At 41.5% G+C, this 485708-nt stretch overlaps 6 protein-coding genes, 1 non-coding gene and 3 pseudogenes across 14 annotated transcripts; 5 read left to right on the forward strand and 5 right to left on the reverse strand.

Annotated features, from left to right (window-relative positions):
* Positions 1-10917: 10917 nt before the first annotated feature.
* On the reverse strand, positions 10918-12920 carry LOC128594520 (phosphoribosyl pyrophosphate synthase-associated protein 1-like). The gene has a single exon (XM_053603396.1). The coding sequence runs from the start codon at positions 12657-12659 to the stop codon at positions 11502-11504; it is 1158 nt and encodes a 385-aa protein (XP_053459371.1). The 5' UTR covers positions 12660-12920; the 3' UTR covers positions 10918-11501.
* An 8972-nt stretch (positions 12921-21892) lies between these two features.
* Positions 21893-58978, reverse strand: GLP1R (glucagon like peptide 1 receptor). 2 transcript variants are annotated; one of them, XR_008382644.1, is made up of 14 exons: positions 58844-58935; positions 51140-51236; positions 50162-50269; positions 42388-42506; positions 41935-42041; positions 36327-36480; positions 35300-35459; positions 30986-31046; positions 30415-30484; positions 30233-30321; positions 29725-29863; positions 28808-28849; positions 23068-23287; positions 21893-22981 (listed from the first exon to the last, which is right to left on the reverse strand). XR_008382644.1 is itself a non-coding variant. In XM_053603733.1 (13 exons), the coding sequence occupies exons 1-13, from the start codon at positions 58919-58921 to the stop codon at positions 23120-23122; spliced, it is 1392 nt and encodes a 463-aa protein (XP_053459708.1). In that variant the 5' UTR covers positions 58922-58978; the 3' UTR covers positions 21893-23119. The 2 variants fall into 2 exon arrangements, 1 of the variants encoding a protein (XP_053459708.1); XM_053603733.1 differs by having other exon boundaries at positions 21893-23287; positions 58844-58978.
* A 19776-nt stretch (positions 58979-78754) lies between these two features.
* On the reverse strand, positions 78755-397925 carry DNAH8 (dynein axonemal heavy chain 8). The gene is made up of 94 exons (XM_053603542.1): positions 397771-397925; positions 394391-394417; positions 388714-389117; positions 388469-388603; positions 383083-383167; positions 378118-378269; positions 374897-375086; positions 373941-374104; positions 362378-362554; positions 357110-357223; positions 351221-351328; positions 347161-347262; positions 341994-342140; positions 336191-336388; positions 333879-333955; positions 332052-332151; positions 330342-330461; positions 328638-328773; positions 323888-324075; positions 318644-318724; positions 318157-318273; positions 311158-311277; positions 301052-301187; positions 298322-298434; positions 297283-297389; positions 285850-285925; positions 284730-284919; positions 276654-276850; positions 276134-276260; positions 272964-273199; positions 270608-270712; positions 265307-265420; positions 263246-263308; positions 260390-260490; positions 257093-257230; positions 256682-256922; positions 254159-254358; positions 248837-248990; positions 247299-247462; positions 245568-245670; positions 244486-244590; positions 243949-244110; positions 239139-239363; positions 236284-236456; positions 234842-235020; positions 228770-228957; positions 227704-227790; positions 227502-227609; positions 225743-225877; positions 223965-224126; positions 220572-220818; positions 220203-220444; positions 219971-220111; positions 218252-218489; positions 211718-211860; positions 211111-211245; positions 210583-210705; positions 207856-208069; positions 203610-203719; positions 199424-199587; positions 198406-198598; positions 196922-197044; positions 195276-195406; positions 192064-192217; positions 190431-190595; positions 189075-189301; positions 185056-185174; positions 183365-183468; positions 182295-182471; positions 180336-180503; positions 179617-179832; positions 176092-176229; positions 174623-174750; positions 173696-173867; positions 172153-172308; positions 168494-168649; positions 165821-166003; positions 162246-162351; positions 159738-159990; positions 159438-159628; positions 154500-154621; positions 151632-151750; positions 150075-150277; positions 132621-132694; positions 130503-130655; positions 129758-129913; positions 122343-122459; positions 120269-120370; positions 115467-115627; positions 97088-97244; positions 92917-93069; positions 92638-92827; positions 82199-82320; positions 78755-79183 (listed from the first exon to the last, which is right to left on the reverse strand). The coding sequence occupies exons 3-94, from the start codon at positions 389095-389097 to the stop codon at positions 78896-78898; spliced, it is 14118 nt and encodes a 4705-aa protein (XP_053459517.1). The 5' UTR covers positions 389098-389117; positions 394391-394417; positions 397771-397925; the 3' UTR covers positions 78755-78895.
* LOC128594604 (galectin-1-like) lies at positions 123232-123639 on the reverse strand. The gene has a single exon (XM_053603541.1). It carries the CDS (start codon positions 123637-123639, stop codon positions 123232-123234), a length of 408 nt encoding a protein of 135 aa, XP_053459516.1.
* On the forward strand, positions 250085-251837 carry LOC128594599 (serine-threonine kinase receptor-associated protein-like; annotated as a pseudogene). The gene is made up of 2 exons (XR_008382604.1): positions 250085-250186; positions 250375-251837. The product of XR_008382604.1 is annotated as a serine-threonine kinase receptor-associated protein-like (transcript).
* On the forward strand, positions 267769-267827 carry LOC128595138 (U7 small nuclear RNA). Its single transcript, XR_008382806.1, has one exon. It is a non-coding gene; the product is annotated as a U7 small nuclear RNA (small nuclear RNA).
* An 18228-nt stretch (positions 397926-416153) lies between the features above and the next one.
* LOC128594601 (C1GALT1-specific chaperone 1-like) lies at positions 416154-417078 on the forward strand (annotated as a pseudogene).
* Positions 417079-424910: 7832 nt separating this feature from the next.
* Positions 424911-425030, forward strand: LOC128595249 (uncharacterized; annotated as a pseudogene).
* Positions 425031-428362: 3332 nt separating this feature from the next.
* Positions 428363-456890, forward strand: GLO1 (glyoxalase I). Of its 6 annotated transcripts, XM_053603536.1 has the most exons (7): positions 428498-428616; positions 441389-441497; positions 445887-445969; positions 447880-448020; positions 449458-449525; positions 452013-452102; positions 456473-456890. In XM_053603536.1, the coding sequence occupies exons 3-7, from the start codon at positions 445908-445910 to the stop codon at positions 456559-456561; spliced, it is 450 nt and encodes a 149-aa protein (XP_053459511.1). In that variant the 5' UTR covers positions 428498-428616; positions 441389-441497; positions 445887-445907; the 3' UTR covers positions 456562-456890. The 6 variants fall into 6 exon arrangements, with proteins under 6 accessions (XP_053459509.1, XP_053459511.1, XP_053459512.1 ...); XM_053603534.1 differs by lacking the exon at positions 441389-441497 and having other exon boundaries at positions 428363-428616; XM_053603537.1 differs by lacking the exons at positions 428498-428616; positions 441389-441497 and adding an exon at positions 432931-433057.
* LOC128594600 (60S acidic ribosomal protein P0-like) lies at positions 442628-443727 on the reverse strand. The gene has a single exon (XM_053603530.1). The coding sequence runs from the start codon at positions 443636-443638 to the stop codon at positions 442685-442687; it is 954 nt and encodes a 317-aa protein (XP_053459505.1). The 5' UTR covers positions 443639-443727; the 3' UTR covers positions 442628-442684.
* Positions 456891-485708: the final 28818 nt, after the last annotated feature.

The raw sequence follows: 485708 nt of genomic DNA on the forward strand, positions 1-485708 counted from the left end.
CCGAGCCATTCTCACCTCTGGGACACAGTCACTTTCAAGTTACCCCGAGCCATTCTTACCTCTGGGACACAATCACTTTCAAGCTACCCTGAACCATTCTCACCTCTGGGACACAGTCACTTTTAAGCTACCCTGAGCCATTGTCACTTTTCCAGGTCTGGGATGAGTGTCCTTGTTGATAGGTGCAATGACCTTTTTCAGAAGTTTGGGAGTTTTACCAGTGATGATTTAGGCGTGTATATTTTATGCATATGCAATTAGGGTTATGTTTTGATGTAGGAGGTCTTCTACATTTGCATTTTGACTGATCTATGCATAAGTCAAAAACTCTGCACTACAAAATGTTAGAAGTTACACAATTAGAAGAAACAGTGATTCTCAGTTGGGAAAAAGAACGTAAAACTCTAACCGTGTTTTTAGTTCCTGTCACTCACACCAGTAAATGTATATATGGGTGCACTGGGCTTGGCGCTGCTGGTAACACACAAATGAGCTCCTGCCTAGCCTGAGTGTCCCTGAGAGCCACCTGGATGCAGGGGTAGGGTTGGGAGGCCATGGAGCATCTTGCCACCAGGGGGTAGCATAGAGCTGCCACTGTACCTCATGGGCCCTTTCATCTCACACTTGATTGTTCATATAACGTGGGAAACCCACTGTGGTGTTTATCTGAATCACTTGTGCTGCTTTTTCAGGCATTCTTTTCACTGAAAATTCACAGAAGAAAGGGCTGGGCAGAGGTCCTAGGAAAGGTATAGAAAGCTATAAGAAGTGATTTATTTTATTTAATTTTTAATTTTTGTTTGTTCTGGCAACCCAAAATAAGAGACTGAGATCAAAAGTGATTTATGTATGTATTTTAAAAGAAAACAGCACCCCTCTCTAGGCTAAGAAGGCAGCATTGCAGTTGCTCGTCCACATCTGAGCTTTGGAGGAGTGGGGGAGGAATGAATGACTAGGAACTTACATAGCTGGCAGAGAAAAATTGATCCCTGAGCCAAAGAAAATAAAATTTGCACCATATATATGCTTTGGTTTCTATTCCATACACTTCTATTTCACAACTTTGGAGTATTGGGCTAAAGACTTGGACCTCATTCTCAAAAAGCAAGAGAGAAGACCAGGTGAGTGCACAAAGAACCACAAAGTATATAACATAGCTTGGATGTTTCTAAAGGTCTTAGTAGAATGTGAGTGAGTGTGTGTGTGTGTGTATGTGTGTGTAAGAGTCAACTGAGAGAAAGAGCACCTTGAATTTCAAATTCTATCCTATGTAGGATTTTCACTTCTATGTGGAAAATATCATTTCCTTAAGTCACAGATAAATGTTTTTAAAAGTGTGATCTGCAGACCTCCTACCTGCATAAGAATCTCCTATATTAATGTTAAAATGCAGATTCTGGGGCCCCATAACTCAGAACGTCTGAGGATGGAATCCTGAGAATCTATATTTTAACAACTTCCCTGGTATAATCTTTAGCACAGTAAAGATTAAGACATAAATCACCAATATTAAAATAGAAAAAATATAATTATTAGATCCAAACAAAGAAAATGGGTATCAATTTTTAAAGGGGGCAACAAGGTTTGCCGTTTTGCAGAATGTTCACTCGGAATACCAAAGTGGGAGAAAAAGAAACAGCTTTGAATAATGAGGAGCTAACGCCACAAAGACTGTATGATAATAAAAGGTCATTTCTTTTTGAAGTTTTCTTTAAACTATTAATAAAAAACAATTATTACAGAAGTACATGTTCATTTTAGAACATTTTTAGAAATATAGAAGAGTATTTTTGTGCATGTATTTCAGAAATCAAGACGTACATAGGGTGCGTGTACAAACAGGACAAGCCTTGTGCTCTTTCTCAAGCCTACAGATGACACCACCCTAAACATACTATTCTGCCCCTTTCTTTTTTCTCTGTTTTGGAGTTTTGAGTGTTATTTATGTGTATTTGAAGTTTTTACATGAGGGAAAAACATGACCCAATTTTCATTTTGTAAAGGTATATGCTGTTGTGGGGAGTGGGTTCTCCTTGTCACTGGTTCATCCATTCACCTGTCCATTCAGGGAGCATCTGAACTCTGCCATGCCTGGTGCTGTGCTTAGTGTGTACAGAGTCACTGGTTCATCCGTTCACCTGTCCATTCAGGGAGCACCTGAACTCTGCCATGCCTGGTGCTGTGCTTAGTGTGTACAGAGTCACTGGTTAACCCATTCACCTGTCCAGGGAGCATCTGAACTCTGCCACGCCTGGTGCTGTGCTTAGTGTGTACAGAGTCACTAGTTAATCCATTCACCTGTCCAGGGAGCATCTGAACTTTGCCATGCCTGGTGCTGGGCTTAGTGTGTACAAAGAGTCACTGGTTCATCCCTTCACCTGTCCATTCAGGGAGCCCTGAATTCTGCCACGCCTGTTGCTGTGCTTAGTGTGTACGGAGAGAACACAGACCACGTCCCTTTTAACGAGGAGCTCACCAGCCAGTGGGGTAGGCAGCTAGTAATCAGTAGTGTGGTCACACAATGAGAGTGTGACCACAGCACAGGGCCAGAGCATAAAAAGGTGATATCAAACCACTTGTGGGGTCCAGGAAAGATTCCCAGAGGCAGTGACATTGTGCTAAGTTTGAAGGATGACCGGGTCCTTCCCAGAAAAGAAGATGGAGGCAAAGAAGCACCTGGGAGAAAGATGATTATCATGAAAGGAAATAACATGCTTGGAGAATAGTGATGCATTCTGATGATTTTAATGTTAAGGAAAAAAATAAAAGCAATTGGTGAGAGGCAATTTCAGAAAGGAATATTGGGTGCCCCTTGCTTTTTTATCTAATAATATTTCTTTGTAATTATTTCATATCCACACAAATAGATCTGCTTCTTTCTTATTCACAGCTACAGAGCATACTGTGGTATGGACAGATGATTAACTTAACCAGTCACTATTAGGGTCATTTAGGTACTTTCTAATCTTTTGCTGTCACGAGCAATGTACAGTGCACATCCATCATTTCCACATGTGTGACTGTATCTATGGGATAATTTCTTAGAGTAAGATTTGCTGATCGAAGGATACATGACATGAAATTCTGGTAAATACTGCCCTGTACAGAAGCGATTAGCACTTAGATTCCTCCCAGCAGTGTAAGGCATGCCAATTTCCTCATACCCTCACCTGTATGGGGTGTTATCCAACTTTCTATTCTTTGCCAATCTGATGAGTGAGAAATGACACCTCATAGTTTTAAATTTCTCTTAGTATGGGTGATCATCTTCCTATAAATTTAAGAGCCATTTGTATTTATCTGTGAACTGTTTTAGCCTTTGCCCAAATTCTATTGAGTTGTTGGGAGGTTTTGGATTTCTATTAGGAATTCTTTATACATGAATGAAATTGGTCCTTTGAGTTGAGTTTCAAATATTTTTGCTCAATTTGTTCAAATTTTGTTTAGAGATTTTTTTTTTTTTTTTTTTTTTTTTTTTGGCCAGGGCTGGGTTTGAGCCTGCCACCTCTGGCATATGGGACCAGCACCCTACTCCTTGAGCCACAGGTGCCGCCCTGTTTAGAGATTTTTTTGTCAAATATATTCATTTTATGAATTCTGGTTTTATGTAACAGCAAAAAATACTTTCTATGTTTACGTACTGCTTTCGTTTCTATATTTAAGTTTTTTTATCTGCTTAGTATTTATTTTGGAACAGGGTTTACAGGTAGGGATCCGGCTTTATTTGTTCAGGTATCTAGTTACCTCAGAATCATTTATTGAGTAACCTGTCTCTTCCCTGCTAATTTAAAAGCCATCTGCATCATACACTACATTTCTTCTGAATTTCTGCCTACTTTAGACTTTCTATTGATCTGTCAGTCTTTTCACCTAGTACTTCTTTATAGTATGTTTTAAAAGACATAGACACCTCTTTATTTTTCTTATTTTTATTTTCTTTCTCTTATAATTTCTTCTTGTATGTTTATTTTTTCTCTAAGAATTTTAAGATTAGGTTGACCAGGTAAAATTTCTTTTGGTATTTTTATTGGTCTCATATTAAATTTACAAATAAGGAGAAGAAATGTCTGTAAGTTTTCTTTTTCTTAAATTTTACATTGTTAGGGGATGCACATGTTTTGTTTACATACTTTGCTTTTGTACAGATTGAGTCAACCTTATACATGTAAGTGTGCCCTTCACCCAGATAGTGTGCACTTTACCCAAAAGTCTTGATTTTGCCTATCACCTCCTCCCCCTCCCCCCAGCTAGATTTGCATTGAGATTTACTTCCATATGTGCACTTAAATGTTGATTGATTAGTTCCAATTTGATATTGAGTACATGTGTTTATCCATTCTTGCAACGTCTCACTTGGAAGAATGGTTTCCAGTGCCTTCTCAGTTGTCCAAAAAGATGCTGGGTAGCCATTTTTATGGCTGAGTAGTACTCCATAGTATGCATATACCCCCATTTTATTAATCCATTGATGTATTTGTGGGAACTTGGGTGGTTGTAAGTTCTTATCTTACTGTTCAAGAATAAAGTTTGTCCATAGTTTAAGTCTCTTCTTTTATTGCACAATGGCATTTTCAAGATTGCTTTATGTTGATCTTACTATGCCCTGTCTGTTCTTGGTTATTTCGTCTTTTGCTATTAATGTAAATTAGGTCTTTTATTCTTCTGTTTCTCCCAACTAGTTACTGTGTGTGTGAGAGAAAGAGAGAAAGTTATGGATTATTGATTTTGGTGTATTAAGCTTTGCCAGCCCTTTACCAAATTCTCTTGCTAATTATAATGTTTTTTCAGTTGATCTTTCTGGATTTCCCACATAGGTTATTAACTTCATTCCCAATAATGTATAATTTAGTTCCTCTTCTCCCAATTTTTATATCTCTCATTTTTTTCTCTTTGTGTAATTACATCAGCTAGAGCACCCAGAAAAATATTAACTCAGTAATCAATGATGTCTGTCTTATTCATGAGTGTCATGAATATGCATCAGTATTTTCCCATTAAGCATGTTGCTAGCTTTGCGGTAAGTGAATAGAGAGACAAACAGGAATTCATCTGTACTTATGCTATTAAATGTGTTTTTTTTTTTTCCCTTAAGAATGGATGTTGAATTTCACAAATTTCCCTTTCAGTGTAGTGGGCAACAGTCCTGTGATTTATCTCTTCGATCAATTAATATAGTCAATTATGTGATAGATTTACTCATGTTGAACCATCCTTTTATTCTTAGAATAAAACACCCTTGATTGTGACATATTATTCTTTAATGTGCTGATATATTCTGTTTAATATTATCATTGGTTTTATAAAGTTATAGTATTTTTTGAGCATTTTTTAAAAATTGTAGAATATATGTCCAATTTAGGTCTTTATTACAGATGGTCACCGTTATCATTATACAAAGCCATCTTAGCTTTGTTTATCGCCTTTTTCCTTGAATTCATCCTTTTCTTTTTTTTTTTGTGAGAAAAAAAAAAGTCCTCGGTAGAGTGCAGTGAGAAAAAAAAAAGCCCTCGCTAGAGTGCCGTGGCCTCACACAGCTCACAGCAACCTCCAACTCCTGGGCTTAAGCGATTCTCTTGCCTCAGCCTCCCGAGTAGCTGGGACTACAGGCACCCGCCACAACGCCCAGCTATTTTTGGTTGCAGTTTGGCTGGGGCCGGATTTGAACCTGCCACCCTCGGTATATGGGGCCGGCGCCTTACCGACTGAGCCACAGGCGCCACCCGAATTCATCCTTTTCTGATATTAAGACTGAGAGCCCTGCTTCTCCTTTGCGTTTGCCTACTGTGCCCCTGTCCCTCCTTTTGTACATGGAGAATACATATGCTTGTATATGGAGAAGAGCTAGGTTTTAGGTTATAATCCATTATGAGAATTTATTTTAATCTCTGAATTTAGCTCATTCATCTCTATTAAAGTCTTGTTTATGTTATGCTTTCTGTTTATACAGTTTCTTTTACCATGTAATCTCCAGGTTTTTGTGTTTTGGTTTTTTTCTTTTTTTTTTATTGGGGATTCATTGAGGGTTTTTTTTTCTTTATGTTTCTTGTGATAGATAAAAGTTCTGTCTTTTCTCTACTTTTTCCCCATCCTTCAACACCCAGTTTTATTGAATTATTGACTAATGGATGGACTTTATATCTTTAAATATAATTACAACCTATTACTTGATTTGTCAGCCTTGTATTTTGACCTATAAAAGAGAATGAAATGAGCGTACCCACACTGCTTCGTGCCTCCTGCCTTTCTCCTTTCCTTATTTTATCAGTCATATCATTACTGTATTGGGAAGGGTTATGACATGTCCATTCTGTTCCTTAATTGTCTCTCTACATTTGTGTTAGTCTAATCCTATCAGTAATTGATTTTTGTTCACTTAATGATACTGTGGATATATTCTTATGTTATTCTACAATATTGATTTTGACAGCTACGCAATATTTCTGCATGGATAAATGTGCCAGCATTTATTTAGCCAATACCCTATTACTAAACTTTTAAGTTATATTCAGTCTTAACTAATATGAATACTATAAACCAGGCTAATCACTTTGAAATGTAAAACTCTACATTTCTAACTCTTGGAAAAGAGTAACAAGAAGCCAGCCTCTATTAGAACAGTGATCTTTGGCTCAGCGCCTACAGCTCAGTGGCTAGAGCGCCAGTCACATACACCAGAGCTAGCGGGTTCAAACCTAGCCTAGGCCTGCCAAACAACAATTGGCAACTATAACCAAAAAAAAAAAATAACCGGGCATTGAAGTGGGCACCTGTAGTCCCAGCTTACTTGGGAGGCTGAGGCAAGAGAATCACTTAAGCCCAGGAGTCTGAGGTTGCTGTGAGCTGTGATGTCACAGCATTCTATAGAAGGTGACATAGTGAGACTCTGTCTCCAAAACAAAGAAAAAAGACAAAACTGATTTTTGAGAACCAGATCTCCTAGGGATCAGATTCTAACTCTGTAGGTCTGGGCCAAGGCCTGAGATTCTGCATTTTTAAGCAGCTCCCAGGTAATGATGATACTTTTGCTCTTTGAACCATTTAGAGTACCAAGGTCTTTGAATGCATTTTGTTTCTGGGGAATTATACTTGAATGAAAAAAATGCCAGAAAACAGACTCTGTAGTAGTGGTTTCATTGTGTCTTGTGACATACCTTAAAATATCAAATATCACATTTGTATCAAAATAATTTGTAGCATTTAATGATTAATTATGAATGTTCCTTTAACAATTTTATTACATCTCCTATTTTTTTTTCTGGGCCTATTATCAGTACATCTCTGGGAGTGTCTCAGATGTGCATATGCCTTGCAAAAAAGGCTGAGAACCCCAGGGCGCAAAAGTAAGACACAAGTCAGGTACCCTAGAATGCCTCAATGAGAAGAAGTCTTTGAACCTATGTGTAGATATCTGTACCCTCAGCCCCTTGATGAGTAGGTGGCCGTTTAGGTGGTTGTCTCCTACCAGGCCCTGAGCGATCTGGCCCCTGACCAGATCAACTACACAGTAAAATACAAGGCTGATAAATCAAGTAATAGGTTGTAATTATATTTAAAGATATAAAGCAAATCAATTACACTCTGATCATCTTACACAGTGGTTGAGCAGACTTTCTGTAAGGGCCCAATGGTAAGAGGGTTGTTGACCATAGTGTCTCTGTTACAGCTGCTTAACTTTGCCATTGTAGAGCAGAAGCCTCCAAAGATAATATGTACATAAATAAATGTGCCAATAAAACTTTATTTATAAAACCAGGTGGTAGAACATAGATTGCTGGCTCCTGCTTCAACACACTAAATCAACTTCTCTGTACTGTAGGGTCTTCCTACTTGCTGTTCCCTTTACTGGGCACCCACTCCCCTAGATAATCCCAGGGCTTGCTACCTCACTCCATTTGGATCTTTCAGGTCTCACTTCATCAAAGAGGCCTCCCCTGACCACCCAGTCTAAAAATAGCACCCTCCCCCATGTCTCTGAGTCCTTTTCTGCCTCTCTCCTTTGGTAAACATTTTATTGATCATATTTTAGTCACTGTTAGAGAAAAGCATATGTGTTTCCAGGCAGAGTATTTTTATACATGTGGCAGTTCACTTACAGTGGGCCATCTCCAGGGACTGAAATAGCTTTGTTATACCGAGCTTGTTTTAATCATATTCCTTGTAATGACTTTTCCCTGGCGATTGAGATTGAGTTTGGCAGTGCCCAGCATACTGCAAAATGGCACAGGGTAATATGCAGGAATTACTTTGTTCTAGATCAGCAGTTCTTAACCTGTGGATCGTGACCCACAGGAACTGTATTAAAGGGCCACGGCATTAGGAAGATTGAGAATCACTGTTCTAGCTCCTTATCAATAAAAAAATAACTAAAGTCTTTGGCTATTCTGGCTCTTCTTGTGGATTGTTCTAGGTTCTGTCCCACATGTAATTTTCAAAGAACTAGTCACGGAACCAGGAGAACTTCCTAGACATTTTAGAATCCACGTGAGCTAATGAAAGGTTGGCCAGTGTGAGTAGGGAGACTAGAGAGATACTTGCTGAAGGAAGGGGATCAGGTCAGAAATTCATGTTGGGACACGACAGCTTTGGAGGATCCAGACTCAAAGAGAGAGAGGTAGGATTCTTTTTTTTTTATTATTGTTAAATCATAGCTGTGTACATTAGTGCAATCAAGGGGTACAATGTGCTGGTTTCATATACAATCTGAAATATTCTCATCAAACTGTTCAACGTAGTCTTCATGGCATTTTCTTAGGTATTGTATGTAGACATTTGTATTCTGCATTTAGTAGGTTTCACCTGTACCCATTCTAAGATGCACCGTAGGTGTGGCCCCACCCATTACCCTACCTCCCCCCTAACCTCCCCGCTCCCTTCCCCTTCCTTGGCCCTTTCCTCATAGTCTTGTGCTATAGTTGGGTTATAGCCTTCATGTGAAAGCTATAAATTAGCTTCATAGTAAGGCTAAATACATTGGATACTTTTTCTTCCATTCCTGAGATACTTTGCTAAGAAGAGTATGTTCCAGCTCCATCCTTGTAAACATGAAAGAGGTAAAGTCTCCATCTTTCTTTAAGGCTGCATAATATTCCATGGTATATATGTACCACAATTTGCTAGTCCATTCGTGGGTTGATGGGCACTTGGGCTTCTTCCATGACTTAGCAATTATGAATTGAGCTGTAATAAGCATTCTGGTACAGATGTCTTTGTTATATTGTGATTTTTGGTCTTCTGGGTATAAACCTAGTAAAGGAATTATAGGATTAAATGGCAGGTCTATTTTTAGGTCTCTAAGTATTCTCCAAACATCCTTCCAGAAAGAACGTATTAGTGTGCATTCCCACCAGCAGTATAGAAGTGTGCCCTTTTCTCCACATCCACGCCAACACCGCTGGTTTGGGGATTTTGTTATGTGGGCTACTCTTACTGGGGTTAGGTGATATCTCAAAGTAGTTTTGATTTGCATTTCTCTGATGATTAATGATGACAAGCTTTTTTTCATGTGTTTGTAGATTGTGGTCTGTCTTCTTTGGAGAAGTTTCTCTTCAAGTCCTTTGCCCACCCTGAGATGGGATCACGTGTTTTTTTCTTGATAATAAGTTTGAGTTCTCTGTGGATTCTGGTTATTAGACCTTTGTCAGAGACATAACCTGCAAATATTTTCTCCCATTCTGAGGGCTGTCTGCTTGCTTTACTTACTATGTTATTGGCTGTGCAGAAGCTTTTTAGTTTGATCAGGTCCCAGTAGTGTATTTTTGATACTGCTTCAATTGCCTGGGGAGTCCTCCTCATAAAATATTCACCCAGGCCAATTCCTTCAAGAGTTTTCCCTGCACTTTCTTCAAGTATTTTTATAGTTTCTTGTCTTAAGTTTAAATCTTTTATCCAGTGACAGTCTATCTTAGTTAATGGTGAAAGGTGTGGGTCCAGTTTCAATCTTCTACAAGTAGCCAGCCAGTTCACCCAGCACCATTTGTTAAATAGGGAATCTTCCCCACTGAATGTTTTTAATTGGCTTGTCAAAGATCAAATAACAGTAAGTAGCTGGATTCATCTCTTGGTTCTCTATTCTTTTCTCTGTTTTTGTGCCAATACCATGCTGTTTTGATCACTATCAATTTAGACAGTCTCAGGTCTGGTAGCGTGATTCCTCCTGCTTTGTTTTTATTGCTGAGTAATGTTTTGGCTATTAGAGGTTTTTTCTGATTCCATATAAAACGAAGTATTATTTTTTCAAGATCTTTAAAATATGACAATGGAGCTTTAATAGGAATTGCATTAAAATTATATATTGCTTTGGGTAGTATAGACATTTTAACAATGTTGATTCTTCCCAGCCATGAGCATGGTATGTTTTTCCATTCGTTAACATCTTTAGCTATTTCTTTGCTTAAAGTTTCATAGTTCTCTTTGTAGAGAGAGAGCTTTCACATCCTTTGTTAGGTATACTCCCAAATATTTCATCTTCTTTGGCACTACTGTGAAAGGAATAGAGTCCTTGACTGTTTTTTTGGCTTGGTTATTGTTGGTATATATAAAGGCTACAGATTTATGGGTGTTGATTTGGTAGCCTGAGACATTTTCTGTATTCCTTGATCACTTCTAAAAGTTTTACACAAGGAATGCCTAGTGTTTTCCAGATAAACGATCATATCATCTGTGAAGAGTGAAAGTTTGATCTCTTCTGACCCTATGTGGATACCCTTGATCGCCTTTTCTTCCCTAATTGCAATGGCTAAAACTTCCATTACAATGTTAAAGAGCAATGGAGACAATGGGCAACCTTGCCTGGTTCCTGATCTAAGTGGAAATGATTTCAATTTAACTCCATTCAATACGATATTGGCTGTGGGTTTGCTGTAGATGGCCTCTATTAGTTTAAGAAATGTCCCTTCTATAGCAATTTTTTTTTTTTGGCAATGAATTCTTTTATTTGCAACTTTAGAGCCACACAGATACCCAGAGATGGGACACTATTTTCTAATCTGATGTCCTTGGGGGGAGTAACAACATGAATGCTTCATTGTTTAATGGCTGTAGGCACAGCAGTTTCTGAAAGAAAAATAGGATTCTCTATCATAAAGACTTGAAGTTGACTAGAGAGAGGATGACAGGACAGGAACAGGGCAGGCACTCAGCTTCCTCAACCAGGTTTGACATCAACACTTGTACTTCCCTGCAGTTGAAACAATGATGGTCATTACAGAGCTAAGACTTTAAATGCTTTTAACTCCTCTTTTAAATCAACAAGATTTTCAGATTCTTTACTGGAAAGCATCTATAAGTTTTGTTTAAGGAACAAGGCTGATGATGGCAGCCATTTAAGGCCATTTTATTGATCCATTAGCTCATCTTAATGCCTCCTACCCACCAATCTTGGTGACAGAGACTAACTCCGATTATTTCCCATCCTCCCTTGCAAGCAAACACGGTGTACGTAACTGGTGGCACTGCTTTTTGCATGTTTTCCTTCGGTGTTCCAGAGTCAAGGCTAGTGAAAGCTAGTCATCCACAGTGATGTTTCGGAAAAGGTAAGCCATGGATTCTCTGTTATGGATTCTTCGAATAGCTTCAGAAAGAATCAAACTTATATCCACAGTCTTGATCTTGGGACACTGCAGCTTCTGCACCTCATGAGGCATAGTATTCGTCACCACCACCTCATCAATGGAGGACTCCTCAATCAGGCGGGGGGCATCTGCAGACAGGATGCCATGGGTGGCCATGACATAGATTTTATAAGCACCTTTCTCTTTCAGGATCTCTGCAGCAGCAACAAAACTCTCCACATCGTCAATAATGTCATCCACTATGATTGCAATGCAGCCTCCAACATCTCCAATGACAGTTATTGGTGGCTTCTCTTTGGCCATCATCAATGGCAACTCCAGGCCCAGGTGCACAGTGGCTTTTTTGACCATAGTGGGAGAGTGGCGACCATCATCTATGTCCAGCTCTGTGCACTGAGCTTCCCCGTGGATGACAGCCAAGCCCAGACGCAACCTCTCAGCATAGGACTGGGCCCTTTTTGCAGCATCAGGAGACTTAGCTACAATGACTGCATTTCTGTAATTTGGAATTTCTTCCTGGATATACTGAAGCAGGAAAGGTGAGGCTCTGAGGTTGTCCACAGGAAAGCTGAAAAAGCCTTGTATCTCCTTTTGGTGAAGGTCCATAGTGATAATGTGAGTTAGACCTGCTTTCGCCAGCATGGACGCGAGGAGCTTGCACACGATGGAGCCCCTCTTCCTCATCTTGCTCTGCTTGCTGTAGGGGAAATAAGGGATGACTCCAATAATACTCCAGGCACAGGAAGTCTTCAACGCATAGGCCATGATCAGCAACTCCATCATGGCTGTATTCACATCTCTGGGTATTGTCTGTATAATGAAAATATCTTGGCCACCAACAGACTCTTTCATTTCAACTCTTGTTGCTCCATTGGTCTCTTGGTATACAACAGAATTCCCCAATTCAGCACCAAGACACTCGGTGATGTGCTTGGCCAGCTCCGTGCAGGTGGCCGTGGAGTTGGCCGAGAAGACCCAGTAGCAGGTGCGGGCGGCGTTCATGGCTGGCGGGACCACGGGGCGGGCTCTCGGGGTGCGGATGGCAGAGGACGCGGACAGCAGTGGGAGCAGCAGCAGTTTCTTGGGCATATCGTCCCACCGGAGGCGCTGTTACAGCCGGCCCCACGCAGGGCTGGACCCCGCAGCAGCTCCAATTGTGTCGGTCGCGAGGCCCAAGTCCGACCAAGGGGTCTGACTGAGAAAGGTGCTAAGAAGCCCAGCACCAGTGGAGGGAGGCCGGAGATCCCCACTCTCGGTGTCCCTCAAGCCACGAGGAGCGGCTGTGGAGACACACTCCTTGGGACCTACACTGCAGCCACCTCCGCCGAAGGCAAGGCCACCGCTATACCAATTTTCTTAAGTGTTCTGATCATGAAGGGATGCTGGATATTATCAAAAGCTTTTTCTGCTTTTCAATTTCTGCTTTCTGCTTTTCAATTTCTTTCAATTGAAAGAATCATATGGTCCTTATTTTTTAGTTTATTTATGTGCTGAATTATATTTATAGATTTACATATATTGAACAAGCCTTGAGACCCTGGGATAAATCCTACTTGGTCGTGGTGTATAATTTTTTTGATGTGTTGTTGGATTCTGTTTGTTAGGATCTTATTGAGTATTTTTGCATCAATATTCATTAGTGATATTGGTCTATAATTTTCTTTTCTTGTTGGGTCTTTTCCCTGGTTTGGGGATCAAGGTGATGTTTGCTTCGTAGAATGTGTTGGGTAATATTCCTTCTTTTTCTCCAAGCCCAGGAGTTTGAGGTTGCTATGAGCTGTGACACCAAGGCACTCTACCCAGGGCAACAACCCGAGGCTCCAGTGTGCCAAAACCAGTCTCACTCTGCCCCCTGAGGGTTAAGGCTGTAAGGCAGCTCAGTCCCTGCCTTTAGGCTGCTCAGTCACTAGGTTACTAGCTCCCGCTCGATCCTTGTTCTGTGACCCTGAGGGCGGAGCTTGCTGTGGCAGTTCTCTCACAATGGCTCCCTGCGGCCCACAGCCAAACACTATTAGCTCTGTCCAGCTCAGCGGCTCAGTCTGGGGCCCTAGACAATGCCCAAAGTTCTCCACACTCCTGCTCAAGCTCTCCCCAAGGCAGTTCAACTGAGTACCAAGTCCAAAAACACAGAAATGGTTCACAGGTAAGGCCTTTCTGATTTGCAGTCTCACTGCTGCTTGTACTTACGGTTGCCGGCGGGATTAGGTTGATCGAACACATGCAACCACTTGTCAGTTTTCCACTGTTTTTGTCCTCCTCTTGGGGTCCAGAAGTCCCTTGCTGACTCCCTGTATCCTCAAAGGGATGATTATAGGCAGATCCCACCAGTCAGAGATGCCTGGAGTCTTATCTCCCTAGACTCACCATGCCCAGTTGCAGGGAAGCTGTTACTCGGCCGCCATCTTGCACCACCACCACCCGCCCAGGACCACTTCTGAGAGGTAGGATTCTGAAGCTCACACAGGTTTCTGCATTGTCTCTGCTGTAGCCTTTGGGGATCTACTACATCAATGCTGTCTCTGAATGTGGCTGAAGAAAACTGTTCCTTATGTGGGTAGCTGATGCAGAGGGTGCATGAGCCCAACTTGTCATTATGGAGATGGGGGATTGCTAGGGTCTGGGTGCTCTGAGGAGACTTGTACCACGGATGCAGATAGTCTCAAGAGCTATTGCATTTCTCATGCAAGAAGTGACAACAACACTAGCTCAGTGATGGAGACTGAGAGGACCACTCCTAGCTGAAGAGCGTCTGTGTCTGAGAAGCAGGCAGAGTTCAAGCCTACGAGAGTGAGTGGGAGCTGCCATTGCAGCTTAAGCTGAGGCTCCAGGGATATGGCCCCATCACGCTTTGGTTGGCAGGCTTCATGATCTTTGCCAGTTTCTAGAAGATATTTCTGTAAATACCTTACGTAACTGTGACGTTCTCAATGTTATAGATGTTTTTCCTGATGGCTAAGATGATTCCAACACAGTGTAATTCTCAAGTTCTTTTATATAATATGCATGTGTATAAGACATCGTTTCATCTGTATTGCTAACTGCACCTTCCCGAAGGATGCCTGTGGAAGTACAGAAGTGAGATGTCTTGGCTATGGTGTCTCCAATCTCCAGTTTTTCTAACACGGGGATTTGAAAGATAAGAGAGCTTCAGGGTGTTTTCATTGTGAAGTGGCATCTAATCGATGGGCGCCAGTGGGGTTCATTAAAACTGAATTCAATTTTCTAGGAAATTTGAAGGTTCAGAAGCTTTCTGGAGGGCAAAAATATGGTGGTAAAACACTTGTTTCTTTCAGCCAGAAACATACATAATGGTTACAGATCGTTGAAGATTATACCTAAAGGGAAAGTAACCATGGCCTTTTTGTTGTAACTATTAAATTTGAGTAGTTGTGTTCCCAAGTATGTTTCTAATACCACCTTAGGTCACTGGAATTGAAAATCCTTCTGTAAACATCATTTATTGCCTTAAGTCCTTGCTCTTTTACCCTAGAGATTTGGAAAATTAAAAAAATTCTCTTCCTATCCCCTCTGGGTGTTACTAGTCTGCTTCAGCCCCAAGGCAATCCATCTCTTGGCATGGGACTGCCCACTGTTTGTAATTCTCAGGTATTGATTTTATTCTTGGTTGGAAGTTGTACCACAAATTAATTCTGAGGTCTACTTGTCCTAAAGGAGGGGGCCGTCATAATTCATTCTTACACCAGTGCCCAACATCAGTGAGGGAAAAAATAAGTTTTATTGGATTCACTGTAGGCTGTGGGTCTTTTCTTTTTCCAAAATCATTGTGTTAGTTAAAATCAGCCTTTGCCAAAGAAAACTATCTATCACAGTTTGGGATTGCAAAACTCTACAGGGAAAGCACTCAGATTTATGGAAGGAAGAGTTAATAACATGGACTAGAGGTTGGGCTCCTAACCTGTTTCCTGTCACTTGCCGCTGGTCATTCTTTCTTTTTTCCTCCTCTACGATTTCCTCTTCTCATTTACTACAGCTCTTTTTCACATTTAAACAGGCTGCTGTTTTTCTTTTTTCTTTATCTACTTATGTTCTGTCCTCTTTATCTCTCTTCCCCAACCTAACCTTCCCACCTTGGGGACACTCATTTCCTTGTCATCCACAATATCAAATCTATTTTCCCACCTTCAGCCATCTGGCTGCATTTGTTATTTATTCTCACTTGTACATCTGGTTTCCTTCTCCCCCTCCCCACTATTTTTAACTGGGAAACCCCACAGTTTCCAGTCTTTTCGCATGTGTGGGGGGTGTGGGGAAAGTGGGGCAGGGAGGGAGAAAGAAAGACAGAGATTGAAAGAGACTGAACTTTGCATGTTCAGAGCATAGGATTTTGAGAGGACAGTAAGAGAAGAAGTGGGGAGGGACTCCCAACCCGTGGAAGCGCTGATATGCAATGGGCATATGAGTAACAGCCTTCATAAATTCTATGCAGAACTCAGTCACCCCGGCCTGTGGGGCAGCAATTACTGGAATGTTGGCTTTCCATTGCATGCACATACAAGTGATCCTGGTGGCTCAGCACAGCAGGGCAGCTCCCCTTATACTTTTTTTAGGCTGAGGTTAAGCCCTATGAAGCCAAAGTACAACCTCAGAGAAAGAAGGTGCACTCTAACTTACACCTGCCTAGAACCGTGGGGGTTGCTAACTTCTTTGGAAAGAAGGGAATGGAGAGAAAGCTCCATTTTGCTCCCACTGAGTGACAGAGGCAGGGTCCAGACAGGGAAGCATAGCAGGGGAGTGTATGAAGTCAATTGTGCAGGGAAACCAAGATGCAGCCGTTCTGCCTGCAGATAGTGGGAGTTGGCTGAATGTATAACTTGCTCTCAGGGTAAGAATTATTACGTTTGAAAGAGACAATTACCACAGCTTGTCTAAAAAGGGATGTTTAAGGAGACCTTCATTGTTCTTTAAACAGAGGTAACTGAAATGGGGAAATTAGGATAGTCTGCAGTTCCTCTGCTCTATAGTTGTAAGATCTAGATAGTGAGTAATTATTTAAATTGGAGAAAAGTTCATTTTTCTGAAGATGAATCTCTGAACAGAAGCTCCATTCAAATTCTGTGGCCACTTTGCAAACATGGCTTGGGCTTTTATAACTTTTTTTTCCCTCTTCTTTTTTTTTTTTTTATTATCGGGGATCCATTGAGGGTAGACTTTTTTTTTTTTTTTTAATGGATGTAATGGACTGAGTTCATTTAGACAGGGGAGATCAAATGAATGAGTGGAATTAGAAAGCACATCCATTTTGCCTTCAGTCATTGTTTAAGCCACTCGACCACCCAGCTTCTCTAATTAAATGACATTGCAGTCCCTGTGTAAAGGCTGCAATAGATAAATTAGTACTTGGTAGGTGCTTTGAAGATGAAAATCACAACGTGAGTAATGAGCAAAGGGTTTTTTCCCTTAGGCTGGAAACAGCATCTTTTGTGTTCTCCTGCTGCACCATGAATCACCTGGGTTGACACTGCAGGAAACCTCGTCTCCCAAAGGAAGAGCAAGAAAGACGCAGTAGTGAGGAGCTTTTATTTGCATTATAGGGCAAATTAGGAAAGCGCCTGCATCCATTCATGTCTCTACAAGGAATTATACACCATACACATCCGCGACTATATATGTAGCTCGTATTTTACAAGAATTTATACATTAAGAAATTGCATGGAAATGATCTTGTTTAAACATTCACAAAGAGTAAGCATCCCCCAAGAGCGCTGAAGACAGAAATTTAGCTTTGGTCCTCCTAAGAGCTCAGCTCCCCTCTCTTGGCACCTTTAAAGATCTGTGTCAGATCCCTCCAAAACTGAGGGGATGTTGAAATGCGTCTGCTTGGAGGATGCAGTGATTATTTCTAGTGGAAGGAGCTTAGAAGAATTGCAGATTTGGAAATAAAGCCTGAACTGTTTGGCAAGATCTAGCACTGACTGGGGCGAATTTTGCCCTTTCTGCAGCGGCCCCACTGGCTTCCCTGCAAAGAAGCCAAGAACTGAACTTGTGGGAACTCTTTTCTTATCAACGCTACATATCTAAACATTTTTTTAAAGGCAAAACACTGTAGATAGAGTCTAAACACTCTCATTTATGTATGTTTTCCTTCTGGTTTGCTTTGACACCGGGATAATTAGCCATGCTAGAGTGTCTGGGTTGACTAATTACTGACAGTTTGACGGGCCCCATTGGAAAGGTCGCATCACCCGATGTAAGTTAGGATCCAAGCCGGTGGCTGCCACGCTCCTCACTGTGCCAGAATGTGTTACAGAATGAGGGGCATCATTTTCAAGGCTGGCGGTGCCTCTCAGCTGCTCCCCCAAATCTGTCACAGCTGAAAGAACAGCGTTCACAGTGTGCCTAGCAGGGCAGCTGGGGGAAGAGGAAGGAGTTTGGCTGCATCAGCCACAGCTAGAGAAGGTCCTGAAAACAATTGTCAAAACAGGCAAAGGGTCTCCCCTCAGATTCAGATACAGGCAACGTCCAAGAGACTTGGGGAGTTATTGGAAAACAGTTATGCTTATCTGCTTCCTGCCGGTCTGTATCCATCGACAGAGCAGAAGTAATTATAGATACCGCAGACGTACTGTGGCATTAAGTAAAGTGTTGGTAATTATGCTGCTTAACAACACTTCCTGATACAGCCCTCTGCAGGGCCGGAGCACCAGGCTGGGCCAAAGATGACAGTGTAGGGGCCTGGCAACGCTGCTGCCAGAAGTTTCTCACACCGGGCCATCTTCTTTCCCAAAGGAACTTACTCCAGCCACAAACGGAAAAGGAAAAGTGAGAGTTGACACTAATTTGGTCTCTGCTGTCTATTTAGCATGTCACTCACAGAGCTGTCTGAGCAGAGGAGACCTCCATATTTTATTGGAGAATTTTTTGTAGTTTGTCTCATAGAAGCCAAAAGCAGGGTCAGCACTGTAGATTAGAATCAATTCAGTGGAGGGAAAAATAAACCTTTGAAATATATTTTGCCTTCTCTGAGCACGTCGTAGGCATTAGCAATAATGGGAGCCCTGTCTGTGCATGGAGAGGAAGCATCTTCCACTTAGACTCCCAAACACCCTCGCCTTCGGTTGGTTGTCCTATGACCTTCCCAGTGGGTGATGCTTGTGGATTCGGCATCTTCTAACTTCTTGCTACTATGCACAGGAGGATCTCTCTCTCTGTCTCTCTCATCACTCACACACTCACACACAATATTCCTCCTGGAAGAAAGAAACAGGAGGGAATGAGGCAGGGAGGTCTCTTATCTGTGAGCTGCTGGAACTTGGCCAACATTGATCAGGGTGGCTGAGACCTTAAGGGCAAGGATGGAGACTGAGCACTTGTCCTTCGTAGTGCTGTGCTTTGCTAGGTTACAGTTGCCCAGTTTGCTAGCCTTCTCCAAATTCTGGGAGTTCCACAGAGGAAAAGAGGAGGTTAAGACCTTTCAGGGTCTTTTAGTGCACTCCATGCGCTATCAGTTCAACTTTTCAAACACAGTTGCATCAGAAAAACATTAAGCCAATCCATTAAAAGACTGCTGGAATTGCTTTCCAAGATGGCACAGGTGCTGTTTCTATGCTTATATGTGCTCTGGTACATTTCATTTGTTAGTTTTCCATCCACCAGGATGACGAGGTGGGTGAGCAGAAATAGTAAAGCACACCCTCCCCCCTCCCCAGTATAAATTACCAAGGAGGTGCCACTTTCACCATCTAACACGTCTCCCTTTGCCGTGTGTCTCCTCATCCATAGACATTCCAGATAACACTACCAGCTTTCACATGGAGCATCCTGATTGGCCATTTATACTTTCCACCTATCCTTCTTGGAGACCTCATGTTCTGGGAGGCAGGGGCTGGCCTGGGACCTGGCCCAGCTCAACCACCATTTGGCAGAGTGACCTTAGGCAAGTCACCTCAACAAGCCTCAGTAGATCAGGCCAGGAGGGATAGCCAAAGTCTTTCTGTGCTCTGAGTCGCCTGGAACTCCACTGCAGTGCCCTTCAACATGAGGTGCATTTAGGCGCTCGAAGATCATGCCTACAATCCAGAAAGTCATTTTAAAAGCAAGGCAACTTTGATGTAAGTGGTTTGTTTTAGTTCTGTGATGTAGCTGCTCTAAAGACTGGCATGGCAAAGACAAATTGACATGATTCACGCTTCTGACAAGTTTGAGGAAGCTGGCCAGAGTGCTGAACTCAGCCACGATTCATGACAGCCATTAAACCTTGCTGGCTGCCTACTACACCCTGCCGGTCAGCAACAGTACCCCAGGAAAGAAGCAGCCCAGAGAGAATGTTCTCAGCAAGCGCCAGACACTAGGCATTAGGCATGTAAACAGCTGGTGGAATTTCAGAGTACATTGCATTCGATAGTTCCCAGACCTTTGGAGCTATATTTAGCTGAGGCTAGTTTGGAAATAGCTTAGAAGGATTGCAGTGCCATTCAATGAATATTTATGGCACCGGGATCTTGGAGCAAAGAAAAGATTTCTTCAGTTTGGGATCTGGCATGTCTCTGGGAAGGAGAAACTTCCTCAGTGTTAAAAGGCTGGAGGTGTGATGAGCCTTCTGAATTCGGGAATCACCCATTCCAGTTGGGAAGAGGACTCGACTGACAGTTTAAACCAAATACTCTGGGCTTGCCGAGTGCCTAACTAAGCACCTTCTTCCCTACAATCCTCCCTTGAGCAATTTATTTATTTCACACAGATTCTGTCAGATGTTGCTTTGTGATGTATTAATGACTCACAAAATCTTCATTTTGTCCAACACCGAAACACTCGTGCCAGAGCAGTACCCACGGCAAACGTTAAACCACGGTCTCACCCCGGACACACCCAACCTCCCCTGCCACAAGGGAAAGCAAGTAAGTGGGGCCTGTTGGGGAGCCTACCCTTGTCCTGGGGAAGCAGGACCGCCTCCCTCCCACATCGTCTCAGTCAAGGAGGCACGCTGCACAATTCCTTTCTTTAGCCTGAGGTTCAACTTCCCCATTAACATAGACAACACTTCACTGAAACTGAAGTATAAGAAATTTTCTGCTTGATGTGTTTTATGGCCTATTATTATTTTCTCTGCACATCACATGCCTATCTGAGGGGCACCAGAGAATGTGTCTGCTGTAAGGCGTTGGGGAGGGCTTGCCACCATTTAAAAAGGAAGAAGGAGAGTTTGACTCATAAAGGAATCTATCTGAAGCCTCTCCCTCTGCCCTCCCCAGGAGGTCCCAACACCTGAGAGTTCTCTCTGGCTGTGCAAACCTCCTTGGCATCCATGGACTCGCCAGTCTTCCCCGATGGCTGTCCCTCCTTCTTCTGGGTCTGTGCAATGCTGTGGTGTGTCTGCATTCTCACCATAGCTGGGGCGGGATTGATAGGTTTTTCCCGTCCAGCCTTTCTGCTGCCCATTATTTATGGGATAAGGCTGGAGGCAGGGCAAACTTTAATTAGCTCAAAGTGTGGGTGAGTCAAATCAATTATCACCTCACTCCCTGAAACATCACACAACCATGATTTAGTTCTTATTTCCATCAGGTGGGAGAAATCCAAATTGACCGCTGCACATACGCAGCAATAAGGGAATGTGAATAAACATACGACTATTCACAGCAGTGAGGGAGTGTGAATACACATACGACTATTCACAGCAGTAAGGGGGTGTGATACACATACGACTATTCACAGCAGTAAGGGAGTGCGAATACACATACGACTATTCACAGCAGTAAGGGGGTGTGAATACACATAGACTATTCACAGCAGTGAGGGAGTGTGAATACACATACGACTATTCACAGCAGTGAGGGAGTGTGAATACACATACGACTATTCACAGCAGTGAGGGAGTGTGAATACACATACGACTATTCACAGCAGTAAGGGGGTGTGAATACACATAGACTATTCATAGCAGTGAGGGAGTGTGAATACACATACGACTATTCACAGCAGTAAGGGGGTGTGATACACATACACTATTCACAGCAGTGAGGGAGTGTGAATACACATACGACTATTCACAGCAGTAAGGGGGTGTGATACACATACGACTATTCACAGCAGTGAGGGAGTGCAAATACACATACGACTATTCACAGCAGTAAGGGGGTATGATACACATACGACTATTCACAGCAGTGAGGGAGTGTGAATACACATAGACTATTCACAGCAGTGAGGGAGTGTGAATACACATAGACTATTCACAGCAGTGAGGGAGTGTGAATACACATACGACTTCACAGCAGTAAGGGGGTGTGAATACACATACAACTTCACAGCAGTAAGGGGGTGTGAATACACATACGACTATTCGCAGCAGTGAGGGGGTGTGAATACACATACGACTATTCACAGCAGTGAGGGGGTGTGAATACACATACGACTATTCACAGCAGTGAGGGGGTGTGAATACACATACGACTATTCAAAGCAGTAAGGAGGAGTGAATACACATATGACTATTCAAAGCAGTAAGGGAGTGTAAAGACAGTACATACAAGCTCCCAGTGGAGGATTTCAAAGGCAGGGGAAGCTGGCCTCCACAATAACAATGCAGACAGCTGGTTTTCCTGGGAGAGTCTCTTCTTGGTCACATCTCATAAAGTTAGAGGGGAGCACCCAAACCTCTATTCAAGATACAGAGTCTGGTCACAGATAAAAAGTGCTCCCATGGAGAGATGGAGGCAATGGGTCCTTTGGCCCTCTGGGTTCCTGGCACTGGCAGGTAACCTATATCCACTCTGCAGACATTCCTGAAGTACCCAAAGATGAACCCCAGAGGGTTCCTGAGCATCATTAAAACAGAGCTGGAGCTCACACACCAGTCTGGCCTCTTCAGCGGCAGCCTTGCCCTGGTTCCCTGGCAGAAACAGGAACCAAAGCAACTCAGATACCCGGGGAAGAAGTGGGCACCACTGCAGAAAATCTTCAGGCACTTTCTCAATGCTTATTCTTAATACCACCCACAGCCACTTCCAGAAAAGCTGCTGGTGGTGGCCCAAACAAAGCCCCCCAAGGAAAAACTGGGTAGTGAGATGAGGGGATGGAGTGAGAGGAACAAGTACCCTAGACACAAAAAGCTTCCCTTAATGAGAAGGCAGATGAGGGCAGGTACCTCACCAACACAGGCAGAGCAGCCTTCCAGGCCCGTGTTTGGCTGAGGTTATATGGGCATCTTTCAGATCCACCTCTTCTTTTAAGCCCCAATCCCAGTAATAAGCCATTGACCTTGAGTTTGAGCCTGGGGTTGATTTGCTGCTCTGCTTAAGGGAACCCCAAGGGCCTTGCCACTTAAAGGGAAGAAATCCTCCTCATTTTCACAGCAATCATTTTTCCTGGCCTCTCACCACAGTGATCAAATTAGCAGACTGCTTCTCCTCTGAGAAAACGTGTCCATGGTCCCGGAGGCACTGCCCACTTGCCTGTCTCGTGGGTTTCAGAAAGGAAAGCAGAGATGTATGTGTGCATGTGTCCCTTCCTTCCCTGTCCCTGGGAGGGTCTCTCCCACCTGGGGTGGCTGCCCAGCCAGCAGCAAGGACCACGGGGTGGGCACTGTAGTCTTAGCTGCAGGACGCCTGGCAGGTGGCCGCATACACGCTGCTGCCCACGGTGGCCCCACTGCTCAGACTGCTACTGGGACACTTGAGGGGCTTCATGCTGCTGTCCCTTTGGATGTGCAAGTGCTCCAGCCGCCAGCGCTCCCAGCTCTTCCGAAACTCCATCTGGACCTTCCGTGGGGGAAAGGAGGGGAACAAAAGCCATCATGCAAGGCAACTGCCCACAAAATGGCTCTATTATTACATTAGTGGGGAAGGGAAAAAATCCACTGCATTATATTAAGAGACACAAGTCAAGGCCTTCGGGCGCCTAAATTAATATCCCAATAAAATTGTTTATTGTTGTCTCCTATTTTCTGCATCTCCTCAGGAGGGAGATGGCTTGATGACCTAATTGGTCTTTTCCATCTCTAAACTCTGTGATTCAGCTAAGTACCTTTTACAATCCATCACAGTATTATTTAACGGAAGAGAAGAGAGTGAGGGAGAAACACAGGGAGATAGGAGACGGGAGAGAGAAGAGGGAGAGAGAGAACCTGACCTTGGAGCACACTCTCCTGATCCAGCTGGGACAACAGAGAAGGAGGACAGCAGCCCTGACCCCCCCGGTGCCTACAGCAGACCCTTCTAAACTCCCCAAGGGCTTCTCTCTGGGCCCTAGCACCTCACGGGGGAGTCAGAGGGAAGGAAGAAAGAGCTGAAAGCAGCAGCATCAGCAGGGGGCCAGGAGCAGGGGCAGGGTGAGGGCTTCTCCGCAGACCCCCTGGGGGTTCTGTGCAGCCCAGACAGGCTCAGTCCACCCCAGTCCCTGTTTACTGGGCTCTGCCTCCCCCTCAGGAGAAGTCTTCTCAAACAGGTTGAAACTTAGGGACAAGATTGTTGAGGAAGAAAGACACAAATTCCAGTAATACTGCCGATAGAGCCTCAGTCTCTCCTGGGTTTGTGGCAATGCTGGGCTCCTGGTGATGACCAGGGACTCTGGTCCCCAGAGAGGTGACCGGAGCCTGCGCAGCTCGTCCTAAGGGGTCTGATCGCCCTTCTGGATGATGTTTCCAGAAGTTTGCTTTCTGGAGCTTCTTTGGCGTTCCCCAGCCTGGCCCCCTAGTCTTCCCACACCAGAGTATCTGGGGCCTGGGCTCTTTCCCTCAGGCCAAGTCACCAGGGCAGCCAGTGCCCGCAGCTGTGGATAAGGCACTCTCTGTCAATGCCCCTACCACCCCCCTGTGCAAACAATCCTCCTCCTCTCCTCCTTTGTCATCCATCTAGCTAAGCCCAGCAAGCAGCCTGGCACGGCCGCATGCCATCCCTTAAAAGAACTTTCTCTGTGCTGAGTGGAGTGGAGGTGGCCCAGAGCCTGGCTGCCAGACGGCAGGCAGCTGCAGCGTCACGAGCCCAAGTCTGGGCGGGGAGGGACGGAGGCCTCCCTACTCTGTGCCAGCTCACTGCCAGGTTGAACAGGTGCAGAGCACGTACTGACAGCTGGGATGGGGCTTCAGAGACTGACGACGGTCTCTGCTTGTGCAGTGGCAGGGAGGCCAGCCTGTCTCACAGCCCTCCCTCTAAGGAGGAGGGGAAAAGATGGTAAATGAGGCGCACACTTGGGAAACCACCTCAGAGACTGAAGAGGTCTCAGGGACACCCACAGGACTACCCAGAGAGTGGGCACACGGTGTCTCCTCCTGCCCCCATCTCCTCAGCACCTTTCCCGAACCTCTGCTGTGGCTCCGGTAATCACACAGTCACCCCTGAAATCTACCATGTATTGGGCACTCACTATAGGGCCAGCATTTTCCATTGATGATTTTAATTAACTTCCGCATCAGCCCTGCGAAACTGCTCCTGTTACAACATCCCACGCTCACAGGTGAGGTCTGAGGAGCAGAGTATTTACATACTACCCCAGGCCACTCAGCCAGGATTTGAGCCTAGACTGGGCCTAACTCCAACGCCGGCTACTGACTCCAGGCTTCCTGTCTGTGTGGCTCTCAAGATCTGCCTGTCCTCGGCCAAGCCTCCTCCCCCTTGGCTGGAGTGCCCCGTGGGCCAGGGTCACATCTTCCTCATCTCGGTGTCCCTGCACCTAGCACAGTGCCTGGCAGACAGCAGGTGTTTAATATGTGGGCTTTAAAGAAGCCAGAGAGAAACCCGAATATAAAGGAGCATCTAACATTGGTTCCTTCTGTTCTCAGTTATCAGAATAAAACCACAAAGACAACACAGATCCTGACCCTCGAACCCAGCACTTAGGCCCACACACTTCCCCCCCACGATCTGATGTCACCCTGCCCCTGCCCTCCAAGTCTGCAGTGCCGCAAACACTTCCTGGGGCACGCTCCCTGGCAGGCACCATGCTGGGCACAGGAGTTGGAGTGAATTAGGAAAGTGCATTCACCTGCACCTACAGTTGGGGAAACAGATTCAAGACAGGCAAATGCCTGATCACACAGCCTGGCAGTGGCAGGACGGGGCCACCACTCAGGGCTCCAAAGATACCAGCCACGGCAAAGTCATCCTCAGCGTCCTGTCCCTGTCCCCACTCCCTGACCACTAGCAGCTGGTGCAGGCTTTGGCAGTCACACAGGACCAACATCCAGGCCAACTTTTCTCCTATTGTCACAAGTACCAGGCATTGCCATAGCAACCCTGGGTCTAGAGAACAGCTCTGTGGACAAAGGCTTCGGCCCTGGAGGTACATGTCTTTTGTGGCCCAGTGTCTTTTCTTGTGCCTGTAGAAGCCAGAGTGTGAGCAGTCTGAGGTGACTTTAAAAGAACCAGGCAGTGCACTGAGGGGAGATGGGTCTCCGGGAACTCACAGCACAAGCCTGAGACAGCCCAAGGAGAGAGGCCAGCTGGGGCCTGCAGCCAGGCCTGGTCAGAGAGATGCTGCTTTGGAGATCTGGGGTCAAGTTCCTTGCTAAGGGCAGAGCAGGGGTATGTGCCTGTCCCTCCGTCCTTGCAAAGTCAAGCCAGCCATGGGTGGCAGGTGAGGAGGGAAGTGACTAGGTGCCTGGGTGTGCAAGTAGGGCTCCATGAGTGTGTTTCTACAGCATGGCTTTGGGGACAGACGAGAGAAAAGTAGAAAATGGGGCTGAGGGGATCGAGCCTCTGTCTCTCCCCATAGACCTCTGCTCCTCATCCCCGCCAGGGATATATGCTGCTCTGCACCTGTTCCTATCTCACCACGAGGCTAGAATATAAAGCAGCAAAACTTAGGGCTGGCTGAGAACAATTCCTAAAGGGAAGGCCACCCTGCAGAGCTCAGGTCTTCCCATGTCAACATTTGTGAGGACTCGGCCATAGGGGAGCACAGGGCTGCCATGTCAGGCTGCCACATCCTGCTGCCTCCTGTGGGCCTAGGATCTTTTGGGCGAAGCCCTTCCCTCCTCCCCTGGCCTACCCTCCAGACTGAGCCTGCTGTGCCCTCTGACACCCACCCACAGAAGCAGAGCAGGAATCCCATTTATGGGCCACCCCCTGCCTGGCACTGCCTCTGCCTGCGCCCCCCGCCACACAACACACACCCAGCTGCCCTGGAGACCTGGGGGGATCCCCACACCTACCTGGAACCAGCCCATTAGCTCTAAAACCTTTTAGATGCTGAATTGGGCTATTCTTTTCACCTTGCTGAGCCTTACTTTTCTCATCTGTAAATTGGGGATGCCACCTGCTACACAGCACTGGGTATGATAAAACACTTAAGCACCTTACAAAATACTTGTGTAGTAAGCCCTTAGGAAATGTTGGTTTCCCACCCTTTCAGAGACCTGAAGGCCATGTGCTCCATGCCCAACCTTCCCATAGGAAGCCAGCACAGGAGAGGCTGGAGGATACATCAGGGACAGGGGAACGCCCCATTCTTCTGCCTTTGGCCCAGCCTCATTTTCTCTGTATAGTGTCCTCTGAAATTTCCTAGGCCTGGGTCTCTGGGAATCACTATATCCTGGAATGATACCGAAATAGCTATTGCTTACTAAGCATCAGGAGAGGGTAGTGTGTTTCTTTATGCCAAGCACCTGGCATTGCCATGGCAAGCCTGGCTCTGGAGAACAGCTCTTGCTTACTGGGACAGGCCTTCAGCATCCCACTTTGAAGGAGAGGCCTGCTCTCTGTCCCCCTTTTCCACCTCTTTCAGATTGTACCTCATTTAATCCTCACAGGAATACTGTAGATAGGCATTATTACCCCATTTTTCAGGTGAAGAAACTGAGGTTCACCTAGGAGTGGGCATGTAACTTATCCAAAGTCACACAGCTCATTATGTGATGGGACCTAGAGCTGAGCAGAAACCCAATGCTGAGGTCTGCATCCCTGCATCTTTTCTGCACATCACATTTGTTTTTTGGCCATCTCACAGTTCCAGCAATACTCAGGTCTCAGCCCACTGTTCCCTCGGTGTCCCCCACACATAGAAAAGACATGTCTGTACTAATGCACTGATCCTAACATTCTGAACTCTGGGGTCCAGGCTCAGGGACAGAGAAGACACACAAAGAACCAGTCTTTGAGGACCAGTTTCCCTGAGCACCTGAGCCCAGCCCCATGGTTGCAAACTCTTGCCTGGGCCTGAATGGAGTTAAAGTCCTCAGTTTCCCCCCAGACTACAGGGTGGAGGTTGCCAACACTCTCCTCCCTGCTGGACTAACCCTCAGGGGACACCTCCTCAGGGGACCTTGCAGCTGCCGCCCATGCAATGTTTTATCTTCCCCTCTGGAAGGAATTTGGGGGAAGGTGTGTTGTGGTGTTTGTGACATTTCATTTGACGGCCCGGAAGTTGCTCCTGCTCTTAAAAGGTGCCCCTGTCCCACAGTAGACCAGGGCTCCTTCCTGCCTATGTGCTGAAAAACAGGGCGTTTTCTTCTTGCAGTCAGAGTTAACTGGGATCCTGGCTCTGCCACCGTCTCCAAACCTGGGGCAGGTTTCTTACTCTCTCTGATCATCAGTGTTCTCTATGTGACAAATGGGAATGTTGAAATCAGAATTTTAGGCCAAGCACAGTGGCAGATGCCTATAATCCCAGAACTCTGGCAGGCCAAGGTGGGTGAATTGCTTGAATTCAGAAGTTCGAGACCAGCCTGAGACAGAGTGAGACCCCCTCTCTAAAAGTAGCCCAGCATTGTGGCAGGCACCTGTAAGTCCCAGCTACTCAGGAGGCTAAGGCAAGAGGATCACTTGAGCCCAAGAGTTTGAGATTGCTGTGAGCTATGACACCATAGCACTCTACTGAGGATGACAGAGTAAGACTCTTGTCTCAAAAAAAAAAAAAAAAAAAAAAACGAGAGAAGTCATAATTTTAGCAAGGTTTTTTTTTGGTGGGGGGTGGTGAGGATGATAATTAAACATTAAAGTCCCGAGGACATGGCTACGCGGCTTGGGACTGTGTGTTAAATCACTTTGCAACAGACAGTCCTTATTACCCCAGTAGTTCACTCAGGACCCCCTTCACATGAGGCTGGGGCTTCCCCAGGCTCATACGTTAGGGTGTGCCTGCACTCATGTGTACGTGTATGTGCGTGAGAGAGAGACAGACAGATGGACTCCTGCGCAGACAACAATCTAGGACACAATGCCTCCTCCACACTACTGCCTCAGAGGGTGAGCGGGGTTTCAGCTGGAAAGACTGAAGCTCCAATGCACTCGGACTAGCCAAGGGTAGCAACCCACCAGAGTCCCTCCCTGCCCCTCAGACCTTACCTCATTGTTGACAAAGCAGTATAAGATGGCCACCATCAGCCCCTGGAAACAAGAGTCACATCAGTAGGGACCAACCAGGAGGGAGGCGCCTGTAGCAGGCCCTGGCCAGTAGTGCCTTGGGGCTCCATCCTCAATATCCCTCTCCTCAGATTCCTGGGTCTGCGGAGGGCAGTGGGTTCTTTCTCATTCCCTTTCTGGAGGACCAACAAGGCCTCTTGCTCAGATACCACAAACTTCTACAAACACGCCTCCTCAAGGAGGCCTGACCCAGTGAAGTTCACTGACTCTGAAGGTAGAGAGTATTCCCCACCCAGCCCTGTTGGTTCACTCAGACCTTCCGCTCCAGAACTTCTGTGTGTGTGTGTCCGGTGTGTGTCCACAAACGTGTGTCAATGCACACATGTCCATTCCACATGCTACAGGAATTTCATAACACTCTTCAGGGGCTGGGACCAGTTTCTTATATGTTCACACCTCCTTACTGTCATCTAATACTAGTAGAGAGGATCAGTTCTTTGCTTTGAAACTATTGACTATATAAATGTTTGTTTGGGCCTTCGTTTCTCCCTCGGCAAAACGGGGCTAATCCTGCATATCTCCTGGGCTTTGCGAGATTAAATGTACACTCTGTGGAGAACACCTGGCAGGCTGCCTGCACCCAGTAGATGGCAGCCTCGATGCCAGGCTAGGTGCCCAGGGCTATATCCAGGACAGCTTCTCATCCCATGTACCTGCAGAGAGGACTTGGGACACCTGAGGATTCTTGTCTGGCTCTGCCCTATCCATGGGACCTTGGGCAGTGGTCACTCCCCCAGGCCTCAGCCTGCCCGTCTGTTCTACCTGCATGATGAGGGATGGTGTCTACCCCACCCCCGCTCCCACACTTCCAGAACAAGAGGTCCCAGCAGTGTGGTCACCTGGAAGGAGGTGAAGGAGAGCTCTGTGAACAGCTTGATGAAGCGCAGGGTCCCCCGGGCATGCTCGTCCATCACGAAGGCAAAGATAACCTCATGGGTCCCCAGCAGGGGGATGAGGGTTAGTGTGGATTTGGCAAGCCTAGGGGTGCAGAGCAGAGATTGCTAGAGTCATTCTGAACCCTTCCCATGGACTCTTTTCCCTTTTCTATTCCCTCCCCACTCCCTACCAGGCTCTGGTCTCTTTGGGTCACAGAGTCTCCACCCCAAATGCACTGGGACAGGCCACCTAGGAGAAAGGACTAGAGGTCCAGACCACTCGCCCACCCCCAGACACCCAAGGGCTATCTGCTAAGGGCTGGGGTGAAGGCAAGGCTTGGGGGGGGATGAGTCCCCCAAGCCTGGAGAAGAAGGTAGCATAGGGCTCCATGGTAAGCATCCCAGCATCTGTCTCTCTGCTGAAAGGAAGGACTGAGGTCCCCAGTAAAGCTAGCTCGGTAAGTTATGTCACCTGCATTTGATATCCGTCTTGCACATGAGATTAGCCTTCAATTTGGACACTACGATGCAGATGACCCGGACGAAGATGAGGAAGTTCACCTGAGGGGCAGATAGGTGGGGACCCTCTCTCTCTTCTCCAGATACCAGCCCAGGCCTCCTCAGCTCCTCCCCCCCACCTCCATCGTCACTCACCCCTATGGCAACGAGGATGGGCAGCCGGATAATGAGCCAGTAATTCATGTTCGAGTTCCTGGTCCAGCAGCTGGGGAAGGGCCAAAACATACGGTCATGCTGAGTTCCATGCACATGGCCAACAGGAGCTACCCAATAACCAGCCCACTGACCCATGCGGAGCCCTCCAAGTACACAGCCACACAAACACACACAGTCCCACTAAGAGATACACACAGGCTCCAAACAAGGTTTCATGGACCTAGAATAGTCACGTGCGTACCCAGCAGAAAATAACAGAAAATAACAGAAACGTGTCACTTGCAGATATGAAGTGACATATCTGCGGATACGAAGAAAAATCTGCAGGAGGGCACCACGTATCCCACTGTCCCCTATTGTCATCATGCAGTCCAGGGTAGAGTCGGGGGCCCAGCAGGGAGTGGCCATCAGGGAACTAAGTTTACATGTTAAGCTCTTGGTCCCTGTTTGTCCTCCTGACATGTGGGAGTAACATGTCCCAGGGGCAAGGAATCCCATGGGCTTTAAGGATGGGGACCTTAGCACACCCACCTCCTGGGAGGACACTCACCCCTCATCCTCATAGAGGTACTTGACAATGCCCCAGGGGATGACAAACAGCAGGGGAACACCTGAGAGGACAGAGGGACAGAGAGAGGGGAGAGGGGCTGGCAGGCTGGAGCCACCGCCTGCACACCCAGAGGCCTCTCCCTACCCCAGGCTCCACACACCCCCAGCCCCGCTCCTTGCCTGGCCCCAAACCACATTTTCTAGGTTGGTCTGGATACCTGGGAGGAACCCCACACTGACTCCCTGCCTTAGAGAGAGATCCTCATCAGTCCATCCTTCCCACCTCCCATGTCCTTCCTACAGTCAGGACTTGCTCTCAGGATCCTGGCTGAGACACCAGGACACAGACACCTGAGTGGTAGAGGGACAGGGCCATGCAGTGGGGAGGGCGTGCTGGATGAGGTGGGAACAGCCAAATGCTCAGGTGCCCGTCTCCTCCCTTTCTCAGCCCACACGCCCTCTCAGTCTCAGCCAGCTCCCTCAGGCACTGGATGCCCTTTCAGCCATCTGTTCCCGAGCCCCTGCACCTGCGAGTGGCATGGGGAGACACTGGAATAGAGGCAGAAACCCTATTCTTGATGTCAACAGGCCAACTCACTGTCCACAGCAGCCTGCGGTAACAACAGCTACGGCAACAACACTAAATGCAATAATAAATGCTTTCCACCCGGCTGAGACTTGACCGCCTCTCAGCTCACGGGACTCGTGCCCTTGTGTGGTCCATCTTACACCAGGATTAGTTTGTGTGATCACTATTATGGCAGAAGTGATGGCACATCACTTCTGAGACTAGGTCATCAAGACACTGTGGTTTGTCTTGAGCACTCTCTCTCATCACTTGATCGGGAGAACCCAGTTGTCCTGTCATGAGGAGACTTAGCAAGGAATGGAGGCCTCCGGCCAAAGGCCAGCAGGGAGCTGAGGCTGCGACTGGCAGCCTGGCGCACTCGGAAGCATCTTCTTCATCCCCTGTAAGCCCTGAGTCACAGCCACCCTGGTCAGTGGCTCAGCTGCATTTGCCAGGGATCCTGAGCCAAGCAGCTAACTCAAACTCAGACTGCTGACCGCAGAAACTATGAGATGATAATTGTTTACTATTTTAAGCAGCTGAGTTTCGGGGCAGCAGTAGATAACAGCACTAGTTTCCCTCCCGGAAGGCAGAGCCCAGGCCTCATCCGCTCAGAGCCTCAGTGGCAGCTCACCTTGAGAGTGCAGTCTGTGCTGGTGGACTTAAAGTTGGCTATCCACCCTCACAGGACAGCTGAGGATATGGATCAGCTCCAAAGGGCATACGTAGGACTAGAACCCAGGGCTGCCATCCCGCACTCCCAGCCACCCTCAGCAGCTTTCTGCACTGACTTTCTCCAAGCCTGGCCTCCCTTAGCATTGGAGATGTGAGGTAGATAAGGGTGTGTAGACACAAGTGTGTGTGTCTGTGTGTGGTGAGTGGTCCGTGTGTGTGCACATGTCGCTTTAGGGGGAGTCCTCCAGGAACATATGTCCAGGGCAGACCACTTCAGAGCCTTCCCTATCACCACTGCCAATATTATCCTTGGCACATCGATGTCCACTCAAGGGCAGCAGGTGGATGGGGAGCAGCTCATGTGCTTGTCGCAGGGCGGGAGGAGGCAGAGAAGCTCGTGGCAGGCCAGCATTCTTCATCAGTTCTCTCTCTCCTTGCCTGCTTATTTTTACACAAACCAGGCCTCTTAGCCTCCACTGTGCTTTAGGAATAGGCCTTCTTAAGCCTGGACAAGGAACAGGCTGACCTCCAGAGACCTCAGCACAGGCCCTGCCATGTGGAAGGTGATGAGTGAGCCAGTATGTCCAGGAGGGAAGGGAAGCTCTGTAGGCCAGAAAATGCCAATTCTCCAGGCCACCCACACATACACATCCTTCTTTCTTGGGCTCCCCAGCTACCTACTGAGACCCCTCTCTGGGGCTGGGGAGCTCACTCATGTTACCAGCCCATCCTGGTGAGCTTCATTCGTCCCTCAGCATTTCTTTAAAAAGGTCTTTTTAAAAAACACAGGCACAGCTCTGCCACATGCAAACATTACTCCCTGCTGGCTTCATCTTTCTCCCATTTAGAAAACCAGCAAGACAGGTTAGAGAAAATAAGCTCCGATTAAGACGCACAGAACCAGCTTAGTAATGATTCCCTCATCCATCACTCGCCTTCCTGCCCAGGCAGCCTCCCTGTGGTGGGTTTCTAGGGGTACCCGACTGCCTGTGAACTGAGCAGAAGCTGCCATGGCTTTTAGGGGCTCCCTCCAACCTCGCCGGAGTCCTCTCATTTTAATTCTTCTACTTGCACATGAAGCCAAATGTTGATTCCCAAGCATCCCAACTTGAGCAAGGCCTCCTGGCTTCACAACCGGGCTCTCAGAAATCTGTGAATTTGTCTTTGTCCCTCTGTTTCTGTCTCTCCCCATCCCAATTCCTCAAGAAAAGGCTGTTCTGACTGGAGGAGGATGCGTCCCTGGGTCCTACCCTAATGTTCCCACAGACCCTGAACCTGAGCCCGGATTGAGGTGGCAGAAGGACTGGCACCCGTTCCTCCAAGTCCCCCGGAAAGACATCCAGGTCACCATGTACCCACCAACCCCCAACCAACTGCACCCCTTCTCTGCACACATCACACTGGCCCTGTGATTGTTCCTGCCCTTTGGTTGCCACGGTGACAGGCACTAACAGCGCTGATGCTATTTCCCAGAATGGACAGACAAGGTCTCCGACCTAAGGACAGCCTTCCCGGAGCTCCGCTAGATGGCCTGCCTCCGCCCTGCCCCTAGTGAGCTGCAGGGCTCTCCAGCTGCCCCAGCAAGAGGAAGATGCCTGGGGAGTGGAAAGGCCAGGAAGAGGGGCTGGGTCCTAGAGGCATGGGATCTGTAGCAGGAGTCAGGCCCACCTGCCCTCCTGTGCAGAGGCCTGAGCCTGCTTGGTGGTCGGGCCACAGGTAACTGACGAGGTGCCACCCAGGCCAGACATCTGTGCATGATGAGCTGCCAGCCCAGAGCCTGGGATCAGGAGGCCGGGTCCCAGGGCCTACTCTGCCGTTAAGTCCCTGATTCTCTCTAAAGACACTGATCACATTAAAACCTCTTGAGAGCTACTCTTCCCTGAACAGGAAGGTGGCTGAGGAACACCAGTAAAAATGAATGAAGTGCAAGGACAGGGAACAGGCAGGCTGAGAGAGCCAGAGAGAGCCGAGAGCCACAAGGGCCGGGTGGCCTGAGGCAGCTTCCCAAGGAGGCATCTCATCTTGCAGCGTGGTGTGGGAAGGACGCTTCAAGAAAATTCCAGGATGGAGAACAGCCTCACAGTCTCAGAGGCAGGACTGGGCTTGGGGACGAAGGGGACGTTGAGGGAGGAGTCTGGCTACTACTGCCCTGGAAGTCCCTGGAGGTCGGGGCGGCAGTGGTCAGAGCAGCCTGAGGTGGGGAAGGAAGGCCAGGCATGCATGAATGGGTGGCAAGCTGGGCCGCGGGGAATGGGGAGCCAGGCAGATAAGGCGGCAGATTGGGGCGGGCCCAGGGCAGGGCCTGTTCTCTGATAGCATTCCGGTGGGCGCCTCTGGGCTGCTTGGGAAAACCGGCTGCATCTGCCTTCCCAGCAGTGCAGGGGTCCCAGCGCCCTGCCCAACCCCAGCCCTGCCCCTCCGCAGAACCCCACATGGCGAGAGGCAGAAGCACAGCCAGAAATGTTCCAGCAAAAAAAAAAAAAAAAAGACACGATGGTTCCTAGCAAACTTTTTTGGCTAGAACATTTCCAGCTGGGCTCCAGGCACATCTGCGGCCCACCCCTTTTCATGACTAGCCTCAAGGTGCTCTGCCCTCCCTAGGTGGCTCTCCTCTGAGCCCTCCTCTTCATCATCATGTGATAGAACCTCTGTGTCCCAGCCCACCCCCACCCACTGAACCCCTGCCCCGCCTTGAAGCCCAGGATTCACCATTTCCCTCAGGGCCTTCGGCTGCCCTGGACTGGGTACAGGGCTCTGTTCCCATGTGGCCTTAGAAGCAGGGGATTTGAGGACAATGCCGTGAACTACAATGGTGTGCATGATAGTGGAAGCGGGTAACACTTAACCAGATGGGGTAGAGCCTTCTACTAATGGAGGAGAATTACACAAAGGTTGAGGGACCATAACCCCTGTACTGCCTTAGCAGCCCACTGGCAGGGTCCAGTGCTCAGGAGGGGTTATCCAGCAGGCACCACCCCTTGGCCCAGCCGTATGTTCTGAGTACCAAGTTGGAAGAGAAGTCAGGGTCTCCTGCCCTCACGGCACAGGTCCCGGTGGGTGATGGGGACCTACCCCAGCCGATGCTCATGTACAGCCTGAAGACCCGCTGCTCAGAGAAGACGGAGAAGGCCAGCAGTGTGTACAGGTACACGCCCTCCACCAGGAGCCAGTAGTAATTGGCCGCCACACAGTACTGCATGAGCAGGAAGACCAGGCGGCAGCCCAGAGAATCCTGGGGGCACAGGAAGGGTCGCATGGGGACAACAGTTCTGGCACCTACTGCTCTCTCTCTCTCTTTTTTTAAGATAAGGTCTTGGTCTATCACCCAGGCTGGAGTGCAGTGGCCTGATCATGGCTCATTGCAGCCTTGAATTCCTGGGTTCAAGTCACCCTTTTGCCTCATCCTCCTAAGCAGCTGAGACTACAGATGTGCACCAACACATTCAGCTAATTTTTAAAAATTTTTTTTAGAGATGGGGTCTTGCTATGTTGCCCAGGCTGGTCTCAAACAACAAACAACTCAAACAACAGTGCTGAGATTATAGGTGTGCACCATCACACCCAGTTACCCTTGCCGCTCTTTATGCCTCTCCTGTCTTCCCCCCACTGCTATCCTGCCATGGTTAATGCGGGCTGAGAGAGTTTACATCTTCTGGCCAGAGCCAGTGCCAAGAATGTGATCTGCTTCAGCTCACTGAATCTTAACTATCCTGAATGGAAGAAAGTAATATTATCTCCATGCAGGTGAGAAAACCGAGCCTCACAGAAGCAAGTGACTTGCCCCAAATTATACAGCTAGTAAGTGGCAGAGCTGGGATTCAAATCCAAGTCTGTCTCCATAGACAGAGAACTCCCTAGGGCAATGTCCCCTCCCTTACACTGGAGCCTCCCAGGTAGACTGATTCTCTCTCCAGACTGGTAGGCTGCCTTTCCCACTGGAATAGGGAGCCTTCAAGGTAGACTAGCTCTCCCATCAGAGTCAAGATGGCTAGGGCTGACAGCTCTTGACTTCCCCCGTCCCAAGCCTGGGTAGGGGCACAGAGGTCGACCTTCTCTGAGTGCACATCCCTCCCCACACCCTCCAGGACACACAGCACACCTGGTAGGAGAGGAGCCCGTCCCACTGGTGCTGCTGGGCGGCCGTGCTGTACATCCACTTGAGGGCTGCATCCTTGATGAAGACGGACAGTGCTCGCAAGATGAAGGATGCAAACAGGTTCAAATGGATGTCATTCCGGGTGCAGCGCAGGTGTCTAAGGGAGAAAGCAGCCCCTTCCCTGGCAAGATGGCCCACAGGTCTGCTCTACGACTCGCAGCTCTCGGGCTAACGCACACATCAGGCATGTTTCTGGCTCTGAGACTGCTCCTGTCTTCCTCCCTCTGTGAATGCCCTTCTTCCCCATAACCTTGAAAATCCTTCTGTGCAACTTAAGACCTGCCTCCCCATGAAGCCTTCAGTTTTGTTGTCACTGCCCGCTCCTCCCATCCGTATTCTGTTCTTCTCTCTGCAATATCTTCTTTTACCCAAAGTCATGCATAACCAAAGAGATTTATGCACGAGTATCAGTTTCCCCAATGGAGACTCTTGCTTTGCTTCTTCATGATGGGGCCCATGTCTTAAATGTCTGTGGTCTGCCTTGCAGAGGCAGGTGGGGCTAGGCACATGGTAGGAATTCAGAAAGCGTTGGATACCATTTCAATATCCTTTCATGTAAAAATGCATAGCAAATTGGAAATACAAGGGCATTTATTAATCTTATAAAGACTACCTAACTGGGAAAATGTGAAGCATTTCTTTAAATAAAGGAGCAAAATAAGGATGTCTGCTATCATCACGTCTATTGAACATTCTAACTACAGATCTTAGCCACTATAATGAGGCAAGAGCATAAAATGTATAAAAGAATTGGAAATTTTAAAAATGGTTATTATTTGTAGATGGCAGATTTTCTTCACAGAAAATCCAAGAGAATCTATAAAATATTAGAACTAATAAGAGTTCAGCAAGGTTGCTGATATGTGTATTTATGTATGCCAGAAATAAAATTAAAAAGTAAATTTATAAAACAATTCATTTACAATATTTTAAATTTACTGCCTAGAAATAAGATTAACAGATGGATGGATGGGCAAAATCTCTAGGAAGAATATTATAAAACTTGCTTAAAAATCATTAGAGAAAATTTAAATTAATGAGACAGACATACCATATTCAGACAGACTCACTATCTTGAAGGGGGTCAATTCTCCCCACAGTAATTGATTATAGATATAATAAAAATTCAGAGTATTTTTTAACGGAACTTTACAAACTTATATGTGTAAAGAAGAGCCAAGGGCTAAGAATATTCCAGAGACTCCTAAAGAACCAAGTAAGGGCCTTTGCTATATGAGAAATAAGATTTCTAATAAATATGTAGTAGTTAAGGAACCACAGTATTAGGATGGAGACAGATAAACAGACCAACAGAAAAGAATGTGGATGACAGAAACCAATCCACAAGCTTATGAAACCTCACTGCATGATGGAGTAGGCATTGAAAACCAAGGGAGAAGGAACAGGCTATCGATAAATGGCAAAGAGGCAGTTAATTATATATATATGTGGGAAAATCAAATTAAGTTCCTTATTTTCACCATACACAAAAATAAATTTCAGGTAGATCAAAGAACCATAGAAAAGAGCAAGACACTGAAACTTTTTGAAGAAAATAGGTGGTGGTCTTTATGACTCTAAAATAAGAAAAGATTTCTTAAATAAGATTATAAAAAATCTGTTCTTGGTGAAAATGGTAATTTTAATCAATTAATAAAATTAATTTTTATCAATTGGTAACATTTATTGATAAATTTTACCAATATAAATTTAATAAGTTGATAACTTTTATTCTACCCAAACTAAGAATTTCAGTGCATAGCAGCCACCATAGAGTGAAAAAATAAACCACAAAGAGGGTATATCCTGGGTTAGTATCTAAAATACATAATAAATGATTAAAATGAAAAAGAAAAATCCAGATAAGCCAACAAAAAGTAAGCCAAGGCTATGAAAAAGCAATTCACAGTATAAATCATGAAAAAATGCTTGATCGCTCTAGGAATCATGGATACACAAATTAAAATCATAATGAGATTTCACACACTTCAGATTAACAACAAGTATGTCTGAACATATTAAATACTGGTGATAATATCAAATAAAGGAAGCTCTCGTTCACTACTGGTGAAGGGGCAAATGGTATGACTACTGTGAAGAGCGATTTAATGACACCCAGTAAATTTGCGAAGGCAGGTGGTATGCAAGCCTGGTGATTTTACTCCTAGATACACGCCCCAGGGAAACACACAAGGGGTCATCAGTAAGAATGCTCATTGTACTAATATTTATAATTCAGAAAGAAAAAAAAAGAAAATACCTCAAATATCCATTAAAAGGATAACAGGTAAGTTAATTATACTATATCATACAATGGGATATGGAATGAAAGTTAAAATTAATGAAATAGAACTACTTGTATCAATGTGAATGAACCTCACAAAAACATGCCAGAACAAAAAAACAATTTGAATGTTGTGTCCCTCTAAAATTCACGCTAAAATTGAATCCCAAAAGCAATAGTATTAAGAGGTGAAGCCTTCAGGGGGTAATTAGATCAGGAGGGCTCCACCCTCAGTAATGAGATCAGTGCCCTTATAAAAGAGCCCTGAGTGACTTTGCAAGCCCTTTTGCCCTTCTGACTTGTGAGGACACAATGAGCAGACACCTTCTTGCAAACAGGGAGCAAGCCCTTACTAGACACCAAATCTGCTGATGTCTTGATCTTGGACTTCCTAACCTCTAGAACTGTGAGAAATAAATTTCTATTATTCATAAAGTACCCACCCGGTCCAAGGGTAATGACAGCAGGCAGAGACTAAGACAGAAATTGGTTCTGAGAGTGAGATGCTGCTACAAAGAAGTATCTAAACATGTGCAAGTGGCTTTGAAACTGGGTAATGGGTAGAGGCTGGAAGAGTCTGGAGAACCAGGCTGGACAAAGCCTGTATTGCCATGAAGGGACCCTAAAGAGCAATTCTGATGAGGGCTCAGAAGAAGACAACAAATATATTAAAAGTCTCAGTCTTCTTAGAGATTAATTGGTTGTGAACAGAATAATGGTAGAAATATGCAGTAAAGGCCTTCTGACCAGGTCTTGGACAAAAATGAGAAACGTAGTATTAGAAACTGCAGGAAAGCCCATCTTAGTTATCAAGTGGCAAAGAACTTGGCTGAATTATGTCTGTGCCCTAGCATTTTGTGGGAGGAGAAACTTATTAGGAATGAAATAGGATATTCGGTGAAAGAAACCTCTAAGCAAAGTGTTGAGGGTGCAGCATGGCTTCTCTTGACTACTTGTACCTTATAGTAACATACAAGAAAAGAGAAACAAAGATGAAATTTATAATTAAAAGGGAAGAGAATTTAAAGATTTGGAAATTTTTCAGCCTGGCCGTGATATAATGAATACAAAAGCATGTTCAAAAGAGTACAACAGACTGTGGCCAAGTGAACATTTGATAAGATTAGTATAGATAGAAGCAGCCAGGTGCTCCTCATCCCTTCAGTGGAAAAATGACCCTGGAGGCACTTCAGAGATAATAGGCCCACAGTGCCAGGACCTTGAGAACAGAGCACTTGTGGAGAAGGGCCCAAAGCACTGTGCGACCTTGGGACTCACTGCCAAGGCCACTTCAGGTCTTTGCTCCCTGCATTCAGGTGTGGCACTCCTTGCCAACCCCAGATGTGACTTGGGCCACCCCTCTGGGGGCATAGGCAGTAAACCTTGGCAGCGTCCACATGGCACTAACTTTGCAGGCACACAGAGTGTAAAAGCTGTAGGGAGCACAGTTACCTGCACCTAGATTTCAAAGGACATCCTGTCGATACTCAGGTCCCAGGCAGAGAACTTCCACAAGGGTGGGGCCTCCACAGAGAAGTCACTAAAACAAAGACTAGCAGAGTCCTGGAGGATGATAGAGCCACGAGTGTGCAATCCAGCCTGGGAGAGCTGCCATGTGAGCTGAGCCCAGAAAAACTGTGAGAGTGGAGCTGCCTAGAACCTCGGGGCCAACCACCTCAGTGTATCAGGGAGGCAGGTCACTGTGTCAAAGATGATTCTTGAGGTTTAAGATTTAATGCTTTTTTTCCCCTGCTGGTGTTTGGACTTACTTGGGATTATTTATCTTTTTCTTCCTTTCCATGTCTCCCTTTTGAAATCAGAATGTCTATCCTATGGCTGCCCCACCATGGTATCTTGGACGCACATAACCTCTTTGATTTCATAGGTTCATAGCTGGAAAGCAAACTCCCTCAGGGTAAATTGTGCCTTGAATTTCACCCATATCAGATTCAGATGATATTTAGATGAGACTTTGAGCTTAGACTTTAAAGTTAGTGCTGGGATGAGAACACTTTCAGGGATGGAATGAATGTATTTTGTATGTAAGAAGGACAAATTTGGGGAGGGTCAGGGATATAAATGTTGTGTGCCTCCAAAATTCATGTTAAAACTTAATCCCCAATGCAATAGTGTTAAGAGGTGGCAATTAGGTCACCTCGTGAATGGAATCAGCGCCTTAAGAGGCCTGAGGAGGCCCTTTTGCTCTTCTGCCAAGTCAGAACACATTGAGAAGGTGCCATCTCGGTAGCAGAGAGCCAACTAGACACCAGATGTGCTAACAGTTTGATCTTGGACTTCTTAGTCTCCAGAACTGTGAGATAAAAATTTCTATTTATAAATTACCTAGTCTAAGGTATTTTGCTATAAACAGCAGGAATAGACTAAGACAAATACGTACAACATGCTAATAAAAAGGCAGGAACCATGTTATGTATTTTTACAGATATTCATGAATGTGGTAAAAGTATAAGGAAATGTGTGGGAATTAAAGGGCACATTCAGAGGTTACCTCTAGTGGGGTAAGGCAGAGAGAGGGAACCGATCAGGGAGGGATACCCAGGGAAGTGTAACTGCGCGGGATGTGTATGCAGGAGTGATCACAATATCAGTCATTGTATCTCTGAACCCTGAAACACTTCATAATAAAAAAGAACATTCACTGAGTGAACACATTTACAGAGCACCGTGTGCCCAGGACCGTGCCAGGTGCCTGGAAGGAGGGAGGAAAAATGCTGCCTCTCCTGTCCCTGCCACCTGGTGTCCTGGGGCCCGATTCCCACAGAATCCCTCCCATCCTTGCATCGTGCCCTCCATGTCCACCCCTACCAAGTGCAGAGAGAGGTTCTTCCTAGTTTGGAAGGAAAATGTCCCCTAGGTTAGACCTATAGAAGAACTTTTCCTCTGGGACTGACAAGCTCCAAGGCGTGCAGGCTCTCTGATCCCTGAGAGCTTTGCTAAAATCCTTACTAAAGGTACACATACTGGAGAGGCTCTCCTGGGATTTCCTATAACCCTCCCACCCATTGTTACGGTTTTGGGGGGTGGGGGAGAACCTATGTGACTTCTTTCTTTTTTGCAGCATATACACACATTTACCTGGTGGAGATTAGGCTAAGGACACAGTGCTGTATCATATTCTACAGCGAAGGCTCGCTAGAGAGCTCTTGAGAGAAGAACCAACTGCATAGTGGCTCTGGCTTGGTGGGCCTCTTCTCTACCTGGGGAGTTAGGGTGCAGCGGCCCCCTCCCAGGGTCCAGGCCCCTTACCTGAAGCCGAGGAGGATGGCTGAGGCGATGACCAGCGCAGAGAAGGAGAGTGCGTAGCCCACAGTGTAGATGATGTACAGGGACAGGAGCTGCTCCGCTGGGGAGCTCTGTGTGACACAGGGGACATAGTGTGCACGGAGAGCCTTCTCAGGACACTCTTCTTTCCCATGAGGCAGGGGCAGAGTTGGGGCTCCAAGTCAGGCCCCACTGGGCATAGCGGAACCAAGAAACCAAACACCCTATGGTGATGGTTCTTGGATTTCCTTGGCCCTGTTCCAAGGCCAGAGAGGTGAACACACACTGCTTTGTTCAGAAAGCAAGACATGTGAAGCCCCCAGAGGCAGGGGAATGGATGAGATCACCACAGCAGGGCCACCAGAGCCCAGGGTCTCTACTACAATGAAGCTGAGATCCTGCTACCCGCTTCCTGGCTCAGAACCCCTGTCAACTCACTCTCTCCCCTCGCTTGGACTCCTCACACTCTGACAGGTCCCTCCAGGGTACGCTGGAGTTGTCCTTGCGCAGCCAGAGGCCTTCAGCCGTGCAGAATCGGTACACGTGGCCCTGCAGAACTGGAGTGGGGAGACCCGACAACTGCCCTCAGCCCAGAGCCACACAGCCTGCCCAATGCTGGATGCCTCGTTCCTCCCGGTCATGACAGTCACCCTTCTCCCCTAAGATGGAGCTCTCTGAGTTGGTATCACCCTTTTCCCCTCTTCCCACACATGTGTACACACACAGACATGCACACCCCTGGGCCCTCCTCCCCTGCCATATGCCCTGTTAGCCCAGGGACAGCACAGAGGATGACCACAATGAGGTTGCCCAGCCCCACCATCAGCCTTTTCTCTTATGCATCCTGGGACACGGTTTGATGAATCCACATCTTTGAGATGAGACAAGTTTAGCCCAGTTTCATGTCCCTGACTCCAGCCTCAGATCACACTACTGATAACGCCTGGCACTGCCCAGCAGTAGCCCTGCCAGCCCCACAGTTACTCGCTACCATTTCTGCTTCTCAGGACGCAGTGCCCACCTCTTTCCACACTCCTTGGGAGTTGTAGATCCTGGGAATGAAGCTGACACTGAGTTCCTGAGAGAAAGGAAGAGCCCTAATCTGAGGGAGTAATACTGCCATGCACTTAAGAAGTCCAATCTGGGGCAGCACCTGTGGCTTAACCCCATATGCTGGAGGTGGCGGGTTCAAACCCAGCCCTGGCCAAAAACTGCAAAAAAAAAGGAAGTCCAATCTGATGGAGGAGACACAGACCTATCCTAAAAGACCTCCTGATCTAAAAAGAACGCATAGCCTCGTGGTGTGTATAAAGCTTCTGCCTTGGAAATCCTCCAAAGGAGGAAGAACAAGTCCCTGCCTTCACGTGACCCCTAGTCATATGTTGGGTCTCCTGGTAAGACTGGCCTTGGAGACCTGCCCAGCCCCTCCCTCAGGGAGCTCCCAGGGTTAGGGAGGAAGTCCAGTCCCTGGCTTCAAGGAATCAAGACTCAGAGAAAAAGCAAAAAATACCTCAGAAAGGAATAGCACGAATGCAAACCAACAGAGATCAAACACAGGCCCGGAAGAGGGAAGGCGGGCCATCACCTGTGCCCATTCTCATCCTGGCAGTCCTCCACCAGGCCCTGCGGTCCACCTAGCCAGGGAGATGGGTGGCTTATGGCCCCAGGATTGACGTGAGGCAGTGAGAGGTAGGTGCTTACTGTGTCTAGGAGGAAATGACTCATTCATCAGCTGCTTGCAGGAGAACTAAAGTTTGATACCAGGGCCAGGAACTGGGGCGAGAGGGCACAGCAGCTCACCTGGGAAAGTGAGCACAGGGAGCATAGAGGATCAAGGAGGAATCTGGAGCCACCAGGAAAACTTTGAAAGACTTTAACCATTTTAAAGACCAGATCTTAAAGACCAGCCCCCCAGCTGAGAGAGGAAGGCACTGGCCTGACCCTGATCCCCAGCCCCAGTGCCATCTCCCTTTTCCTCCTGCTCCCTTCCAGCTGCTTTTACAAACCCTCAACCAGGCCCCTCTTTAAGAGGCAGAGTTTTCTGATAATGCAGTGGGGTGAGCCACCTTGCACAGTTAATTCTTCTGATGCATTTTAAAAGAGACTTCACCTAGAATGAAACAAAAACCTGAAAAGCTGAGTGGCGCCTGTAGCTTAAGCGGCTAAGGCGCCAGCCACATACACCAGAGCTGGCAGGTTTGAACCCAACCTGAGCCTGCCAAACAATGATAACTACAACCAAAAAATAGCCGGGCATTGTGGCAGGTGCCTGTAGTCCCAGCTACTCAGAAAGCTGAGGCAAAAGAATCGCTTAAGCCCAGGAGTTGGAGGTTGCTGTGAACTGTGACACCACAGCACTCTACCCAAGGCGACAGCTTGAGGCTCTGTCTCAACAAAACAAAACAAAACAAAACAAAACCTGAAAAGCTAACGGCAGATCTTCTGGCAGTGGGAACAACATTGTCCCAGTTACCCCTTTACTGCACTTATGAACAAAGTCAGCCATATCCACAAGACACACCATGGGAGGCACGTGGTCTGACTTTAGCAACTGGAAGGGCTCCTCCCAGGCCCCCAAATGCCTCTCTGATCTGTGCATGGATGCTTGAGACTCTCCACCAGGGCTCAGGTCTTCTGACATGAGGCAAAACCAGTCTTGGGCTGCAGATACCCCCCAAAAGCAGTAATGGGGACCTGGGCTGACTCCTTTGGAATCAGACTGTTGTCAGAGCCTGTTCTGGCAGCCCGTTTTTTTTTTTTTTTTTTTTGTAGAGACAGAGTCTCACTGTACCACCCTCAGTAGAGTGCCCTGACGGCACACGGCTCACAGCAACCTCTAACTCTTGGGCTTAAGCGATTCTCTTGCCTCAGCCTCCCGAGTAGCTGGGACTACAGGCGCCCGCCACAATGCCCGGCTATTTTTTTGTTGCAGTTCGGCCAGGGCTGGGTTTGAACCCGCCACCCTTGGTATATGGGGCCAGCGCCCTGCTCACTGAGCCACAGGCGCCGCCCTGGCAGCCCATTTTAATGGGAGGAAGAGGGAAGGAAGGAGAGAGGCCAAGAGACCAGGGGAAAGGAGAGGACACAAGCCACCTAACCACCTACTTACTAGGACTCAGTCCACAGCAGTGTGATGTTAATAAGACCCACTTCCGGGCAGCACCTGTGGCTCAAGGAGTAGGGCGCCGGTCCCATATGCTGTAGGTGGTGGGTTCAAACCCAGCCCCGGCCAAAAAAAAAAAAAAATAAGACCCACTTCCCACAGATGGCATAGGACCTGGCATACAGTAAGCATTCCATAATTGCAGGTTCCCTCTCTACCTGCTTTTTCACATTTCATCATAGTCTGTGCACTCACAGACTCACTTTTGAATACCTACTGTACATATGCCTGACATTTTGAACATTATAACCATCATATACATTTACAAAGTAGGAATAGTTAATCCTATTTTACAGATGCAAGAAACTGAGGCTCTGAGAAGCCAACTGACTTACCTAAGAATATTCAGCTGGGAAGGAGCAGAGCCAGGATTCAAACCCACACAGCTCTTTGCCTCCCCAGGTCAAAAGTCAGCAAACTTGCTGTTAACAGTCAACAGTAGCCGTATGCCATCTCCCCTTTCTGCCCTTCCTCGGGCCTTGGACTTCTCAACATTCAGTCCCCTCCCAGAAGGTCTCCTTGCCTCTGTGGACCCCAGGCAGCCTGCACCATTCCTAAGCCCTCTGCTCAGGGCCAGCTGGGAGTGTGGGGAGCTGGTGCCTGCACAGATGTGTGCATGGCTGGTGCAGAGTCAAGACAGCACTGTGTCCCTGAGAAGCTCAGCAAGCCTGTTCCAGTGGATCTGTCAATTACCCTCATTAGCATCAAATATTAAAAGCCAGGGCGGATTCCTGGCTGAACCCATGGTCCCCAGACACCTATCTTGGCTGGAGGTGGTGTGGGTCAGGGCATAGCCCTCCTTATCAGCCCAGCTTTGTCTGGCCTGGGAGGAGTTGGTAAGTCACAGCCAGGGGCTTATAAACACAGGGAGGCAGCCGGGCAGCCGCATGCCAGGAGGCCCAGGGATATTTCATTAAGTCAGACCCTGGTGCTGAAAATAAAACCCCCAATTAAACACTTCCCCTCCCGGAAACTGCCACGGTGTCTGTAATCAAGCTAACAGCCGCCCTTCCACGTGTATGCTGGCACTCAGGGCTGTGAAGAGCTGCTCGTGAATCCATTAGCTCCTGCACCCTGGCAACAAAGGCAGCCAGCAAGGGCTACTGGGGCCCCATTTTGCAGACACAGAAGCTGAGACTCAGAGCGGCTATGTACAGCCCCTTCCCAAAGTAGAGGGATTAGGGTCAAGGGCATCAGTTCTGGGTCTGGGATGAAGACAAGATGGTGAGGAGAAGGATGGTAACACAGAGTATTAGGACTTGGAAGGACCTCAGTTTCTGAACTATGCAGGCTCAAATTCAAAGCCTGATTCTGCCCTCAACCATTGTGGGACCTTGAACAAGTTGCTTCACTTCCCTGGGCCTCAGTTTCCCCATCTGTAAAATGGGAAGCCTGTGAAGTAAATAAAGTCTATGAAGTGTCCAGTACATAGTAGGCCTTCAAGACATGGCTACAGTGGAGGCCTTGCTGCCTCCTCCAGATTTCTCAAAAGAGCACTTCTTTCCTGAGGCTGGAAATGAAGGCTGTGACACCACTTCAGCTAGAACTCCTCTGGGGCCCAGGTGGAGTCTCAGTCTCCCAGGGGCAACTACAGCCTGCTGTAAAAGCCCCCAGCGTAACATTACTCAGGGGAGACACCTAGCAGGGTTTCCTAGCATTGAGAGCTAGCAGCTGTATTAAAAGCATCTCATGACTCTCTAGAAGTAGAACTAGGCTGGCAAACAGGTAAGTGTCAGGAGGGCTGCAGCTGGGAGGCCCAGGTACTGTGTAATGAGCAGATGGGCTGTTGTGGGTAATGAGGCTGTTGAAGGGCCCTCCAGTGGCCACCGGCTCTCCCAAGCCACTTCAGCCTTCTCCTCACCATCTTGTCTGAACCAGGCATTTCCTCTGAACATCTTCCTTGCTTGACTCATCTACTCCTGCCCTCTCTGCATGGACCCTGAGTCCCAAATTCTCAACTGGAGGAGTCAGAATTCAAGGGCATGGCTGACTTTCCCAGCACACTGTGCAGCTCTGAGGCCTGAAGCCTGGCCTGGATGTTCTCCCTCCCTGGAGGGCCCCCTTTCTGAATCTGTCTGTTCTGTCAGGCCTGGCCCAATGTCACCTGTCCCGGGAAGCATTCCTAATGCCACACCCCGGGCAGAAGAGGCTCTGTCTTCCCTCAGCATCACTGACTGGGCCGCTGTGCCAGCCCCTTCAGCCCCAACACATATGTACACATACACATACCCCAAAGATCTCAGCTGCATCCATAGTTCCTGACAGCGCTCGGGAGACCGGTAATTATTTTCTTTCTAATTCTTCCTCAAGTCACCCATTCCTCTGCTTTGCTCTGCACCTAGAAGGCTGAGTCCTGGGACAGCATCCCTCAGATTCCCTGGCCTCTGCTGGGTTTGGCCAATGGGAGGAATCAGCAGAAGACAGGAGAGTGGAAGGCGACGGAGGCTGGGACACTCTCCTGCTCCCTCCCTGCCTTGATTCTGAGGTCCTGGCAGTGGCTCTGCCCCTCTGTGGCCACAGCCCTGCTGAGTGGCCACTCTATCACGGCTCCAGCTCTCATGGGGACCCACGGTCCCATTCTTGCTTCTTGCTTCTCCAGTGCAGGCGTGCTAAAGCTTCCCACTGGTGAAGTCTCTGCTGCTGTATATACATTTCCAGTTCTTTAACCCCGCCCAGCCTCTGTAAGGGACACCCCCTTTAAATTCTCTCCAGATTCCTAGCTGAGCACGTTTTCTGCCAGGCACCTGCCTAAGACAACCCCCTTCCTTCTCCATGACCCCAAAGCACACTGTGAAGCTTCTCCACAGACTAGCCCTTGACCAGCCCAAGAAAGCTCCAGGCCTGCCCTCTTCTGCTTCCACTTGCCTGGGGAGGGGGGGCAGGGAGACCTGCCAGCCTTAGCCAACGAGAGCTCCTGGACAGGCCAGAGACAATTACACCGTTGGAGCCTGTGGTGGGTGTCTCTGTGGGCCCCTCACTCAGGGAGAGGGGAGAGGGAGGTAGAGTGGGTGATTCTAAGTGTCAAAAAAGGGAAATAATTAGCCTGGCAAGGGGGAGGGGTGTGGAGGGGAGCAGGCTGGCAGGGGGCCTGTGCAGTAGCCGTTATCTTCATGGAGAAAGCAATAAAACCGTGTTCAATCATAAATGGGCACCACCAGGACCTATTTCCTGCTCAAATAAAATTAAAGGTGATGGATGGAGCTGCAAGCGGCAGGCAGAGCTGGGGGCGGCTTAGTGCTGAGCGATGGGCCCTGTCCTGCGCCTGGCTCCCCGGGGTCTAGAAGCCGAATGGAGGCTGCCTGAGCAGCCAGTCCCAAATCTTTGGAAGGCAGGAAAGCATGTGTGTCAGGGTGGTGTATAGGGCGGAGGGTGGGGGGATGAGCAGCTACCATTTTTCAAGGACCTGTGATCCTCCCCACACCCATGTCACCTGGCTCCATCCCAATGCCCAGGTGAGTAAACCAAGGCACCACCGATAGGTCTAGAAACTTGCTCCTGCTCACACAAGCAGTCAGGCCACCTACAGGTAGAACCACTACATCGCAGGCTTAGATGGAGAGCGCAGGCAGCTGATTGCCTTCCCTAAGGAAGGCGCCAGCAGAGGTCACCCAGGCCATTCGCCTATCTTCATGACAGAGCCACACATGGGCACACACACCCACCTACCAAGGAAGCCTTTAGTGTAGCAATTAAAGTGACTCTGAAGCTGACTATCATTAGTTATGTGAGCTTACAAAAGCCACTTTTAGCATCTCTGTGCCTCAGTGTCCTCATCTGAGAATAAGAGGATACTGAGAGCTCTTGCTTTAGAGGACTGTTGTAAGGACATAGGCATGCAAGGTGCTGACAACAGCCAGGAGGAGGGGACGCTGCGTGAAGGCCCCCTCTTCCTGTGTGCCTGCCTCTTTTCAGGCTCAGTCTCTTCGGGGCACCCTGGGGAGAGGTGAGTGTACTGTGGGGGTGGACAGGGACAGCGCCTTTCTAGGGGAGCTTCTGGCCTTCATCTGACCTCCTGCATGCTGAGGTGATGCTCACACAAGACCCCAGCAGGCCACCTCCTCCAGGAAGTCCCCGGGCTTCCCTACAGCATAACTTTATGCTTCCACTTGCTCCTGGGCCACTTTCTCCCATGAGCTCAGCCCCCTTCAAGGCACAACAGTAACAGCATTAAGGATTCAAATCAAATCTGCCATTTACCACATCATTTGGAACAAGTGACTTAAACCTTCCCAGTTTCAGTTTCCTCATCTGCACAACAGGTATAACCACAGGCTAGTTATAAAGATTAAATGAATGTCCTGCTTGTAGATAGGGCAGGACTTGGCACGGCAGGTACTCAGTAAACATTAGCTATTTTCATCTAAGAAATGTCTTTTCTCCTCTTGTGGAGACCCTGTGGGATCTTTGCTGTGAGGCTTGGCTGGGGCTCAGCAGGGGAGGCTGGGATGGAAGGGGGTGCATATTAACAACCCCTCTAGCCTTTGCAGGGCTCTGTGCTCCCGTGACCCTCCCACCTACCCAGTCATACCTTTCCCAGTGTAGGGTGTCCCCTGTAAGCAGGACCAAGAGGGGGGCCTGAGTTGCTGGGGTTAGCCAGCCCACTGACACCTGATCAATGCTCCCGTGAACCCCTAAAGAGTTGGGAGATACCCTGCCAGGGGACAGGCTGGCCACACACATATCGTACTTACACACATGCACATCAGAGCACAGACAGCCTCTGTACCAACCTCCACCCCAGGATTTGGCCCCACCTGGCTCCTTTCCTGACTACTGGGTCAGAGGGGGTCACATTCCTCTCTTAAGCCAGACACACACTTCCTCCTCCCCCTGCACCTGCCTCAGGCCCCAGGCCCAAGTTGTACCTCATGACACCCTAATACCCATCACAGCCAATCACTCCCCTTCACCCCCCAGGGAAGGCAGGCAGACCACTCGCTTGGAGGCCTAAAGATACCCCAAGGTAGGGACCACTATATCTCAGACCAAAGGCAATAGTGCCCCCACCCTGCCCCCTCCTGGATACAAGGGAAAGAGGGGGGTTCTCACCACTGCTGGCCCAAGGCAGGTACCAGGGGCAGCTGACATTCACAAAGGAGCCTGCCGGCCCATCTGGCCAGCAGGCGTAGTCATCAAACGTCCGGTTGCAGAACAGACCTGGGGGCAGGAGGAACAGTCTCTGAGTCCCTGCCTGCATGCTGCCCCAGTCCCCACCGCCCCTTCCCACCTCAGAGGCCTACGCCATTGACCTCTGCTGAGCACTTACTGTATGCCAAGCACTTTCCCCACCCAGCAGGAGCAAAGCAAGGGCATTTGCCACTTATTAGTCATAGGACCCTGAGCTAGTTACTTAATGTCTCTGTTTTCTCCTCTGTAAAGTGGGGGTATTTCCTGCCCATAGGGCTTTGTAGAGATAAAGACCACCTGTTACATAGATAATTAAACAGTGAGTGCTTAATAAACAATCCCTATAGGCCTATTTAAATTACACCTCACAGGTGAGAGGGCAATGATAGCCTAGGAGGCTAGGATAACCTTCCACTTCACTGCAGAGGAAAGTTTTGAAGAGTCAGGATTTGAACCCAGGTCCACTTGGCTCCCACATTTAAAACACCATCAAACTCCCTGAAACATTTATATTCCTATAAATATATTTGTCGGGCCTTCAGGCCACACACAGGGTGGGAGATGGGGAGGCGGGGTCCTGCCCTGACAGGCTCAAGCTGGAGTGAAGACAGAGCCCCCGAAGCTGACTGCAGGGCAGACGGGCCTCAGCCAGGTGGCAGAGCATCCTGGGGGAGGAGGTAGTGCTGGAGCTGCCCTCTGAAGGACTGAGAACTTGGGGGAGGAAGAAAGGGGCCAGGAAGGCATTTGGAGGAAATGGTTGAGACAATGGGATGGAGGCAGAAGCAGGTGTGGACTCCTAGGGAGGCAAATGATGCCAACCATGGACTTGGGCTTCATCAAAACCTTCCGGGAATTGGATGGGTGAGGAGCGCTGAGTGTGACGGCCCCACCAGGACTCACCTGTGGCTGGAGGTGGAGTCTCAGTCAGGAAGAGCTGGCATTGGTACCGGTATTCACGCCATTTCTGCACTGTCTCTGAGAGGGACACAGTGGCACCCTGCGGAGGGGGGAATGGGGGCCCTGTGGGTCCAGCCAGCCCCTCTCCTGTCCCCTACCCACATATTCTGGGTTTCCCGATCTCCAGTGGACCTTAGAGTCCCAACTCTATAGGCATTAGCCATCTTTAAAAGGGGGCAAGATCAAGTTGCTGCCACATGGGGCTCCAGGTGTGCACTTTCATATCTTTACTCCTCCAGGGGACTGGTGCAAAGCTGAATGTGTAATAGGCACCCAGAAAATGTCTACTGACATGGTGCTTTTTGCTGATGTGTGGGTGAAGAGGGAGATGGAAGCGTGTGTCTCATTGCCGGTCTCATCTGCCTCCCCTAAGCACAGAGAGAGGCTTCCCAACAGCCGGGATTTTGTAATTGCGGGGCTCCCTCCTCATGATGCCTACTCAGCCCGCCCGGGGGCTTCCTACTCTTCCAACAATTCTAGAAGAGGACACACAGGCCAAAGTGGGAGGGGGATTCGATCGAGACACATGATAGCCCAGGAAGCAGTGCCAAGGCCGGGACCCCACGGTTCCCAGATCAGTGACTATGATGGATTCCTGGGGGATGGGGAGATGGCCTTCAGAGCTAAAATGTCCACCACTAGCGTGCTCCTGCAAAATGTTCTCATTTACTGAGGAGGGCAACATTCCCCTCAACATTCCCAACGTTCCGCTCTAACACAACTACCCAGACTGAATAGCTGGCCCAACTCTGTCCTTCTCCTTCCCCAGAAGGAGAAGTCCTAAGGATCTAGGGGGAAGGGGTCAGGAACCCTTCCCTTCAGAACACTGAAGTCACAGCGTGAACCTCAATTTTCAGATAAGCTAAACAAAATAGCTTTTGAGCAAATAGACCCACCCCACTGAAAATTCTCAACATTTTTGGTTACTTTCTTCAGATATGTCTTGGAACTTTGGTTCTATTTTATTTTTACTTTTTGACTGAATATAGGCTTAAAAGTTATAAATAGTCCTCATTTTTGCAGATGCTAAATGACCAGAGAGCTCCAGACCTATACATAATTTAAAATTTAGGACCTGTACATCATTTAAAACAAAATTTCACTTTTTTTTGAAATCATGAAAATGTACATGTGTGCTGAAATTAAGATAACTTGTTTTCATAAGCTTCCACCCTTGACTTGCGGTGTGCCAAGCACACATTGGACCTGGTTTCTGGGTAATCCTGCCCTGCCTTAAGCTGGCTCAGAAGACACCTCCCCATTAAACTCGGGTCATATGTGCTTATTCCCAGCTGCACAGAAAGCCCAGAAGGGGCTAAGCCTGCTCTGAGCCCTTCAGATCCCTAAAGGAAGTGTGCAGGTGAGGCTACCCTGAAGGACAGAGCTTTCCTGAGAGCAAAGGCCAAATGCATCTGTTTGGGAAAAAAGCAAAAGCAAGAAATCAAACTCAACAACAGCAAAGACAGTGTCTTGATTTTAGCCACAACTGAGAAGGTGGAAGTTTTCACCGGAGCAAGTCGCAGTGGATCAACCCCACCTCCCCAGCCCCTTCTCCCTCTCCCGACCGCCTCTTCCTCCAAGTAAACGTCTCTTCCTCCCTGGTCCTTAACACAGAGAGACAGGGAGAAATGCCTTTTGATTTCTGTTTCTAGAGTGAAAGTGGGCAACAAGTAAGGTCGCTGGTGGGAACTGGGGCAGAAGGTGTGTCTGGGGCAGGGAGTGAGGACAAAGAAGCCTCCGGAAGCCAGCAGTCTCCCAGTGGGGGGAGGAATGAAGGACAGCACCACAAAGCCCAACCTGGCCACACACACTTCTAAGCAGCTTCTAACAGGCAGCATTGTCATCTACTGTGAACTGAGCTGTGGGCACAAAACTATCTTCCGATTAGTGTCCCCTGAGGATAGGTCATGTCTCCCCTCAGACTAGGGCTCCCCCAAGAATGGCCATGTACCCCCTCAAACTGGGGCTCCCTGAGGACAGGGCTGTGTCCCCGTCTAGTTAGGTGATACCAGCTGGGGGTCTCCAACCACCATGGAGCCCTCAGCCCATCCCTGCACACACATACACAGCACAATTTATCCAGACCCCTGGCCTCTCCAACACCTGGTATTTACGGAAAGCATAACTTTCTCAGTTTCTGGGTGGTTGTGGTTAGAGGGGGACACAGGGAATGCAAAGATTATGGACAAAGTCCTGGCCTGAGGAGTTCTCAGGCTACTTGGGGGTGGGGATCAAATGCTTTGCAGGCCTGGTGTGGGGCCTCCCACCTGTAATCCCCGCACTCCAGAGGTCAAGGCAGGTAGAGTACTTGAGCTCAGGAGTTTGAGACCACTATGAGCAAGGGTGAGACCCTGTCTCAAAAGAAAAAAAAAAAATTGCCGGGCATTTTGGTGGGAGCCTGTAGTCCTAGCTACTTAGGAGGCTGAGGCAAGAGAATCACTTGAGGTTGCTGTGAGCTGTGACACCACCACATTCTCCCGAGGGTGACAAAGTGAAACTCTGTCTCAAAAAAAAAAAACAAAAAATGCAAGACAAGTGACAGACTGGAAGAGTCATGGGTGAAAGTGCTCAGGGAGTGGTTGGGGAGGGCTCAGTGTAGACTCAGAGCCCCAGGATGCTGAGGACTGTGAGGTGGGAGCTGCATGAAGGGGAGGGGGGAGGCTGGGAAGAGCATGGGCTGTTCAGAGGAGGGTACAGCAGGGATGAGGTGCAGTGCTGGGGACATCAGTGCTCTGGGGAGCAGAGGAAAGCAGTGGGCTCTGCCCAGGAGGATTTTCTGTGGCAGGGAGAGAACAGTGATAAGACCTGGGACAGATGGGAGGCTCTGATGTGGGACAGTGCTGGGAAAATGAGGCAGGGGCCACCCAGCGCCACAGGTAATACACTGGAGGGGGAACAGCTCAGCTTTGGGCTCAGATCTGGGCCTGGGCCTGACTGGCCCATCAGTTAGTTTCACAACCTTGTTCACCAGCCCAACCTCTTAACCTCAGTTCACACACGTGCCAGTGAGAATAACAGTCCCTATCCCAACAGGATGGTGTGAGGATTGGATTAATGCTGAGGATGGCCCCTGGCACATGGAAAACTCTACTCAATGGCAGCTGTTCTCTCAGTAGCTTCCTGGGAACTGGGGACCGACTCCTCCCTCACTCCTAAAGTCAATAAATTCCCAAGAGGAAACAAATGTATTTTCATGCCCAAGGACCAATTATTCTGCTTAATTTGTGACATCTTCCAGCAGCAACCACAGCCAATGGCAAAGGAAGTAGGCAGAAGGTGGGGGACCCCAAGACTGGGGGGAGGGGCAGCCCAGCACCCCCACCCCATGTCAACCTCCCATGATATGAGTCCCCACTCCAAGTTCAGTGAGGTGGGGCTGTGGGTGCTGGGTAGTGGGGAGGACACAGTGCATCTGTCCCTGTCCCTCACAGGGCAGCAGGGCCTCTAGGAGAGCAGGGCACAGCGTGGGCGTGGAGACTAATAGCCCATGGCAAGGGCCGGTTGGCGGTTTTTAGAATTGGGACTTGGCAGGCTTCATAGGATCTCTCAAGGTGGATGAAGGCGAGTGGGGACAGTGCCCAGGCTGAAGGTTACAACCAGGGGCATACTTTAAATTCAGGATATGATCTGGAGGAACGAGCACTGGACAGAGAGTCACAAGTCCTTGGGTTAAATCCTAGCCTTATCTGTTGACATGGGACCCATGGGACTCACCTATCCTTTGGGGTATCAGCTTCCTCATCAGTAAAATGGGCATATTCTTTTCTAAGAGTTACTGCACAGATCCAACCCGATAAAGCAGGTGAAACCTTTTGACTTTTCAATGCTGTGCAAGTGGGCAGCGTTGAAGGAAGGAGAGCAGGGGAGGGTATAAGTGGGGTGGGAGCTCCCAGGGTGAAGAGGTTCCAACACCCTAGGCAGGAACTCCCTCTCCAAAGACTGGTTGCCACCCTGAGAAGGTCCTCCTATTTCTCAGTGCATGTAAATGTATCTGATTCTTCCCGTTTCTGGGGACTATCTTGGTCCAGGGTAAGGAGGGCAGCTGAGGCAGGAGAAGAGGAGAAAACCCCACAAAAGGAGAAGGAGGGCTCCGCAGACAGAGCTCTGGAGACCCCAGCTAGACCCAGGTTCCAGGACCTTTAGCCTCCCTCCTCTCTGTCACCTCTCAGAGCCCAAATTATGCCTTCCATCACTTGAAGGGTGGTACCGTCTCTTTGAATCTGTTTCTTTTTAAGGGTGTTAGACATCTGAACAAAAGGACAGGTGAAGAAAACTGCATACATGCAGTATGGCAGTAATAACTGTTAAAAAATAATAATTTTTAATTATTTATTATTTTATTAGAAATAATAAAAATATTATTTTTTAACAGTAATTGCACATACACTCTCACAGGCACAAGTGTGGATACACTGTCACACACAGCATCACACATGTCACTAAGAGCATTCCTAATATGGTGACACTGACACAGCCTGTCCCCCCACACAGTTGCTCGTAGGCTGCCAGGCACACATCCACATGCTGAGATGCTGCCCCAACACACACACACACCCTCTGACTGCTGCGATTAACCCACACTGCCATGCACATTTACAGAGGAACTGCCATAGACATTCTGTCACAAGGAGACTGTCTCTCCCCCACACAGACACACACGGCATACACACCCATTTGTACACCCAGATGTTTCACTCATATGCAGAGACACACACACACCCCCACGCACCAACATGGTATCACAGACAAGGTGACACACACACACACACACTGTCAGACATACAACAACACACTGAGAGGTTGCTGCACACACAGGGAGTCATTGCCACACAGGCAGACTGTCACACACAGGGTTACATACCTGAGAAATAGGGGCTCAGACAGCCCACACCCTTCTCCTCCGGTCTCTCTCTCTCCACCTGTCTCCATCCCTGTATCTCTCCCTTATACATGTGCACACGTACACACATGCGTACACACACACACGAATTTACCCGGGGCAGGCTGCTGCTCAGGAATGGCCTGTTTTTCCTCAGCACAAGGCACTCGAGGACAGGATGTGGTTTGTCGGTTGCTCCTGCCCCGGCCCCCACCTGGGTCTGTATGGAGGAGGGAGCCCAGCTCAGAACAAAGCCCACACTGGCTAAGGCATAGGCCTGGACTCCACCTGCCATTCGCTAGAGGACAGAGGTCCAGGGGCCTCCAATAGCCCCTCTCTAGGTCCTATTCTGCAGTTCTGGAGAACACTTCTAGATTCCCAAGGACAAATGGGTCAGGTTGCCCAAGTGAATAAAGCTGCCATGCAGTACCACAGTCCTCTCCATAACCCTCAATTAGAGCTTGTGATCCCTCTCTACAGATGAAGAAACTGAGGTTTGGGATGATCAAGTGTCCCACCCAGGATCAGCTAATAGCAGAGCTGATATTTGAACCCAGGTCCATCTGACTTTAACTTCGGGTGTCAAAGACTTGTTTCCTCACCGGGGCTGGGGGATGTGAGCAACAGGGCAGGGGAGTGGGCCTTCTCAGCAACAATGAAGGAGCTGCCCAGGGCACCATGTTCAGAAGTCAACTCGGCCAGCCCCTCCCTGCAGGGAAGCTGCTCCCAGCCTCCCGGCCCAGCAGTGTACTGCTCACTCTCAGAGTTCTTGCCTTCAGCCCTGCTTGAGTAGGAGGTGTAGGCCCAGAGCCCAGTCCCTGCTCCTCTGGGCCCCTGAGGTGCTGGGCCACCTTACACAGAAGCCCTCTTCTGAGATTCCATCCCTCATCAATGAGAAGGGGAGCAACACTCATCTTGCTGACCTCATAGGCAGAAAATAAAATGCAATATTCACCATTCTTTAGAGTCTCATCCGCATGCATGAGGTTGTGTCATAATTACGACAGTCTATCCTCCAAGCCCCCTGGGGCCCCGGTCCCTGCAGCTGCCTGGGATGCTCAGCGCTCTATAGCAGGAGCATTCTGCTCAGGGCCTGTCTCCTGTCCCTTCTCTGCCACCTCAGTCCTCTTACGGCCTCAGGACACTCAGCCTTTGCCTGAGGCCTAGGGCTGAGGAAAGAGAGGGGATCAGAGGAAAGGGCAAGTTTAAGATCCTGGCATCTGTGAGAATAGGGACTTTGAGAAGAAGACCAGGAACCCACAGAAGCTTTCCTCTTCCCTTTGCTTTCTTCCCCTAATCCAGCCCAGACCTGCAAACTTGGTCTGAAGCAGGGTGGGACCAGGAGGCAGAGCCTCCCATCTGCAGCTCATAAGAAGAAGTGAAAATGAGCAAGAACCACGTAGTGGGTCTGCAATCTTGCCCCCTCCCCAAAGCACACCTACACCAGGAAAGCCAAGCCTGGCTGGGGGTTGTTGGGAAGTAGCCCTGGGATGGGGGTGTCTCCCAGGGCTAGGTGCGGTAGCTGAGTAAAGGAACAGAAACAGAGAGGATGCGTCTGGAAAAGAATTGGGGGGCTGCAAATGCACTGACACTTTGGCTAAGCGGCACATCTGTCCACATCTGGATTCTCAGCCTGGTGGAGTCTTCTCTCATAAAGGCAAAGTCCCTTCATTCTGCCTCTCACCTGTTCTGGGACAAATCTCAAGCCCTGCGGCCACTCCTGAAGATCTCAATCCTTTATGTCTGAGGGCAAGAGTGGGAGGGGATAGGAAGAGACTGTTTCCTGACCAGGACAGGCCACCCTCCTCTCTGCTCAAGCAGGTTCCAGCATCTTTGGACAACTCTGCTCTCAAAAAGCAGCTGACTACCACCCCCAGCCCAAGAGCCTGGGGCAGGAAAGGCAGGGAGGGCAGGAGAGAGGGGCTTCAAGGCCCCCGCCCCACCCCCACCCCACCCCCCACCCCCGCCTGCTCTCTTGTGACTCTAAAGAAGCCAGGGTGCTCCTGTGTGTCCCAGGATGTGTTCTGGTGCCTATTGTCAGTCAGGAGGTCAGATGGGAGGTCAGCAGTGTGTTAGGAGGGCTTCCAGAAAGTCATAGAATCTCCTGCGAGCCTGCTGCCAGGACTGGGGCTAGGGTTCAAGTTCCATCTGGGAGGTCACTGGGAAGGACGAGCTGCCACCTCAGGTCCCCAGGCTCTGAATCAAAGGCTGTGCAGGGGGCTGGTGAGGAGGGAGAAGGGGCCGAGGGTCCACACTCGGGCCCTGGGGCCCTCCGGGAGCCTTACCGGGTCTTGGGGCAGGCGAGCGGTGTGGGGGAGGACGCACCGCGGGAAAGGGGTCCGGTGCAGGCGTGGTGGAGGGTTGAGGGAGTTCGGGGAGAGGGTGGGTAACGCCGGGCTGCTCCCAGGCCGCTGACAGGGGTTAGGAGCAAAAGGGCTTGGGAAAGTGGTGTGGTGAGAGGGAGAGGAGGCACAGAAGTCCGCGCGGGCGGCGCGGGGCAGCTGGTGCCCGGGCAGAGCCGCCCGCGCCTCGAAGTGGTACCTCCTCGCTGGGGTGGCGGGGGTCACCCGTGGTCCAAGCCCCCACCTCGGTCTCCCAGTCCAAGGACACCAACTCCAGTCCCTACTCCCCCTGAGGTTTTCGGATCCCTCCCGCCTGCAGGCGCGGAGTTTCGCTCAAGTCCTGGCGGCCCCTGCCAGGACGCTGCGCCTGCAGCCTGCAGCCTGCAGCGCCACCAACCCCCTTGCTGCCGGGGTCCCGGGTCTCACCTGGGGGCGGGGGCCGGCTCTGCCCACCGCCCCGAGCAGCAGGAGCGCTAGGCGCAGCGGGCCGGGGGCTCTGGCCATGGCGGGGCAATCAGCACTGGGCCATCGCTGCCACCTGCTGAACCGCGCGCGGCGACTAACCGGGGGCGGGCGCCGGGCCCCGGGGGAGGAGCCGGCGCGGGGTCGCCCCGCCCGCGGGAGGAGCCGGGTGGGGTCCCGGGTTTTGCGTCCTGGCCCGCCAGCCGCACCCCGTCACCGTCTAGGGCCCGGAGGTCCCGCGCACCGGGTTCCTAGCGAGCGTAGGAGCCTGGCCACCAGCTCTGAGCGCCAGCAGTGCGCTTGGCCAGATTCAGCGACAAGCGGCTCGCCTCCCACGCTCGCACCCGCAACCTCCTCCCAGGATCCCCAGCTCAGGAAAGCCAAACCACCCTCCGCCTGCCCATTCAGGACAACCCGAAGGAAACTGAGCCCGGGGAGTGGAGGGGACTTGTCCAAGGTCACGCGGCTCAGCGATCATTCCCGGAAAGTGCATCCCCAGAGGTGCGACTGACCAGTAAGAAGGTCCACGCAGCGGAGTTACCCCTTCCCCATCTCTCGTTTTCACGCTCTGCCCTGAAGGCAGGCCCGGGACAGTCAAGGCTGGGAATGGAAAGACAAGGACAAATGGACAGAGCCATGACTGTCAGAAGGTCTGAAGTTCCCCGCCACCCGGGAACTTGAGAGTTGAGACGCTGGGAGGGATGAAGCTGCCCTGCCCACCCTGCAGCCCGAGCCTGCTGCTCTTGTAACCCGCCCGAGTGTGGCCACGCGTGCTCCGAGCCCCCGTGTCTCTCTCTCCCTGCTAGTGGGAGGTCCATTTTACCTGCCTTCGTTTCCACCCCTGCCCCGAGTCACAGTACAGGGCAGGACAGCATGCCGGGCTCCTCAGTCCCTTTCTCACACCCGGAAGAGGGCACTGACCATACCGTCCCTAATGCCCTTGAGAGAGAGGGGTGGGAGAGAGGACCCCCAGAGAACCTTGGTGCACTGTTAGGAAGTTCAGGGGCCCAGCCCTGGCCAGCCATAGGGCATGTCAGGACCATTCCAAAGGGAGAGGGATGCTGCAAGAGCAGCTACTCCAGGGAGAGAGAACAGAACTCGTCAACACCCGGAGAGGGGCCGAGTCTGTCTGAGCCCAGGGAGGGAGACTGCGGCCAGTGGGAGGGGCCGCCTCCTTCCCAGCAAGCTCTACTTCCACCACCACCACCACCTCAGTCATTTATTCATTTTCCTGCCCAGAAGTCAAATAGGCACCTACTATGCGCCACTTAGAATTAGGTTGTTTAGCTTTGAGTGACAGAAATCTCCACCCCATACAACACTAGCATAACCAAGGGCTCTCTCACATAAAGCAAGGCAAGAGGTTTAGCCCAGGGTTGGAGCGGCTGCTCCCTGATCATCAGACTACTGGGGTCTTCTCTGGTCCAAGGCTTTCCACCTACTGACCCAAGGTAGCTGTTCCAGCTCCAGCGACGACATCCAAATTCCAGCCAGCAGGAAGGAGGAAAGGGAAGAAGCTGGGTGCAACCCACCCATGAGGCCATATCCTGAGAGGACAGCTGTCAACCCTATCCACTGGTCACAACTTAGTCTCACGGGCACTCCTAGGTGCCAGGGAGGCTGGGGAAAGTACTCTTTATTCTAGGCAGTCATGGGCAAGGTTAAATTTAGGGGCTTTAGTACGCTAGAAGAAGATCCCCAAACTAAAAGATTCTGGGAAACAATTCTCAGGCTCCATTACATCAGGGTTGGTGTGGGGAAAGAAAAGAGGAAAAGAAGGAGACAGAGGTTTTCAGACAGGACGAGGGTCTTTGTCATGAATTTATCAACCTGCAGATTACATTTATTTAAGAAATATCTACTGAACACCTGCCATGTACCAGACACTAAGCTGGGCACTGGGGATATAATGGTGATGGTGTCCCTATATGTAGAAAGACCATATTTTAATGCAAGAGAGACACATGAAACAAATAATTATTAGAGTCGTTTGTATTACATTTGGGATAAGCACTGTTGTGATCATTGCCCTCAGCCCTTAAAAAATCACTTTCTTTCGGCTAGGGGCTATCCCTGACTGGGAGGAGGCTTTTTGTGTCCAGAGAGTACAAGGTAGGCCCCCCAGTTTTCTGCCCCTTTGGATTGGACAGCTCAGCGGTATGTACCACAGTGGTCACCTGCTCAATAATGCACTCACGCTGGCATAAAAAAGACCCCAGTAAATGGCAGCATTAACACCACTAGTATTCCCCACAGTCCTCCATCTTCCCTGGTGCGTCGGCCGTGCCTGGTCTCTGCAAGGCAGCAGGTACAGCTGCTAGTGCCCAGGGCCTCTGGCATGGTATATCCCTTCCTGGCCCAGGTGGCTCCAGCCAGATCCCCCAGGTCAAGAAGGGAAGAGACTTGCCAGACTAAAGGAGCCATATCCCCATGCTGCACAGGGGCACTATTACTGCCCCTCACACCCCTCACCAGCTTAGCCGCGGTTACCAGGTACTAGGCCCTGTCCAGCTCCTGGCAATCAGCTGGGGAGGATTTACAGCCTCTTGAACTACAGTGATTATTGCTGTCTTGGGCAGATGCAGCACGCTGTATTTCCGAAGTGTTACAGCATCGTTTTCATAACTGACTCCTCTGTTGAGAGAGAAGTCAGTGGGATCACACTCACTTTACTGGGAGGGAAACTGAATCTCACAAGAGAGGATTTGCTAGAGGTCCCTTAGGAAGGTGCTAGTGGGTTTGTGCATCTCTGGACCAAAGAAATGAAAAAAAAATTGAAGTGAGAACAGCAAAGGGAGCCTAGCTAGGAGTGATGAGGGCTCTCTCATTCTCTCCTGGAAGGGGTTAGTAGCAGAAGTGGGAAGAAGGTGAGAAATACCCAGGGAGGGAGGGGGTCACAGGGAGAGGGGCTCAGTGAGAGGATGGTGGGTATTGCCCTAAGAGCCATCTGTCCTCTTCCTTTTGACAAGAAGATTGTATAGCAGAGCTGGCTGGATGTACCAAATATGGGCACACAGCATATTTTAGTTTCCCTTTATGGGCAGCCATAAAGAATTATCACATCAATGAATCCCCAACAATAAAAAAAGAAGCCTTCTGGTGAATAAAAAATAATAATAATAAAAATTAAAAAAAAAAGAATTATGAAAAACTGGGTGGCTTACAACAGAAATTTTTTGCCTCACAGTTGTGGAGGTTAGAAGTCTGAGTTGTTGACAGGGTTGGTTTCTTCTGAGAACCAGAAGGGAGACTCTGCATGACTTTCTGGTAGCTTCTGATGGCCTCAGGCATTCCTTGGCCTGTAGATGGTATTTTCCCTGTGTCTTCATATACTTTCCCTTCATGCATGTTTCTCTGTGTCCAAATTTCCCTTTTATGTAAAGAATGCCATGAGCTTCATCAGTGATGAAAAGAAAAAAAAAGGAAAAAGGATGTCGTATTCTTAGATTAGGGCTCACTTAATGATCGGTGACATGATAAGGTACTTAAGACTTCACAACATCTTTTGGGGGGGGAGGGCAAAATTCAACCCACACACTTCTCAGTCTCCCTTGATGTTTTGTGGCCAATGTAATGTGGAGAAAAGTGACATAGGCCATCTCCAGGCATAGCCCATAAAACCTCTCACAGAACCCTCCATCTACCTTGCTGGACATGGATGATCTAGTGGAGAACACCAGGGCCCCCCGCCAGGGGCAGTGGAACCACAAGACAGCAGCATCCTGGGTCCCTGAGTGTCTGTGTGGAACAGAGCCTCCCTCTGACCTCTGCTGGACTGTAGCACTAAGCCATTGAGATTTGGGGGCTGTTGGTCATTGCAGTTAGCCTACCCTGACAAACACAGCTGGCATGTGCCCCTGAGCCTGTCTAGGGGCAGGGCTAGCTAGTCTAGGCAGAGGGTTTCTGAAAGTCCCCTCTATGCAGCTGCAGTTAAGTAGATGGGGCTCTATACTCTGGGCCCATCTCCTCTCCCACTGCTTCCTTTACCATATTCAGTGGATCACAGCCTCAGAAAGATCACGGGTCTTTTGGCTCTGGCTCCTGGACCTGGGAAGCAGACTCATTTGTTCTTGTCCACCTGGCCCCTCTCTGTCCCTCCCTTCCCTACCCCCAGCTTTCCCCACCTGTCTGCCTTTTTCTCTGGAGAGAAGATGGGGATCTGGGGAGGAGGTGGTTATGACAGAGCCCCCATTGCCCCGTCACAGCATTAAAGTTCTTGTGGGGAAAGAGGAAATGTACCAAATTTCACACACTCGGAAATCAAGTGGAAAAAAAAGTGTCACACGAGGCTTTGTCATCATAGCCTTTCAGAGCCACCATCATGACTGAGAAACCCACTGTGACCAAAATGAGATGAAACCAAGATCAACCCTCTTAGGTCTAAAGTGAGAAATTTCCAGAGACTCACATAAATGGCCCAAGCAGCCTCCTTCCTGGAAGCTCTTCCAGCTGTTCCCTCCTCGTCTCTCAGACCAGCCAGGGGAGGAAGTGGGGCTGGCCAGGAGGCACCAGAAGCTTCTCAGAAAAGAATGATTCTGGAGCCTGGGTTTCGGAAGCTGTTGCAGGCTTTCAGGAACCAGGATTAGCCGCAGGGAAGAGTAGAGGTCACTACAAAGCTGCCTGGGGTCCCCTAAGGCAAGGAAGGTGGTGCTCTCGGGTGGGCCGACTCTCACCTCTACCTCTTCTGGGTCTCCTTCTCACTCAGCACTCTCAGGCTGGACAAAACCCACCCCGCTCCACCCCAGAAGAAAGGAATTTGATAACCCATGCCCTCCTTCCTTCTAAATAAAAGAAGATAGAAACTCTAAAAGGTCCTGGGCCGACTTCTGTCAGCAACGGGCACCGCCAGGCCTCCGTTCTCTGAGTGTGGGCTCCGAGGTCATCTCCAGCCATCGTGGACCTCATGGGTCACACTCAAATCCTCCTACAAGCAGCTACAGCCTCCTAGGACTGATCCTAAGGTATCTCCTACACCTCCACAGGGTTGCAGCCCAGAAGTTTTCACTGCCCTGCCTCCCAGGTTGTTTATCTCAGTCCCACCTGACTTGCGACATGAAAGGCACCAGAATTTGAGACTGACCCTTGGTGGGGGAAGCTTGGAGTTTCCCTCTATTGCTCTGGTGTGACCTCTAGACTGGGCCTCAAGTGGGCTTGCGGCTTTGCCCAACAGGTGTCATTTTCTGAGGACACAGCCTACCTCACTCCTGACCCTTAATGGCCTTCTTAAATCATTTCCTTTCCTGTTCTGGAAGCCCTCACCCCCAGCACCCTCAGTGATGCTCTGGTTTCTGGCTCATTTGCCAAATGGGATGGCAAACAAAGCTGATAAACCTGCTTGGCACCTAATGACTCAGATGTCCAACCCCTGCCATCCAGGCACTCTCGGGGAGTGGGGGGGGCCCTCAAGGGGTGGGCTCACAGAATTAATTCCAAGCATGACAGTTTTGTGATATGAAAGTGCACAAACAGCTCTCCAATGATTCCATTCCCACAGGAGGGGCTGGAGGACTCAGAGCTCCTAGGATGGGAGGCCGTGGAGACTCCTGGGGAGGCTTTGGCAGCACAGCTGTGGCCGGGGTCTTGGCTATGCTCAGCACTAAGGCTGAGGCTCTGGAGTGTATGAAGACTAATCTAGGACAACAAGTGGGTCTCCATCACCAGCCAAGTGTCTGGGTCAAGGACATGAAGATTAAATCCCTGAAGATCTATTTCTTCTCCTTGCCCTTTAAGGAATTTGAGATAACTGTGACTTTTTCCCGAGGACCTGTTCCCTCAAGGACAAGGTTCTAAAGATCATGCTTATGAAAACGCAGACCTAGACTGCCAGTGGACCAGGTTCAAGGCAATTGTCACCATCAGGGACTATAGCAATAATGTCAGTCTGGGTGTCAAGCGGCCCAAGGAGGTACCCACTGCCATCTGCAGGCCCATCGTCCTGCTGTGCTTGCCATCATCCTGGAGTGGCCAGACTCTGGGGGATGAGACGAGCAAGCCCCACACGGTGCCCTGTGTGGTGACGATGCTGTGGCCCTGGGCTAACGTGTCTTGGGGCTGCCCCCTGGCACCGTCTTGGCCCTGTGCCCCAGAAATGGCTCCTGCTTGGAGGTCTTTACTGCTCTACCAGCTTTCCCAAGGCCTCCTTCGGTGCCATCTCCAAGACACGCAGTGTTTTCCTCTGGAGAGACTGTTCCCCAAGTCTCCCTGTCAGGAACACACTGACTCACACCAGAGTATCCAGGGGTGGCTTCCACACAGTGCCTTTACACAAGAAAACTCAGCAAATTAAACCCGAAAGCAAACCAACAAACACAAACTCCACAAACACACAGCATGAACAGTTACCGAGGAGAGTCACCGCAAGCTCTCTTGCAGGCTCCTTCCTACCTTCTGGTTTAAGGGAAAGGCCTTGGTTAAACCCCCTGGGTCTCATCCTGATTCTTCTGCCAGTTTTCTTTGTCCCTTTAACTTACTGGACTTCAGCTTTCTCATCTTTGCAATAATTCCGCTATTGCCTATTTACAGGTTTGTTGTGAAAATTAAATGGGAAAAGGGAGAATGCAGATGAAAGAGCTTTGAAAACTGCGAAGTACCACCTAGGAATAAGGGATCACAGTCAGACCCATGACATTCTTGAGCTTCCACGGTCACATGTTCACAGACTTTCCTCCCAGCTGTAGCCAAATGAAACTCTTGGTCCTGGTTTCCACTTGGCCAGCCTTTGCCTACCTCTGGGCCTGTGTTCCCTCTGTCCTTCCTCCTAAAATGCTCTGCTTCCTTATTTTCTTTGGTCAAATCCCATCCATCCATCTATCCACCCATCAATCATTGCTCCATCTAAATTTTACTTTCTCCAAATACATTTTTTGATGCTTCCAAAGAAAGTCAAGTCTCTTTCCCCATGTTCCCACGTCACTTCACCTGTAGGACAATGACCACTTTCTGACTTAGATTATGGCCATCTTTGAGCAGAGTTTGTGTTCTCTGCTGTATCACTTGCCTGAGGGCAGGGCCCACACCTTGGTGGCTCTTTCATCCCTCCTAAGTGTTTGTACAGAGCTCATTATGCGCAAGAGGCACACGTCGCCATCACATTTCATTGTAATAAATTAGAAAGGACCTCAGAAGGAATCAATGTCGTTGGGGCCCAGAGGGAGAATATGAGCAGCCAGGCTCCAGGGATCAGGTCTATAAACAGCTTTTGGCAGAGAAGCCCATCTTCAAAGTCTAGCCATTTTAGATTATATCTGCATTGAAGGCTTTTAAAATAGCACAACTTTAGATTTATGTCTTCATGAACAGACGTGAAAGGGAAAATCAATTCCTCATAGGGCTGGCTTATTTGTTTTTTTATCACAATGCTAAATATTACGCATCAAGTGACAAATTAATACATAAATTGACCCAGAGACGTATACACTATAGGATGGTGTACAGATGAGAATGGAGTATGTTGTGTGGCCAGACGCCTGCACATTGTGTGCCAGTTGAGTCAGAGTTCCCCAAAAAGATGCTGCAGGCAGATGACTCTGAATTTTTAAAGAGCCCAGACACTTTCCTGGAGGAGGGCTGTGCTCACATACTTTGTTTAGGTGGACACATAATATGTCAAGCTGGTGCCATCTTGCCACTGGTACTGGAGCTGTCCCAGGGCTCTTAGGAGGATGTTATGAGGCAGGTGTGGCAGCTCCCTAGTCCCTTCCCACCGTGCCCTCTACTTCCCCCATGGAGCTTGTCCCTCCTCCAGGACAGGAAGAGGAGAATGAAGAAACATCACAGCCTGACCCCGACAGCAGTGCCTCAGGGGCCGCTGGGGGCCACCTGCTCTCTCCTGGCCTGGCTCCTAGAGTGAGTAATGTGAGCAAACCAAGCTCGAACACAACCTTCTGCCCGCAGGCACATTCTGTGCTCCCAGGACCTCCAGGTGGGCGTGAGGGGCAAGAGCAGGACCACTTCCAGAAGCATCACCTGCTCGCCTGCTGGGCCAGCCACTCCTCTGCTCAGTTTTCCACAGGCAGGGAAGGGACCTGGGAGAATGAGGGAGCTCAGGCCCACCAAGGAAAACCATAGCAAACTGCTGGTGGCTGAAAGCTGTCAGGGGATTTCAGAGAAAACAGACCAGGCAGAAAGGGCAGGTCTACTTTCTAAAAAAATTCCACAAACCTGGAAAAAAACTAAAAGTGACTATTTTCCCCAGGAGAGGGATGACACATAATAGACGAAGCTTCTGATGGAGTCCTGCTAAATGCCAAATAGCTGGGTCTGCTCTGGGAAGGGGGGCGGGGAGGGAGAGAGAGTGAGAGAAAGAAGAGGAGAGAAGCGAGGAGAGGGAGGAGAGAGGCGGGAGAGAGAGGGAGAAGGAGAGAGAAGAGCATTTGCTATTTGTCCTCTCTTCCAGGTGCTTATCATGATGGGTCACCAGATGTGCTTTAGGGGTGAAAATGGAAGAGAACAATAGAAAGGAAGGGGTTTGCGTAATCAGGAAGGACTACATGGAAACCACAAATGGCAGATGGGTGTCCTCATCCCTCAGACACGGGTTGGATTCCCAGATCCCATGTCTGAGGAGGCTGAGGTTCCAGTGACAGAAACGCCTGTGGATTTGTCAGCTGGGAGACTAAAAAGAGCCCCACATTCATGGACCCCACATTGTAGAAGCAGGTGAGGATGCCAGGGAATTAGAGGCACACAAATCGCTGTGCCAGGTCAGATGAGGATTTTGCCTGGAAACAGAAAGGAGGTGCTTAATGAGTCAGTCACATCCTGGGTGAGAATGAGAGGGGTGGCGGCTGTGCCCGAGAAGCAGGGAGCTGCCAGCCCTGTACCTGCGGGAAGCGGGGAGGAATTTCCACATGCCCGAGGATACCTGTTTAATTAAAACAGTTTATACAACTGTTGCCCTGTCACCCCACCACATCCCACCTTCCTGAGAAGAGTGATCTTGCAAGCCCTGGAGGGGTGGAAGGAACTGTGAACCCCTCCTTCCCTAGCTCCTTTTGGGGAGAATGAAAGCAGTTAGGACAATCTTCTATAATTCAACAGCTCCCATAAGGACTTGGTATTGGCTTGGGGTAGACAGAACATTTTCATTTCTTGAGCATTACTCCAAAGTATTTATATTCATCTCAGAAGGCTGGATGTAAATCACGACTCGAGTGTTCAAAGACTATAAGGTTCCTTTCTATAGTCAAAGCCAGATGCTGGAAGACAGAAGCAAGAAAGTTGACTAGCTTTTTTCCACGTGCTCAAGACACAAGAGCAATTTTCCTAAGGCAAAATACAGCTCTTCCAAAGGTCTAAGGGAATTAATAGCTCTGAGAAAAACATCAGGCTTTCAGATTTCAGCTGTCATTGTGTTTGGGAGTCTTTTCAAAATCTCTCCTGTCAACTCTGCTCAGTCTGAGGATTTCCCAAGTCGGGTACCCCCTCTTCTCCAGCCTCTAAGACAGGACAGAAACTGTATCCCGCAGGTCGCTTTCCCACCACTTCTGATGTTCCAGAAAGCGCTCAACATTTCAGAGAGATGAAGTCTGCGGGCAGGTGTCAGAAATACTCTCAATTACGTTGTTAAAATCCTCTGAGGAGAGCATAAGGAGGAAACAAGGAAAAACGTGTTCATGATTTGCTTTTAAATTAAAGGTGATGGGGAAAGAGGATGGGAGGGAAAGAAGAACGTGGAGGAAGGTAGTACATGGACACCGGCCCGAGATTCCCTCAGGCCCAGGCTCTTCTTTCCAGCTGCCGGGAGGGTCACCTCGCAGCTGCCTGGCCACCTCACCCCCTGCACCCCAGGCGGGACAACCCTGCTCCAGAGCTCCTGTGGGTGACCAAGGCCTTCGCTGTGGCGGCCTCGCAGCCCACCTCTCCCTCAGCCCGGTCTGTCTCCTTCTGTCCCCCAGGGGTGCTGTTCTCAAGGGTTGTTTCCCCTGAAACCCGCACACAAATTTCCATTTCAGAGGCTGCTACCAGAGAGCAGGACCTAAGACAGGGAGGGGGAAACTTGGTAGTGTTCTTAGTGAGTGGACAATTTTTATCAAATACAGAAAAGGCACATAAGCCAATGGATATAGCCCTGAAAAACTCTTGTGGACTCATTACCTGTTCAATATGAGTGCCTATTTCTGGATTTCTGCCACATACCCTAACTATTTCCAGAGTGTTGTCATGTGGCACCTTCTTACATCTAAAGCCAGATCATTTAAAAAAAAAAAACACTACAAAAAGGTAACACTAAAGATTTTATGAGATAGCAAGGATTAAGTTACTGAGTTACTTTAATGATGAGTGGCTTTTTAGGCATTTCAAATGGAAATGATCTCTATAGTTTCTTAATTTTTTTTTTCATTTAGGGTAGTGAATCATTTTTTACACCTTTGCTCTCTTTTACACCTTGCTGAACTGTGTTCTTGAAAATAATGTTTTTATGACTTTTTCATGTGGATAAGGAAGCTGTCCGGCAGGAGACCTATGTCCAGGACTAAACTCCCTTTCTTCTCGCTTGGAGTTTAAGGCTAATTCCTCCAGCCATGTTCCTTCCATTTAACGTAACAGTGTGCCTCCTGGACATTTCTAGAACGTTCAAGAAAAAGTATGTTAAAATGAACCTACTACTTCTCTTCAAAACCTTTGCTTTCAGACATACATTTATTTCCATACCACACAAAGGCTGATGTTTGCTTCGTGGTTTCTCCTCTATCCCATTATCCTTTCCATTCAGACAATGACAACTGCTCAAATTAACAAGTCAGAGAAACAGGAACCTACTATTTCCATGTATGATTGTGAATTTTAGAGGCTCACGGCATTGCACCTGGTACTGCCTTGCAAAGTACATCACAGCATGGACAGAAGCCCTTCAGTCTGAGTCCAAATCCCAGCTCTCTCACTCACCAGCCTTGGGCAAGTTCTTTAGCATCTCTGTGCCTCAATTTCTTAACCTGTGAAATGGAGACAATAAAATCAGTACTAATCTCATAGGGTTGGGGTAAGGATTACATGAATTAATTCTCGGTAAGTGCTTGGACAGTGCCTGACTCACAGTCACACTACAATATCATTAAGTCACAGACCTCACTGTGAGCACAGGTATCGCTGAGTCTCCCTTCAGAGACCATGGTAGTTATTAATAAGCATATAGCTAGCAAAGCTTCTCTTTTCCCCAAATTTTAATAACACGACAAACATCAAAATTAGGCTCTCTAAGCTATAAACTTCTATATCTTTAGATTCTTTCTAATTATTCTTCATCACAACTCAGTTTTCTGAATTAGCAAATTTTACTTCCATACTATCTTTCAGACTCTGTCATCTCTGTAGTTCCAATTTTCATTTTTGCCTGATCTGGTCTAGAAGTCTGACCTACTCCTTCCCATTTCTTTAGCAATCTGGAACCATCAATGGCTCCCCATTGTCCATCACGTATTCTAGACTTCTCAACAGGACTCCCACCTGGCATTTGCTCCTCCTCCGTTATCTGCCTACATTTCCCAGTCAGATTGGGTTGCTTGCTGTTTATTTATTCTTTCTCTCAGTCAATGCTTACTGGTCGAGGTGGGATTCTAAAGCAAGATTCTGCTCTTTAGAACTGCTATGGACTGGGGAGATAGCATAAATTCCTAGGATTAAAATTGCTAAATTCAGTTGCAACCAAATTGCAGAAGGAGGAATGAATCTTGCCTGATGGAGGCATGGAGGGTCATGGAAGTCCTCAAAGAGGGTGAAGAAAGCCTAGGGTGGTATAGGGGAAAACTGTTCTTTAGAGCTCGATTGAAGTATACTGGAAGTATAATAAACTGCGTTTTCTAAATTTTATACTAAAAATCACTTATAAATGAGGTGGAGAGCATGATGGCGGCCGAGTATCAGCTTCCTTGCATCTGGGCACCGTGAGTCTGGGGAGATAAGACTCCAGGCATCTCTGGCTGGTGGGATCTGCCTATAATCATCCATTTGAGGATACAGGGAGTCAGCAAGAGACTTCTGGACCCCAAGAGGAGGACAAAAACGCTGGAAAACTGTCCACAGGCATGGGAACTTAAAGAGCAAGAGGAAGTGAAAGGAAAATTAGGGCAAGGAAACAGACAAAAGAAATCACTCATGAGGAAGAATCAGCAGAAAATTCCAGGCAACATGAAGAACCAGTCCAGAACAACCCCTCCAAGGGACTATGAGGTAGCTACTGCAGAGGATTCCACCTATAAAGAAATGTTAGGAATGACAGAAAGGAAATTTAGAATACACATGATGAAAACAATGAAGGAAATGATGGAAACAATGAAGGAAACTGCTAATAAAGTGGAAAATACCCAAAAGGAAATTCAAAAACAGAATCAAATAAGAGATGAATGATATGAAGAATATGGAAAGGATATAACAGAGCTGAAGGAACTGGAGCAGTCAATTAGGAAACTTAAAGATGCAATGGAAAGTATCAGCAACAGGTTAGACCATGCAGAAGAAAGAATTTCAGAGGTAGAAGACAAACTTCTTGAGATAACTCAGATAGTAAAAGATGCAGAAAAGAAGAGAGAGAAAGCAGAACGTTCACTGTCAGAATTATGGGACCTTATGAAGCATTCCAACATATGAGTTATAGGAATCCCAGAAGGGGAAGAAGAATGCCCCAGAGGAATGGAAGCCATACTAGAGAATATTATAAAAGAAAATTTCCCAAATATCACCAAAGATTCTGACACACTGCTTTCAGAGGGGTATCGGACCCCAGGTTACCTCAACTCTAACTGAGCTTCTCCAAGACACATTGTGATGAACCTGTCCAAAGTCAAGACAAAAGAAAAGATTCTGCAAGCTTCCAGGAATAAGCGTCAGTTGACCTACAGGGGCAAATCCATCAGAGTGACTGCCGACTTCTCTAATGAAACTTTCCAAGCAAGAAGACAATGGTCATCTACCTTTAATCTACTTAAACAGAATAATTTCCAGCCCAGAATTTTGTACCCTGCTAAGCTAAGCTTTAAAATTGACGGAGAAATCAAATCATTTATGGATATACAAACATTGAGGAAATTCGCCACAACAAGACCAACTCTACAGGAAATACTTCAACCTGTTCTGCACACTGACCACCACAATGGATCAGCAGCAAAGTAAACACTCAGAAATTAAAGGACAGAACCTAACCTCCACACTGATGCAAAAGATAAAACTAAGCAATGAACTCTCACAAAATAAGATGAATAGAACACTACCACACTTATCAATTATCTCAATAAATGTTAATGGCTTGAATTCCCCACTGAAGAGACATAGATTGGCTGACTGGATTAAAAAACACAAGCCATCCATTTGCTGTCTGCAAGAAACACACCTGGCTTCAAAAGACAAATTAAAGCTCCAAGTCAAGGGTTGGAAGATAATTTTTCAGGCAAATGGAACTCAGAAGAAAAGAGGAGTTGCAATCTTATTTTCAGATACATGTGGATTTAAAGCAACTAAAGTCAAAAAAGACAAAGATGGTCACTTTATATTGGTCAAGGGAAAAATACAACAAGAAGACGTTTTAATTCTAAATATTTATGCACCCAATTTAAATGCTCCCAGATTCTTGAAACAGACCTTATTCAGTCTGAGCAATATGATATCTGAAAATACCATAATAACAGGGGACCTTAACACTCCTCTTACAGAGCTGGACAGATCCTCTAAACAGAAATTAAACAAAGATATAAGAGATTTAAATGAGACTCTAGAACAACTGTGCTTGATAGACGCATATAGAACACTCCATCCCAAAGATAAAGAATATACATTTTTCTCATCACCCCATGGAACCTTCTCCAAAATTGATCATATTCTGGGACACAAAACAAATATCAACAGAATCAAAAGAATTGAAATCTTACCTTGTATCTTCTCAGACCATAAGGCACTAAAGGTGGAACTCAACTCTAACAAAAACGTTCAACCCCACACAAAGACATGGAAACTAAACAATCTTCTGTTGAATAACAGATGGGTGCAGGAAGAAATAAAGCAGGAAATTATTAACTTCCTTGAGCATAACAACAATGAAGACACAAGCTACCAAAACCTGTGGGATACTGCAAAAGCAGTTTTGAGAGGAAAATTCATTGCTTTAGATGCCTACATTCGAAAAACAGAAAGAGAGAGCATCAGCAAACTCACAAGCCATCTTATGGAGTTGGAAAAAGAAGAACAATCTAAGCCTAATGTCAGTAGAAGAAAAGAAATCTCCACAATCAAATCAGAGATCAATGAAATTGAAAACAGAAGAATCATTCAGAAAATTAATGAAACAAGGAGTTGGTTTTTTGAAAAAATTAATAAAATAGATAAACCATTGGCCAGACTATTGAGAAATAGAAAAGTAAAATCTCTAGTAACCTCAATCAGAAATGATAAAGGGGAAATAACAACTGATCCCACAGAGATACAAGAGATCATCTCTGAATACTACCAGAAACTCTATGCCCAGAAATTTGACAATGTGAAAGAAATGGATCAATATTTGAAATCACACCTTCTCCCTAGACTTAGCCAGGAAGAAATAGAGCTTCTGAACAGACCAATTTCAAGCACTGAGATCAAAGAAACAATAAAAAATCTTCCAACCAAAAAATGCCCCAGTCCAGATGGCTTCACACCAGAATTCTATCAAATCTTCAAGGAAGAGCTTATTCCTGTTCTGCAGAAATTATTTCAAAAAATTGAGGCAGAAAGAATCTTCTCCAACACACTTTATGAAGCAAACATCACCCTGATACCAAAACCAGGAAAAGACCCAAACAAAAAGGAGAATTTCAGACCAATCTCACTCATGAATATAGATGGAAAAATTCTCAACAAAATCCTAGCCAATAGATTACAGCTTATCATCAAAAAAGTCATACATCATGATCAAGTAGGTTTCATCCCAGGGATGCAAGGCTGGTTTAACATACGCAAGTCCATAAATGTTATCCACCATATTAACAGAGGCAAAAATAAAGATCATATGATCCTCTCAATAGATGCAGAAAAAGCATTTGATAAAATCCAGCATCCTTTTCTAATTAGAACACTGAAATGTGCATAGGTGGCACATTTCTAAAACTGATCGAAGCAATCTATGACAAACCCACAGCTAATATTTTACTGAATGGAGTAAAACAGAAAGCTTTTCCTCTTAAAACTGGAACCAGACAAGGTTGTCCTCTGTCACCTTTACTATTCAACATAGTGCTGGAAGTTCTAGCCAATACAATTAGGGAAGACAAGGAAATAAAGGGAATCCAAATGGGACCAGAGGAGGTCAAACTCTCCCTCTTTGCTGATGACATGATGTTATACTTAGAGAATCCCAAAGATTCAACCACAAGACTCCTAGAAGTCATCAAAAAATACAGTAATGTTTCAGGATATAAAATCAATGTCTAAAAGTCAGTAGCCTTTGTATACGCCAATAACAGTCAAGATGAGAAGCTAATTAAGGAAAAAACTCCCTTCACCACAGTTTCAAAGAAAATGAAGTACCTAGGAATATACCTAACGAAGGAGGTGAAGGACCTCTATAAAGAAAATTATGAAATCCTCAGAAAGGAAATAGCAGAGGATTTTAACAAATGGAAGAACACATCATGCTCACGGATGGGCAAAATCAACCTTGTTAAAATGTCTATACTTCCCAAAGCAATCTACCTATTCAATGCCATTCCTATCAAAATACCAACATTGTACTTTCAAGATTCTGCATTTTGTATGGAACCAGAAAAAAACTCATATAGCTGAGGCAGTTCTTAGTAATAAAAATAAAGCTGGGGGCATCAGCATACCAGATTTTAGTCTGTACTACAAAGCCATAGTGGTCAAGATAGCATGGTACGGGCACAAAAATAGAGACATAGACACTTGGAATTGAATAGAAAACCAAGAAATGAAGCTAACATCTTACAACCACCTAATCTTTGATAAACCAAACAAGAACATACCTTGGGGGAAAGACTCCCTATTCAATAAATGGTGTTGGGAGAACTGGATATCCACATGTAAAAGACTGAAATTGGACCCACACCTTTCCCCACTCACAAAAGTTGATTCAAGATGGATAAAGGACTTAAATTTAAGGTATGAAACAATAACAATCCTCAAAGAAGTGGGACTGAAAACTAGTACAACTTTTCTGGAAGGAAGTAAGGAGAAACCTCAAAGCACTCAAGTTAGACCTCCCATTTGATCCTGCAATCCCATTACTGGGCATCTACCCAGAAGGAAAAAAATCCTTTTATCATAAGGACACTTGTACTAGACTGCTTATTGCAGCTCAATTTACAATCGCCAAAATGTGGAAACAGCCTAAATGCCCACCAACCCAGGAATGGATTAACAAGCTGTGGGTATATGTATACCATGGAATACTATTCAGCTATTTTAAAAAATGGAGACTTTATATCCTTCATATTAACCTGGATGGAAATGGAAGACATTATTCTTAGTAAAGCATCACAAGAATGGAGAAGCATGAATCCTATGTACTCAATTTTGACGTGAGGACAATTAATGACAATTAAGATCATGGTGGGGAGGAAAAGCAGAGAGAGGGAAGGAGGGAGAGGGGTGGGGCCCTGGTGTGTGCCACACCTTCTGGGGGCAAGACATGATTACAAGAGGGACTTTACCTAACAAATGCAATCAGTGTAACCTGGCTTATTGTACCCTCAATGAATCCCCAACAACAAAAATAAATAAATAAATAAATAAAAATCACTTATATACTTTTCTACAGTCCAGCTTCTTTCAGTTTAATTATTTTAAGTGTGCATTGAAAGTTTGTTCCTTCTTATTTTTAAAATTTTTATTTTTTGTTCATTCCTTTTTATTGCTGAATAGTGTTCTATTGCATGGATCTACCACTTTCGGTTATTCATTCACCTGATGATGGTTAGTACAAATAAAGCTTGTATGAACATTCCTATGTAAATCTTTACATGGACATACGTTTTCTTTTCTCTTGGGTAAACCTTTAATGAAATGTCTGGGTCATATGATAGCTGTATGCACTACTTTGCCTATTTTCCAAAATGGTCATAGCATTTGACATTGTCTTCAGCCATATATGAAAGTTCCAGTAGTCCCACACAGAGAGTTTCCTTCAATGAGGCAAATAGCATGAGGGTGAACATAGGTGTGATGTTCAGAGAACATCAAAATTTCCTAACAGCAGAGGCCGCTGAGCAACCTGAGAGATGGTGTAAGCGACAAAGCAGGAGTGTTGCTCTAGACCAGCTCTTAGCGGGCTTTAGTATTCAGAATGTGCACTCCAGGTGATGGGGACCCACTAGGGCTCCGTCTCCCCCTGTCTCTGTTTACTATTCAGTGTGCCTGCCAGGTGATGGGGACCCACTGAGGACTCCGCCTGCCCCTGTTGAATATTCAGAGTGCGCCCTCCAGATGATAGGGACCCACTGAGGGCTCCGTCTGCTCCCGTCTCTGTTGAGTATTCAGAACGTGCCCTCCAGGTGATGGGGACCCACTGAGGGCTCTTTCTGCCTCTGTCTATAGACATCAAGCACGTTCCTATCTTTATAGTCTCCTGTCCCTCCCTGAGAACCCATCTACTAGTAGTGTCCATGGACAGTTCAAGACCCAACTGAAATGCTACCTTGCTTTAAGTTAATTCCTCAACCCCGTGTACCCTTAACCTTTCCTCTAATGTTCAGCTATGGGCCCTAGTCACACTGTGCCTCCAGTTCCATCTGAGTCCCCCATCCATTGGAGGTCTCTGATGGCAGAGAGTGTGACTTGCTCATGCAACATCACCCACAAGATCAACCAGCCCCTGTAGAAGACATATTGCTAGACACTTCTCTTTTGGTTTTATTTTTAAGTAAATTCCAAACTGAACCAACTTTTAAAATCAATGGTGGTATAAATCTCATTGCTCATTTTGCTGAGACCAAAATAAGATGTGGACTGATTCCAAGGAGGAAGAACAATTACTTCGCCTCCCTCTCAGCTTTCATTGGCTTAAATCTTGTCCTCTATCTTTTGCTCTTTTATGCTTACCAGGTCTCTCTCACTCAAGTATAAACAATTATGTAATTAGTGAAAGAGCAACAATTTTGCAGATAAAATTTTATGTGTTTATAGAAGTTCGATAGCTCAACATGTCTAAGGAAATCATTCTCTGGGCCTAGAGAAAGAAGAACTGGGCCCTGGCTAGTTCTTGACAGAACTAGAGACAGCTGAGAAGTAGCCACTATAATGATGACCATTTTGAGGCACTGCCTGGATGCCAGGTGCCCACTTCTGGGCCTTGGAACCCATCTCTCTTTCCACTGTGTTGACACAGAGCAAAATAAGTGGCAACGGTTCCCAGGAGACAGACAGTACACACGTGGCTTAAACAGTCTCATCAATGATCTTTGGTAGATTTACATCACTCTTTCCCCAATTCTGCAGAAAACATCCAGGTCATTAGAGAACATTGAATCTAGTTGTTATTCTCTGAGAACCTATCATGGCATCCAGGAGTTTAGACTATGCGTTTGACTTCCATTGTTTTAACAACTGGACGGAAGTACAATAATGTGTTTTATTTTAGAGTGTGCAGTTTGGTTTGCTATCATGTCAGGATGCTGCACACTCTCTGTGCCCACCCAGACCGCAGGCCTTCCAAACACCCGCCTCAGTTCGGGAGGACATTCTTTCCAGAGAATTCCTTCTTTGCTTTAGTGGACATATTGGCCAAGGGAAGAATATATTTAGAGATCTACAGTTAGGCCAAAGACTTGGCTGCTTTGTTTTTAAACTGCCATTATTTTTTTAAAGTTCTATGACTTTGACATCAAATCAGTATCAGGAGAATACTAGAGGCCTCTGCTACTATTGGCTTTTCATAATATGTTTTCTCCTGTTTGGAAGTACACAAGACTGGCAAAGTTTCCTCTGGGGCCTTCCCTGGACACCTTGCTTGGGCTACTGCTTGGCCACCTCGTTTTGTTTATCATCAACATCTCTGATCAGGGCACAGGGGGAGGAGAGGGAAACGAGGCAGCTTGAAACAAGCCCTCCTTCAGTATAGACAAAAGGAATGAAGTTTGTGCATTTAGCTGGGGGGTAGGCAAAAGGGTTCTAGACGAGAAGATGGGTAGCAAGATTTCTTCACTATCCTGAAGCCCCATGAGCATTCAACGTAGAACCCCATCTGTTTTGTTAAATTGACAATTTCCCTCAGCAGGAAATAAAGGCTCAAACTGAGTTTTAGGCTAGCTACAGAGTGAGAAATAGCTTCACTTTTTAAAGACTTTGCTTTTTAAGACATTCAGCATATAACCTAATTTCATTTGATGGAGTTTGTTTTTTTCTTCTCCATTTGCTGCCTAGAAATGTGTTTCACTATCTCCTGCAGAATTGGGCTTAGGAGGGAGCTAGAGAGCTCGAGTTCCCTGGGCCTCAAGAGCACTAAAAAATAAAATAAAACAGTATTAAATAAAATTAAAATATATTACGGGAGCAGCCATGGCAGTAAATTGTCTCAAATACTTTATGCTACACAGCTGTACTAAATGAGGGGTGCCGACTGGACCCCTTCAATTCCCATTTCAGAGGCCTGGAGAGAAGACCAAACTCCAAGGAGCAAATGATAACACGTTAGCACAAACCGAGAAAAGGGGCAGATTTTATTTGAGGGAAAGTGGTTTTTATTAGAGGGAAATTTTTGTTATCTGCTAGGCTTCTTTTAGGATACAACATGCCAATATGTTGTTGTAGATTTTTAAAATTCAAACCTTCCAAAGTGTTATGACATCAAGATTGGACTTTATCAAGTAATTAGAATGGAATATGATTTTCTGGATTAAAAAGCACTAATTTTGAAACGACTTTCTGAATATTGATATAAGAAAATACACACACAGGCAATTTTAGAGCATCATCTTTTTAATTTAGAAAGAGTAAGCAAGTTGTCATCTGGGAGAAAAGACACACACACCCATCCTGGAGTCCCTCAACGGTACAGGCCGTAGATGTGGTGCCTGGTGCTCTCAGCTGATGGAAATGAACCTATTTGATGTCACACAAAAGGGCCACTCCTCTCAGGATCCAGTGGTCTGGGGACAGCACTGTTCGCAAATACACCACAGTGATGAAAGTCAAGTCGGTGCGCCTGGGTTTCTTATAAATAGGACACACGTACAGCTTGGGGTCCTTGGGCGCCGTGGAGTTGATGGCAAAGATGTGCAGCACAGGCAGCTGCGTGAAGAGCACTTTGGGGGTGGATTCTGTGAGCTTCCCATTCCGTCTGTCCCAGGCCGCTCCGTCCATGTACAGCCCATAGATGTACACACCTTCCTGGGAGAGCCAAGCATAAGGTAAAAGGACTTTAAAAAAAATTAAGTGCTGCGAGATGGTAAAGGTCATCAGCGTGGAATGACAATGTACACCAATTTTAAAATGCTAACAGATAAAGAAAACACCACTGGGTGCGTTGCAATAGTGAGACACTGAGCCCAGCCTTCCCCTGTAGCCTATCTTGAGAGGCTCTGAGCATGGCAGAACCGATCCTGTTATTGGTTATTTGAGTGTGGGGGGTGGCCTGCCTGGGCAACAGACTTAGCTGGCAGCACCAAATCACCTCTGTAGGAAGCTAAAAGTCTCTGAGGGGTCTGAGTTTTGATTGGTATAAGGTGGGAATGTGAAAAGGGATTTGGAGCTGGTCAAACAAGGGATCTCAGCCTGCCCTGGTCAAGCCAACCTAGTAGGCTCAATTTCCTTTCAGTCAGGGCGAAGTGAGATTTGCCACAGCCAACCCCGGCCAGCAGGGAGCCAGAGCGCCCCCCAAGGACAGGTGAGGTGGAGCTAGGGTGCTCAGCAGAGGCGTGTGAGGTGCAGAATTGTTCAGCGGCATCTGAACACCCTCCCCAGCGTCTCTCATACCATAAGACCTGCCTTTGAGGGTCTCACCATTTAATTGTGGATATAAGACACACACTGACACAGGACAATTTTTAAAAAGACAGGAATTGAACAGCAGCACCCACTTGTTTCAGGGGCTGCCTGGAGAGCAGCACTGAGGGTGTGGGCAGTGACATCTGGGGTGAAATGTCCCTGCAGGCTCTGGGGCCTTCGTGGGGGGTTAGTCTGGAAGGGTGGGCTGTGCTCGGGAAGACAGAGGAAAGGGGCAGGCGTCCCATGCAGGAGCAATGCTACAGAGGAGGCAGGGTGAGTGGAGAAGGCCGAGCATTTTACTTAGCAGATGGTTCAGGAGTTACAAAAGAAGTTAGGTTTGACTAACTTCTGGGAGAATCTGGATGCCAAGCTGAAGGGTTTGAACTTTATCTTGTAGGTGGTGAGAAGCCACAGAACATGTATTCATTAAAATAAATGAAAGCCTAGAGTGGGGGGAATCTCAGGGGAAGCCCCCCAAACCCTGCAAGCTCATAAAATACGTTCATGTACAAGATGGTGACCATTTCTCCATTTCAAGTGAGGGTCAGGTAAGGGGAAGGAAATGTAGGTGATAATAAAAGATAGTGAGAGTTGTGTGTCCTCTAGCATAAAGATCGTGGGGGGTTTCCCTGAGACAGTGTCTCAGCTGATCACCCAAACTGGAATGCAGTGTCAGAATCACAGCTCACTGCAACCTTCAACTCCGGGCCTCAAGTAATCCTCCTGCCTCAGCCTCCCAAGTAGCTACCACTATAGGCATGAGCCACCAGGCTTGGCTAAGTTTTAAATTTTTTTTATAGAGATAAGTTCTTGCTATGTTGCCCAGGCTGGTCTTGAACTCCTGGGCTCAAGGAATCCTATTACTTTGGCCTCTCAAAGTGCTGGGATGACAGGCATGAGCCATCATATCAGTTCAAGAACTGTATTTTTTGAACCAAAAACTGAGGCACATGGTTTGACAATAAAACCATGGGCAATCTCAGGGCATATGGTCACCACCATTAACTCAGTGGGTGACAATAAACTGCATGGATATGTGCCCACTTAAAAGCCATCATATAGTAAACTGTATTCCTCTCTTGGGTACTTTCAGTATCAGAACTTTAAAAAGTCATGGAAGGTGTGATAAATAGCATAGTGTCACCACCAAATTCATGTCCACCCTAAACCTCAGAAAGTGACTATTTGGAAATAGGGACTTTGCAGATGTAATTAGGTTAGATAAGTACATACAGAATTAAAGCAGGCCCTAAATACAACGTGACTGGTATTTTTGTAAGAAGAGGAGAGGACACACCAAGACAGGAAGAACGTGTGAATGGAGCAGAAATTAGAAGGACACGGCTAGAAGCCAAAAAATGCCAGTGGTTGTCAGCACCCACCAGAAGCTGGGAGAGAGGCAACAAACAAGATTTTCCCTCCACTCTCTAGAAGAAACCAACTCTACTGTGATTTGGACATCTGGCTTCCTAAACAGTGAAAAGATGAATTCCTGTTGCTTTTAGCCACTCAGTTTGTGCCTTAGGAAATGGCTGCAGATTTTGATACCAGGATGTAGGATGCTATTATAGCAAATACCTAAAAGACTGGAAGTGATTTTGGAATTGCATAATAGGTAGAGGCTAGAAGAATTTTGAAATTGCTTTGCAGTGATTGTTGGTAGAAATATGGAAGTTAAGGTGCTTCTGGTGAGGTCTCAGGCAGAAATTAAGGATGTGTTCCTAGAGCCTGGAGGAAAGGCAACCCGTGTTACAAAGGGTTGGAAAGCTTGGCAGGAACTTAGAGGTCATCTGGTCCAGCCCCCTTATTTGACAAATGAGGGAGAAAAAATCAGAAAAGGGGACCAAAACTTATTGGGAGTCTACACAGGGTCCTGCACAAAGCCTGAACAATCACGTTTATATTCTCACAACTGCCTTTGATGAGGTTGAATGATCTTGCTCACTTTACAGATAAAGAACTGGCCTGAGTTCATTGGGTAGACCCGTGTCAGGCAGTGGCTGTTCCTGCAGCCAGGCATCTTTCCACTGAGGGTCTAAAGCTAATGGGGACACCACAGGAACTGGCCCCAGAGCCCCAGCCTACTGGACCTCTTAGTCTCTGCTGCCCACAGCTGATTCTGTGAGAGGCCACAACAGTAGCCAAGGATGTGTGGAAAATGCTTTTTAGCAAAGACAAGCATAACTTGTACTTTATAAATAAATGCAGTCTGGGGAGTCCCCAGAACTCATTGGACCTTGCCATTCACCTACTCCAACAGATGAAGAAGGTTTTGGCTTTGTGATCTTTGGGTTATTGACAATGGGAACTCTCACTGCAAAGCCAATGGCTTTAACTAAGGCACACTTGGGTCAGTTGTAAGCAGAACTTGAACTTGCAGCTCCAGAACTGTCCTTGCTAGTGCCCACCAGTGCCTACCGCAGGGGGTGTCGTGATCTCTTCCTTGGTCTGTCGCAGAACTTCGTTGTGGATGGTCACGGTGTCCAGTGCCCAGCCTTTGTGGGCACGGGTCACTTCTTGCCTCATTGCTGTGAGGAAGCCTTAAAAAAAAAGGAAAGAAAAGATTTAGATGCCTTGGTGCAGTCCACCTTAGAAACGAGGGAGAAGGCAACGGTATTAAGTGTTACTTGCTCATCAATCTCCAAGGGGAGCTGAGACCATCCCCAAAGGGATATGTCTCTCTGTGCTTCGTTTCTATGGGGACCTGCAACGAGCTAAATCTTTCTTACCAGCTGACAGCAAGAAAGCAGCACTGTTTCTGTGTCAGCCTGGGTTTTGGCTTGAAATGCTCCCAGGATTTCAACTGCTCAAATCCTAAAGGACTGTAACCCAGTCTCAGCTCATAATCTCTATTTGAAAACACAATATCGAGGAATGAGACCGGAATGGTGAACTATTCTGAGAACAGCATTCCAATTAAACTTGAATCAAACCATTATCAAGCTTCTATTTGCTATAATGGAACAATTTCATTTAGTCCAAGGAAATAAGGCATAATGCCAAAATAGAAAACCTGACTTTCAATTTGATCAAAGCAATCACACTAGGAAGGAAAGTTACATGTTTTAATGTACATAATACAGTTATTTAAGACAATACGTTCCATGTACCGTGGCCTTTCTTTAAATTTCTTTAAACTTAATATTTGCAAACCAGGCTGTTCATTCAATTCAACAAGAGAAGCCTTTTTAGGAGAGTAGCATTTGATGTTAGAAAAAAATACCCTAGACTTCAAAACCTTAAGAAAACTTACCTGTGACCTATATGTTATATTTTGGCCTCCATCTCAATATTGAAAATCATGAGTTTCTCTAGTGAGTGAAACTGTGGAATGTTCATGTCCTTCCTCGGCACTCCTAGATTAGTGAGCTCTGAGAGCAGAGCCAACACACGAGTGATAACATTTTATTAGGTCTAAATGGGAGTGGGATAGGGGGGGAGTTGAAAAGCACAATTACAAGCATAGAGTTAAGATCCCTTGGAGTCAGCTCAGCGCCCATAACTCAGTGGTTAGGGTGCCAGCCATATACACGGGGGCTGGCGGGTTTGAACCCGGCCTGGGCCTGCTAAACAACAATGACGACAACAAAAAAAAAATAGCCAGATGTTGTGGCAGTGCCTGTGGTCCCAGCTACTTGGGAGGCTGAGGCAAGAGAATCACTTGAGCCCAAGAGTTTGAGGTTGCTGTCAGCTGTGACACCACAGCACTCTACTGAGGGTGGTATAGTGAGACTCTGTCTCAAAAAAAAAGAAAAAATCCCTTGGAGCTTGAAATAAGGAATAAGGCCCCAATCTGGCTTTACTGAGGGATTCAAGTTCTCTCCGTTATTAAGTTAGATGCTTGGAGAGGCTCTCATGTGGCCATCCATTCATTCATTTGTCCAATCTATCTGAAGTGGCCACCGTGTGCCAGGTACTGCTCTGGGTGGGATGACCACAAAGATGAAGAGGCCATCCAGGGACCCCACATTCAAGAGCTCCTTCTAGAGGGCAGGTGGAGGGAGGCAAGACATTGACACAAAGGCTTGAACAAAGCTAACCACTTGGGAGGACAGCTTAGGAGACGGTGTAACTCTGCAGGTGTAGTGGAGAAGATGGAGTTGAAGGTAACTCTTGAAAGACATGTAGGCGTTTGCTACATGGGATAGTTCCAGTTAGAACAACAGCATGTGCTAAGGCGTGGGGGCCTGGGAGGGCAGGTAAGGTGCAGGTGTGGAGTTTTTCAGAGTCAGAGTTTGGACTTGATTCTGTGGATGGTAGGAAGACACCGAATATTTGAAGTAAGCAAATGACTTGGTTGTACTCTCATCTCAGAAAGCTTACTCAGAGTACTCTCTCAAACAGGATCTGGGGTGCTAAAGAAAGGCCCTTACATTGATCCAAAAGAAAAGTTGAGGAAAGCACTTTTGTAGGAGATTCTTATAAAGCCATAGTTTCATAACACCAGGAGTGCCTAATGGGAAAGGATCATTTTGTGATACCAAATGTTGACTACAGAGGGCAGGAAACACAGTGGAAGTTTGCCTGGCAGCAATTGGTGGTCAGTGCCTGTCCTGTACTCTATGTGAAGTCCTCTGAGTGATTTGATCAGCACGTGATTACACTGACTGTCCATGTTAAACACTGGGGATCCCCTGCTGTAGTAATGACACATTTTATGTGTTTGCCTGGCATTGGCACATATGACCACAAGAACAAATCCCAACTCTCCCTTCTGAGTGATTCCATGGAAATCTCATTTTCACCATTCAACCTGAAGTGTGCATCCATGCGGTGAATTAGACATGGCATAGCCAAATAGAGTACTTGGAACTGACCCCACTTTATGCTACTTTAAAATTCATCATTGATATGGAAATCTACAAGGTCATAATGCATAAGGCATGAATCCTAGTCTTAACCATCCATCTGCACAAATTGAATAATTGAGTTTTTCTATAACATTTTAAGTTCCAACTAATTGCGAATTTGACCTCACTCCATGTGAGACTCAGGACGATACCACAGGAGCTGTACTCTCTCGTATGTTGCACACCTGCTTCGAAGACTTGGACATTGTCGGAAGCTTTGAAAAACTGTAAGGAGAGACTATTTCCTTTCTTCCCCCTACTAGGAAGTTTGAATACATGATGTTATCCAGCTGACTTCAACAATAAGCCTTCTAATGCTTCGGAAGCCCTTAGGATGCCAATAGGACGAATCTAGGACACACTATGACCCTTCCGCTAGTAAGGAAGGGAACTGCTCCCTGGGCCATCCCTACATTCGGTGAACATGGACAGGATATATATTTTTTCAATTCTTGACGGTCTGTGTTGGAGGGCAGTGAACACAGTGGATTGTTCATTATTGAGTTTAAAATGAACGACCGCCTTTCTTATGTGAGCAGACTAATATCAAGTCTAAGGGAATCAAAATCCGTTTCTTTCTGAAGCCTGCATAAAAGGCTGTTGATAAGTTTTTCTTTAAAAGAGCTGTGTTAATTCTTATAATAGTAGTAATCCAACATTTCAGTGTACTAATTTCTATTGTTTGACTTGTACAACCAGTTGGCTTAAGAAATCTATAGAGTGTTTTTAAGTATCATTTTATACAAAGTCTTAAAAAGATGAAAGAAATAGGTAATCAGGAAATATGCTCTTCTCAAGTGTATAAGGAGTTGGTTAGTATTCTGTAATGATGGTCCTATGCCAAAAATAGGCAACTTTTATTTTCTTTAATAAATGAACCAGTTTTTGTATATTGTGGGCCTTAGGTTGTGTAATATTTCCTGTCTAATCAGTTACAAAGCCTCTCAGGAACATCTTTGAAGATGAGGAGAAATGATGTTCCTGCCACAAGTTCGTGACAGGCAGTTTTTTCCCCAAATGAGAAGCAAATTCAGTTCACTGGTAAGTTAAATAAAAGGTCAGAAATCATTAAACAAAGATGGGGTTGATCCACCCAGTTGAATAAAAATGCACCGAGCATCTCTCCTGACTCTTTGCTAGATGCTGTGAGGCAGGGACCCCAAACTGCTGAAAATTAGAAAGACCCAGGAAATTCCTAAAACTCCCCATTCCCAAATCACAGCCATGATCAATAAAATCAGGATCTCTGGAGGTGGGACTCAGGCATCAGTATTGTTTTAAGGAGTCAGGGCTTCTCATCAGTGTTCATAGGAATCACCTGGGGAAGGGGATGTAACGAAAATGCAGGTCCTGATTCTATGGGTAGATCAAGAGTTCTGAGATCTGAAGTTCTATCCAGTTCCCAGGAGATGTCGAGGCTGCTGGGGGGTGGACCAGAGACTGAGAAGCAAAAGTCTATGGTCAGATTCTTCACACATTAGAATGCCCAAGAGAGCTTTTAAGAAAATTGACTACATGGACCCCAAGGACCCATTCCCAGAGATTCCGGTGTAACTGTTCTCAGCCCCCCAGACCTCTGTAGGTACTAAAAGCTCCCCAGGTGATTTTACTTTAGACAAACCTCTGAGAACCACTGCTCTGTAAAACGCTATGTGAGATAGGTCATAGACAGTCACTGAGCCTTATTTGTTTTAAGAACAAGTTTTTAAATGAGAAGAGAAAGACTCCTAGTAGGAGTATGATACTAGGAAAGCTGTTGTGGCTCCTTGCAGGGGTGTCCAACCTGTGGCCTGCAGGCTGTCTGCACGTTATTTGAGGACTTTTTTGCCTATGTGTGGTGTCAGATATTGCAAAGATTATGCAAAGACTTTTTTTGTTTTTGCTCATCAGCTTTTCTTAGTGTTTGCGTATTTAATGTGTAGCCCAAGACTCTTGTTTGTCCAATAGACAGCAGAAAAGAAGAAAGATTGGGGACCCGTATAGGGCCTCCTGAGATGCACACAGTCTCTGACACGTTGATTCCAGCAAAACTTGAATAAAAATAGGAAACCACTATAATTTCCCTGTCAAGGTTGAGACACCCACCGCGTCCCACATTACAAAATGATAAATTCCCTACACTGGTCTGTTTTCCTTGTGCTGGTTTATGCTTCCTTTCCTTTAACCAACCCCTCCCTTCTCCCCTGTCTCCCAGACCTTTCCGCTGCTCCCTCTGGCCTGGTTCACTGACCAACTCCCACATGCTCCACCTCTTCCCAGAGCACTCTCTCCACCTTCTCGCCCATACTGGGACCCGGATCAGCCCTAAAGACTTGGCCCGTTTCAGTTCCTCCACCCTCTGTGAGAATCTCTGCCATGCTGACGACCACAGCCTCCGGCCACGTGACCCTCCCCTCGTGGTCCCTGCCGCCTGCCCATCCGCCCACCTTTACTAAGCACCCTGGCAACAAGAAAATGGAGACACAGAGAATGAGGAAGAACAACATGAATAATTCTCTCAGACATTTGCCTTTGAAGAGGAGAAGAGCAAGTTGAAGGACTAGGTCTAAGAAGACAGGGTTTTCTGTCTTTGTCTTCTAAAGATAAAACAGGCTTGAGCCTGTTCAAACATTGGTGGGAAGGGTGCAGGAGAGAGAGCCAGTGATGCCAGCAGACACCACGAGAGGAGTGGACGTAGCACTCACGAGTGGAGAATGTGCTCCAGGCACGTGGAGGGACACGGCACCCACTGTCACGAGGGTCATTAGGAAGGCGTGAGAGAGAGGCTCACAGTGAATGAGCATAGTGTAGGCTCGGTGGCAAGAAGTTAAGAGAATTCCCACCTACTTCTTTCTATATTCTGACTAAAGAAGGAGATGACATCACCTTGAAAACAAAAAGGTATTGGAGGAGAGATTTAAGGAGAGTGGGAGAAGTTCGAGACAGAGTTAGGGGAACAAGGAAGGGCTCGTAAGTGGCGTCAAGGCACAGTATGGCACATATGCTGAGGCTCTGATGGCACAGTATGGTGGCAGCAGCTGTGCAGTGATTTAGGGCGCTGCTCAGCAGCCTGGTATGGGAGTGAGAAGGGGGACCTCTGGATGTTTCCATGATTGGGGTCTTGCCAGCCAAGTGACGAAAAGAATGGATTTAGACTAAACAGGGAACAAAATGAAGAAAGGGGGTGGAGTTGAGGAGAAGTCATCGAAAATGATGAGGCCAGAGAACTGCGAGTTTGGAACGCTGCAAGGGGCATAAGTGGAGCCTGGAGAGTGGACTTGGAACAGCCCTCTGAGAGGCAGGGAGAGCCAAGGAAGGGTGGGTGCCAAGGTACAAGTGAGTTTCCAGAGTTGGCATCCTCGATACAGCCAGGGGAATGAAGGTGACAGGGAGGTCATTAGATGTGGTGGCCTTGGAGGGAACAGTTTCAGTATAGTGAGGAGGCTGGCCATTACAAGGGACAGGGTGATTGATTAGGAAGGTCTGCGAGTGCAGAGACGAGAATTGCAGGAGGAGGTGGTGTGTCTAAGCCCAGAACAGAAAAGCCCTCCCTACACACAAAGGGCAAGCAGGATGGGCCGTTGCTCACTCGGAAGCATTTCTGTAGTCCTGAGATTTGGGGACATGGCAGATTAGTGCTATTGCTCAAACTGTGCTTTAGAACCTTGAAGTTCATTCATTCCACTCCTGCAGATGCTAAGGGCAGCTCTCGTTCATCAAACAGCAGCACTGGAGTGTGCTTAGCAATGCTATTTGATGAGAAGATATCCCCCAGTCCCTTCCAACCCTGGGTACACTTTCCCACCTGAATGAATGGCAGAACTTTACAACTATGATCAAGGAAAGCATTGAGAAATTGTGGCTAGCCGGGGTAGCCTAACAAACACACAGGGAAGAGGTTGTAGATTATTATTCCAGAAACACAAGATAACAGGACAAAAATTATCCATCTTCTTGCTTCAGCACAATCCTTTCTAACTGAAAAAAAAAAAACTGTAGATTTGTGTTAGGGAGCAATAAGTTGTCACTGATATCTGCTATAACAGACTGGCATGGCTTGTCAAGATATTGAGAAAAAATAACGAAAAACTAGTACAATTTGGCATCTAAATGGCATCAACCTCCAGATTGAGTAAAACATTTGGAAAATAATGACACCGCATGATTTGATCTGATTCAGAGGTGTGAGACCCGGGGAGCATGCTCAACTTCCACCCCCACGTCATCAGCAGCACCTGTGAGTCATACCACACATCAAATGGTAAAGTGTGACTATCAGTTAAGTTCTGAAAGGCAATCAACACCCTGCTGGAAGGGGCTCATGACGACTCATGTTCTTTGGGTTTAGATACATCCCTCATACACAGCACACAAACACACACACATACCAACCACACACCAAAATCTAAACCATGTGTATGTGATCCACTGCAAAGGTATGCCTGTGGGAAAAAGAGAACAAAGCAAAGCTTTGAGAAGTCTAAACACACAACCTTACCCACCATGTGAATGTGTGCACCACTAAGTGCCAGGAAAACCCAGTGGTGCACAAAGCTTCTTCTGACCTGAATAATCTCTCCTGGGAGGCACATCCACACACTGACAAAAGCTGCACGCTGAATCAGTATTTCACAGAGTCATGGATACAGACAGCTTGACTATTTGAATAATAAAGTCAAATTGCCACACAGTTGAACTTGCCATTTGCTACAGAGGCTGTTGCGAAGGGGGCTGAAAAGGCCACGTGAGCTCTGCGGTGGCTGACTCAGCCTCTTCAGACATGACAGAGGAGACAGCAGGCTGCCCACAGGCGAACAGCTGCACTTCACACAGCAGAAGCTGGGAGTAACCGGGGGCAAATGAAGCATGTCATCTGTCCTTCTCAGTCACCTAGGCCTGAGGGGCAGTCACCACAGGCACAATGGGAAACACACATCAAACAGCATCAGATGCCACCTTACAAGATGATAAAAATTAACAGCCATTTTCAAGTGCTTTATAATCTCCTTTCTGGTCTAGGTGATTCTGACCACAGTACATATATTTGTCATGAACTCTTTGTAAACTGCATTGTGTTTTACTTAAATGTGTGGGGTTTGGGGGGTTTTTTTGTAAAAAAAATTACTACTATTACTACATTACTACTTAAATATTTTGAACCAAAGAAAGAAGTTATTTTGTGGAAGGAGTCTGAGTTAGAAGATATAAAACTCAGGAAATACGTCCCCGCTGAGGAATCAATTGTTGATGTCCAACAGTAGGCAGCCAGGCTTCCACATGGAAAGAACTTTATCTCCCCACAGCCTGTGAACATGCGCGCATGGAGCTGCCGTCATCTTTGGGTTTTTCAGATTTGGCCAGGTGATGTGGAACAGAAAGTAATTTGTCCCTCATGTCATGACAAGGAGAAGGAAGCAGAGAAGTGATCAGTGTCCAGAAGAGCTGACTTTCAGTCTTCCGAGCAACTCATAGAAAGCAAAGCAATCGTAGATCAGGGCATGCGTGCTGGGGTGTGACAGGGATGGTGCTTGAATATGTGCAGGCTTTGCAAGATGCAGAGAGCAGGAGAGAAAGAAGCAAAGTCTAACTTGGAAACAGAAGTGTAAGAAAAGACAAAGAATTAATATTGTTAACAAGTGAAGGTAAGTAAAACATCAACTGAAATGTATATCTACATCTGTATTTCTTGAACTACTGTTCAGTTTGTAAGATTTCTTAACAAATATTTACAGGCAGAGATTATTTCACATTAACACTCGGCTCTTTTAAGTTACATTTTTGATGAAAAAGGAAATAAAAACAACCACTGAAAGAATTGCTGTGGTGTGATGAATGATGTAACCTAGACATCTATGTCCATGGAAAGCTGGGAGGAACCAACCCCACTCCCTTGGTTTCTGAATATCAAAATTACACTCAATGACCTTGTAGTTCTTAAAATCATTGGTCTTTACACCTTCCTGAACTCCGAGTCAGCCACCACCCCTCTGCACCACCCCACCAGCACTGTCTGACAGATCCCCACTCCTGTCTTCTTGTCTGTCCTGGACCTTGCCTTCAACCTAAGCCCACTCTCCCGGCCCTGTCAGAGATCCCCATTTAATCACTGAATTCAGTCTGTCTTCTGCTCTGCACCCGGCCACGGTCCCAAGCTCTCTTCCCTGGACTTTGTAAGAATCTTACTGCACCTGGCCCCTACATTCTGTTCTACCCTTTGCCGCTCGGGGATTATCTTCTGCTATAAAGCCCAGGCTTAATACTCCAGCTTCATTCCCCGCCACTCCCAGCCCTGCTTTCTGAGCCTGAGCCACGTGAGTATCCTTGTTCCTGGGACATGTCTTATCTGGGCTCAGGTCTCTACCTGACTGCCGTCCCCGTTTTTTGCATCCTTGCCTTTGCTGCTTCCTGTGTGAAGCTCTTTGCAGAGTTACTCTCTCTGTCTTCTGTGCTACAGTGGCACTTAGTCCTCACCCCGTGGGACACTTGCCACATTACATTAAGGTTGCTGATGTTTCTGTCTAACCAACCAGATTACTAGCTCCTTTAGGGCAGGAGCCAGATCTCAAATGTTTCTCTACTGAAAGCACCTAGCACAGGGGCTGGCCAATGCAGGGGGAGCTCAGCAACTCTTATTAAGTTACATGCTATTTCTTCAGGCTCCCCAGACAGGAATTACCTGGTGACGACCTACTCAAATTGAAGGATTTTAAGGAAGACAAGGACTCCTAAGTAGACACATGAAATCTGAGAACAATAATAATTTTCCCTCCCCAAATTCAATGGAAATTCTGTGAGCAAAACAGATTAAGTGAAATATGGGTGCTGCTCTTTACAAATCTAAATGGTATTGACATCATAATGTCCTAGGTATAATTTAGTATGTTCATAGAAATTATCACAGTCAAGTGTTTCAAATTTAGAAAATTTTAAGGCATTTGAAAATGCATGAAGTGAATGAACGTGTATTTGCGTAGGACCATTAAGTGTATACTTTTATGGTATTTATTAAAGAATGATTATCTGCACAAATCATAAGTGTATAGCCCAAGGAACTTTCCCTAAGGGGATCCGGCCTTGTAACCAGTATCCAGATCAAGAAACTAAACATTCCCAGACCTCAGAAGGCCCTTTGTACCTTTTTCTAATCACTGCCCTCCCGGACTTTTAATACCATAGGTCCATTGTGCCTGTTCTTATTCTTTGTTTAATTGGAATCCCAATATGTAATGTTTTCTGTTTGGCTTTCTTTATTCAACATTACTTTATGAGATTGGACCATATTGTTGGAAGTAGCAATAATTCATCCTAAATATGTAAGTGTAAATGTTTCTTAAATTGTATTTCCAACGGAGCTGTAAGATGCTAAGCCAGAAGGAATTTAACATTTCTTCATCTTAGCCAAGAATTACTTGTTACTTGAAGTTAAACTATCCACACTGTGGAAAGTCAAAGAGCTGTCTTGTTTCTGAACCTTGTACACTCTATGCCTCCAAGCCTGTAACTCGCAGTCGACATTTCCAGAACGAAGCAGAATTGTAAAGCATTCTTTCAGGGAAAAAGCGACAACAGCAAGGAGGGAAGAAAGACCCATGAAGCTCACTGCAGACTTCTTCCAAATGATCATTTTTTAAAACAAATCTTCTGAATTCTAAGAACAAGTCTTGTATATTGTGTAGCTTTGTTTTTGACATTTTCAACAATATTTTAAAACTAACATTTGAGAGAAACTTTTTTTTACTCTTCATGTAGTTCTTTTTTACTCTTTCATGTAGTTCTAACTACAGACTAATGGTTTGCTAGAGAGGATGAAAAGAAAAAAGGCCAGCATATAGTAGAAGAAATATGCCAGGAAGAATTTCAGATTGAGTTGGCTAAAAAAATACAGAAGGATTATCTGTGTTCTCCAACTTTTGAAAGGAGATGTCCAGCACCTCCATATTTTTTTTACATAGTATACATTTACCACGCAATGCTACTACCCAACTACACGCGACTGCCAAGTTTGCCTACTCGCCTATGAGCACATACCTTGGGGATTAAAGAAACCTGTCATCCAAAACACATTAGGCCTTCCTTCAAATATCCAAATAGCAAACTGAGCATTTCTTTCCAACAGTTCGGTAAACCAGAAGCCCAGTGTGGACGAATCCCAGGACACTCTCTTCCACATCTGAGGTATGCGAGCATCATACATGTTGTCCAGGGCATCTCTCAAGTTCTAGAGAAGATAAAGTTAAAAACGCATGAATAAGCAGCATCCACTTGGATGGGATGAGGGAAATGGCGACTGAGATAAAAACAGCTCACCTCACTCATAATGATTGTTCCTTCAATGGCCAATTTTAGATCACTCAGGCTACTGCGAAGTATTGAAATGACTTTTTGCATTCTGTCAATTTCTTGTCTAAGAAATATGTTCATTGAATTAAGATGTCCCATCTTTATCAAACGAGCTTTCACCTAAAAATATACAATGCAATAAAGGAGCTCTTAACATCTGTTATTTCTCTTCCAATGACCTCTCCTCTCTCAATTCCTTTTCTTCCTCTGGATGTGTCTCTACCAGCCCTAATGAACTCTAAAATATCTCTTGCAGAACCAAACTTGCCATTAAATTCCCCATTTTCTAGGCTCCAAAAACTACTGTTCAACTAAAACGATTTTCATTTCCTACTGACTGTACTTAGTTGATAATTGAAAATGTATTTTAAAAGGCTGAAATAAAATTGTACCTTTTCCTCTTTCAAATGATTAAGTACTATGTGTCAGCTAAATATTTTTTTTTGTAACCTAACCTTCGTAAGAGTACAGTGGAATTCTTTTTTCATTATGCTTGCAGAGATGTTATTAGAAATGTCACAGAAAGTTAATACAGCCAAAATCTTTACAGAGCAGTTACCAATGAATACAATTGGCTGTATTTTTCCAAAGGTCATTGTCTCTGGCTATGGCGGCAAAGGAGAACCTTTCCTAATCTAATCAACGACTAGTCAATATCTGACTTCATGGAAGAGCCATCAAGCACCTGCCATTCGTTCCTTTTGGTATATCATTTACTGGCCATTTTGAAGAGATTAATACAAAAGTCTCTGGTTGTATAAACAATAAGTTATAAAAATTATTAGAAAAAAGCCAATACGTATACCCGTTTCAATTCAGTGACATATGTCCAAGAAAAGATTGACTGCAAATACTGACAGTGACTCATAAAGATTTGAACTTTCTCTGGCCACAATCAAAGAGATACCAGAATCTGAGGGACCAAGACAGAAGACACCAGGACAGTCCAGAGAGTCACCAGGAAGCTGGTAACTGTAGGATTCTCTTCCAGAGAGGCCCGCTGCCCCTTCCTGAGGTGTGGGATGTTAGAGACAACGGGCTTTAGAGCCATCTGGACCGTCCTCCTCATTTTACGGAATAGGTCCCTGACATGGCACCGAAGTTTCCCTTTATCAGCGAACACCTCTGCCTGCTACAACTGGGTCACTTTTAACAAGCAAGAGATGAAGAGGGAAGCACAAACTCAGAGGGCAACAGTGATACGAAACTGAACAGTCTGAACGTTCCCCTTAGTGAAGTATCACAAGAACGAAAAAGCAAGTACCCAACTGATTCAATACTGATATGAAACCAGTAGACAAACTAATACACACCCACACAAGAGAGAAATTCAATTTAATTGAAGTTAAGGCGAGGGGGAGGAGGGAGGAGAGGGAAGGAAGGAAGGGCACTGGTGTGCTCTCACCTAATGGGCGCAATGTAAGGGTACACGGCACACCTCCTGGGGAGGGCACAACTACAGCAGGGACCTTACCTAACAAATACAAACATTGCAACCTAATCATTTGTACCCTAATAATAATCTGAAAATTAAAAAAAAAAAATCTGAACAGCTTGAAGGAGGCTACCTTTGTAGGTGAGGCAAATAATATTGAAATCACAGCCAAGCATGCCAGTGGCAGTCCCTGACCCAGTCCGACATAACAGCCTTCAGGTATTTACCTGAATCCCTGGGTCTGGAACCTCCATTTGGGCAGTCTACAGCGACTTGCTCTCATCTCCTTCTTGAGTTCTTCAGCTTTCAGGACGTATCGCCTTTGCGTCATTCCATCTCAAGAGTGGAAATTCACTCTTGAGGGAAAGGGAAATTATAGAAGTACTTTTTGCAACCCCATGAGTGTACAATTAAGCTCAGGCATTGACTACAAAGTCCAATCAATAGTTCAGGGACCTTTACACCCACAGCCCCAAACAAATCACCTTGTCCTGCTTGGGGGTTTTAAAAAAGCAACTTTACTTGAGATAGATACGTGCTTCGGAAAGACTTGGACCCTAGAAAATGTAATTTTAGTACTGATTTTAGTTTCAATATGATTCTTGTTCCAGCCTAAAATTGTCTTTTTAGTAATAAAATTTAATGTTTGCTATAGTCTGATATAGGATTTTCATTATGTTCCTAGAACTAGGTAGGCTCTTCCACAGTAACGGTATAATTATACTTTGATTTACAAAATTTACTTTACAGCCACATTTTCAAGAACACATCTCTGAGATTAGAAAAAAAAACAACACTAAAAAGAAGTGATTTTGGAATAGGAAGAAGTTTTATATGTTTCTTAATACAAACTCTTTCCCATATAGGAATCCATTTAGTGACATCCCTTATGCTCAGTTTCTGCTACAGAATTGCTGGAACAGAGATCTTGTTGGTGAAGCGGTCCCTGCCAAGCCCAGACAGGTCAAATTATCACAAGGTCTTGAAAGTTTCCTCTAGCGATGCTAACCCTGCAGTCTAGTCACATAGAATAAGCTTTCACAGGCTAGGTTTAAAATCTTTAAAGGCAAATATTCTGCCTTATCTTTTGAAGGCCACATATAATAAACTACTTACAGTATTTATCCATTTAAAAAATATGTCCTCTCCTTACTATAACTATTCCCACATAAAGCCATTGATTTCAATATCATTACCAAATGTCTTGGTACCTATCTACACAATGGAAACAAAAATTGTTTTAAGAGGCAAGAAACATTTGATCCTACAATTCCTCTACCAGGTATATGCCCAGAAGACCAAAAATCACATCATAACAAAGATATTTGTACCAAAATGTTTATTGCAGCCCAATTCATAATTGCTAAGACATGGAAAAAGCCCAAGTGCCCATCGATCCACGAATGGCTTAATAAATTGTGGTATATGTACACCATGGAATATTATGCAGCCTGAAAGAAAGATGGAGACTTTACCTCTTTCCTGTTTAAATGGATGGAGCTGGAACATACTCTTCTTAGTAAAGTATCTCAAGAATGGAAGAAAAAGTATCCAATGTACTCAGCCCTACTATGAAACTAATTTATAGCTTTCATATGAAAGCTATAACCCAATTATAACCTAAGAATATGGGGAAGGGGGAGAGGAAGAGGAGGGGGAAGATGAACGGAGGGAGGGTGTATTGGTGGGATTACACCTACGGTGCATCTTACAAGGGTACATGTGAAACTTATAAATGTAGAATGTAAATGTCTCGACTTAATAACTAAGAAAATGCCAGGCAGGCTACGTTAACCAGTGTGATGAAATATGTCAAACGGTCTATAAACCAGTGTATGGTGCCCCATGATTGCATTAATGTACACAGATACGATTTAATAATAAAAAAAAAAGAGGCAAGAAAATATTTCCATTATGGGGAGCATTCAGTGCATGCTAAAACTGGATGATGGATAAGATAGTAGGCTATAGAATCAGATCACTTTGTGTTCAAATTCTTGCTCTACCACTTAGCTTGGTTTCTGCTGATACTGTTGGGAGCACTGAAGGACATAATGTGTATACAGCACTTAGCACAGGGCCCTGCTCGTAATGAGTGTTCAGAAAAACGCCAGCTGCTATCCCATGACGACCTCATTCTGATGACTGGGTAAAGTGTAGTGCTTAGAAAACTTCAGCTTTGTAACTGGGGCTTTTAATGGTATCTCTGCTAATTGTTCCACCCTATTCAACCAGTTGCTAAAGTGATTACAAATAGAGTAAACAGGTCATCTATCTACAGCTAAAATATCTTTGAGCATTTTAAGAATACCAAATCATCAACACCACTGCTTTCTACCTTGCAGCTTTTTGAATTTTTGTTTAGCATAACTTAAGGCATGAGAGAAGTCAATAAGTAAGTGGGTCAGTGTCCAAGCTTGGACTGGGAAGGGATGAACTTGTGAAGGAATTTCTAAAAGAGAGCAATAGAAAACCATCATAGAAAAACGTTATTTTTTTCTGAGTTTTTGAGTTTTGAGTGATGACAAGATTACATGAACAATGAGAGACACAGAGTTTAGTAATACAGTCAAACAAAATTTACCACGCAGGCAATCTGCCACACAGTTGGCGACAGGTGGGCTGCTGTTCTCCAGAGTGTTCAGACTTGCTGTTTGAATGCGGGAGTGGCCCTGTACACAGTGGGCAAAGAGCGCCACTTACCTCATGAGGGATGTAGTCAGGGGGCAGTTTGCTCAGCATATCTTCAGATAATCTGTAAACAATGGCTTCCCGGGTCTCTCCCACACCACCTCCACTCTCTTTGGGTTGAATGTTGGTAATTGTATCAAGAACAGCAGAAGCCGTGTTACTCTGATACCTGAGGAAGAGAGAACCTGTTCAAACTAAAAGGAACCGATAGGATCACTTAAATCAAAGCCAGCCACAAGAAACTACCAATGATCTACAGAAATGAAAAAACTAGAGATCCATTCTACTACCTCCTAGGGGGACACCAAGAACAGCACAGAAAGGAGAGGCTCTCCGTCTTCAGAAGAAACCCACAAACGTCCTTGTAATCCAAATGGGTGCTCTGTTGTCTTGTTTGTAGACCCAAGCTTGGTTGTAAACACCTCAAGCTGGATGTTCAGTACGTCTCTTTTTATCTCCCTTGCTTATGAAGTAGTCATAAGAGTTTATTATTATATGACAGTCTGTTAGATCAAAAAGGACTACTCATATTTCCTTGCTGAATTATAAATTATTGATTTTTAAATTATCTTTTTTTTTTTACCATTTTCCCACTCATTTTATGATTTATTCAAATGCAGCCACTCATTTTTAAATATATTTAACTCAATAAAGATTTGCTCTGTACCAGGCACTGAACTAGGTTCTGGAAAAAAAGCCTTGACTAGGACACGGAGGTGGACATTAAACAAAGCCAGTGTAATAAGAACAGGGTGCTTTCGAAGACCTTGGTCTCTCTCACTCTCACTCTCTGGCTCTCTTCTGGGTGTACCAGATGCTCTGAGATGCATACATTTAGTCTCCATCCCTGATACACTAGCCTGACTAGTTATCTGTATATTCAGGCAGGGGTGTGTGTGTGTGTGTGTGTTGTGTGTGTGCGCGCGCGCATGTGCATGCATGTGTGTGCTGGAGTAATTTACACTGGAAGATCAGTGAACGTCTCTCTTAAAAAGTCACAAGTGAGACCTAATGGAAGAATAAGTCAGCAGGAAGTAGGGTGGGGTGGAGGTGGGGGGAGGCAAATAGGAGTCCGGGCAGGTGTGAAAAAGATGTCAGCGCATTTGAGGAACAGAGATAAGGCCAGTGCAGCTAGAGCCTGTACGCGGAGAGGAGAGAAGAGGATGGAGGGAAGGCCGGGGCCAGCCATGCGGGGTCACATGGTCTACTTTAAAGATTCTTTTTTTTTTTTTTTTGAGACAGAGTCTCATCACGTCGCCCTCGGTAGAGTGGCATGGCGTCATAGCTCACAGCAACCTCAAACTCTTGGGCTCAAGCAATTCCCTTGCCTCAGCCTCCCAAGTAGCTGGGACTACAGACACCCGCCACAACGCCGGGCTATTTTTTGGTTGTAGTTGTCATTGTCATTTGGCAGACCCAGGCTGGGCTTGAACCCACCAGCTCTGGTGTATGTGGCTGGCACCCCAGCTGCTTGAGCTACTGGTGCCATGGGAACAACTGAAGACTTCCCAAGCCAAGTTTAAATTTTATGTCTTTTCTGAAATCTACCCACAAACATCACATAATTTGATTGTGAGGGGTTATTGCTTCATTTGTAAATTTTCTCTCTTGTCCAGGTATCAACCACATTCACCTTTCCTTTCAGAGGCATTAGAGGCAAACATGAAAGGAATTCAGAAAACGTTTGAGATTTATTTTTATTTTTTTTGTAGCTTTTCTTTTTTTTCTTTTGTGTTTGACTTTTCTTTTCTTTTTATTAAATCATAACTGTGTACATTGATATGATCATGGGGCATCATTCACTAGCTTCACAGACCGTTTACCAAGTTTCACATATACCCTTGTAAGATGCACTGCTGGTGTAATCCCACCAATCACCCTCCCTCTACCCACCTCCCCTTGCCCTCCACTCCCTTTCCCCCTTCCCCCTATTCTTAGGTTGTAACTGGGTTATAGCTTTCATGTGAAAACCCTAAATTAGTTTCATAGTAGGGCTGAGTACATTGGGTACTTTTTCTTCCATTCTTGAGATACTTTACTAAGAAGAATATGTTCCAGCATCATCCATGTAAACATGAAAGAGGTAAAGTCTCCATCTTTCTTTAAGGGTGCATAATATTCCATGGTGTACATGTACCACAACTTATTAATCCATTTGTGGATCGATGGGCACTTGGGCTTCTTCCATGACTTAGCAATTATGAATTGAGCTGCAATAAACATTCTGGTACAAATATCTTTGTTATGATGTACTTTTTCGTCTTCTGGGTATATGCCCAGTAGAGGGATTACAGGATTGAATGGCAGATCTATTTTTAGATCTCTAAGTGTTCTCCATATCTCTTTCCAAAAGGAATGTATTAATTTGCATTCCCACCAGCAGTGCAAAAGTGTTCCCTTTTCTCCACATCTGCGCCAACATCTCTGGTCTTGGGATTTTGTGATATAGGCTAGTCTCACTGGAGTTAGATGGTATCTCAAAGTAGTTTTGATTTGCATTTCTCTGATGATTAAAGATGATGAGCATTTTTTCATATGTCTGAAGGCCGCGCGCCTGTCTTCTTCAGAGAAGTTTCTCTTCAAATCCCTTGCCCAGCCTGCTATGGGATCCCTTGTTCTATTCTTGCTAATGCATTTGAGTTCTCTGTGGATTCTGGTTATTAAACCTTTGTCGGAGACATAACCTGCAAATATCTTCTCCCATTCTGAGGGCTGTTTGCTTGCTTTACTTACTGTGTTCTTGGCTGTGCAGAAGCTTTTTAGTTTGATCAAGTCCCAGTAGTGTATTTTTGAAGCTGCTTCAATTGCCCGGGGGGTCCTCCATGTTTGAGATTTAGTTACTTGTTTTTCTGTTTTATTTTGTTGAACAGTAAACAAGCCTTTATAATATGGTAATACCTATTAAAGTTTGACATTTGCATACTTTTTAATATAGCAATTCTACATCTCAAGAATTCATTCCAAAGGAAGAATTGGACATTGCCATTTCTGACAGTATTAAAAACAACTAAAAATGCTGGATGAGATGAAAACCATCTTTCTAAAAACATTGCACTGGCAGGACACTAGGAAATCCTCAGAGTCAAGCGAAATACAGAGTAAAAGCTGGAATCCAGAGAGATAAACCAGATTTTACCCTGGAAGCATCAGCTAATGCTAGTATTCTAGAATTTCTGTTTGGAGGGTACAACAAAACAAGGGGTAAGCCCTGATAGCCAAGGTGTTAAATCCAGTGGGAAATTCCTACTTAAGTATGAAACACCATAGGACTTTATTCTCAGCTGGGAGGGGTGGTAATTAACTTATTCTATGCAGCTCAGCACTGGGTGGGGGAAAAAATCTTTCCTGGAAATTCTTAACTCCTGAGGTTTCTGACAGTAGCATTCATTCACATTATCTATGCAATTAAAAAAAACTCAAGGCAAGGTGGTCCTTGGAAGTCCCAGGTGACACCTAATGGAAATAAACACACATCCCCCCGGAACAATATAATCTCAACTCCAGTCTCAAAGATCAGCAGTTAGTTTCTAGTAGACATGAGCTCACACTCAAAAGTTAAAAATCATAAAGAAACAAGACATTGTGAGCAAGAGCCCGTAGAAACAACAGAAATGGAAATCAGACTTCCGGAGATCCCAAACAATGAATTTTTCAGATTCACATTATAAAATGTATCTTTACTATACTGAAGTGATTTAAAAGTGGCTGAAAATATGAATATTAGAAAGGCGACTATAAACTATACACATCAGTGAAAGAGTGCCAAAAGAGCTTTTGGAAATTAAAAAAAAAACCCTAAAATTAAAAACCTGTATTAGTGATTTATTGATGCTATAACAAATTACCACAACATCAGCAACTTAAAAAGGCATAATTTGTTATTTTATAATTCTGTAGGTCTTAAGTGTGACACAGATCTCACTGGCCTAAAATCAAGGCATCAGTGAGGCTAGAATCCTTTTAGTCGGGTATAAGGAAAGCTCCATTTCCTCGCTTATTTGGGTTGTTGGCAGAATTCACTTCCTGTGGTTATAGAACTGAAGTCCCCAATTCCTTCCTGGCTGTCACAGCTGAGGGCTCTTCCCTGCTTCTAGAGGCCACCTGCACTGTTTGAATTATGGCCCTTTTCCTACATCTTCAAGGCTGGCAGCAGCAGGTCAAGTCCTCTCACACTTGAAATCTCTCCTTCTTCTTCTGTTTTACCTCTCTGGCCCATTCCTCTCCTCCCTCTTGCCCTTTGAGGAGCTCTTGTTATTACATCGGGACCACCTGGATAATCCAGGCTAACATCTCTACCTCCAGGTCCTTCACCTAAGTCACATCTGGGAAGTCCATTTTGCCACCTAAAGTAATGAATTCACGGATTCGGGGGATTAGGAGCTTTGGGAGTCCCTTACTCTGTCTACCATAACACCTAATAATGAGTTATGCAGCAGATTAAATATGGTCAAAGAGATAATTAGAAAACAGATCTGAAGACATTCTATAGAATGCTGCAGAGGGGAAAAATAAATGGGAAGTGTAAGAGAGTTTAGAAGATAAATAGGCTATAGTGATATGCTTTAACAAACATCTCAGCAAAGGTTCAGAAAGATAGAAGGAGAATGAGAAAAAAAAAAAGAAAAAGAAAATGCGTGATGAAATTATGACTGAGAACTGATGAAAGACCTAAATCCTCAAGTTCAGGAAACTCAATCCAAATAGGAAAAGCAAACAGCAACAACAAAAATATATAAATAGATATGTAGACACATCATAATGAAACTATAGAACACCAAAAACAACAACAAAAAAAATTTAAAGAGCCGGAGTTAGAAAAAACAGATTATCTGGAAAAAAAAAATGACAATTAGACTGGCTGGCCAATTCCTCAACAGCAGCAACGAAATACAGAAGAAAATAGAATAATGTCTTTCGTGTGCTAGGATAAAATAGCCGTATGCCTTTGCATTTTTTGCCAAGCAAAACTATCTTTCAGTAATGAGAGCAAGACAAAATATTTGAATAGACATTTCACCAAAAAAAAAAAGCTATAAATGGATAAAAAAAAGATATGAAAAGATGCTTAACCTCATTATTATGAGGAAAATGCAAATTAAAACCACAACATGGTATCACTTCACACTTACAATAATAACTATAATCAAAGGATAGATCATGACAAATATTGGTAAGGATGCAGAAAAACTTGAACCTTCACAATTGCTGGAGGGGACTGTAGTGTCTTTGGAAAATGTTTTGGCAGTTTCTTAAAATGTTAAGAATAGATTAATCTGTGGCTCAGTGAGAAGGGCGCCGGCCCCATATGCCGAGGGTGGCGGGTTCAGACCCAGCCCCGGCCAAACTGCAACAGAAAAATAGCCGGGCGTTGTGGCGGGCGCCTGTGGTCCCAGCTGCTTGGGAGACTGAGGCAAGAGAATCGCTTAAGCCCAGGAGTTAGAGGTTGCTGTGAGCCGTGTGATGCCACAGCACTCTACCCGAGGGCGGTACAGTGAGACTCTGTCTCTACAAAAAAATACAAAAAAAAAAAAGAATAGATTAATCATATGACTCAATATTCTTAGTTATCTACTAAGACATGTCCACACAAAGACCTCTACATAAATGTTCATAGCAGAATTATTCATAATAGCCCTACCATAGAAGCTGTCTAAATGTCCATCAACAGGTGAATGGGTAAACAAAAAATGTACTATATTCACACACTGGAATACTATTTGGCAATAAAAGGCAATGAAGTATTGACAGGCTACAACATGGGCGAACTTAAAAAACATGCTAAGTGAAAATCCAGAGACAAAGGCCACATAGTGTAAGATTCTACTTGAGCAAAATGTCCAGAAAAGGCAAATTTATAGAGACAGAAAGTGGATCAGCAGTTGTCAATGGCTGGACATGGGAGTGGGGACTGTCTACCAAGGGGCACAAGAGATGATGGAAACGTTCTAAAAGTAGATTTGCAGTGATGGTTTCACAACTCTTAGACTTACTAAAAATCATTTAATTGTCCACATAAAATGAAGGAATTTAAGGTGAGCATATAGCACCTCATTAAAGCTGTTTTTCAAAAAAGGAGGAAAAAAGAAGGCATTTTTTTTCAGACAAAAACAAAAGAGTTTATCATCAATAGGCTCTCACAATGGAAATTCTAAAGGTCATGCTTCAGAAAGGAGACTATGATTCTGATGGAAGGTACAAGGGACAGAAGACAATGGGCTGATGCCTGGGCAAGTCTAAATAAGCATTACAGGAAACAATAATTGCATCTCTAATTATGGGGCTGCAAAAACTAGATAAAATTAAAATGCTGAAATGGCAGGAGGAGAATGATCAGCGCTAAGGTTAAGAGTTTCTGATTAAGATAATTATAAACATACTGATTTTTGACTTCGTTAAGAATGGATGTTACATTCAGAGTAACTCAAGAACGGAAACAGGGTACATAACTTCCAAACTAACAGAGGGGAAAAAACAGAAAGGGAAAACTCTGATTTAGCAAAAGGCCAAAAAGGAAAAAGGAAAAAAGTAGCAAAAGATAGAAATAGTGGTGCCAAGAAAAGCAACATCTTATATTTATTCTTTATATTTTATACATACATTATAAATATTCTCTTGTATTTTTTCAATATGTAATAAAGCAGTTTTAAAAGGAAATAATTAGACAAGCATACAAAGAGGTACATATAAGACTTCATAACAGTATTTATAATAATACATCCTGGTAAAGCTCTACAAAAACCTATATACTCAATAAAAACAGTAAAGTAAGCTCTATATTCATTGATGTGGGGAGGTGTCATTAGGAGACTGTGGGATACAATAGCAAGGTACAAACCCCAGTGATGGGATGATCTAATTTCTGTGGATGATACTGTGCTTAGAGGCATAGAAAAAAAATCTAGAAAGGTACATTTATAACGGGACTTTTGTATGAGGAGCTTTTTCTGTAATTGTTACTTTCTGCATTTTATTTTTCTGCATTATTTCTCAATAAAAAGGTATGATTTTTTCATTTTGTAAAATAGAGAAAAGATAAACACCCAAAAGCAAAGGCCACTGCAAGGGTCAAGAACTCGACAGGGATGAGTCAGTGACAAATGCTTCAGGTTCCCAGAAGTGCAGCTTACACATCCTCACCCTTTATGCTCAGCCCGCAAGGCCTCCCTCTGCCTTGTCTTCACAGCACATGGAAAGAGAGAATTACAACTCTCTCTCCTAGTTCCTAGGTATGAATTAAACAATCTTTTGTGGAACTTGCCACACTAACTGGCAGAATCCTAAGGAGCTACTTTGGTAAAGTTACCCAGCTTCTCTGCTTATGAAAAAGCCGTATTTGGGGGGAACAGAGAGAATCCTATACAGCTGGCCTTTGAATTCATTTAGAAATGAAGCCAGCGAACAGAGGAGATGCTCTGCCTTCAATTTTTATTTGATTAGCAGATAGAATACCACAGTTGAACCTAAAGACGTAAATCCAAATACCTGCCTCCTTTGTAAAAGTCATGGCCGTGGTAAATGCACACAGCACCATGCTTTCACACACCGGACTTACAAGGGTCCTGGTGTCAGGCTAACAAGCATTTACAGCTCCATCCAGAGTTGTGTATTAATTCCAAATTACCTTTAAACATGAATTTCATAATAACGATCAATACAATAACAGCTGATTTTTAATAAATGAAAAATTGTACATTATCTGTTTTATGTATAATTTTTAAAATCTAGATTTTTTTGTGAGCCAACCTCTATTTAGATGATATAGTTTTAGAATATTCCAAAAGATACTCATTTGAACAGTTGAAAGATGAATATATCAAACATGCATACTACTGAACATATAAATAGGGAACAAAATATTCAAGTAAAATGACACAAAAAGCGTTTGCATCCCATTCCTGAATTCTGAAGCAGGGCACGATCCTAGTTTTTACAAGTTACATAAAATACTGTATATGGAAAAATACAAAGAACTCTGCGGGGGAAATCCTATGAAAATAGCTAATGAAACAACAAAATGAAGTTATCAGAAATCAAGGGTCCACGTGATACTGTACAAGTTTTTCAGAAATGTAAGTTTGTATGTGGTTGCTATCACTGCATGGTCTCCATCTGGTATCAGATGGAATATGCCGGTGAACTGCTGTGTTAGAGGAGACGGCCGTGTCCCGCATCACTGGCATCCTACAGAGAGCCACGGAATTCCCTGTAAGCAAGGCTGGGAATGTCAAACTCTGCCTGCATCAAGTCTGTGCTGCATTTCCCTGGAGTCCCAGAGCTCTCTGTTTCCTGCTCCATTGTTGAGTCCTCCCTGCTCCCACAGCTGCGCCATTCTGGCCCCATCTCCTTCAATGACATCGATGTCTTCATCCAGTCACCCAACCCAGAACCCTCAGAGACGGCCTCCTCCTCCATGTGACTCCCCAAGCCTTCTCTGTTTCCAAATCACTTCCATGGTTATCTCCACTGCCTTCAGAACTGCCTCATATTCTTTGGTTCAATGTCCTAAACCTTCAAGAGCCATGTTGTGCCTCTATCACTTACCCCTCTCCTTACACAGTGACCTCCCACCCTCACCCCAGGCTCCAGGCTCACTGGACTTGGTTCCCAGAGCATCTAGGTGCCTAGTCTGCCCCTCTACGCACGCGCCCAGTCAGTGTCATGGTCCTTACTGCTCATAACTCCCCTGCTTTGTGCTTTGTCCTTCTTGTTTCTAGTCCTGGGGTCTCTTCCTCCCCGCCCTGTCTCCACGCTGACAACTCCTGCGCTTCCTTGAAGGCACACCTTGAATGGAGCCTCTCTTACTGGCCTGTGGTCCCCAAGTTGGAATGTATGGCTCCTTCACAGGTGTTCTCCCTGCAGTGACTTCAGAGTTCACCCTGTTGTACTACATAAGTATTTACCATTCATCCCTAACAGATGACGAGCACCAAGGACAGGGACCGGATCTTACTCATCTCTGAATCCCCAAGTTGGCCAGACAGGAAGTTCTCAATAAATATTTGTTTGTTGAATGGAGGCCAACTGGCTTGAATTTTATTAAACCTCAAATATAAAGGAGAACAATTCTCCAATATTTAAAGGGCATAAACATTTAATTATTTGTTCCTTCTTATGATTAAAGTATAGTATATTATTTTTTTTTTCTATTTCCTCAGCAGCTTTCCACATACAAAGGGATATATGTAGATATGTATCTATAACCTCCTTGGGTCCTTGACTTTTGATAACTTCTCTTTGTTTTCATAGGCTACTTTCATAGACTTTTCCTCCTTAGAGTTATATGTATTTTTCTTACACTTTTTATGGCTCTTAAAAACTGGGACTGCACCCTATTTCAAAAATTCAGGAATGGGTTGCAAATGTCTTTTGTGCTATAAATAGAGAGACAGAGTCCTCAAAATACAGGAGAATCAGAAAGATGTATTTTGAGGGTGAAGAAAAACTATTATTATTATTATGATATTTTACCAACACATATCTTTAAAAGTTAAAGAGAAGAAAACCACAATAAGATTCTAAGAAAAATCAGAGTTCATTCCTCCTATCTTTTGTAGCTGAAAATAAAAAAGGGGAGGAAGGGAAAGACCCCATATCTGAGACACTCAGGAGCTCTCTGTGCCTGGCTCCTCTTTGGAAGCACACTCTGCACCAGGGGCTGGGCGCCAGCAGTGCACACACTATAGCCACGGCCATCTTGCTCTCTGCTGGCTCTGGCCAAGTTCACCAGGGAGAGGCTGATGGAGATGCTGCGGCTGTGGGATCCCACCTAAGAAGTGACTTTCATAGTGGGTGATTTTACTTTTTTTTAATGAGATGATCTGAAAAACAGTCCTCAAAACATAGAAGTTGGGAAGAAGCCCTCCCAAGTTGATCCATTTTGAATAAGAGCTAGACAAGCCCTCCAGATCATTTCCCCACCACACACTTTTATTAGGCACAGAATGTCATTTCCTGGTATTTCACAGTTGCATCACATACATTTCTTCTTTTCATATGGTGATTCTGTTTGCAAAGATATAAAAGGCAAAAGCCTGGCTATAATGGAGACTTGCAAATACCTCTGTATGCTATGAAAGCCCAGGGGCTTTCAGGAGAACAGTCCCATAAATGCTCTGAGATGAATAACAATAATATTCCATAAACTCTGGGCCCAAGTTACTTCTTAAAGAAAATATCTTTTGGAGTAAATATGGCAAAAAGTTCATATTGCCTTTGCAGCTTAGTGCTTCTGGGGAGTCAGTGTCACAGATGACATAAATGCAAAACAACTGAAAAACAGAACTGCCTGTAAAATAAACAATTAGCTATCTAATGAGATGTTAGTGCACTGTCATATCCAAACAGCCTAAAATATCAGGGAGCATACATTTTTTAAAAAATATATAAATCTCAAAAATGTCAGCTAATACTAAAAGGAATGTATTTTAATTTCTCCTGTATAGAAATGAATAGAAAATTTATAATAAGCCATTTGATGAATTTCAGAAGGTAGAAAAATATGCATAACCACTAATAAGAAAAAGAGTGAAAATAAATAACTGAGATAGTTGAATTTGCAGAGTCTTTGGTATCATATATATCTACATAATAAAATCTGAATAAACTATACATTTTCATGGTTCCTGTCACCGAGACATCTAAGCTCTTGGGAGAGATTTTTAAAGCATTTATTCAGTTTGATTTCCCTCTCTTCTTCAAAGACTCTGCATTCTTAACCAAGGACACAGGAGAGAGACTTGTGGTTCCTTTCCCCCATCTCCTTCTCTCTTGAATTTATGGATGCTGACTTCAAAGTCCAAATTCTGAGATTGCTTCCACTGTGGCCCAGTTACAGGCACGAGCCTATCTAGATGGAAGAGTGCTGTTAAACCGCGTGATGGTCAGATAAATTGATTCCTCTGGCTAGGGACATTCACATGGACTAGCCCGTGTATCTCCCAGAGTCCTCCTGCTCTGTGGTTCGTCACTGCACACATGCCTTCAAATCTCTGGCTTGGGTTCTAGCTCACGTTTCTCACCCTATTTAGCCGTATCCCACTGTCCTTCCCAACTCAGCACCATCCCAACAGGACTGTGATTCCTAACTCCTCCACTATCCCACCTCCCAGACCAGAAATGTCAGGGATGTCTTTCATTTCACACAGAATTTGGAGACTTACTTCTTCCTGGACTGGGAAGGGTATAGTTGGGAAGAGAGGGGAGGTGGGTCTTAGCTGAGAAGTGCCATCTGTTATTACTTACTGCCTCCTGGTGGCTGGTGCAGGAACAGCAGGGTGAAGACCTCCAAGAAGGTGCACTCACTTGCCAGCACCAGTGGGGGTAGGATCTCTCCCCAGGGATCTCAGAGCCCAGAGGAAAGAAGAATCAAACCTCCCTCATGGACCAAGCTCCCTCATGGACCAAGAAAATTACCAAACATGGAACTGCAGAACAAAGCCAGTACACAGCCTGAACAGCAACCAGAAATGGGCCAAGAGGTGCTGGAGAAGTGAACAGGAGGGGGTGGGGAAGACCCTAGGGCAGACCAAATGTGCAGTTGAGAATGAAGGGCCCAGAGGGGGAGAGCCTCGGGCATCACCAGCCTTCCAGTTGCCTCCAGTGAACTTAACCCTCTATTCAAGGCAGAGACCCTTTCTACCTGATCTTACTTGCTGTGGTAAAAGATTGTAAGACCAGGGCGGCACCTGTGGCTCAAATGAGTAGGATGCAGGCCCCATGTGCCAGAGGTGGCAGGTTCAAACCCAGCCCCAGCCAAAAACTGCAAAAAAAAAAAAAAAAAAGATTGTAAGACCTGACACCCTATCTCGGGAGAAGCTAGCTTATGGCAATGTGTGCCAGCGATGGCACAAAGCTGTGAAGAGAGAAAGATGAAAGACAGGAGGCTTCATCTTGCCATGCCCTCTCTAACCACCACCATTCAGTTAGGACCAATGAATGGATAGAAACAACAGAAGGTTCTCAGCCATTGTTCTGTATTCACTGAATCCTATCAGTTCCCTGTCCTGAAGCTTCATTCTATCCGTCATCATCTGAATCCAGACCTGCATCCTCACACACCTGGATTTACCCACAGGATCTCCAAGATGGTCTACTACATATTAGTTGCTACAGGCACCCTAGATAAGGCCGAGGAGATAAGCCTTGTCAGTGATGGCAGAGAGCTGGATTTTCTTGTAAGTGTGGGAGTCCACTGATGAGGAGAAGAAGCAGAGGAGGAAGGGTTCAGGTTGAGCTTTTAAGTGTGCGCTGCCTGAAAGACATTCAAGTGGACAACACACGGAAACTGTGTGAACAACTGTGGGGCACAGAGACGAGGTCTAGACAACATGAACCGGGCATACTGATGTTTTAAAGAGCTTTGGTACAGCTCAACTCAAGAGAGAGGGTAGAAGTAACTCTTAAGTAACTTAGAGTGTGAGTGTTGCAGGGGCAATAGAAGAGAGTTGTCTGTAAGCATGAAAGATACTAGATCAAACTGCTACTGCACAATGCACTGAAGGGCATCTGCTGAGCTGGACAGCAAGAGGACCCGTTCAAGAGGAACCCTGGATCTGGAGTAGTATTTATCTGTGTCAGTGCTAAGTTCTCCCCACCTGTTTCTTTCTTTCTTTTTTTTTTTTATTAAATCATAGCTGTGTACATTGATATGATCATGGGGCATCAATCATCAGCTTCACAGACCGTTTGACACACTTTCATCACACTGGTTAACATAGCCTTCCTGGCATTCTCTCAGTTACTGTGCCTGCCCACCTGTTTCTTTGCAGTTTCTCTGGAATGTATTGACACACCATAGCATAGTGATTGAATAGAAGACCTGCCCTGATAGATTATATCAACCGAGCTAGCACATTCCCTTCACAAAGAAAGTAGAGGGACCTCAAGCTGTCATCAGATTTTAGACCAAGGTCTACAGAGCTAATCTTATATCCACCCTTCTGTAACAACTTTACTGAATGAGTTGCATTCAGTAGAGTGAAGTACAACTTCATTCTTTCCTGCACTGTACTGAGTCCAGCACATTTAAACAAGTTAAATCTTATGAAAATAAATATGCAAACCTGGAGAAAACCAATAGTTTTCCAGGAGAATACAACTCACAAAAAATTGACTGCAGTGGTTCCAGAAGAACAAGAAAGCTATCAAAGAACTAGCACCACCAAAAAGCACTGGGTACAGATGGTTTCATAGGAGAATTCTACCAAATCTTCAAGTATCCAGTGCCATATCAATTATCCCAGAGCTGAGGAAAACTTCCAAATTCTTATAAAGCAAATGCAGCATTACGTAATAATTAAATGTGATAAAGATACAAATCTCTTGGTGAGATTCTGGACCAATCTCATTTATGAATACTAATGTGAAAATCCCCAATGAACTATGAGTAGAGCCCATTATCACATTAAGAGAAGAATAGTACATCAGGACCAAATGGTATTAATTTCATATTATATGTGAATAAATTGAGTTAGGAAATCCATTAATATAATTTACCAGATTTGTAGATATTTAGGGGAAATCATATGATCACCATATCCATAGATGCTGAAAGGTATTCAACAAAATTCAACACCCATTTATGATAAATAGAAAAATAAACATGATACCTTGTACTAGCCCAGAAAAAACAGAAAAATAAGGGAAGACTAGCCCAACAAGATAGTAAAAAACAGTATAGATCTTTAAATTTAAAACAGATTGGTACAGAATAGAAAGCCAAGAAAGGGACCCATGCACATATGGAAATTCTATGTAAAGGAAGCATCTCAAATCACTGACAATGAGATGACTGATTGCTACTTGGAGAAATATAGTATTTTCCATACTTATGCCACAATAAATTCCAAATGGATAAAAGAACTAAATGTAAAAAATGATACCATAAAAGTACTGGAAGAAAATATAGATTATTCGTTTATAATCTGATGTGGGAAAAAGCTTTCTTACTAATTCTAAAAATCCAGATGTAACAATACAGTATCACAAAGCATTTATAAACTTGACTACATAAAAATAAAAGTAAAATAAAACAAAACAACACCAGCAGCAGCATTTCTACCTTACCAATAGAAAGGAAATCATAAGCAAAGTTAAATCAAATGACAGACTAAGATAAAAAGATTTGCAATGCATCTTATAAAGAGCTAATCTATAATTGCTAACATATAACTAAAATTAAAGAAAAAGAGTAAAAACTTCACTGGAAAAAATGGGCAAACTACACATAAATAGCCCTTAAGTAATATGGAAATGTACTCGATTTTACTCAAAATACAAGAGAGTAAATTAAAACTATGCAGACATACCATTTCTCACTGTCATACTGGTGAAAAATTCAACTGCTTCACCAACACTCTATTGATGAGAATCTGAAGAAACAGTCACTCTCATATATTGTAAGTAAGAGTGTAAAACAGTATAATCCTATGTAAGGGAATCTGACAGTAGTCACTAAACTTTGATCTAACAATCCCACCCATAGCCATTTACCCTAAAATACATCTCTAATAATATGAAAAACAACAAGCATCAGGTTATCAATTAAGAAATTATCTGAGATAGCAAAATATTGGCAACAATCTAAATGCCCATCCCTGGGACAACAGTCGAATAAACCATGACACAAATAGATCGTGGAATAGTATGCGGCTATAAAAAGTATCCAGGAAGATAGCTATGAACTGACATGTAGTGATTTACAGGATACACTGCAGTGAAAAAAGCAGGAGGCAAACGAATCCACATAGTATGGCAACTTGTATAAGAACGAAAGGGCACCATGAATTTGTGTCTATGCATATCCACGAAAGGGAAATAGAGGAAAGGTAAACCAGAACAGTGGTGACCCACAAAGCAAGGGGGGAACGGGGTGGAAGGACGTGAGGCTTCTCTAAGAACAACTTACTAGCTAGTTCAGGCGTCCTCAAACTGAGGCCCGCGGGCCACACGAAGTGGTATGAACTGTATTTGTTCCCATTTTGTTTTTTACTTCAAAATAAGATATGTGCAGTGTGCATAGGAATTTGTTCATAGTTTTTTTTGTTTGTTTGTTTTTTACTATAGTCTGGCCCTCCCACGGTCTGAGGGACAGTGAACTGGCCCCCTGTTTAAAAAGTTTGAGGACACCTGATCTAGTTGTTGCTTCTGAACCAGGTCTGTGTTTTACATCTTCAAAATAACAACAAAGAAGGGGGGAGGGGACTAAAATGTACAAATACAAACAGAAGCAAAGGAATGTAACCCTGCATTAATTATTATTTTTTTTTTTTTGTAGTTTTTGGCCAGGGCTGGGCTTGAACCCACCACCTCCAGCATATGGGGCCCGGTACCCTACTCCTTTGAGCCACAGGCACCGCCCAACTCTGCATTAATTAATAGCACAGTCACACAGAACAACACATTTAAGTAACCTTTGAATACTGTACTCTGTACACCCTCAGCAGAACATATCCTAAGGCCAAAAAGAACTGCAGAGAACTTTTGACCTCTACTTAGTAGGTTTGTTGCTAGTAGGGGTATTGGCATATTAATTGCAAGCAAATGAATAAATATATGGAAGTTTCTCGAAACCAGAGTTGTTATTGTGGGAGAAAGGAGATATCAACATGGAATAGGGGGAGACAGGGAAGAACCCTGAGGTATACAGTTGGAATTAGAGTTGTGCGTATAACATGCTCTGATGTTTTTAAAAAAGTACCTACTTCCTAATTCTGTCTGCTGAGACACACACACACACACAGAGCTAGAGGTGCCTAGATATAGGTATAGTTGTAGATATATAATCCCCCAGAGATACAGAAAGAGAAAAAGCAAATCGAACGGAACGTTAACAACTGTTGGAGCTAAGAGGAGGGTATATGGTCACTGTACCTGCAACTTTTCCAAAGGTCTGTGATAGCGCAAATTAAAAAGCCAAGGACAAAAATAGTTTGTCTTTACCATTGTGTCCAATTCCATTTACCATTTTAGTTGTGCTTGTTTTTTTTTTTTTTTATCCCTGATTCCTCTTTCTTGATAGCTGGTGGCTCAAACAGCCCATGGTAGTAATGAAGGACAGACGTGCCACCACTCTGAGTCAGGGGGGACAGGTTTCAGTTTTGTTTTCCATACTCTTCTGTAGACTCCTGTAGAACCTGGCAGGACTGGATTCTCTAGGAATCCGCTCTCAGACTTCTCAGACTCCTCATTTGGGAACACTTTCAATTACAAATTTACAAGCAACATTAAGACTTATGGGCTGTGTGCCCACTCCCGTCAACGCGTGACATCTTTTTGTAGATTAGCCTCATTGATCAGATTCTTCACAATTTAGAAGAACTTAGTATCACTGATTCGGTCAACAAGTATTTCATGAGCACTAGGCGCTGCGTAGCACTGGGGACACAACAGACGTTTCAGATGTAATGGAATGTACATGTTAGTGGCAGCTGATAAATGATAGTAAGTAAATAATTAAAACAGACTATGAGGTTGACAATTAAGGTCATGAACTCATCCTAGAAAAAGTGCTACACAGTCATTGCTACGTGTCACTGCCATCACTAGATGGTGAAGGGGAGTGCTTCGAAGGTGACTACAGTCTGAAACAGAGGCTAGGGAGAGCTGGGGCTGGGCAGGCACGAGAGAGAAGGAGCCAAGGAGGCGGCGAGGGCAGACAGCATTGCTCTATGTAGGTCACCGTCAGTCTTCGACCTTGACTCAGAGTGAGACAGGAGCCTTAGGAGGGTTCTCAGTAGATGGGTAGTGTAATTCTCCCATTTTTAAAGACTTAGCTAAAGTCTTTCACTGTGTTCTCCTCTTTCATACAATGGTTAAGTTGATTACCAAACTGATCTCTGAGGAATCCTTTTTATTTCTTTGCTACTGCCTCATCCTCCACTAATTTATGACATCTTCCTTAATAACAGCTCCCACCAAAGTGGTTCCATCATGGGGTCCAAAAGGAGCATCTGCAGTCACAGGTGCTTCGGTCACGTCCACATCTTTGAAGATGAAAAGCAGTCTGGGCGAGGTGAGAGGAGAGGGGGAAGGCTGAAGCAATGGGGGGTGTAAAGAGGTCGTCAACAGCGCATGCCTCTCACAGGGGGCAAGATGGGTGTTCCCAGGGGGAAAGACGATGGAACTGGCACAAAACTGGGACAGCTGGCAAGGCCAGAGAACCAGAAGGTGGAAAACATCCAAGCCTCATTACAAAGAGTTATTAAAATCATAATAGCAGGCCAGGACTTGGGAGAGGGACACACCGCACTCTTTGGCCACGACAACTTAGCATCTGCCAGGGAGTCTTGGTTCTTTCATTTCCTGAAACCACGTTCCTGGGCATAAACCTGGTGGGCTTACATCGATGGCCTTGAAGCAATGCCCCTCCAGAGGAGCATCTCAGCTGGGGCTTCTCAAACCCTCCCTGGAGAGCTGGGTGGTCTGATTTTCAGGCAGAAAGGAGACCTTATCTGCAGGGTGGGTTTGGGACTGGGAAGCATTTCTTTTCTTTTTTTTTTTTATTAAGAGACAGAGTCTCACTTTATCACCCTCGGTAGAGTGCTAGGGCATCACAGCTCACAACAACCTCCAACTTCTGAGTTTAGGTGATTCTCCTACCTCAGCCTTCCAAATAGCTGGGACTACAGGTGCCCACCACACCACCTGGCTATTTCTTTTGTTGTTGTTGTTGCAGTTTGACCGGGGCTGAGTTTGAACCCGCCACCCTTGGTATATGGGGCTGGCACCCTAGCCACTAAGCCACAGGCACCGTCCATGGGACTGGGAAGCATTTCTTACCCCCTTCACACTTGACCGCAGGTGCAGGGACCTCATGCTGAGCTGCGACTGGCCACTCTCTGCTCCTGGGCTCTGCATCTATGTTTCTTGTTTGTGGCTTACTGCACTATACCCACCATGGACAGCTCATGACACAGGGACATCAGGGAGCGAGTAAGGGGAGGGGCCACGACAGAGAGGATTGGGCAGGAATCAGTTCTCAGTGCTCCTCTCTGGGCTCGTCTGGCCCCTTTAATCCCATTGATGACATCACATTTTTAATGGACTTTTGAAGAAAGAGATGAGGAGCCAAGAGCCCAAGCTCCTGTCAACAGAGAGCAATCGGCATCACTAACACCAACTGGCTTTCTGACACAACAGAGCAGCAATAATCAATGCATAAATTAGAGCCTAATGTTGTCATAAACACCGGAGCGTCAGGATTTAGTGAGAGGAGAGCAGGCCAGGATATGACAAGAGTTGTAATTGGGAGACAAGAAGCAACGCTATTTTTCACAGTAAAATAAAAAAAGCAGGGGAAAGGAGAAAGATTAAGAGAAAAAATAAAATGCACAGTCATTGCCGGGCTGAATTATGCATGACCCCTTCAAATTAAAAAATGCCAAGAACTTACGTGATATCAGCATTAGGGTGCAGTCCAAAGACTTCGGGGTTATCTAGGGATGGCAGTGACTGGATGTATTCAAAATACTGGTCCAAGGTTTTGCACACGGGGATTTTATATCCAGTATAAAAGCAGAATGTTGGTTCAAACATTTTCTCACTGAACCAGACCTGTAAGGGTGAGAAAATAAAAGAAATACAATGAATGATCATCTAAGTGAAAATGACCACTATACCCCGCATGGTGGCTCATGGCACCCCTATATGGTGGCTCAGCACTTTGGGAGGCTGAGGTGGGAGAATAGTTTAAGCCCAGGAGCTCATGACCAGCCTGGGCAACATATCAAGACCCCATGTACACAAAAATAAAAAAAAATTAGCCAGGCATGGTAGCTTGCACCTGTAGTCCCAGCTACTCAAGAGGCTGAGGCAAGAAGATGGCTCAAGCTCAGGAGTTTGTGATTACAATGTCCCATGATCTAAACACTGAGTTCCAGCCTGGTATCAGAGCAAGACTTTAACTGGAAAAAATATAAATAATTAAAACAAAAAACAGAACCGCCACTATAATAGGGGAGGGGACATCTCCTTTCTATTATGGGAGAGTTTTTATGTTGATTTTTAGAGCACTGCTGATAGAATAATCATATCTATGAAGAAAAGAGAGAAACCAGAACAACAAAAAAAATTAGGCCTGGCCTCTAACACCAAAGAAGGTATTTGCTAAGAGTGAAGATGGGGGAGCAACTTTGCAAGCCCATTCTGCATTAGAATAATTTAGCACCCTCCATTCCACCGCTGAAGAGCAGTGGGAAGATCCTGCAAAGTTGATGAGGAAGTACCTACCCCCAGGGCACACCTGGACACTTCCATAAACTCCCTCTTCCCCACGCAGTGATGCCAGGCAGCTGGGCGTGGGCAGTTTTGCTCACACAGCATGAGCACCAGCACACGGCTGGGGAAACTTCTCACAAACGCACCCCCTCCCACCCCAAGCTGGAGAGCTTCCTTTGCTAATTAAGTTATGTCCCTGTCCACAAGAAGCAAACATATCCAACAGCCTCGCTATTTGCCTTTAGACATCCTTTTCTCATTCTGTATGAATTGATTATCTGTAACAAAACAGACAGAGAACAAATACATGCTTGGTGTGAATAGACTTATTCTGAAGAGGAAAAAATGGATGCTGAATGCCTATGAGCCAGATTCGAGGCAATGCCTGTGTCTGAGAGAGCCGTTTTCCTAGTGGGGAGGGAAATGATGGGAGGGCAGGAGGAGCAGGATACCGGCACAAGGTCTGTCTGGATCACTCAGAGGACTCGCTGTGAGAGAGGCAGGGGATTGTGCCTCCCTCTGGCTGGCACACTTTCTCTAGTATCTTCCCCCATATCTCTCCCCCGGCCCTTCTTAGGTGCAGCGATTGCTCTGAGATACCCTATGTACCAGTTCTCTCTCGGTGTTAGCCTATTCATCTCCTGTGCATCAGGCACTGAGCTTTGAAACAGAACAGAATGCAAAGATGAGAAACACACAGTCCTTTCCTTCAAGGAGCTTGTGACCCGATAGAGTGATAAGCCAATTACCTAATAACCATAATACAAAGAGCCAGAAGGAAATAAAAATAAGCAAAGTACTAAGAAGGTTTAAAGCAGGAAGAAAGAATTGCCAGGTAGATGTCAGAGGAGGCTTTATTAAGGAGGTAAAGTCTTGAAGGGGAGGGTTTTGACAGGAGAACGTGGGATCAGGGAGGCCACGCAAGCAATGACATAGAATAACTGATGCAAAAATGGGAGGTGGTTGGGAGAATAATGAAGTCTAGAGTAAGATAATGTGGTTAAAAGAGACAGGACAGGAAAGATGAGGTGAGGTGAGGTCATACCCAGATGGCTTGTTGATGTCAGATGAGGAGTGATGCTTCGTTTAAGAAGTGGGGAACAGTTGAAAGTTATTAAAGAGAGCAGTGCTGCAACCATGGTCAGTACTTAGAAAGATTAGACTTTTAGTAATGTGGATGCCTTAAATTGCACAAAGACACCCTAGGGAGGCCATGTGTCTTCAGCACGCAGATAACAGATGACCCCATTGAATTCTGTCTTACCAGATGACATGTATCTGTAAAAGCCACATGTATGATAGAAGACTGAACCAGAATCCACACCTCCCACTACTCACAAAAATTAACTCCCTATAGATTAAGGATCACTTGCCCCTAGGAGTTTGAGGTTGCTGTAAGCTAGCTAGGTTGATGCCATGGCATTCTAGCATGACTTAAACCTAAGGCAGGAAACTGTAAGAATTCTAGAAGAAAATGTTGGAAAAACTCTCATAAATATTGGCCTAGGGGAGAATGTATGATGAGGATCCCAAAAGCAATCACAGCAACAACAAGAATAAACAAATGGGACCTGATCACATTAAGGGGTTTCTGCACAGCCAAGGACACAATCAATGGAGTAAACAGGCAGCCGACAGAGTGGGAGAAAGTATCTGTATGCTGCACATCTGATAAAGGGATGAGAGCTAGAAGCTACGGGGGACTCAAGCAAATCAACAAGGAGAAATCAACCAACCCCATTAGAAGGTAGGCAGAAGACATAAACAGAGATTTTTCAAATGAAGATGGTCTAATGGCCAAAAGTCCCATGAAAAAATGCTCAACATCTCTAATCACCAGGGAAATGCAAATCAAAACCACAATGAGATATCACCTAACCCTAGTGAGAAGGGCTTTTATCAAAAAGTCCCAAGACAGCAAGTGGTGGTGTGGATAAGGAGAGAAAGGAACACTGATACACACTTATACACTGTTGGTGGGACTGCAAACTAGTACAATCTTTATGGAAAATAGTATAGATACCTCAAAGAACTAAAAGTACAGCTACCATTTGGTCCAGCAATCTACTACTAGGTATTTACCCAAAGGAGAAAAAGACCTTTTATAACAAAGACACTTGTACTTCAATGTTTATAGCAGCACAATTCATAATTGCCAATACTCATGTACAACAATGGAACCCAAGTGCCCATCAGTACATGAGTAGATTAATAAAATGTGGTACATGTATACCATGGAGTACTACTCAGCCATAAAAAATGGTGATCTAGATCTTTTCTAACAACCTGATGTAATTGGAGAACATTCTTCTAAATGAAATATTGCAAGAATGGAAAACAAAACGCCATATGTACTCAATACTAAATTACAACTACTGGATCAACACTTCTGTGCACACTTGGAAATAAAACTCAACAGGGATCAGGCTGGGCGCAGTGGTTCGTGCCTGTAATTTTAGCACTCTGGGAGGCTGAGGCAGGAGGATCACTTGAGCTCAGGAGTTTGAGACCACCCTGTCTCTACTAAAAAATAGAAAAATTAACTGGGCATTGTGGCAGGTGCCTGTAGCCTCAGCTCTTTGGGAGGCTGAGGCAGGAGGACCCCTTGAGCCTAGGATTTTGAGGTTGCTGTAAGCTAGGTTGCTGCCATGGCATTCTAGCCTAGGCAACAGAGTGAGACTCTCTCTCTCTGGAAAAAAAAAAAAAAAAACAAAACTCAGCAGGTATTAAGTAGATGGGTTCACACCCAATGGGTACAATGCACACATTCTGGTTGCAGGGCACACTTATAACTTTGACCTGAAATGTATAAAAGCAAATTAGGTAACCAAAACATGTGTACCTCTGTAATCTTGTCAATTTTAGGAGGCATTACTGAACTGCTTCCCAGGAGGTTTGTATCAATGTGACTTTCCAGCAGCAGGGCTCCCTCCCACCTCTACACATCCTCACCAACACTTATTATTTCCCACCTTTCTCCACATATGGCTTTAAGAAAAACTTGCAAATGGGCAGCACCTGTGGCTCAAAGGAGTAAGGCGCCGGCCCCATATGCCAGAGGTGGTGGGTTCAAAGCCCGCCCTGGCCAAAAACTGCAAAAAAAAAAAAAAAAAAAGAAAGAAAGAAAGAAAGAAAAACTTGCAAAAATATGCAAGGGCTAAAGAAAATCAGTTTTCTGATTAACCCCAAACCTACCAAAATACCCCCAAAGCTCGTGCTTTGTTGTTGAGGCTTTAAATGTGTTAAAGGGGAAAAAATCATTAAAGCAGAGGATGACCAATATAGGTCTTAATTAATATAAAGATTTGAGTGCCATAAAACACTCACATGTAATATTTTTTCTACCTAGGAGATGCATATTGCTTCTCTAACATGCAAAAAAGAATTCTACAAAGAGTGTGAGTCTATTAGGTATTATTTATAGTATTTACCCTTGATGTGAAAACCTTAATTGCTGAGAAATAATTTTCTCTAGAAAATGTTTATCAGTGAGGGGTGGATTTTATTTGACATGGAGAAAAGGTGAATACTTCATCAATTTTCAACTGTCCAGTCCAATGGAAGAGATGAGAAACTCCAATTATGATTAATTCCTTGATCGTTTATTTGGGGGCTTGAAATCATCATGAGATTTGCATTCAGAGGAAGAGGCACAGAAATAACGTCCAGGGTTCTCCTCCAAAGTGGGGTGCAGGGGCATGGGGAACACGGGGGAGAGGTGGCATGGAGAGACCCCAGCATGATCAGTTCGTCTGTACAGGGGAAAAGCCATAGACGACTGAGAACTGACCACTCATCTGCTCTGGAACACAAGTAAATCGCTAGTGGTTGTTGTGTGTGCTTGTGAATTTCTTGCTAATGCTTTGTAGTTCTGCTTTGTACTTTCCCTCAAGTTTGGCATACCTATTACAAACAAAAAATACTGGAAAACTCAATGAAATGTGTCTCTGTGTTTAATTTTTTTCTAGATTGACTTACCCTAGCAAAGCAATTAAGTAGACGTTTATCAAAGTCATCTGTCACTCTCCCTCCATATTGTACTTCTCCAATCATGTACCGAACTGTACTCCATGATACACCCTTTATTAAAAGTAAAAAAGCATAATTCATTGTTAATCCAAACAAATAATTACAAACATTTCAGGTCCTTCCCTAGAGGAAAAGTCTGGAAAGGAAAACACTTGTTAGGCTGAATTTAAAATTATTCATTATCTCATATTAATAACTTTCTTGCTATTACATGGCTGAAACTGCTACAGTTTGTTCACCACAGAAAAATCTACAGTACTAAATACTAGGAAATATACTGCTATATAATATATACTATAGATTATTAAAAATAGGCAAAAAAGACTATTTTTTACTCTGTGGATATAATCACCTACAATGCTCCTTATAGTAAAGCCAAGGTGTTACAGAGGGGAAAAAGTAGTGCTTAGTGAAGAAAGGAGAAAAATCAAGTAATCGACACTTTAATATGCCTCTTAGTAATATATTTTCTGGAATAAGTATGAGAACAACTGAAAATTATTTATCTATCGACATCGCAATCCTCTGCCATCTCACTCTGTGCTAAAATCACATCAAAGTATTTATTAATTTCTGCAGTACCCTTCTACTAGCAATATTTTATAGCTATTAATAGTTTTAATTTTAAAAAAAGCTCTCACTACATTTGGGGTAGGAGAAGTGAGGGTGCTTGACTTTTTTTGTTGTTGTTAAAGTTTTATTTTTCAGCTTGGTTGCTTTTCAAATCTACTAATTCAAGGTAACTATTATCTGTATTTATCAAGATGATAAGAACCCATACAATATAATTTTTTATTGAACTGTCATGCCCTTAATTTTTTTTTGAAGAGAGGGGAATCTAACTGACTCTGTCACCCATGATCTTAGCTCACTGCAGCCTTGAACTTCTGGGGTCAAGATATTCTCCTGCCTCAGCCTGCGGAGTACCTGGGATTACAGGCATGAGACATGGTGCCCATTCATAGTCTTAATTTAATAACCCTCTGTCCTAGTTTGGTTCTAGAGTAAACATTCCTCACCGCCCCCCATCATCATACTAATACTCAGCATCTATCATTGTCTTGAAGGCCTACAATGGGGAGGGAGAGAGGGATAGACAGTAGACAGTGGTATTTACTGAGCCCCTATTATGAACCACATGCAGCACTTTCACAAATACTAACTTGCTTATTCCTCACATAAACCATGGCCATTTTCTAGATGAGGAAAAAACCATGGCCATTTTCTCAATGAGGAAACAGGCTCTGTGGCACATTAACTTACCCAAGACTATAGAAAAAACAAACTTCTAACCCTTTATATATGTGAGAGGACAATCTGAAAAAGGCTCTTAGTCTCTCTTGTCTGTTAGCTCATCAATAAAATGGGGACTGGGTTCAGCACCTGTGGCTCAAATGGCTGAGGCGCCAGCCACATACACCTGAGCTGGTGGGTTCAAATCCAGCCCGGGCCTGCCAAACATCAAGGATGGCTGCAACCAAAAAATAGCTGGGTGTTGTGGCCGGCGCCTGTAGTTTTAGCTACTTGGGAGGCAGAGGCAGGAGAATTGCTTGAGCCCAGGAGTTGGAGGTTGCTGTGAGCTGTGTGATGCCATGGCACTCTACCGAGGGCCATAAAGTGAGACTCTGTCTCTACCAAAAAAAAAAAAAAAGAAGAAGCCACTAAGGGGAAAACAGAACTTTCACAAGGGCTGGCAGAGACCTTGCCACTTCTGAGGAGGCAGGCAGAAGATGAGTGAGGAAGAGCTTGCCTGGAGGCGTATCTTCTTCTTGGAGTGCACTTGAGTGTAAATGAGGAAGGCTGTGCTATTTTACAACATACTGAGTTCCACCCCTGACAGTCAGCTTCTATTGTATGTTGAGTGTCAGTGGGGGTGGGAGGCCAGACACGGAAATACTTGATTAAAGTGAAGGGGCTGACCAGACCTCAGCAAGTTCAATGTGTATCACCAACTAAAAATGACTAGGAGAACTCTGATTTAAGGACAGCAATAAAAATGGAAAAAGGAAACAATTTCACTCACTTTTTTAATATCACATTCATCAAGGTGATTCTGAATAAACTGAACACTGGCTGAAAAGTCAGCAGAATTGAATTCATAGGGAATGTTCCATCCTAAGGGACCAAATTTTCGTCGCTCCTTAAAAACAGCAAAGAAAAGCGAGCATTGAAGTAGGTTTTTAAAATCACATGTAGCTGATTCTGTTTTTATCATGAGCAAAATAAATTATAGTAAAGTTAAGGCCATGTTATATACACTATATGCTATATATGTAGAATAACATATACAATTTTGGATATCACTTAACAACGGAGTTACATTTTGAAAAATGTGTCATTAGTTGATTTTGTTGTTGTACAAACATCAGAGTGTACTTACACAAACCTAGATGATACAGCCTACTGCACACCTAGGCTATACGGTATAGCCTATTCCTCCTAGCCTACAAACCTTTATGGCATGTTACCGTACTGAATACTGCAGGAAATTCTGAGTATCTGTGTATCTAAACATGGAAAAGGACAGCAAAAATAAGGGGTGGGACGTCCACCTTATACACAGTTGTCATGGTCAGAAACGCTGTTATGCAGCACGGAAGTGTGTTAACCATTAGAAAGTGCACTTCATGGCTCTATAACCAAATGGTTTATAAAAATGAATCTCCAAATATTTACCAAGTTCGAGTTCTTGGGTTTAAAAGAAAAAGTTTAGGTGTTCACTGACAACTCAGAAAATACAGTGGGGGCTTGATAAATGTCTGCTAAGTGAATTGCTAATCTAAATCAGACTCTTGAAAGTTGGGAATGTCAGTTGTGAGGGTTTGAATTTTTCAAGTGGATAACTTTTTTAAATTTTTTTCCAGGAAGAGCAGAGGCAGCTGCCTTTATTGGGGATCATGGGCCAGCTGACTTCAATCAAAGGCCACACACTTGATCTTGAAGTCACCATCAGCTGTCACGTAGTTGATGGCCTCCAGGTTGAGGCGATTAGGGAACTTGGATGTGTAACCATCTGGCAGCTTGACGGTCAGGTCTGCCTGGTCAAAGCTGATGCACACCTCCACAACACTTCCAGGCTGGAAGGGAAGGGCAGCCTCCCGCTGCTCAGCTCCCCAAGGCCCGCCGTCCTTGCCGTTGCACACAATAGTATTGGCATCCCCGTGGGCATGGGAGCGGGGGTTGAAATGCAGGCACAGGTTCTCGCTTTCTTTGCCCAGGTTCAGCACAAAGCTCTTGGTGTCGGGGGCCACCTTGCCCTGTACTCTGAGGCACTCCCCAGGTTTGAGATTCAGGTTGCTGGCAACCAGACCACAAGCCATGATTGAAGCAGGAGGATGTTTGGGGACCAGTGCACCAGCCGTCTGAAGACTCCACCCCTCAAGTGGATAACTTAACCACACAATAGCATTTAGACTCCCTGCTACCTTTACTTTGTAATTATGCCATTTCAGATTTTGAAAATAAAGAATTTCTATTGTACACATGGACATATCTGTCTTGAAACTGTCACACAACTCTCATTTGTTTCTATTTAATTGAATTGGGCCTACCAGACTCCTATGAAATAGTAAGTGTTTATAAGTGCCATATTACCAGTAAATAATCAAACTGGACTCTAAGCAAATAGTTCAATTGCTTTGATAGTCTGCAGACCGTGTTAAAGGTATGTAAGTGTTAGAACTCATATCTCCAGGCACTGACTATCCAACAAACCACAGAGAGGAGGCTGATGTTGTCTGGCCAGCAGCTTTCCTGATCTCCACACATGATCAGCCTCTAAGGAAGGAGGGTCCAGGCATTTATTAGGACTAGCTCCTCAGCCCCTTGGCCCCTAAGGTGAAGACCATATGGAAAGTAGAATCCCTACACAGGTGCAACAATGCTTAATTCTGCTTCTCTAACTCTAAATATACACTGCCTTTTCTTTCTCTTTTCTGTCCTCCCCATCCAACACACACACACACACACACACACACACACACACACACACACACACACGTATATGCAGGCTCTGCTGTTTTCACAAGCCATTTCAGTCCTTCTCACCGAAGCTGTTCCATGTTTCGGATCTGGAATAATCCTACCCTGTAAAGTAATCTCAATAAATTTTAACTTGGTCAAGTTCATGGACAAGTCAGAGAAGAAGAAATTCAGAGTGCGAAGCTTTTAATTACTCATTTTCAGGCCATGCTTTTAAAGTATTAAATAAACCATTAACATCAATTTGGGTCCAGAGGAAATCAGACTCTGGGTGTCTAGGAGATCAGACCTAGGGCAAAAAAAAAAAAAGAACTCTTAAAAATGTAAAGTATTACCATTACTTCTAGACCTGTGCTTTTTTAGGTTAGACTGTCCGGCAGTAGAGATTTTCACATGACTCATGTCATGTCCCTCAGTTAAGGTGATGAAGGGCAGACAATCAGCCCAAGAAGAGATGGCCAGATTTCTTCTCCCAGGAATTTGGTCTGAGGGTTCAGAATTGCTATCTGGAGTTTATATGCACACTAGGAAAACCTGGAAATTCAGGAGCTGTGAAGTGCCATCTCCCACTGAACAGGGGGCACAACCTGGACGGAAGGAGAGTCTGAGTGGTTCCAGGTGCAAGAATGGTTCTTACGGTCATTTGTGTCTCCAGATGCTTTCTGCCTCCTGGACCCAGCATCCATGTTGCCTTGTTGGTCTTTTTAGTTGTTTCATGTTGAAATATTTGGTCCTATAACCAGATTTTGAGGCTTGACAGTAAAAAACATGTCTTCTAATTTTATCTGCCTTGTGCACTGGCTCCTTGGGAAAAGAGCCACTGTTGCCTGACAAAACATGGGTCAGTTATTTCCCTCTGGCACAACAACATCAGAAGGAAAGGAAATGTCCCCTCGCCCTCTATGAAGTCCATTCCAAGGCTGATCCTGCATTTTGAAATTTCTGGAGGGAGCCCAGAAACATCAAGGTAAGCTTCTTCTAAGTTAGTCCAGGAGCAAAAGTGGGTTAAGAGAGTCTCTGGGATAGTAACATGAAAATGCACACTGCAACACTCGAGTCCCTGGAATTTCTTCCATCTTGAGAACTTTGAAGAATGCTAATACTTATTAGTGAAATATGAATGTTTTTCCATTTGGGGGAAGGAGAATCAAAATGTACGCTATTAGTTTTACCTATGTGTTTTACTTAATTTTTAAAACTTGATGTTCAATTAGACAGAGGATTGAATGAAAAATACTTTTCCATTACTGAAGGTGCTTAAATTGGCTCTATGGTAACACTCCCATTTAGGCACACTGAGCAACTGCAATTTAGTTGCTCTTTAAAATGTGAGCTCTGAAAATTGCCCCAATGCTGAGATTTGCTTCACATTTTTCTTACTACCAATTTTCATTTAAAGCATTTACTTTTTAAGTTGGTTCACTAACATCATAAACTGATTAGCTCATCTTGAAAAGGATGAAATCTTGGAGGGTGTCTTTTCTTTTACAAAAGAAGTGATTTCACCTTCCTGCTATTTTTTATTACCTTGGAATACTATCAAGATAGACTGAAATCACTGGAACCTAAGAACTCATTTGGAAGCTCAAAAGCAAAAGGTCTTGCTCTGTTTATTCAGAATATTAAATTGTTTCATTCCCATTAGTATTTCTGAAACCGTGGGATGAGTCCTATGTAGTACAATAGGAAAATGTTGAAAGAGACATATTCTTAAGAAGTTGAGAAAATAAGACTTAAACCCAAGAAGAGGACAATGTGAGGGTGAATACAATTTAACTGTTGAAATGTAACATGCGATAAACCTGTAGATGTTTCATTAGCGCTCTCTAGGAAGAATGAAACTGAGGCTGGTCTGTAAAAAGAGGAGAGAAAAGTCTTCCAGGCTTGGCAAAGGCCCTGAGCAAGAGAGGGATACAAAGCTTGTGACCTGTGGAGCAGGAAGCTGCAGGTGGAAGGGTCCGCGGCGGGAGATGGCCAGCTCTGGCGAGTAGCACCAGGTGCTCGGGCATGGAACACAGACAGAGTTGAATGTTAAACCTTCACTCAACAGAAGGGAATTATTATAATTGTTAAGTTGGACAGCGATGATGTTAGGAAAAGCAGTCTACTCCCTACTTAATTTGACTGATACAAATAGCTCTTTCTTTTTATTTCAAAAAATACATAAAGCACAGAACTACTAGTGAGATATGGAAAGCTTGGAAATATGAAAAACTCCTTAGAACACTAATGAAAAGTTGATCGACGGAGTCATCATTTTAATGATGTCAGAGCTATGTCCAATTTTGTGTTACATGAACTACCTCAGCAATTCCCATAGCCCATGCTGAATCTCTTCACTTGCAAATCTTCAAAGCAAGACAACTGGCATTAACTAGCTCCAATAACTGCAGCTGATATGAAATGAAAAATAAATTCCACACTAGACCATATAAAGGGAAATGTAATGGGTAAAAATAATAAACAAAAATAGAACCACCAGGAAACACTAGGGCAGAGTGTGAAAGATAAATTTGTATTATATTATCGTAATTATTTGAAGACATTTAAACTTAGAATTTTTTAATCCTGCCTCTCCAAACACAGCAAGAACTTCACATACACTATTAAATTTGAAAGGAATGTTTGTTAAGGCTGAAACTTGAGAAAGAAAACAAATTGTAGGAAAGTAAACACTTTTCTTAATGAAGGAGTATCAAATGCGGAATTCTCTGGGCCCTATTGATACAGCCATTTTTTTGAATATATAAATTATTTTTAAAGGCCTTGATAAAATTTCCAAGTCTGCAACTGCCATAGCAGGCCCTCGAGATCCTAATCAATAACTAGCAAACAAACAAAACCTCAGAGTTATGTAAAAACTGTTAGCTGTTAGAAAAATCAGAAATGTGAGGCTCAATGTGGGCAAACTAAGATGATGGGGAGAAAAATCCCCAAGCATGAAATGAAGGTCAAATGGCTGAAGACTCCCCCCTTATGGAGGCTGTTTGGCCATCAATCCCAATTCTCACTGCATATCAGAATCCCTTGAAAATTTTGTTAAAAAATACCTTCTTCCTCTGTTCCTCCCAGGGGTTCTGACCAAAGAGGCCCAGTCTGTCGCCCAAACGGTGGCTGACAATCATTGATTAAGACATTTGCTCAGTCTAACACACCACTCAAAGAGCGCTACATTGACCACCAAACAGGAAAAAAACTCAGACAATGCAGTTCTGACCTTCTGCAGGAGGTGCAGGAAGGGATACCTGTGTTAATATGGAGGACTCAATGAATCAATTAACAAGTCAGGTTTTTGGCTCTTATGTTCAATACTATAGAGATAAAAGAAACCTAAGTCACTATCTTATTCACCACGTTCCTTCCTATAATAGCTGTATCTCAGACTTTCACGGGCACACCGATCACTCAGGCATCTCATTACGAGTAGGATCCTGACTCAGCTCGCCTGGTGTGGGACCTGGGGTTCATCTCTCACAAACTCACCGGTGATGCCAATGTTGCTGGCCCAGGAAAGCAGTCTCTAAAGAATTCTGGACTTTTCTATCAGGCTGGCTTTATCCTAACCAAGCTCAAAAATGAAAAAAGGATTTAGGCAATAGCACAGTACAATTCTGTGATATTACTGAAATATATATCTGAAATTTCCATGAGCTTTCTGAAATATCACAGTAAACATTTCTGAAATTGGTGAAAAATGAAGAAAGGAAACTATGCTTAAATTACCTCCACTTGCTGTATTGTATTGTCAAAGTGCAGAATGACAGGATTGTGGAAATGAGAAAAATCTTGAAAGATCACCCATGCCAGACTGTCACTGCACAGAGGCCCTGAGAGGGGCATAACTTGCTCAAGCTCGCCCGGATAACTGACTTCACAGCACCTACTAAATTCCTGACTCTCACTGAAGTGCTATTTCTAGCACACTACTATTTGATTTTAAGAGATAGTCAACTTTTCTTTTTTTCATGGACATGCTATTATTAGCTTCATGGCCCTAGCAGAGGAAATACTTTTTCTCTGTTTTAACCCAAACACATCACGTTACGCACAAGCACACTTTAGCCTCATAATTGGACTACTGTGCTGTTCTTCTTCTCCTGTTCAGCAATTAGATAATGGTCACTAAAAAATCCGGGCACTGCATTAACCATATGGAAAATACCCCTAATCATCTCTCCACGATAAGCACAGTGGAAGAGTTGAATCATCCCTACTTGGAACTGAATCATAAAAACCATTATTCGTGAATTGGGAATTAAATAACAGAGTTAAAACAATATTTGTATTCGAGCAGGATAAGGGCTAGCAAAACCAACACTTCCTAGATAAGAATGTATGAAATAGGCTTCAGTGACTTGAAAGCTGTAATTTACAATCCAAAGGCCACAATGGAACTTAGTAAAAAGAACCACCCACAGAGAATTTACTCTGATTTGAAATCTCTCTGGGTTGGGAGGCAGACAAATCCCACGGCCTCCCAGTTGGTCAGCGTGGAATCTAGCAAAGTGGGGAGGAGAAGAGCCAGGGGTGAATGTACCCAGTGTCTTCCGGGAAAAGCACCCAGCTCCCCCTGTCCTTGGGCAGGGCGCAGAGAGGCGAGGGGAAGCTCTGCACGCCATTGTGAACAGCTCAAAGCACAACTCGGGGACCTGCCTACTGCTTCATTTTGTCCTTCACCCTGGCTCTAGGGAGGGAAGAAATGTAAAGGAGAACCTTCAAATTCTCTGTGAAATCAGGGGTGGCTCAAGTACCTTGAAATCACACAGCTTTCAAATGCAGAACAAAACAATAACACCAATTTTTATGCTTGGTTACCATAAAAGTATTAAATTACTACAGAAGTGCTTAGACCATAAAAAGCAAAGGGCAACCAGCCTTAGAAAGACAGCTGGTTAGTCCCCGGCACTTCTCCTCCTCCAAAGCCACCACCACTTTTATTACCGTACAATAAAAAGGATCAAAAACATATATAAATCAGAGCCAGGCAGCCCCAGAGCTACCACACGGGAAGTGTACTTAACCTTTTTGAGTTTCAATTTCCTCATCTTTGAGATGGTGATAATCCTACCTCGAAATGTGGTTGTTAGTATTCCATGACATGGTGCACATAAAACTCCTGCCAGCACAGGCACTTTCAAAAACGAGCTCCTATGTGCATAATCCGTTGGCTCATCCTGCAAATATTTACTGAGCTCTGGCATTGTCCTGGCTGCTGCTGTGGCAGTGGGAGGTCCAAGCGGTTACAGACAGACAGGCTTGGCCCTGAAGAAGCTGACATTCCAGTGGCCAAGGCAGGGGCAGAGTGGCACATGAAATACATAAACTAGTGTGCATGTGCCCGGCAGGGAGGGTGCTGCGAGGGAAGAGGAAACAGGGCCTCCCCCAAACCCTCTGCAGTGAGGCCACGTCACAGCATCAGCCATCCCTCTAGATGTACAAACTGCTTTCCAACGTTACCTGCACAGTGGAGTGTAAAAATGCTACTGTGTAAAGCATCGGCTTCCACATGGGCAAGTTACTGATGTCCAGAAGGTCTTGATTAATTCCAGCAAATGTTCTTTTCAAACCTGCGCGTACACCTTGGGGTGGCTCATTAGTGAACTTGAGGGAAGTCTGTCACAAAAAGGAAACCGTTAAAAGAAAAATAAATAAATAAAGCAAACAGGTGTTTTATTTCTATAAATGACTCAAAAAGAATAAAGCAGAAATTACAACACATTGCACTAAGGTGGAACGCCCCTTATCTGAAAAGCTTAGGACCAGAAGTGTTTCAGATTTCAGATTTTCTTCAGATTTGGGAATATTAATGATACACTTACCAGATGAACATCCCAAATTAAAAAATCTGAAATTCAGATTTTGATTTTTGAATTTAGGATGCTCAACCAATACATCAGACAATATGCGTATAATACACAAAATGAGGGCTAAAATTCGGCTCTGTGTAAATTGATTACGTTGACTAGAGCTGAAATCCAAATCACTAGTACCAAGTCTTAGAACTCTTTTGTGGAAATATTTACTATGGTCTCATCTTGATGTTTATAGTCAAGATTTTGAGGATTATAGTACAAGATTTTGCAGTGCGGACGCTATTGCACCAAAAAGTTCTCTTTGTGTTCCCATCTCTTGATAATTGCAAATGTGCCATCTTTATTCATGTAACTCTCAATGAAAAGACACTTATTTCATAGTAACAAACCTGGAGCAGTGTAATTGGAAATCGGTCATGAGGCTCCGTAGTTATCCACACTCGGAAAGAATCATCATTGGCTTCAGTGGTACTGAGCGTCTCCAGTAATTCGTCCATGAATTCCAGGCCAAGATGACAATTTTGTAGCAATACCCAACCACCCTGTATCCAAAAATGAGTTCAAATTTATTTCCTGTAACTTTTTTACTATGATTCTAATAGAATAAAACACAAATGAAAAAAAAAAAAACCTTTGCTTAGAATATGTGAATACTCTGTTTTAAGCAATTTTTAAAAAACTACATGTCAAAGACAATCATTTCTTCTGCTATTGGTACAGGCTGATTACCTGGAATCAAGTGGGCTCAAACGGACTGTATTCTGCCACCCCTGGTTCAGAAAGGAACAGAAACCAAAGCTGGAAGGCAGACTTGGGAACGTACAGTGTGTGCACCATCTAACGGTCAGAATGGGTATTTTGGAATCAGTGACTTAAGTCGTCCAGCTTATGGTAAATCCAGGACTGGCTCCTCATCATTCAGTTACAGAGAAAGAGGCGCACTGTCTCGTGAAAGTTGGAGACAATACATTCGGTGACATTTGCTGCCATAAAGCTAAATCCTCTTCTTTATCATCGCTCTTCCCACACACTCCTGAAACCACGTAACTTATTAAGTATTATCTAAATAAATGCTTGTTAAAACAACCTTAAACAATATAAGTCACATAGCCATTGCTGCCCTACAAGAACATAGTTTCTTAACCAGAAAACACTTTAATGTTTTATTCCCTTATAGAGGAATCAGCTAAATAAACTACAAAATAGTGAGCTAAGGAGATATATAATAAGACATATCATGCCTTCAACTTTGAGAGAAAACAGGACCCAGATTCGCTTATATAGCAAGGGGAATGTGTTGCTTTACATAACTGGGGTGTTCAGAGGAAGATGAAATTCAGGATAAGTCTGTATCATCGTAGACCCAGTGACTCTCTGGCTCCCTATTCTGCATTTCAAAATGTCAGCTTGATCCTAAACCTGGTATCTCTCAAGGTGGCAGCATGGCTACACCTGCCCACGTGGTTTAATTTCCCACAATGATGCCCTTATTGTCAAGAATTACCCCACCTTGAGAAACAGAACATGGGAGATATAAAAACTCGTATCTCAAAGAAGGTTAATGGGGATGCAGTGTTTGAATTTAAAAATTTCTCACTCATTGAAATTATTTAAGGCCTAAAGTTAAACTGTCAAATCACTCAGTAGAGTGAAACACTTGATCTGTGTAAAAAATAATTCTATATAATTGCTTCAATATATATAAATTAAATATATTATTGAATTTAATTAAGTGATAAAGATTAAGGCTTAGGGCATTTGGAAATTAATGACTAGCTTAAAAATTTGATGACCCAAGCAGAGTTCTAGCCTATGAACCCTCTTTGGTCATTAATTCCCAGGGAAAAGCTGCACCAAAGTTTATACAGACATTATAAGATTCAAAAGCTTAAACATAAACCAAGACCTTATTTTATTTTTATAAATGGTGCAATTTCTTATTATAGCTGAAATGGCTATCAATAGAGCATTGCCAGAAAATTAACGTCCTGTGTATTTATGTGATGGGAAATATTTCTTAACATTGCATTCAGCCTGCAATTTTCAACAAAAACCATTATCAATATTTAAACATATTTCTTATTTGCCTGAAACTATCCATTAAAGAAAAACGAAAGCCTGCCTTTAACCAAAAATTGAAATTTAACTGTCTCAATCTGTCACTTCCTAAGTGCTACCTATTAATATCGATCATGAAATTCCAAGACTGCTAGGCTGCATTCTCTGGAGCTAGAAGGTGTCTCTTCCAAATTGTAAAACAAACCCTCAAAAAAACTAGTGAAAACAACAAAGTGCATATACTACAGAAAACAGAACAAGCTTCTCATAGGAATGGCAGGAGGAAACTAGATGGAGGTTTCAAATCCACAGGTAATCCAAGATTCACTGTACCATATATATCTGAACAAAAACGTGAAATGAGACTGAGCATCCCAGGAAGACTGCCCCGCCCATCACCACGTCTGAGCAGTAATGCTGCCACGGGAGCCACCGTCTCTGTCACATACCTGCTGCATTGACATCTGAATCAGCTTCCTGGCATGTACTTCTTGTCCTTGCCCCATGGAGATAGTTCTACATTCTGTAACACAGAAGTTCTCAATGATAAAGCAAAAATGTTACAGCAGGATTAAGATGAAAAATTAATTTCTGAATGGCTACCACCTCCCTCTCTCCATCGCATCTAAGAAGGAATCTTTTTGTTCAGGCAGGCCTGGCCTTTGGTTGTAGCCATCAGAGAAAGGCATGGAGCAGAAACCGTGGGGCACCACCTGGAAAGGTGGGAGGCAGGAAGAGAGCAAAAGGCTTTTTGAGAGTCTGGGGTGCTTTGGAAATAATAAGGAGCACGACTGATGTGGGAGAGGCGGCTACAATTCTGTCCTAGGTATTTACAGGGATCAAGGATCTGTGCATTTTGCATTATGTTTTGATTAGAATCCTTTGGTGTTTTAGATGCCTTGGTAAAGATTTAATTTTCTGATTTCTTCTCAACATCAGGCTCACAGTATTTTCTGCCTATTGGTCTATTTTGGTTTTGTTTGCCTATTTGACCATTTTTCTGAGCTGGAACTCAAAGCAGCTCAGCTACATTCAGGGGCAGCATAAGACCCAGTTTTCAGCTGCTTCTCGGATTAAATCACCACCTTGGAACTAAACGTAGAGACCTCTCCAGGATAAGTGTCACAATTTCTGAGAGAATACACCATTTAGGGCCATTTGTCCCAGGCAGAGAACCACACTTGTGCCCTACCATAATGAATGCACTAAACTGAAGAAGTCTGAGAATCATGTTTGTGAAGCTGCAATTGGAAATTGACTTTGTTAATTGATTTTGTTAATAACTGTAAACCTTGTGGTCTCCGATTTTCTTGAGTTTTTAGAAGCACGATCTCTGCATGGGGAAAGGAGGTCAGTGGAGACCTTGTGAACCAGTGTATGATTTGGGGGACTGCTGGTGGAGACTACAAGGGCCGGAAGACTTCATGGGATGGGGAGGGAAGTATGTCTGGAACCTGAGAAGTTGTCAAGATACCACCATTTAGATGGCAGCACATGGTTAAAGGCTAGATACTCTGAGAAGGTCTGCAGGGTGCACCATCAGGGGTTATTCATGGACTCAAGGTCACAATCAGAAACTTTGCAATGGGCACTCCTGACAGAGAGGCAGAGCACTACGCAGAGAATCAGAAATTGCCAGAGGCCAACAGTCTGCAAGCAAAGCTCAAGTTTCCCACCAAAGCTCCCATGAATCTCTCCAGCTCTTCAGGGGAACCAAGCACCCAAGAAGAATCCTACCTGACCTATATAAAAGAAGAGAAGGGACGTGGGACTTGACTGGGAGGAGCCTCTTGATCCTGCAGTGATACTGAGCTCCTCTTACTTTGGAAGAACACACAATATTCTATAGGTCTATGAGAGAAGGTCCGATAGGCTTAGAAAGTATAAACACGAGTGTAAGCCTATCAAACACACATTCTAACAGGAAGCGCTGGGTTTTGCTCAGGTGGCAACGAGCCTGAGTTTGTTATGTTGAGCCAGGTAATGGCTCAAGACGTATCTAGAATCTGACCACTTCTCAACATCTCCACTTTTATTCTCCTGGCCTAAGTGACCCCATCACTTGCCTGGATTCTTGCACCAGCCTCCTAACAGGTGACACCCCGCCCCCACTCTTGTCCTCTGTTAGCCCTTCTCCTCCCCTGTTAGCTCTTCTCCCTCCAGCAGCCAGAGGCATCCTGTCAACTCCAAATCAAATCATATCCACCCTCTGCTCAGAGCCCCCCAATGGCTTCCCATTGCCTGCAAAGGCAAAATCCAAAATGCAATCCGAAGTTCTCACCTACAGCCTATAAGGCCCTACCCAACTGGCCCCCACCACAAACACATACACACACACACCCCTTTCCTTATCTCAGCACTTTCCCTGCCCCACACATTCACTTTTCTCGAGGCACAGACCAGCCTCTTTGCTGTCCCCTCCACCCACAATGCATTTCCTTCAGAGCTCCACTGATGGGCTCCCTTCACAGCTCAGGGCTTTCTCCACTTACCAAAACAGCACACCTGACCGTCCTATCTGAAACAGCACGCCTCCCTCTCACTCTGCCCTTTGCCCTGTTTCTTCTTAGCATATTATGTACTCTCTTGATTACTGATTACAGTCTATTTTATGCCCAGAATAGAAAGTCAGCTCCACAAAAGAAGGGACTTTGAACGTGGTGGTCTACCAGGTCCAAACTAGACAGTGTGTAAAACTCAATAGATGCTCAAAAAATATTTTCTTAAACCTTTTAAATTGAGATATAATTCACATATCATAATATTTACCCTTAAATTTTAAGGTATACGATTCAATGTTTTAAAATATCTTCATAAAGTTATGTAACCATCACTATTATCTAATTCCATTTCATCAAGCCCAAAAGAAACCCCCATCCCCCATCAGCAGTCACTCCCCATCGCCCACTCCCATCCCAGCAGCCTCAATCTACTTTATATCTCCATTCTAGACATTTCCTATAAATGGAATCATACAATATGTGTCCTTTTGTGTTTTCTTCTTTTAGTTAACATAACCTTTTCCAGGTCCATTGATACTGTAACATTATCACTCATTCCTTTTTAAGGATACACCACATTTTGTTTATTGATTCATCAGTCTACCAACATGTGGGTTGTTTTCACTTTATGACTAGAATGAACTCTGTTGATACAAATACTTACGTACAAGTTTTGGAGTGAACATATATTTTTAATTTTCTTGGGTATATACTTAGAAGTGGATTTCCTGGGTAATATGGTAACTCTAACTTTTTGAGACGCTGCCTGTTTCTCAAAGCAGCTGCATCATTTTACATTCCATCAGCAACATACAAATGTTCTAATTTTCCCACATCTTTACCGACACTTGGTATTGCCCCTCTTTTTGATTATAGCCATCTTAGTAGGAGTAGAGTAGTGTCTCATTCTGGCTTCGATTTGAATTTCTCCAACAACTAATGATGTTGAGTATATTTTCAAGTGTTTATGGCCATTTATATATCTTCTTTGGACAAATGTCTACTCAAATTCTTGGCCTATTTTTAGATTGGGTAATTTGACTCTATTATCACATTGTAAGCATTCTTTATGCATTCCGGATACGAGAGCCTTATGATAACATGATCTGCAAATGTTTGCTCCCATGTTGTAGGTTATCCTTTGATGGTGCTCTTTGAAGCACAGATTTTGAATTTTGATAAAGTTTAATATATCTATTTTTTCTTTTGTTAATTATGTTTATGCTAGTCTAGAAAACCATTGCCTAATTCAAGGTCACAGAGATTCACTTTCATGTTTTCCTCTAAGAGTGTTATGGTTTTAATGTTTACATTTGTGTCTCTGATTCATTTTCAATTAATTTTTTGGTATGGTGTGATGTAAAGACCAAACTTCATTTTTTGCAAGTGAAAATCAGGTTTTTCAGCACCACTTGTTGAAAAGTCTGTTCTTTTCCACATTGAATAGTCTTGGAACCTTATTAAAAAAAACAACTGACCATATATGTGAGGGTTTACTTTTGGACTCTGGATTTTATTACACTGAAATATAAATCTTTATGCCAGTACCATGCTGACTTCATTACTGTAGCTTTGTAGGAAGTTTTGAAATCAGGAAGTATGAGTCCTACATCTGTGGTCTTCCTTTTCAAGATTGTTTTGGTTAGTCTGAGTCCCACGTGTTTCCATACAAATTTTAGTATAAGCTTGACAATTTCCACAAAGAAAAGGCCGTTGGGATTTTGATAGGGATTAAGTTAAATCTGTTAATCAATCAGAAGAGTATTGCTATCATATCAAAGTAGTCTTATCCATAAGTGTGGGATGTTTTCCCAGTAATTTAGGTTTTTATGTAACTATGTTTTTTAATTTTTCAATGGACAAATCTTGCACTTTTGTTAAATTTATTCTTAAGTATTTTGTTTTAGATATTAGAAATGAATTATAATTGTGTTTATAATTTCATTTTTGAATTGTTCTTGCTAGTAATATAGAAATACAATAGCTTTTAAAATATTGATCTTATATCCTGCGATCTTGCTGAACTCATCAATCAGCTCTAATTGGGTTTTATTTGGTAGACTTCTTAGGGTTTGCTACATATAAAATCACATCGACTGGGAATAGAGATTGTTTTACTTCTTCCTTTAGATGCCTTTTATTTCCTTGTCTAGTCTAATTTCCCTGTCAAGAACTCCAGTACAATGTTAAATAGAAGTGGTGGAGCAGACAGCCTTATCTTGCTCCTGATATTTGAGGGAAAGCACTCAGTCTTGCACCATTAAGTATGAAATTAGCTGTGGAGTTTTTGTAGCTAGCCCTTGTCAAGTCAAAGAAATTTCCTTTTATTCCTAGTCTGTTAAGTGTATTTATCATGAAAGGGCGTGGGATGTTTTTCAATGCTCCTTTTGCATATGCAATAGACTCAATGTTTATCTTCCCCTAAAATTCATATGTTGAAGCCTGACCTTCAAAGTGATAGTATTAGGAGGTGATTAGGTCATGAGGACATAGCCCTCATGAATAGGATCAGTATCCTTATAAAAGAGGACCAAGAGAGACCCTTGCCCCTTCTACTACGTAAGGACACAGCATTAAATGCACTATCTTAGAAGCAGTGACTGGGACTGACAGCATCTACAGAGATGAGTATGTGGGGTTTGTCCTTTTTTCTATTAATATGGTACATTACCTTGCATTCCTGGGATAAATCTACTTGGTTATGGCATGTAATCTTTTTTCTATTGTGCTGCATTTTGTTTTATAATATTTTGTTGAGGACTTTTGCTTGTATGTTCATCAAGGGTAATAGTCGGGGGCGGCGCCTGTGGCTCAGTGAGTAGGGCGCTGGCCCCATATGCCGAGGGTGGTGGGTTCAAACCCAGCCCCGACCAAACTGTAGCCGGGTGTTGTGGCACGCGCCTGTAGTCCCAGCTGCTTGGGAGGCTGAGGCAAGAGAATTGCGTAGGCCCAAGAGTTAGAGGTTGCTGTGAGCCGTGTGATGCCACAGCACTCTACCTGAGGGCGGTACAGTGAGACTCTGTCTCTACAAAAAAAAAAAAAGAGTAATAGTCGGCAGTTTTTTGTGACGTCTTTGTCTGCATTTGGTATCAGGGTAATACTGTTCTCACAGAATGAGTTGGAAAGTATTCTTTTTTTTTACTTTTTAGAAAAGTTTGTGGAAAACTGGTGCTATTCCTTTAATATCTGATAGAATTCACCCATGAAGCCATCTAAGCCTGAGATTTCTTTTCTGGGAATTTTTTATTAATAAATCTTTATGTATTGTAAGTCTATTCATATTTTCCATTTCTTCTTGAGTCAGTTTCAAGAGTTATCTCTTTCTAAAAATTTGTCCATTTCATCCAGGTTATCTAATTTGTTGGCATAACTGTTTACTCACCCCTTATGATTTTCAACATTTTTATCAGGTCAGTGGTGATGTCTTTCTTTCATTGTTGATCTTAGTAATCACAGCCTTCTCTCCTTTATTCTTGGTAAGTGTAGCTAAACATCTGTCAATTTTGTTGATCTTTTCAAAAAAAGATACTTTGGGTTTATTGATTCTTTATTGTTTTTCAATTCTCTATTTTTTCCCCTCCAATATTTATTTTTCCTTTCTTTTGACTGCTTTGGGGTTTGGTTTGCTCTTTTTCTCCACATTTCTTAAAATGGAAGATTGTTATTGATTTGTAATCTTTCTTCGTTTTTAATATAAGGTAATTGATATTTGATTGATTTTATGAATGGCCTGGAAAAACAAGATTGAGTGACATTGGAAAAATGAGGAAGCTTCCCACTCAAGGAGGAAAAAGGTTCCAAAGACGGGGGCCAGGGAGATAAAAGGCAGCACAGGCTGAGGTTTTTTGGGGGGGTGGCTAGAGAGGGAACTGCCAGGACATGATGAGGAGGACCCTCACGAGAGGCATGGATGCAGTGGACATCGCAGGAAGTGCTGCTCATAAACTGTCTGTATTTAAGACTTTAGCATGGCTATGACTGCCTTTCTATTCCTTTCCAAAATTAAGTTCATGTTTCTTCCACATTTCTTCCTTCTCTCTTGCTCTCTCTTTCCTTTTTTTTTTTTTTTTTGACTTTTTAATTCTAATTAAATAATATATGTTCACATCAAAAGGTCTGGAAAATATAAGAGAATAAGGGAAATGAAAATCACATGTATTTCTCCCTAGAGATCTTCCTTCTAATCCCTTTGACATTCATAATACAAAACACCTTACCATCATTACAAAATTCAAAAAACTTCTTTTAGTGGAAAAAGCTAACCTTAATGAATGTGGGGCTATTTACGGTCTTTATTTATTTACCCCTGTTTTTCCGAATATTTATACTCTTATCTGCACTGTTTTACATAACATATGGACTATTACCTTTCTAAAAGCTGGAATATTCTGATTTATGCAACATATTTGGCCCTAAGAATTTTGAACGAGGAGTTGTGGACCTATATATATTAAAATTTACATAAAAATACGTGGATGATAAGTTCTATCTCTACTTCTTCACAGCATATTGTGAATATTTTGCTTTTATTCGAGATCACTGGGGAACGGTTCTGAACGGCACCCCCGTGTTCCCTCGTGCCAATGCCTCATGTTCATTCCACCGCTACCCTTCTTGATGGTTAGGAGATTTTCGAATTTTTAATATTGTGAACAGCACTAGATTAAACATCATCGTTTAATATAAATCTCGATATATATCTCTCAGTATCTTCTTAGGAGGAATTCCTACTTGTGAAGTCATCTGGGCAAAGAATTCAAACACTTTAAAGACTTGTGACATACAGCAATAGACTTCCAGCATCCCCCTCAAAATGGAATGCTGTCAATCCAAACCCACACTCTGGTTTTTGAGACAGAGTCACATTATGTCTCCCTCACTAGAGTGCTGTGGCATCACAGCTCACAGCAACCTCAAACTCTTGGGCTTAGGCAATTCTCTTGCCTCAGCCTCCCAAGTGGCTGTGACTACAGGTGCCCACCACAACACCCAGCTATTTTGTTGTTGTTGTTGAGGTTGTCATTATTATTTGCTGGCCCGGGTCAAGTTCGAACCGCCAGCCTTGGTGAATGTGGCCAGCACCATAACCACTGTACTACAGTCGCAGAGCCCCAAGCCCACACTCTCATCCTCATTTGTGTTTTTATTTTCTTCACAGTCCTTTTGACAGACGGAGGCTTTAAAACTTCAGTTATATCATGTATCTTGCCTCTCTGATTTTAGACTCTGGTATTATGGTTAAGAAAATCTTAATCACTCAGAAGTATATAACTAATTCAACATATCATTTTTCTTCTTTTATAGCTTAATTTCAAGCACTTCGTACCTTAATCAATCTAGAATTTACCTTAGAATTAATGTGAAGTAAAGTTAACTTTCTCTCTCTACACTGTTTATTGACTAGTGCGTTTTTCCTTCACTGATTTGAAATGTGAATCTTCTCATACAGAAAGCTATGATATATGCCAGAGTCTAATTTGGGGCCTTTCATTTTGCTCCATCAATCCGCTTATCTATTCTGAAACAGTTACACCCTGATTAAATTATTGCCATTTGATAAGGTTTTTTAAAGGTGGTGATGCTGGTTCCTCATTACCCTTTTTTTCTTTTCAAGTTTTCTTGGCTGTTCTTGTCTGTTTATAGTTCCGGATGATCGAAAGTGCCTCTACTATCCAATTAGGAAAAAGAAATTCTTTAGATTTCAATTAGACTTGCATTCAATTTATAGATTAATTTAGAGAACATTGACACCTTTACAATATTAAATCTCCTCACTGGGAATGTGATTGAACTCTCCATTTATTCTAATCTACTCCTATGTCTCTAAGAAAGTTTTATAATCTCTTCAAATAGATACATTTTAAAATTATTCTCTTGGTTTTATTTTTATTGCCGCAGTGAGTGGAATTTTTACATTTTATTTTATAAGAAAGTGCCATTGATTTTTAATGTATTGATTTCTGTCCGGTCGCCTCCCTGAACTATCCTGGTAAGTCTAACAGTTATTCAGTGATTCATTTGTATTTTTTGTTAGACAATGACATTGTCTGAGAGTAATGTTGATGATTTTTCCCCCTCCTTTCCAGTAGTTGTATCTTTTATTTATGATTCTTACATTAGCCAGATTTTCTACAACAATGCTGTGTAACACTGGCAATAGCAGGCATCTTTGCCTTACTCCTGACTTTAATGAGTACGCCTCAGTCACTCATTAGTAAGGATGATGTTGACGTCTAAGGTGCACATTCATTACATTAACAAAATAGTCTTCTGTTTCTACTTTTTGAAAGTCAAATATAAATGTTGAATTTTTATAAAATTATTTTTGTAGCTATCAAGGTAATAATGTGCTAGCTTAAGAAAAAGTGTTTTTTTAAGTTCATAATTTTATTTTTTATTTTTTTAATTTTTTTTATTAAATCATAGCTGTGTACATTAATGTGATCATGGGGCACCATACACTGGTTTTATAGACCGTTTGACACATTTTCATCATACTGGTTAACATAGCCTTCCTGGCATTTTCTTAGTTATTGTGTTAAGACAATTATATTCATGTGAAAGCCATAAATTAGTTTCATAGTAGGGCTGAGTACATTGGATACTTTTTCTTCCATTCCTGAGATACTTTACTAAGAAGAATATGTTCCAGCTCCATCCATGTAAACATGAAAGAGGTAAAGTCTCCATCTTTCTTTAAGGCTGCATAATATTCCATGGTGTACATATACCACAATTTATTAATCCATTCGTGGGTCGACGGGCACTTGGGCTTCTTCCATGACTTAGCAATTATGAATTAGGCTGCAATAAACATGCAGAAATATCTGGTTCAAATATCTTTGTTATAATGTGATTTTTGGTCTTCTGGGTATATACCTAGTAGAGGAATTATAGGATTGAATGGCAGATCTATTTTTAGATCTCTAAGTGTTCTCCAAACATCTTTCCAAAAGGAATGTATCCACATCCATGCCAACATGGATCTTGGGATTTTGTGATATGGGCTAATCTTACTAGAGTTAGATGATATCTCAAAGTAGTTTTGATTTGCATTTCTCTGATGATTAAGGATGATGAGCATTTTTTCATATGTCTGTAGGCTGTGCACCTGTCTTCTTCAGAGAAGTTTCTCTTCAAGGCCCTTGCCCAGCCTGCGATGGGATCGCTTGTTCTTCTCTTGCTTATATGTTTTGAGTTCTCTGTGGATTCTGGTTATTAAACCTGTGGGAGCAGCACCTGTGGCTCAAAGAAAACGTTTTACACTTACTGTTGCAATGAGATTTCTTGATACCGCATCTTTCTCATATAGTTGATTCTTGGACAACATGGGTTTGAACCGTGTGGTCTGCTTATATACAGATTTTTTTTTTCAATAAAAGTTACGGCAAATGTGCTTGCCCCCCTGCCTCCCCCTTCATCTCTTCCACCTCTGCCACCCTGGAGACAGCAAGACCAACCTCTCTTCTTCCTCCTCCTTCTCAGCCTATGGGACTTGAAGAGGATGAGGATGAGTAACTTCACGGCGATCCACCTTCACTTAATGAACAGTAAATACGTTTTCTCTTCCTTATGATTTTCTTAAAAGCATTTTTCCCCCGCCTGGTTCACTTTATTGTAAGAATACAGTAGATATCATATGTAACATACAAAACATATGTTAAATGACCACTTATGTCATCAGTAAGCTTCTGGTCAATAGATAAGCTTTTCAGGAGTCAAAATTTACACATGAATTTTCAATTGCAGAGGGGATCAGCAGCCTTAACCCCAATATTGTTCAAGGGTCAGCTCTATTTGCCCCAGTGTTCCTACTTGGTGAAGGCATGTTATTATTTGCAAGTTACTGTTTAATCTTCCAATGGATTCTTCCTTTTTAAAGTTTTATTCTGTTTTTAATTGACACACAGTGATTATACATATCTGTAGGGTGCAGTGTGGTTTTGACACACACAAATATTGTGAAATGATCAATGATCCTTTGTAGCATATCCATCACCTCGAACATGTGGCATTTCTTTGTGGTGATGGCATCCAATATCCTCTCACCTAGCTGTTTTGGAAATATACGTTATTGTTAACTACAGTTATCCTATGTGCAATGGAGCACCAGATCTCCTCGCTAACCGTGACTTTGTGCCCACTGACCACCCTCCCAGGACCCCCTTCCCAGTGGTCTCTGGTAACCACGACTCTACCCGGCATTCTTTCTGATGGATAATAGTACTCTATTTTGTATATGTACCACATTTTTTACACTTGTTCTTAGCCAAAATGCTAAGAATAGATAATATGACATTTTCAATCTGTTCATCATCAATAGAAAGTTAGACTGATTTAAAATCCTGGTGACTGTGAATTGTATTACATTAAACACAGGAGTGCAGATATCTCCTTGATATACTGATTACACTCCCTTTAAATATATACCTAGTTGTGGGGTTGCTGGACCATAGGGTAGCTCCATGTTCACGAGAGCTCCAAGGTTGGCACAGCTCTTCAGCCCAGATGGACTTGGGGAAAACCCAAGAAAGGTGCCCAGGCTATGTGGGAAAATTGGCCAGGGCCCTAAGCCCAAAAGCCTGTCCCAGTGGCCAATACAGGAAATTGTCTCCCAGCAGGTCCCCGCACATGTGGGATGGTTCGCTGACTGCAGTGAGAGGGGCTGGGGCTGAGACTTGGTGCCTTCAGGATCTGCTGTAGGACAGAGGCTGGCGAGACCATCTTGTTGGTTCAGATGAAAGTGAATCTCACAGTAGGTCTCTGAAGAGAAATAATAGTTCCTTGATTGCAGCAGAAGGAGCTGTAGTTGACACGGGGCCCCCTTGGGGTCTGGAAGTTGGCAAGCCCTTCAAGGAGGCTCCAACTCCTGGGACGCAAGATATAAGCGGGTCTTCCTCTGAGCTCTTGGGACCTCAGCAGAGGGAGGCCAGAGCTAAGCCACAGTGCAACTTCCAAGTTTGCTGTCAAGACTGATGTTGGTACACAAATAAGTTTCTCTGCTGAGGCACTAGTGTGCCTGATCCCTCCTACATCCCTTGGCAGTTGATTTTGGTTGCAGACCCAGGGCCAAACAGAGCTACAGCCAACCCCTGTGGGGGAACAGAACCATTTCCAGCTTGGACCCTGGAGACAATTGGCAGATTCACCAGCTGGGTGCAGATGTGTGTTCTCAGCACAACGTTCCTAGGTCTTGGGCTCTACAGGGGTTTCACAACCTCCAACCTTAATGCCAAAGCTCCCACAAAGAGAATTCTGTCTGTACGTGGGTGCAGAATTCTTACTGTTGAGGGGTGATATGGGTAGATCACCCCTCCAGTTCTGACTCCTTGCTAACGTTACTCTGAACTCCTCTTGCTTATATTTTAGCTAAGACCCTTACACTTGTATTAAGTAGAATCAATCTGTGGTTTTCTTTCTTTTACACAGTTATTATCTTGGTTGGTTTTCGGTATCAGAGTAATGTTATCAAAGAAGAAAAATGTACCCTCTTTTTCCATGTTCTACAACAGAATATGGCAGATACAAGTCCTCGAAAGCTTTAAAAGACTTATCAAAAAATTACCCAAGCCCAGAGCCTTCGCTCAGGTAATAATCATAATACTTCTAATTTTTCTCACCTTTATTATTGGTTTAGTCAGGGTTTTTACCTTTCCTAAGAAAATTATATAAATTTGTATGTTGCTATAAGTTTGTCAATTTTAATTAGATTTTCTAGTTTATTACTATAATTATACACCATTCTCTCATTATTTAAAGTATTTCATCTGTACACAGTGAATTATTTCCCACACAGTGGGAAAATATTTCACCTTCCCACTTCCAACTTTTGTGTATTTGTGGGTTTGTATTTATTTGTTTTCGCTCATTTGTTTCTGCACCTTGTTTTCAAACCCATTCTTGCTCTGGGACTGCCCTTCTCTCAGGCTCCCAGGAAGGCTCTCCAGCTGAATCCACCTGCTTTTTCTCCCTTGCCCAGCAACTCGGTGCTTTTGTGCAGAGCTTATCTACTCCAAGTCTGTCGCCGCAGATCCTGAGCAATACCCGATAACAGTTACAGTCAGACGTTTTCCTTCTCCTCTTTCCTTATGAACATGTATTGGATTCTGTTGCCTCTTCATGTTACTATCAGGTCGCTGGTTAATTCATCACATAAAGGCAGTGAGGAGGAAGGAAAAACCAAGATGCCTGCTGTCACTGCAGTGGAGTCCCTGAGGTGCATCCTCAATCAAAGCTCTCACTGACCAGCTCTGGGGCTTTCTCTGCAGGCCACAGTCGGATTTCAGATTTCCAGAGTCTCATTCACCTTGAGCATTCCATGATTATCTATTACCTAATTTTCTAAATAAAATATTAATAGTTGAGACTAGATTGATATGTTAGTTTATCTATATCACCATTTCATTTTAACGGCTATCTTTGGGACTTGTAACCCACAGGGGCAAGTCGCACAGGACTTCCTAACACTGCTGAAAACAATTTGGTGGTAGAATTCTTTAAACAATTCATGTGCTCCTTCAGTGTCAAAATGAGACTTTTTGTGTCAGTATCCTAAAAAGTCACCAATAGAAGCTTGGACTATCATTGGAATAAGTAAAGGAGCAAGAAGAAACAGAAGCCACCAAACTGCTAAGCAAAGCCGAAGGGTAACCCCAACAGTGACAGCACAAGTCTGGCCTCTGTATTTTGTCAATGTCATCATTCTGATTTCTCTTAAAGAGATATGTCTGATGTCTGAAGTGGTAACTCAAGTGGGATATCCCTTTTTCTAGGAACTATAACCCTTCCTAGGAATGCCCCCGACCCCTGCTCCATATATATGTTTCCTACTATGAATCTATCGCCGCAGCAACAATTCATTGATTGGCCCAGAAAGGAGCACATGACCAAAGCCAAGCCAATGAGTTTCTTCCCCAGAAATCTGGACTTAGGACCAAGGAAGGAAGTGGAGTTTCCCTGAGAACTAAACTGGCTGAGTATGTTAGTTAGCAGTGATGCCCATGAGCCACCAGAAGCCAGGAATTCTGCCATGTGGAGAAGAGTGGTTTGTGGCCAGAGAGAAACAAGGCACCTAAGTGCAGAGAGAAGTGGGACATGGAGGCAGCTGGGTAAAGACACACAAAGCAATAGACTGGAGAGAGATTTGCAAACTCCAAGGCAGCTAGAGAGGTGCCACTGTCAGGTCAACTTAGACCGCTGGTGTGCCACAGTAATTACAGAGCAAAGAAGTCTACTTTAAAGACAGCTAATGAGACTTAACCATGAGCAACTGCCAAAAGAACCCTCTTTGTATCAGTGCTCAGATAGAAGAAAATGACCATTTCAACACAGATCCACTAAGAACACAGAACAGTGTGGCAGCTATGAACAGAGCAAAGTAAAGACGGAGAAGAGGCACAAGCACAGGCCAGGCCACCGTAAGGCGGGGGCTCTGTGCAGAGAGACATATGGCCAGACACGGACATGACCGAATTGATTTTATTATGCCATGTTTCTTTAACTATACAATACATTCAATGTAATTTTATTACTGCTTTAGTGATTTATGATCAATTACTTTTGTAATCTTTATAAAGACTTGAATGAATTACCCAACAGAGACCTGAACCTGGACGATCTTAAGTGGCAGTGCCAACAACATTCAGATTTTCAGGGTATGCAGAGGGCATAAACTTACAGACTGGCTCGATCCTGTAAGGACACGCTCTGCAATCCTATCCTTTAGTTCCCTGACATAGTTCCTGATTCCACACTTACGTGTTTATAACTCCTGCCCTGCCTCCTCCCCCTGAAACAACTTTTCTTCTCTCTACCATCATCCAGCCAGTCATTTTTTATCTATTTTTTAACATCCTTCTGAAAATATCAAAGAGATGCTTTTCCCCAGACCCTAGGCAGCCTGCATAGCTCTGACTCCTGTGACCAGCCACCTCCGTCAGCCCAGCTGTCACGCTGCCCACAGTCCCACGCTTCCACGTCTGTCCCCCGTCAGCCCAGCTGTCACGCTGCCCACAGTCCCACGCTTCCACGTCTGTCCCCCGTCAGCCCAGCTGTCACACTGCCCAAGGTCCCACGCTTCCACGTCTGACCTCCGTCAGCCCAGCTGTCACGCTGCCCACAGTCCCACGCTTCCACGTCTGTCCTCTGTCAGCCTAGCTGTCACGCTGCCCACAGTCCCACGCTTCCACGTCTGTCCTCCGTCAGCCCAGCTGTCACGCTGCCCACAGTCCCACGCTTCCACGTCTGTCCTCCGTCAGCCCAGCTGTCACGCTGCCCACAGTCCCACGCTTCCACGTCTGACCTCCGTCAGCCCAGCTGTCACGCTGCCCACAGTCCCACGCTTCCACGTCTGTCCCCCGTCAGCCCAGCTGTCACGCTGCCCACAGTCCCACGCTTCCACGTCTGTCCCCCGTCAGCCCAGCTGTCACACTGCCCACAGTCCCACGCTTCCACGTCTGACCTCCGTCAGCCCAGCTGTCACGCTGCCCACAGTCCCACGCTTCCACGTCTGTCCTCTGTCAGCCTAGCTGTCACGCTGCCCACAGTCCCACGCTTCCACGTCTGTCCTCCGTCAGCCCAGCTGTCACGCTGCCCACAGTCCCACGCTTCCACGTCTGTCCTCCGTCAGCCCAGCTGTCACGCTGCCCACAGTCCCACGCTTCCACGTCTGACCTCCGTCAGCCCAGCTGTCACGCTGCCCACAGTCCCACGCTTCCACGTCTGTCCTCCGTCAGCCTAGCTGTCACGCTGCCCACAGTCCCACGCTTCCACGTCTGTCCTCCGTCAGCCCAGCTGTCACGCTGCCCACAGTCCCACGCTTCCACGTCTGTCCTCCGTCAGCCCAGCTGTCACGCTGCCCACAGTCCCACGCTTCCACGTCTGTCCTCCGTCAGCCCAGCTGTCACGCTGCCCACAGTCCCACGCTTCCACGTCTGTCCTCCCTCAACCCAGCTGTCACACTGCCCACAGTCCCACGCTTCCACGTCTGTCCTCCATCAGCCCAGCTGTTTTGCTGCCCACAGCCCCACGCTTCCACGTCTGTCCTCCCTCAACCCAGCTGTCACGCTGCCCACAGTCCCACGCTTCCACGTCTGTCCTCCATCAGCCCAGCTGTTTCGCTGCCCACAGTCCCACGCTTCCACGTCTGTCCTCCCTCAACCCAGCTGTCACGCTGCCCACAGTTCCACGCTCCATGGTTGTCCTCCCTCAACCCAGCTGTTTCGCTGTCCCCAGTCCCACGCTTCCACGTCTGTCCTCCGTCAGCCCAGCTGTCACGCTGCCCACAGTCCCACGCTTCCACGTCTGTCCTCCCTCAACCCAGCTGTCACACTGCCCACAGTCCCACGCTTCCACGTCTGTCCCCCGCCAGCCCAGCTGTCACGCTGCCCACAGTCCCACGCTCCATGGTTGTCCTCCCTCAACCCAGCTGTCACACTGCCCACAGTCCCACGCTTCCACGTCTGTCCTCCATCAGCCCAGCTGTCACACTGCCCACAGTCCCACGCTTCCACGTCTGTCCTCCGTCAGCCCAGCTGTCACGCTGCCCACAGTCCCACGCTCCATGGTTGTCCTCCCTCAACCCAGCTGTCACACTGCCCACAGTCCCACGCTTCCACGTCTGTCCCCCGCCAGCCCAGCTGTCACGCTGCCCACAGTCCCACGCTCCATGGTTGTCCTCCCTCAACCCAGCTGTCACACTGCCCACAGTCCCACGCTTCCACGTCTGTCCTCCATCAGCCCAGCTGTCACACTGCCCACAGTCCCACGCTTCCACGTCTGTCCTCCGTCAGCCCAGCTGTCACGCTGCCCACAGTCCCACGCTCCATGGTTGTCCTCCCTCAACCCAGCTGTCACACTGCCCACAGTCCCACGCTTCCACGTCTGTCCTCCGTCAGCCCAGCTGTCACGCTGCCCACAGTCCCACGCTCCATGGTTGTCCTCCCTCAACCCAGCTGTCACACTGCCCACAGTCCCACGCTTCCACGTCTGTCCTCCGTCAGCCCAGCTGTCACGCTGCCCACAGTCCCACGCTTCCACGTCTGTCCTCCGTCAGCCCAGCTGTCACGCTGCCCACAGTCCCACGCTCCATGGTTGTCCTCCCTCAACCCAGCTGTTTCGCTGCCCACAGTCCCACGCTTCCACGTCTGTCCTCCGTCAGCCCAGCTGTCACGCTGCCCACAGTCCCACGCTTCCACGTCTGTCCTCCGTCAGCCCAGCTGTCACGCTGCCCACAGTCCCACGCTTCCACGTCTGTCCTCCGTCAGCCCAGCTGTCACGCTGCCCACAGTTCCACGCTTCCACGTCTGTCCTCTGTCAGCCCAGCTGTCACGCTGCCCACAGTCCCACGCTTCCACGTCTGTCTTTCCCCACTGGGTCGTACTCCTCTAGGTCAGTGTTTTTCAGCCCATGGGCCTCAAAACTTTTTAAAAATCATTAATCAAACTATTTTTGAAAGAAGTTCAAAGCTTAGTAAGTATAATTTTTCTTTTAATCCACTTTTTTTGATCTACATAACTTAACCATGTTTCTTATAAAGTTTCTTATAAAGAAACTTATACCATTTTTTAAACTATATAAGCACCATATAAGCATAATTTAAGTATGCTGCCAAAGTTTTAACTATAGGTTCCACTGTGCCATGAGATTAAAAAAAAAAAGTTGAAAAACACTCACCTACGTACTCCCCAAGTCTAGCACACTGCCTGTATAGACTGGTTATTGAATGAAAGTGAATGAATGAATCCCTCATTATTCTCCATTACAATAATGGCTGTAGTTTTTCAATGTGTGATAAAATGAACTTTGCTTTGTCTTTTTTTTTGAGACGGAGTCTCACTATACCGCCCTCAGTAGAGTGCTGTGGCGTCACAGCTCACAGCAACATCAAACTCTTGGGCTTCAGCGATTTTCTTGCCTACAGGCCCCCACCACAATGCCCAGCTATTTTTTGGTTGCCGTTGTCACTGTTGTTTAGCTGGCCCGGGCCGGGTTCGAACCTGCCAGCCTCGGTGAATGCGTCCGGCGCTCTCTCACTGAGTATGGGTGCCCAGACTGCTTTGTTATTTTATAGAAGCATGGTAATGACACAGACTTTTGCTCCCATATGTTCATTTTTGCTAGTCTGCTATCCATGCAATACGGCCACCTGTGTGTGTACTACTTAAAAAAACAACCAACAGAAAAATAAGTGTATGGCAGATGAGTGTGTGCCTCTCCACACAGAGATACCTATATCGCCTCCAATCTAGGAGATATGATAGAATTATAAAGGAAGAATAAGCTTAACATTTTTTTCTAACCCAGTTTTACAGATATTTCTAAGAATCCATTATGAAATTATGAAAGGCAAAATTGAAGTAAAAATACAGAAATGTAGCTAAATTGCATAGACTACTATCATACCTAGTTTCAGTTTCTTGGCCAACGCATCAATTTGAATGGTGGGATCAGACCCCATGGACAGGAAACATATCAGAGGCGTTCGGGTATCACTTTCTTCCCAGGTTTTCTCCAGATTTAAGATAACTGGTTCTGTGTACTTCTCCTCCAAAGAATCCGCAATATATTTTCTTGCTTGAAAGACAGTCCGGTCTGGGCACCAAGACCTAGAAATGAATACAAGTTAGAAGAAATAAATTCAGTGTGTTCATTTTTTATTACATAAAATTCTGAACAGTTAAGGAACAGATGTTCAATTAGCAAAACAGCAACAAGCTATTTCTCCCTTACGCAGATCTGTGTAAGTGAGATGACAAGGTTTCCCATCCCTGGATGAGCACAAACTTAGTCACGTGGTTTTGGTGCCAGAGGCCGGAGGGAGCAGGGAAGAGCCAGTAACAACACGGTGTCTGCTGCCAGCTCCAGTACTTGACAGGGGCCAACCTGCCACCCACTCAAGCTCTGCATCTTCCAGGGGGAGAATCCACACGTCAAAGTCGTCACAGGCAAGTTCATCAGCAAACTTTTCTATCATACCATTTGTGTACCGCACACCAGAGTGTGCTGTATACACTCGGACACGTTAAATTAATGTCATTTGATATTTGGCACATTACATCATAGACAAGCTTGAAAGAGTCTTATTTACTAGATTACATTTGTGACAGATCCAGTTTCAAAATAATGAATAAAAAATAGACACATTGGTTCCAATAAAAACCAGCAGTCCTTTCACACTCCCTGGTGACTGTGAGGTCTCCATTACTGCCACTCCAATCACTCTTGAAGGGTGACAACATCCAGCCAATAACTTGGTTCTAAAGATGTGCAAGCTCGGGTATATAACATTAGGAAAGATAAAAACTTCCCCCCAAGGAATCCCCCATCTTTTTGTTATTCTTTTTGTGGTTTCATCTCTCCTATCTCTGCCCTGCTGCTTTACCCACCCATCACTCTCACAGACACACACACACACACGTGTGCACACACACAACGCATTGATTTTTCCAATATATAAAGTCTCTTTGAGCTACTACATATTGAGAAAATGTGAAAAGTGAAGAGAGAGGGGAATGCCCTTCCTTAAAATCAATTTTAAACTTCTATTTCCATTTAAATAGTCCAAATTACATTACTACATTTTAATAGTGCAATAGTCTTGTTTTTTCTCAAGTGCCATTGAATTTTAACTTATAAACGAATTGTCTTGTGACTTTGTGAGGCCCATTTTTTTAAAGACATAAATTCAACAATAAATGATTCACTCATTGGTAAATAATGAGGAAAATGAATAAGAAAAGCATTTTTCACATTTTTTGCTAAAAACACTATCATTAATACACTGTCAAAATATATCGTTCCCTGCCACCATCACCATTTTATTTTGCTTGTCAAGAAAATGAAGAATTACCATCCAAAACCACAATTTGGAAGCACACACATTTCTTACAATAACTACAGGAAAGGAGTTAAGAAAACTCCCTGGGGTAAGATCTGTAATTTGATGATACCTATTCTCACCTGATAAGTAGAAGTTTCCGGCAAGTATCTAGTGAATCATTGTATCCATCAGGGATAATTTCCTCCTCTGGAGCATCTTTATCAAACCAGCTTTTCCACCCCTTCTCATTACGAGATATCTAAAAGAAACAAGCCAATTAACGAGCCACGGAACTATGTTTGATCAGAATATACTGGAGAGGACTCTGAATAACCTTAGAAGGTCATCCTTCATAGGCAGACAATTTTTCAAGCATTAGCAACACAGTTTCAATATTTCTTCAGAATCAATGACTCAAATCGCCTGGATATTATTATTCCCTTTCACTGTTTCCATTTTTTAAAAACATGACTTGTTAAAATCAGGATCACTATTAATTATACCAAGTGGTTGGGCAGGAAGAAACACAGATCAAGGCTTCTCAACCTTGATGTTATTGACATTTTTGTGCCAACTAATTCTTTGTTGTGGGGTCTGTCCCGAGGACGTTTAGCAGCTGGCTTCTATCAACCAGATGCCAGTAGCACCCGGGTCATAGTATTCAAAATTGTCTCCAGCCATTGCCAAATGCCCCTTGGAGGTGGTACAAATTATCCGCATTTGAGAACCACTGACACAGACCATTCTCATTACCAAACTCTATATGCTGCCCTCTACTTAAAAAATAGAAATGGATGGCAAAACCGAAATTTTTATTTTCCTAATGGTGCCCACCTGGAGACTTTAAACCTAAGAATGAAAGAATTCTCTCCAGGAGGTGGCCACAAACATCTTTCAGAAGCCTGGGGAGGACCCCAAGTTTTCAGAGGCGTTAGAAGGTGCTCCCTGGAGCCTAAGTGCTGCCAGGACTAATTATGAAGACTGAATTGCTGAGCCGGTGGCTGCTCCTCAGCAACCATCAGGCTGATCACGCACTCACTGTGTTTGTAGGGACTTTCAAAAAGCCCTGGTAAGCACTAGCAGTGAACAGCAGATGCTACGTGCCTGACCTGAGGATTGCACTTTTTCCTCTTATCATCCCCACATTTATGTAGGCATATAGACATTAAATAACTCCCAAAGTCGCACGTCATGAGAACAATTCACATTGGATCCAGACAGGGTAACGATAAACAAAATAACAATAAAACAGTTACTCTGTAACTCATTTTGTCCTTGGGGCACTAAAAGATGGAGGGGCATTTCCCAAATGTTTCACAAGCACCATCTTTCCCTAAAGATTGCAGCGGCTCCCCCTGGCTGGCCGCCCTCAGAGAATCTGCCTGGCCTTGCCGCTAGCAGGGCCGCCCCGCTGCCTGCCCTCCCTCACTGCACCTGCACCTGAGCCCTGCTACCCACGGCGCCCCCTGCAGGCCTCCCCACGCCAGCGCCCAGAGAGGAGGCACAAGAAGGAAACACTTGATAGTTCTGAGCTAGGCCTTCCACAGCGGAGCTTCTGAGTAGGACGACTTCCAGCCCTTTGCCATCCACCTGCACTTCCCTCTTCTTTTCCTGGCCCTCACCTCTTGGCACAAACCACATGCCTGAGATGCCAAGGCCACAGCAGCTTCTGTTTGAGGTTACTTTTGTTTCAGTTTCTGATACTCATTTGGCCAGGACACTAATTTTCTATCTTCCCCTTTCTCCCCACAGACATGCCAGACCAATGGCCTCCTGATGGCAGGTTCCCAAACAACCTGCTGTGGCAAGGGAAGAGCATGAGGTCAAATTACAGCTTCTAACTATGCAGCCTTGGGGAAGTACTTAATCTCTTCACTCTCAGCTTTCTCTTGTATAAGGTAGGGTCAATAATACTTCCCCTGCAGGGTTATTATCGGTGCAAAGTACCTATCCCACAGTAAACAATGATAACTACCACCATGGGTACTTAAATCTAATTGGCAGAAGCAAACAATAATATATGTCCCTAGGTCAATATAATCCACAGTGCAGGGCATGAGTTTTGAGTGATTTTTCCAGTAATGTTTTAAGATAGCCCTTAACCAGCCTTTGCTGGACTCAGACTACTTCTTTTTCCCCAAGTATTTGTTTGGATTGGGGACTCATCCATGGCTGAACTATAAAACAAAGCTCATTGCCCACCCACAGATGGAACCCAGGGGGCTTATCCAATTAACCCTGACCAACCATAGCTGAATCTACATAATCCTTCAGAAATGCCAGCCAGGAAGCAGATAGCAAATGTAGTATGTTGGGCAGGAGATTGGTGATCACAGCATAAGGCCTCTGCCAACCTGTAGGCTACCAGGGGCCCCATTTCTTGGTCACCAGCAACCACAGAAAAGCAATAACTACCAGCATGTAACCTGGGAAACTGCAATCTCAATCAATGATAGGCAGTTGTAACCAACAGACCCCAGTAATAACTATTTTACTCTGAGAGGTATCACCATTCTCCAGTGATAGTTGAATCCACAACAACCAAATTACATTTTCAAGTAAGAAAAAACAATAACAAGTAAATTGGTACTGTTTTACCCTTTTTACTGTTATATTTCACCATTTTATACTCTTACTATTAAAATGATTGATTTTTCAAAAATGACCTCAGACCTCTTAATTTCCCTTAAATTCAAATTTGTACAAATTACTCAATCACAGACAGAAGTAAAAACCTACAGCTTTTTATTCTAGCAACAACTCAAATTGGCATATAAAAATGACCACGCCCACCAAAGAGAAGGAAAGAATAGTCGCCTACACCTATGATCAGGTTAACTCTGAAGTTCATCTGCCCCAAATCCCCCCCAGACAGCCACAGAGCCCTAAATCTACACTACTAGGTTGACACCTTGGGTGAAGGTAACTCTAGGAGGCTCCAGTTAAAATGACCTGGTTGTGTTCGGGTTTACAAATCCATACTTGTAACCAGCCCTTTATTGCATTACCTGGTTCATGATTTCTGCAAACTGTGGAAGTTTACTCAGCTCCACAAGATTCAACCAAGTCATATCCAGGATCCAGCGAAAGGGCTTGGGAGGGCAGGCTTTCAGATCCAGAGCTGCTCCCCCTGGGGAGAAGCATCAGACTGTAAATCAGGTCAGCTCGTACTTCACTTTGAGAAATTCATCTTCTAAATATTAAAAATGAGATAACCATACTACAGAAAAGATAGGAAAATTAGAAAATAATATTATTATGGAAAATGTGATTATCTTTTTTGGGTATACTTTCTTCAAGTTTGAATGTTTTATTTGATGATTTATACCACCTTCTAAAATATAGATAGGAACTCTATCATTTTTCCCTGCAAAGAATTTCTCTCAGTGGTTATGGTTGTTTTCCTTTTTATTTTTTTAACAAGCTAAAATAAATAGGTTGATCTTTACATGTGTGATTTAAAAAAATCATTTCTTTGTGCACACCTGCAGAAGTTTTATCTCCAATACTATTTATGAGTAGGTCAAATAGTAGATAATCGGATGGAAGGGAAGGAGGCTCAAACCAGTTATTCATTCACTTACTGAATAAATATGTATTGAACACCCTCTATGTATCCATTCCAGGCACTAGGGACACAGCAGAGAAAACCAAACCAGGGCCCTGCTCTCATGGAGCTTGTAATCTAGTGGAGAATGTGAGTTATGGCATCAGATCCCATTTTAAAGCAAATCACAGGCCAAATGAGCTTACCCAATGTGCCATTTTCCAGTAAAATACACGATTATATTGGCAATGTCAAAATTCCTCCACTGGATGTCTTTAGCAACATTGTCTCATAATAATTCCATCTCCACTGGATTTAATTCAGATGTATATGAAACAGTGATTTTGAACTTTTTTCTTTTTTTGCAATTTTTGGCTAGGGCTGGGCTTGAACCTGCCACCCCCAGTATATGGAGCCGGCGCCCTACTCCTTGAGCCACAGGAGCCACCCTGATTTTTGAACTTTTACACCGTATAATCCTTACAAATGCATCATTTCCTTCTACTGCACTAATCAACTCTTGCGCAAAAAAGGCAGAGGGAGAGGGAACTACAGGTCTCAGCTCTCCCCATCTGGCACTGTCCTGAGAAGGTGTGTAAACTGAAGCCCTTTTTTGACCTTGGCTCAGTCCTGACCCTGGACAATCAGGTTCTCCCTGACTCTTGCAGTTCTGAGTGTTGTCAGAACAAACCTCCCTCTCAATGTTAGTGGGTGTGGGGAGGAGCTGTAAGTTGGGCACAGGTATGCTAATGCATGTGAGATGCTGCTTTGAGAAGCAGCCACTGGGCAGAGCCACCTGCAGCCTTAACAGATGGCTGCTTCCACACACCTTCATCTCTCTTCTTCTTGGTTATCACCAAAGAAATGTTTTCACGGAATCATGAGCTTTAGAGACAGCAGGAGAAAATATTTAAATTACTTCAGTGTTTCCAAACATATTGGATACCTAAACTAACACAGAACAAAATATTTCCCAAAATACACTGACTGCCTCTTATTAGCTGCATAAACTTGGTCAGTGACTCCCTCTCAGTTTCCTCATCTGTCAAATGGATGTAATGATAGAATGTACCAGATGGATTGCTGTGAGAGTTAAATAATGTATACAGAAAGCTTAGAATAGTCTAGACCAGTGATTTTCAACTGGTGTGCCAGGAGAAGATCTTAGGTGTGCCTCAAAATTTTTTTAAAGATCATTAATTAAATTATTTTTGAAAGAAGTGCAAAGCATAGTAAGTATGTTCCGTTTTCAACTCCTTTTTCTTTTGATCAATATCATTTAAGTGTGCTGTGCTATAGGTTCAAGTGTGCCATAAGACAAAAACGGTTGAAAAATACTTCTCTAGACCCACTATAAGAGCTATGTAATCATTAGCTGTTAAGCTGTTACTTGATGTTAATCTGTGTGTGTTAGATGGCCCAGGTCCAACTCACCCTGGAAGGCAAGAGCAGACCCCCTACACTGTGATTTTGTCCAGGGTCTTTGACAAAAGTAAGATAGTATCTTTCTAAAATAACCAGGCAGAGAAAACAAGTATATCAATTGCTGTATAATGTAGGATTGCCCTTGGTATCCATTTCAAACTTTTCAAACTGTTCTGACATTCTCAGTTGAAGGAGAGAGACAAAGTCACCTTACAAATATTGTAGAAAACAAGCAATAATTAAAACAAAAAGGACTGTCACTCTTGGGAAATCAAACATTCCTACTGTGATAAATAATTCTTCATCTCTCCCTTAGTACTGAGTTCAAAATGATCAAGAAGGATGTATGATCTTAGGGGCATATTTGTTAACTTTGTAAAAAAAAAAAAAAACACAAAAAACAAAGTAATGTCATCTTTTAGAAAACAATTTAGTCAAACTATAAGCCAGTTTTAACTAATGCAAACTGTACAATAACCGAGTTTTGCAGGGGCTGTTTGTTTTGAGACAGAGTCTCACTCTGTCACTCCGGGTAGAGTGCAGTGGCATCATCACAGCTCACTGCAACCTCAAATGTCTGGGCTCATATGATCCTCCATCCTCAACCTCCCAAGTAGCTAGGACTACATACTCAGCTAATTTTTCTATTTTTAGTATAGACAGGGGTCTTGCTCTTGCATGGGCTGGTCTTGAACTCCTGAACTCTAACAATCATCCCGTCTGGGCCTCCCAGAGTGCTAGGATTATAGGCGTGAGCCACTGCACCTGACCAAACTAGTTTTGTTTTTTAAAAAACTTTTTACTGCTGAGCTAATTGTACTTCTGTAATCAATCTATCATAAAATCGCAAATTAATCTTCGTAAAGCACTGCTCTGTTCATGCCACATCCCTGCTCATTAAAACATTAGATGACTCCCTATTGCAAACTCCATTAAATCCAACTCCTCTAACTGGCTGTTCTCTCTGACTCTTCTGGCTGTGTCACATGGTGGGAAGGGAAGGACAAACGACCTCTGTCTAGCCTTTTTTTTTTTTTTTTACAGTTTTGGGTGGGGCTGGACTTGAACCTGGGTGGGACTGGACTTGAACCCGCCACCTCCAGCATATAGGGCCAGCGCCCTACTCCTTTGAGCCAGCGCCCTACTCCTTTGCGCCGCCCCCGTCTAGCCTTTTATAAGGGCATTAATCCCATTCACAAGGGCTAAGCCCTCCTGACCTAGTCGCCATGGGGGTTAGGATTTCAACGTATGAGTTTTGGAGGGACACAAACATTCAGACCCTAGCTTTTGGCTGCCTGGATTCCAGCATGCTGCGATGACCCCGCCCCTATGCCTAGTGCCCCCCAACACTGAGCCTGCAGCCTCAAGTCCAGCGAGAGCTAACAACTTCTGAAACAAATCAGAGTAGCTTTCTAGATTTGGTAAATACAAGCTCACTTTTTTCACTATAAACCAAAACCCCTAACGTCTGGATGGTCCTCCGTAGCACCTGTTCCTTCTCCCAAGTGGTACTCATCGTTTTCTCTCCGTGTCCCCACAGCCTCTTGTACCTGCAGGCCCTGGTGATCACTGCCTGAGATCACATGGCCAGTCAGTGGCAGGGCCCTGTCATTTCCCCAGCTGCTGGTACGAGCTCGTTACCCCACCACACTGCATTCTTCCTGGAGATACTGTATGACACCAACCTCCCCAGGAGTATGAGAGCTAAGAAAATATATGAACCAGATGGCTTATTTCAACTTCCTCTGATCCAACCCAACAGCTCCGGAATCTCTGCACACCCATTTCTGACTCCTCCCTTGGCGCCTGGATTCATCAGCTGCCACTTTGCCTCCACAGTCCTCAGGTCCTTTTCTCCCCTTCCATCCCATTGACTTCACCCTCGGATGGGACTGCATCTCCTGTGGTTGGAAGACTAAGAGAGTCTCCTGCGAATCTCTTTTCTCCACTATCCGTGTCTGCCAGCTTCACCTTCCTAAAGGCCCACCCTGATCACCACCTTCCGCAACTCCCTCTTTCTTACCAGATCAAGCAAATACTTCCTGTAGGAATTCACACAAGGTGTCACCAATTTACACACTCGGCCCTTGTTCTCATCCCCCAAATCCACCTTCAGTTCCACCAGAACCGACTGACTCCTGTGACTTAAACACCCTCCACTCACACCTTCTCTCATGCTGTTCTGCTGTCCTCCTCATCCTCACCTCTCCAAGGTCCATCCCAAATGCCACTTTCTTATTTAGAGGTGTGGACGGCCAGAAAACAATTTGTTAAATTATGTATAAAAAGCAAAAAACACAAAAAATACGGAAATATGTTTTACTGTGGACCACATAATCCCCAAATTTATGGCTTAACTCACAAAGGCATTATTTCCCAAGAATCCTTTTGTTTTTTCAGTTTCACCAACCACACCTAATCTCTCCTTCCTTTTAGACCTAACACTTTGTTTCTTATCTTTTGTAAAGCTCAGCTGCTCTGTCCCTGGTACCCCCACCCCCATCCTTATAGGACGGCAGGTTCACAGAGCACACATTCCGTCATACTCGTGTGACTGAAATGAAATGGAAACGCCATTCTTGCATCATCTCAATTATGCCTGTCACATGGAGCAACCGGCAGGATTAACTTCAAATAAGAAATGCAAGTGAGTCTTGTTTTACACTCCTGCCTGCAAAGCTCACCTCTACCTTCACTCTTCCTCACGCTGGCAATTGGCTCTCCTAAACACGGGTGACGAACACACCAAATGTAATCATCAAGCTAAAAGTCACACAATTAGCACAGACCTGAATTTTAAATAACCAGAGCAAAATGAACAAAAATCAGGCAAAAAAAGTTATTAAAAAACAATACCACGCTTTCAATAGAACACAATTTCCCCATCGTATCAGGAAAGGGGTTTGTAGTACCCCAAAGAGTATGTCAAAAGTGATGTGCTTCCCACACCACGTTCGTACTCCACGCACTTTACCTTTGATGAGAGCCTGAAACTCTCTGTGCTTCACTGTTCCTCTCTGAAGATCAATCTTTAAGGTCATGAGGAGCACAAAAAGGAATTTGTGGTTTTCGTATAGGCCCCTGACAGAGTATGTAAAAACTTCGTATGTCAGATACTCAATAATATTTGTAATTCTCTTTTGAGGTAGTGGAGACTTTTCAGACCTGCAATGCATTTTACAAACCAAAGAAGTAAAAAGCAATTTCTAGAAAGAATAGAAATACAAACACAACTTTTAGGTCAGTGCTTTGGACAAAAGTATTGAGGGCTCACCTGGCCATGGACTGGTCAAACAACTTCAAGAACTGAGCCAGCGAGGTCTGGTACATGATGTTGACCATGCTCATCTCTGTGATGAGGAAGTAGAGGATGCTCCCACGGGTGGCCGCCGGCCGGAACTCCTCCTGAGCCGTGTTGATCTTGACCTCAGTTTCTGCGGCCACGTGTAACTTTTCACTCACTTCAGCTGCTGTCTGTTTGGTAGTGCGCAGGACACCAATCAGAGATTCGTCATCTACCAGCGAACCTGAACACGAAAACAGAAAAACTCTGGTCCACACATGGAAGAGTCACAAAACAAGACACAGCACGCTGGAAGTAGTACTGTTAACTCTCAACTTGGTTTCTCCAAAGTCTACAGAAGAGTACTGGAAGAGTAGAATCTTGAGCCACTGAACAGCTTCTCATACAAATATTACACCATGCCTAAATCTTTCCAAACATTCCTGCCGAGCGAGCATCTCCCGCTCTATCTGAAAATTTGCAAAAAGCAAAAGACCCATTAGCTGAGTTTTCAGATGTCTAAAGACAACGATCGATCACATCTCTAGTGGTTTTAGCTATTCCCTATGTGACAGGCTTTCATCCCCCTTCTCATCTTGGTGGCTCTCTTCAAAGTGTCACCGTGTGTCCGTCACACTCGTCTCAGGGTGTAAGCTGACCCAGACGCTGAACAGCTGGCAGGTGAATGATGCCCTCTGCCCTCCCACTTCAGCAGGACAATCCTTGCCATGGAAAACCCAAATCCCTTTTTGTCTCCAACAGCAGTGAATTGGGATATAGTAAAAGCATCTCACCAGGAAGAGAAATCTTAATTTTATTTTTATTTTTGCCCCTCATTATTGCTTTTAATAGAAATAGCACATTAATGACAATGAATTCAACTGATCTGTCTCCTCTGGGCAGACAAATCATCACAAGATACCAAAAACCACTTTGGATATACTGAATTAACAGTCACCATATCTTCAAATAGTAGCACTTTGGCTTATCCCAGAGTTCTAGATGGCAGGTGAGTGCTACAGGACACTCTGAGTTACTCTGGCAGGCATGCTATGTCTAATATGGAAGCCCACCTAGTGATTAATCTCACAGGAAAGAGGTCTCACTCCAACACCCTTGGCTGGACCAGGAGGACAGCCCTCAACTCTCCTTTCCACATTTACAATGCACAAAGGCATCTCAAATGCCTGGAAGAAGTCACTGCACCAAGAACATACGTCTTCACCAGCAGAAACCATGACCTTAAGGCAGATAAAAAGACTTTGTACTGAGCTCACCTTAAAGGTGTAGTACGTCTGCAAGGTTAAGATTTTTTTTTTAATCTTGAGATTAAAGTGCTATTGGAAGTCTTCATTTTAGACTGCTGAAATTTAGGTTCAAATTTAGTTTGTTGTGATTTGCCTTGTGGGTAAAATTTTCTTCTTATGAGGTTGGACAATTAAGTTCATGACTCATCCTAGAAAATGTGCTACATAACTCATTGCTGAATATCACTACAGTTACCTTAAAAGAGCTCCTCTTGGGAAGTTATGCAGTCATATCAATGCCTAGTCCACTCTTCAAAGCAATTTTGGAACTCTTTCTGGAATGACCATCAGAGCTGTCATCATTGTCCCATGTCTTGACAATTCAGTTTGTGAATTTGTCCCTGTACATTTACATTGTCACAACTGTAATCAAACAACCCAGTAAAGTTTCTTAACCTTGGTATATCAGTGTCTCGTGACTGGTTCCTGTCAACGTGGGATGGAGTCTTGCCAAGTGGCATTCATTACCGTTGTTGTTTTTGTGTGCTGTATGACAACATCTCTGATGGCCATTCCAGACAAACAATTCCAAAATTGCTTTGAAGGATAGACTAGCCGTTGGCATCAGTGCATAATTTCCTAAGGGCAGTATGTCAAAGGTGACCATAGCAATGTTCAGCAATGAGATATGTAAGCACTTTGTCTAGGATGAGTTCGCGAACTCATCTGATTTCATATAGATTGCAGAGAGAGTATATTCTCAAAATGGGGTATCATGTGATGATGGCTACTAAGTGGGAGGTCAGGCCAAGCAGAGAGGAAGCTGGGCCTCTGGTGCCCAAGCTCATCTGACACGGATTACATGTGTCATAACCCACTGTAGTAACTGCATCTTCATGCCAAATGAAACAATCAATCTAAAAAAAAAAATAGATTGAACACATTAGTTTCCTTTGGGCAAGCAAATTAGCCTATAATGAGTTACCTAACTCTGTTGGGAGCCCTTATTTTTCTCAAAAGAGAGCAATTAGATGAAGAAAATTGTGTTGTCAGATGCTCAGTCTTTTTGCTAATTCAAAAATCAGGTTTTCTGCAGTCCCTCTTTAATGTCAAGATGGAAATTGCCTTGCTTGTTTTTACATTGATAATTCAACTATTTCCAAACATCTGTAGCCAAGAGGGCATTGAAAAGGGTGTGAAAAGAATCCCTGTTCAGAATCCATTACTTTGTTACTTCTTAATAACACAATACCTTTTGTAGTACTTAATTTATAAAGGAGGTTATCTTCAAGTTCTTTCATCTTCCGCTTATTAAAAGTAACATCCTCTAAAAGTTTAACCCGCTCAGATTCTAACTCCTGTTATTAAAAAAAAAAAGAAAGAAAAATCAGAATTGTAATTACTAGTTATTATGGCAAATCCAACTTACTACTGTTTGTTATCAATTTAAGAGGTTTAAGCCAAAGTGCCTTTTGAACAACAGAAGAAATTACTATCATTAGTCAAATCTATCTATCTGTATTTTTGTTTCTCTGGATAATTTTTTTAAATTTTAGCATTAAGGTTCCATAGCACTTTACACTGCCTGCATAAAACAAGCCTGCTAAAATAATTTTGTTCCGTTTCCCCCAGCTTTCTTGCCAGCTTTAAGTTATTAACAGAATGTCCCATTCTCTTGGCGCTGTTTCCACACTGCGGGCGTGAGAAATGCTAACTTTATTTGTAGTCAGAATAAGTAGAAAAAAGAGGCATTAATACCAAGAAACCAAGGCCACATGTGAACTCTTCACTTGAGACCTTCCTATGGGAACACCAGGTACCTCATTCGGTATAGCCAATGGCCAATGCAAATCCATTTTGCATTGTATTTGTTCCTCCTTCTACTAGAGGGGCTAAATTGGATGTCTGGAAGGTATTTTTTCCCTGCATAAAATGATGTATTTTTTAAATTCTGTTTTAAAAAATCTCAAACTTTCAGCAAAATAGCAAGACGAGTACAATGAACTCTCATATAGACTTCCCCAGCTTCACATAAAACATTTGATTACTCTCTATTTAGTACTTAATATTGCCATTATTATTATTAATGAACCACTGACAGACCTTTTAACTCCAAATACGTTAGCAAATCTCCCAAGAGTCAGGACCTCCTCTTATATTACCACAGTCCAATATTCTAATTCAGGAAATTTAACATTGGTAGAATGCTCTTACTAAATAGTGAGTCTAAATTGAAATAGTTTCAACAGCATTCTCTATGCCTGTCTGTTCCTCATCCTATACAGTCATATGTCACTCTAAAAATTATGTTAAAAGAAGGCATTTTAAAACTAGTACTACTTATTTGAGAACATTTCCTGGAAAACTGCTTCAGAAATTTCACCACTTTCAGGAAGTCTTCCTAACCAACTAGTCAAACAAAAGCCACAGCAAGGTATTTTTCTCTACATCTAGTATGCCTTGTATCAAAATCTGTCCGTAGGAAGGACTCGACTACAACTCGGACTTTACCTTGCAAACACAAGCAATATTACCTAATTGTATGTACCCTTATATTAATCTGAAAAAAAAAAATCTGCCTGTAGATTATTTCCCTCCAGCTAGAGTCTGTGCATCCAGAGGGCAGGAACTTGGCCTGTTCATCTTTGTACTCTTGACAGCACTTACCTGGAGGCTTTGCAGGGAAGTGACTGGACCCAATAATATTCATGAAACTGGTATATGCTGAATTTAGTTTAAGACCTATGTTTTACTTTACAGCTAGGAAAGCTGAGGACCCAGAAATACGAACTCCAAATGACACACCAATGTAACATGCACACACAGGTAGTGACTGGCAGAAATAAGCCTTATGCTGCTGCCCTCCGACTCCAGCCCAGTGTTATTGCCACTGTGCTAACAGCACGCAGGATTTCAAGGCATGGTGAAGAGCATGGCTGGATTTGCAGGGGAAAAAGTTAGTGGAGCATTTTTATTACAATAATCACCTCTGGGTGGCAGTACAGGAGCACACGGACAAAACGGAATCGCGTTAGCTTCCTTTTCAGTGCGATACGAAAAAACAGGTGCCACGGCCCAGAGGACACTTGCTGAAGCTTGGGAGGGTGGAAAGACCATGTGCTGTTAATAGGTTAAGACCTTTACTCTTTGGGGTCTCCATTTGTTCATCTGTAAAAAGGGGGTGTAATGGCAAGACTGTGAGGAGGGATAAATACGACGTTCAAGGTGCCATCCTGGGTAAGTGTGGGTTTATATTCTCCAGCCAGACTGGGACAAGCATCTCTTGAAGAGGCAGCGAAGGTCTAAGAAGGGGGCTGTGGTGTGTTTTGGGCACCTTCAGGCAGTGGAGTTTAGGAGGTTCGTGCAGCCTCCATGAGGCACCTGGGCTAGGGAGGAGTCATCTCAAAACAGACCAAGAGCACCAGTTAGGCCACAAAGGGTTCATTTCCAGCAGCTGCTACCAAGTGCTCTTTCTTGAGAGACAATGGAGGCAGTGAATGAGGGGCCAGGCCCTCCCTGCCTGGCAGTGGAAGAGGGACGGAGTCTCTTCCCAGATTGTGTTAAGTCCCAGGTTTACTGGAAACTCAGATAAAACAACTGAGAGGCGGCGGCACCTGTGGCTCAGTCGGTAAGGCGCCGGCCCCATATACCGAGGGTGGTGGGTTCAAACCCGGCCCCGGCCAAAACTGCAACCAAAAAATAGCCGGGCGTTGTGGCGGGCACCTGTAGTCCCAGCTACTCGGGAGGCTGAGGCAACAGAATCACCTAAGCCCAGGAGTTGGAGGTTGCTGTGAGCTGTGTGACGTCATGGCACTCTACTGAGGGTGACAAAGTGAGACTCTGTCTCTACAAAAAAAAAAAAACAAAACTGAGAGGGTTAAAGCTGAGGCTGTGCCTGCCTCACTTGACTAGACCAGCCGCCTCTCAAGGGCGAACCATCCCTATGAACCGACAGGATGTTACACCCCTTCCTTGGATGTCCTTTCTCCGTGCGGCCCTCACCTCCTATCACCTCCCTCTCCTCCCGGCCTCTTTCTTTGGCCAGCCTTTGCCTTACTCTTCCATTTATGCCTCCCTGCTCTTAAGATTTCTAACCTTGCTTTTTCCTTGAATCTTTAATAGTAAGATTAATGATATTTAAGCAAATAAAAACTTTCTCATATTTAATGCAAATAGACTTTATATATGCAAATATATAAATGATATTTTTATGCAATTATATTTTATGCATATAATTTAATTTTTTCTGAGCTTTATCTTAAAAATTAGTTTAATCTTGTACCAGTCTCTTAAAATCTTCCAATCCTAAATTGTTCTTTGTTTTATTAGAACCCTCAGTTAATAATTAATTTCCCTGCTTTAGTGCAAATGTCATTTAATTAAAAGTATGGCCCCTTATATCATTAGATTACTAAATTGTAGTAGTTGAAACTACGACAGTGGTAATAGCTGCTTAGAGCAATTTCTTTTTCTCTAGGATCATTGTTTTACTAAATTTTTGTGCGCTCTCAAGACCATCTATAGGACTGGAGATATGAGAATCAACATACACAAAAGTTTAAAGACAGAAATAGAACATGAGCGACACACTGGTGTGTGTGTGTGTGTGTGTGTGTGTGTGTGTGTGTGTGTGTTTGGGGCTGGGGGAGAGGTGAGTTACATGATTTCTTTGCAGGAATTGAGATTGCAAAAGAAATATTTATGTTAAATGGGTAAATATGATCTAATTTTTTTCTTTTCCATATACTTAGCCATTTCCCGATACATTTTGAACACTTATTATAACTACTTATAAGTAGAAGTTCTTTAGCTTGAGTGCGTGGTTACCTGTTTCTCCGTTAGAATTACTCTCCGTAGTAACTGATTTTCAAGTCCTTTCATGGTGACAGTAAAATCAATGACGGACGTTTTAGCATTAATCTCAGGGGTAAAGGCAGGGTTTGGTAACTTTGTAGTAATATAAAGTTTAAATGTATCCATGACATCACATTCCTTATCACCAACTTTCACCTACATAAATTCAAACATAAAATTAAAAACAGCTTCAAGGACAAGGCCAAGAATTTGTGTTCAATTTAAGAAAGAACCTACTGGCTCGGCACCTGTAGCTCAGCGGCTAGAGCGCCAGCCACCTACACCGGAGCTGGTGGGTTCGAATCCAGCCATGGGTCTGCCAAACAACAATGACAACTACAACCAAAAAATAGCCAGGTGTTGTGGCAGGAGCCTGTAGTCCCAGCTACTTGGGAGGCTGAGGCAAGAGAATTGCTTAAGCCCAAGAGTTGGAGGTTGCTGTGACTGTGATGCCACAGCACTCTACCCAGGGCAACATAATGAGACTCTGTCTCAAAAAATAAAAAGTAAAAATAAAAAAGAAAGAACCTATCGAATGCCAGTGCTGTGAAACTCGAGTGAAGTGGGAAAGTTAGTTGTAAAATTTTAATGACTGATCTCAAATAATAAAGCCTATTCAATTTAGAATAATTTAGAATTGTGGTCCTGACTGAAGATGTTTTTAGCCATGAGTCTGAGCAAATTGAATAAAAAATTTATCCAAAACAGATGGCGCATAAAAAAAAAAAAAAACTCAGAAGCATTTAAGATTTGACTTTAAAACCCTCGCAGGCACTTATCACCACCGACTGCAGTAGTAGAGCTGTTCTTTTTTTTCCCAGTTGAGAAAACAGTTTCCTACTGTGGACATTTGCTGTGTTTATAGGAAGTTTTACTTCTTTTTGCATTTCATGTCATATCCAAAGCAAATTTGACAACAGAAAAAGTTAATGTAATTTCTGAAGGAAAAAAATGCCAAAATTTTTCCAAAAAGGTAACATCTTAAATACTACTATTTGCAGTATATTGAGAAACAACTCGTTTTTGCTATCTAAAAATCAGGTGGCAATCATATAATTTTTTTAAACGTATTACATTTTTAATTAATGTTAATCCTGCATGTGATTGAAGACTTTGAGGCCACTATCACATTCTCAGGCTTTATACCTCCATATTGCAGATAAGAATCCAAGGTCTTTTAAAAAAGACCTTCATGAATGGAGGTTCTGCTATGTGTAGCCTCCGTGGGGATATTAAATATAGCACATGGAATAAGCCAGACACAGGCAATACTGCATGATCTCCTTATGTGTGGAATCCAAAAAAGCCACACTCAAAAGTAGAGACTAGGCCAGTGGCTACCAGGAGCTAGGAAGCGGGGGAAACGGGGAGATGTTGTTCAGAGAGCACAAACTTTCAGTTATACAGTGAACAAGTGCTGGGTACCTAAGGTGCAGCATTAGTAATGATGGACGTGCTAATAAATTTGATTGTGGTCATCATTACACAACGTATACATATATCAAATCATCATGCTGTATACTTTAAACATATGCAATCTTTATTTGTCAATTAAGTATTTAAAAAATTGCAGTTCAGGGTGGCGCCTGTGGCTCAGCGGGTAGGGTGCCGGTCCCATATGCCGGAGGTGGTGGGTTCAAACCCAGCCCCGGCCAAATTAAAAAAAAAAAAAAAATTGCAGTTCAAAATTGTGGGTGAGTCCATAAAAAAACAAATCACCAAAATTGTGTTCTTATCTTCCTTTTCTGAAAAAAGAGAAATCCTACTTTCTAATCTCAAGAGGAGACTAGTGCTCACTCTTCAGCACAGTGCCTCGGTTTTATTCATTTTCTTCCCCCATAAACTTGTACAGGCTTGAGCATGTATTGGATGCTGCATGAACTTTTGCTAAATGAATTAAAAATATGACATATAGAAGAGTTCATATTATGAAGAAAAGTGTTTTAAATAAATCTATCTCTGTTTAATGAGATTTTTTTCATTCTTATTCACTGATACTCATGAAATTAAGTTGTTCAAAGTGAAAAAATGCAACCAGAAATGCAAGAAATAAAAACCAAAGAAGCCCAAAGGTAGAGAATGACACCAATTAAAAAAGAAACATTTACACATATTGAAAACAATTCGTGTTGTCAACGACAAGTAGGAACAGCGTTCCACAGCTTCCAGCAAAGTCAGTGAATTTACTGAAAGTTAATAAAGAGAGAAATAAAAAAAAAAAAACAATGTCTATAGACTTTATCAAAATGCCATTTTCTCCAATTAGGAAATCCAGGTTTTCTTATAAAAATGTACCCACGTATATAGCAAGCAAAACCTATTTTCTCAGAGTTGCTAGAATGTGTACATTTTGCATATTACACTAACATATTGTTATTAAGACCAGACAATACGTTTTCCTTAGTATGTTATTTATGACCACTCTTATTAAGATACTGCTATTTCCTGTATTTTTTATATACTATAAAAAAATAAAAGAAAATACTGAATTATTTCAGTTTGGAAATAATTTTTTTCCAGTGTACAGATACTGCCACCTGAAGCAAACTGCCTTCGCTGCTATGCTCGAAAAGATAAGTAGATGTCACCATTGTTCTTTTCTTTCCTTCTTTATTCCTTCCCTTTTCTGTTTCTTACAAAGCTCACCTTGAAGGTGGTGCCTGATTTAATGAAATTCTTTTCTAATACATTATCCAAGGCTGGATCCAGCTCCTCACGAATGTCCTCGATGAGAAGGGGTCGGCCTAAGGAAAGGCTGTCCTCCAAGTGTGTGCGGAAATATTTATGGTTCAGAGATGTCACCTAAAAAGAAAGAGTTCGTTAGTCTATAAATGTGACAATATGTGTTCCCATCCCTAAGTGAAACCAAGAAATGTGTTTGACGAGTGACTAAGAATTTTAAGGGCAATATACAAACACTTACTTGTAAAAACAAAAGTGAAAAACACAAATTAATTTTCAAAACTTGGTGAGTTATGACTTTGTTCAGGGCCTGAATGTGTAAAGGGGTCTCTCTGATTACTGAGAGGAAACTGCAGAGCTGTGCTCCGGACAGTGGAAGAGAAAGAGTCAAGGACTAATCCTTTTAAACTTACATAGCTACGATTACTCAGAGAAAGCAAAGTAAATCGCATATTCGGGTATTTGTTTATATTCTCAGGACCCTACAAGATGAATAAGTGATAATAAAGAAAGATGTCAGAAATGGTATATTGAGTCAAACCAAAGGTCCAGCCCCATAGTCTATCTCCTAGCAGCTCGGGGAAGAACATACTTTTCACAAAGTCAACCTAAAAGATGGTAAAGATAAATCAAGTTGGACGTGTGAAGACTTTATCTTTACATTTTTAAAAAAAAAGAATTCTGAATTCCTTGTGAGATCTCATTGTTAGATCAACGTCTGTTATTAGTTAAAATAGATACATGGTGCTGGTTGACCTTCGCGTGCGTCAATGGCTTTGCACTCTGACTTCTCGTAGGATCCCCGCCTCGGCCTAACTGTAAAGATTCCCAAAGGCTCAGTTCTCAGCTCTCTGTCTTCTTGTACTCTAGTCTCTGAATTCAACTATTGCCTTTATGCTATTACAGCTGCAGACCATAATTAGGAGAGTAAAATTAATACACATATAGATGAAAAAAGATGTGGAATTTTAAAAATTAAGTAAGTCTACTTTTATCTTTTTTGATTAAAAAGGAAGTAATTAAAATCTTGACATGCACAGGAAGAAAGTTTCCCTGGGTGGATAGCTTCTGTACACAAATGTTATGCTGTAAAGGCCCTACTATGAGTTGATAACGTAAATGAATCTCAACAAAGGGCTCTCACTGGCTTATTAAACAAGATGATGAAACAAGGCCCCAGGAAGACTAAATTTGCTTACATCTTGCTCTATTTCCTAAGGGATAAACTCTATTTTTGTGATTTCCTTTCCAAGTAAAGAGATAATTTTTCAATTATCAGCTCAAGATTATCTTTAGCCATCTTTAATATCTTTCATAAACCTGAAATAATATAATCTCTTAGAATTATAAATTTAGGTTTAATTCCCATGTGTTTTCTTGTATAGAAACACTACTTGATGTCCACCACCAAAGCCTGAGCCATCTGCATGAACACTCTGGCATTAAGCATTTACAAGGTGGTCAGTAAATTCCTGACAGGGAGAACTGGGAAATACATTCTCTTTCCAGAAGTCAGAGCCATAGGTCTTGGAGATGGCAGTGAAGGTGGCCTTGGCTAAGCTGCCCAGGGAGAGCACAGCCCTGGACATGTTTTGTATGTGTGTTTGTACATGTGCATATCCATTCACTGAGAAAATGATGTTTTCTGAGTAAGGAGATCACCAATCTGTTTACATCCCAGCAGTAGCTGGTTTTCAAAATAAGGAAGTGTTTTCAAAATAAGGTACACTTTCCTTACTTTCACAAGAAGGATCCTGGGACTGGGTTGCATAAGGAAGCAGATTACTGAAGGCTATCAATGAATTTAATGCTCAAATGGAGAGACAAAGCCATGGTCCCCAATGACAGTGGCATTCCCAGCCAGGTGATACAGGCACACTTTGAGCTGAGGGTGTCCAGGCAAAGTTACAAGAATAAGAAGAGCAGGGAAAAGAAGAGCCCGGGCAGTCAAGGAGGTAGAGCCACAAGTCACAGACAAAAAGGATCCAGGAAGTGACGTGTGGGGTCAAGGGTGCCCTGGTATACCACATTTATGTACTCCTGACAGCATGGCTCCTAAGAAGCTTTGTGGAATTGGACACCATTGCCCTTCACTCCGTCCCCTCCATTTACGCTCCTTGGCCCATTCCAGGTATTCTCTGGGCTTTCTTAGTAAACAGGAACTGATGTATTATGCCTGGAGTATTGATAGGAGTAGTATCTTAGGTATTGCTCCTGACCACTAGACTCTGTCCACTTGCTGGAAAAGCCCTGATCTCACAAGGAAATCTTGCAGCATTTCAACCATTAAGTATGATGTGTGCTCTAGGCTTTTTGTTAAAAGTTTTTATCTAAAAAAAAAAAAAAAAATCCGTCCTATTCTTAGTTTGTTGAAAGTTTTGTCACAAATAGGCATTGAATTTTACCATGTGCTTTTTCTGTATTTCTTAAGATGACCACATAATTTTCCAGGATTTTTTTCCTGTAATCATGACATAATTTGATTCATTCACTTAGATTCAGAAATATCAGAATTCCTACTCATAAGGAACCGTGAGGAAAATGTAAAGATGGGCCAGGCACAGTGGCTCACACCTACGATCCCAGCACCAGGGGAGGCAGAGACAGGACGGGAGTTTGAGACCAATTTGGGCAACATAGCTATAGCTATGAAAAATAGAAAAATTAGCCAGACATGGTGGTGCACACCTGTAGTCCCAGCTACAGGAGGCTGAGCCAAGGAGGATCACTTGAGTGCCAGAGTTGAAAGCTACCATGAGATAAGGTTGTACCACTGCACTCCAGCCTGGGCAACAGAGCAAGACTTCATCTCTTAAAAGATTAATTAATATTTTTTTTAAAAAGAAAAGGTAACTATGGGTAAAGCCATAAACCTGGCTAACAAGAAATTTATAGTGCAGTAGAGATAAATGCTGACTATACAAAGAAAAACAATTCGAGACAGACTCGAAGTCCACAGCAGAAGCACAAACAACCCCCCCCGGGAGGATTCAGGACAGGCCGTGCTAAGCCAGGAACAGAGAAGAGAACTAAGGAAGGTATACTGTTGGTTGTGAACTTCCAAGAATATTTAAGATTTTTACCTGAGATAGAAGTGGAGTGGCCAGTAGGGTGAAGAGAGGCATTTTGGTTAGTAGAAATAATATAAGCAAAAAGATGAAGGCAGGAGACTTAGAACTGGGAGTGGTGACTGGGAGACACTGAATTAAACAGCTATCGTAATGAGATTCTCCAGGGAGTCAGAAACATTAGACTCCTGCCCCTGTCTGTCTCTGCCTGAAAATCAATCCCTTATTTGACTCTGTATACTGTGTAATGCATTCTACAACATTCTATTCTTGCCGCTTTTCTATAAGCTCAAATGCAAGGCCCAGAGCAAAAGCCACATTCGACATTGACAAAAGCAGTCAAGCCAAGGAACTGAATAGAGAGCGGGAGAGAGAGATGGAGAGGGAATGCAAAAGAGAAAAATAATCAGAGCTGGCACCCCAAATCGCTGTGAAAAGTGTAAATGAGCAAACATTTATCATAGAGAATAACTTTACAACTGGCAGATTCAATTGGAATTTTAAAAATTCTTCATGATTTCAAGATTACTATCCCACACACCTAATGCTACAGACCTGCAAATCATTTTCTTTTTCCTTTGATTTGATCCAAGTCTTGCCTTGAGTCTGTGGGTCTATGAGGAGTGGGTACCTGGTGGCCTTTGTCACAATAATGCCATTCTGAATTGAGAGATCATCTCCTGGCAATCCCTGCAGACCCCACTCACCAATCTGAACAACAGAAATGGATATGACCGTTCAAAAGACACCAAGAATGCTTTCATTAGTAATTAAAAGTTCCACAATATAAAATAATTAAAATTTTAGACATTTTTTTTCCTTTGAGACTATGCAACTGGTACTTAGGAAAAAAAGCAAACTTGTAATGTGGATCATATAACATTAACTTTATAAATCAAATTTTTAATCTAATTAATTCTTTCTTTAATGACTCCCAATTAGGTTTATTCCTTTATTAATGTTCATGCTTAGGGAAAATACAAATTGATTGTACATTAAAGCTGATTTGGGGTTACCAGAGATAATGAACATTATGAGATGCCAGAGAAAAAGGTACGCCCCAAGGGAAAAGACCCTGCTAACGTCCCTCTCCGGACCTTACCATGGGGTATGGGTGATTGTACAGCTGGAGAGAAACTAGATGAGCTAAGATATTGTATTGGCAAGAGCTCATCAATTACATTTTTGTGAATATTTCTCTCTCCATTTTTAGAGGGATTGACTGCCTCCCTCCTTGTGGTCAGTAAAATCATTGGAGCTCCACTGAGCCAATCAGCCTCCACCTTTGTTAAATGATTCTAAGACTCCAAAGGCCATAATTAATAAAGAATATCCTGGCCCACTTCAGCTCGCCAGGGCTCAATACATCTTCAACACATAATTTATTCCCTGTAAGGGCAAGTTCAATGTTGTTTGAATTGGAAACGATTATTTTTTAACTTTTAAATACAGATAACATGAAATTAATAGCCTAGCATCCCCTAAGGAAACAGCCACTGGAAAGCAGATTTGCAAATCAAAAAAGCAACTCATGAATACAAATTGCCTGGGAAGTATTTATTACCACAGGAGCTCAGCAAGATATGCTGAAAATTGACAGTGGCAGCAAATCCCAGCAAGGACAGTTAATACAGCGGGTCATGCCTTTACTCAGTGATACCAGGACCCGCTATCACCCGTTATGCTATTGGACGCTAAAGACCAGGGTGAATGATAAAAACAAGGTTAATACCAGTGCTTGTAGCTTAGATAATGTCTACATTTGCCTAAAATGTTTGAAAGAGAGTGACTTAATAAGAGTGGTGTAAATAATGGAGAGTTATAAGAAGCACTCAGTATTAGCAAGTCTATAATTCACGAATGGTCTTGTAGTTCACAGCACTGCAATTGATTTTAATTTGGAAGAATGATTTCTTAAAAATGCAAAGGAACTTTTATAACACAAGGAAAGTTCTTTTTTACTATCTCTTAAGCACTTTCAGAACAATCTTTTCAACTACATGAAAATAAGAAAAAGTTAGGTACATACATACTTTGATTTCTTGCTAAGAAATAAAATGAGATGGAAATTCAAATAATATTGGAAAAGTAAACTTACAGTTGGGGGATCCACCAACATTGAAATAAGGTTCAGGTTTTCAGTGAAAGGAATTTTCCGTCCTCTCATTTCTAACTCCCATTGTTCTTTAAGCAAATAGTTCCTAAATATCTGATTGAAAGGACCAAGGTAGGAAAGGAATCCTGTGCACAGCAGAATATCACCCACAAGTCTGTTAAGAAAAAACACAAAGTGAGTTACCTGACATTTTAGCTGGTTCCATTAAGTTGTCTGAAAGGTCACAGGGCATTTTGTTTTATCACCAGGTGAAATCCTTCTTCACCCCTGCTCACCACTGGGTAGTCATGCATGGAAAAACCATGGTAAGAGGAGCCTCCAAAGGAGAATGGTCACCATTTGGGTGGGCCAGGGAGCAAGAAAGAAGCCTCCCTCCCTCCCTCCTGAAGCCTACAGGCCCAGAGCCCTGGCACCTCAGGAAATACCTTCTTCCCACCCCAGGCCATGGTCCTGTTCAGATTTCAGTCTTTTTGTGTGTGTGTGTGGGGGGTCATTTTCCTGCTCCTCTCTCTTTCCTCTCCCTTTAAGTTTCCTGAAGACACTGACAGACACCAATACAAGATTTAAAACAAACCAGTAATCTGCACCTTCAAAACCACTGAGGTGACGAGCAGAGAGTCAGAGTGAGTGTCTAGATTAGATTAGATTATTATTATCAGAAACACTCTTATACTAAAACCTACAGTTTCAGTGTGAACCATATTTACCGTGTTTTACAACGTTGTCCTCACTCTGTATAGTATTTTACTGAGCGTGGGCGACTTAAATGGTAAACACTTTCTTAGGTGATGGGATTCGAAGACGGGCGTGTGAAAATAAAGGAGAAAAGTATTCACCACGGAAATGGATTTTATGCTCTCTAATGCCACAAGGAAGGACAGTGATCATAACACAGACCCACATTCATACCTATTAATCTGAGCTTTGAACTCTTTACTTTGCTGGGTCCATCGGACTTTCTCTCCGCTCAGCCCATCGATGAGAGCAGAAGCCGCCTGCATCTTCTTCCGGCACATATCAGCATCGTTAAGCAAATCCTGCACTCATAATGGGAGAATGTCTCAAAGAACTTTTTTAAGTGCTTAATCAAACATCCTTTATATTCACACTCGAAAATACATGGAAGAATTTCTTAATTTGCAAAATAAATATAAAATAAGAATACGGTGTAAGTAAAACCTTATATATCGAACTCTGGTCTCTCATTCACAATATAGTGATTTTACCTTACAAAATTTCAAGGGAAGCAATTTTTGTAAGAGAAGATCCAAATTACATAAATTAAAATAGTAGTTCTATTAAATATTTTCAAAACAGGATCAAATCAATAAAATATAATATTTTAATGTCTTAGATTTAATAATAATCCTGAGTTATTTGCCGTTTACAAGCTATTTTCTCTGGAAAAAATTCCACTCAACAATAGTGTGCTGAGCCAGCTTGAACCAGCTCATAGAGCCAGTTGTTAAGAATATTTGCAAGCTGGTGTGAAACACAACCTTTGTCAAAAATTGAATTATAGTCGAACCCCTGTAAGTTGACCACCCAAGGTACTGTAGTGAACTGGTCAACATACAGAGGTGGTCAACATAAGGAACTAGGCCTGCTATACTAATATGTACATGTGGTATATGTCTAAAAATGAAAATCAAGTCAACTTAAGGAGGTGGTCCATATAGGAGATAATGTATATAAATGTACAACTAAACAAATTGTATTAAAGGCAAATGATAAACATCTATAAATTCCTGATTATTTATATGTAATTATTATCCATGCTCAGGACGTGAAGTCTACTCTGTTTGCATGGTGGAAACAATATGCGATAGTGTGCTGCTGTGCATCTTTTTCCAAGTATGTGCTCAGTGATGTTACATTGGTAGTTTAAAGTTGGTAGCAGTGGAAATACTTATACCACAAAAGTCAACATATATCACAAATCAGGGTCTTCCTCTCATTCTCCCCCTGCCCACCCCCCTCTACAAGTAGATTGTTGAACATTTACCAGGCCACCATGGCTTATAACCTACCCCAAGAGGTCATATTAGGATCCCCATTTAGCATATTAAGCCGGGTCAATTACTCAAAAATGCACAATGAGTAAGTGCCTGAGTTGGATCTCGAACCCACTTTTCTAACTCCAAAATCAATACTCTTTGTATGACATCACAGCTTACTCTCACAGATACCTGATTAGTAAAAACACTAAAAACAATCTTGAATGCAAAAGATCCAAAATAGGTAGACACAGCCAGTGAATAAGGACATTCTGATGAATATTCATCACAGATATTTGTCTGTCTCTGAATACAACATATCCTTGTGTAAAGCTTCAGTACATCGTTTTGGTAATGGTAATTTTGTATATTAACTCTCACCATTTTCTCATTCATCGCTGCATCAAATTTTGCTTGTACTTTATCCAGCTCAGCTTGTTTTTCATCCAGCAGTGCCTGAGCCTTCCCCAACTCTGCATTAGCCACGGATAAGCGGCCTTCCTGCTTGGCCAGGTTAGCCTTCAGAGGAGGAAGAGGTGGTGAGTGTAATGGACCAGCTCCACCACACCGTGAGTGTCTACACAAGTTACATGATGTCTACACTCAATGGTACTACAGAGGCCATCTGTTTCAGTGTTTTCAGGGATGCAGAAGGTCTTGGGGATATGTCATTACTTTTTTTTCCGTATAATTACTACTGTTCAATATAGGAAACGTGGAAACATGGAAAATGCAGCTACATGTAGGAAGGAGACCAAAACTTGCCCACTCAGAGATAACCTGAGAATATTGTGTTAAGTTGCCAATTGGCATTTCTATTTTCTCATGGGATGCAGTGCTTGGATAATCATTTTCCCTTGTCCTTAAGCATTTTTTTCAGGAACATTAGTTATACAGCTGCATGATATTCCATAATTTGAATGTATTGTAATTCATTTAACCTTGTTCTTATTTTTATACATTTTTCTCCCCACCATTTTTAATTATTATAAATAATGTTTATGGTAAATACCACTGGATATATAAACATTCGTTATTGTTTCTTTGGCAAAGATTCTTTGAAGTGAAATTACTGGGACAGTAGGCTTACATATTTTTCTAAGTTCTCCAATATGGTAATTATGTCTCTTGTAAATTAAAAAATGATTAATTAGGGCGGCGCCTGTAGCTCAGTCGGTAAAGCGCCGGCCCCATATACCGAGGGTGGCGGGTTCAACCCCGGCCCCGGCCAAACTGCAACCAAAAAATAGCCGGGCGTTGTGGCGGGCGCCTGTAGTCCCAGCTACTCGGGAGGCTGAGGCAAGAGAATCGCTTAAGCCCAGGAGTTGGAGGTTGCTGTGAGCTGTGTGAAGCCACGGCACTCTACCGAGGGCCATAAAGTGAGACTCTGTCTCTACAAAAAAAAAAAAAATTATTAATTAGCAAAGTAATCCAGGCCCAGAGCTTTCTGGGGTAGAAGTTCTTTGGTACCTTTCTTTTCTTCTCAATATTTACTTAAATTTAGTCCTTTTTCCCCAGAAAAATTTCATTTCATTTAAATTTTTTTAACCTATTTACAGATAGCTATGTAAACTTTTCTTTTTAATTATTTAAATCAACAAATCTATGATTATGTGGCTTTACCTCCCTATTCTCATTTGGTTTTGTGCATTTTTGTTCTTGATTAGATTTTCCAAAAAATGTGTCTCCTGCAGCTTAGTTTCCAAAGCACCAGATTTACCTGTTAATTCTGCTGCTTTTCTCTCCTGTAAGTGTTCATGTTATTTTTGTTAGCTTTGTTCTGCTTCCCATACATTTTGTTTCAACGCGTGTGTATATACTTTAACTCATAAGTGGAATGTTTAGTTTCTTTGATGCATTTAAGATCTAAGAATGTATCGTTTTGGCCACATTACAAAAGCTTTAGTAATTAGCTTATTTTCATCATTTCCTAAATAGAAGCAACTGGCTTTTTTTTTGCAGTTTTTGGCCGGGGCTGAGTTTGAACCTGCCACCTCCGGCATATGGGACCAGCGCCCTACCCCTTTGAGCCACAGGCACCACCCACAACTAGCTTTTTTAAAATGTAAACTTTCTACTTTTATTACTTATAATCAGAGAATGAAGCCCCAGGAATTTTTCCTTTTGGAAACTTAATCAAGCTCCTCTTTTAGCCCCGAATAGAACAAATTTTGTCAATGTTTCTTAAACTCTAGAAATAATTTCACACTCTTTGTTTATAGTGAAGAAAGTCCATCTTTTTCTAAATCTGTGCTCAGTGATGTTTAAAGTTGGTAGTAGTGGAAATATTTATACTGCAGAATTCAGCTACTCAACCTGAAAAATGATATTGTATACAATTTCTATATAATTATTAATTTATGCCTACGCAGGACTGACTTCATAATTTGCAGGTCCCTGTGCAAAACTAAAATATGGGGGCCCTTGCTAAAAAATTATTAAGAATTTCAAGAGGGCAAGAACCAAGTGTAAACTCAATGTTGGTCCTTCTTCTTTTTTTTTTCTTTTTTTAATTAAGTAACTCAGATATTTTATTTGGTACCCTTTTTTTTTTTAATTATTATTGTTGGGGATTCACGGAGGGTACAGAGAACAAGGCTGCACTGATTGCATTTGTTAGGTAAAGACCCGGTCACCGCTGCAGTGCTGGCCCTTCTAACCACGGGCGCCTCGGGCACATACCTGTGAAGCTGGCACCGTGTCTGCTGTCTGCCAGAGTTGTCATAGGTGGTATGCTATTTGTTAATTTCCACTTAAAATACTAATATGTTTTTCTTTATATCATTTAATATTATTTTATTTATTTTATAAAGCATTATTATAATTGTCTTCACTGCGAAGCATCATCTTTATCAATAAAAAATAGCTTTGCCCCCAGGTGCTTTTTTCCCCTTGAATTCTATACATTTATAGTAACATTTTCCCTTGGTATGCTTCTGTTTGGGTGTATCTGCTGCATTGTCCTATCATTTTTCTTTGTTAAAACTTTTCTACTCTAAATTTATTTTCTATTTTTCTCAAAGTTACCTACGCATAGAGTTTAAAGAGGCAGCGAATTCTACGAGGCTTCTGATGAAAAATGGTTACCCCTGCCCACTAACTCATCATTTTCTACTCCACAGAGGAAACACGACACTTTTAGCTTGGGGCAGGGTTGCAATGGGGCCGTGGGAGTAGTTTGTATCTGGGCGGGACATTTCCTGAACTCTTACACTCCTACGGATGCCCTTCTATGCCCTCAGATATGAAGGACAATCTGGCTGAATACAGATGGGGTGTCTGAGGGTGTGTGTGTACCACACAATACTTAAGTGGCATCTTTAAAAATGTCTTTTTGTTCCCTCATACATGAAGGTCAGTTTACCCATTCTTGTGTCCTTGAACCACACAATTTTCTCCTCAAAATTCCCCACATGTTTTTCCACTATCTTCTAAAATTTAGTGTTGTGGGAAGCCTGCAACACCCTGATTTCTCTTCTCTTATAAGCAACCATTTCAATTTCGTTTGTTTGTTTACATTGCATATAACATTCTCTTTTTGTCTTTGACATTTAGAACATTTGTAGGTGTTGATCCTCATTTTTATTTAAGTTTAGCTTAGAATATAGGAATCAATTTCCAAACTGTAAAGAAATGGAAAGTTTTCTTTTATAATAACTTTATTATTATTCCCAATAAATTCACTTCGTGTTTAAGAAGTTGGTTTCAGTTTCTTGTCATACTGTGGGGAAAGGAGTAATAGATCTAAAAAGAATGAGAAACTGTGAGAGGACACAGAGGAAAGATGTGGGGAAGGGCTATCTAGCTTTATTAGTCTAAATCATGCTTTGTCTCTTAATAGCAGTAATATGGATGATTGATTTTATTAAATACTGATTTACCGGGAAAAGGAGGGAAACTCTTTACCTTTAGAGGCAACACTTCCTTATTTATGCCATAAAATGTTGCCATAGCAAGCGTCCAAGAAAGCAGACCAGCCACATTTCCACAGACCTTTTTGGCACTTTCAAAAGAATAGTCATCCATGTTAAAATACGGCTGTAATAACTCAACAGTCTCTTCATTTATAGTGTCCTTGGGGAACTGCTGAAGGCTCCACAGGAATCCTGTTGCACTCATCAACTGAAAAATAGTAATATAACCCCTAAATTCTGGGCCAAAAGAGATAATTTCTTTCTGAGTTAGTATGTACCTCTAAATTGGATTTTTTCAAAGTAACAGCTGATTTGCTCCAAATATACAAATCAAGACTACTGGCAGCAGTGAACCTAAATCTGTAAATGGCAAAGTGTCTTTCAGGTACCACAGCGAAAAAGTAACAAAGAAAAGCTATGTAAGTTTCCTGTCTTGTACATGCATCTGAACGCCACCAACCCCACGGCCCCTTTTAAAGACTGGACTGAAAGGCTAACAAAGCTGTGCCAACACTGGCCACTGGTTCTGGACAAATTGCATAAAAAGAAGGCATTCAGCTTTAAAATCTATCCCTACTTACATTTTGGGTGATATAGTTTCAGATAGACTCATCAATACACAATTGTCTGCCAGTTTGGTCTACATTGAGTGTCCTGGGCTGGGGACACCTGATGCACCTCATTAGACTTATAAAGACAGATTTTACTTACCTTTAATGACTCTCCCCATGACGGCTTACAGCATGGTTTCTCTGGATCCATAGTAACAGGGTCAATTTTCTTTTGAAAGAGTAGCAAAACACAATCCATGATTCTCATAATAAGATGCGGGGGTTTTGCAAGCTTTCTGACCGTGGCAATATCATTTGGTTTGATAGTCTGCGTTGGGATTAGGAATCAATACATTTTTTATTGAGTAGTATTAATAGTTATATAAAAACCTAATACTTTTAGATAATTAAGGTAGAAAGCTTGAAAACATATTTTTCTCTCCAGTTCCTGACATTATCCCCTCAAGGGTAGGAACTTTGAGATTTTTGCACAGCTATTCTTTTATTGTTATTTGGGTTTTGTTTGTTTTTATTTTCATGTTGCCCCAAATTAAATGGTTTAAAATGTCACTGCCATCCACTTCCCACAAGCCCAGACCTCTATTAACAAAACCCATTATTATGTAACATTTTGTTTGTTAACTTGCAACTACATAAAGCACTGAGTCTGTATTACACATGGATATTAAGAGAGCAGATAGAGCCTGAACATCAGAAACTTCACCTTCAGTCTTCTCTTGAGGGCTGCACTGTCTATGGAAGGGAAGGAATTAAGAGATAAAAGAAGTTATCGTAACTTCTTTGTGTTATTGTGATTCATGAAAATATTTTTTAAAAGTTACAACCTGTGAATTGGGTGTGGACCAAGACATTGCCTGAGGGTCCAGGCAAGAAGGACTGCGGACCACGTGATCAATAAAATGTCCTAAGATTTCTTTGGTTCAGTGATCTCGGCCTATTGTATGTCACTGTGGAACCTATAAACCAAGCGGAGATGGAGAATGTGTCCTGGTCACTGTGAAAAATTCATTAAATGACTACCACAGACTTATTCATTTAACAACTGCGGGCATTCCCCCATATAAAACGAAACAAACAAACAAAAACAGGCTCATCCTCATACTTCCTGAGGAAAGCAGAGAAAACACAATCACCCTACCCAAGGATTTCTGCCATGATAGAGGCATGTGAGTGATAGGAAAACAAAGGCGCATCCAGAAGAAATGAAAGGTTTCAGGAAGGAGTGAGGCCTGAGCCAAGATTTGAAGAACGACTCATATTAGGCAATGAATTGTAGGTTCCAAGCAGAGAGAGAAGCACATTTAAAGGTGAAAGACCACAGTTCTTAAAAGAAGATGATCTCCTTTCACACGTGTTTCTGTAAGACTGGATCATACCGTGTTTAAGGACAGAATGACAAAAGATAAAGTTTAAAACAGGAGCAGGTTATCAGCGGGAGCAGCAGAAACACTAATATTCAGCAATTTCTATGTGCCCAGTAAATTGTGTTAATTACTTGTAATGATTACATTCATCCTTTAAGGATCAAGGAGAAATTATAATCCCCATGGAGACTCAAGAAAGTTAAGTAAATTTACTCTCGATCATACACATATGTGTGTGTATACAGTATGAAAATATATACATAGGTATGAAAGGGTAGTCATGAGAGGCAAATACAGACAGATGTACCTGCCTCCAAAGCTGTGCCCCTCTGGCCTCATGGCTGTGGATGCCTATGTTGGGATTTTATCCTAAGAGCAGAGGGAACCGCAAGAAGATTCTAAAAGGGGTCATGACATAATCTAGAGGAGATTCTGGAAGAACTAAGGAGGTTCTCTATGTAATCTGAATTCCTCAGGGATTAGGCCACTAATCACCATTGCAATATATTTCAGTTCTCAGGAAGGCTGATTATGAAATAAAAACAGTGTGATATAAGAGTAAGGACTTAAAAAATAGAACTTAGAAAACAGGAAACATTTGTTTCTAGACTCAGAGATCACATTGAGAGCACAATTCAATTTCCTGATGACAAAATTCCACTGTTAATTTCCCTGCAATGAAACCTGCCACCTGCGAGGACTGGTGCTGGGAGGGATAACAATACACTGCTCACGTTCAGGGCTGCCTCTGCTTCTTCCAGGGCAGGCTTAGCCGCCTCAAGTTTGGACTCAGCTTTTACTTTTTCATTGTCAATTTCATCCACAATTTTTTGGGCTTTGTCTTTTACCTCCTGCACTTCATTTTTTATTTTGGCTGAAGCCTGAGCACTCACTGTGACTTCTGCTAATACCTGTTAAATTAAGGAAACACATGAAAAGCAAAGAGAAACCTTTCAAGCAAAATTTGAGTAGTCAGAGAATATTTATTCAATATAATAAAAACATGACTAAGAGCAAATTTACTCCATGTCTAAGTTGTCTGTAATTTCAGGTATATTAAAGTAATTCTTCTGAGCAGTTCCTTTCAATATCCCATTTTCTAAGTTTTCCTTAGGCTTAGAAATAAGCACTCCAAGCTTTCAAAAAATGGTGTTTCCACTCTATGAATTCTAGAAACTTAAAATAATTCAAGTAAGTATAATGGAATAAGGGCAGAAGCCAAAATAAAAGCCTCATGTAGTAACAATAAAAGTAGCCAATATTTACTGAGTGCTTATTACCAGGTACCAGGACCATGCGTAAGGGCTTTCCCTGTTATCTCACTCACTCCAGTAACTGGGTGAAGGTCAAGAATTAACTGGATATTCTTAACTGACTCTTGGTGTGGATATGAGAGCTGCACACCTGCATCCCTATAACCTTGAGTAAAGTATCTTCTTCTTTTTCTCTCCTAGACACACACTGTAGATGAGATATGGGCCATTCTAGAAACCTAGAGCTTACAGGGTCCTTAGAGAGAAGACCAAATAAAACTCACAGAAATTTCATAAACAGATGAAAGAGAACAAGATACAGCAAGAGAAGAAAGAATAATCTAAGACCAAGTAACAGACCTAATAGCTTAGATATGTCTCGGTATAAGTTAAACAAAAATATATAATGGTCTTCTTGAACATCATTATCTTACCAGAAATTATCTATTGGTTTATACCCTGCTTATTTTTAAACAGCATTTTAAAATAATGCTTTCTTAATTATGGAAACATATTCCTTATCAGTAGTGATAAAAGAAACGCAAACTCACTTCATCTGCTTTTACAGAAGCCACTGCCAATTCCTTCTCTTTGACTGCCAGATCTTGAGAGAGTTTAGCAACGGATTCACTTGCCTCCATAAGCTTATCAAGACCTGTAGAAATACAAACGTACATATGCTTGGTGAATGTATGCGTATCCCTTCATCAAACACTCGGTATCTGCTATTTATAAGGTACTATACATGTAATCTAACCAATATACTTACTTATAGACAAAAGCCTCAAAAATACACATATTTAAGAGCAGCAACTCTGACTGTATTTCTGAGTTTCAACAGGGAGCTAAAGAAAATAGCCCAGATCTAAGAATATCCTCTAGCTACATTTAAGGGAAAGTCACAATACCATATTGAATAAGATTAGGTAAGCCAGGAAACTTATTTGACGAAGTTATGCTCTTTTTGGCTTCGTAAACTGTTTGCATCTATCATTTTTTGATCAGATTGCAGCTGAGATGGCAAATGAGACTGGAAATATATTAACAGTTTTGTTGGCCTCTTTGGTATAAAAATGAAAATAACTGCTAAAATGTAACTGACTCTTTGACTTTTAGTGCTATTGAGAGAAATAACTAGTTAAATAAATTTCTCATGTTTTAATGGGGTTCTAGATCGTGGTGTGTTGGTAAATGTTTAACATCTGGGTCTCTGGGGGAAGGAGAAGCATTCGGTTGTAGATTTGCCAATTTCCATAGTGTAAATGCTCCCACCATGGGTTACTTCAAGCTACCAAGAGATTCTCAGTAGCATGCCATTGTGTGATATTCCCACCATACAGATAGAACAGAAATAACCAACCTAAGTTAGTAACAGTGAAGTAGAGTTAAAATAACTGAGAAGTGATGAATTTTGAGTGTTTATTGCCTACATTTTAAATACAATTGATTTAACTTTAGGTATATTTGACTTAATTTTTAATAAAGGCTATGTGTAAGACACAGATCATAAAACTCCTAAAAATTTAACAATTGGCTGTCAAGAGCTAGTACAAGTCAGCTTTGGCACACGACTGATTCTAGCAGCATTGCCTAGAAAAACTGTTAAGAAGGCAAGTCGTGAAAAAAACCTCTCAGGAAGGCTTCTCCCCCAGTGACCCTACCATCGCCATCACTCCACAGACCTTGAAGTGCGGTGACGTTATGACCGTGTTTTCTCTGGGTGAAATGAAAGGAACTGAGGGTGTTTGAACGATTTGGGCCACATGCTTTCTGGAAACACAATCTGTTCCAACAGACATGTTTCCTACTTACACTGCATGCTACTGCTCAGGTAAACTATCTCTTTTTATTTCCTGTTGTTTCCTTTCCCTTTATTAAATATCGAGGAAGCATTAACAAGGCAAAGTTTATACAAATCAAGGCAAGTTGTAATTGAACCAAAAATTGAAATTGTAGTCAGTTCCCAAGAGCTGCCTTCTCCTTCTCTGCAAGCAGAAACTCAGTGACTATGGTGAGTCACTGCCCAGCACAGTGGACACAGTGCTGGGAGAATGGTTCTAGAGAGAAGATGGACCACTGCTGTTCAGATTTTCTTCTTCCCAGAGTTTCTTGATGGGTGAAAAAAGCCTTAAGGACATCCCTTAAAATTATCCCATTACTAATAATATAATCAGTATTAGCTTTCAAACAAAGTCGTGAGATCACTATAAAACAAATCCCCCAAAGATCTGATTCTCCTTACCAATATTCATACGTTCAGCTTGTTCATTAATATATTTCACCTTTTCAGTATAAATATTTTTATATCCATTTATAAAAGAGAGATAAGATTTAGGAGTCACATGTGCTCTTCGGCGGTATCTGAAAACAGAACACAGAGATGGCCATTTCTACCATTCTGGTATCCTCCTGTAAAATGACACCCTTCCCAAGGTGAAACCAGGGGGATTCATCAGCAGGAAGGCAGGGCTTAAGTAGGGTTTTCCAGAGGTGAGGTGGAAAGAGCACTAATCTCTGTCTGGTGATTTTTACCCTTTATCTGAGTCTGGGCTTCTGGTTCCTCATCCGGGAAATTGAGAGCATCATGTCTGCCCTGGCCGCACTCCCAACCCCAAGTTTTGTGAAGATCAAATGAAATAGCATATGTGAATGTACTTTGTAAAGTTTAAGGTTCTGGACACATATTAGAGGTAAGCAGTTGAGTGAATGTTGCTGTGATACATTTTAATCCAACTGATATTTGTTACACACCTCTCCCCTGCTAGATACCGTCTGGCTGGGCTTACAAAATTGAAAACCAATCTCTCCCCTGATTCATCCGACTGGCCTTGAAATCAAGGCACCCACATTTGATTAAAATGTTCAAACCACTGTGGGCTTTATTATAGTAATTATATTTAATGATAGAAGTAGACAAAAGGAATAATTTTATAAAGGAGAAATTCAAATCAAAGAAGATTTCTTTACATACTATAACATTATTTTGCCTTTTACATTAATTTTCACTTTTGGAGTTCTGAAGATTTTTAACATTAAGAAATTTGTGCACAGATGTGACCATCACTAAAGTGTTATAAAAATAATTATATTCAGAATAAACTTCTACAACTTAATAAGATATGAAAAATTTGGAAAACACACAAAAATTTTGAAACAAAAAAGGAACCGGGGGCTCAGTGCTTGTAGCTTAAGCAGCTAGGGCACCAGCCACATATACTGGAGATGGCAGGTTCTAATCCAGCCCAGGCCTGCCAAACAATGACAACTACAACCAAAAAATAGCTGGGCGCTGTGGCAGGCGCCTGTAGTCTCAGCTATTTGGGAGGCTGAGGCAAGAGAATTGTTTAGGCCCAAGAGTTTGAGGTTGCTGTGAGTTGTGACACTACGGCACTCTACCCAGGGAGACAGCTTGAGACTCTGTCTCAAAAAAAAAAAAAAAGAAAGAAAGAAAAAAAGGAACAGGTTTTTGTAGCATACTAAGGTAAAAATTATGTCACAGAGGACATGAGAGGGAGGAGTTCAAGTTAAGTAGGAAGAAAATCTTCTCAGCAGTAAGAAGTAATACACACTGATTCACCAAGACAATCTGGGAGATTATCTAGAATGATTTAGGAGGGATGAGTTTGGGGATGGTTTAAAGGGTCTGCCTCCCCTTGGGGGAGGCAGGGAACTTCTGGAAAACCAATGAAAGTGTCACCCAAACTTCCCATGGAGAAAAACAGACATCACTTTTCTGGGAGTTTGTGCAGCCCCTGAAGTCCATCGACTAACCTTAAGAGAAGAGCCCACGGTTCTGGAGATCCACCTGGGCCCACATGTCAATCTTACACAGTGACTGTCATGTTTGGGGGGTGCAGGGGTTGTGCTTTTGAACTGTTGACACCAGCTTTCACATAGTCAACGTGCCATTCCTAGTGAGTGGGTTTTCTACTGCCAATTAATATTTTGTTTCATAATTGTTTGGTGTAAAAATATTGATAAGACCAAGTAATACAAATACAAAACCTAAATGTTCCCTTAACATAAAGCAATAAAGAAACTTTAAAACAATGTACTTCTTTAAGCAAAATAAATAAGGCATTTGAATGAGAAACCAATTTTGTTTTTTTTATTGTTTGGGATTCATTGAGGGTGCAAAGAGTTATGTTACACTGATCACATTTGTTAGGAAAGTCCCTCTTATAATTAGACGTCCTGCCTGCAAGAGGTGTGCCATACACCGTGACCCCCTCCAAGCCCTTCTCTCCTCCCCTGTCCCTCATTCCTCTACCCAAGGCCTTGTATTAGCTCATCTTCTGCCTCCATATTAGAATTGAGTACTTTCGAGTCTTGCTTCTCCATTCTTGTGATGCTTTGCTAAGAAGAACGTGTTCCACCTCAATCCAGGTTGATATCTCTCTTTTAATGACTGAATAGTATTCCATGGTGTACATATACCACAGCTTGTTAATCCATTCCTGGGTTGGTGGACATTTAGGCTGTTTCCACATTTTGGCGATTGTAAATTGAGCTACAATAAACAGTCTAGTACAAGTGTCCTTACGATAAAAGGATTTTTTTCCTCCTGGGTAGATGCCCAGTAATGGGATTGCAGGATCAAACGGGAAGTCTAAGTTGAGTTCTTTGAGGATTCTCCATACTTCCTTCCAAAAAGGTAGTATTAGTTTGCAGTTCCACCAGCAGTGTAAAAATGCTCCCTTCTCTCAACAAGCATGCCAGCATTTGCAGCTTTGAGACTTTGTGATGTGGGCCATTCACACTGGGGTTAAGTGATATCTCAGGGTGATTTTGATTTGCATTTCTCTGATGATTAGGGATGATCAGCAATTTTTTCATATGTCAGTCAGCCATTCATCTGTCTTCTTTAGAGAAGGTTCTATTCATGTCTCTTGCCCCGTGATATATGGGATTGTTGGCTCTTTTTTTGTTGATTAATTTGAGTTCTCTACAGATCCTAGTTATCAAGCTTTTGTCCGATTCATAATATTCAAATATCTTTTCCCATTCTGAAGCTTGTCTGTTTGCTTTGGTTATTGTCTCCTTAGCTGTACAGAAGCTTTTCAGTTTAATTGTTGTTGCAATTGCCGTGGAAGTCTTCTTCATAAAATCTTTCTCCAGGCCAATATCTTCAGGTGTTTTTCCCCACACTTTCTTCAAGGATTTTTATTGTTTCCCGTCTTAGATTTAAATCTTTTATCCATCTTGAATCCATTTTTGTAAGTGGTGAGAGGTACGGGTCCAGTTTCAGTCTTTATCCAGTTCTCCCAGCACCATTTATTGAATATGGACTTTTTTCCCCAGTGTATGCTCTTGTTTGGTTTATCAAAGATCAGGTGGCTGTAAGATGTTAGTTTCATTTCTATCTGGTTCCAAATGTCTGTCTCTATTTTGTGCCAAAACCATGCTGTTTTGATCACTATGGCCTTGTAGTATAGCCTAAAGTCTGGTAGGGTGATGCCCCAAGCTTTGTTTATATTATTAAAAATTGCCTTGGCTATATGGGTTTTTTTTTTCTGGTTCTATACAAAACAAAGAATTATTTTTTTCCAAATCTTAAAAGTATAATGTTTGTATTTTAATGGGGATTGTATTAAATCTGTAGATTGCTTCGGGAAGGGTAGACATTTTCACAATGTTGATTCTTCCCAGCCATGAACATGGTATGTTCTTCCATTTGTTAATATCTTCTGCTGTTCTTTTCTTAGGGTTTTGTCATTTTCTTTATAGAGATCCTTCACCTCTTTTGTTAGGTATGTTCCTAGGTATTTTTTTTTTTTTTAACACTACGAAGGGAATTGTTTCCTTGATTAGCTTCTCATCTTGGCTGTTATTGGCATTGGCATGTACAAAGGCTACTGACTTATGGTCAAGAATTTTACATCCTGAGACTTTACACTGTATTTTTTGATCACTTCCAGGAGTCCTGTGGTTGAGTCTTTGGGGTTCTCTAAGTATAAGATCAGAAACTAATTTTAAACAGTTTCTAAGGAATTAGTTAAGTCATTTCCAAAACAAAATTAAGCAAATGAAATAAAGCAATTCATTCAGCATCTGTTACTTTGAGGCCTGGTACTTAAGTACAGATACCAGTTAATTTTTCAATACATAATCACAAGAAAATCAAAGCAAGAAAAATCTGAATGCAAATGCCACCTGATGCTCAATCAGTATGAGGAATCTTTTACTGAATGTTCCATTTAATTCCTCTTTGGAGTGTACTTGGTGGTTCAGTAGCTATGGTGCTTACGCACTATCACTCACCTTTGGAAGTAACTTTCGCAGCTCTCTGAAACCATGTCATGAAAGAGGCCCATTGTTTCTACAACATGTCTTTTAATTTCAGAGGAGCAGACAATGTTATAGCCTGAAAGGAAATAGGAGGCTACGGCGACTAGCGCCTCCTTCGGCCAGCGACTGAACCAGTCCATTGTGCAACCTGAGATCAAGCCAGGAAACTTCAAGGAACGAGCACGGAACTTCTCACCAACCTATTGGTGGCAAAGTCAAAAAGCATTAGAGACACAAGAATTATAAGTTATCCAGAGAGGGATCTACACATTCTGAGCCAACAATGTGACATCAAAAATTTGAAACAAATAAAAGTCTTAGCTTGCAATAATACATAAATTTAGTATTCAGGTGAAGACACAAAATACATTTCACATTCTTCCCTGTCCTGGGGCTACATCTACATTATTGCAGTTGATTCTAGGAACTGCCTTTTAAGAGGAAACTGACAAACCAGAACTCTTTCAGAGAGAGAGCATCAGGGCAGTAAAAGGCCTAGACACTAGGAGAAGTGAACTGTCGCAGAAACAGATGATAAGGCTAAAAAAAAAAAAAAACAACTTAGGGAGTCTACAAAAACCTTCTCAAGTATCTGAACAGGAATTGTGTTCATTACAGAACAGAGTCAGAGGAGAAAAAGCACAGTTAGACAAAATTCAACTGATTACAAAGAAGAGTTTTCTGGCAATTAGACATCTAAAAATGAATAAGGCTGCCTGGTAAATTAATGAGACCCCACCACCAACAACAACCTGGAGCAAAGCTATCCAGAAGAAGTTTAAGCAATAATGGAAATGTTTTATGTATGTGCTTTCCAGCGTGGAAAGCATTAGAACACATAACCACCAAGCATTGGAAATGGGGTTAGCGGGACTGAAGAATTGAATTTTTATTTTTACTTAACTTTAATTAATCAATATTTAAATCACCATGTATAACAAATGGCTACTGTATTAGCACAGTGAGCTGGAGATATTCAATCTTACATCAAGGACATTCTAGTAGACTCCATGGTGTGAGTACCTTGGAGGTAATGGTGGAGCTGGATGAGATTACATCACAAAATCTCTTATGATTCAAATAATCCTTGTCTCTAGGTGATTAATGAAAAATGCAGCCAATGCAACAACTTCTAATAATATGAATATTTTAAATGATCACATTGGAAATGAGATTTTGGCCAATGGAGATTAACAACAGTAAAGTATTCATAATGTTAATTCAACATACAAATAATTTCTGAACAAGCCATCTCATCAGAGAAGGTAAACTAAATACCTTTAAATAAGTAACTCCCACTACCTGGACACAAATAAAAATAAAACTCACTGGAGAAAAGCAGAGAACAACGTGCAAGTTCTTTCTCGACCTTGAAATAAAGTACTCGTACAGATTATCAAAGGTAGGAGGATGGCGAGGCAGCTCCCTTTTCATCACTGAAATCAGGCTTTGGGTGATTTCATCCATCTCATCTCTTGCAAACAAATTGGAGATCTTTAAGGAACAGACAAGAAAGTGTTCTGATTTAAGAGTTACCCAGGGCCAATTCACTGCCAAGTCTACTCTCTGTTTTCATGTCATCTTGTTTCATGTTTTCTTCCTGCATCTCTACAGGTCAAATCCTTGGTCAGCTAGAGATGACCAAGAGTGAAACTTTCTACTGAGCATCTTAAGCAAGAGTAAATTATGTTTTCCTATATTCACACAGTTACCACCAAAAAGCTATCTCCTCCACCATTTCAGTCACCTCCTTAAAGTGTCCAGTGATGCCTTCTGTTTGACTCACAGTCTTCTCAACTCTGGCTCCAAAATACTTAAGTAGCTTGTGCACCATTAACCAGCTGTATACACCATTGTGCAGGAAAGAGTTAATACACAACAGGCCTAATCTTGCAAAGGATACGCTTGTAGAGCCGGCCCTTGACTGGCATCAAGGAACTTGGCTTTTGGAATATCTCCCCCATTACTGACCAGTTTGTTCTGCTGGGCCTACTAGGCTGTGAAACATGGTGCACACCTGCTTTCCTTGTAGGAATCAGGAACTTGGACCTTTGTGTGCCTAGCTAGTCAGAGGGTGACGACACGACCAGACCCAAAGCAAACCGCTGGACTCTGCATCTCAAACAGCTTCCTGAACAGAATACAGTGCAGAGGTCACTGCACTTCATGCAGAAGGGACCGCACACTCTGTGGCCCCTTAGTGACAGCACAGAAAGCCTGCTCGGGGATTCCTCCAGACTCCACCTGACATGTCTTTTTCTTGACTGATCCGGCCATGTATCCTTACTGGACATGAGTACAAATACAGGTTGACCATTCCTAATTCAAACTGCTTGGGACTAATAGTGTTATAGACTTTCGATTTTTTTGGATTTTGGAATATTCCCAGTATATACTTCCTGATTGAACATCCCAAATCCAAGTATCTGAAATCAAAAATGTTCAAATAAGCATTTCCTCTGAGCATCCTGTTGGTGCTCAGAAAGTTTTGCATTTTGGAGCATTTTGAACTTCAGATTTTTGGATTTGGGATGCTCCATCTGTTTATACAGAGTCCTCTGAGGCCTTCTCACAAGGTACCAAACACACAAGTGGTGTGAGCAGTGGCAGTGCAACATCCACATACACTAACAGAACTCTTTCATACCCTTGACACGTACATAGAATAGATAGATACAGATACTTTGCTTCTCCTAAAATAAATTATAAGATAGAATTGAAGAGTGGAAAAAAAAAGTAAGGATTCATATTTAAAGTAGAACAAAGGACACAAAAAATCTGGAGGTGGGTGGCATTAATTTCAATGGAACTTCAAAAAAATCTACTAAATCTCATATGCTAATCATTTCTAAAATCAAAAACCTGCTAAACAGCCTCACTTCTGAAGGGTTGCTGATTTTTCTATTCAAATATAATTTATATTTTTACAATATGAGTTTTTTTTCCTACTTTGGAGACCTACCTCCCCTGAGGACAGCAAGTTGTTAAGGTATTCCAGAAACGCCTCATCTTTTATTTCATTGTCAGTAAAGATGAAGGTGATGCCTTTTCCTTCACCACCAGCAACTTTGTATAAAGCTTTTAAATCATCTGTTAGATTAGTCACATTGTAAGACCTAAAAAGGGATGTGAAAGAAAATTGAAATATAAAGCCATAATTTATCTCAAAACACAATAACATAATAATCCAGGATAATTAAAGCATAATCTGCACCTGCTCCCATAGATAATAATAGTGCCTGCTAAACAATACAGAGATTAGAGCTAAAAAACTGTATGTTACCAGTAAAACCAACATGTTTTACTTAAATTGAGCAGTGAAAGATAGGGCATTGACTAGAAGGAAGCCACGCAGCACGGAATTTTAGTGTCTGCAATTTGCCAGGCCTCAGCAACAGAGACCACCCAAGTGATTGTGTGTGCGATATCTAAAACCAATCTGAAATTTGGTTGAGTTTCGTTTGGTGAAAAATTCACAATAAATTGTGAACAAAGTCAGTGATATGGTTTGTTACATATAGTTCATTATATGTAACAAAGTTAGTTACATGTAATGACAGTTTTCACAGCTCATTAAGTAGTTAGATACACAGAAAGCCTATGGAAAAAGACGCATTATGTCAGGTGGAAATGGTATAATTAGTTGGTTATGGATTATGAAAAGAGAAGCTCTTGGTCTTCGTTTTTCTGTTTACTCTGTTTCTTGTTAGATATGTGTGCTACCAGAGGTGATGTAACATGTAAAACTGTAAGTTAATTAAATTTAATTTAACTAATCTCTAGGTACAAGAAAAGCTGACATTTTCCGAAGTATTATATATAAATCTCACAATCGGCCAACAGCAAGGATGACAAGGAAACCCTCATTTGAAGGAGGTGCTGCAGTGTAAGTCATAGGGCAAGACCATTTTAAACCTACCCCAAATATTACTGTACTGCTCTTGCAATATATGGAGATAGTCACAACACACTCCTCTTAGGGGGCCTGACCTCTCTGGATTGGACAAGTTGTTTGAATTGCTAAGCATTGCCTAACTGGGAAGGCTAAGTCAACAGGGCTCCAGGTATCAGAGAATCAAGAATACAGAAAATGCCTAGTGCAGTGGTGCCTGGCTGTAGTCCCTGCTACTAGGGAAGCTGAGGCAAGAGGATTGCTTGAGCCCAAGAGTTCAAGGCCAGCCTGAACAACATAGAGAAATACCTTGTCTCTTAAAAAAAAAAGAACGAATGAAAGAAAGAGAAAAGAAAGAAGAAAATAAGAAAATGTAGGTAATACATCTGCCTTAATTTAAACTTTTGTCATTTCTAACTAGGATGACGGTAGCATCACCTACCCCAGCACTGCAAATTCAGACACCTCCAGCAACCAGGCAGGTGATGCCAAGGAAGTGCGGCAGTGCTGGCGGGTCTCCAGTAACCTGCAGGGCTGCACGCCTCATCTAAGGAAGCGGCTGCCGCCCAGCTCCAGCCACCAGGGACACACAGGCCCTCGGTTGGCAGAGCTCCCAATTATTTCAAGAGAAGTCAGAAAAATGTTTGTCTAAAACGTGAAACCTCCCAATTTTTAAATACTGACAACTAATTAAATTTTTAAAATTTAACTTAACTAATCTCTAGGTATATGATATTTTATCGTTTTTAAAATGCTCTTATAAATTGTATCTTATGAAATTTTTATTTTCCATTTGCATGGCAGCAGAATGGGGGTATGTGTGTGCTTATAAATTGGCAAACTGACCTAAAATTCATGGGAAATGAACAACCCAATTAGTCAAGACAATCTTGAAGAACAATAACAAACTTGAAAATCTGAAACCACCAAACATAAAAATATTACATATGTATACATATTAAAGAACTACAATAATTAAAACAGTGAGTAACGGCATAAAGATAGATAAGCAAACCAGTGGCACAGACGTCACTTATACATCTAGGATCAGATGATTGGCAACAAAAAATAACATAGTCGTGTGGCAGAGAAAAGAGGACTTTTTAAATAAATGTAACTGGATCAACTAGATATCTATATTGGAAATCATAATCTCAATTACTACCTTAGATTTGTAAGAAATTAAATTTGGGGCATATTATAGTTCTAGTTGTGAAAGTAGTAAATTTTATTTGTAAATGTGAAGGAAATCATAGGAGAACATCTTTGTGACCTTGGGGAAAACAAAGATTTTTAAACAGCATATAAAAGTATTAAACATAAAGGGGGAAAAAATGATAACTTTTCATTAAAATCAAGATCCACTAAGTAAAAAGGCAAATCGCTAAGTGGGAGCAGGTATCTGTGATACGCACTCTGACAAAGGAATTATATCCAAAACACAGAATGAATTCCTAATAATCGACAAGATAAAGAATCACAACCCAATTGGGGAAAAAATGGGCAAAGGGCTCAAGCAGGTATTTCATGAAAGAAGCTACCCAGACAGCCAATGTGAGGTGAAAAAGTCCCGGACATGATGAGTCATCTGGGAAACGCAAACTGAAGCCACAGTGAGACACCACCGCACACCCTCAGCTCTGCTAAGATGGAAAAGACTCACAGTGCCAAGGATCCAGCCACGGAAACTCTCACGTGCTGGCCGAACTGCAAACTGGAACAACCACTTTGGAAAACGACTTCACAGATCCACTAAAGAAGAACATCTGCACACTCTCTACCCAGGAATTTTACCTGTAGGAATGTACCCAGACACAGCACCTCTATTGGCCCACACACTACAATGGATAAATAAATTGTGGTAATATGTGAATAAACTACTGCTCCATGCAGCATCAGGAGTGAATCTCACAAACATAGCACAAGAATAGAAATGGGATACAAAAGAAGCAAATCCCACATGAGCCCTTTGATATAAACCTCAAAACTTGGCCAAACTAACCAATGCACTTAGGAGTCAGAACGTGGATCGCCTCTGCCAGGTGATGCCTGAGACATGATACATGGGTACTTCTGGGGTGCCAGCAGGGCTTTATTTCTTCACTTGTGGGCTGGTTACATAGGTGTTCTGACCCAAGATTAATGTATTAATATAATTCCTTATAGATGTAATACTTAAAGTTTACTTTTAAAAATAGACCAAATTATTGTGGTTTTTTAAAACATTTAACTCCAGAAAAACTAACTGTAGAAAGACTTTGTCATGTTTTATTTTATCCTACCTGGTTAATGTTATCTGGAATATTTGATATCCAGCTATAAAAGAGGCCAATCTTGAAAGACTTTGTTTTCCCGAACCACCAACACCCACCAGCAATGCATTTCCACATGATGTTCGAATTACTCGTGAGATCTGTTTTGAAATAAAATAATGTTTATTTGAAAACAGGATGCAAAATCCACATTTTCTTGCATTAAAAGGGTCCACGGTTTTGTTTCTGGACTACATTAGACTTTTTCCTTGTAATAGTATACCTCAGATTTTTAAAAATTAAAATTAAAGTGTTACATGCGGCATTAATTTATTCAACTCAAATTCTTTCCTTCTCCATCTATATCATGAAAAATAGAACTGACTTTAGTTCCTTCTATTTCAAAATTATTCTGTGCTATTTTTAGATACAATGGATACTAGATCTGCTCTTCCCAATCTACAGAAGACGTAAGAAAAGTTTAGAATTATTTGCTTATTATTCATCAGTCCAACACAATGAATCATGTAGACACCCACCTCTACAATTAATACTACCTCCTCTACCAGATCTTTGCCAAAAAACATTTTATATGTAGCAAAATTCTGTTTACTATGGACATGGGAGGTCATTTCTAGAAACAGACTTGGAGAGACAGCCTCAAGTCAATCTATGGTTGATTTCCTTGGCGAGGATAAGACTCAAATTGCTATTCAAATCTCATGCAGGTGAAGGGGGCCAAGCTATTGCTTAAAAGCCGTCTTTTGTATTATTGTCACTGATTAGGAAGAAAGTCTAGTTGGATCACTAAATCCATTTTCACTATGAAAAATAAAATTTTTTAAAATTCAAAATTTAAAGGTGGAAGATTAATAATGACACACTGGTGTGTATTAATTCTACTATTATATTTTAAAATATGCTAACCAGTTATGGCTTTGCACCTAGAACAGGTTCTCAAGGCCCTCAGATCCCCAAGACCTAGCCACAGTAGGTGCTCAATAATTACTTGTTGGATGGATGAATGTGAAAACGGCTCTAGGACATCTGGAGTTTCACCAACTTTGCAAAAGACAATAATGCAATAAAAACAGAGTTAACTGACTTCTATTTATCAAACCTACTCCATGCTGTCACTTCCCGAGGAAGATCCTTTTCCATCAACCAACTACATGTAAGTAAACAACTTCTTTCTCCAGCCCTTCAGACTTGGATCAAACTATGCCCCTTTTTGGCACTACCTCTAACGGGCTTCGGTTTTTTCACCAGTCCAGCACACCTGACTTACCCTTTCCCCTACAGTTGGTTCAGAATCTGTAAGTCAATCATGACATTGATACTTTTTAAAGCAACATCTTTTCCTCCATGGGAAATAGGATTCCCATAATGTCAACAAATAACTTAAGGAGGGTATATTTCTTCCCATGACTCTCTACCTTACTTTCTAGGAAGGTAAAACTCTGCACACCAAAGCCATCGATTTGCCCTTGAAAAATATTTGCTGTCCTACAGGTAAGTCAATATTCATTCTTTGCATTGCGGGAGAGTGAACTGATCCAACTTATATATTCACTCTACCTGATCGTATACATTTATTTTCTCAACAAGTTTCTCTATGTAATTTACTGAGCTTTTACACAATCGATTTATTCCAGTAAATAGTTAATAGTTAGAACCTTGATAAGATGAGTCATTGCATCTTTAAAAAACACCAGATCTAAAGTTGTTCCCCTAATGATTTCATTGAACTGTCTCTGGTAAAACTGGAGTTTCTCAGACAGAAAGTCAAAGGATGGTACCTACGGGTGGGGAGAGAAAAAAAAGATATATATATATATATATATATGATCTAAATATTTATTAAAGTAGCAATTGTGAAGACACACACAAGTAATTCTACGTTAGTCTACTTTTAGCTATTTTCATTGTTAGAGGCCTGAAACTTAACCGCACTAGTTGATTTCCAATACAAAATCATTCTGACGTTTCCCTTCAAGAGGCTCAGCATCTACTCTCATCCATGGTAACCCACAAGTGTAACAAAATTTATTTTAGTTTTCATTTGCTTTTTTTAATTGTTTATGGTTTTTAAAAAAGATACAGAAGTTTAATCTTATTTGTGTAGTCAAATCCACAAATCTTTGTTGTTCCAGAAGGAAATACCCACTTTCTTTGTTTTGCAAATTGCTTCTCCCCATTCAATTCTTTGATCTACAAGCACTGTGGAATTACTTTATTATGCCACCCTATTTTTTAAAACATGCCTTTGGAATCCTCTTCCAAATTTCATTAAATTTACACATTACTTTAGAAAGAATGATGTGTTGCTGTTTACTCAAGTAAACTTTTAACATTTTGATTCCTACATATTTTACAGTTGTTGTCAAATCAAATATTTTTATGTTATGTTTTCTGTCTGGTGATTGTGGGCAAGGGTTAGAAGACATTTTCTATGCAGGGTAAGATGGTAAATATCATAGGTGTAGCTGGACATACAGTGTCTGTTGCAACTATTTGACTCTGCCCTTGAAGTGCAAAAGCAACCACAGACAATATGTAAACAAATGGGTTTGCCTATGCCCCAATAAAACTTTACTTATGAACACTGAAATTGTAGTTTTTACAAGTCACATGATATTCTTCTTCTTTGGATTTTTTTCTAACCATTTTAAAATGTAAAAATCCTTCTTAGCTCATCAGTCTAACAAAAATAAAGCAGTAGTCCGGATTTGTCCCCCGCCACCGTAATCTGCCAACCCCTGATATAGAGGATAGTTACTGGAGTTTCCTGTTTATGTACACTTGGTCATCCTTCCTGAACTCATCAGTAAAAGCAGGTTTTAAATTCTCTTGGATTATGTAATTCGGCAGTCGTATCTATGAGCAATAGTATTTTGGATTTTTTTCTGATAACAGTATCTACTTTTGTCATTTTCTTGCTTTGCCCAGAACTTCCACAGCAATATTAAGTGGTGACAGTAGGCATATTTGTCTTAGTACCTGATGTGAATGAGACTGATGCTAAATTTCACTGAAGGAATTGGTACATGATGACTAAGAATCACAACACGTAAATAACTTACAAGTTACATGATGAAGAGAGAAATACCTAGTAAGATGAATGATCTGAAAACCTCTTTTAAGAGATGAAAATAAATACCAGTTCATAGATTTTGGGTACTTCAAATGCAGTGTCTTCGGGTTCATCACCAGTCGGTTCAGGTATCTCACGGAGAAAATCCACAAAGTATGGTTCGGGGAGAATACACGATGCCACATCGGAGCCAATATTTTCTTCAATTGCATGAATAAGATGTACATTAAACCACTGCTCATCTTCAGGAGTTATAAATCTGAGGGGGGAAGTAGTAGTAAGAACGCGGAAGATGAAAGCATCTTTTCTAACTGAATACTTCCCTCCTCTCCGCCTCCACCCTGGACCCTCCTCACCTCAGGACGGACAAACAGTCTGTTGTGCCTTTGGACAGGAAGGGCATAACCCCCTCCTGAGAGTGAGAGCATGAGTGGTATTACTTATAGAAAACACAGATGAACACCCCCTGGGTGAGGTCAGAGGAGTCTACAACGTGCAGTGGGAGTACAGAAGCTCTGGTCCAGGCGGGCCTGTGTCCCCTGCCTGGGCTTGTGGTTGCAGAGTGCAGGAAGGTTCTTGTCAGACTTACAGTATCACAGAGGGAAGAGAGAACAAGAAGGGGCAACACGGGACAAGGACCGGCTACCGGGGAGACGTGCCAGGCACTCTATAACTTGGTGAGACTGGCATGAGCGTCCTCTGTCACAGACGGAGAAACCGAGGCTCAGAAAGATGACTGAATTTAACTTTCGGGGGATAGCTTAACTTTAATGGGGTGGAACAAGATTGCGCCATGTAAAACCTACCCAGAACTAACAACTTTTAGGAAACGTGGGCAACAAAAATTTATTACAAAATGCTATCAACTCTCTGATGATGTGATTTATAATGATGTATTGTTGAAGTTAATACTCCGGTAAATTAGCAGAGCAATTTTCAAGGCAACCAGCAGGTGGGAAGTGTCATCAAAGCTTCAGAAGCCCCATGGCAAGTCAAGACAATGCTCCTGTACTACTTATCTGAGCAGGCAAAGCAAGAATTAAACCTCTCAGGCAGCACACTTCAACTCAAGTGCTGTAAGTACCTGTCTGCAATTACTCTATTGCACTCGTGTTTGAAAAGTGACAGGAGAACAGGAAGCGAGTCACACTCCTCAGCTTTTATGGTCAACATTCCTTGCCAAATTCTGGAAAGATCTCGAAGATTGAAGATGTAATGAAATTTAGAAGGAGTTGGCAGCATCTTCACCTAGAGAGGAAAAAAATGTAATACTCTTGATTAGTTTTCAGATAAAACTAAAAATAGAACTGCTTTTACAACTATTCTATCTCACAAATCCTATTTCAGTAAAATAGGCTGAGTAAATAAATCAAGATTAAGTTCACGTTCTTGTCACAGGCCTGACAGGAAAAAAGAGAGAAACACACACATAGAATTTAAAAGACTCTAAGCCCTTGACTATGATAGATCCAAGAATAAAGCGCTGGATGCCTCGTTCTATCATTATCAGTTGGCTCTGAATAAGTCACTTCTGCTGAGTTCTTAAGAACTATGTGGGGGTGCAGACACAACTACAAGAGGGACTCTACCTAACAAACGCAAACATTGTAACCTAGGTGTTGGTACCCTCACAGTAATCTGAAATTGTACAAAAGCGGGGGGGGAAAGAACTTTGTGAATTACGGGAATAATCATTCCTAACCACTGTTAACCTTAGTAGTTTTCATAACAGAAAACTGAACAGAGCAGGTGATTATGCAGTAAGAACAATGGATGTTCATGTTTAAGGTCAGTAATGCCTCTTCTGCAGACTGCTTTGATTACAAACCTCACTGTGTTTGGATTTCACTGTGGGGATTCAAACTCAGTCAACACTCTTCCATACCTCTGCGGATCTATAGTAAGTTGACACGCATTTCTGACATGCAGCTGTAAGTACTGTAATAGCTGCTTTTTCTGGGTTTTTGTTTATTTGAGCACACAGACTGTGCTCAGCTATACTAATTTACCTACTATTTCTACCAACTTGTAGAGAATAAGAAGGCAAAGCTGTAACAATAACACACTCTTACCCAGAGAGATGCCAGTAAAGGAATAAAGTCAGGTACTATAGGTGTCGAAAGCATTGCTGGCCATGTATAAAGATCATAATTGATATAATTAGCATCATTTTTGAAAGTGAAAACAATGATAATTCTGGTAATACAACTTCTCAGACAACTAATTCAGGAAAGTAAATGGCTTCTTCAATATCTGTTCATAAAATAAGCCCCTTCTGTATTGAAAAAGCACCCTATGGAGTCCGTAGAATAATTTTTGCAGGCTAATTCACAGTGCAAGTTAAAAGAGCAGGTACCATAGGGAGATGTTATGAAAAGAAGTGTTATTTTATCCATCACCTTTCAATTTCCCTCTTTGCTCAGTTCCACTGCCAGCTAAAATGTTCGCTTTTATCCACTAAAATAACACATATTTACATTATAAATGTGCAAAAATTCTCAAAGGGATAAGGTTATGTGAATATTGTTTTTTTTTCCTTTATAGTAAAAGACTATAGTTTTGATGGCAGCCATTGGTAACAGAAGCAGTCGTTTAAGAGACTGTAAAAATAATTCCTTCCCCCCTTCTTCTCATTATTTGTTAACTCACTTCTTCCCTTCTCTTCTAATATTTCCCTTTGCTTTCTGTCACCTTCTTTCTTTTCTCACCTGCTTGTGCTTTAAAGCCATGTAAAGTAATATAAAGTTGGGGTGCCTGACACGGTACCAATGGATTAGGAGTGCTTTGTGAAGATGGGAGGTTTAAAAAGATACAAAGAAGGCTGCTTATTTGGGGGTGGGAAGGGGAGGGAGAGTCATTCATTTTCCAATGACTGAGCATCTTCCACTGGTCTTAAGAAGAAACTATGGTAAACAGGAAATCTATATTTGCTACCACCAAGGGAGCTGCCATACTGTGAGGGAACCTGAGCATGAACAGGAAACAAATACGTTTATAAACAGGCAAATGGACAAGTATTAACAACAAAAGCCACAGTTAAAAAAAAAATAAAGCAGGGTCAGGAGACAGAGAAGGTCAGGGACAGGGGCGTGGGCAGTTATGCTAGAGGACATTCTGGGAAAGTCCCTCTGAAGATAAGAATGGCAAGAAGGAGCCAAACCAAGTCTAACAGCCCAGCAGTGTGGAGAGCCTAGTGAGTTAAAGGGCCCGAGAGAAGAGGAGGGCTGCTTGCTGGGACGGGGCAGAATGACAGAGGGGAGGGAAGGCAGGGGGAGGCTCAGGTTGGGTTTGCTATAAGTGTACCTGGAATCTACTGACAGTTTTATGAAGGAGTAATGACCTTTGGTTTACTTTTTTAAAATATCATTCTAGGACTGTTAAGAGCAGACTCCAGGAGGCCAAGAAGGAAGAAAGGAGGCTGGTCGGGAAGTCACTGCATGGTCCAAAGGACCAGTGACAGGCGCACACGCCAGGCAGCCGCAGCGGGCGGCGAGGAGTGCTCGGCCTTGGGATTATTTTGATGGTAAGGTCACTGAAACTCACTCGCGGACTATATACAGGTGATGAGAAAGACAATCAAGGATGGGGCCCTTTTTTTTTGTTTTTTTAGCTTGAGAAGCCGGATAATTGGGTGTTGCTATTAACCAAGATGCAAAAGCCTAAAGGAGGATCATAGTTAAGAATATTAAGAGTTCTGTTTGGACATGTTAACTTTGAGATGAATATTAAACATCAAAACAGTGATGTTCATTACGCAGTTAGAAATTAGTCTGGAGCCAGGCAGAGAGGCCTGGGATGAAGGTATTGATTTTGAAGTTGTCAGCATAGAGATGGTATTGAAAGCCTGGAAGCTGGATGAGACCACCTAGGGAAAGAATGTAGTTAGAGAAGAGATCCCAGACTCAAGACCAGGTGCATTCCAGTATCCAGAGGAGGGAGAGAAGAGGGAAACTTTTAAAAGGTAGCCAGTGAGATAGGAGAAAAACCTGTCTGCCGGGGTGTGAGGAGCATGAGGAGACTCTGCAGCCAAGTGAAGAAAGTGTTCAGAGGGATCATATGGGTCAAAAGCTGCTAAAAAAAAAAAAAAAAAGAAAGAAAGAAAGAAAGAAAATCATGTATGAGGAACAATTTGTAATTTGGCAAGATTGAGGTCTTTGGTGACCTTGAGAGCAATGGAAATGAAAGATTGTGCAAAATGGGCTAAAGAGGGAAAGAAAGAGGAAATAGAGCCAGTAAACATTCAGATAAAAGAAACTTCCATGGAGAAACACCTGCAAGGGCAAAACTTTTCAGAAAACTATGTACATAAGCACATTAAATCGAACAGCAGCATACTGGAAAACAGATGGATCTTACCATAGAAAATTATCTCAGATGCTCAGACCTTAACATTCATTTTTCAGGTTTTTTAAAGAGGCAGAACAGCATGTGCAAAGACCCTCCCATAAAGCGCAGTGCCCCCACAAGGGACTGATTGCTAGAGGTGGCTGTGTGGAAGAGCATGGCGTAAGAAGCACCCCCTCCTCTTTGGTGGACTCTGTTATCTAAACTTCCCCTAGTCCACCCAGGAATCCGAAAGGCTGGCAAACTGCAGATTTCCCAGGAGGCAAGTGCCACCCACATGTGTGCAGAGAGAACTATGACAACTACTCCTCATCTCCTTTACCACCTTCTGACAAACACATCAACCTATTTTCATCTCAGACCTACACTAATTGCCTTCTCATGAGTACTACCTACGTCACCCAGTGATGGCTACCAGGCTCACTGAGCTTTATTCAGGGCGCTGACTTGTATGTTAGAATCTAGGCTATTTTGTTATGAACACTTCCACCCATTTACCAGCTCCACTCCACCTTGGACAGGCACACAGGTCAGACTTCCAGTTCTAGTTCGCAGAGAAGATCTCGAAGTCCATGTGTTAAGAGCATTGGACATAGTCCAGTGGAGGGAGACAGATGATACAAAGAGTTAAAATCAGAGTAACAGGTGGAAAAGCAGCGTGCTTATTTCAGCAAAATTCTTCTTTATATTGGATGTTGTGTGTGCTTTACCGCACTATCTCATACATATGGAAAGCGTCATTTAGTCAGAATATTTGGTCCCTGGAAGGAAAAGGTGTCATAAACCTATCTGAGCACCTAATTTATCTCTTCTAAAAACCACCACCACATAGGATGTTATGATAACTTAATGATCCATGAGGTGAAAACTAGGGCGGAATAATAGTTGACAGTTTTTTTTATTATTGACAACAAACCGTTTTGTACCTTAGTCCATTGCCACAGCACTCTGCCTACTGAGACTAAATTCGAAATCATGTCGCACACTTCAGGTTTGAACTTTCTACAGGGATCAAAGTATCCACAGCCAATAACTCCTGAAAGATAAGCAAGATTGAAGGGATAAGCTAACTAAAAGATTCCAAAGTACATGTTTATCCCAGTGACTAAATCACTACAAGACTAGCCAAGCTGGGTGTTTCTTCAGAATTTCTTTCAAGGGATCAGCTAAGACTGGGAGTCAGCAGTGGGCCTAGCCAAGCCTAGTATGCAGGGAGAGGCATTTCACGTGTATTGCCTCATTTGATGCCCCCAGCACCCTCTGGGACAGTATGAGATAGATGCTGTGATTACTATTATTATCCCCATTCTAATGCCAGCTCAGTAACTTGCTCAAGGTCGCACAGCTTGGGCACCAGCAAATCTGAGATGTGAACCCAGGCGGCCTGGCTCCAAAGTCTATAAATCCCCATTCACTCTGAAGTGTATGAGAGCTGGAAAAGAGTTCAGCAACTACCCCCTCATCTTACGAAGAAGGAGACCAAGCCCAAACATGAAGCCACTTGTTCAAGGTCACGTGAATTGGTTGTTGACAGAGCTGGAATCAGGACCTACATCTCCCAACTTCCCATCAGTCACTGCCCTGGCCTAGGCGAAACACGTACCATTCCCAGGGAACACCCAGCCCAGTGACAGCCCAGCCGTCATAATCACCCCCAGGAAGGACTGTGTTACATGTTACTTCAAACTTCAACTACTCTTGAAGTTTCAAAATGTCTTCGATGTAGATTACATAAAGAGATTACCCTAGTTCACTGCAGTGAGAATGCGGGTTGAATAACGCATTCAGTTCTGAGCACGGCGGTGTCGGAGGAACGTGAATCTGAGTACCTGCTTAGAGGTGAGCAGCTCAGGAGGAGGAAGCAGATTAAGGGAACTGGGGTTCGTTCACATTGACTGAAGAATTGCCTTGGGGAAACCTGAAATTGCCCTCCCAAGCCATGGCTGGTTGTGCAGGATTCCTGTAAGGCCCTTTTGTGTCCTGAAATCCTATACGCTAGACTTCTACCTCCTTGTGGGACAAATGTGTTATAAAAAGCATAAGATCCAGATCAGAAAGTGGGGATGAGCACCATACTGTGCCTCACCCAACTGGGCAATTATGTCACCTCTTCGAGTCTCAGGTTCTGATTGGTTGGCTGGTTTTCCACTTCAGTTTAAATATACCAATCACAACGTACTCACCCTTATTATGAAACTAATGTAGGACCTTCACATGAAAGCTATAACCCAGTTACAACCTAAGAATAGGGAGAAGGGGGAAAGGGAGGGGAGGGAGGGGAGAGGTAAGTGGAGGGAGGGGTTACACCTGCGGTGCATCTTACAAGGGTATAGGTGAATCCTAGTAAATGTGGAATGTAAAGGTCTTAGCTAAATAACTAAGAAGATGCTATGAAAGCTATGCTAACTAGTGTGATGAAAATGTGTCAAACGATCTATGAACCAAGTGTATGGTGCCCCATGATCATATTAATGTACACAGCTATGATTTAATAAAAATTAAAAAAAGAAGAAAAAAATTAAAAAATAAATATACCAATCATATTGAAGAGTATGTCAAATAGCTTACCACATAAGCAAACGCCCATGCACAGACCACCACACTGAGAAGCATAGCACTGCTTGGTACCATAGAAGCCCCTGTTTCTTTATCCTTGTTCATAGCCCCACCCTTCCTCCAGAGGTAGCCACCACTCCAATCTGATGACAATCAGTAACTTGCTTTTCTTCATAGCTTCCCCACTTAGGTTTTTGAGCTTTAACTTTAACTTTTGGAAACTAAACTAATGGAATTGGCCAGGTGCAGTGGCTCATGTGTGTAATCCTAGCACTCTGGGAGACCAAGGTAGGTGGATCAACTGAGCTCAGAAATTAGAGACCAGCCTGAGCTAGAATGAGAGATCCTGTCTCTACAAATAGTTGGGCATTGTGGCAGGTGCCTGTAGTCCCAGCTACTTGGGAGGCTAAGGCAAGAGGATCACTTGGGCCCAAGAGTTTGAGGTTGCTGTGAGCTGTGATACCACAACATTCTACTGAGGGAGACAAAGTGAGACTCTGTCTCAAACAAACAAAAGTTTATAGAATCACATATTTTTTCTGTGATTTGCTTCTCATGTTCATTATATTTCTGGGCTTCCTCCACGGTGAAGCATGCAGCTGTGTTCACTCATTTTCACTGCCACATACCATTGTGTGTCTGTGCCACAATTTATTTATCCAGTTTTACTGGCAAGAAATATTTGGGTTATTTCAAGTTTTTGCTATCATGAAAACTGTACTATGAACATTCCTGTATAAGTCTACTGGTATGCATGTGCAAAATCCACTACAGATGAATTGAGGACCAAAATACGGAAAGCAAAACTATGCAATATTTATGAGAAAATATGCAAGAATATCTGTATGATATCTGAGTAGGAAAGGACTTTTTAAGTGAGACTCAGAAAGCGCAAACCATTAAAGAAAAAAATGGTAATTTGGAATAAGCCAAGAAGTGGAATTGTACAGGATGTGTACATGTTCTCCCTTTGTGGTGATAATACCAAATTATTATCCCAAGAGTTTGTGGCAACTTGCACCCCACACCAGCGAGGGGTGAGAGAGTCCCACTTGGTTTACATTCTCACCAATGCTCGATTTTGTCAAAAATTTTTATTTTTGCAAATCTAGTAGGTATAGAATGGTATTTCCTTGGTGTCATTAACTTGTATTTTCCTGAATACTAGTGATGTTTACCATCTGCACATTTGTCTATTGGCCATTTACTTTCCTCTTTTTAAAGTGCCTTGGGTTTTGCCCATTTTTTTATATTGGGTTGTTTGCTTTTCTCTGATTCATAGGATTTCTTCAAATATTCAGAATATCAATTTTTATCACTATTACATGTGTTGAAACTTTTTTTCCACTGTAGGGCTTGTCATTTCATTCTTTTTTTTTTTTGTAGAGACAGAGTCTCACTGTACTGCCCTCGGGTAGAGTGCCGTGGCGTCACACGGCTCACAGCAACCTTTAACTCTTGGGCTTATGCGATTCTCTTGCCTCAGCCTCCCGAGTAGCTGGGACTACAGGCGCCCGCCACAACGCCCGGCTATTTTTTGGTTGCAGTTTGGCCGGGTCTGGGTCCGAACCCGCCACCCTCGGCATATGGGGCCGGCGCCCTACTCACTGAGCCACAGGCGCCGCCCCATTTCATTCTTTTAATGTTCTCTTTTAAATGAAGTTTTTAATTTTTTTTTTTTTTTTTTAGTAGAGATAGAGTCTCACTTAATTGCCCTTGGTTGAGGGCTGTGGCATCACACAGCTCACAGCAACCTCCAACTCCTGGGTTTAGGCGATTCTCTTGCCTCAGCCTCCCAAGTAGCTGGGACTACAGGCGCCCGCCACAACGCCCAGCTATTTTTTTGTTGCAGTTTGGCCAGGGCCAGGTTTGAACCCACCACCCTCAGTATATGAGGCAGGCACCCTACCCACAGAGCCACAGGTGCCGCCTGAAGTTTTTAATTTTAATTTAGTTAAATTTAACATTTTTTTTCATGCTCCCTTAGTCTCATTTAAGAAGTCCTTTCCTACTCAGGGTCACTCAGATATTTCCCTGTGTTTTCTTCCAACTATTTTATACCCTTGTCTATCCTTCTGCAATTGATTTTGTGTTTGCTGTGAGGTAGGAGTCCAATTTCAATTATTTTCCCAGAAAAATTACTAAATATTCCAGTACCACTTATTGAAAGTCCACCCTTCCCCTTCTGTTTTACAACATTTGGATCTGTCTCTTGAGTATGTCCCTAAGTTTTGATGGTACAGTTTATGTGAGCCTAAATTTGGTGTCAAGAATCACTATTTTCATTAACATATCAGGGTGCTGCATTCAACCTGGTACCTTTGTGCTGTCATTCATTAGACCAAATTTCTCTGATTAACCATGTCAAGAAAACTAGAACACAAAGATCCCTTATCTCCAATGCTAACTCTCGATGAGCCTATTTCTAATATTCCTAAGTCTTTGAATGGGTTGTAAACATGAGTCATCTTAGTATTTAGTCCCTCTTTCCTGGTGTTTATCTCTCCATTTCAAATATTTATCCTCTCCTTTAGACACAGCCTTTTTAATCTTTTAAAGTTTTGCAAGGTTTACATGTCGTACAATAAAAAAGTCAAACATTAAGAATATTCATACCAAAAATTTTGTCTATTGAAGTATTTGAAGGCAAGGTACAATTAAACACAGTAAACTGTCTTTTTAAACGTTGTGGAATATCATTCCGACCACCTCCAGGGTGGATCATGGCTGCTATGAGCTGCACATCAACAATAGTGGTGAAGTCTCCAGGCTTATCCAAACTGTACATTCCTTCCATTTCCATCATCTGTCGCACAATCTCATTAGTTATCTGAAATTTTACACAGCAATATTTTTGTGATATATCACCATCATATTCCTCCATAGCTTCTATAAAATAGTACAGAAGAGATTAGAAGAAAACGTTCAACTCTTATTAATGAGGTATTTGTAAATGTCAACGATCACTTTTCAACTTAAATGATGCCACACAGGAACTCTAAATCATAAGTTAAAGTGTCTCGTGCAAGTTCAATGTGCCCTTCACCACACTGATAAAGCTAATTTCCAAATACATGTGGATAGGTTAGTTACGAGATAGTTGGCCTTTTTAGTCTCTTAAAGAGTTTTGCATGGTTTACATGTAGTTCACAATCAGTCTGTCAGGAAATCAGGTTGCCTCTATCTTCAAACTATATCCCAAATCCAAGGACTAGTCATCACCTCCCCCACTAGCGCCTGGTGCCGGCCACCCCCGTCTATCTTCTTTGTCATTACAGATGGCTCCTTGTGGCCTCCCTGGGTCACTTCCCAAGCCACTCTTTAGCCCCTCATCCCCTAGTAACTAGTCTCCAAGGTTCCATCCTCAGCCCTTTTCTCTTCTCATTAATCCAAAGATGCGAACTCAGTCCTGTACTCTCAAGGATCTCAAATCTGTAAACCTAGCTTCAGTTTCCCTTCTAAGCTCCACACTTACCCATCCAAGTTCCTACTGAGCATCTCAAAGTGGATGGCACACAAGCACCTCAAATATGACAATTGTTTATTCAACAAACATTTAACCAATGATTGCTGTATGCCAAGCTCCCTTATAGCGTAGACACAATTTCCTGTCTTCACAGAGCAATACATTCTCTAGTGGTGAGACTGAATGTACTCACGTATTAACATATGTAAATAAAATGGCATAGTGTTAGTCTTTGGAGAAAATAAAGCAGAGAAAGAAAACAGGAGATGTTCAGGGGTGTAAGTGACTATGGAAAGCAGGGGAGGCTTTACCTCGCATGACGTATAAGCCAAGATCTGATGGAGATGGGAAAACAAACCCATCAGGTAGATATGGAGGGGAAGAGCAGTTGAGGCGGAGGAAACAGCTAATGCAGAGGTGCTGAGTAAACATCATACCCAGCACCTGCAAAGATAAGAAAATGTGATTGGAGCAGAGTCTTGGGGACATCAAATCAAGCAGCGTAGAATCTTTGGGCTGTGGTAAGGATTTTGGTGTTTATATTCTAGAAGTCTCATTGGAGGATGGCGAGCAGAGGAATGAGTCCTGGTCTGACTCACGTTTTAATTGGTTGCTGATCTGAGAACAGGCAACAGATCAGAGAGGAGCGAGGGAAACGGGGAGGCCACGAGGATCCATCTGTAATGACCAAGTAGACAGACGGTGGTGGCCGGCCCCAGGCGCTAGTGGGGGAGGTGATGACTACTCGTTGGATTTTGGATATAGTTTGAAGATAGAGACAACCTGATTTCCTGACAGACTAATTTGTGTAGTTGTTACTTCCTGAGATGGGGAAGATTCTTGGGGCAGCAGGCCACAGACATACGTTTGAAATCCAACTGCATATGCCCATTGGGGTAAATAAGTTTGAAATTCAGGAGCTTTCCAGCTTCTGGAAGATAGGGAGAACCAGATCAAAACACGCTTCCACTCTCCCGCCTCCTGGGAACTGCTGAGATCTGTGTGCCTTAGACTAGAGAAGGGCCACGTGGAACTGTGCAGAGATTCCTCTCAGGATGGGGCTGAGCTGAGGTGCTGCTGCTGTCTGAGGTGAACCTGGATGTACAGCAGGAGGGGACGGTGCTGGTAGACACAAAGTGGACAGTGTCAGTGAGACAGCGTATGCTGGGGGGTTGGAGATCCCACCAGGAACACGCAGAATCCTGGAGATATCAGTGAGGTCCTCTAATGGAGGGTGACTCAAGTTGATAAATGACCACGTCCAGGATCATGGTGCGCGGCTGAGTTACATAAATAAATAGGTTGGTGGGGGGTGGGGGGATTTTTGGTTTTCTTTTTTTTTTTTGGAGACAGAATCTCACTCTGTCACCCTGGGTAGAGCGCCATGGAGTTACAGCTCACAGCAACCTCAAATTCCTGGGCTCAAGTGATTTTCCTGTCTCAGCCTCCCAGTAGCTGGGACTAGAGGCGCCTGCCATAGCATCCAGCTAGTTTTTCTATTTTTAGCAGAGATGGGGTCTTGTTCCTGCTCAGGATGGTCTCAGCTCAGGCAATCCACCCACCTCAGCCTCCCAGAGTGCTAGGAGTATAGGTGTGAGCCACCACACCAGACTTGTTTTCTGTTTAACAATTGGGTATTTCTCAGAGACAGTAAGAAGTTAGAACAAGCATGAAACCCTGGGGAAAAGGAGAAGCGAGGAGCCAGAAAGGACATGAAAGTCAAGCAGCCAGAGAGCAGAATCTATGCAGGGATTACAAGAAGGAGGAATGTCAGCTATCATATAACAGAGAAGGCAAAAAAGACTGAGAATTGCTACCAGACTTAAAATACACCTAAAAATACGAACTATCATCTACATGAGAAATTATAGCCGTACCTGGTCTCCCCACTCATTAATAACAGGCATATTAATATCATCAATAAATACAGTCATTTTCCTTCCTCCTGGTGGCCCATAGGTGCTTCCCATTCGCTTATCCACGTAGCTTTCAATTGTTCTCTAGAGGAAAGGACACGGTTTGTCTCACGCATTAGATTTTGATCCAGATTTCTAAAAGTCATGAGCATTTTCTCAGAGTAGAATATAATTTACTTGTGTACTTAGTAAACATAAATATATGATTAACATGTATTGTTTGATGCGTAATAAACATTATGGAATAATGTTAATTACAATTTACATTAAAATAGATACACTCCAAAGTTCTGCCTCAGTCTCAATGTTAGGACAAAATGTTTGGAATTGGCTTCAACCTCAGCCTTAGGAGGGCTAAATACCCAAACGCCCACTCCAGTACCATTTCTGTTGAATATAAAACATTTTTATATTTTATATGCATACACATTTTGTTGTAGTCACCACTTAAAATTTAAATGTTTCTTACTAGTAAATGAGGGATTTTACCTGAAACATCATTGGTTCTGTGGCAGACGAAAAGTTTAGACTTTTGGATAACTGTATTTCAGGATCGTATTTTTTCAAATAAGCCTTCACCATTACAGTTTTTGCAGTTCCCTGTTCTCCTATGAGCAAAACAGCCTGCAACCACAGGGTCCTCGCGTCAAAAAGTGCTACAGTGCGTTCAGGTTCAAATTTCTTATGGTTCTACTGGCTATTCTTGTGTTCTATAAATTAATACAACTAATGTTAACAACTTTTTAAAATTACTCCTACATCAAAATAAATCCCAGTGGAATTAAAGATTTCAATGTAAATGTATGCTATAAACGTCATAGCAGATAACATGGCGGAACATTCACGTGGCCGTGGGAATGTGAAAGAGGCTCTGTGAGCAGACACTTTCCTTAGCGAGCTGGCAGTCAGCAGTTCAGGGGACACTGAGTTTGAATGTATCCCAGAACCTGAGGTTCGTTTACCAAAATGTTTCCCTCAAAGGACACTACTTCCTCGCCCTGGTGTTGGAATTTAATTTTTCTATCTGTAGTGCGTGAAAAGGGATGTGTTTCTTGCATAGTTTGTGATCATCTAATAAACTATCGATTGAACTTACTTTATGTTGTTTTGCAATAGTGTCTATCAAAAAATTTGTTCTAACATTGTCAACATTTGGAACCAAGATCGATGAGTATTCTGGAATACTGTCGGTTGGATAAAAATACGGCTGAAGTTTCTTATTCCAGTGCTCCCAATCACCTACACAAGTAAAATTTCATCTTAATAAAATGGCATTCTTTAAAAGTTACTTCAGAATACAAAAGGCAAGTATTATAAACAACCAATAGAATCATATAAACATTTAAAACAGTTTCCTAAAACAGGTAAATGTCTCTGCTTATCTAATGTTTGTGGCATTTAATAATTTAAATTTGTTCTGCCTTTTTATAAAGTCATCTTTTAAATTGCTAAATAAGATATATATATATATATAGGGAAACCTGTCCTGAAATGAAATTAGAATCAGCTGGTGGTAAAACCAACGATGTGATGGGTATCTGGGTATCTATTTAGTAGGAAAGCCAACACATCAATTGAAAAGATGTGAAAGATCCAAAAAGGGCTAAGTGATTACTAGATATAGGATGTTTGCCATGAGAAAGTGGGAAAACAAATCTGGCCCCCAAAGTGTAATGCAATGTAATAGAATGCCCAGACTTCTGACTTAATATAACTACTAATTTACTAATTGATATTGCTGTTATAATAATTCTTATTACTACATTTCATCTGTTATAAGAAAAAATTTTTTACATTTTGTCCTTCCCATGCTCTACAACTGATATTGGCTCGGCAAATTTGGTCAGAGCTATTCTTCTTGTTGCCATTTAAATTGAATTACTTTCATTATTGAGTTTAACTACCATTTTACAAGTTTTCAAAAAGACAAGTACTCACTATGATACAGAATTCTACCAAAAAAGTTACTGTGTACACAGAATTCATGGAGAGAGAGCATACATTTGATATTAGCAAACCAGATTTCATCATTGGAGTAATAACCTCAATTTCATATTTTCTTGCAAAACAAGCAAGTTACATGGTCACTGTATGTTTAACTTTGAAGAAATCGTCAAACTATTTTCCAAAATGGCTGCATCATTTGTTGCAAATGAGAGTTCCAGGTGGTCCATATATATCCTCACCAATATTTGATATTATTAATTTTTCTAATTCTAGCCATTCTAGTTGGTGTGCGATGATGTCCTGTGTGGTTTTAATTCACGTTTCCCTGAAGATCAATGATGAATATCTTTTCATGTGTTTCTTTACCTTTCATATATCTTATTTGATAAAGTATCAATTGAAATTTTTTGCCCACTTTAAAATTTGAGTTGGTTTTCTACTGATTGTTATTGAATTATAAGAATTCTTTACGGATTTTGAATACATTTTAATCATATATATATTTTTCAAATATTTCTTTCCAATCCATGGCTAGATTTTTCATTTTCTTAATAGTGACTTTTTTTTTTTTTTTTTTTTTGGAGGCAGAGTCTCACTTTATCACCCTTGGTAGAGTGCTATGGCATCACAGCTCACAGCAACCTCAAATTCTTGGGCTTAAGCAATTCTCTCACCTCAGCCACCTACTCTCACAAGTAGCTGGGACTACAGGTGCCCGCCATAATGCCCAGTTATCTTTGTTGCAGTTGTCATTGCTGTTTAGCTGGCCCGGGCCGAATTCGAACCTGACACCCTTGGTGTATGTGGCTGGTGCCACAACCACTGTGCCACAGGCGCCAACCCCTTATAGTGACTTTTAAATAGCAGAAGATTTAAATTTTGATGGAGTCCAGTTTATCGACTTTTTTCTTTTATGGCTTAGGCTTTTTTAATACTAAGAAATCTTTATTTAATCCCATGACACAATATTCTTTTTTTCTGACAGAATTTTCATAGTTTTAGCTCTTCTGTTAAGGTATATGATCTATTTTGAGTTCATTTTTGTGAAGAGTATAAGGTAAAAATCAAGGTTTGGGGTTTTCTTTAACACTTGGATATTCTACCACTGCTGGCTGAAAAGACAATGCTTTTTCAAATTAATTACGTTGATATCTTTGTCAAAGATCAACTGATCATATATGTGGGGGTCTATTTCTGGACTCTAAGCTATTCCATTGATCTACATGTCTATCCTCCATGTCTATTACACCAATACCTCATTGTATTGATTACTATAGCTTTATCATAAGCCTAGCAATCAGGTCATATGAACGCTCTAACTTTGTGTTTTAAAATTAATTTGCACAAAAAGAAATATCCACCGTCACCCTCTACCTCTATCCCCTTTCCTTACTTTACTTCTCTTTACAAAATGTATTGCTTTATCTCTTACGTTGATAAGTTGCTGTATTGTCTGTATCCCCGCACTGTCAGCCCTGTGAGAAAGAAGGGGCTTTGTAGACTTAAAAAAAAAAAAATTAATTTGCACAATGTTAGGGTGTATGTATGGTGTCTCTTGGGTGTAGGACACAGTTATAAGAGGGACTCTACCTAACAAATGCAAACTTTGTAACCGATTTCATTGTACCCTTAAATTAACCTGAAATTTAACAAAAAAATCATTTGGTTATTATAAATTCCTTCATGTTTCCATATAAATTTTAGAATTTCTCTCTAAACTCAGAAAAAAAAAGCCCCCTGAGATATTTTTCACCATTATTGCACTGAATCTATAGATGAATTTGGAAAGAGATAACATCTTAATGCTCCTGAGTCATGTGATCCACAAACATGATTTATCAGTCCCCTTATTTAGGGCTTCTTTAATTTCTTTTAGCATAGTTTTTTAGTTTTGGTATACAGATCTCACATGTATCCCTAAGTTTAAAATTTCAGTTTCCAACTGCTTGTTGTGAGCATATAGAAATACAATTTATTATAAAATACAGTCCTTTTATTCTGTGACCTTGCTAAACCCATTTCCTAGTTCTAATAACTTTTTTTTCAAAGGTTCCAAGATTGGTCATATCATCTGTGAATAAAAAGAGCTTGATTTGTTCTTTTTTAATTTGTATTTGATTCCTGTCCCCTTTCCCCCCACCTTTTTGCGCCACCTGGAACCTGTAGTACAAGCATCAAACAGAAGTGACCTTGAACACAGGAGAGAAGGACATCCTTATCTTCTTCTGATCCTGGGCAGGAATCATTCAGCCTTCATCATTCAGTATGATGTTAACCATAGGTTTTTTGTAGATGTTCTTTATCAGAGTGATAAAGTTTCTATTCCAAGTTTCATCACAAAATGGTGTTAAATGTTGCCACGTACTTTTTCTTCATCTTTTCATTACAGATGACTGTATGGTTTGGGGGATTTTAGTCCAATAGCATAACTTATATTGATCAGTTCTTGTACATAACTCCAACCTTCCATTCCCAGAGTAAAAGCCCACTTGGACTTAATGTTAGCCTTTTTATACACTATTGTCTTTGATTTGCTAAAAAAAAAAATTTTTTTTTTTTTTTTTTGAGACAGAGTCTCACTATGTGCCCTCGGTAGAGTGCCGTGGCTTCACAGCTCACAGCAACCTCCAACTCTTGGGCCCAAGAGATTCTCTCGCCTCAGCCTCCCAGGGAGCTGGGACTACAGGCGCCCACCACAATGCCTGGGTATTTTCTTGTTGCAGTTGTCATTGCTGTTTAGCAGGCCCAGGCCAGGCTTGAATCCGCCAGCCTCGGCGCATGTGGCTGGCACCATAACCACGGTGCTATGGGCACGGAGCTTTCTAGTGCTTTTCTATTTTATGCTTTATTGATATCTGTTTTGATCAGTGTTATTTCTCTTTTATCATTGCTTTGGGTTGAATTTGTTCTTCTTTTTTCTAACTCATTAATGAAGATGTTGAGGTCATTGTTTTGGATCTTTTCTTCTTTTCTAATATAGACATGAGATGCTATTGAAAATTGTTTCATGCCCTGAATGTCTTGGAAAACATTTTCTATGTTCTTGAAAAAAGCGTATATTCTGCTGTTTGGGGGTGGCACATTCTATAACTGTGGATTGGGTAAAATACATTGATAGCATTGTTAAAATATTTTATACACTTAGTAATCTGTCTTCTGACAGACAGTTCTGACAGCTTTACTATAATTACGGACTTCTCTGTTTCTGCTGTTCTTTGACACTTCCTCTCTGTGCAGATTCCTCCTGTCTGGTGCTCTGCCATGCAAATTCTAGTCATCTTGGCCTCCCCAGAAGCAATCTCTGCCTGCTAATTTTGGTGGCAGGTTTTTCCCTCCCTTGAGATGCTGCCAAGAACTGCCTGCACACAGTAAGGTACAGTCATCTAGTGTCATTTCCCTCAGTGATTTCGGTCCTGTGCTGCCTATTGTCCGACATCTGAAAAACCTTATTTCATATATTTTGTCCAGTTTTATAGCTTTCTAATGTACAAAATTAAACCCATTTTGTCTAATTTTAAATCTAATAATGAGGTCTTCTCCAAAGATGTTGACATCCATGCAAAATAATAATACCAAACGTGGATGGGTGGAGGATGAGCTATGGAAGGACAGAGTGGAAGCCAGTGCAGGAGGTCTGGTGCAGGTACATCAGAGTCCTATGCAACCAGGAAACAATGTGTTGGTCCACTGCATGGGCACAAAGGCTCAGAAAAATACATTTCATCAAAAGTAGTTATTTAGAGTGGTAAGACTGGATGCCTGCAATCTATCAATATTTTAGTTCACAAACCATTTTAGGACCCACATGACAAAGGAATGTGAGTCTAGAATGTTGACATTTCCATTAAAAACAAGAAAACACCATCATCTAAACTTACACAACCAGTAAAAGCCACTTGGAAGAAAATGGCAGAAACATCAGTTTCTTTCAAGAAACCCTCTTTCAAGAAATGTAGCAATGCATACTTTTGATGGCACGGAAGGAGGTAATTCTTTATTGGCATTATTATTGGGTACCATCTCAATCCCCTAACCAGGGCTTTATCATGGTTGGAAAACTGCTGCTGATGGATCTGCACTCTCCGAGTAACGTAGGGCCTGGCCTCTCAGTAAGGACAACATGCTTGAGGGGAGGAAATCTGCACCTTCCAACATGATGCAACTCTGAATTGTTTAGAAGGCAGCTCCGTGGAGGACCTTGGCTCCAGATTCTAAGAGAATCCATATCTCGATCTAATGATTTATTTAACTGTTACACATTTGAGTTAGAGTTCCCTTTTGTCTTCTCAAGCTTTTAGCAGCAGCTAATTACATGCTGTAGAATTATTCGTTATTCTGATTAAAGGCGGTCAGCTGAAAACGTTCACTTATTTCAGTCCCTTCAGAGAGGTTCTTTCAAACACTTTCACTTAATCTTCATTTTCAGTATGATTCTCCCACCCTCAAAGATGCTTGCTGTCCCCCACGTCCAGGAAACCTTCTCTTTTACATGCTCCGAACAGTAACTCTTCAGTCTTTGCCAGAGTGGGGTAGGTGCCCTATTTAGCAGCAGGAGGTCTCTCCTTAAACAATCTTACAACCAGCTCCACCTCTGCCCCAGCTTCCACTTCCTGAGCCCTTTGAAGGTTCTGTGTGATGGACCCTGAGTTGCCTCTCAACTCTTCCCACTGCCAGTTTAGGACTTACCTTTGCTCAGTGTGCTAACTCAGCTGTACTCCCCTTTCTGCGCTCTTGCTTTCAAACTTTTGTTATTGCTGTCCACTCTTCACTCTATTTATCCTTTTGAGTTTACTCATTCAAACAACATCAAAAAATAAAAATAAAAAAAACCTTTACTGCTTTAGTGATCTCTGAGATTTAGAAGAATTGGGACCAGGGCTCTGGATAAAAGCACCAATTTCAAAAGCTCAGGTGACCTGAGCCCTGTCATACACTGACGGCTGGGGGCTAAGGTAACAGCACCGGACCTTGAGGAGTCTGCTAGGTGTAAGTAGGAACTCATCTGCTTGGTTTATTTCTACTCATTCTGGCATTTCCAACAGGGAAGTTGTGAGACTAATCTATTACACACCTATGGCCACAATGTGCACCAAGGAGAATCTGTGTTCTCTGTGCTTCTACCTTTCTTCAAGCAGTACAAAGTAGATGATATAGGAGGTGCTGTTAACTTATTTATGCCAGATTTTATTTACTGAGGTCTCTCCAAAAAGAGGACAAGTCAGAAGTATCCATACCCATTTCTGGAATTAGCTAATATGCAAATCTCGACTTTTTAAAAAAAACATATGCCCAGGGCGGCACCCTTAGCTCAGTGGGTAGGGTGCTGGCCACACACACTGAGGCTGATGGGTTTAAGCCTGGCCCGGGCCTGCTAAACAACAATGACAACTGCAACAAAAAAAAATAGCTGAGCATTGTGGCGGGCACCTGTAGTCCCAGCTACTGGAAAGCTGAGGCAGGAGAATCACTTGGGCCCAAGAGTTAGAGGTTGCTGTGAGCTGTGATGCCACAGCACTCTACCCAGGGCGACAGCTTGAGACTCTGTCTCAAAAAAATAAATAAAATGCCCCTTTAAAATGATACTAAACTTTTTTCTCCCCCATAAAAAAAGTTTATCAAAGTTCATATTTTTTCCCATTGAATAAAAAGTCATTTCATTGATAGTATAATTTAATGTACTTACCATAATCAGTAACAAAAAATTCATACATGGTTTGATTGGTGCCTTTGGGTATTTCTGGTAAGTCTAACTTGCTTTCATGATTGCGTAAAAAGTTTTCAAGTTTTTCTCTGTTTTCCAGTTCCAGAGGGGCTCCTAAACTCCACATTATGGCGAATACAAATAATTTATGAAGATGGTCGACACATGAAATACCACCTTCTTCTTTGGAGGGAATTAAACCTTCCAGAAGATTGAGAGACTGAAAATTGTTTAAAATAAAATAAGTTTTTAAATTTAAATTTTTTAAATAAAAAGTTTTAAATGATAAAATGAAGAGGAAGGATAAAGAGAAGAAAACAGATAAATCTCAAGGTATACAGACAAGAGCATTTAGATTCTTCTAGGCCACCCTGTTTTAGACAGGCTGTGGGATCTAGCAGAAGGGAAGGTGAACTAGGGATCTGGCCAACTCACACCACTGACCTTTCTGAGTCTCAAGTTCCTAACCAGAGAAGCAAAAGACCTAGATTAGGTATTTGTTAAAGTAGCTTCTGGTTCTAAAGTTTTATTATCCAAATTTTCCAGATGAAATATTCAATTTCTTTGTAACATTTTGTAAAATTTAGCAAACCGTGTCCCCCAGGGCCAGCCACCTCATCGGTAAATAAAACTGTAGTAGAACACAGTCACCCTCATTCATTTAGGCATGGTCTCTAGCTTGCTCTTGTGTTACAACAGCAAAGTTGAGTGGTGGAGACAGAAATTTGTACAAAGCCATTTAAAATATTTACTATCTGGCTCTTTAAGAAAAACTGTGCCAACTCCATACAGCATCAGAAAGAAACGCATAGCATACTGTAGTAAGACATTCTCAGTCTTCCAAAACAAAATTATTTTAAAATAAAATTTTCTCTTAAGCATTTTTAAATAATTACTAAATGATGTGTTGATTTGGGCTATTTCTAACCTACCTGCCCTCGCTGCCTGACTTCACTCAGAATCAAAGTACCAGAATGGGCAGCCGGGCATGGTGGCTCACGCCTGCAATCCTAGCCCTCTGGGAGGCTAAGGCAGGCTTAGCTCAGTAGTTTGAAATCAGCCTGAGCAAGAGCAAGACCCCTGTTTCTCTTAAAAATAGAAAAACGAGCAGGGTATTGTGGCAGGCACCTAAACACCAGAATTGGGAGAACCCTTAAAATTCTACTAAGTTCTGTTTTTTTGTTTTTGTTTTCTTCCAAAGTTGAGTAAGGAAAATAGTGGGCCGGGGGGGGGGGGGGGAATGCTATAAATTACTTCTCAGAGACTTTTTGTTTAAAAGTTTTCCCTATCTGATATATGCTAAATTTACAAAGCCAAGACTGCCATCCAAGTTTTCCTAATTGTCACAAGCTCTTTTTCATACGTTCCTGGCAAACTACTAGCTTTATGTATTAATTTTATCAACTGTCACTACTGGACACACCTTCTCGGACAGCTTACTAAACTTTACAGTGAGGAAGACAGTTCATTCCTCTCCCCCTAACAATAGCTCTTTGAGAATTGATAATAATAAAAGAGGACAGAGAGACCATCAATAAGATTTTTGATAGGAATCAAACTTCTCAGAGATTTTGCAGCCATATCGTAAAAAGATTGATGTGAACTGTATGAATTTTCTATTTCAGATGCCTATAAACTACAACAGAGTGGGAAAAAAATCTCAAAATCTAAGTACTGAATATACAAAAAAAAAAATCTTACTTGCACAATATAGTTGCACTCTAAGAGCTGCATTTTGGGGCTGAGGTTTAGCTTCATAAATATATATGCATCTTCAAAGGCTTTATCATACAGATTCAGGAATGTGGTAGCTTCCTGCATAGTACGCTTCTTCAACCATGCCTGCAGCGAAGACACAGAATCCCTGCTTGTTAAGAAAGTGAAACACAGAAAGGCACTGGGCATCTTCCCTGCATCCATCTCTCTTCCCCACCTGCAATATCGGCCTCCAGCTGAGAGCAGAGCTGCTGATGTAGACCATGCCCATCCTGGACACCGTGGCAGGAGAGGCATTCTCAATGTTGTGGACTTCAAACAAAAGCTTGCAACTCGGGGCCATGGGAATGCGATCTCCATTAGCTAATGTGAGAGTTTTATTGTCATCCAACACAGAGTTTAAGTTTTCAATCCAAATGGCATCCACAGGGCCATCTAAAATGAGGAAAATGTTTTCACCTGCAAATAATTAAAACGGAAAATCACTTGTCATCTGCAAATAATTAAAACAGAAAATTAAATGAATATTGTCTTACGAACAAAAATTATCAGGTAAAAATGATCGCAAAGGAAGATTTGTGTGTACCTTTTTTAGCTTTTAATGTTTTTCTCCATAGAGTAGAAAAAATCCCATCTGTCCAGTCATTAGTAGCAGTGTCCAGTCTGCCAAACATCTGAGGCGCAGTAATAGCTTTTGGATTCATTCGCATTTCTCTGTGGGGCCGTCCACATTCTGTTAATGACTTCATCAGAACTGTTATAACAGTTGTCTTCCCAGAACCACTGGGCCCGAGAGTCATCAAGCCATGTCGTACCAAAGACGTCTCATACAACTACACAATTAAACAATAAATTGAAAATTTTAATTTATGAGTCTCCTGCTGACATTCACAGGAGTTAGCTGAAATTTAAAAGGCTTTAAATAAGCTCTTCATTAAAGTAACTATTTCACTACTTAAAAGTTGTGAAAATGTTCTTTGTTTTACTAGATGTGCACATAGCAAATTAGCACCATGTAATAAAATAAGTGACAAAGTAATGACAATGTGGAACTTGAATTACATTGTGAAAATTCAGGATTCAGTCTGTGTTTCTCAAACTACTAATCCCTGTGATTTGGTTTGCTGATCTAACCAGCCATGTGTTCCACACCCAGAACTCTCTGCATCTAGTGTGATGATATCGCCCCCTAGTGGTGGGAAGCGTTGCAACTAAGAGTCCAGTTTTGTGTGGGCTTTCTGGTCTCCCAAAATTGCATTTGACTGACGATTCACGTGTGAGTAATTTATTCAGGGCGTTCTCCCAGGAGAAACCAATAAGGGAGTGGGGGAGCTGGAGAAGAATGGGAAGAAGGCAAGCGAGGTGACTGAGGACAGAGTCCTGTGGAGGGTAGAGTCCAGCAGTCCTCAGCTTGATCCCGTGGGAGACTCTGGAATGTAAGTGACACCTCAGTGATCGCTGCGTGACTTCCTACCCCATCACCTACCAGCCCTCACCTAAGGAGAGGGTGGTTTGGGGGAGGGTGGGAAATAAGCTCCCTGGCAATGCCTACGCTTTGTGCCTGCCAACAAAGTGGCTGGAGTCCCTTCCCTCACCATTAGCACACGGAGACTGGGAGGGGACACACAGAAACAGCAAAGGGGAGACGTACTAAGAGCGCTGGGAGTGTCTGTTACAACATCCTGTCTACAGTTTCCTTAACAAAAAGTGTTAATGAAAACTCCCAAGGTCCCCTGAGTTTGGAGAGAGCTTCACTTCTTATAAAGGGTCACAGCCTGCAGGCTGGCCATCCTGACCAGTTAGAAAGCTCAGCCTCTGGCCCAGAAGGGAACGCAGACACATCAAGGGAGTAGAGGATGGACAGGGATTTTTACTGAAAGGTTGGCCAAATATACATATTCAAGAGGCAGGAGAGGTTATGAATATTCACAAACATGCCATGTTACATGTGACCCACTGGAGTGGAGACAACATTTAAACGCATTACAATTAGGTGAAGAAGGGACACAGGGGCACTCGTGTGTGGCCTCCGTAAACTGGCCCAAAGCAGTCCGTGGTTGATGGTCTCTGAATCAAGAGGAAGTTATTGATATCAGTCTCTTGTCCTATCAAAGCTGTAGTTACATCCTGTGGAATGGTGGGGGGAGGGAGGTAGGTGTCAGATAGCATCATGGTCAACATTGTTGTTGAAACAATTGTTTCAACATTGCTTATCTCAACATTGTTGCTGAAACTATGTTTCAACATTGCTTATCTCAAGGCTAGTGGTTGTTTAGCTGCTAGGGAAAAAGAAAAACCTTGTGGCAGTTAGAACATAAGTTTATCCTTTAAGTGTAGGGGTGAGTGACTTACCCTGGCCGGGTGTACCCTTGGGTCCTATTTATACTTTGGTATCATATGCCACAACAAATCAATTTTGTCAGTCTTATGATCTCTATTTTAATGAAAATGAGAGCTCAAATGTCTCACAGCTGATCAAAGGTAGAATCTGAGTTATTTTTCTAATATTTGGATAGAATGTATTACTATTGTGACCCAGAGTTTAAAAGCAATAGAGGCACCATCCATAACATTATCTTCAACAGCAGTATTATTGACATCAAGAACCCAAAATTCTAGGCCCCACCCCTTGAGATGACTAGAATTTAGTATTAAATATATTGTATGCATATATATAGAACATATTTTCTCAGAATTAAAAAAAAAAACTTCAATACACAGATGAAAACTATTTAAACTTTCCTCCATGTACCTCCTTATTTGTAAGGTTTAGACATACGTCTCAAATACTTGCATGTCTTACAACTTGGCAACAAGAGTAAGTTAAAATAAGAATTTTTGTTTGCTTGTTTTTGTGTTTTGTTTTTTGAGACAGAGTCTCACTACGTTGCCCTGGTTAGAGTGCCATGGCGTCACAGCTCACTGAAACCTCTAACTCTTGGGCTCAAGCAATTCTCTTGCTTCAGCCTTCCAAGTAGCTGGGACTACAGGCGCCTGCCACAGTGCCAGCTATTTTTGTTGTTGTTATTGTAGTTGTCATTGTTGGTTAGCTGGCCTGGGCTGGGCTCAAACCAGCCAGCCTGGGTGCATGTGGCTGGCGCCATAACCACTGTGTTACGGGTGCCGAGCCAAAAATTTTTATTTTTTAAATGCAATTTTTAACAATCTCCACAATTTAAGTTCCTTCATTTTCCAAAAGTCCTGGAAAATACTCCCAAGGCATCAAGCTCACAGAGATTTAATCTTGTTCTCTGCTATAGCTTCTTGAGTCTGCTGATGAAGTGGGTGGACAGCTAACACTAGGATGAAGGGTGTGAACAGACACAGGCAAAGGACTTAAGTTTCAGTGCATGTGAAGGGTACAACATGCCCAGACACAAAGCAGGGACACGGTATCCCTCCCAGATTTCTCAGACTCTGTACCCAGCAGAGGCACTCAGTTGCTAGTCTGGTCCAGCTCTCGGGGTTTTACATCCTACTGTCCCATACCAACTGTTTGTGAGAGTCTGTTTACCGCCCAGCTTTCTTACCAGGTGTGAGTAACGATCACTACTTGATTACTGTGAGGCTGGGAAAAGCCATACTATTATCTCTAAGACAAAAACACACCCTGAAGGACTCTTCTGGCAATGACTGTATGTAGAGAAGGCGCCAAAAACATGTACCCACATTTTAAGAAAGGAAAAGGTGTATTAAAATTGTAATGCTCAAGTCATGTTTGACTTCTGCAATTGCAAGAGATACAAGATACAATACAGGAGGTGACAAGTGCTATTGGTATGTACTGACTTGGGTATTGCAATTTCAATGAAGTTTTTTCCTTTCTTGGGGTGTGTATACATGTTTTGAGCACCCTCTGTATAGGGTGTTTCGATTTAGCTGGAGCATTTCCATGGGGTGAGACTCCTCAGTCCTTCGATTCAGATGGCAATCTTTAATACACATTTATTACTATACTGATGAAAGACGAAGAGTTTACCTGCACAAGTTTGAGGTTCCAGGGTGGATGGTTAATCAAGCCTTCTAGCTGAACTTGGTTGGTTACCGCAGCTTGCAGTTCTACATAAGTACTACTATCCAGCTGCAATCCTGGAAACAGGTCATTGATCAAGCTGAGGAAAAGGGGTTCATCTTCATCGATCTAAGGGGGCAGAGGTTAAAATAACTCATTCAGGCAACAGATATTGATCATCTCCCTAGAATCTGCAGAGCACCTATCGCCTCACGCCCAAAGACTCATCTACCATTCTCCTACACCGTCTTGTGTCCTCTTTGCTTTCTCCTGAGCACCACTGAATACACACGGTACCCAAAGTTCCTTGGACATCTTCTACAATCGAGCCTCGGGGTCTGATCTCATTATTTTTTTATGAATGCTTTGCTTCTCACAGACTGACATTTACATTAACCTTAAAAAATAGCAATTTATAGTCCAAATCCCATGAGAACAGAGTATTAATATTTTATTTAAGTTGGGAGGAAAAACCCATAACCCTGCGAGACTTTGTTCAACCTTGGCTGGGAAACTCCACCAGGGCAGTCTTCTCAGCCTTTCTTATGAACAGTAGGTTTGAGTAAACTGACTCCAATCCTTATTCACTACGTCTGTAATATGTAGACTGCTCCATTCCCAACCTCTGACCCCTTCTGATTTCTCCTTACTCTCTAGGACTTCTCTGATGCTTTTTAAAATACTTATCTAGGAATTTCAAGAATAACATTATCTAAAGGAGGCAGTGAGGTATATAGGAAGGAGCAGAGGATTTGGCATCAGAAAATCTTTTCTAGCTTCTCAACTGACTATGATTACTGGTGAGTCCTCCAACCCCTTGAGTCTACTTCTCCCACGAGTAAAATAATAAGCAAACTAGCCATCCATATCCCAGAGCTGCTGTGAGGCTCAAACAAGACAATACGTCTGAAAAGTCTTCATAATAGCAATGCACTCTACAAATGTTACTTGTTTTTGTAACTAGAACGTGAGCTTCCTGAGAACCATTTTTTCCTCAGCCTGGTACATCCAGGGCATGGGCACAACATGAGGCCCACAGATGCCCTTGAACAAACACCACATGAACCTCTCCATCGGCTTGCTCAAAACAACCTGGCTGTAACTGTGACAAGCACAAAGCAGGGAGATAACTCCCACACCTCCATAGCAACGTTTTAGTATGTCTTTGGAAAATAGGAATGGTGGGGTTTGGGTAGAGACGTGCCTGAGATAAACTAGTCATGCACAGAGGAAGCAAAACATCCTCACAGTTTCCTGTGAACCCAGATTTTCATGTTTAGAATTTGTGTCACATTAGGAATAATGACAGAGAACTGGGCTGAATTTTGGAGCTGACGCCCACTGATGACCTGTTTTATTGCACAGAACTGCTAAAATGAGGCACTTGGCTGAGCACAGTGGTGCACTTTGTAGAGGCGGAAGGATCACTTGAACCCAGGAGTTTGAGGTTGCGGTGAGCTATGACTCCACTGCACTCTAGCCAGGGCAACAGAGTGAGACTCTGTCTCAAAAAAAAAAAAAAAGAAGAAGAAGAAGAGGAGGAGGTACTTCCAGCGCTTGTTGGTCATACAGAGCACAGGAGTTTTTGTCACCTTCTGGAGCATAGTGGGAGTGTCCCACATCTGCACACACCTGCAATTATTAGTGCTCACAGCTCAACACGAGCCAACCCCCGTCTGTCAGCTACATAGAAAGAAACCAGGTCACAATCTTGGAAGAGAAGTGAATTCAGAGAAGAAAGATACCAATTTAGAAAGGTTCATATCTCTTAGTCCTCTCATGACAGTGCTCAATTCACTGTCTTCCGGTCTGGCTCTTTTTTGAGATCCAAGTGTCCTCAATACAGACAGAATATTTCTCAATCCAAAGTCATAATGAACCTAAGATGGGACAAGAGGGCAAAAAAAAAAACAAAAAAACTATTTAATTGAAAAACTAAATGTAGAGTCACTCCATGCATATGACATTCTGATCCTTATAAGCCATAGTTCTAGAGTGGCTGAGGTGTAAAGTTTTATTAGGTTGATTCTCCTGCCTTTGTTTTGCCTGAGAAATGAGCAGGCAAACCAAGACGTGGTTGGAAAAACCAAGATGTGTGATACAGTATTCACACCGTAAATAGCTTTGGAAAACAATACTGTCTGAGCAAAACACAGTAGATTTTAAATGTACAGTCAACAGGCTACGTACTACTGTATGGTTCCGTTGACGTGACATTCTTGAAATAAAATTACAGAGATGGAGAAAAGGTTAGAGGCTGCAGCAGGTTAGAGGTCTGGGGGAAAGAGGAGTGTGGCTATAAAGGGGTGGCAGGAGGGAGACCTGAGATGGAACAGTTCTGTGTCTTGACTGTGGTGGTGACTACCTCAATCTATACATGTCACATAATTCTACAGAGCTATACACCCAATTAGACACGTGAACATGTATACCTGGAGAAACTTTAATGAACTCTGTGGATCATTCCAGTATCAATTTTCTGGCTTAGTTATCATATGGCAGTTACAAGACGCCAACATTAGTGGAGGCAATGTGAAATGCATAGAGCCTCTTGTGTATTTCTTCACAACTTCCTGCAAATCTACAGTTATTTCAGAATAAAAAGCTTTAAAAAATACATAACTAATAGGTCAAATTAATTATAAATACAGGGTGTCCCAAAGATTGCCACTAAAGTTGCCATATATAGGGAAAATGGAAAATTGTAATTAAATGTACCTTCATTTACAAATATTCATAACAAAAGGCCGGGTGCGGTGGCTCACGCCTGTAATCCTAGCACTCTGGGAGGCCTAGGCAGGTCAATAGCTTGAGCTCATGAGTTGAAGACCAGCCTAAGCAAAAGCAAGACCCCCTCCATCCCCATCTTTACTAAAAATAGAAAAACTGAGGCAGGAGAGTCAAGTTGGAGGTTGCTTGAGCCCAGGAGTCGGAGGTTGCTGTGAGCTGTGATGCCACAGCACTCTACCCAGGATGACGGCTTGAGACAGAGTGCTGTGGCATCACAGCTCACAGCAACCTCCAACTCCTGGGCTCAAGCGATTCTCCTGCCTCCGCCTCCCAAGTAGCTGGCACCACAGACGCCTGCCACAACGCCCGGCCATTTTTTGGTTGCAGCCGTCATTTGATTGGCGGGCCCAGGCTGGATTCGAACCGGCCAGCTCAGGTGTATGTAGCTGGTTGGTGCCTTAGCTGCTTGAGTCACAGATGCTGACCCAAAAAAATATTCTTAACAAAATTTTACAAAATATTTTCTATTTGTTTGGCACCTCTTCACAAAATTCCATAAGGAATATTTTGCAAATAAAGGTGCATTTAGATATAATTTCCCATTTTTCCCTATGTGTGGAAACTTTAGGGGAAACCTTTGGAATACCCTGTACATTCTAAAAAAGAGTCAATGAGATTTTTTTCTTAACTCACTGATGAGCCTTTATTGAGGTAAAGCTGCAAAATGAAAAACCAAATTCTATAGCTGAGGGAAAAACAGATAGACAAAGTTACCTGTTTGGTAAGTTGCTCTTCACAGAGTTTGTAAAGAACATAAAATTTTTGAGCCAGGATAACATTTTCAAGAAAACCACAGCTTGCAAGTTTAACTCGCATAATGATCTGAAAAACAATATAGTGAGATTTTTTTCTACAACTTTAGTGAAAAACAGGAAAGAATATAAATTATATTATGGTTTTAAATCCTGGCGCATACCTGCCTATCAGGAACCATCATAGCAACCGTTCTAAACTGGATCTTCAAGTTTTCTGGTAGTTCCTGGCGCCCAGCATATCCAGGGTTCTAAAAGTTAAAATATATTTAATTTTTAATTGTTGATATAATCATCATTTTCTGAACACAAACCAATTTTAAATCCTTAGTTCGGGTGGTATTGAAAAACATTAGATTCATCAAACATCCTTGTTTTCTCAAAAATGTGTATTAAACATCCATATTTATTAATGTTCATATCGCTTCCTTTTACACGTTTCCATTTTCATTATATTACTAAAGTCGCATACACAATTTTGTGTAGCAAAACTTAAGCATCTGCGTGTCTACTGACTTAAAGAAACAGAATAGAAAACAAAATAAATACCTGGATATTATGGTCTAAAATATGTTATTGATTGAAAAAGGAAAAAGAAATTCAGGATTTTATGCTGTTCAGCCTATTCAGGTGTGTTTTATTTCATCTCTTCAATTATTCTTTGCAGTCATCGAGTTCTCTGGATGACAAAAACCCATGGTGAAGAGAAATAAAGAAGGGAATGACGTGAAAAATATTGAAAAGGAAAAAAGTAAAAGGTGGAAAGGAAACTAAGGCCTCCTATGATAGGTCAGATCCAAAGGTCCCAAAGGAAAGGTTGGAAGTTCAAAGGCAAGTACAGCAAACAGGGGTCAGTTATTTCAGGCAAGTTCACTGAGAAACCTTTGGTCCCAGGAACACTTACTGGGCATTGTTAAGAGGCCAGATACTTTGCAATTAAGATTTGAGAAGTATTTGTTACTGTAGAGTAGCATGAGGTATGCAGTACACAGAACATTTAATCCCACACCTTACATACTGTAAATGTTCAGTAAATAGTAGCTATTATCATTAACATTATTTTATCTTCTGTCTGGGCTGTATTTGCTTCTCAAAAAAAAAATCATACAACAGACAGAATAGCTCACGACTCCTGGATAGTCAATCATGTACCCATTAACATCTGCTTTCATTTATTTAAGCCTGTAACAATTAAACTAATCAAACTGCATTTAAAGCCTATGTTCTCACCATTGTTAAGAAGATTCCAAATTCTGGATTTAAATCAACACAATCACCATCAGAAAAAATGAACTGCTTTTTCCTCTCTTTTCTTGCTGTCAAAACAATATAAATTTGTTGTGCCGCCACTGACAGTACAGGCAATTCAATTCTGTTAAACTCATCAAAACAGCCCCAGGAACCTGACTGTGCAAGACCTGGCATGAAAAACAGTTAATTTGCAAAGTTTCACTCTGTAATATACCTTCCGGATAGCAGTTATTTCTCCAAAGTGCTCCCGTTCAATTATCTATTAAAACAGAATTTATGTAAAGTTTCGTATTTGGCTGTTTAGAGTGACATATTTAATTCCAGTGATAGAGGTTTAATTACATATTTGTATATATCATCACCAAAATAGCACACTGACAAAATGAAGGTATAGATATGTCGTTATACCCAGGGACGCTGAAGAGTGACAAAATTTGTTCTAGTCTGAAAGTGCCACCTTCGGTGGGGATGGAAGGAGCCACACAGTGTTTGAGGAAACTGCCAAAACAAGAAATGCCTTGTCACATCACATCTTTTTGTTCCTTTTTTACTGCAACCAGGTAGAAATGTCAGGCTGAGGCAAAGAATGGCCAACGGGATCTTCATTTATTTATTATAAAACTTAACACTAAGAGAGACCCGGATCTTGTGAACATGGCTCCTGTTTAATTGCTACAGATGAAAAGCTGAATCGCCTTCCAGCTACACAAGATGCCTCCCCCACTCTCACTATTTCTTCTCTCCCCTGTAGGAATTGCCATTATGGGGGTGGGGGGTGGTGATGCCTGTGTGTGTTTGCATATTATATCCTTATGTCTCTTAAGTTTTCTTTCTTTGTCTTTTCACAATGTATTCTCTTGGCTAAATATGCCAACTCAAGAAAGTTTTTTTTTGTTTTTTTTTTTAATTTGCACTTTCCATTTCCAAGAATTCCAATAGTTCTTTTCTCACAGTAGTCATAGCCTGTTTTTCTTTAACAGGTTGAATGTGATATTCTTGAATCTCTGAAACTATTCATTTTATTTTGAGGTGTTTTTTTTTTTCCTGTTTCTTCTACTGATTTAGTGATCAGTAGATCTCTATGTTCTTAAAATCTCCCTAAGTTCTTAAAATATTTTATGAGACGTTATTAACTCTGCGCAATGGTTCTGACTGTCTATTCCCTCATCCCAAATGTTCGCGTCTGCAGGGTGCGTGCCTGCTGCTTGTGATGAGCAGGAAGGGGTGGGACAGGCAGAGAAGCTTCCCTCTGGACATGGGGCTGGCAGTCTGACCCAGTTCCTTGCCTTTCCTCTCTGACATTACCTCCCATCAGGGGAAGATCGTTTTCCAGACTCCCACTTCAGAGAACTGTGTTACAGCTTTTATAAGGGGGGAAAATACTGGAGACAGGCACTTCCTTTTCTTTTTCTGTGACTTCCGCCATCACTTCGGGATTCTCAGGCCACCTCAAGCCTGTCCTTCTCTCCGCCATCCCCGGCTCTCAGCTCAGGGGCGGAAGAACCTTTCTGCTTGCTTAGAAAATGGTTGCTGGGGTTTTCAGCAATCTTTCAACACACAGGCGATCATAAAGAACAATATAATGAATAAACATGTACCCACTTATCAACTCTTAACATTTTGCTTCCAATTTCATTCTAAACAGTAGAGCATTAGAATGACAGTTCAAGTTCATGAATGTCCTCTCAGGGATTTATACGCCCTCCTTCCCCAGAGGTAACTTCTGTCCTGAATTTCATGTCAGTGGTTCCTAGCCGTGCTTTTAAACTACTGCTCTTGTATGTTTACTCACAAACACTATTTACTTTGCTTGCTCAAATTTATTATGCATCTATCTAAATACTTTACATGTCCTTCTGCACTGTGATTTTTTTGTTTGGTCTTATTGTTCTGAGATTTATTTATCTGTGCCAATACATGTACATCTAACTGTATTGAATAGCATTACATTGCACAAACACACCAGTTTAAATGTCCATCCCATACTCGATGGGTACTGGGTTGTTCCTGACAATGGAGCAGTCTCGCTCCTGTCTTCCTGCAGTACGTGGAAGGGGTGAAAGGCTGGGTCGGAGAGGATGCAGATGTTCCCCTTCACCAGCCATTACCACCTGTTCTCTGAAGCACTTCCACCAATTTACACACACACAAGTACTAAGAGGTACAGTTTTAAACATCCTTACCAGCTGTGGTTTTGTCGGACTTTCCCACTTTTGCCAATCTAACAGGAGTGAGAATGATTATTTCATTATTTTATTTTGTGTCTCTTAATGATTTAAAAAGAATATTTTAAAACACTGAATATTATTAATCTTTTGTCAGATATGTTAAAAGATTTTCTGTATGTAGCTTATATTTTTTCCACCTTCTTAAATGGAGACATAACACATAAAGGCTATATAATTTCATATATAAATAATTCCTACATCAAGGTAAATAAAGTTAAGATCTGGATGTGCAGTCTCACTGTATCTGCAACAAAGACATCTTCACATCCCATTCAAAGGAAGGGCTGGCTGGTGAACTCACAGTTTTTAATACAGGGAATCTTCAGTGCATTTCTCCCCAACCACATTCTCCTTCCTACCTTCCTCCCAGAGGGAGGAGCAGCGAAACTCAATCATTTTCTTGCTATTCTTCACTATGTATACATACCTACATAATTTATTTTTAGTTTTACCCACTTTTCAGTGTTAAACAAATTTAATGATGCTGTATGTAAGTTTAGGAGACTGGCTTCCTTTACTCTTTGTTTATGAGACTGCACTATGTCAAGGCGTCCTGAGTTACTCCTTTTTACCACTATATAGCATTACTCTACATCATTTCCTATATAATACTTTCTTTCCTTTTTATGTGACATATAAATTATTATGTTCACAATCTATGTATCCACACCACCGTAGAGGATACTTGGGGTTGTCGCCAATTGTTTGCTGTTACAAGCAATGCTGCTGAGAATATTCTCACTCATTCCCCCAACACAAGTCCAGTTTATCTGAATAGATACCAAAGGGTGGGCTAGCTGAGAACACACATGTAATGTCAGTTAATATGAAGCCAGTAGATGAGCTAATACAATGGGGGATAGGAGAAGGAAGAAGCGGGGAGGGGGGGAAGGGAGGAGGCTGGGGGGCTATGGTGTATGGCCCACCTCTTGCTTGTAGGACACAATTATAAGAGGGACCTTATCTAACAAATGCAATCAGTGTAACCTAATTCTTCATACCCTCCATGAATCCCAAACAATAAAAAAAACTTTGAAAACCAAAAATAATAATAAGGTCAATGAAAAGATTTCACACTCTGGCTCGGCGCCTGTAGCACAGTGGTTATAGTGCCAACCACATGCACCAAGGCTGGTGGGTTCGAACACAGCCCAGGGCCAGCTAAACAACAGTGACAACTGCAACGGGTGCCTATAGTCCCAGCTACTTGGGAGGCTGAGGCAAGAGAAACACTTAAGCCAAAGAGTTTGAGGTTGCTGTGAGCTGTGACACCATGGTATTCTACTGAGGGCTGAACATAGTGAGAATATGTCTCAAAAAAAAAGATTTGACACTCCTATAGGAGTGGATGAGTGTCTCCCTTGCCCCGACCTTACCAAAGATCAAAAATGCCCCACTTAAGTTTTTGCTAATGTGATGGACTCTTCTTACAATACGCATCTCTTTGGCTGCTGGTCATTTGGTTTGCTTCCTCTTTGAAATGGCTCTTCCTCCTTCCCTGTTGGGATCTTTTTCTCATTGATTCATAGGCAGTCTTCATATATTTGGGATACTAGCTCTTCGTAAGTAATATTTGTTGCTAAGGCCTTTTCCAAATTTCTGATATGACTTTTCACTCTCTTTTTGGCACTTATTGTTAAACAGAAGTTTTTAACGCAGGATAGATAAATGTATCTTTTCTTTATGCTTTGTGACTTTTCTATTACAAACCTTTCTATTATAAAAACAGAATTGTCTGATTGCATTACCTTCCAAAAAACTATACAGTTTTGCCTTACTCATTTCAGGCATCTAATCTCCCAGCACTGTTTGTTGTGTACGATGTGAGGCAGGGATCTAATTTATCTTGTTAAATATTAATCATCTATTGTTCCAGAACCGCTTGTTGTAAAGTCCATCTCTTCATCACTGATTCTCAATACTACCTTTATCATATGTCAATGTCCTTGGCCTGTGTCTTCATTCTCTGTTATATTCTGCTGGTCTATTTATCCCTGCCCCAATACCACACTCTTAATTATGTTCTGAATGGTAACCTTCTAAAATTTTCATTTTCTATTCCTTGTGGTTTATAGAAGTAAAATTGATTTTTGTATTAATTTGGTGTTCTAATAAACTTGCAAAATTCAATTTTTCTATAAATGTGTTGAATTTCCTTTATGGTCTACCGTGTCATTTGTAAATAATTTTGTGTTTATTTCTTCCCAATATTTGTGTTCTTGTTGTTGTTTCTGTTCCTTACTGCACTGGCTAGGATTACAACGCAATGATGAACAGAAATGATGGTAATGAAAATATCTGTTTTACATCATATCAAAGATAATGCTTTCAAATTTTTAGCAGTATGTTTCCCCTGACAGTTTATCAGGTGAGCCATGTGGATGGATGCCTGGGGGAAAGACCCTAAGAAATAGCAAGCGTGGGGGTTCTAAGAAAGGAGTATGCTTCAGATGTCCGAGAAACCTCAGGAAGCTCAATGTGGCTGTAGCAGAGAAAGGGAGAGGGTCGGGGTGTCTTGGGCCACACATTAAATACACAAACACTAATGAAAGCTGATCAGCAAAAAAACGTCACTGCATAATTTTCCTGATATCCAACACCACATATAAAACAGTCTTCACATAATATGCGTGCAGCCCATGGGCCACAGTTTGGACACCCCCGTGAGAGGCAGTCAGAAGCTCAGAACAATACAGTGGGGGTGTGGGAAGGAAAGGTCTGATCACGGAGGACAACATAGGACTGCTGTGGGGACTGTGGCTTTTCCTCTAGGTGAAGCCACTGGAAGGCTGCCATCTGAAGAGTGTCATGACCCAACTCCCATGAAGGAGGATCACCGGGCTGCCACTTGGAGACTGGAATGGAGGAGAAGGACACCGGGACACCCAGGAGGAAGTTGACTGGATGGTCCAGGGAGAGACCATTGTGGCCTGAATCAAGATGACCACAGTGGGGATGAGAAGAGGTGTTCAGACAAAAGGTGTATTTTGAAGGGAGAACCAATAGTGTTTGCTGGCAGATTGGATCTGAGTATGGGAGAGGAAAAGAAGAGTAAAGGATGGTCAAAGTAGTTTTTTTATTTTGAGGTTTTTTATTTGTTTGGGTTTGTTTTTTCTTGTCTGAGCAACAGGAAGAATGGAGTGACCATTTAGTGAGATGGAGAAAGCTGGCAGGGAGATTGGGAGTTGGGTTTTGGATATGGTGAATTTAAGAGGAGATGTCAAGTTGACAGTTGTACAAATGAATCCAGAGTTTCAAGGAGAAGCCTGAGCTGGAGACAGGAATTTGGAAGTTGTCATCCAGATGGTATTTGAAACTCGGTCTGCATGAGGTCATCAAAAGAATTCATGTAGATTGAAAAGAGAAGACCACCAAGGACCAAGTGTCCTCTGTCCATCTGGCATCACCTCCTCCCCACCTTTCGGGATTTTCTCAACACTTCCCACCGGCTGATGACCACCACCCCCCCTTCTTATTTTCCAATGTTGCTCTACTTTTTTAAAAATCTCTCACTTCAGTAAGATTTAATGCAGGAAGAGAAGTCACATGTGTCACCCATTTGCCTGCTTCCTCTTATCTCCTCCACTATTGATTTAGGCAATTATAAATTGATCCTATTTTCATAATCCAATGCACGGTCAATGGATAGATGATATCTCAGCAATAGTACTGAACTATGTGCAATTTATGATGATCTGGCCATATGAAAATGGCAGCATCACATGGACCAACCCACACTAATGTTGATTATGTCACCTCAGCCTTCTACCAGAAAACAATGTTAGAGGGAAATAAAAATAACTTAATACTGTTTGACACTTGCCTTTGAAAATCCTCCCGAGGCCCCTGAAATCCATTTGATCTGAGCAGTTGAACACAACCACGTATTTTCCCAAACACCTTCCCATGTCCTTCGTGGTTTCTGTTTTGCCGGTGCCTGCAGGTCCTGCTGGAGCACCTCCCATGTTCATCCCCAAAGCCTGCGCCAGCGTGATGTAGCATCTGCAAGTGTTGATCAGATGAAGCATTGTGAGTACGGGGTGACAGGTGTTACAGGAAAGCACAGCAAAAGCCCGAGGTGATTGAAATGGGCCTGTTTATTTTAGAGTTTGAGTAGCTCCCATAAAAGAGGCAACTCTACAAGGCTAAGGCACTTGAGATTCTAGATTTCTCAGCACAAACTTTTAAATCGCTCCACCCTGACTTAAACCCTTCAGGCCTTCCTCCCACTGTGGACAGTAAGGAAACCAAATAACCACTGCTGTGCTGGCAGGTGTTTAGCATCTGGCTCTCTAACCTGATTTTCATGTCACCAGTTTCTGTGGTACAAATACTTCCACCATGGCCAGTGACAAGCTACCAATGTGACATCACAAAACGGGGCCAAAATGCACATAGTTGGCCATCCCAGGCCGATACAGGTCAGCTCCAGCACACCACTGCAAAGTCAGTTAACCATGAGGTGGCTGTTGCATTCATTTAGAGAAATACAAAGGATAATGTAATGCATTTCCTGTAGCCATGGCCCAGATTCTGTTGTATTTGGTGGATCTAAGTAAAACGCAGTAAAGATATTCATAAAGCTTCGTGAGACATGAAGCTTACTATGTTAACACCAGTGGAAGAGAAACACAGAGACAAACGTGTGGTTCAGTGGCACTGGGCATACACACGTCCAGGGGAGGCAGCCCTCCTCAAAGTGACAGCAGAGCTAACATCATATAACCCAATTTAAGTAATTCTGTGAACATTTATTGAGTGTCTGCTATGCACATGGGATATCCAAAGATGAAAAAGACCCAGTGCCTGCCTCGTGACATATATTGGAAAAAAATATGCGGGGATCTGCCCCTGACTAATTACTCAGACTTGGCTAAGAAGCTTCACCTCAGGTTATCAATTTCCACATCTGGGAAACCAAAACACTGAATTAGATGATCTCCAAAGTACCTTCCTTCTTTGCATTTTTAACAACTTCTTTTATGGTTCCAGGAATAATTTTTCATCTTACATTCGAAAATTCACTATTAAATTACTGACAGTCAACATTTGAGCTTGCCTCTAATCTCTATTTCATAAAAGTTTAATGCACATCTATGTTTAAGTAGCAGTCACAGTTATTTCATTGTTAGAGTGACTTTAATGAGCCAGCATGTCCCCAACACGACAGCAGTTTGCTTTAGTTACTATTTCAATGCAATTTTAAAACAATTTTAAGCACATTTTAAGGTTACAAAATGGAATAACAAAAACTGTGTCTCCTACCTATCCGTTAATGGCGTGATCACAAGACGATCAGTACATCCCAGAAATTCATTCTGGTAAATAAAATCAACGTCTGTAATAGACACCACAGTTTGATCCAAATCTTCCTTAAAATAAAATCTGCTTTGCTTTAGCCATTCAAAATCGGTAGCTGATCTGATATGCATTTTTACCTTAAAAACATGAAATACAAAAATGTTACATATGGAATTGTAATTGTATAAAACATAAGCATAAGGGACTTTTCATTCACTCATTGAACTGATTCTCCTCATTTAACAAGCGTTTATTGAGTTCCTTCTTGTGCTTCACTGTGCTGAGTGAACAGAGACAGACATGGTTCCAGCCTCCTACAGCTTAACAACCAAGGGCAAAAGACAAACAGTGAAACGTGTCATTGCAATACAGTATAAGAAGCACTACCTCCAAAATTCAGGGCCCCTGAATACAGGTAGCAGGAGGACCGACCCTTGATTAGGGGGGTCTGAGAAGAGTGCTCAGAGAAAAAAACAAAAACAAAAACATCTAAACTAAAATCTGGATGAACTGTAGAAATTAGCCTGGAAATAAAACATAAGGGGTAATGAGTGTGGGAGGAGAAAGTGCTGTGGGCAAAGGCCCAGGAGATCTGGTTGGCACGTTCAAGGAACTGAAAAAAGTTCAGTACAGGTGAAGTATCCGGGGATCTAGAGAAAGAATGAGAGTTGAGGCTTCCTAAGGCCATGAGAAAGGGTTTGAGAATTGTCCTCAGGGCCACTGGAAGCCACAGAAGGAATGGATTGGCAGGAAAGTGCCTGAGGACGGATGTCCATGTGTCTTCCTGCACCAGCACCACAGCCAAGCCACCCAACCTGCATGGTCACCAGCTCATGCGTGTGGAACAAGAGGTGCTGGGCTCCCATGGCCATGGATGGTCCATTAGAAAAGATAAAGCCAGTTAAGAACTTCTAGGAATTCTATCCCAACACAACCCACATTTTGAATTGCTTATGACTTTCCACTGGGAAACTTGGGAGAAACCCCAGTGATGCCTACTCAGGGAATCAACATAGGAAAGTGGCAACTGGTCCTCTTCACTGGTCTTCAACCCAGCAGGCCCCCTGCCAGGTCTTTCAGCTAAGACTAGAACACAGACCTGTGGTGACCATACGATATTCAGGTCTCTACACACCTTGCTGTTTGCAGTCTTGCTTTTTCTTATTGTTATTTATTGCATTGCTGTGGCCTTGCTTCCCCTCCTTAAAAAAGCTATGTTCAGGTAACTTTGTCCTGCTGGCCGTGCGCCCAGGGACTCTACTCTCTAAACAGAACCCACAGCTAAGGAGATCAGTCAGCTAGGTACTTTCAACAATCTGCTAGGGTGATAAGAAGAAGGTGGAGGAGGAAGAAAAGAAGAAGAATAGCTACTATATTGATTGAGTTCTTACTGCCCATCAGGCTGTTCTAAACATTGCACGCATACTAGGGGTGTCTGGAAAACATCCAGCCATGTACTATGAGAACTAGAGACACGCGTGGCTGGATACTTCCTGGACAGCTCCTGTATTGATATACGCTGGCCGGGAGGTCTCATCTTAGGTGGGATGCAAACTGAACATGAGCTCAATAAATAAATAAATAAATAATAACCAGTTTGCATTGTGTATGGGTTTCTTTTAACCCATTCTGTACGGAAAGTAAAGCTTTGTTCAGCACTTAATTTTAAAAGACATTTCTCCCATGGGATTTCAGTTTTAGGAGACAGTAAGAAATGTTTCGACATCCTCAAAAGCATATTTACAGCAGAAACAATAATGAATTCCATACTAGTGTTTCTTGAGGCGGACTTCAATGACAAAGCATAACAACTGCAATTAGCAGAAGCACGTCTGCAGAGAGCCACAACAGTGTCTAATATGCAGCTTGGTCTAAAGACCAGCTTGGTCCGGACAGAAATCCTACAGCAGTTTTTCTCAGACTTTACTATGAATACAAATCACCTGGGAATATGTTAAAATGCCAATTCTGATTCAATAGGTCTAGGGGAGGGAGGCCAGAGAGTCTGCTGGCCTAACAAACTTCCAGGTGGTCTCAATGCAACTGGGTCAGCGGAGTGAGGACACGGACTGCAGGGGAAGAGATGGACTGACCGCGAGTCCTTCCACTAATCTTCAATAGATATAACTTACCAGAACTTTGGACGAAAGTTCAAAACAATTTGATCATATTCACTAAAATAGGGCCCAACTTGCATGAACTATGTATCTCTGATGAAGGAAAGAGATACCTTTAAGATGTGTCAGATCAAGCAGAACAAAGCAATGGTAGTTCAAAACGGTGAGACATCAGTACATCAAAACCACTGGGGCCCCCAGCCCATAATAGAATCCTTGCCTTGCTCAAAGCAACTGATTAGAGTCCTGTTTCCAAAGCAAATTCAAATACCACCCTTCTCACTGTCCCCCTACAGAACCTTGTCCCTGTCCAGCCCCAATGTCTGGCTGCATGCTGTCAGAGTGAGAGTTCCCTGAGGCTCAATTCCACCCAGCCTGGGCTTCCTTCCCAGTCAGCCCACAACCAATCCCACCTAAATTATATCACATCCTGGTCATTTGGTTTTATGGAACAATTAGTTGATTCATATAACATCAACTGATTCCAGATTTTCAAAATGCCAAACGAAAACACACACAAACATGGTTGTTTAAACCACCTGGTATGGATATTTGTAGGCATGGTGTCGAGGGAGACTGTTTTGAAAAATGAATCAAGTAGATAGGAAGTTCATATAAGTCAGGCAATATGTGTAATCCTTAATTATTCATTATTAATTAGTATGTTAAATTACTTTAAATTAAGAACAATAGATAATTTACCAAGTCATCAAAAATATCTCTCTGATGCACGTGGATGGTAATGAGAGTTTCAAACTTCACTCTGTCAAACTTGGTTAGGTCATGGGTCGTCTGACTAATAAGAGTGTTGAGAAGGTCCAAAAATTTCTGGTTGGTCGCTTGCATGATCTTCCTGTCATCTTTTGCATTGTTTAAAGCCTCTTCTGAATCATGTGTCCACAACATCTGAATTCCTAGAAGTCCAACCTAAAAATCCAGTAGATATATTTAAATTTGCCAAATAATTAAAGTACATTTGCAGTAAAATTTTGTGGTCACTTATTTGTATGAGGTGACAGGATTTTATTCATTTTAAACTAAAAAAGAGACATACATTTCTCTGCTTCTAAATAGGGTAACAACATTTAAAGTTTTAACCATTAATATTTGATCATATTGATTATATAGATAAATAATCATTCAAATAATGGCTATTTTTTTTTTTTAGACAGAGTCTCATTATGTTGCCCTTGGTAGAGTGCTGTAGCATCACAGCTCACAGCAACCTCAAACTCTTGGGCTTAAGCAATCCTCTTGCCTCAGCCTCCCAAGTAGCTGGGACTACAGGTGCCTGCCACAACACCCGGCTATTTTTTTTTTTTTTTTTTTTTGAGACAGAGCCTCAAGCCATCACCCTGGGTAGAGGGCCGTAGCATCACAGCTCACAGCAACCTCCAACTCCCAGGCTCAAGCGACTCTCCTGCCTCCGCCTCCCAAGTAGCTGGGACTACAGGCTCTCGCCACAACGCCCAGCTATTTTTTGTTGCAGCCATCATTGTTGTTTGTCAGGCCCGGGCTGGATTCGAACCCACCAGCTCAGGTGTATGTGGCTAGCTCCATAACCACTGTGCTACAGGCGCAGAACCTGGCTACCATTTATTGAACGATATGTATGTTATAGAAAATGATTAGGAAACTTTTCTGTAGACGGCCTAAACCTGCCAGGCCTGAAGGTACCAGATACATTCATGCAATGATTGTTCTTTCTCCAGAAAAGCAAATGGAATTAATGAACTTTCTATGAGGTATTTTTCCTTGAGCAGGTTTTCTGTAAGTCTGTTTGCTCTTCTAAAAACAATACGCTGCCTATCTCCTTTCTTGATCTATCACTTTCTCTAACATCTGTATCTTGTCTACTTTTCCATCTTAAGTGAGAAGGGAGAAGTTTGTATCTTCTGTATCTTAATGAAGGCATAAAGACATTGTGAGAGATTGTGACCTTCGGCCTACAATGTCTGCCGCAGAAAAGGTACTAAAAGTATAAAAGTAGCCTGAACATGACCCACTCCCAACCCCTCACTGAAACAACTGTCCCTTGTTCATTCCTGGAGTCAAGCAATACATCCAAGATTATTCGGAACAAAAAGAGACTCCCGCACTTGGCAGGGGACCAGAAGCCAGGTGGGCCACGTGTGGATGCTGCTTGGCATGGGCTTGACAGTGGGAAAAACCAGAAGAGCACCCATTGCCTATCAGTTTTACACTTTTCCTTCTACACAGTGGCCAATCTTGGGGTGCACAGGTAAACATAAATGAAAGCACCCAGCTGAAGTAAGCAATGGGACGTAGAGAAAGTAACTGGTGCTGGGAAGTCCCCAGGAGCAAGCAGATTCTGGCCCCGATGGCAGCAGAAGGTGGCCCAACATAGGAAAGGAGAAAATATACAAAAGTAAAGCAGCGGCCTGACTTAAAGGCAAACAGACCAGCAGACCTTGAAAAACCACGGCATGATGATATATATCCAAAAGCAGCTCTTTAAAATGATTAGCCTGAGTCACCAAAAACCGTTGAAATTATGCTTTATACTCAGTCCAAGAAGGCAGGAGACTTAATGGTGAAAACTGGAGGATGCTTCATTAAAAACAAAAGAATGCTCATTCTCATCAATATTATTTCGTACTTTAAGAAGCACATTAAAAAATACTGGGAAGTATCACATGTTCTCACTCATATGTGAACGTAAAAAAAAAGTTGGTATTATAGAAGTAAAGAGTGAAACAGGACACGAGACTGGGAAGGGTAGGGGGAGGAGGAATAGAGAGGTATGGTTAAAGGAAACAGCCAGACGGAAGGAATGAGTTCTAGTGCTCTATACCACCATAGGATGACTGTAGTCAACAACATCTATACCACCGTAGGATGACTGCAGTCAACAACATCTACACCACCGTAGAATGACTGTAGTCAACATCTATACCACCGTAGGATGACTGTAGTTAACAACATCTACACCACCATAGGATGACTGTAGTCAACAACATCTACACCACCGTAGAATGACTGTAGTCAACAACATCTACACCACCGTAGAATGACTGTAGTCAACATCTATACCCCCGTAGGATGACTGTAGTTAACAACATCTACACCACCATAGAATGACTGTAGTCAACAATATCTACACCACCGTCAAATGACTGTAGTCAACATCTATACCACCGTAGGATGACTGTAGTTAACAACATCTACACCACCGTAGAATGACTGTAGTCAACAACATCTACACCACCGTAGAATGACTGTAGTCAACATCTATACCACCGTAGGATGACTGTAGTCAACAACATCTACACCACCATAGGATGACTGTAGTCAACATCTACACCACCGTAGGATGACTGTAGTCAACAACATCTACACCACCGTAGGATGACTGTAGTCAACATCTATACCACCGTAGGATGACTGTAGTTAACAACATCTATACCACCGTAGGATGACGGTAGTTAACAACACTGTATTACATAGGTTCAAATAGCTACAAGGAGGATACTAAAAATTCCCAACACAAAGAAGTGATAAATGTTTGAGACGATGAATATGCTAATTGATATGCTAATTGATGCTAATTGATGACTATACATATGTATCAAAACATCACTAGGTATCCCAGAAATATGTACAATTATGATGTCAATTTAAAAAAGAAAAAGGAAGGTGGGAGGGAAATAGTCATCATTTTCAGGTGGTAGAAATATGGGAAATTTTATTTCTGCTTTTATATTTTTCAAAAATTTCCAAACTTTTGCAGCAAGGATCTGTTCCATTATAATCTTTAAAACACATTTTACAAAAAAGCAGCAGTGAAAAATTTTAAACAATATTAGATTAACTTAATAGTGGAACAATTTCAGTTATTTGGAAAAACTGCTTTAAAAATAATGAATATATGCTAAAGAAAATCCTAATGGCTGGTCAACTTTCCTGCTCATCTTCACCGCTGTTTTGAACTTGCTCGCACCTCTCTGCGTAATATCAAATCTTCAGTCTAGATTAGAGTGAGCCCCTCCTTCAGAAAATATAGCAGTGATTTTCAACTGGTGTGCCAGTGAGAAGATCTCAGGTATGCCATGAAATTTTCTGAAGATCATTAATTAAATTATTTTTGAAAGACATTCAGAGCACAGCAAGTATATTCTTTTTTGTTACTCTTTTTATTTTTTTTTTTGATCAACATAATTTAAGTGTGCCGTGGAAGTTTAACTACATGTTCAAGTGTGCGTGAGATAAAAAAGGTTGAAAGACACTGGTTACATAGTGTCTGGCTCTCCTGGGACAGAGAAAATATGTTGATTTTGTTTAAGGAGCTATTTTCTCAATTTACCAAATAAAGTATTTCATAAAGCTTTATCACTAAGGTAATAATGCTAATAAAAACAATATCAAACAATGCAAAAATGTCACACTATTAAAATATTCTCTCCAGTACACATTAATTCCATGTGGCACTTATGAAGTAAATAATTTCCTATCATTTCAGCTGTCTGCACACACAGTGGATTAGAATTCAGGATCAGGAAATCAGGATGGGAGATGTGGGTGGAGAAGAAACACAGTTTAGACAAAAACCGCCAATATTTTCCCTGAATATCTTTTGCCTTCTATCCATGTTCTCTCTGCCTCAGATCACAAATCATCACTTTTCATTTATCCTAAATGAAAATTTAATGAACCCATGGGACCTGCTCCAACTTGCAGACTCTCTGAGTCTTCCCTTTTTAAAAAGTTAGTTGCATGAGGAAGACTCCTTCAAAAGATTATGCCAAGTACAATCATTCTGTTTTTCACTTTCTGTAAAGTATTCCAGAAATTGAGGTGCTCAATAGTTTTTCATAAAATAGGCTCTATGTTAGATGATTTGGCTCAGTAGCTAATGTTAGTGTTCCGAGCACATTTAAGGCAGGCTAGGCTAAGCAACGAAGTTCAGTAGTTATAATGGGTTTATCAGGATATAACCCCATCATGAGTCAAGGACTGTTTACAAATATATATATTATGTATGTATAGACACACACACACATATACATGTTTCCCACAGTGGTTTTAGCCTTGGTGTGTGGCCTTAATAATGGGAAAACAGCTGCATATCCTCTTCTGGAGACAGGATGGGGTGGCCTGGAACGGCAACAGGCTGACAAGCAGGTGGTTGTGAGCAGAGGTTAGATGAGAGTGGGTGAGCCTCTCTAACTAGTTCAAAGCCACAACAGCCTCCACACCAGGCGTCCTCAAACTTTTTCAACAGGGGGCCAATTCACTGTCCCTCAGACCGTTGGAGGGCCGGACTATAGTTTAAAAAAAAAAACTATGAACAAATTCTTATGCACACTGCACATATCTTATTTTGAAGTAAAAAACACAACGGGAACAAATACAATTCACACTGCTTCATGTGGCCCGCAGGCCGCAGTTCGAGGACGCCTGCTCCACACCCTCAAGCTGGCCACCTGTTAAATATCCTCCCCCACTCATTTCCATTTCTATTAACCATTATTTAAACACCCTGTGTTCTCACCTGTGCTGGAAAATGGTTGAGGAAAGGTAAGAGTTGAAATCCCGAATCACTGATCTGATAGAACGCAGATCTAATGATGTTATGTAATGAAGACATCTGCATTTTTAACAATTCCAGAAGCCAAATCTCTACAGGACCTTTGGCCATAACAGAACTATCCAACTAAAATAAAAAATTACAAATATATTACAAACAGATAGTAGCTTGGTATTTCTACAAATGCCACGCACTTAACAGATCCAAGTACCTCAATGCAAAGCAAATAGTTTAGTATTTCATATGAAATATTTAAAATGTGGGTAAAATCATCTAATACTATAGTTGGAAGGATATGTAGAGATTACCCAGCGTAGAACTTTCATGGGACAGATGACAAAATGAGTCCCAGAGATGATTCACCCAAACTAGTTCATAACAAAGCGTGGGCTATCTGCCCACCTGCTCTCCTTTTTTGTCCCCCTATGAATGAATTGCATTCTTCTCATCCAAAGTTTTTAAAGAAATCCTAATAATGAAATTTGAACCAAGCAAACTTACAACAATTTTTTCTCCTTCTCTTGATACGACAGCCATTATCCGGTCATAGTCTTTTGAGTGAAATGTCACCTCATTGATGTTGTCGGACACGGCAGGCAGATGTGGCTGTCGGAGCACAAGACAAAGTGAAAACATCACACAGGGGCCACTGGGATGTGTTTAAAAGCCTTGATATTTTTATTTATTTAATTTATTAATACTTTATTTTTTCTTAATATTTTATTTTGTCAAAACAAACACAGACTCTGCTTTGACCCTTGACTGAGTTGGAGGCCCACTATTTAAAATCCAGCCCTACACATGTTTTCTGCGAGTCCCATAAATGCCCCCCAATCCCAATACTATGGAGACTGGACTAATGACTGTCGCCTTCCTCCTGATGGAGACTGGGCCATACTTCCCCAGCCGTCCTGTCTCCCAGAGACAGCTCAGTCCTGCCCTCTCTCTGCCTCTGTCTCCACCTTGCACAGCACTGTTCCAGGATAATATTAACCATTCTTAGATCCCCAATCCAGAAATGGCCCTGGGCTGGGGGCTTCCCTGCTTCCCATGCCCAGGTCTCTATAGTTTTTCTCTTCCTCTTGGAAGTATTGCTCTTGGAAATGGCAAAAAGCATTTGAGATTTCTGGAAGGAAAAATATACAAATCTAAACCACAATCCCTATTTAGGTTAAGGGTATGTAGAGTAAAATTCCCATAATGGCGAGTTAGTTAATGAACACATCCTATGTGCTAGCTGCTTTGCTATACATTATCTCATGTAATCCTCACAACAATCCTATGATGTGGGAACCATTAATATACCAATTTTATACCTGAGAAAACTGAGGTACAGGAAAACTCAGAAACTTGCCAAGGTCACAGAGCTAGTGAGCAGCAGGGTCAAGGAATCCTGCTGCCCAGCACCACAGGATTGCGTCAGGTTGACAGGCTCCAACATTCAGAAAATAGCACATTTTATAATCAACGTGATTCTACTGCTGTTCTTTCCTACTTGAACTTTTAAGAGGTTAGCTTCACTTTTATTCTTGGTTTTAATGCTGTGGAAAAAGCATCTGCGGTCACAGATACTTAGATCATACCTGTATGGTGTGGGAATCACTGGCTTGTCCAAGAATTTCCAAGAGAACTGGATCAGATACAAAGAAAAATCTTGGAAATAATAATCGCTTCTTCTCCAAATACCTTCAAATAAAGCCAACAGCATGTTACCAAGTAATTTTTTCTGAAATTTTTTTTTTGTTTTTTTGTAGAGACAGAGTCTCACTTTATGGCCCTCGTTAGAGTGCCATGGCATCACACAGCTCACAGCAACCTCCAACTCCTGGGCTTAAGCGATTCTCTTGCCTCAGCCTCCCAAGTAGATTTTTTCTGAATTTTTAAGATATAATCACTAATTTTTTCTAAGATATAATCACTAATGTCTTCACTCAGATAATAGCAAAAGTCCATGCCATAACCTCCTGTCATCTCTTTTCTCATCAGGAGCCCTCCGTCACCCAGGCTGGAGTGCAGTAGGACGATCACAGGTCACTGCAGCCTCCAACTTCTGGACTCGGGTGATTCTCCTGCCTCAGACTCCCAAGTAGTTAGGACTACAGGTGCAGGTTACTACACCCAGCTAATTAAAAAAAAATTAATCAATTTTCTTTCTCACTATGTTACCCATGCTGGTATCAAACTCATGGCCTCAAGCAATCCTCCCATCTTAGCTTCTGAGTCACTCAATCACTTGGCTTTCCTGGTATGGCCTAAGAGTATCGGGAACTTGGGGGACACATAATTTATCTCTAAATCAGGACATTTTGAGAGTAACGGGGGGGCAGAGACATAAACTTGGACAAACCAGGATATATGTGTATCATTACTCCATTCCAAATAGAAACTGAGCATGAATTGCCTTGTAAGAACTTTATATGTGAATCCATCTAGTTAGTTGCTCTCGGACAGCACATTTCCACTCCCCATGCCTACAGTGGGTTAAATGGTGCCTCCCCCCAAAAGACAGGTCCGTGTGCTACTCGCTGGAATCTGTGGATGTGACCTTGTTTGGAAAAAGGTTCTTTGTAAATGTAATGAAGTCAAGGACCTTGAGGAGAGATCACTTCAGATTATCCATCAGCCTGAATCCAATGACAGATGTCATCGTTAAGAGACACACGGGAAGAAGAGAAGCCAGGTGAGGCAGAGACCGGGATTGCAATTATGCAACAAGGCAAGGAACTCCTAGAGCCACCAGAAGCTGGAAGAAGCAAGAAAGGGTCTTCCCTTGGAAGCTTCAGAGGGAGCTGACAGCTTGATTTCACACTTCTTACCTCCATAACTATGGGAGAATGAATTTATGTTGCTTTAAAGCTATCTAGTTTGTGGCAATTTTTTTTTATTTTTTTGCAGTTTTTTGGCTGGGGCTGGGTTTGAACCCACCACCTACAGTATATGGGGCTGGCGCCCTACTCCTTGAGCCACAGGGGCCGCCCATTTGTGGCAATTTTTTTTTTTTTTTTTTTTGCAGTTTTTGGCCAGGGTTGAGTTTTGAACCCACCACCTCCAGCATACGGGGCAGGCGCCCTACTCCTTTGAGCCACAGGCGCCACCTCATTTGTGGCAATTTTTTATAGCAGTCCTGGGAAACCAATACAGTGCCTTAACTTACCCACTCACAAGTCAAAGGTTACATGAAATTTTAAACTCCTATGTGCACTTCAACCACTGCTGCCAACCAAGAAATGCAGTCAATTCTAGCAACTTGTTTGGGATAAAACACTATCAAAAAAAAAAAAAAAAGGTAAGTGATTTTAAAATTAAACTCTTACCCTGTGAGTGACTTCTGACACACTTCCAGCTGCTCGTGTAAATGAGGCAGAAGCTGTCCCATGGTTTCATCTCCCACACAGCAGTTAATCACATTGGGATTCTCATGAGCTCGCTGCATTATTTTTATCCATGACTTGTCAATATTCTGAAAACGTTTTGCTTCCTGAAAACATATCCACAGTCAGTAAAAGTTAGCATCTGGGTAAATGAGAAAAGAAAAATCTTCCTATGGTTCTTCAAACCAGCCTCTATTAGTCTTTGGCTGCATAATTTAAACACACCACTTTTTTTTCATTTGAATTAATTCTGAACAACAAAAATCCAAAGTTATAAAACTGCTTATTAAAATACTCCTTTACCACAAAGGAATTTATTGCTCACTTGTTTCCTTGCATTTAATGCATTTTTTAAAGTACCACATGATTAATTTGCAGAGCTATCAACTTTAAGTTCAAATCTAGTGTTTCAGCACCCCAGGTGTTTCAGTTTGATGAGCAAACTGAAGAGGCATAAAAACAATTTGATCTCAGGATCCTTGGAATAATTACAGCCCAATTGTACCCCAGGAAAAAAAGGGAAAAAAAATCAGTAAAAACATAAAACAATGAAAGCTTCATTTACATTTTTGCAAATGAAAATTTTCTATTTACTATGGATGATATTCAACTTTGCACTCAATTGCAAAAATGCCTGTAGAAATTGGCATAATCTTTCCTCTTTGAAAAATGCAACTTTCTAATTAAAAAGCAAACACAATACACTTTTTAAAATGTGTTAAGAAAGGAAGTCAGTCATTTTCAAAACCCTTCGATTTTTTTATTTGTAATCTATATAGATCCTATTTGTAGATACAGAAATTTAGGAAGAACAGGCCTAATTTTATAACTGGAAAGTTACTTTCATAGAATAAAACTGTCAGTTAGTTTTCACATTTATTTAAAAGATCCTAAAAGGGCTGTTTCAAATGTTTTGTTATAGTCTTCTAAGGCCATGTTTCCTGCCCCACGTGTATGTCTGATCCACTAGTGGTCGACAATAATAGTTAATCTGTGCCTACAGAATACAGACTAATTTTAATACTACTGTCAAATGAACATTATAAAGTTTACTCTTGGAATGAATTAGTATAATTTAATTGTACTCTATTTGAATGTACCTCACATCCTCAAACAACCTCAAGATTATTCACTGTTTGAAAATATGCAAGTTTCTTCTTTCTGCTCATGGAAATCAGAGGTCATTTTACTTAAAATGTTTTCTGAAAAGGTCCAAGGAGTAAAGATTTTATACTTTGTAGGTCTCTGTTACAACTACTCAACTCTGCTATCATAGCGCTGAAGTAGCCATGGAACACATTGATGGATATGGCTGTGTTCCAATAAAACTTTATTTACAAAAAACAGGCAAGTGGGATGTAGTTTGCCAACTGTGGGTATAGTCAAGCCTTGACCATAGTCTTTGTGAACAGTGTCACAGAGACATATACAAACCATACAACGAGTTATATTTTATTAATAATTATGAAAGCCATATTTACCTGAGGCAGCTGTTTGGCAATGTCACCGCCCACAAAGACAGCTTCAAGGTAAACCCAGAGATTCTGTACTATTAGCCACTCTTCAATTATATCTGAGGATGTGGACAATTTATACACCCAATTCTGTATAGTTTTTTTAAATGGGGCATTATACCTAAAAAGTAAGGATAGAAAATATTACATTTCAAGGAAGGTTTGGAGGTTTAGAAAATAGTATGTCCTAACAAAGTAAATTACAGGAAAAAATTCCCTTAGGAATGAACCTTTTGTCCTAAAAGAGCAGTCCCCATTAGATACCATATAGCCAGTAACATTTTTACTTTTTATGAATAAAACATATGATCATAGTGATTTCACTTATTATTTCCATGTGTCAGTCTTAGAATAGAAAACTGGACCCAGTTTTAGGGCACAGAGGCCCAGGAAACGAATTGCGCTGGATGCTTCTAGGAGTAAAGGGAAATCAAGGAATAAGATTGTTTTCCACGACTTCAGTGAGCCAAACCCAAGTGGGGCCTGGCTGTGAGAGTAACACACAAGACACTGTTACTGGTCTGTGGAACAATTAGACTTAGGGGAAGAGACTGCTCTCCAGAGATTTTTCTTTTATGAATGGTCTTGCAGAGATGATCTCCATCTCTAAAGGGACAGGATGGATGAGATCTTTTCAAAAGATGGGAAGAGAGTAATTTGGAAAAAGATTACTACAAAGCCAGAGATGAACTTGAGGGCTGACGTGCGCTCACAGGTGTGCTCTTTCCACTGATGGACAGCAAATTCCATCAGGACTGCAACTACAATTCCACAGCACTAGAGCCCCAGGGTAGCCACCCCAAGATGGCATGGCTCCTGTTCCCTGATCATCAGGGCTGGATGAAATGTTTATAAGAATACAAGGGGTCTAGAAGGCTGAGCACTACAAAGAAAGCCAAGAAATAGAATAAATGCGTGAAGAAGTAACGGGAAGCCTGCCGATACCGGTGTGGAGAGTGCGGGTCGCGGCTGCCCGGTTCTCCTGTTCTCCCCCTCCCCTACTTTTCCTCCCTCCCTCCCTCCCCCTCCCTCGGCTACGGTGGCTCAGCGGTGGCTCACTCCCTGACCCCTCCCTAACCCCCTCCTGACCTCCTTGCTGCCGGATTGGCCTCCTTTCCCTGATTTCCCGGCCCAGCCCCAGTGTCAGGGCGGGGGCCTTGAGGAGCCTGAGGCGCTGCAGCTGCGGAGAGAAAAGACGACGACCCTCCGCTCCCCAATCCGGTCGCAACCATGGCAATGAGGCAGACACCGCTCACTTGCTGGGGCGGTTGATCTGGCCTTCAGTGGCATCACGCCTTATGGGTATTTCTTTTTTGTGTGTGTGTGTGTGTGTGTAGAGACAGAGTCTCACTGTATAGCCCTCGGTAGAGTGCCGTGGCATCACACAGCTCACAGCAACCTCCAACTCCTGGGCTTCAGCGATTCTCCTGCCTCAGCCTCCCGGGTAGCTGGGACCACAGGCGCCCGCCACAACGCCCGGCTACTTATGGGTATTTCTTAATCAGCTCTTGCAAAGATGGTAAACCTATGCTACGCCAGGGAGATACAGGAGACTGGATTGGAACATTTTTGGGTCATAAAGGTGCTGTTTGGGGTGCAACATTGAATAAGGATGCCACCAAAGCAGCTACAGCAGCTGCAGATTTCACAGCCAAAGTGTGGGATGCTGTCTCAGGAGATGAATTGATGACCCTGGCTCATAAACACATTGTCAAGACTGTGGATTTCACACAGGATAGTAATTATTTGTTAACTGGGGGACAAGATAAACTATTACGCATATATGATTTGAACAGACCTGAAGCAGAACCTAGGGAAATTAGTGGTCACACCTCTGGTATTAAAAAGGCTCTATGGTGCAGTGACGATAAACAGATTCCTTCAGCTGATGATAAAACTGTTCAACTCTGGGATCATGCTACTATGACAGAAGTGAAATCTCTAAATTTTAATATGTCTGTTAGTAGTATGGAATATATTTCTGAGGGAGAGATTTTGGTTATAACTATGGACGATCTATTGCTTTCCATAGTGCAGTAAGTTTGGACCCAATTAAATCCTTTGAGGCTCCCGCAACCATCAATTCTGCATCACTTCATCCTGAGAAAGAATTTCTTGTTGCAGGTGGTGAAGATTTTAAACTTTATAAGTATGATTATAATAGTGGAGAAGAATTAGAATCCTACAAAGGACACTTTGGTCCTATTCACTGTGTGAGATTTAGTCCTAATGGAGAGCTCTATGCCAGTGGTTCTGAAGATGGAACATTGAGATTATGGCAAATTGTGGTAGGAAAAACATATGGCCTCTGGAAATGTGTGCTTCCTGAAGAAGATAGTGGTGACTTGGCAAAGCCAAAGATTGGTTTTTCAGAGACAACAGAAGAAGAGCTAGAAGAAATTGCTTCAGAGAATTCAGATTCCATCTATTCTTCAACTCCTGAAGTTAAGGCCTGAGCATCAAGCATGTGCCACAGATAGTATACAACTTATGGACTAAAGTAAGCAAGCAGAGAAAAGCATCAGCCTTCCAGAGTTACTCTCTGCTTAAGGAAAACACAGGCATAAATAATGGGGAATATACGAATAGCTCCAGTGTTGGAACAGCTAACTTGGCGTTACCTGTAAGTGAAAACTCAAGAGTATCAGAAGAATGCAGGTGGAGTTATGCTCTTGTATGATGGCCTGTTGTCTTTTTAAAAATGAATGTGTGCAAGCCAACATCCAATTTCTCTTATTACAGTTAGATTTCTTGTAGCTGTTTATGTTATTATGGAAAGGAAAATATATTGACTTATTTTTCTGACTTTTCCATTAAAGCAGAATGCCTTTTTTTGTTGTTTTTTGCTTTAGTCATAAAGAAGAGGGAATACATGATAAAGTAACGGGTTTGATTTCTCTTTCATTGTACACTGCTTCTGAACATCTAATTGTTTTTAGTTGTCTAAATAAAATGCCTTTAAAACAAACAAAAAAAAAAAAAGGAAAGGGAAGCCGCCTACAGTAAGAAGCTGACTTCAGTTTGTGGCAATGATGAGTAGTTTTGATATGACAGTAGTGGCATTTTCTGGTGAGCAGCACTTGTCAACTTAGGGTCTTCAAACTTTTCTTGATCCAAGATACAGTGACTTGAAGGTGCTCACACATTTGATGAGATTTTCCTGGGCACAGTCTGATGGCTGAGTGCAATCCAAAACGTCTTGGAAGCGTATGTAACGCACGGAGTTATAAATGGAGTTGTACAAAAACTGCCCCAAGGAGGTGGGGGGACAATCCATTTGCTTAGGTAATAAGAGGCATCTTTCCTAACCCCCAATTTATACTGTCCCTCTAGTCATTGGTCTAGAGCTGAAAAGCAGCCAATATGCCAAAAACACATTCAAAATTAAGACACGTAGACTAAGATGCCATTGGCAGGCATTTCAAGAAGCAGCACCTAGTCCTGCACAGAGAATAACAAGGGTCATCTTTCATGGCATATAACTTCCTAACATGAAAAAGAGAGAGCTGAAAAAATCTAGCCAAACTAGTTTCTATTCTTCAGCCAAGTACCTACACTGTCTAACTCTGGTCAAAACCACCATGACCGACAGGAAGGCCGATGAAATCTCATGGAATCGGGGATCCACCAGGAACATGTCACAATCCAGGCACCTCTCTATAGTCAAGTCTAACCCACAGACACACAATTTCCTTCTGGCATCACACTGAGGTAGTCTTAAAGATTCAGCAGGCACTGCCTGCTCTAAGGACATTCTGTGGATAGTTCTAGAAAAGGCTTTCCAGGTCCCCTTGGTGCTGCAAAGTTCCCTAGGATGAAAATCTCCCAGAATATGATGACTCTTAACCTAATACTCTTTGTTGGAGGGCCTTGACTCTGAGTCTATTAATACCAAAAGTAGGCATTATGCAAATCAGGTTACTTATATCCAAATAAGTCTGAATTTAATCCTGAATTCCTTGGCTGCAGACAGTGCTCAGGTGAATCTATAGCTCTTCTTCAAGAGGTCATCATGCAAGAAGTCAGGACAGCAAAATTTGCAGTGAACCACGAGGAAATAGTACCCCATCAAGTCTAGGAAACAGTGACTATCCTATTGTCACCTTTGCCAGGACAGTCCAGATTCCCTGAGAGCAGAGGATGCACTCCAGGATCTTGACCTCAAAACTTCCACCCAGAACACCCTGGACTAGGAGCACTATAGACCAGCACATTATCCAAATACAGGACTGCTCCAGGGTCCGAGATCATGCAGAATGCCAGACGTTAACCGTGATTCCAACCTGCAGAGGGGATCTTAGGTACTGATTAGATGTACTAGGATGAAGAACAGTCACAAACTACTGCACAGTCACCTAAGGGAAGAGAGTTGCTAATGCCCAGACTAAAGACCTGGCAGAACACTTAATCTGACTGAGTCCCACAGGAATTTCCTAAAGCTGCACTCAAGATCAGGGCACCTTTGAGCTTTTCCAATAGATCCATGATGAACAAATTACCTCCTTCAGGCCACACTGGCCCCAGCTGCTCTTCACCATAAAAACTGCACGGCTCTAAATACCAAGCCCCTAATGGTACCGCTTGCATGTGTGGCCAGCAGGCTTTCCCTGGGCCGCTGGGTGGATGTTTGAACAGTTTGCCAAGAGGGGCAATGATGACACATCAGAGGAACAAAGGAAAAAGAGAAGATAAAATGAAGAGGTCGTCCTCGTGGAGAGCCAAGATCTTCAGAGGACACGCTGACAACCTAAGGGGGAATAATTCTGATGGGGCTCACCAGGAGAAATGGAGAAGGGGAGATGAATACCAGTGAAAGAGATCGGGGTGGCCAGGCATTGTCTGTACTCCTAGCACTTTTGGAGGCTGAGGCAGGTGGACTGCTTGAGCTCATGAGTTTGAGACCAGCCTGAGCAAGATAGACACCCTGTCTCTAAAAATAGCTGGGCATTGTGGCAGGCACCTGCAGTCTCAGCTACTTGGAAGGCTGAGGCAAAGATCGCTTGAGCCCGAGAGTTTGAGGTTGCTGTGAGCTATGATGACAACACAGCACTGTACCCAGAGTAACAGAGTAAGACTCTGTCACAAAAAAAAGAGAGAGAGAGAGAGAGAGAGATGGAGGCAATGATTATCAGAGAAAACTGACAGTTCATATAGGATTAGAGAAGATCTAACAGTTTGGGGTAGAATCCTATGTGACGCCACAGCTGCAAAACTGGGCATCTTTCACCTAGAATCTTATAACCATAAATACCAAATTAAAACTTGCCCCCCCCAAAATTATAAAATTACCTGTTGCTTAGTAAGGACCCTAAGACCATTAAACTATCTTCCATCAGAGTGATAATTTCTCCTGATTCCGTTCCTTTGAGCAGGAGTTCTCCCTTTCCCTTAAATGCTGCAAAACTCAGGTTTTGGTTGGTCCAATTCTCAACCACCTGAGTCAGCTTGGCTTCAATATCCTTCTCCTTACTGGCAGATATGCAGATATCCTTTGGGTGAAAATAAAAAAATAAGTCATGAGTTTTTCAACTACAAATTAAGTGTATCATAAGATCATAGAATTTTTTCAGCTTAGAAGAGGCCCAGAAGTCATCTATTTCATTTAATCATATTATAGCTAAGAAAACAAAAGCTCAAGATCATTGAGGTGCATGTTTTTTTTTTGTTTGTTTGTTTGTTTGTTTGTTTGGCAGGGGCTAGGTTTGAACCCGCCACCTCTGGCATATGGGACCGGTGCCCTACTCCTTGAGCCACAGGTGCATGTTGACACCAGAACCATATGACCTTCTGACCACTAGTTATTTTCCCATACATGAGACAATGGAGCTTAAATCATTTTCTTGGTTACATTTTTAATTGACCTTTTTGGAGCAAATGGGGATAATCTCAGCTGCCAAGTTTATTCCAGAAGCTGGCTCTGTATGAGAATCAAATGAAATATAAGTGAGAGTCTTTGAACTCTTTCAAGTTAACATATACATATTACCATATCCCTGACTGTTCTGGCTTTAATATGAATATCTCGTTTGCTTGAAAACCCATTTTATTAGCCGGGCGTTGTGGCGGGCGCCTGTAGTCCCAGCTACTTGGGAGGCTGAGGCAAGAGAATCGCTTAAGCCCAGGAGTTGGAGGTTGCTGTGAGTTGTGTGAGGCCATGGCACTCTACCGAGGGCCATTAAGTGAGACTCTGTCTCTACAAAAAAAAAGAAAACCCATTTTATTTTTTTCTTATGGGTTTTCCTATTTTTCCAAGAACATGTTATATGAAACTCTCACAAGAGAAGATAAAAGTACATATTTTCCTCATCATGCCTTGACTTATTTTCATACTTAGAATCACAGACATGGAGGGGAATTTAAAGGTGTAAGATATTCCCACAAATGATTACAACGTAAATTAGCATAGTAAATGTCCTAAGAGTGACCTAAACCACTGTGAGTTCAGAGGAGGGAGAAGTGATTTCTGCCGGAGCTGAGGAGGAAGGTGTCCAGAAGAGTAGGTGGGATTCCAGCAGCAGTGCGCTGGGAAGGACAGGACATTCTGTATGGAGGGAAAGGGCTTCCTTTCCAGGCACTGAATCCAGTTAACAGCAGGAATCCAGTTTAACTACTAGTTTGACATTTGTAGCAGAGCTACAGAGTAAGGTAGATAGTACTAAGAATCTGTTTGGGGCACCAAGAGGTAATAATGTAATCCTAGCATCACTTGAAATTGCAAAATGAACATTTCAAAGCACAGCCTGTGAATGGCTATATTTAGTATAAAAACCTACTTACAAGAATGAGATGGTCACCAAAGAGTTTCTAATTCTTTGTTTCCTTCAACAGTATCTTAGTGGCATTTACAAACTGGACAAAAATGCTTTGAAGGCAAAACTTTCTGTGGACCTACATTGCTAAATAAGAGGCAGGGGGAGGCAGAAAATCCACTATATACATAATAGAGTTTTCTGGTCACGATGCATTTTCTCATCACCAAAAACATAGAATAATGGAGAAAACAAAAAATGCAAAAAACAGAGCTAAGCTGAAGTTGTTGGAATATGGGTGGTAGAGATAAAATAATACTGGCCGTGAGCTGATAAATGTTGAAGCAAGGGGATCATTACTTCTCATACAATTTTCCATAATAAAAATTTGAAAAATTATTATGGCTTCAAATGTTTAAAGAGATAAAAGAAGACATCTGTAAATCTGTAGATTTGAAATTTTCAGATCTTAGACTACATGTTTGAGATTTGAGAATATATATTCAAGAATCTATAGATCTAAGACAGAAAAGAATGAAAAAAAGTATAGACAAAAAAGAATTAAAAAAAAAAATCAGTGTAACTGGCTTATTGTACCCTCAATGAATCCCCAACAATAAAAAAAAAAAAAAAAGAATTGGTGGCCAAAATAAAGAACCAATTAAAAATCTTGGAATAGCAAAATTGAATAATAGAAAAATTTTTAAAAAATTAACAGACTTAATAGAAAAAGTACAGAATTAGAAATTTGGAAAATTGTTCTGAGGAATTTACCAAGAACACAATATATAAATAGTTTTTTTCTAAATGAAAGTGCAGTTAAGAGACAAGGAGGATAAAGTGAGGGGCTCCAAAATGGATGTATTTCAAATAACCATATTATCTCCTTAAGATACAAGATTATTTTGCAAAAGCCACGAACAGTCAAGATCATTCCAATTTTGAAGTTGCATTAGAGAGGCTAATTAGTACACCCTCTAATAAAATGTCTGTACGATTCTCAGAAAAGAAAAATGAGACGTTCTTTAATGAATCATTGGTAAGACCTTCTCCTCTTATATACCTCAATATCATCCTTATTCTTAAGGAGTGGTGCTTCCATGATATTTCTTAGGCAAAAAGTGTCAGATTCCACATCAAATGGGGTTCCAGTTAACTCAGAGATTCGATCCCAGTGCCTCTGTTTCATCGCCTTATTGGTCATCATTTCCAGTAGAGGACAGGACTCACTAAAATCATCAATCCTTTTTTTGAGATCCAAAAAAGCCTGCCAATCCTTAAGTCCTTTGGGCAGTTTACGACACCTTTCAGAAAGAAAGAGAGAAAACATCACCTACATATTTCTCTGAAGAAGGTTTTACACACACATACACACACAGCAATGTATCAAGGAATAAATTAGTTTGTGAGATACCTATAGGATCCTAAGAAGACAGGTGCTGTAAAAAAGTACGCTAACTCAATGGAAACTCACCTGTTCTGAAATTCCTGCAGTTCTGCATTAATTTTTTCAATATCAACATCTCCCCAAAGTATTTCGTAGTAACCACTAATACTGCTCATTACAGTATCATACAGTCCATACAGTTTCTGCAGCAAGTTGAGTTCCTTTCTGGGAAACAAAAACAACTAAGTCATCCCACAAGGTGTGTTTTTAAATAAATTCCGTTATTAGGCAGAGTTCATCCAATTAAATATTTCATACATTATGGATATAACGTCTTACGGATAGCAAATGCATATAACTATATTTATTTCTGATATAAGACTTTGTTAAAGCTCTATCAATAAGGTCAAACTTACAGTTCTCAAATGTTCTTATTCTATAACTTGACATTAACAAATGGTTTGATTATTTTGTAAAGGAAAAAAATCTCTGTGTTTTTTAATGAGAAACTTAGTTTACCAATCATTGTAAACCATTGTGACCAAAACTTGATTAATGAGATTAAAGCTAAAGTTTTATTTTATTTTTTTCTTTTCAAATATAAGATGGATTTTTAAGAAAACATTTCCCATGATTAAATATTGGACTGCCTTTAAGTATGAGTTTAAAGGTCACTTTCCTACCAGAAATTTTCCCTCATATGCCCAGATGTAGTTACTATATCCAAAATAAAAATAAAAGGTCCAAGTTGTTAATTAAGTCAAACACCAAAATGACCACCTGGCATTGTGTATTCTCCCAGAAATTCCCCAACCCTTAGCATACCAAGAAGTTCCACTGAACCCAATTTCACTTTTGGAGTTAACTTTTTAAATAGTTCTATTTATGAGGATTGATTCTTCATTAGAGATAATACAAAGACCAACAAATAAAATTTACTCATGTTTTTAATGGAATAAAAATCATCCTATCCTGCAGTTACCATGGGGGTGCACTATACCTTTTTATAAATCTCAGATACATTCTGTAATCTTAGTTACCTTATTTTTCCAATTCTTGATAAATTTTTTTTCATCATCCTAAGTAAGATTTCATTATTACTGATTATTCCCAACTATACTTAAAAATGACCAAAAGAATATAAGAAAATGGTAAAATCTCCTCTAAGAATCCCTAGTGCACCATCCTTCAGGCATCTTACTGTGTTGCCCTAAGTATTGGAAAGCATAGAAAATGAACTCCAGGACACCATTGTTGTAATTTTAAATTTGTGCCTGTTTAGCTTTTACTTAATACAGTTAAGCATTCAGAATTTTTCATTTTCTACCTAAAACAGTGAAGAGAAGAAAATTGCCAAAGGAATGTGTTTCCCATGTATTGAACAGAAAAGAGAAAGCAGGACTCCAGACTCTAATCTGAGAGTGAAATTCATTACGTAAGTAAAATATCAGACGAGACTTCAGATGACAATAACCTAGATGAGTTTCATTCACTCAGTAACCTATGAGTGAAAAATAGATTTTCATAGACTTCAGTAAAGGCAAGGGTCTCATCATGCAACATTCTGTGATAAAAGCCCATTTTGAGAAAACGGTAAATGACAGTGTTCCTTCATTATTTACATATTTAGGTTTTGTACGAAATATTTCATAAGTGGACAAATGATGAAGGTAGATGTAGATACGAAGGAAACAGATAATGCAGAAACAAAAGGAAATTACTGAATTGAGCAAATCTAACCATGAAGACTCTCGTGTTGATAGTGCAGAGAAGATGGCAGTCCCCTCTTCAATAAATTTGCATGTCCAAGTTTGCAGCAGTCTTCAGTTTTAACAATGCAAGTGGAAGAAAAACAAAACAGTAGACGTAAAGATAAGCTAGAGATCCATGGGAGATGGGTTTGAAATCTGGAATCAGTGTTTACAGGATGCATATGCTCCAGTTTCGTGTATGACAGCTGATGAGGAGTTAGCTGCTTTCAAATGATGGTCTCCATTTGGTATATATGTCTTTAAATCAGGGCACTATAGGGTCAAAGTTTGAGTTTACTTACATTCCTATTAAATTTTCCAATAAAAGTACCTTTCACTATTCTTTTATTCTTACTTGTATAAATTATTCGTAAAATTACTTTAAAAATCAAAATAAAAATGATCCATTGGTCCAGCTGGTAAATGATGATGACTATTTGTCCTGGTATATTGAGAGTTTATTTATACTAAGGGATTGAATTTCAAACAGTGTGTCTAATGATCGTCCACTAAGTATGTAAAAATGCAGATTCCCTAGGACCTAATTCCAGAGATTCTAATTCAGCAAATCACGGATGAGACCCAGACGCCTGCAATTCTAGTGCTATTGTTTAATGGGTTAAATTTGGAGAATGACTGTTTTAGAAAGAGAATACAAACCATGTACCCGAAATGGCTAAGAGTTAATTAATCTTATGAAAATTTCATGTCTATTTTGCTATAACATTTTCATGCTGTGACTTTGAAGGAAGTCAACATAAAGTTCTTTCCTAAAGCGAAGACCCTCATGAGCTAATATGCTATTAATGTCACTTGTGAAGGAGTTATATTTAAAATTCTATTAAAATATTCCAAAATTCTATTAAAACTTAGTTGCTTGGTTTAGTGTTTAAAATAAGTTTTCTTTGGCCTTCAATTTCAATAAATTTCATGTCTACACAATGGGGAAGAGCATTAAGAAGGGAAGGAAAGTCGTTCCTCTAAAACAGTGATTTTTAACCTGTGTGCCGTGGCACACAGGTTGAAAGTAAGTATATTCTTTCTTTTAGTCTCACTATATCACCCTGGGTAGAGTGCCAGGGTGTCACAGCAACCTCCAACTCTTAGGCTTAAATGATTCTCTTGCCCCAGCCTCCCAAGTAGCTGGGACCACAGGCGCCTGCCATAACGCCCAGCTGTTTTTTGTTGCAATTGTCATTGTTGGTTAGCTGGCCTGGGCCAGGTTTGAATCTGCCACCCTCAGGGTATGTGGCTGGCGCCATAACCACTGTGCTACAGGCACCTCTCTTTGCCTTTTGATCAACGTCATTTAAGTGTGCTGCAGAAGTATAGGTTCAAGTGCACCATGAGATTAAAAAGGTTGAAGAACACTGGTCTAAAAGAACAAACATTAACCAAAATTGCAGGCCTTCAGCATAATCACTGACACTATTCAAAAAGAGTGAAAAGAAAAAGTAAAGCGTAGGTTAAACGTAGGCCATAAATGTCCAGAATCTTTGCAATGTATTTTCTGCTCCCCCAGAGTGCCACTCATATTCTTTTATGTATGGTAACAGATTTGATGGTTATATGATTTTTCTAACGAACAGTATTTAACTATTTTCATGCAATTTTTGCATATTTTTAAACGTACTTGGTTTTGTGTAGAATCTCATAGTCAGTCACAGGCAATCCAAAAAGTTGTTCACCAGATGAATATGTAACAAATTTCCTCCAGAGATCATCAAAATTAGCCTATAACAAAGGTTTTTTTAATTATACTGTAACATAATTAAGTCACATCTCATTAAAGAACTTATTATAATCACAATAAAAGTTAGGTTGAGGTTTATAAAGCAGTATCTATGAAATAGGATTTATGAAGCAAATTTATAGTGATACGAAGCTATTAAAGGAAAAGTTAAACACTTAGGAAAGTTAACTTTTAAGCATTCTAAAAGTATCCATTTTATATAAAAATTATTTCTTTAATAAAGTCAGGGATGGCTAAAAGATCTATATTTCAAGTTCTCATAAATATACCTAAAAATAATAAACCTGCATTTCAAAAACTCTATAATTCAGGTTTTTTCACTAAGTTAGACTGGCTGTTTCACACAGAGTTCAAATGAGCAAAATGTTAGGTATAAGCCAGTCAGTCCTGTTTTCTCTATGTGCAATAGTCTATATAACAAAAGCTTCCATTTTTAACACCATTTGAAATAATTCTAACAATTTAAATCAACAAAGTTAATGCACATTTTTTTTAATTTTTCCTTTTGAATTGAGGGCATTCCTTGATTGTTAGCACAGTGATTCTTCAGTAAATTTACTGAATAAAGAATCTCTGGGACTATATGAACGCTGGAAAAGGAGAGACAACAACCTCAAGGTTAGAATGCATTCAAATAGTAGTGTTTAAACTCTTACTCATGCAGTAAAGACTATGGATAGATGCCTACCACTCACCCCTTTTTACTTCAGGTTCCAAATTATACTTAATAATTTACTTATACACCCTAGGTCAGCACTGAGTCATGAGGTGCACAATCTAAAAGTATAAATATAAGATATATAAAAATATTTTTAAAACCCACAGCACCAGCCAAACAGGCACAAAGTACCAGCTTTGTCAGCAGGCCAACAACCCCCAATAAACAGCATTAAAGTTATGCTAGAAAACACTGTGGGGCAGGGGTAAGGGCGAACGGTGGCTCACACCTGTATTCCCAGCACTTTGGGAGGCTGAGGCAGGAGGATCACCTGAGGCCAAGAGTTTGCGGCTGCAGTGAGCTATGATTGTGCCACTGCATACTAGCCCAGGCGAAAGAGTGCGACTGTCTCAAAAAAAATAAATAACTAAACCTAGTATGATCACGTCACTCCCTGCTTAGAGCCCTCAGCCCTCAGGGTAGGAGCCGCACGCCTTATGCAGCCAACCCGCCCTCCCTTAGTAGCCTCTGCTCGCTCTGCTGCCCCATCCCTCTCTATCCTCTGCCCGTACTGTCCTAAATCTCCCTGCTTGTCTCCTCACTGCTGGGCCTTTATATGAGCCAAGAATTCTGCCTCACTTGCTTTTCCTCTTCTTCCCCTTGGAAAACTCTAATTAGTCTTTCAAGATGCAGCTCAGATGCCTCTTTTTCTAGGAAGCCTTCTCTGTCTGCCCCAGCAGCCCCCATGTGGGTCGGGAGCCCTTTACACCTGCTTCCATCACATACCTAGATCATAGGGCTCATTGCATGGTTTTGGGAATTCTCTCTAGCTTGCTGTCTCCCAACCAGGTTGTAGCAGAAGCTTAGAGATTATCATTTCTTTCTTTTCTTTTTCTTTTTTTTCTAGAGACAGGGTCTTACTCTGTTGCCCAAGCTAGAGTACTATAGCATCAGCCTAGCTGACAGCAACCTCAGACTCCTCGGCTCAAGTGATCCTCCTGCCTCAGCCTCTGGAGCTGGGACTACAGGCGCCCTCCACAACATCTGGCTGATTTTTTTCTACTTTTGGTAGAGACAAAGTCTCACTTTGCTCAGGTTAGTCTCAAACTCCTGAGCTCAGGGGATCCTCCTGCCTTGGCCTCCCAGAGTGCTAGGCTTACAGACGTGAGCCACGGTGCCCGGCCTGAGGTAACCATTTCTTAGGCAAATTTCTATTGAGCAAACCACACTGCAGGCATCTGATAAATATTTTTTTACTAGGAATGTAGGCGGATAGGGGACTTGCACACAAGAGAACATGAAGACATTGTTCAGTCACTATATGAAACAGGAAAAAGAACAAGAACAAAGAACAGAACTTCCTGATGTTCCTGAGAGACAAGTTTACATAGGAATCCAGGAATACACAAAGCATTAATCCAAGGGGGTGTGTGATTTTTCTCAGCAATCGAGTGCAGAGAAAACAGTAAATGGTTGGCCTGGTCCCACGGGTATTGTCCTATCTGAGGTAGGACAAAGGAGTGGGCAAGTTTCAAGTGACAGCTACAAATGGAAGAAAAATGACACAGAGGGGAAGGCCGGGAAAACATGTGCCAATATTTAAAATCTTAAATAAATGATAAATGTTATTATACTACCCTCTTTCCCCGAAAATAAGACATCCTCCGAAAATAAGACCTATTTACAGGAAAGATAAGACTTTCCCTGAAAATAAGACCTAGCGCATCTTTGGGAGCACACCTTAAAATAAGACACTGTCTTATTTTCGGGGAAACGGGGTATGAATTGTTATTACTTTACATATCAAACAGGATGCTTAGAACTAGAATAGGATATACACTTAAGTTCAAAATCAGTCTTCTCTAAAAATACAAAGAGATATTCTGTAGAGAGGGCGTGGAGGGATAGGGAAGGCACCAATTACATCCATTAGCAGACTGGAATACAATTGAAGTCTGTGTGTACTTTAAACATTAACTTTTCTATTATAACTTTAAACATAATTTTTTCCCTAAAATCGTTTTCTAAAATCACACATTGCCAATGTAACCCAAAAGAAAAAAATAATGTGGTTTTACCTGAAATATCTGTAGCCTGTTGCTTGCTTCTTGGGGTGGTATATTTGGAACCATGGGTCCTTCCTGTAAGGAATAACATAGTCTCCATTTCCATTCTTTTTCTTTTTATTTATTTATTTATTTATTTATTTTTATTATTATTATTTTTTTGGCTGGGACTGAGTTTGAATCCGCCACCTCCGGCATATGGGGCTGGCGCCCTACTCCTTTAAGCCACATCTTAATCATATATACTGTTCGTCAGTTTATTTGGTTTATCTATTATTTCCTTTTACATAAATAAGCATTAATTTTAATTTAAATGATCTGATTTTGTCCTGTACTTGAAACTTAATTTTTTTGCAACAGCTTTATTGAGATGTCATTCACACAATTCAAAGGTTTTTAGTATATTCACGGGGTTGTGCAGCCATGACCACAGTCCATTGTAGGACATTTTCATCTCCAGCTTCCATTCATTTTTAAATGACCTTGGCATAGCTAATAAGAAATGTGACCGAATTACATCTGTACGAAGTGTGTACCGTGGAAGCGCTGCTGAATTCCATTTGTGATTACAAATGATGATGCCACGGCTGTGCATTAGAAACGACACAGAGTTCTGAGAACAGCCTCTTTTTACTAATTGTTCAGCCCAATATGGAAATAGAAACAAACATAAGTTGAATTCTTGGAAGAAGCAGAAGGCAGGCTCTGGTGGCCATAAGCCAAACACAGTTGCAAAATAATCCCCCAAAAAGAGTCCCCAAAGAATCAAAGGACTAAAAGAATTTACTGTATAGTAAATCACATTAAAATGACAAGGCTTATCCCTCATTGAAAAATGTTAAGATTATTAACATGGTCTGTATAATCATGAATATTATGGATATACTAAGTAATAGACCATATTCTCTATATAATAGACTGAAAAGGCAAACTGAAGCATAATACAATTTTTCAAAGCATTTATTTGAACACACAGAAATTTAAGCATCAGGACCTGAAGTGGCTCAGGAGCACCATTGCAGAAGTATAAGGCACAGGCTTTTACAAAGTGTAAACAGAAGTAATACAAAGAAAATATTTGCTTGGTGATAGTTATAAAGTTGCCTTCTTTGGTCCTATCCTACCATAAAGTCCCTAGTTATACAGTTAAAGTCTTATTTGCTGCCTCTGATTGATTGAGCTTAAGTTCTGTTTTTCTTTAATATAGACACATACAAAAAAGTAGCTACTTAAGTTTCACTTATGTCTGCAAAATCATTCAAGGTTAGGTGATTCAAAATGCCTAACCGGCTTTGCTCAGAGATTCTTCAGGCCCAGTTTCCATTTTAATTTACTCTAACATCAGAATGACGGAACAAATCAAAAAAGTGAAGTTCAGTACATGTTTTTACAAGCATTATATAAGTAGCACCAATGGTCTCACGTCATCTTATAAATTCAGATTCCTTTTGACCTCTGTAAGAAAGACTATTTTAGGGGAACATATCCAATTTTGAGTTTAACTTCAAGGAGGTCAACATTATCAGTCAGAATACCAACTTGAGGGGCGGCACCTGTGGCTCAAAGGAGTAGGGCCCCAGCCCATATGCTGAAGGTGGCGTGTTCAAACCCAGCCCTGGCCAAAAACTGCAAAATAAACCAACTTGAGTTGCCTGTGGGACTTACCCAGCATGGCATCTATTATTTATTTTCAGTGACCTTTTAGTTCTCTAAAAGTTAGTGAAAATACAAAATCAGATATATGATGCCCTTGTATTAGGGCACTTAACAGCTTCTTACAGTCGTCCAAAAGCTGTACCACATTTCCTAACACAGGAATTCCGGCCTTATGAAAGGACAAACCAGACCCTTTGGTCTCTCCATAAGCTCCAAAGTTCTTGCTCCCTTTAACAGTAAAATCTGCTTTCTTTCTACATAAGATGTGCTTAAAATATTAGCTATCCTTTTTTTCTTGATCGCTGCAAAGATAGCTGCTTACATACAACATTCCTATTTCTCAGGGTTCATCATATTCATTTCGTATAAACATATCACAGAACACTGTAACACACAGCAAGCAAATACTTAAATTACCAGCTCGTATGCTTCTGCAAAATTGTTCACGTCCTCACGAAAAACTTCCACAGACTCAAGCAGACTACTTTTAAACTTTGGCTGCACTTGAACTAGTTCATCTTGAACAGAAACCTAGAATAAAAAATAACATTCAACATGAGAGTAAAAGTAACTTACTAAAAGTAAAAACTATAATCCTAGTCCAGCAAGTTTATCTCACAGATGTCCTATACGAACAAGGATTCTCTGTTTCTTTGTCATAAAATGCACTAACAACCGAACTGTACCTACTGGAGACCCAATTCATTCTAGTTTGTGACTCAAGAAGCAAGGTCATTTTCTCTGTAACTGTAGTTAGCAAAAGTTTTCTGACTGATGCACTGTTTTGGATAGGGATGAGTTCTATTACTGGCTCAGTCTGGGTCACATGTTATCTCCAGGCCAGGCCACAGTCTGGGATTAGCAGTCTCTTCTAGGTCCAGGTGGCTTCAATGGGTGGAGCAATTCCTTAGAGAAAGTGATATCACTGTAGGTATTTTAAAAAACAGCAGATACCTTCCATAATGGTCTTGAAAGCTTCTGCTTAAACTAAACCTTCAACAGTAACAGCTGGCACTTAAATAATGCTTGCTGTCTGCCATTCTCTTTACATATGTTAACTCATTTACTCTTCATAGCATCTCTGTGTAGTAAACTACATTACACCCATATTATACCCATTTTATAGGCAAGGAAACTGAGACACAGGAATACCCCCAAATTCTAGCACCAGTACAAGGTAAAGTCAAGATTTAAAACCTTGAAGTGTGTGGGCGGCACCTGTGGCTCAAGGAGTAGGGCGCCGGTCCCATAGGCTGGAGGTGGTGGGTTCAAACCCAGCCCCGGCCAAAAAAAAAAAACCTGGAAGTGTGATTCCAGGAACCCTGCTCTTAACTGTTCCCAGCAATACCATCTACCTATGGGTCAGAATAGAAAAGGATGGATTTAACACTAACAGTTAAAGACACAAAAAAACAATTTAAGTGAATCTTTTTTTTTTTTTTGAGACAGAGTCTCACTATGTCCCCTCAGTAGAGGGCCGTTGTGTCAGCTCACAGCAACCTCAAACTCTTGGGCTTAAGCGATGCTCTTGCCTCAGCCTCCCACGTAGCTGGGACTACAGGCACCCACCACAACGCCTGGCTATTTTGTTGTTGTTGTTGTTGCAATTGTCTTTGTTGTTTAGCTGGCCCAGGCCAGGTTAGAACCTGCCAGCCTCGGCGTATGTGGTTGCCGCTCTAGGTACTGAACTATAGGAGCCGAGCCCTAAGAGAATCTTTTCCACTGAAAAATTACAGAAAATTAGGTTTCACTAAATCTCAATGGAGAGGTCCTCATTTCTTTTCTATGACTTCCTCCCCTGACTAACCAGTAAGCATTTTTTAAAGTAAGCTATTAGTTGATATTGAATATTAATTTAAACAAATATGAGTACTTAAAAAGTATTTTCTGTACATTGCCTCTAGTGAACCTCCCAACTACATACAAAAAATTAATATTCCTAAATGATCACATGAAAAAATTGAGAACAAACATTATTAACCTGCATAACATCATTCAAATGACTGACAGCAGAGCTGCAATCACAACCCATGAACCCAATTTCAGTTCTGTATTCTTGCTACTATGCCTTGCTTCAATACCAATGACAAATCTTTCCATAAACAAGAAATTTTAACCAAAATCCACTTTCATTAATGTTCAATAAAATTCAATCAAATTTGAATTGAATGCAATAAAATTCAAATTAAAGAATGTGAACTGTCCCTTAGAGTTCATTTTTAATGTCTAACTTGTGATGTGTATATGTTTACCAACTTTAAAAAATGTTTAGAGAAACCTGAGCATGGTGGTTCATGCCTGTAATTCCAGTACTCTGAGAGGCCAAGGCAGGTGGATTGTCTGAGCTCAGGAGACCAGCCTGAGCAAGAGAGAGACCCCATCTCTAAAACTAGTCAGGCACTGTGGCAGGCACCTGTAGTTCCAGCTACTTGGGAGGCTGAGGCAAGAGAATCACTTGAGCCCAAGAGTTTGAGGTTGCTGTGAGCTGTGACGTCACAGCACTCTATTGAGGGCAACATATTGAGACTCTGTCTCCAAGAAAAAAGTGTTTAGACAAATTTATAACTATCAATGCCTACATTAAAAAAAAAAAAACATTTCAAATCAGTAACCTAATCTTAATAAAGTAGGCAAAAAAGAACAAGCTAAACCAAAGCAATTAGAAGGAAGGAAATAGTAAAAACTAGATCACAAATCAATGATAGATAGAGTAGAAAAACAGAAAAATCAACAAACCAAAAGTTTCTTCTTTGAAAAGACTGGCAAAGCCTAGACTATACCTATACCTAGACTAAGCAAGAATTAGGATGACCTCTCAAATTACCAAAATTAAGAATAAAAGAAGGGGCAACAGTAGCAGCCTTAGGGAAATGAAAAGCAAGTTTTACAGCTCTTTTACAATTTGTCTAGTATGCTTTCTGGTCTTCCTCAAAAATTATTAATTAATTAATTGATTAATTTAATTGAAAGCATTATAAGGGGCGGCGCCTGTGGCTCAGTGAGTAGGGCACCGGCGCCATATACCGAGGGTGGTGGGTTCAAACCCAGCCTCGACCAAACTGCAACAAAAAAATAGCCAGGCATTGTGGCAGGCGCCTCAGCTACTCGGGAGGCTGAGGCAAGAGAATCACCAAAGCCCAAGAGCTGGAGGTTGCTGTGAGCTGTGACGCCACAGCACTCTACCCAGGATGACAAAGTGAGATACTGTCTCTAAAAAAAAAAAGATAAAGCATTACAAGGACACAATCAACAGAGTAAACAAGAAACCTACAGAACGGGAGAAAATATCCGCAAGTCATATATCTGATAAAGGGTTAATCCCCAGACCATACAAAGAACTCCTACAACTCAACAACAAAAAGACAAAAACACCCTGATTTAAAAATGGGCAAAGGACTTGAATTTCTCTCCAGAGAAGATATACAAGTAGCCAACCAGCATATAAAAAATAAAATGCCCAGATCACCGGGACTCTAGGAAGTTGCACGTGGAGATCAAACGTCTGACAATGGTCAAGGAATGTATTTCATATAGCCAGCCAAAAAAAACTTTAAGGCTAAAAACAAAACAAAACCAGTTACCACTAACCTTAAGAAGATAAATATTATGAATGATGAAAACATTAACAGAGTGAATAAAGCTTTTGTAAACATACAAAAGGAACTTGCACACTTCTCAAAAGGCCTTTCTCTTAAACCTGTGCAGAAAGAATTGATTCCTCAGCGGCGTCATAAAAGCGAACCAGTTAATGTTGATGAAGCTACAAGATTAATGGCTCTGTTGTAATACAGTGGTGATGCATCTAATTCCCCAAAAAGACCAATAAATTAAATGTTTTATACAACTTTTAAAAAAAATAAATGCCCAATAGTACTAATCACTGGAAAAATGTAAATCAAAACCACAAGATACCACCTCACCCATTAGGATAGCTACCGTCAATTAAACAGAAAATAACAAGTTTTGGCAAAAATGTGAAGAAACTGAAAAACTTATGCACTGTAGAGGCAATATACAATGGTGTAGCTACTATGGAAAACAGTATGGCAGTTCTCCAAAAAGTTAAAAAATAGGGTGAGGTGTGGTGGCTCACACCTATAATCCCAGGACTTTAGCAGCCCAAGACGGGAGGTTCACTTGAGACCAGGAGCTTAAGACCAGCCTGGGTAATATAGTGAGACTTTCATATCTACAAAAACTTTTTAAAAACACTTAGCTGGGCTTGGCTCAGCACCTGTAGCACAGTGGTTGCAGCGCCACCCACAGGCTCACAGGTTCGAACCCAGCACTGGCCAGCTAAACAACAATGACAATTGTAACAAAAAATAGCCAGGCATTGGGGCAGACACCTGTAGTCCCAGCTGCTTGGGAAGCCAAGGCAAGAGAATCGCTTAAGCCCAAGAGTTTGAGGTTGCTCTGAACTGTGACGCCACAGCACCCTACCGAGGGCGACATAATGAGACTCTGTCTCAAAAAAACAAACAAACAAAAAAAAAACACTTAGCTGGCATACTGGCCCCTGCCTATAGTCCTAGCTACTGGGGTGGATGAGGCAGGAGAATCACTTGAACAAAGGAGTTTGAGGTTGCAGTAAGCTACTGCACTCCAGCCTGGACAAGAGAGTGAGAACCTATCTCTAAAAAGTTAAAAATTAAAAGCAAGATTACTTAGAATTAATATATGATACAGCAATTCCATTTCTGAGTATATATCTAAAAGAATTAAAAGCACGTTACAAAGAAATATTTGTATACCCACATTCAGAGCAGCATTATTCATAATAGCCAAAGGACAGAAGCAACCCCAAGTGTCCCCTGATAAATAAATGAATAAACATAATGTGGTATACAAAGTTCTGACATTTAAGTTAGCAAACTCGTCCTTGAAAACGTGCTACATACCTCAGTGCTCAGTATCACCACAGTCACCTTAACGTACTCCCCTTCACAAGCTATGCACGGACACCAGCACCTAGTCCACCCTTCAAAGCAATTTTTCTAAGAGGAGTTCATGAATGTAATTGTCAAACCTCATGCAAGGTCAGTTATAAAAGGCCACATGCTGTATGATTACATCTACATGAAATGTCCCAAAAGAAAAATCCACAGAGACAGAAAGTAGATTAGTGTTTCCAGTGCTGAGAGGTAGAATGGGGAGTGACTGGTAACGGGTACAGGATTTCCATGGGGGTTAAGGAAAATGTTCTAAAATTAAATAACGATGGTGGTTATGCAACTCTGTGAACATACTAAAAATCACTGAACTGTATACTTTAAAATGTTAAATTTTATGTGTGTTATATCTCAATAAAACTGTTAAAATAGTATACAGTCATGCATTGCTTAACAACGGGGAGACTTTGAGAAATGCCTCATTGTATGATTTCATTGTTGTGCAGGCATCAGAGTGTACTTACACCAACCTAGACGATATAGCTTTCTGCGCACTTCGGACTAGATATTACAACTCCTAGGCTACAAACATGTACAGCATGTTATTGCACTGAATACTACAGTCAATTGTAACACAGTGGTAAGTATTTGGGAATCTAATGTCTAAACAAAAAGATACAGTAAAAACACGGTATTATAAACGTATAAGACAATGCCCTTATGTGTAATGTGCATGACTATACGGTCAGCATTCAAAAAGTACAAACACATTTTTTTCTGGAGATAGTGACTTAATAAAAGATAAAATACTTAAATCTGTACTTACAGCTTTACTCTGCAATTTGTTGAAAGAATATCTCAAGGTATCGACTGCTTCTGATTCTTCTTTGGTTACTTCAACTTCAAATCTATTTAAAATAGCATAGGCTTCCTGCAGAGTGGAGGCAAAGTTCAGAAATATCACAAGGGGAAGCAATTGCCAACAATTTAGATGCCTTCTAGAAATGTTCCTACGTCTTAGGGGAAGACAACATACCAGAAGAGTGGCTTCCAAAATTAAGTGTGTATGAAAAGCACCTTTAGATTCTCCCTCACCACCAGAGAATGCCTCAAGATCATGGGCTCCTACATCTGCACTTAATAAGCACACAGGCGATTCTGATGGGGATGTTGGCAGATGACATTGAGAGACACAACACTAGAAAATGTCTCTGGGATCATTTTCTCTCTCTTCTGTCAGCACCATGTCAGATAATTTCTCATACTTTATTAAAATAGGGTTTGGTTATACAAGGAATGGAATAAAATGATGATGTGGGAGATACTTAAAAAAAAAAGAAGAAGGGCGGCGCCTGTGGCTCAAGGAGTAGGGCGCCGGTCCCACAGGCCAGAGGTGGCGGGTTCAAACCCAGCACCGGCCAAAAAAAAAAAAAAGAAGAAAGAAGAGAAACTTGAATGATCCAAGGGATGGACGAGCAATTGGCTTCACCAAATAATTGTATACAGAAGAATTAAGCTCCTGCAGTCAGAAAAATAAATGTCAATTTATTAAGTCTTGAGGAATGAGTGATCAGTGTCCACTCCTAATATACTAAGATTAAAAAAAAAAACAGTAAAAGTGTGAAGTCCATTTGCTACCAAGGAGTGTAAACTGTAAATGGGTCCCAGAAAACATAAAAAAGTCGTGAGCATTGGGTACCAAGAGGCAGCAGTGGAGGTACCAACTCTGCAGGTACTGCAGGCAATAAGGGACGATATTATCTATACAGAACAAACTGTAATCAAACTAATTACAAATCTTATTTTTATTGTCATTATGAGCCACACATTCTAAATAATATTAATCATAAAATACGTGTAATAGACAAAAGAATGGACTCCCCAAGGCTGTCATGTCCTGATCCCCAAAACCTGTGACTATATTGCCACACACCGCAAAGGGATTTTGCAGATGTAATTAAGTTAAGAAGCTTGTGATGGGGAAAGGTCCATAGATTAACCAGGTGTACGCACTACAATCACAAAGGCTCATACGACAACAGGAACAGAGGTAGGAACGATGCTACTGCGGGAGGAGCCGTGAGCAAGGAAGGTGGGCAGCCCTTAGAAGCCGGGAAAGACAAGGAATGTATTCTGCTCCAAAGCCAGCCCCAGAAGAAACAGCTCATCTCAATTCAAGCCCACGAGACCCACTTTTGGACTTCTGATCTCTGGAACTATAATAAATTTGTGTTCTTCTAAAACATTGAGTTTGTGATAACTTCCTAAAAACATCTTTTATTGATACAAGTTCCAACAGTTTATTATTAAGCCTGGTGGACTGTTCCCACCATACCACCACTGGTCTAAGGCAAGCCAAAGATATTTAGAGAACTTGCCTATATGTCAGGACATATAGAGAGAATGCAACCCATCCTTTCCATAAAATGTTGGTGCCAATATCAAAAACTGAACACTTTCTAGCCAGTACAGCATTATCACTATATTGATATTCTTTTGTATACTATTCACTGTTAATAATGGTCAAAATCCCCCTCAAAGACATCAACATCAGAAAGGAGAAACAGTGCCCATCAATCCACGAATGGATTAATAAATTGTGGCATATGTACACCATGGAATATTATGCAGCCTTAAAGAAAGATGAAGACTTTACCTCTTTCATGTCTACATGGATGGAGCTGGAACATATTCTTCTTAGTAAAGTATCTCAGGAATGGAAGAAAAAGTATCCAATGTACTCAGCCCTACTATGAAACTAATTTATGGCTTTCATATGAAAGCTATAATCCAGTTATAACCTAAAAATATGGGGGAGGGAGGGAGGGTGATTGGTGGGATTACACCTGCGGTGCATCTTACAAGGGTACATGTGAAACTTAGTAAACGTAGAATATAAATGTCTTAACACAATAACTAAGAAAATGCCAGAAAGGCTATATTAACCAGTGTGATGAAAATGTGTCAAACGGTCTATAAAACCAGTGTATGGTGCCCCATGATTGTATTTATGTACACAGCTATGATTTAATAATAAAAAAAAAAGAAAGGAGAAACAGGCAGATTATGCGATTTAACAGATGAAGGAATATGTTAAAGAATTACTTTATAGTGTGTCTTGGTTTACCACCACATCCCAAAAACAAAGCGTTTCAAGGAAGAAAAATGCAATGATTTCTTACTTCAATTGGTCCCAAAGTCATATCCATCTGGATTTCATTATCACGGATACATGACAAGGCTTCCATCGCAAATCTGACATCATCTAAATCACGAATGGGTCTAGACAACTTTTTCAAGTATTCATTAATAAATGCAATCATGTCTGACATTTTCTTTTTATATTCTTCATTCAAATATCGACAGAGTAACATCTTCCACGCCTTAGCCTCAATTGATAAGGCCAATTTCATTGGCCCTAATGAAGACAAGAAAAGATGAAAATAGAACACAAGTGGCATTTTTAAACCATTCTCTTGATGTGTGATCTGAACATCTGTAACTGTACTCTCACCTGGACAGTCAGTGACCACATGTGGCTGCTGAGCATTTGAAATGTGGTTAGCCTGATTCCATGTGCTGAAGGGTTACTAGGTTTTGAAGACTTCCTTCCCATGCCCGGGGAGTTGATATCCCCGTGGAACTGTGCATGAGAAGGGCAGTCAGGAGAATTTTACTGAAATTAGTTCTAACGCTGTTCTGTACGAACTTCGCTCTGTTTTTGGCCATCCCCTTAGCAGCCCCCATTCATTCCCCCATTTTCCTCTGTGGAACCCCACATGGTAGAAAATCTATTATTTTCTCTGTCAAACCATCACTCTAGCTGTCTTGTTATTCTGGCGGCTACCTCATCCACATAGTTAGAGCACTTGCATAACCTGACCCTATCCCCTGGGCCTAGGCAAGTGTTCCACATCAACCCAACCTACCTGGACCAAGAGTCTGGAATGAGATATGAAGGAGAGCCATGGGGTCTGGGAAGCAGAAAAAGTCATGCACAGAGGGGAGAAAGAAATGAGACGCAGAGAGAAAGGACATCCTCTGCTTCCCATACCATCACTGGTTCTGATTCATTCTGCAGGCCCAATGGCATCTTAGATCCTGGAGTATACTTTCTTTCTCTTAACACAGCTTAAATGACTTTCTGTTTCTTGAAAATAAAACATCTCAACAGTAAACAACTAAACTTTATCAATTCTTACCCATTCCTCTCTTTTCCTCTCAAGACCCCTACACTTCCCAGCCCTGCCAAGCTTGAAACATGATTGCTCCCCTCTCTCCTTTCAGAGTTAAACTGAGAGGCCTGTGCGGCAAGGAAAAAGTTTGGCCCAAAAAGAACCATGCAGCCAGCTGGTTGATTGACACTATGAGATCATATCTCATGAGGTCCTCTACTGGGCCTGTTTTCTCCTTTCCAGGCCTCAGAGATTCGGCCATCTTCATAATTATCACTACCTATTCGATTCATTAATTTTCTCTCTCCAGAAACAAGCACCCCTGACCTGGCCTACCACAACACTAAGCTACAGTTGCTTTTTTCTCTTTTAGAGACAGAGTCTCACTGTGCCATCCAGGCCGGAGTTCAGTGGCTATTCCCAAGTGCAATCAATCATAGCACACTACAGTCTCAAAATCCTGGGCTCAATAGATCCGCCCCCTCAGCCCCCTAGTTGCTGGGACTACGGGTGCACACCACCATGCCCAGCTTATAGTTGCTTCTTGTATTAAAGATCATAGTGCTGGGCAGCGCCTGTGGCTCAGTGGGTAAAGCGTATGCCCTCTATACCAAGGGTGGCAAGTTTGAACCTGGCCCCAACCAGCTAAAACAGCAGTGGCAACTGCAACAAAAAATAGCCAGGCATTGTGGCGGGCGCCTGTAGTCCCAGCTGCTTAGGAGGCTGAGGCAAGAGAATTGCTTAAGCCCAAGAGTTGGAGGTTGCTGTGAGCTATGATGCCACAGCACTCTACCAAGGGCGACAAAGTGAGACTCTGTCTAAAAAAAAAAAAAGAAACAAAGAAAAGATCATAGTGCTATTATGAGAAGACAATTTTTTTAAGTAATAGAGTACTGTTTCTAACACTTTACACAAGATACTGTAACTATTTAAGAAAGAATAGGAGGTACTTCAGAGGAAATCTCCAAATTCAAGTACTTGTGATTCTTCACCTCACTGAATACTTCCTTTTATTTTTTCCCTCACTCTTGTCACTCAGGCTGGAGCACAATGGCACAATCATAGCTTATTACAGCCTCAAACTCCTGGGCTCCAGTAATGCTCCTTCCAAAAGCTAGGACTACTGATACGCCACTGTACCCAGCTAAATTTTCTTTTTTTTTTTTTTAGAGATAGGGGTTGTCTCTATGTTGCCCAGGCTGGACTTGAACTTCTGGCCTTGAACTAAATCCTCTCTTGATAGTTATATAACAGCAAGAGGATTTAATATGTATTGAACATCAACTATTTGCTGGGTTCTATGCTAAGTGTCTCATATGAAGTAGATACTGCCATTATCACTGCCAGAAGAATGGAGGTTAAAGAAGTCAAGTGGTCAAATTTGAGAGGCACAGTTACATTAACTCCTTGAGAATAGATCTGAAAATCTAATTAAGGTAGATAATTCCTATAAAATAGGTCATTCAAATATTGTCTGAGAATAAAATCTTCCCACAAACTTAGGACAAGACTGATTGTTCTGTAACCCTGGTAACAACCGCCACAACCAGTTTTAAACCCAAACCATAGACCAGCTCACCTCAGTTCTCATACTTTTGCAGGCCAATTGGTATCAGCCCCTTTCCTACAAATGTCAGCCCATCAGGAGGGACACAGGCCAAAAAACTGCCCCTAAGTGTCAATCACCAGCCGTCTCTCCTGAGTAAACATCCTTCTACAGATGGTGTCAACCTATTTACATCCACAGTCCTAGAACCGCACGCTTCCCAGACACCCTGTGTAGGACCAGCAGTCTGCCTTGCCAGAACACTGTGCCTGACCAGCACAGCTCTCCCTTATTGTGGTAAGCAATGACGTCAGGTCAGTCTTTCCTGCTGTCTCATCCGCCTTTGATACTCTAGTCCCATATGGATCAAGTTCTCAACAAACTGACTCCAATCTCACGCACACAGTCCCCTCCTCACACAGACTTAAAAGAGAACTTCACCTGTAGTTTTAGTATTTGACTGCCATTTGAGGAATTAGCCTGTGTAGTGTGTGTGTGAAGAATATTGGTAGCCCAGAACTATTTAACATGTAGAATATTATACCAAGGTAGGTGAATAACTGCTTACTAAATAAAGTAACATTTCATATGAAAATAGAGATATTTTACATAATGCAAAATTTTTAAATACCTGTATGTAATTCAAGTGCTCCTACAATAATAATAGGTTTCAACTCGTCAATCTCCTGTTCAAAAGTAGCATAGCGTAGAATTTCTGATCTGATTTCCGTCAGAGAGGGATTGTTAGCCAAAAATTCCTATAGTAAGGGGATAGTTAATATTTCCTTTAATTTTTAACAGTATAAATATTATACTCGTAATAGTTAAGTTGGAAAAGTACATTTGCTTGTATATTTCTGCACTCGCATGTGCTATGGGGCCAGCAGCTGGACAAACAACAAGATGCCCTGGCAGCTCTGAGAGGAGGCTGTGAGAGGGGATTTCACCGTCTGCTGGGAACGGCTGTGCAGAACTCTAACCAAAAGTACAGCTGGGTCTACATGTGTGTCACACACCCTCGAATACATGGCCTCTGGACAGTATAAACTGTTTGAGGGAATTAAACAAAATCTGTGTGAGCCTCGTTTCTATCCACCATCCCTGTGCGAAGCACACCAGCTAGAATGCATCGGGGGCTAGAGGAAATACACCTTCACTTTCACGTCTCGGTCCTCTGTCCAGAGAGTCTTATACTTCTGGAAGTCCTGCAGGGCCTCATGCGCCGCCTTCCTTAAAGAATTCACAGAGGAAGAAAGGAGGAGGACCAGCTTGGAAATATCCTTGTGCTCCGCTACGCCGGGGTAGAAATTCTTCAGCTTCCTCGCAGGAATAACTTCTTCAAAAGATTCTGAAAACAGATGATTTTACGCTTTAAATAATGTCTATATTCAACTTTACACTTGATCTTAGCCAGAAGGCCGAGAAGCGATTCTATGTTCAACTTCAATATTACCTATTTTTATATCTATAATTGTTTTAAGAGATTCTCTCTCCAAGTAATCTTAATTACTTTATGAGTAATTATGAGTAATTAGACTTATTTTCTTGCTAATTCACTTATTCTTTTTAAACCATTGTGTTATATTTTGAGGTCTAGATTTTTCTAATGTAGAATAACTGTATTACTCAGAGAGATGAACTGAAAGACAACTGATTAAAACCCACACAATTTTTAAAAGTCCTTTAAGAAAAAGTTAAAAGAGGTGAAATTTCTACCCTCTGGATCAGCATAATGGTTAAAGGAGAGACACCACATTTATTACCCAAATGACTTAGAGCAGTAATTTAACCTTCATGAATGATTCACGTGAGGGTTAAATGAGACCACCTGTGATCATTTCCAGCTCAGCACATGGTATACCAAGATCATGCAGTAACTGTTACCACTACTACAAACACCTCGTGACAAAACGCAAGTCTGATCACGTATGTCATCGCCTTGATTGAAAATTCTCAAACATTCTCCATCAAGCAGGGACCATACAGACACTCTTGTTTGGCCCACACAACGCTTTATTTTTTTTAACATAGTTTTAACATTAAAAATCAACACATTATTTTTTTAACATGGTGTTAACATTAACATTTCATATTTCACACGAAATTCCAGATGTCCAGTCTATCTTCTAAAATGGTATCATCTTAGGGGATGGAGCCTATGTGTTACTACATGGCAACAGTTTGCTGAAGCTGACTGGCATCTGTTGAATATATCATGATCCCCTCTGAACCCAGGCCAATCACTTGCTCTTTTGCCTTATATTTAATAAAAATTAAAGCAAAAGAAAATACAAAACATAAGCTTCAATTAATTAATTTACTAATAAGTGTTATTGCATGACTTGTAGTTCAATCCTTTTTACTGTTGAGAAGCAGTCCATCCTATAGGAGGTCTGACAATTAAGTGCAAGAACTTGTCCTAGAAAAAGTGCTACATACCTCATTGCTGAATATCACTACACCTTTGAAGTACTCCCCTTGGAGAGTTATGCACCAAGGCCAGAGTCTAGTCCACCCTGAAAAGCAATTTTGCAACTCTTTTTCTGAAATGGCCATCAGAGCTATCATAGTACCCTTGATGTCCTGGAATGCTACCAAAGTGTTGTCCTTCCAATACTTCCTTTATCCTTGAATAAAAAAAAAAGTCACCGGAGGCCAGATAAGGTGAGTAGGGAGGGTGCTCTAATTCAGTTATTTGTTTATGGTTAAAACTCCCTCACAGACAGTGCCGTGTGAGCTGGTGCCTTGTCATGATGCAAGAGCCATGAGTTTTTGGTGAAAAGTTCAGGTCATTTTCATCTTTCTCATGCAGTCTTTTCAGCAGTTCCAAATAGTCAACTTGGTTAACTGTTTATCCAGTTGGCACAAATATTCATAATGAATAATCTCTCTCATAGCAAAAATGTTAACAACACCATTTGACTGTTTTTGATTTGGGCTCATGGAACTTTTTTGGTTATGAAGAACTGGCTGACTTCCATTGTGCACAGTGACATTATGTTCCAGAGTCGTATTGGCACATGCAGTGATAACACAGCCCAATCATCATCTTACCTCCCCAAAGGGTCTTGCCAAGCTTTCATTCTCTTTTGCTTTTGTTCATCACTGCTTCAGGAACTTTTTTTGCACACACCTTTCTCATGCCAAGATTTTCAGTCAAGATTTTCCTGCTTCTTATCAATGTTTACTTGTCTGCTATGCTTCTCGCAGCCAGACAACAATTTTGACACATAATTCAAAAAAATTTTGCAATTCTTTTGTCAGTTCTGCTTGTTACTGGCTGCACCGGCCTCTCTTCATCAATGACTCTTTCTCTCCCCTCAGAAAAATGTTTAATCCATTTGTACGCTGCCATTTTCTTCATGGCATTACCCCCATAAACTTGGACTAATGTATCGCTAATCTCACTTTCACTCTTGCCAAGTTTAACAAGAAATTTAGTGTCTGTTGTTCTGATTCAAGCTCCAACATTCTCCTAATGGCACACAAAAATACCCAAAACAATGAGTGTCACCCAGCAAGACACCACCACACATCAACATGACCACAGCTGTCAGACACTGATATGCCAAGGTTAGAAACCCTACTGAGTTGTTTCTACAGTGCTGCCAACATAACTGCATGGTGACAAGTTTGCAAACTTAATTGTCAGACCTCCTATGTCTAATTGCTCCAGCATTATTTGTTAAAAAGACCGTTCCCCTGTTGAATTGACCTGTTATCTTTGCAGAGAGTCAACTGACTAGAAATTTAAGAGTAAATTTATGAATTTTCTATTCTAACCTATTAATCTGTTTGTCCTTAGGCTCATACCACACTATTTTAATAACTTGTAGGTATATAGTACATTTTGTAACCAAACAGTATAAGTATAATCTCTAGCTTTGTTCTTTTTCAAAATTTTTTGGCTATTCTAGGTCTTTTTGAATTCCCCATTCCCTATTTAAATTTTAGAATCAGCTTAATGTTTGCAAAAAAGCCTTCTGGAATTTTGATAGGAATTGCATTAAATCTATGGATTAATTTGGGGGAGAATTGCCAACTTATCAATATTGGATTTTCCAGTCCACGAACATGATGTACCCTTCAGCAGTGCTTTTTAGTTCCCAGTGCACAGGTCTTGCACTTCCATTAAATTTGCTTTATTCTTTTTGATACTGTGGAGAATAAAACTGTTTTCTTAATTTCACTTTCACATTGTTCACTGCTAAAATTTAGAAATATTACTGACTTTTGCATACTTTTGTATCCTGAAGTCTCGCTGAATTCATTTATTAGTCCTAAGAGTTTCTTTGTGGGATTGGATTCCTTAAGTTGTTTTTATATACAAAATCATGTCATCTTCTAATAAAGACAGTTTTACTTCTTTCCAATCTACATATCTTTGATATTTTTTACTTATTTTGATCCACTTTATAAAACCTCTAGTGTAATGTTGAGTAGATGCAGTGAGAGCTGGCATTCTAATTCTTGACTTGTTGATCTTAGGGGAAAATAATTCAGTCTTTCACCATTAAGTATGATATCAGTTTCAGGTTTTTCTTGGATGCTTTTTTTTTTTTTTTTTGCAGTTTTTTGGCCAGGGCTGGGTTTGAACCGGCTACCTCCGGCATATGGGGTCAGCACCCTACCCCTTTGAGCCACAGGCACCGCCCTTTCTTAGATGCTTTTTATCAGATTGAAGTAGTTCAATTTTACTGTAGATTGCTCAGCATGTTTATCATGAAAGGGTGTTGGATGTTGCCTAATGCTTTTTCTGTGTCTATTAAGATAATCATGAATTATTTATTTATTTATTTATTTACTGGTAGAGATAGAGTCTTACTTTATCACCCCCGGTAGAGTGCCATAGCATCACACAGCTCACAGCAACCTCCAACTCCTGGGCTTAGGCCTCAGTCTCCCGGATAGCTGGGACTACCGGCACCTGCCACAACACCTGGCTACTTTTGTTGTTGTTGCAGTTTGGCCGGGGCTGGGTTTGAAACCGCCATCCTTGGTATATGGGGCTGGTGCCCTACCCACTGAGCTACAGGTGCCGCCTAATGATCTTGAATTTAATATTGGTGTATTTTAGGCTAAATCAACCTTGCCTTTCTGGGATAAACCCCGTTTGAGTACTATATATATTCTTTCTTATATATTGCTGGATATAGTTTGCTAACATTTAGTTAAGGATACCAGCATAGTTGTTTAAATTTAATGGTCCTTTAAATATGTTTTTAAACACAGGGTGGCCATAAATAGGTACCTATTTAAATTGCACACAAACTTTATGGACACCCTGTATAAATAAGTCAAAATTAAATATATTTTCTTCTATGGTTTGAGGTTTGTATGTCTCGAGAATACTTCCCTACCTTGACGACATAAACATTTTCTGCTGTGTTTTGTCCCAAAAGTGTTATACAATAGATAGAACAGTGTTAAAGAATATAGAATAGTAGTTGTGGCTAAATTTAAGTTGTAAATGTGCCTTAAATAAGATTTATGTTTTTTCAATATGGATAAAATTTCATAGTACCATTTATTACATAGTACATTTTCCCAAGTGATTTGCAATTCCACCCATATCATGTATCTAATTTTCATATATATGAATGTTTATGCATCCTTTGTCCCATTCCATTGATATGTTATCTATTTTTAGACCATTAAAAGATTGTGTTCATTAGGCTGGCTTTGTAACATACCTTGCTACGTGGAAGAACAGGGTCCCTGCCTTGCTTTTCTTCACCAATTTTTCTTGGCTATTTTTGGGCTCTTTGTCTTTCCATATAATTTTTATAGACACATAATAATTATACATATCTGTGGGGTAGGTATTGATATTTTGATACATATAATGTGTAATGTTCAGGGGTAATTAGTATATCCATCATTATCACATTTTTGTCATTTCTTTGTTTAATATCCTCCTTCTAGCTATTTAAAATTATATATTATTAAAAATAAAATAAAATAAAATTATATATTATTGTTAGCTGCAGCCATATTATACTGGTATAGAATTTCGTATAATTTTACAAACAAATATGCAAAACAAGCCGACAAATAACAGAAAATAATTCTGTTACGATTTATCTGGGATTATACTGAATTTGCAGATTAATCAAAGAGTTGACTTCTTCATCACTTATGATTGCTGTCTTCCATTATGTCATTCAGTAACAATCATTTTCTCCAAAACTGCTGTGCAAATAAGTTTTTACACCTATTTTTTAAGTACCTATGGTTTTGCAACTAGTGAAAAATCTATCTTCTTGTAATGTTACATCTAATTGAACTACTAGTGTTTGTAGAAATACTCTTTTATTCTGTATGTTGATCTTTTATACACAAACGTTACTGAACTTATTACTCATAAAAGTTGTGTCTAGATTTCTTAGATTTTCTACGTATGATCTTTAAACAATGACAATCTTTTCTTTTTTTTTTTTAAAGACAGAGTCTCACTGTGTCGCCCTAGGTAGAGTGCCATGGAGTCTTAGCTCACAGCAACCTCTAACTCTTGGGCTTACACAATTCTCTTGCCTCTGCCTCCCAAGTAGCTGGGACTACAGGCACCTGCCACAATGCCTGTCATTGTTGTTTAGCTGGCCCGGGCCGGTTTCAAACCCGCCAGCCTCGGTATATGTGGCTAGCACCCTACCCACTGAGTTACGGGTGCCAAGCCAAACAAGGACAATCTTATTCTTCCTCTCTAATCTTATTCTCATTTTTTTACAAAGGGGATAGCCAGTAAAATATCAAATAAAAGTGATGATAGAAACCTCCCTTCTTTATTCTTCATTTTATTGAGAATGGAATATTTTTTTTTCCACTAATACCATTATCAGAACATTCTTCATATTCCTAGTTGGCTAAGAGGATGTACAGAGGTATGTGTATGAGTGCAGGAAATATATCATACTTACAGAAGCATGAATAAAACACATTGTTCAAAAAGAATAAGAAATATATAAAACATATGTTAAAGAAGAAGAAAAATGGATCCCATTGTACTCGCCTTCCAAGTTAAGAACAGAAAGCTGTCAATGCATTAGTCCTCTCTGGGCCCATCATCAATCCCATTCACCTCCCTTACTCCCAGAGGTAACCATTTATCCTGAATTTTCTTTGAAGATAAACCAAGGTGCTTATTTCTAAACAATATATTGTTTAATTTTTTTAAAACTGGGAAGCAAGCACAAATCTAGCTGTGAAGGAAAGAACACTAACTCTCTTAGAAGAGGGCTCCTACAAGAAAAGAAATTGAACAGTCTCTGGATGTAGTCTGGCTTCAGTTCTCCTACATGTTTACAAAAGCCCTCTGCAAGGAAGCCTCACGTGGTGAGTCCTAGGAAAATAGGTCTCATCACATGGGGGGACATTGAGCAGGGCTGTGTTTCTAAGCCAAGTAATGAAGGTGCAGGGAGAATACAGCCAGGACAATGGGCTAATCTGTATTTTCTTATATCACACGAGTTGCTCTCTATGCTTAGAACACAATTGTCATTGTGTGATCACCCTTCATCATTCACCTGGGAATTCCTTTTTCCTCTGCTGTGTTTTATTCCTGTTTCCACATCCTCCTTTTTTTTTTTTTTTTCTTTTTTCCTAGCTTTACTTTCTCATTTTGGAAGAATACAACCTTCAATAACTATGGAAAATGGTGCATTGAGGGTAAATTTTAAAGACATTGCATGTTTCAAACTGCTTTATTACACGATCATACTTGGTTGATAATTCGGCAGAGAATAGACTTCTTCTTGCTGAGCTGTTGATAAATCTAAAGGTTCTTGCCCCTAGTGGTTTTTAGTTTCACATTCAGCCTGCTATAGCAATAAAAAGACACATGGAATGAACCAGGGACAGAAAAAAAAGTAATGACAAACATTGGACCAAAAGTTAAGAAAACTGGATTCTAATCCTCTTATCTGGATTCATTCCCAACTCTCATTATGTTTGTGACTGAAAAAACTACTTCACTTCACTGAAGAAAAGATGGGACTGGATTTGGATAATGATCCCAGAAGGCACAATCCCTACTGCCATAATCCCAAAAGTCTAAATCTGGAAAGCATGCCATCCCTGACATCTATAATCCTAATAGTCAAATCCCCTTTTAAAAATGTAAGTATCTTTCCAAAACTCTTCATTAGTTTTTCCAGAATTATACCTTCGGGACTTGGGTCTTTGGGGAATTTCAAAACTTGAAATCACAGTGTTTGGACTATGCCTTTCAGGATTATGATCAATAGTTATCCTGCCAGGTATTTTATATAAACACTATATAGTGATCCATCCACATGCTTTTCCCCAGACCTCCTTGCCTCTGATTTTCCAAATTGCCCCTTCTAGGTCCTGAACAACCAGTCCAGCCATTCATCACTGAGTCCATGTACACCTCTGCTTCAGCCACTTCTCCTTCCTTACAAAGGATATTCTACTTCAGGCTCTGCCCACTGGGGAGGAGGATCCTCCTGCACTGTCCTTTAAGGCCACTCCTGAGTGGGCTGTAGTGCACTATTAGTCCAGTTTCAGCTGATGCCCACATATCAAGCCAAGTCATATAGACCAGGCCTGGGATTTTTCATCCTTCCTCCTTAGCTGGCTGTGGGAAACACCCCATTAGACCTAGCAACATTAGTGCAGCGTAGAAAGGTGGCACGGGGGCCGGGGTCACGTGGTCACGTACTTACATGGTATCTGTTTTCACATTTTCCCAATATGCAGTGGAGGCAATATAGTTTTGGAAGAAAACGGTTTGGCTTTCTATACAAGGAAGTGCCCAAAACTGCCATGAAGTTGTGAGTCACTATCATATTACGTCTTAATAACTACTTAAGGGACTAATTAATGTAGACTTTATATAAAAGGAACATATGACTCAGACCTTCTATGCATCATTTTCTACCAAACTAAGTTTATTCAACTGAATATAATGCTGAAAGTAAAATTAGTGCTAGCTTATTTTAATTATGTAACTTTTCAGATTATGATACTAGAACTGTGATAAAAATCCTTTTCACCCATGCCAAAAACTAGAAAGAAATGTCTGCATATCACATTTAAGAGGAAAGATGGAGAAAATCAGTTTTACTAGTGCAAAAATGTGTCCAACATATAAAAATAACTTATAACTCAAAAACCAATATGCTGTCAAACCCAGGAAGACACAGAAAGACCATTTCTTAATTGTCATGACTCTAAGACTCCACCCCTCTGAGGTTTAACGATCTTACTTTCTTCTTTCTTTAGTAGTTTTCCTGTGCTTGTGTGGGTCCCGTCGGTCACGGTGGGACTGGCAACGGCAGACTTGATGCGACGGATCTGCTGTTGCCCCCAGTGGGCAACCCCTCTGCTGACCTCCAGGGTTAACTGGATCATACGGTTAATGGCTTGTTGAATATCATCCAGACTGGGAACCATCACCTGTGGGAAGAAGAAACCAGGGTGATACTGCCAGCACATACAGCCTACCCCTCCAATTCTCGCCCCCTTGCCCCCCTGCGGGGAAAGCCTCAGCCAGCCCAGGGGGACGCTGCTTTATGAAGGAAATCAGAGGAGGACCGAGGACAAACTTTCTCTACTCTGAGGTTTTCCCATTCTATCGATTCCTGAGAGCAAAAAGTCAAACTAGGTGCCTGTCATCCTTTCCCATGCATGTTAGGGATCCACAGAGTAAAGCAACCGAAGAGGCTGTACCAGCAAGCTTTTGACCTCAATTCTTTAAATGTGCCCCAAAAGCAAAGAAGCTATCCTCCAGGAGGTGAGGCCATGGAAAGGTGGTGTTGGGCTGAGTCACAGGCTGTTCCTGTCTGGCCTCATTCCTTTGGTCCAGGACAGAAGGCACCTCAGCCAGCCTGTGTGGCACAGAGTCCCAGATGCTAATGAGCAGCTGGGGTAGTCGCAGAGATAAGAGCCATGGGAAGACGTGGGGCTTCCTGATGCTTGGGACACAGGTTCCTCCTGTCTTTATGTCTTGCCATCCTTACTAGGCCGCTTCACAGTTGTGTGTTTAGGGCAGGCATTTGGGCATCTATGATGATTTTACTTTTAGATGATCTAATGTCTGAAGTTAGAAAAAGCAAGGAAACTTGTAGGATACTTGCTAACTGATGGCAGAACAAATGCTTAACTCAACTTCTACACCAGCCCTTCAATACACCATGAGCTACGCAGAAGTCTCTTTTTAAGAACAGATATAAATGACAATATTTTGATTTGTGTTAAACCAAAAATCAAAAGGTGAGGGGAAGTGAAAGAATACATAGGACCAAGACACCCCTGTGAATGAAAGTTCAGTTCTATTACCATACTTGAAAACATTACCAAAATGTCATTGCATTCAACAGTACTTACCACATTGGGAATTGCGAGATGTACTTCAGTTTTTATAAAGGATATAACATCTTCCGACCGCTTTCGTCCATAAGTGCTGTAATAAGATGGAATTACCTGAGGAACCTTCACCTAAAACTTCATAAATAGTTTATTATGCTACAAGTTTCATTCCCAAAAATAAAGACCATTTTTAAATGCCAAATTACACAGAGTATTGCCTAAAATAGAACCATAAAGGCAGAGAACTAAGAAAACCAATGATACAATTCTTAGAAGTAAGAGTCTCCTATATAGCTCTAGTATTTTAATGCCGCTCTCTCTGTAGTAACTATTTAACAATGTTTCCTAACAGCATTCTGTTTCCTGCCCTTAACAGCTGCAGGATGAGATCACCAACGAAAAGCACATACCTTCATATACATTCCTGTATTTGCTTTTCATAAGATTAAACAAGTTTCTAGTCAAAGCCTGCTTTTTAAAATAATGTCACTCAGGCACAGACAGAAGCACAGAGCGCAGACACGTGAGTCCAGAAGGACAAGTGCAGAGCTGCACAGCAGTCTGGACAGCTCAGTCTGCGTCGACCTCCGTCCCTACCCCAGACAACATTATAATAACTGTAAACTTCTCATTCTCTTTTTTCTCTGGGAATGCAAGAAATGCTATCATTGCTGAAAATCGACACTGCCTTTTACAAGTACATACAACAAACGTAGTAAGTAAAAGGAAGAAAGTAAAAGTACAAGCAGATGGGGTGGCGGGGAGGATCACAGGAGACAGGAAGACATCACAGGTCAAAAGCAGAGATGCGGCTTTTAGTATTCAGGGCCAGTGGTTCCCAGATAAAGACATTATTGCAAGGAGCTCTTTGAACTAAAAGCAAGCAAGCAAGCAAAACCCTATAATTCATACTCTTCCTGTGTGACTCCTGATGCAATAATGAAGTAAGAATAGACTGTTTTACAAAAGGAACAGTTTGAGAACAAAAAGAATTTCATAAAGTATAAAAAAACTAAGTTCACAGAGGCAGTGCCCAGCACACTGGAGCATGAAGTACCTTATTCACTTATTCAGCAAACTAGAGGACCAGTTAAGCAGGCATTCTCTAAAATTTCAGATGCAAATTACAAAGGGATAGAAATTACTGAAGGAAAAAGTAAAATACGTAACATTTATGGAATGCTTAATGTATGCCACGTACTTTCCAAGCCCTCTCCATGAAATACCACAATTCATCCTCACATTAACTCTGTGAGGCAGATCCTGTGATTAGTATTTCCATATTGTAGGTAAGGAAAGGTAGGGAGAGGTTAAGTAACTTCCAGAGGGTCATTCAACTCAGCTATATTTTACTACATAAAATAGATCCAGCATGTGAATCCTACATAGATATGGTAAATTAAAGCATAGCATTCCTTTAAGATTAAGAATGGAATTGTTTTTCTCATCTTGAAAAGATTTGCTGTGTGCCTGACAAGATTAATGGGGAAAAAAGACCTACATCTAAACATGTAATTTATGAGTTTTAAGAATAAAGGAGAAATTCTGTAAGCATCAAAACAAGCTGTTACTTAGAAAGAATTAGCAGCAGAACTCTCATCTAAAAATTGAAACAAAATTAGCCAAGGGAAAAGCATTTGTAGAGTATGAAAGAAAGGGATTATGGGGCGGCGCCTGTGGCTCAAAGGAGTAGGGTGCCAGCCCCATATGCCAGAGGTGACGGGTTCAAACCCAGCCCCGGCCAAAAGCTGCAAAAAGACAAACAATAAGGAATTACGATCTGAGAAGACCAAACCAGTGTCTGAGTGGGAGGACAGTGAGGGTATGGAGTACTATCCTCACATGTGCCTCTTCAAAAATTACGTGAGTACCGCAGAACGGGTAAATCAGTGTGGCACAGTGAGTTCTGCTTCAAAAACACTTCTTTCCAACACATCACAATTGTGAATAGGACATAAAGGATGTGAAACGCTCACCAAGAATTAGAAATGGACCAGCAACACAAGAACAGCCTGGCCAGGGTTATGGTCCAGAAAGAGACCATGACTGTGGGGTGGTTGGCTCTTGTGCGACACAGGACTGACAAGACCCCATGCTGAATGAGGTCTCAGCTAGGCTCACTAGTGGAAGCCAAAAACTAAGAGGACACACCCCCACTTGCGCAGAGGTGAAACAGCCAGACAAGCTGTCAATCTACTGCCCATGGCTGCAGCTTTTCCAGAAGATGTGGACCGAGGGTAAAAAGATGCAAATCCACAGCGTCCCTGATAAGTAACTAAGTCCAGCTGAGCCTGCCTCCTTCCAAGGATCTCTCCAGGGTGGCGTAATATGAATAAATAAGATCTGGTTCTGCACTCAAGGCAAAAGTGAAATTCCTAGATAGGGAAGGAAAGAAGGAGAAAGAAACACACACACATACACAAGTTGGAGCCTACACATTAAATTCTCCATACACATGAATAAGTCTAAGGGTAAGAAAGAGTGCTAAAGAAATAAACAATTGAAATAGGAACTCACTTCAGATAAAAGTTAATGTATAAAAGTCTGACAAGCTCTAAAATAAGTATATTAAGAATGTTCAAAGAGATATGTGATGGCTATATTTTCCAAACAATAAAGAAATTGCTAAACTAAAAAGGCAGAAATAATACAATATCTGGAGGAGAGGAAAAAGTATTAAAATATTTAAGATACAATACATGACATAATCTTTAAAATAGATAGAGATCCTTGGCTTTAAGGTAGTTCAGAAAGGTAAAAATATGAAATAAAATATATGACAACGTAGTTAGGACACAGGAAGTCTACCCTGGGAGGCCCCAACACATGAGATGACCACACACATCCAGTGTGCCAGGACACTTCCTGATTAGTTCTGTCCCGGCACCTTATCTGGATAGCATCCCTTCATGCACAAAGACGTCCTAGTCGGAACAGTAAATTACACAACCACTCTATCCAACTTTCAATAGGAGTTCCAGAAGCAGACAATGAAGGAATGTCCAAGAAGTGATAACTACAGAGGAAATTGCTGAAATTTTTTTCAGAATTAAAGGAAGCTATCAGTCCTCAAACAGAAAGTGCAGGATTAAATAAAGACACACAGGTACAAGGTAAGAAAACTACAGAAACATTAAGCATAAAAAAGAATCTTCAGTTAGGTCGCTACAGACTTCTCTTCTGCAGCAGGATAAGTCAGAAAAGTATGAAGAAAATACTTTCAAAGTGCTGAGAGACACTAAAATTTTAGATCCAGCCAAACTCTCATCAACGTGTAAGGGCAAAACATTTTCAGACATACAAAGAAAAATACATACAAGAGCATTTACCCCCCCACACACACAAATCTTCATTAAGGAATGAGTGGGATACAAAAAATACAAGTGAACCTGGAGATTTTAATTAAATGTGGCAGGAAATTTGTTTTTATAAATTTTTAAGTGTTAAGAAAAGGTAAAACTAAAACATCAAACAGCAATAAGATAGGTTCATTGAGTAAAGTCTACCAAGGCCCTTGGAGGCAGAAATAAGACTAAAAACTGCAAAACTATAGACAATACTTTTCTAAAAAATGGGACAAAATATATGCATTCTAAATTTAAGAGTAATCACTTGAATTAAAGTACAGAAAAGACAATAAAGGACTCCTCTTTCTCTTCCGCTCTTGGGGGCCCAGATGACTGGCACTGCCTCTTTTATCCTGTGATCCTGCAGGCACTGGGAGTTTGGTGGGGAGGATCCTGGGACACCTTGTGAGAAAAGAAATGGCACAGACACCTTATCAGAAGTTCTTCAGGTTAAGGATTCACTTTGGAAATTTTAAAAGGTCTTAATCTCTGCGGCACCACACCATGCAACTTTCACACAACATTTTGGCGCAGAGAGCAGGGTGAGCTTCATGAGGACAGCATGGGCCTGCTTCCTTGGGATCGCTTCTCTGTTTCAGCTGTTGTCAGCTTAAGCCTTTTTACCTGTTTATTTGTTCATTTGGTCTCAACGAGTTTGGTGTTTCGACCTGCAATTCTGAGCTCCTAGCACTCCCCTTCATGCTCACTCTGAGGTCTGGAGGCCTGTCCCCCAGGAATCTAGATTCTTGGGTGATTTCTCGAGGGTTGTGGAAAGGGCCTGCACTGCACTGGTCAATGCTGATTCTGCGGCATGGGAGTGAGAAGACGACAGTCAGCTGAGGGAACCACACCAGAGCGGCAGCGCCCTGAAGGGCAGAGCAGCAGCCGTTTTTGGCAACAATATGGCCCACCCCGGGATATTCTGAAGCCACAACCCCTATCCCCCTGGGCAACCAGAGGAGGCCGGGCATCCTCTCAGATGGCAACCACCGCGGAACAGATCTGGGACTGAAACACAGGCCTCGTGAGTAAAGGGTTTGCCTGTTGCGGTACCGGCCTGGGTGGAGCATGGGGACTAGAAAATGCACGCATAGAGCCGGGAAATTCCCAAGGTGGGGCTGACCCAGAGGACCGCTTTACTGAGCCTAAGATGCACCCAGCCCTCAGGGGATCATCAGCCTATAGACAAAGGAAGGCAGGAGGCTAGAGCTGACCGTGCTACGAATACAAACGTGCAGGAGTAAAGACAGGGCCTTAGGTACAGGTTCTGGGAACTCAAAACAGCTTTGCTTCTGCAGAGGAACTTAGCAGGGGCAGAAACAAATTCCCACAAAGTTGTTCTGTTCTGTCAGTAACATCAATCAGGGGTGGGGCTGGAACAGAGTGAACACCCCCCAGCCTCCATCAAGTGCCAGAGGTTGTCAGGCCTCACCACCCCCTGCTGGATAGAGGCAGAGAGCAGTGGCCAGGCTGAGCGGATACAGATTTCCTTGTGATTCAGGGAGGTGCAAACCCCTAGAGTATCTGCTCACGAGAGGCAAATGAGTCACAGCCCTGCGGGGCTATCAGTGACTGGGTGTGACAGAGGTGCAAGGTGGGGGAGGAGGCATCAACCTTCCCAGACTACTATATTTGCTGGGTGGGTCCTCCTGACTTCACAGAGCACCGGAGCAAGTCATGTTTGAGTTGTCACCAGACCACTGCAATCCAGTTCCCAGAGACCTTTGAAACTCTCACACCTGAGACAGGTGCTGACTGAGACAATTGATTTGGACCTTTTGAACTGAGCCAACCGCCTGAGGACTATTCAAGTGGTGCCCTGGGTGTGTGGTTGTAGAAAGGTTTGATTTTCCTTTTCCAATTGTTGCCTGTGGGGGGCGGGGTGACTTAATTGCTGGTATTTCTCCACAGCTGAGACTTCAACCCAGAGTAACTATTTCACTAGGGTCGAACAGAGACCAGCTGAAAACAAAACAGAACCACTTAGCCCCACCACACCAAAAAGTTCCTCAGTTTCTCAGGCCGTAGCACTATACAGGTCCTCAACAAAGCTCCAGGGGAAAAGTCACATGGTGTAAAAAATTATGGGGTGGAATCAGCAGAAAAACTCTGGTAACATGAATAACCAGAATAGATCAACCCCCCCAAGGAAAGATATGACAGATGTAACTGAAGATCCCATTCATAAACAGCTGGCCAAGATGTCAGAAATCAAATTCAGAATTTGGATTAGAAACAAGATTAATAGAACGGAGGAAAATTTGGAAATAGAAATTAGAAGAGCAATTCAAAAGTCAAAATTAGAAATTCGAGGAGAAATTCAAAAGTTGTCTCAAGAATTTAATAAATTTAAAGACAAAACCACCAAAGATTTTTTTTTTCCCTTCATTCTTTTTTTTTTTTTTTTTTATTGTTGGGGATTCATTGAGGGTACAATAAGCCAGGTTACACTGATTGCAATTGTTAGGTAAAGTCCCTCTTGCAATCATGTCTTGCCCCCATAAAGTGTGACACACACCAAGGCCCCACCCAACCCCCTCCTTCCCTCTTTCTGTTCCCCCCCCATAACCATAATTGTCATTAATTGTCCTCATATCAAAATTGAGTACATAGGATTCACGCTTCTCCATTCTTGTGATGCTTTACTAAGAATAATGTCTTCCACGTCCATCCAGGTTAATACGAAGGATGTAAAGTCTCCATTTTTTTTAATGGCTGAATAGTATTCCATGGTATACATATACCACAGCTTGTTAATCCATTCCTGGGTTGGTGGGCATTTAGGCTGTTTCCACATTTTGGCGATTGTAAATTGAGCTGCAATAAACAGTCTAGTACAAGTGTCCTTATGATAAAAGGATTTCTTTCCTTCTGGGTAGATGCCCAGTAATGGGATTGCAGGATCAAATGGGAGGTCTAGCTTGAGTGCTTTGAGGTTTCTCCATACTTCCTTCCAGAAAGGTTGTACTAGTTTGCAGTCCCACCAGCAGTGTAAAAGTGTTCCCTTCTCTCCACATCCATGCCAGCATCTGCAGTTTTGAGATTTTGTGATGTGGGCCATTCTCACTGGGGTTAGATGATATCTCAGGGTTGTTTTGATTTGCATTTCTCTAATATATAGAGATGATAAACATTTTTTCATGTGTTTATTAGCCATTCCTCTGTCATCTTTAGAGAAAGTTCTATTCATGTCTCTTGCCCATTGATATATGGGATTGTTGGCTTTTTTCATGTGGATTAATTTGAGTTCTCTATAGATCCTAGTAATCAAGCTTTTGTCTGATTGAAAATATGCAAATATCCTTTCCCATTGTGTAGGTTGTCTCTTTGCTTTGGTTATTGTCTCCTTAGCTGTACAGAAGCTTTTCAGTTTAATGAAGTCCCATTTGTTTATTTTTGTTGTTGTTGCAATTGCCATGGCAGTCTTCTTCATGAAGTCTTTCCCCAGGCCAATGTCTTCCAGTGTTTTTCCTATGCTTTCTTGGAGGATTTTTATTGTTTTCATGCCTTAAATTTAAGTCCTTTATCCATCTTGAATCAATTTTTGTGAGTGTGGAAAGGTATGGGTCCAGTTTCAGTCTTTTACATGTAGACATCCAGTTCTCCCAACACCATTTATTGAATAGGGAGTCTTTCCCCCAAGGTATGTTCTTGTTTGGTTTATCAAAGATTAGGTGGTTGTAAAATGTTAGTTTCATTTCTTGGTTTTCAATTCGATTCCAAGTGTCTATGTCTCTGTTTTTGTGCCAGTATCATGCTGTCTTGAGCACTATGGCTTTGTAGTAAAAACTACCAAAGATTTTGATGCACTGAAGCAAGAATTTGCAGCCCCCAAAGATCTGAAAAATATAGTAGAATCCCTCAGTAACAGAGTGGAGCAAGCAGAAGAAAGAATTTCTGAGATTGGAGACAAAGCTTTTGAACGCTCCCAAACTCTCAAAGAGGAAGAGAAATGGAGACCAAAAACAGATCATTCTCTCAGAGAGCTCTGGGATAATTTGAAGAAGGCTAATATCTGCCTCATTGGAATCCCTGAAGATGATGAAGTGGCCTCGCAAGGCACAGAGGCCCTTCTACGTAAAATTATGAAAGAGAATTTTACAGACATGCCAAGAGATTCTGAAATTCAGATAGCAGACAGTTTCAGAACCCCAGCACGACTCAATCCAAATAAGACATCCCCCAGGCATATCATAATTAACTTCACTAGTGTTAATATGAAAGAGAAAATTCTGAAGGCAGCCAGACGTAAGAAATTCATTACCTACAAAGGGAAGAATATTAGAATGACTGCAGATCTTCCTGCTGAAACTTTTCAAGCCAGAAGAGGATGGTCATCGACTTTAAATCTCCTAAAACAAAATAACTTTCAACCCCAGATTCTGTATCAAGAAAACTGACTTTCATTTATGATGAAGAAATTAAATATTTTAATGACATTCATATGTTGAAGAAATTTGCCATAACCAAACCAGCTCTTCAGGATATTCTCAGACCTATCCTCCATAATGACCAGCCCAATCCTCTACCATAAAAATAAACTCACTCAGAAACTTTTGATCAAACTTCAACTTCCACAGTGGTGAAAGGATTAAAAGGGTCCACTGGACTTTCGAAAAACTCGATACCCCAAATTTTACCAGACTAACCAGTATTCTCCATTAATGTGAACAGCTCAAACTGTCCTCTAAGAGGCACAGGTTAGCTGACTAGATACAAAAACTTAGGCCAGATATTTGCTGCATACAAGAGTCACATCTTACCTTAAAAGATAAATATAGACTCAGGGTGAAAGGATGGTCATCCATATTTCAGGCAAATGGTAGCCAGAAAAAAGCAGGTGTCGCAATTCTATTTGCAGATACAATAGGCTTTAAACCAACAAAAGTAAAGAAGGATAAGAATGGTCGCTTCATATTTGTTAAGGGTTATACTCAATATGATGAGATTTCAATTATGAATATTTATGCACCCAACCAGAATGCGCCTCAATTTATAAGAGAAACTCTAACAGACATGAGCAACTTGATTTCCTCCAGCTCCATAATGATCGGAGATTTCAACACTCCTTTGGCAGTGTTGGATAGATCCTCCAATAAGAAGCTGAGCAAAGAAATTTTAGATTTAAACCTAACCATTCAACATTTGGATTTAGCAGACATCTACAGAACATTTCATCCCAACAAAACTGAGTACACATACGTCTCATCAGCCCACAGAACATACTCCAAAATCAATCACATCTTAGGTCACAAGTCTAACCTCAGTAAATGTAAAGGAATAGAAAGTATTCCTTGCATCCTCTCGGACCACCATGGAACAAAAGTTGAACTCAGTAACAACAGGAATCTACATACTCATACAAAAACATGGAAGTTAAATAACTTTATGCTGAATGATAGCTGGGTCAGAGATGAGATCAAGAAGGAAATTGCCAAATTTTTGGAACAAAACAACAATGAAGACACGAATTATCAGAACCTCTGGGATACCACAAAGGCAGTCCTAAGAGGGAAATTTATAGCACTGCAAGCCTTCCTCAAGAGAACGGAAAGAGAGGAAGTTAACAACTTAATGGGACATCTCAAGCAACTGGAAAAGGAAGAACATTCCAATCCCAAACCCAGTAGAAGAATAGAAATAACCAAAATTAGAGCAGAATTAAATGAAATTGAAAACAAAAGAATTATACAACAGATCAATAAATCTAAAAGTTGGTTTTTTGAAAAGGTCAATAAAATAGATAAACATTTGGCCAACCTAACCAGGAAAAAAAGAGTAAAATCTCTAATCTCATCAATCAGAAACGACAAAGACAAAATAACAACAGATTCCTCAGAAATTCAAAAAATCCTTAATGAATATTACAAGAAACTTTATTCTCAGAAATATGACCAATACCTGGAAGCACGTCAGACTTAGCCAGAATCAAGTGGAAATGTTGAACAGGCCAATATCAAGCTCTGAAATAGTATCAACCATACGAAATCTCCCTAAAAAGAAAAGCCCGGGACCAGATGGCTTCACATCAGAATTCTACCAAAACTTTAAAGAGGAACTAGTACCTATATTACTCAACCTGTTCCAAAATGTAGAAAAAGAAGGAAGACTACCCAACATGTTCTATAAAGCAAACATCACCCTGATCCCCAAACCAGGAAAAGACCCAACAAGAAAAGAAAATTATAGACCAATATCACTAATGAATATAGATGCAAAAATATTCAACAAGATCCTAACAAACAGAATCCAACAACACATCAAACAAATTATACATCATGACCAAGTCAGTTTTATCCCAGGGTCTCAAGGCTGGTTTAGTATATGTAAATCTGTAAGTATAATTCTGTAAATCTATAAGTATAACATAAACAAATTAAAAAAAAAGACTATATGATTCTCTCAATTAATGCAGAAAAAGCTTTTGATAATATCCAGCATCCCTTCATGATCAGAACACTTAAGAAAATTGGTATAGAAGGGACATTTCTTAAACTGATAGAGGCCATCTACAGTAAACCCACAGCCAATATCGTATTGAATGGAGTTAAATTGAAATCATTTCCACTCAGATCAGGAACCAGACAAGGCTGCCCATTGTCTCCACTGCTCTTTAACATTGTAATGTTATAAAGTAGGAAAGGGTTGATTTCCTCAAAATGACATAAAAATCACTAATCACTAAGAAAAAGATTGATAAATTTGAATATTCTTAAAACTCAGCAGAGAAAAATAAGAAATTAATAAAGAAAATGAAAAGATAAGGCAAAATTGAGAAAATATATTTGCTATTTTGTCAACAAAGAAATACATTAAGAATATTTATGAATTAATCCAATTCAGTAGAAAAACAGGCCAAAGGGAAAAAACACAAACTTTAAGGAAGAGAAAGACAAACGGACCATAAATACATGAAAATATATGTAGCCTAAAAAAAAAAAAAAAAGAAAGAAAGACAATTCCATATGGAAGAAAGAAGTAAAAAGCAATGAAAAGCAAAATATATATACACACATATAGACAGATATAGATAGAGCTATAGATATATATGTAGCCTTATCAATAACCAGAATTAGAATTTAAATATTAATGAGATGCCATTTCATACTTCTTATTTTGGCATGAATTTTTTATTGTTTCCTTTTTTTTTTTTCTTGAGACAGAGTCTCCTTTTGTCACCCTCAGTAGAGTGCCATTGCATCATAATAGCCCACACCAACCTCAAACTCTTGGGCTCAAGTGATCCTCTTGCCTCAGCCTCCCAAGTATCTGGGACTACAGGTGCCTGTCACAATGCCCAGCTATTTTTTAGAGAGAGGGTCTCACGCTTGCTCAGGCTGGTCTAGAACTCCTGAGCTCAAGCAATTCATCCACCTCAGCCTCCCAGAATACTAGGATTACAGGTGTGAGCCACCGCACCTAGCAGCGAGAATGTTTCAACTGAGTAATACTGATTGCAAGGATGAGAAGGCATGGGCACGCTCAAACAAGGCACCACCTGGTAAAATGAGGCATGCCCCTACTGTAGGACCTAGCAAATCACTCTTAGCAGGTGCCGTAGGAGACAGGTACAAGGATGCTCACAGAAACTTTATTCTTTATAGCCCAAACTGGAAAAAAAAAAAAAAAAGAAAGAAAAAGAAATAACCATCACCAGTAGAATGGATAAACAGATTGAGTATATTCCAACTACACAGAAGTGAAAATAAACTATAACACACGGATGAATCTCAAAACATAATACTGAGCACAGTTCAAACATGGGCAAAATTAAATGATACATTGACTTGGGATACAAAACTTTAAGGAAAACTAAGACAATGATAAACACCAAGTTCAGGACGGTGTTTACCTTTAGGACCAGGGAGGATACTGGTAGTCTTCTTTATCTCAGGCAGGGTGCTAAGAACATGGTTCTTCATCCAATCATGGGTCTCGCAGTATTTTAACACAAATGTTTCATACAGTCTTTTAATGAATGCTCTATTTTAAATTTTATAATTTTAAAAATTAATAAATTAATGAAATAAAAGGTGCTACACATATTACGATCGTATCATGATAGGTAGCATTACCAGACACATTTATCGTATTTTCAACTTGCCTTGTAACAAATATTCTTCTTTTCATTGTGTCCAAAGATAACCGTGTAGCTTTTTGAAGACTGTCCAATAATTGATGAGAGAAAAAAGCATAGACCTCTTTACATTCCTGTAATAATAAATCATATTAAATCACTTTTTAAAAACATCCCCAAAGCAATGATATAATATTACAAGTAACATGTAAAACATGAAAAATAAATGATGCAATTTCAGTGATATTGTAGAAATAAATTCAATCCTAAATTATTTGTCTGATTTTTTAGACAAATATAAATGTATGAAAATGTGCTTGCAAAAACACTCTAGCAAACCAGAAGGACTTACTCAAAAGCCAAAATTCAAAAACAGCTTATTCAAAATAATCCTGGTTTGCATGACTCAATAAATCACCCAACAAAAGGGAAGGGCTTTGTAAGTGTGGTGCATTTCTCAATGCTAAAGGGAGTGGCCACAAGAGGATGACTCACCTCCATCCTCAAGAAGCTCAGTTTGATGGACACGTGTATTATAAAATATACAGTACCCAAATTTATGGGATGAAACTTTGACTCTCTCCAGACTCTCCTTCCCTTGGGAGGAGGAGCCAAGCTTATTGGACAGAGTACAGGCCAGGTAGCGAGCCAGGCAGTCAGGGACTTGGCCCACGTCTTGCTTGCACAGTGAGTCTCACATGTGGGGCCAGACTCTGACTACACCGCTTGCTCACTGCTCTATAGCCCTGCCCCTCTGAGAATGGGTGGGTGAAGCAGGTTAAGGTGAGTAAGAAGAGAGCTGAATCACAATAGGAGGAGATAGCTATATAAATCATAATCAACAGAATCACATGAAAAGGTGGTAATATTAAGGAAAATTGTAAAGACTTCTATATCTTGCCTAATTTGCTACAGCGTAAAATTGAAAATTATATTTTCGGGATTTTGTTATAAATTAGACACAGATTGGTTATAAAACTGACTGCAAGAAGCACCATTTGGGGTTATCTATAATCCTATGAGTCATAACTCTTTGAGTTGCATGAAGTTGTTCCACAATAAATACCTTTTTAAACTCATCTTCTTTATCATTTGTATCAACCTCATTCCCAATGTTAGTGTCATAGTCAGTTTCACCGTCTTCTGTTTCACTTCCAAAAGCAACATGTTTCCGGTGTTCTATAGACAAAAGACAAAACAAAAATATGAGATTTGCTTTTTTTGAGCATTAGGTTTATTCTCCATGGCCAAATCTTCTTAGGAAGCTCCTTTGTTAAAAGCTCTTACTTTGTGCATTTTTTTTCCTCTAGGAGTCATCCGTGAATTGAATTTAAATCACCTATCTTAAAATAATCATCATTCTACTAAGAAACATGCTCTGTAAGTCTTGGGGTCAAGGGCTCATGCCTCCTAGCACTCTGGGAGGCTGAGGCAGGATTGCTTGAGCTCAGAAGACCAGGCTGAGCAAGAGTAAAACCCTGTCTCTACTAAAAATAAAAAGATAAAAAAATAGCTGAACATTGTGGGGGACACCTGTAGTCCCAGCTACTCAGGAGGCTGAGGCAAGAGAATCAATTGAGCCAATGAGTTTGAGGTTGCTGTGAGCTATGATGCCACGACATTGTGCCCAGGGTGCCAGAGTGAGATTCTATCACAAAAGGAAAAAAAAAAGAAATATTCTCAGTAAATATTCGTAAATATTCACATACTCTGTTTCAGTATCTAGAATTAAGAAAAAAAATTGAGTTCTATCTATTACTTTCTAAAATGCATGCTTTGGATTAAATGATGTCTTTTACCAGTTAAACTCTTGTTACTAAACTCAGTGAAAAACTCGAGGAGGGAAGAGCCACGGTGTACACACTCATGTTAGGCCCAGAGTTTCTCGTGCTTAGCACTACTGACATTTGGGGCTGTGCTACAGGACAATCAGCAGCGTCCCTGGCCCTGATCCACTATAAGCTGAGAGCAAACTCTGACACTGTGACAACGAAAAATGTCTCCGGACATTGCCATATGTGTCCTGGAAGAAATCCCTCCCCTATCCACACGGAGAACCACTACTCTACACACTCAGATTTCTCTTTTTCTCTCCTTCTCTGCTCCTTTTTTAAAAATGGGATCTCTACCTGACTGGAATGTTCTCCTCTCACTCAAAAAGCCAACTTCCCACAGATTCCCTAGTTCAAGTACGTTGGTCATTAGCTAATTAGCCTCATCCCTGTTAGGCAGAGCTATCTCTTTCATCTCCTTCAAAACTCTGGCGCCACATTCTGTGTTTGCAACACACCCTTGTGCAGTCAGTGGCTGGCCTTGCACAAAACCAGCCTCACACTGCTCCCCTCAGCAGGGGATGGCGGGACTAGCAGCTATCTGGGCAAACAGGGACCATGATTGACAGACACATCCCCTTACTATACTAAAACGTAAACCCTCCAACTACAAATTTCTATCTAACAAGTTCTGATTTACAGCTTGAAAACAAAACCTTAAAATGAAATGAGTCTTTCTCTTCAAATTCATCCAAGGATTCAAAATATCTAGGATAGGACAATCTAAGCAAAACTATAACACTAATGTTCTTAAACCACCTACTGGGAATATTGCCTTAAAATTTCCAATCTCTGATAAAGAGGTTTCAAATGCAATAGCTTAACTCTTGGGCTTATTAATAGGTATTTACTGAAATTATTAGAATGTACTAAGAGAACAGGAAATCCCAGAGGGTCAAATTTTTTTAACCACTTCCAATAACACAGACACCTTGTGACAAATAGTTGCCTGAACAGACCTGTAAAGCAAGGAAGTGTCTCATATTCCCAAACAAATTCAATGAGGATGTGTAAGTTTGAGAAGAATCAAAAGTTGCAGTTAAGATACAGAGCCTTTTAGATCATTCTTTAATTGGAAGTAGGAAGCAGGTGGTGGGGAATACATGCTGTGGTGTGATCTTTCCTTCCCTGGCAGTATAGTCTTCAACTAGCCACCATTTAGCTCCGCCCAGAGTCCCTGAAAGAGTTCTAAGTAGTAATGCTTAGCTCATTCTATACAGAATATAGTCTGGGTGGGGGGATGTCTTAAAACGCAATCTTAACTGGGTGAGGTAGCTCGCGCCTGTAATCCTGGCACTCTAGGAGGACAAGGCAGGAGGATTTCTTCAGCTCAGGAGTCAAGACCAGCCTGAGCAAGAGCAAGACCCCATCTCTACTAAAAATAGAAAAATTAGCTGGGCATGGTGGCACATGCCTAAAGTCCCAGCTACTCAGGAGGCTGAGGCAAGAGGATCCCTGGAGCCCAGGAGTCTGAGGTTGCTGTGAGCTGTGATGATGCAACTGCACTCCACCCAGGGCAACAGAATGAGACTGTCTCAAAAAAACAAACAAACAAAATCTCATCCCTGTTAGGCACAGCTATCAAATTAAGTTTTCCATACTAAAGAAAATCGGAGAATTTACTTTAGCCTGGCTCACTTTTCTCAAAAAAAAAAAAAAAAAAGTAAAATAAAACAAATGATCAAAGTGACTTAATTAGAATGGTGTATAAAATAACAATAATAATAATACAACAGGCCTGCTGGCAAGATAGCTCTTGACAGGGAATTTGGATTTCAGAAGGGCTCCCGCCCTTCCTTAACTGACAAAAGGAGTTCTCTGGGCTTGAAGTGTCTGTAAAAACAATACAGTTTCTGCTGAACACCTGTTTTCCTTCTGGAATTCAGTATCTGCTAAGCAGAGGTGCCTACATGAGAGCACATTTGCAGACCTTGTAATTCAAACATTATAACCAGTGAAATTACCTGGTCCCTGTTTTCCTGTTTTGCCAGTGTACTTGACTTCATAAATTTGTTCAAATATTAATATAAGTTCTTTGACAGCTTCTTCCACATGCTTACTTTTATGGTTTAGAATATCAGCCCATTCTTTTGTATATGTCTAGTAAATAAAGAAATAACAATTCATTTCCAGATACTTAAAAACACTGTGAAAATTATTGTTAATATGACTTGAAGCTATCATTAACTTCACTTGGAATAAAAATAAGAGATAGTCGCCAATGGCACAATGTTTCAGATCCAAAATTGTCAGTGGCTAAAAGCAAAGCTGCTAAGGTCCAAGCAAAGAACAGGAGAGAAAAGAAAAACCCCAAGTCTCTGACTCAATCACACACAGAGCTCTGCCTTCACATTCACATGGGTGGGGGAAAAGGCTGAAGGAGCAGAGAGAAAATGGTGTCCAGGTTGAAAATGAGACATGGTTTTGAAAAAGGACAATCCAAAGTGTTACTTTGAAAGTTAAATAAGATAAGGTTTTTTGGAGCATGGTATTATATGCCAAGCATCAATTTAAGAGCTTTGTTTGCATGGTAATAACTCATTTAATTAAACAAGAAACTCTTGAGATAGGTAATGTCATCGTCCCCATTTTACAGAAGAGAAAACTGAGGCTCAGAAAAAAGAAGTAATTTTCCCAAGTCACATAGTAGCTGGGAAGAATCAAGATTTGAAACCTGTATTCTCTGATTCTAAAAGCCTGCATTTTGTCTTTCTGAAGAATAGCAGCTGAGAAACAAAGTCAGAAAAGACAACTGGTTTATAAAATTGAGTAAGTCTTTTGACATAACCGCAGCATCCATGCATTTTAGGAAAGAGAAAAGCAAATGGAAGCAGCACATTTGGCTTCAAGAATATGGCTACAGAGGATCCCACGTCTGTGTATGCAAACCTCTCTCCTGACAAGCTGTGGGAGGGCCCACATTCCCCATGTTCTGTCCCTGCGTTCTTTTCTTGACCTTCTCATCTATATCCGAACCATTTTTATCTTTTTTCAGTCTCAAAGGAAATGATGTTCTTGCTCCTACCAAAGACATTCTCTAATCCAATCTACCCCACCAAGTCTTCTGACTTTGCTTCATTATTCATTCACTTTGTTCTATTATAATTTACCTAACACAGTGCTAAGTTTTGGAACACCAATAGTGACTGAAAGACACTTAAGTACAGCAGGGAAAACGAGCGTTAAACAAGTACCCTGTTTCCCCGAAAATAAGACCTACTTACAGGAAAGATAAGACATCCCCTGAAAATAAGACCTAGCGCATCTTTGGGAGCACACCTTAAAATAAGACACTGTCTTATTTTCAGGGAAACAGGGTAGAGCACTCTAGTGATCACGGCACATTGGACACAGGTGTTTATACACACCCCTCTCCAGTGATCACGGCAGATTGGACACGGGTGTTTATACACAACCCCCTCCAATGATCACGGCAGATTGGACACGGGTGTTTATACACACCCCTCTCCAGTGATCACGGCAGATTGGACACGGGTGTTTATACACACCCCTCTCCAGTGATCACGGCAGATTGGACACGGGTGTTTATACACACCCCTCTCCAGTGATCACGGCAGATTGGACACGGGTGTTTATACACACCCCTCTCCAGTGATCACGGCAGATTGGACACGGGTGTTTATACACACCCCTCTCCAGTGATCACGGCAGATTGGACACGGGTGTTTATACACACCCCTCTCCAGTGATCACGGCAGATTGGACACGGGTTTATACTCACCCCTGCTTTTGAAAGCCCCTAAGAAAGGAACCAGACACTGCTAGTTAGACTTGGCTGATTGAACACACATGCTGATCTTGGCATTCTCCTGGTATCTCCAGAAACCTCAACAAAATAACATATAGCAACCTTTTAAAAAGGAACATATGCACCAGAACAAACAGGAGAATGCCATATAAATTCTTCCATATGTTTCCAATGCTAGATAACAGAAAGTTAATGGGATTCAACAATGGGTCATGGGACAACTGAATATCCACTCACAAAAGAATGAAATTGGACCCTTTCCTTACATACTACAAAAAAAAAATAACTCAAAATGGATCATAGACTCAAATTTAAGGGCTAAAACTAAAAAGTCCTAGAAGAAACATAGGCATAATTCGTCATGATTTTGGATTAAGCAAAGTTTTCTTAGATATGATACTGAAAGCAGAGCAACAAAAGAAAAATCTGATAAACAGGATTTCATCAAAATTAAAAACTTCTGTGCTTTAAAGAACACCATCAAAAATCAAAACCACAAAAAAAAAAAAAATCAAAACCACCCTGAGATACCATCTAACCCCAGAAAGAATGGCCCACATCACAAAATCTCAGAACTGTAGATGCTACCATGGATGTGGAGAGAAGGGAACACTTTTACATTGCTGGTGGGACTGCAAACTAGTACAATCTTTCTGGAAGGAAGTATGGAGAAACCTCAAAGCACTCAAGCTAGACCTCCCATTTGATCCTGCAATCCCATTACTGGGCATCTACCCAAAAGGGAAAAAATCTTTTTATCATAAGGACACTTGTACTAGACTATTTACGGCAGCTCAATTTACAATCGCCAAAATATGGAAACAGCCTAAATGCCACCAACCCAGGAATGGATTAACAAGCTGTGGTATATGTACACCATGGAATACTATTCAGCCATTAAAAAAATGGAGACTTTACATCCTTTGTATTAACCTGGATGGACGTGGAAGACGTTATTCTTAGTAAAGCATCACAAGAAGGGAGAAGCATGAATCCTATGTACTCAATTTTGATATGAGAACAATTAATGACAAGGTCATGGTGGGGGTGTGGGAAGGGGAGAGCAGAGAGAGAAAGAAGGAGGGAGGGGTGGGGAAAAGAAGAGCAGAGAGAGAGAAGCAGGGAGGGGGCTGGGGCCTTGGTGTGTGCCACACCTTCTGGGGGCAAGACACGATTGCAAGAGGGACTTTACCTAACAAATGCTATCAGTGTAACCTGGCTTATTGTACCCTCAATGAATCCCCAACAATAAAAAATAAATAAATAAATAAAAAAGAACACCATCAAGAAAGTTCAAGGCAACCCACAGAATAGGAGAAAATTTTTGTAAACCATATAGCTGATAAAAGGATAGTATCTATTAAAAAAAAAAAGAAAACTATTTACTAGTCAAAAATAAAAAGACAAATCCCCATTTGAAACAGAGAAAAAGACCTGAATAGATATTTCTGAAGCAAAGAATATGAAAGGTTAATAAGTACAAAAATGATGCTCAACGTTACTAGCCTTTAGGGACATCAAAATCAAAACTACAATGAGATACCGCGTCACACTCCCTAGTATGGCTGTCATCAACAAATGCTGGCAAGGATATAGAGATTAGAACCCTCACACACTGCTGATGGGAATATACAATGATGCAGCCACTTTAGAAAACAGCCTCAGAGGTCTTCAAAGGGTATAACATGGAGTCAACAAATGAGCCAGCAATTCCATTCCCAGGCATACACAGCCAAGAGAAATGAAAGCCTATGTCCACATAAAAACGTGCACACATGTTCACAGCAGCATTATTCATAATAGCCAAAAAGTAGCAACCATCCAAATGTTCATCAACTGATGAATGGGTAGCTAAAGCATAGTATGACCATGCAATGGAGTATTATTCAGCAATAAAAAGAAATAAAGTTCTGACATACAGGACGCTATGAATGAACTTTGAAAACACTGTGCCAGATGAAAGCAGCCAGTCACAAAAACCACACATTGTCTGATTCCATTTGTCTGAAAGGTCCAGAATAGGTGAATCTACAGAGGCACAAAATAGATTAGTGGTTTCCAGGGGCTGGGAGGGTTGAGAGGAAATAAAGAATGACTGCTAATGAGATTCCTTGAGGCTGATGAAAATGTTCTAAAATTTACTGTTGTACAATACTGTGAATATACTAAAAACCATCCAGCAGAACACTTTAAATGGGTGGATTGCATGGTATGTGAATTTTATCTCAATAAAGCTGCTAAAGAAGAATAACTCATGCCAGAAATAATTTCAGCCAGAAATTGGGGAAAGAAAAGTTAATGGGAGCTGAAAAAGGGAAGGCAGCATGTGTGAGAATTGGGAGAAGTTTGTGAATCAGAAGTGAAGGGAGATTTGGGAAAGTTTTTGGTTTTGCTGACAAGTCAAAGAAGAGAGCCGTCTTAAGACGGCTTTTGGAGGGGTCCAATGGAGAGGACAAAGGTGAAGACATAGGAGAGAAAGGAGAAGACTGGTGGGGCAAGGCCATGGTGGTCAAGCATGGCATCTAGGGCCCATTTGAGGACCTTGATTTTAAAGAGATAGGAACCTGCTCCATGAGACTGGAAGGAAGGGAAAATGGATGCAAAAGCTGTCAGCAATGTGCTGAGAGGTCTGAGGGTAAAAATTATTTACTTGACTCTAATTTAGAAAACTATGCATAATCCCTGCCATCCCATCAAGACCATCTTGCCAGGCACGCCAGGTACTGATTATTCTCCATCCACACCCTGCCAACTTACTCTCCACTCTTCTCTGCCCTGCTCTGTGTAGAGTGGGGCTCCCTTAGTCTCTGGCTTCCCGTTGGGTTTGGCCCAACTGGATGCACCAGCAGAAGATAGGAGAGAAGCAGGGGTACTTCTTCCCACGCTTCCCTTGCATAAAGGCTGCATCTCCGGGACAGCCCTCCCACATGGCTGCAGCTTTTACTTTAGCCCTAGCAGTGCTGGTGACTTTCTACCAGTGAGACTCCTGGGATATCTCACCCTACTAGAATCTTCACTGACGTTGTCCCATATGCAATGTTTTCAGCTCCATCCTAGTGCCTGAACCCTGATCAATAATATCGGCAAAAAAACAAATTTCCTTGATCCTTGATGATTTGGGCCATGCCAGATAATCATGACAACTCCCACTGCCATCAATACCAAGGACGAGCAACTCGATGTACACATTCCACTGCAAAGACATGTCCTACATCAGCCAGGAGCCCAATGGCTCAGCCACCTTCTTTTTATGTTTAAAAGTGGCAAAATAATATCACTGCAAAACATATTGCAAAAACTACCTCTATACCATGTCATTCCACCAGCTCAGGCCACACCAAGGAGTAAGGACTCCATCTCTTCGGGAAGGCTAACCAATCCTGAAGACTAAAAGCATTCTTAAAACACAGTGAGAAACAGCCTGAAATACCAAAGAAGTACCTCAGAGGTAGGTCAGGGACAGGCTGGGTGGCAGTGAAATTGATGGCTTTGTTTTAATTGGGATATAACTCAAATACTACAAAATTAACCTTGTGAAGTGTACAATTCATTGGTTTTTAGTATATTCACAGAGTTGTGTGATCATCCCCTCTATCTAATTCCAAAACATGTTCATGACCCCAAAAAGAATCCTCACACCTTACTCCCCCATCTCCACAGCCCTGGCAACCACTAATCTGCTCTGTCTCTATAGAGCCAAGTTGATTTTACCAACAGAATTTCAAACACTGTTTAATGTATTTAATAGTGCTCTCCTATCATGACTTGGATCCATTTTTCCCTGATTTTCTATGCCATTTGTATATATTTACTGAGACATAGGCATGTATCTGTCAGGGTCAAGTTAGGAAAACAGAAGGCACACCACCTATTATAACAAATAAAACTACAGAACTTCACAGAGAGAACTGGTTAAACAACTGTTAAATGATCCAAAATGCTAATACAGAGATAATAATTGTGAGCAACAGCTAGCATCCCTAGAACTTGGAAAAAGGGCTCTTAGAACCTGGAGCTGGTCAGCAAGCGAACTGCCTGCCCATGCACCCAGAAGATCAAAGAGGGATCTCATGGTCCTGGCATCATGGACTCTGGATGCTGGGATCCAGAACATGGGACTGGTTTTGGAAGGCCTGGAAAACCGAGGGCCTGTGACTAAGTGCAGCTGCCAGAATGAAGAGCTGTTGCAGGTATGATGGCGTCAGAACAAGAAGGAAAACAGCAAAGAGCAAGTCCCTTCTCTCTCCCCAGCATCCTTCTAGCACATACCCACCGGCAAAATCTAAATGGGAGCCAGTTGACCAAGAAGAAGCATAGCTTCCAGTCTCAGCCTCGGAATCACAGAATAGAAGGAATGATTTGGAACTAACAGGAAGAAAGATTTTTAATAATTAACATCATCTAGCCTAAAACCCTTAGATGCTCCAGGACAAGGAATGCTGCTCTGACTATAAGCATCCCCGATTCCAAATATGATCTGAAATCTCTGTTTGGCCCAAACAAACCTTGTCCCCCCAAATTAGAGTGTTATCTGACTTGCCTTCACTATAATGGCCCACCTGATGGTAGGTTTGTGGGAAGACAGCCCAACCATTACTAGACCTTAGCTCACTCCAAGGCCAGAGACTGGAGCATACCGATTGGCAAAGGTGCTCTTCAGAACTCTGCCTTCTTCACCTTGACTTACAGTATTGAGACTTACTACCAGCACTGGAGAATTACATATCATAGGTATAGAATTTCAGTTTGGAATAATGAAAAGGTTTTGTAAATAGATAATGCTGATGGTTACACAACACTGTCAGTACTTAATGTCAGTGGATTGTACACTTAAAATGGTAAAATGGTAAATGTTATGTTAATATATTTTATCACAATAAAAAGGTTGCAAACAAGTGGGAGTTGCAAAAAAAAAAAAAAGAGGTTGCAAAATCAGTGGGGGTGGGGGATGATTTCAGGGTGTCCAGCCTTTTTTTTCCTCTGCCACACATTGGAAGAATGAGAGTTGTCTTGGACCACACATTAAATACACAAGCATGAACAAAAGCTGATATCAAAAAATATGGTTTATGCATACTTTTTGTAATATCCGACACCACAGATAAGCAGGAAAAATTTTCAAAAAATCAGCATGTGGCCTGGGGGCCACAGGTTGGACACTGCTGTAATACATGAACCTGTCTGGTTCCTAATTCAAATAGACCAACTCTAAAAAGAATGCTATTAAAGCTACATATATTTATGTTCTATGAGTCCAAAATCTCACTTCTTGGTATATACCCACAAAAATTAGTGCTTCATGTCCACAAAAACTCATGTGCAAGAATGCTCAGTGTATAACCATAAGCTATCAACTATCCAAATGCCCTCAACAGTAGAATGGATTAATAAATTGCAATAAATGTATACAATGGAATACTATACAGCAAAGGGAATGAATGAACTAATGCTTCACATGACTACAATGATGACTCTCACAACTATAACGAGCAAAAGAAAGGATATATATGGGCGGCGCCTGTGGCTCAGTGAACAGGGTGCCAGCCCCATATACCGATGGTGGTGGATTCAAACCCAGCCCCGGCCAAACTGCAACAAAAAAAATAGCTGGGCGTTGTGGCAGGCACCTAATAGTCCCAGCTACTGGGGAAGCTGAGGCAAGAGAATCGCCTAAACCCAGGAGTTGGAGGTTGCTGTGAGCTGTGATGTCATAGCCCTCTACCAAGGGTGATAAAGTGAGACTCTGTCTCTAAAAAAAAAAAAAGAAAGAAAGAAAGAAAGGATACATACTCTGTGATTCCATTTATATGTCTATGAAGTTCAAAACAGAAAAAAACTAATACACAGTGGTAGAATTCAACTGGTGATTACTACTGTGAATGTGAGGGAGGTGGTATTTCCTGGCATGAACCACAGAGGAATGATTTGGAGTAAAGAAAGTATTCTATATCTTGCTCTTGGAGATAGTTACAAGGACGTTGCATACGTAAACATTCACTGAAAAGTGCACTTAAGACTTACACAATTTTCTGTATACATGTTATACCTTAACTAAAAACAAAAGCAAAAAACATGGGCCTGAAATAGAAAATAAGCTGAAACCACAACTTCAGTGGGGGCTTTTTATTTCATAACCAAAACACCAAATAAGGCCTTGGAGCCCTCATATGGGCAGGAGGCTGGAACTAAGATCTACCCATCATCATCTCCACATAACATCACGAAAATCAAAGGCAAGGCCCTCAGGGAAAGAGTGGACTGGAAAGGAAAATTACCTATTAGTTGAGGCTTTAGGATAGGGAAAAAAATTCTTCCTTGGGAATTTGCAAACACTAGTTTACCCTCACACTAGTTTACAGTTTGGGGCTTGAGTTTATACAACCTGTGCAGTTTTGGAAATTCTATCCTAAACTACACAGGTTGTATAGTTTACTACACAGTTGTATGTTTAGTTATGAGACAATAACATAGAATTGTCCCAAGTTGGTAAAACTCCTAGGTACCACACAGGACGGGCTCTTAGCCAGAGCTGTCCAGGATTCCCACATGCATCAGTTCACAATGCGAATTGTAAAACAGATCAAGAAATAAGCCCCTCTGAGCAAGAACTGGCAGAAATAGCAAAGAGCAGAATAGGCTAAAATAACTGGTTTTATTAAAGAAAACAGAGATTTTTAGAGTAAATTAAAAACAAAATATAGCCAAATAGTCTTTATAAGAGAAGCCAAAAAGGTTGAAAATAATAAAATGGAAAAATATACAACTGAGAAATAATAACCAAAAAAGCTGCTATAAAAGAGATTGATATGAAACAAAATAGGATAAAAAGCTTACTCTATAATGAAAAAAGGAGCAAATGTCCGGGAAGTTATAACCATCTTAAACTGGAATGCACCAAGGACAGGATATTAAAATAAGGTGTTTCATGTTGTCTCAGTTACAATTGAGAATAAATCATTTTAAGACCATGTACATTATGCAGAAGGCAGCTCTTAAAAAGGAGGAGGTAAAGCAAGTCACAGCCCACTGCCCACCCTGAGGTTAGAGCAGGGACGCTACCCCACTGGTAGAGATTTGGTAGCAACTTCAAAAGAACTACTCAAGACCTTGACTTGTGTCCTCTAGTAATTCAAAATAGAGGAGCTGACCGGGGCCTAAGCAGTCGTGAGGCGTGATGCTGGCTAGCTGCCAGCCTCGCCCTACAGGCAAGAAGAGGTGTCCTGGGGAGAAGCTGCACTTCCAAAGAAACGGACAAATGAACCTGTTTCCCAGGGGCCACACTGGACCCCTGGAAATGCAGCCATCTGTGTTTGTCTTGAAAAGGACACCAGCAAGGTGACCCAAGCTGGCAGCAAGGGTACAAAGGAAGCACGGGCAAGCAGGAAAAAACAGAGTTAGAGAGTGAGTGCTTTCGAGAAAGATTGTGTTACTTGCTAGGCCTTGGAAATGCTTAGATAGGGTTACTGCTCTTGTACTTTCAAGTTAGTGGAAGACAAATTAGTATCCAAATAAGTTCAACATAATGAGATGCTAAGGAGGTTAGATTTTACTGCAAAGACCAGGTGCCTTGGGCGGCACCCATAGCTCAGTGGGTAGGGTGCCGGCCACATACACTGAGGCTGGAGGGTTTGAACCCAGCCTGGGCCAGCTAAAACAACAATGAAAATGGCAACAAAAGAAAGCCAGGCATTGTGGCAGGCACCTGTGAGCCCAGGCTACTTCAGAGGCTGACGCGAGAGAATCATGTAAGCCCAAGAGTTTGAGGTTGCTGTGAGTTTGAGGTCACTGTGAGCTGTAATGCTGGGGTGACAGCTTGCAACTTGGTCTGAAAAGAAAAAAAAAAGACCAGGTGCCTCTGCCACTCAAGGACTTAAGCTGGAACAAAATCTTACTCAAGCAAAATCTGAGTAAAATAAGAGACAAAACCTGGCTAAGCCTTGAGACTAGCTAGGAAAAAGAGGTAAGGAGTCCAGATGAGCCTACTGGATTCTGAGTGACTTAGAGGGAAAGTAATTTGTAGTTAAAAGCCCAAGTAAGATGATATGACCCTGCTGGCATGCACAGAGAAAGAAGAGCCCCAGGGAATTCCAGCATTAGGCTTGAGACATTGGTAAGGTATCTAGGATGTGACCATGGGTTTGAACTGCTGAAGTCATGTAAGTTTGGGGACAGAAGATGTCCAAAAAAAGGATAGGATGCCTAAATGCTACTGACTCAGATTTCTAATGTTAGATTAACGGTTCACATTCTCAGTTTATAAGCCAGTATTTTGTGATTATAATACAATAAATAAACACATACCTCATTGAGGGTCAACATATCTTCTACCTTGGTAGCGCCACCTTCAGGCAGGGAAATTAACACCGTTTTGGCTATCTCCTTTAGAACAGTATCGATATGCATTTCACACAAGTCATTGATCTACCAACAAAGAAGAAAAAGTGGGAAAAAAAATTTTCTTTATAGCTAGCTTTTCATCCAAAATGTGCTTCAGTTACAAATTAAGTGCACTAGATCTAGAAACTTATGTTCTAAGCCAAGCATAATTTGGTGAAGATTTTATGAATACATCTACAAAGAAAGCTTAACACGGAACTAAATTTTTCTTCAGCAGAAACATAGGCCATAACCTCATATGTGGTATCTTCCTTAACTCCCATTCCAGCACAGGATACATCCATATCCCAGCTTTCTAGCTGAAGATACCAAGGCTCAGAGAAGTGAAGTAACCTGGGAGGAACACACAGCTAGTAAAAGGTAAAGGCTGGAGAACAATGACTGCGCTGCTGGGTCCCCGAGAGCGCGTGGGAGGACAGTGAGCAGCCACCGCAGGGAGAGCGGCAGGCGGCACAGTCTTGCCAGCGCGGTGTCAACGCAGGGCTCTGGAGCCTCCAGCACAGACCCTACCCAGCATCCGCTGTCCACGCAAAGCCACCGGGTTCCGGCACTGCAGATGCTACTCCGGAGCTGTGCATTGTTTGAGCTGAAGAAGGGACACGGGGATTACACAGTCTAAAGATCCCAGAACCCCCTTTCGTCATGCGGATACCTAGGGAGCATGTGAAACACGGCATGGGGTTACCACTGCTCTGACCTCCAGCATCACAACCCCCGACCCAGGACCTGCGCCTGCCGGACCTCCGCATGCCCTGACCAGGAATTCTGGGAGCCGTGCAACCCCGCATCCTCCCTCCTGTACCCTCCCTGCCTCCACACCAGCCTGCTTATCTGTGCAGGGACTCTAGTAGCCACGTGCCCTCCCAAGCCCTCTCTGCCTCTGTGCGGAGCCCTTCTCCTGGACAGAGACTGCTGGAGCCTTGGGCTCTCTGTGCCAAAGGCACTGGGTGCCAGGCACTCCAAGAACCGTGTGCACCACCCCCTGCCCTGTTGCTGGATCTGGGAGCTGCTTCCAAAACCAGAACTCCCTGGCTGGGGCAGCCCCAGAGGAACTACACAGGGTCACTCCCTACAAAGATCAAGCAACAATACAGTGATCCCACTGGGGTCTAATCTGGGAGGGACACCTCCCTAACTCTGAGGACGGCCACAGGCGACGTGAAAAACAATCATGAGGCAAAATCAACAGAAAACCTCTGGCAATATGAATAATCAGAGTAGATCAACTCCCCCAAGGATCAATGGGGCAGACACAGCACAAGATCCCATGGGATCAGCAAGATCCCATGCACAAACAAATAGCTGAGATGTCAGAAACCGAATTTGGAATCTGGATAGCAAATAAGATTGAAATAGAATTCCAAGCAGTAACCCGAAAGATATCTCAAGAATTCAACAAACTCAAAGACCAAATGACCAAAGATTCTGACACATTGAGACAAGAAGTTGCATCCCTCAAAGATCTGAAAAACACAGTAGAATCCCTCAGGAACAGAATGGAGCAAGCAGAAGAAAGGATTTCTGACATTGAAGACAAAGATTTCGAACACTCCCAAACTCTCAAAGAGGAAGAGAAATGGAGAGCAAAAACAGATCACTCTCTCAGAGAGCTCTGGGATAATTCGAAGAAAATCAATATTCGTCTTATAGGGATCCCCGAAAGCAACAAAGTGGCTTCACAAGGCACAGAGTCTCTTCTCCATGAGATTATGAAGGAGAAGTTTCCAGACATGCAAAAAGATTCTGAAATTCAGACAGCAGTTTCAGAACTCCAGCACAACTCAACCCAAATAAGACATCCCCCAGAAACATCATAATCAATTTCACTAAAGTTAATATGAAGGAGAAAATTCAGAAAGCAACCAGATGAAAGAAAACCATCACCTACAAGGGCAAGAATATTAGATCTCTTTGCTGAAACCTTTCAAGCTAGAAGAGGATGGTCATCAACTTTTAATCTCCTAAAACAAAATAACTTTCAACCCAGGATCCTATACCCAGCTAAACTGAGTTTCATTTATGATGGAGAATCAATGACATTCACATGTTGAAGAAATTTGCCATAACTAAACCAGCTCTCCAGAATATCCTCAGACCTATCTTCCATAAAGACCAGTGTAATCCTCCACCACAAAAGTAAACCCAACCAGAAAATTTTGATCAAATTCCAACTTCCACAGTTGCAAAAGGATTAAAAATGTCCACTAGACTCTCAAAAGGCTTATCAATATTCTCAATTAATGTGAATGCTTTACACTGTCCTCTAAAGAGGCACAGGTTGGCTGACTGGATACAAAAACTCAAGCCGGATATCTGCTACATACAAGAATCTCATCTTATATTAAAAGACAACTATAGACTCAAAGTGAAGGGATGGTCATCTATACTCCAGGCAAATGGAAAGCAGAAAAAAGCAGGCGTTGCTAGCCTATTCGCAGACACGATAGGCTTTAAAACAACCGAAATAAGGAAGGATGAGGATGGACACTTCATATTTGTTAAAGGTAATACTCAATATGATGAGATCTAAATTATTAATATTTATGCACCCAACCACAACGCACCTCAATTTATAAGAGAAACTCTAACAGCCATGAGCAACTTGATTTCCTCCACTTCCATAGTAGTTGGAGATTTTTAACACCCCTTTAGCAGTGCTGGATAGATCCTCCAAAAAGAAGCTAAGCAAAGAAATTTTAGATTTAAACATAACATTCAACATCTGGACTTAACAGACATCTACAGAACATTTCATCCCAACAAAACTGAATACACATTCTTCTCATCAGCCCACGGAACATACTCCAAAATCGACCACATCCTAGGCCACAAATCTAACCTCAGCAAATTTTAAAAAATAGAAATTATTCCCTGAATCTTCTCAGACCATCATGGAATAAAAGTTGAACTCAATAACAACAGGAACCTGCATACCCATACAAAAACATGGAAGCTAAACAACTTTATGCTGAAGGATAGATAGGTTACAGACGAGATTAAGAAAGAAATCACCAAATTTTTGGAACAAAACAACAATCAAGACATGAATTACCAGAACCCCTGGGATACTGCAAAGGCAATCCTAAGAGGGAAATTTATACCACTGTAAACCTTCCTCAAGAAAACAGAAAGAGAGGAAGGTAATAACTTAATGGGACATCTCAAGCAACTGGAGAAGGAAGAACACTCCAACCCCAAACCCAGCAGAAGAAAAGGAATAACCAAAATCAGAGCAGAATTAAATGAAATTTAAAACAAAAGAATTATACAACAGATCAATAAATCCAAAAGTTGGTTTTTTGAAAAGATCAATAAAATAGATAAACCTTTGGCCAACCTAACCAGGAAAAAAAGAGTAAAATCTCTAATTTCACCAATCGGAAATGGTAACAATGAAATAACAACAGACCCCTCAGAAATTCAAAAAATCCTTAAAGAATGCTACAAGAAACTCTACTCTCAGAAATATGAAAATCTGAAAGAAATGGACCAATACCTAGAAGTACGCCACCTACCAAGACTTAGCCAGAATGAAGTGGAAATGTTGAACAGGCCTATATCAAGTTCTGAAATAGCATCAACTATACAAAATCTCCCTAAAAAGAAAAGCCCAGGACCAGATGGCTTTACGTCAGAATTCTACCAAACCTTTAAAGAAGAACTAGTACCTATATTACTAAACCTCAAGTGTATGGTGCCCCATGATCATACTAATGTACACAGCTATGATTTAATAAAAGAAAAAGAAGGAATATTACCCAATCCATTCTATGAAGCAAACATCACCTTGATCCCCAAACCAGGGAAAGAACCAACAAGAAAAGAAAATTATAGACCAATATCACTAATGAATATTGATGCAAAAATACTCAATAAGATCCCAAAAAACAGAATCCAACAACACATCAAAAAAATTGTACACCACAACCAAGTGGGATTTATCCCAGGGTGTCAAGGCTGGTTCAATATACGTAAATCTATAAATGTAATTCAGCACATAAACAAACTAAAAAATAAGGACCATATGATTCTTTCAATTGATGCAGAAACAGCTTTTGAGAATATCCAGCATCCCTTTGTGATCAGAACACTTAAAAAAATTGGTATAGAAGGGACATTTCTTAAACTGATAGAGGACATCTACAGCAAACCCACAGCCAATATTGTATTGAAAGGAGTTAAATTGAAATCATTTCCACTTAGATCAGAAACCAGGCAAGGTCGCCTATTGTCTCCATTGCTCTTTTACATTGTAATGGAAGTTTTAGCCATTGCAATTAGGGAAGAAAAGCTGATCGAGGGTATCCGCATAGCGTCAGAAGAGATCAAACTTTCACTCTTCGCAGATGATATGATCGGATATCTGGAAAACACTAGGGATTCTACTACAAAACTTTTAGAAGTGATCAAGGAATACAGCAATGTCTCAGGCTATAAAATAACACCCATACATCTGTAGCCTTTATATATACCAACAATAACCAAGCCAAACAAACAGTCAAGGACTCTATTCCTTCCACAGTAGTGCCACAGAAGATGAAATATTTGGGAGTATACCTAACAAAGGACATGAAAGATCTCTACAAAGAGAACTATGAAACTTTAAGAAAAGAAGTAGCCGAAGATGTTAACAAATGGAAAAACATACCATGCTCATGGCTGGGAAGAATCAACATTGCTGAAATGTCTATACTACCCAAAGCAATATATAATTTTAATGCAATTTCTATTAAAGCTCCATTGTCATATTTTAAAGATCTTGAAAAAATAATACTTCGTTTTATATGAAATCAGAAAAAACCTCGAATAGCCAAAACATTACTGAGCAATAAAAACACAGCAGGAGGAATCACGCTACCAGACCTGAGACTATACTATAAATCGATAGTGATCTAAACAGCATGGTACTGGCACAAAAACAGAGAAGTAGATGTCTGGAACGGAATAGAGAACCAAGAGATGAATCCAGCTACTTACTGTTATTTGATCTTTGACAAGCCAATTAAAAACATTCAGTGGGGAAAAGATTCCCTATTTAACAAATGGTGCTGGGTAAACTGGCTGGCCATCTGTAAAAGACTGAAACTGGACCCACACCTTTCACCATTAACTAAGATAGACTCTCACTGGATAAAAGATTTAAACTTAAGACATGAAACTATAAAAATACTTGAAGAAAGTGCGGGGAAAATTCTTGAAGGAATCGGCCTGGGTGAATATTTTATGAGGAGGACTCCCCAGGTAATTGAAGCAGTATCAAAAATACATTACTGGGACCTGATCAAACTAAAAAGCTTCTGCACAGCCAAGAACATAGTAAGTAAAGCAAGCAGACAGCCCTCAGAATGGGAGAAAATATTTGCAGGTTATACCTCCCATAAAGGTTTAATAATCAGACTCCACAGAGAACTCAAACGTATTAGCAAGAAAAGAACATGTGATTCCATCTCAGGGTGGACAAGGGACTTGAAAAGAACTTCTCTAACGCACGATCTACAAACACATGAAGAAAGGCTCATCATCCTTAATCATCAGAGAAATGCAAATCAAAACTACTTTGAGATATCACCTAACCCCAGTAATAGTAGCCCATATAACAAAATTCCAAAACCAGAGATGTTGGCGTGAAAGTGGATAAAAGGGCACACTTCTACACTGGGAATGCACACTAATACGTTCCTTCTGGAAGGATGTTTGGAGAATACTTAGAGACCTAAAAATAGACCTGCCATTCGATCCTATAATTCCTTTACTAGGTTTATACCCAGAAGACCAAAAGTCACAATATAACAAAGACATCTGTACCAGAATGTTTATTGCAGCCCAATTCATAATTGCTAAGTCATGGAAGAAGCCCAAGTGGCCATCGACCCACGAATGGACTAGCGAATTGTGGTACATGTATACCATGGAATATTATGCAGCCTTAAAGAAAGATGGAGACTTTACCTCTTTCATGGATGGAGCTGGAACATATTCTTCTTAGCAAAGTATCTCAGGAATGGAAGAAAAAGTATCCAATGTACTCAGCTCTACTATGAAGCTAGATTATAGCTTTCACATGAAGGCTATAACCCAGCTATAGCACAAGAATATGGGGAAAGGGCCAAGGAAGGGGAAGGGAGGGGGGAGGTTAGGGAGGAGGTTAGGGTGGAGGGAGGGTAATGGGTGGGGCCACACCTACGGTGCATCTTAGAATGGGTACAGGCAAAACTTACTAAAGCCAGAATACAAATGTCTACATACAATAACTAAGAAAATGCCATGAAGGCTACATTGAACAGTTTGATGAGGATATTTCAGATTGTATATGAAACCAGCACATTGTATCCCTTGATTGCACTACTGTACACAGCTATGATTTAACAATAAAAAAAAAAAAAAAAAAAAGGCAAAGACTCCTACTCAGGTTTACCTGATTCCAAAGCCTCTGAGTTTGTCTATTACACTATGCTTCCATGACAGATTAACACATTTTAAAAAATACGCATGTTCTCTGCAGCAAACATATCAGAAAGCAATAGACAAATCTCCAATAATTATAATATAATATGATTATAATATTCTATTTAATTCAATGATGTAATATATTCAATGCATTAATATTAATCAATATTTAAGCACTCCACTGTGCCATCTTCAAGTCTACCATCATCCCATTTTCTAACCTACAGTGTGAAGTTGAACTACCACTTTAACATATTTAAAGGTGATATAGGGATAAGAACAAGATCACCTTAAAGGAAGATCCCAAAGCAGTAAAATAAACACAAAGCATTATTTTTTTAATTGATATACTTTTAGTGAAAAGTCATACCCTCTAAAGAGCTTCCATAAATAATCAAACCATTTCTTACATTCTGAGTGTTAATATATGTAGCCTTTTTTACTTATTAATCATACCGTCTTTAAAAGTTGATTGAACATATCCAAAACTGAATCAACTTCTTGAAAGAAGCTATCCAGTGTTAAAGATGACCATGTCAATATCGTGAGCCCTTGCCTCAGCACAGATTCCACCTATAAAAAGTGAAAAACAACATCTTACACTATTAACAGGTGCATCTGACTTCATAGAAAAGGCTTTCCTTTACTACCAGCAGGTTGTATTTTCTCAGTTTTATTTTCCTTCCATTATACTGAATAAAAATAACTTTTTATTTTTAATCATCTTCAGCTACCCAGAAAATAATTGTGGATTTTTAGATTTAGATATTTTTTAAAGGCAACAAAACTGAGGCAAGAAATTCTGTAGGAAATAGAGTTTTGAAGTTGGACTAGAAAGACAGAGGGTCTAGGCAAGAATAAATGGTCTAAAATCCATAATTTATAGAGCCAAATCTAATTTTAAATAACAGGGAAATCAATATAAATCTTCAACATCACCAACCTTTTTCATTTTAGGGGTCATCAGATTGACAAACACAGAAGGCACCTCCTGACATAACTCATCATAATACTGCAGAAGACCCTACAAAAAGTTAAAATGGCTTATTTTAATTCATCTTAAAACAACAATCAAGCACTGAGAGAGGCCGAGATGGGTGGAAAGTGTGAGCTCCCAAGTTCGAGTCTGAGTCTGAGTAAGAGCAAGACCCCCCCATCTCTACTAAAAATAGAAAAACAAGCCAGGCATTATAATGGGTGCCTGTAGTCCCAGCTCACTTGGGAGATTGAGGCAAGAGGCCTGCTCAAGCCCAAGAGTTTGAGGTTGCTGTGAGCTATGATGCCAGAGCACTCTACCCAGGGCAATAGAGGGAGACTCTGTCTAAAACAAAAAAAAACACGAAAAAGTAAAATATAGAAACAAAAAAACAAAACCAACAGTCGGGTAGCACCTGTGGCTCAGTAGGTAGGGCGCCGGCCCCATATAACAAGGGTGGTGGGTTCAAACCCGGCCCTGGCCAAACTGCAACCAAAAAATAGCCGGGCGTTGTGGTGGGCGCCTGTAGTCCCAGCTACTTGGGAGGCTGAGGCAAGAGAATCGCTTAAGCCCAGGAGTTGGAGGTTGCTGTGAGCTGTGTGAGGCCACGGCACTCTACCGAGGGCCATAAAGTGAGACTCTGTCTCTACAAAAAAAAAACCAACAGTCACATTTGATTCATACCAAGAAGGTTTCATCACACCTGTTCTTCATGGTTCTGACATCACAGGGCCTGCTCATTTACATTTATACTGATTTCCCCCACCTGTAAATTACTGAGCTTTCCCTTTAAGTAAGTCAATGGAACTTTCTAGATTTTCATTTTTCATATTTATTATTGTCTTCCTAGATTTATATTATTATAAATGGTTTAGATAATTGTCTTATTTTTTTCTTTTTGATATCTATCATTACACATTTTCTCCTTCCTATCCCTTGTCTTCTGGCACCTTAAAATATACGAATCACTGATGCCACACTTGCTTTCTTGAATCAAGATAAATTTAGCATCTCCACAAAACCAAAATTAATAAGTTTTTATGTTTTCTTTTAGATATTTTTTTTTTTTTTGTAGAGACAGAGTCTCACTTTATGGCCCCCAGTAGAGTGCTGTGGCCTCACACAGCTCACAGCAACCTCCAACTCCTGGGCCTAAGCGATTCTCCTGCCTCAGCCTCCCGAGCAGCTGGGACTACAGGCGCCTGCCACAACGCCCGGCCATTTTTTGGTTGCGGTTTGGCCGGGGCCGGGTTTGAACCCGCCACCCTCGGTATATGGGGCCGGCGCCCCACGGACTGAGCCACAGGCGCCGCCCTTCTTTTAGATATTTTTTAAACTTGATCTATGATGATCCAATTGTGATCATTTTGTAACTTACTATACTATGTGTAAATGTGGATTCACATTACTTCTTCCCCAAATTAGTAATATTAAACTTTTCAATTTTTTTTTTTTTTTTTTTTGCAATTTTTGGCAGGGGCTGGGTTTGAACCCACCACCTCCAGCATATGGGGCCGGCGCCCTACCCCTTTGAGCCACAGGCACCACCCTAAACTGTTTCAATTTTTACTTAATAGTGGCAAAGTTCTTGATTCCTTTCCTTTTTATCTGTTACTTACAGCTGAAGTTTTATTTATACTTGACATTTGGCAAAGAACTGTGACTTCCAGCGATACCGTTCAATGCTAACTAAAAGCCTATAAATTGCAACGCAAATGAGATTAGCTTCATTTTATAACAGTAGTTTGACACTCAATCCTCCAAAGTCACAACTAGACAGTGTAAGGACCTTTGACTTATTTTTTCCTTCATGAACACATCTATTTCTCTCTTTATTGATGATTAACATTTAAATCAAAATACACTTTGATGCTGAATCTACAATTTCTACAACGCCAATGCTCCTCTGGTTTTTTTAAATATAATAATTAAATGATATTTTGGTAAAAGCTAAAACTATTAAACTCTTGGAACAAAACATAGGCATAAATCTTCATGACCTTAAATAGGCAAAGATTTCCAGACATGATGTCAAAAACACGAAAAGAAAAAGTAGATGAATCAAACTTGACAAAAATGTAAAATGTTTGTGCATCAAAGGATACCATCAAGAAAGTGAAAAAACAATCCATAGAATGGGAGAAAGTTTTTGCAAATCGTATATCTGATAAAAGACTAGTATTTAGAACATATAAAGAACTATTAAAGGTGGCTGGGTGCAGTGGCTCATGCCTATAAAACCCAGCACTTTTGGAGGCTAAGGTGGGAGAATGGATAGCTTGAGGCCAGGAGTTAGACACTAGCCTGGCCAACATGGTGAGACCTAGTCTCCAGAAAAAAAAAAAAAAAAAAATTAAAAATTAACCAGTTAATACAGTGGTACACATTGGTAGTCCCAGCTACTTGGGAGGCTAAGACAGGGGGATTGCTCTAGCCAGGAGTTTGAAATTGCAATGAGCTATTATCATGCCGCTGCACTCCAACCTGGGAGAGAAAGCAAGATCCTGTCTCTAAAAAGAATAAAAATTAAAAAACACTATTAAAAATGAAAAATAAAAATACAACCCAATTTTCAAATGAGCAAAGGATCTGAATAGGCACTCCCTCAAAGATCTGCTGATAGACAGTAAGCACATGAAAAGATGCCCCACATTCTTAACCAGGGAAATGTAAATCAAAACCACACTGAACTACCACTTCTCACCCACTAGGATAGCTCAACTGAGAAAGACAGATAATAAGTATTGGCAAGGATGCAGAGAAAGGAGAACCTTCCTGCTCTGCTCATGGAAATGCAAAATGCTGGGATACAGCCTGGCAGTGCTTCAAAAGCTTCAACATGGAGCTGACAAGTTACTGAAGCCCAGTAACAGCACTTCCAGGCATACACCCAAAAGAATGAAAACATGTATCCACACAAAACTCACATTCTACAAATGTCCACAGCAGCATTATTCATAAAGGCCAAAGTGTGGAAATAACCCAAATGACTATCAACTGATGAACAGATAACTAAAACGTGGTAAGTTATAACCATACAGTGGAATCTTATTTTGTTATGAAAATAAATGAAGTACAATCCATAAAACAATATGAACAAACTTTGAAAATACTATCAAAGTGAAACGAGCCAGTCACAAAAGACTAGCCAGTGTATGATTCCACTTGTATGAAATTTCAGAATCGGCAAATCCACAGAGACAGAGGATAGATTAGTGGCTGCCAGGGGCTGAGTGGGAGGAGACTTGAGGGAAAATGGGAAGTGTATGTCAATGGGAGTGATGAAAACATTCTAAAATTGATTATGGTGATGGTTGTACAACTTTGTGATTACCTGTATTCTAAAACCATTGAATTGTATGCTTTAAAAATGGGTTAATTATATGATATATGATTATATCTCAGTAAAGCTGTTTTGGGAATCTCTTTTCTAATAATTTACCATTTTTGTTGTTGCTCTTAGAGTCATGTATTAATATAATTAAAATTTTAGGCAGCACCCGTAGCTCAGTGGGTAGGGCGCCAGTCACATGCACCAGGGCTGGTGGGTTTGAACCCAGCCCCAGCCTGTTAAAAACAAAAAAATAGCCAGGCGTTGTGGTGGGCACCTGTAGTACCAGCTATTCAGGAGGCTGAAGCAAGAGAATCACTTAAGCCCAAGAGTTGTAGGTTGCTGTGAGCTGTGATGCCACAGCACATAGTGAGACTCTGTCTCAAAAAATATATATATACAGGGGCGGCGCCTGTGGCTCAGCGGGTAGGGCGCCGGTCCCATATGCCAGAGGTGGCGGGTTCAAACCCAGCCCCGGCCAAATTAAAAAAAAAAAAAATATATATATATATATATATACATATATATAATTAACACTTTAAGTTTATTATACTTGCTAGTGGGATAAATTTTTGAAATATTCTTGTTAGTTTCCAAAAGAAGTTCATTATCCTTTTGTTCCTATTTCCAGACATGGACTTCAATTAAACTGAAAGATTTAAATATAATGACATATTGAATATAACAGATTCATATTCCTCTTCCCAGTAAGAAACAGGAAGAATTGGCAATTTGCTTATTATATTATTGATTATAAACATAGTTAACAGATTTTGCACCACTGGAAACAGAGTTCATTTCTTATTGATAAGTCATCTATTCCCTTAATTTATGTGTATTTATCTTATTAACCATATATATTCAGTTCTCTATTGCTGGGGTTAGATCTCAGTCTTTTACTACGACTGGTAGTACTGGAAAGAATGCCCTTATACTTATATATCTTCCTGCATTCCCAGATATATGTCCACAACCTTCCTAGAAGTTAAGACATCTTGCTGTTTCAGTTGGCTTTCTAAGAAATTCTCATGTTTTTCTTGTTTCACATTCTCTTTTTTTCTTTTTAAGAGACAGGGTCTCACTCTGTCACCCTGGGTAGAGTGCCCTGGCATCAGCCTACCTCACAGCAATCTCAAACTCCCAGGCTCAAGCAATCCTCCTGCCTCATCCTCCTGAGTAGCTGGGACTACATGCAGCTGCCATGATGCCCGGCTAATTTTTTCTATTTTTAGTAGAGACGGAGTTTCATTCTTGATCAGGCTGGTCTCAAACCTCTGAGCTCCAGGGATCCTGTCTCTTCAGCCTCCCAGAGTGCTAGGATTACAGGCCGGGCTTTGTTTCCCATTTTAGAAACTATGCATTAGGATGTGAATATATTTGGCTTTCATCTTTTCTGTGCTACTTTGTAATGTCAGTTTTTGCCTGTCGTTTTCATTTTTTAAAACTTTAGTTTTCCCCACTATTGAACTTGAATTTAAATGTTTCATTTTACCTCATAATGTTAAGAATCCCGTCTACTGTGCAATATAGTCAACCTACTTTATTAATTTATATTTTACTATTAGCTTAGAATTAAGTATATTATAAAATTTAATGCACTTAATCTATAAAATTGTAAAATTTAAAAAAAAATTTTAACTTGCTATTTCATCACTGTCATTATCCTGAACTCTAGATCTGATTTCTAATAATTTCACTTTCTCCTTTGCATCTCTAATCTTCTCTCTGGTGTGCAAGTCAATATTTTATGTCTACCAAGAATTAACCTAATTAACAAATTCCCCCTCAATGCCACGTCAGCATATCTGCAAGGATATATTTTTCCTTTACAAAAAAAAAGGAATCCTTCAAAAATAATTAGAAAACATAGTCCATCTTACCTGCAAATACAGTTTGTCTGCTTTCAATTTACTTTCCAATTTTAGCAATCTCTTTGCATCCTCTGGTACATCCAACTTCATTTTTAACATGCACTTAGTTTCTCGAACAACTTCCAAAATTTTGGGATCAAAATTAACCAGCAACTTCCCTGTTTCTGGGTGTCTCACAAAAAGCGTGGCTTGTAAAGCTACAAACAAATAAACAATTGATGGCATTACTTCTTCTGGATTTCCTTTTTGCTTCCATCTCTACTAACTTCTTAACGACAAAACAATAGTTTTAGATGTCCCAGGTGCTAAGGCACGGTACCTGGCACGTAGTCAGTACTCGAAAATTAGATTAATGTACGCAGAGTGTCTGCAGAACCATAACATCAGATCCAGAAATAAAAATTGACCAAGAACTGCCAGCCTTTGTGCTGTGAATGGCAATACTTTTCTGAGTGGGTCACAGAGATCTGTAATACGGTGTGAGTTTATTTTTATGGATTGGGACTTCACCCCTGGGAAAGAACTGAAGAAGGTCAGAACTACAAAAGACGACACACCTCATTTCAAACCCTTTTTCATTTCGGACCGCAAACTAGCTTTCTCAAGGAGGTTCATCTAAATCAGTCTCATGCTGAAGTTTCAAGTAGGCTCAGTATCAGTAAGAAATATTTATTAAACAACATTGAGTTGTGAACTCCTAGAATATTTTTTTACACTGTATCTCACATAGACATCAATCATATAAATAGACGTTTTCAGACAAGTTTTTTATTATGAATTGAAATACATAATCCCGAGTGGGTAGTCTTAGATTATTAGCTATCCTAACAATTATTTGTGATACATAATAATAAAACACTGGTAGACTAGTATGTATTAGCTTCAGTTCTATCTTACACTAACAAACACTACTAACATGAGAATTTCGAAATAATCACAGACTTTTCCAAGCTTCATACTGTTTCACACAATGTAGCCACATCAAATGTCTAGTAAAATAAAATTGTCCATATATCACTTTGAAGTTAGTTCTCTTTTACTCATCAGATAAAACTAGTCTGGATATGGTTCTTGATGGTACAAGTTACATGGAAATTTAAACTAAAAAATTTATTCACTTCATTTGGAATCTTTTAAAATTGGATTAGAAATCATTTATCCTCTTTTGAAGATTTATTGAATGAAGTCTGTCTTCCCTGAAACTGTACTGAGCTAGTATGAAAGGACAAAAGCCTGTGGCTCAAAGGAGTAGGGCGCCAGCCCCATATGCCAGAGGTGGCGGGTTCGAGCCCAGCCCTGGCCAAAAACTGCAAAAAACAAACAAACAAACAAAAAAAAAAGTCATCAAGGTGACCTGGACAGGCCAATAATGACAGCCAAGCAAGTCTGTTCCAGGCCAGAGTGACCATTCCACTGCAAGTGAATCACCATCAGAGAAACTTTAGAGAGTAGCCAGCTAAGGGAGGCCGACACTAGGTCCCCAATTATTAGTCTAAGTCCTATACATTTTAATCACATCAATAGAATAACAGGAAGTCTTCTAGAGAAATTCTTTTCCGATAGCCTGTGCGCACATGAAAAAATTAAACTTTCTATTGTTTTACATGTGACCACTTCTCCTGGGCACTAATCCACGGCAGTGTGTACATGTACCCTGCACAGAATAGGTGTCAACCGATATTCTCAAGGTCCTCTCCCCAGAAATATTGGTAAAATTGGTATTAATATTTATCAAGACTGCCTGATCTCTACTTATTGGATATTTTTTAATTTTTTTTTTTTTGAAACAGAATCTCACTCTGTTGCCCTGGTTAGAGTGCCGTGGCATCACAGCTCACAGCAACCTCAAACTCTTGGGCTCAACTGACCCTCTTGCTTCAGCCTCCCAAGTAGCTGGGACTACAGGCACCCACCTCGATTCCCTGCTAGTTTTTTCTATTTTTTTAGTAGTGATGGGGTCTTGCACTTGCTCAGGCTGCTCTTGAACTCCTAAGCTGAAGCAATCCACCCCCACTGGTCTCCCAGAGTGCTAGGATTACAGGCATGAGCCCAGCATATTTTTTTCAATATTTTGAGACTCCCCTAGCCTGCTTGGCACCATTCTTGGCACTTTTAGAAGTAGTACAGTATAAGGGTTAAGAGAGTGGATTCTGGAGCCTGACTGCCTGAATTTGATTCCTGGCTCTACCACTTACTAACTGTGTGATCTTGGGCAAGTCACGTAACCAGTGCCTCCCGTTTCCTCATCTATAAAACAAGGTTAGTAATTGTTCCTCCAAAGGCTGCCATTCGGATTAAAGAAATTGGTTTATGTGGAGTGCTTAAACAGAGCCTGGAGTACAGTTAGCACCGTATAAAAATGTTAGCTATGACCATTATTAAAAGGATACAAGATAAAACAGACATGCAGAGGATCTTTGGAATGTGCAGGGAGATAAGACAGATATATAAAGCAACAATAATCATGAGAAAAAACTGGGCATAAAATGTGTGGAGAACTCTGGAGGAGGAACACAGTGTTTTCTGCCAGGAGGAATAAGAAAGGGCTTTATGCAACAGGTGATCATTGAGCTTGTTTTTGAACAAGCAGATAAGAGGGAAAGCACTGGGGGTAGAAAACCTAGCAGGAGAAAAAAAAATAGAAAAGTTCATGGCATTGTAGGAGAAGCAAAACAGTATGTGCTCTATATTTCAGTTGTTAAAAATTCTCTTTTACTTTTTTCCGTAATGTGAGTTTTAAGCTTCCCTTGATGTTCCTCAGAAAGCATTGCTCTATTAGCAGACTTTCATTAGAATCCATAGGGTCCTGGCCAGGCCCGATGGCTTGTGCCTATACTCCTAGCACTCTGGGAGGCCGAGGCAGGTGGATTGCCTGAGCTCAAGGGTTTAAGACCAGCCTGAGCAAAAGTGAGTACCATCTGTACTAAAAATAGAAAAACTAGCCGAGTATCGTGGCAGGCTCCTGTAGTCCCAGGTACAGGGGAGACTGAGGCAAGAGGATTACTTGAGCCCAAGAATTTGAAGTTGCTATGACCTATGACACCACGACACTCTACACAAGACAACGGAGTGACACTCTGTCTCAAAAAAAAAAAAAGAACACATAGGGTCCTACCATATACCATATCATCCAGAAACAGCTGACCTGATAAAAGGGGTTTAATAAAGGGTTAACTACAGCACCACTTGGGGCCAGCACCCTGTGGAGGTTGAGAGCTGTCCTCTAGAATGCAGGGATGCAGTGAATCGATGGCCTATATGTAAGTGCTATGTCATCAACAGCTAAAGTCTAATGCCAGGACACAAGAGTGGGAGTGACCCCTCTCACCATCATTCCCAGTAACCCAGGCACAGAACTTGTGCTTCCCAGCCACAGAATTTGTGCTTCCTAGACCTACAAATCTGTGCTCTGCTAAAGTGGAGACCTGGTTTGGGAGGAAGAAATCTTTCTAGCAGGGGATGCGGTAAAGGTTCTACCAAGGTCAGGAATAAGAGTTTATGGTTGAGGTGATAGCTAACAGCTTAAAGTTAAAATGAAACAAAGCAGGAACCTGAACTGACCAATAATTTTGTCCACCCAGAAAACAACAACCTCCCAGATAACCAGCATGGCTGGATAATGGCTAAGAACAACCCCCTGCCTCAAACTTAACTCTGCCCAAAGCCTTGGCAAAATATATCCCCTCCCCAGAAAGACTCAGACACAACCCTACATATGGGAGGTAGATACGCGGACTTCTCCCAGGGCACCCCCTCTCAGAGGTGGTATCCAGGAGAAAGCCCACAGATGAAAAGAGCCCAGCCCAGGAGGCCTGGCTAGGCCTATGCATTGGACAGTCAACAACTGGGAAGGATTCAACTGTTTGAACATTTGATATGTAGGTAAATTACTTCTCCTTGGGGATAGAACTATCTTCTCCCTCCCAGCATGGGCTATTTGGTCTGTTAACAATCCCCTAACCTTTACCCAGCCTCTCTCTCTATCCAATCTTCACAGGGGACTTGGGATTCTTTCAACCCCACCTTTGGCATTTTTACATTTTGCATATGCACCTTTGTTGAAAGTTACTAAAAGCCTTCTGAAGAGGCCAGAGAGAGGCTGCATTTTCTCAGTTTATTCAGCCTGAATTAATGTAAGGCTTCTCCAGGCATTCTCAAACATTATGTTTTAAACTGGCTGAGTTATTGATTTTCAATGGAGTTTTTTCCCAGTCGGCTTTCAAACCAGCTCAGGCTTCATGTGCAATGACCCCCGACGCCTAATACTCTTTATTTGCTGGAGCTGAAATTAAAACTGATATTAAACTCAGCAATAGAAAAAGAAAGGAAGGAGGGAGAAAAGGAGAAAGGGACGGGGAGCGGTGGGGAGGAGGAGCGAGGCGGTGGGGGGGGTGCAGGGAATGGGCTGCAATTCTTTTTCCCCAGACTGGGACTGAGGTTAACCAACAACATGACAAAATGGAATATGAAAACCTCCATTAATCTATGGAGAAACACCTATAAACATATTTTTACTTTCAAATACTGTTTTTTCAGTAGAAGGTCCTAACTTAAGTATATCAACTTTAAGGTCATGACAGTTCTTGCTAATAAAATCATAAAATTATTAACAACTGTAAATAAATAAACCATTGTAGCATCCCTAAATATTAACTATCCTAAGATTATATGAAAAGATTGAAAAAATCCTCCAGAAACACAAATTCATTCAAAACCCCCTAACTCTACTTTGAGTCTTGCTGTGCAATCTTACACGCACCATAATGCAACTGCGTGATCTCCTTGACCCAGGCTGTGTGATAGATCACCTCGAATTCCACCAGCACATAGGCAATCTTGTTATACTGACGGATCACAGCTTTACCTTCCACACTTGACAAAATGTCTGAGTTTTTCTGTTTTTAAGGAAAAAAGAAAGATTTATTTTAAACATTTTCTGTTATTTTCATGTCCAAATCATAAAACTATTCATATGTAAAATGATGTCAAATAATGATGCTACCGATTTAGAGTCTACCTTAGAATAAAACAAAGATAGAGACCATACAAGGAAAAGAGACAAATAGGGAAATATTATCTGAATAGAAGGAACACTGGAAAAGAAAAGACAGGATTTAAAAAGAGAGGCCTGGAGCCCCACAGCCAGCCCCAGGCATTCAGAGTTTCTAGCTCTGATTTTCTGCCCATCTCTACTTCTCTAGGCAAGATACAATAAATAGATTTTCTTTGAACAGTGAATATCAGTGTAAATTCCTAAATTCCAGGCTCGGTGCCTGTAGCTCAGTGGTTAGGGCACCAGCCACATACACAGGGGCTGGTGGGTTCGAACCCAACCCAGGCCTGCTAAACAACAATGACAACTACAGCAAAAAAAAAAAAAACAGCCAGAAGTTGTGGCGGGTGCCTGTAGTCCCAGCTACTTGGGAGGCTGAGGCAGGAGAATCACTTAAGCTCAAGAGTTTGAGGTTGCTGTGAGCCTGTGATGCCACTGCACTCCACCAAGGATGACCTAGTGAGGTTCTGTCTCAAAATAAAAAATTCCAGCACACAAAAAAGGTAACCATATATCAAAGAATAAAAATCAATTTCTTTATGTAAAAACCGAAAGATTAGGTTTCAATTCACATATGTCCATCAGGGTAATAATAATCCCCACCCTGCCACCATGAAGTCAACGAGACTGAGCCCCTACCTTGACCTCTTATCCAAGGACAAGATAATCTTGTCTTGTCTTTAATCTTTTTTTAAGATACTCCGAACAAGGAAGTAAATGATGGCAGCCAAACACAAACAATTAAATAATAAAATTACTTGTAAGATTATTGCTTTATACTTATTTTGTTCTATATTTAAGTATAAGACAGCAAACAAACCAACTCTGCTACCCTGTCTTTTAAATAAAAACAAAAGAACAAGGACAAAGAAAAGACATCCTGTCAGGTTCAGAATGCCAACAGAGCCTAAGGCTACGCTGTTTTTCAGAAATCTAATAATCTTAAAGACACACAGAATGAACAGACTCAGTTACACCCAGCCCTTGGTGTCAGGGCTTCATACAGGAATACATTGTTTGAGTATCTTTACTTCCGTTGAACACATACATCGGGACCTATCTGTCCACACATGTAAGTAAGCTCCAGCGCTAGGCCTGTATTTTACTGTGTTTTCAAATTTTTTATTTTTATTTTTAAAGGGGCTTTTTAAAGTGCCCTGGTGTTATTATTAATCAAAGACATAAAGTTATAAGATTCACTGACTTCAAGATAATTGTAATTAAACTGGCTTATAGACTGCACATGAAGGAAATGACTTAGCCTCTCTCAAGTTTATATTTATAAACGAAATTTTGTTTGCATGGTAAAAGAATGGACTCTTTATTGGATACCCATAGTGTAGGAAAAAATATATTTCTTATATGAAAACCACCATAATCCACATATTATAAATTTAATGATTAGCTTACGAAGAAATAGTTGATGGGTTCACTTATCCGGCGATAGAGCTGCCTCACCCAAAGTATTTTTCCTGCTATAGGGGGCATGTTGCGAGCGAGAGGTGGGTCATCTTTTTGAGAATGATAAAGCTATAATTTAAAATACAAAGTTAATGTCTGAATTTAATGCAGTGGAAAAAGCAAAAAATATACAGTTATATTTGTATTGTTTTACTATTATTTATATGTCTTATACTGCAGTGGTTCTCAACCTTCCTAATGCCGCGACCCTTCAATACAGTTCCTCATGTTGTGGTGACCCCCAACCATAAGCAACGAAAATAATTTTATGGTTGGGGGTCACCACAACATGAGGAACTGTATTAAAGGGTCACGGCATTAGGAAGGTTGAGAACCACTGTCTTATAGGCAGTAAGGAGTTATTAAATAGCTAAGCACACATCTGAGATGATAACTTGAAGCTCAGAAACAATGACACTTAATTCTCTCTTCACCTTTATTTCCTATTACATGTATTTTTTTCTGCCCTTATCCCAAATTCTTTTATTTTTTTGAGACAGAGTCTCACTCTGGCACCCTGAGCAGAGTGCCGTGGTGTTACAGTTCATAGCAACCTCAAACTCTCGGGCTAAAGAGATAGTCTTACCTCAGGTTTTTCTATTTTTAGAAGAGAGAGGGTCTTGCTCTTACTCAGGCTGGTCTCAAACTCTTGAACTCAAGCAATCCACCCACCTAGGCCTCCCAGAGTGCTAGGATTACAGGCGAGAGCCACAGTGCCCAGTCCTTATCCCAAATTTTAAGGAAGCATTCTCCGAAAAGGAGCATACAGATACATTACATCTCTCACAATAGGCTCCAGACCTATATTTTGATCCTCAAAAATACTTACTCAAATGGGCTTTGCTAGACACACACCTGAAAACTATGGCAAAAAGACAGTTCCTAAGACGAAAGAGGCATGAAGCTGGCTGAGCGGCAGCACACGCTGCCCCTTCCCACACAGAGAGGGGAGGTCTAGTAGCACATTAACCGCCACACTAGACAAAAATTGTTTCCTCGGGACCACAGTGTTTTATTACAAAAATAGAACAAAAACTTCAATACAAAACAATCCTTTCTAATTTAATGAAAAATTTGCTACTTTTTACTGTTTTCTGTGCATGAGTTATATGCAACTCATGCAGTACTAGGATCAATGTTTACACTGCACACCACCTGAGTTCTATGTGACTCACAACATACTCATTGAATTTATTTAGTAGCAGTGAGTCTTTTGTCATTCCACGAGTATGTAGCTGTGTCTGGAGTGGACCACGGGTGGTCCTGAATGAGGGCCTCTGAATCACATCCCTAAGTATGTGCAACAATGTCACGTTGCTGTCTACTATCAGATGGAGTTTGTTCAGAGCCACCAGGCAAACAAGGCAAAATGCACAACTAAAAGTTATGGTGAAGTGCTTGTGCTGGAACAGGTGACAGCAGGTGGAGGAGACTGCTGATTGACAGCAGTGTGGGTTTCATAACTTTAAGAAGCCCCCAGCTCAATACAAGCATGAGTTAAATACAACTCATATGGCAGTTAGTGTGTTAGCAGTGAAGGTCCTTAGCAGAGAAGAAATCATTTTGAAAAGCTTGGCACAAAACAATGATGGCAAATACTTTCAGAATTGTTTTCTTTTTACATTAATGTACCATTCCATTTATAACCATGACACTTACCTTCTTCGTAGCATCAAGTTCAGCCACGTAAAACTGAAGAATACGCTCAATTGTGTGGTTTATTTCTAATTGAAGACAGGGAATGTTCAGCTTCTGAAATCTAAAAGTAATTGAAGATGAATAATTAAAAAGTAAATGAGAAATATACTAAATATCCATTCGTTCATTTGACAAATATTCATGCTGGGCCTCATCCCTTGTCCTAGGATACAGTAATGAACAAGATAGGTACAGTCCTAGCCCTCCTGGAACCTACAATTATCTTACGGGAAGGGCAAATGGAAGTCAAGAGTAACATAAACAATTGCTTAAATTATGAGGGGGCCAGAAAGGCACAGGGGGACCTAGCCAAGTCTGGGAACTCAAGTAAGATTCCTTGAGAAAGTGACACTTAAACTGAGATTAAAAAGATGAGTGAGGGGTTGGCTTGGCAAAGATGGAGGCGAGAACACAATGTTCCTAGCCAATGTTAACCCTCACGTAATTCCAAATAACCATAACCATAGGAACAACCTCATCAGGCAAAGATTACTTCCATTTAGAGACTGACGCACAGCAAGTACTGAAACCACAACACTGCACTAATAAAATGAATTCACTAATAAATGAATTCATAAAATGAATTCACATACTATAGGCAAAAACAGGCAGAGACAGAGAGAGAGGTCACCAACAAAATGGTACCTGCTATCTGTGTAGAACTGACATTTGCCCAAGTCATTTTATGTCTGTTTTGACTTTTTTACGACAGTCTCACCAGGTATATGCCATCACTATAGAGACACGGAACTATAAGAAAGCCAGACCCAAACCTACCTCCACCAGCTCTCAGGGAAGAGTTCCCAAGGGTCCCTTTCATGAGTCCTAAGCCCTTCTTGAGCTGGAGGGAAAGGCCTCTAGACCAGCTCATCCCTCTAACCCGGACTCCCTGCCCTTTGAGAGAGTAGTGCTGTTGGAAGGGAGGGAAAGGAAGCTGACAGTAGATTTCAGGTGCTTGTGCAATAAAAAAAGGGAAGAGTAGGGCGGCGCCTGTGGCTCAGTGAGCAGGGTGCCAGCCCCATATACCAAGGGTGGCGGGTTCGAACCCTGCCCCGGCCAAACTGCAACAAAAAAATAGCCGGGCGTTGTGGCGGGCGCCTGTAGTCCCAGCTACTCGGGAGGCTGAGGCAGGAGAATTGCCTAAGCCCAGGAGTTGAAGTTGCTGTGAGCTGTGTGACGCCACGGCACTCTACCGAGGGCCATAAAGTGAAACTCTGTCTCTACAAAAAAAAAAAAAAAAAGGGAAGAGTAACTTTTTGAGATAACCTATATTAATTTGCTTCCTTGTAGCAACCATCTCACTACACTGAAGTACCTGGTGTTTGCACCATGTACACCTTAAGTACTTACAATTGCTTTTAAAAGGTGCAGGAGCCTCATTGGAGACGAGGGGATGGAAAGTTTTAGTTTCTATTACTCTTAAATAATCTCACTTTAGATATTTTTTAGTATGTAGAGTTATACATTATTTGTTCCCTTTCTGATAATACCTACGAAGTTAATCTTAAGCATATTACATGGCGGGGGTGGGAAGGGGGAGTAACAATGTGAAATAATTGCATTTCTTATTGAAAGACTTTCTACCACCAAAAAAAAAAAAGCAATGAAAAAGTGTCATTCTGTATTTCTAATTTTACCAATTTATTAAGTAGTAATTGAAAGGTTAATATTTTTCTGTTTTTAAGGTCTGTGTAGGAGTGACAACCAAGAACATCAAATTTGAAATTGTATTTTCAGATATAAAGTTTTTCTACTTAGAAACTATACTGCTTAAAGCGTTATAAATACCTTTGAAGCAGCTGAAGAGCCTGCTGAGAAGATGAGATTTTTCCAAAAGTACTGTTCATAAATGACTGTATTTGTACCTAAAATAAAATGTTAATGTCCAGATTATGTTTGATATTAAGGAAGACATCAGTTTTGTTTAACAATTAATGACTTTTCTATAGAATCAAAATACCCTCAAAACACATCTACCATGTAAGCATCTAGAACTGCATTGTCCCATATAGCAGCCACCAGCCACATGTGCCCACTGAAATGTCACCGCTTGGAAGTGAGACATCTATAAGGGTAAAATACAGATAGATAGGATCCAAACACTCAGTACAAAAAGGGAAAATGTTTTCATCAAAGATATTTATAGTAATGACATATTAAAATTATAATATTTTAATAGAGTGGGTTAAAGTATTTATTAAAATTAATTCCATTTGCTTCTTTTTCTTTATTTGTGTGGCTACTAGAAAAATTAAAATTACATAGGTAATTTGCCTTTGGGGTTCACTATTACTGGATATCACTGATCTAGGAAATTTATGAAAGGAGTGAGTGTGCCTTACAAGCATCTCACTTTGGGATATTTAGGACCTCTGGTGAAGCACCAGGGCCAACAAGTGTCATTTTCCAACACTGCTGCTCTCAGAAACCTTTGTGCCACAGCTAAGGAGGAACAAGAAGTGGAAAATGTTTTTTCAAGATTGCCACCATCCATAGGATGAACTCCAGAATCCTGGTACCCAATAGATGGAAATGAATTACTCTTTGGAAATTACTTTCCTATATACATTATCTTGGTTTGCTCTACTAATGTACACCACACTATCAATCAAACTCTGGAAAAGAAAGGATAATCAAAACTCTGGCACCAAGCAAATTATTTAACTATTAAAAGGTTAATGTGACCTCTAAATTTACCGAGAGCTAAAACTTGTATCTGAGACCACAATAAATCCCTGATACCATATAATCTTTATTAATAATAAATCATAAGAGTAATTTAAGATAAAACAAGTATTTGAAAAATTCCCATTGCCATAAAGATTGAACTCCCAAAGCATTTTGGAAACACCACCTTACCCAACTAGTCAAACACTAACAGTAATAACTAATATACATCTTAATGTCGAAGAGTTTAACTTTCAAAAGCTGAAGGGAAATGTATGCCAAAAACAAAGAGCGGTATTATTAGAGCGATAAGACTTTAGGATCTTTCTGTGGTTTTTTTGGTTAATATGAGACTCTTTCTTATTTACACAGTCCAGATTACATGTAATTTGGTTTTTAAACATTTTTTTAAATAAATGAGGAAAAAATCTGATTTTTCTCACCTTCATGGCAAGGATTTCAGACTCAAAAAATAATCAAAGTACATTCCAAGAAATTGTGCAGCAGAAAGGAGACCATTACCTTGGCCTAAACTTAGGTTAACAGTAGTTTTCAGTAAGAAGGTAACTGAGGTCATACAAGACCAAAAGATGAGAGAGAAACAGGTCACAGTCTCATCTGACATATTTTTTGACTACTTTTCATCCCTCTGGTGTCCCTTAATCTATGACACGTAGGATATGAGCACCTCTTCAGAACTCCCCTCCACAGCTACAGGGAGAATGCAGGTGTGAAGCACAGAGCCAAAGGGAGAGTGCTCCATCTTCCTAATCTGTTCTCATATATTTTCACACTTAAGAAAAAGAATGACAAATTCTCTCTTGGCTCTTTGGCACAAGAATACAAATTTTAGGCTCGGTGCCTGTGGCTCAAGCAGCTAAGGCGCCAGCCACATACACCTGAGCTGGCGGGTTCGAATCCAGCCCAGGCTCACCAAACAATGATGGCTACCACCAAAAAGCAAAATAGCTAGGCGTTGTGGCAGGTGCCTGTAGTCCCAGCTACTTGGGACGCGAAGGCAGGAGAATTGCTTGAGCCCAGGAGTTTGAGGTTGCTGTGAGCTGTGACGCCACAGCACTCTGCCCAGGGCAACAGCTTGAGGCTCTATCTCAAAAAATAAACAAATAAATAAATATAAATTTTAATGTAAATTTAAAATGAACCCTCACTACAATAGCCCTTTGGGATTCTAATTATGCTATGAGATCTTTTATTAGATGTGCTCATTTTTCATTTAAAAGAAAAAGAAAATATTTTGTGAACTGGTTTAAAAATTACTTATACTGCCAATATTTTTGATCAATTTGTAATATGTATTTAAAAGAAATAGTAAATATATAAATATTATTGCATGTGAATATTTACAACAGTACTGGATAGAACAACTGATTATTTTTCAGCTTTACTAAGTAAAAACATGTATAATTATTTACCTCTAAAGCATTGATTTTTGACATGAAGTCCAAGAAATCGTGATCAAATTCTGTTCTTCTTGGATCCAGAATATCATATTGCTTTTTCTTAACTCCTTGATAAATATTTTTGAATTTTATTGCCATAATATCTATTCCTTCTATGGTAGAATTACTCAAAGCTGAATATGTTTGCACAACAGTTATCATTTCTGTAATCTTAAAAATAAAAGTGTTATTTTATTTTTTAATGAGATATTAAGTCCCCTTCCTAGAATGAGCTCTTAATGAATCATTATTAAAAAAAAAACAAATCAATAAACAACCACTAAATCCTTTAGCTAAAACCAAGCAAGAAGAAAAAATGGAAGACAATACTTTTAGACTATATAAAACAGATGATGTTCTATCATATCCAGAGAGAGCTTACATTTTTCAGAAATTAATCACTCTGGCTTTCAATAGGAAAGAGCAGAGAGAACATGACTAAATAGTTTTATCTTTTCCTTCTTGAGAATTCTCAGAATATCATTTCATTGAATCACTGGATTCAAAATCTCCACCACTCTTGCTGTCTCCCACCATAGCTATGATATGTGACACTAGCATGAATCCACCTGTGTTCTCCCTTTGACTCCTGTGTTCAGATAAAACAGTGGTCCCCAACCTTTCTGGCACCAGGGCCTGGTTTCACAGAAGACAACTTTTCCGCAGACTGAGGGGGGCGTAGTCTTGATATGAGTCTTCAAGCAGTTGACTTATTATGGTCTCCGTGCAGTCAAACCTCTCTGCTGATGATGATCTGTGTTCACAGCCTCTCCCCAGGACTAGCATCACCTCCTCAGCTCCACCTCAGATCATTAGCCATTAGTGTCTCATAAAGAGTGTGCCACCTAGATCTCTTCCATGCACGGTTTACAGCAGGGTTCACGCTCCTATGAGAATCTAATGCTGAAACTGATGTGACAGGAGGCGGAGCTCAGGCGGTGAGGTGAGCCATGGGGAGAGGCTGTAAACAGATGAAGCGTTACTAGCTCGCCCACCGCTCACCTCCTTCGTAACAAGCCACAGACCACTTACGGCCCACGGCCCAGGGGCTGGGGACCACAGAGATGATGAACCAACCCAAGAAGCCTGAACGATGACAGTAATCACTCCTGACCCCAAAGAGCCCTAGGAAGCCCTCACGATACTTTTTATTTCAGAACCGACAGTCTACTTTACCAAATACAATCTACCTTACAGGAAAAAAAAAAAAAAATCTATGTCCACAGTCTACTTAGTCCCTTGATCTTCATCAGTGAGTCCCCAATTTGATTCCTGCTTTAGAAAACAATGTCCTTAGCTCTCCAGGGCCGATCCATTTGTCCAATGGCCAGAAATGGAATAAACCTGTTTTCAGAGAGTCTTCCGAATATCACACACCATGAAGATAGCACTGCCAGGTTCCCCTACACAGCCAGCAGAATTCACATAGTTCCTGTGTGTGTCAACCCAGAAAAAAACTATTTTCAGAGCAACTGCTGCTCTTCCTCCACGATTTCTACACACTTCCAAAAACCAGTGTGATCCTAGAAGCCTCCTAAACCTGGAGGACAGATAGGCCATTGGGATTTACAGTGTGCTGTATGTGCTCTGTGTACAGAGAAGTATCTGAGTCTCCCCCAACACATGCACTCCATTCGTCTTCTTTAAAGAACAAAAACTTACTCCTGCCAGCTCACTCTGCTTTTCTAGCAAGCTAAGACTCTGTCCTTTACCCTGTAGCCCTTACCCTACCACCTGGCCCCAGCCAGAGACTGGGGCAGAATTCTGATCACTAACACATCCTCTATTTGCCCACGGGTTAGAGGAGGGGTCATTTGAACGTCAGGTGGTCTGTCCCTGACTTGACCCTCTAAATGTAGCCAGTGTAGACCTCCCCCCAATACCACATTGCAACACCATAAAAGCCAGTCGTGGGAATCAGCCATGATGATGACCATGCTCCTGCTGGTTTGCGTTGGTCTTGGCTTTTTCATCAGCTCTCTTTATCAACTTTTGATCCCCTAGTACTGACAACCATTTATAATCCCTTCTCTGGCTCCCCCACCTTAGCACTCCTTCTAGTTCTCAACTTTCTCTGATTCCCTCATCTCAATGTCACCATAAGGAAAGACCCTACCTAACCTACCAGCTCCAGTTCCTAAATCTTCTGCAGCATACCAGCTCCCCACAAATGTTCAGGGTGAGAAGAAAACAAATCTAAACATACAGCCCTGGGAAACACCAATATTCCTCAAAATGCATGGCAGGAAGAGAAAGAAGCAAAGACCATTGTACACACTTTATTCTGGCTCTCTAAGACAAACATTCAAATGCATCGCAAGTCTCCACCTACCAAAAAAGGTGTGTTTCAGCACCCTGATACTGACATACTAGAACCTTCTTCATTTGGTTCTTAAAGGTCCTCAACATCTTTGTCCACTTCTAAGGTTTCAGCTCTCCAACCCAACCTCAGTCTTGTCTCTCAGTCGACCCAGTTCGACTTTGCCACTGGGTCATTCTGATGCTGAATCTCACCTTTTCCTACTGGGCTCTGACTTAGTTTGCCCTTCTGACTCTCCTCTTCACATATTTAAGAGTTCACAGGGGTAGTTCCACAATGGCCCCTACCGTCCCCAACTCATCAGAGGAAACCCATCCAGGCAGCTCAGCAACCACTTTGAATGGATTTTACAAAACCCTGGTCACACTTCAGGGTTAAATGGATAGCCTCACCTTTGATAGTCTGGACGTCAATATCCAGCAATTATCCCCAGCCAGTCTTGTAGTTCTTAGTGTAGGTGAACTGGGATAACCTAGCAATCAGGATGCACTTCAAGTAGGGAGTGGGGCAGGGTAAGGGTGTTGCTACGTTAGCTCTGGTTGCTGAACCCTTGTGGCTTAAGGTTGTATTCTAAAAGACAAGAGGCAGGGCTTTCCCAGAGATCTGGAGGGGTGTGGCTAATGGAGCTGGCTAGTGGATGCCCACTCCCTCTAGCATCAGAGAAATGGCCAGGATGGATGCCAATTCTTCCCAGCATCAGACCTGCCACCAAAGATCGTCATTGATAATGGGCCATTAAAGTCTAGCCCAGCGGTTCTCAACCTGTGGGTCATGACCCACAGGAACTGTATTAAAGGGCCGTGGCATTAGGAAGGTTGGGAACCACTGGTCTAGCCCTAAAACTGTACCAAGCTCAAACCTGCACCCAAGTTGGTAAGGTTTCTGGCTCCTGGAAAAATTAAGGGTAAGCAAGACCCAGCCCAGGTGTATCCTCTAGTGGATTCAAAGACATTACACATTTTTGAGGAACAGTCCTGACCACTGAGGCCTGTTTATTAATTTGACCCATACTAACATCTTTTAATTGGACACTGACCCCAAAACCATCCTAATTGCTCATAAAACAACCCTATACAGGGCGGCACCTGTGGCTCAAGGAGTAGGGCGCCGGTCCCACATGCCGGAGGTGGCGGGTTCAAACCCAGCCCTGGCCAAAAACCACAAAATAAATAAATAAATAAATAAATAAATGGCTCAAAACAACCCTATACAACAGTTTCTTAGATACTACACTAAAAGCATAAGCAAAAGAAAAACTTGATAAATTGGGCTTGATTGAAATTAAAAACTACAGTGTTTCAAAAGCCACAATCAAGAAAGTTGAAAGACAACCCACAGAATGACAGAAAGCGTCTGTAAATCATGTATCTGGCAAGGAACATGCAGTATATACAAAGAACTTTTACAATTCAACAATAAAAAGACAAATAACTCAATTAAAATGTATGAAAAGGATGTGAACAGACATTTCTCCAAAGAAATACTGATGGATAGTAAGCACATGAAAAGATGCTCAACATCATTAGTCATCAGGGAAATGCAAATCAAAACTTCAAGTGATAGAACTCCACACCCACTAGGATGGCCTCATCCAAAAGGACAGGTAATAACCACTTCGCGGCCTTTTGGCTAAGATCAAGTGTAGTATCAGAAATAGCTGATAATAACAAGTGCAGGCAAGGATGTGAAGAAATTAATAACCCATGTACTTCACTGGTTAGAATATATAATGAAATAATGCAGCTACTTCGAAAAATAGTTTGGCAGTTCTTCAAAAACTTAAATATAGATTTACCATATGACCCAGAAATTCCAATTCTATGTATATAACCAGGATAAATGACAATAAGTCAACCCAAAAACATATACACTGATGTTCATAAACAAATTATCATTAATATCCAAGAAGAAGAAACAACCCAAATGTCCATCAACTGATGAGTGGACAAATAAAATGTGGCATTATCCATATAATGAAATATTATTGAGCCACGAAAAGGAACAAAGCCCTGAAAAATGCTGTAACACAGATGAACTTTGAAAAGATTATGCTAAGTCAAAGAAGCCAGTGACAAAAGACCACATATTGCATGACTGCGTTTATGTACGATGTCCAGAATAGGCACAGAGATAGAAACTAGATGAGTGGGTGGTCATGCCTGTAATCCCAGCACTTAGGGAGGCCAATCTGGGAGGATCACTTGAGCTCAGGAGTTCCAGACCAACCTGAGCAAGAGCAAGACCACATCTCCACTGAAAATAGAAAAATTAGCTGGGCATTGTGGTAAGCAGCTGTAGTCCCAGCCACTAGGGAGACTGAGGCAGGAAGATCACTTAAACCCAGGAGTTTGAGCTCCTGTGAGCTATGATAATCCCATGGCACTCTAGCCAGGGCAACAGAGTGAGACTCTTCTCAAAAAAGGTAAAAGAAAAGAAAGAAGGTAGATCAGTGGTTTCTTAAGGCTGGGTAGAAGAGAGAATGGGATGTGACTCCTACTGGATATAGGGTTTTGTTCTTAATGGTTGCACAGCCCTATGAATTTGCCATTTAACACTGACTTGTACATTTTAATGAGTAAATGAGGTATAATTGAATTCTATTTCAATAAAGCTATTAAATAAATTTAAAAATGGGCTCAGGGCTCAAAGAAGTATATGCAAATGACTCAGCTTGGTTCTCTTCATCACCCATCTTTTCCTGCACTGGCTACATGAGGAGGTCATAAACAAAAAAATAGGCTTCAAGACATGTCTAGGAAATGCACTTCCATCTATGTAATGTCCTAACTACCTTCCAACAAATGATGAACAGGACCCTAAATACTAGCAGGGCCTAGGGAGGGGGCAAAGTGTGGGAGGGGTGGTATTCAGATGATAGCTTTACAGACATCTCACAAAGGCTGATTCTGAGAAATCTCTGGTAGGGGCTGCCATATATCCCCTATAAAAATACCACTCCTCCCCAGCCAGTCTAAATAAGCAAATCAAAGGTGAAGTTTCTAACCCATATCTTCCTAGCAAAAGCACCATCCACACAATGCTTACGTATACATCATACATACAGGCCCCGAAAGAGGAGATGCCCGGACATCCAGATACCCCACAACTACTAAGTTCCTCAAGGCAGAGCAGGTGTTTCATCTCATCCTTTTCTCAGTCTAATATAATGGTTAAGAGCAGAGGATTTTAAGCTCAAGTTCCATAGTTAGAAGTAGAATTGAGATTTCACAAGAGGTGAAAGTTTGCAATAGCTTTTGTGTGACTGGCAGAAGGCAGTAACCAAGAATGAAAAAATAAGGTATAAGAAAATGTAGTGAGCTTTAAGTGGTATCAGGAGAGTTGTAACAACAGTGAAAAAAGAGATCAGGAACAATAAATCTCAACGGCACTACGTAAAGCACATAAGAAGCAAAAGGGTGGTTTGGGGTGGGGGTGCTGTGACAGCATAATGCTTACCTTCTCTAGCCTTTTACAGAAAGCTTCAAATTTCCCAAATATATACATTTCTGAAACTTCAAAAGACTTTTCTCCTGAGGAGTCTAAAATCTGTTTCTTTGTTTTGTGAAAAGATGCCTGGTATTCCTTGAATAGAAAAATGCAATCCTATGAGAAAAGTAAAAGAAGCAGGGGAAGGAAAGTGATTCATTTGTTCGGGAACTGAAAATTCAAAAATTCTACCCTCACAAAAAACTGACCCCACAGACCCTCATCAGGGGCTTTTGCTGATAATGACAAAAATTCGAGTTCTCTGCCTACATAGTAAAGGTCTGTGAAAATCAATATAGCTTTTTTAATTTACATCACATCTTCATCTTCTTCATCCTCAACTATTTTTCCTTTACTCTTATTCTATATCCAGTTATGACGTATATTATTTGTCTTTCCATTTTCATGACTAATTATATAGAATTCCCAGGAGGTCCAGAAATTCTCTATCAATACATCTCTATTCGGTTAGCACTCATCTCTTAATCAGCATTCTTTATGTTCAGGTTTATAAAACATGAAGATTAATATATCACATCTCCAAAAGGAGATCATAAAGTCTTTGATGAGGGGATTGCTGAAATCCTAATATTTGAGTACACAGCTATAACATTGCTAGTTAATCTTTTAGAAATAAAAAAAGGATATGTTGCTAAAGTCCAGTAGGAATTAAATATCATGTCAAGCTTACATTTCCTAAAAACCAAATGATTCTTTTTAATGTTAAACTTTTTCAAAGTCATCAACAGCCAGTCAGATCTTCATGGTTATGTCAACTCTCTGGTTCTGATTCTCCTACCTCCTTCTCCTCTTGTGGAAGCCTCCTATCAGCTGATTAGCAACCCCAATTCCATCTGTGATCTTATTACATCTTGCCATATGTAACATAACATATGGACAGGTTCTGAGAATAAGGACATCTTAGGAGGGACATTAATCTGCCTACCACAACTACTGAATCAGAATTTCTGTCAGTAGGGCTCAGAAATCTGTATTTTTAACTACTTTCCAAAGTGATTCCTATAAATATTCAGATTGGAGAATGACCCATCTTATTCCCTCCTCTATCAACATTCAAAACAGTATCATTGCTTTCTTCAATGTCCCTATTTTTTCATTCAATTCAACAAGTTTCTTGGTGCCTACGGTGGGTTAGGAACACCTGGAGATCAGATCCCTACTCCCTGGGAGATACCGTCTACTGGGAATCGCACTCCTTTTCTTCGTTCTTATTGACCAGTCTCTTCACGTGGGACAGATGAGGTCCTAAATAACAATTTTTCTCCTTGTCTCCTCCAACTCCTCTGAAAACGATTCCTAGGCTCCGGGCCTATAGCTCAGCAGCTAGGGTGCTGGCCACATACACTGGGGTTGGCCGGTTTGAAACCAACCCTGGCCTGCCAAACAACAACAACTACAACAAAAAAATAGCCGGGGATTGTGGCAGGTGCCTGTAGTCCCAGCTACTTGGGAGGCTGAAGCAAGAGAATCACTTAAGCCCAAGAGTTTGAGGTTGCTGTGAGCTGTGAGGCTATAGCACTCTACTGAGGGCAACATAGTGAAACTCTGTCTCAAAAAGAAAAAAGAAAGAAAGAAAAAGAAAACCATTCCTAAAAACTATACAATGAAAGTTTCCTTAAAAAATTCAGATCTAGGGTGGCGCCTGTGGCTCAGTGAGTAGGGTGCCAGCCCCATATACCGAGGGTAGTGGGTTCAAACCCAGCCTCGGCCAAACTGCAACAAAAAATAGCCAGGCATTGTGGCGGGCGCCTATAGTCCAGCTGCTCGGGAAGCTGAGGCAAGAGAATCGTGTAAGCCCAAAAAAGCTGGAGGTTGCTGTGAGCCGTGTGACGTCATGGCACCCTACCGAGGGCGGTAAAGTGTGACTGTCTCTACAAAAAAAAAAAAAATTCAGATATAAAAGAAACTGCATTGAGCTAGAATTCAGAAAACTAAGCTCCCATTTCTAATTCCGTCTAAATGGCTAATAAGCTTAAGGATATTGAAAGAATTGTGAAGGCCAGGCCCAGTGGCTCACACTTTTAATCTTAACACTCTTAGTTGGGGGCTGACTTGAACCTGTTCCCCTTTTCCCCCCACCTCTTCTTGAATTTAATTGTTTTTCCTCACGTGCAGGCCTGTTGTTCATCTACTAGTTTCAAATTAGTATTGAATACATGGGATGTTTGTTTTTCCATTCCTGAGATACTTTACTAAGGAGAAGGTTCTTCAGCTCCACCCAGGTAAATACAAAAGAAAATACTCAGCAGCAAGTACAGCCAAGTCGTTGCTGGCTCTACTTGCATTCAGCAATTGCTCTTGAGCATTTCACTGCCTTTACCATCTCGACGAGTTTCTTCCATTGTTTCTTACAGTCCTTTTTTGTCCTGCCAAGTACTGCTTCTGCTATTTTCCCACCATCTTTCATGTGTATTTGAAAGAGGCCCTGCTCCATGTTCTTTTTAAAATTACCCAAATCCTTTTTGTTTGTCATCTTTTTGATGAGGGTCAAGTTTTTGGAGACTCTTTTCTTTGCAAGTTCTCTTGACTCCAGAAAAAAAATGTATATTCATATAATTGATAGTAATTTCCCATCTTGAATTTGTTTCCAGCAGAAAACACAGCTCACCATTTTAATTAGCACCTACAGACCAATCCTCTTCTGACCAATTTTCACTGCGGTTTCCACCTTGGACAGTTGATTCCTCCCGTTGCTTAGCAGCTTGTACGTACACGCCCCAACTTCCTTTGTCTTTCATAGTTCGCTCATTTATATCTTCTAGCATCTGTTTGTGCTACAGCAGCCATTCCTACTGCTTTTGTAGAAGTTGAGTGTTCAGTTCAAGCATTGTACACTTGCTGTCTGGGCTCATCCCAGAGCTTTTTCACTTCTTCTATCAAATGAACGGGATCTTCTCATTGTTAGAAGAGCGATTCCAAGTCTTACTTGAGTTTCAAAGTTTTTGCATTTCCCCTTGAATGGCTCTTTTCTGGATATTTTTTTTTCCTTCTTTGCCAGTAATGATTGCTGCTGTCTAACTTCCTCTTCCTTCTCAGATATCCAAAAAGCTTCTAGTTCAGCCTGCTTTAGGGCTTGGGGGGAGGAGGGGGGTGTTTGTGCTTTGGCTTTTGTTTTGTTTGTTTCAGCTTCTTGCTTCTTCTGTTTTGCTTTGCTCTTGCTTTCTTCTCTGCTTCTTCTTTGGCTTTCTCGTCTTTGAATTTTTTTTATCCTTGTATCACAGTTAATCTGAATTATCAACTAATGTTCTTGTTTTGTTTTGTTTTTTCTTTTCTTCTTTTTCAACTAATGTTCTTATTCATTTCTTCTTCTTTTTTCTTTTTTTTTCGCAGTTTTTGGCCGGGGCTGGGTTGGAACCCGCCACCTCCAGCAGATGGGGCCGGCGCCCTCCTCCTTTGAGCCACAGGCGCCGCCCTCTTCTTTTTTTCTTTGTGCCCGCTCACTGGGTTCTGCTTTTCCATCCCTCTCCTCTCATCATGACATTCTGTTTATTTTTCTTCTGCATTTAAATAAGAAAATTCCCTCTAAGAATGAAAATTATGCCAAGGGGAACAAAAAAATGAATTCATAAAACCTAGTTTAGAAACTTTCTTTTTTTAATTTGACCACCAGGAATCCCTTTTAAACACTGGGGAAAACACTTAAAAGAAACTGTCCCTTTCTTTACTTTTAGAAAGAACTGAGTTATTGAACCTAGGAGCTACCCTGTAAATGCTTCTCTTTCCGCTCAATCATGCATTTCACAAACTTTAGTTATGCAAGTGAAGTGGTCACTATCGGCTCCTCTCATTGGCTCACCAGCTGCTTTCCATCGCGCTGTAAAACGCTGCTTTTTAAGCTACTTCGATCCATTTCTGTGTGGTTTTGTGTCCTACATGGCCAAGATCAAGAATTGCCTAATGATCTTGGTTCTTCCAGTTCTTGGATCAACTGTTTTCAGCCCGAGAATCTGTCCTAACTGCAATTCTTCATCTTTCTATCTTCCAATTCAGAGGTCAGCATGAGGGTGATGGTACTGCCCTGGGTGGGGGCACTGAGTGTCCTCTCCAACGAGATTGTTCAAGCAGTACCTCTTGGCTCCAGGGACCTGCACATGGAGACCACCAATAATAATGGCTTCCAACTGGAGCCTTCTTGCCACATCCATTTCTCTCAGATTTCAAAGAAAAGATCACTTTAACTTTATACAACATTTCCAGAAAATCCTATCTCACCACTCACTTAGCGCCAAAACTTCCAACAAGGTCAATACAAGAAAGGAACAGGGGCAGCGCCTGTGGCTCAAAGGAGTAGGGCGCCAGCCCCATATGCTGGAGGTGGTGGGTTCAAACCCAGCCCCAGCCAAAAAGAAAAAAAAAAAAAAAAAAAAAAAAACATTTAAAAGAAAGGAACAGTATTGGCTATCTCTCTCACGACCACAGTTTCTAAGAATGATAAATAAAACTGTAACAAATGGAACTTAAAAGTGTTTACAAAAAGATAATTACATCATGACTAAGTTAAGTTTATCTCAGAAATGGGAAGGTAGTTTAATTTTATGAAACCTAAAAATGTCATTCATCACATTAACAGATTGGGGAGGAACATTCTGTAAGGATTTCAATAAATACATGCACCCAAAAAAATTCCAAGACCCATTCATAACTTCAAAAAACATCTCTTAGTACTAAACTAATCTGATCAAAGCTATATTAAAAACCTGCAAAAGTTCAGACTATATGGAGGAATGTTAAAAACATTCTCTTCTAAGAAAGGATCAAAATTAGGATGCCACCTGCCATCTATTTAAGAATGAATGGCAGTCTTAGTCAATGCAAAAAAAAGAAAATGAAAGATTAAAATAACTGGAGTTGGAGTGAGAGGTGGGGGCCAAAGCATATGAAATGTCACACAAGAGGTGTCTGATGCAGGTAGCCATGGAGATGATGAGACATAGATCACACCCCAAAAGAAGCATTAAATATCAAGGGAAGAAGCTGACATGAATCACATTGTTTTTATATCCTCATATTACTCTGTGCAAGGTATTTTTTGCTAACATGTTATGTGAATGAACAAAGTGAACAAAATTGAGCAGGATGGTAAAAGCTTTGTTTTATGAAAATTACTTATACAAACCTGAATTTTCTTTAGCACAGCTGGCGTATCCTGATCCCATACATGGCTTAATCCTCCATCAGTAATATATGCTTTACATGCTGTCACCATTTGGTTTGTTACCTAAAGTAAACACAGGTTAAAAAAATAACTCTAGGCAAAAAGAAAAATAAAATTCAAGCAAAAAACTATGATAAATAGTATACTTATGAAGTGAATGAATCGCAGGATATAAGAAAACAAATAAGTGTTTTAGACAAAACAAAGAAAACTCCAAATCACATTTACCTCCACATTTAAGTCAACATCACTAGGGCAACAAATTTCAAAGTCAACAACATTTTCCACTTATCCATCCCTCCTCTAATTAGGCCTTGATCCAGTTCAAATGGGATTCTCTACTTTCCTTCAAACAAACATAAATGCAACCACCCCTCAGTGAAGAAAAAACAAGATGGCCATTTAGAAACGGTCAGGAGATTAGATCAAGTTGATAGGCTGACACAGAACTTAAAGATATTCCTAAAATATAGAATGCACACAGTGTCACAGTGTCAGAACTATAGGGAAGGAAAATGACTAGAGAAAACCAAAACCTAGTTCTGAAAAAGGCTGCTGTTGAAGCTGAAACAGTTCTGGAAAATTTCAACATCAGAGACAATGTGAAGTGACCCCTGGCTGTTATCCTGCATACTGAATTTAGAGCAATTTGTATAGCAGGCAATAGGCAATAGAGACCTTTGCTGAAAAGGAAAAAGCCATGACAATCTCAGAGAGGGATAGGCATGCCCCAGGTAGCTACTGTACCCCAGGAGGACACATCAGAGAAAAACCTACCCACACTCCCCTCTCAACAATAGGTCACGCACCTCCACCTTACAAGAGAAAAACTATAGTGAACAGAATGAGAGGGAAATTGTGAGTCTCAAAAAGATGGGCAAATTTGAGGGCTCAGAGAATGACACCACAAAATGTAGCACTCTGACATGCTGAATTAAAGAAGCAGCCTCAAGGTCTCTCTTACCTTCCTCCACTACTCCAGTCTCTTCCTAATCCTATGCCTCTCCCAAAGCACAGGATGCAGCTGCTCTCTGAAGGTTCCTTACCTATTGACTCGCCAAAGAGAACGCAACTGCCTTCCACTCCCTCCCTGAAATCTCATTATCTGTCTAAGAAAAGAAGACTGAAGAATGCAACCTCACTGAGACAGACTTTTTCACAAGATAATGTCTACCTCTCAGGTTCACTCATATCCCAAAGAGAATCAATCATTTACAAGTTCATTTCTGTCTCCTGGGTCCATTTTTTCCTCTAAAAATCATTTACTAACTCTCAGAATTTTTACATCTTTCTTTTTTCCCCCTATTAAAAAGAGTACATATGCATCTGGACCTCGTTGGGTTATTGGGTAATCATTCTCCTTCAACTCCCCCATGCTATGCACATAAATAAATTTTGCATGCCTGACCAGTCATAATGGCTCACACCTATAACACCAGCACTTTAGAAGGCTAAGGCAGGAGGTTCACTTGAGCCCAAGAGTTCAAGGCTGCAGTGAGATGAGACCCTATCCTAAAAAAAAAAAACAAATAAAAAAGCCCTAAATGCCTTTTTCTCTTATGAATCTGTCTTTTGTCAGTTCATTTGCAGTGAACCTTTAAAGCTTCCCCTTCACCTCTACAGGGACAACCAAGAATCAAACAATTGAGGAAAACAAACACAAAAACAGAGGCATTAAACTTAACAAAGAGAAGAAACATAGAAGAGGTAAATGCAAAATGTTTTACAATATTTTTTAGCTAAATTAATACATGAGAAAATTTATAACCATAAAAAAGAAAACAACTAGAGAACTTTGACAACTGATCAGCAATTGGCACATGAAGAGCCAATGAATAAGTTAAAAAGTCAAAAACAAAGATGGAAAAAAAATTAAGAGAAATGGAAGCCAGATTCAAGGAGAGAGAATAAATTGAACAGATGAGTTAGAAATAATCAAAGGCCACTCTGAGAGGCCAAAGTGGGCGGATCACTGGAGCACACAGGTTAGAGACCAGCCTGAGCAAGAGCCAGACCCTGTCTCTAAAAAAAACAGCCAGGTGTTGTGGTGGGTACCTGTCGTCCCAGCTACTAGGGAGGCTGAGACAAGAGGAGCACTTGAGCACTAGAGTTGGAGGTTACTGTGAACTATAACACCACTGTACTCAATCCCAGGGCAACTAAGTAAGACTCTGTCTCAAAAAAATTAAAAACATAAGAAATAATCAAAGGCAAAAGAGGCATAATGTTTCCCAGGAATAAACAGAAGGGAAAGTCTTTGGATTGAGACAATTCAGCAAGTACAGAACAAGACCACATCAATTTGAAATTTTACAAGTTCAAGGATAAAGAAAAATTCCTAAAAGCTTCTTGAGAGGAGAAAAAGAATCAGATTAGCACCAATCTTTTCATCAATAATATTGGATATTAGACAATGATTGAGCAATATCTTCAAAGTTCTAAGAGAAATGATGTTGAACTTAAAATCAAACTGGCATTTGAGTGATTTGAAAACTAAAGGTTTTTTTAGCCGGGCGTTGTGGCGGGCGCCTGTAGTCCCAGCTACTTGGGAGGCTGAGGCAAGAGAATCTGGGCTTAAGCCCAGGAGTTGGAGGTTGCTGTGAGCTGGGTGAGGCCACGGCACTCTACCGAGGGCCATAAAGTGAGACTCTGTCTCTACAAAAAAAAAAAAAAAGAAAGAAAACTAAAGGTTTTTTTAGATACCTAGGAATTCAGGAAGTTCATCACCCACAGAACCTCTCTGAAAAAAATCACTTGAAAATTTTTTTCACCAAAAGAAATGACGAACTTCAGGAGGAAGATGCAGAAATCACAAAACAGTGGTGATCAAAGAAACCAGCAATACTTAGATTGACTTTAGTCTGAATACCCGTTGACTCATAATGTTGAGGAAATGTTAACAATAACATTGAACTGTGAAAGAAAAAAGTATTCAATGTTACTTGAGTGGTAAGGAAGTCTTGATTCCAGACCATTATGATAGGTACATATATAAGAGACCACTGCAGTGGAGAAGAGAGAGTAGGCTCAACTCCGAGCACAGCCTGAGCAAGTGGAAATTAATAGCCTAGAAGCAGTGCAGGGGTCAGCAGGGGGGAAATCACTAAGAGGAAATATCAGGGGTTAGGTGGGATTTTGGTAAAACTGACCTAACAGGATTCTTGCTGAAGACAAGTCAGGTGATCAGAAATCACCTTGGGGGACAGTGGAGGATGGGGAACCTGATCAGATATCAAGGGTGATCAGATGGGGGTTCTTCACCTGATCTTAGCCAAAAGGCTGAGAAGCCGGATGGGGGTTCTTGCAAAACGGACTTAGCAGGTTCTTTGCTAGAACTAGATTTTACAAGCAAGTGCACGGGCAAGCCTAGCAAAAGATTCAGAACCCCGACCGAAGTTTGGTCAAGCAAAGAATCTTCCTCAGAGCTAAAAATCATCTCAATGAACAAGGGAGATGAGTGAAAAGGAAGAATCCTCAGGTCTGAGATTCTTGTCTTACTTAGAGAATGATGAAATCTATACTTTGCTTGTTAAATCAGTCGAAATGTGACTGTGACTTTACATATTTAGTTCTGCTGGAATCATTTATAAAGAAATTCTACTCATGTGTTTCTTGGATAATTTTTCAAATTATTTAAAATAATTAGCTATATGGTGATACACAAGAGGATGTTACACAAACCGTAGTGCTGGTGGGAATAGCTGAAAAAGCACTGATAACAGTGAACACAATCCTTATCTCGCGAGTAGAGTCAAAACCACATGGAATGAGTGAATTAGCAAACTAGCGAGTACGTTTTAAGTCTTGGAGCTTACCTCTGACAAGAAGAAAGGTACCGATTACTCCTTCAATTAAGTACAACTGCCTCCAGTCGATACCATTCTTTTATTGTCCACTGGAAGGATTAAAATCCAGAACTCTGAGAGGCACTCAGATTTCCCAATTTCCTTCCCAGACTCAGAGGGAAACAATTAACTTTTTCACAGGCTCGTATGTGTGATTTCTTCCCTTAGAAACCTACCTTGATAAACAATGAGGTCATTCTCTCTGAGGTATTATAATACCTTGACACGCCATGAATCATTCTGATGGCATTAATCAAATTTTGTATTCCATGTGCCATGGAAACCTAAAATTGAAATATATTAAGTGAATTCCCTCATATGTTTATAGTTTTAATAACCAATATTCCATAATATTCACAACTCTAAACATACACAAAATAGTATACATTTTCACCTGAAAGTCAAATTTACTAAATGCAACCTGGTATCCTTAGATTAGATCCTGCAACAGAAAATAGGCCATTAGTTTTGACAAACATACCAACATAGTGCAAGATGTTAACAGGAGAAACTGGGTGAAGATAATTCTGTACTATCACTGCAACTTTCTGTAAATCCAAACTTAAAAGTATTTCATTTCATTTATTTTATTTTATTATTTTATTTTAATAAAGTCTTACTCTGTCACCCCAGGTAGAGTACCTTGGCGTCTTCACAACTCACAGCAACTTTAAACTCTTGGGCTCAAGAGATGCTCTTGCTTCAGGGACTACTGCTGCCTGCCACAATGCCCAGCTAATTTCTATTTTCTTTTTTTAGTAGCGATGGAGTATCACTCTTGCCCGGGCTGGTCTCAATCTCCTGAGCTCAAGCAATCCTCCCTCCTCAGCTTCCCCAAGTGTTAAGATTACAGGTGTGAGCCATCATGCTGGCTTCAAACTTAAAAGTTGTTTAAAAAACAAAATTATCGAGATGAAAGCAACTTAAAGAGTAAAAGTTCAATCTGCTCTTGTGAAAGATGAAAAAACCAACACCATGAGGGGTAAAGTATCTTAGTTGTGGTCAGAAAGCTAGTGAAAAACGAGAGTGACTAGAACTCATTCTCACTTATTCAACTCAATTTACCTTTCAGCAAACTTTCCAAACGTCCTAACATTCTGAAGATATTGGGAAAAATCCAAAGGTAAGAATTCATGAGGAGCTCACAGCAGAGCCAAAGAGACAAGTACAAACAAGTAAAACACATACAGCAAAAGAGGACAAAGCAGAACCAGTACAACAAAGATAGAAAACAATCACGAACACGTATGCTTACCACGTGCCACGCGCTGGACTAAGAGCCCTGCCCTACATAGTGTCCTAAGGTATGCTGACCACATACCAAACACCCCTGATTGTAAGACTGCACCATTATTTTGTGCACTACTGAGAAAGAAAAAAAACACCCAAGATGGCAAGTTTAACTTAAGGTAAACAGGAAATAAACCAGCCATGGAGAAAAAGAGAGAAACAAAACTTACATGCTCCCAGGGGAAGGAGAGAAAATAAACTCCCTTGAGAATCAGTACCACAAGCTGATACTCAACCGTAATCAGAATTCACACTAATGGTACCAAAAATAAACAAACCAACAAAAACCCAAAAACAAAACACCGTCAAGGAGAGAATTCATCATTTAAAATGGTATCAAATCACTTCCTCAATGATTTATAAAACTTGATTGACTACAAAGTATGTCCTGAGTTCAGAGATGTTAATATGTGCAAAAATGTATGTCTTAGAATTTATAAAGTATGATTATTATTCCAATTTTGCAAATGAGAAAAGAGGAAAGTAGAGATCTTAAGTGCCTTGCTCGAGGCCCCACAGGTATAAGTTGTACAGTGGAGATTCTGAGACCCTGCTCGTAACCAAACCACTATGGAAAAACAGATAAAGTCAATGGCTCCGCCCTTCAAGGAGCTTGCCTTTGGACTGACAGAACAAGACAAAAATATATAAAAAGACTTGTTAAATGGTGATGGAATAAATAAAACCAAGAAAAACCATTGATTAGTCTGTTATATAGTCTACACATGAGGTGTAACTATGAAATAATTAAATCCATTTTATGTGGCTTATTTTATAGTTAACCTATGTGTCAGAAATCATACTATATATGTTATCTGTACATCAAAAAGATCCTAATAAAAATACAACTAGAAAGAGTCCCTTTTACTCTTGCTAAGTCAAATCTACAAAAGCCCCCAATTAATAAAGATGGCTTAGTAATGGTATTAAATAGTTCCTTCAGGAAAATGCCCTTCATCAGAATGTTAAACATTATTATTCATAATAGTGGCTTTTTGAGTACACAGTTCTTGCCTAACAATCTGCTGTGTTCAGACTATTTTTTTATTTTTTTGTGTGTTCAGACATTTTATATGTGAAACATACTCGTAGATACATCTACAGCACAATACGAGGATGAAAAGAAAATGAAAACATACATAACAGTTATTAACCAGAAATGGAAGCATGAGTCCTCTGTACTTTCCCTACTGAAATTATAGTTATAAACTAAACAGCAATTTCTGGTTGCTTTTAATGAGAATAAAGAAAATGAGGGCAAAAAAGATTTTTCAAACTACAGATACAGTGGGCGTATGAGTGGGAAGTAATTATATGACTCAATACTATTAGTACTTCTGTCATTTTAAAAGGTAACGCTTGAAACCTTCCTACATGAGAGGATGTAAAAAGTTCAACAGCAACCTAATAATAACAAAGCACATCCATGGCTAGAATAATTGAACAAAGTTTTTTCAAATTACTGGGATGAAAAAAAGAACTAAATGATCTTTAAATTATATGAATTTAAACAAGTCTTTTGACCTAAGCAGTTGAAATCAGTATACCTTAAAATTTAGTCTTGATAGCAATGAAAAGCATTCTGTCTTTGTTCCAAATTTCCTTTTTATAATGAAAAGTTCTAAATATGTATAAAAGTACAGAGAATAGAATAATGATCACCCATATCCATCACTAGATTTGACAAATGTTAACATTTTACTGTATTTGCTTCATCTATTATTTTTTATCTATTATTTTTTATATCAAGAGCTACTTGCAGATAGTCCTAGAGTAGGCTATAGGTATATGCGAATTTCATATTCACATCTTCAACTCTTGCGGGTTACCCCAAATGCTTGTGACCTATAATAATTATATTTTTCCTAAACATAAGATTTAATTGCTCTTGGTGTAAAGTTGGGAAATCAAGTCATTGAGCTACTGAGTGAGCCAAACAACAGCCCTATTTCTTCAACAGTATACGCTATTCTTTACTTGGCCAGGTACGCAGAAACAGGTAAAAAGTGACACAAATGTTCTCATTTAAAACAAATTTCACAAATGTTCCCACAGAAGCCCCATTACCAGTGTGAGGGATAAAAGTGAGTAGAGAGTGAAATTTGTAATTCTTTGTGATTCTATGAAAATACTCTACTTCTGCAAAGTCTCCTTGACCTCTCTCATGGTGCTCCCTGGAGGATGAAGGGCTTCCACGTGGCAGTAAGAACCAAGTCTGCTCAGGACTCTCGACCTACATTTCCCCCACCCCTCCCATATTAAGCTTCTTGACTACCAGTATTCTCTTGGGATGGGTACAAACTACCCCTACATTTCCCTCTTCTCCAAATCTAAGTCATATAGGTCATAACTCTTTCCCTGCCTGTAGGACAATACCAAAGTTTACTCATGAAGATTGGTCAACCAAACCATGTGGCTAGCAATGCCACCTCTGTGAAAGATCTGCCTAACTCTTCAAACATTGGAATGAAGAACTGAATGAAAATATCAGATACTAATATAAATTATTTTGAAAGCACTTTAACTTAGAGGATACTTTGAAAAAGCAACATAGTGAAGTGGGAAAAAAATACAACCCATAATGCTAGGAAGAGCGAGATTCAAATTTGTTTCCATCACTAATTACAGAAATACTCAAACTCGGTTTCCTAAACTTTAAAATAAGGGCTGTTATTCATAAGGAATGAAAAATTATATTTAAAGCATGAACCACAATGCCTAGAACAAAATATTAGGGGTTCTCAAGCCCGGGAACATCTTCAAAAAAAAAAAAAAACAACTGTCTAGAGGTAGGTATGGTGGCTCACACCTGTAATGCCATCACTTTGAGAAGCTGAGGCAGGAGGATTTCTTGAGGTCAGGAGTTCCAGACCAGCCTGAACAAGAGTGAGAAAAATGTCTTCTAGCAAGAAAAATTAGCCAGACATGCCTGTAGTCCCAGCTATTCAGGTGGCTGGGGGAAGAGGATGGCTTGAGTCTAGGAGTTTGAGGTTGCTGTGAGCTATGATAACACCACCGCACTGTAGCGTGAGTTACAGAGCAAGAGTCTCAAAAAGAAAAAAAAAAGAAACTTCAGAAAAATAAAACCCAAAAAGCAAATGTTGGTGGTAATATGCTCTTTAATGGAACTCTCCAGAGAAAGGTAGGCTAGAAACTAGCAGATAGATTCTGTCCTGCATCACTGATTCAATGAGTGATGGTGAAAGTCACTGCACCATGATGAGCTCCGGTTTCCTAGTCTGCACCCTGAAAAATATCTACCGGGGTAGGCAGCCTCAAAGATGGACCCAGCAACGCTCACCCTCCTGGTATTCACATCCTTGTATTACACCCTAGCCTTGAATATGGACTCACTGACTTCCTTCTAACAAATAGAACATTCCAGAAATGATGGGTTGTCACTTCTGAGATCAGGTTACAAAAAGATGGTGGGTTCCAACTTGGGCACCATCTCTGGCTCACCCTTGAATCACTCACCCTGGAGAAAGCAAGCTGGGCTCAGCATCTGTAGCTCAGCGGTTAGGGTGCTGGCCACATACACCAAGGCTGGTGGGTTCCAACCTGGCCAGGGCCTGCTAAACAATACTGACAACTGCAACAAAAAAATAACTGGGTGTTGTGGCAGGTGCCTGTAGTCCCAGGTACTTGGGAGGCTAAGGCAAGAGAATCACTTAAGCCCAAGAGTTGGAGGTTGCTGTGAGCTGTGACACCATGGCACTCTGCCAAGGGTGAGATAGTGAGACTCTGTCAAAGAAAAGATGGACAGATGGACAGAGGAAGAAAAGAAAAAGAGAAAAAGGAAAGGGAAGGGAAGGGAAGAGGGAAGAAGGAAGGAAGCTGTTGTGTGAAAAGGCCTACATGGCTAGGGACAAGACAAAGTCCTGCCAACTACCACAGGGGGGAGCTTAGAAATGGACCTTCCCCAGTCACCTTCCTTTAGATGAGACCACAGTCACAGTTAACAGCCTGTCTGCCACCTCATGAAACACTGAAGCAGAGGGACCTAGCTACACCTCGCCTTGATTCCTGAACCTCAGAAGCTCTGATGAATGAATGTTCATTGTTTTAAGAAATTCATTTCCGGGCCCGGCGCCTGTGGCTCAAGCGGCTAAGGCACCAACCATATACACCTGAGCTGGTGGGTTCAAATCTAGCCCGGGCCTGCCAAACAACAATGACGGCTGCAGCCTAAAAATAGCCAGGCACTGTGGCGGGCGACTGTGGTCCCAGCTACTTGGGAGGCGGAGGCAGGAGAATCGCTTGAGCCCAGGAGTTGGAGGTTGCTGTAAGGTGTGATGCCACAGCATTCTACCCAAGGCGACAGCTTGAGGCTCTGTCTCAAAAAAAAAAAAAAAAGAAACTCATTTCTGGAGTAATTTGTTATGAGCAATATAAGTGATATATTTGTATTGTCTAATTCACAAATGAAGTTATACTTATAATAGAGCTACACATTTAAATACAGGTTAAAATATTATAATTTATAATAAATTATAACTACATAATAGGAAAATATATTTCTTAAATAACCTTTTGGCAGCATATATTTTTCCCAATATATAGACATTAAATTATTTTTAAATGTGCAGCTTCTCAGGATGCTGAGGCAAGAGAATCGCCTAAACCCAAGAGCTGGAGGTTGCTGTGGGCTGTGATGCCACGGCACTCTACCAACGGCGATAAAGTGAAACTCTGTCTCTAAAAAAAAAAATTATTTTTAAATGTATTAATTATGTAAGTCAATTTTTTTAACTGTACTTTAAAAATATACTTACTAGGTCATAGTTATAGAGAGGTTGACATACTTTCTCCAGGGTGTATAAATATCTGACATTATCTTTAGATTCATTTGCTGTATCGGTGATTCTTGCATCCAAATCACGCCAATTCTAAGAAAAAGATAAGAATTCTATGAAACATCCAAATATATTCAAGGAATTCATACTGGGCACCCTAACTCAGTGGTTAAAACACCAGCCCAGCGGATCAGTGCGGCCTGGGCTGAGTAAAAAACTAACAACAAAAAAAAAAACACGAAAGAAAAACACAGGCCTTTAAAAAAAAAGAAGAGAAAGAAAAGAAAAAGAAATTCAAGCTGTCTTCCCTAAGTATACATATACTATAATGTACATATGCTGTAATGCTATTTTATAGCCTTATAAATGTTATTAATATATCTCTTTTATAATATTTAAGACTTAAAGTTACTATAAACACCTTAAAAGATTTACTAAAACTGAAGGCTCTTCATTTGTATTTAATATCCTTTCTATAGGCTTGAACTGGACCTGCTTCTACTGGGAGTTACTTTAAGGTTAGTCATTTGTGACACTAGATTACTTTAAGTCTTTAATAATTGGTCAAGTTATGGGTGGTGCCTGTGGGTGGGTAGGGCGCTCATTTGTGACACTAGATTACTTTAAGTCTTTAATAATTGGTCAAGTTATGGGTGGTGCCTGTGGGTGGGTAGGGCGCTGGCCCCATATACCACGGGTGGCGGGTTCAAGCCTGGCCCCGGCCAAAACTGAAAAAAAAAAAAAAAAAAAAGAATTGGTCAAGCTATTAAAACAGCACATTATTTTTTTTAAAAAACCCCTATTAGCAAAGTGAACTCAAGCTGAAATCGACACTTTCTTGCAAGTGGTCATCAAGTAGTCCCTGCTTACACAACTCTAATTATATAGAGAAAGTTGTTTCTCATTTTGAGAAGCTGTCTTCCTATATCTCACTCACCTGGTATAGTTTTGCCTCATGAGACCTCAGAGAACACACAGCATCCCTCCAAATATTAGAACACATTCACCATATCATAACTAAGCCTTTTACTCAAAGATAAATACTCTGTGTGCCTTTAGTCATTTAACAAGACATGGTCTTAATAGCTTCAACATCTTGGCCTTTCTACTCGGGGCACACACCACTTTTTATTACCATGACTCTAAACACATGTACCTAAGAAATGACAGGAAGTTTTCGATGTGATCTGGCCAGTGCTAAGAAGAATCAAAGCATCACCTTCCTTTTTCTGGAAACTATATCTCTCATAAAGCAGCCTAAGATCAAAGATTCCTTGGCCAGTCATTTTATTCTATCAATTGGTTCAACTAAAATCAGTAAAGGTTTATCTAAACTTTATCAATTTCTTTCTCAGTAGCAAGATTTTTTAAATCTACTCTTTTTTTTTTTTTTTGGCCGGGGCTGGGTTTGAACCCGCCACCTCCGGCATATGGGACCGGTGCCCTACTCTTAATAAATGTTATCTTTTTCACTACGTTGCCCTCAGTAGAGTGCAGTGGCGTCATAGCTTACAGCATCCTCAAACTCCTAGGCTCAAGTGATTCTCTGGTCTCAGCCTCTGCAGGGGTCCTCAACTATGGCCCGCGGGCCACATGGGGCCATGTGATTGTATTTGTTCCCGTTTTGTTTTTTCACTTCAAAATAAGATATGTGCAGTGTGCATAGGAATTTGTTCATAGTTTTTTTTCAAACTATAGTCTGGCCCGCCAATGGTCTGAGGGACAGTGAACTGGCCCCCTGTTTAAAAAGTTTGAGGACCCCTGCGGGTCTAGAGTATCTAGGCCTACAGGCACCCACCACAACGCCTGACTATGTTTAGAGATGGGGTCTCAATCTTGCTCAGGCTGGTCTCGAACTCCTGAGCTCAAATAATCTGCCCATCTCGGCCTCCCAAACTGCTGGGATTACAGGCATGAGCCACCACACCCAGCAATAAATATTATCTTATTATAAACTGACCATTCTTTCATACTAGAGATAACAAGTGTGTGCTTGAGAATTAGAAAAAGATAAATAGAACATGGGATAATGGTGGATGTCTTCCCAGCAAAAATAGAAAGAACATGCTCTGAGTAAAACTATTATAAAAATTACAGGAGCCAAACAATAAGATTATATATAAGTTCATCCACAAGAGTTAAGATAACAGTATGGAACCCCTGTTCTAAACCACTTTGGATAATTTTGTATCTTGAAATTTCCATCCAATATATTTTTTTCCTCCTTTCACAGTGTCATCCACGGAATTACTACTATACATATACAAATCAGTTGTAACTTTTAGAAAGGATACAAATAAATATTTTTTATATAAAAAGCCTGAAATTTACTATGGCAGATCACCAAACACCTCTTCTCAAAAGATTAAATTGTGTATGCCTTGGATTCATAAATTCATAAATTCTCTTTAAGTATATACTCAGAAAGAATTTTTCAATGTGTTCTGGCCAGTGCTAAGGAGATATTAACATGTGCACCAGGAGATATTAACAATAATATTCACTGAATCGTTGTTTGCAATAACCTCAAACTACATAGAAACAACTCAAATGGTATATTCATGTAACAGAATATTATACAGCAATAAAAACAAAGGAAACAAATGAACGATAATACACACATTAAAATGGTTAATTCTCCAACCTGAGCAAGACCAAGACCCTGTCTCACTAAAAAGAGAAAAATTAGCCAGGTGTTGTGATGGGAACCTGTACTCCCAGCTACTTGGGAGACGGAAGGAAGAGGATCACTGGAGCCTAGGAGTCTGAGACTCCCGTGAGCTATGATGATGCCACGGCACGCTACCCAAGGTGACAGAGTGAAAAAAGTTAATTCACACAGACAATATTGAGTAAGAGTTGGTTGCAGAGTATATATATAGTATTTAAGTGATTGATCCCAGGACTAGGGTGGGGCAAGTACTGAATGAATACAATATATATATATATAGTATATAAACTTATATAGAAAGAAACTTATATAGAAAGAACATGCTCTGAGCAAATATATATATGTATATATCATATATAAACTTATTTGAACATTTATATCAAAGGATGAAAATACATAAATTATTAAGACAAATCTGGAAAGGAAGAAGAAAGAGTAAGTGTAACAAAAAATTAATTAAGATGATTAAAAGAAAATGACAAACCATGCTGGGGAACTTAACCAACCACTTGGAAAAGAAAAATGCTAGAAGAAGCAAAGCTCAAGGGTTGGGTGTGGTCTGACATCCTGCCTCCTCTCTTACTAGCTCCACAACTTTGAGCAAGAAACTTAATCTCCTACTGTCCTATATATAAAACAAGGAAGATAATAATAGTACCTATCTGATATAGCTGATGTCCTCACATTAAATGAGATGTGATAGATAAAATATTTAATGCTTAGCAGATAGTAAGCACACAAGAAATGTTAGCTGCTATTACTATCACTTTTTTCTTTTCTTTTTTTTTTTTTTTTTTGAGACAGAGCCTCAAGCCACAGCAACCTCCAACTCCTGGGCTCAAGCGATTCTCCTGCCTCCACCTCCTATAGGTGGCGACTACAGGTGCCCACCACAACGCCCGGCTATTTTTTTTTTTTTTGGTTGCAGCCATCACTGTTGTTTGGCGGGCTCAGGCTGGATTCGAACCTGCCAGCTCAGGTGTATGTGGCTGGTGCCTTAGCAGCTTGAGCCACAGGTGCCGAGCCTATTACTATCATTATTATTCAAACTAACATGATTCAAAAAATAAATTCCAAGTTAATTAATGAATTAAATGTAAAAAAAATAAAAATAAGAGAATAAAGGATAAGTTTATTTTAAACTCAGGTTAACCTTAATTCAGCCTTCTTAAAAAGGCCTTTTAAAACAATATATGAATGACAAAAGCAATCAAGTGAAGACTGAAAAACTGAACTCATGGAAACAAAAAAACCTGATGAAAATTATTCCATTCTTTAAAAAGTAAAATTCAAACATCAAATAAGCACACCTTGCATCCAGATCCTGGTTTCTAAATACTATTCTCCAATAAAACAAACCCAGGCTCCTTGGAGAAGTGGTTGATCCCAGGACTAGGGTGGGGCAAATACTGAATGAGCCTTGAGCATCTTGTGGTATCAAAAAGGAAAGAAGTACTCCAAAACAAATAGGGGAGTCAAAAGACAGAGGAACCAGATGGACGGATTTCCTGATGGCCAAGGCTGCAACAATTTGAGCAACAAATTATAGTATCAGAATATAACTCAAAATATAAAATAAATATCCACTAGGCTATATTAATCTAAATAAATGATCAAATAAGTAACTAAAAGGAGAGAAGGAATAACTTGTTCTTATACAAGAACACTAATTAAGGTGGTGCCTGTGGCTCAGTTGGTAAGATGCCGGCCCCATATACCGAGGGTGGTGGGTTCAAACCCGGCCCCAGCTGAACTGCAACAAAAAAATAGCTGGGCGTTGGGGCGGGCGCCTGTAGTCCCAGCTACTTGGGAGGCTGAGGCAAGAGAATCGCTTAAGCCCAGGAGTTGGAGGTTGCTGTGAGGTGTGTGATGCCATGGCACTCCACCGAAGGCAATAAAGTGAGACTCTATCTCAAAAAAAAAAAAAAAAGAATACTAATTAACAAATGCAGAAGGAAAAGGAGAACTGGAAAATCACCATTAGCATATGATAGTAATAATTGTTACAGTCAATATCCACCTATGAAAGCTATTTATGTGGTTTCAAACCATCTCCCCAAAATATAGTAACTGTATAGTAGAGAAACATGGAAAACCCCACCTTTAAGCAAATGACCTAAGTTGAATCACCAGTAATAAGATATGTCAATATAACGTGTCCCTGATAAGCCACACTGACGAGAACACATCAACTCTGGGGCAATCTTGCCGAAAATGCATAACCTCCATCTGTTTATGGAAAATCATTATACAAACCCAAATTAGGGACATTATACTAAATAACTAACCATTACTATTCAAAAGACATAAAATGCAAGTATAGACTATTGAACTGTTACATTGGAGAAGACTAAGGAGACATGACAATTAAATGTAATGCAGGATCCTGGATTGGATACCAGAACAGAAAAAACATTAGTGGAAAAACCGAGGAAACAGAATAGTTAATAGTATTGTACCAATGTTAACCCCTTAGTTTTGATCACTGTATAATAGTTATAAAAGATGTTAATATTATTAGAAGAAGCTAAATGAAGAGTATGCAGAAACTCTCTGTAAAATAAAAGGCCTTTTACCTTTAACAATTTGGAGTGTGCAACATTTAGCACATTTATGACAGCCTTACAACTTGGCCCTTTAATCTGTTCAATGATATAATTGAACTTGGCTGACATGCGTTTCCAGTGTTCTAATTCGGTGAGTGGACCTGAATCATCAGCTTCTTTTCTCATCTGCTCACTCTCAATAAGCACCTGTCCAAAACCAAAAAAAGTTAAAATTTTATAAAATATAGAAATATTACATTCTTCTTTGTTAAAATATCATTGCATCTTTTTAATGGAAGCTATAAATATATATTCAACACTGAATAATGTTTAAAACCCTTCACAAAGACTAAAAGAGAACTTCTTAAACATGATAAATAGTATCTATTTAAAGGTAAACATTAAATTGAAAGGTGAAATTTTAGAACTTATCACTTTAGAACCAAGGAGATGACATACTCTGGTTTCTCTTCAGATAATATAAGTCTTTCCCCTTAAAACTGAGGAAATGACAAGTTTGCCATTATCACCACCACCTTCTTTTCTACCTGCTAATGGAGGTCCCAGAGCAAGATAAGTAAAAAAAGGTATAAGAATTGGAAATGAGTGAGGCATTTTACAAGAGTACATATTAAATTTACTAAGTGTAGAATATAAAATGTCTTAACACAATAACTAAAAAAATGCAGTGAAGGCGGTATTAACCAGTTTGATGAAAATATTTCAAATGGTATATAATGGCTCAGCGCCTGTGGCTCAAGTGGCTAAGGCGCCAGCCACATACACCTGAGCTGGCAGGTTCGAATCCAGCCCAGGCTTGCCAAACAACAATGACGGCTGCAACCAAAAAATAGCTGGGCATTGTGGCAGGTGCCTGTAGTCCCAGCAACTTGGGAGGCTGAGGCAGGAGAATTGCTTGAGCCCAGGAGTTGGAGGTTGCTGTGAGCTATGATGCTACCACACTCTACCCAGGGTGACAGCTTGAGGCTCTGTCTCAAAAAAAAAAAAAAATGGTATATAAAACCAGCACATTGTACCCCATAATTGCATAAATGTACACAGCTATGATTTAATAAAAAATAAAAAAGAGAATTGGAAATGAAAAAACAAAAATGGCATAATCACATATGATATGGTTGGCTGCATTTTAAAAATTCAAGAATATCTAAACACAAACTTTTACATTTAATGTGAACAATTCAGTAAGGTTGTTGGATCTACACGCAAAAATCAGTAACACTTCTTTACAAGACATCTAACAATCTGAAAATGTAATTTCCAAAAAGATACCATTTACAATAGCAAATAATACCAATGATAAGATAACCAGAAAATAACCTAACAAAAGGTGTGCCAGACCCTTTATGAAGCACAGAAAAGAAGACCTAAATATACAGAGAGCTGTATATGTTCACAGATGGAAAATTCAATAAAATAAATGAAAATTTTATCTAACTTAATGTATACAATCAATAAAACTCCCATCAAAATCTCAACTAGGTGAAAAACTAGTCTTAAAGTTAATTTTCAAAAATAATTATCCAGAAATAATCAATGCAATTTTGAAGAAAAACACATAGAAGAGACTTGACATATCAAATATTGATTTAGTTTAAAAAAAAAACTACAGAAATTAAAGCAGTACAGAATGAGTATTTAAAAAAAATAAGTAGACCAGTGGAATAGAAAAAGTACTCTAAAAACAAATTTCACAAATTTGTCAAAAAATAATGGAATATTAAATAAATGATTTAACAGAGAATGCTAAATTGGGATAATTAGTGAACTACAGATATATGGGAAAAGGCAAAATTAAACTACCACTCATATCATACACACACACAGAAAAAGAATTCCAGATACATTCAGAATGTTACCATTAAAAATAAAATGGTAAAGGGCGGCGCCTGTGGCTCAGTGAGTAGGGCACTGGCCCCATATGCCGAGGGTGGCGGGTTCAAACCCAGCCCCGGCCAAACTGCAACAAAAAAATAGCCGGGCGTTGTGGCGCGCGCCTGTAGTCCCAGCTGCTTGGGAGGCTGAGGCAAGAGAATCTCTTAAGCCCAAGAGTTAGAGGTTGCTGTGAGCCGTGTGACGCCACGGCACTCTACCCGAGGGCGGTACAGTGAGACTCTGTCTCTACAAAAAAAAATAAAATAAAATGGTAAAACTTCTAAAAGAAAATGTAGAAGATAGGAACAAAACTACAAAGCAAAGCATAGAATTGAATATCATGACCATCAAGATAATGGTTGTTACTTATCTTGGAGAGGAAAGGAGATTTATAACTGGGGAAAGGAACACGAGCATCATGAAGTGTTGGTAATGTTCTCTTTCTTAACTTGTGCAAAGGTTACACAAGGGTTCATTTTACAGCAATTTTTTTCTTTTATCACATTCATTTGTGTTTTATTCTGCTATTTAAAGTAAATATGATGATCATTTCCATTGATGCAGAAAAAGCATCTGACAAAATTCAGCACCCTTTCATGATAAGAACACTCAACAAAATCTGTATAGATGGGGCTGTCCTCAAACTTATAAAGACAACATACGACAAACCTGCAGCCAACAGCATAATGAATGGGGAAAGATTGAAAGGATTCCTGCTTAGAACTGGAAACAGACAAGGTTCCCCACTTACGCCACTTTTATTCAACATAGTACAGGAAGTTCCCACCAGAGCAATTAGGCAAGAGAAGGAAATCAAGGAGGTCCAAATGAGAAAAAAAGAGATCAAACTATTGCTCTTTGCTAATTATATAATCTCATGTCTAGAAAACCCCAGATTCAACTAAGAGCCTGCTGGATTTAATAAATAAATTCAGCAAAGTCTCAGGTTACAAAATCAAATGTACACAATCAATAGCCTTCATATATGCCAACAACAGTCAAGCTGATAATCAAATCAAAAATACCTTTTGCAGTAGCAACAAAGAAAATAAAATACCTAGAAATATACTTTAAAAAGGAGGTAAAGGACCTCTATAGGGAGAATTATGAACTCTAAGGAAAGAAATTGCAGAGGATATAAACAGATGGAAAAATATACCATGTTCATGGATTAGCAGAATCAACATTTTTAAAATGGCTGCAACACCCAAAGTGATTTACAGATTCAATGCAATCTCTGTTAAAATACCAATGCCATGTTTTTTCAAATCTAAAAAAAAAATAGTTCGATGCTTTGTATAGATCCCAAATAGCCAATGCAACATTATATAATAAGAACAAAGTGGGAGGCATCACTGTAGCAGACTTCAAACTATAAGGCCACAATAACCAAAACAGCATTATACTGGCACAAAAAAGAGAGACATAGACCTATGGATCAGAACAGAGAACCCAGAGGTGAAATCATCCTCATGTTCACATCTAATGTTTGACAGATAAAAACATACATTGGGGAAAAGAATTCCTGTTCAATAAACAGTCCTGGGAAATTTGGATAGGCTCATGTAAAAGACTGAAACAGGATCCATCTCTCTCACCACTCACAAAAATAACTCATGGTGAATAGAAGACTTAAACATAAGGAAGGAAACTATGAGAATCCTAAAAGAAAATGTTGGAAAAACTCTTACAGCTATCAGGCTAGGCAAAGAATTCATGAAGAAAAACCCAAAAGCAATCACAGCAAAAACAAAAATAAATAAATAGGAACTGATCTAATTAAAAAGCTTCTGCACAGCCAAGGACACAATCAATAGAGCAAATAGACAACCCACAGAATGGGAGAAAATATTCACATGCTACACATCTAATTAAGGACCGATTATCAAAATCTACAAAGGACTCAAGCAGATAAGCAAGAAAACAACCAAACAACCCCATTAAAAAGTGGACAAAAGACATGAACAGAAACTTTTCTTTCTTTTTTTTTTTTTTTTGTTGTTGTTGCTGTTTGGCTGAGGCTGGGTTTGAACCTGCCACCCTCGGCATATGGGGCCGGCACCCTACTCACTGAGCCACAGGCACCGCCCATGAACAGGAACTTTTCAAATGAAGATATACTATTGGCCAACAAACTCATGAAGAAAGCCTTAATGTCCCCAATCATTAGGGAAATGCAAATCAAAACCACAAAATCACCTAACTCCAATGGCAACGGCTCATGTTAAAAAGTCCCAAAACAACAGATGCTGGTGTCGATGCAGAGAGAAAGGAACTCTTAAACACAGTTGGCGGGACTGTAAACTAGGACAACCTCTGTGGAAAACTGTATGAAGAATACCTCAAGGAACTTAAAGTAGACCGACCATTTGATCTGGTGATCTCACTGCTGAGTATATACCCAAAGGAAAAAGGTTATTTTACAAAAATGACACCTGCACTTGAATGTTTATAGCAGCACAATTCACAATCACAAAGACAAGGAAACAACCCAAGTGCCTACAAGGACGTGAATGGAATAATAAACTGTGATATATGCATACTATGGAGTACAACCCAGCCATAAAAAATAGCTATCTAGTATCTTTTTTCAATGGAACTGGAAACCATTCTTCTAAGTGAAACATCACAAGAATGGAGAAACAATCACACGCACTCAGTATCAAGTGGGAACTAATTAATCAGCATGTTAAGTGCATATTTGGAAGTAAATCTCAATGAAATAAAGCTTGGGGGTAAGGGGAGGAGTGGATGGATAAATTGACACCTGTTGGATACGGTGTACACTATCTAGGTGAAGGGCACACTTACAACTTTAACTCAATCTGTACAAAAAATAAAGTATATAAATAAAACACATGGACATTCTATGTTCTGAAATGATGGATGGATAGATATACAGGAATGTCTTTACAACACTGGAATAGGAAAGGGTTTCCTAAACAAAATACAAAAAGCATAAAGTAAGCAAGCAGACAGCCCTCAGAATGGGAGAAGATATTTGCAGGTTATGTCTCCGACAAAGGTTTAATAACCAGAATCCACAGAGAACTCAAACGTATAAGCAAGAAAAGAACAAGTGATCCCATCACAGGCTGGGCAAGGGACTTGGAGAGAAACTTCTCTGAAGAAGACAGGCGCACAGCCTACAGACACATGAAAAAAAGCTCGTCATCCTTAATCATCAGAGAAATGCAAATCAAAACTACTTTGAGATATCACCTAACTCTAGTAAAATTAGCCCACATAACAAAATCCCCAAACCAGAGATGTTGGCGTGGATGTGGAGAAAAGGGAACACTTCTACACTGCTGGTGGGAATGCAAACTAATACATTCCTTCTGGAAAGATGTTTGGAGACCACTTAGGGATCTAAAAATAGACCTGCCATTCAATCCTATAATTCCTCTACTAGGTATATACCCAGAAGACCAAAAATCATATTATAACAAAGATATTTGTACCAGAATGTTTATTGCAGCCCTATTCATAATTTCTAAGTCATGGAAAAAGCCCAAGTGCCCATCGATCCACGAATAGATTAATAAATTGTGGTATATGTACACCATGGAATATTATGCAGCTATAAAGAAAGATGGAGACTTTACCTCTTTCATGTTTACATGGATGGAGCTGGAACACATTCTTCTTAGTAAAGTACCAAGAATGGAAGAAAAAGTATCCAATGTACTCTGCCCTACTATGAGACTAATTTATAGCTTTCAGCTATAACCCAATTATAACCTAGAATATGGGGAAAGGGAGGGGAGGGGAGGGGAGGGGAAAGGATGAGCGGAGGGAGGGTAATTGGTGGGACCACACCTACGGTGCATCTTACAAAGGTACATGTGAAACTTACTAAATGTAGAATATAAATATCTTAACACAATAACTAAGAAAATGCCAGAAAGGCTATGTTAACCAGTGTGATGAAAATATGTCAAATGGTATATAAAACCAGTGTATGGTGCCCCATGATTGCATTAATGTACACAGCTATGATTTAATAAAAAAATTAATAAATAAAAATAGCCGGGCGTTGTGGCGGGCGCCTGTAGTCCCAGCTACCTGGGAGGCTGAGGCAAGAGAATTGCTTAAAAAAAAAAAAGCATAAATTCTTTAGTCACTGTAGGTAGCTAAGCTGAGGCTAAATTAACATTGGTAAGTAATATATTTAACTAAATTAAAACTTAAAAGTTTCACATGACTAAAGACACCATAATAAGTTAGAAGACATGACACTATGGGGAGCAAGAAAGGACTAACATCTGAAAAATATTAATTAAACGCCAGTAATACAGTAAGATAACATTAAACAACCCAAAAGAAAATTGGGTAAAGGATAGGAACAGGTAATTCAACATAGAAGAAACCTAAATAGCCATTAAATATGCTTAACCTCAATAACAGGGTAATGCAAAGTTAAGTCCAGATACTATTTCACATCTAACATGCTGGCAACAATTAAAAATCTGGCAATCCTAAGTGTAACCAAAAGAAATAGGAACTCTCTCATATGCTCTTATAAAAACATATAAGTTAATATAACCCCTATTTGGAGGACTTGGTAATAACCAATAAAAGGTCCAAAGAGGGCCAGGCACAGTGGTGCATGCCTGTAATCTTAGCACTCTGGGAGGTCAAGGCAGGTGGATTGCTTGAGCTCACAAGTTGAAGACCAGCCTGAACAAGAGTGAGACCCTGTCTCTAAAAAGTAGCTGGCATTGTGGTGGGCACCTATAGTCCCAGCTACTTGGGAGGGTGAGGCAAGGGGACTGCTTGAGCTCAAGAGTTTAAGGTTGCTGTGAGCTATGACATCACAGCACTCTACTAAGGGTGACAAAGTTAGACTCTGTCTCAAAAAAAAAAAAGGCCACATAGTTTTGCTCTTAGCAATTCCACTGAGAAACTCCTGAACACATGCAAAGCAAGTCCAAACAAAGATGTTTAGTGAATGTGTATTATTGCTGTTTGTAATAACAAAAAAAAAGCAGAAACAACTGTCTTTCTGAGAAAATGGATGAACAAACTTCTCTGCCTCCTTAAATAGAGGATACTAGGCATAATTTAAGGGTCTCCCAAATGTCTGGAAGTCTGTATGATAAAATATAATCATAAAGAAGAATAGCAGATACCAACTAAGTGAATGAACTAAATTTACTGGTACCAACAAGGAATGGGTAAAAGACAAAGTTAATGAGAAAAAAAATGGCTATCAACGTATACATATGGTATTGCTATAGATTGAACGTTTGCATCCCGCCAAAACTCGCATGTCTAAACCTAATCCCCAGTGTGATGGCATTTGGAGGCGGGGCCTTTGGGAGGTCATTAGGTCATAAGGGTAGAGCCCTGATGGATGAGATTCATACCTTTATAAAAGAGACCCAAGAAAGCTGCTTTGCTCCTTCTGTCATGTGGGAAGACAACAAGGCTACCGTCTATGAATCAGGGATAGAATCAGAACTGTGAGAAAGAAATTCCTGTTGTGTATAAGCCGCCCAGTTTATGTATTTTGTTATACTAGCCCTAACGGTCTAAGACAGGTTTCATACCTTTTATGTAAGGATTTTAAACACAAAAATATATTCTGTGTGTATAATATACAGGTTATAGACATGCAAATGCAACAAAAGTGCAAAGCATTCAAGGAAATAGGAGACATTACTTCAGGATAGAGGGAGGGAGAGGAAAGCGTTGGAGACTTTAGCGGAAACAAGAAATCTGCAGCAAACAGAAAATGGTTAGTATCTATTTAATCTTGGTGGTGTTATATTATTTTCTGTACATTTATATGTTTGCATCTTTTCATAATTTAAATTGTGATGGAATTGTTAAGAAAACAATTGAAATTAAATATATAACAAATTTTTTAAACCCCCGAAGGTTCTAAATGTTTTATGGAACTCTTTCTTAATCTTCCTACAAGCTCCTCAACCTCCTTAAACAGAGGGTCCTAGACACAGCTTAAACTTTTCCTAAATGTCTCAAAGTCTACATAATTTGAATCAAGGAATTAAAAATTTTAAATGCGGGGGGCGGCGCCTGTGGCTCAGTCGGTAAGGCGCCGGCCCCATATGCTGAGGGTGGCGGGTTCAAACCCGGCCCCGGCTGAACTGCAAACCAAAAAAAAAAATAGCCGGGCGTTGTGGCAGGCGCCTGTAGTCCCAGCTACTCGGGAGGCTGAGACAAGAGAATCGCTTCAGCCCAGGAGTTGGAGGTGATATGCGCTGTGTGATGCCACAGCACTCTACTGAGGGCGATAAAGTGAGACTCTGTCTCTACAAAAAAAAAAAAAAAAATTTTAAATGGGGGCCAGGTGCAGTGGCTCATGCCTGTAATCCTAGCTGTCTGTGAGGCCAAGGTAAGCAGATCACCTAAGCTCACAGGTTCGAAATCAGCCTGAGCTAGGGTGAGACTCAGTCTCTAAAAATAGCTAAATGCTGTGCCTAGCACCTACAGCCCCAGTTACTTGGGAGGCTGAGGCAAGAGAATCGTTTAAGCCCAAGAGTTTGAGGTTGTTGTAAGGTATGATGTCACCACACTCTACCAAGGGCGACAAAGTGAGACTCTCTCAAATAAATAAATAAATAAATAAAGATTTTAAATGGGCCTTAAAAGTTAAATAAATCCAGCAACTCTTTTCATATGTTAATTTCTGCTACAACATGACTCATAGACCGTAGAGTAATCCAGACTCAAATTAGATACTTCCAGGAAGTATCTACTTTCATTTTTCCATGGAAAAAACATTGTGAGAAAATTATCCTGATTTCAAGACAAGAATCTCCCTCCTTATGGCTGTCATACTCTGGTCTTCTGCCTTCTCAAACTGTACAGTCTATGTTTGTTTTCCCATGAAATCTCATCAAATATTTGAGGATATCATGTCACTCCTAAATTTACTTCTTTTTTTCAGGTCCAACATCTCCATTTACTTTCCTTGAATGGCACTATTCACACCCTTGGCCTATTTTTCTATGAATTACCCATTTCTTATTGCTTTATAGAAGCTCTTTAAATATTATGAATACTGGCCAGGCTGGTGGCTCACGCCTGTAGTCCCCACGCTGTGGGAGGCGGGTGGATTTCCTGAGCTCAAAGGTTGGAGACCAGTATGAGCAGGAGTGAGCCAGAGTGAAACCCCATCTCTACCAAAAAAAAAAAAAAAAAGGCCAGACATTGTGGCGGACGCCTGTAATCCCAGCTACTTGGGAGGCAAAGGGCAATGTAATCCCAGCTACTTGGGAGGAAAGGGCAAGAGGATAGCTAAAGGAAGAACGGGGGAAAAAAAGAAAATTAAAAAAAAAAAAACTCCAAACTAGGGCGGTGCCTGTGGCTCAGTGAGTAGGGAGCCGGCCCCATATGCCGAGGGTGGTGGGTTCAAATGCAGCCCCGGCCAAACTGCAACAAAAAAAATAGCCGGGTGTTCTGGTGCGCACCTGTAGTCCCAGCTGCTCAGGAGGCTGAGGCAAGAGAATCGCATAAGCCCAAGAGTTAGAGGTTGCTGTGAGCCATGTGACGCCATGGCACTCTACCCAAGGGCAGTACAGTGAGACTCTGTCTCTACAAAAAAAATAAATAAATAAAATAAAATAAAAACTCCAAACTAAGAAGAGTGAAAATTGAAAATTGCCAGCTGAAACTGAAAGCAAAATAAAAAATAAAGAATTTAGGGTGGTGCCTGTGGCTCAAAGGAGTAGGGCACTGGCCCCATAAGCCGGAGGTGGCAGGTTCAAACCCAGCCCCAGCCAAAAACTGCAAAAAAAAATAATAATAATAATTAAATATTATGGATACTCTTTGTTATATACACTAACATCTTCTCCCAGAAGGACTTTTAACTTTGTTTATGGTGTTTCCTGCCATATATAAGTTACTAATTATTTTTTATGTAGCCTAATATGTCTTTTCTTTTTTTCTTTTGTGGCTTCTAGATTTTGTGTCTTGTTCAAAAAGATAAAGTCACACATGTTTTCTGGTTCATATATAGTTTTGTTTTGATTTTCATATTATGTTTTTAAGACTTTTCTTTTTTTTTTTTTTGTAGAGACAGAGTCTCACTGTACCGCCCTCGGGTAGAGTGCCGTGGCGTCACACGGCTCACAGCAACCTCTTAACTCCTGGGCTTACGCGATTCTCTTGCCTCAGCCTCCCGAGCAGCTTGGGACTACAGGCGCCCGCCACAACGCCCGGCTATTTTTTGTTGCAGTTTGGCCGGGGCTGGGCCTGAACCCGCCACCCTCGGCATATGGGGCCGGCACCGTACTCACTGAGCCACAAGACTTTTCTTACTGTGGCCAAGTGGGGTGGCTCATACCTGTAATCCTAGCACTCTGGGAGGCCGAGGTGGGAGGACCGCTAGAACTGAGGAGTTTGAGACCAGCCTGAGCAAGAGGGAGACCCCATCTCTACTAAAAATAGAAAAACTAGCCAGGCATTGGGAGTGGGTGCATGAAGTCCCAGCTACTGGGGAGGCTGAGGCAACAGGACTACTCAAGCCCAAGAGCTTAAGGTTGCTATGAGCTATGATAACAGGGCACTCTACCCAGGGCAAGAGTGAGACTGTCTCAAAAAAAAAGGCTTCTCTGATTCAACATGTTTTTGAGATTCACTCATGTTATTTCATGTATCAACAGTAATTCTGTATTTCACTTATATTGCATTGTTTCATTTCACAAATAGTTTATTTCCCATTTGGATTGTTTTCAGTGTTTAGTGATTAGGATTAAGGCCACTATAAATTTCTTAGGTAAGTCTTTTTAGTGGACATATGTTTTAATTTTTCTTGGGTATACACCTAGGAGTGGAACTCCTAGGCCACAGGGTAGCTAATTAGTATATACTGAGTTTTAAGAAGTCCTACCATGTTATACTCCCAGCAGCACAGTGTCAGAGTTCCAGTTCTCCACAACCTCATTAACACTTATGCCTACTAGTCTTTTTAATTTTAGCCATTTTAGTGAGCTTGCAGTAATATCTCATTGTAGTTCTACTTTACATTTCCCCGGAAACTAATGACATTGAAGACCTTTTCACATGCCTATTAGGATATTATTCGAAATGCTTCTGCAAATAAAAATTAAATTGTTTATCTTCCTGCCAGGCAGTAATAAGACAGCTGCACGTTCACCACTGTAATACTGATATGAATGAGCCTAGTCTTTGACAGCACAGGCAGTTCCAGTGATCGACCAGGAGGAATTTATTTAGCATCTAGCACTGTGACTGCTCATTTTATCTTTTCCCTCTCTCTTTTACAGAGAGCATAAACAATTTAAAAAAGAATATTAGGAATAAATAATGGCTAGTCTTCATTCTTCATTATTTCATTCTCAGTCCGTATTGTTATGGCTTCTTCCTTGAAATGAGAAATATATTTTTTTTTTTTTTTGTAGAGACAGAGTCTCACTTTATGGCCTCAGTAGAGTGCCGTGGCCTCACACAGCTCACAGCAACCTCCAACTCCTGGGCTTAAGCGATTCTCTTGCCTCAGCCTCCCGAGTAGGAAATGAGAAATATCTTAAAATTGATTTTAAGTGGTGATTTTAATGATTTTGGTTCATGGTCATGAATAAACTAAGCTTCAAAAAGGAATCTAGAAGGAACTTAAAGAAAACTCCTCTTCCCTATACCTTTAAGGACAAAATACAATGGCTAGAACACACTACTCAAGATGCAATTATCTGAATCAATTTACCTGTTCAATCTGTTTATACCATATCATCAGCACATCCTCCAACTGATGAACAGTTTCTGAATTGCTGGCTGCAGCAGTCACTTCTTCAAAGGTATGCAGTTTGGAAAAATCAACATTGTCTATAGTCTTTAACTTCACTGTCCCTTCAATACTCACTGTAGCACCTACAAAGGGAAAGACAACAGTAAGAAATGTTTAATATCCATATGTTAAATATTAATGTGAGCTTTCAATCTGTAAATGCTGAAATGTTAAAGATCTAATACTTTAGAGAAACGTGTACTAGAAATATAATTCTAATTGACGATCAGACTGTAACTTGCTTATTAATAAAATTGTATATTTTAGCGCCAGGGATGGTGGCTCACGCCTGCAATAGTAGCACTCTGGAGGCTTGAGCTCAGGAGTTCGAGACCAGCCTGAGCAAGAGTTAAACCCTGTCTCTACTGAAAACAGAGAAACTAGCCAGGTGTTGTGGTGGGCACCTTTAGTCCCAGCTAGTCGAGAGGCTTAGACAAGAGGAGCTCTTGAGCCCAGGAGTTTGAGGTTGCTGTGAGTGTGATGCCATAGCACTCTATCCAGCCTGGGGAAACAGGGTGACTCTGTCTCAAAAAAAAAATGTATATTTTAACTGTATTAAAAAATAAAATTATAGATTTTAAAGGGTTCGTAATAAAGTACATATTTTAATGTGATAAAATTTTTCATTAATATTAGAGGAAGAGATTGTTCCTATTATAATGGTAAATAGAAAAGTAAACATATTCAACTCCTGCAAAGATACCTAGAAATAAGGAATTCTAATGATTTCATACCTTACCTATAGGTCTCATAATTACATTAGCATCTTTTAGGATACAAATGTTTTCTCTAGAGTTTATTTTTAATGACATAATTTGCTCATTTTTACTCCTTAGTATCATTAATTTACTAAACATTAAATGTTTTATACTTACCATCTAAAAATGAAAGGTATCTGTTGATAGTTTCAGTGAAAATATATTTTTCAGATTCTCCCTGTTTGGACTGGTTTAAAGCACCCCAATTGCTTGTCGCAAGAATAGCTGGTAGAAATATACTTGCCAGCATATTCCTAATCCCTTTTAAGAGTCCTTCTGATGCATCCAGAGCAGTAAATAGCACTTCCTGAAAGGATGATGTTTAAATGTTATTTTATATGCCGATTCCATTAAAGAACTAAAAATCATAACCTATTTTCTACTGCAAAACATAAAACATAGACCACTAATACATTTTATAAACTATTAGGGAAACTTAAGTGGCTAGGAATATTAGAGTTCTAGAGTCAACAAACTTATATTCTGCCTACATTTTAAGTAGTCATATGTTAGCTCATCACAGAGACACTTTTCCTTGATGTTTTAATTTCTGTATAGGAATGGTGCCATAGCCTAGAGCCTAACAAGGTGAGGGAGATGGAAGTGAACCTCCTGCATAAATAAAATCCTCAGTTGAAAGTTGCCCTATCCATGAAATGAGAACCAGAAAAACTCCATCAGGCCAAGAAAAGAACAATGGAGCTAGCCCTTGCCCAAAATTTTATTTTATTTATTTATTTTTTATTTTCTTTTTTTTGAGACAGAGCCTCAAGCTGTCACCCTGGGTAGAGTGCTGTGGCATCACAGCTCACAGCAACCTCCAACTCCTAGGCTCAAGCAATTCTCCTGCCTCCGCCTCCCAAGTAGCTGGGACTACAGGCGCCCGCCACAACGCCCGGCTATTTTTTGGTTGCAGCTGTCATTGTTGTTTGGCGGGCCCAGGCTAGATTCGAACCCACCAGTTCAGGTATATGTGGCTGGCGCCTTAGCGGCTTGAGCCACAGGCACCGAGCCCCCCAAATTTTAGTAAAAGAAATTACCAGCCACAAAATATCAAAAGCCCAGAACTCAAAACCCCACCATCTGTGAGTGTGATATCTTAATTAATATATTTTAAGTGACTTGGAAATCCCAAGCCAAGAAATTAAGATTAAAAAACTTCTATAGGGTTAGCAAAATGAGTGCTTGTTTTTTAATTGTGAGAGTGTAGCAATAAAGAGTACAATGACTACTGGTACAGTTTGGTGCCATCATTTCGATTTGTGCTAAATCTTGATTTGAAGCTTCTGCACTATCAGTCAAATGCCAACACAGTGAAAAGGGTAAATAGCATGTTAGTATTATACAAAAATTGGTTTGACCTACAGTTCCCTTGAAAGAGTCTTAGGTACCACTGTAAGAACAACTACATGGCTCAGCTGTGATGACCCCTACATAGCTATAATGATATAAACAAATATTTAGCTAAGCAAAATAGAATATAACTATGTTGGAAGAATGGAGGGATGGAGAAACAAAGAGAAAAGCCAGAAGTTAATTTAAAAAGCTAAATCCTCCACTTCCATAGAGAAAAGTCCATAGATAACGTCTACACTGGCAAAAGGAGCAATCAGAGCATATTATTTGGCAATATGGAAGTAAATGAAAGAATACATAAAAATTTAATAGTTCCTTCTGGAGAGTAGGGTAGAAGTCAGTTTTTCCTCACAAGGCTTATGAAACCTTGTCTTTCTTTAAACTATAAGCACAGGGCGGCGCCTGTGGCTCAAGGAGTAGGGCGCCGGTCCCATATGCCAGAGGTGGCGGGTTCAAACCCAGCCCTGGCCAAAAAAAAATAAATAAATAAATAAACTATAAGCACATACAACGGTGTTAACACAAAAACTAATTTATAAAAAAGAATGGGTTTAGCCGGGCGTTGTGGCGGGCGCCTGTAGTCCCAGCTGCTCGGGAGGCTGAGGCAAGAGAATCGCTTAAGCCCAGGAGTTGGAGGTTGCTGTGAGCTGTGTGAGGCCACGGCACTCTACCAAGGGCCATAAAGTGAGACTCTGTCTCTACAAAAAAAAAAAAAAAAAAAGAATGGGTTAAATCACGGACAAATTGAGCGAATTAGTGAAACAAAAGATAGATTGAGGAAAGATTCACATACAGAGACAGCATAGTGAAAAGACTTCAAAGACAGAGTAAGACCAAGCAGAAAGACAAAAGACAGATTACCCATGAATTACACTATGAATCACACTAATAGGAGAGTTCTCATCAGCCACAAGAGAGATAATGAAATGTTTACAAGGTGTCAGGGGACTATAACTGCCAATTTAGGAACCTAACCCAAGTGAAATAACTTCTCTTCAAACCATCTGTTGTAAACAGAAAAGGAGCAAAATTGGATTAGATTTCAGTTTCCTTTCTCATTGTAAAAAGGCATTAAGATTCTCTATCATGCCTGTAATCCTAGCACTCTGGGAGGCCAAGGCAGGTGGATTGTTTCAGCTCATGAGTTCGAGACCAGCCTGAGCAAAAGCAAGACCCCCCCATCTCTACTAAAAATAGAAAAACTGAGAAAAAGGATCGCTTGAGCCCAGGTTGGAGGTTGCTGTGAGCAATGACGACTTAGCACTCTACCCAGAGCAACAGCTTGAGACTCTTGTCTCAAAAAAAAGATTATAAGTAAAATAAAGAGTATTAATATTTTTTGAGAGCCTACTGTATTTCAGGCAATATAAGAAGAATTTACTTGTATTATCACTTAGTGTTATATTAGTCCTGCCAAGTGGATATTATCAGCCCCAAATTTACAAATGTAGAATGTGGGGACCTAAGTCTCAGAAAGGATGAGCGACTTGCCAAAGGAAACACGGTGGTAGAGCTAGGAGAAAAGTTCAGGCCTATCTTGCCAAAATTCTTACTTTTCCCATTGCAACCGTCCTGTTTTTCTAGGACTAAGAACCAATCTCCAAGATGTAGGTCAATTCTTCCTTCTTCTTCTAAAACTACTAGAGAATTAAAATATTGAGTGAAGACAGAATAAAGTAACTAATACTTAAAATAGTATGAACAAAATTAAATATGTTTCTAGTGAATGGAAAGATAAAAATTATTTGCATACCACTTTGAAGAAATGAAATTTTCATGCATTTTTAAAGTAGTATCTAAAGTATAAATACAACTACCTCTATTATAACTAATTTCTCCATTTCTTTAAATATGTGAATATACTATTTTCTTGGAACTCAATTCAGTACCACATTTAAAAAGGAAAAGCAAAGCAAAAGTGTAACTAGGAAGATACATCCAATGTTTAACTGTATATTGGGAAGAAGAAAATGTAAACATACCTCATTAACACTTTTAACATTTATAGCAACATCATTACGACAACGAACAAAAAATACACATAGTCCTTTTAGTTTCTCTGGGGCCGCGCTGTCTATATACAATCTCATCATTTTTGACCCTTTGGTTACTCCAGGAATAGTCCGACCACATTCTGAAAACAAAAGCTAAAAAATTAGCATATGATCACGTAACTGATCAAAGGTGATACATTTCTATGGTTCTCACATTATTGTTTCTTATTTTACTTTGCTGTAAGAAGTGTTCGATAGGAGCATAAAGCAAATTTTTTTTGGTCTACAAAAAAATTGTCAATAATTATAATTCTTAAATTGCAGTTTTCTCTGAAGTTTCTCTGGGTGCCTTTCCCTGCGTGCTGCACTTTCGTTCCTTCTGGTCTGGTCTCAAGGCCGTCACACCAACTGTTCTCCTATCCTATCCCCAACCCTTTGCTTACCAAACTCCTACTCACCTTTTAGATCTGAGCTGAAATGCCTCCATTTCAGAAAGCCTTCACTGACTCCCCTGAGAAGATACAGTTTCTATACTAAGTCTACTGATAGCACTTAATTTATATTTAATACTTCCTTGAACTGATTTCAATAAAAATTAAAGATTTGGCCAGGCTGGTGGCTCATGCCTGTAATCCTAGCACTCTGGGAGGCCAAGGCAGGTAGATTGCCTGAGCTTAGGAGTTCAAGACCATCCTGAGCCACAGTGAGACCTGTCTCTACTAAAAATATTAAAAGTAGCCTGGCATTGTGGCAGGCACCAGTAGTCCCAGCTAGTCAAGAGGCTGAGACAAGAGGATCGCTTGAGCCCAAGAGTTTGAGGTTGCTGTAAGCTGTGACACCACAGCACTCTACCAAAGGCAACATAGTAAGACTCTGTCTCAAAAAATTAATTAATTAATTAAAAATTAATTAATAAAAAAACTATAGAATAATATGTAGAGTTTGATCTCATTTTTATTAAATATGTATGTAAACTCAAGCAGTTGCAAAGGGATATTTATCAAGGAGTTAACAGTGCTTTCTTTCTTCTGAGTGAGACTGTGGATGGTTCCTATTTTTATTCTAATTATAGACATTTTCTTAACTTTCTATAATTTTCAGCTATTGTTCTGATTTTTAATAATAATTTGGGCCAGGCATGGTGGCTCACACCTCTAATCCTAGCACTCTGGGAGGCCGAGGCAGGTGGATTGTTCCAGCTTAGGAGTTCTGAGACCACGCTGAGCAAGAGTGACACCCCATCTCTACTAAAAAGTAGGAAATTGTGGCAGGAACTGGTAGTCCCAGCTACTTGGGAGTCTGAGGCAGGAGGTTCACTTCAGCCCAAGAGTTTGAGGCTGTTGTGAGCTATGATGCCCTGGCACTCTACCCAGGGCAACAGAATGAGACTCTGTCTCAAAAATAATAATTTTAATATTGTCCCAAAGATAAGAATTGTGAGAGACAGAAAATCCACAAAGCAAACCTTGTCACCAATTTTGAGTTTACTTTGTTTTGTAGAAGAAGCAAGACATATACCATATTTTGCCATGTCTAATGCAAACTTTTTGCCCAAATTTTTGAGGGAAAAAATAAAGGTGCATATTATACAGGAGTAGTACTGATTCTGTATCTATATAAATGTTTTTAATTCTTTTATTTATGCTTATTCATGAAAAGTGTAACTCTAGAAAGCAATAACAATATCAGTACACAAAATAAGATCCTGGAATATAGTAATCAGTTTTGTTAAACTTACGACAAGCTTGCAACCAAAGCATTTTTGGCCAAAGAGTGTGACCTATTTCTCTTCATACGTTCAGGTGGGAGCTAGCAATCTAGCAGATATTTTTATAAAAATTATTGGGAAATCCCTTAGAAAATGTCAAAACCGTTTTCATACACTGCAAGCTTTAAGCTAACAGTTGTTAAATATGCTAAAAAACATGACACCAGAGCTTCCAAAAGACACTTTGGACCTCCTCCCACGGAGAGCATCATCAGACTGTGGCGGCAACAGGAAGAGAGGCTTCTTCAGATGCCAAGACAGAAGAAGGCAGGGTGAGGGGCCAGAGTGCAGGAAAGAGGTGAAGACCTGCCATCTCTGTTTTGCCCAAGATGACACAAGAAGAGGGTAATAAGATTGCATGAGAAAAGAACAGCGATGATTTCTCAGGGACACCTAAATCATGCTTTAACTTTATGAAGAGAGAATGTTTCAGCATGAGGACATGAAAAGAATTGCCCCCCAAACTTCCAGAGCCTCTGAGAATCAAGTTTTGGAATTTCATTCTTATGTTATCAAACTTCAAAAGACTTACAACTTGGAGCTGTCCCAAATCGCCAATATGGATGAGGTCTCACTCACATTTGTTGTGCCATCCTACAGAATTGTGGATGTCAGAGGAGGAAAGTTCATGGCTAATGAAACTAGGGGACATGAGGAAACACATGTCACTGTTGTTCTAGCCTGTCGTGCAGATGGACAAAGCTACCACCTACAATCATCATTAAAAGAAAAACATGTCCAAAAGAAACGATTCTAAGTGGAATTATTGTCCTGTGCATGAAAAATCATAGATGAATGAAGAGAGCATGAAAATCTGGTTTAACTGCCAGGCGTGGTGGCTTACGCCTGTAGTCCTAGGGCTATGGGAGGCCGAGGTGGGTGGACTGCCTAAGCTCAGAGGTTCAAGACCATTCTGAGCCAGAGCGAGCCAGAGTAAGACCCGTCTCTACCCAAAAAAGCCAGGCATTATGGCGGCTGCCTGTAGTCCCAGCTACTTGGGAGGCTAAGGGCAAGAGAATCACTAAAGAAAGAAAAGAAAAAAAAATTTTGTTAAACTTCAAAAAAATAAAATAAAAACACTTCAAAGTAAGGTGAGTGAAAGCCAGTTGAAGTTGAAAGCAAAATTAAAAAAAAGGAAGAAGAAAATCTCATCTAACAAAGGCTTGGAGGACTGTTTTAAAAACCAGCTTTGCTTAAAATAGCCGGGCGTTGTGGCGGGTGCCTGTAGTCCCAGCTGCTCGGGAGGCTGAGGCAAGAGAATCGCGTAAGCCCAAGAGTTAGAGGTTGCTGTGAGCCGTGTGACGCCCCGGCACTCTACCCAAAGGCGGTACAGTGAGACTTTGTCTCGACAAAAAAAAAAAAAAAAAACAGCTTTGCTTGTTTTTGGTCACTTCAAAGCCCACGTTACACAAAGTACAAAAGTAATCGCCGTGGACTTGAAAACCCAACTTGCTGTGATGCCTGGTGGGCTATCAGTGAACAAGCCCTTGAAGGCCCTAACGAAGGAAGAGTGGATGTCATGGATGCTGTCAGCTGATAATGATTTAACACCTACAGGCAGAATCAAGAAAGCATCTGTCACTCAGGTTCATGACTGGATCCCAAGATTGTGGAACGGCCTCAAGAAAGAAGTGGTTGTGAAATCATTTTTTAAAATGCAGCCTCAGCAATGCTATGCATGGAACTGAGGATGATGAAATTTACCAGGGTGAGGGAAAAGACTCTTCAGAGGACACCGGAAACTAGAAATGGAAGAAGAAAATACTTCTGATACTGACAGTGGCAAAGAGCCCTTCGCCTTCTATAATGGGCATGCGTAAATATCATGAATTTATTGCTGGTACATAAAATTTCTTGTACCTTGTTATCTGTTCTTGCATTTTGTAATTATTTGTTACATAAAATTTCTTGTACCATAATACGTTAAAAAATTAATGTTAAAATTCCTTTACAATACAAAATACAAGCATCTACAAACAAATAAAAATTTAAATTAAAAAATTAGTTTTTTCCTGAAAGTTTGAGCCAAAAACACGGGTGCAAGTTATACATGGGAGGGCATTATATATGGCAAAATATGGTATAGTTGTATCAAACAATTAGAGGAAAATAGAAAAACATAATCAAATGCTATATGTGTGAGGCAAACTTTAAATAAGACAGGAAACTGGAGAATAGTGATGCCTGTGGTTTGGAAGGTTCTACATCAGAGACAAGATTAGAACCCAAACTAATGAGGTGATCTGAAGAAGGAGAAGGGTTTGCCGGGTGGCAAGAAGAAAGGCAATCAGAGAGAGTCAGGAGAGTGGAGAGAAGGACACAGAACTGACGCTGGTATGTACAGAAAACAATGAAGACAGGTGCTTAAAGGGAGCAGCACATTCACATCTGGAAGAACAGGAGAGCAGCCCAGACAAGCCCTGTGTGCCCTCATTATCGTGGGCCTCAGGCAAATGAGGTATTCAGCCCCAATCCAATAAACATCAGGATAGTAAGAGTTACTTGACAGGAATAAGTGGTGTGAAGTTCAGAGAGAGAATCTGATAACAATGTTATTGGTTTTCATGGAAGGCAGGAGATCGGGCCTAGCTTAAGGCAACAGAGGAAGGAAATGACAACCAACAGGAGGGACATATTGAAGGTAAAGCCACGGGACTTAGCAGAGGAGGAGTCTGAACCAGAAGGATAACCCAGGTACCTAGCCATCACATTAAGGCAAAGCTTAACAAGTTGGTAGCATGTTAACTACCTTAGGCACACTTCGCCCCATGGGGAGAGCTAGAGATCCCGACTGACAGCTGAAGCAGGCACAAGATCCTGAGCCAGGACCACAGGCTGCTCTGGATAACACTGGGCTCTGGATGGTGTCATGGCCTTCTCTAGTCATCTAAAGAAGAAGGCTCCACCTGTCTCAGCGACAATGCAAGTAAATTCTAATGAAAATGTGTGTTCCCTAGAAGAGGTCAATGATTTATATAAAGAAGGTTTCTCCTTAAATCATTATAGTAATGCCTGAAATATATATATTTGGGCATAATGTTAAGACACTATATGTTTTACATGTAAGTTTCCGGTAAATTTTTCTTTATAAATAAAGAATTCTCCATGTATAAGAGAAACCATATACTTCACGTTAACATTCATTAACTAATTACTGGTATACTGCCCTCACAAAACATTCTTACCAACACCAGGCACGTCTCCTTCCTGGTAGAAAATTTTCAATGTCTTACAACCATCTTTCGCAAAAAAATTAGCAAACGCTTCCAGCTGTTAAATAAAAGAGAAAATTATGATCAATAAAGTGACTAGGGAATAATGAAGACTCCCCTTGGGAAGCTTTGCACTGACATCAGCCCCTAGTCCACCCTTAAAAGCAATTTTGCAACTCTTTTTCTGGAATGGCCATCAGAGGTGTTGTCATGTTACCCTTGATATCCTGACTGCCATCAAAATATCATCCTTTCTGTGGCTTTTTTTTTTTTGGCTGGGGCTGGGTTTGAACCCGCCACCTCTGGCATATGGGTCTGGCGCCCTACTCACTGAGCCACAGGCGCCGCCCAAAATATCATCCTTTCAATGTACCTTTGGGTAAAGAATAAAGTCACTGGGGGGTCAGATCAGATGGGGAGGGAGGGTGCTCTAACATGGTTATTTGTTTACTGGCTAAAAATCCCCTCAGTGTTCATCATGAGCTTCTTCAGGACCATGTTTGCACAAGATTTTCAGTTAAAATTTTCCTAAGTATTTCCCTAACTATGTTTATTTGGTCTGTCATGCGTCTCAGAGTCAACCGACAATTTTGACACACTGTGGAAGGCTGACACCACAGCATCTATTTTGTAGGCCAAGTGCTATTTCCAGTACTAACAGACTTAAGTTTCTATTTCCCTGCTAACGCCAGGCCTCTTCTCATAAATCACGTGAGCGAAACTTTGAAGCTTGCTGTTGGAACTTATCTCCACCAAGGCCAGGAACTTATCTATACCAAGGCCAGGTTGCTTGGATACCTGGTGACGTAAACCTCCTCCTTCACCTACCCTTATATACCCTGGAAGACTTTGCAATAAACGAGACTTGATCAGACTCCTGTCTTGTCTCCATTCTTCACGCCCCTTGCCCCTTTTTCATTCTCACCCCCTCCTCCAGGTATCCTTGTCGACTGACCCGCGGGCCGGGTCAACACACAATTCAATGAATTTTTGCAATGTTTTTGTCAGTTCTTCTCATGATCTCTCTTCATCAGTGACGCTTTCTCTCTCCCCAGAACGGTGTTTAATCCATTTGTACACTGCCATCTTCTTCCCGGCATTATCCTCATAAAGTTGGACTAACATGTCCCTGATTTCACTTCCACTCTTGTCAAGTTTAACAAGAAATTTAATGTTTGTTTGTTACTCTAATTCAAGCTCTGACATTCTCATAATGGCACACAAAAACACACAGCAATGATAATGAACACCTCTCAGCAAGACAGTGCCATACTCGTTGGTATGAACACAGCTCTGAGACAATGATATACCAAGGTTATGAAACCTTACCGAGCTGTTTGTACAGTGCTGCCGACATGAGTGCACGGGGACCAGCTAGTGAACTTAATTGTCTGACCTTATGCATATACAAATTCTCAAAAGTAGTGCACTTGACTGTGATTTTAAAAAACCTATAATACCAAAAGCAAATAGTCCTTGCTTTTTAGATACACTGTACTCCTACAATGAGTGAAAGGAATGTGATGGTAGGCCAAAGTCATGACTGTGAATTAAAAATTCACTTATGCTACCTGACATTGTACCAATAGTTCATCTAAGCTTCACCTATGTAAAGTGGCATCATCATACCCCTCTTGTGGAAAGATAACAAAATTTAAAAGCTAAAAAAAGTTTAAGTGAAGTACCCAAAGACACACAATGACAGCACACAGCCTGGGATTGGACCCCAGCCTTGGGTCTCCAGATCTGTGCTCTTTCCACAGAACCATAGTGATGCTGCCTTGACTTTGGAAAACAATGGCACGTAAGCCAGGAAAGAGATTCTCTTGAGCAGTGCTGAATGAAGGAAGAAGGAAAACGGAAAGGGGCAAAGCATGAATGCCAATGCCTTAGAAACCTCAAAAAAAGGAGTCACACGCAAATGGGTTTTCAAAGAAATTTTATAAATAAAGAGACTACTTCTACAGGCCAGAGCAAGATCAAGGAAAGCTATGGCACTAGCAGTAACAACTGAACAAGCAACCAAGGAAAACCATTATTACTCCAAGGCCTGAGAGGCTGAAGAGCTGGGGGTGATGGTGTAACTGGAACAAGGGTGAGAACTGGAGAGGTGGGGACTGCCTGGGAGGACCTTTAGTTATAAGAGGACACAACTATGGCCAAAAACACAGCCGGGTGGGGAGCTTCTCTCTTTTGCCTTCCCATTTCCTGCTAGTGCCTCCCTGTAGCTGAATCAAGTGGAAGCCAGAGAGTAAGGGAGCCCGGGTGACAGACTCCATAGAGCTCAGCCTTCTAAGCCACAGAGCAGGGCACAGACAAGAGAATGGGTCTGGAGGCAACAAAATAAACTTCACACCTGCAGAGATGGTAATCTCATCTTAAATATTTGTGGTGCCTTTACTGAACTGCTTTCACTCTGGATTGAATGTCAGGCTTCAAATTAAAATAATTTTTCCCATATAGCCAATTTCCTAAATCATACCACACTACCATGCTATCCCTTGTTCCTTGTTCCATCTTGTTACTCATCTGGCCACCAACCTTAATGACAAGTTACTGTATGTCCTTGCTTTTTTCCCCTTCAAGCAAATAAATGCTCTAAATCTGTCTCAGATTTTAACAATGATTTCCCTCCTGGCTGCACTATTTTTCCTCCATGGCTTTGCACAATCACAACTCTTAAGGAAACACCTTTTCCAGCTTGATTCTTCCCTTAACACTTAGATTTCTCATTTCTTGCAGCCCAAGCAGTGTCTGGTCTGGTTCATGATGCCCTTAAAGGGAGAACTCAACCCCACAGACCCAAAGTCTGAGGCATACTTCAGGAATAGCAAATAGAAGGGTTTGTAGGGGCACATGGCACTTCCACTTCCTGACCAGCATGCTAGCCAGTAAGAAAGACTTCCTCCAAACAGAGACTGCTAGCCCAGAAAGCAGGATGACAAGTATTTAAAGTGGGATTACCGTCTCCTCCACTTAATTGTAGCAGCTGTCTTCCCCTAAAGGCCATCTGCTGAGCTGCTGGGATTCCAGTTGTGGGATTGGCCAAATTTGTAGGCCAACTATTTTCAGGTGAAACACAGTTGATTACCTATCTGGTTTCCTTCCTAATCAAAAATAAAAATGGTCCTCAGGACAAGCCTAAAGCCTGGGCCTTCTGAGAAACACTTTTTTAGAAATTGGCCTTTCCTTCGTCTCATTGTCATCATTTCTAGGATGCATATAGGGTTGTTTTGCACCAATTGCTTCTACTGAGAAAGGAGGCAGTCATGTAGCCAAAGTTGCCATAGGAGCCAAAATAGTCATTAGGGAAGGGAGGCCATTAAAAAAACAAACACAACTTGAGAAGGGCAAAGAAAATCCTCCTGCTGTATGGGTGTACCATCCAGTCAGGACCAGCTACAGAATCTGAGGGACCCAATGCATTGCATTCCCTTGCAATGAAAATGCAAGACCCCCTGTTAAAAAATTATTAAGAATTTCAAGAATCGGACTAAGCACAGGGCCATTCTAGCACAGAGGCATATGTAACTATACAAGCCCACGTGTCCATGAAGCCAGCCTTGACTACAGTGGTACATTCCAACAGGGAAGATCAGTCACCTGGGAAACCTACTTGCATTTGCTTGCTGTGGCACCTCTCAATCTATGTACACAACTCCGTGCGTTCTCCATCCTTGGTCATTGTAATAGCTTGCATCTATTGATATCTTTACATCAACCATACCCCCATTTTCCTGTTACAACTAACACAGGAGGCAAGAAAGTGACAATCCATTCATACTGTCAGCACGCTGCCAGGACCAGACTTTTATAAGGGTTCTGGAAGAAATGAAGAGCAAGTAGCTTTGCAGAACTTGGCTATGCCCTGCAGTAAGCAAGGCAGACACACTTCTAAACACCACTCACAGAACCTTGGCTCCTAGAGCAAGCTGAAGAGTTTTGCCTAAGTTTGCTGATGCCTATAAAAGCAAGAGGTGTGGTCCTATTGGTGACGACCTCACCACAACCCCACTCCACCCCAACTCTCTCACCACTGAATTCAGCGCGACAATCAGCTCATGAGCAGCCTGCACTTGCTCACCAGTCTTGTGGGATACCAGCCCAATTCACTCATAGGATTGAGAAAAAGCCCAAGCAGCTAGTGGTAGTTTTTATTGAAATTTAATTTAGAACCTGACCCATCAAGAGGGTCAGTGTAACTATAACACAAGTGTATCATGTATTACCATAATAATTAGGGTGACTATATAAATTTATCATACAAAACTGGGACCCTATTTATTATGCAAGTAAATAGGCATAATCCAGAACTGTCCCTGGTACACTGAAACATATGGTAACCTGACCTACAATCCCCTCACTATTTTCTTTTCTTTTTTTTTTTTTTTCTGAGACATCACCCTTGGTAGAGTACTGTGGCATCATAACTCACAGCAACCTCAAATTCTTAGGCACAAGCAATCCTCTCGCCTCTTGAGTAGCTGAGACTACAGGCACTCGCCACAGTGCCAGGTTTGATTTTTCTATTTTTAGTAGAGACGGGGTCTCCATCTTGCTCAGGCTGGTCCCAAACTCTTGAGCACAGGCGATCCACCTGCCTCAGCCTCCAGAATGCTAGGGTTACAGGGGTGAGCCACCAGGCCCGGCCTCCCCTCACTATTTTCTACTACTGTTATACTCATACAATAGTCACTGTTCCCTGTCTTATATTTATGAAGTTTTTTTTCCTACACAAATGACTTGCATACGTTATTTCATTTAACCTGTACTTGTGAAATATTACTCTACCATTGCTTGACACCCTTCCAACTTTTGAAGTCATTTTGACTTAGTTTAGCTGAATTCTAGTTGATAGCTCTTCTCTTTTCTTCCTCTGCAATAATAGGCCTGACTAAAAAGAAATATCAACTGGTTATAATTATGTGAAATGAAGATTTTCTTCTCTAGTCAGTAAAATTCCAATCTTCCTTTTCTAAATGTTTTGTTGTTCCTGAAGATGAGTCTGATTTCTTAAATCAAACTCCTCAAAGAGCAATTAAACAATAATGATAAAGGCTGGGGTGGTGGCTCATGCCTGTGGATTCTAGCACTGTAGTAGGCTGAGGCGCAACCATCACTTGAGCTCAGGAGTTGGGAGACCAGCCTAAGCAAGCCAGATCCCTCCATCTCTACTAAAAAAAAAAAATTGTGGAGGGCACCTGTAGTGACCTACTTGGGAGGCTGAGGCAGGAGGATAGCTAGAGCCCAGGAGTTCGAGGTTGCAGTGAGCTATGATGACACCACAGCACTCTAGTCTGAGCAACACAGTGAAACTCTGTCTCAAAATAATAATAATAATAATTAGACTTAAACTTACAGATGGGCAATCCAAAATTAATTCTTCAACAGATCCTATGTCCAGGCCAAGCTTTTCTGACAGAATTTCAAATATATATTTGTATGAAGGATCAATTTTCAGCTTTCGGTTTTCCCTTGCATCTCTAAATCTTGCCTAAAGAATGAAAACCACACATAAAAATTCCCATTACGTAGGGGAAAAAAACCAAAGTATTTTATTTATAATAAAAGTGATATACATGAAACATCTTATTAGACGCAAACCTGTTTCTCTTTTAATGTTTCCTGAAGATTTGGAATACCACTCATACTTCGGCGATATTTAGACGATCGGCGGGAAGACAAAGAAAGCATTTCAGAAAGCACTGATTGAGCAGGTCGCGGTTGGGGCCTAGATCGAGGTCTATTCGTATCTGGCTCCTCCTCGTCTGGAAGAATCACCCCTTCTTGGGAAGGAATGAGATTCCGAAAGTCACTACCTTCCCGAGTAAGAGGGAATTCTGCACCTGCGGCCTCTCCGGGAGGGGGCGGGGCCTCGCCTTCCGGAGGGGGCGGGGCAACATCTTCGGAAAGGGCTGCCTCTTCTGCTGCGGGAGGAGCCTCTTGTTCCTCCGAAGTGGGGGCGCTTTCGCTGTCCGTGTTTTCCATCCTCTCCTCCTGCAGAATACCTTAAACACCAAAACCTGGAATTATTAAATGTTTTCTTTTAAAACTGTACAATAAATTCGGTGTTGTGTGTTTTTATTTCTCTCCTGAAAACTAGAGAAGTAGCAAAGTCATCTATCTCTCCCTTATCATCTATCTAATGAAGCTAGATTTACAGGGCTAGAGAGGTGATTTGGGACTCACACACACACACCACACCACACATACCCTTCGGTTTTTTCAAACTCTAAGTGCTGCTCCTGAGTACACTATAGCCCCAGAGACAGTGTGTGTGTCCCCCAACACACATCCAATCTCCGCCATAGTAACCACTCCAGCTGATGGGAGGACACCTGTAAAGTCCTTAGTGCTGAAAAAAGATTGACAGCTACTGCATTAGCGGACTGACTGGAGCTCACTGCCAAGATACTGATTGTGCAATAGACCAAGCACAGAACTACTCCAGCTTGAAATGTGCCTTGCTTCAAGGAACTGTGTGATACAACACAGGTAATCAATCAGACATCCAACTGTCCAGCCATCTCATCTATGTGAGCAGCACCAGAAGCCCACAAAAGCATAAAACATCCTCTTAAACATCCAAAATAGATATCCCATGTCCAAACACAAAGTTTATACTGAAATGTAATTGTGATATTTATTGAAGCAATGGTACCACATAAAGTATAAATCTTACCTGTCTAATCAGAAAAGCTCTAATTTTAAAGAAGTGTAGCAGTTATCGTGAGCTCATAACCATGAAAGTTAGGGTACACCAGTGGAATAGGAGGAAATGTCAAATTTTTTACAGACAAAAATCATATTGTAGGGCAATATGAAGCCTGCATCAAAATAAACAAGTTTCAGGATATGACTAAAATCCAGAAACCAGAATGATAGTAAATACTTGGAGACCAAAGGATACATTCCCAAGAAGACAAGAAGCTGGAAAAAGAGGCTTTCCAATGAAAAATTCTGAGGACACAGGTGCAGACCTGGGCTAAGTAAGATGGAGCTTCCTATGGCAGGACACCAGCAGACATGACACAGGGAGAGTCTATCACCACACCCCACATCTGCCCTCTCCAAGTTTTCCAAAGAACTCATAAACAGCTGAAATTGTTTTCTTTGATACCTTTAGTTGGCCTACTCAAAGATAGAAATACCCAAACTGACCTATCTTTAAGCTACCAGTTTACCCCCCCCACCTGTGGGTATTAGTTACAGAAGGATCTTTGGCTGAGAGTTCCAAGGACTCTGCTGGCAAAAGCTCGGTTCTACGACCTTTTGTACTGAAAGCAGAGTCCAGAACGACCAGCAGTAAAGATAAAGTTAGCAAAACAGGAATAGGGAACAGGGTAAATCATATGTTTTTTGACCTTGGATATTTCTTTCAAAGATTGCCAGCTTTGCATGCCTAAGTATGAATAAATATCCGTTGGGAACTCCGTTAGGGGCCGCACTCTCCCTATCTGCTTAGCATGTGAAGTTGCTGGCCTCCCTGGGCACCTGGGTTGTCTTCGCACAACTGAGAAGTGTTTTATTCATTGTGTAGCGCCAATAACTTTTGAGCCCACACCTACGCACCCCCAAATGTCTAAACAGGAACCATTGTTCCCAAACTGTCCACAGTATTTTTAAATCTTACCTCTCTCTCCTGTCTTTTATAAATCCTAGTTTTTGCGTTTAATCCTTGACCTCAATCAAATGTCTACCATCTTCACATGTGTACAATAACTCATAATTAAATAATTAAATGTATGTTTCTGAATTATTATTGGACACAAGGAAGATCTACTACACCAGGATTTCTGTGCACATTATATTCTTAACCCTTAAAATTGGCGTAAAGCAGTTGATCATACTATTTATAACTCAAGAACGAGTATGTATGATGATACATGTTACTGAAGTCATGCCACCTCCCTGTCAGTCTGCTCCAGTTTATGCTTTTATGCTGCAAAGCAATTCACTTTACTCAGTAAGAGAATCTTTGCACTTTTTCTCAAAGAATATTGATAGGGAGCATGGTCATCTGTGTTTTGCAACCAAAGCAAAATTTAATTTAGTATCAGTGGTAAACATATGTGCGGACGGAGCTGAGTAGGATTGGGGAGCTTCTCTGGAGGCAATCAGTGCTCTTCGTAGGGCCACACAACTATTTGAACCATCAAGAAAAGGCATAAATGGAATCATAATATCTGCATAAGAAGTGAAGGTAGAGGCCAGTGTGGTGGCTCCTGCTTGTAATCCTAACACTCTTGGAGGCTAAGGAAGGAGGGTTGCTAGAGCTAAGGAGTTTGAGACCAGCCTGAGCAAGAGCAAGACCCCGTCTCTACTAAAAATAGAAAAATCTTTTTGATATATTGATTTTCGTTCCTTGGCAATATATACCCAGCAATGGATTGCTGAGTCATATGGTAGTTCTATTTTCCATTTTTGAGGAATGAGTAGACATTTGTGAAATAAGGTATAGAAATAACCAATAAACACATGAAAAAATGTTTAATAGTATTAGTCCTCAGAAAAATGCTAATCAAAATCACAATGAGATACCATTTTAGAGCCACCAGGATGGCAATAAAAAAAATAAATAGTGCTGGCAGGAATGCTAGAAAGTGAAACCTTCATCCATTGCTAGTGAAAATTGTACAGCCTCTATCAAAACAGTTTGGCAGTTCCCTAGACAGCTACACATAGAATTACCATATGACCCATCAATTCCACTCGTAGATGGAATTCCAACAGTGATTCCACCCAAGAGATTGAAAAAAACATATTTACACAAAAATGTGTGTGTATATATATATATATATATATATACATATGTTCACAGCAGCATTAGTCACAAAAGACAAAAAGTGAAAAGAAACCAAATGTCAACCAGCTGATAAACAAAGCATGGTCTGTCCATTTAAATACTATTCAGTCATAAGAAGGAATGAAAGACGGTTAAATGCTGCAACATGGATGAACCTTGGAAACATCACACTAAGTGAAAGAAGCCAGCACAAAAGACCACATATTGTATGATTCCATTCATATAAAATGTTCAGAAAAGACAAACGCACAGAGACAGAAATTAGATTAGTGGTTGCCAGGGGGTGTGGGTAGGGGAGGAATTGTGACTAAGTGTTAATAGCCATGTTTTTTGTTTTTTTTTTTTTTGAGGTTTTTTGTTGTTGCTGTTTGTTTGTTTTTGTGAGACAGAGTCTCACTTTGTCCTCCTGGGTAGAGTGCTGTGGTGTCACAGCTCACAGCAACTTCAAACACTTGGGCTTAAGCAATTCTCTTGCCTCAGCCTCCCAAGTAGCTGGGACTACAGGTGCCTGCCACAATGCCTGGCTATATTTTGGTTGTAGTTGTCATTTTTGTTTGGCAGGCCAGGGCTGGATTCGAACCCACTAGCTCCGGTGTATGCCGCTGGCATCCTAGCTGCTGAGCTACAGGCGCCGAGCCGGTATGGGTTTCTTTTTTCAAGTGATGAAAATGTTCTGGCCTTAGTAGTTGTCATTGAACAACACCATGAATATAATAAAAACTAGTGAACATGGTGAACTTTACCTTAAGCATCTCTCAATTTCACAAATGCTATTAAAAAGACACAAACAGAGCCAGGTATGGGGGTTCGTGCCTATAATCATTGGTGGCTTCTGAAAAAAAACTCTTAGAAACTAAACAAGAGACAAAGGTAAAAAGAGGCAGAACCACTCTAGGCTTTAACTATTATCCACCTGTCTGCATCAGTTTTTCCCCTTTGCTCAGCAGTTGTTTGTAATTTTTCAAAGAAAGGATATTAAAGGCTAAAAACTCTTAATTTAGCCTTGAATATCACCAGTTAGGTTAAGCAGGATCTATGGTTACTAAGGTCAGACTGAACTCATAAACTTGGAAAAGGAAATCTTAAACCAAGTAAAAAAGGAAAGATAAAAAGAAAATAACAAGAGAATCGCCTAAGCCCAAGAGCTGGAGGTTGCTGCGAGCTGTGACCCCATAGCACTCTACCAAGGGTGACAAAGTGAAACTCTGTCTCTAAAAAAAAAAAAAGAAAGAAAATAAAATAAGAAGGAAAATCCAGGAAGAAGACTGAAAGTAGAATGAGGAGAATGAAGAGAGGGTTCCTCCCTCCATTTCCACAGGCTCAAAGTGATCTGAGTCACTATTACATGCCCAAGACTATGATATTTACTCTGGGAGATAAACAAACAATACAAGGCTGGGCATAGAGGTTCACTCTATAATTTCAGCATGTTGAAAGGCTAAGGTTGGAGGGCTGATTGAGGCCAGTAGTTTGAGATCAGCCTGGGCAACATAGAAAGATTCCATCGCTACAAAAAAATTTAAAAATTAACTGGGTACAGTGGCTAGTGCCTCAAGACTCTTGCCTTGACAAGTCCAGTCTTATCTGGGAGATAAAGTAATCTGTATGAATCAGTGTTAAACTGTGAGATTCCACTGGAAAAAAGAATTTAGAGAAGGAAAAAGTTAGTGTGAACAAAATAGACAAAGAAGATTTCATGAAGGATTTGGACATTAGTTGGCCTTGAAGGATGAGTAGGCTTCAATAATAAGCAGAGGAAAGAAATCTGAAGAGAGAAGTTCCAGAGATAAATCTACCAAAAGGTATGAATAGGTCAAAACGGGAGAATTTAACTGGAAAAAGTTTGGAATTATGCCAATTGTATTCATTCTTCCAAAATACCAGAAAAACAAGAATTCAGAATCAATTAAAATAAATGAGTAATAAATGTGGTTTTTACACAAGAAGAGAACGTTCTCATGTTAGGGTATATGCTTAATTCTTCTACCCAGTGCTTTTTTTTCCCCCAGCTCTCCAAGGTAGGTGTTGTTGTTGCTGTTGTTGTTTATTCTCCTAATTAAGAATTGGTCAAGTTGGGCGGCGCCTGTGGCTCAGTCGGTAAGGCGTCGACCCCATATACCGAGGGTGGCGGGTTCAAACCCAGCCCCGGCTGAACTGCAACCAAAAAATAGCTGGGTGTTGTGGTGGGCGCCTGTAGTCCCAGCTACTCGGGAGGCTGAGGCAAGAGAATCGCTTAAGCCCGGGAGATGGAGGTTGCTGTGAGCTGTGTGATGCCATGGCACTCTACCGAGGGCCATAAAGTGAGACTCTGTCTCTACAAAAAAAAAAAAAGAATTGGTCAAGTTTATAATAAAGTACATTGAAAGAAGCCATGAGTTACTCTGCTCATATGGTATCTATTAAACATAATCTATAGTCTCAATGCAAGTAAATATTATAAATGGATACTTTCCACCTCTGTATGTATCAACTTACCTCAGGTTCCTTGGGATTTGCATAAAGCTGTTTAAGGAAAGAAAAAAAACACAGCATTTAATTTCTGAAACTTACTAGATTTCTCCTCACAGAGTATGTGTTCTATGTAAAGAGTTCAATTTGTGTTCCATAAATTAAGGGCTAAATTATATAGTACTGTTCAAACTAGGACTAAGATAACCTCTTATTTTATGAACCTAAACAGTCTCTATAGATAATACTATGTGAACAATGGAAATTAATAATCAAGCATTAATCTCTATTATGACTGTTAAAAAATGAACTATAATTTATTATATTAATAGTTTAAATTTTTTAAAAATCATATATCTAAAATTCCCAAAATAAATAAATACATGACCACTGCCAAAATAAATAAATACATGACTACAAATACCTGAGATTTTTGCTTAGGAAAGTTGTAGAATTCTATTGAAGTACCATAATTTGAGATGCATTTTCTACATGGTTTTTGAGTGTAAAATCTTACTTGGCATGTAATAAACTCTAAATGCTAAAATACCAGCTTATTACTTCCAAAGAGGGACACAATTATTTAATTTTCAGTTAAAAAATCTATACAACTATTTTCTAGAGAGGAATTCCTAAAAACTGTAGCAGTTTTTTTTTTTTTGTTCGTTTGTTTTTGAGATAGTCTCATTATGTCACCCTGGGGAGAGTGCTTTGGTGTCACAGCTCACAGCAACTTCAAACTCTTGGGCTTAAGGGACTCTCTTGTCTCAGTCTCCCAAGTAGCCAGGACCACAGGCGTCTGCCACAATGCCTGGCCACTTTTTGATGTTTTTGTTGCAGCTGTCATTGCTGTTCAGCAGGCCTCAACTCGTCAGCCTCCGTGTATGTGGCCGGCACCCTACTCACTGAGCCATGGGCACCAAGCCTGTAGCAAAATTTTTAATAGTACATAGCTGAAATGAAAAAATCTTAGCAAATATATTAACTTACTATATATACATATTGTATATGTATGTACATAAGTATGTTTGTATACACACACCAGGTTGTTGGTTCATTGCAACATGTTTGTAATAGCAAAAACAAGCAAAAAAACCAAACACACCTGGGAAACAATCAAGATATTCTTTGATTGGAATTTTCTGCTCCTGGATCAACTAAAGTACCCATTAGTTGTACTTCAATAAAATTCCCATAAAGTACCCATTAGTTGTCGTTCAATAAAATTTCAATGCAGATATTAGCAATAAAAAGAATGAGGTGTGGCTATATATGCAGATATGGAAATCTCTCTAAGACATGACCATATTTTTAAAAAGCAAGGTACAGTACAGTGCATAATGATATCACATGTGTAAACTTTTTTAAGAGTAAATATGCAATATGTGCTATTTCATCAATTCTAAGATGCATGCTTAAAGGTTTAATTGGCAGCATTTTTTTCCTTTCTTAGCATTTTTATCTCTATGCAATATGTAAAGACATAAAATATCTAACTTGTATTTATGTAATTGCATAAATTGCAATCAGCAATAGTTTAAATTTGATAAAGTACATTATGAGTTTTCCAGGTGGGATACACAATAAATTATTTAAAATGATCACTTTGAGTGGAAGAGACTGGAGGAGGCAAGTAGAAGAATTGTACTTTTCAATTTTCTAGCTCTCTGTATGATCCCTTAAAACATCGTGTACATGGCTCGGCGCCTGTGCATAGTGGTTACGGTGCCAGCCACATACACCCAGGCTGGTGGGTTCGAATCCAATCCTAGCCAGCTACACAACAATGACAACTGCAACAAGAAAATAGCCAGGTGTTGTGCTGGGCGCCTGTAGTCCCAGCTACTTGGGAGGCTGAGGCAAGAGAATCACTGAAGCCCAAGAGTTTGAGGTTGCTGTGAGCCGTGACGCCATGGCATTAGTGGCATAGTGAGACTCTGTCTCAAAAATAAATAAATAAATAAAATAAAATATTTTTAAAAATCATGTAGGCTTGGCACCTGTGGCTCAAGTGGCTAAAGCGCCAGCCACATACACCAGAGCTGGTGGGTTCAATTCCAGCCTGGGCCGCCAAACAACAATTACAACTGCAACAACAACAACAAAATATATATAGATATAGATATAGATATAGATATATGGCTGGGCCTTGGGGCGGGCGCCTGTAGTCCCAGCTACTTGGGAGGCTGAGGCAGGAGACTCGCTTGAGCCCAGGAGTTGGAGGTTGCTGTGAGCTGTGACGCCACAGCTGTGACGCCATGGCATTCTACCAAGGGGGCCAGCTTGAGGCTCTGTCTCAAAAAGAAAATCGTGTACCTTTTACTTGTATGACATGTATGTATGTCATATACAATAACATACAATATATGAGTGTTTTTTTTTTTAATTTAATTTAATTTTTTTTTGGCCAGGGCTGGGTTTGAACCTGCAACCTCCGGCATATGGGGCTGGCGCCTTACCCTTTGAGCCACAGGCACCGCCTATATGAGTGTTTTTTATACATCCCTCAGGAGTTAAAAAGATCAACACTTGTTCACCTCCCAGCCGTCTCCCCCACAGGCGACATGCTGCCACATGCAACCATTTTCAATTCCCACCACTCCTGCTCCTTAAATTCAATTTCGGGAGTTCAGTGAACTTGCTAAAGTCGTCCCTAGTCATTTTTAGGAGCAACAGGATATTAGACTCTTCCTGTAGCTCGTTCACTGTTCAGGGGCTTCTGCGCGCTGGGCCCCTGTGGCTGCGCCTAAGACCAGCCAGCCGCTCCAAAGGAAAACGCGCAAATTGGGACTATTAACTGTTAAAGTCGATAAAAGTGAGTTACCAAAGGGCTGAGGAAGCCAGCAGGGAGAGAAAGCAAAAACTTGATAAAGAAGGTGCCATCGGGCGGCGCCTGTGGCTCAAGGAGTAAGGCGCCGGTCCCATATGCCAGAGGTGGCGGGTTCAAACCCAGCCCTGGCCAAAAACCACAAAAAAAAAAAAAAAAGGTGCCATAAAGTCAGATCTGAAGAGGATGGGAGGGGAGCATTCTAGAAGGAGGTGGGGATAGCGGTGCAAAGGGGGCAAGCAGGAGAAGGCACAGCCTGCTGGGGAAAGTTACCGATTCAGTCTAGTGAGAGGGATCGAGGAGCGGAAAATAAGCCTGGAGGGAGGGGAATTTTGCCTGTTTTACTTTTGAATTCGCGAAAGGGGAATGGCGGGTGCAGATGACCAGTGAAGAGACCGGGATAGACGGAGGGCAGAGACTCCTCTGCCGGGTTTTGTAGCACACCGCTCCTGGGTTCAGCTCGCAGAGCCGGGGCACGGAGTCTCAGCCAGGACTCGGGTCCCGCAGAAAGGGAGAGGGGCGGGCGGGAAGGCGGGCGAGGGAGGCTCCGGGGCGCCGGGCCCACCCGCCGCTCACTCACCGCCGCACGTCCAGCCGTGTCCGCAGCTCCGCGCCCGGCCTCGACGGCCACCCAGCGACGCTCGGCCGTTGGGAGTCCGAGAGGGGTTCGCTCCGGGACGCCCCGCGCGGGCTCCCCGGGACGCTGCTCCCCGCGGTGTCGGGCTCCCGGGGAGAGAACTCCATTGCCGAGCCTGGGGCCCGGGGCTCGGCAGAGCGGCTTCCGGGAGATGGAAGTGGGGGCGGGGGTGACAGGTACAGAGCGAGGGGCTCTGGCGTTTGCTTTGGGGAAATTGGCAGGGAAATAAGTAAATATGTAAAATAATGTGTTCAGACCAGAGTAGTGCCTGTAAATCCTAGCACTCTGGGAGGCGAAGGCGTGAAGATCCCTTGAGCTCAGGAGTTCCAGACTAGCCTGAGCAAGAGCGAGTTCCCATCCCCACTCCCACACCCCGTCTCTACCAAAAATAGAAAAACTAGCAGGGTGTGGTGGCTTCCACCTATAGGCCCAGCTACTTGGGAGGCTGAGACAGGAGGATCGCTCAGGAGTTTGAGGTTGCTGTGAGGCAGGCTGAAGCCTTGGCACTCTAGACAGGGTGACAGGGTGAAACTGTGTCATTCGAAGGTAGACAGATGATAGATATTTCCATGACCTTCACACTTTCTAAAGTGACTTAGTGTTTCCCTTGAGAACATAAAATGCTTCCTGGTGAGTTTGCTCAGAAACCTGTGTGATGTAGACAACAGAAAGACTGAGAAAAACTGACTTCTCCCAAGGCCATCCCTGCCGCGGACCGCCAGTCGAATGAGTCTCAGTCCGAGGGCTTTCAGGGCGAAACGGCTCAGGTTGATTGGAAGGTCGACGCAGGGTGATTTGACAGACTACTACACACCACGAGTGATGAGGAAAGTAGCTGTACTTTACTGATTTTTAGGCATGGTATTTATACATTTTTGACAATGTCTTACAAACTACAAAAGATATTTTTATGACTTGCTGATGCTTACAAAGTTCTTATCGAGTTTTGTAGATGGGAGTAGTCAACCGTCTTTTCTTAGACAATGTTTCTGCCCGTAAGGGGGAACAAAGGACTGCTGCTTATCAGCAATTACTCTTCTACTTCTCTTTATCTATGTTTAAACCTTCTTTCTTTGTAAAACTGCTTTGTTCACATTTTGTATTTTTATATTTTTATATTTGATTATGATTTTTATGTTGTTAGTGAATTGATAGTGAATTATGTATATGTTTTAAGTGTATAGTGACAAAATTATAGAGAAAGCAATTTCATAGAAAACTTATTTCAAAGAAACAGTTTCAAAGGGACATAAGGTAGAGATAAGAGACCGGAGGGAGCGGGTATCTGGTAGGAACATCTTAACTTATCATCCCTGCATTCTCTTGATACATTGTTTCAATTAACTGACCTTTATGGTGGGAACGTGTTCCCTTGGAGACTTTTTAGTCTCCATTGTATAGATGAAGTCATGGATTAGTAAGTCATTATGTTTATTCTTAGTTTCTGAGGACATTCAAGCAACAATTAACCATTCAACTCAACAAACAAGTTTCAAACAGGTTTCAGGGTAAAGGTTACTCAGGCCTTTATGCCGCACCTCATGACTTCCTACGTTCACTAAAAGGCATGCTAGGCAACTTATGCGCTGCTGTCGCAAACCAGGGGGACTGGGGGCAACGCTCCGAGGAGCACCCACCGCCTTACCACAGTTTTTACAACGCGGACAGAGCCATCCCGCCACGGCTTGATGCCGGGGGTGCGGCATTTCCCCCTTTTTTGTTAATGAAACGTAGTTCAAAGAGGTCTTGGCGAACAGCCTTTAAGGAGGAAAAGACACAACGAAGGAGACAGGGTAACAGTAAAACAACACAGAATATCAGGCATCCAATAATGACAATAAACACAATGTACTGAATCCAGGACACAGGATTTAAAGATTTAAGATTGTCAGAGAGGGATTGAGTCAGTGAATCAAGAGAAGTGCTAGGTAAATGAGCTTCACTGATGGCAGTGATATCTTTTTGAAGAGTATGTAAATCATGTGTAATATCATTGTCCTTCCAGACACCCTGTAGATGAGCTTTAGTTTTGTCCCAGGAAGTGGACATATTATAAGGTAAAGGAGTTACACAAATAGCAGGAAAGGCAGAATGACATCTGGTTTGAAGTTTATGTTGTATAAACTTTATATCTTGTCCTAAGGCTAAAACTACTTCTTCTAGGATGTTAAGTTTTGCTTCAAGTTTATTATCTATGCTGGTTTGAGTCATTAAAGCTAGAGTTATGTTGCTGCTGAGAGAATTAACAAAGTGAGCTGTGTGAACTTCTTGAACCAAAGCAGTAGTGGCTACCGCAAATGTTGTGACTATAGAAATTAAAGCTAAAATACCGAGAATTAAAGCAGCTACAAACCTCTTAGGTCGAATTAACTGATTAACAGTATGTAAAACTTGTAAAGCAGAATTATCATACCAAGGATCATCTTGTAAATCAACAGGTAATAGTACATAAGAGGGTCTTTTAACAATTAAAACAGAATTAAACAAGTGTTCATTGAATAAATCAGTAGAAGTAAGACAATTTGTAACTTTACAAGCGGTACAAGAAATATGATAAGAGTTTTTAGATTGTGTAATAGTTAAGTACTTATTGGGAGCTAAAAGTAGAGCATATGGATATCCAACACAAGCTCTCACTGACATTGCATTTGGTTTTGGCATATTAGGTTTCTTTTCTAAAATTAAGTTGGATGTAGCAACAAGTCTAAATAAATCATAGTGTATTTGAGTTTTATTTTTGTCTTGAGCTACCCATATGGGCTCAACTAGACCAGGTGTGAACCATCGTCGTATTGGTTGGGGAGTACTAGACTACTGATACTGATGAAATTTATCTAATTGGTTCGAGAAATATTTATTATGATTAAAACAAGAAGTAGGAGAATAATCCCAGATGACTGTGTTTGAATTTATAGGAGAATGCTTGTTGGTAGCATTTGGGAATCCACAGGAAAGCCAAGTAGGTGTTTTAGTTAATGATGATTCCCAGAATTGATTTTTATTTCTATATTTTTCTTTACAGTTAGGGAGAGGTAATGAGTTAACAGATAAACAGGTTTCATTATAATTAGGACTTCCAATAGTTTGTAACTCATATTCCCAAACATAACGTCTATTTGCATCATGAGGATCTGGAGCATCAGTTAAAAATACCCTGTAGCTAGTAGGTAAACAAAAAGGAGGTGTGTTGCCTCTTAAAGTAAAACAAATAGGCAAGGAGTCGGCTTTGCCAGTGAAATTAATCAAAGCCGCAGCATGATGTCTGGATTCTGAGTCAGTTAAACCTCCTAAGCGGATAGAATCATTAGAAAGAATTTTAATGGGGTCTGGATCTAGCCAGCCCACTGGGTGTAGTAGTGGAGGGTTAGGAACATAAGACCAATAAGCTGCAGTTTCTACTTTAGGAATAGAGATTAGGGATAGAAACGCAAGAAAGTACATTGTAGGAGTTAGAGGGTTTCCTTGAGATATGAGAAGTTGTTTAGCTTGTTTCACCAGGGCACGGATTTGTGTCCACGTGGTCTTGGAGGGTTTCGGTGAAACTTCCACAGTCGTCCTCATTTGTGCAGATAGGATCTTCATCCGCCGCAGGCGTTGTCTTCTGCGCCGGGGTCTCCGGAGGAGCCGGTTTGATGAGCCGGTCTGGAATCCAGACGGGAGAGTCGGCATCCTGTGGAAATATGCAAGCATAGCCTCGTCCGGAGGTTAACAATACATCAGGGCCTTTCCATTGGCCCGATAATAAATCTTTCCAAAGAACTTTAGGAAGGGTGGCAGCCGATTGTGGCTGCCAATGGGAGAGAGCAGGGGTTAAATTGTTGGAGTTTACATTAAGGTGATTTAGGACGAATAAAGCATGGGTTAAAATATGATGAGGAGAGAAATATTTATGAGCTTTTTGTAGGCGTTCAATTTGTAATTTTAATATTTGATTAGTTCTTTCAACAATTGCTTGACCCTGAGGATTATACGGGATCCCCGTAGAATGAGAAATCTTCCACTGTATACAAAATTGTTCAAATGCTCGAGAGGTATAAGCTGGAGCATTGTCTGTTTTTAATTGATGAGGAACACCTAGCTGCTGAAAGCAGTAAAATAGGTGCTGTACAACATCTTTGTAGGCCTCGCCAGGTCTTGCAGAGGCACAGATAAAATGAGAAAAAGTATCAACAGTAACATGTACATATTGTAATTTTCCAAAACTAGACACATGTGTTACATCCATTTGCCATAATACATTGGGGCGTAAACCCCGAGGATTAACACTAAATTTTAAAGGATGATGAGTAATAGGACAGGCTTTACACTTTAAGACTATTTGTCTTGCCTGTTCTCTAGTAATTTGAAACATTTTTCTTAATGCGTTAGCATTTTGGTGATGTAAGGCGTGGCTTTCTTCAGCTTTAGCCACTGATGCCACCATAGTACGTGTTAACAAATTTGCAGTGGCATTTCCTTGGGCCAAAGGGCCAGGTAAATTAGTATGTTCTCTTATGTGACCAATATAAAATTGATTATTTCTTTGCTGAATTAAAGTTTGTAGTTTCTTTAATAAAGGTAAAATAGTTGAGGTTCCTGTTAAAAGAGCAGTTTCAAGAGCCGGGAAAAGAGAAGTAATATACTTTGAGTCTGTGTACAAGTTAAATTTTTGTTTGAAATTATTAAAAGCTGAAATTAAAGCTTATAATTCTGTTTGTTGAGCGGACGCCTGGGGTATATCCTTAATAAGAGGGGACAGACCTGGACTGAAAACCACAGCTTTTCCTGTAGAGGAACTGTCTGTGAATAAAGTTAGTGCATCAGACAGTGGCTGTTTGGAACACATAAGAGGAAATATAAGTGAAACTGTTTTTGTAAATTCAATTAAAGGATGTTTAGGATAATGATATGAAATTTGACCTGCGTAGCCTTGTAAGGCTAATACCCAATCATCATTATTTTGAAACAATTGTTCTACTTGGACTTTATTATAAGTAGTTATAATTACATGAGGATCTTTACCAAACAATTTCCGTGATCTTTTTCTTCCTTTATCAATTAATAAAGACACCAGGTATGGATAATCAGCAACAATCTTTGTCTGAACATGTGGTAAATGAATCCATTCTAAAATACCTTCCTGCCATAGGCAAGCTGTAGGAGTATACTCAGTAGAAAAAATGAGTAAAGACCATGGGTTTTGATAATTAATTTGTTTAACCCTAGCTTGAGTTAAAGCCTGTTCAACAACTTGTAAAGCCTGCAAGGCTTCTGGAGTTAAATGTCTAGGGGAACGGGGATTAGAGTCTCCCTGTAAGATAGTAAACAAAGGACTAAGAGTTCCCGTAGTAATTTTTAGAAAAGGTCGAATCCAATTTATTTCTCCCAGTAACTTTTGATAATCATTAAGAGTTTGTAATTTATCTCTCCGTATTTGAACTTTTTGAGGTGCGATATAATCAGAGTGAATCCATTGTCCCAGATAACTTAATGGTTTATCTCTCTGAATTTTCTCTGGGGCAATGACTAAGCCAAATTTAGTCAATTGTTCTATAGCCTTTTCTAGCATTAGCTGTACTTTTGGCAGCTCAGGATGAGCTAGCAAGATATCATCCATATAATGAATTATGTAAGCACTAGGAAATTGTTTTCTCAGTGCTGCTAATGCAGCCGCCACAAATTTTTGGCATAAGGTAGGGCTGTTTTTCATGCCCTGTGGTAAAGTTTTCCACTGATATCTTTTAAACGGTTCCTGTAAATTCAAAGAAGGAATGCTGAAAGCAAAACGAGGACAGTCATCAGGATGTAGATTAATAGTAAAAAAGCAGTCTTGTAGATCAATAATTATAAGTGACCATTGTTCAGGTACTGCTACAGGAGATGGGAGCCCAGGTTGAAGGGAGCCCATGTCTTCCATAATGGCATTGACTGCTCTCAAATCTTGTAAAAGTCTCCATTTGCCAGATTTTTTCTTAATAACAAACACAGGAGTGTTCCACGGGCTAGTGGATTCCTCTAAATGACCCTTATCTAATTGCTCTTGTACTAAAATTTGTAATGCCTGTAACTTTTCTGTTGTTAGGGGCCACTGACTAACCCACACAGGAACATCTGTTAACCATTTTATTTTACAGGTATAGTTTTCTGCAGTGGCCCCTATGAAAAACACTGATCGTTTAGCTGATCACCTGTAACTAGTTTCATGTCTAGAACATGTAAAAGATCTCGTCCCCACAAAGTATAGGGTAGAGAGGGTAACACATAAGGTTGAAAGTAAATTTTCTTATCCTTATATTCACATAATAAATGAGATGTACTCCGCATAACACCAGAAACAGAACCTAAACCAACTAATGAAGACCCAGTCCGATGTACTGGCCAGGATTTTGGCCAGTCAGAAGCTGCAATGCAGGTTACATCAGCTCCTGTGTCCATTAACCCTTTAATAGGCCTGCCCTCAACTTTCATTTTTAACATTGGTCTATCATATAAATCATGTATGAGAGCTACACAGTCCTGATCAGTAAATCCAAATTGACCCTCTCCCCTGGCATCATGTAAGTGATAGGTGGGAAGTGGTATATATGGCAACAACAATAACTGAGCAATTCTTTGTCCCTTATGAATTTGTGTAGTTTCTACTAAAGACTTTACCATGACTTTAATTGTATTTTCAGTGTCAGAATTAATTACTCCTGGAATAACTTCAAAATGTTTAGTATAATTGGAACTACGACCTAAGATAACACCCACTGTGTCTGGTAACAATTTTCCTTTAATTCCAGTAGGAACTAGAATAACACCATCATGTTTAGATATAATTATGTCTTTAGAGCTGGCAAGATCGAGGCCTGCACTGCCGGGAGTTCCACGTGGGAGGTTATGAATTGTCCATTCTGGCGGTATACAATTAGTGGTAGATGTAGGCTCTAAAAAAGGTTGTACAACAGTAGACTTAGGCTCTCCCTTGGGGTCGGGGCTGGGAGAATGCCCCTCATCTAGTTTTTTGACCTATTGCCATTATTAGTATTCGCACCCTTGTCAGACAAGGGGGTTTCATCTTTATGAAACTTAGATTTACATTCATTTCTCCAATGCCTGCCCTTCTTACAACGAGGGCATGGTCCCGGGGGTAGTCCACGAGACTTATCATTACTATTATTATTATTGGAAAACTTTTTACAATCCTTTTGTATGTGGCCATGCTTCCCGCAATTATAGCAGGTAGGTATGGCATGCGGGGGTGTACAACCAAAACATGTGTTGCTAGGATCTCTATCAAGAGCATTCTTAACATATGAACTAAATTTCTGACCCCGCATAGCTGCAGCAAACGCCATTCCCTGGACGATTGCTGGTGAGGCATCCATGCATGCTTTAATATAATCTTGTATTGTACCCGTTTTTCTGAGTGGACGTATTAAGTCCTGACACAGCGTATTTGCATTTTCCCAAGCTAACTGCTTGAGTAGTAATGCTGTGCCCTCAGACGGTGGGAGCATTCTATTAATAGCTTCTTCTAGGCGAGAAATAAAGTCAGGATATGATTCCTCCATACCCTGCTTTATGCCTGCTAAAGTGGTACCCTTGGTTCCCGGAGGAGGCAGTTTGCGCCAAGCAGAGACTGCATTGTGGTTAATTATTTCTAAAAATTGCCGGGGCAGTTTAAGTTGATTCTCAGTGGTGGCGAATTCATCTGTTCCTAAAAGCATGGACAGCGTGGGGTGTGCCTTTTTACCCACATGTTGGTTAATGCTTTCTCTGCATCTATCTTCATATTCTGTTCTCCATAAAATATAGTCACCTGGGGAAAGCGTGGCCTTGGCCGTTTGTTGCCAATCATACGGAGTAAGCCACTGACTGCTGATTGATTCCACAATTTGTAAAGTATAAGGGGCAGAAGCTCCTGATGTACGGACAGCTTGTTGCAATTCTTTAAGTGTCTTTAACGACAGAGGTTCCCAGGTGGGTGGTGCCCTTTCCTCAGTAGGAAAGCGTACCGGGAAAGCGAAAGTAAAATCTCCCTGCTGACGGGCTTCTCGCACCGCCGCCTGAAAGCCTATGGGCGGCGGGGGGAGACAAGGAGGCACACGGGGGAGTGGAGCCCGCAAAGTTGGCCTAGGTGTGGTCATAGGCATACGGACTGCCGGATAAGCTCGGCGAGGGTGAATGAAATCATGCATTCTATCCTTTTCATCTGGTTTAGTAAATTCATCCACCACATCCCACTCGTCACTATCCGATGAATTATCAACCGGTGGGAGCGGCGGTAGAATATTTTTGGGTGTTGGAGCTGAGGGAATGACGCCCTCAGCATTAGATATTGGCTCGGGGTCTTTAAGAGCCTCTGGGGGGACTTCATCGTAAATGGGTGCCACCTTAGTTTCAGGGCTTTCAGCCTCCGAATCAGTTTCTCTTATGAATGCTTCTAAAAAGGTATTGTCAGCTAAAAGTTCTCTAACCTGTAACCACAAAGGAAAAGCTTGTGGGGGCAAAACCTGCTCCCCATGTTCCTGCATGTAATTCCGCATTTCGCGTCCCACTCTCTTCCAGTCGGAGAGAGAGAGAGAGCCTTCCTCCAGAAACCAAGGACTAACCAACTTTATGAAATGCATAAGCTCCTCCAACCGTTTGAGAGACACATGAAAACCATTTTTTTCTAACAAACGCTGTATCATGACACCGAGCATGTGTTCCTCTTTTGCTAATGTATGCCCCATGTTGTCCTGCGGATTACTCACACTTAACCGGTCAGCCTTTACCGGCGGGACTCGAGCTCCCTGGTGAGAGTCGCCTTCAATCTGAAAAGAGAGGAAAGAAAGAAAAAGAAAGATCACCTGTCCTTCAAGTCCCTGTTCGAGGGCGCCAGCTGCCGCGGACCGCCAGTCGAATGAGTCTCAGTCCGAGGGCTTTCAGGGCGAAACGGCTCAGGTTGATTGGAAGGTCGACGCAGGGTGATTTGACAGACTACTACACACCACGAGTGATGAGGAAAGTAGCTGTACTTTACTGATTTTTAGGCATGGTATTTATACATTTTTGACAATGTCTTACAAACTACAAAAGATATTTTTATGACTTGCTGATGCTTACAAAGTTCTTATCGAGTTTTGTAGATGGGAGTAGTCAACCGTCTTTTCTTAGACAATGTTTCTGCCCGTAAGGGGGAACAAAGGACTGCTGCTTATCAGCAATTACTCTTCTACTTCTCTTTATCTATGTTTAAACCTTCTTTCTTTGTAAAACTGCTTTGTTCACATTTTGTATTTTTATATTTTTATATTTGATTATGATTTTTATGTTGTTAGTGAATTGATAGTGAATTATGTATATGTTTTAAGTGTATAGTGACAAAATTATAGAGAAAGCAATTTCATAGAAAACTTATTTCAAAGAAACAGTTTCAAAGGGACATAAGGTAGAGATAAGAGACCGGAGGGAGCGGGTATCTGGTAGGAACATCTTAACTTATCATCCCTGCATTCTCTTGATACATTGTTTCAATTAACTGACCTTTATGGTGGGAACGTGTTCCCTTGGAGACTTTTTAGTCTCCATTGTATAGATGAAGTCATGGATTAGTAAGTCATTATGTTTATTCTTAGTTTCTGAGGACATTCAAGCAACAATTAACCATTCAACTCAACAAACAAGTTTCAAACAGGTTTCAGGGTAAAGGTTACTCAGGCCTTTATGCCGCACCTCATGACTTCCTACGTTCACTAAAAGGCATGCTAGGCAACTTATGCGCTGCTGTCGCAAACCAGGGGGACTGGGGGCAACGCTCCGAGGAGCACCCACCGCCTTACCACAGTTTTTACAACGCGGACAGAGCCATCCCGCCACGGCTTGATGCCGGGGGTGCGGCACATCCCACCCCTTTCCAGTATAGTTCTCTTTTCCCCGACAGGGTGCAACCCTCCTTTTTAGTTAGGTGTGTCCAATAAAGAAAAAAAACAGGCTTTAAAAAGAATTATATTTAGTTTTATTCATAAGTTGTACAGAGGACTGCCGCCTGGGAGAGACAGTTTCTGTTACACCTCTCCAAAATAGAGTCGCTGACCCCTAGTTTGTGTACAGATGGTGGCTGGCCTCCACATGTGCTGAGAAGTTTTTTAGAGCAAAACCTCATCGGATGCAAGGATATGTTTGGTTATGGATTACAGAGGCATGCTCATTAACTCCGTCAGACATTATCTCACACGTACAGTAAGAGGCAAGGGCTAGGATCAGTAAACTTATCTTTTCAAAAAATGCAGGCATTCAGGAAAGAGAGTGGGAACCGCTGGCTCTATCCTTCTTACTGTCTTCAGGCCATTCTTCCAGAAGGCTAAGCTCTGTCACTGAGTCAGGGGCTTTGTGTCTGCAATTCTACTGGCAAGTATTATAGAATAAGCAAGCAGCTTCCTGCGTTGGCTACTTCGCCTGACAGGTGTTAAAGTTAATTGTTGCATATTGAGCAGATCCATGCAAAATGAGGACTGCAGGTTCTAAAAACTGGGGGGAAGCCAGCAATGAATACAAAAATGACAAATAAAGTTAAATAAGGCATGGTCCATCCATATTAAGAGACATTATGCAGTGACTATATAGTACAATTATGGGGGAAGTCAGGTCCTGCACATCCTTGCTGAGTGTGCCAAACTGCAAGGCGGAATCTCCCTTTGACCGTCAGCCACTTCCTTGGCTAATCTGTAGGCAACTAAATAGGTCACAGTGACCATTCCATGAGAAGGCAATGCAATTGCTTACTGCCCAGAAAAGAGAACTAGCTTGTTGACTGCTTGCTAAAGAAGACCCTGGGTCCTTAGCCTAGGTTCCTGAGCTGCCTCACAATCCACGGTCTCTGTCTGGGCCTGTGAATTGCCCAGTGGGACTTGGGGGTGGGGGAACTGCTTCCACACAATACTCCTGCCATTTATTGGGCTCTGAGTAATAAATATTCTCCCTGTTGTCCATTGAGTTCCACTGTCTGCTTTTTGCCCTTCGGAAGCTGTAGCAGGTTTTACACTTGCTACATTTCTCTGTGAGAGGTACATCTATATATTCTGATATGGTAAAAAACAAATTACAAAATATCATATCCCCTAAAGAGCCTTAAATATATTAATTTAGGAAGGGTAGAGCAAGATGGCAGCCAAGTAATAGCTTCCCTGCAACTGGGCACAGTGAGTCTGGGGAGATAAGACTCCAGGCATCTCTGGCTGGTGGGATCTGCCTATAATCATCCCTTTGAGGATACAGGGAGTCAGCAAGGGACTTCTGGACCCCAAGAGGAGGACAAAAACTGTGGAAAACTGGCAAGTGGTTGCAGTGCTCAATTGACCTAATCCCACTGGCAACTGTAAGTACAAGCACCAGTGAGACTGCAAATAAGAAAGGCCTTACCTTGTGAACTGTTTTGGTGTTTTTGGACTTGGCACTCGGTTGAACTGCCTTGGGGAGAGCTTGAGAAGGAGTGCAGAGGACTTTGGGCATTGTCTAGGGCCCCAGACTGAGCTGCTGAGCAGGACGGAGCTAATAGTATTCAGCTATGGGCCACAGGGAACCATTGTGAGAGAATTGCCCCAGCAAGCTCTGCCCTCAGGGTCCCATAGCAAGGATCTGGCAGGAGCTAGTAACCTAGTGACTGAGCAGCCTAAAGGCAGGGACTGAGCTGCCTTACAGCCTTAACACTTAGGGGCAGAGTGAGACCAGTTTTGGCACACTGGAGCCTTGGGCTGTTGCCCTGGGTGGAGTGATGTGGCATCACAGCTCATAGCAACCTCAAACTCCTGGGCTTGGTGCTGCCAGGACCCCCATAAGAGCTGCGCCAGGACCCCAGAACCACACCCGCCGGGCCTCCACATGCCCTGACCAGGAACTGCTGGAGCCAGGCAACCCTGTGTCCTCCCTCCTGTACCCTACCTGCCTTCACACTGGCCCGCTTGTCTGGCCAGGGACACTGGTAGCTGTGTGCCCTCTGGAGCCCTCCTGCCTCTGCGCAGAGTCCCTCTCCTGGCCAGAGAATACTGGAGTCTTGGGCTCTCTGTGCCAAAGTCACTGGGCACCAGGCACCCCCAGAGTTGTGCACACCACATCCCACCCTGTTGCTGGATCCGGGTGTGTCACACTCCAGAGCTGCTTCCACAACCAGAACTCCCTGGCTGGGGCAGCCCCAGAGGAATTACACAGGGTCACTTCCTACAAAGATCCAGCAACAATAACTCTATTGTTATAGAGTGATCCCGCTGGGGTCTCATCTTGGAGAGACACCTCCCCAACTCTGAGGACGGACAGAGGCGACTGTGAAAAACAATCATGAGGTGAAATCAACAGAAAAACTCTGGCAATATGAATAATCAGAGTAGATCAACTCCCCCAAGGATCAATGGGGCAGACACACCACAAGATCCCATGCACAAACAAATAGCTGAGATGGCAGAAATCGAATTCAGAATCTGGACAGCAAATAAGATCAAATTAGAATTCCAAGCAGTAACCCAAAAGATATCTCAAGAATTCAACGAATTCAAAGATCAAATGACCAAAGATTTTGACACATTGAGAAAAGAAGTTGTAGCCCTCAAAGATCTGAGAAACACAGTACAATCCCTCAGGAACAGAATGGAGCAAGCAGAAGAAAGAATTTCTGACATTGAAGACAAAGCTTTCAAACACTCCCAAACTCTCAAAGAGGAAGAGAAATGGAAGGCAAAAACAGATCACTCTCTCAGAGAGCTCTGGGATAATTCAAAGAAAACCAATATTCATCTTATACGGATCCCCAAAAGCAATAAAGTGGCTTCACAAGGCACAGAGTCTCTTCTCCATGAGATTATGAAGGAAAACTTTCCAGACATGCCAAGAGATTCTGAAATTCAGATAGCAGACAGTTTCAGAATTCCAGCACGACTCAACCCAAATAAGACATCCCCCAGAAACATCATAATCAATTTCACTAGTGTTAATATGAAGGACAAAATTCTGAAAGCAGCCAGATGAAAGAAAACCATCACCTACAAGGGCAAGAATATTAGAATAACTGCAGATCACTCTGCTAAAACTTTTCAAGCTAGAAGAGGATGGCCATCGACTTTTAATCTCCTAAAACAAAGTAACATTCAACCGAGGATCCTGCATGCAACTAAACTGAGCTTCATTTACGACAGAGAAATTAAATACTTCAATGACATTCATATATTGAAGAAATTTGCCATAACTAAACCAGCTCTCCAGGATATTCTCAGACCTATCCTCCATAAACCAGTGTAATTCTCCACCACAAAAGTAAACCCACCCAGAAAATTATCATCAAATTCTGACTTCCACAGTCGCAAAAGGATTAAAAATGTTCACCGGACTCACAAAAGGCTTATCAATATTCTCAATTAATGTGAAAGGTTGAAATTGTCCTCTAAAGAGCCACAGGTTGGCTGACTGCATACAAAAACTCAAGCCAGATATCTGCTGCATACAAGAATCGCATCTTACATTAAAAGACAGATATAGACTCAAGGTGAAGGGATGGTCATCTATACTCCAGGCAAATGGAAAGCAGAAAAAAGTAGGCGTTGCAATCCTATTTGCAGATGCAATAGGCTTTAAATCAACCGAAATAAGGAAGTATAAGGATGGACATTTCCTATTTCTTAAAGGTAATACTCAATATGATGAGATTTCAATTATTAATATTTATGCACCCAACCAGAACACACCTCAATTTATAAGAGAAACACTAACATTCATGAGCAACTGGATTTCCTTCAGTTCCATAGTAGTTGGAGATTTTAACACCCCTTTAGCAGTCCTGGATAGATCCTCCAAAAAGAAGCTAAGCGAAGAAATTTTAGATTTAGAATCAACCTTTCAACATCTGGACTTAACAGACATCTACAGAACATTTCATCCCAACAAAACTGAATACACATTCTTCTCATCAGCCCACGGAACATACTCCAAAATCGACCACATCCTAGGCCACAAATCTAACCTCAGCAAATTTTAAAAAATAGAAATTATTCCTTGCATCTTCTCAGACCACCATGGAATGAAAGTTGAACTCAATTACAACAGGAACCTGCATATCCATACAAAAACATGGAAGCTAAACAACCTTATGCTGAAAGATAGATGGGCTATAGATGAGATTAAGAAGGAAATCACCAAATTTTTGGAACAAAACAACAATCAAGACAAGAATTACCAGAACCTCTGGGATACTGCAAAGGCAGTCCTAAGAGGGAAATTTATAGCACTGCAAGCCTTCCTCAAGAAAACAGAAAGAGAGGAAGTTAATAACTTAATGGGACATCTCAAGCAACTGGAGAAGGAAGAACACTCCAACCCCAAACCCAGAAAAGAAATAACCAAAAATCAGAGAAGAATTAAATGAAATTTAAAACAAAAGAATTAAACAACAGATCAATAAATCCAAAAGTTGGTTTTTTGAAAAGATCAATAAACTAGATAAACCTTTGGCCAACCTAACCAGGAAAAAAAGAGTAAAATCTCTAATTTCATCAATCAGAAATGGTAACAATGAAATAACACAGACCCCTCAGAAATTCAAAAAATCCTTAAAGAATGCTACAAGAAACTCTACTCTCAGAAATATGAAAATCTGAAAAAAATCGACCAATACCTGGAAGTACACCACCGACCGAGACTTAACCAGAATGAAGTGGAAATGTTGAACAGGCCTATATCAAGTTCTGAAATAGCATCAACTATACAAAATCTCCCTAGAAAGAAAAGCTTTACGTCAGAATTCTACCAAACCTTTAAAGAAGAACTAGTACCTACACTACTAAACTTCTTCCAAAATATAGAAAAAGAAGGAATATTACCCAACACATTCTACGAAGCAAACATCACCTTGATCCCCAAACCAGGGAAAAAACCAACAAGAAAAGAAAATTATAGACCAATATCACTAATGAATATTGATGCAAAAGTACTCAATAAAATCCTAACAAACAGAATCCAACAACACATCAAAAAAATTATACACCACAACCAAGTGGGATATATCCCAGGGTCTCAAGCCTGGTTCAATATACGTAAATCTATAAATGTAATTCAGCGCATAAACAAACTAAAAAAATAAGGACCATATGATTCTTTCAATTGATGCAGAAAAAGCTTTTGAGAATATCCAGCATCCCTTCATGATCAGAACACTTAAGAAAATTGGTATAGGGCGGCGCCTGTGGCTCAGTCGGTAAGGCGCCGGCCCCATATACCGAGGGTGGTGAGTTCAAACCCAGCCACGGCTCAACTGCAACCAAAAAATAGCTGGGCATTGTAGCGGGTGCCTGTAGTCCCAGCTACTCAGGAGGCTGAGGCAAGAGAATTGCTTAAGCCCAGGAGTTGGAGGTTTCTGTGAGCTGTGTGATGCCATAGTACTCTACCGAGGGCCATAAAGTAAGACTCTGTCCTCTGTCTCTACAAAAAAAAAAAAAGAAAGAAAAGAAAATTGGTATAGAAGGGACATTTCTTAAACTAATAGAGGCCATCTACAGCAAACCCACAGCCAATATCATATTGAATAGAGTTAAATTGAAATCATTTCCACTTAGATCAGGAACCAGGCAAGGTTGCCCATTGTCTCCATTGCTCTTTAACATTGTAATGGAAGTTTTAGCCATTGCAATTAGGGAAGAAAAGCTGGTCAAGGGTATCCACATAGGGTCAGAAGAGATCAAACTTTCACTCTTCGCAGATGATATGATCATATATCTGGAAAACAGTAGGGATTCTATTACAAAACTTTTAGAAGCGATCAAGGAATACAGCAATGTCTCAGGCTACAAAATCAACACCCATACATCTGTAGCCTTTATATATACCAACAATAACCAAGCTGAAAAAACAGTCAAGGACTCTATTCCTTTCACAGTAGTGCCAAAGAAGATGAAATATTTGGGAGTAAACCTAACAAAGGACGTGAAAGATCTCTACAAAGAGAACTATGAAACTTTAAGAAAAGAAATAGCTGAAGATGTTAACAAATAGAAAAACATACCAGGCTCATGGCTGGGAAGAATCAACATTGTTAAAATGTCTATACTACCCAAAGCAATATATAATTTTAATGCAATTCCTATTAAAGTTCCATTGTCATATTTTAAAGATCTTGAAAAAATAATACTTCGTTTTATATGGAATCAGAAAAAAACTTCAAATAGCCAAAACATTACTCAGCAATAAAAACACAGCAGGAGGAATCACGCTTCCAGACCTGAGACTGTACTATAAATCAACAGTGATCAAAACAGCATGGTACTGGCACAAAAACAAAGAAGTAGATGTCTGGAACAGAATAGAGAACCAAGAGATGACTCCAGCTACTTACCATAATTTGATCTTTGACAAGCCAATTAAAAACATTCAGTGGGGAAAAGATTCCCTATTTAACAAATGGTGCTGGATAAACTGGCTGACAACCTATAGAAGATTGAAACTGGACCAACACCTTTCACCATTAACTAAGATAGACTCTCACTGGATTAAAGATTTAAACTTTAATCATGAAACTATAAAAATACTTGCAGAAAGTGCAGGGAAAACTCTTGAAGGAATCGGCCTGGGTGAATGTTTTATGAGGAGGACTCTCCAGGCAATTGAAGCAATATCAAAAATACACTACTGAGACCTGATCAAACTAAAAAGCTTCTGCACAGCCAAGAACATAGTAAGTAAAGCAAGCAGACAGCCCTCAGAATGGGAGAAAATATTTGCAGGTTATACCACCGATAAAGGTCTAATAACCAGAATCCACAGAGAACTCAAATGTATTAGCAAGGAAAGAACACATGATCCCACCTCAGGGTGGGCAACGGACTTGAAGAGAAACTTCTCTAAAGAAGACAGATGCACGAGCTACAAACACATGAAAAAAAGCTCATCATCCTTAATCATCAGAGAAATGCAAATCAAAACTACTTTGAGATATCACCTAACCCCAGTAATAGTAGCCGACATAACAAAATCCCAAAAGCAGATATGTTGGCGTGGATGTGGAGAAAAGGACACACTTCTACACTGCTGGTGGGAAAGCACACTAATACGTTCCTTCTGGAAGGATGTTTGGAGAATACTTAGAGACCTAAAAATAGACCTGCCATTTGATCCTGTAATTCCTTTACTAGGTTTATACCCAGAAGATCAAAAATCACAATATAACAAAGACATCTGTACCAGAATGTTTATTGCAGCCCAATTCATAATTGCTAAGTCATGGAAGAAGCCCAAGTGCCCATCAACCCACAAATGGACTAGCAAATTGTGGTACATGTATACCATGGAATATTATGCACCCTTAAATAAAGATGGAGACTTTACCTCTTTCATGCTTACATGGATGGAGCTGGAACATATTCTTATTTTTTTTTTGTGGTTTTTGGCCGGGGCTGGGTTTGAACCCGCCACCTCCGGCATATGGGACCGGCGCCCTACTCACTGAGCCACAGGCGCCGCCCTGGAACATATTCTTCTTAGCAAAGTATCTCAAGAATGGAAGAAAAAGTATCCAATGTACTCAGCCCTACTATGAAGCTAATTTATAGCTTTCATATGAAGGCTATAACCCAACTATAGCACAAGACTATGAGGAAAGGGCCAAGGAAGGGGAAGGGAGGGGGGAGGTTAAGGTGGAGGGAGGGTAATGGGTGGGGCCACACCTACGGTGCATCTTAGAATGGGTACAGGCAAAACTTACTAAAGGCAGAATACAAATGTCTACATACAATAACTAAGAAAATGCCATGAAGGCTACGTTGAACAGTTTGATGAGAATATTTCAGATTGTATATGAAACCAGCACATTGTACCCCTTGATTGCACTAATGTACACAGCTATGATTTAACAATAAAATAAATAAATAAAATAAATTCTGAAAAAGGAAATCTTAAAATTATACCAATTCACAAATATCAGGAAGAAATAATTAGGTGCTTATGAGTCTCTTTTCAGATATCACAAAACTCAAAACTCCTAGTGAAATCATGGATATTTTGGAAACTAATAAAATAATTAAAATACTTAACAAAAAAATGCCAGTGAGGAACATTGCAGGGGGTGCACCCTGGTCTCTCCTGGTGGAGTACTTTCTGGTATTGGCGTCCCTGGGTCCCTCAGTTCAAGGCAAATGGACTGAGTAGATGTTATTTACTTTGGGTCAAGTTGCACTAACATATTGTAAAGAAGTAATTCTAGGTAACTATTACAATGGCTTACAGTTTGGTCCCAGCCCAGGAGTACTGGAGGGAGCACACTCTAGTCAACATGAGGGTGCAAAGACGCCACGGAATATCAGAGAAACCATGGAGAGGACTGACACAAGCGCTGCGAGAAACAAGGAAAAATGCTTTCTGAAAGCAGCTCATTTTTGAAGGGTATGATGCTTGGAAGCACTTTCTATGATTTGATCACTATTATGCTAGGACATGTCAGGATTGGTCATGGAAACAAAATGCACCACCATGAGCATCATCACCTACAAACTCCTAACAAAGAAGATACCTGGAAAATTTCAGAGGATGAACTCATGGAGCTCAGTGAGAGCTTCCGAGTATACTGTATTATCCTTGTAAAACCCAAAGATGTGAGTCTTTGGGCCGTGGTAAAGGAGACTTGGACCAAACACTGTAACAAAGCAGAGTTCTTCAGTTCTGAAAATGTTAAAAGTATTTGAGTCAATTTATATGAAAACAAATGACATGTGGTCAATGATGAGAAAAGCTTACAAGTATGTCTTTGATAAATACAGAGACCAATACAATTGGTTCTTTCCTGCATGCCCTACTACATTTGCTATTATTGAAAACCTTAAATATGTTTTGTTAAAAAAGGATCCATCACAGCCTTTCTATCTAGGCCACACCATAAAATCTGGAGACCTTGAATATGTGCGTGTAGAAGGAGGAATTGTCTTAAGTATAGAATCAATGAAAAGACTTAACAGCCTTCTCAATATCCCTGAAAAATGTCCCAAACAGGGAGGGATGATCTGGAAGATACCTGAAGATAAGCAGCTAGCAGTCTGCTTGAAATATGCTGGAATATTTGCAGAAAATGCAGAAGATGCTGATGGGAAAGATGTATTTAATGCCAAATCCGTTGATCTGTTTATTAAAGAGGCAATAACTAATATGGCTGTTACTGTTAATGGACTGACTCCTAATCAGATGCATGTGATGATGTACGGGGTATACCATCCTAGGGCATTTGGGCATGTTTTCCATGATGCATTGGTTTTCTTACCTCCAAATGGTTCTGACAATGACTGAGAAGTGGAACAACAGTCTGTATATGATTTACCTATAGGACATGTGTTGTCATTACCTGTAGTAATGACTACACATCCAAAATAGCTGTATGTTTCTTTTCTTTTTTTCTAATTTTGTGGCATTAGTATAATCACATTAAAGTTTGTCTAGAATTTAGTACATTTTTAAAGGGGTGTGTTTTCTTCTTTTTTTTCTTAAAACACCTGAAAACTCTCCCTAGACTCAGCCAGGAAGAAATAGAGCTCCTGAACAGACCAATTTCAAGCACTGAGATCAAAGAAACAATAAGAAATCTTCCAACCAAAAAATGCCCTGGTCCAGATGGCTTCACTCCAGAATTCTATCAAACCTTCAAGGAAGAGCTTATTCCTGTACTGCAGAAATTATTCCAAAAAATTGAGGAAGAAGGAATCTTCCCCAACACATTCTATGAAGCAAACATCACCCTGATACCAAAACCAGGAAAAGACCCAAACAAAAAGGAGAATTTCAGACCAATCTCACTCATGAACATAGATGCAAAAATTCTCAACAAAATCCTAGCCAATAGATTACAGCTTATCATCAAAAAAGTCATTCATCATGATCAAGTAGGCTTCATCCCAGGGATGCAAGGCTGGTTTAACATACGCAAATCCATACACGTTATCCACCATATTAACAGAGGCAAAAATAAAGATCACATGATCCTCTCAATAGATGCAGAAAAAGCATTTGATAAAATCCAGCATCCTTTTCTAATTAGAACACTGAAGAGTATAGGCATAGGTGGCACATTTCTAAAACTGATTGAAGCTATCTATGACAAACCCACAGCCAATAATTTACTGAATGGAGTAAAACTGAAAGCTTTTCCTCTTAGAACTGGAACCAGACAAGGTTGTCCTCTGTCACCTTTACTATTCAACATAGTGCTGGAAGTTCTAGCCAATACAATTAGGCAAGACAAGGAAATCAAGGGAATCCAAATGGGAGCAGAGGAGGTCAAACTCTCCTTCTTTGCTGACGACATGATCTTATACTTAGAGAACCCCAAAGACTCAACCACAAGACTCCTAGAAGTCATCAAAAAATACAGTAATGTTTCAGGATATAAAATCAATGTCCACAAGTCAGTAGCCTTTGTGTACACCAATACCAGTCAAGATGAGAAGCTAATTAAGGACACAACTCCCTTCACCATAGTTTCAAAGAAAATGAAATACCTAGGAATATACCTAACGAAGGAGGTGAAGGACCTCTATAAAGAAAACTATGAAATCCTCAGAAAGGAAATAGCAGAGGATATTAACAAATGGAAGAACATACCATGCTCATGGACGGGAAGAATCAACATTGTTAAAATGTCTATACTTCCCAAAGCAATCTACCTATTCAATGCCATTCCTAAAAAAATACCAACATTGTACTTTCAAGATTTGGAAAAAATGATTCTGCGTTTTGTCTGGAACCGGAAAAAAACCCGTATAGCTAAGGCACTTCTTAGTAATAAAAATAAAGCTGGGGGCATCAGCATACCAGATTTTAGTCTGTACTACAAAGCCATAGTGCTCAAGACAGCATGGTACTGGCACAAAAACAGAGACATAGACACTTGGAATCGAATTGAACACCAAGAAATGAAACTAACATCTTAGAACCACCTAATCTTTGATAAACCAAACAAGAACATACCTTGGGGGAAAGACTCCCTATTCAATAAATGGTGTTGGGAGAACTAGATGTCTACATGTAAAAGACTGAAACTGGACCCACACCTTTCCCCACTCACAAAAATTGATTTAAGTTGGATAAAGGACTTAAATTTAAGGCATGAAACAATAAAAATCCTCCAAGAAAGCATAGGAAAAACACTGGAAGATATTGGCCTGGGGAAAGACTTCATGAAGAAGACTGCCAGGGCAATTGCAACAACAACAAAAATAAACAAATGGGACTTCATTAAACTGAAAAGCTTCTGTACAGCTAAGGAGACAATAACCAAAGCAAAGAGACAACCTACACAATGGGAAAGGATATTTGCATATTTTCAATCAGACAAAAGCTTGATTACTAGGATCTATAGAGAACTCAAATTAATCCACATGAAAAAAGCCAACAATCCCATATATCAATGGGCAAGAGACATGAATAGAACTTTCTCTAAAGATGACAGACAAATGGCTAACAAACACATGAAAAAATGTTCATCATCTCTATATATTAGAGAAATGCAAATCAAAACAACCCTGAGATATCATCTAACCCCGGTGAGAATGGCCCACACCACAAAATCTCAAAACTGCAGATGCTGGCATGGATGTGGAGAGAAGGGAACACTTTTATACTGCTGGTGGGACTGCAAACTAGTACAACCTTTCTGGAAGGAAGTATGGAGAAACCTCAAAGCACTCAAGCTAGACCTCCCATTGGATCCTGCAATCCCATTACTGGGCATCTACCCAGAAGGAAAAAAATCCTTTTATCATAAGGACACTTGTACTAGACTGTTTATTGCAGCTCAATTTACAATCGCCAAAATGTGGAAACAGCCTAAATGCCCACCAACCCAGGAATGGATTAAAAAGCTGTGGTATATGTATACCATGGAATACTATTCAGCCATTAAAAAAAAATGGAGACTTTACATCCTTCGTATTAACCTGGATGGAAGTGGAAGACCTTATTCTTAGTAAAGCATCACAAGAATGGAGAAGCATGTATCCTATGTACTGAATTTTGATATGAGGACAATTAATGACAATTAAAGTTATGTGGGGTGAAGCAGAAAGAGGGATGGAGGGAGGAGGGTGGGGCCTTAGTGTGTGTCACACTTTATGGGGGCAAGACATGATTGCAAGAGGGACTTTACCTAACAATTGCAATCAGTGTAACCTGGCTTATTGTACCCTCAATGAATCCCCAACAATAAAAAAAAAAATAATAATTTTGCAGATAAAGGATATATTTATAATATTGTAAATTCTAAATAAAATTCTAAATATTTATAAATTTATAAATATTTATAAATATTGTAAATTCTAAATTATAAACATTAAAATCTGTGCACAGTTTTGCTGATAGGTTAAAAATTTATTGTGTTTTTTTAGCTTTCTAAGTTATTGAATTTGTAATTAAAGTAAAACTTTCATAAAAAAAAGAAATAATGCTAAATAGGGACAGACATTTTGTTCTAAAGATATATGTTGCTGCACTAGGTTTGTACCACCATGATCCATGTGATAGTTTCATTAACTCTGGCAGAAAACTAGGTTCATGGAATGCTGCCAAATGATGGCACTCCTGCAGATGCCTGAGATACAGGAAAAATAAACCTTGCACAGAGTTCTCTTGAGGCTTAATAGAAAGTAAACACCGTGCAGCACATATATAAGACATTAAGTGCCCAAGACTCTGAAAATTGAGTGTCCCTGAAAATACATGAAGGAATATACTCGTGTATAAAAAATATTTAGCACAGTAATATGTGTCAATGGCCTGATCAATGTTAGCTGTTACTAGCAGTAGTTCAGTGATAGGGTATATAGTGAAGAAAAATACCGAACTGATAATCAAGGAAGCTGAGTTAGTTCTGGGACTATGCTACCCAACAAATAACTAATTAGTTGATTAGCCCTCGGATCATGAAACTACTCTAGTCCTGGGTATCCTCATTTGTAAACAGAAATGAGGGAATTCAGATAATCTCTAATTTCCCTTCCAGTTCCAAAAATCTATAACTCCATGATGAGTTTGGTTTCAAGCCTCATCAACTGAGAGAAAGAGGATGCTATTGACAGAAATAAAAATCTCAAAACAACCAGCTGGAAATGTCTAGATGTTGTAGGCAGTCTATAATTAAAGTACACAGATTATCACTATTTGTTATGTTGTAATTATCCTAACATACCACATGATTATATTATCAAATAACTTTAGTAGCCAGCCATTCAAGTGAAATATATATATTGAATAACTATTCACAGCTCATCTCCTAAAGCTTTCATCCAGGATTATCAGCTCGTGGCTTTAACACCACATTTATATCTGGTTTAGTTGTCAATTCTATTAGGAAAACAAAAACAAACAACAACAACAAAGAAACTCTGCCAATGCGGAAACCCAAAACACCTGGCAGCAAGAATCCAAGGAACTAATAAAATGATATTCTTTAAGGAAAATAAATGTAATTACAAAAGTATTTTAAACATACTCTCAGCAGATTTCCTAATATTAATACTAAAAAAAGGAAAACCAGGGTGGCGCCTATTGCTCAGTGAGTAGGGCGCCGACCTCATATACCGAGGGTGGCAGATTCAAACCTGGCCCAGGCCAAGCTGCAACAAAAAAATAGCCGGGTGCTGTGGCGGACACCTATAGTCCTAGCTACTTGGGAGGCTGAGGCAGGAGAATCGTCTAAGCCCAAGAGCTGGAGGTTGCTGTGAGTTGTGATGCCATGGCACTCTACCAAGGGCGACAAAGTGAGACTCTGTCTCTTAAAAAAAAAAGAAAAGAAAAACCAGGTATATGCCCCTTTTAATGGATTATATTGTGTCCTCCACCCCACCCCCGGTATGTTCAAGTCTTAACAGCTAATCTCAGCACCTGGGAATGTGACCTACCTTAGTGTGGGCCTTAAATCTGTGACAGGTGTCCTTATGAGGAAAAGGAAGGAAACTGCAGATGCTGAAATGGAGCAGAAAGCCAGGGGAAGACTGAGGCAGAGATTGGAGTTACGCTGCCACAAACTGGGGAACTCTGGGAGCCACCAAAAGCTGGAAGAGGAAGGGAAGGATTTTCCCTCAGAGCGTTCGCAGGGAACATGGCCCAGCCAATTCTTGATTTCACACTCTTGCCTCCAGAATTGTGATAAAATACATTTTTGTTGTTTTAAGGCACCACATTCATGGTAATTTGTTATATCAGTTCTAGAAAAATTAACACACCCCTTCTACCACAAAAGGAAACTTAAATTTGTCAGAACCAATATGGAATCACTAGTGTTTAAAACAAAACAAAACAATCAGCAAAAACCCTGAAAGAGCCAGGGAAGGCCATGAAGAGAGGGCTCTCATGCTCGTGTGTATGCCTGATAAGAAAACTGCTATAAAAGACCCTCCAAGGTGGGAGGATGGGCGGAGGGAGGGTAATTGGTGGGACCACATCTACAGTGCATCTTACAAGGGTACATGTGAAACTTACTAAATGTAGAATATAAATGTCTTAACAAAATAACTAAGAAAAAGCCAGGAAGGCTATTAACCAGTGTGATGAAAATTTGTCAGGTGGTATATAAAACCAGTGTATGGTGAAAAAAATAATAATAATAAATACATGAATAAATAAATAAAAGACCCTCCAAGAACCACAATTTGCACTATGCTCTCACAATTTTAAAGAAAAAAACACTTTTGCAAGAACAATTGACCAGTAACTGCTTTTCCAAATTTAGACTGGGAGTTGTTATTGTTCTTTGTAGCCAAGGATCTCAGACACAATTATATAAAACTTCTTATTTTTCACTTAAAAACCTTTGTCTTCCTTTATCTCCTGAATATGCACATAGTTTATGTGTTTCCATTCCTGTGCCCTATGGCATAGTTTGGATGTTTGTCCCCTCCAAATCTCATGTTCAGATTTGATCCCCAGTGTTAGAGGTGAGTCCTAATGGGAGATGTTTGGGTCATGGGGGCACATCTCTCATAAACGTCTGGGTGCCCTCATAAATGCCTGGGTGGTAATGAGCAATGAGTCGTTTAAAAGAGCATGGTACCTCGTGCCCCCTTGCTCCCTCTCTCACCGTATGACGCACCTGCTTCCCCTTCACGTTCCACCATGATTATGAGCTTTCGGAGACCATCACCAGAAGCAGATGCTGGTGCCGTGCAGCACAGTCTGCAGAACCATAAGCCAGATAAACATTTTTTCTTTATGTATTACCCAGCCTCGGGTATTCCTTTACAGCAAAGCAAAATGGACTAAGACAGTTCTTGCTATAAACATACCTGAAAATGTGGAAGAGGCTTTGGGATTAGATAATGGGCAGGGGTTGGAAGAGTATGAAAGTGCAGAAGAAATACAGGAAGACAAGGGAAGGTTTGAAACTCCTTAGAAACTGGGTGAGTGGTTGTCAAAAAAAATGCTGAGGGCGGCGCCTGTGGCTCAAAGGAATAGGGCGTTGGCCCCATATGCTGGAGGTGGTGGGTTCAAACCCAGCCCCAGCCAAAAACTGCAAAAAAAAAAAAAAAAAGCTGATAGAAATCTGGATAGTATAGACCAGGAATCAGATGCAAATGAGGAGCTATTGGAAACTGGAACAAAGGTCACCCTTGTTCCACCTTAGCAAAGAACTTGGCTATGTTGTGCCCATGCCCTAGGACCTTGTGAATAGCTGAACTTAAGAGTGATGACCTGGGATACCTGGTAAAAGAAATTTCTAAGCGGCAAAGTATTCCAAAAGTGCAACTGCTTCTAGCAGACTACGGCCAGAGATGTGAGCAAAAGAATGACTTAAAGTTGGAACTTAAAAGGGAAGTAAAGCATAAAATCTTGGAAAATTCATAGCCTGTCCGGTATGGTAGAGAACAGAGTTTTCAGGCAAGGAATTCAAGCAGGCTGCATAGAGTAACAAAGAGTAGCCGGATTAAAAGGGAACCAGGTGCTAATAATCAACACAATGGGGGAAAAGTTCCCAAAGGCGGTTCAGAAATCTTCCAAGCCACCCCTCCTATCCCAGTCTGAGAGGCACAAGAGGACAGATGGTTTCCAGGGGTGATTACCAAGGGAGCCAAAGCCCTGAGCCACCTCAGAATGCTGCTCCCCAAATCCTAGCTACTCTGGCTCCAGGTCTGGCACAAAGGGCCCCAGGGCACCTCGGGCAACTGCTTCAAATGGCACAAGCTATAAGCCTTGGTAGCATCCATGCATGTTAACTCAGCAAGTTACAGTATGCATGACAAAGGGCGGAGGCTTCACAGCTTCCACCTAGATTCCAAAGGTTGTACTGGGAAGCTGGGAGCTGAGGCAGCTCTGCCCCAACAGAGGACTCTACTAGAGTGTCAAAGGGCAATGTGGGGTTGGAATCCCTACACAAGTCTCCACATGGGCACTACCTAGTAGAACTATGGGAAGGGGACTGTCTGTCGCTCTCCAGACACCAGAATGGTGGGGCTACCTACCGCAATGTACACCCTGAGCCTGGAAAAGCTGCAGGCATTCACTCCAACTGTGATAGCAGCCGCATGGGCTGTGCCCAGCAAAGCCATTAGGAATGGGGCTGCCCAAGGCATCAGGGGCCCAGCCCTCATACCAGTGCACCCAGATGCCATACATTGAGTCAAGGAAGTGAAAGAAAATATTACCATGAGAATGTGACCACTTCTCGCCCCCTACCTTAGGAATGTGACCTTTTGTAACTGTTCCAGGAGCTTCAGCAAATATTTACTATTAAGTAAATAGCCCCAGGAGCTTCAGCAAATATTTACTTAATAGTAAATATTTGACTGTTAGTCTTGTCTTAAGACAGTTGAATAGTGAATTAGAGTTCTCCTTATCTACTTAGAATCCCAGGTGTGTGTATTCTTACTTTGATAGAATTCCTGCATGTCTGCTATCCCGCCCATTTTGTAGTTTTTGCCTTTAAAAGCTTGTAAAAAACTGCTGTGGGGGACTTGATTTCTCGGCTCCTAAAAGAGTTGTGAATCAAGTCCCCCGTATACAGGAATAAAAATCCTCTTGCGTTTTTGCATCAAGAGACGACTCTTGCGGTTGATTGGGGTGGTCAGAGCTCCAGGCTGAGTGGGGGGTTCTGCCCCCAAGTCTTTCAGAAGGTCATTTGGACCGTTAAGATTTAATGGCTTTCAGGGGGCCTAAAGAATGGTTCCTTTGTTTACAACACACCCGACAGGAATCTAGGGTCGAGACAAAGGGCAGCACAAAACCTGTGGCCTCCTGTAAACAAATGCCCTACATGTGAAGAAGAAAAAAAAAAATAAAAAAAAAAAAAGATTTAATGGCTTCCATGCTGGGTTTCAGACTTGGATGGGGCCTGTTGCCCCTTATTTTTGGCCAATTTCTCCCTTTGGAATGGGAATGTTTACCCAATGTGTTCTGCCACTGTGTCTTAGAAGTAAATAACTTGTTTTTGATCTGATAGGCTATTAAGTGGCAGGAACTTGCCTTAGGTCTCAGATAAGACTTCTGACTTTGAATATTTGAGCTGATGCTGGAAGGAGTTAAGAGTAAGACTTTTGGGAACTGTTGGTAAGGGGTAATCCTATTTTGTAAGACATGAGATTTGAGGGGCCAGAATATATTTTGGATATTTATCCCCTCCAAATCTCAGGTTGAAATTTGATCCCAATGTTGAAGGTGGGGCCTAATGGGAGGTGTTTAGGTCATGGGGACAAACAACTCAGGAATAGCTTGGTGCCTCGAAGTCAATTCTCATTGTATTAGTTTACTGGAGAACACGGCACCCTCCTGCTGGCACTTTCTTGCTTCCTCTCTTGCCATGTGATGTCTGCTCCTCTTCGCCTTCTGCCATGAGTGGAAGCTCCCTGAAGCCTGTACCAGAAGCAGACACTGACACTTCTTCAATAATTTCAGTGATAATGCATAGTGTGTGGAGGGTTTGTATATTGCTGCAATTCCTGAATCTAACAGCTTTACGATCTAGCTCCACATCAAGGTTTTATAATTCTAGTACACAGAGGTTTTTTTTTTTTTTTTTTTTTTTTTTTTTTTTGTGGTTTTTGGCCGGGGCTGGGTTTGAACCCGCCACCTCCAGCATATGGGACCAGCGCCCTACTCCTTGAGCCACAGGCGCTGCCCTAGTACACAGAGTTTTAATGAAATACCATCAATCAGTTTGTTCCAGGTATGCACAAAATATCTGTTGAAATTCTTATCCTACGCACCTTTTTGCAATGGATATCTATGGTTCAATTTGCCCAGCAAACCTCCCTTCCTACAAGAACATCTTCCCTCTTTTGAGGGGGAACTTTTTCTCCCTCAACTCCAACAGGCAGTTCTAATCCAGTCTGCCAAACACCATACCTCAACCCCAGTAGTAAGCACAAATCCAGGCAATTATAGTTCTTTCCAGATTTTATCAAATTGGATTCTTTATTTTACTTTTTTTAGAGACAGAGTCTCACTCCATTACCCTTGGCAGAGTGCCATGGCATTACAGCTCATAGCAACCTCCAGCTCTTGGGTTTAGGCGATTCTCCTGCCTCAGCCTCCTGAGTAGCTGGGACTACAGACACCCGCCACAACGCCCAGCTATTTTGTTTTGTTTTGCAGTTTGGCTAGGGCTGGGTTTGAACCTGCCACCTTCGGTATATGGGGTTGGTGCCCTACTCACTGAGCCACAGGCACCGCCCCTATCAAAGTGGAATTTGAGAAGAGTTCACTCCCTTTCCCAGTAAGAGGCTGAGAACTGCCAAATCCCTAGACTCACAGAACTGGAGTGTCTGAGAAAATGAAGCTAAGAACTGAGATGAGAGACAAAAGACATCTTGTTAGTGGCCAAGTGCTAGTGCCATATACATTCCTGCCCTGTCTCATTTTGGTTAGGTGAGCCAATAAATTCCTATTTTGCCCAGCCCTTTGCAACTCCAATCCTGGCATCCATCTATCATCTTCTTGAAAATTCACCTAGACCCTCTTATTCAAATTAAAACTCTGTCAAACCTCATTTATCAGCCATTAACACAATGTCCTTTTCTAAATTATTGTTATACCAGTACTTGCCATCTTTTTTTCCAGTGGAAAAAATACAGTAGGTGCCAAAAATATATATGCACCTTTTAAGAAAGGAAAAAACCTACCGGGCCTAGTGGCTCGTGCCTGTAATCCTAGCACTTTGGGAGGTGGAGGCGGGTGGATCATTTGAGCTTAGGGGTTCAAGACCAGCCTAAGCGAGAAAGACCCAGTCTCTAAAAATAGCAGTGCCTTTTGGTGGGCACCTGTGGTGGGCACCCTTGTGGTGGGCACCTCCATCTACTCTGGAGGCTGAGGCAAGAGGATTGCTTGAGCCCGAGTTTGAGGTTATTGTGAGCTATGACACCACGGCACTCTACTGGGAGCAACATAGTGAGACTCTGTCTCAAAAAAAAAAGGAAAAACCTGTATTAAAATTGTAGTACTCGCATTACGTTTCACTTCTGCAATTGCAAGAGATACTGAAAGAAAATATTGAGAGAAATCCCATGAGAATGTGACCACTGCTCACTCCCTACCTCAGGAATGTGACCTTTTGTAACTGTTCCAGGAGATAGCCCCAGGAGCTGCAGCAAATATTTGACTGTTAGTCTTATCTTAAGACAGTTGAATAGTGAACTAGAGTTCTTCTTATCTAGTTAGAGTCCCAGGTGTGTGTATTCTCTCTTACTTTATTAGAGCCCCTGGCATGTCTGCTATTCCCGCCTACTTTGTAGTTTTTGCCTTTATAAGTTTGTAAAAAACTGCTGTGCGGGGCTTGAGTTCTCGGCTCCTAAAAGAGTTGTGAGTCAAGTCCCAGTATACTGGAATAAAAATCCTCTTGCGGTTGATTGGGGTGGTCAGAGCTCCGGGCTGAGTGGGGGGTTCTGCCCCAAGTCTTTCAATACAAGATACAATATATAAGATAGCAAACATTATTGGATTATATTGAGTGTTACAATTTTAATACAGTTTTTTCCTTCCCTAAAATGTGTATACATTTTTTGGCACCCTCTGTATTAATTAAGCATCTACCATAAGCAAGGTTAATGAAGACAGAGTGATAACTAAGACTCCAGGTGAATACCATTAAAATACATATCTTAGCAAAATTAATGTAAAACTATTGCAAGTTATGGATATTTGGATCATAGGTAGTCAAACTATGACCTAAATCTCATCTAATTCTCACCAAAGTCTGTTAGAAAGCTCAGAGAGGGTAGGTAGTTATTACAAGCCTCTAGAGCCAAACCTTCAACCTAGGTTTTTAACTAAATCAGTTGTTTCAATTATCCTGTGTTGTTTAAACTGAGAAAATATATATGGATCTTTACGATTTTAAAGAATAACTCCCAATTCTCGCTTTCCATCAGATTCCAATTTTCTACAAAGTTGCAAGGTGATGGGTGGTTACAGAACTTTAATAGCTAAACATAAACATAATTAGGTCATTAAGCAACAGAGAAATGCGGCTTTCCAGCAGGGCGGGGAAGAGGAGCGCACGGGTGTTAAAGAGCTTTCCTCCGTGTGCGCAAGGCGCCTTGGGAGTTGTAGTCCCGAGACTGAGTCCTGCCGCCAGCGGCGCTAACTCACTGGAACCCAATCAGCGGAGAATCAACTTGCTCTCCGCGCAGCGATTGGCTGGAAGTCCGCGGCCGCCCGCCCCGCGGCGCCGTCGCGCTGTCTCCAGTCAAGGCTTTGGGAGCCCGGCCGAGTGCGGCTGTCTAGTCTGTTCCTGGGGCCCGGCGTCCGCGATACAGCAGTGCTGAAATGGCAGAGCCGCAGCCTGCCTCCGGAGGCCTAACAGACGAGGCCGCCCTCAGTTGCTGCTCCGAAGCGGACCCCAGCACCAAGGTGGGCGCAGGACCTTATTCTCCCGCGTCAGGGTCTCGCGCGGGGCGGCCGTGGTCCTGGGGGGGACTCCGGGACTCAGCCCTATCCGGCCGCGCTGCAGGTTCACCGGCCTTGGGCGGACGGGAATGGGCTGGGAAGAGGGCCAGCGGTGTCCCATGGGGTGATCTGTGGGGGCCGGAAAGAATGGCAGTTTCTAAGACTGTGACTTTGTTTGAATTAACATGTTTATTTCGAGACGCTAGCAGAAAGCCAAGCCATCCCAGGATCGGGATCCTTGTCTGAATGTGCGTGTTCCACAGGTCAATTTCCAAGGCCCTTGAGAAAAGCAGTTTCAGAACTCCTAGTCATAGTTCCAAGGTCCCTGCCCACGCCTGCCCCGCACAGCCTAAATCACTTTCCTTTACCACCCTAACTCCGGGATTAACTCCTCCAAAGTAGTTTGCACGAAGTTTAACTGCGCCCAGAATTTCGCTTTTGCTTGGCTGTTGCTCAGGACCACATCTCTTCCCTCCCTGTGTGTGGTGGGCCCCAGGAGAGATTACAGAATCTTGGAGATTAGACCTGAAAAGAATTAGAAATTCTTTCTGTCACCTTCTCATTTTACAGTAGTGACCCAGTAGAGGAATGCCTTGTTGCATATGAAGACTTTAGTTTACCGAACATGTCTGTACTAAGTCAGTGTAACTCACTAAGGTGTGGTTCCTGTAGACACTGACATAGCAACCGCTGCGGGAGGTTATATCATCAGTCAAGTCATCTGTGTCAGTAAATGCTATTGTATTTATACACTTGACTGCATTATTTGTAAATTCCTTGAAGACTGAACAGTGTTTTTTGCAGACCTGGGAGAGGCAGATTGGTGATTAAAGACTTTGATCCTTGCTTTCTCTTTGCCTTGTCAAAATCTTTGATTAGCACCTGGTACTTCACTTATGGAAAATATTAGTCACTGCAAAATTAAGAGGAAAGGAAAACAATTCCTACTTACACTCATCTCATTTGTATAGCCTTAATGTTAATACCTAGTTATTTCATGTAAGTTTAATCTTTCAGTGTAAATTAATTTCTCAGATAACCTCGGATTTTATGTAATGGGCTATTTCAAACAAAGATTGTAGTGGGATCTTTATAAAGTACATTGAATATGTATCCATGCATCTTTTTTTTTTTTATTAAATCATAGCTGTGTACATTAATGCAATTATGGGGTACAATGTGCTAGTTTTATATACAATTTGACATACTTTCATCAAACTTGTTAACATAGCCTTCACCGCATTTTCTTAGTTATTGTGTTAAGATATTTATATTCTACCCTTAGTAGATTTAACATGAACCCTTGTAAAATGCACTATAGGTGTGGTCCCACCAATTACCCTCCCTATGTATCCATGCATCTTAATTTACATTCCATGTTACCTAAATTTCTCTTGATGATCTGGAGTGATCATTTTTTTGAGATCAGTAATTTTGGCAGTAAAAATACCATGTGGAGACATAAAATGGATTACATAATAATAAATAGCTAGTAAACATTAAGTGTGGGGCTGCGCCTGTGGCTCAGGGTGCCGGCCCCATATGCCGAGGGTGGCGGGTTCAAACCCAGCCCCGGCCAAACTGCAACAAAAAAATAGCCGGGCATTGTGGCGGACGCCTGTAGTCCCAGCTGCTCCGGAGGCTGAGGCAAGAGAATCGTGTAAGCCCAAGAGTTAGAGGTTGCTGTGAGCCGTGTGACGCCACGGCACTCTACCCAAGGGCGGTACAGTGAGACTCTGTCTCTACAAAAAAAAAAAAACAAAAAAACATTAAGTGTGCCAGGCCCTGCCTTGGTGTTTTAATTCTCACAATAACCGTATGAGGAAGGCATAATTATTATCTCTATTTTACAAATAAGGACATTCAAACACAAAGGTGTTGAATGACTTGTTCAGGGAAGAACCCATTCTCCCAAGCTCCATCCTAATCTGCTTCTGGGATACTGACTTCAGCAGTAATTTTGGAATTTGCCAGGAAGTGAGGGGGAAAAAAAACAATGAATTAAATTCAGTTTGATCACTTGACACATTTACATTATATATAGAGAACATGGTAGGTACTTCAAGGGGTAATGGTATAAACAAGATGAGGTCCTCTCCACTCACCAAACATATACCAGCTCTAATACATGATGGCCTCGGGATTAATACACTCTTGAAATTATAAAGCACCTTGGGAGCACAGAGGAGGTAGAGGTTTTCAAAGATAGCATCAACAGTGTAGTGTATACATAGGGTATTTGGAGCCTCAAGACCAACATTTGAATCGCTACTTCTGTCAATGGCTGCTTGGCTGAGTTTGTAAAAGGACCATAAAGATATCTTAGAGAGCTGCTGTCAGGATAAAGTGAAATGAACTGTGCTATGTTCTCTAAACTCCAAGGAGTGGCACAATTCAAGGTTGTATTTCGGCTGTGGGGATCAGGGCATGCATCAAACAGAAGGTGGTACTGGGCCCATGCCTTGAAAGATGGGTGGGATTCCAGCAGACAGAGTACATGGGAGGATTGAAGGGGTTGAGGAAACATTTTAGCAAAATGGCAGAAAGATGCAATGCAGGCCATGTCCTGGAGCAGGGGTGGGGAACCTGGGACCTTAAGTCTACTTATGGCCTTCTAGGTCCCAGAGTGTGGCCTTTTCACTGAATCCAAATTTTACAGAACAAATCTAGATCTAGAAGGCCACAAGTTCCCCACCCCTATTGGGTTAGTTAAATATTTTTAGTTGAAGTTCAGATTATCAAAACAGCAGTGGAGAAGGCTAACATAGTAGGTTGAGGCTAGATCTTGGAGAGAGCTTTGAATGGCACATCTAAGGAAGTTAGTTTTTTTGTTTGTTTGTTTGTTTTGAGACAGAGCCTCAAGCTATCGCCCTGGGTAGAGTGCTGTGGCATCACAGCTCACAACAACCTCAAACACCTGGGCTTAAACAATTCTCTTGCCTCAGCCTCCCAGTGGCTGGGACTACAAGTACCCACCACAGCGCCCAGCTATTTTTTTTTTTCCTTTTGGTTGTAGTTGTCATTGTTGTTTGGCAGGCCCGGGCTGGATTCGAACCTGCCAGCTCTGGTGCCTTAGCCGCTTGAGCTACAGGAGCCAGAAAGTTAGATTTTTATATAGGTAGTGAGAAATGATTCAGGATTTTCAAACATTCTCTAAGGTAGATTGGAGGGTTCCAATTCTGAAGGTGATGAGACCACTTAAAAAACTCTTCTAGGGCGGCGCCTGTGGCTCAGTGAGTAGGGCGCCGGTCCCATATGCCGGAGGTGGCGGGTTCAAACCCAGCCCCGGCCAAAAAAAAAACTCTTCTAGAGGGTGAGATAAACAATGAGGATCTCATTTGAAAAGGAGAGAACAACAGTAGCAGAAAGTATAACTTGTTTATTGATTATTTACGTCTTCCTTATAAAGGAAGACCAAAGCATGTACAGCTATACCACATCTTGGCAATAGTACTTGGCTTACTTTCTTCAAAGGCCAAATTATCCTTCTAAGTCAGTGGTTCTCAACCTTCCTAATGCCGTGGCCCTTTAATACAGTTCCTATGGGTCATGACCCAGAGGTTGAGAACTGCTGTTCTAAGTAGTAATCTGAAGATCATTCCTTTTACTGTCTTTGTTAGTGTTCTTTGGTATGGTAGAAAATGTCCTTAGTGTTGCCATTATTTCTACAGTACCAAGATCTGCTTTCACATCATTCTATTTATGTGTATAGAAAGGTAGTTTTTTGTGTTTTTGTTTTGTTTTTTGGTACAGGGCCCCCATCCCCTCTGAGTGGTAAGATATGGGAGTCACGGAAAACTTTCAATATTGGTAACACTTGAGCTGAGTTTTAGCAAATACAAAGGAAGGAGCTGAAAGAGTTAGATGTAGGAGTAGGGGAAGTAGGGAATGAAAAAGAGGAAGGAAGAAAGACAATGGCCAGATGGGTGACTGACTATCCTAGGCTGTTCTCTAGAAAGAATCACAGTAAAATAAAGGCACAGTGACATCAGAGAACTGAGTCAGATAATACAATGAGAGTGATGTTATTGGCAATGGGAGTAGAAAGGAGGTTGCATAAAGCAATGATTGGGCTACTCAAAGAAGATACGAGAATTCCATTATGTTCATTTGTTTTTCTCATCCTGTAAAGATTTCTGTTTGGTAAGTGTATTTTGTAATATTTATGTTATATCAGTATTGTACATGTATATAATTGAAATACTATGTGTATGTTTATTGGAGGTACTTTTTTTTTTTTTAGTGCTAAGGGTATAAAATAGAAAATGTTTAAAATGGTTGGGATGCGGTGGCTCACAACTGTAATCCCAGCATGCTGAGGAGACCAAGGTGGGCTGATCACCTGAGTTCACAAGTTTGAGACCAACCTGAGCTAGAGCAAGACCCCATCTCTAAAAATAGCCAGGTATTGTGGCAGTTGCTGGTAGTCCCAGCTACTCAGGAGGCTGAGGGAAGAGAATCACTTGAGCCCAAGAGTTTGAGGTTGCTGTGAGCTATGATGCCAGGGCACTCTTCTGAGGGCGAGAAACTGAGACTTTGTCTCCAAAAAAAAAAAAAAGTTTGAAATGATCAGGTTGGGTGGCAGTAATAAAATATGATGTTAGAAAAAGTATATGGCAATCATATCTGTCTGCTTGCTTTTGGGACTTTTTCCCAATTTGTCACAGTCTGACATAGATAGAGTGAGGGAAGCAGCACTAGCAGGAAAGAAAAAAAAACGTGTCCCCTCATATTGTACATCAACCATGTACTCCATTTGTCACTCAGTAAAATGATCTTGTTCCTCTCAGGATATACTGAAGTACTTGAAAAGATTTTTTTGTTGTTGTTGTTGTTGCCCTAAGTAGAGTGCCATGGTATTATCACAGCTTAGAACAGCCTTGCCTCAGCCTCCAAAGTAGCTGAGACTACTGGCATGCACCACAATACCCAGCTAATTGTTCTAGTATTAGTAGAGAGGGGGTCTCGCTCTTGCTCAGCCTGGTCTCAAACTCCTGAGCTCAAGTGATCTTCCCCACCTCGGCCTCCCAGAGTGCTAAGATTACAGGTGTTAGTCACCTCACCAAGCGGAAAAGATCATTTTTAAAAGTCAGGAAATAAAGAAAACCATGCTTGCTTCAGCAGCACACATATATATAAAGAAAACCATCCGTTCTTGTTTTGAGGGAGGGATAGTTAACAAACCCTTTCCCCTTTTATGAGAATTTGACTTTGGTTAACTCTCTGGTTCTGTTTCCCAGGAAACAATGAAAAGTGGTGTTTTGTAATTAGGCAGTTTTGCTTATGGTAAAAATAACTCAATTGGAGTTATTTGCAACTCCAGAGAGTTGCATCTAGAGAGAAAGAATTATAAATACCTGATGGGAAGCCATCACTGTCCCTTGTGGAGATTCTGGAAGCTATGCTTATGGAGTTACTTCTAAAGATACAGGTTCCTGACATACAGCTTTCTACACTAGGGTGATTTTCATACCTGATGTGGCTCTTCTCCCTCCATCTGAGTTATGTAGACTCCTGTATGTTTTGATTTATCCTAGAAATAGACATATAGTGACCAAACACACTCATAACCTATGGTGAGGGGTAATTGTATAAAGTATTTTTGGAGATTTCTGCTTTTGACAAGATGGAGTAGGAAGACTTTTCTCTATTGCTCCTACTGAGTACAACCGAAAACTCTGGACATGATATATGAAACAAATCATATACCACGGTGGAAGGAGGGAGAGGGGTGTTTGATTTGTTTTGGCCTCATATAACTCAGAGTTGAAGGTGAAGAACCTAGCAACCTGGAAATGCCAGTGGATGCAGACCGAAAAAAAAAAGCCTGCTGTAAGTATGCTGTCTCTAGCCACATGACTAGGAATTGGGGGTAGTGTTTCCTGGCAAGACAAAAAACTTTCAGGCAATAACTTCTTGACTCCAACCAATCACCACAGAAAAAATTGGCGCCAGCCCTACCCCTGCTAGGAAAAGCTGAGTGGGGAACCTAGACTTTGACCTGCAGGCTCTAATAAGGTGCCCGACCTTCCCTTACCAAGATGACATCAGGGAATGCTGAGTAGGAAGGCAGGGCTTTTATGCTGCTAGGCTTTCCGCCATTGCCATATCAGTGGAAACACATGAGAAACCTGAAATTCTACCTAGCAGTGGAAATATATATATTTTTTTGTAGAGACAGAGTCTCACTGTACCGCCCTCGGGTAGAGTGCTGTGGCGTCACACGGCTCACAGCAACCTCTAACTCTTGGGCTTACACGATTCTCTTGCCTCAGCCTCCTGAGCAGCTGGGACTACAGGCGCCCGCCACAATGCCCGGCTATTTTTTTGTTGTAGTTTGGCCGGGGCTGGGTTTGAACCCGCCACCCTCGGCATATGGGGCCGGCGCCCTACTCACTGAGCCACAGGCGCTGCCTAGCAGTGGAAATATTTTAAGACAGTTATAAATGGGAGAGGATAAAAAGATTTAAAGAGGCCAGGCACAGTGCTCACACCTGTAATCCTAGTTCTGTGGGAGGCCTAGGTGGGTAGATTGCCTGAGCTCAGGAGTTTGAGAGGGACCTGAACAAGAGTGAGACCCCATCTCTGCCAAAAAAAAAAAAAAAAAGGGTAGAAAACCTAGTGGTGCATGCCTGTTGTTGTTACTCAGGAGATTGAGGCAAGAGAATTGCTTGAACCCAAAAGTTTGAGGTTGCTGTGAGCTATGACAACACCACAGCACTCTATCGAGAGCAGCAAAGTGAGACTGTCTCCAAAAGAAGGGGGGAAAAAAAGATTTAAAGAGAGCTAAGGTTTTCACTCTTCATTCAAGCTGATAAAATGATGCTACCAAGTAACTGTGATAAGTTACATACATGTAATGCCTAGAGCCACCACTCAAAAAGCTATACAGAGAAATAAATGCAATAGATAAAATTGCACTATAGATAAAATTGAATTTTAAGAATGTTTCAGTGACCCATAGAAAGGAAAAAAGTGGGGGGGGAGGAAGAACAGGAAACAAAGCAAAAATGAATAAAATGGCCAACGTAAGCCCTAACATTCCAATAATTACATTACATATAAATACATGAAAGCAGAGATTGACAGAATAGATTTAAAACTATACCCCAGCTGTTTACATGAAAGTAAAGATATAAAGGTATATTGAAAGTAAAAAGAAGGAAAAGATATATCATGCAGACATTAGTCAAAAGAAGAATGGCTTTCTTAATATCAGATAAAGTAGACTTAAGAGCAAAAAAAGTTACCAGAGACAGAGGAGTACATTATATAATGATAAACGTTGTGATTGACCAAGAAGACATAACAATCATAAATGCATGTAACCAAGCAACAGAGCTATAAAACACATGATGCAAAAACTGATATAACTGAAAGAAAAAATATAAAAATTTAGTTGGACACTTCAAAACTCCTCTCTCAACCATCAATAGATCTAGACAAAATTAGCAAGGATATAGAATAACTCAACATCAACAAACAAGATCTAATCACTATCTACAGAACGTTCTGCTCAGCAACAGCAGAACACCCCTTTTTTCAAGTGTTCACAGAACATATACCAAAGTAGGCCATGCCCTGGGTCCTAAAACCAACTTCAGCAAATTTAAAAGAATTGAATCATACAATTTTTTAATCACAATGTGTTTTTCACCACAATAGAATTAAATGGGAAATCATTAGTAAAAACATAATAGGAAAATATCCAAATACTGGGAAACCAAACAACATACCTCTAAATCAGTGGTTCTCAACCTTCCTAATGCCGTGGCCCTTTAATACAGTTCTTGTGGGTCACCACCCACAGGTTGAGAACTGCTGCTCTAAATAAATAATCTATGGGGCGGGGCCTGTGGTTCAAAGGAGTAAGGTGCCAGCCCCATGTACCAGAGTTGGTGGGTCCAAATCCAGCCCCAGCTAAAACCTGCAAAAAAAAAAAAATAATAAATAAATAATAATAATGTATGAATCAAAGAGGAAGTCTCAGGAATTTTTTTTTTTTTATACTGAGACAGTGTCACTTGGTTGCCCTCAGTAGAGTGCCATGGCATCACAGCTCATCAACCTCAAACTCTTGGGCTTAAGCGATTCTCTTGCCTCAGCCTCCCAAGTAGCTGGAACTACAGGTGCCCGCCACAACGCCTGGCTATTTTTTTTCTGTTGCAGTTGTCATTGTTGCTTAGCTGGCTGGGGCTAGTTTTGAACCTGCCAGCCTCAGTGTATGTGGCTAGCACCATAATCACTGTGCTAAGGGCGCTGAGCCAGTCTTAGGAAAATTTTTAAAAGACATTGAACTGAATAAAATGAAAGGAATCTCAGCTAAAACAATGCAAAGAGGGAAATTTATAGCACTAGTGTGAACATTTTATTTATTTATTTTATTTTGTATTTATTTATTTATTCATTTATTAATTTTTTTGTAGAGACAGAGTCTCACTTTATCGCCCTGGGTAGAGTGCTATGGCATCACAGCTCACAGCAATCTCCAACTCCTGGGCTTAGGTGATTCTCTTGCCTTAGCCTCCTGAGTAGCTGGGACTACAGGCACCCGCCACAAAGCCTGGCTGTATTTTTTTGTTGCAGTTTGGCCGGGGCCGGGTTTGACCCGCCACCCTTGGTATATGGAGCTGGCGCCCCACTCACTGAGCCACAGGCGCTGCCCTATTTATTTATTTATTTATTTATTTTTAGAGACAGAGTCTCACTTTGTCACCCTTGGTAGAGTGCCATGGCATTATAGCTCTTGGGCTTAGGCGATTCTCTTGCCTCAGCCTCCCAAGTAGCCCGGACTACAGGCAACTGCCACAACGCCTGGCTACTTTTTTTTTGCAGTTTTGGCCGGGGCTGGGTTCAAACTCACCACCCTCAGTATATGGGGCCGGCGCCCTACTCACTGAGCCACAGGCGCTTCCCCAAATGTGAACATTTTAAAGGAGAAAGTGTCTCAAATCAATAATTTAAGTTACCTCCTAAGAACCTAGGAAAAAAAGCAAAATAATCCCAAAGGAAGCAGAAGGAAGGAAATACTAAAGGACAGGAGTCAATGAAATTGAAGAGACAATCAATGAAACAGCTCGTTCTTTGAAAAGAAAAAAAAAAAAGGATTAGTATCAATTATACATAGTCCCTTCCAAAAACTTGAAGTGAACACTTCTTAATTCGTTTTATAAAGCTAAACCAGACTAAACACTAAAACCAGATGAAGACAATACAAAAAAAAAAAACAAAACTATAGATCAGTATCTCAAATCAATGTAAAAATCCTTGACAAAATTTTAGCAAATAGAATTCAACAATATATTAAAAAAAGTATATACTATGATCGAGTGGGGTTTATTCCAGGGATAGAAGGCTGGTTCAATATTCAGAAACCAATCAACATAGTCTACTATTTTAGGAGGGTAAAGCAGAAAAATCACACGATCAGTTGACACAAAAATGGCATGTGACAAAAGTACTCATTTATGGGCCGGGCACAGTGACTCATGCCTGTAATCCTAACACTCTGGGAGGCCGAGGTGGGAGGATCACTTGAGCTTAGGAGTTAGAGACCAGCCTGAGCAAGAGTGAGACACTGTCTCTACTACTAATAGAAAAACTAGCCAGCATTGTGGCTGGCGCCTGTAGTCCCAGCTACTGGGGATACCAAGGCAACAGGATTGCTCAAGCCCAAGGGTTTGAGGTTGCTGTGAGCTATGACACCACAGCACTGTTACCAAAGACAATAGACTAAGACCCTAAAAAAAAAAAATTATAGCTAATATTACCTTAATGGTGCTGATTTCTCCCTAATTTTGGTAACAAGGCAGGAGTCTCTGCTTTTACTACTCTTACCTGACATAGTGTTGGAAGTTCTAGCCAGTGCAATAAGACAAGAAAAGGAATAAAAGGCATATAGATGGGAGGGAAGAAGTCAAACTGACCCTATTTTCAGAAGACATGATTATCTACATAGGAAGTCCTAAGAAATCTGCAAATCATTGCTAGAATTAATAAGTGAGTTCAGCAAAATTATATGATACAAAATAAACTACAGAAATCAATTGTGTTTCTTTATAGTAGCAAAGAACACATAGGCACCAAAATTAAAAATACATTGCCATTTACAATTACTCAACAAAATGAAATGTTAGATATATATCTAATAAACATTTACAGGACATGTATGCTGAAAACTGTGCAGTGAAAATGAAATCAAAGGTCAAAGTAAATGAGAGTAGCATATTGATTGGACAGCATAGTAAGGATGTCATGTCTCCCTAAATTGATATATATGTTTAACATAATCCCTACCAAAATTTTTTAGATATAGGTAAGATAATTTAAGGTTTATATGGAAGATAAAGACTCTAGAAAAACAATTTTAAAAAAGAATAAAATGGGAAAATCCTTCTACCTGATTTTAAGACATTTTATAGCTGCAGTGATCACTGCTCTGTGGTTTTGGCAGAATAATAGACACTTAAATCAGTTGAACAGAATACAGAACCCAGAAATAGATCCACACTAATAATACATGTAACAGATTTTTGTCAAAGATGCAGAGGCAGTTCTGTGGAGAGTATGTGAACAAAATGCCTCTGCATTTTGTGAAAAGAAATTTGGAGGAAAGATTTTATTTCAGTGAACAGTTTGCAAACTGAGGAGATTTAGCTTTCCATGTAAAAGGGTTGTGAATTTCAGAGAACAAAAGTTTGGGTTTATATTAAGAGTTTCCACCCAGGTCTGTTTATGCAAATAAAGAGTCAATCTTCCTGAGTTCTGATTGGTCAAGGTAGCTGAGGGCTCTTTGGTTGATACAGCTGATCCCTGTTTGGTTGATAGAGGTGAGTTCTGGTTGGTTGGTTCAAGCAGTGTAATCCAGGAAGAAGAATCTGTGAAAGTCCCAAAATTAAACAGAAGTGAGATCTCTGGGAATGCAACTAATAGTTAGCAAATGGCTGGTTAGCTGTATTTGAAGATACACCTAATTTGTCACTCAGGATCCATATCGAAGAACTGACTCTTTTAGGTTCACAGAAAGATAGTCTTTTCAACAAATGGAGCTGGAGCAATTGGACATCTGTAGGTTGAATTGGACATCCACAGTTTTGCCCAAGTCTCATACCTTATAGGAAAAAAATCATTTAGAGGTTCTTAAAGCATCCTTTCCTGTCCCATTCTTACAGTTCTTTAGTATTGTATTATAGGAAGTTATGGCATACATCTGTGATTATACCTTTAAAATTTTCTCACAGTGTTTTGAGTTCATTAAATTTGGAGAATGAACCCCTCCCCCCAAAAGAAGCCCTGATTATTTCTGTTATTATACCTTTTAATAAGTCAAGGGAGCAAATCTTTGTCACCTAATAGCCAAAGATAGCTTAGGCATAAAAGACACCTTTTATTTTTCTAAATTTAGAACATGAAATGGCAGAGTTAAGAATTGTCAGATGAAACAAGATAAGAATATAAGTTCTTACTTTTTAAAACACAAGATTTATTTTAAACAATATTTTAGAAATAGCAAGAAACAACTGTAATTTTTAGGATCTTTATAAAACAGCAACTTTTTCTTAAGATCATGCCGGTGTTTACCAGAAGTACAGGTAGTCAACGGACTATTACTTGATCACTTTTAAAAACCAAGCCCTACTTATTTTTCTTAAATCCATTTAATAATTTGCAGTAAAGGATTTATGAGTCTATTTTATAAATAAATCCACTAATGTTGATTATTTAATTTTGTTATGTGTAGGTTTTTTAAAGTTAATTTTAATTTTTTTATTTATTCTTTAATATGTGTGTTTTTAGACATAATTAGTTGTTAATAGATAATAAAAGTAAAGCCTTTAACATTACTTTTAAGATATAATTAACCTTAATATTAAGTTGTGTATATATATATATTTTCTGCTATATAAGTTTTATGTATCATCTTAATTTCCCTATGCTATTTAATAGACTGCTAAGCAGCATTTTAACTGTCTTCATAATACTTTGTTCTTTTGTTGTTAAAGACAGTTTAGCAAGGTGGTTGAAGACAACTTTAGAACTAGATTACTGGGCGGTGCCTTTGGCTCAAAGGGGAGGGCACCGGCCTCATATGCCAGAGGTTGCAGGTTCAAACCCAGCCCCGGCCAAAAACTGCAAAAAAAAAAAAAAAGAACTAGATTACTTGGGCTGGAATGTTTTCTCTGCCACTTATTCTCTCAGGTAAAATGGAGATAACAATAACATCACATATACCTCATAGGGTTATTTCAAAAATCACATGAGTTAGTTTCTGTAAATCACTCAAAACAATATCTGACACATAGTAGCTGTGTTCTTATTTGGTGCATGTCTTTGTACCTAAATCTCTGTCAGAGATTCTAATTATTTCCTTAGGTAGATTTTTAGAAGGAGAACATCTTGGTCAAAGAGTAGGAATTCTTAAAGGCTCTTGAGATTCAAATTGCTTTCCAGAAAGATTGTAGGATAGGGACAGTGATAGAAGATGGATAGGGATAGGCAGGGTTGCTAACTTTTGGTAAGTATTTGACATGGCATCTGTAGCAAAACCATTCTGTGTCTAAGGTAAATGGATTTGAGGATGGCCTTTATGGACTGAAGAGGAGCAATGATAAAGTCACTAATAGTTTAGTAAGACTAATGTTGGTATTAGATGGTAAGAGGTCAAATATGAACGGGGTCACTACAGAACAGATTTTAAAAGATAGTTTTAGATTTTATACTTTTTTTTCTTAACTAGAGACCAGTGCTGGATGCAACTTGGTTAGAAGTGTACTACCTCTGCAGTGCCTAACCCTGGGCTGGCAGCCGAGCATGACGCGAACGGCAGGAAGAAGCTTCATCTGTCTGTACGCCTGTTCCCCGTCATTCACATCCCTGCCTGAGCTTGGCCCCCTGTCAGAAAGCAGTGGCATTAGATTCCCATAGGAGTGGAAACCTACTTACTGTAAACTGTGTGCAAGGGATCTAGTTTGTGTGCTCCTTATGGTAATCTAATGCCTGATGATCTGAGGTGGAGCTGAAGTGCTGAAGCTCGTGCTGAGGAGTGGCTGCAAATACAGATTATCAGTAGCAGAGAGGTTTGACTGCACAGGAACCATAACAAATCAATTGCTTTTTTTTTTTTTTTTTGTAGAGACAGAGTCTCACTGTACCGCCCTCGGGTAGAGTGCCGTGGCGTCACACGGCTCACAGCAACCTCTTAACTCTTGGGCTTACGCGATTCTCTTGCCTCAGCCTCCCGAGCAGCTGGGACTACAGGCGCCCGCCACAACGCCCGGCTTATTTTTTGGTTGCAGTTTGGCCGGGGCTGGGTTTGAACCCAAACCCAAACTGCAACCAAAAAATAAGCCGGGCGTTGTGGCGGGCGCCTGTAGTCCCAGCTGCTCGGGAGGCTGAGGCAAGAGAATCGCGTAAGCCCAAGAGTTAAGAGGTTGCTGTGAGCCGTGTGACGCCACGGCACTCTACCCGAGGGCGGTACAGTGAGACTCTGTCTCTACAAAAAAAAAAAAAAAAAAAACAACAAATCAATTGCTTGAAGACTCATATCCAAACCATCCACACCCCGTCCCCCCAGTCCCTAGAAAAATTGTCTTCCACAAAACTGGTCCCTGGTATCAAAAAGGTTAGGGACTGGTAGGTATATTATCTCATAATTCTGTAGGTTAGAGGTCCCATGCTCTAAATTTCAAGGTATGACAGGGCTGCCTTCCTCACTGGAAGCTCTGGAGAAGAATCTGCTTCTCAACTTGTTCAGGTTGTTACCAGCATTCAGTTTTTTTCGATTGTAGACTGCGGTTTTAGGTTCTTGCTTACTGTCAGTTAGGAGGGGTGTGGGCCTCAGCCTTTAATTCCTTGCCTATGTCCCCTTACATCTCAGAGCCAGGGCTGGTAAATTGACTCCTCTCACACTTGGAATCTCTCCGACTTCCCTTGCTACCACACCTCTCTTCTGCCTTTTTTTTTTTTAACTTAACAGAAGCCTTTATTTGCCTGTTCTGAAAATAAAGCTGGCTGAGTTTGCTCTTTTTGGTGATTAGTCAAAGAGACCAAATCCCATATCCTCGTCCGACTCTTCCGACTCTTCTTTGGCTTCAACCTTGGCTGGGGCTGCAGTGGCAGTAGGAGCAGCAGTGGTGGTGGCAGCCACAGGGGCAGCAGCCACAAAGGCAGATGGATCAGCCAAGAAGGCCTTGACCTTTTCAGCAAGTGGGAAGGTATAATCAGTCTCCACAGACAAAGCCAGGACTCTCTTGTAACCATTGATGATAGAATGGGGTACTGATGCAACAGTTGGGTAACCAATCTGCAGACAAACACTGGCAACATTGCAGACACCCTCCAGGAAGCGAGAATGCAGAGTTTCTTCTGTAATGTCAAGCACTTCAGGGTTGTAGATGCTACCAGTGTCAAACACCTGCTGAATGACCAGCCCAAAGGAGAAGGGGGAGATATTCAGCATGTTCAGGAGTGTGGCTTCACTGGCTCCCACTTTGTCTCCAGTCTTAATCAGCTGCACATCACTCAAGATTTCAATGGTGCCCCTGGAAATTTTAGTAGTAATACCTAAAGCCTGGAAGAAGGAGGTCTTCTCTGGCCCCAGACCAGTGTTCTGGGCTGGCACAGTAACTTCACATGGGGCAATGGCACCAGCACGGGCAGCAGCTGGCACCTTATTGGCCAGCAGCATGTCCCTGATCTCAGTGAGGTCCTCCTTGGTGAACACAAAGCCCACATTTCCCTGGATATGAGGCAACAGTTTCTCCAGAGCTGGGTTGTTTTCCAGATGCCCTCGGATGGCCTTGCGCATCATGGTGTTCTTGCCCATCAGTACCACAGCCTTCCCTCGAAGAGACATACGGATCTGCTGCATCTGCTTGGAGCCCACGTTGTCTGCTCCCACAATGAAGCATTTTGGATAATCATCCAAAAGTTGTATGATCTTAAGGAAGTAGTTGGACTTCCAGGTCGCCCTGTCTTCCCTGGGCATCACGGCGGTGCGTCAGGGATTGCCACGCGGGGTTTAAAGATGATATCACTCACTCGAGGACGCCTGGCGAGAAAAAAAGCCTCTTCTGCCTTTTTGCCACATCTCTCTGTCTCTTCTGCTTTTATGGTCTTGTGTGATTACATTGACTCCACCTAGATAATCCAGGTTGATCTCACTATTTTAAGGTGAGCTGATAAGCAACCTTAATTCCACCTCGAAGTCCCTCACAGTATTGACAGACTAGAATTTAGTCCTTGCCTGCAACTCCCTCTAGAAACTGCGGTGCACTTGGCTGAGCACCACGGCTGGTGCAGGGAGGACAGCTTTCCCCCATGAGGCCTGCTAGCTACAGCTTGTGTAATTGCCTGTGGTCCAGCATGAAAGAGCACACATAGGATTTTGTCCTGAACTGACCTCAAGCAAACTGTGTGACTGACAGAAAAACAGCAGTTGCTCATACTGCCTGGGAGATAGGGATGTTTGTTATTGTTGTGTTGTTTACAGCGTCCTCTTTTAATCTGCTGGAATAGGAAGTGGAAGTAGGCTTGGTGCTGGCTAAGTTTTTTTAAATTTTTGATCTCACTTCATTGCAGTCACAGAGTGACTCTGTAGGTGTATTTGAGATTATATTCAATAGGAGAAAATCAAGGCTTACTGTGTCAGGCCAGCGCCTGGGCATCAAGAGGGGCTTTTTTCTTTCTCAGCCGCTTACGAAAACTGAGACGTTTAGGAATGTGGCATCTGACTTAGAAAAGCAACCTAAATATTCTAGAAACATGTAATGTTCCTTATGTGTGATTATAAGCTATGAATAAAGAGAATTTATGTTCAGGCCTGGTGCCTGTAGCTCAGCAGCTAGGGTGCCAGCCACATACACCGGAGCTGGCAGGCACATGTAGTCCCAGCTACTTGGGAGGCTGAGGCAAGAGAATTGCTTAAGCTCAAGAGTTTGAGGTTGCTATGAGCCATGATGTCACAGTACTCTACTGGGGACAACATAGTGAGACTCTGTCTAAAAAAAATAAAAAATGTATGTTCATTAAGATTAGTTTTAATAAGGTAAAGTAGTTTTTAGGCTAGTTGTGTTTTAAATAAGAATTTTGGTGCTTAAAAATAGATTCATAGACTCATGGTCGGGAAGGTACCCATAGCAAAAGGAAACTGAAACTTAGAAGCATTGGATAATTAATTTAATTACTCAATGTCATTTTCTCATCTTAACTCCAGAAATTTATATACTATATTCTGCCTTGTTCTCAGGCAAGCCTTCTGCTCCCTGGTACATAAATTGAAACATTTCACAAAGGTATTAGCACCAGCTACTTTTTACCCTTCTAGGTACTTAGGGGTCTAGGATCTTGTAAGCAACTTCTTGTTAATTTACATGGTTACCAGTAAATAGTTCTGGAAGAGCATTTATGCATTCATTCAGCAAATATTGTAGTGATCAATCAGATTCATTATTTGTAACATCAGAGTCTTAGTTGAGATCGCCAAAAAGCAGACTGGAGACAAGGGTGTGGTAGTAAATAGCTTCTTTGGGAGGTGGTCACCAGAGATCTGAGGAGTGGAGAAGGAAGGTCCAGAGTAGATGTGTGTAAGTTGGCTGGGCACAGTGGCTCATGGCTGAGCTTAGCACTCTGGGAGACCAAGATGGGCAGATCACCTGAGCTCAGGAATTCAAGACCACACTGTCTCTACTAAAAATAGAAAATTTAGCTGGGTGTTGTTGTGGGCACCTGTAGTCCTAGCCACTTGGGAAACTGAGGCATGAGAAACACTTGAGCCCAAGAGTTTAAGAGTTTGAGCTATGGTGACACCATAGCACTCAACCCCAGACAGGGGCTCAATTAGAGCTCGATTCTTCTTAGGAGCCTCTGAGGGACTTTGTGGAACATGCCTCAGAATTGCCCCACTAAGGGACAAGGATGCCCAGTGTTTTATCTACCATTTGTTGGAAGTCATTCCTAGAATATAAACTCCTTAGCACTTTAGAGCAGCCCCACATTGGGGACTGCATCCCCAAAACACCACTGGGCAGAGAGTCATAGGAAATTGTAAGTGACAGATACTGGAATTATTTCTAGATGTTGTCCATGGGAGGGTGAGAGGGCAAAGTTGTTTTCTTTTTTTAACACTGTGTTACAATGGTGGACTATTTTTGTATTTTGTTACAGGAAGCACAATTAATGTTGGTAAAAAGTGGTAAAAAAATTAAAGATGTTTAACATCTACTGTTTGTCCTTAGGATTTTCTATTGCAGCAAACCATGCTACGAATTAAGGATCCTAAGAAGTCACTGGATTTTTATACTAGAGTTCTTGGAATGACGTAAGTAAAATATTTATTGGCCCCTTAATGTTTAAATATATAGTTTTGCAAATGTGGGAATGTTTTCAAACCCATTTGGGGTGGTGGCTGTAGCTCAGTGGGTAGGGCACCGGCCACAAACACCCAGGCTGGAGGTTTTGAACCCAGCCCTGGCTAGCTAAAACAACAATGACAACTGCAACAACAACAAAAACAAAAAGTAGCTGGGCGTTGGGGCCTGTAGTCCCAGCTATTTGGGAGCCTGGGGTAAGAAAATCGCTTAAGCCCAGGAGTTTGAGGTTGCTGTGAGCTGTGATGCACAGCACTCTACCCAGGACGACAGTTTGAGACTCTGTCTCAAAAAAAAAAAGGAAAGAAAGAAAAAAATTTTAAAGTTTATTTCAGAAGTAATAAAATTGGCCAGGATTCTATGACTAGGCATGACTGGACAACACTCCTGTTAAATTCCTTTTCTTCTCTATCCCAGCCAGGCTCAATGTGCAACAAAAGACACAAATAGTTGCATTTTCTCCAATCCCCTTTCTCTTTGAGAGGTGTCAGGTAGTCTTTAATATATTCAGACCCCTTTTGATCTTCTTACCACTCTTAGCCTCTTGTTAATTCAGAAAAGATAGAAGGACTTACAATTCACCATCCGTTCCATTTTTATAGGCTGCATTTTCTTTTGCTGAACAGGTAATATCCACTGATCTTAACAAGCCTGAAAGCTTGTTTTTTCTTCAGCTTTGTTGAGGTATAATTGACAAATTATTTTGTTGATTTGTTAAGCTTTTTGTTGGTTTTTGATCCTATAGATACATAAAGAATAAAATAATACTCTTTAAATTTACTGCCTAGATAACCTCCTTTGACATTGAGAGAAAAATTTAAGAACTCAATAATTGTATTATTAAACTGAGTGGCATATATATGTGAAAGAACAACAAGATAATGCATATGTTTCACCAAAAATAAATAAAATTCTCAAGATTACTGTTTCTAGGCCAGGTGATGGATCATGCTTATAATCCCAGCACTCTGGGAGGCTGAGACGGGAGGATCACTTGAGCTCAGAAGTTTGAAACCCCACCTCTACTAAAAATGGAAAAATTAACCAGGCTTTGTGGTGCGTGCCTGTAGTTCCAGCTACTAGGGATGCTGAGGCAGGAAGATTGCTTGAGCTCAGAAGTTTAGGGTTGATGTGAGCGAGGTGGATGCCCCGGCACTGTAGCCCTGGGCAGAGACTCTTGTCTCAAATAAAAAAAAATTACCTTTGCTATTTATAAACAAGTACCATAATTTCAGCTAAATTTCATTATATTTGGAGAACTGATGAATTATCAAATTTGCTTTTCTATTTTTTTTCCAGATATTTATAGATGAGTACTTTTTTTTTTTTTAAGTAACTTTATTTCAGTTTAATGTGAGGGTACAAACAACCAGGTCAAAATATTTGATTATGTTAGGTAGAATCCCTCTTATAGATAAGCACATTTTGTAAGCTTTTTTTTTCTCATAAAAATAGCATAATTTCGTATAGTTCTTAGTAAAATTTGGATACTAAGTTATGTTGATTTCAGTATGAATCAATCTTTTCTGGTTTGTTTTGTTTTTGAGACATGGTCTTGTGCTGTCACCCAGGCTAGGGTGTAATGACTGGGCCACAGCTCGCTTTAGTCTTAAACCCCTGAGCTCAAGCAATCCTCCCAGGAGATGGGACTACAGGCACACACCACCACATCCAGTTAGGAGTTTTTATTTTTTGCCGAAATCAGGTCTCATTTTGTTGACCAGGCTGTTATTGAACTCATGGCATCAAGTAATACTCCTGCCAAATTGCTGGGATTACAGATGTCAGCTACTATGTCTTGTCATCCTGTTGTTAATGATTCAGGCTTGGGTTTTTGTTTTTGTTTCTTTTGTAATTTTAGGCTACTCGAAAAATTAGATTTTCCTACTATGAAATTTTCACTCTATTTCTTGGCTTATGAGGATAAAAATGACATCCCCAAAGATAAAGATGAAAAAGTGTCATGGGTGTTCTCCAGAAAAGCTACACTTGAGCTGACACAGTGAGTATAAATATCTTTCTTTTTATATATTCTAGATTTTTTTAAAAGATGATTTTAGGGCTGTGCCTGTGGCTCAGTGAGTAGGGTGCTAGCCCCATGTACTGAGGGTGTCAGGTTCAAACCCAGCCCCTGACAAACTGCAACAACAAAAAAAAAATAGCCGGGCGTTGTGGCGGGCGCCTGTAGTCCCAGCTACTCGGGAGGCTGAGGCAAGAGCATCGCCTAAGCCTAGGAATTGGAGGTTGCTGTGAGCCTTGTGACGCCATGGCACTCTACTGAAGGCAATAAAGTGAGACTCTTAAAAAAAAAGATTTTAAAAAATCTTTGTTATATTTTATTTACTTACCACTTTAATTCAAACCAGGTGTACCTGATCACTTCAAATTTGTAACAATATACACTAGGGCCTCTGTACGTTGACTACCCAAGGGACTGTAAGAAACTGGTCAACACACAGTGGTGGTCAACATAAGGAACTTAGTTCATAGCGCTGATACCTGTGGTACATGTCCAGTCTATGAAAATAAGGTAAGTTTAAGAAGGTGGTCTATGTAGGGACGTTGTCAGCTCCCCAGGCTCTCCTGTATCTGAATGTTTTTAACTTGGATCTTTTGGTCTTTGTATTGTTCTTATAGCATAGGCAGGGCAAGTGAGATCATTTGTCTTTTAGATACAGGATATAATGCCCTGAAATGGTAAGATATTTGCCAAACTGTAGCTAACTAATATTCAGGTACTATAATTAAAGTTTTCCAGCATCCAAAATTTTGTCCTTTTAAGAATTTGCTGCATTTTTATCCAGAAATGGTTATAGCATATGTTCCTTTAAAGAGTTGTCAAACTATTTTATAATAATTAATACTCAAAATTTAAGGTATTTTTATAATTTGGCATTTAAAAATGTGGACATTTCCTTTATGTTGTTTCTCTGCACTCTTTAACAACTATCAAAAGAACATTTTGTTTTATAGTATATGATGTAGTATGCCTCTCGATTTAAAACAAAGCTTTTAGAATCGAACAGACCTAGATATGAGTTTTGGCTCTGACACTAGGTCTGTGACCATGAACGAATTTTATCACCTCCCATAAGTGGCAGTCTCATCTATAAAATGAAGACATTTAAATCTAGGCCTAGGGAACTTTTTGAGGGCTTAATGAAATATGAAGTACTTAGTGCAATTGGTGATAGTTGCTGTTATTATCATTATTGTTCTTATACAGATGCCTACTTTTACTGTCTCCTTAGTCTACTTAAAACCTTTTGCCCATTCGCCCTTTGTACAGTTGAAAATATTTGTAGTAACAGGGCTTAGGCTAAGTATGAAAGTGGCATATTCACATGGTAAGATTTCAAAGGCAGGTTGTTGGCAACTTTCTTTTCAGAATATATCTGTTCTACAGGACATCGTAGTTATGTTTTCCCTCCTTTTTTAGCAATTGGGGCACTGAAGATGATGAGGCCCAGAGTTACCACAATGGCAATTCAGACCCTCGAGGATTTGGTATGTTTGTCTATTTGTATGTAATATATATGAATTTGTGTGATTTTGTACTGTGTACATAATTATGGTTATAATAAACCTAAAACATTAACAGCCTAATTATTAAATGTATCTATTTATTAGAGGTATGGTTATTTTTATTTTCTACAAATAGTATTATTTAGGAATTGTTTTATTTTCGAGTCTCAGTCGAAACATTACATTTGCTCTTTCACAGTGATTTTACTTTAACTTTCAGTAATATATTTTCAGTAGACATTTGAATTTTAAAACAAAAGCTATAGTTAATAGTAATCCCAATTTCTTTTTTTTTATTGTTAAATCATAGCTGTGTACATTAGTGTAATCAAGGGGTACAGTGTGCTGGTTTCATATACAATCTGAAATATTCTCATCAAACTGTTCAACATAGCCTTCATGGCATTTTCTTAGTTATTGTATGTAGACATTTGCATTCTACATTTAGTAAGTTTCTCCTGTACCCATTCTAAGATGCACCGTAGGTGTGGCCCCACCCACTACCCTCTTTCCACCCTGACCTCCCTCTCCCTTCCCCTTCCTTGGCCCTTTCCCCATAGTCTTGTGCTATAGTTGGGTTATAGCCTTCATGTGAAAGCTATAATTTAGCTTCATAGTACGGCTGAGTACGTTGGATACTTTTTCTTCCATTCCTAAGATACTTTGCTAAGAAGAATATGTTCCAGCTCCATCCATGTAAACATGAAAGAGGTAAAGTCTCCATCTTTCTTTAAGGCTGCATAATATTCCATGGTATACATGTACCACAATTTGCTAGTCCATTCGTGGGTTGATGGCCACTTGGGCTTCTTCCATGACTTAGCAATTATGAATTGGGCTGCAATAAACATTCTGGTACAGATGTCTTTGTTATATTGTGATTTTTGGTCTTCTGGATATAAACCTAGTAAAGGAATTTACAGGATCGAATGGCAGGTCTATTTTTATGTCTCTAAGTATTCTCCAAACATCCTTCCAGAAGGAACATATTAGTGTGCATTCCCACCAGCAGTGTAGAAGTGTGCCCTTTTCCCCACATCCACGCCAACATCTCTGGTTTTGGGATTTTGTTATGTAGGCTACTCTTGCTGGGGTTAGGTGATATCTCAAAGTAGTTTTGATTTGCATTTCTCTGATGATTAAGGATGATGAGCTTTTTTTCATGTGTTTGTAGATCTTGCATCGATATTCTTTAGAGAAGTTTCTCTTCAGGTCCCTTGCCCACCCTGAGATGGGGTCACGTGTTCTTTTCTTGCTAATATGTTTGAGTTCTCTGTGGATTCTGGTTATTAGACCTTTATCGATGGTATAACCTGCAAATACTTTCTCCCATTCTGAGGGCTGTCTGCTTGCTTTACTTACTATGTTCTTGGCTGTGCAGAAGCTTTTTAGTTTGATCTGGTCTCAGTAGTGTATTTTTGATACTGCTTCAATTGCCTGGGGAGTCCTCCTCATAAAATATTCACCCAGGCCGATTCCTTCAAGAGTTTTCCCTGCACTTTCTTCAAGTATTTTTATAGTTTCATGTCTTAAGTTTAAATCTTTAATCAGTGAGAGTCTATCTTAGTTAATGGTGAAAGGTGTGGGTCCAGTCTCAATCTTCTACAGGTTGCCAGCCAGTTCACCCAGCACCATTTGTTAAATAGGGAATCTTTTCCCCACTGAATGTTTTTAATTGGCTTGTCAAAGATCAAATAACGGTAAGTAGCTGGATTCATGTCTTGGTTCTCTATTCTGTTCCAGACATCTACTTCTCTGTTTTTGTGCCAATACCATGCTGTTTTGATCATCATCGATTTATAGTATAGTCTCAGGTCTGGTAGCGTGATTCCTCCTGCTGTGTTTCTATTTCTGAGTAATGTTTTGGCTATTCGAGGTTTTTTCTGATTCCATATAAAACGAAATATTAATTTTTTTCAAGATCTTTAAAATATGACAATGGAGCTTTAATAGGAATTGCATTAAAATTATAGTAATCCCAATTTCTGCCTTGATATAAAATCTCTGAGTTGAGATGACAAGATTACAGGCCTCATTTGGCTGCTATATAATCAATGCCAATAATCATAACAAATGATTATTCTTTTTTGATGTAGACTACTCTTTTTTTTCTTTTTCCTGACATAGAGTCTCACTCTGTCACCCAGGATAGAGTATGGGGGTATCATAATGGCTCGCTGCAACCTCACACTTCTGGTCTCAAGTGATCTTCCCTCTTCTTTAGCCTCCAAGTAGCTGGGACGACTGGCATGTGCCACCATGGCTGGCTAATATTTCTACTTTTTGTAAAGAAAGGGACCTATATTTGTTCTTTAATGTATTGTAGATCTTGAACCTACTTGATTCAGTCTGTTTGTAAGTGCCTTACATTTTGAAATAAGTGTTGGGAGCCATTTGGGGCACTTGGGTACCCTGTTGTAATTATGTCTTCTCTGTATATTTTTTATTGGGGGGTGACTGTCACCTAAGGTCACATTGGAATTGCTGTTCCTGATGTACACAGTGCCTGTAAAAGATTTGAAGAACTGGGAGTCAAATTTGTGAAGAAACCTGATGATGGTGAGTGTCCTCCTTACTATGTTTAGTCCTCTCTTTAGATAAGTAATATTTACTAACCATCCACAGGGGACATTGTTGTATGAACGTCTTTGGCAGCAAGTAACAGAAGTCTACAAAGAGGGGAAATTACTAGAAGGATACCTGAGTATCTTAGGGAACTGAAAGACAGAAAGTAGGATGGCTTCACAAAGGACCAGACGCAGGACCTAGAGAGCGTCAAAAAGATGCCTCTCACCCTTCACACATCCCACATTCTCTCATTGGGCACCAGCTTTCCCCATTTCAGGGTGTTATCTGGCCACCCTAAAATAAGTTTCTTTTTTTTGCACTTTTTTTTGGCCAGGACTAGGTTTGAACCCACCACCACTGGTACATGGGGCCAGTGCCCTACTCCTTTGAGCCACAGGCGCTGCCCTAAATAAGTTTCTTAAAGTCTGTTTTCTCGAACTCCTGGCCTCATGTGATCCTCCCACCTCAGCCTCCCAAGTGCTGGGATAACAAGTATGAGCCACTGTGCCTACTTAAAGTCTGTTTTATTTGATATTAATATAACTACACCAGCTTTCTTTAGTTAATAGTATTTCTTTTTCATCTTTTACAACCTTTGTATGTCCTTACATTTTAGGTGTGTTTCTTGAAACAGCAGATATCTAGATTTTGTTGGATTTACATGTATTATAATTATTTTATTTAGATCTGTTTCTGCTACCATAATTTATTTCAGTTTTAATTTCAAATGGTTCACTATTTCGTTTTAATTTCTTTCTTTTGTTATTAAATAAAAGAACTCAACCCCCATCAAATTCCTGTTACCAGTATTTTTTTCTGTGTCAGGTCCTTGATCTTGGAGATTCAAGAATGAAACCCCAGACAGGACAAAGTTTATTTTACAGAGAAATACAAAGATAGAAGGGCAACAAAGCCGCTGGCAGTGGAGGGGGGACAATTCCCAAGTGGGAAGACCTATGTAGGTCTTGTGTCTGGGGGTTCATTCGTTTACTGCATCCAAGCAGAAAGATTTTGGGGAGTAAAAATCACTCATGGTCTGGAGCCGGCAGACAAAAACTTCCTGTGCCATGTTGATTAGAGAATGACTGTATTAGCAAATGAATGAGGTCCCCATAGTTCCTGCCACAGACAAAGCAGTAGGGTGTAAGCTTTCCAGTCCTGGAGGGACCATCCTGATGAAATCCTACTTGTGTTCAGAGTGAGGTTGCACAAAAAAAATCTGTTTGCTTGGGCTTAGAAGAAGGACCTGGTCTCTGTCCAGCCCTGAATCAGGGAACCCTGTATCATTACTATTACCTAGACTGGGATATTTTTTCTTTTTGGTTTTGGCTTTTTTTAACATAACAAAAAATATATTATTTGATCATCTTTTTCTCATATATCTCTTGTAACATGTTTTGGATTTTTCTGAACCAAAACTGTTTTCAATGGGTTTGTGAAACAAAACTTTTGAGACTCTGCATGCCTAAATAATAGTTTTGTTGAAAATCCTAGGTTTATTTTCCTTCAATTTTGGAGAGACTACTCTGTTTTCTTTTTGCATTCAATGTTGCTATTGAAAAATCTGCTTTCAGTCTGATTTATATTCTTTTGCATATTCTTCTGTTTTGTTCTGGAGGCTTTTTATATTATTTCTTTGTCCTTGCATGCTTTCTGGGAGGTTTCTTTGCACTGGAATACCAATTAGTTAATTTTTCCCCAAATGTGTCTTTTCTGATATTTAACCCATCTATTGTGTTTTTAATCATCTTTTTATAATTTTCATCCCTAATTTTTGCTTGATCCCTTTAATATTATTCTTATTTCGTATTGGGAACATTTCATACTGCTTATTACTTTTACATTTTTAAACAGTTCTTGATCCATTATTCTAATGTGTCTTTTATTCGAATCTATAATCCATTGTTTGGAGATTTTAAATGGTTATATTTCTCAAATTCTCATTATTTTGGCTTCCGATCCTCCCCCCCACCACACCCCCACTACAACTGCCAGCTTTTCTAGTCTGTAAGGCAGTGTGAAAAGGGGAGAGAGCAGACCCCAGCACTGAACAACTCCATCTCAGGAAGGTGGGCTGGGTCAGCCCAGAGTGGAGATCCCTGGGCACTTGGAAATGAGACTTAAACACTTCACACTCCACCAGTCAGGTCCATCCTCCCGCATTTGTCCTCAGGGAAAAGCAGTATTAGGAGACACTGGCGAAGTTGTTATTTCCTATTCCTGGATGTGTGGGGAGAGGGCTGGGGGATCAGTTGATCTCTACCTGTTTTTCTCAGTTTCTCACAAGCACTGTCCTTATTTACTCCTGAGGACATCTGAACAAATGTAAGGGCAAGTGGTGATGCTCAAGGCACTTGGGAAAGTACGGGGCAGTAAAAGCAAAACTCCTCTGTTTATTCTCCCACAGCAGTGAGGCATAACTACTGCCTCCCACATAGGTCAGGTTAAGAAAGTCATCTCATTCTATCCCTAACCCTCACCACTAGGGTTTCTTGCTTTTTTTTTTGCATTTTCCGTATGTGTTCCCCTAGGTTTGATCTTGGGGAAAGAAGCCAGAGATAGAAGTGAAATCAATTCAACATCCTGGTCCCCAGATAAATTTCTGAGGTCACATTTTTCTATTTAGGCAAACAGGTTTGACCTGCTAACCTTAGTCCTGGTTATGAATTCCTGGGAGAAAGAATTGGTTGGCAGAGCTTGGGTTACCAAGTATAGTGTTTAAAAGGGCTTGTATGACCCAAACATCTGGGTCTTTTGTTTGGGTAAGCCATGCTACCAGTTCCCTTCAGCACCTTCCTAGCTTCTTTTTCTTCTATGAAAAAAGGTAATTTCTGTTACTATTGAACTGGTAGCTGATAGGTAAAATGAGGCGTGAATCACAACACACAAGACCAAATGTAACAAACATGCCAGAAAGTTTATTTTACCCTTAGGATATAAACGGGCTGAGATCTAAAGAGATGTCAGCAGCATTAGGGAGGGAGGCACTTCTATTTATGACAAGCTGAAAAGCATTTGGCTTTATAGGCAAGTCAGAGTGCCAAGGACATGCAGCTCATTATTGGGACTCTCCGGGCTTGCTCTTCTTATCAGGGTGTCAGGGGCTTGCAGTGTAAACATATTTCTTACAGGTTTGTAACTGGACTGGTGCAAGGACATGACGAGCCTGTGGCTTGTCCCCCTTATCTGAGTTATGTCCACCTGTAACAGTCTTACAGAATGGTTCTTTGAGGTCTAAGATGGAGTGCACTTGGCCAACCTAACAGCATGTAATGCATCATGATGGTGAAGCAAATACTTAATATCTAAAAGATGCACCCAGTCCCACAGTTTATTTCGAGAAGGCCAGTTTTCAGATATATGTAGAAGATAACATTTTAGTCATTATGAAAAGTATGCATTTGGGCAATACTGACAATATAGAACTTTTAAAAATTAAAAATAGGCTCGGCGCCTGTGGCTCAAGTGGCTAAGGCACCAACCATATACACTTGAGCTGGAGGGTTTGAATCCAGCCCGGGCCCGCCAAACAACAGCAATGGCTACAACCAAAAAATAAAAAAAAATAACTGGGCGTTGTGGTAGGCGCCTGTAGTCCCAGCTACTTGGGAGGCAGAGGCAGCAGAATTGCTTGAGCCCAGGAGTTGGAGGTTGCTATGAGTGGTGATGCCACAGCACTCTACCCAGGGCAGCAGCTTGAGGCTCTGTCTCAAAAAAAAAAAATAAATTAAAAATACAGTGCTTGGCTTCTGTAGCTCTGTGGCTAGGGCGCCAGCCACATACACCAGAGCTGGTGGGTTCAAACCCAGCCCACGCCTGCCAAACAACAATGACAACTATAACCAAAAAATAGCCAAGCATTGTGGAGGGCACCTGTAGTCCCAGCTATTCAGGAGGCTGAGGCAAGAGAATCGCTTAAGCCAAGAGTTTGAGGTTGCTGTGAGCTGTGATGCCAAGGCACTCTACTGAGGGCAACCTAGGGAGACTCTGCCTAAAAAAAAGGGGGGGGGGCGCCTGTGGCTCAGTGGGTAGGGTGCCAGCCCCATATTCCAAGGGTGGCAGATTCAAACCCAGCCCCAGCCAAACTGCAACAAAAAATAGCTGGGTGTTGTGGAGGGCATCTGTAGTCCCAGCTACTTGGGAGGCTGAGGCAAGAGAATCACCTAAGCCTTGGAGTTGGAGGTTGCTGTGAGCTGTGATGTCACAGCACTCTACCAAGGGCGATAGAATGAGACCCTGTCTCTAAAAGAAGAAAAAAAATTAAAAATAAAAACAAAAATGTACATCATTAAAATGCCAGTCAAGATTGAATTAATGAATTTTTAAAAGTCTTTTCAATAATGAACATTTTCCTTTTATAGGTAAAATGAAAGACCTGGCATTTATTCAGGACCCTGATGGCTACTGGATTGAAATTTTGAATCCTAACAAAATGAGAGCTCTCGTTTAGTACTATGAAGAATGCTCCTTTGAGATTTCAGTGAAGACACAGATTGAAAAAGTAAACAACGTGATTGAAGATACTCAGATAACAGAAGCATCTAGAACTTATGGGTCATTGTTGCGATTCAAATTATTCTTAAATCCATTTTCCTTTCCTATTTCAGCTGGGGTTTTTTCTCCTAACTTTTTAGTCATTCTGGTTTTAAAGTAATGCTTTATATTATGCCCTTGAATATAGTTGTGTAACTTTATTTTTTAGTTAATAATTAGAACAGTTCCTTTCAGAGGCTGTATTTACTTGCCTTCTATCTCCTAAATAATACGTCTCTTCAAGTCTGCCTTTGAATCATCATTTTCCAAAAAAAAGTATTTAATATTCTTTTGTTGTGGTTATCTTCTGGGGTTTCAATTCCTCAGAAAGAACTTTCCACAGTGGCACATAAAGAACATAGAACAAGAATGAAACTTCATGTGTACTTCAAACAGTACAAAGTATTTATTTTACAAAAGAGTAGGTACTCTCAAGAGTAATTCAGAATCACGCAGGCGAGGATACTGATAGAAAAAGTAGTTTCTTTTTATTTATAAAGTACATTTAAAGTTCAAGGACTGACCTCATTTAATTGGGAATGGGAAGGAGTAAAAAATATAATTTTTACTGGGTACCTAGACACTAGGCTATAAGACTTTAATACCGACAACTATCCTTATAAGAAAGAAAACAGGCTAAACATATAAAGTAACATACAGTGAATGGAAGGCAATATAAATAGGCTCCAGTACTCAAGATCTCACCATCATTTTTAGTATTAGATTGTGCCTCAAAATTAATGCCTCCCAGTACCTCCTTCACTAGCCTCCTGTTGTAAGGACATTCAGTGAGTTGGAGCATTGTACTCTTGGCTCTCTAGCCTGAGTACTGTGGTGGGGGAAGAAGCTGTAGGAGCGTCTTTAGCATGTGACTGCTTTAGGGCAGACACCCTGTTATTCCTGCATAGGTAATGCTTGTATTAGCTGGAAAGAGCCCCCCTGCCCCAAGGTCTTCTGGATGCCAGTAGCCACATGTAACAAATTATGTTCAATAAAACTTAGTTATCAGAAACCAGCTCAATGGGTTTCCTTCCCTGCCATGATTGACGTTTTTAAAAAGCCATTGCCATGATGGCTTTTTAAAAATCAAAGTGATTTTGAAACTCTCTAAAAGCCTGGTCTGTGAAAACATGGCTTGTGGTTGACTATGTCTGGACTTTCTACAGTCCCTAGTGGAAGACCTTTGGATAGGTCATGCCCATGGCGCTCGCACTGCTAGAAGCACTTTACATGTCTTCTTTGGATGAAATGGATTTATGTGAGCAATTTAAACAAATAGCCATACTTATAGACCAAAATAAAATTTCAAGTGAGACTATATTTAACTTATAAGCGTCTGTCTAGCAGGTACATTCTTTAAAAAGCCTGCCCTTTGAGAATACTGAAAGGATTTTAAAAGGTATGCAGTTTCGTTCTGAACCAAGGATACTTGGAATTCTGTACTTGAATTCTGTAAAGTAGGTCGGTTCTATGGATAAGAAAGGGTGGGAAAAGAGGAAGAGAAGAGTAAATAAGAAATAAAGGATTGCAGTAGATAAAGTGCAGAGAGAAGAAAGGCCAAATATCAAAAGGTGAGTCATAGGAACTTAATGAAGGTTAATTCTACATGTTGAGTACTAGAATTAGACAGTGAAGTATTCAGGTGCTTGCCCTGAAGTATGGAAGAAAAAAAACTTCAAAAGAGTACTGTTGACACTGTGGAAAATTGTAATTTTACAACTTTAGATACATATTGATAACAGGTGTGTTTTACTGGTGAGTCAAAGAACACGAATGGTATTACTGTTAGAAACATCATTTTCCAAAATGGTGATCAATTCTTGCTAAAGTTTGGCTAAATGAATAAATTCTTATTTACAAGGTGGTTTTGCCCTTGGTGAATACTAAAATTATATATGCCCATAAGCAAAATAATAGTTCTAGGTTCAGAAAATAAAAAGTAGGCCCTGAATTTCTTTTATTTTAGAATAGTGTTATAGAAATGTTGTAAAAATAGTACAAAGTTCTCCTATAGTCATACCCAGTTTCTCCTATTTTTAAAATCGTACATTAGTATGGTTATGTTTGTCATAACTAATGAACCTGTGTTGATATTGTTCACTAATGTACATACTTCCTTCAGATTTCCTTAGTTTTTACTTTTTCTGTTATAAGATGCCCTCCAGGAAATCACATTAAATTTAGTCACCAAGTTACTGATAGGGACCTCTAGACTGACAGTTTTTGCAGCTTTCCTTGTTTTTGATGACTTTGACAGCTTTGAGAAGTACTAACTAGGTATTTTGTAGAATGTTTCCCAATTGGAATTTTCTGTCTTGTTTCTGTCATGATGAAACCATAGGTATGGGATTTTTAGGAGGAAGACCACAGAGGTAAAGTGGTCTTCTCATCAAATCCTATCAAAGGTACATGCTCTCAGTGGTTACAGCACCAGCCACATACACCAATACACTAATGACACTGACCATAATCACCTGGCTGAGGTAGTGCTTGGCAGGTTTTCCCACTGTATAGTTATTCTCTGCCCACCCTTTCCCCATATAGTTCTGTTTGGAAGAAACTCATGTGAAGCCCACACTTGGTGGGGAGTTATGCTTCACCTCCTTGATTGATAAGTAGGCTTTTTACTTATTGAATCTTCAGTGGAACCTCTCAAAGTTGTACTGGCCATTACAGGATGTCTAACATTCCTGCTCACTGTCCACTAAATACCACTAGTGAAAACAACCAAAAATGCCCCATGAGTCTCCAAAACAATCCCTAGAGGTCAGTACTGCCCTGTTGACAACCGCTTTCCAATTTTAGAGTGTAAATTTGGGTGCAGAATCCATTGTTTTAGGCTCTTTTTATTTATATTTGATTTTTTCCTGCCTCTCATTTAGCAGAGACTTCAGCTATTTTCCTTTGAGCAAATATTCTTCAGAATATTCAACTTTCGGGCGGCGCCTGTGGCTCAGTCGGTAAGGCGCCGGCCCCATATACCGAGGGTGGCGGGTTCAAACCCAGCCCTGGCTGAACTGCAACCAAAAAATAGCTGGGCGTTGTGGCGGGCGCCTGTAGTCCCAGCTACTTGGGAGGCTGAGGCGAGAGAATCGCTTAAGCCCAGGAGTTGGAGGTTGCTGTGAGCTGTGTGATGCCATGGCACTCTACCGAGGGCCATAAAGTGAGACTCTGTCTCTACAAAAAAAAAAAGAATATTCAACTTTCTTTTTATCTAAACTCATTTTATTGCTTTATATTTTTTATTAAAGTATATAGTCAGAATTACAAGGCTAATTGGGTTGAAGATATTGGTAATGGACACAATTGACTTGACAAACAAGTCATCAGAGGAAGCAAAAAGGCACAGATGTCTCAGAAGACAAGTTTCCTCCATTCAATCCTGAATTGGTGGGTCTCAAAATTTGGCATGCATCAGAATCACTCAGAGGGTTCTCAAAACACCGGGCTCTGGCCCCACTCTGATTCAGTAGATGTCGGATGTGCTGTTGAATTAGCATGTCTTAACAAGTTCCCCAGTGATGCTCATGCTGCTGGTCGTGGTCCACGCTATCAGAACAATTACACTAAGTATTAACATTTCCACAGATCTGTGGGTTTCATGCTATAAATTTATTATGAAATCATCTATTCAGCGTGGTATCCTTTTATCTGCAGCCCCACCTAAAATAATTAATACGTGTACTTTGGGTTATTCCCAAAGTCCTTTCCAAAAATGGCATAAGTGAAATCACTATTGGCTTTGTTTTAGAGATTGGGGTCTCAATACGTTGCCCAGGCTAGAGTGCAGTGGCTCTCTGGGATAGGTGGGATCACAGTGCACGATAGCCTTGAACTCCTGGCCTGAAGCTATTCTCCTGCCGCAGCCTCCCATATAGCTGAGACTACAGGGAGGTGTCACTGTTCCTGGCTGAAATCTGTATTCTTTTTTTGTTGTTGTTGTTGAGACAAAGAGTCTCACTATATTGCCATTGGTTGAGTGCCGTGGTGTCACAGCTCACATCAACCTCAAACTCCTGTGCTTAAGCAATTCTCTTGCCTCAGCCTCCCAAGTAGCTGGGACTACAGGTACCTGCCACAATGCCCGGCTATTTTTTGTTACAGTTGCCCTTGTTTTTAACTGGCCCAGGTTGGGTTTGAACCCACCACACTCGCTATATGTGGCTGGCACCATAACCACTGTGCTTTGGGCGCCAAGCCAGAGATCTATATTTGTGATAGACCTTCTTATGTGCATTTATTTAAAACTCAGAAACACACTTGTCACTCTCCGTCTCCTCCATTCCCTGCTTGTTTCTCCCAGTAGACCCTATGCAATCCTGGTCCCTTGTGAACATCTTGCACATTCTCAGTGTTTTGTTTCCACCCTCTTTCCTTGTTTAGTAAGATTTCCAGAATCTGCTTCCAGAGTCTACCTGAATAAATATGATACTTGTAGTAAAGACCAGAGGATAGGGAATTAATAAGGGCATTTAGCAAAATTGATGGATATAAACTCAATAAAAAAATCTATTGTATTTTAATAAAACAGCATAAACAATTAGAAAAGACAATTTTTAAAATGTCTTCATTTGATCTAGCGGCATGTTCCTCTTTTAAAAAGAAAATAAATAAATATAAAATGTCTTCATTTAGCAGTATCTAGGGCATGGGCACAGTGGCTCATGCCTATAAGCCAGCACAGCACTTTGGGAGACCAAAGTGAGAGGATTGCTTGTGCCCAGGAATTCAAGACCAGCCTGGAAAATGAGACCTCATCTTTACAAAAATTTGAAAATTAGTAAATTCTCCTCAAATGGATCTTTCTTTTTTTTTGAGACAGAGTCTTACTTTGTTGTCCTCAGTAGAGTGCTATCGCTTCATAGCTCACAGTAACCTCAAACTCTTAGGCTCAAGCAATTCTCTTGCCTCAGTTTCCAGAGTAGCTGGGACTACAGGCACCGGTCACAATGCCTGGCTATTTTTAGAAATCAGGTCTTGCTCTGGCTCAGGCTGGTCTCGAACCTGTAAGCTCAGGCAATCCACCCACCTTGGCCTCCCAAGTTCTGGGATTACAGGCATGAGCCACTGCGCCCGGCCATAAATTGATCTTTAGATTGACTGAAATTCTAGTCAAATTCACAGAAGGGTATTTGTGTAAATTAACAAACTGATTTTAAAATGTATATGGAAATACAAAGGGTCAAAATAACAAAAACTAATTAAGCAAAATTGGATAACTTTCTCTGCCACATATAAAGATTTGTTTAAGCTGGGCATGGGGACTAACACTTGTTATCCTAGCATTTGGGAGGCCAAGGCAGGAGGATTGCTTGGGGCCAGAAGTTTGAGACCAGACTGAACAAGAGCAAGACCCCATCTCTACTAAAAATAGAAAAATCAGCTCCCATAGCTCAGTGGTTACAGCACCAGCCAGATACACCAAGACTGGCATATTCGAACCCAGCCCGGGCCAGTTAGACAACAATGACAACTGCAATGAAAAATAGCCAGGCATGTGGCAGGCACCAGTAGTCCCCGCTACTTGGGAAGCTAAGGCAAGAGAATGCTCAAGTCCAAGAGTTTGAGGTTGCTGTGAGCCATGACGCTGGGAAACTACTGAGGGCGACTTAGTGAGACTCTGTCTCAAAAAAAAGAAAGAAGGAAAGAAAAATTAGCGGAGTATGGCGGCACACATCTGTAGTCCCAGCTACTCAGGTGGGTGAAGCAAGAGGAACCCTGGAGCCCAGGAGTTTGAGGTTGGCCTAGGAGTGGCCATGATGACGCCACTGCACTCTAGCCCAGGTGACAGAGCGAAACCCTCTCTCAAAAACAAAACAAAAAACATTTGCAGTAACACTACAATGATTAAGGCAGTATGGTATTGACATAAAAATAAACATAGATCAAAGGACGGAATAGAAAGTTCAGGAGCAGATCCTCTGTTTATAACAAAGGTTTGTATCAAAGGAAACACTGAATAGAAATAGGTAAAGCACATTGTTATAGGCAGGTTCCTAGGAAACAGAATCCAAGGTGAAGATTCACATACAAATGTTTTTTGGGGTAGGGTTTTCAGGAATACCTGCAAGGATGTAAAGAAAGCATAACTAGGACAGAAGTACAAATTTAACTCCAATCCCAATGGCCTATTTTAGAGCTAATTGCAGATTGAGGGCAAGGGGACCATGCCTGGCCCTTTGTACCTCTGCACTGACCATTAGATGTAAGCTAGCCCCAGGGAGGGAACCTGACCTTGGATGAGGCCTCTCTCTTCTAGCAAGGAAAGTTCCTGGGAAGAGCTATCAGCAGGCAATACTTCTAGTAGTTGAAGGAGTAGGTATTTTGGTCCTGAAACAGGGATCTGGGAAAGGCACCATAGCAAAATCCATGTGGGAGCCATTCTTGTAGGATTCTAATTGGTCTCTTTTTCTAGAGATATTTATTACAAGAGAAAGATTAAGTAGAATTAACTACTGATCCTACAACTTTTCTTTGTGTGTTGGAGACAAGGTCTTGCTGTGTTGCGTAGGCTAGACTCAAACTCCTAGGCTCAAGTGATCCTCCCATATCAGCCTAGTTGTGGGGATAGGAAGCATAAATGTTCTGAGTGGATAACTGGGAGCAATTGTGGAACAGGGGTGTGTGGACAGGAAAAACTGTTTGGGCTTTCTCTCCCATGGGCTTGGGTAGGGGATAAGATGAAGTTATCCAGGCTTTCTTCCCATGGGAAAGCACCTTGTGTTCCTAGATGGCCACAGCTGTGTACAGTGAAGTCATGCGCGTGTAACTGCTGCTGGGTATGTTGCCACTTTTGTTCCCCTGGGTTAAAGGTCCACAGGACCTTTCTCTTGTGAGGATTGCAGATTGCAGATTGTGATATATAACTTAACTCCCCAGCTGCCAGGAGCTAAGGCAGACCTCCTACATAACTTAGCTCACCAGCCACCCACGAGCTGAATAAAGGATGTTACACCTGCCATCCATGCCTGTGTTTCTCTCTGGTCCTTCTGACTTAGAACACTGGCATTACAGGGGGATACTCATATTTCCACCCCTTGGTTTCTGAACCCATGTATAATATCTATTGGGAACACAGCACTAATAATGGTTGTTTATTTAGAGTTTATAAAATGTCCTGGAGGATAGCACTTCATCATCACAGGGTATGGTTTCCAAGGTAGCGCCTCAGCTGTACCTTCAAAAGACCAGCAGCTTCTGTGTGGTACAGTATGTGATAGGCTCAGTGGATTCCATGGTCATACATTCATAATTATATATCCTTTCTATAAAAGGGGCTTTTGGGGGTGAGGTGCCATTTTGTGAAATCTTGTGTTGGTAGACCACTCTCTAAGCCTTTGGACATTGATGCTGGCTGAAGTCCTGTGGTCAGAAATGCAAGCACACACACAGAATATATGTTGATTCCAATCAAGATGAGTTACTGCCCCTAACAGGTAGAAAGGGTTCAATGAAATCAACTTTCCACCAAGTGGCTGATTGGTTTCCTCAAAATACGGTGTCACATCAGGGCTCAGTACTGGTGTGTCTGCAGCTGACAGGTCAGCAGAGGTGAATGGCGGTAGCTGGATCAGCTTGGCCAGGGGGAGCCAATGCTGTTGGGCTCCTGTATGGCTTTCATCTTGGCCTCTGTGACCAGGTCACATGTGTTGTCCATCTTGCCAATCTTGGTGGATGATGACAGGCTGGCTATATGAGCTCACTCTCTGGTGGGCATGCAATGCCCACAACTTCATATTTCACGCCTGCAGCTATAGATCCATTGCATTCTTCTTTCCCACTCCAACTCGTCCATGATTGTCCAGTCTTTCTCATTTTAGTCTCTAATCAGTCAATCAAGGAGAGCCACTGCTCTTCACTCTGTATACATTTTTACCTTGGGGCATTTCTTTTCCATTCAACACATCTCATTAACTTTGTGCAGTAGGATGATTACCACTGACTACTAATTTTTAGGGCCACCCCCGAGTGGCAGCACCAGTCCACTTCAACTTGTACCACATACTGAGTTGACCCATCCATAAACCAACCTCATGGTTTTTCCTCTAGTGTCAGCTGGTAATGAACCTCCCTGTCCTCACCTGTATGACCAAAGGTTAAAGCTGAGGAAGAAACATTGACACAACTGTGTTGGATGACATGAAATCTGGGTAACCCGCTCACATCACTTACTTACAACAGGTGGCCCCTGCTTGTAGTTCATCCAAAATGTGCCCCTTCCATTTCATAGTAGCTTAATGCTGGTCCACTGCATGTTCTGCCTTCATAGGTCTGACCAAACTCAGATCATGATGGGCAGTTCTAACCACATGGTCACTTGCTTTCCCTTGGTTAGGGGCTCTATGTTTACCAAGGACCGGGAGCACTCCAGGAACACTAAAGGAGTTTTTTGTGTTGTTTTGTTTTGAATAGGACGTAATTGTCTACTGTAAATGGCATCGGCTTGCTCCAGAATCCTAGAGGTCTCCCTTGTGATTCTCCAGGGCTCGCCATAAACTCCACATAGCATCTTTTCCTATCACAGCTGCCTCAAGTGCCAACAGGTCTGCTGGATCACTTTGACCCAAGTGGTTCTTGCACTGCTGCCCTATGGCTTGCCCTGCTGTGTAGCCATTTCCTGCTTTGGGCTCATTTCAACTGGCAATATTATGTGGCACTCAATAAATGAATCAGAGTGGTATTCCAAGTGTGAAATAGGCTGCCCATACTCCAAAGAGGCTTTCCAGATGCTGTGCATCCTTCGTGATGGGAGTGTAAGGTTCAATAATTTATCTTCCACTTTGGAAGGGAAGATCTGGCAGGCCATAGGTCCTGGGACTTGTAAACACATTATTACGGGCCCAAACGTTCCCCTACTTTCCCTTCCAGAACAAAAAGCCTACCTAGTCCCTCCCTAAGCATTCCCCCGGAAAGACCCTAGCCCACCAAAGCCTTTCAGCAAACTGGAATCTCCTCCCCCAACACTCAGGATAAAAGCAAGCCCCCAACCACTGTCAGTGCAGCTGCCATCTTTGCCCAGGTGGGTCTCACTCCCCTTTCATTAAACTTGGCTTGAATCTCTCCTGGTCTTGTCTCTGGGTACACCATGGAACCCCTTTCACACATCAGAAATGTTTGGTCTCAGTATCTTCATATGGTTTATCCACACTTTAAAAAGTATCTTACCAAGACCTCTAATATACTGTACTTGCAATTTCTTGTTTATCCAAGTAAATAAACATATGTCATCGATATAGTGGATGAATATGATGTTCTGCAGAATGCCACGCCGCATGAAACTATGACACAGAGAAGGAGCTACCATAGACTTGGAACAAGATAATGAACATATTCTGTTGTTCATCCCATGAAAATGTAAACTTGCTCTGGTCCACTGGAAAAATGCATCCATTAGACAAAGACTGCATAATATGTAACTAAAACTGTGTTAATCTTCTTTAACAAAGATACTACATCTGGTAGAACATCTGCAACTTGGCTACTACTTTCTGGGTTTGTGGTAGAAGGCCATCACCCCTTAGGATCGACTTGGTGTTCATACAGGCCAGACTGCTGAGTTATATGGAGGTATGATGGCATTGGCCACTGCTGCACCCTCTAGGTCTTTAAGACTGGTATTAATCTCTGCCATTCCTCCCAAGATATGATATTGTGTTTTGATTTACTAGCTTAGCCAGAGTGAAGGGATTTCAGAGGTTTCTATGTGGCATACTCTACAGGCTGAAGAACCAGTATGGGAGTTCTGTCAAATATGAGGTGTGTCAGTTCTGATTAAACAGCCAGAGGTGAGTGAAATGACCCTTGGGTGGGGATGTGAGCTGGTCCTGGGCAGGGCTCCATGTACTAGTCCCCTTTGCCTCCACTTAGTGGGGGGCTATGATGGTGCTTTGGGATCCTAGGTATCAATGACAACGTGAACCTTCTGTCCAGTGGTCTTCAGAATATTGGGTATTCCTCTCTCACCATTTACCCTAGTAAGTGACTGTGATCCCTCTAGGCAGGACTAGGGGAAATCACTACTGATACACTTGCTATTGTCTTGACAGGGTTATTCTTTCTGGTAACCTCTCATGGATTCTTGGTCTGAAAACAGGTTCATGTCTGGAAACTAGGCAAGAAAGTGTTGTTTTTCTTTCTTTTCTTTCTTTTTTTAACACTCTCCATCTTAGATTTCTTTTGATCATACACACTGAGCAATACTTTTGTTGGCTCCATGTACTTTCCCCTGGGAGGTCCATGTTCTATTAACCTTCTTCACAGCTTTTTCCAGATGATTCTCCCCACTTACCAACTGCCACTGAGAACTTACAGCTTTTTATGATAATTGTACCCATCTTCTTGCTTTATTTTTTTATACATATAAATTAATTGCACATAGTCAGGCACCTTGTTTTGGAGGTTAAGTGCATGACCTCTGTTATTTTGGGACTTTTCATTAGGGTTGGGGTTAGGGTTACTGTCAGGCAGCTCACTGCTATAACAGTATCTCTTACCATCAGCTGTACAAAGTATAGAGCCACCACTGACTTCTTAATGACGCTGGTATCTTCATCATTAACACATTTTATTGCTTTGGTAAATGGAAGAATATCTTGTAGGCATTCCTATAGAACATAAGTCAACTAGTATTTTGTCTGACCATACATAGGCTATTAACTCTAGTATGCCCACTTCTCAAAATAACCAATGATATTAGAAGTCAGGAAAATAGTTATTTGGGGGGAGGAGAAAAAGGCAGTCACCAACAGGGAGAATAGGGTGTTTCTGGGATGCTGGCAGTGTCTTGTTTTGAACTGGGTAGGCTTTGCGAAAATCCAAAGCTTTATGATTTTTTGCGCACCTTATTGTATGTCTGTTAAACTTCCAATTAAAAACAAAAGTTTTGAGCAGGCCAACATGCTCAGTTCTCTCACCATGAGATGCCTTGTGCTGACTTAGAACTCAGGAGGGAGCCCCCACCAGTAAGAAGGCTTTCGCCAGATGTGGCCCCTTAACCTGGACTTCCCAGCCTCTATAACTGTAAGGAATAAATTTGTGTATAAACTAAGAAATAAACACACCCGGGGTGCTAGTAATGTTCTATTTTTTGACCTGAGCTTACTTTGATTATGATTATTTGTGTACTTTACTGTATATGTGTTAAACTTCAATAAAAAATAAAAGGTTTCTTTAAAAGTAAACAACCATAAGTGGGGGAGGAGGGGACTGAGTAAGAGGAACACTTTATAGTAGGATCAAAATGAAGCCTGTTAGCCTCTTACCATACACAGCTGGCTTTTGTTTTTACTCAGCTTTATACTGTATTGTGAGTTTGATTCATGCTGATATGTATACTCTAGTTAATTCATATCCTCTGTTGTATACGGTTACATTATACAAATATACCACTATCTAGCCATTCTTTTGTTATTTGATATTAAGACTTTTCATGTTTTTCTTATTAGAAGCAACACTACTTTGAACATGCTTGTACAAGTGAATAGCTGAGCTACATCTAGGAGTTATAAGTAGGAGTAATATTTCCAGGTCTTGGCACATGCCATCTTCAACTTCACTAGATAATGCCATATTATTCTGCAAGACAATTTATCTATTAGGTTTAGGTTTAGTTGCAAGTTATACTAAGACCAAAATTACAGTGCCTCTAAAAAATAGCAATGTATTTCTCTTACATAAAATAAGTCTAGAGGTAGGCAGTGCAACGGTGGGAAGGGTGGCTTCATGAGGTCATCAGTGACCCAGCGCACTTTTATCTTGCTGCTCCACCATTCTCAGCCTATGGTCTTCATCTTTTTTTTAACATGGTGACATTTCATTATGATGATCTTCATTTTATAGTGCAACATGCATGTTCAGACTTCAACCATCACATACACATTCCAGCCAGCAAGAAGGAAGACGAGGAAGACCTCCATTATATCCCATTGGCTGAAACTTAATTGATCACACCTACCTGCAACAGAGACTCAGAGACTCTGGGATATGTCATTGGTATTCTGGGTGACTAAAGGCTCTACTAAAAACAGATACTATTCCTAAGGGAGAGAGGGAGAACTGATATTGGAAGTAAATGAGAAGTGTCTGCAACAGTGATTATACTACAGCAGGGTATACATTTAGTAAGAGTACAAGCTGCTCAACAAACTTGCCAACAACAGGAATAATCAAGCTTTACTTTTTTGCAATCTGATTAGTATGTAATCACTTATTCATTTAATCAAATTTTGTTTAAGTTCTACTATGTGCCAGGTTCTGCTGAAGGTGGTGGGGACACAGCAGTGAATAAATCAAAGTCCTAAATTCACAGAGCTTACATTCTAGTGGAGAAAACAATGAACAAACAAGTACATATGCATGTGTATATATCTTAATATGTCACATGCTAATAAGTGCCGCTATGGAGAAAGATGGGATCAGGAAACGTCGCTATTTTATATAGGTTGGTCAAAGAAGACCTCATTGACAAGTGATAGTGAAGAAGAAACCTGAAAAATAGTGAGGTAGTAAGCAGAGGAAACAGCAAAGAAGACAAAGTGATTATAGTGGAGCAAATGAGGAGAGTGGTAGGATCAGAGGAGGTCAGCAGATTGACCTGGGCAGACCTGAGTATGTATTTGTGTGGTTGGGATTGTGCTTCTGTGCTGCTGCCATCATTATGAGAAAAACCAGTAAGCCACGGGCTTCCCACCTGGACTCTGGAATGGAACACAGGGAGCAGACCATCCTGAGCATCCCACAGGCTGACACAGAATGACCTCAGCTGATCTGCATGAGCAAGAAATAAATACTTATTGTTGCAGGCACCGAGGTTTTGTGGGTTGGTTATGTAGCATTTTTTGGTGGGGGGACAGGGTCTTACTATGTCACCCTTGGTAGAGTGCGGTGGCATCACAGCTCACAACAACCTCAAACTCTTGGGCTTAAGCAATTCGCTTGCCTCAGCCTCCCAAGTACCTGGGACGATCGGTGCCTGTCACAATGCTGGGCTATTTTTCAGAGACAGTTGGTCTCGCTCTTGCTCAGGCTGGTCTCCTCCTACCTCAGCCTCCCAGTGTGCTAGGATTACAGGCATGAGCCACCCTGCCTGGCCTTGTTTTTTTTTTATTGTTGGGGAATTCATTGAGGGTACAATAAGCCAGGTTACACTGATTGCATTTGTTGGTAAAGTTCCTCTTGCAATTGTGTCTTGCCCCCAAAAGGTGTGGCACACACCAAGGCCCCACCGCCTGGCCTTGTTATGCAGCATTTTTGTGGAAATAACTGACTGGTACACCTCCAGTTTCTTAGTTTCTCTTGTTCTTTTTTCTAACTTGTTAAGTGGAATGATTAATTTATTTGTTTACAATATTTTTTACCTCAAATGTATATTTAAAATATCATTTTTTCCCTCTGAGAACAGTTTTGGTCACACAAGACAACTTTTGATAGGTAGAGTGTCCACTGTCATTCTTTTAGAATTTGATTAAAAAATTTAAAATTTCAGTTTCTATTTCTTCTATTTTAAGAAGATACATTTTATTTTGCAGTCTTTTTGATATTAATTCTAGTTGTATTGCATTGTGGCTAGAGAACATAAACTGTACTTTTTTCTTTTCTGTTTTTATTATTTAAAAAAAATTTTCCCCGCAGTCCCAAGATGGCTGCCAATCATTTCTTTTTTCTTTCTTTTCTTTTTTTTAAATTTACTATTTTAAAATTTTCTTTATGAACAATAACATGGCTGATTTTTGTGAATGTTCCTTGGACAAAAATAGTGTATATTTTCTGTTATAGGATACTATAGAATTCTAATGTTCTATTCTATTAAGTAGAATTCTTTTTTAAAATATATGTATATATATTTATTTTTGCCAATGAGAAATTGATTTTAGTGGAAACCTTTTATCTAGGACAAGCTTTTTTTTTTTTTTTTTTTACTTTGTTAACCTCAGTATAGTGCCATGGGATCATAGCTCACAGCAACCTCAAACTCTTGGGCATAATTGATTCTCTTGCCTCAGCCTCCCCAGTAACTGGGACTACTGGTGCCAGCCACAACACCCAGCTAGTTTTAGAGATGGGGTCTCACTTTTGCTCAGGCTGGTCTCAAACTCCTGAGCTCAGGCAATCCATTCATGTTGGCTTCCCAGAGTGTAGAATTACAGGTATGAGCCATTGTGCTCAGCCTTATCTAGGACAAGCTTTAAGAACAGTAATGGAGGGCGGCGCCTGTGGCTCAGTGAGTAGGGCGCCGGCCCCATATGCCGAGGGTGGCAGGTTCAAACCCAGCCCCAGCCAAACTGCAACAACAAAAAAAATAGCTGGGCGTTGTGGCGGGCGCCTGTAGTCCCAGCTGCTCGGGAGGCTGAGGCAAGAGAATCGCGTAAGCCCAAGAGTTAGAGGTTGCTGTGAGCCGTGTGACGCCACGGCACTCTACCTGAGGGCGGTACAGTGAGACTTTGTCTCTACAAAAAAAAAAAAAAAAAAGAACAGTAATGGACAGTGTATTCTGTACAACACTTTAACCTTCACTTTTATATTTATTGTGGTCAAGTGATTTGAGCAAAAAGATTTCAAATCAAGCTCATTGAAGGTTTAATTAAAATTAAACTCTGATTATATGGGTCATTACAAAAGTTTTAAGATACACAAAAATCAAGAAACAAAATCTGTGCAGATGGAAACAAACGAAGCCCTCCCAGCAACACCAATAAACTGAGCAAGTTGAAACTTTCACAGGTGAATCAAAAAGGATGCTGTCAACTGTGTTTCTTAGAAGTGATATAAAGGACCATAACACAGTCTGTCTTTGTAAGGACATACATTTTATTATTGTTATTAATTTGGTACATCAAAATTTAAGAAACACATATTAAAGATTTTTTTTTTTTTTTGAGACAGAGTCTCACTATGTTACCCTTGGTAGAGTCCCATGGAGTTTGAGCAACCTCAAACTCTTGGGCTTATGTGATTCTCTTGCCTCAGCCTGCCAAGTAGCTGGAATTACAGGCAGCCACCACAATGCCTGGCTATTTTTTTTTTTTTTTGGTTGTAGTTGTCATTATTGTTTGGTAGGCCCGGGCTGGGTTTGAACCTGCCAGCTCAGATGTATGTGACTGGCACCCTAGCTGCTGAGCTACAGGTGCTGAGCCAATATTAAAATTTTTTAACATAATAATTTTTTGAAAATCTCCTTGTATTGGGCGGTGCCTGTGGCTCAGTCGGTAAGGCGCCAGCCCCATATACCGAGGGTGGTGGGTTCAAAACCAGCCCCGGCCAAACTGCAACCGAAAAATAGCCGGGCGTTGTGGCGGGCGCCTGTAGTCCCAGCTACTCAGGAGGCTGAGGCAAGAGAATCGCTTAAGCCCAGGAGTTGGAGGTTGCTGTGAGCTGTGTGAGGCCACAGCACTCTACAGAGGGCCATAAAGCGAGACTCTGTCTCTACAAAAAAAAAAAAAAAAGAAAAAAAGAAAATCTCCTTGTATTTAAAAATATTTTTTGCCTTATATATTTTGCCACTAAACTGATTGATATACAGGTTTTTAATAGCTATATCTTATTCATTTACTGGGCTTTTTATCATTACAGAATATCCTTTTTCTGTTGGCCTTGAATTTCACTACCTATGAAATTAATATTGCCCCTCTTGCTATTTGTTTGTGTTTACCTGATTTTATCTGAAATTTTTCCTTTTCTTTCTTCATTTTCAAATTTTCAACCTTATTGTTTCTAACAAGCCAATCAAAGTGTATAGAAAAAAGTTAGGGCAGAGCAAGATGGCAGCCGAGTAACAGCTTCCTTGCCTCTGGGCACCGTGAGTCTGGGGATACAGGGACTCCAGGCATCTCTGGCTGGTGGGATCTGCCTATCATCACCCCTGAGAGGATACAGGGAGTCAGCGAGAGACTTCTGGACCCCAAGAGGAGGACTAAAACAGTGGAAAACCGGCAAGTGGTAGCGTGTGTTCAATCCGTCTAAACTCGTCCGCAACTGTAAGTTCAGTAGCAGCGAGACTGCAAACCAGAAAGGCCTTACCTGTGAACTGTTTTGGTGTCTTTGGACTTGGCACTCAGCTGAACTGCCTTGGGGAGAGCCTGAGCGGGAGTGCGGAGAACTTTGGCCTTTGTCTAAGGCCCCAGTCTGAGCCGCTGAGCCAGACGGAGCTAATAGTGTTTGGCTCTGGGTCACAGGCAGACATTGTGAGCGATCTGCCTCGGCAAGCTCCGCCCTCAGGGTCGCAGAGCTGGAATTGGGTGGGAGCTGGTAACCCAGCGACCAAATAGCCTAAGGGTGGGGTCTGAGCCGCCTTGCAGCCCTAACCCTCGGGGGCAGAGGGAGACCGGTTTTGACACACAGGGTAAGTGGATAGCCACTTCAGCAGTGATTCCAGCGACAAGCACTTCCCTGAGAAAGCTTCTGCTCAGTAAGTGAACAAATTCAAAGTGCCTTTTAAGTGGGCTGAAGAGAGATTTAGGGTGTCTACCTGCTGGGGTTTGAGAAACTAGCAGCCTCCAGTCATATCAGAACTGTGATTAACATCTCATACCCCAGAAGACCACGTGTTGCCCAGACAATATTCAATAACATACATACTGCTTTGTTTTTGGTTGTGTTTTTTTTTTTTTTTTTGGTTTGGTTGTTTTTTTTGTTTATTTTGATGTTGTGGATTGTTGTTTTGTTTTTTAAGTTCAACCTTTTCCATACAGATCCTTTTTCTTTCTCAATTTTTCTAGTTTAATTATAATTTCCCATTGCTGCCTATTTCAATTATTAGAACTTCATTTTTGTCAGTGTTTCTACCACTATTATTTGGTTTTTCCAGCCAATTTTATCCCGTAAAGTTTTCTGTTTGCTTGTTTTGGTTTGATTTATAGCATTTTTGTCTTTCCTCTCTACTTGGTGGAGGTGGGGTACTGTGTCTGATCAGGTTAGCAAAGAGCTGCTGACCTCAAGGGAACCGCCCAACTGGGCACCTCCAGAAGGTGTTTTTTTTTTAAGGTTGTATCAAAATACCCTACTGTACACCTATATTGCTCTGTCTCCCTCTTTCTGTGCCTCTCCTCCTTTTGTCAATATCCCTTTTACCCACCCCCTCTCCTTTCTCTATTTTTCTTTTTCTTTCTTATCACTCGGTTCTCCTTTCTTTCATTCCCTTTTTTACTCTTAAACCTTCTCACCCTTCTGGTCCTGTAACCCTTAGTCCACAGGCACGAGAACTTAAAGAGCAAGAGGAAGTGAAAGGAAAATTAGGGCAAGGAAACAGATAAAAGAAATCACCCATGAGGAAGAATCAGCAGAAAACTCCAGGCAACATGAAGAACTAGTCCAGAACAACCCCGCCAAGGGACCATGAGGTAGCTACTGCAGAGGATTCCACCTATACAGAAATGTTAGGAATGACAGAAAGGGAATTTAGAACACATATGTTGAAAACAATGAAAGAAATGATGGAAACAATGAAGGAAACTGCTAATAAAGTGGAAAATAACCAAAAGGAAATCCAAAAACAGAATCAAATCAGAGATGAACGATATGAAGAATATAAAAAGGATATAGCAGAGCTGAAGGAAATGAAACAGTCAATCAGGGAACTTAAAGATGCAATGGAAAGTATCAGCAACAGGTTAGACCATGCAGAAGAAAGAATTTCAGAGGTAGAAGACAAAGTTTTTGAGATAACTCAGATAGTAAAAGAGGCAGAAAAGAAGAGAGAGAAAGCAGAACGTTCACTGTCAGAATTATGGGACTTTATGAAGCGTTCCAACATACGAGTTATAGGAATTCCAGAAGGGGAAGAAGAATGCCCCAGAGGAATGGAAGCCATACTAGAGAATATTATAAAAGAAAATTTCCCAAATTTCACCAAAGATTCTGACACACTGCTTTCAGAGGGCTATCGGACCCCAGGTCGCCTCAACTCTAACCGAGCTTCTCCAAGACACATTGTGATGAACCTGTCCAAAGTCAAGACCAAAGAAAAGATTCTGCAAGCTGCCAGGAGTAAGCGCCAGTTGACCTACAGGGGCAAATCCATCAGAGTGACCGCAGACTTCTCTAATGAAACTTTCCAAGCAAGAAGACAATGGTCATCTACCTTTAATCTACTTAAACAGAACAATTTCCAGCCCAGAATTCTGTACCCTGCTAAGCTAAGCTTCAAAATTGACGGAGAAATCAAATCATTTACGGATATACAAACATTGAGGAAATTCGCCACAACAAGACCAGCTCTACAGGGAATACTTCAACCTGTTCTGCACACTGACCACCACAATGGATCAGCAACAAAGTAAGTACTCAGAAACTAAAGGACAGAACCAAACCTCCACACTGATGCAAAAGATAAAACTAAGCAATGGACTCTCACAAAATAAGATGAATAAAATACTACCACACTTATCAATTATCTCAATAAATGTTAATGGCTTGAATTCCCCACTGAAGAGACATAGATTGGATGACTGGATTAAAAAACACAAGCCATCCATTTGCTGTCTGCAAGAAACACACCTGGCTTCAAAAGACAAATTAAAGCTCCGAGTCAAGGGTTGGAAGACAATTTTTCAGGCAAATGGAATTCAGAAGAAAAGAGGAGTTGCAATCTTATTTTCAGATACATGTGGATTTAAAGCAACTAAAGTCAAAAAAGACAAAGATGGTCACTTTATATTGGTCAAGGGAAAAATACAACAAGAAGACATTTCAATTCTAAATATCTATGCACCCAATTTAAATGCTCCCAGATTCTTGAAACAGACCTTACTCAGTCTGAGCAATATGATATCTGAGAATACCATAATAACAGGGGACCTTAACAGTCCTCTTACAGAGCTGGACAGATCCTCTAAACAGAAATTAAACAAGGATATAAGAGACTTAAATGAGACCCTAGAACAACTGTGCTTGATAGACGCATATAGAACACTCCATCCCAAAGATAAAGAATATACATTCTTCTCATCACTCCATGGAACATTCTCCAAAGTTGATCATATCCTGGGACACAAAACAAATATCAACAGAATCAAAAGAATTGAAATTTTACCTTGTATCTTCTCAGACCATAAGGCACTAAAGGTGGAACTCAACTCTAACAAAAATGCTCAAGCCCACCCAAAGGCATGGAAATTAAACAATCTTCTGTTGAATAACAGATGGGTGAAGGAAGAAATAAAACAGGAAATCATTAACTTCCTTGAGCATAACAACAATGAAGACACAAGCTACCAAAACCTGTGGGATACTGCAAAAGCAGTTTTGAGAGGAAAATTCATCGCTTTAGATGCCTACATTCGAAAAACAGAAAGAGAGCACATCAACAATCTCACAAGAGATCTTATGGAATTGGAAAAAGAAGAACAATCTAAGCCTAAACTCAGTAGAAGAAAAGAAATATCCAAAATCAAATCAGAGATCAATGAAATTGAAAACAAAAGAACCATTCAGAAAATTAATGAAACAAGGAGTTGGTTTTTTGAAAACATAAATAAAATAGATAAACCATTGGCCAGACTAACGAGGAATAGAAAAGTAAAATCTCTAGTAACCTCAATCAGAAATGATAAAGGGGAAATAACAACTGATCCCACAGAGATACAAGAGATCATCTCTGAATACTACCAGAAACTCTATGCCCAGAAATTTGACAATGTGAAAGAAATGGATCAATATTTGGAATCACACCCTCTCCCTAGACTTAGCCAGGAAGAAATAGAGCTCCTGAACAGACCAATTTCAAGCACTGAGATCAAAGAAACAATAAAAAATCTTCCAACCAAAAAATGCCCTGGTCCAGATGGCTTCACTCCAGAATTCTATCAAACCTTCAAGGAAGAGCTTATTCCTGTACTGCAGAAATTATTCCAAAAAATTGAGGAAGAAGGAATCTTCCCCAACACATTCTATGAAGCAAACATCAACCTGATACCAAAACCAGGAAAAGACCCAAACAAAAAGGAGAATTTCAGCACTCATGAACATAGATGGAAAAATTCTCAACAAAATCCTAGCCAATAGATTACAGCTTATCATCAAAAAAGTCATTCATCATGATCAAGTAGGCTTCATCCCAGGGATGCAAGGCTGGTTCAACATACGCAAGTCTATAAACGTTATCCACCATATTAACAGAGGCAAAAATAAAGATCACATGATCCTCTCAATAGATGCAGAAAAAGCATTTGATAAAATCCAGCATCCTTTTCTAATTAGAACACTGGAGAGTATAGGCATAGGTGGCACATTTCTAAAACTGATCAAAGCTATCTATGACAAACCCACAGCCAATATTTTACTGAATGGAGTAAAACTGAAAGCTTTTCCTCTTAGAACTGGAACCAGACAAGGTTGTCCTCTGTCACCTTTACTATTCAACGTAGTGCTGGAAGTTCTAGCCAATACAATTAGGCAAGACAAGGAAATAAAGGGAATCCAAATGGGAGCAGAGGAGGTCAAACTCTCCCTCTTTGCTGACGACATGATCTTATACTTAGAGAACCCCAAAGACTCAACCACAAGACTCCTAGAAGTCATCAAAAAATACAGTAATGTTTCAGGATATAAAATCAATGTCCACAAGTCACTAGCCTTTGTGTACACCAATAACAGTCAAGATGAGAAGCTAATTAAGGACACAACTCCCTTCACCATAGTCTCAAAGAAAATGAAATACCTAATGAAGGAGGGGAAGGACCTCTATAAAGAAAACTATGAAATCCTCAGAAAGGAAATAGCAGAGGATATTAACCAATGGAAGAACATACCATGCTCATGGATGGGAAGAATCAACATTGTTAAAATGTCTATACTTCCCAAAGCAATCTACCTATTCAATGCCATGCCTATCAAAATACCAACATCGTACTTTCAAGATTTAGAAAAAATGATTCTGCGTTTTGTATGGAACTGGAAAAAACCCCGTATAGCTAAGGCAGTTCTCTGTAACAAAAATAAAGCTGGGGGCATCAGCATACCAGATTTTAGTCTGTACTACAAAGCCATAGTGCTCAAGACAGCATGGTACTGGCACAAAAACAGAGACATAGACACTTGGAATCGAATTGAAAACCAAGAAATGAAACTAACATTTTACAACCACCTAATCTTTGATAAACCAAACAAGAATATACCTTGGGGGAAAGATTCCCTATTCAATAAATGGTGTTGGGAGAACTGGATGTCTACATGTAAAAGACTGAAACTGGACCCACACCTTTCCCCACTCACAAAAATTGATTCAAGATGGATAAAGGACTTAAACTTAAGGCATGAAACAATAAAAATCCTCCAAGAAAGCATAGGAAAAACACTGGAAGATATTGGCCTGGGGAAAGACTTCATGAAGAAGACTGCCATGGCGATTGCAACAACAACAAAAATAAACAAATGGGACTTCATTAAACTGAAAAACTTCTGTACAGCTAAGGAGACAATAACCAAAGCAAAGAGACAACCTACACAATGGGAAAGGATATTTGCATATTTTCAATCAGACAAAAGCTTGATAACTAGGATCTATAGAGAACTCAAATTAATCCACATGAAAAAAGCCAACAATCCCTTATATCAATGGGCAAGAGACATGAATAGAACTTTCTCTAAAGACGACAGACAAATGGCTAACACATGAAAAAATGTTCATGATCTCTATATATTAGAGAAATGCAAATCAAAACAACCCTGAGATATCATCTAACCCCAGTGAGAATGGCCCACATCACAAAATCTCAAAACTGCAGATGCTGGCGTGGATGTGGAGAGAAGGGAACACTTTTACACTGCTGGTGGGACTGCAAACTAGTACAACCTTTCTGGAAGGAAGTATGGAGAAACCTCAAAGCACTCAAGCTAGACCTCCCATTTGATCCTGTAATCCCATTACTGGGCATCTACCCAGAAGGAAAGAAATCCTTTTATCATAAGGACACTTGTACTAGACTGTTTATTGCAGCTCAATTTACAATCGCCAAAATGTGGAAACAGCCTAAATGCCCACCAACCCAGGAATGGATTAAAAAGCTGTGGTATATGTATACCATGGAATACTATTCAGCCATTAAAAAACATGGAGACTTTACATCCTTCGTATTAACCTGGATGGACGTGGAAGACATTATTCTTAGTAAAGCATCACAAGAATGGAGAAGCATGAATCCTATGTACTCAATTTTGATATGAGGACAATTAATGACAATTATGGTTATGGGGGGGGAACAGAAAGAGGGAAGGAGGGAGGTGGGTGGGGCCTTGGTGTGTGTCACACTTTATGGGGGCAAGACATGATTGCAAGAGGGACTTTGCCTAACAATTGCAATCAGTGTAACCTGGCTTATTGTACCCTCAATGAATCCCTAACAATAAAAAAAAAAAAGAAAAGAAAAACGTTAATAGTTTCCCTCTCCTTCCCTAATCACATCCATCTTGAAGAAACATATGTTAACAATTTGGTATGTATCTTTTGTCATCATTCTCTAAATTCATAGACATGTATAAAAGTCCCCCCAAAGATATCCAGGTCCTCATCTTTAGAATCTGTGAATATTCCCTATATGGAAAAATGGGCATTGCAGATGTGATTAAAGGATCTTAAAAGGGGGGAGATTATACTGGAAGGTCCTAAGTGCAACCATAGACATGCTTGTAATAAAGAGGAAGAGGGGGATTTGACACAGAAGCTCGAGAGATGTGGCCGCAAGCCAGAGAATGTGGCAGCCACCAGAAGCTGGAAGAGACAAGGAATGGATTCTTCCCTACAGCCCCTGCTGCACCTTGATTTCACTCCAGTAAAACATAGGCCTTGGATTTCTGGGGTCTAGAGGTCTGTGAGAGTAATTATGCATTGTTTTAAATCACCAAGATAGTGATAATTTGTTACAGCAGTCATAGGAATCTAATGCTATTTATTATTGACACATTTAATGTTATGCTCTCTACAATGCTCTGTAATTAGTTTTTTTTTTTTCTCTTAATAATGTATCAGTTACATCTTTTCAGGCCAGCATCTATAGATGTTATTTATTTATTTATTTATTTAATTTTTTTTTTTTTTTTGAGACAAAGCCTCAAGCTGTTGCCCTGGATAGAGTGCGGTGGCATCACAGCTCACAGCAACCTCAACTCCTGGGCTTAAGTGATTCTCTTGCCTCAGCCTCCAAAGTAGCTGGGACTACAGGCGCCCACCACAACACCTGTCCATTTTTTGGTTGCAGTTGTCATTGTTGTTTGGCGGGCCTAGGCTGGATTCAAACCCACCTGCTCTGGTGTATGTGGCTGGCACCTTAGCCACTTGAGCCACAGGTGCTGAGCCGAGATGTTATTCTTTTAAATAACGAATAATTTTCCACAGTATGGATGTCTCCAAATCTATTTATCCATCCCCTTATTGATGGACATACTACTAGTTGTTCCCAGTTTATTATCATGAATGCTCAGGTAGTGCTGCAATGTACATCCTTGTGTGTTATATATTTTATATACTGGGATTTTTTTTCTTGGGGAGGAGAGAATAGACTTTTTTTATTCACTAGAAAACTTGGTGGTTTTTTAGGGTCTACATTTAATTAAAATGTTTTTATTTTGATAGATTTAGGGGTATAGTGGTTTTTGGTTGCAAGGATGAATCGTAAAGTGATAAAATTTGTTTTGTTAGTGTATCTGTCACTGAATAGTGTACATTGCACTCGACAGATATTTTTCTTCCCTTACCCTCCTAGCCTCCCCACTTCTGAGTCTCCAATGTCCCTGCATATCTGTAGCTTAGCTCAGGATAGACTGAGGATAGACTCATAAGTCGATCCGTGCATATGTTTTAAATTGCAGTAGATACCATCAGATTACTTTCCAAGAAAGCCGTAAAAATTCACACTCCCATCTGATTTGAATTTCCTTCAGGACAAGTGAAATTGAACACCTTTTAATAATTTTGGCAATTTGCATTTTCCACTTTATGCAATGCTTATTTAGCTCCTTTGCTCATTTTTTTTTAAATTTTGGATTATTTTCTTTAACCCTTTTTCTGTCACAGATTTTAGAAATATTTCTCTGGTCTTTGATTTTGCTATCCTTCCATCAAACTGGGACAGGATTTCCTTTCCCACTCACATTTAAACAAGCCTGAGAACCTAAAACACCTTTTTCTGTATGCCTCAATCAAGAAGACCCACCCATCCTCTAGGCCCATATTGTGGATCAGGCATTTCTTCCTTATCTTTCATAATCCACCATTGTCCAGTGGACCCCAGTGATCTAATCTGCACAGATGTTGACAGGATCCACATAATATCAAGAAGTCTGGGCTAGGTGATGCTACAGTAACAACCATCCCCCAAATCAATGATTTTTCTCCACACTTCCTAGCCACTGCAGGTCTCAGCTGAAACTAATGGCACAGTCCTTATCCGGAACAATGTTGGTGATCTTGGCAGAGAAACAGAGAGCATAAAAGCTTCAGCTATAACTAATACTTAAGTCACTATGAAAGTTTGGAGACAGACTGTGTTATAGTCCATTATTTTACTTTTAAGAACACAATCGACAGAGTCCTTTCTTTTCTCCTTTCTTTCTTTTCTCCTTTCTCTCCCTTTTTGCCTGTCCCTCTCCCTCTCCATCCTTTCTGATTCAACCATGGAGGTTTCAACTTACTTGGTTTATCAGTGTTACTGGGAAGGCTTCGATTTTATGTTGCCTGATTGTTGTGTATCTCAAAGCTTTCATAACGACCCATGCACACATGAATTCTGCTTACATTTCACTGGCCAAAATTAGTATTCACATAGTCATGCTTGAGTTCACTAGAGCAAAAGTGAAATCCTTCTACAAGGTGAGTTTCTGAATATTTATGAAGAGTTGTACAGTCTACAACACACAGACTGATAAGTGCAGGCAGTAGAAAAATCACAGTCATATAAGGGCATTGAATGGCCTGAAGAAAGTCAACCAAGATCAAAAATCCAGATTAGCTGACTACTACAATTTGTGTAATCAAATAGGTCCTCTCAGAACTACTTTTCTCCTTCTACCAAGATATACAAGGGTCAATGCCTGGGCCTTTCAGGCAACATTGGACTAAACATTTCTCTCCTAGGTGCAGACAGAGCCAGGACTCCTCTGAGGCTGCTGGCTCCTTTATCCTTCATTGGTGTAGTACTATCAACAAATAGATTTGTCCCTGGATCTGTATCATAATGTCCTACATCATCCTCTCGGGTACCTGAAGCCTCAGATAAGATTCCTGTCAGGATCAAACCTCTCTTAAAAGAACGAGGTAGTCAAGGATATTGTCACTATCACTGTCTCCCAGGCTGTGCTCGTCAAAGAGATGGTCTGCCATGCCAGACTGGGGGCTCCCCTTTGCCAGAGTTGGTTACCTGGTCACCAAATTATTTGATGGATTTCACCTGCTCATTCTGGTAATGCATCTCAATGAAGTCACACAAGTGGGGGTCACTTTCGTCAGTGGCCAGTTTGTGCAGGGACAATAGTGACTGATTCACACCTTTGTCCAAGTGCAACGCTCATCGATTGAATTAAGCCTGCTCTTCCAGTCATCACTGTCTGGTTTCTTAATATTCAGAAGGAAGATTTGGCCACCTTTTTGGTTCTGCAGCTTCATCCATTTCTCTCCTCCTGAGATAAGTGAAGAAAGTATTTGGCAAAGTTCCTCAAAACCACATCAAAGTAGTAAGACACAAGTAGACGCAGGAGGTCTAGAGCTTCACGTTGACCTGGCGGCTGATGATGGCCTCTGAGTCCTGGCGGTGGTCTTGGTGCACCTGCGAGGGACATGTGATGGCCATGGTGTCAGCCAAGGTAAGGTGGCAGCGGCTTGGGGTGCCCAGGCTGTGTGAGCAGGTGGCAGAGGGCTGACTCCCAGCAACCTGCTTTGGGGGAAGAACGCCTATTCTGTTCCAGCACCTCTGGGGCAGGAAACCGCCAGAACTCCTGGCCAAGAACATCTGTTGTGGCTACCGAGTTCTTGAAATGTGGCCAGTATGATGGAGAAGCTGAATTTTAAACTTAATTTAAATTAAAATAGCCATATATAACTGGAGGCTACCAGATCAGACAGTGTAGTTCTAGACTGTTCTTGGACAGCAAAAGCTGTATCTTCAATCTCTGTATCCCTTCTGTGCCTGTCACATAGAAATCCAGTATGTGAAAATTGAAGGAGGAAATAAGCTTAGGTTATTTTCATTATTTTAGGTTCCTGATATCTTAAGAAATGAAGAAATCCAAGGTACTCAATTCTAATATGAAGCCAGTAGATGATATAATACATATCCTGATAAGAAAAAAACTCAAAGCAATTCAAGGTGGGGAGCAGGAGAACAAGAGAGCAGGGAAAGGGGAGGAAGGAGAGAGATGGGGGTCATGGTGTATGGCACTTGTCTTGGGGGCAGAACACAATTATAAGAGGGACTTTACCTAACAAATGCAATGTGTGTAACCTAATTCTTCGCACCCTCAGTGAACTTGAAACAATAGAAAAAAAAAATGAAGAAATGAAAAAATAAGGTTATAAAAATTCTAGCATATTTGAAATGTTGACCTTAAATTTATAAGCAGCTTTACTGTCCTGTTCTCAAGATAATTACAGTATTAAAGATATTAAATCACAGATATACTTGTGTTGATGACAATGCCTAAGAATAGTCGTGTACTCAATTAGCTTTCTGCCTTCAGCTTAGCAAATGTAAAAGATGCATTAAGACAACAATGAATCAGAGATTAAAGATGGTGGCCGAGTAACAGCTTCCCTGCAACTGGGAACAGCGAGGGTGGGGAGACAAGACTCCAGGCATCTCTGGCCAGTGGGATCTGCCTATAATCATCCCTTTGAGGGAACCAGCAAAGGGACTTTTGGACCCAAAGAGGAGGACAAAAATAGTGGAAAACTGGCAAGTGGTTGTGTGTGTTCGATCGACCTAATCACGCCAGCAACCGTAGTACAAGCAGCAGTGAGACTGCAAACAGGAAAGGTCTTCCCTGTGAACTGTTTCGGTGTTCTTGGAATTGGCACTCAGTTGAACTGCCTTGGGGAGAGCTTGAGCAGAAGTGTGGAGAACTTTGAGAATTGTCTGGGGCCCCAGACTGAGCCACTGAGCTGGGTGTAGGACGCCATTGTGAAAGAACTACCCCAGAAAGCTCCGCCCTCAGGGTCTCAGAGCAAGGATTGGGTGGGTCAAAGCAACCTACTGACTGAGCAGCCTAAAGGTGGGGAGTGAGCTGCCTTACAGCCTTAATCCTTAGGGGCAGAGTAAGACGGTCTTGGCACACTGGAGCCTTGGGCTGTTGCCCTGGGTAGAGCGCCGTAACATCACAGCTCATAGCAACCTCAAACTCCTGGGCTTGGCACTGCCCAGACCTCCATAAGAGCTGTGCAGTGACCCCCAACCAGTGACCCGCACCCACCAGGCCTCCACATTCCCTGACCAGGAACTGCGGGAGCCACGCAACCCTGCGTCCTCCCTCCTGTGTCCTCCCAGCTTCCACACTAGCCCGTTCATCTGGACAGGGACTCTGGTAGCTGCATGCCCTTTGGAGACCTCCCTGCCTCTGCGCAGAGCTCTTCTCCTGGCCAGAGACTGCTGGAGCCTTGGGCTCTCTGTTCCAAAGTCACTGGGCACCTGGCACTCCCAGAACCATGTGCACTACCCCCAGCCCTGTTGCTGGATCCGGGTGTGTCACAAACCGAAGCTACTTCCACAACCAGAACTCCCTAGCTAGAGCAGCCCCAGAGGAACTACACAGGGTCACTCCCTACAAAGATCCAGCAACAATAGAGTGATCCCACTGGGGTCTAATCTTGGAGAGACACCTCCCCAACTCTGAGGACAGCCAGAGGCAATGGTGAAAAATAATCATGAGGTGAAATCAACAGAAAAACTCTGGCAATATGAATAATCAGAGTAGATCAACTCCCCCAAGGATCAATGGGGGCAGAAACAGCACAAGACCCCATGCACAAACAAATAGCTGAGATGTCAGAAATTGAATTCAGGATCTGGATAGCAAATAAGATCGAATTAGAATTCCAAAAGTTATCTCAAGAATTCAACGGATTCAAAGACCAAATGACCAAAGATTTCGACACATTGAGACAAGAAGTTGCATCCCTCAAAGATCTGAGAAACACAGTAAAATCCCTCAGTAACAGAATGGAGCAAGCAGAAGAAAGGATTTCTGACATTGAAGACAAAGCTTTCGAACACTCCCAAACCCTCAAAGAAGAAGAGAAATGGAGAGCAAAAACAGACCACTCTCTCAGAGAGCTCTCGGATAATTTGAAGAAAACCAGTATTCGTCTTATAGGGATCCCAGAAAGTGACGAAGTGGCTTCACAAGGCACAGAGTCTCTTCTCCATGAGATTATGAAGGAGAACGTTCCAGACATGCCAAGAGATTCCGAAATTCAGATAACAGTTTCAGAACTCCAGCACGACTCAACCCAAATAAGACATCCCCCAGACACATCATAATCAATTTCACTAAAGTTAATATGAAGGAGAAAATTCTGAAAGCTGCCAGACGAAAGAAAACCATTACCTACAAGGGGAAGAATATCAGAATAACTGCAGATAACTCTGCTGAAACCATTCAAGCTAGAAGAGGATGGTCATCGACTTTTAATCTCCTAAAACAAAATAACTTTCAACCCAAGATCCTGTACCCAGCTAAACCAAGCTTCATTTATGACGGAGAAATTAAATACTTCAACGACCTTCACATGTTGAAGAAATTTGCCACAACTAAACCAGCTCTCCAGGACATTCTTAGACCTATCCTCCATAAAGACCAGCGTAATTCTCCACCACGAAAGTAAACGCACCCAAAAAATTTTTGATCAAATTCCAACTTCCACAGTCGCAAAAGTATTAAAATTGTCCACCGGTCTCTCGAAAGGCTTATCAATACTCTCAATTAATGTGAATGGTTTAAATTGTCCTCTAAAGAGGCATAGGTTGGCGGACTGGATACAAAAACTCAAGCCAGATATCTGCTGAATCCAAGAATCGCATCTTACATTAAAAGACAGATATAGACTCAAGGTGAAGGGATGGTCATCTATATTCCAGGCAAATGGAAAGC

This window comes from Nycticebus coucang, chromosome 9, assembly GCF_027406575.1.
Source record: "Nycticebus coucang isolate mNycCou1 chromosome 9, mNycCou1.pri, whole genome shotgun sequence".
Classification (NCBI taxonomy): Eukaryota; Metazoa; Chordata; class Mammalia; order Primates; family Lorisidae; genus Nycticebus; species Nycticebus coucang.

Coding starts and splice junctions, on each gene's coding strand:
- LOC128594520 (XM_053603396.1), bottom strand. CDS start 12,659: ATGCCCAAGAAACTGCTGCTGCTCCCACTGCTGTCCGCGTCCTCTGCC.
- GLP1R (XM_053603733.1), bottom strand. CDS start 58,921: ATGGCCAGAGCCCCCGGCCCGCTGCGCCTAGCGCTCCTGCTGCTCGGG. Junction 35,460..36,326: donor ACGGGCTCCTCTCCTACCAG/GTGTGCTGTGTG, acceptor CTGTGCCCCCAG/GATTCTCTGGGCTGCCGCCT. Junction 28,850..29,724: donor TCTCCTTCACCTCCTTCCAG/GTGACCACACTG, acceptor TCTTGTTTCCAG/GGGCTGATGGTGGCCATCTT.
- LOC128594604 (XM_053603541.1), bottom strand. CDS start 123,639: ATGGCTTGTGGTCTGGTTGCCAGCAACCTGAATCTCAAACCTGGGGAG.
- DNAH8 (XM_053603542.1), bottom strand. CDS start 389,097: ATGGAAAACACGGACAGCGAAAGCGCCCCCACTTCGGAGGAACAAGAG. Junction 236,457..239,138: donor GAGATATTTTTGATGACTTG/GTAAATTATCTA, acceptor CATGTTTTTAAG/GTAAAAATGCATATCAGATC. Junction 172,309..173,695: donor TGTTGGTGGATCCCCCAACT/GTAAGTTTACTT, acceptor TCTGTTGTTCAG/ATTGGTGAGTGGGGTCTGCA.
- GLO1 (XM_053603534.1), top strand. CDS start 428,533: ATGGCAGAGCCGCAGCCTGCCTCCGGAGGCCTAACAGACGAGGCCGCC. Junction 448,021..449,457: donor GCTACACTTGAGCTGACACA/GTGAGTATAAAT, acceptor CTCCTTTTTTAG/CAATTGGGGCACTGAAGATG. Junction 452,103..456,472: donor TGTGAAGAAACCTGATGATG/GTGAGTGTCCTC, acceptor TTCCTTTTATAG/GTAAAATGAAAGACCTGGCA.
- LOC128594600 (XM_053603530.1), bottom strand. CDS start 443,638: ATGCCCAGGGAAGACAGGGCGACCTGGAAGTCCAACTACTTCCTTAAG.